At 40.8% G+C, this 576,716-nt stretch overlaps 1 protein-coding gene and 1 long non-coding RNA gene across 2 annotated transcripts; one reads left to right on the top strand and one right to left on the bottom strand.

The window, feature by feature from the left end:
- Nucleotides 1-62,185: 62,185 nt before the first annotated feature.
- LOC117525393 lies at nt 62,186-80,868 on the bottom strand. Its single transcript, XR_004565034.1, has 3 exons — nt 80,857-80,868; nt 64,691-64,697; nt 62,186-62,268 (listed from the first exon to the last, which is right to left on the bottom strand). It is a non-coding gene; the product is annotated as an uncharacterized LOC117525393 (long non-coding RNA).
- Nucleotides 80,869-100,802: 19,934 nt separating this feature from the next.
- On the top strand, nt 100,803-458,237 carry epha3 (eph receptor A3). Its single transcript, XM_034187249.1, has 17 exons — nt 100,803-100,975; nt 111,156-111,220; nt 162,412-163,072; nt 285,748-285,903; nt 297,975-298,334; nt 317,486-317,610; nt 360,820-360,982; nt 362,858-362,965; nt 367,609-367,671; nt 374,025-374,150; nt 382,648-382,833; nt 391,595-391,656; nt 403,120-403,329; nt 406,922-407,071; nt 407,216-407,409; nt 442,779-442,934; nt 456,456-458,237. Exons 1-17 carry the CDS (start codon nt 100,882-100,884, stop codon nt 456,559-456,561), a joined length of 2,985 nt encoding a protein of 994 aa, XP_034043140.1. The 5' UTR covers nt 100,803-100,881; the 3' UTR covers nt 456,562-458,237.
- Nucleotides 458,238-576,716: the final 118,479 nt, after the last annotated feature.

Genomic DNA, 576,716 nt, shown 5'->3' on the forward strand with positions numbered 1-576,716 from the left:
CACATGCATGTTGCTGTGTGTACAGTGTATGTGTGCACAGCTTGGGCAACTGTCAGTGCAGCATTAAAAGCTGAACAGTTTGCCTACAGCTATGTGCACGTCCAGCAGATAATTGTGTTTGCATCTCTGTTTCCACACATACAGACAGCGATGGAAAAATCCTTGTGTCCACAGACCAAATATTGCTCTCTATTTACTCTATAGCTTATATATCGCAGATAATTGCAGATAACGGGATTGCTCGGTTTGTCATTTTGCCTTCCACCTGGCCATTGTTCCAATATCCATTCCATTTCAAGAGTAAACATTTGTTTTTGTTACAGACAAATGCATGAAGGATTATATTAAATTTAAAAAATGGCCAACAGAAATCTAAAGCAATTACTCTAAAGATTGGCAAATATTTGCTATTAATATTAGTTGTCTTTCTAAGCCCTGCTTAAACCTGTAACTTTAAATGTATCCAGTGAAACAATTTCATTCTTTCATATGACGTGCTGCTTTACTTTCTCTTTAGAATAGAATAGAATGGGGGGGGGTACAACAAAATTGGGGATTTGCATGACTTACTACATGAAATACAACACATTTGATTTGCATGTTCTCTTCATGTTTGTGTGGGTTCCCTCTGGGTGCTCTGGCTTCCTCCAACATCGAAGACATGCAGGTTAGGTGGATTGGAAACTTTAAATTGTCCATAGGTTTGCGTGTGGGTGTGAATGTGTTTGTTTGTTTATAACCCTAATTCCAGTCAAGTTGGGACGTGGTGTAAAATGTAAATAAAAACAGAATACAATGATTTGCAAATCCTCTTCAACCTATATTCAATTGAATACACCTCAAAGACAAGATATTTAATGTTAAAACTGATAAACTTTATTGTTTTTGTTCAAATATTTGCTCATTTTGAAATGGATGCCTGCAACACGTTTCAAAAAAGCTGGGACAGTGGTATGTAGGAAAGGTGACGTAACACAGGTGGTAACACTGTGTTACATCACCTTTCCTTCCAACAACTCTCAATAAGCGTTTGGGAACTGAGGACACTGTTGAATCTTTGTAGGTTGAATTCTTTCCCATTCTTGCTTGATGTACGTCTTCAGTTGTTCAACAGTCCAGGGTCGCCGTTGTGGTATTTTGTGCTTCTTAATGTGCCACTCATTTTCAATGGGCGACAGGACTGGACTGCAGGCAGGCCAGTCTACTACTCGCACTCTTTTACTTTGAAGCCACACTGTTGTAACATGTGCAGAATGTGACTTGGCATTGTCTTGCTGAAATAAGCAGGGACGTCCCTGAAAAAGATGTTGCTTGGATGGCAGCATTTGTTGCTCCAAAACCTGGATGTACCTTTCAGCATTGATGGTGCCATCACAGATGTGTAAGTTGCCCATGCTATGGGCACTAACACACCCCCATACCATCACAGATGCTGGCTTTTGAACTTTGCGCTGATAACAATCTGGATGGTCTTTTTCTTCTTTTGTCCAGAGGACACGACATCCATGATTTCCAAAAACAATTTGAAATGTGGACTCATCAAACCACAGCACACTTTTCTAATTTGTGTCTGTCCATTTCAAATGAGCTCGAGCCCAGAGAAGGCGGCGGCATTTCTGAATGTTGTTGATGTATGGCTTTCACTTTGCATGGTAGAGTTTTAACTTGCACTTGAAGATGTAGTGATGAACTGTGTTAACTGACAATGGTTTTCTGAAGTGTTCCTAAGCCCACGCGGTAAGATCCTTTACACAATGATGTCAGTTTTTAATGCAGTGCCACCTGAGGGATCGAAGGTCATGGGCATTCATTGTTGGTTTTCAGCCTTGCCACTTACGTGTAGAAAGTTGTCCAGATTCTCTGAATCTTATGATTATATTATGGACTGTAGATGATGGAATCCCTAAATTCCTTGCAATTGAACGTTGAGAAACATTGTACTTAAACTGCTGGACTATTTTTTTCTCACAGTTGTTCACAAGGTGGTGATTCTCGCCCCATCTTTGCTTGTGAATGGCTGAGCCTTTTGGGGATGCTCCTTTTATACCCAATAATGACACTCACCTGTTTCTCACCTGTTAACCTGTTCGCCTGTGGAATGTTCCAAACGTGTTCTTTGAGTATTCATCACCTTTCCCAGTCTTTTGTTGAACCTGTCCCAGCTTTTTTGAAACATGTTGCAGGCATCCATTTCAAAATGAGCAAATATTTTCACAAAACTAATAAAGTCTATCAGTTTGAACATTAAATATCTTGTCTTTGTGGTGTATTCAGTTGAATATAGGTTGAAGAGGATTTGCAAATCATTGTATTCTGTTTATATTTATATCTGTTTTTTATATCTGTTTTTTATTTCTGTTTTATTTTTCCCAACTTCATTGGAATTGGGGTTGTATATGTGGCCCTGTGACAGACTGGCGTCCTGTCCAGGGTGTACATTGCCTCATGCTCTATCACTGCTTAGCCCTTAATTGGAGTAAGTGGTTGAAAATGAATGAGTGAGTGTATGTGTCAGTCCTGTCTAGATCCTGAGGCCAACTGGTACCATGTTTATCCACTTATACCATACAGTGAAGCGTACAAGAGTCTATGACTCCCCCGTGATGGGACGCCGGCCCAATACAAAAATTACTTCTTTAGTTAAAGCGAGTGCCCATTTACAGTTGCATGACATGGGCAAATAAAGATGAAGTGAGTTACAGATCTATATTCACAGTTTGTTACATATAATGAAATGTGCGATAAAGTGAACGTATGTGAAGATTTGTATCCATGACGGTGACACTGCCTCCAAACTGCAAACAGCACCCTTTGGCCACACAGGAAGCCCACAGTCACAGCAAGCGCTGCAGGCAGAGGTCGCACACTGTGAGGTCAGCATCCCACACTGCCACGAGATAAGGAGTGATGCCTGGGAATTCACACCAGCCACACCGCAGAGAGGTGCACCCAACCTCCCCACATCCTGTGAGTGCAAGATATACAACACAACCCTCCTCCCTGAAACCTCACAGATGCCCTTCCTGGCACAACACTTCCCAGTTATCCAGGCATGGGACTGGTACTAAGAATGCGCTGGTTTGTGCAACACATTAAGGGCCTTATCTTGATGATCTGTCACGCATGGTCTGAAGCATATCACAAAATTGCACTGGAGGAATGTTTTTGTTTGTGTTTCCGATACCCCTAATTGTTTCGGGTCACCACAGCGGATACAGTACAGATTCGCATTGGGATTTGGCACAACATTTACATCAGATGCCCTTCCTGATGCAAAACCAGTTTTATGTGCAGGAACACACAAAGCCCCTGGTCTTCCCAAAGGGTCTTGTAGTCAAGTACTAAACAGGACCTACTCTGCTTCAGTTTGGAGATCTGACAGGATCAAATATACACAAAGTACAATTGCTGCACACATACAGGTCCATTTTTCTAATTATATGATGAGAAATCTGAGTGAAAGCTGCAAGCACGGTGCAGAGCACAATGTGGTTGTTGTTCAAGTCTTCTGTTAAATTTCATCAAAATCCATGCATATATTTTGGAGTATTTTGAGTGAATAAAAAAATTACATAAATTATATCATAGGAAATTATCTGCTGCAAAAATGTTCATTATTCATACTTTTTTTGCCCCCGAATGCTTAAAATTTATTCTGGATCCTGTTTACAAAATATGTTCCAGATCAATTCCAAAATACAGTGGTGTGAAAAACTGTTTGCCCCCTTGAGTTTTTACGTTAGATTTTTTTTTTTTTTTAGGACATCAAAAAACAAAACAAAACAAAACAAAAAATCTGGCTTTGTATATTAAAATTTCTAAAATTATGCCCTTTAAACGCACAGTGAAAAGTAATCTCTACATAATGAATGAAAAGAATTAAAAATCTAAATATCCAAAATGGTGGTGTGAATAAGTAAGTGCCCCCTTTAGTATAGCACCTTTAAACCTTCACTTTTACATCCAGTTTTCTTTGGACAAGTCAGGGGATGGATACATGTACATTCCCAAGACACTGATTATGTCTTGGACTTTATTTACATGAATTACAAAGAAATACAAACAGTATGGTGCTCTATGGGAAATCTGTGTGGAGGTGACATTTCTCAATAACTGAGTGAATGCATAAGAAGGAGATTAAAGATAAAAGACACCCAGAAAACCTTGAAGAAGTTATAGACTTTTGTGGTTGTGATTGAAGAAAATTGTGCATAGTGCAAGTTTTGAGTTTTGCATCATCAGTTACACAGCTTTATGATGAAGTGATATAGAGAAGGTTTTTATTAGGGAAAAAAAAAAGAACACTTGAAAGTTCAACTACAGTTTTACAACTATTTTCTACAAGGCACATCGGCGATTCAAGCATAGATTTGATCTGTTTTATTGAAAGAAAATTCTTCTCTGTACAACTCCACTATGAAGGTATGAGTAGTGATGCAAAATGTAAAACTTGCATGATGTGAAATTTCTTCAATCACAGCCACAGAAGTCAATGACTTGGTTTTGGTGTTTTGGTGTCTTTCCTCCCTAATGTCCTTCTGCAGTCACTCAGTTTTTGAGAACTGTCTACTCCACACAGATTTCCCAGAGAGTAGCATAATGTTTTTATTTCTTAATAATTCTTGTAAATAAAGTCCAAGACATAATCAGTGTCTTGGATACAAGAATGTTCATTTATCAATCCCCTGACTTGTCCAAAGAAAACTTGATGTAAAGTGACATGTGCTATACTAAAGGGGGCACTTACTTATTCACAGAGTCATTTTGGCTTTTAGGTTTTTATTTCTTTTAATTAATGATGTAGAGATTACTTTTCACTGTGAGTTTAAAGGGTATGGAACCCGGGAGAGGTCACTTTAAGTGATATTTTGTGCACACGTTTTCCTTTAATTGAGCCCACGAATTAATAAAACGTGCTCTCAAATTAATAACACGTGCACACGTTTTCCTGGACATGATAATTCGTGTGCACGTTTTAATGGCCGTGATTATTCGTGTACACATTTTCCTTTAATTGAGCCCTCAAATTAATAAAACGTGGGTACATTTTCTTTTAATTGAACCCGCAAATTAATAAAACGAGCACACGTTTTCCTTTCGTTCAAAATGAACTCCATAATATGAGCTAAATTGTCATCCTCACGACGGGGAGACGCTTCACCCTCAGCATCCTTTTTAATGTGCTTAAACTCCAGATGATGCCATGCTGGGTAGCTTGTTCTCTATATGTCCTTGTGCACCCAAACCATGATGATATACCCTGACCAGATCCATTTCTAATGGGGAAATGTCTCCTGGTTTGTTGACTAATAGCCAACATCTATGTGTCACAATATTGAATGCACGTTTTACAAATTGTGGCCACGTTTAAGTAGATCGTGCCTTTGTTTTACTCAAACTATGCTTAAAACGTGCACACAATATAATAAAACGTGCGCACAATATAATAAAATATGCGCACAATATTATAAAATGAGCGCACAATATAACAAAACGTGCACACAATATAATAAAACAAGCGCACAATATAATAAAACATGCGCACATTCTCTCCACATGCAAAACATTTTGCGATGACACTTCCAGGGCTCCATAAAAGGGCATCATTTTAGAAATTTTAATATATAAATCCTAATTTGTTTATGTTTTTTGATGTACTAAATTTTTTCTAACATGTAAAAGCTTAAGGTGGCAAATACTTTTTCACACCACTGTATTTTTCAGATCACCTTCAAAATTGAATCACTTATTTCTCAGATTCTCTCTCTGCTCAACAGATTTCATTGAAATCTATTGCTTTTTGGGTTATCCCACTACCAAACAAACAAACAAACACAAGTGAAAACATTACCTCCTTGGTGGTGGCAGTAAACAAGCTATGAATGCATCTTGTGCCATTTATGTTTTTCCACTCTTATCTGACGCCACCGAGTTTGAGACTGTGCTCACTGCAGAAGTAGGACAAAATTCTAAGGATCACTTTGTCCATGAATGCCACAGGCTGGTTATGAAACACACACACATGGAGACCTTGACCAATGCTAAATCTCTATTATCCTGCTTACTGTATCCCTCCTGAGTTGAACCTTCTTTTGGCTTTTCTCTGCTTCAGGTCATACCTGAAGTTGATGCACTGCACAAAAATCAAGGGGATTAAAGCAACAAATCAACAGATATCAGACAGATTAAACACGTTGGCTTGATTTTTGACCCATTTACCTAATTGTAGTGTTCATCATCTTGCCCACGATGCCATGCTCAAGGCACTTTAGTCACATGCCTTCATATAAGAATGGATGATTCAGTGACTCATACCATCGACAGGTGTATTGCATTTATCTTTTCTACAATTTTCATAATGAATCAGTTTCAGTGCCTTTCAATCATTGCTGACCTTTTTAACAACTTGCACACACGTTGAATCATCAGAAACATTTCTGTTAATGTGAACTTCTCAACTTCTTCATCACTTCCATTGTAAACTTCCTTCCTTTTCTGTTTTCCATTCCAGAGTGACCTTGAGCTTTTGGAAATGCTCTCAAATGAGCCGCAGAATGAATTCACCATGCACGTCCTTATATAATGGAATTAATCATTATACAAGTAGATGATGCTGACAGTTTCAAAAGTAATTATGATAAACTGCAATTCATTGTTCTGGTGAGTCATGTGAGTCGCAAAGCCCGGTCCATGACAGGGATAATAATTTCTTATGGTATTTTCCCGGATTGAGTACAAGCTTGACTTTCTTAGAATTAAAAATTAGTAGATTTGCTTGTATTTTGCACTTTGTGAGTTGGTGCCACTCTTGATGATGTTCCAAGACTTGGCACATTAAAACCATGGCTTGATACGTTTATTAAAATGTTTGAGATCATTTTTGGGGCACATGCTGGTGCTTTGCTATTGAGATGAAGAACTCATAGGTCACAGAACTCTGGATGAAGTCTGGGGGGCACGCCCAATGAGCTGTTACATGCTCTGTGTGACACGCCCCATGGGGCGAATGATATGGGCTCTGTCATTTCAATATGTCATTTCAAAGAAGGGAGTGTGGTGCATCCAGGTATTTCTTTCCATTTTAAGTAACAGAAAGAAACCCCATTTCTTAGAGGCCCAAAGTTAACTTTTTATTTTACTATGCATCACTTCATTGTCTTTGCATTTTTGATGAAAACCATTAGTTGTTTCTGAAACCCATCTCCCATTATTGATTTTTGACACCCGATTATTTATGATTTTCCCCAAAATACTACTACTACTACTACTACTACTACTACTACTACTACTACTACTACTACTAATAATAATAAAAATAATAATAAATTAATTAAACAAGAGTAACCCAAGATTTCTATTATCTGCCAATCTGGATCTGGATCACCTCCAAAATTCAGTGGAGTCTTCCATGCCCTAATATCTATCTGTAGTGCAAATTTGGTGAGAATCTGTGAAGCAGTTTTGACGCAATCTTTCAAAGCCTATATAAAGTGAAATCTTTATCCAGAATCCAGATCCGGATCCTTATTACCTCCAAAACATAATGGTGTCTTCCATGGCTTAATATCTATCTGTGGGGAAAATTTTGTAAAAATCTGTACAGTAGTTTTGACGTAATCCCACTAACAGACAGACACACAGACAAATAAACACAAGTGATTTTTTTTTTTTTATTACGTCCTTGGCGGACATAATAAAAAGGTCATTTGGGTACCTAATTAGGGCCTGAAATGGAATGTACACTCAACAAAAATATAAACGCAACACTTTTGGTTTTGCTCCCATTTTGTATGAGATGAACTCAAAGATCTAAAACTTTTTCCACATACACAATATCAACATTTCCCTCAAATATTGTTCACAAACCAGTCTAAATCTGTGATAGTGAGCACTTCTCCTTTGCTGAGATAATCCATCCCACCTCACAGGTGTGCCATACCAAGATGCTGATTAGACACCATGATTAGTGCACAGGTGTGCCTTAGACTGCCCACAATAAAAGGCCACTCTGAAAGGTGCAGTTTTGTTTTATTGGGGGGGGGATACCAGTCAGTATCTGGTGTGACCACCATTTGCCTCATGCAGTGCAACACATCTCCTTCGCATAAAGTTGATCAGGTTGTAAATTGTGGCCTGTGGAATGTTGGTCCACTCCTCTTCAATGGCTGTGCGAAGTTGCTGGATATTGGCAGGAACTGGTACACGCTGTTGTATACGCCGGTCCAGAGCATCCCAAACATGCTCAATGGGTGACATGTCCGGTGAGTATGCCGGCCATGCAAGAACTGGGAAATTTTCAGCTTCCAAGAATTGTGTACAGATCCTTGCAACATGGGGCCGTGCATTATCCTGCTGCAACATGAGGTAATGTTCTTGGATGTATGGCACAACAATGGGCCTCAGGATCTCGTCACGGTATCTCTGTGCATTCAAAATGCCATCAATAAAATGCACCTGTGTTCTTCGTCCATAACAGACGCCTGCCCATACCATAACCCCACCGCCACCATGGGCCACTCGATCCACAACATTGACATCAGAAAACCGCTCACCCACATGATGCCACACACGCTGTCTGCCATCTGCCCTGGACAGTGTGAACCGGGATTCATCCGTGAAGAGAACACCTCTCCAACGTGCCAAACGCCAGCGAATGTGAGCATTTGCCCACTCAAGTCGGTTACGACGACGAACTGAAGTCAGGTCGAGACCCCGATGAGGATGACGAGCATGCAGATGAGCTTCCCTGAGATGGTTTCTGACAGTTTGTGCAGAAATTCTTTGGTTATGCAAACCGATTGTTTCAGCAGCTGTCTGAGTGGCTGGTCTCAGACGATCTTGGAGGTGAACATGCTGGATGTGGAGGTCCTGGGTTGGTGTGGTTACATGTGGTCTGCGGTTGTGAGGCTGGTTGGATGTACTGCCAAATTCTCTGAAACGCCTTTGGAGACGGCTTATGGTAGAGAAATGAACATTCAATACACGAGCAACAGCTCTGGTTGACATTCCTGCTGTCAGCATGCCAATTGCATGCTCCCTCAAATCTTGCGACATCTGTGGCATTGTGCTGTGTGATAAAACTGCACCTTTCAGAGTGGCCTTTTATTGTGGGCAGTCTAAGGCACACCTGTGCACTAATCATGGTGTCTAATCAGCATCTTGATATGGCACACCTGTGAGGTGGGACGGATTATCTCAGCAAAGGAGAAGTGCTCACTATGACAGATTTAGACTGGTTTGTGAACAATATTTGAGGGAAATGGTGATATTGTGTATGTGGAAAAAGTTTTAGATCTTTGAGTTCATCTCATACAAAATGGGAGCAAAACCAAAAGTGTTGCATTTATATTTTTGTTGAGTGTAATTGGTAGTAAAGGTAGTGTTGCAGAAAATATGTGTAATGTGGAAAAATTTACGCTGAAGTTTTATGCTTAAAAATGTGTGATGTTGTGATAAATCATAAAACGTGAATAGTCCAATTTAATTGGTGTAGATTTGTGGCAATCCTGTGTAAAACTAGGAGCAAATGGACAACTGGATGCCCTCTTCGGCTGCTCCCTTGTTTTGCACTCGGGGTCACCACAGCAAATCCAAGGTGGATCTGCATGTTGAATTGGCACAGGTTTTACGCCGGATGCCCTTCCTGACACAACTCCACATTAAATGGAGAAATGTGGCAGGGGTGGGATTTGAACCCGGAGCCTTCTGAAGAGAAACCAAGCGCATTAACCACTTGGCCACCACCCCTGCAAATGGACAACTGGATGCAATACGCAGTAATTGTGACCTGCAGTTCTCTGAGCAGAAGCCTCTTTCTGATCCTCCTCAACATCAAACCCATAACAAGAGTTATCAGTAGATGACACAGTGCCCCCCAGTGCCCACAGATCAGGGCATCTTGCTTGGGACTCTGACGAGGGCAATCGCATCTCCTCCACTGTCCTTTATCTCTCTGCTTTTAACCTTCAAGTCCCTAGTCCACCAGACTGTGAATTCCTCAAAACTATATTGGATTCTGGATCTATTGGACTACCATTGGATTAACCAATTGATCAGCTGGTCTCTGAACGCTATTGACACCATTTTTTCTACAAGAAGGTCAGGACCGGGGGATCCTACCTGCCCAGATGAAATGTATCCTGTGGGCTATGTCCTTGACTCCTGGAGTTCCTGGCATGTGGCATGCTTGGCGCCTTTCTCTGTTGAGGATGTCGAGGATTTATTCATTTTTGGTCTCATGGTAGCAGGGCTGGTACTTTTTGGCTTATGTGCTGCCCTGATCTACCAGAAAATTGGCAAGACGGCGGCATCAAGAACCACTGGCCCTCGCTTGTCCATCATGATTAATGAGGTTGGCAAGGCAGTGCATTCTCAGACTACGTTGACTCTTGACCTTGGAGCTGATGCGTGCCTTGCAGTTGAAGCTGAAGGTTTCGGAGGCCGAATATTCTTAATTCATAATTGGGATTTGGCTGTGCGAGTTAACTGTAAAAAAGTGTTTTTCACTGCTCGGCTGCAACACTACAGGCTATCTAGCATCAAGGTCAATTGCCGACTGTTTACCTCCAGAGGAATTTATCCAGGCTCTGGTGAGATTATTCGGCTCCATTCTTATCTCAACCCACAAGGACAATAAACTTACAGGCTTTACACATGGACCGAAGCATGCTCCAGTTTTCTCCTCTCACCTCTTTCCTGCCCCTCCCTCCCTGCGGCAGGCCTCCGTCTTCCCAAGCTGGTCAGGCGGCGCGACTTGACAGTTGCAGCGGCTACAAACACACTCACATTGCCTCAACTGGGAAACGTACTGTTTCAAGTTTGGTGCACATAAACAATGTCAAATGTATTCGAGGTCTGTCAATAAAGTAATGGTCCTTTTTATTTTTTTCAAAAACTATATGGATTTCATTCATATGTTTTCACGTCAGACATGCTTGAACCCTCGTGTGCATGTGTGAGTTTTTCCACGCCTGTCGGTGACGTCATTCACCTGTGAGCACTCCTTGTGGGAGGAGTCGTCCAGCCCCTCGTCGGAATTCCTTTGTCTGAGAAGTTGCTGAGAGACTGGCGCTTTGTTTGATCAAAATTTTTTCTAAACCTGTGAGGCACATCGAAGTGGACACGGTTCGAAAAATTAAGCTGGTTTTTGGTGAAAATTTTAACGGCTGATGAGAGATTTTGAGGTGATACTGTCACTTTAAGGACTTCCCACGGAGCGTGACGTCACGCAGTGCTCCCAGGCGCTGTCGTCAGCCTGTTTCAAGCTGAAAACCTCCACATTTCAGGCTCTATTGATCCAGCACGTCGTGAGAGAACAGAGAAGTTTCAGAAGAAGTCGGTTTCAGCATTTTATCCGGATATTCCACTGTTAAAGGAGATTTTTTTAATGAAAGATGTGCGGACGGACAGGAAAAACACCTCCGTGTTGATAACCATTTGTAAAATCCAGGCGGCTTTTGATGGCTTTCAGTGGAGTGAGTATCTGAGAAATTGTTTAACAGTTGGGCATGTTCCCACTTGTCCTTAAGGCTTCCAACAGAGGTGTTTTTCCTGTGGCGGAGCGTCGCGGCGGCTGCGAGCCGACGCTGCAATCCGTCCGCACGTCTTTCATTAAAAAAATCTCATTTAACAGTGGAATATCCGGATAAAATGCTGAAACCGACTTCTTCTGAAACTTCTCTGTTCTCTCACGACGTCCTGGATCAATACAGCCTGAAATGTGGAGGTTTTCAGCTTGAAACAGGCTGACGACGGCGCCTGGGAGTGCTGCGCGACATCACGCTCCGTGGGAAGTCCTTAAAGCGACAGTATCACCTCAAAATCTCTCATCAGCCGTTAAAATTTTCACCGAAAACCAGCTTAATTTTTTGAACCGTGTCCACTTCGATGTGCCTCACAGGTTTAGAAAAAATTTTGATCAAACAAAGCGCCAGTCTCTCAGCAACTTCTCAGACAAAGGAATTCCGACAAGGGGCTGGACGACTCCTCCCACAAGGAGTGCTCACAGGTGAATGACGTCACCGACAGGTGTGGAAAAACTCACGCATGCGCATGAGGGTTCAAGCATGTCTGACGTAAAAACATATGAATGAAATCCATATAGTTTTTGAAAAAAATAAAAAGGACCGTTACTTTATTGACAGCCCTCGTATGTGTTGTCCTAATTCTGATGTGTGCCAGTATTACGGTAAACAAGTAATAATTGTAGATCAATTGCTGTTGTATGTGGAATGTGAGTGCGGAAATCTCGTTGTTGTAATGATAATGATAATGGGAAGAGAAACCAAGATGGCGGTATGGCGGTAGATGGCGTCACTGCACATCGAACATTTCAGTGTGTCACAGAATTTCGCTGAGTTTTCTGATTAAAACAGTAACAGTAAGTAAGAAATCAGTAAGAAAGAAAGAAAGTAAGTAAGTAAAGTAAAGATCGGATTGGCTGCGAAGCTAACGGTGACCTACCCAGACCGGCGGCATACCATCCAGGCTGCGGCGTCAGCGGAGGGAACCACCCAGGTCCGCGGCATCGGCGCGAGCGAACCATCCAAGCCCGTGAAATCGGCGGAGGGAACCATCCAGACCGAGGCGTTGGCAGAGACGTGCCATCCAGGCCGCGGCATTAGCGGAGGTGAACTATCCAGGCTCGCGGCATCGGCAGAGGGAACCATCCAGGTCCGCGGCGTTGGCGGAGGGAACCATCCAGGCCCGTGAGATCGGCGGAGGGAACCATCCAGGCCCGCGGTGTTGCGCAGGAGGTGACCCATCCAGGCCAGCGGTATCGGTGGAGAAGGCGACCCATCCAGGCCAGCGGTATCGGTGGAGAAGGCGACCCATCCTGGCCCATGGCACGTTTGCATCCGGGGTGGCGACGGCTGCACCCAAGGCTGGAGACAGCTACATCCGAAGCTAGCGGAGGCTACATCCAGGGCTAGTGCGGCGACATCTGAGGCTGACGGCGTGTACGACCGAGGCTGGTGGCGGCTATATCTGGGATCAACATTGGGGAAGGTTGGTGTGTGGCGACCGGACTTGTGGTGGTGGAGGTGGTGGAGACCACGAGTGGGAATTGCTTTACAATTAATAGTGGCCTGTACTGAGCTACAGGAGTTAACATGGCACCAACCAGGAAGACAGAGAAATTAGAGGAAGACTTAGAGGAGATAAAGACCTCATTGAATCGTATTTCAAAAGACATGTCCAATTTACACAAGTTGATGAAGGAGATTAAGGAGCTCCAAAATCTTGTTAAAGAAAAGGACAAGATTATTAAGAAACTTGAGCAACGGGTGGATGAACTTGAACAATATACTAGAAAAGATGATGTTATAATAACTGGTTTGGAAACAAAACATCGGTCGTACGCAAGGGTGGTGGATTCTGGTGGAGCCACTGGGGAGGATGCACCACCTGAAGAATTACAAACATTAGAACACCAAGTTACAAATTTTTTTAATCAAAAAGGTGTTGTCATACATCAAGACACTATTTCAGACTGTCACACAATTCCATCCAAAGACAGTAAAAATAAACTACCAAATATAATAATATGATTTATAAGCAGAAAATACAAAAATAAATTATTAAGACAGGCCAAGAATCTGAAAGGAACAAATGTATATATAAATGAGCATCTAACAAAAAAACAACAAAAAAAAAAATGCAGATATTGCCAGGGAAGCAAGACTATTAAAAAAACAGAAACATATTGTTGCTACATGGGTCTGGAATTGTAGGGTTTGGATTAGAGTGAAAGAAGGAACAAAGGGTATACAAATCAGAGACATGGAGGACCTTACAAAGTACAGACCGAGTAGACAAATGAATATAACGTCAGTTGGTAGTATGACCAAAAAATCAGATTAAACATGGAAACAGATGATAAAATATATGACATAGACACCAATATTGATTAAAGTATATTTGACTTGACTACAATTGGTTGTGAATATTATACGGAAAAACAGTTAAATAGTGAAAAAATTACTGAAGATACCCTGTCACTCATACATATAAACATTCGAAGCTTGTACTATAAAATGTCAAAAATCAAAGATTATTTAAACCAGTTTAAAAATAGATTCAGCATTGTTGCAATCACAGAATCTTGGCTTAAAAATGACCTCGTGGCTGATGTTCAAATGGAGGGATATGAGTTATATTTTGTAAATAGAAGAAAAAAAAAGGTGGAGATATTGCTTTGTACATAAAAACAGATCTGACATGTAAAATTGTAGAAGAAATGACAATTATAGATGATGTCATAGAAATGGTGACAGTGGAAATTGTACATGAAACATCTAAAAATATTCTAATCAGTTGTGCATACAGAGCACCAGACTCTTGTGTTGTGAAATTTACAGATAAAATAATAGAATTATTCCATCAAATCAAAAACAAAACACTCTTTATGTGTGGAGACTTTAATGTTAATGTGGAAAGCTCCATTTGCCAAAGAGTAAGTGATTTTTGTGAATTCAATGAATAGCTTGGGTTTATTCCCTTTGATAACAAAACCAACCAGAATTACATCGCAAAGTGCAACTGTAATTGACAATATATTCACAAATAGAACAGATGAAATTATTAAGAATATGATATTGATGACAGATCTCAGTGATCATTTACTAGTTTTTTCAATATTTAAATATAAAAATAGGTACAAAAAAAAAAACCTGTTATAAACTTTAAAAGAGATAAGTCATTAAAAGCCTTAGAGGCATTAAATTATGATCTTAAAAATCAAAATTGGGAAGAGGTTTATGTCGGTGACGTTAATGTAGCATATAGTTCATTCATGAAAATACTGATGAAATCATATAATAAAAATGTAAATTAATAAAAACTAGTAAGAAAAGAGTAGATAAACCATGGCTGACCAAGGGAATAAAAAATGCTTGTGTAAAGAAAAACTATTTATATAAGTGCTTTTTAAAAATGCAAAGGAAACAGAACACAGATACAAAAAATATAAAAATAAACTATTGACAATAATTAGGAAACAAAAAAAAAAGATTATGATAGTGAACAATTGAATAAGAGTAAAGATGATATGAGGGCAACATGGGGACTTATAAAAAGTGTGATGGAAAGTGACGGAGTGAAATCAACTTTTCCGAATTACCTTGTCAAGGAAAATAAAGAGATAAATAATACAAAAGAAGTTGTAAATGAGTTTAATGATTATTTCTCAAAGGTGGGATCAAAAATAAACCAATAGTAGAAGATAAATTAAATACAATTGTAAATACGGTCAATAGTATTTTCCTTGACAATGTGGAAAAAGATGAAATAAGGAATATTGTAAAAAAAAAAAAACTGTGTAAGCAAAAGATCAACTGACTATGAAGATTTAGACATGATGACTGTAAAAAGTATAATAGAAACTGTTACTGAACCATTCACTTACATTTGTAATCTGTCTCTGTCAACAGGAATTTTCCCAGACAAAATGAAAATTGCCAAGGTAGTTCCATTATATAAAAATGGAGACAAACATAACGTTTCAAATTACAGGCCAGTGTCATTTCTTCCACAGTTTTCTAAAATTATGGAAAAGGTTTTTGTGACAAGGTTGGATAAATTCATTGAGAAACATCATATTTTAAATAATGCTCAGTATGGATTTAGAACAAAACATTCGACAGCTATGGCAATTATGGAATTAACAGAGAAAATATCAACAGCAATAGATATTAAGGATTATATGGTAAGTGTTTTTATTGACTTGAAAAAAGCTTTTGATGTTATCGATCATTCAAGATTGCTTCACAAGTTACAACAATATGGAATAAGAGGGATTGCACATCAGTGGGTAAAAAGCTACTTAGAAAATAGAAAACAGTTTGTTCAGATAAATAATACTAAATCAGAATTGTGTAATATTATGTGTGGAGTACCACAAGGGTTGGTACTTGGACCCAAACTGTTTATTTTGTATATCAATGATTTTGTGAATATATCTAATGTACTTGGTAGCATTTTATTTGCTGACGATACAACATTATTTTACTCTGGATCAGATATACAGGAAGTAGCACAAGTGATAAATACAGAGTTGGAAAAAGTGAAATATTGGTTTGATATAAACAGACTGTCACTTAATAAAACAAATTTCATATTGTTTAATGATAGAGTTAAAAAAAATTATGTCATTAAAAATAGATGGAATGGACATGCAAAGGGTAAAAGAAACGAAATTTTTAATAGTTATGATTGATGAAGATTTTACATGGACGTCCCACATAAATTACATAAAAGGAAAGATAGCGAAAGCCATTGCTGTTTTGCATAAAGTTAAATATTCATTAAATAGTTATGGATTATTAACATTGTACAATTCATTGATTGATCCATATTTGACTTATTGTGTAGAAATCTGGGGATCAACATGTACAACTTATACACAACCTTTATTTATTTTGCAGAAAAGAGCTTTAAAAGTGATTGGCAACAGTCGATTTAGAGATCCATCTAATCCATTGTTCATTAAGTATAGGGTACTTAAATTTAATGATTTAGTTGATTTGAAATTACTACAAATAATGTACCAAGCGAATAACAATACCTTACCAATAAACATTCAAAATATGTTTGAAAAAAGAGTAAGTAGTTATAATTTGAAGGGCATAGAAGTCTTTAAAAAACCAAGATTCAGAACCAAGATAAAGGAACGGAGTATTACAGTGAATGGTGTAAAATTATGGAACAACCTCAACAAAGAAATCAAAGAATCAAGGTCGCTTAAATTATTTAAAAAACATATTAAACTTGATGTATTTCGTAAGTATGAAACTATGAAATAAGTCAGTGGGCTGTGACTAAGCCGAAAATGTAATCTGTTAATAATGTTTAGAATGTTTGAAGTTTAAAATGTAAGCTATTAGGGATGTAGTCTTTTAAATAATGGTTAAAATTAGGAAAGAAGTCGGTGGCATGTGACAAAGTCATAGAAATGCAATGATGTTGATTGATGATGCTTTGCAAGATTGTATTGTAAAAAAGGGGCAGAATATATGACTTGTTCTTCCAAACTGCTCCTTTTCGTTCAATGGTTTGTAATGTTTTGTTAATTTTGCTTTTCTGTTTTTCTTTTAAATGAATGAAATAAATCCTCAATAAAATCTATCTATCTATCTATCTATCTATCTATCTATCTATCTATCTATCTATCTATCTATCTATCTATCTATCTATCTATCTATCTATCTATCTATCTATCTATCTATCTATCTATCTATCTATCTATCTATCTATCTATCTATCTATCTATCTATCTATCTATCTATCGATCGATCGATCGATGGATGGATGGATGGATGGATGGATGGATGGATGGAGGGATGGGACATCCCCCCCCCCCCCCCCCATATTTCATAACGGGGAGATAAAAAGTATGCCGTGCTCTTCAACAGAAGACAGATTTGGAAAAGAGTGGGAAAAACTCAGATGTAACAATCTTGTAATTGGGTGTAATCTGTAATAATCGGTTGTACTGTGATTACTTACACATTCTGGCTATGATTTTAAACAATCAAACTTTATTTCCTCAATTTTGAAATTTGGGTCAGACTGCTGTGAGACATCCAGTGACAAATATTACGTAGCTAACTAACTAGGGCTATGCTAATACAGCTAGAGAAGTACTGCAGATATACCATTAAGATGCCTCTTTTATTCCAGCAATGGTGCTTTATTATATTATTAGTGAGAGAAGAAGCTGAATTGTATTCATCAGAGTCTGAAATTAAATATGGATTCTCACCCAGTGTTTTTTTTTTTTTTTTTGTCCATTAAGTACCAAACAGTATTTTTGTCTTTTCCTCCACCCATGCATGCACAGGCACGAATGTTGGACTAATGCGGGACTAATTGCAGCACTGGAGCCCTGAATCATCTCTCCAACACTATTTTTCAGAAAAACTAATCGTCTGGCTGGGCAGAGTGAACTAATTATCTCCAAGCTGTTTTCCCAGCCAAAGTTGGTAATTTAGCAGCAATTGACCTCCTGCAGGTTGCCAGCAAATGAAAACATGTAGGCGGCACTGCTAAAGTGGGGCCTGAAGACCTCAGGGTTCGGGGGCCCTGCATACACAGTGGACACTGAACCTCTCACTTCAGTTCCAATTTACCTCCTCACCACCTCCAGGGGTGACACCGTCACACTCACAGTTTGTAATGATTTTAGTGAGCTGCAGCAAAAAGGAAAAGCCTGTTGGGAGAACAACTTAATACTGTCTGGACAAACGGGATCGGCTCAGTTTGGAGGTTCAGCTATAGAATACGGCATATGTGATTCCAGCTGGACAGCAATCTGCATGCAAAAATAAGACTAATTCTGATTGGTTTGACATTTTTTTGAGCTAGGATTTAAGAAAATATATGTTGTAAAAAGCTGATATTGAGAGTATGTGATCATTTTCAACCTTATGAAAAGTTTACATGGTACGCGTAGACATGTTTTTGAGGCAGGGAAAACCTCAGAGGTCGGCTCAGGGAGCATATGCCAGTGCTGTGGTTTGCCTCATCCAGCACACCATGGAATAACACAAGGAATGTAAGTAAATAAATAATATTTATTTTGGATGATTGATGTACACCTCTTGCAATCCATGTTCACAATGCTGCTCGTATTTGTTTTCAAATGCCTATACAACAAGAGCAATCAGAGATTTCTGACATCCGCCAAGGGTTGACGAGGACTCAAAATAAAAAATATGTGATTCAAATCGTGACACGGACTTTACCTGGATCCGGATTCCACAACACAATGCAATAATTACATACTGTTCCAGAATGGTCCGACTGATCAAGATGTTGCAATGCGATATTTAATTCACAAGCTGAAACAAACTAGTTTCTTCCTGATCTTGGTTTTACATCGTGATATCATGCTGCAGAACCTGTATATTGATCCTGATCACTTCCAACATTCAACACTAGCAGGATTGTTTGTACAATAGCCACATGTGATTTAAATTTTGTCAAGATCCATCAAGCAGATTTGAGATGATCCTCGAAATGTGAAAAATTAAGAAATGATTCAGAATCAGGATCTTGATCCTGATCCACTCCAAAATTTATTTGAGTCTTCCATGCCCCAATATCTATCTGTGGTGAAAATTCCATCAAAATAAAAGCAGTAGTTTTTACGTAATCCCTAAAAGCCTATAACGTGAAATCCTGAGTCAGAATCTGGATCCGAATGACCTCCAAAATTCAGTTGAGCCTTCCATGTCATAATATCTATCTGTAGTGCTAATGTGGTGAGAATCCATGAAGTAGTTTTGACATAAATGGTAAATGGACTGCATTTATATAGAGCTTTTCCATCTGCATCAGATGCTCAAAGCGCTTTACAATAATGCCTCACATTCACCCCAATGTCAGGGTGCTGCCTTACAAGGTTCTCACTACACACCGTGAGCAACTAGGGGATTAAGGACCTTCCCGATGGCCCTTAGTGATTTTCCAGTCAGGCTGGGATTTGAACCGAGGATCCTCTGGTCTCAAGCCCAACGCTTAACCATTAGACCATCACCTCCCCAATATAATGCTTCAAAACCTATATTAAGTGAAATTTTGATCTAGAATCTTGAGCCAAACCACCTCCAAAATTGAATGGAGTCTTCCATGCCCCGATATCTATCTGTGATGTAAATTTGGTGAGAATCTGTGAAGTAGTTTTGATGTAATCTTTCAAAGCCTGTATAAAGTGAAATCTTGATCCAGAAATCTTGAACCCAGATCCAGAGCAAGATCCCAATCACCACCTAAATTTAATGGAGCATTCTGTGGCCTAATATCTATCTGTGGTGAAAATTTCATCAAAATCCGTGCTGTAGTTTTGACGTAATCCTGCTCAAAGACAGACAGACAAATAAATAAATAAATAAATAAATAAATAAATGCCGATCATTCTATTACGTCCTTGGCGGACATAATTAAAGTCTTGCAAACTTATTTATTATTTACTAACATTGATTATCTTTTGTTTTCATACTATTTTTTTTTAGTATATTTGTATTTAAATTTTATACACATTTTGTCACTAAGGTTTCCAATATTAATCCTGTACACTAGACTAATTTTGCACCAAATCCAGGAAACATAATTTCATTAGTATGCAGTCATCAGTTTATAAATGTAACTGTGGTAAAAATGACAAAGCTTCTGCAGTAGGTATGTCACTTAGAGTGGGGGTGCACTGTGTGCCTGCATCCTTGTAACACATCAGGGCCTCCAATGGTGGTACAGGGCTGATGAAGATGGTGGGTGACCTGAAATGGTAGTACTCCAGGTCCCACTGCACCACAAGGTGTAGCTGAAGATTATAAATCCTTGCCTTTCATCAAACTCTGGGGAAAGTTCCTGCGACTGCAGGGAAAGATTTGCTTGAGAAAGACCACAAGCTGGGATCCTTTCGGGGGCATGTAAGACCAACAGGCCAATTATGAGCTTGGGCAGTGTCTGGAGTGGTATCTCTCTGGCTTATCTAGGTTTATTTCTCAGTCTCTAAGTCCCTAGTCGACGTTGTGAGGGGTGCTCTATGTGTTTGCATCCTTGTGACACATCAGTGTCCCCAAGGGTTGTGCAGGGCTGTTGAAGATGGTAGGTGAGCTGAGATGATGCTACTCTGGGTCCCACTATACTGCAAAGTGTATTTGAAGATAAAAGAATCCTTGAAATAACCACACACTATGATGTAAAACTAGATTGTTTGTATATGGAAAGGTAGCCGGTTGGTTCTATTTAGTCAACTTTATTGTGTTTGCGAAATAATAACAATAATAATAATTTAGAAAATAACTTTTTACATTTTATTTACTTGCATGTATTTTCATTAATAACAATATGTGACTCTTACTAAAGTTGGTCACTTAGCATTAGCTTTAGTCCAATGTGTCTAAACATGTGTGAGGCTACTTTTTTACCACATCTGGCCTATTTTAATGTAAAAAGACCTCTGTTAATTTGTTTAAATAATAGTCAAGCTGAACATCACCACAGGTTTCGAGACAACAGTACCGGTGGACATGAAGACAGTAGGGGTTATCACGATCTGAAATTTGGCCCCAATAACTACCCCAATGGTTGACCTCTGACTGACTTTGCCAGGGTAACTATTTAATACACCGTCATGTTTACCACATATGATCCAAATAAGGTTGAAAAGCTAAATTCCTTAAATTTTGCCCAAATTAATTATTTGTCATATTCAAGGTCAACAAACAGACAGACATGACTTTGGTGCCAATGGTTGACCTTTCTTTCGAATTTTGAGCTTGCTGGGCAATTCTGCAACCCACCTCCTATGTGCCAAATTTGGTGCAAACTGAAATGAAAATCCTAAAATTAGACCTTTGACCCAGTTAATGTGATGCTAGTGATTACAAATGTTTTCTTGCTTGGGCAATTCCAGAAGCCACCTACTAATGTCTGTTTACTTTGGTGGACACCAGAGTGAAAAATCAAATTTTCGACCTTTGGTTCCAATGACCTTGACCTTTGCTACAACTAACCCTTTAAGGGAAGTTCCAGTGTTAAAGGTCAACCATAGTACATCAAGTTTCGTGAAAATCATTCAAAGGACCTGGGAGGTGTTGGGGAACAGACAGACAGACAGACAGACAGACAGGCAGACAGTTGCTTAATTTATATGATACACATTAACAAATCTGCTTCTCTGCTTCTGGTTCTTTCTAATAACTGAACAAAATGGATAAAAGAGAGCATACACATTTAATTACATCACATCTCCAAGCTGATTTGAAGTGTTTTTTTAAAGAAAAAAAGTCTGGTAATTGTAATTTTTTATTCAACGTAAAATGCAGAGAAACCTGCATAAAAGTATTTGCAGAAGTATAGTGGAGTGGGAGAAAATCCACTGTTGCCTAATTGCAAACATGCCTGAAAAATTTATGCTCACAATTTCTCATGTGACTTCAAGTCTCAGTGCTCATTCATTTCAACAAGAGAGTGAAAACTGTCTTGTCATTTTAACACGTATCTGAGAAAATCTGCCCCTCTGTAGCTGCGAGTATGTTTTTGAACAATGACGTCATGTGGCGCATGTTTGTGGGAGAGCGAGAGAAAGAATTCAGTTTAATTTCCTTTGGGTTTCTTAAGTAAACATCACTGCTTTATGAAGAGTGAGTAACGCCACCACCACAATGTGTTAATGTGTGTGTGTGTATGTGTGTGTTTGCGCTGAGGGCTAAGTTACTTCACCGCAGAGACGTTGTTATTGGTACAGTTACTGTGACTACACTTTATGATCAACTCTGTGCGATGCCAGTAAGACACAGGACATCTGTCGGCAACATGATGGTAGCCCACCAGCTACGACGCCTTTACTGCATCACCCTTCCACTGGAAAAAGTCATTCATACAGCTTTTAGCATGATATGAAACATCCCAACAACTTCAACTCTACAGGATGTGACAGGCAGAGATGTGCTAGTATCATCAGATGTGACAATGCATATGTAGGATTGTCATCTACGAATGTGCCATAAAATACAATGTGACTTTGTGTCAAATGAACAGTTACTTAGGAATATGAAGATGAGCAGTACCACTTGCATTGTGAGGAAGCAAGTTTGGACGACGTGCACACTTAGTGTGCATGATGCAGGAATCGTGTGCAAACCGTGTCATAACTGTCACAAACGCCTCGTACACCTGTTGCTACAACTATTTGCGCACACAAGCGCCTGAAAGACAGAGTGTGCGCTGTGCGAGTCCATCGCGCCCTCTCGTGGCAGATGCTGGCCAAATTTCAGGTGACGCACGAAAAACTAACACCACTTGCATGGCACTTAGAAAATGTGTGGCCAGTCACACTCTCGACACGACAAGAGACTGCAGACAATCACTGTCGTACTGCTGTGAAATATGTCTAAGTGCCCCATGAGTGTGACTTTTCAAACACACACACTGACACGTGGGTGTGTGCACTCCACTCACAGGAGACGTGGCTTCCGACACAAGCAGCTCTGGTGATCTGTCATTCTGGACATTCCAGCTACACAACACCTACTGTGTTTGGACAGTTATGGACTAACAACTGTCCACTGTGAGGCGCGTGTGTCTGATTGCTGTATTTACATGAACATAAATAAAAACATATATCGCCTTGATGATGACAAGCTGCAGCAAGCGAGCACGCACACAGAGCGGACACTGACAGCTCCCCAGGTTGAAACAGACCATCAGATCAGAACATGCAGTGGGCGATCTGACAGTCACGTCACCCACGTGAGCTCTGTTCCACATGATGCGGTGTCTGTGCTGTGGCGCGCTGTCCACAAGACACACATGTTGAGCAGAACACACGTGGCTGACTGGAAGCACCTGACCAGTAGATGTGGACATGATCAGAGCCCACTGCTTCTCATTCATGTCATTGTGAATGAGAAGCCTCTACTGGTGGTTGGCTCTCACTGCGGTATTGTATCACTTCCTGTTCCGGAGCACAGCGGTGTTTTTCTGTATCTGTTAGCTGTTTAATCTGCGCAGTTAGATTGATCTAGTTATCTAGATTACGATTTGTTTCCCAGTGTAATCTTTACGTGCCTTAACTAAAGCACTCCTTCTGCTGAATCACCTCTAAATTATTTACACATTATTCACTTTGCGTGTTTTTAGGAATCTGCTAGCTTAGCGTAGCTACTAGCACTTAGCCGATTTAGCATGGCGGCTTCTCCTGTCTCTCCCGCACTTTTCTGCTCTGGGTGTGAAATGTTTAGTTATTCCTCGGCCTCCTTTAGCAGTAACGGTACTTGTAATAAGTGTAGCTTATTCGTAGCTTTGGAGGCCAGGCTGGGCGAATTGGAGACTCGGCTCCGCACCGTGGAAAATTCTACAGCTAGCCAGGCCCCTGTAGTCGGTGCGGACCAAGGTAGCTTAGCCGCCGTTAGTTCCCCCCTGGCAGATCCCGAGCAGCCGGGAAAGCAGGCTGACTGGGTGACTGTGAGGAGGAAGCGTAGCCCTAAACAGAAGCCCCGTGTACACCGCCAACCCGTTCACATTTCTAACTGTTTTTCCCCACTCGACGACACACCCGCCGAGGATCAAACTCTGGTTATTGGCGACTCTGTTTTGCGAAATGTGAAGTTAGTGACACCAGCAACCATAGTCAATTGTCTTCCGGGGGCCAGAGCAGGCGACATTGAAGGAAATTTGAAACTGCTAGCTAAGGCTAAGCGTAAATTTGGTAAGATTGTAATTCACGTCGGCAGTAATGACACCCGGTTACGCCAATTGGAGGTCACTAAAATTAACATTAAATCGGTGTGTAACTTTGCAAAAACAATGTCGGACTCTGTAGTTTTCTCTGGGCCCCTCCCCAATCAGACCGGGAGTGACATGTTTAGCCGCATGTTCTCCTTGAATTGCTGGCTGTCTGAGTGGTGTCCAAAAAATGAGGTGGGCTTCATAGATAATTGGCAAAGCTTCTGGGGAAAACCTGGTCTTGTTAGGAGAGACGGCATCCATCCCACTTTGGATGGAGCAGCTCTCATTTCTAGAAATCTGGCCAATTTTCTTAAATCCTCCAAACCGTGACTATCCAGGGTTGGGACCAGGAAGCAGAGTTGTAGTCTTACACACCTCTCTGCAGCTTCTCTCCCACTGCCATCCCCTCATTACCCCATCCCCGTAGAGACGGTGCCTGCTCCCAGACCACCAATAACCAGCAAAAATCTATTTAAGCATAAAAATTCAAAAAGAAAAAATAATATAGCACCTTCAACTGCACCACAGACTAAAACAGTTAAATGTGGTCTATTAAACATTAGGTCTCTCTCTTCTAAGTCCCTGTTGGTAAATGATATAATAATTGATCAACATATTGATTTATTCTGCCTTACAGAAACCTGGTTACAGCAGGATGAATATGTTAGTTTAAATGAGTCAACACCCCCGAGTCACACTAACTGTCAGAATGCTCGTAGCACGGGCCGGGGCGGAGGATTAGCAGCAATCTTCCATTCCAGCTTATTAATTAATCAAAAACCCAGACAGAGCTTTAATTCATTTGAAAGCTTGACTCTTAGTCTTGTCGATCCAAATTGGAAGTCCCAAAAACCAGATTTATTTGTTATTATCTATCGTCCACCTGGTCGTTACTGTGAGTTTCTCTGTGAATTTTCAGACCTTTTGTCTGACTTAGTGCTTAGCTCAGATAAGATAATTATAGTGGGCGATTTTAACATCCACACAGATGCTGAGAATGACAGCCTCAACACTGCATTTAATCTATTATTAGACTCTATTGGCTTTGCTCAAAAAGTAAATGAGTCCACCCACCACTTTAATCATATCTTAGATCTTGTTCTGACTTATGGTATGGAAATAGAAGACTTAACAGTATTCCCTGAAAACTCCCTTCTGTCTGATCATTTCTTAATAACATTTACATTTACTCTGATGGACTACCCAGCAGTGGGGAATAAGTTTCATTACACTAGAAGTCTTTCAGAAAGCGCTGTATCTAGGTTTAAGGATATGATTCCTTCTTTATGTTCTCTAATGCCATATACCAACACAGTGCAGAGTAGCTACCTAAACTCTGTAAGTGAGATAGAGTATCTCGTCAATAGTTTTACATCCTCATTGAAGACAACTTTGGATGCTGTAGCTCCTCTAAAAAAGAGAGCTTTAAATCAGAAGTGCCTGACTCCGTGGTATAACTCACAAACTCTTTCTCTCCGATTGTTCTGTCTGAGTTATTTTCATTAGTTACTTCATCCAAACCATCAACATGTTTATTAGACCCCATTCCTACCAGGCTGCTCAAGGAAGCCCTACCATTATTTAATGCTTCGATCTTAAATATGATCAATCTATCTTTGTTAGTTGGCTATGTACCACAGGCTTTTAAGGTGGCAGTAATTAAACCATTACTTAAAAAGCCGTCACTTGACCCAGCTATCTTAGCTAATTATAGGCCAATCTCCAACCTTCCTTTTCTCTCAAAAATTCTTGAAAGGGTAGTTGTAAAACAGCTAACTGATCATCTGCAGAGGAATGGTCTATTTGAAGAGTTTCAGTCAGGTTTTAGAATTCATCATAGTACAGAAACAGCATTAGTGAAGGTTACAAATGATCTTCTTATGGCCTCGGACAGTGGACTCATCTCTGTGCTTGTTCTGTTAGACCTCAGTGCTGCTTTTGATACTGTTGACCATAAAATTTTATTACAGAGATTAGAGCATGCCATAGGTATTAAAGGCACTGCGCTGCGGTGGTTTGAATCATATTTGTCTAATAGATTACAATTTGTTCATGTAAATGGGGAATCTTCTTCACAGACTAAAGTTAATTATGGAGTTCCACAAGGTTCTGTGCTAGGACCAATTTTATTCACTTTATACATGCTTCCCTTAGGCAGTATTATTAGACGGTATTGCTTAAATTTTCATTGTTACGCAGATGATACCCAGCTTTATCTATCCATGAAGCCAGAGGACACACACCAATTAGCTAAACTGCAGGATTGTCTTACAGACATAAAGACATGGATGACCTCTAATTTCCTGCTTTTAAACTCAGATAAAACTGAAGTTATTGTACTTGGCCCCACAAATCTTAGAAACATGGTGTCTAACCAGATCCTTACTGTGGATGGCATTACCCTGACCTCTAGTAATACTGTGAGAAATCTTGGAGTCATTTTTGATCAGGATATGTCATTCAAAGCGCATATTAAACAAATATGTAGGACTGCTTTTTTGCATTTATGCAATATCTCTAAAATCAGAAAGGTCTTGTCTCAGAGTGATGCTGAAAAACTAATTCATGCATTTATTTCCTCTAGGCTGGACTATTGTAATTCATTATTATCAGGTTGTCCTAAAAGTTCCCTAAAAAGCCTTCAGTTAATTCAAAATGCTGCAGCTAGAGTACTGACGGGGACTAGAAGGAGAGAGCATATCTCACCCATATTGGCCTCTCTTCATTGGCTTCCTGTTAATTCTAGAATAGAATTTAAAATTCTTCTTCTTACTTATAAGGTTTTGAATAATCAGGTCCCATCTTATCTTAGGGACCTCGTAGTACCATATCACCCCAATAGAGCGCTTCGCTCTCAGACTGCAGGCTTACTTGTAGTTCCTAGGGTTTGTAAGAGTAGAATGGGAGGCAGAGCCTTCAGCTTTCAGGCTCCTCTCCTGTGGAACCAGCTCCCAATTCAGATCAGGGAGACAGACACCCTCTCTACTTTTAAGATTAGGCTTAAAACTTTCCTTTTTGCTAAAGCTTATAGTTAGGGCTGGATCAGGTGACCCTGAACCATCCCTTAGTTATGCTGCTATAGACGTAGACTGCTGGGGGGTTCCCATGATGCACTGTTTCTTTCTCTTTTTGCTCTGTATGCACCACTCTGCATTTAATCATTAGTGATCGATCTCTGCTCCCCTCCACAGCATGTCTTTTTCCTGGTTCTCTCCCTCAGCCCCAACCAGTCCCAGCAGAGGACTGCCCCTCCCTGGGCCTGGTTCTGCTGGAGGTTTCTTCCTGTTAAAAGGGAGTTTTTCCTTCCCACTGTCGCCAAGTGCTTGCTCACGGGGTCGTTTTTGACCGTTGGGGTTTTACATAATTATTGTATGGCCTTGCCTTACAATATAAAGCGCCTTGGGGCAACTGTTTGTTGTGATTTGGCGCTATATAAAAAAATTGATTGATTGATTGATTGATTTCATGACTATATGTCAGTGACCAATGACCATGGGTCATCACCAGAGGAACAAATGGAAAATATTTGTCTTGCTTGCTTGTTAAATGCAGTGTTTTTATATGGTGTGGGATTTTAATTTATTTGTGATACTTCCATGTCCTTCCTGATATGAGGCAGCTTCCCACAGCTTTAAAAAAAAAGCTCCATAGCTCAGTGGTAAAGTCTCTGACTGGCAGTCAGAGGTTTTGAAAGGTGGGAGTTTGCATCCCGGGTGGTGTTTTATTATTATTATTATTATTATTATTATTGTTATTATTCCACATAAGCAGCGTGATGTGGTTCCACAGGTACCGGCTGTTATTTTTTTTCATTCCACATAAGCGGCGCCATGTGGTTCCACACGTACCAGCTGGTTTTTACTTCTTCCACATAAGTGGCACCATGTGCTGCACCTGGCACTGTTCCTGCTCGATGGACACTGACGCGGGCATGAACTCTCGCACTGGGTTTGTGCTCGCTTGCTCAGCGCGATGTTTCGTGCTCTAATTTCGAACTGCTTGATGCTGTTTTGCCGTTTTTGTCCAAACTTCATCCAAACTTCAATCCAAATGTGTGAAGGGGCCCTTAGGCATGATCAGCATGCAGGTGCCTCTGTGTTGAGGAACCCAGCAGTTGGACAAAGCCAAAGGACCAGTTTTCTGCCTAGGTGATTGCCATATGGGACTCTGTGGTGCGGTTGATGTGACAACACACAACACCAGTGCCTGCTCTCACACATGAGCTGACATAACGTAATGAAAAAGTACATCCTATATAGCCCCTGAGGCCCAGTGGTGTCGATGCTTATACGTGGATGTTGCAGCCTGACCAAGGAGAGTTTACCACTCCCTCTGGACTGGATGCCTGAGACAATGCAGATGACGAATCTTGTCCAAGGACACATGTGGTGTGACCAGAAATTGAACCCAGGTCTTCAAATTGGTAACTCAATTCCTTAACCCATTTATGACTTTGAGGACTACAAAAACCTGTGCAGTGACTGTGGATGGCCATGTAACTGATGTTATTCATTTGATAGAGTCCATCCAAATACAGTCCAGTTCATTACAAGTTATTTCAAGGCTGATACTAATTTACACCAGGGTGTACTGGGACAATGTATTGTAGATGAACTGTCTTGTCCACAGACAGAATTATGTGTGTGTGTGTGTGTGTGTGTGTGTGTGTGTGTGTGTGTGTGTGTGTGTGTGTGTGTGTGTGTGTGTGTGAGAGAGAGAGAGAGAGAGAGAGAGATTGAGAGAGATTTGAACCTTAGTGAACCAAGTGAACTGAAGTACAGAGAGAGTATATTGAAAAATGATGCAACAACAATCTCTCTCCTCTGTCTACGTACATGTGTATAAGTATATATGCATATACTTGAGCCTTCTGCATGCCAAAATTTAAAAGCAAAGCTGAAGATGCTTTGCACAACTTACACTGATTGCATTTTAACTTGTGCCTAATAAAATGTGACAAACTGAAGAAATGTACAGTAGTGTTCAGAATAATAGTAGTGCTATATGACTAAAAAGATTAATCCAGGTTTTGAGTATATTTCGTATTGTTACATTGGAAACAAGGTATCAGTAGATTCAGTAGTCTCACAAATCCAACAAGACCAAGCATTCATGATATGCACACTCTTAAGGCTATGAAATTGGTCTAATAGTAAAAAAAAGTAGAAAAGGGGGTGTTCGTCAATTTTGTGGAACAAACAGGTGTGAGGTGTCCCCTATTTAAGGTTGAAGCCAGCACCTGTTGAACATGCTTTTCGCTTTGAAAGCCTGAGGAAAATGGGACGTTCAAGACATTGTTCAGAAGAACAGCGTAGTTTGATTAAAAAGTTGATTGGAGAGGGGAAAACTTATACGCAGGTGCAAAAAATTATACGCTGTTCATCTACAATGATCAATGCTTTAAAATGGACAAAAAAAACAGAGACGCATGGAAGAAAATGGAAAACAACCATCAAAATGGATAGATGAATAACCAGAATGGCAAAGGCTCACCCACTGATCAACTCCAGGATGATCAAAGACAGTCTGGAGTTACCTGTAAGTGCTGTGACAGTTAGAAGATGCCTGTGTGAAGCTAATTTATGTGTAAGAATCCCCCACAAAGTCCCTCTGTTAAATAAAAGACGTGCAGAAGAGGTTGCAATTTGCCAAAGAACACATCAACTGGCCTAAAGAGAAATGGAGGACTATGTTGTGGACTGATGAGAGTAAAATTATTCTTTTTGGGTCCAAGGGCCACAGACAGTTTGTGAGACGACCCCCAAACTCTGAATTCAAGCCACAATTCACAGTGAAGACAGTGAAGCCTATATAGTGGGCCTATATATCGCATACCAGGTATCATGGATAAGTCTGGATATGTCAAAATACTTGAAGAGGTCATGTTGCCTTATGCTGAAGAGGACATGCCCTTGAAATGGGTGTTTCAACAAGACAATGACCCCAAACACACTAGTAACCGAGCAAAATCTTGGTTCCAAACCAACAAAATTAATATTTTGGAGTGGCCTGCCCAATTCCCGAACCTAAATCCAATTGAGAACTTGTGGGGTAACATCAAAAAAGCTGTTTCTGAAGCAAAACCAAGAAATGTGAATGAATTGTGGAATGTTGTTAAAGAATCTTGGAGTGGAATAACAGCTGAAAGGTGCCACAAGGTGGTTGACTCCATGCCTTGCAGATGTGAAGAAATCATGAAAAACTGTGGTTATACAACTAAATACTAGTTTAGTGATTCACGGGATTGCTAAAAAAGCAGTTTGAACATAATAGTTTTGAGTTTGTAGTCTCAACAGCAGATGCTACTATTATTGTGAACACCCCCTTTTGTACTTTTTTTTTTTTTTTACTAATAGCCCAATTTCATAGCCTTAAGAGTGTGCATATCATGAATGCTTGGTCTTGTTGGATTTGTGAGAATCTACTGAATCTACTGGTACTTTGTTTCCCATGTAACAATAAGAAAAATACTCAAAACCTGGATTAATCTTTTTAGTCACATAGCACTACTATTATTCTGAACACTACTGTACACCCCAATGTGCTGGTGTTTACTTTAAACTAGTCTCAAGGTTGCAGTCAAAATAACGCTGTTGAAAGCTAAATTAGATTTATATATATATATATATATATATATATATATATATATATATATATATATATATATATATATACACATATAGCATGAAAATGAATCTCTTGAAGAAATGCACTTTATAACCCCCCTTTATACCACTACTACCATACTACAATTAAAGTTAGCTGCTTGAAGACTGTAACTGTGGAGAAACTGATTGTTGATAACTTTAATGGCAAATATGAGCAATGCATTATCTCAAAACATAACACAATGCTAAAATATCCTTGGCTGTATGGACATAAAAATAAGAAACAGAATGTGACCTTTTGACCACTAAAAGTAGGTCAAGGTTAGCCATCTTTGAACTTGTCCAAGGTCTGTGTCTCAAAAATGCTCACTGTGAATTTGAAGACCCTGATCATTCATATTCTCTGAAAAATGGCCAAGAAACCAAAAATTCTGCCAGGGTATGTAAACGTTTGAGCACAATTCTACCATATTCACCCATACCTGTTATTAAAAAAAAAAAAAACCCAACATGTGCTGAAGAAGTCACAATTTTTCAAACAACACACTGACTAGCCTAAAGAGAAATGGTGCAACATTTCTGTGGAGTGATGAAAGCAAGATAGTTCTTTTTGGGACTTGGGGCCGCAGACAGTTTGTCAGATGACCCCAAAAACTGGATTTAAGCCACAGTACACCGTGAAGACAGTGAAGCAAGCATCATGATATGGGAATATTTCTCATACTATGGTATCAGGGCTATTTATCGCATTCCAGGCATCATAGATCAGTTTGAATACATCAAAATACTTGAAGAGGTCATATTGCGTTACAATGAAGAAGAAATGGCCTTGAAATGGGAATTTCAACAAGATAATGACCCCAAGCACAGTAGCAGCTGAACAGCATCTTTGTTCCATACCAATGAGATTCATGTTATGGAGTGGCCAGCCCAATGCTGGGACATTAATCCAATAGAAAACTTGTAGGGTGACATCAAAAATCCTTTTTCTGAGGCACAACCAAAACATGCACCAAGACATGGGGATCCATAGGCTTTAGACTGGGTAGTGTTTATAAAATAAGTAGATGACATTTTTCAAGGGTGGTAATAAATTATTCAAAGCTTGCATAATGAGTTGGAATGGCGTGAGTCCAAAATGTTTTTAGAACATTAGACCTCAACCATTTTTAGAAGAGGATCTCACCCTTTTTATTTCCTGTTAATTATGTACTTTTTAACCCTCTGGGATCCGAGGGCATTTTTTGGACAGTTCACTCGCCTGGCATAAATGTTTTTTTTTTATTGCTGTTAACAGCTCTCTCTGCATCCCACAATTAAGTTTTATTCTCTTTTTTCAGGACAACCTGTACTTTATATATATATATATATATATAATAGTTGTGTTTTATAAGTGTAATCAAAGTTTACAATCAGAAATAAGAAAGGAAGAAGTAAAGTGGAAAATAATTTTCAACACACATTTATTCAAAATGCACAGTAAACTATAATAAACAACTGTTTTGACACTTTATGAAGGTAATTTGGGGTCTTGTGTGAAAGACTGTACAACGAAAAGGTTCAAACAATAAACACAAATGCACATTTTGAACAATATATACAAAATGGTCTATGCATTTTGTTTGTCTTCATCTCAAAGCAATTTCTGTCTGCTATTACACAAAGGTCACATCACAAACCTACTATGAAGTTGACTCTTTGTTTGTTCTCTCAAGCTCTGAAAGCAACATTCACACTTCGAGGCTCATTCAGTTTGAGGAGCGGCCCCTCCCCCTCGCTCCAATGATATGGTAAACAGTGCTTACGCCGGAGCGAGAGAGCTTGCCACAGGCTTATCCAGTAACATTCACAGGAAAACTAGTTGAGTAGTCCTGATACTCACACTGTTTGAGCACGTGAGATTGTATGAGAGGCCATTTGCTGTGTGTAATGGTGCAGGACGCATTGGAGAGCCAGGGGGCTATTCAAATGGGCCAACTAGTAACACATCACTCCTAAAAACAATCTTTGGTGTGTCACGTGAGGCGAAGCTGCCCTACAATTGGATTTTGGGAAACCATGTGACGGTGAGCTAATTCTGATTGGACACTCACATTGCTCACGCCATCACACAGCTTCTATGAGGAGTACAAAGATGGTGGCAGGTGGCGCAAAAGTCCGCAGAGTTAACGTTTCAGCAAACCCCCCCCCCCCCCCAAAAAAAAACGTAAGTTTCTATCTCATATCATTAAAAAGTTATTTATAATTTAGTAAAGCTTGGTCTCAACTGTCGTATACAACGCCATTGGCCTCAGAGGGTTAAATGTTAATTTACTGTCATAATGTATATATAAATTGTTTAGATTCTTGTTATCATACACACTATAATAATAATAATAATAATAATTATTATTATTATTATTATTATTATTATTGTCATTTTATTATTATTTCTATTCTGTCATTTGGGTTTTAAATGGACCACAATGGAAACAAATGTTTTCACTTTCTTGTGTCATCCATGTATTTTTAACATATATACAGTTATATTTTGTACTTAAATTGAACTTACTAAATAAAATCATGCATGTACTCGCTGTTTTAATCAAAATATGTTTTACTGCCCCCTGCTGTAATGGCGTGAATGTAGTTGGCAACGTTAGCAAATATCTGTAGCTTCTCCAAAAATATGACTGACTAAACCAACTGAACTATAAAAACAGAATAATATATATATATAATAAAGCTCTTCCCTGTTTCACAGTGATTGAAGCCACACACACACACACACACACACACACACACACACACACACACACACACACACACACACACACACACACACACACACACACACACACACACACACACACATAGAGGCCACTTGGCTATCTATCTATCTATCTATCTATCTATCTATCTATCTATCTATCTATCTATCTATCTATCTATCTATCTATCTATCTATCTATCTATCTATCTATCTATCTATCTATCTATCTATCTATCTATCTATCTATCTATCTATCTATCTATCTATCTATCTATCTATCTATCTATCTATCTATCTATCTATCTATCTATCTATCTATCTATCTATCTATCTATCTATCTATCTATCTATCTATCTATCTATCTATACTCTTAATCAATTGTCTTTTTGGGTATAGCTTTGTTGAAACCCTTTAATAGTTTCTCCAAGTGATTCGAGTGCCAAAAAAAAAATCACTTATATTATAAAATGTTAGTAAACATGTCAAAACTGTTAAAATCCATATTTCTGGAAAGCCACATTTGATTGTTTGGAACTGTAAGAAGTAAAAATGCTGTGGTTGCTTTGGCTGGTCAGCAGAATCACCATTTGAATGTTTCTCGACAGTCTTGTCGGATGAAACATTCTTCAGTTTTTTCACATGAACATTATTGTTCATCATCCACTGCTCAAGATAAACATTTGTCCACTGAAGTGAATCTAATAGGGAAAGTGATTGTATACAATGTGTCAGGACGCTATTGTAATCAGAGAACGTATGTTATGTGTCGGACGCAGCTCGGAGAACCGACCAGCGTTTGAAGGACCCAGTATGAAATAAGCAGAGCACGGTTCAAAGGCTAACTGAATTTAATACATAACAGTGATAATATAATAACAAAAAGGTGCGGCCTGGCGTGGTGCGCTCCCAGCAGCGCTAACGGTCCGGAGCCAGAAGCTGTTTCGGACCCAAGGACCCCGCCGACACCCCCCAGGTGGCCGCAACAACCGAGTCTGTGAAAGAAGGAACCATTATGTGAGTCCACACTCTACACACAGAACACTTAAAGGTGTACAAACAGCAAACACTTCCTGGCTTGATTACTGATCAGCTTCCCAACCTGCAGGCATGGAACCTCCCGTTCACAAAACTCCACTGCAGTGGAAGCTGATACATGACTAACAAACAGCTCAATACAATAAGGTGTGAGGGACACCACATTTACTGACTGTATAACTGTTAGTCACAAAATCTAACGTACCTCAGGAAGTGTGCTGACGAGCGTGAGACCTCACCCCCTCCTCTTTCACAGACTGTGCATCAAACCTGGACGTTCTCAGCATCCGCTGCTGATGAGATGGCTCCCGAGACGACGATCTCACCCGTCTGGTCACAAGGTCGAGTCTCTGGCAAATACACTCTGTGCACTCCAGTCTTAAATGCCAACATGTTCCAATCCATCCAGATGCACCACAGCTGTGAGTCCTGACGAGTCGCAGGTGATCAGGGTGAGGTCCTGACAGCCTCAGCAACACAGCCACTCAGTCCCAAACGCACGCCACCTGGGAGGAAAACCAAAAAACAGAAACAAACCGGCAGCCAGGCCCCCCCAGCCATATAACAACGTAGCTGCATCCTTGTCAACCTGTGGACATATTCCTTATGTTTGCCCAGTCTCTGTTGGATTGAGCTGCCATTCCTGATTGGTTTGGATTGCTTTCGTTTGTTCCACATGTTTAAAACATCAATCAGCCATTCTTGACTGGATTCCTTGTGTCTCTGTGGGCTACATTTTGTGTGTGTATGTTCTGTTTGTGTGGAGGAGTTTCCACCTTCGTGATATTTACCATGGCACAAACGTAAAGACTTGGTGAGTCCTGTTGACATCATGGTGACATCGGGCACCGTGCCGTGGTCCCATGATATATTTTTGAGATGTTTCAAAAATGATCCAACACCTTTATGTGTTGTGTCATGTTATCAAGTTCCTGATGATGTGTTGGTGCATCTTGTGGATGTTCTGGTTTTGAATAATGATGATGAACATACACAGCACCCTATAATAATTAGTGATAGTGAGTTTAAAAAAAAAGTCATGAAAATTTGACTAATTTCGTGACAGGCGCATGAAAAAAACCCAACAAAAAACGTGACACTGGGCTGTGATGTCGTGACAATTTGTTGATTCTTGCTGACATTCTTTCGTGGTTTTTATCTTGGTTTTTTGTAAGTCTTACCTTATGAAATTATTTTTTTATTTTCCCTTTTATCCCTTTCTTTTTCACACATGATTTTTACATCCGCCAAGGACATAATAAAATCATCGGCGTTTATTTATTTATTGATTATTTGAGATCCACAATTCATAACAGGATATGGCACTACCATTTTCATGATGTTGGGATTTAATGTTTATACATGAAATTTCTATATAATAATAATAATAATAATAATAATTATATATATATATATATATATATAGTGAGGAAAATAAGTATTTGAACACCCTGCGATTTTGCAAGTTCTCCCACTTAGAAATCATGGAGGGGTCTGAAATTTTTATCTTAGGTGCATGTCCACTGTGAGAGACATAATCTAAAAAAAAATAAAAATAAAAAAAATCACAATGTATGATTTTTAAATAATTTATTTGTATGTTACTGCTGCAAATAAGTATTTGAACACCTGTGAAAATCAATGTTAATATTTGGTACAGTAGCCTTTGTTTACAATTACAGAGGTCATACGTTTCCTGTAGTTTTTCACCAGGTTTTCACACACTGCAGCAGGGATTTTGGTCCACTCCTCCATACAGATCTTCTCCAGATCTTTCAGGCTTGGAATTTCATCTCCCTCCAAAGACTTTCTATTGAGTTCAGGTCTGGAGACTGGCCAGGCCACTCCAGGACCTTGAAATGCTTCTTACGGAGCCCCTCCTTAGTTGCCCTGGCTGTGTGTTTGGGGTCATTGTCACATGATGCAGCCATGACCCATCTTCAGTGCTCTTACTGAGGGAAGGAGGTTGTTTGCCAAAATCTCACAATACATGACCCCATCCATCCTCCCTTCAATACGGTGCAGTCGTCCTGTCCCCTTTGCAGAAGAGCATCCCCAGAGTATGATGTTTCCACCACCATGCTTCACTGTAGGGATGGTTTTCTTGGGGTTGTTCTCATCCTCTAAACATGGTAAGTGGAGTTGATTCCAAAAAGCTCTATTCTGGTCTCATCTGACCACATGGCCTTCTCCCATGCCTCCTCTGGATCATCCAGATGTTCACTGGTGAAGTTCAAATGGGCCTGGACATGTGCTGACGTGAGCAGGGGGACCTTGCTGCCCTGCAGGATTTTAAACCATGACAGCATCATGTGTTATTAATGTAATCTTTGTGACTGTGGTCCCAGCTCTCTTCAGGTCATTGACCAGGTCCTCCTGTGTAGTTCTGAGCTTTCTCAGAATCATCCTTACCCCACAAAGGGAGATCTTGCATGGAATCCCAGACCGAGGGAGATTGACAGTTATCTTGTGTTTCTTCTACTTTCTAATCATAACAGTTGTTGTCTTCTACCAAGCTGCTTGCCTGTTGTCCTGTAGTCCATCCCAGCCTTGTGCAGGTCTACAGTTTTGTACCTGGTGTCCTTAGACAGCTCTTTAGTCTTGGCTATGGTGGACAGGTTGGAGTGTGATTGATTGAGTGTGTGAACAGGTGTCTTTTATACAGGTAACAAGTTCAAACAGGTGCAATTAATACAGATAAAGAGTGCAGAATAAGAGGGCTTCTTAAAGAAAAATTAACAGGTCGGTGTGAGCCAGAATTCTTGCTGGTTGGTAGGGGATCAAATACTTATTTGCAGCAGAAGATACAAATAAATTATTAAAAAAAATCATACATCGTGATTTCCGGATGTTTTTTTAGATTATGTCTCTCACAGTGGACATGCACCTAAGATGAAAATTTCAGACCTCTGCATGATTTCTAAGTGGGAGAACTTGCAAAATCGCAGGGTGTTCAAATACTTATTTTCCTCACTATATATATATATATATATATATATATATATATATATATATATATATATATATATATATATATATATATATATACACACATACATACTTTGCACTAGGATACCAATTAAAAAGCTGCAAGTTATAAAGAAGACAATGCTCATATGACCGAGAGAATTTTATTAATGCATTATATTTTTATTTTAATAGCTCAAATGAAAGTCTTAGGTTTTGTATAAATTCCAACTTTTTGATGATTCTTCTCTGGTTACACAGAAGGTTTAGGGGCTGAAAATGCTCAGATGCTTTGGTTGCTATGATATACTATACTCGGGGAAGAAAACATTTTGGCTCAATGTAGAATACTTGCTCTGGAATAGTCAAATCAAATTAATCAAAGCAAGGGAACAAAAAGCATCTCATGCACACAATGCAGTAACATGGTCTCAACATATATATTTTCATACTCTATGACCTCGTGTGGGTTCCATAGCTACCTCTGTATGACTAAAAGATGGAGGAGTGTTAGGATGTAGCCTCTGGCACAGCAAAAGAGAACAACTTCCCACAAAAGCCGATGGGAGGATGAGGTTCGGGAGGTTTGGCCGACAACGAGGACAGGGAGAGATTGTGTGTCAGAATGAGATGTTTGACACAGAGCTGAGTTCTTTGACCTGGCAGGACATGGAATGGCCTTGAATTTTAAACACACACAGGAAACTAGTAGAAAGGAGTAGAGGAGAGATCATGCCTGGAAAATGGAGGATGGTATTGCTGTTTTATCATTTAACCAGACTGGTCAGTTGGACGTTCCCCCCCCATTTGGAGCAGTTAGCATTCTTACGTTTTTTGCCCTCTGGCACTGTCTGTGTGGCTGTGCCTCTGGCACACATTCTGCTATGAAAGGGTGGAGGAACAGGAGGAACTGCAAGGATGGCTGGTTTGGCAAAGTGAGGAGATGGTAAGTAGTGCTGGAGTATACTAGCAGACAGTGTGGCACCTCTGTTCACATTTAATCAATCCTGTTGAGAGGGCCATGCCAACCTGAGCACTGGGCTCCGCTGGTCTCACCATCTCTCATTGACTCCTCCAGGTTCACTGCTGTTTCATTCTTGACACCCCCTAACACTTCGACCAATCTCCTTCATGCCTCCAAGGTTATTTGTATGCGTTTGGAAAAATGCATTTAATGAGAAGAAAAACTCTATTAAACTAGAAGGCTACTCTGAGAGCATATTGTTCAAGACATCTCAGCACCTTTAATCTTTCTTTTTCACTGTGAGATGGTTATTTCATTTACGACTTATTTAACATTCTTAGATCATGATTTCTGACAATTTGATGTTTGTTTCTGATGGCTGACCTGTGATACTGATCTTTGATCATGATCACTCATCTTTGACCCTACGTTTTTACCATGATTGTTAAACTTTGATCTTTATTGTTGACGATCAAAGAAATCCGAGATCAAGATTCAAAACTTAAATACAGGATTGAGATCAAACTTATGAAAAAATGATTGAACACAAAATTCACCCCTTGCTGTTTAAAGCAACAGCAAAATATAAGCAACTCTTGCTTGATCAAAGGGTGACCACTCAACCAAGTTATTTGAAGACTGTCAATATCTTTTCAAGATATATGATTGACAAACATAAAACAGCCAGACAGACAAACAATGCCAATGGAGACAATGCCTCCTTATTGGTACAAGACATCTTGTTGGAGGTAACTATGGCACTGCCAACTTCTCTGGAGAATGAACATAGGAATGTGAGAATGTTATGACCCTGAGGTCATATTTAGTATTTTTGTGGTGTGTAGGTGTGTTTACCCTCCCCACTAAGTGAGGCGCTGTTCATTTTGTGTGCCGTGTGCAAGTCTCTTTCTTTCAGGTGAGCTTGTCCAGATGACACTGGCTGATTGGTCCGACAATGATGGCTTCAGTTGTAAAAGGAGGGCTGAATCCATCATCCAGTGCTTCACTTTCTTCCTGTTCCCAACTAGATGCTGCGTGTCTGAGGGCATGTTCTTTGGTTTTGTTTTTGTAATTATTGTAAGCGCTTTTTTGTAAAGCAGCCCATCTGTTTTCAGTAGGGGTGAAGAAGCCATTTTATTTTGATCACATTTTCTCCTGGTTCTTCCCTAGGGGTTAGGTAAGATGCCTGTCTTTTGGTTGTCTTATCTGATAACTAGGTAAGAGCAGGTGTTTGATAGATTGTTTTATTTTGGCCTTGTTCTCACCCGAAGCTTTTTGTCTAAGAGTAATAAATTTGTTATATTTTGGACTGCAGACCTTGTGGTTGGTCATCTTGGGGGCTGGAAGTAGGGGGAGTCACCTTTATGTTATGCCATGGTTTACCCCTAGGCCTGGGCATAATAGAAGAAACAGCTTGCTTCATCAAAGGGAAATATTTTTTGCAAGATCTTGGCAGTCCAGTTGTTGTGTCGCCATTGTGATCCATTTTTAATTGTTGTTCATAAGATATGTGGATCTTTGCTTCATGTTGTTCTGGAATTTGTTCAGCACTTTGATTTTTTTTTCTTCATTTAAAGTGCTTTATAAATTTATTATTATTAAACACTGAGTGTTTAACACCTATTGAAATTGACCATCTACATTCCATTACCCCACACGTGAATATCTTTCAGTGTCCGCCTCTGTGCCATAAATGTCTGCATATGTCATCACAAGCATCCTCATTGTCAAATACGACTTCTGTGCTATTGGTGAAAGCTGAAACTCCCCGCTTCCATGTTGTGCATTGGGTATCTTCAGGGTGATGCATGTGCACAACGTGCTATAACCCTAACTGTGATAACATCTATTCTGCAAAGCAGCATTTCTTTCCAAACTCTGCAATATAAAGGTTATGTTTGCATGTCATTCAAGTAAGTTCACTGACCTGAGACCAGCACTCAGGGTCAGCAACAGCTTGCACATTTCACCACGAGCCAGCCTTGAAATGCAATGGCAACAACAAAAATTGACTTTAGTGTAACTTTGACTTGAAGAGATGTGAGATTTTAGCATAGAGGATTTTTGTCTGCTGTAGTAGTGATCCTCAGAAGACTGATGGTCTACGTAACGAGTGGCATGATGCTATGTGTGTGTCAGAGAAATTATGCCACTGGGTGACTGTCACAACATTTTAGACTGTCCCAGGATCGTCCTTGTGTATGTTACTGAGAGTGTGCATGCAAGCCACATGTCCCTCGGGCTAATTCAGCATACTGCACACTACTCTCATAGACGCAGTGGATGTTTGTTTATGCATATGCACAGTAACTGTACTGCATTTTTCTGTTTTTCCTTTTCTGCTGTAATTTCTAAATTTTGCTTCCTGCAATATGACATTAAACCGATGACTCTTCACTGGCGTACATGCATGTACTGATTTAATAAAATTGTTTTCAGTTGATAGTGAAAGCAGAGCCTGCACATCTGGTCTGAACTCACCCTGAACTTCAGATGTATCCCAACTGCGTACCTGAACCCGAAGATAATCAATCTCAGAACCACAGAAAGGAAGGAAAAAATATTTCCTAATTGGGCACAGTTGCTGTAATTTTGGTGTTTGTTTGTGCCTTGCAATTAGGAGCATTTCAGCTGCCAGTTGGATTGTAAAGGATGTTTTTGAGGATGAGTGCACGCTTCATAATTTGGATCACGGCATATTGCAGTCAGCCATATATTACACGAGATCAAACAGCCTTTCATCACTGATAGTTTTGATATGCGAGGCTAATTGATTCCCGCATTCATGCAGCTGAATGGAAACCACAAAAAAACGCCACTCACAGGGTGCTTCCCGGTGAAGATCGGAAAGTTGTGTTGATGATTCCTTTCATAGAAATGTGTTGTAGCTCTACAGGCAGCCGGTAGCTGCATTATGTTTGCTGATAAGTTCCTATGATGAGATTCTGAAACAGCTGGCTGCTCAGAGTAATTTTATGGACTGTTGTTTCCCCGCTGCGCAAGGCGCCCGTCATATATAGATATGAGGTTGTGGTGAGGAGGAATACCAGAGCCAAGGTGAAGTTCATCTCTGAAATCTTAAAATGCAGACAGAGCTCAATAGATTTCTTTATTGGTTAAGTGTGTGGCTATCTTAGCAATTACGCCAGTTTCCTGCAGGCTGCGGGGCCTGTAAGCTAATATGCTAATGAAGACAGATGGGGGTAATCTCATTGTCGAGATGAGTTTAACTTGAGGGGCAAAGCAAGAGGGCGACTGATATTTAAATCTTCAGTGTGATGGATTTAGCTAGTGGTGGGCAGAGCTAACCAAAAAGTTAGCTTTAATAACCGCTAATCTGCTAACAGAAGTGTTAACAACAATGCTACTGAACCAATAAACCACTAAATATTTAGATTAATGTAACCGCTAACTTTTATTACATGAATTTAACTTTTTCTTGTTTATTTTTTTTTTTTTCATGCATGAAGAGCTGATACAACCCCTGGCAGTAATTATGGAATCACCGGCCTCAGAGGATGTTCATTCAGTTGTTTAATTTTGTAGAAAAAAAGCAGATCACAGACATGACACAAAACTAAAGTCATTTCAAATGGCAACTTTCTGGCTTTAAGAAACACTATAAGAAATCAGGAAAATAATTGTGGCAGTCAGTAACGGTTACTTTTTTAGACCAAGCAGAGGGAAAAAAAATATGGACTCATCCGCAAAACTAACATCTGCATCAAATCAGATCTGCTCTAGTCTGCATCTAAAAAGGAGTGATCACACCTTGGACAGCTGTTGCACCAAGTGGACTGACATGAATCATGGCTCCAACATGAGAGATGTTGGCTCAAACTCTTAAAAGAGGGTAAATCATCACGCAATGTTGCAAAAGATGTTGGTTGTTCACAGTCAGCTGTGTCTAAACTCAGGACCAAATACAAACAACATGGGAAGGTTGTTAAAGGCAAACATATTGGTAGACCAAGGAAGACATCAAAGTGTCAAGACAGAAAACTTAAAGCAATATGTCTCAAAAATCGAAAATGCACAACAAAACAAATGGGAGGAAACTGGAGTCAATGTCTGTAACCGAACTGTAAGAAACCGCCTAAAGGAAATGGGATTTACATACAGAAAAGCTAAACGAAAGCCATCATTAACACCTAAACAGAAAAAAACAAGGTTACAATGGGCTAAGGAAAAGCAATCGTGGACTGTGGATGACTGGATGAAAGTCATATTCAGTGATGAATCTCGAATCTGCATTGGGCAAGGTGATGATGCTGGAACTTTTGTTTGGTGCCGTTCCAATGAGATTTACAAAGATGACTGCCTGAAGAGAACATGTAAATTTCCACAGTCATTGATGATATGGGGCTGCATGTCAGGTAAAGGCACTGGGGAGATGGCTGGAGATGCACAGGTTTACGTTGATATTTTGGACACTTTTCTTATCCCATCAATTGAAAGGATGTTTGGGGATGATGAAATCATTTTTCAAGATGATCATGCATCTTGCCATAGAGCAAAAACTGTGAAAACATTCCATGCAAAAACACACATAGGGTCAATGTCATGGCCTGCAAATAGTCCAGATCTTAATCCAATTGAAAATCTTTGGTGGAAGTTGAAGAAAATGGTCCATGACAAGGCTCCAACCTGCAAAGCTGATCTGGCAACAGCAATCAGAGAAAGTTGGAGCCAGATTGATGAAGAGTACTGTTTGTCACTCATTAAGTCCATGCCTCAGAGACTGCAAGCTGTTATAAAAGCCAGAGGTGGTGCAACAAAATACTAGTGATGTGGTGGAGCGTTCTTTTGTTTTTCATGATTCCATAATTTTTTCCTCAGAATTGAGTGATTCCATATTTTTTTCCCTCTGCTTGGTCTAAAAAGTAACCGTTACTGACTGCCACAATTTTTTTCCTGATTTCTTATAGTGTTTCTTAAAGCCAGAAAGTTGCCATTTTAAATGACTTTAGTTTTCGTTGTCATGTCTGTGATCTGCTTTTTTTCTACAGAATTAAACAACTGAATGAACATCCTCCGAGGCCAGTGATTCCATAATTTTTGCCAGGGGTTGTATTATATGTTGAAGTGTGTGAAGGCTGACAGAAAAAGCATACCTAGAGGAGAAGTTAATCAAGGTAATTAAATAAACAAATTCAACAGTATACGCCTCATTGAATGGTTTGTTCCAGCTTTCACCTCATGAAATATTCGTACCATTGAACGAATGTAAAAACATTCATTATTTGTTTTAAATAATGGCTAAAATACAACATTGTCATTTGATATTTTATAAATTTATAAACAACAGAAAAGGGACTTACGTTTTGGTGTTCCACTGTGACGTGTAGTCCAGTGATACTGTGCACTGACTTCGGACTTCCATTAAAAAAAATGTGTGTAGTTCCTCAGTCCAGCCAAAAATCACATCAGCGTTTCATGTGAGCAGCTCTTCATGCATCCAGCCGGCTTACAGCGGAGTGGATTTTGTGTGTGTGTGTGTGTGTGTGTGTGTGTGTAGCAGTGTCAGTTAACTCAATCAAGTCATCATGTCACTAACCCGCGCGTGCACACACACGCAACTGGCTCGGTTGAGTTGTGTACCTCCTCAATGCAGCGAGAAAAAGTCATGTCACAAATGAGTCCTGGTTTTCTTTCTCTCTTCCTGCTAACAGACAGCACAGTGGATTTGTTTTGTGTGTGTGTGGATCTTACAAGAATTAGCAGTGTCAGCTAGCTCAAATTATGTCTCAGGAGAGTCGTGTCCCCCGTGCGTCGGCGCTTGTGCATGCGTGAACAACAAAAATAAGACTGTATACGTGCTCAGTGCAGCAAAAAATAAATAAATAAATAAATCACGTCAGAAATGAGTCCAGCTTTTGTTCTTTCTTCCTGCTAACAACCTCCAGGCAGCACAGTGGCTTGGTTTTGTATGTGTGTGCACGGGCATGTGCACGTACGAGCATGCGTGGACGCGCGTGTGTGCGCGATGTGCGATGTCTTCGATGTACGAGTGCGCGTGCACTAGTATGCGCGCATGATCACATGTGCATGCATGCACGAGGACGTGCGCGCTTGCGTGTGCAATGGTACCAAACATATGGAACCAAATTTGCACTCTAAATGGAACCAAGCCACACTCTGAATGCAATGCAACACAAATGGGATGAATTAATCCATGTCATGTGACATACAAAGCACCAATCAAATGACAAGAATCCACTCAGCTGTTATATAATAGTTTCCATTCAGCATTCAGTTTCTTCATAATCCATAAGTATGAAACACGTAAGAAATACTAAGAAATAAAAATACGAGGTCTGTCAATAAAGTATAGGTCCTTTTTATTTTTTCAAAAACTATATGGATTTCATTCATATGTTTTTACGTCAGACATGCTTGAACCCTCGTGCGCATGCGTGAGTTTTTTCCACGCCTGTCGGTGACGTCATTCGCCTGTGAGCACTCCTTGTGGGGGGAGTCGTCCAGCCCCTCGTCGGAATTCCTTTGTCTGAGAAGTTGCTGAGAGACTGGCGCTTTGTTTGATCAAAATTGTTTCTAAACCTGTGAGGCACATCGAAGTGGACACGGTTCGAAAAAATAAGCTGGTTTTCGCTGAAAATTTTAATGGCTGATGAGAGATTTTGAGGTGATACTGTCGCTTTAAGGACTTCCCACGGTGCGAGACGTTGCGCAGCGCTCTCAGGTGCCGTCGTCGGCCTGTTTCAAGCTGAAAACCTCCACATTTCAGGCTCTATTGATCCAGGACGTCGTGAGAGAACAGAGAAGTTTCAGAAGAAGTCGGTTTCAGCATTTTATCCGGATATTCCACTGTTAAAGATTTTTTTAATGAAAGACGTGCGGAGGGATTGCAGCGTTGGCTCGCAGCCACTGCGACGCTCCGCCACAGGAAAAACACCTCTGTTGGAAGCCTTAAGGACAAGTTGGAACATGTCCAGCTGTTAAACAATTTCTCATATACTCACTCCACTGAAAGCCATCAAAAGCCGCCTTGATTTTACAAATGATTATCAACACGGAGGTGTTTTTCCTGTGCCGCCGCACCACGCCAGCTGTGTCCCGACGCGCGGACCCGTCCGCATGTCTTTTCATTAAAAAATCTCCTTTAACAGTGGAATATCCGGATAAAATGCTGAAACCGACTTCTTCTGAAACTTCTCTGTTCTCTCACAACGTCCTGGATCAATAGAGCCTGAAATGTGGAGGTTTTCAGCTTGAAACAGGCTGACGATGGCGCCTGAGAGCACTGCGCGACGTCTCGCACCGTGGGAAGTCCTTAAAGCGACAGTATCACCTCAAAATCTCTCATCAGCCGTTAAAATTTTCACCGAAAACCAGCTTAATTTTTCGAACCGTGTCCACTTCAATGTGTCTTACAGGTTTAGAAAAAATTTTGATCAAACAAAGCGCCAGTCTCTCAGCAACTTCTCAGACAAAGGAATTCCAACGAGGGGCTGGACGACTCCTCCCATAAGGAGTGCTCACAGGCGAATGACATCACCGACAGGCATGGAAAAACTCACGCATGCGCACGAGGGTTCAAGCATGTCTGATGTAAAAACATATGAATGAAATCCATATAGTTTTTGAAAAAAATAAAAAGGACCTATACTTTATTGACAGCCCTCGTACACATGGAAAATAATTGTAATGATTTAAGCATTCAGGCCCTGCCCATGCGGATAAGTGTTCAGGCATATCCGCATGAGTTTTGTACTGCATTGGCGTTTCGTACACACCAAAAATGCGTTTTCAATGGCTGAAAACAATACTTTTTGAAAACGGGTCCCAGAGTGGATAAATCTGAAAATGCTTCTTCCTTGGTGTTTTCGTCTGGATGGAAAATACGCAGCTTTTCTGAAATGATGTCATAGCCCTGCCTCTGCAACCTCAGCAGATCATAATGAATGACATGATGTTGATGTTGTTGTTATTAACAATGTAATTTAACACTTTTTGTCTTGGTGGATCATTAATGGGATTTATTTTTGTCGTGAGAAGAATGCTGAAGAGACGAAGGATGTCTGTGGTGAACACGCTGTCGTGAATGATGCTAATAAAATAATTGCAGAAGACATTCAGCTTTTAAAATAAATTATTTTAGTCTTGTTGGTGGGACAAAGAGGTGCGTCCTCTGGTTCAGGCTGACAAACGCAGTGAAGTCCTCACATGACCATTCATACAGTTTCAAAAACCATTCACACACATAAAGTCATAATCTTACCTTTTGCCTTGTTTCAACCAGATTCGTCATCACTGCCTGGAAATACTTTAATTCCTTATTGTGGAAAGAATAATTGCAGCGTTTTTAAAGAAGTCCCTCTGTGTTTGTCTGCTCTGAGTGTTTCTCACCTGGAGCTAGTGTCACTTTGTACCACCATCAAGAAGAAAAAATATTCAAAAGCAGGAAGTCCATTCAACATTTACGTTATTAGTGTCATAGCACTCCATTTATTCACACCAGTGTTAACCACAGCCATCGGTTCACTCTTCAGCATTCTGCTCACAATGAAAACAAATCCCATAATGATCCATCAAGACAAAAAAATAAATGCATAATAATGATAATGTGGCTTTGTAGTGTAGGTTTAGTTTCTGCTGCTACAATGATTAGCTCTTACACATGCCTTCTTCACCATTTTCTGTGGAAGTATTACAGCGCCACATACAGGCCTGGCATATGTACTACTATGGCGTTTTTTGGTTCATTTAGTATTTTCCTGTGGACGCACATAAACCTTGAAATGGTGTTGTGTTTACAGAACACTATTTGAAAATGACAAAGAAAAACATTGTATTGGCAGCACAGTGGCTTAGTGGTTAGCACTGGTGCCTCACAGCAAGAATGTCGTGGGATCGCTTCCGGCCCTTTCTGTGTGGAGTTTGTTCTCCCCGTGTCTGCATGAGTTTCCTCAGGGCACCCCGGATGCCTTCCACAGTTAAAACATGCTTATTTAGGGTCTGTTCCTTTCTCTGCCTCTGACCAAGGCAGCGTCTCTACATGTCTGGACTTGGTCCCCAGGTGACGGACTGTGGTGGAACACTGCTCCTAGTGGTTGGATTGTGTCTAACTGTAATTAGGCTGTGTTAAATGCAGAGGACACATTTTGTTGTGTATATATGCACAATGAAAATAAAGGCTCTTTGTCTTGAAAGTGCCATATCTGTGTGGACAAGGCCTTAAGGTACCTTGACGTGCAAATTTTAGCCGCGCACTGGTACGCAATCTGCCATGCCAGAGAGTGAACCCATTGCAATCCATTGTAAACTGTCTGCAAGTGCACAAAGAAAACTTTGAAATGTTCAAAATCTCTCATGCATTAATTTTGTGATCTACATGTAAACACTGCACACACTGTGTGCTACTGCGAGTCACTGCGTCAGCGCAGCACACCACAGCGCCACTCATCTGAACGATTATGACAAGATGTTAAATTTATAACATAATTTTACAAATACTCATGAGAAGGAATGAAGATGCAACTGTTTTACCAAGCCATTACAATCTAAATATTACAAATAATTACCTTTTGAGATTATTCCAAATGTGTTCTCCATGTCAAGAAGCGCACCAGAACAGATGCATCTATATAAATTTCCTCTGTGATTCCGGAGCAATTCGAGGCAGTTTCTTCAGCCAAATTCTGAGAGTAAATGATGACTTTATATAATACAGCATCCAGTGGCACAAAATGTAGCATCCAGAGGAACACAGCGGGTCGCACTGGCACGACAAATTTTGTGGGGTTAAATGCATGCAAGAGTCAAGTGCCTTCACTCTAGATTAATCTCCTGCTCCTCCATCTCCTAGAGATAATCGTTGCCGTTGGAGGTGTCAGTTTCGTCTAAACTCCAACAAGAACAAACGTGGATGATTTTAGTGTTTACAAAGGTTTTTGGCTGTTAAACTGTATATTCAAATAAATGTTAGTTGACTTAAAGTTAACATAAGTGAAGTTAGCAGAAGTTATGGTCCACAAATGATTAAAGGTCACTGAATTCATTTGCTAATGAAAACATGTCTACCGCTGTATTCAGTGTCATCTGGTGGTGAGGCTGGAGACTGTCTTACACCATCACCAGTCATAGATTTTGTTTATCTTCACATTTCTGCCACTTTGGTGATGGGGATTTACTCCATTTCACAAAAATGTGGGTTCTCAAACTTGTTAACCTGCACTAGTGACCATAGAGAGTGTATATGGTTGAAAATCACTGATTCGTCTTCGCGCCCGGTGTGAACTCAGCATGCTGCGCGATGTGAGCGAAAGCAGCGACAGGTTGCCATGTAATCCCTATGGAACATTGCGTTTGGCTCCAAGTCATGCAGCGCGACGCGATGGACACGAGTGAAGCGATTTCGAGCAATTGGTGCGTTTGTGGCGCGATACTGCATCGCATCACGTCGTGTTGCCCTCCTCCCCAATTTGAAAAATCTGAACTTTTTCATCTCGTCGCACCGTGATGACCAATCAGGGACTGAATATGTAGTGACGTGGAGACGTCTGGAGTTTGACTGAAGATGTGAACATGTCCTGTCTCTGGTAGCAGCCTGTGAGCAGGACATATGTCTCTTTTGTCCTTTATTTCACAATTATGACAGAGTTTTTGGAGCGAGCAGCAGCCCCACAGCAGGGGGAGCGGAGTTTCTTTTTCTTTTTATTTTACGTGTGCACGCGAGCGAATCGTTCATGGAGATTATTTTACTTATTAACTACACAGATGTATAATAAAACAAATGGTGACTGGTTTCTAAACACAATTATGACAGAGTTTTTTGGGAAAGAGTGAGGAGCAGCCCCGCAGCAAGCAGTGGAGTTACTTTCTTTTTTTTTTACATGCGCGCGAATCGTCTGTGGAGAATATTTTATTTATTAACTACACAGATGTATAATAAAACAAATGGTGACTGGTTTCTAAACACAGTTATGACAGAGTTTTTGGGGGAAGAGCGAGGAGCAGCCCCACAGCAAGCAGCAGTTTCTTTTTTTTTTTTAATTGTTTACATGTGCGAGCGTGAACGGGACAGGAGGTTCTCAAACTGGGTCCTGCAGAGGCGGAAGGACCGCTGAAAGCTGCCGTCATCCAGACACAGCTCCTGCAGCAAATAATGATACTCCCTGAATTGGGAATGTCTCATGACCTTTGTCACCTTTCCACAACAACTCGCTCCGTGTGATCAAGGTCCGTCATGTTAACTTGACTGACAACCGGAGCCAGTGAGCGGAATGGAAGCTCCTCCTATTTGATGACGCACTGGGGCGAATTTTTCACATCAAAAGCAGAGCGACACACTGGGTGAAGGAGGCACGTCCGTCGCCACACGACCCCCACAAATTTGTAGCGTCTGATCGCGCCCGGTGTGAATGCGGCATTACCACTCACGAGTTATTTGGACTGCACATAGACTGCTTATTAGAACGCCAACAATTTAGAGTAATAACTGAGCTGATTCTGTCATTTCCTTCTTTTTGTTCTCCAATTAATGTAACCTTCATCCCTCCTAATCTATATCTGCCATGATTAGCTATTTGATTTATTTCCTTTCTTTCATTTAGTACTTTGACACATTCTCCCCTTCTATTCTTAATTACTCATATCTCACTGGGACAAATACTCAGTTCTAAAAATGATCATTCTTTAATCAAAGTTTATACAAGTTTTGTGTAAACACCAGAAAATCTGTCTTTATCTATGTACCATATCATGAGTGGCTAAGTTGGTCTACTCTTCTTTTTTTTTTTTTTTTAGCTATTTACATATAATTTAGTATACACTAGTAGAGTTCTACCTTAGAATTGGAATGTATTATAGAAGACATACCTTACTGAATTTTCATGAACAAAAGTGAGCAATAACAACAGTTAATGGATAAGAAAAGTCATGATGGTAGCAGGAGGTGGTAATGGTAGAAAATATATATTTTTGTCAAATATGCTTACATCCACTTCAGAGATTGTGCATTGTGTAATTTGGGAGATATTTCATATAGGAAGTGGGTGTCTACCATGACAAAACCCCCCACCCCATGTAAAAAAGAAAACTGCAATATATACTGTAATTTTAACATCTTTCGAAATATTAGAATGTAATTGTTTTGAATTCATGATTAGTTTTGATGAACCCTGCGTTGAACACAACATTCAAGTTTATGATATATAATGCTCCTGACTTGGTAGTACTTGTTTTAGAGAAGTCACAAAAGATACATAAGTACTGATATTATTACAGAGATCATGCAATTACACATGTAATTTCAAGTCACAGCCTTGCAAGCTGTAGTAAATCAAGTGTCATGGCCAAGCCAAAAACAAGATCTCAGGCTAAAGAATTTGATAAAACCTTTGAAAATGGTTTATGTTTTTAAAGTTTCTGAAGAGCATGGCCTCCTCCTAAGTTCTGTTATTCACACAGTGTGACTGAAATAAAACCTTTGACAATGGTTTATGTTTTTAAAGTTTTTGAAGAGCATGGCCTCCTCCTAAGTTCTGTTATTCACACAGTGTTACTGAAATAAAACCTTTGTGAAAGAATTGTGTTTATAACGTTTTTGAAGAGCATGGACAAACTTTACACATAGTGGAATAGCCAGATAATTGAAAATAGACCATACTTTGTTACATTCAAGGGGTGGGGGGTTATTTTCAAGATATAGGATTAATTTTGATGCCAGAATGCTGGTATTATTGTGAATCATTTCCCAAGTGGATGTATTGAAATTCTGACTTGTGATTTTACCACCTCCTGCTAATGATGGATAATATAGGAATAGTGGACTTTTTATTTGTTGCACTGAAAAAATAAGACACCACTTAACTAGCTATAGGAGAGTTGTTTTTCCTTTGCAATAACAATATTTATTAGGCATAGGTTTGTGAGCTTTGGTCTAATATTCGTAATAAAGCTCGTAACAACACCTAAAGCTAAATAGTTCATCCAACACAAAACTGAACATGTGGCTACACGCAAGTCACTTCTTCTTATTATTATTATTATTATCTATGCCTATATGCTGGAATAAGGGATAAAACTCTTATTTTATATTATATTACTCAATATATATTACTCTATATTGTATTACTCAAATTATTGTTCATTACTTTCCATTTCAATCATACTCACAGGTAAAATGTTCCAGAGCCTTTGAACTGGAGATTTGCACAGTTTATAGCTGCAAATGAAGGTATTTTTTTTGGGGGGGGGGCAAAATCACAAAGAATAAAGTTACGTGTGCCTGGTTAAAGATTGGTAGAAAAGACCGCCCAGGAGTAGTACATGCGAGTGGCCGATTTGCTTCAAAAATATTGACCAATGAATTATCCAGTGATATACAGATCAGTGCTACCCCCAAATATAGCTATGAAGGGCTCAATCTAACCTCATGAAAACGCATTGATTCACTGGCACATGTCAGTTACACAGTCGTGAACAGCTGGTTATGAATGCTGTATTCCATTTCTACTGTGAAACATCCTGAAATCCTACACACTGCATCTTTCAAGACAATACATAAGCGTCACCACGCCTCGTTCATGTTCAGACCCCCGTCGGACAAAGCGCTGAGGATTGCAGTCTAGCGTACAAAACCATGTTCCTGCTTGTCAGTGAAAGCATGTTAAGCCCTCAGCAGGACTGAGTCATAACGCCTAACACAAGACAGGAAGGGCATCAGACACTGTTCACATGAAAGGCGGCCGCTGCGACGACTGACGGGGACTTAACTGTTCGCTATTACAGTGTTTCAGTTGGACATTGTACAAACACAGTCATCACAGCACTGTTGTGTGTCACAAAGCGAAGCAACATAATGACACAGGACCCATTACACACAGTATTTAGAGATTAGACTAACACTGTGGTTTTGTGGTCAGAGTCACGCTGATGGTAACCATGTGTGCTAGAGGATACACACACTTAGACTGTACTGACAAATAATGGGAAAATGAATGCCAACATACCTGATCCATGATGAAGTGCCCTTCCACTTTGTACAAAAACAGGCCTGGCTACACCAAACACCAAACATTTGTCAGCCGTCTCATTTGGATCCATGATAACTGCTTTAACTCCATTAGGTAATGATTTTTTTTTTTTTTTTTTTTTACATAGGACAAGAAAATAACTTGATTTCATTAAGCAGCACTCTGAGAGGACATAGGCAATGTTTTGTCCCTCCCAGTGGTTGAAAGATGGTACTACAATACATATTGACATTATTATTACTAGTGCAGTGCCCATAGGAAGTAGGCATTCCTATAGAAAAGTGGGCACTTTGTTGACGATCTTGGTCGAAGCTGGCGCGTGAGAACATTCCGCCTAAATGAAGGGTTGCATATGTCAGACTGTTTGTGTATTATTTCTTTATTTTTCTGTCTCTCCCCGTGAACACATTAGAGATCGGCATCTGTTTAAGGCAGAGAATGAGTTATCTTTGTCAAAGCTGGTGCTGAGAACGTTCCGCCTTTTGATAATAGCAAGAAGTGTCTGTGTGTCTGAGTCTCTCATATCTCTCAGATTGTGCATTATTTATTTCTTTAAAGTATTTTTTTTTTCCATCTCTCCCCTGTGAATGCGTTAGAGATAGGCATCTGTTTAAGGCAGAGAGTGAGTCATCTTTGTCAAACCTGGAGGGTGGGAACGTTCCGTCTTGTGCCAGTAATGATGATGACTTCAAGATAAAGGTTTTGAAAATTAATCCCCAAAAGTTTCATAATAAAGGATGCACATCATTGTGCTATGCACAAGGCCATATTCGAAAGCTGAGGGTGAGCTGAGTAACAGTCAAAGAGATATGCGAGACACACAGACATTTCTTGCTTTATAAATATATTTGGTTGTGTGTCCATATGATAAATGTGGTTGTTTGTTGGCTTCTTGTGACTTGCTGTGCAATGCTGTCCTTATTGTTTACCTTTTATTCTGATCACTCGTCTTTGATCCTGACCTTTGCCCCTGTTTGCTGAACACCTTTGACCTCATCTCCTGCCATTACACCATGATCAAATTTGAAAATCTTTTTTTTTTTTTTTTTTAATGGGCTTTATAAAGCATTAACATGGGTATTGTTGCTCAACAATGATCAAATGTAAGAACAAGGATTGTTTTCAACAACCTTTTTGAAGCATTCTTGTAAAATATCTGTCATAATATACATACTGTATATGTCCCCAAACAGCACTGAAAGGCACAAATGTGTTGGCTTCACACTGTAAAACCCAATGAGTTAGTGGAACTCAAACCAGTTGAGGAAACTGATTGCCTTCAACCATTTGAGTTTGCCAACTTAAATGAAATCATTTTCCAAAACATAAATGGTAAAGGGTCCCTGCCACGCCATGACGTTTTTACATATTCTTGAAGAATTAAAAAAAGCTTTTTCCACATATTGTCTTTGTTTTTTTTACCATAAAATTGACTGAACAAGGATTTACACATTTTGTTACCCATCTGAGAATTTGAATTTACCGCCTCCGAGTTGACCTACTTTATCGCTGTGACGGATGTGACATCATACGAGTAAATGTGTCAAGCGCAGCTCTGTTTACCAATATGGCAGACACAGATAGCGAAGGCATAGTGAGCAATTATAGCGAAGATTTAAGTGACATATCGATTGTTTTTGAAGAAGATGAGGAGTTTCTGATGAACAAAGCGACTGTGAAAATAATGAGGGGCTCCAACCACATATGTTTGAGCCATACGCGACAGAAGACGAGGATGAAGCGCAGCTGTCAGGGGATGACGACAACAACAATGATGTCGAGGAGGATATAAGCCACTTACAAAACACAGAATGGTTTGTTCACTCACCACATTTTCTTATAAATAATCATTTATCCCTGGCACGGTGTGTTTGTGTATGAAAAAACTATTTCAGCAGCACAGCATGCTTAAATCAATCAATCAATCAACATTTATTTATAAAGCGCTTTACAGCACCGACTGGTGTCCAAAGTGCTTAACATTAAAAACACAAATTTACAAAAATAAAACACATATAAAATAAAATTTTAAAACAACACATAAAAAAAAGAACATAAAAATAACAGAACATGTCACCTCCCCACTAAGTGTTAAAAGCCAGTTTAAATAAATAAGTCTTTAACTTAGATTTAAAAAGTACTAGGTCAGGAATAGTACGTAACTCAAGAGGTAGCTCATTCCACAGTCTGGGGCCAGCTACCACAAAAGCATGATCACCCCAGCATTTATATCTTGACCTTGGAACATCTAAGTAAAGCTGGCCAGACACCCTTAATGTCCTACTGTAGGTGCGCAAAGTTAAAATTTCAGACAAGTAAGGAGGTGCAAGGCCATAAATAGCTTTAAAAACAAACATTAAAATTTTAAAATCAATTCTAAAACGAACTGGAAGCCAGTGGAGTGAGTACAGGATGGGCGTAATATGCTCACGTCTAAAAGTGTTTGTCAAAAGATGAGCAGCAGCATTCTGCACCAACTGGAGACGTGCAAGAGACGACTGATTAATGCCCGAATAAAGTGCATTACAATAATCAAGTCTGGAGCTGATGAAAGCATGAATGGCCGTCTCAAGATCACGTCTACTGAGAAAGTGCTTTATTTTAGCCAAAAGGCGAAGTTGGAAAAAACTAGCTTTGACAACAGAATTTATCTGTTGATCGAACCTCAAACAGCTGTCAAATATCACTCCCAAATTCTTGACAGCTGGTTTTACATAGTTAGCCAAAGCACCAAAATTTGGTGTTACCACATTTGGTATGCCAGTGCGCTCAAACACCATGATCTCAGTTTACCATCATTCAGGTAAAGGACGTTTTGGGACAGCCACTGCTTTACATCACGAATACAATTAAATAATGATGACAAAGCATCACTCCCATTAGTCCTCACAGGCAGAGAGATTTGCAGATCATCTGCATAACAATGAAAGGACAGGTTGTGCTGGGTTATAATTGACCCCAATGGCAGAATGTACAAAGAAAATAGAATCGGCCCAAGGACAGATCCCTGCGGCACTCCGCAGCACAGAGGAGCAGTTGATGAGGAAAGGTCCCCAATCATGACAGAAAAGCTCCTTTCAGCCAAATATGATCTAAACCACTTAAGTGCAGTACCATGAATGCCAATAAAATGTTCCAACCGGGAAACAAGTACTGTGTGATCCACAGTATCAAAGGCTGCTGTGAGGTCCAACAGAACCAGCACAGCAGGATTCCCTGCATCCACCGACAGAGTAATATCATTATGAACTTTTAAAAGTGCTGACTCAGTGCTGTGTCATGATCTAAACCCAGACTGGAATTTTTCAAGGATGAGATTGTCTTCTAAAAATGATTGTAACTGTAAAAAGACAACCTTTTCCAAAACCTTAGATAGAAATGGCAGATGAGACACAGGTCTAAAATTGGATAAAACTGATGAGTCCAGGTGAGGTTTTTTAAGAAGAGGTCGAACCACAGCATGTTTAAAAGCAGCTGGAACAGACCCTGATCTAAGACAAGCATTGATAAAAGTTAGGAGACCCGCCCCAACAGTATTAAAAACCTCCTTCAGCACCTTAGCTGGAACAACATCAAAAGGACAACTTGTAGATTTTATGTGTTTTACAACATCAGCGAGAGATGCAAAAGAAATGGGCTCAAACTGTTCGAGCACAACAGAATGTGCACGAGAAGCAGACAACTCAACATTACAGCTCTGATCAGCGTTCTGTCTGACTGATGAAACCTTATCAATAAAAAACTGAAGAAACTCTTCACAGGTTGTGGTTGTAGCGTCCAACAAAACAGAGGTGTGTGGATTTACAACTGAGTTTATAGTCTGAAATAACACACTGGGACGATGACAACTGCTCAAAATAATATGAGACAGATATTGTGCTTTTGCCTCCTTAAATTCAGGAGTTTGTTCTAAAATCACTGAAAATAAAAGTTTCTGTACATTCTGTATATATTTAATCATTTATAAGTCAAATCAAATCAAATCAATTTTATTTATATAGCGCCAAATCACAACAAACAGTTGCCCCAAGGCGCTTTATATTGTAAGGCAAAGCCATACAGTAATTACGGAAAAACCCCAACGGTCAAAACGACCCCCTGTGAGCAAGCACTTGGCGACAGTGGGAAGGAAAAACTCCCTTTTAACAGGAAGAAACCTCCAGCAGAACCAGACTCAGGGAGGGGCAGTCTTCTGCTGGGACTGGTTGGGGCTGAGGGAGAGAACCAGGAAAAAGACATGCTGTGGAGGGGAGCAGAGATCAATCACTAATGATTAAATGCAGAGTGGTGCATACAGAGCAAAAAGAGAAAGAAACACTCAGTGCATCATGGGAACCCCCCAGCAGTCTAAGTCTATAGCAGCATAGCTAAGGGATGGTTCAGGGTCACCTGATCCAGCCCTAACTATAAGCTTTAGCAAAAAGGAAAGTTTTAAGCCTAATCTTAAAAGTAGAGAGGGTGTCTGTCTCCCTGATCCGAATTGGGAGCTGGTTCCAGAGGAGTGGAGCCTGAAAGCTGAAGGCTCTGCCTCCCATTCTACTCTTACAAACCCTAGGAACTACAAGTAAGCCTGCAGTCTGAGAGCGAAGCGCTCTATTGGGGTGATATGGTACTATGAGGTCCCTAAGATAAGATGGGACCTGATTATTCAAAACCTTATAAGTAAGAAGACAATCCTGCAGTTTAGCTAATTGGTGTGTGTCCTCTGGCTTCATGGATAGATAAAGCTGGGTATCATCTGCGTAACAATGAAAATTTAAGCAATGCTGTCTAATAATACTGCCTAAGGGAAGCATGTATAAAGTGAATAAAATTGGTCCTAGCACAGAACCTTGTGGAACTCCATAATTAACCTTAGTCTGTGAAGAATATTCCCCATTTACGTGAACAAATTGTAATCTATTAGATAAATATGATTCAAACCACCGCAGCGCAGTGCCTTTAATACCTATGGCATGCTCTAATCTCTGTAATAAAATTTTATGGTCAACAGTATCAAAAGCAGCACTGAGGTCTAACAGAACAAGCACAGAGATGAGTCCACTTTCTGAGGCCATAAGATCACTTGTAACCTTCACTAATGCTGTTTCTGTACTATGATGAATTCTAAAACCTGACTGAAACTCTTCAAATAGACCATTCCTCTGCAGATGATCAGTTAGCTGTTTTACAACTACCCTTTCAAGAATTTTTGAGAGAAAAGAAAGGTTAGAGATTGGCCTATAATTAGCTAAGATAGCTGGGTCAAGTGATGGCTTTTTAAGTAATGGTTTAATTACTGCCACCTTAAAAGCCTGTGGTACATAGCCAACTAATAAAGATAGATTGATCATATTTAAAAAATCGAAGCATTAATTAATGGTAGGGTTTCCTTGAGCAGCCTGGTAGGAATCGGGTCTAATAGACATGTTGATGGTTTGGAGGAAGTAACTAATGAAAATAACTCAGACAGAACAATCGGAGAGAAAGAGTCTAACCAAATACCGGCATCACTGAAAGCAGCCAAAGAGAACGATATATCTTTGGGATGGGTATGAGTAATTTTTTCTCTAATAGTTAAAATTTTATTAGCAAAGAAAGTCATGAAGTCATTACTAGTTAAAGTTAAAGGAATACTCGGCTCAATAGAGCTCTGACTCTTTGTCAGCCTGGCTACAGTGCTGAAAAGAAACATGGGGTTGTTCTTATTTTCTTCAATTAGTGATGAGTAGTAAGATGTCCTAACTTTACGGAGGGCTTCTTTATAGAGCAACAGACTCTTTTTCCAGGCTAAGTGAAGATCTTCTAAATTAGTGAGACGCCATTTCCTCTCCAACTTACGGGTTATCTGCTTTAAGCTACGGGTTTGTGAGTTATAGCATGGAGTCAGGCACTTCTGATTTAAGGCTCTCTTTTTCAGAGGAGCTACAGCATCCAAGGTTGTCCTCAATGAGGATATAAAACTATTGACGAGATAATCTATCTCACTGACAGAGTTTAGGTAGCTACTCTGCCCTGTGTTGGTATATGGCATTGGAGAACATAAAGAAGGAATCATATCCTTAAACCTAGTTACAGCGCTTTCTGAAAGACTTCTACTGTAATGAAACTTATTCCCCACTGCTGGGTAGTCCATCAGAGTAATTGTAAATGTTATTAAGAAATGATCAGACAGAAGGGGGTTTTCAGGGGATACTGTTAAGTCTTCAATTTCCATACCATAAGTCAGAACAAGATCTAAGGTATGATTAAAGTGGTGGGTGGACTCATTTACATTTTGAGCAAAGCCAATTGAGTCTAACAATAGATTAAATACAGTGTTGAGGCTGTCATTCTCAGCATCTGTGTGGATGTTAAAATCGCCCACTATAATTATCTTAGTCAGTTTCTTGTGATTGGTAATTCTTCACATTTTATTCAAAGCAAACGATTGCAAATCTGTATCTGAAAAGCTGTAGACCCACATGGGATGGGGGGAAAAATTTCTAAATAAAAGAAAATTTTACTTCTATACCTGTTGTCAAATTTTATCAGGCATAATATTGTTGAAAAAAGTTTAAGCTAAATGGAGACTTTCCTGTCTAAAATACACATACAGAACATCTGTAATCATAAACTGTATCACGTCTAATCTACTTTGAATGAACATAAGTCTGAACAAAAAACAGGCTGTTCAGTTTACATGCATATGTATATTTGGAAAACACAAAAATGTCAATGTTCTGTTTTTTTTTTTTTTTCCCCAGGTGTTCATGTGAACACAGTCAGCCGACGTCATGGCGTGGCAGGGACCCTTTAAAGTTTTAGTACCTTAACAATTTATAGTTAATTAAACTTACGTAAATGTAGTTTATGTTTTTCAATTAAAAAGTGACGAATTTCTAAAAAATGCTAAATGGCAGCCCATGAACAGAACTTGCAGTTTTTCATAATGGTATAAACTTAATTAAAATGAGTGAATGGAATGGACTGAAAATACATCACCAACACTTAAATGCCCCAAACTTTTAAATGCACTTAAAGGAACTGAGTTGTTATGACAACAATTCATTTTTGAGTTAGTTTAATTAATGAAGATGAGTGACTATATCTTTTTTCAAAGTTTGAGTTACATTAACTTAGTTATTTTATTAAAATTGGGAGTCCCGTTTAAGAGTGCAGGTGTTCTGTTTGTGCAACAAACCCTACACTTGTACTAGTTGCACCAACTATAGGTGCAATTTAACCACAAGAACAGTTCACAAAATTACACAAGAATAGGAAAATCCTCAGCTGGAACTGTTCTGTGTAGTTTGTGAAGTTGGATCACTATCGAAGTGGATCGGACCATATTGGAAATTTGCTACTGTGCAGAACACATAAACTCAGGTACTCGGTTATTCCTCGCTCAGCTTCTCAAGAGCTGCAATCAAGGTTTAGTTGATCACATGGAAGATAACAACATCAAATCAAAAATGGGAGGTTTGGTGGGAAATTGTGTGTTTGTTGTTTCGTGAAGTGAACCAGAGTGAGATTACAAGAAAAACAAGAAAACATTCTGCTGTCTGCCAGAGACTGAGACGGCCCAATCTGTCCTCTGGTGGATTAACGTCTTTAGTCTCTTCACGTCGCAGTATGTGAAGAGTGACACTGTTGACAAGTTCAAATCGTCATCTGAGGAATCCATGCACTTTTCTGTAAGCATGCGCACCGGTGAGACCATGCTAAAATCAGTGTTCTGTTTGTGTGTGCTGCCGTACTTTAAAGGGGACATATTTTTTAATCTTCATGTTAAAAATTCTCAAAGTCCATCATATTTTGTTTGTGTTTTGAAGGTGGTGTGTCAAACACCAGCACCTTTCCACTGAAAGCACATCCCAGTCACGTCCATATTTAGTTGTAACTCACATGATATTTCAGATATGCTCACAATACGAAGAACTAATTATTCAAATGACAGAGTTTTTTTTTTTTTCATCAGCTGGGATTATGTGAGCATTCTTGTTGAAAATGTATGGCAATACTCTGTGCAATCACAGGAAGAGAAACCATTTTTTGCATAATTTTTTATCGTGCGCTAGAGGTAATGCCTGAAGGAAGATATAGAAATGCGCTCTATCTGTGCCTCCCTGCATAATGTAATACACTGAGCAAAACTGATCGGATTTTCACCCAATTTGAATGGGACTTCCCAATTGAATGTATCTCAGGCAGGTTCAAATTTAACCATAATCAGATTTCACCAAACCCTCTAAGGACCACCCACTTTGATGAACAGATTATCAACTATTGTAATATATTTATTTACTCGTGTATGGGTGGGGAGGTGGGGAGTTCTGTTTCCCAATTTATACCCTCACCAATCAGCCACAATAAATAATTAAATATACAAATAAAATCAGCAAAATTTGGTCAACATAAATTATATTCCTAACAGATTTAAATTTAGAAAACAACTCAATAAAAACCACTGCCAAGGTTCTATTTGCCTAAACATGGACATACAAAAAAATATAATATCTCCTATTATTTGTCAACCAAAGTGATCAAGTCAAAATTAAATCAACTGAATTCTATGATATACATGATGGGGTGCCATCTAGTTTTAATTTCAGCCATTCAGTGTGCAACCAAATGGAAATATGTCTGGCAATAATCATCATTTTTTAAAGGAAGAGAGGAAAATTAAAAGTAGAACTGCAACAGTACTTGAGTTAAAAATAAACAAATAACTAAATAAGAATAATAATAATAAACCTAACCTTCTGTATCATTCCACACCAACTGAAAAATTCATGAAACATAAGAATTACTTTTTTTAATATACTGCCATCAGAAATTTTTAATCTGCAAAAATATGGCCGTATTAAATTTTGTCATACAACACTAATTTTGAATCTAAAAATATGCATATATAATTTGTTTTCAATCCATGAACAGCTTTTTCTTACAGAAGCCGAGAGAGGCCCTTTTTGTAATACTTTTTTAATTCACCCTGTTATCCTGAGATAACGACATAATTAATTCAGGATCTCGAGAAAACAACACAACTAATTCGAGATCTCGAGAATACAAAGCCTTTGTTTCGAGATCTCGAGAAAACAGTAAACAGCTGACAAATGGGTTATTCAGGTAGGCTACGCCAAGAGGCTTGTATGATGACTTCGGGGCTATATCTCATTCTGTATAGAGGCAACGCTGGTCTTTAGAATGTCTGGAATAATCGATCACCTAATAAGGCAATATTTTGATCAGGGGTTGACACAGGCAGAGATTGCATTAAGTCTTTTAATAAGGGATAATTTCAAAATTAGTCCGCGGCACCTCTGCAGAAGACTGGCCCGGCTTCGTCTCTACCTGCTCTGACACAGGGGGGTGCAGGCAGCTCTGCTAGAAATCTCAGTTGTTTTCTTGAGATCATGAAATAATTTTGTTTTTTTGAGATCACGGAATAATTATCTGTTTTCTCGAGATCACGGAATAAAAGTGTTGTCTTCTCGAGATCTCTAATTAATTATGTCATTATCTCGGGATAACAAGGTTAATTAAAAAGATTATATGAAGTCCTCTGTCGGCTTCCGTACCTCTGAGTGCACTACAAACCTGTTTTTGAAGCATAATGTCTTTGAAAGTAATGTTTCAAATGTTTTCTACAGATCCTGAATTAATTATGTCGTTATCTCGGGATAACAGGGTGAATTAAAAAAAGTATTACAAAAAGGGCCTCTCTCGGCTTCCGTACAAACAGACTGAAAAACTCCTTTGTCTCTCTCAGGCCATCAGACTGTACAACTCCTCACTCAGGGGGAGGAGGAGTAACAGGAAGACAGAGGACGGGAAGGAGAGGAGCAGTAGTAGTCAGCAAAACAGTAGTGATCAGTATGTCTGATATTTGTTTGTGTATTGATATTTATATTTTTTTATTTTTTTATTTTTTTTTTTTAACTTTCACTTTTGATACTCTGTGTGCTTCTTACCCTGTGTGCTGCTATACAATGCTGGAACCTCAATTTCCTTGGGGGAGTCTCCCCGAGGGATTAATAAAGTTCTATCTAATCTAGTTATTAATTGTTTCCAAGTAATTCCTATATTCCTAATTTCAATCATTTTAGAACATTGGTCACAAAGTTATTACTTTAAGAGCAGTGCTTTTTAGGGTTTCCAGACAAAAATGCTGTTTTGTCTGGTTGTGTAATGGGAACAATTGGCCTAATTAGTAAGTCCCTTTGGCTGTTTTACTTTAGGGTCATTACAGCAACTTGCAAGTTGATTTGACAGAGGTTTTACACCGGAGAATGGGCAGGGGTGGGTGGCATTGAACCGGTAACCTTCCACTCTGGAAACAACTACAAATGCAACAATAGATGCCTCAATCAATTCCTATTTTTCCAAGTACTCCAAAGCAGCACTCAGTAATCCTCCATAGCTTTCATTTAGAAACAGTCAATATGGAAAGGTGAACATGCACGAACACAGTCTGTGTTGGCATCAATCAGAGTTGGCACAGTACATGTGCATTTTGAGGCAAACCTTCACAACAAAATAAAGTGCCCATTTTAAGTTACAATGCTTCTGGGAAACACCTCTTAAGTTTAAGAAGGTGCATATGCTCAGAGCTTTAGGACACTTTGGGGAAAAGAGTTACAATGATTTAATTTCCCAGAATGGAGAAGTGAAGAAGTGACACGCTGTAGAGCTCCAGATGAAGTGCACTGGCATAAATCTGTCACTCCCACTCCTGTTCCAACGCACACATGCCGTACTGCCGTTATTGTAACTGTTTGCACTGAAGGGTTTCCCAAAACGTGCTCAAACACATCCAGCAGACCCTCTGTGGGTAATTACAAAGTTAATACTAGAAGTTGTACCTTAAGTTCCCTTCATGGTATTTTTATCCTGCAGTGTGCAAGTCGATTTGATAAGCAAGCAGCGTGATCATTGTCGGGAATATGTAATTACTAATGTCACAGCCTTTTATTATCACTTGATGTGATTATTTTCAACTTAGGAGACGTAATGATTCCCATGTCACATAACACACATCACGGACCTCTCAGCGGAAAAACCACTTTCCTAAAAGGTTTTACTCAAGAGTTGTTTTTTTTTATTGAGTTCAACTGAGTTGCCTTAACTATTTTGCACAAAGTCAACACAGAGGGTTTGAAGCACTAGAAAGCATAAATCCTTCTGAGGCTGTGTATATGTGAGAGGAAAATTACATGTATGTGTGTTTACGGTTCACAAATATTTGGACAGCAACTATATTTTGGTCATTTTATATCTCTACACTGCCACAATGGAATTCAAATGAAGCAATCAAGATGTGATTGTAGTGTATATTTTCAGCTTTAACTCAAGAGGTTTGCAAAAAATAACACATTATCCATTTAGGAATTAGGCCCATTGTTAAACACAACCCCTCTATTTTCAGAGGCCAGAGGTGTTTCAGGTTAGTATCTTTAATTTATACTAGCGTGTGGTGTGGTGATCCATGGCCTCTCAATTGGGTAGTGTTTATAAAATAGGTAGCTGACATTTTTCAAGGGTGGTAATAAATTATGCAATGTTTGTATAATGAGTTGAAATGTAATGTTCAACGTCCTTTGTTCAGTGTTGTTAGCTAATATCTGTAGTTTCTCCAAAAATATTAGTCCTATCACCATTCTGTTTTGGCGCCATTTATCCTTGATCCAAAATACATAAGCATACCAAAAGGCAAATGTCGGCTCTCCCCAGTTTCTCCATGATCGAAGCCACACCCACAGAAGCATAGACAAAGGCCATTTGGCTATTGATAACCAACAAAAAAGTTTGACGCTATCCCCAGCCACACATTCTATCTAGTATTCATTAATTCTGGATGGCCAGATTTCCCCAACCATACCTTCTGCCTGTCCTTTAATTCTGGTTTTAGTTTCCTGTTCTTTTGTATATATTGTTGTCTTGGCATCATGATTCTCCTTGTAGTTGCTAGATTGTTAGGTCTGAAAACACTATCCAGTATTTGGGAGGCAGACAAACTACATCTGACTTTTACGACAGCTATTTATCATTTTTGTCAATTTATCCAGCAACCACAAACTGTTCATAACTTCTTAATTGTTTTATGCCTCCGCTAACAATCCAGCAGGTTGCATTATGTCTGTAGATTAATAAATACACTGGCAAAACAAAAGTGCTCTTTTCAATTGATGTCAAGCATCACAGTTCACCAGATGAAATAGGTTTTGCCGTCTTCATACTGTACTTTGTTTTACGTTGGTGAGATGCAAGACAGCAGCATTTATTTAATGGTGACTGAGGGTGCTGATTTTTAGGTGGGCACCCCTTCACTTCTTCATGAAATGGGATTTGCTACAGGGCCACATTACTTTTCACTAGGGCTACACACACACACACACACACAGACACACACACACACACACACACACACACACACACACACACACACACACACACACACACACACACACACACACACACACACACACACACACACACACACATACACACACACACACACCCTCTATCACCTGTCAGTTGCTGACAATAATCAATATAATTCATGAAAACTTTGATTCAAAGCTTTAAATACTCCAGAGTGCTTTGGTTACATTCTCTGCTTCAGCTTCGAATTATGTGATATTCTACCTTGATAAGGAAAAACTCCTCCTTACCACTGCTGCTCTGGGGGTTGGTAAGGTTAGACCTTACTTGTGTGAAGTGCCTTGAGGCAACTCTATTGTGATTTGGTGCTATATAAGTGAAAATAAAATGAAGCTGAAATTGAATTGATATTTAACATTATTTCAGACAACTTTAATGATCCCTAAAAGGGCAATTACGTTTACACTCCAATTACCTCTGACAAAATACAGCAATTAATCCACAATTATTACTTGTTTACCAAAATAACGGCACACATCAAAATTAAAGACAACACATATACATTTGACATTGTTTATGTGCTCTAAACTTAAAGCACTCCATCATCCAAATTGAGGCAAAATGGGTGAAGGCCGTAGCAGGAGCTTGGGGGTTGAAGGCTGCAGCAGTAAAAACTGCACTGCCTTCAAGGTGGCAGGGAGGAAGCCAGGGTGAGGGGATCAATTTATAACTAGGTACCGTAGCTTAGTTAGTCCACTGTTGGCCTCTTGTCATGAATTCGGCCACTGAAACACTTCGATCCAGAGCTTTGAAGAGCTTTAAAATTTCAAAGTGTGTTTTGCACTGATCTTTGCTTTGAATAATGTCGTGTAATGACCCCAAAAGCACACAGAGGAAATAACACAAAAGTAGCTGGCAGCTGAACTTGGAACACAAAAGCCATAGCAGTTGTAAATTTACCAATAATTTTCCAGTTATTACAACCAAAGTGATGGCGAGTGAGTGAAGTCCCTATGCTGGCTTTGAGTTATTTGTGCATTGTTTAATAAAATTGGATTTAAAAAAATGTAAAAATGATGCCAATTGGTCCAGAATGCATACAGCTGTGTCGCTGAAGGAAAGTTTTATGCTCAAATTAACAGTCAGCCTCAGGTCATATGATTGTGAAAAGTGTAGGACCTTCCGTAGACTTTCATATGGCCAACGGCCCAACCAGGAAGTGGGCTTTACCATCACTAATTGAAGTGAAATTAAATGAAAAGGTTGAAATGAAGTGTAGGAACACATTTAAATGCATGTTGACACTGACACACACATGCATTATCTGAGTCTGCACAAATCCTACTTATTTCTTATTTGTTAATTACGTTGAGTGTATTTTCTTCTCTCAATATTTTGATGGGGAGACACCCTAGTGCCCTCTAGTAACCAGCCTTCTCTGCATTTACTGTTTTTGAGCAATGGTCTTCACATGCTGGCTGGGATGGACAAAGTCACTCACTTACTCACTTATCTATGTTTTGACTGTACCAGTATGGCACTGTATAACAATCTGAACACAATGGTTTATTTCTCTGATTTAGTACATTCCTGCGCCAAAAGTCTATCTCACCAACAAGCACACCTGTTCCTATTCTATGTTCAATCCAGCATCCACTAATCATGCAGCAGATTACAGATATGTCTGTGGAATGTAAAGTTGCTTTTTGGATTGACATGGTGTATCAAAGTTCACCAGATTAGAATGACTTTGACCTCATTATATGCCCTGTCAGTTTTGTGAATTCCAACATGATATCACTTATTGTTTTTCAGTTACAGTGTTCACAACCTGGATTTTCTGCATTTTACACAGCATAGTTCGACACCTAGAATATATGCCTTTTCCCAAGATGGGGCATTTTCTAAAGGTAAATGCTTTTAATGGAGACTTATGCACATTTTTGATGAGCCTTTAATCTTCCAAAAGCAAAAGCATTTCTTGACACTTTAAAGTTCACAGTAGTTACAAGTCTCGCGGTTTAAATGTTGTGTAATGAAAAGCTGCATTGTAAAAGTTTAGCTCTGTTTCCAGTGGCCTTGTAATCTGCATATTATGCATCATGGCACACTTTAAGCCTCGCCACAAACAAAACGGCATTCCAGTGAGGTTTCCAGTAAGGATTTTTCCTCTGATGTTTCAGCACAAGGCCTTGCTAACGCACTTGAGATTAAAATTGTAAATGTGCACCACACCCATAGCCTTGGTTTTTGCCGTGCTTGCCAAAGTTTTCAGGCACACTGAGAAATCCACATAAGGGCGGTTTAGACAAAGACATTTCTATTGACTTTTCATATTACATCCTCTTAATTATCAACTTATATATAATTAGCCGGCGTTAAACTGATCGGTCTCAAAGCAACTCTTGTTCTACGTCATCTGTGAGCACACAGCACATTAATCCTAATGTCAAACCATATCTGTTGCAGCTAGCGCGCTTCACAATGACTCAGCCATACGCCTTTAATAAAAACGCTTTGTGCAGGCTGAGGGGGTACTTTAATGAGTAGGTGCTGAAATACTCATATAAATGCAACATAATCAGTACGTATGTCGTCCTGTTCAGTGTCACTCAGTGCCCCAGGTGCTTTTTTAGCAGTGATGAAAGCAGCAGTCTACAAAGATGGAAGGCCTAAAGCCACCAATGGGAGGGTCTACAACCTTCCCCAGGAAATTTTGAAATTGTGGGTGCTCTGAGGTGTATTTTGGTGCACCCCAGCCTGGTTGGTTTCTGATCAACAAAAAAGTTACAAATTATACCAAAAGTGAAAAATATGAAGCATTAGTTTTGGATTATTACATTTATTGGAACAGTACTCACAATGTGGAGTGTCCCGGAATGCACTCAAGTGAAAAATGCTACAACATCATGTGAAGATGAAATGCAATAAGAAATATTTGTATAATCTATCCATTGTCTACACCCGCTTACTGCAATTAAGGGTCACGGTGGGGCTGGAGCCTATCCTAGCAGTCATAAGGAGTGAGGCGGGGTACACCCTTGAAAGGACGCCTGTCTGCCGCAAGAGACACACCTACGGACAATTTAAAGTGTCCGATTCACTTAACCTGCATGTCTTTGGATGTGGGTGGAAGCCAGAGCCTGTGTTTGAACCCATTCAAACACGTGGAGAACATGCGAACTCCACTCAGAAAGGCCACAGGTGGGAATTGATCCCATGAGCTTCTTGCTGTGAGGGAATAGTGCTAACCAATAAGCCACCATGCTGCCCAATATTTGTATGAAATAATAATATAGTATATACTAGTGCAATTCCCGGCAGGGTTGGTGAACAAGCAGTTCTTGTTTTCGTTGTGGACGGTTCCCGGTTCAAAACCCGACCCTGCCCATTCTCTATGTAGTATGGAGTTGCATCAGGAAGGACATCTGGTGTAAAACATGCCAAATCAACATGCATACCCACTTTAGATCTGCTGTGGTGACGCCCGAGTGAAAACAAGGGCAAAGCCAAATGACTATATACTAGTGTAGTCCCTGTGGCTACCCGACATACTCCAAAAAAATATACTTAAAATGTTTTTTTTTAAATGTATTAAATTAAATGAATGATGTATATAAAATCTCCCAAATAACAATAACAAATTATTTTAGTAGGTTTCTTTTGTTGTAGTATTTATGAAATATGAGTTCAGAAATAAAATAGACTTTTCTATCATCAGAGCCAAAATATTTAGCTCTAATCTGTTGAATCAATCTTTCATTATAGGTACGGTTGGGCCACGTCACTTCCGCGTAGTTACGGCCGCCATTTTGGGTCCCCGCTGAAAACAAACTGTACGCGCACTCACAACCATTGTTGCTATAGTCATCTTTACTGCTGTTCATTCACAAAGGCCTGCCGATTTGGTCATGTCAAATGGCGTAGGTATGGTTGGACATCCGGGTCCCTGATGTGCGCGCACATAGCAACACGCATAGTAACCAGCAAGCCGCTGAAAACAAACCGTGTGTTGCAGTTGGTACAGCCAACTGCAACACACGATTGTGGCATTCTGTGTGAAAACTGGTGTATATTAAGTAGAAACAGCCGCGGCAGAAACCTTCAGCGTGATGGACATCAAGTAGGAAATGAGCGTGACAGCGGTTTGTTTTCAGCGGATCACTGGTTACTATGTGCATTGCTATGTGCACGCACATCAGGGACCCGGATGTCCAACGATACCTATAGCATTTGTTTGGAAAATGCTGAGAAAATGAAATGAATATTCATCTAAATTATATAATCTAGTTGCTGTTTATCATGGGTAAATGCTGGCATTGTGTTGCAGCACTTTTTAAATTTTATTTTAAATGTACAGTCTTTATATACTGTATGTTGTATAACTGGCTTGTTGCTAGCTAGGTAATAGGTGCTAACATTGCCCATAAATTTAGCATGAGCTGAGTGCCTTCATTGCAAGAAATGAGCTTTACAATTTTGCTTAAAATTTTTTTACCACATATCTTCAGGTATTTTTTACATGTTGCTTGAAAAAATGAAAAAAGTGTGGCTGTTAAGTTTTGTGTCGGACAGAGTAACATACTAGACACACAGAAAATTATGATAGAGATTATTAGTTGCGCCTTGGGGCAACTGTTTGTTGTGATTTGGCGCTATATAAAAAAAATTGATTGATTGATTGATTATTCTGAAATGGGTCTTTCCACATAATGAGTGCTTTTACTTTTTGTACCTTAAGTATATGTATACCTTTAATAAAATAACATTGTCAGTGCTAGACATTTCTTTTTGCTGTCAGTCTGCTGCTTCCCACTCCTGTCCAGTTAGCAGCGGTAATGCACTGACAGGTTTGTCAGCCACCATGAATATTACAAGAAGATGTCACTAACATCAATGATAACTTCTGCAAGAACATTATGTGCTTGCTGTTCTACACTGATGTTGATAAAAACATTTGGACATGTGAATAAGTACAGTAGGATACTGTAATGTGTGTTAATGCTGCGTCAAATGATATTTTCACAACACCTTGATGTTGAATGCAGCAGATGATTAGCTTAGCCAACATGATACAATGATTCTGGGTTTTTAAACATACTCAAAACTCCACAACTGATAATCTACACTCTGATATCAGGTTTGGGGGAATCTTAATGTGCAGAAACACATATTGAACAATGCTGACCAGATTTGGTTGAATTTCATGTCTGGCTGTCTGTCACAAGGTCAATCAAGCCAAACAAAACTAGAAATATAATGCAATGCTAAAATACCCTCGGCCGTATTTTACACACACACACACACACACACACACACACACACACACACACACACACACACACACACACACACACACACACACACACACACACACACACACACACACACACACACACACACACACACACACACATACGAGGTCTGTGATAAAACTAACGTACCTTTTTATTTTTTTCAAAAACTATATGGATTTGAATCACGTGCGATTACATCAGACAACCTTGAACCCTCTTGCGCATGCGAGAGTTTTTTCACTTTGCTTTGCTTAATCAAAATTTTTTCCAAAACTGTGAGGCACATCGAAGTGGACATCATTCAAGAAATTCAGCTGGTGTTCTGTGAAAATTTTAACGGCTGATGAGAGTTTATGGACTGTTGCTGTCGCTTTAAGGACTGCCCACAGAGCGGGACGTCGCGACGCGCCCTGAGCCACCGCTGTCTGCCTGTTTAGAGCTGAAAGCTTCCAAATTTAAGCCTCTGTTGACCCAGGACGTCGTGAGAGAACAGAGAACTTTCAGAAGAGGTCGGGATCAGCAGTTTATCCGGACATTCCACTGTTAAAGGATATTTTATTAATGAAAGACGTGCGGACGGGTCCGCGCATCGGGACGCAGCCGGCGCGGTGCGGCGGCACAGGAAAAACACCTCCGTGTTGATAACCATTTGTAAAAACCAGGTGGCTTTTGATGGCTTTCAGTTGAGTGAGTATCTGAGAAATTGTTTAACAGCTGGACATGTTCCAACTTGTCCTTAAGGCTTCCAATGGAGGTGTTTTTCTTGTGGCAGCGCGCGGCGCCGGCTGCGTCCCAACGCGCGGACCCGTCCACACTTTCTTTCATTACAAAATCTCCTTTAACAGTGGAATGTCCGGATAAACTGCTGATCTCGACCTCTTCTGAAAGTTCTCTGTTCTCTCACGACGTCCTGGGTCAACAGAGGCTTAAATTTGGAAGCTTTCAGCTCGAAACAGGCAGACAGCGGCAGCTCAGGGCACGTCGCGACGTCCCGCTCCGTGGGCAGTCCTTAAAGCGACAGCAACAGTCCATAATCTCTCATCAGCCGTTAAAATTTTCACAGAAAACCAACTGAATTTCTCGAATGGTGTCCACTTCGATGTGCCTCATAGTTATTGAAAAAATTTTGATCAAGCAAAGCGTCAGTCTCTCAGGAAGTTCTCAGACAAAGAGATTCCGATGGGAGGGGTGGACCATTCCTCACTCAAAGCCAGCCCACAGGCGAATGACGTAACCGACAGGCGTGAAAAAACTCTCGCATGCCCATGAGGGTTCAAGGTTGTCTGATGTAATTGCACGTGATTCAAATCCATATAGTTTTTGAAAAAAATAAAAAGGTCCGATACTTTACTAACAGACCTCGTGTGTATATATATATATATATATAGTTATTAAGATCCTTTTGTGCAGCTCAGCTGATCTTCTCTGTGTCAGCCTGATCCCATCAGATCTCAGAACCTGAGCACTGTGGGACCTAGCTAGTACTTGAATGGGAGGCCTCTTTGGAACACCAGCAGCTGTGTGTGTTTCTCCAAGTTACACTGGAGTTGCATCAGGAAGGGCATGCGGCTCTGGCTGTATCCGCTGTGGCGACCCTGAACAAAACGGGAGCAGCCATATGGACAACAACATTAAGATTATATTGTCTTACAATTTGTACATGTTTAATAAAACCCCTCTATCAATCAATGAATCAATCAATCAATTGTAAATATGAAAATTTTACATTTATGTGCTTCTGACAAAAGTGGAAGTTAGCTTTGAGTTAGTGTGCAAACTGACGTCCGCGGAATGTTATTTAAATCACTCTGGCGGTGTTATCAGGTTACAAAAACAGCATTTTCAGTTTTAGAAGTTTTTTTTTTCTTGCTAGTTTTACATAATATATGACAAAGGGGTTAAATTTATACACAAACTAAACATAATTTCTAGCTAGCTACCAGCTTTTGACGTCACCATGCTAACATCCACTAAATGTCTTATGAATGACTTCAGAGGTGTTTTTAGGTTCCAAAAACAGCGTTTCAGTTTTAGAAGTGCTTATTTCTTGCTAACGTTTACAGAATATATGAGAAACAAGTTATATAAACACATAAATGAAGTATTTTTAGAGAGACCTGCCACTGATATCATGGTGCAGCTCTACTCTGTGTCTGATTCGCTGTCACCTCCGCCACTCAAAATAAAAATAAAAAAAAAAGAATGAAACAGAATGTGACTTCTTAACTTCTTAATATACCTCTTAAAATATTTCAAGGTTGACCATCTTTGAACTTGTCCAAGGTCTGTGTCCCAAGAATGTTTCCTGTGAATTTGAAGGCTCTGCCATGCTGAGCATACACAGACGGACGAGCGCAAACTCTTTGCAATACCGATGGTCATATTTGATGGTAAAATATGACTTGTGGCCATATTGCCATCCCACCCACCTCCCCCCCAAAAGAAAGCTTCAATTGCAAATAATGTGAAATTTTTGCCACATTCTGAAACATTTTACAAGTGAACAACAAGTTGTAAATGGATCATGGGCTTGTATTAACTCTAAAAATTTGATGGCTATGAACAAAACAAACAAACACATAAACAAAAAACAACCCCAAAACAAAACACGGAAATCTTGGAATATCTTGAAAACTTTCATCTTTGTTTTTAATCCAAACTGTGCTTCACATGGGTACATTTAACAACAGCTGTGAAGGACTGAAAACATGCAAACAACTTTTAGTACAGAGTGAGGTGCGATGATGATGTGCATGTGCATATAAATGTAAATTTGTGTGAAAAAAAGCAAAGTGTGACTATGGTCTAGACAACACAGATGTACCCAATGAAGGGGAGAGATCTGGGGAGCCATACGCCAATTAGATGCTATTATGGAAGCCGTGTAATGCACACGGAGACAATACTGCAGGGGCTGTACTTCATCATCTGTATAATTAAGATGCTTTTCTCCTGAATATTTTAGTTAAATGCCTTTGCAACAGCTCAGCAACAGACCTGAATGTCTTTGTTTTACTGTGAGGATGAAGTCATTAGAAAGCTCATCAATGGACAAGAACGTGAGCACATAGAATTTTTATTTCCCTCCCCGATGTCTTTTGTTTGCCTTCCAATTACAGTCTCCCTTTGTAGAATGTTTCTCGACCACAAGATTTAAATGTATGTGAGTACCACATGTTAGATTTTGAAGCTCAATGTCTTTCATGCTTTGTTCAGTGTTTTGAGTTACCTCCAGTACAATTCAAAACCAGATTTTTTTTTTTTTAGTTGAACTTGCTGCTTTAAGCCTTTGGCATTTTTGACATGAATATTGAAGAGAACATTTGTTCTAACTAAGTAAAATGAACTTTAATGAATAGTGTCAAAAGGGTTTTAGTGTAATTTGAGAAAGGCTTGTTTGTTTGTTTGAGCCACTATTCTACTGATCAATTTCCACCAAACTCACTGTGTGTATGAAGGTTGACCCAGAATTGCCCTGAAGGGATTTGATCTGGAAAAAATTCAACGTCACGTCAACGTCATTTTCTGTTTACTCCCCCACTCCTCCCAGGTCCTTTGATTCTTTTTGACCAAGTTTGATGCAAATTGAAGAGAAAAACTTAAATTTTTGCCTGTGACCCCAATTACCTTGACCCCAGTGATTGACCTTCAATAAATTTTATGCCACCTGAACATTTCCAGAACCCCTCTATACACATGCCAGGTTTGGTGGACATTACAGTAACAATAAAAATTTTGACCTCTTATTCCAATGACCTTGACTTTTGCCAAAACAAGCTCTTTAAGGACAATTCTGGTGTTGACCATGATCCACATGTCAAGTTTGTTGGTAATCAACCAAAGAACCTAGGAGTAGTAGTAGAACAAACAGATAGATAGACCAAGATTTTAACCTTTAGCCCCAATGATCTTGACCTTTGTAAAAATAAACCCTTAAGGGCCAATTCTGGGGTCAACCTTCATGCACACAGCATGTTTGTTGGAAATTGGCTAAAACACAGTACAGGTTCTGTAGATTGAACCTGTACTGTGTTGATTCGGCCATCAACACCATCACGAGTATGGCTATGCCTGGTCGAAGAGGATGAGGTAGACCCAAGAAGACCTGATCTGACTGTGTCAAGGCCGACATGAAAGTCGGCAACATGGCCAGCATGGACCCACTGGACCGAGTTGCTTGGAGGGCCTCTGTACGAGGAGCTAGTCACCTGCTGCCTACCCCGACCCCAGGGACTCGCTCTCCTCCGACATCCAGAAGTCAGGGACAGGCATCCGCAGCAGTAAATAATCCCAGGATATGATGATGATGACAGTACCTACAAGAGGATTGGGACAAACAAACAAGCCAATGTTTACCATTTTTAATATTTTATATTCTCAACTCATTCAAACAATATTATAAATTATTATATGGCTGCGACGCTGCACACGCTGTGATTGGCTGATTACCGGTCTGTTTCCATGACAATCAGTCCGCAACATGTATTTTCATTACAAACCAGGAAGCTCAAAATACAATTAGAAAAACGAAGTCAGATATGAACAACATACTCCATAAATATCTAAACAGCATCTGAAAAATCACACAGATTGAAAGCTTACCAGCTAACGACCGGACCATCTGTTCGCAAGCGAACAGGTCAGACGACGAGCTGTCAGCAGCTTTCATATTTGGGTGATACTGTAAGTTTGTGTATATATATATATATATATATATATATATATATATATATATATATAATAGCCATATAATAAATTAATTATTAACCTCACTCGCTCTGTCTGTACGGGGATATCAGACCTCCGTGTCTCACGGTCGGTTAATAATCCTTTATTATTACAAGAACTACTTAAAACTAATGAAAATTCATTGAATGGAACCAATGAAAGTCTTAAGTCATACTGCAATTTTGTTGTTTTACTCCAAATTGGGTTGTGTTGAGGGCAAAATGTTAAGTCTATGTGAAAGTTTGGGTTGAATTTTGTTTTATTATTATTATTACTATTATTATTATTAATAATAATAATATTTTTTGCCATTTGTAAAGGCTTGACAGCTATTTCTGCTCACATGGAAAACTCTCTCTCTTGTACAGACTCCAAAGGATACCTTGCACGTGTAGGCAGTGATACAAAGTAGTGCTGAAAATACTTTCCAATTTGTTATATGATGAAAGCTAATTTTAAGAGGAAGAAAACACGCAATCTCCATTTGTGTCACAGTATAGTTCTTTTGGAAGCTGGTTGCATGGCAGCCAAGGTTTTATTTGGCAGGCACTACTCTAAAACCTAAATTCGTATGTATGTGTGTGTAGCTAATCTTGCAGCAGATGGAGCTGGAATGGTGTCCAAGACAACACTGGCAGACAGAACAGAGGGAGTGAGATGGGGGTTGAGACACAGTCCTCCAGAGATTGATGAGAGCTGATTCCATAACTTCTTGTCTAATGACAAAACTCCTTCCCACAGAGCACAATGCTTCCACTCCCTTCATCTAGTCATTTCATCAACTACTTGGCCTGTAAAACTTGGGTACAACACCACAAAATTAGTTTATTATTACTCTCAGATTATTGCAAAATTATTGCTGGGAACCCAACAGCATATTTTTCTTAATTCGTGATTGGAACTATGGTTTATTTACATTATCAAATGTTGGTGTGACATTCAAGTAGTTTTAATTTCAGTTAACATTTGAGTTAACCTTATCTTCAGTAAGCTTTATATTCCTTAATTTTCTATTGAGTTCATTTTAGGTTATTACGTCCACCAAGGGTTAGGGTTAGATGTAATAACCTAAAATGATGATGGTGTCGTCATTCATTTTCATATGTATGTACAGATCTGATCACACAGGGACCGAACAACGAGGTCTGATGGCACAAAGCATGGGGAGGGGCCTGTCAGCTGATCGCGGCACACTGACAGGTGGATGGCAGCTCAGTGCACACATTACAAACACAGAAACCACCGTCAGGACAGCTATATAAATAATTATGACAATATCTACATACGCAATTACCTAAAAAATAATGAAAATGAATGACCACATAACACAGAGAGTGACACATTGGTCTGGGCACTGAATGGACAGCTGTGGCTGTAAAGATCTCTTCTCCTGGATATCCCAGCTTGAGAACATGTTCCGTGTTTGGAAGGACAGGAACTTACACCATTCCTCTGTGAGGCGCGTGTCTCTGCCTGCTGTCCTCACGTGGAAATATATAAAACATCTTTCACATTTGCACCGAGCTGCAGTGGCCACACACAGCACACCTCCTTCATGTCCTTGTTGATTTCAGGCATTTTCCCCCTCTGATTACAGGCCAGCGATGGTAGTGGTAAAGTTTCATCTGTTAATCAGAGCTTACAGGTTTGCATCTTGTGAGTGGCATTTTTTTTTACATTTTTTTGTGTTCTGTATTGTGTCCCCTTTTATGTATTATTTATATCAACCCAGTGACGTTCACTAATTATGCAACTGGTTTTTATTTTATGTACGTTTTCAACCTATAGCAAACACACACACACACACACGGAGAGCTGTATATATTAGATTTATCATGCAGTTAACATATAATCAATTAGCATTATATTGATTTAGTTTTCGTTTAGATTTTCTGGATTTATATTCATGTACTTTCTATTCTGTTAGTTTTACAATAAGTTATATATATATATATATATAATGTTTAGAACCATTTCTGAGAGATGTTGAAACAATGGGGTAGTTGTTTGCGTTTTTGGCTAACAATGAGAAGATTGTGTTGGATTCTGTATGAGGCCAATTTATTTCACTGTGGTTTTGGTCCCAGAAAGCCTGTTTCCACCAATAAAATAATCTCTCAATAAAGGAAAATGTTTATGTTCCTGGTCCAAAAAAAAATGGCATCCTTCATTTTCAAGTACATGATTCAGAATCGTAATAAACGTTAATGAATCAGTTTTTAATAATGAGAATATACATATAAAATGGAAATTACTCAAAAAAAAAATGCTTTATACCAAAAAAAGAAAAATGTATCCTGGACACAATTACTGGCACCTTTCAACAATATTTGGTTGCCTAACCTTTGGCAGCAATGACATGTTTAATTTTTTTTGTATTAGCCATCTTAAAGCTTCTGGCACTTGGAATTTAGGTCAGCAACCATGGCTGGACATTTAAAATAGTACATCATTTCCTTTTCAACCATTCCTTGGTACTGTGTGTGTGCTTTGGATTGTTGTCCTGCTTAAAAAAACTTGAATCTTGCCTCAACCCTTGTGTTCTGGCAATGCTCAGGAAACATTTTAAAATGCCTTGATGATCTCCCGATTTCATCACTGTTTGATATATTCTGTGTCTCCAGAACTAAAGCCACTCCATTTATTTTATTTTATTTTATTTATTGATAAGTGGTTGTTTTCCTTATGGAAAATAATACCCTATTTTCCTTCCTTATGCATGTTTTCCTTAATCATGTCATCCCTTCTAAACAAACTGAGGCACTGCATTCCAAAAAAGCTCTACTTTGCTTTCATTTGTCTGCAGATCATTATCTCAGAAAGACTGTGATTTATCTATGAAAGGCTTTGCAAACAGTAGTTAGGTCTTTTTAGGGTTTTCCTCAGCCTTTTTGGTTTGGTTTGAGAGATGTAGTTTAATCATTTTTACAAAATCTCTACCATCTGCCCTTCCACATTTCTGTCCTAGCCACTATACCTACCTCTAACCTCCTTATCACCTCTGTTCCCTTTCTCCATCATACCCACTGAAATCTACACTCTTTCTTCCATGGATACACACGACACCACCTGATTGAACTCTCACTCACACACAGTCATCTTCAACCGCGTAGTCCAATTAAGGGTCGCGGGGGGCTGGAGCCTATCCCAGCAGTCATAGAGCGCAAGGCGGGGTACACCCTGGACAGGATGCCAGTCTGTTGCAGGGCCACATATAGACAAACAAACACATTCACACCCACATGCAAACGCACACCAAGTTAAACAAGTTAAAGTTCCCAGTTCACCTAACCCACATGTCTTTGGATGTGGGAGGAAGCCAGAGTACCCGGAGGGAACCCATGCAAACATGGGGAGAACATGCAAACTCCACACAGAAAGGCCACAGATGGGAATCGAACCCATGACCTTCTTGGTAACCGCTAAGCCACTGTGCTGCCCCACCTGATCTAACTCATTTCTGAAATTGATTTATTTTATTTTATTTATATAGCACCAAATCACAACAAAGTTGCCTCAAGGCGCTTCACACAAGTAAGGTCTAACCTTACCAACCCCCAGAGTAAGCACACAGGAGACAGTGGTAAGAAAAAACTCCCTCTGATGATTTAGAGGAAGAAACCTTAAGCAAACCAGACTCAAAGGGGTGACCCTCTGTTTGGACCATGCTACCAGCACAACTGACAATACGAATATACAGGAAATTTTGGGAGTCCATACTGGTGCACCAGACGGGAGGCCTGCAGAAGAAGACACCCATGCCCATCTCTGGATGGAGCCGCACCTCAAACAGAGAGAAAAAACAATCAGGCATCAGAAAGACAACAAATACAGTATAATTTGTCAACATTAAGCAACAAGAAAAACAGAAGAAATACTAAGGTGATCGCCGGCCACTAGCCCTAAGCTTCACTAAAAGACCTAGACTTTAGATAAAGTTGAGGCTGCAGCCCACTTTCTTTACTAATAAAATGAATTTAAAATGGTAGAAAGCATAGTAACATACTATGCCAGTATGCTCGCCATATGAGAGGGAAAATAAGTACGTCTTGAGTCTGGACTTGAAAGTCTCTACAGAATCTGACTGTTTTATTGATGCAGGGAGATCATTCCACAAAGCAGGTGCATGATAAGAGAAAGCTCTGTTCCCCACAGACTTTTTATTCACCCTAGGCACACAAAGTAGTCCTGCACCCTGAGAATGCAGAGCCCGGGCTGGTACATAGGGTTTAAGTAGGACAGCTAAGTAGGGAGGTGCTAGTCTGTGAATAATTTTACAGGTTCACAACAGAACCTTAAAATCTGATCTCACAGGGACAGGAAGCCAGTGAAGAGATGCCAAAATGGGTGTAATGTGGTCAAAGTTTTTATTTCCTGTCAAGTCTGGCAGCAGCATTTTGAACCAATTGGAGACCCCTAATGCTGGACTGCGGAAAACCAGAAAATAGAACATTGCAGTAGTCCAATCTAGAAGAAACAAATGCACGAATCAAGGTCTCAACATCAGCCATAGACAGGATGGGATGAATCTTCGCTATATTTCGCAGGTGGAAGAAAGCAGTCCTCGTAAAATCTCTAATGTGGAGGTCAAAGGACAACGTAGGATCAAAACTTACCCCAACATTCCTCACTTTGTCACTGTGATGTATGACACACAAGCCTAGGCTAAGCGTTAGCAGGTCAAATTGATGCTGATGTCTCACTGAACCAAATCCTGGCCTTGTCTAATGTGATATGGAATTCAGGTTTGTGAGTTCCATTTGTTTCTAAAGATATTCTACATTGCAGTATGTGATTAAAAAATAATGGTGCCAAGTATTTGGACTGGGAGTTTTTAACCGCAGTTTTTGTTAAAACAGTCTGCCATTTCAAGACTACATCAGGGTTGAGACTAATGTAATACTAATCTAATCAGGTTTTATGTGAGACTCCAGAAAACCTAAAACATATCTCATCAAATGTATTGTTTATGTATTTATTAATTAAAAAATTAAGGTTAAATCAAGTGGAGTTTATGATTCACAGATGCATTATATATAATTCCCACCATAGTACTTTAATTGTGTTTATGTGTGCCAGAGAGAGAGAGAGACTATAGTTTCCATCTGCTTCTGTGTTTGCATTTTTGTTTCTCCTTGTGACAAAAACCTCAATGGCATCAAGGAGACCGAATGTTGTTTCATCCGTCTCTAATTACCAACTTTCATGGTTTAGTCTTGTTTAGTTGTCCTACGATAAATAAACTCTCATGTTAGCCTTCTTTTGTTCCAGAACATTCCTTGACCCAAGGCCTTAGCGCTGACATGGTGTCCTAGGTCTAGTTTGGTTGTACAGGAAAAGCCAGGATTTACTTAACAGTCCAAGCTTGGTTCACAAATTTTTGGACATTGAGAAGGTTTTTGTTCTTTTAGCTTTCGATCACAGAATATTAGATTTGAAAGCATGTAATAAATGTGAATGTGGGGTTAGACTGTCGGCTTTAATCTGATGGTAATTACATGTAAATTTGGTCAACTGTGTAGCGATTACTGCACTTTTGTTTGTTTGTGTGTGTGTGTGTGTGTGTGTGTGTGTGTGTGTGTGTGTGTGTGTGTGTGTGTGTGTGTGTGTGTGTGTGTGTGGTCCCCAATATTTAAAGAATCAAAAGTCACTGGGCCAAAAAACAAAATAAAACTCTGCCAATCCATTTCATGGCTAAATGTGTTACTCCATCCAACATGCACAATCACGAACGCTGGACATCTTCACATCGGTTGTTTTTGCTTTGTACTAAAGAATTTTACTGTTGATTCTGGGCTGTTAGATTAACAGCGGGCTGAAATTTATGAAGCCTTTTCCAAAACACGTTCAAAATCTTCACACTTTTAACCCGTTTTGCCTGACTGGCAACAATTGTTGCTGAAGTGTATTACTGTCATTTGCTACACACAATAAAAAATAAATAAATCTCAAAGGTACTCATGCAGCTTTTTTCACTTATTTAAAAAAAAAAAAAAAAAAAATCTGGGCATAAGCGGGTTAAATACAATTAATATGTAACACACCAAATCAGAACACAAGGAAGAGGAACATGATAAAATTCAAAACCAGCAACATGGTGCTGGTGCTTATCCCCAGATTCTGCAACATTAAACAGATAAGCGTGTTTGATTACCCAGGACTTAACAGAAGACCATTGGAAGTTACTTATCCAGCTGAGGCCACTATACATTTGTACTTCGACAATGCAGATGAAGTGTCTTGTCTAATGGTATGTTCCATTTGTAAATGGAGGTCAGAATTTACCAGTTACACCCTGTAGATTTGGAATCCAATCCAAGATGGCTGCTTTGAGCAAAACAAACAATGAAAACTGTAGTTTGTGCTGTTTTTAGAATTTATGTCTCTTTTTTGTGTTATATAATAAATCTTACACACAGTACTGTCCAATTGCTGTCTGTGGACTTGTTGCTATTTTCTATTTATGAATGTAATAACACATAATGTGTTGTTTATCAACTTGTGCCACTAATACTGGCTAACCTGGGGCCTGTACTACGAAGCGGGGTTAACTTACTCAGATGTAACCCAGGGTCAACCTCTTAAACCAGGGTTGACAAAACCTGGTTTTCTCAAGTGGTGTTAATCGGTACTACGACGCTGAATAAGATGTTGATTTGTTGAACCTGTGTTAACCTAAGTGGAGTATGTGCGCGTTCACATAAAAGGGGCGGGTTGCAGTGTATGTCACCATTTTTCAATGATGGCGCGGTCACCTTACTTTACTGGAGAAGAATGCACGATTATTATGCGGAGCTACGAGGAATTTAAATTAATGTTAAGGGGGAAATCGAACACATCGTCTGCCAATAAAGCAAGACAGGCTTGTTGGCAACGTATTGCTGATCGGGTAAATGCGTACGTACAATTCAATTGTTCCCCAAATCTGTTACAGATGATTAACCTGTGGAATGTCTGATATGTGTAAAATAATGACCTTCTTTCATTAATTACGGCCAGATGAAACATGATTCAGAGGTGGGCATAGGCCTACTAATAAATGTTAGGTTAATTTAATGTTTCCTATATAGGCTACCTTGACTGTATGATTGCTATTCCTAATCCTGTCAATATGTCAGATGCAATAGCAGTGACAAACGCACCTGGCAGCAGGTGAAGATGAAATATAAAAACATCCTTCAGAACGGTAGGTTTATATTCATAGCTTGATAAGCCCCACTTCGCCTAATTAATGGACATGCATTAGACCTATTTTAATATTAGTAATTACCCGTGATTGCATAAAACCCTTCTTTGATTTGCATTGCGGATAAATGGCCAGGGAAAACGACAAATGCATCCAACAGTTTAGATAGAGCAAGTACTACCTTGCGAATCTCAGATGTTCAGCATCACCGATGGAATACATAAATTGTCCACTGGCAAAATAGGTACAAGGCACATTATCTGCTCAATCATCAGGGCATTGCTACACTGTAAAAAATGACTTGTTTTTACAGGAAAACGCTGGCAGCTGTGGTTACCGGGGAATTCCTGTAAAACATACAGCAGCACAGTAGATAACATTACAGACATAACATGTATATGGATTTACAGTGAATGAACCACGGCTGACTCACATTAAAGGAACTGTTAAATCTACAAACAAGAGCTCTCTTTTTTTGTACATTTAACTGCTGTATTTTTTACAGGAATTCCCTGGTAACCACAGCTGCCAATGTTTTCCTGTAAAAACAAGTCTTTTTTTACAGTGGACGACGGGTGATGTTACAGACTTCTGGCCCGATCAGCTGACAAAGATGACGAATTCAGACAGCTGTCGGTGGTTTTTCCATCGAGTGATTATCCGAGAAATTGTGGATGTGCCTGGACATGCCAGAACATGTCCCGTGACGCGCGAAGCCTCCGCTCCTCTTTCCATGACAAAAACTCCTGTAACAGTGGAATGTGCCGTTCATTTCCAAACTGGACGCTGTGTTTTATCCGGGACGTCGTCTGACTAGCACAGGAATTGTGAAAAGACGTGGACATCAGCACTTTTTCGGCACATTGAGACAGACGTGCGGAGGAATTCCATGCGTCGCGGCGGTGCCGCATGGCGCAAAGCAACGCCGTGATGAAGCCTCACGGGACATGTTCTGGCATGTCCAGGCACATCCACAATTTCTCGGATAATCACTCAATGGAAAAACCACCGACAGCTGTCTGAACGCCATCTCAAAGCCGTCCTGTGAGACCAAAACGGAGGTGGTTTTGTCTCACTCCAGTAGCGAATCCATCATGACGTGCGAAGCCTCCGCTCGGCTTTCCATGACAAAATCTCTTGTTAAAAGTGAAATCTGCCGGAAAATGGTTGATGTCCAGCTCTTGTGATAACCAGAGAAATGGCACACGATGGTCACGGATCCAGACAGCCATCCGTTTAGAAACGAAATGGTCGCTCAGCCTGTCGATGGCGGCTTCAGAGCACGGCGCACCCCACAGCTGCTGGGGGCCATCCTTAAAGTGACAGTAACACTCCTTATTCTCTACCAAGCCCGTAACATTTTCACCGAAAGCCAGATAAATTTTTCTAATGGTTTCCAGCTGCCAGTGTCTAACAGTTTCTGAAAAAATTCTAATGGAAAAAAATCCCAAATCATTCCGCCATTTCCTAAAAATTGAAAATCCGACAAGGGGGTGGACCACTCCTCACTCAAAGCCTGCTCACAGGCGAATGATGCAACCGACAGGCGTGGAAAAACTCACGCATGCGCACGAGGGTTCAAGCTTGTCTGACGCAATCACACGTGATTCAAATCCATATGGTTTTTGAAAAAAATAGTAAGTTCGGATACTTTTCTAATAGACCTCGTATGTGTGTGTGTGTGTGTGTTCTCCACTCAGATTGCAATAGCCAATCACAGATTAGCCTTTCTGTCCATCGTTTACCTGTATTTTGGCATGCTTGGCGCCAGAAAGTTATGTTTGATCCAAAGGGATCCAAAAAGGCTAGGACCAAAAGTTATATTGGATCGGTTCCCACTAACCAACAGCATTAGAGCTTACTGCCAACAGCTAGCCAATCAGAGCGCGGCATACAATTATTCATGAGATGACATCACTAATGACGTAGTGGAGGTCAGGAACTAGCTGACAGACGCTGGTTGAAAAAATGGCAACAAACATGTCAACAACAGCAGAAAATCGTCTGCCAGTGAGGTTTGCTGAGTTCACTTTTCTTCATCCAATAGTTCTCTATGTTGGATGACTTGCCATCCATCAAGAAAAGTTATATTGGACTCGGCTAAGCCTCGTCCAATATAACTTTTCTTCATCCAATATTTCTCTATGTTGGACTCCTTACTATCCATTATTTGTATTATATATATATATATATATATATATATATATATAGTATGAATAATATTCACATTTTGAGAGACCTGCATTCACGTTTTGGGAGATATTTTTTCAGTATTCATGTTTTGCAATTAATGGTTTGCGGATAATTCACGATTTGTACTTGATACATGTTTTGGGGGTTAACAGAGTGTCTTGTCCAAATACACAAACAGGTAGCTTGACCATGAATGAAACTCGGGTGTCCATATTGAGGGCCCAACTCAGAGATAATAGGTAATAAGTACAATATACATCAAAGGAAGAAACTTAAAACAACCTCAATGAAAAACCAGTTCATTAATCATGAATATGTTTTACATACTGTGCCTGATTTACTAAAGGAAAACACCATAACAGTCACAAAAAATGTTCATGCTGATTTACTAACTGTGCGTATAGAGAGTCATTCCCTGTGAGCTATTTGGGTGTGCATTTCTTTATTTAAACTCAATCGTGTTTTTTAAGACAGAACACAGTGAAATGAAATATTCACTTATCATAGCCTATTTTTAATGAAATGAAACATCCACTGCCTCAATAAAATTGTGACATTCATCATGTCTTTCTATGCAATGGAAATATTAATAGAATGTGCTGTGTTCTTTTGTCCTCTGCACATCTGTTAAGCTCCCAGGCATTTTTGTGCACGGGGACTAACAGGGGTCACCACACTATACAGTCAAGACTGAGGACAGCTCTTTGGACAGTACAGAAAGACGCAGCCATCGACAAACAACAAAATACACAAATGATTCTCATTCCATAACTCATCCCCTCTGATTATGTGAAAGTGAAGAGAATATATCAAAACTGGAGTGATCATGCTGTTGTGGGAACACACACCAACAGTTTAATGCAAACTGTGCTGAATGTGAACTTGTGCCAAACACTACACACCTCCTGTGACAAACTATTCTCAACGCACAATCATTTTTGAATTGGTAAATGTTCAATAAATGACATTTTCATTTTAAATGTGTGGGTTTGTCTTATTTCATGTCCCGATTATTAATACATGCAAAATCCTCATTTACATATTGCTGTCTCCCTCATGTTATGACTCGCTGTCATGTGCACAATTATTCTGTCCGCCAAGGATATAACAAAATGATTGGCATGTATTTATTTATTTGTCTGTCTGTCTTTTAGCAGGATTATGTCAAAACTACCGCACAGATTTTGACAAAATTTTCACCACAGATAGATATTTACTCCATGGAAGACTCCATAAAACTGTGGAGGTGATCCAGAGCCGGATTCTGGATCAAGTTTCACTTTATATAGGCTTTGAAGGATTACTATTAGAAGGATTATGTCAAAACTACTGCACAGATTTTGATGAAAGTTTCACCACAGATAGATATTAGGCCATGGAAGACTCCATAAAACTGTGGAGGTGATCCAGATCCAGATTCTGGATCAAGTTTCTCTTTATATAGGCTTTGAAGGATTACTATTAGAAGGATTACGTCAAAACTACTGCACAGATTTTGATGAAATTTTCACCACAGATAGATATTAGGCCATGGAAGACTCCATAAAACTGTGGAGGTGATCCAGATCCAGATTCTGGATCAAGTTTCACTTTATATAGGCTTTGAAGGATTACTATTAGAAAGATTATGTCAAAACTACTGCACAGATTTTGATGAAATTTTCACCACAGATAGATATTAGGCCATGGAAGACTCCATAAAACTGTGGAGGTGATCCAGATCCAGATTCTGGATCAAGTTTCACTTTATATAGGCTTTGAAGGATTACTATTAGAAGGATTACGTCAAAACTACTGCACAGATTTTGATGAAATTTTCACCATAGATATATATTAGGCCATGGAAGTCTCCATTGAAATTTGGAGGTGATCAAGATCCAGATCTAGATCACTTTATATAGGCTTTGAAGGATTACGTCAAAACTACTTCACAGATTCTTACCAAATTTGCACCACAGATTGATATTATGGCATGGAAGACTCTACTGAATTTTGGAGGTGATCCAATTCCGGACTGGTGGATGTCAGAAATTTAGCACTCATTATATGGGACTTTATGTATCAAGCCCAGAGTTTTAGGCCTTGAGTTAAAGACTTCACATGTGATATAGCACATATCACCTATCCAGCTAATATCAACGGGTAAACTATTCCATAGAGTTGGTGCCACTAAACACAGATTCTACAACATAAATACTGATCTGATGTTCTCCAGAAGCACTCCAAAAAAATGAACTGCTGTCTCAATGAGAAAACGTGATGTGACAGATTGCATAGATTTTTTTATTTTTAGTTATTTCAATTTAACTAGAGAACTACTGTGGCATTAACTCAGTTGAAATAACTAAGTTGAAATTAAAAAAAAAAAATCTATGCAAATTGTTACATCAGTTTTTCTCATTGAGATAGCAGTTCATATTTTAGTATGCACACAGCAGGCCAGTGTCCTGAGACTGTAGTGCATGTGGAGGCACATATGGCTCAGTAAGTTCAATGAGATAAACAGGAGCATCACCACTCATTATTTTATATATTAGCAGGAGAACCCTAAAGTCTGCTGCCACTTGTACTTTGAGCCAGTGAAGAGAAGCCAGCACCATGTCCTCATTTAAACTCTAGCACCCATATTCCAGATCATTCAGACAATGCCATGTGGCAAGCCAGAAAACAGGCCCAGTAAACATCATTTCACTTTTTTGGCATTCAAAAGTAGGAAATTAGATGACATTCTTTTTTTTTTCTTTTTTTTGCACTGCCAATAGACAGTTCCCCAATTCTGCAGCATGAGACACATTACCTGCTCAAACAGTGATGTACTTCAGCTTATAATGTACATAACATTAGTAGCTGATCTCTGACTACATATATTCTGAATAAGTGGTGCTGGGGAAAACAGCAGTGGGCCCAGGATTGTATCCTGAGATACCTCATGCATCACTGTGGGAAAATTAGACAGTTATTAAATTAAAACAAAAGTAATTGCAATTAGCCTAACACTTGACGTGAACAGACAAAATAAATTTCAAGAGTTTCACTTTTTTGGGGGGAGCTGGGGGGTGGGGAGTGTAATTGCTATAGTCATATTACTGCTGTTAATATCTGGAATTTCTATTACTTTTCTTATAGAATAGCACCAGTGCCTTCAACTGCAATATGTTTCATAAAATTGCATAAATATGGAATGTTGGTCAATTCTGTGTGCCCCCAAGTATTTGCAGTTTTTCTCTATTTTAAATGGACATGGAAGAGATAATTTAATCACAAGCACAATATATCACATTTTTTTCATATTATTTTATTACTAAGAAAAACAGACTACCACATCTCATACATCTATGCATTTTGTCCAGCATGCTTAAAACATCTACTCCAGCAAGCCAGCAGAATTATAGGCACTGCTGTGGGAACTTGCTGGAAGCTTGATCGGACACGATGGTGGCTGGTTATGGAGAGAGAGAGAGTGTGTGTGTGTGTTTTAATAGGACAGATGCCCAGCTCTGTCTCACTGAATTCGGTTGTGATTTGTGGCAGGTCAGCCCGATTAAAGCCTCCAATTTACCTCTCTGAGGGTTAGGGGAATTTGCACAAGTCTGTACCATAAGCTAACATTGGTGCAAATACAGCAGGAATCTGTAAATTCTTGATTTAACACAATCTAAACACACTTCACCAGGCACATTCTTCATATAAGGCAAAATGAAATACTCCTCATGCAGAAATATATTTCAAATGAAATTCTCAATCGTGAACGCTTCATTTGACATGAGCTACAACTGGGTGAAACAAACAAGAGTCCCCCATTGACGTCAGATGTTCTTTGACATATTAGATTTCATGAGTTTTAATCTGATTATTTTGTTTTCACTTGAAGATGAGTAAGTAGGATTTTATTTTAATTAACAGAAAATGATTATTTAGTATGACAACTGTCAGTTTGACGTAAAGTCCTAAATGCGATGCACAATGCACTTCATTGAAGTGAAATGAATTAATGTTTGAACCTGAGAAAATGATTATTGTTGTTGTTTGTTTATTTATTGTAATTGTATTTTATAGGGACACTGTAATTTTACATAGCTCTAAAACAAAGCATGACAGTGACATGTTGAACTTGTATACTTTTGTACTTGAAACAATTTTGTGACAGTGATACAGGTCTGCAGTATTTATCACTGCGTTATTACTGCATAGTGTATATATATATATATATATACCTACTATACTACTATACATGTGTTTTTAAAAAGTCGTGATCAGGCTGTTGTAAGTCATTTGGTACATTTTAGTGCCCATTAGTAGCATCATAAAAAAGTGTTGTGAAGAAGGTGAAAGGTGTTGGTGGCGTTGTTGGCAGCGCTTAAGAAAAATCCTCTTTGGTGCGATGTTTGGTGTGTGTGTGTGGATAATGTTACATACCAGCGGCCTGCTGGATCCTTGTTCTGTTGCACGTTGCGATGAATGTGCTGCCTGAGAACCACAGGGAGGAAGAAGGCACTGAAAGCAAGCAGTAAACACATCCACAGTCTATGTTTATTTACTTGTACGTTACTTTGTAAAAAAAAGAAAGAAAAAAGTCAGGCCTTGGCAGTTCAGAGCTGATCCTAAACAACATCTGCTTCTGTGAGTTTGAGGCGCTGCAGCCGTGTCAGGACACATCATGACTTATAATTGTGGCTCTAAATCAATATTTCCCTCCATCTCACAGAGGATTGTTCTGCTGGCATGAGTTCAAGAACGGTCAAGCACTGACTGAGAAGATGGAAAAATGTTGAAGGGGATAGGCGATCATATTTTTCCAATTTGAAGTAATCAGAAACAGATTTATAAAAATTAGTCAACATCAACTTGCAGGTTAATTCAGTAAAATCACACTGACAGATAGTCAATCACATTAAAATATTGGTGATATTTGACTGCCATTATCTACCATTTGCCAATAGTAATAATAATTATTATTCCTTATTATTTACAGTATATGTGTGTGATCTTTGTTTTTAAATGTATGTATTTCTTGTTTCTCTTTAACTTAATTATCTCTTTAACTTTAATTAATGCAACCTTTGCATTTTTACGTCTATAACAACAGTATAAAGACACAAGACATGCATATATTTGATATAATCCACAAAATCAGTAATGTTTGTTCTGACAATATGATATTTATAAACTCCAAACATATGTTAAAATGAATTAGTAGCTTTGATATCTATAGTTTCCAAGTACATATAGCGTATAATTATGTCAAAAGTCTGATAGTTTTTTGAATAATTATTTTGTTTTCCTCAGAAGCCTTATATGTGAAACAAGTCTCAAAGAGATGCCATAGACTAATTGATTAGGAGGTGACAGGCCATTTGTAATCATCTTTTATTGTGTGTGTAATAAAATAATTAGTGGGATGTACAGTAGTAGAAGATGTATGATGAAGACTGGTACTTGTAAAATGTGCTGTAAAAGCACAATGCAGTGTAACTTAGGTTGGGCCCATTTCCATAAACGTGGCAACCACGGCTTCCTTTTACATAAATTAATTCAGTGGCTGCATAAATATGAGATGAGTTATGGCAACTTCCAGGAAATGTTGAAGCAATATGAATTCTGGGACAAATTCTCCCCTCCTGAGCTGTCGATGTTTAGGCCTCAGTGTTCCCATACATCTCTACCCAAGCTCCACCCTCCTACAACAGCTGCTGTCTCAGTACGGGTCCTGACGTTACACCGCCACCCAACCTGTTAGTGCACATGGAGTGTTGTTGCATGAGGGGCCCCGAAAGGGAGATACTTCAAATATATTCAGTGCACATTAGATATGTATCTCTACTCAAAGACAAATAAATGTTTGATCTTAATTTGACGGAAAATAACATGAACCATATTTCCGTAACACATTTGATTTTAAAGGTATCAAATGGAGGTATCTTTTGAAAATAGAATCTGTGTCATATAACACATCTGTCAAAAGTGAACAGAGTAATCAGAGGCTTGAATTCTGTCAATGTTTTAACATTACTAAGGCGGTAGAAAGGAGACCTTGTCCTTTTAAAGGTAATGCAAAAATAAGGAAAATTTTTAAAAGGAACAAATGAAAGTCATTAGAGGGCTGATACATGCCCTGTACCCACTACACAATATCAACATATGCAAGAGAATATACACGTCTGCAATGGTATTTTGTACTGTACTTGACTTCATCACCAATCAATCACAAATATTTTGCCGATCAATATGTCCTCTAGATTATGCATCTCAGTTTCTTGGTTATTATTATTTTTTTTTTTTGGTACCATATTTCCTTGACTTTTACCTTGACTTTTGACCAAGGTACTCCAAAGTCTAATCACCTGTACATATGCATCTATCCAAGTAATATTTCCATCAGGTTTGATCCATCTTGGCTTCCTGATTTTTGAGATATGCAAAAAAAAAACTTATTTTTTTCAGACCAAGTTTTCCTTGACATTCACCTTTTATCAAACTATTTCAAAATGTAATCCCCTCTAGATAGCTACCCAGGTAACATTTCTACCAGGTTCGAAGGAAATCTGTAAAGCCATTTTTGATTTATCTTGTCCGCAGATACAGAGGCACGCGCACACACATACACACACATACCCACACACCCACACCAGTGAAAACAATACCCTGCTTTGCCAATTTGCCGGTGCATAAATTGATAATTTACAGATCACCTACCTGTCACTTAAAATCATAGGGTGCTTGATTAGGGGACGTTTTTGTGAAGTGGGTGGTGATTTTCTTAAAGGTTGGCTTGTGTATGAGTAATAAAATCTATACTGGCATATTGCCTTCATACCCATTGTACCCTCAGCTATGGATTTTTGTCGCAGAATTTTAACAACAAGCTGTTTCAGGCCTAAACATGGTTGACAACTGGACAATTTCTACATGTACAGATGTAGAATTGGGAGATTATGAGCATCCTTAAAATGAAACTCTTCAATTACTTCACTGTAAAAGGATACTCAAAACTGATTTTGCATAATATCAACCTGTCTCGGGCGATGTAAGACAGGAGGCACCTAAAATCTGAATTTAATTTACTGCCAAGTAAGTTCTCACATCTCACATACAAGGAATTTGATCTGCTGTTATTGGTGCATAAACAACAATAAAAGAAAAGGAAAAAAAACTTCTGTAAGAAGTAAAGAAGTCAAATAGACAAATGGGCAAAACTGTCAAATAAATATACTGGAATGGGGCTGTGCAGGCATGCAGATGTACAGTACTTTCAGTCTGTACTTTGTGGGAGTGGGGAGGCAGGGTAAGTGGGGGTCTCTGGCATTATTTATAAGTCTAGCTGTGGATGGAAAGAAGCTGTTTTTGTTTCTTGAGGTTTGAGTCCTGATGGACCTCAGCCATCTGCCAGAGGGGAGGGTGACAAAAAGTTTGTGTCCTGCATGGGAAGGATTAGCCACTATCTTCCTTGCTTGCCTCAGGGCACTGGGGGTGTACAGGTCCTGTAGGGATGGTAGAATGCAGTCAATCACCTTCTGTGCTGTGTGAATGATACGCTGCAGTCTGCTCCTGTCCTGAGCAGTGGCAGCAGCATACCAGGCGGTGATGTAGGAGGAGATGATGGAATCAATGATGGCACTGTAGACATCCACCATCATTGTTCTTGGCAGGTTGAACTTCCTTAGCTGCCACAGAAAGTATACCCTCTGTTGTGCTCTCTTAGTGAGAGAGCTGGCGTTCAGCTCCCACTTGCGGTTCTGGGCGATGGTGATCCCCAGGTAATGGAAGGACTGTACAATGGCGACTGGGGAGTCACACAGCGTGATGAAATTGGCCAGGACTGTTTTCTTCCTGAAGTCAACAACCATCTCCACTGTCTTGAGACATTGCGCTCCAGATTATTATGTTTGCACCAGGACAACAAATGTTCGATCTCCTGTCTAGTCCACATCCAAGGAGGAACAATGAAATGTCAGAGGACAACAGATTATAGCCCATAAAGGATGAGAGAGACAGAGAGAGAGAGAGAGAGAGAGAGAGAGCTTGCTTGCTCGCTCGCTCGCTCACTGGGACACTTTCATTTGTGGAATTTTAGGTGTGAATAAAATGTAGCATGCCTCACAGCATTGTGCTGTCTTTTTCAGTCTGTGTCTGGAGGGATGATTTTTATAAACTGCTTTTTAACACTCTACAACATGGTTCCAGAATTGGGCAAAAACTGGAATGTAAAATAATCACATCAAATGAAATATTCCAGAGTTTTTAAAGAGATTCTATCAGTGGAAGTGTTATTTTAACACATTGTTGGGGTTGTTTCTTAGTTTTAGTATGTCAGTTCTGAGTCAACGCACAACAAATGTAATTTAACTCTCTAAGGTTGTGACTAGAACCCTTAGTGTTATTTTTAACACTCTTGGTGTTAAACCTTACACCTTGTTGGGGTAATGCAGGAGTTACTCAGTGCTGATAGTATGTCAGTTTTGTATAAACTCTACAAGTGTAATTTTGCTCTCTGAATGTATAACTTTAACTCCTAAAGTGTTGTTTTGACACTATTAGGTCTTGCAGATTGTTGTGGTTGATTCTCCGTGTTGATAGGTCAGTTTTGCACTGTATGAATCAAATTTGTAAATATGGATACATTTTTAACTTGTGTGCTTAACAAGGTAGAGCTTGCACAGATAACTCCAAAGCAATATGCGCTATCATCTTGTAATGTAGAAAATTGAGAAAAGCGCATTGTGAAGATGAGCTGAATAGTTTATGAAGTTTGACGCACCAGATCAGCCCCAAAGCAACTTCATTTTGCATATATTCCACTGATGTGTCTGTTTCGCCACCGCTCATGTTAGCATTCGCTGGTGAGCAGAGTTAGCAAACAACTACGAGAAGGAACAAGATGCCCAGTATGTGGGCGAATTCAAGACAAAATATACAATAGAAATGGAAAGTAAAACCAAAATTAAAGACTGGAACAAGTGCCTGTGGCTACTGCCAAAATGTTTGCAAACTTCTGTTAGCTAACTCTGAACACCGCTAAAAAACATTTCAGACATTTTAATTACCTGTTTTCGAAGATTGCTTTGGAGAAAGAAAGAAAAACGCTAAAAGAAAAGTATCTTAATACAAGTGAAATACAGCAAACTGATCATTTGTGGCTTTGGATGGTGCCAAATTTTTTTGTCAGTATTGCATTCTCACTGGCTCAAGGCATTGTTTCTGAACACGTCTATACTAAAATATGAAATGGAGCCAAATGGGCCAAATTGGGGTCTGATAATTATGAAATGTTGATAAAATGACCCCAAGTGACCCAGACCGGCTCCAAATATTAGTAAATTAAGTACTTTAATTCATTTTTGGTGGGTTTTTGTGGCATTTTGGAAATGTGAAAATGCACTCCTTACTCAAAATGGTACATGTACTCGGTGTGCCATCTGGTGTTCAAGAGATGAAACTTCAACCACTGACCAAACAACAAAACAAATAAAATAATAAAAGTTTTTTTGTCATAATTAATGAAATGCACCATAATTTTAGGCCCATTTCGCATCAGTTCACTCCATTTCGTTACATTTTACCCACATTTCATAATTATCAGTCCCCATTTTGCTCAATTTTGCTCCATTTCATTACATTTTACCCCAATTTCATAATTATGAGTCCCCATTTCGCATTTTAGTGTGGCCTTTCTAAACATTCTGATGTATTCTTTTTGTGGTGAACTGGCAGATTGCAGCTACCAATAGATGTATACCACCACCTACTGGAACAGAAGTGGACAGAGAATAATAATAATAATAATTTGATTAAGTTAGAGATTTTTTAGGAAGACAAACAACATCATATTAAAACTTTCCCTTCCTTGTTGTCCCTGGACATCTTCCATTTGAAGTTCTTAGGTTGCTCTTGTTTCCATTGTTCACAGTCCTTCTGTAATCATTTCAAACATTTGTGGCTTGAACGTTGTTCGGGAGCCTACATGAAAATGAACACATTACATGCTATGCTGCCACCTGCTGGACAGTTTAGGAGTGTGCATCCATACCACATTACGGATTATGAATTTAAATCTATAGTCAACACACAAGCATGTACATTGTTTGTCTTTAAAGAGATGAACAACTCTGCCCTTCCATGTTGTAAATTTTAAAAGAGCATAAGAGTAGTGACGCCACAGTTAAATTTGAAATGTAATCATTACTTCTGTGTGATTCATAATCCATATTTCACAATTTGAAAGCGCATCTCCACTCAAAAAAAGGTGTTTTCTTATATCTTTCCTTACAAGGGATTTTAATTCTGTGATCCTCTGACATGTATTAAGTACAGAGATTGCTGCTGCTTTTCATTTTTCATACATAATCTCCTGCCGAAGGAGGACACATTTGATGGCCTGAAAATCAAGTTTCTCAAGCTTAAGCTTTCAGAACGGCTTTGAATGCTGACAGGTATAAGCACTTGGACAAGTTCTTCCTATGAACTACAAATGATTAACGCTGGAAGGAATTATCCATCTTTGTAAATCTGTCTAGAATAGTTAGTTCTCAAAAACTGATTCTGCAACAACACCAATGAGGGAAGCCAACAAGACACCCATGACATCTCTGAAGATGTTTTTTTTTCTCCTGTTCACTGTTGCAGCACCAGTCACAGCTTTGTCGTAGAGCCTCCCATGTGCCTTCGGGCAAACTAGCTGAAATTTCACCGTTCGAAAAATTAATATGGCTTTCAGGGACGATTTTATGGGGATTAAACAGATTAAGGAGTGTTACTGCCCCTTTAAGGACGGCCCACAACTGGTGAGAGCGCAGCGCACTCCCAGCGCCGATGGGCAGGCTGACACCCCGCACAAACAACCAGAGGACAAACCGGATCAAGACAGCGTCCAGTTTAGAAATGAATGGCACATTTCACTGTTACAGGAGTTTTTGTCATGGAAAGAGGAACAAAGGTGGAGGAATTCCGCGCATCGCGGCGGAGCTGCATGGCGAAAAGAAACGCCGTGATGAAGCCTCACAGGACATGTTCTGGCATGTCCAGCTCATGCACAATCACAATCGGATATTCACATGACTGGAAAGCAACCGGAATCCGTCTGAAATCCACCTTTAAGCCGTCCTGTGAGACCAACACCGAGGTGGTTTTGTCCCACGTAATGAACGGCTCCGTGGCGCGTCCTTCGGCTTCTTTTTCCATGAAAAAAAAAACTCCTGTAACAGTGGAATGTGCCGGAAAAAGTGCTGATGTCCACATCTTCTGCCTTTTTGTGAAAGTCAGACGAGGTCCCGGATCAACAAAGCTTTCACGTTGGAAATGATCTGGTTGTTTGTGCGGGGTGTCAGCCTGTCCATCGGCGCTGGGAGTGCGCTGCGCTCTCAGCAGTTGTGGGCCGTCCTTAAAGGGGCAGTAACACTCCTTAATCTGTTTAATCCCCATAAAATCGTCTCTGAAAGCCATATTAATTTTTCGAACGGTGTCCACCTGGAGGTCTCTTACAGTTTCTGGAAAAAAATTGATGCAGCAAAGATCCAAATCGTTCAGACATTTATTCGCAATAAAAAATAGACGAGAGGGGTGGACCACACCTCACTCAAAGCCTGCTCACAGGTGAATGAAGCAACCGACAGGCATGAAAAAACTCACACATGCGCACGAGGGTTCAAGCTTGTCTGACGCAATTACACGTGATTCAAATCCATATGGTTTTTGAAAAAAATAATAAGGTCGGATACTTTTCTAACAGACCTTGTATACATGATTTATAGCTCGGCAACAATGGAGCACAGCAGGAATCATAAATTGGTGTTGGGTAGTGTGGTATTGTGTGGGTGTGGCATCTAGTCATATTAAGTACCATAACATTGCCTCAACTCGTGCAGCGTTCCTAAAATGTCCACTGTGCATTATGGGTATCTACCTTCTGGCCAGTAGATAGCAGTGTTCATGGCAGTATGAACAGCATCTGCTGCCACACATTCGCTAAAATGTTGAATCCACTTAGCAAACTGAATTTTCAGTTTCAAATTGCCTTTTTTTACAAATGAAAAAATACATATTTACAAATACAGATTTATTTGTAAGACCCACCACACATTTCAGTAAGTTGTGTGTTATACCAACCAACCAACCAACCACTCATGTCAGGAAACTAATTTACCTTTTGTTTTTTATTTGTCTTGAAATGGGCCCAAGACATGGGGTCTAAAGATTCACCCGTAACATTACTGACATTGTATCCGAGGGTTCTCTTTTGGCATGTGTGTCAGCCCAGTCTCACATTTTTTTTTTCATGCTCCCGTCACGAAATGAGTCAAATTTTCATGACAGGGTTTTTTTTAACTCACTATTACAACCCCTGGCAAAAATTATGGAATCACCGGCCTCAGAGGATGTTCATTCAGTTGTTTAATTTTGTAGAAAAAAAGCAGATCACAGACATGACACAAAACTAAAGTCATTTCAAATGGCAACTTTCTGGCTTTAAGAAACACTATAAGAAATCAAGAAAAAAGATTGTGGCAGTCAGTAACAGTTACTTTTTTAGACCAAGCAAAGGAAAAAAAAATATGGAATCACTCTGTAAATTTTCATCCCCCAAATTAACACCTGCATCAAATCAGATCTGCTCATTGACATTGACCCTATGTGTCTTTTTGCAAGGAATGTTTTTGCTCTATGGCAAGATGCATTATCATCTTGAAAAATGATTTCATCATCCCCAAACATCCTTTCAACTGTCCAAAATATCAACATAAACTTGTGCATTTATTGATGATGTAATGACAGTCATCTCCCCAGTGTCTTTACCTGACATGCAGCCCCATATCATCAATGACTGTGGAAATTTACATGTTCTCTTCAGGCAATCATCTTTATAAATCTCATTGGAAAGGCACCAAACAAAAGTTCCAGCATCATCACCTTGCCCAATGCAGATTCGAGATTCATCACTGAATATGACTTTCATCCAGTCATCCACAGTCCACAATTGCTTTTCCTTAGCCCATTGTAACCTTGTTTTTTTCTGTTTAGGTGTTAATGATGCCTTTCGTTTAGCTTTTCTGTATGTAAATCCCATTTCCTTTAGGTGGTTTCTTACAGTTCGGTCACAGACGTTGACTCCAGTCTCCTCCCATTCGTTCCTCATTTGTTTTGTTGTACATTTTTCGATTTTTGAGACATATTGCTTTAAGTTTTCTGTCTTGACGCTTTGATGTCTTCCTTGGTCTACCAGTATGTTTGCCCTTAACAAACTTCCCATGTTGTTTGTATTTGGTCCAGAGTTTAGACACAGCTGACTGTGAACAACCAACATCTTTTGCAACATTGCGTGATGATTTACTCTCTTTTAAGAGTTTGATAATCCTCTCCTTTGTTTCAATTGACATCTCTCGTGTTGGAGCCATGATTCATGTCAGTCCACTTGGTGCAACAGCTCTCCAAGGTGTGTTCACTCCTTTTTACATGCAGACTAACGAGCAGATCTGATATGATGCAGGTGTTAATTTGGGGGATGAAAATTTACAGGGTGATTCCATAATTTTTTCCTCAGAATTGAGTGAGTCCATATTTTTTCCTCTGCTTGGTCTAAAAAAGTAACCGTTACTGACCGCCACAATCTTTTTTTCTTGATTTCTTATAGTGTTTCTTAAAGCAAGAAAGTTGCCATTTGAAATGACTTTAGTTTTGTGTCATGTCTGTGATCTGCTTTTTTTCTACAAAATTAAACAACTGAATGAACATCCTCTGAGGCCGGTGATTCCATAATTTTTGCCAGGGGTTGTACTAACCCTACTGCTACCCCAAACCCTAACCATAACCACCACGACCCCCCCTCCCCCGCTTCGCTTTTAATTTCGTACAGCCATCACGGAATGAATTAGAATGAATTTGTGCTGCCGTGACAAAAATGAGGCATTTTTCGTCACAATATCACAAACCAATATATTAATGTATATTTTGTCCTGTTGAATCACGACTTGCCATGAGACTGGGTTGGTCTAATGCTAAAACCTTCAAAATTAGCTACTTTAAAACTAAAACATATAGCTGATATTTTCACTTTGTAAAATGACAGACGTGACATTAATTTGAATAACTTGTCCGGAATTAATTTGTTTAACATTTTAACCATGACTCAAAACTGTCTGCCTGTGCATGACTTGTGTGATATGCCAGTGAGTCTGTATGGTGTGAAGAGATATGATCTTTTCCCCCCGCCCTTTTTCTTTCTCTTTGGTAGCCAGCTCTTCTCTGCATGCAGAGGATAGAGCTGTACCACTCATAGCTGTCTGTCTGCTACAAAACATGTAACAGGCAGATACTAAAATCTTTGAGTTCAGATTTACAAATGTTTTTAACTGTTAAGCTTTATTCACACTAGCTGCAAAAATATGTTAGCGGTCTAAAACTTATCGGAACTAAATTTATCAGACGCTAATTGGTCTGCGGTCACCACAGTGACTTAGTGGTTAGCACTGTTGCCACACAGTGAGAATGTCATGGGTTCAATTCCTGCCTGTGGCCTTTCTGTGTGAGGTTTGCATGTTCTCCCCGTGTTTGTGTGGGTTTCCTCCAAGTGCTCTGGTTTCCTCCTACATCCAAAGACATGCAGGTTAGGTGGTTTTAGGTGGATTGGAATCTTTAAATTGTCTTTAGGTGTGTGAGTGGGTGTGACTGTGTTTGTTTATCTGTTTGTGGCCCTGTGACAGACTGGTGTCCTGTCCTGGGTGTATCCCGCCTCATGCTGTATGACTGCTTTGATAGGCTCCAGCCCTGCGGCCCTTAATTGGACTAAGAGGTTGAAGATGAGTGTGTGTGTGTATGTTTGTGTGTGTGTGTGTGTGTGTGTGTAATTGTTCTGCTGATTGTTTTCAAAGTTATCTGAAAAGCTAATCTGCTAACAAAAATGTTAGCTTCAATAATTAGCGGTTAGCGGATTAGCAGAACTGTGCCCACCAGTGGGTGTAGGTAGAAGCAAAAGCTTATATGTACCTACCCCTTTTATTTATTTTACCTCAGTAAATTTTACTCCTCACAACAAAAGCAAAACAAACATAACAAGAAAAGCACAAACATTTGAAGATAACTAATGAACTTACATTTCTCATCTTAATAAAATGAGTAATAGCACACATTGCACAACCCACAAATAATAGTACAAAATCAATAAACTTAGTTGTCCATACTGTAACCAGAAATTATATAGTTTTTATAAAGTCTTTTAAAGCTGAGTAGAGTACAGCATACCTTTGAGAAAGTTGTTCCAAATGTTCACTCTTTTTACAGAGACACAGGGACTTTTTAATGTAGTTCGACTCCTTGGTTTTCCCGGGAGATCCCAAAGCGTTCCCAAGCCAGCTGGGAAATATAATCTCTCCAGCATGTCCTGGGTCTTCCCATAGCCTTCTCCCGGTTGGACGTGCCTAGAAGACCTCCCTCCGGAGACGACTCAGGAGCATCCAGATGCCCAAACCACCTCAACTGGCTCCTTTTGATGCTAGGAAGTAGCGGCTCTACTCAGAGTCCTTCGAGCGTCTCACCCTGCCCATGAGTGTAAGCCCAGAGACCCAACGTTGGAATCTCATTTCTGTCGCTTGTATCCGCGATCTTATTATTTCAGTCATTATCCAAAACGCATGACCATAGGTGAGGATAGTAGCGTAATTTGACTGGTAAATTGAAAGCCTCGCCTTCTGGTAGAGGTGGGCGGATCGATCCTAATATCGATACCAATGCTGGTATTGATATTGAACGATCCTTGTGTAAAAAGATAGATACTCAAGCTTTTTTCTCTCCCGCACGCACTGACTGTTGCGCACACAGATTCATCAAAGTCTACACTCTGTCTATAAGAGCAGTGCTGCGGTGTCACACAACACGGAGCAGCGCACCCTCCCCCCTCTGGTCTTTTGTTGTTGCACCATCACGTGGCTCCAACAGCCATACAGGTAGGCTCAGCCTGGCCAGCCCACTCAGCGCTCTCCTCGAGTCAGCCCTCTACATCAGGAGATTTTGTTTTAAGTTGTGTTGAGTGATATTTTTTTAAACAAAAATGTTGATTGTGATAATAAAGTATTTTGTTGTCACGTACAATGTTTGGGGAAATTCTATCCTAGGTCTTTTGGATCCTTTGGATCTATGAAGCTTAAATATGAAAAAGTATCGGTATCGGTATCAATATCACCGATACTGGGCCTGTATTTACTTGGTATCGGATCAATACCAAAATTCCCGGTATCGCCCACCTCTACCTTCTGGCTCAGCTCCTTCTTTACTATAAACCACAATATTTTAAAGAAAGTAGAAATAGAGTGAGAGGATTTTTGTGAATGTTTAATACAGGTTGCAGGAACATGACCAAATGTTTCTTCCCACATATTTAGATATTTTTGTTTACATTTGACACAACTACAGACTCAGACTGTCTCAGCTGCACCGAATGACCTGTGGTGAACTACTTGTGCTGTTTGACTCTGTAGGACCCTGCGGAAAACAGCAAGAGGGAGCAGGAGAGAGGGAGCAGAGAGGAGAGGAGTCGCTCTCACATCAGTCAGTGGCTTCATGGAGTTATGTACCTCTGATCCGCCGCCATGGATTGCCCTCCGCGATTACTTTTCCTCATTTTACCGCTTTTGTTGTCGTGCGTCCTCCCGGTGTTTGCCATCATCTACCCTCCTAATGAAGGTAAGTCAACTCTCCGGCGGCGCACGTGTTTGTCTTCATGACGCGGCGCGCCACGGCACGCGTCGCGGCCGAGCGCGGCTTGGAGCGAATTCTGATACTAAAGATTCCAAACAGTGTATCAGTGGATCAGAGAGTGACGTGAGGATTTGAAATCACGAGTCTGGGCTTAATAAAGAAATAGACTCGCCCTGGTAAAGACGGCGGGGTTTAGAGTTGATTAAATCGGGATGGATGCGCTGCGCGGTGAGGAGACAGTTCCCAAAGCGCCCATCAGGAGTTATTAGTAGGAGAAAAGATGCAAACTCCCGCGTCTGTGTCCGCGTAAACGATCAGTGTTGCTCACTTTTTGTGAGCGAAGACGCTGCTTTGAAGGCAACAAACAGAGAAGCGGTGCGTAAAAACGCTGTGCTGACCTAAATAATTCGAAACAGCGGCGCGATCCTGTGACGAGTCCGTCTCCAGTCCCCGCCGACAGTCATGTGAACCTGAATGCTGTGGAAATTATATTAAAATCTGACAAAACACAAATTATTTAATTTCGGTTCTGTCATTTATTATTATTATTATTTTGGAGGCGCACGAAACTTGGAACACCAAAGTGGCGCTCAGGATGACTTCTCCAAACCTGTGAAACAGCGCTGGAGAGAAGACGAAACCATCCGTGTGTTGTGCCAAATCAGTTTTAATGGCTTATTATTATTATTATTATTATTATTATTATTATTATTATTATAAATATAATTTTGGCAAGAGATGCAAAAGTTAAATAGTTGCCACGAGGAGAAAAAACAAGCAGCGCGTACATGGGAGGAAAGTGTTCTGAGCAAAAACAACAGAAGAAAATGCATTTTAGTGCTTTTTTTTCTAACGGGACATCCTGCAACGAATAAAATCTACTTATTTTATGTGAAATAAATAACTTAATAAACAATAATCCAGTCTTCAAGTCGTCAGTGCCCATTTTGTACTTGCAGACATGGAAGCAGCCAGGAAGCGCATCTGTCGTAAAACGTGCGCAAAAATCAATATGTGGTTTCATCCCGGATTCGCTGTGGGCGAGCAAGGGCAGCCGAAAGAAGGAATAAATAAATAAAGAAAGAAATAAAAGTCTTTCGGGAGAGACATAATCCTCAACTGCTTCACGGAACTAGAAGACGGACGCGCCTCGCTTTGAAGAGCCTAAGTGGCTCGTTATTTACGCCTGTAATAAGGAATTAATTAAACTTGGGATGAGTCTTAATTGAGGTCTAATCCGCGCGGGAGACAAGATGAAAAAAAAAGAACATAAACAGATGTCGAGGACATCAGACAACGTGACAAAAATCTAAATGCGATGTCAGGAATAATGGCAAAACATTCGATCCAGATCTAAACCAAAATAAAGTTTTCCAGAACTCACCAATACGCATCAGATCCACCAAAACATAACTGTTGTTTTCTGATCATTTCTGATCAGTTAAAAAAAAAAAAAATCCAGATTAGAAAAGCACATTTGTTCCATTTACACGTGTTGCTTGTGATTAAAAGATCTTATTTGTACGTGATGCGTAAAATCTCAGAAAGAAAGGAAGGAATATCTTTTCTGTTTTTTGCCACGTGCGCTCTTCTGGACTGTGAACGCAGTAGATCAAAAATATGATTATGGATTACTTTATATTACAACATGAGGCGTGTGTATGTGCGTGTGTGTGTGTGTGTGTGTGTGTGTGTGTGTGTGTGTGTGTGTGTGTGTGTGTGTGTGTGTGTGTGTGTGTGTGTGTGTTGGGGAGGTGATCGCCGTTTGACTGACTCAAGTGTGTTTTACGCACTGAGCCAAATAAAAAAAACGTGTATATATATATATATATATATATATATATATATATATATATATATATATATATATATATATATATGACAAAAAAGAAAACCCAGATGTCTGTTTTATGTTCTGACTTTCAGATTCACATCTAGCTCGTGCGTCATAAGGAGGAAAAAAAAAGACAAAAAGTACTTTTGACATGAAAATGGAACAGTAAGTTGTCGATATGAAAAGCAAGCAGGCAATTAAATTCACTTTCCTCCGAAATAAATCAGCCAGAGAGTGTCAGTGTGGAGCCGACACTAATTCACGGAGTGTTAAAAAACAAAACACACCACAGGATGAATGTGACAGCGACAGTCAGCCAGAGCTGAATAATTACTGCTTAATTAATGTAACAAAAAAGAAGTTACTGTCGGTAATTATTTTTAAATATTAGTGGGGAAAACTGACCAGATGGAGTCTGTTTGCTGTAGTTATTTGACTCTTTTACGCACTTTTTTGTGGTGTTGATGTGTGAGGAAAAATGTCAAATAATAATAACTAAAGACGAAAAGCAAAAGTTTTATAGTTTTTCTACGACGCAAATCATATCAGCGCATCGCTCAAAAAGTGTGTGGGTTGAAAGTTTAGTGATGTTTCCGTTTTGAAATTCGTCTTTTTTTTTTTTTAATTGCTGGATTAAAACATGGATTGTTCAGAGATTAATCGGTTTGTTTGTCAGCAGTAGAAACACTAAAATTATGCTTTTTTCACAAAATAACTACAGAATATTAATATATTTCGTAAATGCTTTAATTTGACATGTTTTTGAACTTTTTGACTTTTTATTATAATAATGAAATAATTCACAAAAAAAAAAAAATCAATATATCATCGGTATTAATCCAGCAAATGTAAGAAAAAAAAAAGTTGGTGTCCTCCGTCATGATAAAGAAATAAACTTCTTCTGTCTCATCTAAAAGTCATGTAAGTGCGTTGAATACCAAATTTTGGTCGCTGATTTCACATATTACTTCTTTGACCCACTTAAAATGAAAAATATGAATAATTTGAAAAAAAAAATGTGTTGGTGTGGAACAGTGTCCCCGCGCGTGGCGTGACGATGTCCCGCTGCAGGGCGCCGGGAGGCCGCGGGTATTTTTAGGCGGCTGCAGGGACACTTGGCCCGCAGAGCCTCCTGCTGCAGCCCCGCGTGGAATGATGGGAGTTTGTGAGCAACAGCTTCTTTCACAAACGTGATTACATGCTTTTTTAAAAAAGAAAGAAACCTTTTGCTCTGTTTATGGGGCTCGATCAGAACGTAAAGACAGAGAGCAACGTCATCTTTTGTGACGTCATCTTCTTACGGAGACCCGGTAGTGTAGGTTGACGTGGGAAATACGTGGATTTAAAAAGAGAGGGGCTGTGCTGATGAGAGAAAAAAGCAAGGCAGTAAGGAGTGCTGGACAAAAAGAAAATAAGAAAGACAAAAACAAGGACAAAAGTTCAAAAGAAAGGAAAAAAAAGTGTGAATGACAGAAATCAGACAGAAGCATAAAGAAAGAAAGAAAGAAGTGGAAAAGCAAAGGAATGGGGGCAGCCAGCAGTAACATCAGACACACGGACTGTGCACTTGAATAATTGATCATGGGAGGTGAACACTTCAGCCTTTATAACACAGACACAAGTCCTCCTGCTCTGCTGCGGCCTCCCAAACTCACAGCACACACTGTTCTCCAAAACAGCACACAACATTCTATTCTATTCTATTCTATTCTATCAAATTTGGGGAGTTCACCCGCTGATTTTCGAGCATTTGTGGATGCCAAGAGAAACCTTCTTCCACTCATGACATTGCAGGTTTTGAGGTCACTTTTCTGTGTGCATCAGTTTGTTTAATTCATCAGTTGTTACTCAAAATCTGTGTGACTGTGAGCCTGGATGACAATTTCTGCCCAGTATGTGATGGAGTCCCACTCAGTAGAGTGCTTTCCTCTGCCATTTTAGTGGATCTATACCATTATCCCAATCTGCACAAAGCTGCATACTGAGATGTTAAAAGGGGTCATACTGTCCAAAATTTGATTTCATCAGAACTACAAGGCACTCAAAGCATGCATTCCTCCACCAAGGCCATATATTGCTTAAAACCTCTACTGTATGCTGGATCCAAAATGTGATCTGAATCATATTCCAAATGAACGCCCTCATTTTGTAGTACATTAATCACCTGATCACCAAATTTCATCTACATGCTCTCATAACTTTTTGAGTTAAATGTTGCTATGTGCCAAATATTCTTCTGGATCCCAGTTCCAGAATGTATTCCAGTACCTCCAAAATTCAATCACATATTCGTGGAGACATTTTCTATTGGCTCACCAAGTTTCCTTGGAATTCATTTGTTGCTTTTTGAGTTATCCTGCTAACAATCAAACAGACAAATGTCAGTGAAAACATTAGCTCCTTGGCCGAGGTAACAGTTCAGTATTTTCTAAATGCACCACGTCTGACATACATGGGTACATATATTCTAATGAAATCTGTAATTAATAAATAAAACAAATAAATAAACAAACAAACAAAAAATAAAAAAAAATAAAAGCCAAGTTGTTGGTTGTGCTTTACTTTTGACACCAGACAGTAGGCAGGTTTCCATGACCTACCAAATTGCACAAATTTGAGCCTCAAATTAAAACATGCTTTATGGAAACATATTTTGAAAATGCTTGAATGAACTTTTTTTCAGGTGATTAAAAAAAAAGCCTTATTTTGAAAAAAAAAAAAAAGGTGATGGAGACATCGCTATTATAGGTCACATGCAAAAAGTATCACGTGACATTCTAAAATACACAAAGCAGTACATGTGGATGGAGTAAGAGACATGGGGCTTGTTAAACAGTATAAAAAATTATGTTACACAATATTGGATTTAAAAACAAAATGACAATTTTTAAAATTTCTTCTTTTTTTTCTTTTTTTTTTACTAGGATGAATGCTGCGTTCAGAACGTTCAGACAGACTCGACATAACAAACCCCTGCTCCCCAAAAAAGTGCATTCATGCGATTACCTCAGTAATCTGAGTCATCAACTTCTCAGCCTGTACCACAGTAGAGCTAGGCTAACGGTATCTTTGGGCTAAATGAAATTATGAATGATCTGTTTGCTAATATGTGATGCTGCTAGCTGAACTAATTGCACATAGGATGTGAATATATTACATCTAGCAGTAATGCCTTGTTAAAAATGCATTTTTCATCATTAGTAACACTGTTGTCTCAGCATTCGCAAAGGGGATCGCCGTGGCTCTGACGCTAACTTGGCTACCTCTGTTTGCTCAATTTTCTCAGGGCAAAAATTACAGCCCAATGTAGTGTTCAGGGTATTTTTCCATGAGCTAGAGGTCGGAATGTCCGAACTCCAGCGGGTTCTGAACGCAGAGTTAGCATTTGGCCACCATGTCTGTTGGATTGAAGGTCTCATAAAAGGTCTCACAAGAATGATGCTGTCATTTCGCTCTTCTGCTTTGTCTGTATTCTGAAAATATCAATAACTTTTCCATAAATCTGTAATGGAAAACAAAAGTCATTATGAAGAACTGTTGTATAGCTTTCCTTGCCAGCTGGACGCTCTGGTTGTCTGTGGCGTGGCGTTCTGACGTCTTTTCTCCTAGCAGCTACACTGGGGTTGGGTTGCGGCCGCCTGATGGCGGGCTAACATGCTTGAGCATTGATTCTCTACCTCCATGACGTTTGCTCCCGCGCAGACAGACTGGCTGACTTTGCTATTAATACTGCTACTTCCCGTTTAGAGGCGCTCCCTGACGGGACAGGGGCTTTTTTCTTTTTGGTTTATTTATTTATTTTTGCTTGGCTGATGTTAGCTCACTAACAGGGCGTGTGCTTGGTGGTATCTGTATGTGGATGTGCACTTTTCCAAACACATCTTGGTCTTTTTTTTTGCATGTGTGTGTCTCTGCCAGCAGGCGCTCATGCACATATCCCTGGGAGTCGATGTGTTTGTGCTGGTGCTGATATTCCCAACCCATACTGCTGGAGGGGGACCTTTTTCCATACGCCGTCTAATTTTCTGCTCTCAAATTCCCCCCGCTTGGCTCAAATTGAGTGGTGAGCTCAGCTCGTTGAGAAATGTAAATTGGAAGCAATGGCCCTGGATGGTGAGCTGCTATTATCTGACATGAGCAGATAGTTTCATTAGACTCTAATGGGAATGTGTCTACTGCCACTCACCAGCTGAGAAACTTAGCGTGGTGAGTCAATTTAAGGGCTTTTTGAGGTTAAAATCTGATATTTCTGTCTATTTTCCCCGCTGTTTTTGTTAACATTAGCAAGAATCTATCAGATGTGTCCGAGGAGAATGTTGATTTCCATCCTTTCCAACGCAAAGACCCACTAGTCGCTTTGTTTATGGTCAAATTACAATTTTATTGTCGGCTAACCTCATTTTCCATACTCTGATGTCTATTAACACTCACTGTGACTGTCTCTGAGGATGGGTAGGCTCTTGTTTAATGAAGCTCTGAATGGAGGAACAGGGGGGTAAAATGTTTTCCTCTTGTCTGAGACAGTCCCTGACCTGCATAAAAAATTGGGCCGCCCATGCATTCTTCGCGTACATGCCATGGACCATACTGACAGCTATATTTGATGACGATTATTTACAGCACATTCATGATAATAAGAATAGAATATGCTGTTGCACATTTATCTGTGCCACAGTAAGGTAATCTCCATATGTCACTGTACATCAGAGTCAATTTGGTGGGCATTTCCACACAAACTAGTTCAGAAGCTTTTGCACTGAAGCCGTGCACATGTGCAGTGGATCATGAAGCTGCAAATGCTGCTGATTTACAGTGATGTTTGTTTTTTGTTTGTTTTTGTTTTTTAAATCTGAGTAGATGAGAAGGAAGAACAGCCACCTGGTTTTTATTTCAGGTTACCCTCATGGAAAAAAATCTGTCATAAAATGTATGAAAAGCAATTCACAAAACTTGGTACATATCCCAGCTATGTGGTTTCTGAAAGTGTATTCATGAGTTCTTTGGGTCCAAACTTCCATCTGTATGGAGAGACCTGCATGTGTTCTCCAGAGGGTGACCTTCTATCTGCTGTAGCCAGGTGCTACGCCTTCTTGGACTGGTATAGTTTTTGGGGTCTGGATCAATAGTGGGCCTTGCTCAGAAAAATGTGGGTGTCATCAAATACTCCCCCCCCAACCTTCCATTTGTCATCAGAGACACAGTGCTACAGTTGTGAACATTAGTTCACATACACTGGCTAAAAACATTCAAACTCTATTTTCCCTGACTACACACATTGCATTTTATTAAACAATAAGTACAGTATGTTAAGTCAGCTGCAATATCCACTTTATGAATAGAAGATTCCAGTGGATTCTAGAAATTGATGGAACTACTTTAAAGGCCTTCTGAATGACTCATTTCCATAATTCTGGGTTAACTGAGGGAATCTTTGACTGTATTTTAAGTCATAACTGAGGAAGCAGTACCTTGTTTTATTTATGTGCAGGGGGAAAAATATCAGAAGAATTATACTAAAGCTTCCAGAGCACAATGTTGGATTTCCAGAAGTCTGGTTTTTCCTTAGGAGCCAAATCAAAATGATTCATAGCAACATGAGCGACCATACAAAAATACAGTATATTTAACTGAAATTGCTGATCCAAACAACGTTTGAATACAACTGTACAGAATAAGAAATTTGGGATCATGCACCCTTGACATCACTGAGGAACAGAGCCCAGATTAACAGGAATGAACAGACTTGTTCTACAGAGCAACACAAAGCTCATGATCACAATTAAGGAAGCGATAGAGTTGTAGGTATCAGATCAAAATGTGACAGGACTTTCTTGGTTGAAGCCTTTTTCCTGATCACAGCAACGTCAATTAAACCAATCAGCTTCTTTGATGTCGAGCGACGACAGTGTTCTTTTTGTCCCTTTGTTGTTTGATTACCCATCATTTTCACATCTGCATTTGGCAGATGCAACTCAGACGTGCTGCAGCACAGAAGTAAAAACCAGCCAATAATAATAATAATGATGTATTTACAGCACACTGACAAGTGCAAAACAAATACAAAGTACACTACATAACAAAACATCAAGGTGCAATGATAAAATATTTTGCATTTCTAAGAAAATTTAAGAATGAAACTATCTCTGGTTGTTCTTGTGTTTGCTCTAAGATGTATCTGACACATCAATATGCAATGAAATTAAGTTAGCCATAGATTTTGGAGCCTGTCAAGGAATTAAGGAAACATGATGTGGGCAAAAAGGGACATGGCTCAGATGAAAGCTATATGCCGACATTGTTCATCTGTGGTCAGGTACTTAGCTGGTTGTACATGAACAGCACCCAGAGTGAGTTAAACCTTATCTGGCCACTCAATGCATGATGATGTGACATGGTTGTGGCTTATCAACATAATACAGAAATGTATTTCAGAAGAACCACAGAACACAGCACACACACTGTAGTCTATGCAACAAAGGACAAGCAGGAGCTGTACATTGTGTGCAGTGCTGCACAGGTTCTTTGTCAAGCAGAGCTCCATTGTGAGAGAAATTTAAAATAAAATTCTCCTGTGTACACAAAAAAACACATTTCTCAAATTTGATTTGCCAATATTGTACAGACACCTGAAATAGAAAATAACTGCCTATGTGATATATGCTATTAATAGGTGTTTATGTGAAAAATAACAAAAACGTATAATTTTATGGAGCACATAATAGGTTGTGTTAGTGCAGAGAGAAAGGTGCTCAATGTGAGCCACCACATCACATTTTCCAAAGCCTTGGCTGTTTGTTCGTGCTTCCAAAATTATTGAAGTACAAATTTACTCACTGCTGCACAGGGAAGAGACGATGGACACTTTGTCCTCAATTCCTTTAATGTTTGAGAGATTCTTGTGGTTGGATCCAGAAGTGCACCAGGCCTGTTGTGTGTCTCAGATCAAGAGGTCTTAATAGGTTGTGTGAGTGCGTAGCTGCAGAATGACTTATAGTCTCTGTGCAGGGTTTTTTTGTGAACAGGCTGTGTGAGTGCAGAGCTGCATTTTTACTGCAACGGCATAAAAAATAACATAGGTATGATGTTTCACAAGCAAATTACCATGCCGACTTTACTTATCTGAGGCGCTTTGGGGCTACTTATTATGGATGTGACTCTTACAACAACTCACGATTCAATTCGATTCCGATTCTTGGGGTGACGATTCGATTCAGAATCAATTTTTGATTGAAAGCGCTCTGAGAAATAGTTATATTACTTAAAAAATGTTTATGTTTAAGAAAATGCAGCTTTACAAGGTTAATCAAGTGATTCTAAAGATGTAAATTTACTTATCTGCTTTGCTTGTTCAGAGGTGGCTGGCAGTTTAGCGAAGTGATGGAGTGTGCGCTGGTCAGTAGTTGGCAGATACCGCTGATCCGTTTCTTTTAGCTCCAGGTGATTGCGTCGCATGTGGGTTTTCCGAAGTACTTGACTTTCATTTTGCAGATTTTGCACACTGCATAAGTCATATCAAACTCCTTCTTACGCAGCAAATAATAAAATCCAAAATGCACCCAAACATTTGCCTTCAGCAAAGATGGTGCTGGCTGAATTAGCTCTTCATCCGCCATGCTAAGCTGCTGCTCACGAATGTTTGAAGCACGCCAGACCCTCCCCTTGCAGGGACGCTGTAGTATGGAGGCCGTTGCCTGACAAACAGTACACGCAGCAAGTAAGCAAGAAAATGTAAAAAAAAATTGCTTTTTAAAAATCGATTCTTGGACATTTTTGATCGATTTAGAATCTTAATAAATAAGAATCGCGATTTGGACGTGAATCGATTTTTTTCTGGCACCCCTACTAATTATGTTGTGATTTGGGGCTATACGCATATTTGACTGATAACTGATATTTACAATTTTTTAACTCCTCAGCTTTAATACATTTTGCAGTAATCCTTCTACATATGCATGTGATGGTGTAAGTACTACAGTACAAGACCATTCAAATGTGTAAGAAAAAATGTACAATAAACACCTCTTTTCCTGGTTCATGGAGTCTTGACTCCTCTGCAAGTCGATACATCTTCAGGAAATCTACGCTGTTGCAAGTTTTCCCAGCTAGTGTCTGCTTTGATGCTGCACACGGGAGCACGAGCATCCAGCTCTCACTGTTAGTTAGAGAGTGCATGAGTGTTATATGCATGGCAGCTGAGTAAATAGAATTGTGATCAGTGCTCGAGGTTGGTGATCCCTCCTGTGGGATTAGATAAAGGCTAATTGGGGCTAACAAGGACGAGACACTCATATGTTCTCTTTGTTTTCTCTCTCTCTCTCTCTCTCACTGCAGTCAATCTGTTAGACTCAAAAGCAAGCCAAGGGGAGTTAGGATGGATTTCGTACCCATCACATGGGGTGAGTACTTTCCATTTCTATATTTATCCAGGTCATATCTAAGTATAGTTAACATTATAGGAATGAGATCTACTGACAGGTGTGATTCAAGTCCATATGTACTACATTAAATGAGGATTGTTATTGTTCTGTGGTAGTTACTACTTCACAGCATGTCATAATGACTGAAAGAGTGACTTGTTTCCCCCTTGTTGGTCACTTCTCTCCATCAGAGGTTAAAGGTTAAGCATTCTGACCTTACCATGTGGTTAAGGTCCTTAATTGAAAAAAAGTGATGCATGCATATGAGGATGCTTGAGCCAATGTCTGTTCAAATAAACATTACAGTAATTGTTGTAGGATCTCAGGGATCACACTTTTTTTTTATCAGTAACTGTTATTTTTCAACATGTGCTCTATTTTTTAGATATTTTGGGGATGTGTCTGTTCACTCTGGGCAAAAACAATGATTTTAGTCAGTCAAGTTTTGATTTAAAAAGCTAATGGTGTCACAGGTTAAACAACTACACACCGGAAATGTGTGCAGCAAGCTAAAAAGACACAGTAAACTGCTTCTTGTTGCCAGTGAATAGGCAAATGTTATTATTAGGATAGAGTGGATCCCTAATGAGGTAAACATGTCCATATTTGCCTCACTAAATGTGAAGACAATTTTAAAGTAACTGATTATGCAGTTACCCGCTTACTTACCTTAGCCTCCATCCCATCCAGAGGCACTGCTGTACACTAAGTCATTCAACGCTGGACTGATTAAAATAGTTTTTGTCCCAAATGGAAAGACAAAAAAACAAAAAACAAAAAACAGAAAAATCTAAAACTGGAGTCCATTTTGAAAAATCCAGAGTTCCCGTTTAAATCATTCCAGCATCCAATGTTTTTTAGACAGTAGGTTGGTGCGTCTTTTAAAATTCCACTTAAGCAGTTATCCGTAGCTGATGTTTTGTAGTACACTTTCATTACATACAGATGATTGGGTGGAACTAGTGGTCTTTTAATACCCACTTTTCAGGTTTCCTACACTGTCTGGGGTTCGTGAAATGAACACATTCTTTTTCCAAGGCTTTGCTAATTAATGACAATAGGGATGTAGCAGTGTGTCCCAAAATCCTTAGTGTTAATTTAATTTGCATGGTATTAAATTAACACCATTCCTGAGTTTATATGAAATCACCGCCTGTTACAAATTAAAGTTACACATTTGATAGTGTTAGAATATTTGCATGTTAATAGTTTTATCGAACACTGACAATGTTCATAATTTATATAGGGTTGTCCCAGTCTGATCTCAAAGATTGGTACTGCGTCTGATCAAAGACATATGTTGACTTTGAGTATCACCTTGATCTATTTGTGGTCCATTTCGGACGTGATGTGTCATCAGCAGGCATGAGAATCTCATTGCTGACAAGGATTCAGTACGCACCTCGATACACTACCAGTGTTACGATACATATTGCGATACATGACGATACTGATAATGCGATACGATTCACAACTGATTCCCATTCAATATGATTTGATATGTATTTGATGGCGATTCAATTCCTCACAATGTGATATGATGCGATTTGGTGTGATACGATTAGGGATGGGTATTGATAAGATTTTATCGATATCAATGGCATTATCGATTGTACTTATTGATCCGATTCTTTATCGATTTCCATATCAATACCTCTTGTGAATTTTCTGCGTACTAAAAGTAGGCTTTACAGGTTTTCTCTATCAACAACATTTTATTGAGTCTTAAAGTAAATAAATATGAAATTGGTCACTGGATCCTTGATCTCTGAACATAAATAAAAAATTATAAAATATGTACATGGTCACTGGATCCTTGATGTACATGATGGATCCTTGATCTCTGGACATAAATAGAAATAAACAAACTCTGTAGTTTTTGTCAAAAGCATTTCCTTTCAGATAAACTGCAAACAGCGGGTTGAAGCGCTGCTTCATTGCTTCAAACTTCAAGCAGACCTGCTACAGTCTGCAATCAATGTAGAGAAATAAGCCTTTTCTCGATAAACACCCTCAAAACAACGTTCACTCCGGGGTCCCGAACCGCATTTACTGTGCTATGATACTGATCGATGCAACACGATTTAACCCGTCAATTGAATTGATGCACACTGAATGAATCGATGCACTTGCATCACGCACGTTTGTATCTAGATACCGATTCGTATCGATCTCCACATGCCTAGTCATCAGAGGTCATCATCACCGTGTGTTTCAGATGCATTTCAAAAACACGTCCACTGTTTCACCTTAAATATACACAGTGTCTATTTTGATGGATGCTGCTTCACTCCTTATAGTTTCCTTGCTGGCTTTTGTTTGTTTAACCAGCTATCTTGTTTATTGTTAGTTTGCAGCTTCATTCTGCATTGTCACCACTATCAGGACAGGAGTGTGTACTAGCACTTTTTCTTCTGTCTTGCCACACAAACGTGACTAAACCTACAGTCACATTAGCTACAAGTGACAGCAACCAACAGGCAAAGCGATGACTTGCCATTCAGTTTCAATCAGTGGCTGTTTTGCAGTGACAAGAGACAATAGTCACTAGGTGGGAGAAGAAGTCTATTTTATGTAATTGCTGAGCGACGTTACTGCCAATCCAAGTAAAAACACAAACTGATGTCATCTGGCTGCTCGGTCGAACAAAATAAACCAAGATAGAAAAAATGCTCCAAAAGAGCTGTATTTCTCAATAAATCTAATATGTTTGGCATTTTTCTTCATATATTTTGTAAATGTTAGCAAGAAATAACCACTTCTAAATCTAAAAAATGCTTTTTTTGATAACCAGATAACGCCTCTGAAGTGAATTACAACACATCTTACAAAGATGTTAGCATGCTAACTCTGGATACAGGAATGTCATTGTGAAAAACATTTGACTGAAACAAATCAAGCAGACTTTGGTTCCTTTATGCAGTCAAGCATAAAGTAAAAACTCATGGCAGCAGTGTTCATTTTTTCCGTCCTTTATAATCTATCATTAAACAGTGTGCACATTAAGTAACCACGAGCTAGCCATGTTGTGTGATGGAAATGCCCTTCAAGCGACAAATGCACCCTCATTTGTAGTTAAAGTCATGGTCGTGTTGTGAAAGTGTAGGTACACGGACCCACAACAGGGGGCGTAATGAACGGACAATGGAGAAAGGTGAATAACAAGTTTTACTGTTGTGAAACGAGCACAACGAATACAACAATTAACAATTTGGGGTCGAATCCGCTGGTGTCGTGTGGGCAGGCTCGAAGGTAGGAGACGTCCGTCTCAGTCGAACCGGAACCACCCAGATCTCCTCTGCCACCGAACCCTGGAAATACTGGAACCGCCAAGTCCCGAATTCCCAGGTGGCCACTGCCTCCGCTCGTCGGATCCGGTACTGCTGGCGGGAGAGAGCAACAACACACAGGTGTGGATGCGACAGCACCCAGTAACGGAGAGGGGAAGAGCCGCCTCCACCTCTTGTCAATATATAACAGGAAGGTGAGTACTTATCCAAGCAATTTAGCTATCAGTAGTCAGCAGTCCTGAAAAGGTTTAACAAGTTTTAGCTGGTTATTCAGACTATGAATGCAGAGAACGTTACCTCAGTCTTAAGGCGATATCTCGGCACTGAGGTGGAGACGCCGTCCTGATGATATACCCCCGGGCTGAGTGGAGTCAGCTGTGTCCAGTAATGGGTGACAGCTGTCACCCTGACTGCTCACGTACGGCGGCGGTGCCCTCTGGTGCCTGGAGCCCGCACTCCAGGCAGGGCGCCCTCTGGTGGTGGTGGGCCAGCAGTACCTCCTCTTCAGCGGCCCACACAACAGGACCCCCCCCTCAACGGGCGCCTCCTGGCGCACGACCGGGCTTGTCCGGATGGCGACGGTAGAAGTCGGCCAGGAGGGCCGGGTCCAGGATGAAGCCCTTCTTCACCCAGGAGCGTTCTTCGGGGCCGTACCCCTCCCAGTCCACCAGGTACTGAAAACCCCGGCCCATTCGACGGACGTCGAGGAGCCGGCGCACGGTCCAAGCCGGTTCCCCGTCGATGATCCGGGCAGGAGGTGGTGCCGGACCCGGGGTGCAGAGGGGTGAGGTGTGATGGGGTTTTATCCGGGAGACATGGAAAACTGGATGAATCCGCAGCGAGGCCGGAAGCTGGAGCCTCACTGCGGCGGGATTGATGACTTTGAGGATTGTGAAGGGACCAATGTATCGTTCTTGGAGTTTGGGGGAGTCCATTTGAAGGGGAATGTCCTTGGTGGACAACCACACTTCCTGCCCAGGACGATACTTGGGGGCCGGGGCCCGCCGCCGGCCTGCATGTTTCTTCGCCCTCGTCCGGGCCTTCAACAAAGCAGAGCGGGCGGCACGCCACACCTGACGGCACTTCCGTAGGTGGGCCTGGACCGAGGGCACACCGACCTCTCCCTCGACCACCGGAAACAAGGGGGGCTGATACCCCAAGCACACCTCAAACGGGGAGAGGCCGGTGGCTGATGACACTTGGTTGTTGTGGGCGTACTCGATCCAGGCCAGGTGGGTACTCCAGGCCGTCGGGTGCGCGGCTGTCACACAGCGAAGTGTCTGCTCCAGTTCCTGATTTGCCCGCTCTGCCTGCCCGTTGGTCTGGGGGTGGTACCCAGACGAGAGGCTGACCGTGGCCCCCAGTTCCCGGCAGAAGCTCCTCCAGACGTGCGAGGTGAACTGGGGACCGCGATTGGAGACGATGTCTGATGGTATTCCATGCAGACGGACGACGTGGTGGACCAGGAGGTCCGCTGTCTCCTGGGCCGTTGGGAGCTTCGGGAGGGCCACGAAGTGGGCCGCCTTGGAGAAACGGTCCACTATCGTGAAGACGACGGTGTTTCCCTGGGACGGCGGGAGACCCGTGACGAAGTCCAGGCCGATGTGGGACCAGGGGCGATGAGGCACGGGCAGTGGCTGTAGCAGCCCTGAGGTCTTTCGGTGGTCTGCCTTGCCCCTGGCGCAGGTGGTACAGGCCTGGACGTAGTCCCGGACGTCGGCCTCCAGGGACGCCCACCAGAAGCGTTGCCGGACGACTGCCACGGTCCTTTGCACCCCAGGGTGACAGGAGAGCTTAGAACCGTGACAGAAGTCCAGGACTGCAGCCCTAGCCTCTGGTGGGACATATAGTCTGTTCTTTGGTCCGTGTCCGGGGTCCGGGTCACGGGTCAGGGCCTCCCGGACGGTCTTCTCCACGTCCCAGGTGAGGGCGGCCACGATAGCGGACTCCGGGATGATGGGATCCGGGGGATCCAACGGTTCCGTTTTGACTTCGTCTTCATGCACCCGGGACAATGCATCCGATCTTTGATTCTTGGTCCCGGGACGGTAGGTAATCCGGAAGTCAAAACGGCCAAAGAACAGTGACCAGCGGGCTTGCCTGGGGTTCAGCCGCTTGGCGGTCCTGATGTACTCCAGGTTCCGATGGTCAGTGAAAACCGTGAATGGCACGGCTGTTCCCTCCAACAGATGTCTCCACTCTTCGAGGGCCTCTTTCACAGCTAGGAGTTCCCGATTGCCGACGTCATAGTTCCGTTCAGCGGGGGTCAACCTGCGGGAAAAATAGGCACACGGGTGAAGGACCTTATTGGTCTTCCCGCTCTGGGAGAGCACCGCTCCTATCCCTGAGTCCGAGGCATCCACTTCAACCACTAACTGGCGGCTAGGATCGGGCTGCACCAGAACTGGTGCAGACGAAAAGCGCCGTTTCAACTCCTTGAACGCGGCTTCGCACCGATCTGACCAGGTGAAGGGGACTTTTGGAGAGGTCAGGGCTGTCAGGGGGCTAACTACCTGACTGTAGCCCTTAATGAACCTCCTGTAGAAATTAGCAAAGCCGAGGAACTGTTGCAGCTTCCTACGGCTTGTGGGTTGGGGCCAATCTCTCACCGCCGCAACCTTGGCCGGATCAGGGGCGACGGAGTTAGAGGAGATGATAAACCCCAGGAAGGACAAAGAAGTGCGGTGGAATTCACACTTCTCGCCCTTCACAAACAGGCGGTTCTCCAACAACCGCTGCAGGACCTGACGGACATGCCGGACATGAGTCTCAGGATCCGGGGAAAAGATGAGTATATCGTCTAGATACACGAAGACGAACCGGTGCAGGAAGTCCCGCAAGACATCGTTTACCAACGCTTGGAAAGTCGCGGGAGCATTAGTGAGACCGAACGGCATGACCAGGTACTCAAAATGACCTAAGGGGGTGTTAAATGCCGTCTTCCATTTGTCTGCCTTCCGGATCCGAACCAAATGATACGCATTCCTAAGATCCAGCTTGGTGAAGATTTTGGCTCCATGCAAGGGGGTGAACACTGAATCCAACAAGGGCAACGGGTATCGGTTGCGAACCGTGATTTCGTTCAACCCCCTGTAATCAATGCATGGACGAAGCCCGCCATCTTTTTTACCCACAAAAAAGAAACCTGCACCCATCGGAGAGGTGGAATTCCGGATCAACCCGGCAGCTAATGAGTCCCGGATGTAGGTCTCCATTGATTCACGCTCCGGCCGTGAGAGGTTGTACAGCCTACTGGACGGGAACTCACTGCCTGGAACCAAATCAATGGCACAATCATACGGGCGGTGGGGAGGAAGCGTGAGAGCCAGATCCTTGCTGAACACGTCAGCGAGGTCATGGTACTCCGCCGGCACCGCCTTCAGATTGGGCGGGACTCGGACCTCCTCCTTAGCTTGGGAGCCGGGAGGAACCGAGGAACCTAGACACTCCCGATGGCAGGTTTCGCTCCACTGAACCACTACCCCGGACGGCCAATCGATCCGGGGATTGTGCTTTAGCATCCAGGGAAAACCCAAAACCACACGGGAGGTGGCCTGAGTCACAAAGAACTCGATCACCTCCCGGTGGTTACCTGACACCACCAGAGTTACTGGAGGTGTCTTATGCGTGATTGGTGGGAGTAGGGAGCCATCTAGCGCCCGAACCTGCACAGGCGAGGTAAGAGCCACCAGAGGGAGCCCTATCTCCCTGGCCCATCTACTGTCAAGCAGATTCCCCTCAGAGCCCGTGTCCACCAGTGCTGGGGCCTTCAGGGTTGAATCCTCAAACAGGATCGTGACTGGGAGTCGTGTAGCAATGTGGGTGTGTCCCACGTGAATGTTTTGGCCCACCCCTGGCCCAGTCTCTAGGGGCGGGCGTTTGGCGTTTGACCGCTCGGGGCAGTCTCTCACATGGTGCTCTATTGAACCACAAACAAGACACGCTCCGTGGGTCCATCTCCTCTGTGCATCTGGTGCCCTAAATGTTGCCCTACTCATGTCCCTAGCTTCATCAGTAGGGGGAGCTGTGACCCCACGGAGCGCAGGGGCTGTGGAGCGTGGGGAAGGCGGAGCTCGATCGGAACCGGGAGGGAGAGGGACGACGCGTGCCTGGCCACGCCCTTCGCCTCGTTCCCGACGGCGTTCTTCTAACCGGTTGTCGAGTCGTATGACCAGATCGATGAGCCCGTCTAAGTCCCGCGGTTCGTCCTTCGCCACCAGGTGCTCTTTTAGGACCAATGACAGTCCGTTTACAAAGGCGGCGCGGAGGGCAGTGCTATTCCAGCCGGATCTCGCCGCCGCGATGCGGAAGGCGACTGCATAGGCAGCTGCGCTCCGACGCCCCTGTCTCATTGACAGTAGCGCGGTTGAAGCGGACTCTCCTCTGTTGGGATGGTCGAACACCGTTCTGAGCTCCCGTACAAACCCAACGTATGTATGAAGGAGCCGTGAGTTCTGCTCCCAGAGCGCTGTAGCCCAAGCGCGTGCCTCCCCGCGAAGCAGATTTATTACATAAGCTACTTTGCTAGCATCAGTCGCGTACATCACGGGACGCTGTGCGAAGACGAGCGAACACTGCATCAGAAAATCCGCGCACGTCTCCACACAGCCTCCGTACGGTTCTGGAGGGCTTATGTATGCTTCTGGGGACGGAGGAAGGGACCGTTGAACGATCAGTGGAACGTCACTTTCACGCGCAGGGTCCTCGGGAGGGAGAGCCGCAGCGGCGCCCGAAGGGCGCGCCTCCACTTGTGCGGCGAGAGCCTCCACCCTGCGGTTTAGGAGAACGTGCTGCTCGGTCATTAAATCGATCCGAGAGGTGAAAGCGGTGAGGATCCGCTGCAACTCACCGATTACCCCTCCCGAAGCCGCCGACGCGCCTTGGTCTTCCATTGGCCGTTCAACAGCCGGTTGACGCCCCTCGGGGTCCATGACGCTGGCCGAGATATCCTGTTGTGAAAGTGTAGGTACACGGACCCACAACAGGGGGCGTAATGAACGGACAATGGAGAAAGGTGAATAACAAGTTTTACTGTTGTGAAACGAGCACAACGAATACAACAATTAACAATTTGGGGTCGAATCCGCTGGTGTCGTGTGGGCAGGCTCGAAGGTAGGAGACGTCCGTCTCAGTCGAACCGGAACCACCCAGATCTCCTCTGCCACCGAACCCTGGAAATACTGGAACCGCCAAGTCCCGAATTCCCAGGTGGCCACTGCCTCCGCTCGTCGGATCCGGTACTGCTGGCGGGAGAGAGCAACAACACACAGGTGTGGATGCGACAGCACCCAGTAACGGAGAGGGGAAGAGCCGCCTCCACCTCTTGTCAATATATAACAGGAAGGTGAGTACTTATCCAAGCAATTTAGCTATCAGTAGTCAGCAGTCCTGAAAAGGTTTAACAAGTTTTAGCTGGTTATTCAGACTATGAATGCAGAGAACGTTACCTCAGTCTTAAGGCGATATCTCGGCACTGAGGTGGAGACGCCGTCCTGATGATATACCCCCGGGCTGAGTGGAGTCAGCTGTGTCCAGTAATGGGTGACAGCTGTCACCCTGACTGCTCTCGTACGGCGGCGGCGCCCTCTGGTGCCTGGAGCCCGCACTCCAGGCAGGGCGCCCTCTGGTGGTGGTGGGCCAGCAGTACCTCCTCTTCAGCGGCCCACACAACAGGTCGGGTAATATTACAGAAGTAACTGACAGAAGTAAAACACCATAACCATCTCATACTCATATCTTTGATATGAATGCTGCTACAATGCTACAGTAAAAGATTATTGAACATTGAAATTGAACTGAATTGAAATTGATTATTATTTTGTTTATTATTCTTATTAATATAATGCAAACCTTTAAGTTTGGAATGCAAATTATTATTTTTTAATGCATTGCAGAGTTGTCTACTTGTCTAGCATATATATATATATATATATATATATATATATATATATATATATATATATATATATATATATACGGGGTCTATTAGAAACGTATCCGACCTTATTATTTTTTTCAAAAACCATATGGATTTGAATCATGTGTGATTACATCAGACATGCTTGAACCCTCGTGGGCATGCAAGAGTTTTTTCACGCCTGTCGGTTACGTCATTCGCCTGTGGGCAGTCTTTGAGTGAGGAGTGTCCCACCCTCTCGTCGATTTTTTCATTGTTTAGGAATGGCTCAGAGACTGCTGCTTTGTTTGATCAAAATTTTTTCAAAACTGTAAGGCACAACTGAGTGGACACCATTCGATAAATTCAGCTGGTTTTCGGTAAAAATTTTAACGGCTGATGAGAGATTTTGGTCTGGTAGTGTCGCCGTAAGGACGGCCCACGGCGCCTGACGGCGATTTGCGCTTCGAGGCGGCAGCGTCTCACCGTTTCAAGTTGAAAACTTCCACATTTCAGGGTCTGTTGACCCAGTAAGTCGTCAGAGAACAGAGAACTTTCATCAGAAGTCGGAGTTTATTCGGACATTCCATTGTTAACGGACATTTTGTAATGAAAGAACGTGCGGGCAGAGTCGCATGTCGGGCCGGACCAGACCGCGGGGGGTCGCGACAGGAAAAACACCTCCATTGGAAAACTTAACGGGCAAGTTGGAACATGCCCAAGCTGTTAAACAATTTCTCAGTTACTCACTTGTTGAAAGCCATCAAAAGCCACCTGGATTTTACAAATGGTTTTCAACACGGAGGTGTTTTTCCTGTCGAGGCGCACACAGATTTGCCGAGTTGTCACGGAAACGACTCGGCGAATTTGCGCGCACGTCTTTCATTAAAAAATGTCCTTAAACAGTGGAATGTCCGCATAAAGTCCTCATGCCGGCCTCTTCTGAATCTTCTCTGTTCTCTCACGATGTCCTGGGTGAATTAAGCCTTAAATTAGGATGTTTTCAGGTCGAAACAGGCCGACGACGGCGCCTGGAAGCGCCGCACGACCGCTCCATGGGAAGTCCTTACACCGACAGAAACACCCCATAATCTCTCATCAGCCATTAAACTTTTCACCGAAAACCAGCTTAATTTCTCGAATAGTGTCCACTCGGATATTCCTCACAGGTCCAGAAAAAATTTTGATAAAGCAACGCGCGCCGTCTCGAGCAGCGTGTGAAACAAAGGAATTCAGCCGAGAGGGTGGGACCACATCTCACTCAAGGCCTGCCCACAGGGAAATGATGTCACCGACACTCGTGAAAAAACTCACGCATGCGCACGAGGGTTCAAGCATGATTGGTGTAATCGCACGTCATTCAAATCCATATAGTTTAAAAAAAAATAAAAGGGTCGGTTTATTATCTAATAGACCTCGTATATATATATATATATATATATATATATATATATATATATATATATATATATATATATATATATATATATATATATATATATATATATATATATATATATATATATGCGTGTGTGTGTTCTCAACACCACATAGAGTACTTTAACACTATCTAAAAATGAAGTGGTTGAAAGTAACCAATCCTCAGCAGTCCCAGTCAAGGTCTTGTTCAGAACATCCAATCCAGATTGTTAACTCTGCACTCAGTGTGTGCAATTTTCAATTTCTCAAAGACTCGGAAACAACCTTAACTTTGGCCTAGTCAAAGTTAAAGATACTGAAAAACAGAATGAGAAGCCAAAAAAACAAAACAAAACAAACAAACAAACAAAAACAGCACATCCACTGTACCAATGGAGTGGTAATGGAGAAAACCAATTGATTTGTCACATGATGACCAATGTATCTCTTGATTAGATTAGAATAGATTTGATAGAACTTTATTTGATCCCTTGGGAAGACTCTCTCAGGGAAATTGAGATTCCAGGAGAATTGTATAGCAGCACACAGGGTAAGAAGCACACAGAGTATCAAAAGTGAAAGTTAAAAAAAAAAATACAAATACAAATATAAATAATAAATAAACAAATAAAAATACCAGACATACTGATCACTACTGGTTTACTGGCTACAACTGTTCCTCTCCTTCCCATCCTCTGTCTTCCTGTTACTCCTCCTCCCCGTGAGTGAGGAATTGTACAGTCTGATGGCCTGAGGGACAAAGGAGTTTTTCAGTCTGTTGGTCCTGCACTTGGGAAGAAGCAATCTGTGGCTGAAGAAGCTCCTCTGGTTGCTGATGACTGTGTGCAGACGGTGACTGGCATCATCCATAATGTCCAGTAGTTTGTCCAGTGTTCTCTTCTCTGCCACCATCACCAGAAAGTCTAGCTTCATGCCAACCACAGAGCCAGCCCGCCTGATCAGTTTGTCCAGCCTGGATGTGTCCTTTTCGATATGCTGCCCCCCCCCCAGCACAGTGGAAAAGAGTACGCTGGCTACTATGGAGTGGTAGAACATCCATAGGGGTTTCCTGCAGATGTTAAACGGCCGCAGCCTCCTCAGAAAGTACAGCTTGCTCCCTTCCTGTACAGGTGGTTGGTGTGGGTTGTCCAGTCCTGTTTGCTGTCCAGCCACAGTCCAAGGTACTTGTCGGAATCCAAAGCCTCCACCTCAGCTCCCTTGATTAGTACTGGTCACGGTCTTGGTCTGGACTTCCCATATCGGTACACTGTGTAACCAGTCTGTTCTTAGACTGCACTATTAACAGTCTAGATTGTTTTTTTGTTTTTTTTAAGAAGAACTTGATGAAAGACATACCAACACGTAGGATTGGTTAATTTCAACCACTTCATTTTTGAGTTCAGATTTTACACTTTGAGAATTTGTTCACAGTAACATTACTCACAAAGCCTATAGGGTGGATTTGAACCCACAACTTTCGACTTCCACAAGACTACCACTGAAAACCTGCAGCATGTGTAACAAGAAATCCTTTGTCTGATTTTACGCTCAATGTATGGACAGAATTATATTTGCACCTTCAGAAAGTCTTCTGAGGAACAACTCCAACACTGAGCAACGTTTAACACAGTGTTTAAAAAAATGCAATCTAAAAAAAAAAAAAAAATGGTTCTGCTGTGTGTAAAACTTGTGGGGGAGATTGTTCATTCACTTTGAAAGTGTTAGATATAAAGATTTTCTTTTTCTCTGATGTAAGGTAATAATTTCCTTTGCATTTACGTCTGTGGTTAACCGTTGGTTAACAGTTATGTGTAAAGACAGTTTTACTGGCATTCATGTTACTTTTACATGCATTTCTGATTATGCACAAGTCCCAATTCCCCTCCCTCATTTGCCACACGGTGATAAAATCTCAAAAGCAACACTATATATATATATATATATATACACACACACACATTTTCCCTTGCTTTTATTATAAGAACTGAACCATGCGGTTTCCAGGAACTTATCCTGTGCAGCTACAGCTTCAGATCCCTGTTGTTTCTGCCACACTGGAGAGACCCTCAACTTTATGTGAATGAGTCTCTGCTGGTTAACCCCCCCCACACACACACACTCACTCTTAATTGTTTCTAGAATTGTTTCAGTGAAGCCAGAATGACTTGTTGTCTTTGATTAGTTTTCTATTTATGCTGACCTTTAAAGGTGTCTGGCCGAGGTTCAGAAGTGCTGCCATTGAACCAAGTGAACAACATGGATCCACTTTTTCAAATCACTGTTTCATATTTGTTGTTCTATCTGACACAGTGGTTGGATACACCTACTTTTGTTGTGGTTGCACCGCTGGTGGGTGTACTAAGGAAGGGTTATTTTGCTGTGGTTGACTGGCTCTTTCCAGTGGTGTCGGATATGACCCGTGTATGGTGAGTGGTAGCTCCCTGAGGATTTTTTGTTTTTTGTTCAGTTTCACTTGTTGATTGAAGACTGCCTCATGGGTGATATTCTAGATTACATTAGAAAGAACTTTATTGATCCCTTGGGAAGACTCCCTGAGGGAAATTGAGATTCCAGCAGCATTTTATAGCAGCACACAGAGAACAGTTTGCAATATAAATGTGCAGTATAAATACTAGATGTACTGATCAATACTGGTTTACTGGCTACCAGTGTTCCTCTTCTTCCCGTTTTCTGTCTTCCTGTTACTCCTCCAGGAGTTGTACAGTCTGATGGCCTGAGGGACAAAGGAGTTTTTCAGTCTGTTGGTCCTGCACTTAGGAAGGAGCAGTCTGTGGCTGAAGAGGTTCCTCTGGTTGCTGATGACTGTGTGCAGAGGGTGACTTACATCGTTCATAATGTCAGTAGTTTGCCCAGTGTTCTCGTCCACCATCACCAGAGAGTCCAGCTTCATGCCAACCACAGAGCCAGCCCACCTGATCAGTTTATCCTGCCTGGATGTGTCCTTCTTGGAGGTGCTGCCCCCCCCACCAGCACACCATGGTGTAAAACAGGGCGCTGGGTACTACAGACTGGTAGAACATCCATAGCGGTTTCCTGCAGATGTTAAATGACCGGAGCCTCCAATACCTAATATGGAGGGCAGCTTCTTAAATATGTTTTTTTTTGTGGTTTGTTTATTCTTCTCTGATAATAAACAGTATCTTTGGGTTATGGGCAATGCATGACATTTGAAGATGTCATCTTGGACTTTGTGTAAAACTGATTGATGTGACTCCTATTGTCTTCATGTGTTGCTCCAAAACCTGGAGGTACCTTTCAGCATTGATGGTGCCATCACAGATGTGTAAGTTGTCCATGCCATTGGCACGAACACCCCCCCCATACCATCAGAGATGCTGGCTTTTGAACTTTGCAATGGTAACAATCTGGATGGTCTTTTTCCTCTTTTGTCCGGAGGACACAACGTCCATGATTTCCATAAACAATTTGAAATGTGGACTCATCAGACCACAGCACACTTTTCCACTTTGCATCTGTCCATTTCAAATGAGCTTGGGCCCAGAGAAGGCGGCAGAGTTTCTGGATGTTGGTGATGTATGGCTTTTGCTTTGCATGGTAAAGTTTTAACTTGCACTTGTTGATGTAGTGATGAACTGTGTTAACTGACAATGGTTTTATAAAGTATTCCTGAGCCCAAGTGGTAAGATCCTTTACACAATGTTGTCAGTTTTTAATGCAGTGCCACCTGAGGGATCGAAGGTCACGGGCATTCGTTGTTGGTTTTCAGCCATGCCGCTTACATGTAGAAAGTTCTCCAGATTCTCTGAATCTTCTGATTATATTATGGACTGTAGATGATGGAATCCCTAAATTCCTTGCAACTGAACATTGACAAACATGTTCTTAAACTGTTGGAATATTTTTTTCACACAGTTGTTCACAAAGTGGTGAACCTTGCCCCATCTTTGCTTGTGAATGGCTGAGACTTTTGGGAATGCTCCTTTTATACTCAATCATGACTCACAATTAGTTAGCAGGGGTGGTGGCCAAGTGGTTAATGCGCTTGGTTTCAGTTCAGAAGGCTCCGGGTTCAAATCCCACCCCTGCCACATTTCTCCATGTAATGTGGAGTTGCGTCAGGAATGGCATCCGGCATAAAACCTGTGCCAATTCAACATGCAGATCCAACTTGGATTTGCTGTGGCGACCCCGAGTGCAAACAAGGGAGCAGCCAAAGGGACTTACTTACATGACTCACAATTAGTGTCCTCAGTTCCCAAATGCTTACTGAGTGTTGTTAGAAGGAAAGGTGATGTAACACAGTGGCAAACATACCACTGTCCCAGCTTTTTTGAAACGTGTTGCAGGCATCCATTTCAAAATGAGCAAATATTTGCACAAAAACAATAAAGTTTATCAGTTTGAACATTAAATATCTTGTCTTTGTGGTGTATTCAATTGAATATAGGTTGAAAAGAATTTGCAAGTCGTATTCGGTTTTATTTACATTTTACACAACATCCCAACTTCATTGAAATTGGGGTTGTATGTTAGGATATTGTTGTTTCTGTTCTTTTGCGTCTCAGGAAGAGGCAAAACTGTGAAAAAAATTTCTTTCACATTTTCTCCACATGAGTGCCTTTGTTATTTTTAGCACTTCATATACTGTTTTTTGTTTGTTTGTTTATAGGAAAATGAATATTTTTAATGGAAATATTTGAATCCAAGGCTCAAAATAATTTTTTACTGTAATTATTTATGGGTATTTAGTGGTAAAGTACCTAAAGGATAACTGACTTATGTGAAAATAATCAATAGATGAATTAAAAAATAAAATCATTAGATAAATAGATTTCTCAAAAACAATGTTAATCAGTTACAAAAATAATTCTTAGTTGTAGCTCCACTAGGAAGACTGCAATGACATGAATGGCTCTTGCAAATATACCAAAAGTAACTTATTGTTCCTCAGTGTTGCAAAAAATAGGGGCTACAAGTTGCTGGATGCTGTTTTCAATGTCCACAGCGGTACAGCTGGACATTGTATTCTATTACCACTGGTGTTGCTTAGGAGACTAATCGTTCTCATGGGAAAATGTTGGAGACATCTGCAGAACTGTAGGGTCTACAGAAGTGCCAATTTTGTTAATTGTGACCACAGATTTCTTGTGGCTTTCTTGACAGTTCACTTGAAGTTTTGCAAACTGCCGTCTGCCTAGTGTCCAAGATTAAATCTGGCCAAGTATCAAGATCAGACTGTTTTGTGGGCATTTCCAAGTAATGTGGCTGGATGATTTGCAGACATGGACACAACTGATGATCCATATGGAATGTGGGAGTTCTTTCAGGACCAGAGCCTGAAGGTTGTTGGGGATTGCATTGGAGTCACGGATTTTCATAGTAGAAAGTGTTTCATTTGTGAGGGCACTTAGAATATCTTCTAAAGGGCTTGGAGTGCATGGCTTGATGGAAATTCCAGGCTCTATAGGGAGCTAAGAAAGTGGGTTATGATGGCACTAAGAGTAGAAAAGGAGGCATTTCTTAGAACATGCAGTCAGATGGCGTACCATCTGTGGTCTGTTGTCCCACAGCCTGCTTATGGGGCAATCACAACAATATGTTCTTCCAAACCTTCTCCTTATGTCATCGCAGACATGGCAAGTGATAGTTTGGTCCTGATAGATGGGTCTTCTGTATTTTACTGAGCTGGCTACTTTGAACTGTTATATAAGGCTGATTGTCCTGTTCAGTTTATTTAATTTACATAGCACCAAATCACAACAAACCTATCTCAAGGCACTTCACACATGTAAGGTCAAATCTTACCAACCCCTAGAGCAAGCACACATATGACAGTGGTAAGGAAAAAGTCCCTCTGATGATTTTAGGAAGACACCTTAAGCAGGCCAGAAAATAGAACATTGCAGTATAGAAGAGACAAATGCATGAATCAGGGTCTCTGCATCAGCCATTGACAGGATGGGACAAATCTTCGTTATATTCTGCAGGTGGAAGAAAGCAGTCCTTGTGGAGGTCAAAGGACAACATAGGATCAAAAATTAACCCCAGGTTCCTCACTTTGTCAGTGTGATGTATGACACACAAGCCTAGGTTAAGCGTTAGCTGGTCAAATTGATGCCGATGTCTCACTGGACCAAGAACCATCATTTCAGGCTTGTCAGAGTTCAAAAGTAGGAAATTGCTTGACATCCAGCTTTTCACTGATGCAAGGTAGTCCTCTAAGGATTTTATGTGGATGAGATTACATCCACATAAAATCCTAGCATCATATGCAGGATGTTAGACATCTCCAATACCAGAGTTATGGTGAGTGATCCTCCTGTCATTTGCAAAGCACCTGAATGTTGGTAAGATCTTAAAGGCAGTGAAACAGCTAAGGGCGGTGAAAGTTCCAGGTATCTGCAGTATTTGAGTTGAACTCCTCCAGCCAGATGAAGATGCTTTTCTTCTGGCATTACAAAGAATCCTTGTTTCAATTTTGGAGACAGGTATCCTTACGGACTAGAAGAAAAGACTTTTGTCCAACTTAGGACATGAAAGGGAAATTTCCTGGATTGCAAAAGTACAGAGGCATTACAGTCATTTATGCCAGGAAAAGTTGACCATGCTTTTCTTTGGGGCATCCTGAAAATTTAGAGGATCTCCCCCAAAATTGCTGGACATTATAATTGTCCTATAAACAGATACTGTGTGTGCTCTCCAGACTAGGGCAGAGTCTCTAATTTCTGCCCAGGTCTGGTATTCCTCAGGGATGTGTTGTGGCTCCTATTGTCTTCAATGCTTGCATGGTCTGGGTGTTAGGGAGGGTTATGGAGGGAAGCAGGTTGGATTTCTTTGTCATGAGGAAAGGTTTATTGGCCTTGGGCCTTATTTTAACTGAAGATGCAAAACGAATTTGTGTGGTGCAGCTCCATTTAGGATGTTTCCAAGCACACTGTGCTATTTAAGTGGTGGTAAATACAGGTGCACCCCAAGGCACTATGTGCAAAATGGTGGGTTTACCATGTTCATTATTTGTGAACATATGGTCAGTCAGAATGGCATCTGTCTTTTCCTTTAAAATGGAGTGTGCAAGCACTTAGTGCTATGGTATTGGGGAACCAGAAGTAATAAGATCTGTGTGTACTTACGGGTTAATTAACAGATGAATTAAAAATGCCCTGTGGAAACGTTTGAGTAACATCAGGCTGGTCATACAGGAAAACATATACAAATAGATGGCAACTCAATAGAGTACATACCCTTTCATCCACCATACCTCCATTCTATGTTCCAACCTTTTGATATTAAAACCTATAATTTACCCAAAGACACCTGACTTGAACCTGCCATAGGATCTGCACAGCTATACAGAACCATATAAAACTGCATGTGTTTATGGAGATAAAAATTACACGTTTACTATCATTGTTAATAGTAGTCCAAGAAGTAGTAGGAATATATATGATTTCATGAAACTGTGGCATATATACAGAAAAATAAAAAAATGTGAATGGTGTCTTTTTTTGGCCCATACGCAGCAACTCCACAAGGTTTTTTGACGGTAGTTCCATCAGTGTTAGCGTAATTGTGGCAGTCAAAGCAACCGATAGTTACATATGAAATTATAAACTCCTTTGTTTATGATTTAAAAAAAATCTACAAAACAGAATAATCAAGAGCACTCAGATGGTGCAAATTTCAACAAACATCCAAAAGTGTCTACATGTCCTCAACTGTTCTAAAATGCTCTGAAGCACTGCTGGGGTCATTATACCTCAAATCTCATCAATTCTACCTTGATCGAACACCTTCCTCTCAACTAAATTTCACGAAAGCAGCAATATTAGTTCATTGGCAAAGATAAGAAATTTAGGAAATTCTGAAGATAAGGTTCACTTTCTACACAGATTATCCTTACAATTTTCATTTTTTAGTAAACTGGACAACAGGTAAATTTGTACAAATCTCAGGTATTCGTACACCGGAAGCCACTGATGATGTCATTGAAAACAAGATGGTAGATCTTTTAACTGTTAAAACAAGGCGGATATTCGTCTTGTACTTTTTGTCATTGTTATTTTAACCCTAATGCATATTTCTAAAAATATGAAATATATGAAAAGTGTACCTTTACATTTGAAGGAATACGGAATAACTATTTGTATGACATCATACAAAATACATCACAAGACTATGACCCCATTCAACCACAAACTGTTTTAAAGTCAAATGTGGGAGCATGTGCCGGTGCCGTGCTTTGTCGAATCCTGAACCCCACGGAACCTTCCTTGGGCTCTGGATGGCAACCACCCAGGTAGACAACCTGTCAAAATCCATCCTCTCGCAAGTAACCTTCCACGCACAGAGAAACACGCCACCTGGACAAAATGTTGACCACAATACCACAAGAGTAAATTATTTTCACAAAAGTTTGAAGAGCACTGAAACACTCGCCGATAGCTCTGGTTTACAGCACACACAGAGACACATTCCACTACTTCATTTATCAGCCGCTCTCAGCTGCTGCACTAACTCCACCGGGTTCTTACCATGTTTATTTGTCTAACTAGTTAGACTACTGTGCCTCGGGGCTGGCTCGCTGTCTCACACACACACACACACACACACACACACACACACACACACACACACACACACACACACACACACACACACACACACACACACACACACACACACAAAATTCAGTTTTTTTTCCTTTATTAAGTGTTAGAATTACTCCTTGGCAGGGACTTAAGGTAATCCAGTCATTTGTTCCATGGAGCTGCCAAACCTTGTTTCCTGCAGCGATGCACAGTGTTGGCACACTCAAAGCACTCATGGTTTCTTCACAAGGTTGAACCATGAGCAAAAAAAATAAATAAATAAATAAAAATCCCCAAGTATGAATTGACGATGGTGTAGAAATGCATTCAGTTTGTGGACAACTGCTGGTTATTTGCATGACCTTTGATGAAAAAGACTGATGCCGTGGTGAAAGATGTTATTCACGTGTGATCAAGTTACTAAGAGCGCGTCCATATGGAAGACTCGGTCCGGCGGCGGACGCTGGAATGTGTGTCAGAGGTTACGCAGGCCGAGCTGTGAGCTCTGTTTCATTTTAAATGGTTTGGCTTTTAAATGTTGAGAAGAAAAGAGTACGGCAGTACTGCCGGAGGAATGTTAGCCCATGTCATTCTTGAAGGAGAGTGGCCCAGGGGACAGAGAGAGGGGACAGGAGGGGACAAGGGAGCGAGAGAAAGATTTGCTGATGATCAAGTCCTCAAGGTGAATCGTGTGTAATTACTCACGTCATCCACTGACTGCGCTCCGATAAGCAGGCTGCACTCGGAGACTGCTCATAAATGATTTCTCATAATGTGGCGGTGGCACTGAGCCCTTGCATACACACACGCTAAAGGATTTGTAAAGAAAAGACACTCATTTTCTCTGATGGAGAAGTCGTGGCGATTGGCCGACTGAGACACTGTGTGCTCGGGTCATAACAGATTAAGATGGTAGCCTCCCCTCGATGTTCACTCTGCAGGCGTGGCTCAGATTGATGATTGCCTGCGGTCCAAATATTCTGTTATCTGTCCGGGAGGGAGGCCGATCACTGAGCGGGGTCCAGAGGGCTTAGTCCTGCTGAAGAGGAAAGAGAAGAAAGGATTACATTCTCACATGCTTTGAAATGAGTCTTCAACAGCAAATTCCCAGACAGAAGGTGCATGGAAAGTGTTTGGAAGGAAAATAAAGTGTTGCAGATACAGTGAGATCAGTTTATTTCATCCAAAACATGATGCTGCTTTTGTTCACAACTACACTCAAAAAAAACAAAACAAAACAAAAAAAGTCTCATTGGATTGGTTTTCCATTTAATAAATATATGTAGTCTCAACTAAATTAAATTATCTTGCATGGATTTGCTTTTTTGAGTTGGGGCTACATATATTTATTAGATGGAAATCCTGCACATAGTTGAATTGAGTTCATCCAGTGAGTCATTTTTTGAGTGTGTGATAAATAAAGAAATCTAAATCGAAGTGATTTTCAGTGATGTAGAATGAAGAATGGGTACAGCCAGTAATGTCTTCATGTTTCCAGACTGTGGCAAAAGCCTCGACATGTGCCCGGGAAAATGCAGTGAGTGAGCAGATACCCCACCCCCAACCCCAACACCAGATTGTAACTTGATAACTTAGAAACTATAAATGCTGTCATACTGTATGTAATGCTAGCTGATTTTGAAAAATAAAAAAAATCTTATATATATATATATATATATATATATATATATATATATATATATATATATATATATATATATATATATATATATATATATATATATATATATACACTCAACAAAAATATAAACGCAACACTTTTGGTTTTGCTCCCATTTTTATGAGATGAACTCAAAGATCTAAAACTTTTTCCACATACACAATATCACCATTTCTCTCAAATATTGTTCACAAACCAGTCTAAATCTGTGATAGTGAGCACTTCTCCTTTGCTGAGATAATCCATCCCACCTCACAGGTGTGCCATATCAAGATGCTGATTAGACACCATGATTAGTGCACAGGTGTGCCTTAGACTGCCCACAATAAAATGCCACTCTGAAAGGTGCAGTTTTATCACACAGCACAATGCCACAGATGTCGCAAGATTTGAGGGAGCGTGCAATTGGCATGCTGACAGCAGGAATGTCAACCAGAGCTGTTGCTCGTGTATTGAATGTTCATGTATCTACCATAAGCCGTCTCCAAAGGCGTTTCAGAGAATTTGGCAGTGCATCCAACCAGTCTCACAACCTCAGACCACGTGTAACCACACCAGCCCAGGACCTCCACATCCAGCATGTTCACCTCCAAGATCGTCTGACACCAGCCACTCGGACAGGTGCTGGAACAATCGGTTTGCATAACCAAAGAATTTCTGCACAAACTGTCAGAAACCGTCTCAGGGAAGCTCATCTGCATGCTCGTCGTCCTCATCGGGGTCTCGACCTGACTCCAGTTCGTCGTCGTAACCGACCTGAGTGGGCAAATGCTCACATTCACTGGTGTTTGGCACGTTGGAGAGGTGTTCTCTTCACGGATGATGTGAAGGAGATGTGGCAAATGGTGGTCACACCAGATACTGACTGGTACCCCCCCCCAATAAAACAAAACTGCACCTTTCAGAGTGGCCTTTTATTGTGGGCAGTCTAAGGCACACCTGTGCACTAATCATGGTGTCTAATCAGCATCTTGGTATGGCACACCTGTGAGGTGGGATGGATTATCTCAGCAAAGGAGATGTGCTCACTATCACAGATTTCGACTGGTTTGTGAACAATATTTGAGGGAAATGGTGATATTGTGTATGTGGAAAAAGTTTTAGATCTTTGAGTTCATCTCATACAAAATGGGAGCAAAACCAAAAGTGTTGCATTTATATTTTTGTTGAGTATGTATATATATATATCTATCTATATATCATGATATGTAATTTCCCTGCATGTCAGTGAAGTGGGGAGCAGGATATTGTTTTCACTGGCTTGTGTGTGTGTGTGTCCGTGGGCAAGTTAAATCAAAAACGGCTGGATGGATTTCCTTTGAAAATGGTGGGAATATTACTTGGATAGATATCTAGAGGGGATTAGATTTTAGAGTAGTTTGGTCAAAGATCAAGGTGAAGGAAAACATGGTAAGAAAAAAAAACACCTTTCTTGTAGCTCAAAAACCATAAAGCCTAAATGGATCAACCTTGGTGGGAATATTACTTAGATACATATCTAGAAGTGATTAGAGTTTGGAGTAGTTTGGTTAAGGTCAAGGAAAACATTTTCTGAAAAAACAAACAAACACCTTTTTCTATATCGCAACAACCAAGAGGTCTACATGAATGATATAAAGGATATATTGTTCAGCAAAATGTTTGTGATTGACTGGTATGAATTATTTCAAAATTAAGTCACACAAGTCTTATGATGAAGTAATATGACAAAATATATTTTTACTTCTGCATTTGTATCATGGTATGTGGAGCTCACAGGGTATGTGTGAGCTCCTCCAATGCCTTTCATTCACTAATGTAGGAAGTAAGTTTGAATAATATCCTCATAATAACTGAAATGTGGAGATAAAATGATTCATTCATCAAATGTGTTGTTACCTTATCCAAAACATATGAAAAAAATTAAGAATTTTGAAAACTATGTCACTTTAGAATCGGGGAGGCTTTATCACGAGGCTTAAATAGGTAAGTTATGCTGACCAATACATTAGTGCATTGTGCAGCACACGGTTAATGCATTTACCTCCCAAACAGAATGCCTCTTGTTTAAGGCCGGCTATGCCCCATTCTTCTTGTACAGCTGCAGTGCAAGAAGTGGAACTGGTATTTTCCACTTTAATGAGTTTAAAAATTTTAATATATATATACGAGGTCTGTCCATAAAGTATAGGTCCTTTTTATTTTTTTCAAAAACTATATGGATTTCATTCATATGTTTTTACGTCAGACATGCTTGCACCCTCGTGCGCATGCGTGAGTTTTTCCACGCCTGTCGGTGACGTCATTCGCCTGTGAGCACTCCTTGTGGGAGGAGTTGTCCAGCCCCTCGTCGGAATTCCTTTGTCTGAGAAGTTGCTGAGAGACTGGCGCTTTGTTTGATCAAAATTTTTTCTAAACCTGTGAGACACATCGAAGTGGACATGGTTTGAAAAATTAAGCTGGTTTTCAGTGAAAATTTTAACGGCTGATGAGAGATTTTGAGGTGACACTGTCGCTTTAAGGACTTCCCACAGTGCGAGACGTCGCACAGCGCTCTCAGGCGGCGTCATCAGCCTGTTTCAAGCTGAAAACCTCCACATTTCAGGCTCTATTGATCCGGGACGTCGTGAGAGAACAGAGAAGTTTCAGAGGAAGTCGGTTTCAGCATTTTATCCGGATATTCCACTGTTAAAGGAGATTTTTTTAATGAAAGACGTGCGGACAGGTCCGCGCGTCGGCTCGCAGCCGCCGCGACGCTCCGCCACAGGAAAAACACCTCTGTTGGAAGCCTTAAGGACAAGTTGGAACATGTCCAGCTGTTAAACAATTTCTCATATGCTCACTCCACTGAAAGCCATCAAAAGCCGCCTGGATTTTACAAATGGTTATCAACACGGAGGTGTTTTTCCCGTCAACTTTTCCCCCTCAACTTCACCCCACTGTAAGAGAGTTCAGAGAAAAGCCCTTCCATAAATGAGGATTAACAGGGCAAAAGACGGGTGAGAAGGAGGAGGATATTTTGTCCTTGTAAAAGCAGCTGACAGAAAACCTCCTAACTGGCAAATGTATAAATTATCTTCTCCCAAATATTCTCAACTCAAAAAAATTATAGAACCTGAAATAAACAAGTAATAAAGGCATGGCAATATCATGTTAGCATTTGAACAAACAAGCCTCACAACACAACTAATGAAATTTAAATCATATACGAGGTCTATTAGAAAAGAAACCGACCTTTTAATTTTTTTCAAAAACCATATGGATTTGAATCACGTGTGATTGCGTCAGACAAGCTTGAACCCTCGTGCGCATGCGTGAGTTTTTCCACGCCTGTCGGTTGTGTCATTCGCCTGTGAGCAGGCTTTGAGTGAGGAGTGGTCCACCCCCTCGGCGGATTTTCATTGTCAGGAAATGGCGGAATGATTTGGGGTTTTTTTCCATCAGACTTTTTTCAGAAACTGTTAGAGATTGGCAGCTGGAAACCATTCGAAAAATTTGTCTGGCTTTCGGTGAAAATTTTATGGGCTTCACAGAGAATAAGGACTGTTACTACAGCTTTAAGGACGGCTTTAAGGACGCTCAGCGCGCCGCGCTCTGCGCTCCGTGCCACCATCGAGAGCCACAAACCACTGGATCATTTCTAAACAGATGGCTCTGTGGATCCGAGACCATCGTGTGGTCTTTCTCTGGTTATCACAAGAGCTGGACATCAACCATTTTCCAGCAGATTTCACTTTTAACAAGAGATTTTGTCATGGAAAGCTGAGTGGAGGCTTCGCGCGTCACAACCGATTTGCTGATGGAGCGAGACAAAGGAACACCTCCGTTTTGGTCTCACAGGACGGCTTTGAGATGGCGTTCAGACAGCTGTCGGTGGTTTTTCCATCGAGTGATTATCCGAGAAATTGTGGATGTGCCTGGACATGCCAGAACATGTCCCGTGAGGCTTCATCACAGCGTTGCTTTGCGCCATGCGGCACCACCGCAACACGTGGAATTCCTCCGCACGTCTGTCTCAATGTGCCGAAAAAGTGCTGATGTCCACGTCTTTTCACAATTCCTGTGCTAGTCAGATGACGTGTCGGATAAAACACAGCGTCCAGTTTGGAAATGAATGGCACATTCCACTGTTACAGGAGTTTTTGTCATGGAAAGAGGAGCGGAGGCTTCGCGCGTCGTGGTGGTGCCGCATGGCGCACAGCAACACCGTGATGAAGCCTCACGGGACATGTTCTGGCATGTCCAGGCACATCCACAATTTCTCGGATAATCACTCGATGAAAAAACCACCGACAGCTGTCTGAACGCCATCTCAAAGCCGTCCTGTGAGACCAAAATGGAGGTGTTCCTTTGTCTCGCTCCATCAGCAAATCGGTCGTGACGCGCGAATCCTCCGCTCGGCTTTCCATGACAAAACCTCTTGTTAAAAGTGAAATCTTCCGGAAAATGGCTGATGTCCAGCTCTTGTGATAACCAGAGAAAGTGGACACGACGGTCTCGGATCCACAGAGCCATCCGTTTAGAAATGATCCGGTGGTTTGTGGCTCTCGATGGCGGCACGGAGCGCGGCGCACCAAGTGTCCTTAAAGCCGTCCTTAAAGCGACAGTAACACTCCTTATTCTTTACCAAGCCCGTAACATTTTCACCGAAAGCCAGATAAATTTTTCTAATGGTTTCCAGCTGCCAGTCTCTAACAGTTTCTGAAAAAATTCTGATGGAAAAAAAAGCCCAAATCATTCCACCATTTCCTGACAATGAAAATCCACCGAGGGGGTGGACCACTCCTCATTCAAAGCCTGCTCACAGCCGAATGACGCAACCGACAGGTGTGGAAAAACTCACGCATGCGCACGAGGGTTCAAGCTTGTCTGATACAATCACACATGATTCAAATCCATATGGTTTTTGAAAAAATAGACCTCGTACTTGTGTTTTGTACCTTCTAAAAGCCTGAACATATTCAGATTGTTTTATCTCAGCAGCCCAGTTATTTCAGAGAAACACAGCACAATAAGAGAACCTGCAGACTTCTTTTTCATCTTTGTACTTCATGAAATTGTTGTCAGTCTCTTTACTTGGGAGTCACAGGGTGGGATTCACAGACAGGTGACTCAGGTGCAGACTAGACAGATGGGCAGGTAGGCAAACAGACACATAAGCAATGTAGTTGCTGAACAGACCAGATAAAATGAGAAGCTGGCAAGCAGATATGGCGTGTGGTGTGTCAACCGCTAAGTGTTCTCACCCAGTCCACAGACACAACAGGAGAAAAGAAAGAGATGTAGACAGGTAAGCAGTGAATATAATGCACAGTGGACCCTGTCTTAAGAATAAAGAATAAGGAGACCTTTATTAATCCCGAAGATTAATGGACTGATGCTCATTGCGTATAATGCGTGCTTTCAGCGGGTTCAGGGAGTGTCCAAGTCCTTTATCTGTGTAGAGGGAACATAATGTGAGTACAAAGTTGGGAAATGGACACATACATGTTGGATTTATCTTCTTCATTAGTCGTGGGCGTGTTGTGGGCAAAACATAAAATCAATCAATTAGAATTGCACCTGCAATTTGATTGAAGATGTTTTTGGGTTCTGGGAAAGCAGCTGGAACTGAGCTGTCTTCTGGTAATGGGGCTGTTCCACATAGCGCTGTTTCTTCTCACTTAATCCTGAACAGTAAATCAGGATGTGTTTTGAAGCATCATAATAACGTCTTCCTTCTTTGGCAATCTTGAATAAACTTTATATACAAAGTAGTTCCGGGCCACATTGGCACCACATTTAAAATCGGGATACAGTTTTTGAAAAATCTGAAGCCAAAGCAACATTTCTTGTGGTTTTTGTTGAAAGTTGAACAGCTCAAGCTCCTTTCTTTTGTTTTCGGGCGGTGCACTTTATAAGCCAGCCTGTCAGAAATCAATCTGGATTAACCCACTTCATCCCATTTTTGCACTTTTTTGGATCGTGGGCAATAATAATACCTGTCAAATTGCCTTGTAAAGAAACCCATGATAATACAAAAGCAAAATATTTGACAATGCTATAACAAATATAAACCACCATTTTAACAAATCTAACCTGTACTTCAAAAACATGTCATACAACATACAAGTAGTATGTACTTTTATAAAATTGGCACAATACCTTTACTATGCACTTACATACAAGTTACATTTTAAGAAAATGTTAAACACTTTTTTTGGAAGTCATCAGTCCATTTTTACCCAAGGCCATCAAATATGGCCATCGGGTATTGCTCAGCACAAGTCCAGTCGTATTACTGCTAGGCTCTTCACAGACCTTGGACAAGTTCAAACACTGCTAACCTTGACCTATTTTAAGAGTTATTTTAAGAGGTTAAAAATTCACCTTCTGTACCTAATTTTATGCTATGATTTCACGGACGTTAGCATGGTAATGTCGCTTCCTGGTGTTGCCAGCTGCTATTTTTGCTTAATTTTTGATGAAAAATAACATCTTTCTCATATATTATGTAAAAGCTAGTGAGAAATAAACATTCTACAACTGAAAATGCTGTTTTTGCAACCTGATAACACCTCTGGAAGGATTTACAAAACATTTAGCAGACGTTAGCATGGTGATGTCACTTCCTGGTTTCACTAGGTGCTAACTGTGCTTTGTTTTTGGTGAGAAATAACATCTTTCTCATACTTTATGTAAAAGCTAGCGAGAAATAAACATTCTACAACTGAAAAGTGCTGTTTTTTTCAAACTGATAACACCTCTGGAAGGATTTACAAAACATTTAGCGAACGTTAGCATGGTGATGTCACTTCCTAGTTTCACTCGATGCTAACTGTGCTTTGTTTTTGGCTAGAAATAACATCTTTCTCATATATTATGTAATGCTAGCAAGAAATAAACACTTCTAAAACTGAAAACACTGTTTTTGGAATGTAATAACACCTCTGAACTGATTTACAAGACAACTTGCGGACACTAACTCAAAGCTAACTTCTATGCTATTAAATTGCAAATGCACAGAGGGTGACCTACACATTTTCCTTGATTTGCACAACTTCTGCTCTTGTCAAAAACTCATATATGCACACGCGCAAGGCCTCTGGCAGATGCTGTTAAAGCGTAAATATTGCTTTTGATTGATTGATAGAGGGGCTTTATTGAACATGTACAAATTGTACATAAGACAATAAGAGCTTAATTAATTTAACAATTCCAAATTATAAAGAACACAATGTTCATATGGCCAAGAGTATTTTACCATTGCGTTAAATTTTTCCATGCAACAATCTTGCTTGTCAAGACATCAGCAACAAAATAAACAAAACACTGCAAATGGCTGCATCATAAATAAATACATAAATAAATTAATAAATCACCAGTACAGTATGAAACCACAATCAGTTGAATAACTTTGTGTTTCACATTGGTAGAAAAGTGATCAAATGACCAGAACAGTGTTTTCAATAAAAGAAAGATAAAAAAAAATCTAAGCCAAGATTCAACATCTGAAACATCGAAATGTGCATGATCCTCACAGAATTCTGAATCCATCGTCTTTATACACTCAACAAAAATATAAATGCAACACTTTTGGTTTTGCTCCCATTTTGTACAACCCCTGGCAAAAATTATGGAATCACCAGCCGCTGAGGATGTTCATTCAGTTGTTTAATTTTGTAGAAAAAAAAGCAGATCACAGACATGACATAAAACTAAAGTCATTTCAAATGGCAATGTTCTGGCTTTAAGAAACACTATAAGAAATCAAGAAAAAAAGATTGTGGCAGTCAGTAACGGTTACTTTTTTAGACCAAGCAGAGGAAAAAAATATGGAATCACTCAATTCTGAGGAAAAAATTATGGAATCACCCTGTAAATTTTCATCCCCAAAACTAACACCTGCATCATATCAGATCTGCTCGATAGTCTGCATCTAAAAAGGATTGAACACACCTTGGAGAGCTGTTGCACCAAGTGGACTGACATGAATCATGGCTCCAACACGAGAGATGTCAGTTGAAACAAAGGAGAGGATTATCAAACTCTTAAAGAGAGTAAATCATCATGCAATGTTGCAAAAGATGTTGGTTATTCACAGTCAGCTGTGTCTAAACTCTGGACCAAATACAAACAACATGGGAAGGTTGTTAAAGGCAAACATACTGGTAGACCAAGGAAGACATCAAAGCGTCAAGACAGAAAACTTAATATGTCTCAAAAATCGAAAAATGTACAACAAAACAAATGAGGAACAAATGGGAGGAAACTGGAGTCAATGTCTGTGACCGAACTGTAAGAAACTGCCTAAAGGAAATGGGATTTACATACAGAAAAGCTAAACGAAAGCCATCATTAACACCTAAACAGAAAAAAAAACAAGGTTACAATGGGCTAAGGAAAAACATTCGTGGACTGTGGATGACTGGATGAAAGTCATATTCAGTGATTAATCTCGAATCTGCATTGGGCAAGGTGATGATGCTGGAACTTTTGTTTGGTGCCGTTCCAATGAGATTTATAATGATGACTGCCTGAAGAGAACACGTAAATTTCCACAGTCATTGATGATATGGGGCTGCATGTAAGGTAAAGGCACTGGGTAGATGGCTGTCATTACATCATCAATAAATGCACAAGTTTACGTTGATATTTTGGACAATTGAAAGGATGTTTGGGGATGTTTCAAGATGATAATGCATCTTGCCATAGAGCAAAAACTACGAAAACATTCCTTGTAAAAAAGACACATAGGGTCAATGTCATGGCATAGGGTCAATGTCAACGAGTAGATCTGATTTGATGCAGGTGTTAGTTTGGGGGATGAAAATTTACAGGGTGATTCCATAATTTTTTCCTCAGAATTGAGTGATTCCATACTTTTTTCCTCTGCTTGGTCTAAAAAAGTAACCGTTACTGACTGCCACAATCTTTTTTTCTTGATTTCTTATAGTGTTTCTTAAAGCCAGGAAGTTGTCATTTGAAATGACTTTAGTTTTGTGTCATGTCTGTGATCTGCTTTTTTTCTACAAAATTAAACAACTGAATGAACATCCTCTGAGGCCGGTGATTCCATAATTTTTGCCAGGGGTTGTATGAGATGAACTCAAAGATCTAAAACTTTTTCCACATACACAATATCACCATTTCCCTCAAATATTGTTCACAAACCAGTCTAAATCTGTGATAGTGAGCACTTCTCCTTTGCTGAGATAATCCATCCCACCTCACAGGTGTGCCATATCAAGATGCTGATTAGACACCATGATTAGTGCACAGGTGTGCCTTAGACTGTCCACAATAAAAGGCCACTCTGAAAGGTGCAGTTTTATCACACAGCACAATGCCACAGACATCACAAGATTTGAGGGAGCGTGCAATTGGCATGCTGACAGCAGGAATGTCAACCAGAGCTGCTGCTCGTGTATTGAATGTTCATTTCTCTACCATAAGCCGTCTCCAAACGCGTTTCAGAGAATTTGGCAGTACATCCAACCAGCCTTACAACCGCAGACCACGTGTAACCACACCAGCCCAGGACCTCCACATCCAGCATGTTCACCTCCAAGATCGTCTGAGACCAGCCACTCGGACAGCTGCTGAAACAATCTGTTTGCATAACCAAAGAATTTTTGCACAAACTGTCAGAAACCATCTCAGGGAAGCTCATCTGCATGCTCGTCGTCCTCATCGGGGTCTCGACCTGACTCCAGTTCGTCGTCGTAACCGACTTGAGTGGGCAAATGCTCACATTCGCTGGATTTTGGCACGTTGGAGAGGTGTTCTCTTCACGGATGAAGCCCGGTTCACACTGTTCAGGGCAGATGGCAGACAGCATGTGTGGTGTCGTGTGGGTGAGCGGTTTTCTGATGTCAATGTTGTGGATCGAGTGGCCCATGGTGGCGGTGGGGTTATGGTATGGGCAGGCGTCTGTTATGGACGAAGAACACAGGTGCATTTTATTGATGGCACTTTGAATGCACAGAGATACCGTGATGAGATCCTGAGGCCCATTGTTGTGCCATACATCCAAGAACATCACCTCATGTTGCAGCAGGATAATGCACGGCCCTATGTTGCAAGGATCTGTACACAGTTCTTGGAAGCTGAAAATGTCCCAGTTCTTGCATGGCCGGCATACTCACCGGACATGTCACCCATTGAGCATGTTTGGGATGCTCTGGACCGGCGTATACGACAGCGTGTACCAGTTCCTGCTAATATCCAGCAACTTCGCACAGCCATTGAAGAGGAGTGGACCAACATTCCACAGGCCGCAATTGACAACCTGATCAACTCTATGCGAAGGAGATGTGTTGCATTGCATGAGGCAAATGGTGGTCACACCAGATACTGACTGGTATCCCCCCCCAATAAAACAAAACTGCACCTTTCAGAGTGACCTTTTATTGTGGGCAGTCTAAGGCACACCTGTGCACTAATCATGGTGTCTAATCAGCATCTTGATATGGCACACCTGTGAGGTGGGATGGATTATCTCAACAAAGGAGAAGTGCTCACTATCACAGATTTAGACTGGTTTGTGAACAATATTTGAGGGAAATGGTGATATTGTGTATGTGGAAAAAGTTTTAGATCTTTGAGTTCATCTCATACAAAATGGGAGCAAAACCAAAAGTGTTGCGTTTATATTTTTGTTGAGTGTATGTCCTGTGAAGGTGGTCATTACTTCATTTTTAATCTTCATAATGGCTGCATTTATGAAAAGCTAAAGGACCATTCAATTACCAAAGCACCAAATCAGAATGTATTATTTCAAAGCCCTATACATGAGTATGGTTGAGCCCTGACACTGCATGATCAAGCACATTGGTCATAGTGGAAAGTGACCCACAGATCTGAATCAAGTCTTCAAATCTTTTGTTCTTATAGAATTTCCGGTTGTCACATTTTAAGACATACACCATAATGTATGAATAAATAACATTTTTCCATGATAATGTGAGAAGATCTAGTCATATTTTAAGCAGAATACATATGGAAGCATCCATGCCTGTATGATACTCACTGTCCACTAATCATATGTTATTACCTGAGCTGGTTGGTGGATTTCAAGAGAAGAAACAGAGAACATGGGTGTGGTTTCAAAATGAAAGCCATGCTCTGGGGCTGAAATCTAGGATTTCATTGAGCTGTAATGAGCCTGAGCGATCATGATGCAGTGTCCCGTTACAAGTGACAACCTTCTGGTCCAAGAATTTTGAATTTTATTTCATTTATGTTTTTAAAAAAATGCAGTTCTGGACATTACTGAGGAGTATTTTTCTTTTTTTTAGTATATATCCATATTGGCTCTAATGTTAACACTATCCTATCCTTTGACAGTTGTATCTGAAATGTCCTTGACCAATGTATAAACAAGGATTAGCAGAGCAAGGCAACAGGAGTGTGGGAGAGGGGGCGGGTGCAGGGGGGTGTAGGAAAAGTTTCCCTTTGGTAAGAAGACTGTCCTCTGACTGACATGCTGCAGTTGTCATGGCTGTGACCTCTCTGACCTCTGTGGAGCTGAAAATGTAAGGCAGGTCCACATGATGGACCATTTGGGGTGTGTGCGTTTGTGCGTGTGTGTGTTTAATGGGTTTGCCCACCTCTGTCTGTGTTGGTATAAGCAACCCAGTCTCATGGCAAGTCGTGATTCAGCAGCACAAAATATACATTAATCTATTGGTTCGTGATATTGTGACGAAAAGCGCCTCATTTTCATCATGGCAGCACAAATTCATACTAATTCATTCCGTGATGGCTGCACGGAATTAAAAGTGATGCAGGGTCGGGGGTGGTTATGGTTAGGGTCAGGGGTAGGAGTAGGGTTAGTTATAGTGAGTTAAAAAAAAAAAAAACCCCTCACAAAAATTTGACTCATTTTGTGACGGGATGACAAAAAAAACCAAAAAACAAAATGTGAGAATGGGCTGGTATAAGGGATAGTTTTCACAAAAGACGTTGTGTGATTTCTGTTTTAATTAAAACTCTGGTATAGTTTGACCACAATATTTACTGCATATACATACATAATATAAAATAAGTGACTTTCGTTGGGATAAAAACAAACAAAAAAGTTTATTTTCAGACTGTGGATGATGACGTGACCAAGGTGAGTCCCTTAAAGCAGCGTTTCATGATAGATTTAATCATGTGTTGAAAGCGGCACCATATGTGAGACTGAAACAGTATATACTGTAGATCATCCAGCGGGGCTTCTTGATTTTTGACAGACACAAACAAGGTTCTTTCAGACCATGTTTTCCTTGACCATTGATCAAACTACTCAAAATCAAAACATGCTGTCAATCATCGATGTAGGCTTTTTGGTTGCTGAGATATTAAAAAAAGCCTTGGGTGGACAAACTGATCAGGAGGGCTGGCTCCATGGTTGGCATGAAGCTGGACTCTCTGGTGACGGTGACAGAGAAGAGAAAACTGGACAAACATTTGGACATTTTGGACAATGTCAGTCACCCTCTGTACACCGTCATCAGCAACCAGAGGAGCTTCTTCAGCCACAGACTGCTTCTTCCTAAGTGCAGGACCAACAAACTGAAAAACTCCTTTGTCCCTCATGCAGACTGTACAACTCCTCACTCAGGGGGAGGAGGAGTAACAGGAAGACAGAGGATGGGAATGAGAGGAACAGTAGTAGCCAGTAAACCAGTAGCAAGCAGTATTTCTGGTATTTATATTTGTGTTTTTGGCAGCACATGGCTTAGTGGTTAGCACTGTTGCCTCACAGCAAGAAAGTCATGGGTTTGATTCCCACCTGTGGCCTTTCTGTGTGAGTTTGCATGTTCTCTCTGTGTTTGCGTGGGTTCCCTCTGGGTGCTCCGGCTTCCTCCCACATCCAAAAGACATGCAGGTTAAGTGGACTGGAAACTTTAAATTGTCCGTAGGTGTGCGTGCAGGTGTGAATGTGTTTGTTTGCCTATATGTGACCCTGTGACAGACTGGTGTTCTGTCCAGGGTGTACCCTGCCTCATGACCTATGACTGTTGGGATAGGCTCCAGTCCCCCGCGACCCTTAATAGGAGTAAGCGATTGAAGATGAGTGAGTTATATTTGTGTATTTATATTTATACAGTATTTGCAAATTGTTTTTTTACTTTTACTTTTGACACTCTGTGTGCTTCTTAACCTGTGTGCTGCTATACAATGCTGCTGGAACCTCAATTTCCCTGAGGGAGTCATCCTAAGGGATCAATAAAGTTCTGTCTAATCTAATCTTTTTTGGACCATGTTTTCCTAAACCTGACCTTTTACCTGACCAACCTACTCCAAAATCTGATCACCCCTAGATATTGATAAAAAGTAATATTCTTCCCACGTTTGAGCCATATCTAGGCTTCTTGTTTGTTAAGCTTTACAAAACAGTGTTTTTTTTAGCCCATGTTTTCCTTGACATTTGACCAAATAATCCAAAATCTAATCCCCTGTATATCTCTAATATTCCCAACAAGTTTAAAGAAAATCTATTTAGCTGTTTCAGATGCCAGTTAAAACAGTCAGAACAGTGGGGAGCAGGTACTGTTGTCACTGGTGTGTGTGTCTGTGTGTGTCAGTAATTATTACAAATAAAAAAGTTGTTGTTGTCCATTCGGCAGCTCCCGTTTTGTTCGGGGTCACCACAGCGGACACAGTCAGATCCGCTTTGATGTTCGGCACAAGTTTTACGCCGGATGCCCTTCCTGACGCAACTCCAGTTTTACCTGGAGAAACACACACAGCCGCTGGTGTTCCGAAGAGGTCTCCCATCCAAGTACTAACCAGATCCTGCGCTGCTTAGCTTCTGATATCTGACGGGATCAGGCTGACACAGAGCAGACCGGCTGCATTAAAAATAAAAAAAAAGTAATTGTTGTGTGTTGGAGGGGTGTGGCTGGACATTTTGGTGTTCTTTTCTTTTCTTTGCTCTCCAGGTGGTATGAAAACTGATTTGTCTGTGGAGAAGGTGCTGGCAGAAGAGTCCTTCACCCTCATCAACGTTATGTGCAGCACCTGTGGATGGTGCTCACATGCAACCTTAAAGACTTTCAGCTGAAGCAGATAATTAGATGGCGTTCTGCATTTAAGTCATGTGTGATTCAAGCAGAATTGCCGGGAACTCGACCTTGTGATGTTCGTTTGTGAGACGCTGAGGACCGCGCCTGGGTTTGACACATCGTGCCTGAGAAGGAAGAAGGGTGAGGGACACATGCTGTCAGCACACATCAGAGGTGATTAATTGTTTGACTAATTGTTGACAGTAACTTGGTATTTTGTTACGCAGTATATTTGAATTGTGATGAGAATTGTGCAGCTCGCTTCTCACTGCTGTGGCGTGCGGACCGGTGATCCTCCACCTGTTGTGAGAAGCTGCTCATTTGCATAAAGCTTAAATACAGACCTGAATGTGTTGCTGATGGTGTGTGCCTTTTGAAGGATATTGGTTGTAACTGCTGACTTACCTCACCTCTTCTATCCTTCACAGAGAGTCGGTTTGTCGTGTCCACCTGGGGGGTGTTTGGCGGTAACAGTGAGTCCAGAAGCGCTGGGCTTCGATCCTTTTAGGCGCTGGAGAGCGTGCCAGCCTTCACTCCACCAGACTGACGCTGTTTTAGTTTGTACACATTGTTATGCACCAAAGGGTGGAAGAAATAAATTGTTTTGTTATTGGAACCGCTTTGTGGTTATTTTAGCGCTGGGTTCCGTCAGACGCAGGTCCGCTCCTCAACCCGCGTCGACACATAACAGTAATAACTGCAAAAACAAACTGCATGATGTAATTTGTGTTCTACTAAAAATAATTGTTATGCACTTTGACACTTCAAAAATAGCAAAATGATTTTGCGATATGTCAGCAGACACATTATTTCCTAAAATACAATTAGTATTCCAAATACACTATTATGTTGTAATTGTGCATATTCTGGCCCTTTAAGTGCTGTTGACCTGAGTTGACCACTTCAGACTTTGAAGTGGTCATTCTGGTGCTGACTCGGTGACTCTGAGACCTGCCTGTTTGTAGTGTCTCGTGTCGATCGAGTTACCAACCTCCATTTTACTGTCCGTTTAGCCGCATCACCGACCTACAGCAGAGATCAGAGCAACCAGCAGAAGATCAAACTGCACCATGCCCCATCTGTGACCAACAGGGGTCACGGTCAAAGGTCACAGAGTCCAGTGTTGGGTCCAAATGTTGGTATATATCAATTTGAGGTCAGGAAGGGCAGGGTAACACCCCCTTTGGAGAGAAACAAGGAGTTGGCACCTCATATTGGACCTTTATTTATCTTGGTGCATGTCTGGGAGCGTCCAAACCCTCACACTGAGGGCTTCCTCTGCTGTGATCACAGAAATTCAAACAAACCACCTCCCAGCCCTATAAAATAGAAGACATGTTTACACTGGGCAGGGTGCTATAAATAAAAGTCACTTAGAAATATGAATTACAAACAAGCATGATCTAACCTTGACGACACTTTTGGTGTGTTGTAGGACAGCATGCACTGTGCATGTAGTAAGCGCATTTCCTCTGGGAACGAGCTCCTCTGGGCTCTTTACTCAATTATCAAACTGTCAGTATGTCATGTGGACAGAGTTGAGCTTTTAAAGGGTATTAGAGAAGCCATGTGACTGAACATTACTGCTGTCAGCCTCTAGAAGGCTGTGAACAGACTGCAGGCAAATCAGATTTTTTTCTCAACTCAGATCTGTTGACACAGACTGTGTGATCAAATTGGATTTGTGTGTCCAGACATCACAGCCGTTGAGAGTATATATTTATCGGGCTTGCTGTATTAATCACATAGTTGTACATAACTACATGTCTAGTTTGGTATTGCAGTTGGTGATTGCTGAGATGAGACTGCGTCACAGGAGTTAAAGCGTGTTCAAAACATCTACGATGCAACCAGTGCTGTATTTCCTGTATGACATCATAATGTGTATGGAATGGTGTTACGACATGTTACAGACACATGATATAAATGTGATGACGCACTCACTTGTGGCCAAAGACTGTAAGACGTCCACAGTTTGTGTGAGAAGGATATAGATATTTATACTGTTAAAACATTGACAGAGAGCATCCAAAAGAAAGTAAAAGACTTGAAAACAGAGAAAAGATTTTTTAAAAAAATGTATGGCGATCGAAATGCTATTGTGTGTGCACAACTAGCTCCCACAGTGTGATTAATACAGTGCGGCGAGAGGTGTGCCATCATCTGCAAAGCCCAGACTTCTGCAGTCTAATTTGAACATCCAGACTGAGACACGTGGAGAAAAAAAAAAAAAAAAACCTCCAAATGTGGTTTGAATCAGATTTTTTTTTTTTTTTTATGTTCCCAGACAGAACTATTTATTTTAAAATAATGGTCACCAGGTTAATAATGTTATTTGGTTGGTCCATCCTTCCATTTTCTATACCTGCTTACTCCAATGAAGGGTCACGGCGGGGAGCTGGAGTCTATCCCAGCAGTCATAGGTCGTGAGGCAGGGTACACCCTGGACAGGACGCCAGTTTGTCGCAGGGCCACATATAGACAAACAAACACATTCACAGGTGGGAATCGATCCCATGACCTTCTTGCTGTGAGGCAACAGTGCTAACCACCAAGCCACCATGCTGCCTATTTGTTTGGTTCTTTTATTTTAAATTTGGATATTTTTGGCTTGAAGTACCTCTGTACTAATTTCACTCCAGGGAGGGTCCACTAGTCCTAACCTCTTTATATTATAAACTGATTTTAAACTTCAGAAATAAATGTAATACTTTCAGATAACTAACAAACCAGATCCAGTTTACAAAATCAAACATTTGATTCTGTTGACATACACCATTAATCACCTTGATTGGACTATTGTTGATAAATCTGTTGAATTGAAAATCAACAAACAATACTAATTAACCATAATTACATGTTTTTTTTTTCATTATCGCACTGTTGTAACATTTCTTAACCTACTTAAGTGCAACATATAGCCTACCATAAATGTAACAACTTCAGCATGCTCTCCTTAATACTATGACTATTGTTGTGAAAGTGTCGTGACACGGACCCACAACAGGGGGCGTTAATGAACGGACAATGGATAAGCCAAAAAGTAACAATTTAATGTTGTGAATCGCACAACAACGTACAGACAATAACAATATGGTGGACTGTCAATCATACACCAGGTGACGTGTGGGCAGGCTCGACGATAGAAGACGCCTGGAGAGAGAAGAACTGGATCCCCACACAGCTTCCAACACCAACGGAGCTGAAGAACACCGGAGCCGCCAAGCCCTGCGCCCCAGGTGGCCGCTGTCTTCAGCAGTCAGACCCGGTACTGCTGGCAGAGAACAGAGACAGTCCAGATGAGTGTGAGTTCGCACACTCAGTAATCCCACAGTCTGTATTAAGTAAAGGAGGGAAAACCTCCACCTCCAATCACACACACTCGTGCAGCTCCTGGTCAACCACTTATCTGAGTTGTGGTGTGAGGCGAAGCCGTCGCTGTCACACCAAACGCCAATCCTCCAGATAAGGAAAAAACTCCAGGAAAACGGCTGCAAATAGAAGTTCAGGTTAAACACACACAGTGTCAGGCAGCAGAGAAATTACCTGAATGGTAGTTGATTTCTCGGCGAGGAGGTGGAGTTGCAGTCCGGTCTTTGTAGTGGTGGTGATGGGTGACAGCTTGTGTTGATTAATGACAGCTGTCACCTCCAGCAAAGCCGACGCCCTCTCGTGCTTGAAGCCCGCACTTCAAGCAGGGCGCCATCTTGTGGTGGTGGGCCAGCAGTACCTCCTCTTCAGCGGCCCACACAACAGGACCCCCCCCTCAACGGGCACCTCCTGGCGCCCGACCAGGCTTGTCCGGGTGCCGCCGGTAGAAGTCGGCCAGGAGGGCCGGGTCCAGGATGAAGCTCCTCTTCACCCAGGAGCGTTCTTCGGGTCCATACCCCTCCCAGTCCACCAAATACTGGAACCCCTGGCCCTTCCGACGGACGTCCAGGAGCCGGCGCATGGTCCAAGCCGGCTCCCCGTCGATGATCTGGACAGGAGGCGGCGCCGGTCCGGGGGCACAGAGGGGTGACACGTGGTGAGGTTTGATGTGGGACACATGGAAAACCGGGTGGATCCGCAGTGAAGCTGGCAGCTTCAGCTTCACTGCGGCTGGACTGAGGACCTTGAGGATAGGGAAAGGTCCGATGTATCTGTCCTTCAACTTTTGGGATTCCACTTGTAGGGGAATGTCCTTTGTAGAAAGCCAAACCTCCTGCCCAGGCTGGTACGCAGGGGCCGGGGCACGCCGGCGGTCTGCATGGTTCTTGGCCCTCGTCCGGGCTTTGAGCAGGGCAGAGCGGGCGGTACGCCACACCCGACGGCACCTTCTCAGATGGGCCTGGACCGAGGGCACCCCGACCTCTCCCTCCACTAGCGGGAACAATGGGGGCTGGTACCCCAAACACACTTCAAATGGGGAGAGGCCGGTGGCAGACGAGACTTGGCTATTATGAGCGTACTCGATCCAGGCCGTCGGGTGCGCGGAGGTCACGCAACGGAGGGCCTGCTCCAGTTCCTGGTTTGTCCGCTCTGCCTGCCCGTTCGTCTGGGGGTGGTACCCAGACGAGAGACTGACGGTGGCCCCCAGTTCCCTACAGAAACTCCGCCAGACCTGGGAGGAGAACTGAGGACCACGATCCGAGACAATGTCTGATGGAATCCCATGCAGACGCACGACGTGGTGGACCAGGAGGTCTGCAGTCTCCTGGGCCGTCGGGAGCTTCGGGAGGGCCACGAAGTGGGCCGCCTTGGAAAACTGGTCCACTATCGTTAGGATGGTGGTGTTTCCCTGGGACGGCGGGAGGCCCGTGACAAAGTCCAGGCCGATATGAGACCAGGGGCGACGAGGCACTGGCAGAGGCTGGAGGAGGCCTTGGGCCTTGTGATGGTCAGCTTTGCCCCTGGCGCAGGTGGTGCAGGCCTGGACATACTCCCGGACGTCGGCTTCCATAGACGCCCACCAGAAGCGCTGCCGGACCACTGCCATGGTTCTTCGCACCCCTGGGTGACAGGAGAGCTTGGAACCGTGACAGAAGTCAAGGACTGCAGCCCTGGCCTCTGGTGGGACGTACAGTTTGTTCTTCGGACCGGTCCCCGGGTCCGGGCTCCGTGTCAGGGCCTCCCGGACGGTCTTCTCCACGTCCCAGGTAAGGGCGGCCACGACAGTGGACTCGGGGATGATGGTGTCAGGGGGGTCTGACAGCTCGGTCTTGACCTCCTCTTCGTGCACCCGGGACAGGGCATCAGATCGTTGGTTCTTTGTCCTGGGGCGGTAGGTGATCCGGAAGTCAAAACGCCCGAAGAACAGCGACCAGCGGGCTTGCCTGGGGTTCAGACGCTTCGCGGTCCGGATGTACTCCAGGTTCCGATGGTCCGTGAAAGCTGTAAATGGTACCGACGCTCCCTCCAACAGGTGTCTCCACTCTTCAAGAGCCTCCTTCACTGCAAGAAGTTCCCGATTGCCGACGTCATAGTTCCGTTCAGCTGGGGTCAACCTGCGGGAAAAGTAGGCACATGGATGGAGAACCTTGTCGGACTCCCCGCTCTGGGATAGCACGGCTCCTATCCCTGAGTCAGAGGCATCCACTTCAACAATAAACTGGCGCTTGGGATCGGGCTGCACCAGAACTGGTGCAGTTGAGAACCGGCGTTTCAACTCCCTAAACGCGGCTTCGCACCGATCCGACCAGGTGAAGGGGACTTTTGTGGAGGTCAGGGCTGTCAGGGGGCTAACTACCTGACTGTAACCCTTGATGAACCTCCGGTAGAAATTTGCAAAACCGAGGAACTGTTGTAGTTTCCTACGGTTCGTTGGTTGAGGCCAATCTCTCACCGCCGCAACCTTGGCCGGATCAGGGGCGACGGAGTTGGAGGAGATGATGAACCCCAAGAAGGACAAAGAAGAGCGGTGGAACTCACACTTCTCGCCCTTCACAAACAGCCGGTTCTCCAACAACCGCTGTAGGACCTGACGTACATGCTTAACATGGGTCTCAGGATCCGGAGAAAAAATGAGTATATCGTCTAGACATACGAAGACAAACCGATGCAGGAAGTCCTGCAAGACGTCATTAACCAATGCTTGGAACGTAGCGAGGCGCATTGGTGAGGCCGAACGGCATGACCAGGTACTCAAAGTGACCTAACGGGGTGTTAAATGCCGTCTTCCACTCGTCTCCCTCCCGGATCCGAACCAGGTGATAAGCATTCCTAAGATCCAATTTCGTGAAAATTTGGGCTCCATGCAGGGGCGTGAACACTGAATCCAACAGAGGTAACGGGTATCGGTTACGAACCGTGATCTCGTTCAGCCCTCTGTAATCAATGCATGGACGGAGTCCGCCGTCCTTCTTGCCCACAAAAAAGAAACCAGCACCCATCGGGGAGGTGGAGTTCCGGATCAACCCGGCAGCTAACGAGTCCTGGATGTAGGTCTCCATTGATTCGCGTTCCGGACGTGAGAGGTTGTACAGCCTGCTGGACGGGTACTCAGCGCCCGGTATCAAATCAATGGCACAATCGTACGGACGGTGCGGGGGCAGCGTGAGTGCCAGATCCTTGCTGAAGACGTCAGCAAGGTCGTGGTACTCGGCTGGCACCGCCGCCAGATTGGGGGGGACTAAAACCTCCTCCTTAGCTGTCACACCGGGTGGAACCGAGGATCCTAAACACTCCCGGTGGCAGGTTTCGCTCCACTGAACCACAACCCCAGATGGCCAATCAATCCGGGGATTGTGTTTTAACACCCATGGAAAACCCAATATCACTCGGGAGGTAGAAGGTGTTACATAAAACACAATCTCCTCCCTGTGATTCCCAGACACCACCAATGTCACTGGCTGAGTCTGGTGTGTGATTAGTGGAAGAAGGGTGCCATCTAGTGCCCGCACCGACAATGGTGACGGTAAGGCCACTAGAGGGAGCCCAACCTCCTTTGCCCATCTGCTATCCAGCAGATCTCCCTCCGACCCCGTGTCCACCAGTGCTGGGGCGTGAAGGGTTAAATCCTCACTCAGGATCGTGACTGGGATTCGTGCAGATTTACGGGGTCTCCCCGCGTGGGTATTGTGACCCACCCTTAGCCCAGTCTCTAAGGACGAGTGCTGCTGTTTTGATCGTTTGGGGCATTCTCTCTGTGTGTGCTCAGTTGAGCTACAGAGAAAACACTCTCCACGGATCAGCCTCCTTCGTCTCTGATCTGATCGTTTTTTGGCCCTGCTCGTTTCCATAGCAACGTCAGCAGGGGGAGCTGTTGTCACGTGGAGAGCCCTGGCAGTGGAGCGTGGGGAAGTCGGCTCCCTTTCAGACCCGGAAGGAAGAGGGACGGCTTGTGCCTGACCACGCCCTTCGTCTCGCTCCCGTCGGTGTTCTGTTAATCGGTTGTCTAACCGTATAACCAGGTCGATAAGCCCATCTAAATCCCGCGGCTCGTCCTTCGCCACCAGGTGCTCCTTGAGGACCAGAGACAGTCCGTTTACAAAGGCGGCGCGGAGCGCAACAGCATTCCAGCCGGCTCGCGCTGCCGCGATGCGGAAGTCGACTGCATACTTTGCTGCGCTCCGACACCCCTGTCTTATCGACAGCAGCACACTTGAAGCGGTCTCGCCTCTATGAGGGTGGTCGAACACCTGTCGGAACTCCCTCACAAACTCAGTATAAACCGTTAGGAGCCGTGAATTCTGCTCCCAAAGCGCCGTAGCCCAGGCGCGTGCATCTCCTCCAAGCAAGTTTATAACGTAAGCCACCCGGCTGGCGTCTGACGCGTACATGACGGGACGCTGTGAAAAGACGAGCGAGCACTGCATCAAGAAGTCTGCACACGTCTCCACACAGCCTCCGTACGGCTCCGGAGGGCTAATGTATGCTTCAGGGGAAGGTGGGGGGGGGTCGTTGAACGACCAGCGGAATGTCTGTTTCTGGCACACGGTCAGCAGGAGGAGGTGCTGCAGCAGCGCCCTGATCATGCGCTTCCACCTGGGCGGTGAGAGCCTCTATCCTGCGATTGAGAACACTGCTCTGCTCGGTAACTAAGTCCAACTGAGCGGCAAAGGCGGTTAAGATGTGTTGCAGCTCACCCACCACGCCTCCTGCCTGTGCACCTCGCTCTCCCATTGGCTGTTCCAGCGATGGTTGACGCCCCTCGGGATCCATGACGCTGGCCGAGAAATCCTGTTGTGAAAGTGTCGTGACACGGACCCACAACAGGGGGCGTTAATGAACGGACAATTGATAAGCCAAAAAGTAACAATTTAATGTTGTGAATCGCACAACAACGTACAGACAATAACAATATGGTGGACTGTCAACCATACACCAGGTGACGTGTGGGCAGGCTCGACGATAGAAGACGCCTGGAGAGAGAAGAGCTGGATCCCCACACAGCTCCCAACACCAACGGAGCTGAAGAACACCGGAGCCGCCAAGCCCTGCGCCCCAGGTGGCCGCTGTCTTCAGCAGTCAGACCCGGTACTGCTGGCAGAGAACAGAGACAGTCCAGATGAGTGTGAGTTCGCACACTCAGTAATCCCACAGTCTGTATTAAGTAAAGGAGGGAAAACCTCCACCTCCAATCACACACACTCGTGCAGCTCCTGGTCAACCACTTATCTGAGTTGGGGTGTGAGGCGAAGCCGTCGCTGTCACACCAAACGCCAATCCTCCAGATAAGGAAAAAACTCCAGGAAAACGGCTGCAAATAGAAGTTCAGGTTAAACACACACAGTGTCAGGCAGCAGAGAAATTACCTGAATGGTAGTTGATTTCTCGGTGAGGAGGTGGAGTTGCAGTCCGGTTTTTGTAGTGGTGGTGATGGGTGACAGCTTGTGTTGATTAATGACAGCTGTCACCTCCAGCAAAGCCAACGCCCTCTCGTGCTTGAAGTAGAGAAGCTTGGATCTTCGACTGGACTGGGTTGCTTCACACGAGGACGTTTCGCTTCAAATCGCAGAAGCTTCCTCAGCTAAAATTCTTGCTCTGGTGGTCTGACTTCTGTCTTGACTCTTGTAGAGAAGAATAATCAAGAAGTCACAAAAGCTGGAGTTTTAAACCTAACCAGACCCCTCCTACCGAGAGGCAGACTGCTATAGGCTGGTGACTAAACAATAGCTCTAATTAGCACCTATTGTGCTCTAGTTAGCACCCTCCTAATGACAGGGCAGCTGTCCCTCTCCTGATGGCTCCCTTGATGACTCTGCTGATGACGTGAATGACTCATTACCATGAACAAAAGTCTGAAACTGCTTTGACCTGAGTACCCCATTGTAAACAGGGGATAAAGCGTGTCTCAGACCCCCTCCCCGGTTAAGGCTGGGTTTCAAACGTTTCACAAAGAATACCTCCTTGACCCCTCTCTCAAACCATTTCTTCTGTCTGGCTAATATTTTAACTTCCTTGTCCTCAAACGTGTGGTTAGTGTCTTTAAGGTGGAGATGAACTGCAGACTGAGGTCCACTGGTGACCCAGACTCAGACACTCAGAAGTTATTTTTTGATTCGATGTTCATCTCCAGATTCTGTATCACAAAGTGGGTGAGAGTCTGTTTAAAAGACAAACACATTTGAAGACCTTCATGCAGACTTTGTTTTGCAATCAAATTTGTAACAAAATTTCAAACTGGGTTGTATAGGACAGTCAGGTGCTTAACAGTTGAGAACATAAAGTAGCTGAAGAAAGGGATTAAATAAACAGAGATGGCCAACACATATACAGGACTGGAAATTTGAATCTGCCTGGTCATACCCACAGCCTCAGCCTAAGCATGTTGTTGTTTTGCTGAATGTGCTGTGGCTGTGCTGTGCTGAGTGTGCTGTAGAAAGGGATTTAATAAACAGAGATGGCCAACACATATACAGGGCTGGAAATTTGAATCTGCCTGGTCATACACAGAGCCGAATATTTGGGGGGTAATTTTCTGTTCAACTTTTAAAAGAATGGTACCAGTTTGTTCCCCATGTCATGGGGATTCAGAATATATATAGTTTTTAGGGCTACATATTATAGTTGGGAGTTTATCCCGGACAGACAGACAGATAGACGTAGCCCTTTATAGCCCTTTACAGAGGTGGCAGCATTGAAAAGCACATGGTACAACATTGTATTGTCTTACATAAATCGCTATTTTGGGGGTAATTCTCAGTTCAGCTTTTAAAAAAATGGTACGTTTGTTCCCCATGTCATGAGGATTCAGGATATATATAGTTTTTAGGGCTACATATTATAGTTTGGGAGTTTATCCCGGACAGACACACAGACAGACAGACAGAGAGACGTAGCCCTTTATGTATATAGATTCATCCCCATGGGCAACGTAAATAATGTGAACTATTGTATCCATCGTAACTGCATATAACACGGGCAGCTGCGGCTCTCTGTGGTGCGCAATTATGCATCATTGCATGGGTCAGGCTCGGAGCTGGATGGATCTCACGCTGTAATAAATGATCACCTTCTAACTCTGTAGGAGATATGCCATGGAACTGTTGTGCCAGGCATTCACACCATTAATAAACAAAGAATCTCACCTCCAACAGCGGCACAGGCGTGTTTCACAGCGCGCACATGGACGTAAAGCCGGGACAGCAGCCTGCAGTTAAAATCCTCTCACCCAAAACAAAAAAATAATAATTCCATGTGATAATCCAACCATCGCGGTGTCCAGAGTTGCATTGTGCTCCTGAAGTGGGCAAACAAGAAAAAAAGAAAGTTTCCTGGAAAGGCACTTCATCTGAGGGACTGCATGGCCCAATGCCAGCAAACTTTGAATGATGCTGTCCAGTGGCAGGTGTGCGCACGTGTTCCACGCACACACTTCAATGGCTGTCTGACAGCAGTCTGTGTCATCTACATATGTTCTGGATGCGATCTGACAGGTGTGAACGAGGCAGTCTGACTGCACTCTGACACTGCTGACCACGCCTCTTTTTATCCCGACTGTGTCGGATTATGGCAATATTTGCCGTGTCGGGCATGGCTCCAGCACATTCTTCCTATGTGTGACGGGTACTTAAGTAGCTTGTCCAAGGATGTAGACAGGTAGCATGAGCAGGATTTTAATTCAGGTTTACGTATTGGCTGGCCAGCTCCTGATCCACTCAGCTGTATATGTTTAAATACAGTTGTGCTCAAAAGTTCACATATCCTGGCAGAATTGTAGGTTTTTTTTGTTTTGTTTTGTTTTTTTTTTTGGCCGTTTTTCAGAAAATATGAATGAAAACACAAAAAAATAACCTGTATTGCCCCCTTTAACATCAATGACAGCTTGGAGCCTTTTGTGGTAGTTGTGGACGAGGCTCTCTGATGGTAAAGCTGCCACTGAATATGTTTTGGACTTTATTTAGATTAATTACAAAGAAATACAAACAGTATGGCACTTTATGGTAAATCTGCATGGAGTAGACAGTTCTCAAAAACTGAGTGACTGTGCAAGAAGGAGAAGAGTGAGTAAAGCCACCAAGACACCCAGACAACCCAGAAGAACTTATAGGCTTATGTGGCTGTGATTGGAGGAATTATGCACAGTGCAAGCTTTGCATTTTATATCACTGGTTATCCATCTTCATGATGAAGTGGTATAGAGGAGGATTTTCTTAAAAAGAAAATCTGAAAGTTTAACTACAAATTGCCAGAAGGTACATCTGAGATACAAGCCTGGATTTGATCTGTTTTGGTGAAAGAAAATCTTTCTCTGCTCTACTTCACTATGAATCTAAGAGTGGTGATGCAAAATGTGCACTGTGCACAATTTCTCCAATCACAGCCACTGTTTGTATTTTTTCATAATGATGTATAAAGTCCAAGACATATTCAGTGGCAACTTTACCATCAGAGAGCCTCATCTATAACTAACAAAAAAGACTCCAAGCTGTCATTGATGGTAAAGGGGGGAATACACGGTATGAAGAACAGGGGTGTGTAAACTTTTGCTGAGGGTCATTTGGGTAGCTTCTGTTGTCATCATAATTTAATGAGAGTAAACACAGTTTTTTTGACAATAAATGGCTTCACCCAATTACTAATCATGAATAAAAAAAAAGTTTGTTATTGTGTTATTATTCATATTCTCTGAAAAATGGGGAAAAATGTGCCAGGGTATGTAAAGTTTTGAGCACAACTGTATGTACTTTAGAAACTGGACAAAATTAAAGGATGACATTTAAACATCTATATTTGAACTTGTTGTGATGTAATACAGAAGAGAACATACTCTTATGATGTAGGGAATACTTTGAACCCAAAATCAAACGTTAGCCCGTCCACAACTCTGCTTGGAGGAGAGATTTGCAATGTAGTGTGTTATGCAGCGTCGGAAACATGGTTCATGAATGTCTTATATTGACAGTTTCATCCTTATTCTGTTTTACTGCTCCACTTGCGAAGGCCAGCCTAATGTGGTGAACCTGTGGAGGTGGCTCAAGGGTGGAAGAGTTATTTCATATGATGTAATGTTTGGGAACAGGAGAGAAGGTAGCTCCATGTCATGTTCATCTCCAGAGAGAGAGATCCTTGCATCACACATGTCTCATTTACTGCGGAGGTTAAGTCATGTTCCCTGGAACAAGAATGTCAAACACACACGCACGCACACACACACCTGGGTTTGATTTTAAGCCTTTTGTGAGTTTCTGCTCATCACGGTGTTGACTTCTCCCAAAGACCACTTTTTGTATGATATCACTGAACATGGACATACATGAAGAAACATATGAAGAAACACAAATACACTACAATTCATAACACCAATTAAATTCACATGACAAGAAATAACAAGAATATCCCTGGAATATTCATGTTTCGCATGTAAGTGTGTGCAGAAACAGACCAATATTATAGGGAACATGCTTTTGCTGATGAGAGGACATTTTTATGTCAAATTTTAATAGGGAAGTGATTGCTTATTAAATTGAAACGATCTTGAAGTAAGAAGTCAAGAAAGATACAATCCATATTGATTAAACGTCCTACACTATCCACACATACACATCCTTCATAGTTCATTTTTTTAATGTTGAAGAAAGTCAGAACAAAACAAGAAAGTGTTCTGACACCGTTCTATTCCCAAGATCTCAAATTTCATGAGCTTCTTTCTTGGCCCATGTTTTATACCTCTGCCAAATTTGATGAAAATAGTTTTAGTATTTTCTGAGAAATTGGTGAAAATTGAACATTGAAAACTGAGTGATTTTTTTTTTTTTTTTTTGCCTGTGTTGTTGCCATCCAGGGTCCAAGGTGGTTATACAGTATGGTGGATGTATTGAAGGCAGCAAAAAACTAAAACTCACAAATTTGAAATTTGAAGAAAGAAAGACCGAAAGGGGCAGTACAGTGGCTTAGTGGTTAGCACTGTTGCCTCACAACAAAAAGGTCGTGGGATCACTTCCCATCTGTGGCCTTTCTGTATGGAGTTTGCATGTTATCCCCGTGTTTGCGTGGGTTACCTCTGGGTGCTCCGGCTTCCTCCCACATCCAAAGACACGCAGGTTAGGTTGATTGTAAATCCTGGCAAAGGAAAATAGCCCAACTACATGTATTTTTTATTTTATTTTTTTGACAGTATGCATTGTCTGCATGAGGAAATACAAACAACAAAAAAAAGTGTTTATGGTTGACAGGACCATTTTTAGCATTTAAGAGGGTTTAGTGGCAGTGTGAATGAGTCTGACTCCCTAACAAAGTGACAGTGTGCTTTGAATGAGCCTGTTGAAAGAGTGTGTGTGTGTGTGTGTGTGTGTGTGTGTGTGTGTGTGTGTGAGAGAGAGAGAGAGAGAGAGAGAGAGAGAGAGAGAGAGAGAGAGAGAGAGAGAGCGAGAGAGACTCCCATGTGACCTTCTCTAGGCTCTAGGTATGACTGTGAGGCAAAGATCATCTAGAACAGGGATTGAAACTAGAGGTGTCACTTCAGTTTCAGGAAGTGGATAAGTGAAGTCTCTGTGATATTGATAATGATTTATTAACAGAAACATCCAGACAGAACAACAACAGAAATATTGTGTGTCCATCATCCTCAGACAGTTAAACAAACAAGTTCACTCAAGAAATCCTTCAATTCATTTCCATAAAAAAATTCTGTCTGTATGTTACGATGAGGCTGGAAATTTGACCTTGAATTCTGAACTTGATCACTGATCAGAATCACACCACCTTTTCCCATCGATAGCCCTGGTGTACCTGCCAGTGCCAGTATGATCAAATTCAGATTTGGTGTGCTTAAAATATCTTGCAAACAACCTAGAGATCAAGGTTGTCACAAAAGCGTATACCTCTGGTGGTATCACTCAATAATTCTCTTCCCACTTAAAAAAAAAAAATAATAATATTAATAATAATAATAATAATAATAATAATATAAAATAAATAAATCCAGATTCACCCCACGATTGAGCAATATCTTGGTTGACCCACGCCCCATCCCTGTGCAGCATTTCAGGTTAATCACTTCAACAGCATTTGTGCAATTCCACTAAAAATCAAACAAAGGGCCAAAAACATTCCTACCTTAGTGGATGCAATAAATATGGTAAACTCCTGAGGCTGTGGTTGTGTAATGTTCTCTGTCAATGTAATATACACTATAGTATATTGTCTTATCAAATAAAATGTCAGCAGAATCACTAATCATACTGACGGGGTCTACATTAGCTCCCCTTTGTGTTGTGTCATATTCTATCATCAAATCTTTTAGCGTGTCATCACATCATATATATATATATTTTTTTGCCTACATGTAAAGTCTTGCGTAAAGAAGCAAAGCCTCACCTCTCTATATTTAGCACCACTTACTTGTGTTAACTTTCCCTGTTATTGTAAGCCCTATAGAGAGCTCCGACCCGTCTGATGAATGAGGTGGCACCAAAGAAATGTTGATGGAGGAGACTAAATAACACCAGTGGAATCTCTTCCCTTGGTTTTCTCTCGCATTCTGCTTTTCAGACTCATATCCGCCTGGTTGTCTGGTCTTCTCTCCCACTCGGGTGCTCTCTCTCTCTCTCAGGGGTGTTTCATTAACTTGAAAGATGAAAAACACCAGAGGCCATCCTTGAAGTCACTGATACCGCCCGCCCCTGCACTCACACCAAATACCGAAAGCTGCCACTTTCGCCCTGTTATTAATTCGGCCGTCGAGGCTGAAAGCACCTGCTGAGCGCGCCTGCTACGAGAGCCCGATGCCTCACGCGAGGCCTCATGTGAATGCATCCGTGTGGGTGTATGTTTCCGTTAATGCATGTGCGAACGGAGTGATAATTCAGTTAGTGCTTACCCGGAAAGCACCGCCCTCCCTTTCTCCTCTATGTCTCTGTCTGAAGGAAGCATTGTTCACATCCATTCGAAATTCCACTGAATGAAAAAAAAAACCCTGAAAAGCATCCATTAAGCCATTTAGGACCATTTGTTGCAACGAGTGTCATTTCAGCCACAATACAGCCAGTGTTTCAGGTGTTTGTTCATTCATCATCGCTCTGATTCAGCGCTGATTTGTCTGGTTTATGTGGCAAAAAACAAAATAAGAAAGAAGCAAATGATCAATGAGTCTTCACGCTGTTTTTGAATTCAAAAGCAATGACCCCCATCTTTTTTCTCCTGTCCTTCTTCATTGCTTTCTCCTAGTGGAGGGAAAATGTAAGATAGACATGTCTACCTTTACATCTGTCTTTATTTTGCAACATTTTTTAAATTGTAACTCCGCAATTTTCCTTTTAAAATCAGTAGGGTAGTCAAAGAGTTTAAGAAGAAATAAATATGTCAGCATAAGAGTGGAAATTACACACAAGATTTTGTTAATGATTCACACAATTAAGCAGATTCACGCAAATTTTCTAGAGTTTATGTGAGAAACGTTTCTTCTCTGCAATATTACAAGAATGTCGCACTTGGAAAAACAGTTTGACTAAGTCAGCAAGTTCGCACTTAATTAATTGGGGATTTGTTAGTGTGGGTTTTTTCCCACCCTTATGTGTGCTGAGATGTTTAGTATGCAGTAAGAGTGACTTTAAATAATTTAAAATGCTTACAGGAAGGAGATAACCTTATTTTTCTTCCTGCTGTTTTCTCTTTTTCTGCCTTTGGTTTTTCTCCCTTTCTCTTCTTTTCTGTTTAATTTTATCTTCCGCATTGCTTGCCTCACCGGTTGCACCCTGTTTTTTTAATCTTTCCCCCCTTTTCTACTTTTTCTGTCCAACTTTCTCACAATCAATTTCACACTTTGCCTGTTTTCTGCCACACCTCCTCCCTCTCCTGTTCTTATTCCATTTTCCCTCTTATTTTTCCTCCTTTATATCTTCTCTTTTGCTCTTGCTACTCTTTCTCATCTTCTAGTGGGAGGAGATCAGCGGGGTGGATGAGCACTACACCCCCATCAGGACCTTCCAGGTCTGCAATGTGATGGAGTACAGCCAGAACAACTGGCTTCGCACCAACTGGATCCCACGCCGGTCGGCGCAGAAAATTTACGTGGAGCTGAAGTTCACCCTGAGAGACTGCAACTCCATCCCGCTGGTCCTCGGCACCTGCAAGGAGACCTTCAACCTCCTCTACCTGGAAACTGATGACGATCAGGGCAGTCACTTCCGAGAGCACCAGTTTTCCAAGATTGACACCATTGCTGCCGATGAGAGCTTCACCCAAATGGATCTCGGCGATCGCATTCTGAAGCTCAACACGGAGGTGCGTGAGGTGGGGCCCATGACCAAGAAGGGCTTCTACCTGGCGTTCCAGGATGTGGGTGCATGCGTAGCGTTGGTTTCGGTGAGGGTTTACTTCAAGAAGTGTCCGTACACTGTGAGGAATCTGGCCTCCTTCCCCGACACGGTGCCGATGGACTCCCAATCGCTGGTGGAGGTGAAAGGTTCCTGCGTCAATCATTCAAAAGAGGAGGAACCTCCACGAATGTACTGCAGCACAGAGGGGGAGTGGCTTGTTCCCATTGGGAAGTGTCTCTGTAACCCAGGATACGAAGAACGAAGCAGCACCTGCCAAAGTAAGACAGTTATTTGTTGCAATTCTCCAACATTCTCACACTCACTTCATCATGTCACCTGTCTTTCTGCTTAGACTCCCTTTATTGAACACATTTTCTGCACCTGAATGCATTTTGAGTCTTGAATAATGTATGTGTTATATAAAGGGCTTTTCTGACTTTTCCCAAAGTGAAAGTTTTGATGAAGAGACTTTCACACTTAATATTTGTCAGTCCAGAACCCTTAATGTCAGATGTCCAACCTTTGTGTAGGCGTGTGTGTGTGTGTTTGTGTGTGTGTGCGTGCAGGAATGTGTGCATACTATAAAAGAAGACAAGTGTGTGTTCCAGGTCTTTGAAATATGGGGTGCAGTTTCCAGTAGTTCAATCAGAAGCTTCTCTGTGTCACATCATTAGCTATGGGAACATTTGAACCAGAGGAACAAGGATGAGACTAAGAACACAAGAGAAAAGAGAGGTTTGGAGTGAATCGCGAATGGTGAAGTAGTTATGGTGATAGCTGTGGGTGTTGGATGAATGATGAGTGGGCAGGCGGTTCATTTTAAAGGCTCTTGATCACATTCTCAAAGTCTTTTGTTGCCTTCAAAGTGTCACAAAATGCTTAGGTGTCTCTTTTGTTGCTTAGTTTAGCTTAGATTTTTTTTTTTGAATGAATGAATGAATGAATGCATTTTATTTATTTGGCACACAGATCAACAACAAAACTTTATAAAAACAACAACTTAACATTGTACCCATGTGGCCAAAAGAGTGTAGGCAGAAGCAAAGCTTATAAATAGATACCTTAAAAAATAAATATGCATATATAGAACTGGTGCGGACCAGGCGAATCCGACTGTTTAATTAAAACAAAGCATCCATATATATCCAATATATATATATATATATATATATATATATATATATATATATATATATATATATATATATATATATATATACCCATAACAACACCAAATAAATGTACATGAACAATATAACTTAATCAATGCACTAAAATTTCAAAACACAACCAAACAAGCAATAGTGCACAATCCCAAACTCAATGACAAAATCGGTAAACCTAATTCTTCAAACTATAACAAGTCATTTCATTATTATTGTAAAGCCTTTTAAAGCCAACTAAGGTACTATGGTAAGTTTTTGATGTTGACACAGACAATGTTTAAATGAATCCCATCTCTGTGATGATAGGTGTTAGATGCTCTTAGCTATAGGGCTGGGGGATAAAATGATCACAATTCGGGATAAAGTTTGCTTCAGTATCTAGGGCTGAAACTCACAACTAATTTCACAAATTGACTGATTACTTTTTCGATTAATCAATTAGTTATTAGGACCAGAAAATGTCAGGAAATGATGAAAAACATTGACCAATCATATCCCAAGTTAATGCCTTAAAATATCTTGTTTTGTCCATGGAAAAGAGTAAAGAAAATGGGAAAATATACCAGAAAATATTCACACTGATGAAGCTGAAATCAGAGAATTTAGATATTTAAAAAAATATCTCAAAAGGTTTAATCAGTTTTCAAATAGCTGTTGCTTAATTTAACAGCTGATTAATCAATTAAAGGTTGCAGCGCTATTGTGATTGATGATACGAATTTGACATTCAAACATACTCAGTATGAGCAGATTTAATGGCCTAGTCTACAGCACAAATATGTAAATGTTAGAACATCTGGAGTTTTTGCTTTCATATGAAGGTACAGTGCATTCAAGTATTCACAGTCGTTCACTTTTTCCACATTTTGTTATGTTACAGCTTAATTTGAAAATGGAGTGAATTCATTTTTTTCCCTCAAAATTCTGCTCACAACACCCCATAATAATAACATGACTGAAGTATTTTTGAATTTTTTCAAATTTATAAAAAAGAAAAAACTTAGAAATTGCATGTACATAAGTATTCAAATCCTTTGCTCAATACTTTGATGATTCACCTTTGGCAGCAATTACAGCCTGAAGTCGTCTTGAACATAATGCCGCAAGCTTGGCACACCTATCTTTGGGCAGTTTTGCCCAATCCTCTTTGCAGCACCTCTCAAGCTCCATCAGGTTGGATGGGGAGTGTCTGTGCACAGCCATTTTCAGATCTCTCCAGAGATGTTCAATTGGATTCAGGTTTGGTCTCTGGCTGGACCACTCAAGGACATTCACAGAGGTGAATGTCTCCATTGAAGTGCTGTGAATGCTTTCCTGATGCATTGTAATACTACCATTTCCTACTGCAAAGTGTTTTTTAGCTGCCAGTGGTGATGAAATGGCGCTAAAACAAAAATAGAGAGACAGGGAGAGTGAAACTGGTGAAAGGCATGTGAAGATGAACTCATGTCATCCTCCAAAGCTGAGGAAATTGTTAAGAAAAAGGTTATCTAACCGAGGGTTATTCTTGCACTGATACTCACAGCAAAATGACAAAGTAAAGACATACTTTATGCTAACAGAGGTTAGTGTTGGCAGTGAACCCGATGTAACCCTAACCTTAACCTGTCATGCATTATTCAAGGAGATTGAGAGTCACCACCTGCCCTGACCTTTCACAATAAAAACCCTAGATATGCACTGCTGATACATTATTATTATTATTATTATTATTATTATTATTATTATTATTATTATTATTATTATTATTATTAGTGTAGCACTTTATAATATAAATCAAATACTTTTCAAAACACTTGCTCTAAAACAAAATACTTTTGTTTTAGAGCAAAAAGGTCCACGACTCTGGCATTGCTCGATTCCATAGAAGAGATCAATAAACATGTGGACCAAAGGGTAATAGTTGCAGGTTTATTTATTGACTTAAGAAAGGCTTTTGACACAATTGATCACAATATATTATTTCAAAAGCTGGAACTGTATGGGATCAGAGGAGTTGCTCTGGATTAAAAAGCTACTTACAAAACCGAAAGCAGTTTGTTAAACTCGGGGAATACTGTTCTTCATATCTGGACATCATTTGTGGGCTACCACAGGGTTCTGTGTTGGGCCCAAAATTATTTATTTTATACATTAATGATTTATGTAACGTCTCAGATATGGTTAAAAGTGTGCTCTTTGCAGATGACACAAACCTGTTTTGCTCAGGGGAAAATCTGCAACAATTATTATCTGATTTAGGAACAGAAATGTTAAAGTTAAAGAGATGGTTTGATTTTAACAAATTACCATTAAATTTAATTAATGTTATTTGGAAATTATAAAAAAAGACATACAAATTCAGTTAAATATACATAAGAAACATAGAAGGTAAACATAGAAGTGTAAAAGAGAACAAGTTTTTAGGTGTCATTATTGATGAAAAAAATAATTGGAAAGCTCATATTCAGCATATTCAAGTGAAGGTATCAAAAAGTATTGCAGTATTAAATAAAGTAAAGTATGTTCTTGATTGCAGAGCACTGCATACTCTCTATTGTTCTTTGGTTGCACCCTACTTGACTTATTGCACTGAAGTTTGGGGCAATAATTACAAAACTACATTGCAACCATTATTCATTCTTCAAAAAACAGCATTAAGGACAATTCATCATGTAGGTTATCGAGACCACACCAACCCACCGTTCATTAAATCTCAAATATTAAAACTTAATGATATGATTTCATTCAAGACTGTTCAATTAATGCACAAAGTAAAAAATAAAGAAGTGCCATATTTTACTGAGATAGAAGGAAAATATAATTTACGGGGCTTGTATCATTTTAGAATTTCTGGCGCTCGGACGACCAGGAAAGGTTTCTGTGTCTCCATGTGTGGCCCTAGATTATGGAATAACCTGACAGATGAACTCAAACGATGTCCAAATATCAATCAGTTCAAAAATCAATATAAAAAATGATGTTTTCAAGATATGTATCTAATGAAGTACGATGAGTTTTGTGTTGTCAGTTGTAATTGTGAACTTGTACAGTAACATTCATTTGTTTATGTGCATGTATGTATATATGTATGTATATATGTGTATGTGTGTGTGTAATTAGGTATGTATATGTAGGTGTATGTTGGTGTGTGTATACATGTATACTGTATATTTATGTAAATATGTATGTAGACGAAGACACGGTGTTCACTTGATATGGTTATGATAATGGGATTTGAGTTAGTTTTGTTAAATGTGTTTGTAGCATGGCCCAAGCAGAGAGTCACCCCTTAGAATCTGGTCTGCTTGAGGTTTCTTCCTCAGTACATCAGAGGGAGTTTTTCCTTACCACTGTCGCCTGTGTGCTTGCTCTGGGGGTAAGTAATGTGTATATATGTATGTATGTATATATGGGGTGGGCGTTTATAAGCTTTGCTTCTGCTCACCCCCTTTTTGGTCACACATGTCACTGTGGAATTGTCTTGTATATCAGTTTTTGTTATTGAGGAGTTGTGTGCTAAATAAATAAGTTCAAGTTCAAAATAAAACATCTCTATCTATCTATCTATCTATCTATCTATCTATCTATCTATCTATCTATCTATCTATCTATCTATCTATCTATCTATCTATCTATCTATCTATCTATATAGATATATATAGATATATATAGATATATATACAGTTGTGCTCAAACGTTTACATACCCTGGCAGAATTTTTTGCTTTTTTGGCCATTTTTCAGAGAATATGAATGACAACACAAAAACTTTTTTTTCCACTCATGGTTAGTGGTTGGGCAAAGCCATTTAATGTCAAACAACTGTGTTTCTTCTTTTTAAATCAAAATGACAAGAGAACTACCCAAATGACTCTGATCAAAAGTTTACATACCCCTGTTCTTAATGCAAAATGCTTTGCATTTTGTACCACCAATTATAATATATATATATATATATATATATATATATATATATATATATATATATATATATATATATATATTATAATGCTAAACATTAACAATGATCAATATGGAAAAAAATGTGATAATATATTTTGCCAGTTAACCCGGCCAGACCTACACTACAGGTAGATTGGTTTGTGATTGTGTTGCTATCTATGTGTGCTTACAAATGATTTCAACAGAAAATTGTCTTCATTAGTAGATTTTGTAGTTGATGTCCTTGTTCTTCAGTTTACATTTCTTCTTCTTCATCATTTTAGAAGTCAACTTTCATCTGTTTGTCAGAAACACTGGATTAATGAGGCCAAGCTGTGTCATGCTACTGTACTAAGAGCTGTACATGTTGGATACAGCCTTCACAAAAGCAACTTTATAAAGTGTTGTGCGTATGCTTAGCGACCTTTTGTGCGAAATTAAATTTCCAATGCCTGGCTTCAGTGGTTGGTATAACAGCTGTAACATCAGTTACAGCTGCCGCTCTTCATCAGTGGTACTGTGTGAGCTTTTTGTGTGTTTGTGAGTGTGTCAGCATGTCTAGTATTTACTCTGGTTTTCATAGTGTTTTGCATATTATTGAAAAATGAAACAGAGATCACCTTATAGTTGACACAGTGACCGTCCCCTTATAGCATGTTGTGTCTTATATTCAAGTTGTCACACTGAGCAAAAATTTGGGCTGGAAATTCAAGTTCCATAATTCTGTGAATGTTGAATCCAACTTGCATTAAACAATAAACATGCTTATAAAAGCTTGTTTGGATTTGGTAATATACCTGATGTGTATATGTGGTAAACATTTGAAGGACACCTCCCCAGAACATTAGATCATGTTCACATAATTCCATGTGTGCAATAAAGGTGGCAGGATATTTCATTTATATAGAGGTTTCTTTGAACAGTAAAAGAGACCACACATTCCCTAACCTTAGTCTAACCCCAGCCAAAATGTTAACGTAACACTACCCCCAAACTAAATAGTTTTTATTATCTCTTGGCTGACAGGTGAAGGAATATTGTCATCATCTTACCATTGTCATCATTTTGTGTGTCTGTCTGTCCATGATTATGTAACAATACAGTATTGTCCTTTAAATAGGTGCTTGATCAAGTTGACTTACTTTTTCATGGAAAATATATGTACTTGGTCTTTAACCCTCTGGGGCCGACGTCGTTGTATACGACGGCTAAGACCAAGCTTTACTAAATTATAAATAACTTTTTAATGATTTGAGATCGAAACTTCCTTTTTTTTTTGCTGAAAAGTTAAGTCTGCGGACTTTCGAGCCAGCCATCAGCCATCTTTGTACTCCTCATAGAAGCTGTGTGATGAAGTGCACGGTGTGAGTGTCTAATCAGAATTGGTTCACCGTCACATGGTTTTCCAAAATCCAATCGTAGGGCAGATTTACCTCACGTGAAAAGCCAAAGATTGTTTTCAGGAGTGATATGTTACTAGCTGGCCCATTTGAATAGCCCCCTGGGTGCTCCAATGAGTACGTCCAATGTAGCTTGCGCCATTACGCACAGTGAAAGTAAAAGCAGACAGAGCAGATGGAGAGCCTCTGATGACAATCTCATGTGCTCAAATAAAGAGTGTGTAACTATCAGGATTGCTCCACTAGTTTGCATGTGAATGTTACTGGATAACTCTGTTGCTTTCTTGGCGTAAAGCACTGTTTACCATATCAATGGAGCGAGGAGGTGGGGGGGGGGGGGGGGAGGGGATGGGGGCTCCTCAGACTGTAGCCAAAGTGGGCTAAAGTTTGATGAAAGCTACTTTAGGAGCAGCACAGAACAGTCCAAAACACAGTAGAATTAGAAGTTTGTGTTATAACCTTTGTGCAATAACAGACAGAAATTGCTTTGAGATGAAGACAAACAAACAAACAAACAAAAAAACCCTGCACAGACCATTTTGTATATATTGTTCAAAATGTGCATTTGTGTTTATTGTTTGAACCTTTTTGTTGTACAGTCTTTCACACAAGACCTCAAATTACCTTTATTAAGTGTCAAAACAGTTGTTTATTATAGTTTGCTGTGTGTTTTGAATAAATGTGTGTGGAAAATTATTTTCAGATTTACTTTTTTCCTTCTTGTTTTGGAGCATATATATTATGAAAGCACAGGTTGTCCTGAAAAAAAGAGACATACAACTTGATTGTGGGATGCAGGGAGAGCTGTTAACAGCAATAATAAAACATTTATGCCAGGCGAATGAACTGTCCAAAAAATGCCTTCGGGTCGCAGAGGGTTAAAAACATAAACAATATCATATGAACAGACCAAGAGATGTTCATCACTTTCCTGTCAGTGATTCATCCTGGGATCGATTTGAAGCTAAATGAAGACAGTTACTTTGACTTACCTTTGCTATGAAAATATGTCAACTTGATCAGTACATAAACACCAGACCATGAGATGTTTATCATTTTACTGTCAGTGTGATGCATTATGGGATGGGATGAAAGCCAACTGAAGATTGGTCACCTTCTCTTTATATGAAAATAGGTCAACATTGTCAGTATGTAATTGCTATATCATGTGACCAGACCAAGAGATGTTTATCATTTTGCTGTCAGTGATGCACTATGGGATGGACCAGATACATATCTGTTGAATGTTGGTGAACTTCACCGAACATTTTTTGGTAAATACGTCACCTTGGTAAGTACAACAAATGCAATACTGCCTGACCATGCCTTGTGATGTTCATTATATATAGAAATATTAATGATGCATGTTAGGGTGTAATAGAAGCCAATAGAAGATTGATGAATGCCCTTGACCTACTTTTAATAGGGAAAAACCCATCGCTATTCATTCACCAGTCATGTTGTACTTCACATCCACCGAATGGTACTAAGTGCTAAAGGACATTATATTCTATGTGATTAGCAGGGCAAGTGTAGAATTAATGGAGTCAGTCAATTAATCAGTGAGTGGGTCTGACCACAATGTAAAATAAAGACAAACCGGCCTATCAAGTTGCTTGTGAAGACTTGTTGGTCATCGCAGGGCTCTGGCAACCACTAAGACCACTGTTGCTTATGTTTGAGTTGTAAAATTAATTTTATTTTTCAGAAAAAGAAATGTTTGAATACAAGTAAGTTGTCCTTTATTAATTTCAACCAATTTGCTTTGGAAGGTTAATCTCCATTCTAGATGACACCATCTGTGGGAGACAGGCACTCCCTCCCTGACACTACAGTTTAGCTACAAATGCCATTTGTTGCTTCATGGGTGTTCCAGGGGTGTGGCCAGCTGTTGGCAACATGGCATTACTGTGTAAAATGTTTACCAATAGACCTGAGAAGATGGTGAACCTTGACACTCTCACAATGAGCTTTCCCTGTATGCTTGACTGTTTCATGATGATTGATTTGTTCCAGTCAGTGTCTTTCATAGTGTTGTTCTTGTCGCTAGTTAGCATGCTAATATGGCCGTAAAATGTCTTGTACATCACTTCAGAGGGATTATCTGGTTGCGAAAACAGCATTTTTTTTTAGATTTAGAGGCGTTGATTTGTCACAAACAACAAAAAAATATAGGAGAAAAACTACGAAACTTATGATTTATACAGAAACACAACTGATTCTAAACAAATTCCGCCATCTTGTATTATTTTGTTTCTACAAGCAATTAAGTACAGGTGAAGTCACACTGGCTTCACTCAGGTTAGCAGTTTGCTGTGTTGCATTGCTGAGTATTTGAATAAAGTAGATTTCTTTGTCTATGTTGGCTCCGCCTAGCTAGCAGTGTAACGACCGCTTGTTTCTTGGTGCTGTAAAACGCCAACTCAAATTGAAAATGAATGGCGGCTCATCACTTTTCCTTTGCCACTTGTAGCTATTGTAACCAAGGGTTTAAGGGAGAGGGAGCATAGCAAGCAACCAGGGTAGAATTAAATCGTTATCATCTGTCCTGTTCTTTCTTTTTTTTACTTGCAACACCTCTCTGCCAATGGGAAACTTTTGACCCAAAACTGTAATATGTAATATCTGTTTTTTATTCTTAAACTCTTAACCCGGTAACCTGTACTGAGTTTACGACATCTTTAAAATAAAGATAGACATGGTTCGTATTTGCTTGTATTCACAGCTGGTCTGTACTTTTGTATATGTTCTTTAACCATGGCAAAGAAGAAGACTGCTTACTGTAGTGTTGGCACTGGAGATGAAAGGTCCAACTCTCTCTGTTCCATGAAACCCCAGTGTGTTGTGGCTGGTTGCTGTGGACCATATTATACTGCATGTTGTCATCTGTTTAACAGTTTCACACACCACTTCTCTCCAAGCAGAAGACCAACATATCTGTGGATGTCTCTCTCCACTCCTGTTTATTATGTTGGCAGTCAGTCATATTCATCAGTTTCTTTTTTGGATGCATGAATAGAGTGCATTAAAAAAAAAAAATGGTACTTTTTCCACAATTAAAAAAAAGCTGTGATACACATAGTCAAAACCAAATTATGTCAAATGGCAACCCTCCACTCCCCCACCTCCTCACACCCTCGTTTCACTTCCTGTCCCTCTGTCACCCCTCTGAATGTTTGGATGTATTTGACAATCTCTTATTAGTTTCAGAGAGGTCTAATGGACTCTAATAAGGTCTTATGTTACCCTGGAGTGGGACAGCTGCACCAACAGTCCCACACAGATCCTGCATGCAGCCGACAGGGCCCCAGCATGCAGCTCGCTCTCCTGTCCCTCTGTGTTAACAGATAGATGAGCGTGCATGCCCGCTTGGGTCAGCACACATTCCCGACAGCAAGAGAGCAAAAAAAAAAAAAAAATGAAATCAGAGCTCTGCAGTCAGTTAAAATAGGATTTTAAAAGTCTTTATGGACACTTTCACATACTCAAAATGTGTCACAAGGGGTCAGAAATAAAGTATATCCTATTTAGAAAATGTTATTTATCATAGAAAGAAATCCCTAACAAAACCAAAAATGTAGATGCCCTTTACTCTGATGCATTCATCTCTCTAAAAATCCTTTCTGAATCTGATTCCACACTTTGTTGTCTAGGAGGTAGTGTTAATTTTATCACCCGTTTTTTAAATTTAGTCTTAGTCTTGTATCACATGAAAATTCAGTAAAGTATGTCTTCTATAATACATTCCAACTCTAAGGTGGAACTCCACTAGTGTATACTAAGGTATATCTAAATATCTAAAAAAAGAAGAGTAGAATAGAAGAGTAGAATAGAGTAGAGCCACTTAGGTGCCTGGTCTTGAGAACCAGGGATGTCTTTAGTTTTAGTAATATTTAGTCATTCGCATACCATTTTGATTTAGTCATGTTTTCATCTACAAAGAGTCTGTTAATTTTAGTCTAGTTGTAGTCTAAAAATTCTTTCTGAATCTGACTCCACACTTTGTTGTCTAGGAAGTAGTGTTAATTTTGTCACCTTTTTTTTTTAAATTTAGTCTTAGTTGTGTGTCACATGAAAATTCAGTAAAGTATGTCTTCTATAATACATTCCAATTCTAAGGTAGAACTCTATTAGTGTATACTAAGGTATATCTAAATATCTAAAAAAAGAAGAGTAGAATAGAAGAGTAGAATAGAGTAGAGCCACTTAGGTGCCTGGTCTTGAGAACCAGGGATGGTTTTTAGTTTTAGTAATATTTAGTCATTTGCATACTGCAGGGGTGGTGGCCAAGTGGGTTCAAATCCCACCCCTGCCACATTTCTCCATGTAATGTGGAGTTGCGTCAGGAAGGGCATCCGGCGTAAAACCTGTGCCAAATCAACATGCAGATCCACCTTGGATTTGCTGTGGCGACCCCGAGTGCAAACAAGGGAGCAGCCGAAGGGACTTACTTTTTAGTCATTTGCATACCATTTTGATTTAGTCATGTTTTCGTTGACTAAGAGTCTGTTAATTTTGGTATAGTTGTAGTCCAACTATCCTTTCTGAATCTGACTCCACACTTTGTTGTCGAGGAGGTAGTGTTAATTTTGTCACCTGTTTTTTTTTTTTTTTTAATTTAGTCTAAGTCGTGTGTCACATGAAAATTCAGTAAGGTATGTCTTCTATAATACATTCCAATTCTAAGGTGGAACTCTACTAGTGTATACTAAGGTATATCTAAATTTCTAAAAAAAAAAAGAAGAGTAGAATAGAGTAGAGCCACTTAGGTGCCTGGTCTCGAGAACCAGAGATGGTTTTTAGTTTTAGTAATATTTAGTCATTCGCATACCATTTTGAGTTAGTCATGTTTTTGTCAATAAAGAGTCTGTTAATGTTAGTCTAGTTGTAGTCTAAAAATTATTTCTGAATCTGACTCCACACTTTGTTGTCAAGGAGGTAGTGTTAATTTTGTTACCTTTTTTTTTTCTTTTTTTTTTTTTAGTCTAAGTCGTGTGTCACATGAAAATTCAGTAAGGTATGTCTTCTATAATACATTCCAATTCTAAGGTGGAACTCTACTAGTGTATACTAAGGTATATCTAAATACACTCAACAAAAATATAAACACAACACTTTTGGTTTTGCTCCCATTTTGTATGAGATGAACTCAAAGATCTAAAACTTTTTCCACATACACAATATCACCATTTCCCTCAAATATTGTTCACAAACCAGTCTAAATCTGTGATAGTGAGCACTTCTCCTTTGCTGAGATAATCCATCCCACCTCACAGGTGTGCCATATCAAGATGCTGATTAGACACCATGATTAGTGCACAGGTGTGCCTTAGACTGTCTACAATAAAAGGCCACTCTGAAAGGTGCAGTTTTGTTTTATTGGGGTGGATACCAGTCAGTATCTGGTGTGACCACCATTTGCCTCATGCAGTGCAACACATCTCCTTGTTGATCAGGTTGTCAATTGTGGCCTGTGGAATGTTGGCCCACTCCTCTTCAATGGCTGTACAAAGTTGCTGGATATTGGCAGGAACTGGCAGACGCTGTCGTATACGCCGGTCCAGAGTTGATGTTCTTGGATGTATGGCACAACAATGGGCCTCAGGATCTTGTCACGGTATCTCTGTGCATTCAAAATGCCATCAATAAAATGCACCTGTGTTCTTCGTCCATAACAGACGCCTGCCCATACCATAACCCCACCGCCACCATGGGCCACTCGATCCACAACATTGACATCAGAAAACCGCTCACCCACACGATGCCACACATGCTGTCTGCCATCTGCCCTGAACAGTGTGAACCGGGATTCATCCGTGAAGAGAACACCTCTCCAACGTGCCAAACACCAGCAAATGTGAGCATTTGCCCACTCAAGTCGGTTACGACGACGAACTGGAGTCAGGTCGAGACCCCGATGAGGACGACGAACATGCAGATGAGCTTCCCTGAGACGGTTTCTGACAGTTTGTGCAGAAATTCTTTGGTTATGCAAACCGATTGTTTCAGCAGCTGTCCGAGTGGCTGGTCTCAGACGATCTTGGAGGTGAACATGCTGGATGTGGAGGTCCTGGGCTGGTGTGGTTACACGTGGTCTGCGGTTGTGAGGCTGGTTGGATGTACTGCCTGGCTGGCTGGTTGGAGACGGCTTATGGTAGAGAAATGAACATTCAATACACGAGCAACAGCTCTGGTTGACATTCCTGCTGTCAGCATTCCAATTGCACGCTCCCTCAAATCTTGCGACATCTGTGGCATTGTGCTGTGTGATAAAACTGCACCTTTCAGAGTGACCTTTTATTGTGGGCAGTCTAAGGCACACCTGTGCACTAATCATGGTGTCTAATCAGCATCTTGATATGGCACACCTGTGAGGTGGGATGGATTATCTCAGCAAAGGAGAAGTGCTCACTATCACAGATTTAGACTGGTTTGTGAACAATATTTGAGGGAAATGGTGATATTGTGTATGTGGAAAAAGTTTTAGATCTTTGAGTTCATCTCATACAAAATGGGAGCAAAACCAAAAGTGTTGCATTTATATTTTTGTTGAGTGTATCTAAAAAAGAAGAGTAGAATAGAGTAGAGTAGAGCCACTTAGGTGCCTGGTCTTGAGAACCAGGGATGGTTTTTATTTTTAGTGATGTTTAGTCATTCACATACCATTTTGATTTAGTCATGTTTTCGTCAACTAAGAGTCTGTTAATTTTATTCTAGTTGTAGTCTAAAAATCCTTTCTGAATCTGACTCCACACTTTGTTGTCTAGGAGGTAGTGTTAATTTTATCACGTTTTTTAAATTTTGTCTTTGTCGTGTATCACATGTACTTTTTAGTTTTAGTCATATTTATTAATTCTCATACCATTTTGATTTAGTCATGTTTTAGTCGACTAAGAGTCTGTTTATTTTAGTCGAGTTGTAGTCAAAGGAGAACATGTATTTGTCTCATTTCACTCAAAAGATTACCTTTTCAGTCAATATAGTGCTTCACACATCTCAAATACCAAACGTTATCATTACCTGACTTGTTGAAATATTGAAGGTTTATGGTGTTTATTCGCAGTATTTTAAATCTGCAAGGTGTCCCATTAAATACAATTAGACATGCAGTTTCCTTGTAAATCCACAGTGCTGTAGGGGCACAGGTTTTTTTATAATAAACATTTGTTGGATCTAATTATTCTATTTGCATGTTCAGAATTTGCTGGAATTTGTTAAAGCAAGGCAGAATAAGATAAAATAAATAATTAATCATTTGTAATTTTTTTATCTATTGTAAGAGCCACAACCTGAGCCAGTTTAATGTAAATAAAACTTCACACCTCATTTTTCATTATTTTGTTAAAATTTAATTCAGTTTATTTCATTTTATATAGTGCCATATCACAACAAAGCTGCCTCAAGGCGCTTCACACAAGTAAGGTCTAACCTTACCAACCCCTACAGCAAGCACACAGGTGACAGTGGTAAGGAAAAACTCCCTCTGATGATACTGAGGAAGAAACTTCAAGCAGACCAGACTCAGAGGGGTGACCCACTGCTTAGGCTATTCTAACAGTTACAAATTTTTTCCAAAGTTTTAAAAAGCTGAAGAAACAGAAAAGAGGAAATCTAAACATCTGCTGCATCAGTTTCAGGCATGGCATCTCACGGTCAGTCCAGCATGACGTTGTCCACTGACAACGTATATTTCCCTTCGCACCTCAGGCAGAGAGACAAAGAGTAGAGTCAGTCAGCCTGAAAAAAACACCTAAGGGCCCTGTCCCACTGGCGTTTAGGAGGATTTGCGTATGGATTGCCCACAAAATTTGCCCATATTCGCCAAACATCCGCAATATCTGTGTAACATGCCTGTATGAGTCGGCCGTCATCCGAACACGCCCGTGATCATCCGCAGAGGCACGCATGTCCGCAGCCAGGATTTTTGAGCTGTTCAAAAATCTGGATGCGGATAACATCCGCCTCACATACTCCATATATACTCAATTCATACACAATACATACTCACTCTATGCGCTGTATATCTGCCGTTAACCGCTGATATCCGCAACTGACGGGGATTTGCGGCTTGGCAGCGGACCGGGACAGTGTGTAAAACAGATATATTGCATGCCCATCATGTCCACATCACAAACTAAAATATGTTGTAGCGAATGCATACAAACTCTCCACGAATAAAGTGTTTTTACTACATCTGCTTTGCAGCAGATTTGCGGACAATCTGTGAATGCATAACAAACACGCCACGTAAACCCAAAGTACTATATGTGGCAGAAAGCGACATACCTGCCAGTCAGTGCCGGTCCGGCTGTGTAAATCCACAAAGACATAATAGCTGCTGCAATCCAGGACTTTTATTTAACACCAACATAAGGAAGAGTTGCTGATGCTGGAGTCTGTTTTCTGTGACACTCTCAAAAAAAAACAAAAAAAAAAAACAAAAAAAACAGAAAAAACAAAAACACAGTCTCACACCCCAAGCGGCTTCCCCTCTCCCACTCCCCAAACTCACGAACAGTTAACCCTTGCATGACAACATGAACACTGACTCTGTGATCAACTTGTCCAAGTCCAGCAAATTCTCCAGAGGCTGTATTGTTGGTGTGAATAGTGATGCCGAAAGGAGCGAGTGCACTTCTTTTATGACCGCAATGCAGATGCTATGCACGCGCAACATGTGCGCGATGCATTCATAATACACCCGTAATGCTGCCATGACAGTCTCAGTGTGTCGGATCAATTACCTCACTACATGCGTTATATAACCGTGATTGTTCATCCTATATTTGATATATATTATTAATATATCCATAATTCATACTGGGACATTTGTCATTTTTGGCCATTTTTGTTGGGGACAACAACAAACGCCAGCAATTTGTATACTCAATTCATGCACAGTTAATCCTCTCCCCAGTGGGACAGAGCCATAAGGTATAATTCATCAACATTAAAAAGACAGAAAAGTACAAAACATACTAAGATGATCGCCGGCTGCTAGCCCGAAGCTTCACTAACAGACCCAGGATTTAGGTAAAGTTGAGACCAAGATCTGCTCCATTACTAATAATATAAATTTAAAATGATAGGAAGCATAGTACCATCCTATGCCAGTGTGCTAGCCATAAGAAAAGGAGAATGGATGCGTCTTAGGTCTGGACTTGAATGTCTCTACAGAATCTGACTGTTTTATCTCCATAGCGATATCATTCCACAAAACAAGTGCATGATGTGAGAGGGCTCTGTGACCCGCAGACTTTTTATTCACCCTAGGGGCACAAAGTAGTCCTACACCCTAAGAACGCAGAGCCTGGGGCGGTACGTAGAGTGTAATTAGGTCAGCTAAGTAGGGAGGCACTAGTCCGTGAATAATTTTATAGGTTAATAGCAGAACCTTAAACCTCACAGAGACAGTAAGCCATTGAAGAGACGCCAAAATGGGTGTAATGTGGCTGAGCTTTCTGTTTCCTTTCAAGAGTCTACAGCTGCATTTTGAACCAGTCGGAGACCCCTAATGCTGGACTGCGGTAAACCAGAAAATAGAACACTGCAGTAGTACAGTCTAAAAGAGACAAATGCATGAATCAGGGTCACTGCATCAGTCATAGACATGATGGGCTGAATCTTCACTATATTTCACAGGTGGAAGAAAGCAGTCCTCATAGTATCTCTGATGTGTAGGTCAAAGGACATCATGGGATCAGAAGTCACCCCAAGGTTCCTCACTTTGTCAGTGTGAAGTATAACACACAAGCCTAACTTAAGCATTACATAATCAAACTAATGCCGATGTCTCCCTGGACCAAGGACCATCATTTTTGTCTTGTCCGAGTTTAAAAGTAAGAAATTGCTGGACATCCAGCTTTTCTCTGATGCAAGGTGATCCTCTAAAGATTTTATGTGTACGAGATTGCCAGCATTTTTTGGCATGTACTGTACAACTGAGTGTCATCAGCATAGTAATGACAGGCAATCCCAAAATGCTGCAGTATGTGCCCAAGGGGTGCTATATATTGGGAGAAAAGCAGGGGGCCTAAGACGGACCCCTGTGGAACCCCATATTTCATGTGATCAAGGTTGGAGGTAGTGTTGTTGTACAAGACAGAATGAGAGCGACTCGTGCGGTACGATGTCAACCATGCAAGGGCATTCCCAGTAATCCCAAAATTATTCTTCAGCCTATCAAGTAGAATATGGTGATCCACCATATCAAACGCAGCGCTAAGATCTAACAGCACCAGAACTGTAGTGGTGTCTGAATCCATTGCAAACAGATCTTTTACCACTTTAGTGAGAGCTGTTTCTCATGTCATTTGTGATATATTTGTTATATATTAGTTGTAAATAGTATTAAAAACAAATTGATATTGGATGGATATAGTGCTTGTTGCTGTGTTAAAAAAAAATACACAGAGTATCTTTATTCTGAGCCTCAGAGAGCTGATCAGACACTTTAACACCGTGAGACAGAGTGTAAATGGAAACCCAGGATGATGCCTCATCTAGATCTAGACAGGAGACGGATGAGCTGACAGCAGATAGCAGGGAATTCTGAGTTTCTTAGGGTGATAAAAAGTGCATTCCTTGAAAAAATATCTCCACTAGAAGGTATATATATATATATATATATTGTCCTGCCTTTTATAATTTAATAAAAATGTAAGTTGAAATATAAACTTACTTTTTTAACACACAAATATACCCATAATTCATGATTATTCACCATTTGGACCTGATGTACAATAAACTAATTTCACTGAAATAAACTAAAGAATCTAGCTACAATTACACTATTAAAACCCATTTTTCATGTACTCTTTAATGTGAATGTGCCCTCATATTAATTTATATTATAGCAAAATATTGCTTTCTTGTCTTCCCGGAAACCACACATTCTCCTGAAGTGTCCGTGGAAGCAGCCTGAATTGTACTGACATAAACATACTAACATTTCTGGTTATATAACCAAATAATTAAATGTGCATATTCTCAGTCAAACAGCAGTCATTTCTTGTGCTGTTTCATGAGCAACTCACTTAATTCTTTCATGCATTTTTAATTATTTTTGACAAGAAGCCTTGATGTGGTATCGTCTCATCAAGTGTCTGTGTATGTGAGCAGTGGCAGCTCTACATGTGTTGTTTTTCCCATTTGGAGGGCAAACATGGGGATGTAATTTTTTGAGGTGGGGCTGATAAAAGTTTGTAGTAAATGTGCAAGTGTGCATTTTGAAGTCAAATTTCAATACAACAGACAGAACAAATAGCAGCACGTGTAGGTGGTGCTATTCTTCACGCTTTCCAAATATTGAACTATTGTCCTCTGTGTTTCATCACGTTTTGGTTCCTTAGCAGCAACTTCAATGAGATGTGGAGAATGCACTACAAAGATCTAGCCCTGGGTTTGATTCCTGGTCATGCTACATGTCTGTGTCCTTGGACAAGGCACTCTGTGGTGTGTCAGTCCAAGTCAAGTTGGGAGAGCGCACTGTTGCCGCATTTAACTGCTGTATAAACACCAGATTAGATTAGATAGAATTTTATTAATCCGTTGGGAAGACTCCCTCAGGGAAATTGAGGTTCCAGCAAAATTGTATGGCAGCACACAGGGTAAGAAGCACACAGAGCATCAAATGTGAAAGTACAAAAAAACTGGCAAATATAAATATAAATACACAAATATAATACCAGATACACAAATATAATACCAGACATACTGATCAATACTGATTTACTGGCTACTACTGTTCCTCTCCTTTCCATCCTCTGTCTTCCTGTTCCGTGGAACCAGCTTGGATCCTGGATGGCAATCACCCAATCACACACCCAGTCCACCCAGCTGTAAATAGGTCCCCGCCTTAGCTTGAAGAAGTAGCCTACATTGGACTGGCGTGCTGTCTAGAGAGAGTCATAAACTCTTCAGATCACTTCTCACTGTTTTAGTCCAAAGCTTCAATGGGCTTCAGGATGTATATACAGTAGAATTTAGTGCTGTTAGACGAGTTTGAAAAGGAAACCCAATAAAAACAAACAGAAAAAAATATATATGTTATATGAGTGGCATGAACTTGCTATGTTAAACAATGCAATGCATCAACAAAATCTGATGGGTTTTGTAAGGGGTGTGTGCGTGGGGGGTTGCTATAGGACCAGATCAGTTAAAGAATCTGAGCGACTGAGACTGATAACATGTATGCACATATTAATTTCCTGTTCGTATTATGGTGGAGCTGCTGAATTTCTTTTGGGGGCTGCAGCCCTGTGAAAGGACCTGATGAATGTGAGTGGATCAGTGGAGTTATGTGTAGACTAAAGTGTAATCAGTACACTGTTTCTAATATCTGATTATATACAGTATGTTGTCCATATGATATTATGGATGATGCCAGTCACCCTCTGCACACCATCATCAGCAACTAGAGGAGCCTCTTCAGCTCCATCCCAAGTACAGGACCAACAGACTGAAAAACTCCTTTGTCCCTCAGGGAATCAGACTGTACAACTCCTCACTTGGGGGGAGGAGGAGTAACGGGAAGACAGAGGATGGGAAGGAGAGGAGCAGTAGTAGCCAGTAAACCAGTAATGATCAGTATGTCTTTTTATTTGTGTATTTATATTTATATTTGCAAACTGTTTTTCTTTTTGACTTTTACTTTTGATACTCTGTGTGCTTCTTACCCTTTATGCTGCTCTACAATGCTGCTGGAATCTCAATTTCCCTGAGGGAGTCTTCCCAAGGCATCAATAAAATTTGATCTAATCTAATTTAATCTATATGAATGTATTTTATTGTGAACAGAAACATGTAAGAAGATGCTTTTTATTGTGTCACCTCTCTTTGTCAGGGAGACAAACTGAGCGATTATGTTTTTGTTCCAGGCCGTATGCTACAAATGGATGCGTCAGTCATCATGTGGATTACTGTATGTTTTGTGAACAGGCTTTGGCTTTTCTGCAGAGAATGTGAATCCAGATCTAATCTGGCTAAGTCAGTCTTTCATCTGTCATTAGAACAGACTGCAGCAGGTGAACTAACTCCTATCTCCCATCAGTGCGAAATTCCTGCAACCCTTAATTTGATCCTAAAACAGCAAACGGATGTCTGTCTGTGCTGGCCTGAGCGTGCGTGCGGTGCACATGTAAGCAGCTGTTCTGTACGTTGAGGAGGGAAGCAGGTTTACATTCTTTCTGGATGTATCAAGACACACAATCCTCAAAGTTGCCACTTTTTTACATTTATGCATTGCAAACGTGTACATTCAGACACAACAACATGCGCCTTCAAACCCGGGTTTCATTTACGATCGATCATTTTTGAACAGGTGATCTAAAATGATGTCCAGGTGATGATGACAACAGCAGACAAATGGCAGCGACGACCTTTTGGTGTCCAAATAAGATCATATTTTCTCCTTATTTACCTCCTTCTCTTCCTTTGTCCTTCTCCATTCTCCAAAGCGACTGATGCTGTTGGCCGTTGGTTCAAAGCTCGCTGTCCTTCTCATGTCAAATGTTTCATATCACACCACTCTCCCTCGCCTAAGCGATTTAGCTCCTGCCCACATGCGCAGATGTCCTTGGCGTCCACGCAAATATGCTGAAATCATGTTATACGTCATTCATAGATATTATCGCACAAGCCCACATCCACCCGAGCAATGAGTGATTTAAAATTAGGTCACTCAAATTGCTCAGCATTAAATTGGCCTTTTAATGGATAACAGGAATTAAAAGCGTCTTTTTATGCAACTGAGGTGATACATCTTTAACCCTCTGGGGTCCGACGGCATTTTTTGGACAGTTCACTTGCCTGGCATAAATGCTTTATTGTTGCTGTTAACAGCTCTCCCTGCATCCCACAATCAAGTTTTATGTCTCTTTTTTTCAGGACAACCTGTGCTTTCAGAATATATATGTTTTTGTTGTGTTTTATAAGTATAATAAAGGTTTACAATCAAAAATAGGCACAGAAAAAATAAAGCGAAAAAATAATTTCCACCTACATTTATTCAAAAGACACAGCAAACTATAATAAACAAATGTTTTGACACTTTATAAAGGTAATTGGAGGTCTTGTGTGAAACACTGTACAACAAAAATGTTAAAACAATAAACACAAATGCACATTTTGAACAATATACACAAAATGGTCTATGCGTTTTGATGTGCATTGATATGGTAAACAGTGCTTTATGCAGAGAAAGCAACAGAGTTATCCAGTAACATTCACATGCAAACTAGTGGAGCAATCCTGATAGTTACACAGTCTTTGTTTGAGCACGAGAGATTGTCATCAGAGGCTCTCCGTCTACTCCTGCTTTCACTGATTGCTGTGCGTAATGGCGCAGGGTGCACTGACTATGTACAAATAGTATGTACTCACTGGAGCACCCAGGGGGCTATTCAAACAGGCCAACTAGTAACACATCACTCCTGAAAACGATCTTTGGCTTTTCACGTGAGGTAAATCTGCCCTACGATTGGATTTTGGAAAACCATGTGACGGTGAACCAATTCCGATTGGACACTCACATTGCGCACGTCATCACACAGATTTTATGAGGAGTACAAAGATGGCTGATGGCTGGCTTGAAAGTCCATGGAGTTAACTTTTCAGCAAAAAAAAGAGTAAGTTTCTATCTCATAGCATTCAAAAGTTATTTATAATTTTGTAAAGCTTGGTCTTAGCCGTCGTATACGAGGGTTAGGGTTAGGGTTAGGGTGGCATATCTCACTTCAGTCAACACTATCTTTTAAAATGTTATATACCATATTAGAAATCAGTACTTCCAACTCTTTAACTTATGCAAGTCCTGATAAAGCTGATAAAAGCAAAATAAGCCAGAGTGCATCTGAAAAATGAAATGAAAAAACAGATTGACAGCCATTTTGATCCATAATCATGACTATTGACTGTCTGAAAGTCACTCCACCTGTGTCCATGAATGGAAATAATAGAATACGTGGTTAGATCCATGTTTTGAAGATAATTCTCCCACTGTGCTGGGCTTCAATTCTATCCCAGGGGCACTCAAATAAATAAATAAATAGTAAAATGGCCTACTTTCCTCCTCAAAATATTATCTTTGAAAAATCTATCCACCTGTCCACTGTAAAAAAAAAAAAAAATCTGTTTTTCCCCATTCATTTTAATAGAGGGCCTCGAGGGGCGTTACCCTACGTGATGTCATGAAAGGCCTCATTCCTCAGCAGGTGAAATCAGCCTAAATTCCCCATGTTTGACATAATTTATCGGGGCGCATGACACCAAAAATAAAATGCAATACATCAATATGTTCACAATTCTTTATTTATTCGAATAGTCAGCTCATTTGACATCTTATTTACTAGTGATATGCCCTTTAAACCTTCTGAATAGTTTAGACCTAGGGAGTACCTGTATCCATGAAGTCACAAAGGCACTTAGGAAGTGCAAGTATTACACGTTGGACACCTTGTTCAGGATAAAATTTCCAGATAAACAACACAATAGGGGAATTGTATACCCGTCATATTGGATTTTGGTCATGCAGTGGATTGTGGGAAATGTGTGTCTGCTGCAGACTCACAGACATGCTCAGAAAGTCAACAAAAGTCTCAGAATGCCGGGGATAACTTGTTGTGTCCCTGGATGCTTCAATAACCATCCCAGGGACAAACATGTGACCTTCTGTGTTTTTCCTAAGAATGAAATGTTAGAAACAAGTGGTTTCACAATGTTGGATGGGCAGGAAATCAGAGAAAGTTTAGTAAGTTCAAGCTGACGTCAGCCCACCGAGTCTACAGCAGCCAGAAAACGTACATGGAGACACACAAACAATTTTTTCACTCAAACGACTTCCATCAAATCCACCAATATAGTAGTTTTGTCCACAACGTGCGGGAAAATTGCGCCCGCCATTTGATGTGTAACTTAGTAAATCCCTCCCAAAATTCACCTCTTCCCCCACAGCAGCTTTCTCCTGCCATGTTTTAGCACAGAAACAACTCTCTTTTCTTTTTTTTCCCTGGAGGTTTGGACCTCCAGGGAAAAAAAAGAAAGAGAGTCTTTTTTGTCATGGCTACTCAATCATGGCTACTCAAAGATGCGTAGCCATCATTATCTGCATTTCAGCATTTTCCCCCCTCATGGAAAAAGTCCAAATTTTAAGCATTTTATGAACATTTGATAGAAAACCTCTAAATATGTGCAATTAACCCCCATCACTCACAAGGTAATAACTTGTAGAAGCAAATAACTCAGAACTTACCTCTATCGGATCCCTTCTCTTGCCTTTGTACGTTGCAATTCTGCACTTTAACCATCTTTTTAGTTCTGCTACTGTTACTGCCTCGAATTGTGAGTTAGTAACAGCTCCAGGTACATTGTCTGCATCCAAAATTAAAAGTATCGCATCCTTCTTTGTTTACATCCAGAGCTCCCACTCTAGGTGTACAGACTGTCCCATGATGCATTGTGTGAGGGCTTCTTCCAGACATGTGCACTGACACATGCAATCCCCCATTCATTGCCGAGTGGAAATGGGTCCTTTGACTCCAATGACCTTCATCTTCACCAAAATAATTGACCTTTCCCTGATATTGTCAAGACAATTCAAGAAGCCACTTAGATACAGTTGCACTCAAATGTTTATACACCAGTTGGGTGAAGTCATTATATTGTCAAACAACTGGCATACAATTGTCATACAAACAGTATGGCACTCTATGGTATGTACGAGTGACAAGGACATATTGACATAAGACAAAACTTTTCAGTTGATGACCAGTACAAAGACCAAGCCCTTTTAAAATATATATTTGTGTGTAATACATAGTACATTTGCTTGTACTAACTTTTAGAGATGGCTTTTAAAAAGGAACCTGACTTGTGGATATGCAAAATTTTCCCCTGGAAATCTTGGCCTAATTCTTTGCATTCCCTCCGCTGCTCTTAAATGCAGTAATCCACCAGTTCTACTTGTAGGCCCGTAAACACAACCAAAACTTCCCCAATTATCTTTTAACTATGACAGTTTAGTCTTTCAAAAGCTTTAAACAGTAATTCCATGAATTTGTGGGACATATTGGAATTTTCTCATGCTTTTTAAATAAGCATTCATCTTTGTGTTAAAGCCTGACCCAATGAAAAGCAAATCTGGATGGACGAGTCATGACTGAGGTATTGTTGTTTCAAGTTTTATATGTCGCCCAGTGTTAGCACTGAATAATCTGGGCTAGTAGAGACCACAGACTCGTGACTCCAGGGTTAGTAATGAATCTGGGCAAATGAGCCGGGTGAATCAGAAATAGGAAAATTGGAATAAAGATGAACAAAAAATGAGACAATACAAAACAAATTCAGCATCATATCAAGCCTGCAGTCATGTTCAGGGGTTTGTGCAAAAGTTAAATTGTAAGATAAAATGCTTTCACTCATCCATGACCGTACAGGCTGCTGAAGATGACGCCACATCCAGCGAGGTGCCGTGAGTATGATCTATTGATTTTGGGATGTGTCGGTGAGATTGTACCACAGCTCTGTGTCCACTTTTTGCTCAGTTTGTGTTTTCGTGTATATTTTTCTCTCAGACTGCTGCGGCTGAGTGCTGTGAATTCATGGAGCTATTGGCTCTCCTCTTGCCCCTTGGAAGGACTCTGTTTGTTTGTCTTGGCCATTATATAACTGCCAAGCTCTCCACAAGAACAAGACAGCTCAACGCTCGCGCTCGCAAACACTCAGACATGCACGTGCACACAACTCCGGATCTTCCAAACTACCGCGGCAGTATTACTGGATGCAGCAACGGGCTAATAGACGTGACCGCTGAACGTGTGTGTTTGCGTGCAAGTGCGCACATGGTCATGTGTTGCAGCCTTTATTTATCCAGGGGAAATTCCAGTGAGTCATTGTTCTTTTTCAGCATCATTCCACTGCACAGAGTGGGATCAGTGAGTTTCTGTGACTTTCCTGGATTCTTACTCAAAATGACCAGAGTCTAGTGGCAAGTTGTGTTTTAGTCGAGTTGGGTGTCATTATATTTGCGACTGTAGACTAACTTGAGTGACATATGCAAGTAAGTGCAATTGACTCAAGTCCAAGAAGGTCCACATAGTACTTAAAATAAAAGATTTCTCTAAAATATGTATTAACAGTATTGCTGATTGCCTTAATCCCATATTTATGATAATACACTGATTGCTATAAAATTGGAACAGAACTCGTCTTGCCCAAGGGTCTACACCTTGCTCTTGTGTTGCGTCTTGGGGTGACTTATGTTGCAATCATATCAGTGTTGGATAATAAACTGAATTGTCAGGAATCAAACTATAATACCAAGTTTTTACTTGATGAAGAACCTGCTCTATACCACCCTAACTGAAGAACAGTACGTTTGTTATGCTTATAACAACAGTTGAGTTTCTTTGATTAAATGTAATTGATTTACTTCAATAGAAGGTGTACAGAACATATATTTAAAATGGTGTTAGTTCAGTTTGACCACATTTAAATTGTCTATTTAGTTGACAGACTGTTAACCCTCTGGGGTCTCAGGGCATTTTTTGGACAGATCACTCGCCTGGAATAAATGTTTTATTATTGCTGTTAACAGCTCTCCCTGCATCCTACAATCAAGTTTTATGTCTCTTTTTTTTCAGGACAACCTGTGCTTTCAGAATATATATGTATTTGTTGTGTTTTCTAAGTGTAATAAAGGTTTACAATCAGAAATAAGAAAGGAAAAAAATAAACTGAAAAATAATTTTCCCCACACATTTATTCAAAACATAGCAAACTATAATAAACAACTGTTTTGACATTTTATAAAGGTAATTTGAGGTCTTGTGTGAAAGACTGTACAACAAAAAGGTTCAAACAATAAACACAAATGCACATTTTGAACAATATATACAAAATGGTCTATGCATTTTGTTATTTTGATATGGTAAACAGTGCTTTACGCCAAGAAAGCAACAGTTATCCAGTAACATTCACGTGCAAACTAGTGGAGCAATCCTGATACTTACACACTCTTTGTTTGAGCATGTGAGATTGTCATCAGAGGCTCTCCGTCTGCTCTGTCTGTTTTCACTTTCGCTGTGCGTAATGGGGCAGAGCACATTGGAATAGTATGTACTCATTGGAGCACCCAGGGGGCTATTCAAACGGGCCAGCTAGTAACATATCACTCCTGAAAACGATCTTTGGCTTTTCATGTAAGGTAGATCTGCCCTACGGTTGGATTTTGGAAAACGATGTGACGGTGAACCAATTCCGATTGGACACTTACATTGCACACGTCATCACACAGCTTCTAAGAGGAGTACAAAGATGGCCGATGGCTGGCTTGAAAGTCCACGGAGTTAAATTTTCAGCAAAAAAAAGAAGTAAGTTTCTATTTCATATCATTAAAAAGTTATTTATAATTTAGCAAAGCTTGGTCTTAGCCGTCTTATACGACGGCGTCGGCCCCAGAGGGTTAACACTGGGTGGAACATACTTGACAAGTTCCACATAGTACATGTAATTACTACTACACACTTTAATCAACACTAATAAATGTAGTTAATTTTAATTAATCAAATTAAAATTTTAATTATTCCTAGGCTTTGCTAAAAAGCCTGGTCATGAACCCTGTACAATGCAATAGATGAAAAGACAAATAAAGGAATCCATTCCCTCTTGTTTGTTTAAGCAGCATCTCAAAAATAATAAATCGTGTCAGCTTGTAAGTCTCTGAATTAAGTTTAATGCACCGCATTAATACAAAAATCAAGCTAGTTTTCCTTATGTGATATACCATTATGCTGGAGATGTCTGGGCTTGTTTGTCAAGAATAATCTTATGATCACATGCATGAAATTAGGAAATTGGTTAGCGGTATCGTTGATGTTACATGTAGCTCGACATGAGCTTGTTTATCACATTATTTAATTTCCAAAGCCTGCGGCTGGTGGTCACCAAAGCCACCATTGCTTGTTTGATTTAACTAAACTTAATGTTATGTTCGTGACCCACAAACCAGAATTGGACTCCAAAGCATAGAGGCTGAATGGATGAAGGAAACCAGATTTATTGTACAGAAATGAGTACAAGGTAAAACGCTGCAGAAATAATGTACACTGATAAGGAGGTGTGGAGAGTGGAGACCCAGCCCGCGTTGTGGAGGAAACAGGAGGCTGCAGCCCAATGAGACCAGGTGTGCAGGTGGAGATCCAAGGAGAGATAAGGTGGTGGTGGTCCGAGGTCCAGGTGGCTCCCTGTGGAACTGATGGAAGGTGGTGTCACTGTGGAGGAGGAGAGACAGTATGAGTGAATGTGTAGGAACACCTGAGCATGACAGCTCACAGTCACTCAGTAACCAAACTGAACAAATTGCTGGAAAAAAATGTAAGGCGTCAGAACGCAGCAAAAATGCAGTTTTCAAACAGCGAGTCAAAAACACTGTGACGGAACACAGACAGAAAGGCTCTATGCAGAAATAGAGAGGCCAGGTTGCCAGGTTGTGAACACTGAGTTTCTGGCACTGATAAGCTGTTAAACCAGGGTTTATATGGAGACTGGTTGATTGCAAGCAGTTGTGGTCATCAGCTCCACAAGAGACGCCACCTGGAGAGAGAGAGAGAGAGAGAGAGAGAGAGAGAGAGAGAGAGAGAGAGAGAGAGAGAGAGAGAGAGAGAGAGAGAGAGAGAGAGCAGAGGAGCAGGTACCAGGGTGACACACAACACTTAAATTATGTTTGGTCAAACCCGTTGGGTTTTATAGTGTATTTTTTGGTATATTTTTCAATTTTCAATTCAATTTCAATTTATTTCCTTTATATAGTGCCAAATCACAACAGAGTTTTTCAGCACTTAATTTCAAGCATAACAAAATTGTTATTTGCAGTAAATTTAAATTGATATTGTGAATTGATGTGAACAACGCAGTCTAACACCAGTTCATGATGCCATCCTGAAAAGTGATTTAATCTATTAGTTCTTGATACTGTCACAAAATGTAGTAGATTTTCGTGATGACATAACAAAATAATAGATCAGGAATGGGGGTGTTTTGCGGCCCTGCCGTGGGGTGTTTGGGTTCTGGTTCTGGTTTGACAACTCCAACATGAAAATTAACTACATTTCTTGACAGTATCACTATTTAACTAAACTTAAATTGTTAAATTTGGTCAAGCCCGTTGGGTTTTATAGTGTATTTTTTTCTATATTTTTCAGCAATTAATTTCAAGCATAAGAAAATTGCTATTTAAAGTAAATTTAAATTGATATTGTGAACTGATTTGAACAACACAGTCTAACACCAGTTCATGATGCTATCCTGAAAAGTGATTTAATCTATTAGTTCTTGATACTGTCACAAAATGTAGTAGATTTTCGTGATGACATTACAAAATAATAGATCAGGTATGGGGGTGTTTTGCAGCCCTGTCGTGGGGTGTTTGGGTTCTGGTTCTGGTTCTGGTTTGACAAGTCCAACATGAAAATCAACTACATTTCTTGATGGTATCACTATTTAACTAAACTTAAATTGTTAAATTTGGTCAAACCCGTTGGGTTTTATAGTGTATTTTTTTCTATATTTTTCAGCAATTAATTTCAAGCATAACAAAATTGCTATTTGAAGTAAATTTAAATTGATATTGTGAGTTGAGTCATGAATGGGGGTGTTTTGCGGCCCTGCTGTGGGGTGTTTGGGTTCTGGTTCTGGTTTGACAACTCCAACATGAAAATCAACTACATTTCTTGATGGTATCACTATTTAACTAAACTTAAATTGTTAAATTTGGTCAAACCCATTGGGTTTTATAGTGTATTTTTTTGTAAATTTGTCAGCAATTAGCATAACAAAGTTGTTATTTGAAATAAATTGTAATTGATATTGTGAGTTAACATGAACAACGCAGTCTAACACCAGTTCATGATGCCATCATGAAAAGTGATTTCATCATTTACTTCTTAATACTGTCATGAAATGTAGCAGATTTTCGTGATGACATCACGAATGGGGGTCTGTTTTTCAGTCTCGCTGTGGGGCATTTGTGTTACATTTATGGTTATGGTTCCAGTTAGACAACCCTATCACGAAAATCTACTACATTTTGTAACAGTATCATGATGTAATAGCGTGAGACTGGGCTGATTTTAACAGTAGTTTTATATTTGTCAGATCAAATATGATGCATTCAGTAAAATTGTAAACCCACATTTTAACCCAAGTTGACCAGCTGCAAGTGATAATTTGACTAAAGTCAGTACAGTAGAGACAGAAATGTCACTCATACTCTCTTGTGGATGGTCATGAACTTGATGTAATTGTTTTGAATCTGACCATAAAGGTGAATGAACTGTAAGAGCTGTTAAGGTGAACCTGCAGCCACACACAAAATGTGCACACTGTACCAAAATGCACAGTTTACAACCTCTGTGTGTTTAGAGTACATCCTCTCATGTACTTCAAGTATGCATCCATCAGTATAAATTGACTTTTTCAGATTGTTCCATAACCTTGATGAGAAAAATAAAACATTGAGCTAATTAAAGCATGCAGAAAAAGCCTGAAGAAAACATACTGATTCCCACTCAGTGTAACAGCCGAAAGCGAAATATCTGAGTGCACGCAGAGAGAGACAGAAAGGGACGGGCACAGAATTCATTACACACATCATTCAACCCTGGAATTATGCAGCGAAATAGTAAACAGACCAGACTTGGAGATATGTTGGCCAGTAAGGAGGGAGGAAAACTTCATTCCAGGTGTTAGTGCCTGTTTGCTTTTCTCCTTATGAGCCATCCAGTGCAGGCTGGAGGTGGAAGTGAGGTGCGCTGCCACCTCTGGGCCCAAGTGCTGCTGGGGCTTCAAAGCTGCTGGTAAAGGCAGGCTCAGGAATTCAAGCTGTCCCAAAACAGAAAGGAAGGGACAGATAGATGGGGTGATTATCTGTTACAGGGGCCTCTCTACCAGTTGACAGGAATGAATTACAGCAGCAGGTTTGTGTGTTGATTTTAAGTGTTCCTCTGAGCTCTGTGTAGGTCTTTAGAAAACCTCTGCCAATTGTAATTCACTTATTAATTAAATTTCATTGCTATTCAATTAAAATCAATCAGTTCAGATTTAAAATGCTATAAGACCATAACTCCACAAATTTTGACTTGAGGCCAACCTGTACTTGGCAGCTTTCAACACTATCATTGTGCACAATATGAAAGAAGTTGAACACACCATTCTCATTTTAGATTTGTGTAAATATGTGCATTTTCTAATACGTTTAGCTTTGATTTGACATTTTCAATTGCATTTGTCCACTAGGGATACAACTTTTACATTTTTCTTTGTCTGAAATAATTTCTTCTATCATATTTAGATGACCGCTTATGCATAATTAACTAAAGTGAATTCACGATTGAGCATTGGTGGGCACAGCTAACCACAAAGTTAGCTTCGATAACCATTAATCAGATAACTGAAAAGTTATCTTTTATGACGCTAAACCAATAAACTGCTAAAAAATGTGTCTTTATTACAGATAACCGATAACCAATAACTATTAGTATTGATTTGAACACTGCCACATCAGATGACACTGTCGGCTTCTGATAAACCAGTTTCACTTTAAGTGCCGCAGGGGCTGGTGGGTAAATTCAAGGATCTTTCAAAAACAGTAAAACACAGTATTAGAAGTCACAATTTATCTCTGTATTATATACGCCGTCATTTACGAATTAAAAGCTCCTGTTGCTTTTTTCAGACGCTTTGAACCCTGCGGCTTAAACAACCGAAATATGTCCATTAATGTATTGATTGGCACAGTAAAAGACATGTAATAAATATAAATGTGGGATTCATCTGAAGAAATATTCCATATAAAGCATCCTGCTTATCCCAACAGTGTGTAAACGGTGAAGAAAACTCCCTGTACACAGCTGCGCCATGAGAGCTCCTCTCTCCCACTTAATCTTTGTGATTAAATTCTCCCGTGCCACAAAGAAATAAAATAAAATATTTTAAAATTAGTCTGTTTTGTTTTTGTGTGGATCAGGCAATAACACTGTCCTGTCCAAAGTGAAGCTGAACTACACTACCCACAGTGCTCCCTGCGTTGACCGGCCAATCACATTTTACACTTAATGATGACATCATCAGCAAGCAACAGCCATTCTGCCAAAAACCACTGATCTACACAAGACAGGGTTTAAAATGTTTGATTTTAGGGTTTACAGGTGATTTTGACCATTAAACTTTGCTCACTTTACCAGAAAAAAAAAAACAAAAACCAAAAAACAAAAAAAAGTTATTGGATTGGAAGTTGTCGGAACTAAATTTATCGGAAGATAATTGGTCCGATGATGGTTTTAAAAGTTATCTGAAAAGCTAATCCGCTAGCAAAAACATTAGCTTTGATGATTATCGGTTATCGGATTAGCTGAACAGTGCCCACCACTGCGATTGACCTATCTTAAACGCATTTGTACTCTTATGCAAAACGTGTTTGAATATGGGCAAGGTTGCTTAGCACGCTTTGCTTTCAATAAATTCTTAGCATTTGTAAGACTTTAGTGATTAGATTGTATTGCTGAGTCATAATGCTTTTTCCCTTTTTGTTATTCAATCGGGGTTCTACTTTTTGGAAATCCACCCAAATGCAACTGAGTGTAAAAAATTCAAAGTTAGACACAGGTGAACATTTTTGATCAAATAAACAACAAAAACAAACAACAACAAAAAAATTGATTTTCATTGATTTCTAGCAGTCCTGTCCAGGGTGTACCCCGCCTCACACTCCATGGCTGCTGGGATCGGCTCCATCCCCCCGCGACACTTAATTGGACTAAGCAGTTGAAGATGAGTGAGTGTGTGTGTGTGTGTGTGTGTGTGTGCATGTGTGTGTGTGTGTGTGTTTTCTAGCAAAAGCTCATCAGAATATGATACAGGAGTATGTGGTTGCAAAAAAGTTGTATCCCTAGTGTCCACATTTGATAAAAAATTGCCTTATTGAGTTTTACATCTGAACTCTTATATTAAGATACATAATTCAAATTGCATGGCTTTGTTTTATGCATTCACTCAGTTTCTATACCTGCTTATTCCAATCAAGGGTCACAGGGGTGCTGGAGCCTATCCCAGCAGTCATAGGGCATGAGGAGGTGTACGCCCTTGGCAGGATGCCAGTCTGTCACAGGGCCACATATATACATTCACACACATATGGTCATTTTAGAATCACCAATTCACCTCACTTGTATGTCCTTGGAAGTGGGAGGAAGCCTGAGCACCCAGAAGAAATTATTATGTAAATTACAATTCATTTTAATGACCTTTGACGCCCCATCTACCATACCCACACTTTGGGAATCACCAGCTGGCACAGTTTTGTGAATACAATGAGTCACAATACTGAAAATATGAGTAATCTCAATTTGTGTACATCGCCATTCATGTTAAACATTTTTTAGCACCAAAACGCCTTTAATTTTTCATGGTGTGCATGAAAAATTGCTTTTAGCAAATTAATAACATCATCAAAATCGAATAGCATGTTGATCACTACAATATGTAACTGGAAGGTTTGGGGCAATGTACTCTGAGCTCCTTTGGAGCTGTAAGATGGGTATCCTGTGTTGATTTTGCCATATTCTTTGTCTCTTTTTGTGTGTACCTCATTTTTCTTTTCTTTAATTTTTTTTTTTACGTTATTAATGCCTTGGATTTGAGATTTTAATCCTTGGCCTTGAGGGATCAAGGCCTTGGCTTGGGCTTTAAGACATGGCCTTGACTCAAACATTGGCATTGGGCAAGACAATGGAGCCTTGGTGGGTGAGAAAAGGTTCACTGACCTTCACTCTGTGGACAATGTTGTGATCTTTGTAGATTAAATGGATATCCTGATAGCACCACTTGAGTAACTGAGTGAGGAGTCAGAGTGTTTGGGTGTAAAATCATCCTTGATCAAATTTAAGGCCCAGGGTTTCAATGACCTCATCTACTCACCCACCAGCACTGTATTTATATGTGGTGAAAGTGTCAAAGCTGTTGAGAGATTCATTTATCTCTGCCATAACATTCACATCTCTCCAACTGTGGCCTATGAGATCAAGAGACATCTGCAAAGAGCTTATGAACTCGTGAAGTCACTGGACAGACGTGTATTGTGATGGTGATATTTCTGTGGGAGAATGAAGGTTGAAGGCTTTAAGGGCCTGATGTTTCCAAGTTTTTCCAGCTACATCTTCTGGCTAAAGCAAAGCACTTCCTCAGTTGAAGTGATCATGAGACAGTCATTCATACTCTCATCAGCTCCAGACTTGATTATTACATTGCACTTTATGCTGGTGTTAACCAGTCTTCTCTTGCACACCTCCAACTTGTGCACAATGCTGCTTCTCATTTTTTAATGAACACATCCAGAGGTGAGCACATTACCCCTGTACTTTACTCACTCCACTGGCTTCCAGTTCATTTTAGAATTGAGGCATTGTGGTCATCTAGTTAAATTTATTTCGAAGTCCTGAGGTCAAAATATAAACTTTGGGGTGATTGTGCTTTTGCAGTAGCTGGCCCCAGACTGTGGAACAATTTATCTCCTTATTTACACACTCTTTCTGACCAAGCAGTTTTTAAATCAAAGCGCTAGACTTATTTATTTAAAATGGCTTTTAATACCTAGTGATGCTGTGACATTTTTTTTTGCTTTTATGTGCCTTTTATGTGCCTTTTATTTCTATTGTGTGTTTGCTTTTATTCTTTATACTAAAAAGCACTTTGGACACCCCTTGGTTGCTGTGAAAGGCTATGTGAATAAATGTTGATTGATTGATTGTCTAACTGTAATTTTTTGAAACTTTGACTTTATCTAGGAAACAACTGGATATTTTTGGCACTTGGTCTCCCTCCAGAATCCTTCAGTACCTCTGGAATGACTTTGTGGCAAATTAGCGGTTATTTTGAGGGAATGTCAGGTATGCCAGTACAGCCATGTGGCATGTTTCTGGGTGCATGGCACAACATACAGGTGGCACAGTAAATGGTAAATAAATGGCCTGTATTTATATAGCGCTTTTCCATCTGCATGGGATGCTCAAAGTACTTTACAAATAATGCCTCCCCCAATGTGAGTGTGCTGTGTCCATACAAGGTACTCAATACACACCCGAAGCAACTAGGGGATTAAGGACCTTGCCCAAGGTCCTGCGTTTTATTGATGCAGGGAGATCATTCCACAGAACACGAGCATAATAAGAGAAACCTCTGTGACCCGCAGACTTGTTATTCACCCTAGGGACACAAAGTAGTCCTGCAACTGAGAATCCAGAGCCTGGGCCGGTACGTAGGGTTTAAGTAGGTCAGCTAAGTAGGGGGTGCTAGTCTGTGAATAATTTTTAGGTTAGTAACAGAAGCTTAAAATCTGATCTCACAGGGACAGGAAGCCAATGAAGAGATGCCAAAATGGGTGTAATGTGGACTGCGGTAAACCAGAAAATAGAACATTTCAGTAGTTCAATCTAGAGGAAACAAATGCATGAATCAGGGTCTCAGCACCACCCATAGATATAGCCTTATAGCATATCTTGCAACTGGCTGGCTTATAAAGTGTAGATCTGGCAATTCACTTGAAAACAAAAGCAAGAAGCTGTGCCAGGCTGCACCCAAGCCAGAACCACTACAAACTCTTTTTATGCTTCTAATTTTTACCCTCATAGAGCACAATCAAACAAGTTTCATTTAAAGATGTTTGAACATGACCAAAGATGTTTTTGTGAATGAAATTTTTTGAATAGTTAAAAAATTTGACCCTGATTTCAAAATTGGTGCAGATGATGGCCGTAACTACTACATATACCATGTTTATTCAAGCTTGATAAAGATGGATTAAGAACATCCTGTGATGCTTTAAAAAGTGCCCTGATTTGCTATTCTGGATGAAATGGGAATGAACCTGTGAAATAACCCCATAGGTAAAAATATTTTTATATTGAAGAACTGAAATAAAACTAAGGCACAGAGTAAATAAGTCCATTTGTAGTCCCTTTATTCACTTGGGGTCGCCGCAACAGATCCAAGATGATTCTGCATGTTGGTTTGGCACCACCAGATTTTCTGATGCCACTCCACACTACAAAGGGAATTGGCAAAGGCGGTTTTGAATGATACTGATTAAACATTTTAATTGTCAAAATATATGATGATGATGATGATAATGATGCTGTTGATTATTATTAGTAGTATATGCAAAAAAAATGTCTTCAAAAGTTAATTGTCAAAAATAAATTTAATAAAATACCTAAGGGTGCTGGGGTGGCATTCTGTCCTCTTCCTCTCTGGCTATGCCCCTGTCCTGCACAGTCTGTCAGCAGAAGAATGGAAAACCTGTGTATTTATGTGATTTGTAGTTAAGAAAGTTATATCCATGCTATTATCACATGTGCCATCCTCAGAAAGAGTTTTTGTACATATTTGAAAGAAAAAATGTTGATATTTTTAATACTCACCGCTGGCATGCTGCTGTTATTCTTTGCAGTGCCACCATGCTGTGAGACACACCGAGACCATATGCACTGTTCTAAAGAACTTGGAGCTGCTGTACAAAACAGCGGACTAACTGCTCACCAATTATAGCCCCGATGTATAGAAAATATGGTGACAAGATTAGTGGTACGCATGCTGCATGTCTTATACCAGTGCTTCAATAATCTCTCTCTCTCTCTCTCTCTCTTTCTCTCTCTCTCTGTCTCTCTCTCTCTTTTGCACTGTCTGTCTTACAACCCCAATGAAGTTGGGACATTGTGTAAAATGTAAATTAAAAACAATACAGTGATTTGCAAATTGTCTTCAACCTATATTCAGTTGAATACACCACAAAGACAAGATATTTAATGTTCAAACTGATACTTTTTATTGTTTTTCTGCAAATATTTGCTTATTTTGAAATGGATGCCTGCAACACTTTTCAAAAAAGCTGTGACAGTTGTAGGTTTACCACTATGTTACATCACCTTTCCTTCCAGCAACACTCAGTATGCATTTGGGAACTGAGGACACATTTCAAAAAAGTTGGAATGGGGCAACAAAAGATTGGGAAGGTTGATGAATGCTCAAAGAACACCTAAGTGGAAACAGGTGAGTGTCATGATTGGGTATAATAGGAGCATCCCCAAGATGGGGTGTGGATCACCACTTTGTGAACAACTGCATAAAAAAAAAATAGTCCAACAGTTTAAGAATAATGTTTCTCAATGTTCAATTGCAAGGAATTTAGGGATTCCATCATCTACAGTCCATGATATAATCAGAAGATTCAGAGAATCTGGAGAAGTTTCTACATGTAAGCAGCAAGGCCAAAAACTAACATTGAATGCCCGTGACCTTCGATCCCTCAGGCGGCACTGCATTAAAAACTGACTGACTGTGTTACAACAGTATGGCTTTGTAGTAAAAGAGTGCCGGTACTAGACCTGCCTGCCTGCAGTCCAGACCTGTCACCCATTGAAAATGTGTGGCACATAATGAAGTGCAAAATATGACAATGGAGACCCAGGACTGTTGAACAACTGAAGTACATCAAGCAAGAATGGAATAGAATTCCACCTACAAAGCTTCAACAATTATTGTCCTCAGTTCCCAAATGCTTATTGAGTGTTGTTAGAAGGAAAGGTGATGTAACACAGTGGTAAACATTCCACTGTCCCAGCTTTTTTGAAACGTGTTGCAGGCATACATTTCAAAATGAGCAAATATTTGCTCAAAAACAACATTAAATATCTTGTCTTTTTGGTGTATTCAATTGAATACAGGTTGAAGAGGATTTGAAAATCATTGTATTCTGTTTTTATTTACATTTTACACAATGTCCCGACTTCATTGGAACTGAGGTTATAGTAGACAATGTCTTCTCCATATAAGGGTTTGGATAGAGGACTGGGGTGTGTTTGCGGAAGTGGCTAATAAGGTGAATTCTGGAGTGGCAGGCTTGGTTGCAGAATCTGCATGTGTAGATTCCAGTGTGGTCAGGCTGGTGGGTGGATCTTTCAGCTCTCCAGAGCTGGCGTTCCCAGTATGCCACTCCACTACCTGTCAACTACATTGTCCCTGGATTCCAGTTTTGGTATTCCAGCCTTCTTTAGGTTGATATGTACCACATTCTTGTGTCAGTAATAGACCTCTATACTACAGCTCTAAACACAAGCTGCCAGGTTGTTAATTCAGGTATATAATGGATTAAGGAGAAGTGATTGAAATCATGGTGTACATATGTGCATGTGTGTCTTTGGGTCGCTGAGGGCAGTAGGAGCTGCACTGCAGGAAATATCCTGCTTTTTCAGGCGTATTGGCTGTTAGGACAAACATGTAACATCATGAACTAGAAAACTGCAGAATGGAATCGGGAAGTCCCTTTGTCACTCGTGATTGATGAGAGGGAGTAAGCTGAAGAAGGAGGGAGGTGGAGGTGAAAGCATGAGAGGGAGGACAGGAAGAGAGAGAAAGTGTCAAGTGTGAGTGGGACAGAAACCAACGCTGAAAGTCTTTTGGCTCGCAGTGCCTATTCTGTGATTTGTGAGATTTCCGGCTTCAATTCAAAATCCACAAGTTGACTGTTTTTTTTTTTTCTTTTTTGCGCTGCAGGGGCTATATTTCACTACTTACCATTTCCCATCATGCATTGCTTTCAAACATGCATCAAAGATTGCTCATTAAAACCTTTGCACAGCAGCTTGAAGAAACCTGGAACTAAAAACAGTCATGTAATAAACAAAATTTATTTGAAAATAAGTACATTTCAGATTTTTTTTTTTTTTTAACACTATGTGAAGTGGCAGATATTCAACTCAGCACTATTGTTTAAATCAGTGCATTCATTATTTTTCTGACATTATCTGTGGAAAGGCATTCTGGGATGTTTATGCTCCAAGAAACCATGGTGAATGCAACAGGAAATAAGTAAATTAATTAAAGTAGGTGTATGGGTTAAGTCAGTCTGTAAACCATTTTTGACTGTTGATATAGTGTATTTGTCCACTTAAAAGGCTCTATAAATGCAACTGTTTGTTGTATCATAAGCTTATAAGTCAATCTTATCTTGTCATGTTCTTTCTGAGCCTTTATATTATAATAAACAGTTGGAAGTGTATTCAGTGTAGCCTTATGACATATTCTGACTGTAATTTAGGAATTAAATGATCTTGTCTGTGGTCTGTGGAGCTGATACTGTTCTTCTATCTTACAACCTGAGATACATCTTGTGTCATTATCAAAATCCTGTAGATGCTGTCAGCATTTTGGGGCTACGTGAGCAGTTGTCTGTGATGCATCCCTCTGTCTCACTTCAGTTTGAATCATCAACATGAATGTAAATGTCTGTTTTGCACCAGTTGTCTGATTTTTGCTGTGCCTCCACATCAAATGTCAAAACTGCTCCAGCAACTCCTGCATGCATTAAAAAGCCCACATATACTGATACTCTATGTATTTGTACAGAATTTAAGGTGCTGTTTATCCAGATTTTCTGTTTTCATTCTATGCTCTCTCGCATTATTTGACAAGACTCACAAGATTAACGTTGCTCTTACGCAGGACAGAGACAGGCTGTGTTTTGCATCTGAACAGGCTGAAATCCAGTGTACCTCCTCTGACTGCCCCTATATCAGCTCACGCCTAGCCACAATTGGCAACAAGTCAGTCCGAGCAGGCATACCACTAGTCAGAAGTCAGGAAAAGTTGTTTTTTTTCTGGAGCTCAATGGACTCAAAGATGTTTTAGTCCCACCAGTGCCAGGACAGATTTGATGTACACTATGGTCTAAACTGCTGACATCTCAGAGCGATGCAGATTGAATATTTAGAGAATATCACCCATTGATTTCTATGTTTTATGTTCTTTGGCAAAACAGCATCCATACTGGTACATTGGCACAGTAATGGATAGATATTCTGCTGTCTGTTTGGCCTTGGCAAAGGTATGCACTGACTGTTTTAGTTGTATCAATCACCTTTATGTATTACTATGTTTCATATGGTTCAGTCTATGATCCAGTGATTTCCGCAGACATGCATTTAATGGATTTTCCGTCAGTGGAAAAAGCACAATACAAGGTAAATTTGGGTCATTTTTGTACATCACAGCTTTAGCTGATCAAAAAAAAGGCTGACAGCTGTATTTAGCTGCTCTGTGGCTTACTCTTGGCAGGTTTGGAGTTTTTGAAGTATTAATTTCTCCATACCTATGTGTGCGTGTGTGATGTTGACCTTGGTATGGTAACCTTGGCGTTTGCCTCTTCCATCTTAATCAGGCGTGCAGGCTTCAGAGGCCCTATGGGATTCTGTGTATGAGTGTGTGAGAGAAAAAAGAATGAATGAGTGCACAACCTGAGTGCCACAGACACGTCTGTCAATATATACAGGTCATTAGTAAACCAGAAGTGAGCAGAGGTGAGGAAAGGAAGACGAAGTGCTTTCCGTCACCGCAAACCACTTCTCACTAACAGACAAACAGTTATGTGTGCGTCTGATTCTGAAAAAGTCTTTGGCTTATTCAGTTTGTAAAAATAGAGCCATTATTTAATTGCTATTTCAATGCCAGATTTTGGTATGTTAATTGTTGGCAAGATATAAGTGTCTGTCAACTTGAAAAGGTTTTGCCAAAAATGTGATGCTTTACCGTAGTACCAACCAAAACCAATTCCATTGTCCCTCTACTCAGTAATAATAATTGGAATTACAGAGCAGAATTTGGTCTTAAATTCCTCTGAAACTCAATGTTTCTATTTGCACAAATAAAACAGTTTCCATAACAATGACTGGCTTTGGCCATTTTAATCTGTGACCCTGGTGAAATTACCCCTCACTGTATTTCTTTAACAACTAACACGAGGTAGCAGATTCGGTTTAAATTCACAGGTGAAAATTGCTGAAATGACACCCCCCCCCCCCCCCCCCCCCCAACAAACAACAACAAAAAACTGATCCAAGTTACCACCCCAATTCCAATGAAGTTGGGACGTTGTGTAAAATGTAAATAAAAACAGAATACAATGATTTGCAAATCCTCTTCAACCTATATTCAATTGAATACACCACAAAAACAAGATATTTAATGTTCAAACTGATAAACTTTATTGTTTTTGTGTAAATATTTGCTCATTTTGAAATGGATACCTGCAACGCATTTCAAAAAAGTTGGGATAGTGGTATGTTTACCACTGTGTTACATCACCTTTCCTTCTAACATCACTCCATAAGCATTTGGGAACTGAGGACACTAATTGTTGAAGCTTTGTAGGTGGAATTATTTCCCATTCTTGCTTGATGTAAGACTTCAGTTGTTCAAAAGTCCGGGGTCTCTGTTGTCATATTTTGCACTTCATAATGGGCCACACACTTTCAATGGGCGACAGTTCTGGACTGCAGGCAGGCCAGTCTAGTACCCGCACTCTTTTTTTCTATGAAGTCACGCTGTTGTAACACATGAAGAATGTGGCTTGGCATTGTCTTGCTGAAATAAGCAGGGATGTCCCTGAAAAAGACGTTGCTTGGATGGCAGCATGTGTTACTCCAAAACCTGGATGTACCTTGCAGCATTGATGGTGCCATCACAAATGTGTAAGTTGCCCATGCTATGCTGGCTTTTGAACTTTGCGCTGGTAACAATCTGGATGGTCTTTTCCCTCTTTTGTCCGGAGGACACGGCGTCCATGATTTCCAAAAACAATTTGAAATGTGGACTCATCAGACCATAGCACACTTTTCCACTTTGCGTCTGTCCATTTCAAATGAGCTCTGGCCCAGAGAAAGTGGCAGCATTTCTGGATGTTGTTGATGTATGGCTTTCGCTTTGCATGGTAAAGTTTTAACTTGCACTTGTAGATGTAGCGACGAACTGTGTTAACTGACAATGGTTTTGTGAAATGTTCCTGAGCCACGCGGTAAGATCCTTTACACAATGATGTCTGTTTTTAATGCAGTGCCCCTTGAGGGATTGAAGGCCATGGGCATTCAGTGTTGGTTTTCGGCCATGCTGCTTACGTGTAGAAAGTTCTCCAGATTCTCTGAATCTTCTGATTATATTATGGACTGTAGATGATGGAATCCCTAAATTCCTTGCAATTGAACATTCAGAAACATTGTTCTTAAACTGTTGGACTATTTTTTTCATGCAGTTGTTCACAAAGTGGTGATCCTCACCCAACCTTTGCTTGTGAACAGCTGAGCCTTTTGGGGATGCTCCTATTATACCCAATCATGACACTCACCTGTTTCCACTTTGGTGTTCTTTGAGCATTCATCAACCTTCCCAGTCTTTTTTTTGCCCCATCCCAACTTTTTTGAAATGTGTTGCAGGCATCCGTTTCAAAATGAGCAAATATTTGCACAAAAACAATAAGGTTTATCAGTTTGAACATTAAATATCCTGTCTTTGTGGTGTATTCAGTTGAATATAGGTTGAAGAGGATTTGCAAATCATTGTATTCTGTTTTTATTTACATTTTACACAATGTCCCAACTTCATTGGAATTGGGGTTGTAATTCCCTATGACTGATGGGATAGGCTACAGCCCCCCATTTTCCTGCAAATGGTTTGAAATCCATTTGCAGGAAAAATGGGGGGCTGGAGCCTATCCCATCAGTGAAATGATCCCTCTGTGAATTTCAGTAATATGTCATCAAACTTGCTGCATCATAATGTGTAAGCAGTAAGCCCTCTGGGGTCCAAAGGCATCTTCTCAATCTATCATACTTTCAGTAATTCAACTGCTGCTGTTGTTGTTTCATTGTTGTATTGTATGATACCATTGCATACTGTGCAACAAGCCTTATTTTCTTAAAGCCATTTTCCAAATGGTGCTAGTTCTTCTCCTCCCCCTTCGTCATCTTCTTCTTCTTCAGCCAATATGACTTTACCTTGCATTTCTTTGCTTGAGTTGAAGTTGTACACATTGTCTGATGTTGGCTCCTGTGTTTTTGAGGCCATTCCTCAATAATATTTGATATTTCAGATTAATTTATTATCCTTGCAGAAGATACATTCTGGATAGTCTAAGTCTGGTTCACTGATGACAGCATTACTTGAAGGATCCATTAGACAGAATATATCCAGCTTCCAGGCATTAGTCCAACTTTGACCCTGAGCTTGAAGTATTGTTTTCTTAATTTCAAAAGATTAAGCATCAATTTTGTCCCATGTACGAGGTCTGTTAGAAAAGTATCAGACCTTTTATTTTTTTCAAAAACCGTCCCTGAATTAATTTTCCGAATGGTGTCCACCTGGAGGTCTCTCACAGTTTCAGGAAAAAATTGATGCAGCAAAGCTCCAAATCATTCCGCCATTTCCTTAATGACGAGAGGGGTGGACCAGTGCTCACTCAAAGCCTGCTCACAGGTGAATGACGCAACCGACAGGTGTGAAAAAACTCACGCATGCACACGAAGGTTCAAGCTTGGCTGATGTAATCACATGATTCAAATCCATATGGTTTTTGAAAAACATAAAAAGGTCAGATACTTTTCTAACAGACATCGTATATTGTGTTTCAGTGTAGCCAAATTGACAGAAATTGACACCATGCATGTCTCTAACTGTTGGACCGTCCCAGCAGCTGGAAAAGACCAAGGGGATGCACAGAATTCATGGTTACTTTTAAGAGATGGGGATGGACCAGTTGTCTAACTGGGTGGTTGCCATCCAGGCAGGGGTGCCGAAAAGGGGAGAATAAGGAGGATTCTACGGGCCCATGACTGACAGAGTCCCAGATAGGCCCCTAATACAATTATAATAATGACAAAATAATATGGGAGTGGCCCAGTAAGATTTATTTTCATGGGGCCCAAAATCCGTGGCAGCACCCTTGCATCCATGACCTGAGAAGGTGCCATAGCATGATGGATGTGGTGACATGCACCCCCAGAGCATTGTCCCAGACCATGACTTGGTAGTCTGGTGCACAATCCCTGTGGTTTAAAACCCTGTTTTGGCCTGGACCTGAACCAGTTTCAACCTCAGGATCTTGCAGTTCATTTTGGGTGTTTGACACCTTTGGCCATGTCTCCACCACAGGGACTGCTGTTGAAAGGTGATTTTCATTGCATCTTTTGGAGGTGAGATAAATCCCTGATCTGGGTTAGGTACTTCTGGGTGGCTCTGAAAAAATATTGGACTCCACGCTGATTGGTTGTTAACTCCCACAGGAGAAGACAACAACAACAAGCACCCCGCCAGACTAGCAAAACAGAGCCCGGTTTCATAAAGCAGTCTAATCTAGTTTAGTTGAATAAACTCACTTAGTTGACTAAATTTTTGATGTTAGTTGTTGCACAAAGTGCTTAGTCAGCTAAACTTTCACGTTACCTGACTAAAGATTTTAGCCTGGTACAGAGGAGGCTAATCTTATTTTAGCTAACAAAATGTCACTGTCTTATCTCCACAAACGGTAGCTATGATGTACCACCACTTGATGGAACAATCAGGAGCCCCCCTATGTTGCTCGTATTCCTTCAAAGGGAGAGCTTCCTCTGCTTTTGGCCATCGTTGTAAGAGATGACAACTGTCGTGTTTGTGACAGTTCTCACATTACACTGAGCCGCTTTGTGTGCACATAAGGGCTTGGCAGAAGTTTTGAAGATGAAACTGAAGAGTGAAACTGCTAGGCTGAGAGGTAACCACATTATTCTGCTAGTCGTATGTGTCCATAAATGTTAATCAAGCCAGTTAATGAAACAAAGGCTTCATAGTTCATGACAACAACCAACCCAGAAGTAAACAGAACTGTCACACATAGGGCCATCTCTTGGCAAACAGCACACATGAGGCAGATGCCCGTAACAACCGTCGACTAAGGTAAGACAGCCAATCTACAAGTTTAGCCATCAATGCGAAATAGTGATTAGATGGATAATGTTGGATGACTAACCCTAGTTGACTAAGTAAGTTTAGACTCAAAGATTAGACTGCTTTATGAAACCGGGCCCTGGAGTAAAAACAGATGACTTGAAACAGAATGGATAGCAGAGGCAACATGGACCAATGAAGGGGTGTAGGTGGTATTGGCTTTCATCTTGATGGACAAGATCCAGCAAGGATTCATGTCCTTGAGGAGGAATGAGAAAATATACACTAGAGGAAAAAATGTCCCAGAATTATTACATGACTGCAGACTTAGCTGTATGAGCCTGGTGGGTCTTCACCACAATGGATACACAATGGCTGAGAAGACCAATTATTTTCATGAACGCCTTCTCTGTGTAGGTCTTGTTCCAGTGGTGGGAACAGAGGTAACAACAACATTGGTGAATGGAAATGTAATTGGGCTTTCAAAGAAAAAAAAAATAAACAGTAGGTTGGAAAAGTTTAAGAATTCAGTCTAAGTATGTGTTGCCTAGTTGTTAAAATATGCACTCCTTACACATTTGAAATAGAGAACTTTTATCCACATCCTGTGTCACAGCTGACAATCTTGTCCTGGAATGATCCACCGACTTTATGCATCCTTGACTCTTCCTACTCCCACAGTAGAGATAAAGGAAAAGGTCCCTGCACTCATTTATTACATACTCTATCCATCCCTATCCACCCACAAGTGGAGCCGTGACATTTTACTCTCGGCTGAGGCAGTTGAATGGGAAGTGGTGTCAGATGGAATGACGCACCCTCTCGCACGCGAGAGTGTATTAGTGAGAATTCTTGCACGTGAGAGAGTAGGGTCATTTGTTGTGTGTTAGATGTTAAGTGCTGCTGCTGTATATGCATTTAGTGTGTGGTGTGTGTGTGGGTGTGAGTTTGTGTGTGCTGATTAAAGGCAGTCAGGCATCAGTGATCAGGCCTTTAGCCGCCTCTGCACTGTGAATGCCAAACACAACAGAGCATGCCCAAAGCAGCCAAGCATGGAGACTGTATCACACCAGACAACCTCACAGGCCTGCAGTTATGTGTGTGTTTGGCTTTTTGTGTGCTTCTTTGTTCACTGTCCAGTGTCATATAGTCTATATAAGACCCAGTTTTTCTGAAATTCAAATTGGCCTTATTTAGTCTTACTTTGTGAGTGTCCAAACTTCTTTTGAGCAACACACAGACTGCACGTTTCTCTTTATTTTTCTTCATGAAAACAGGTTTATCTGTCCACAGTGTTTCATAACTGAGTCCATCACCTTAACCCGAGGTAGTGTGATGGATAAAATTATTTTCTAATGTGATTTATTGGAATGAAAACCTGCAGACTGATGCCTGCATGACTAGGGCAGCATCCAAATACTTATACTAACTTAGTACCGTAATTTCTGGACTATAAGCTGCTACTTTTTTCACATGCTTTGAACACTGTGGCCTTTTCATCCTAACAGCTCTTCATGTCTTCAGACAGCTTACAGCATAGTGGATTTTTTTTATTTTATTTGTGTGTGTGTGTTAGACGAATTAGCACCGTCAATTAGCTCGTTCAAATTGTCCATCAGCAAAACAAACTTTGCCATGTTTAGCTAAATGCCACCCCCACTAGTGTGTACGTGCGCACGATGGTCACACCGTGCAGTTGTACAAAATGTATAGAACCAAATTTGCACAGTAAATGAAACCAAATTTGCACAGTAAATGCAACACAACATAAATGGGATGAATAATCAATGTCACGTGCAGTGGTGGGCACAGATAACCAAAAAAATTAACTTTGATAACAGATAATCCGATAACTGAAAAGTTATCTTTGATAAAGATAAAACTATAAACCACCCAAAAATGTATCGTAAGTTACAGATAACCAATAACCGATAAATTCCAGTATTGTCTGTGGTACACTTGCAACTACTAACAAGCTGCTGGAAGCTCCTGTTTACTACATGGCTTCCAGCACAGAAGCAAGCTGAGAGGAGCCTTGAAGCTCAACTCTTTATTCAATCACAATGCTGCCGTCAGGTGGAAGTCTTGGAAAATAAAGCAATGCTGAGTTATGGTTTGGTGTATAAATAAAATGAATACTGATAGAATAACTCCAAATGTTGTCATTTGTTGTTATTGTTGTTCGTCCTTCTGGGTCGAAGATAACCATGGCTCCACTATGTGGGTAATCAGTGACGGTGCATCCGGAGGTGGCTGATGAGGCCAATCCGGGCTTGAATGGTGTGCCCACATGCAGGACACACATGGGTGGGTACTGCGGTGGAGGTAGAGGTAGCTCGGGCCTTGCGTGCGGCTTGTTTTGTTTGGGCGTCCGTGATCCGTCTGGCCTCTGCTGCGCGGGCGCCGCTGGTGGTCTTGCTGTGCCACTGAGGGCGGTTGTGGGCAAGCTTTTCCCAGGAGGTGAGCTCAAAGCCCAGGTTTTTCAGGGACGCTTTGAGACAGTCTTTGTAGCGTTTCTTCTGCCCCCCGACAGAGTGCTTGCCCTGGCACAATTCTCCATACAGGAGCTGCTTTGGCAGTCGAGTGTCTAGCATTCTGATTACGTTGGCCAGTCCATCTGACTTGCGTCTTCTGCAGGAGGGTGTAGATGCTGGGGAGGCCGGCTTGCTCAAGGACCTCCGTGTCTGGGACTTTGTCCTGCCACCTGATGTGGAGGAGGCGATGGAGGCAGCTCATATGGAAGTGGTTGAGCTGCTTGGCATGTCTGCTGTAGACAGTCCAGGTCTCACTGGCATAGAGCAGGGTGGTTAGAACCACTGCACGGTAAACCTTCAGCTTGGTGGTAATGCTAAGTCCTCTCCATTCCCAGACATTCTCATGGAGCCTTCCAAATGAGGCACTGGCTTTTGCAACCCTGTTGTTGATTTCTGCATCGATGTTGACTGCGCGAGAAAGGGTGCTACCCAGGTATGTAAAGTTGTCGACCGCCTGCAGATTCTGTCCTGTCACTGTAATGTGGGGTTCTTGGTATAGTTTTCCAGGTGCTGGTTGGTACATAACGTCTGTCTTTTTGGTGCTGATGGTGAGACCGAAGTTGTCGCATGCTCTCGAGAAGCAGTCCATTTCATGCTGCATCTTCTGTTCTGTAGCTGCGTTGAGCGCGCAATCATCAGCAAACAATAGATCTCTGGTGACGGTCTCTGTCACCTTGGTGACAGCCTGGAGGCACCTGAGGTTGAACAGCCCACCGTCAGTCCTGTATCTGAGGCGAATGCCGTCCTGGCCGTCCTGAAAAGCGTCGGTCAGCATGGCGGAAAAGACCATGCTGAACAGTGTCGGGGCAAGAACGCTGTCACCGTTGGTGACTGGGAAGGCCTCTGACTCGTCACCATCATCCAGAACTTTCACTATCATGCCGTCATGGAACTGTCGCACCATTGTGATGAACCTGCTGGGGCAGCCAAACTTCTCCATGATTTTCCACAGGCCTTCTCTGCTGACCGTATCGAAGGCCTTCGTCAGATCGACAAAGGTCACGAAGAGGTCGCTGTGTTGCTCCTGGCACTTTTACTGAAGTTGGCGCGCAGCAAATATCATGTCCACAGTTCCACGTCCGGCACGGAATCCGCATTGACTTTCTGGGAGGAGGCCCTGCTCAAGGTGTTGTAGTAGGCGGTTGAGCAGGACTTGAGCCAGGATTGTCCCTACGATGGACAGAAGGGAGATGCCTCTGTGGTTGTCGCATTACTGGCGGTTGCCTTTCCTCTTGTAGATGTGTACGATACTGGCGTCCTTCAACTGTTGGGGGATCTTGCCTGCGCTCCACAATGACTGGAAGAGTTTGGTCAGTCTTTGCAGCAATGCTGGGCCGCCTGCCTTGTACACTTCAGCAGGGATAGCATCTGATCCTGGAGCTTTGCCGCAGGAGAGCTGTTTGATGGCCTGTCTGACTTCATCTTCTGTGGGCGGAGTGTCGAGGTCTTCGTTGACCTCCACTTGAGGTAGGCGCGCAATGGCCTCTTCGTTGATTACGGCAGGGTGGTTGAGGACCTGGTTGAAATGTTCAGCCCATCTCTCCAGTATCTGCTTCTTCTCTGTCAGCAGTTGGGTCCCATCTGCACTGAGGAGGGGGGAGGAGCCTGAGGACTGAGGTGCGTAGACACCCTTCAGCAAGTCGTAGAAGCGCTTGGTGTTGTGACTGTCCGCATAGCCCTGGATTTCATCGGCCTTCTTGCTGAACCAGGCATCTTGCATCTTGCGTATCTTCTTCTGGACCCTCTGCCTGGCGTTGGTGAAAGCATCTTTCTTCGCTTGTGAGGAGGGGTCATTCTGGTGGACTCGGAACAGCTTGTGTTTCTCTGTCAGCAGGGACTGAATCTCTTCCTCGTTCTCGTCGAACCAGTCCTGGTTTTTACGTATGGTTGGTCCAAGGTGTTCGAGAGCAGTGGAGTAGACAGTGTCTCTGAACGCAGCCCACTGTTCCTCAATGCTGTCCTGGTCGTTCAGCGTGTCGGGCAGCCTGTCATCCAAGTCATTGGAGAGATGTTGAGCCTCTTTACAGCCTTTTGACCCTGGGGTCTTCTTGCTGGTTGGATGTGAAGTTTGCACTTAGAGACGATGAGCCGGTGGTCAGTCCAGCACTCGGCGCCGCACATCGACTAGGTCACCCACACGTCCTGCCTATCCCTCTTCCTGGTGATTACATAATCGATCAGATGCCAGTGCCTGGAACGCGGGTGCATCCAAGATGTCTTGTTGCGGATGGGGAGGCGGAACAGGGTATTGGTGATGATGAGGTCGTGTGCAGCACAGGTTTTGAGAAGCAGCAGTCCGTTGCTGTTGCACTTGCCAATGCCATGTCTTCCAATGGCTCCATCCCAGGTCTGGTGGTCGACCCCTACTCTAGCATTGAAGTCCCTGAGGACAAAAGTTTCTCGAACTGTGGGACTGCTGCAATAAGGGTGTCAAGTTCTTCGTAGAGCTTGTCCTTGATGTCTTCAGAGTTTGTCATGGTGGGGGCATATGCTCTAATCAGAGTCGCATTCTTCTTTCCCCCCAGCGGGAGCTGAAGAATCATCAGTCATTCATTAATGCCCTCTGGAAGCTTGGCAAGTTTCCTTGCGAGATGGGACTTGATGGCAAAGCCATCTCCTGCTTCTCGCTGTTCAGCGCTGCTGCAACCACTCCAGAAGAAAGTGTATCCACCACCTTGCTCTGTGAGCTGGCGCTTGTCCGCAAGGCGTGTTTCGCTGAGTGCCGCTATGTCCACGTTGTAGCAAGCTAGTTCCCTGGCCACTAGCACCATTCTTCTTTCTGGCCTGTCTGCTTTGATGTTATCCAGCAGGGTTCGCACATTCCATGTGCCAAGATTTAATACCTTCACTTTCTTTTTTGCTGAGTTACGACCGCTGAGTGGGATCCCCACAAGCCACGGTATGCTTACCGGGGTGAGTTTGAAGCAGGCTATGTTTGAGGCACCTTTTCTAGCCCCTTCCTCCGTGGAGGTGAGCAGAGCGATCCTAAACAGGGCTGCTCAGTCACCCAGGGGGCTGCCGAACTCCACTGCTACTTCAGTCCAGTAGAGAGCGACCCTATGCCCTGGGCTGCCTGTGTGCAGGGTTGTGACTACAGCTCCCAGTGTATCCGCAGCTGCTGCTTCGCCACTCGCCCATCACCACAGGACTTGTGTTTTTTTTTTTATTACGGTGGTGGGTGTGTGGTGGTGGGTGGAGGGTGGAGTCATGACTTGCGCGTGACTTGGATTTAAGTGAGGGAGAGTTGTGCACAGTCATCAGCCTCACTCTCTTATCCTGGCCCATCTGTGTCCAGTGGCAAGACATAGTCAGGACGGCTCGAGATGGTTCGGGATGCAGTGGATGGCCAACAGTGTCCTAAGTGTCTCACTGTGCCCTGTTCATGTTCCACAGCGCTTTGCTGGGTCGGTCTTTCTGCAGGTTGAACCAATCTGTTGGTTTCCTCCGCGCAATCCGCCGGATCCAGTCTTCGCATGCAAGGGTAGACAAGCCCGAATTCACTGAGGGTTTTAGACCTGTCAGCTACCCTCCGCCTGGTTCAGCTGGCCAGTCGAAGCCGTTGCCCGGGGTGTGGCTGCTGTTGCATGCTAACAGCTGCTAGGAGCCACAGGGGAGAGCTGAGTGCATGGTGAGGACCAAGATGGGCGAACTACTCCGAAGAGCACGACATGTCCCCCCAACAGAGGTACTACCTCTACCATACACCCCATGTCATTTGTACAAAGTTAAAATATAACATATATCTTTTAATGTTGAATAATGCACTAATTCTGAAGGTTTGTAACAAACACAGACAGATTACAAAGGATTCTGGGTAAAATGTGCCTCCGCTAACACATATCCCATTTTTAAATTCTAAAAACAGGCATTTTCAAAAAAAAAAAAAAAAAAAGCCAAGTTGTAATTAGATAGTCTGATACAACTGGTGTCAAAAATGAATAGAACACTGCCATGATCTGTTGGTGCCAGATGTTCAGTACTTAAGCTGGGTTTACACTGTGTGAGTTTTGGCCCTTTTTCAGCTGATTTTTCATTTGTGCGAGAATTTTTTGGATTGCACTGAGTTTCAGGGTAATCGCACGTCCTGCATCGTTTAGTATACAGTAGTGTTCAGAATAATAGTATTGCTATGTGACTAAAAAGATTAATCCAGATTTTGAGTATATTTCTTATTGTTACATGGGAAACAAGGTACCAGTAGATTCCGTAGATTCTCACAAATCCAACAAGACCAAGCATTCATGATATGCACACTCTTAAGGCTATGAAATTGGGCTATTAGTAAAAAAAAAAAAAAGTAGAAAAGGGGGTGTTCACAATAATAGTAGCATCTGCTGTTGACACTACAAACTCTAAACTATTATGTTCAAACTGCTTTTTTTAGCAATCCTGTGAATCACTAAACTAGTATTTAGTTGCATAACCACAGTTTTTCATGATTTCTTCACATCTGCGAGGCATTAATTTAGTTGGTTTGGAATCAACATTTTGCTCGTTTACTAGTGTGCTTGGGGTCATTGTCTTCTTGAAACACCCATTTGAAGGGCATGTCCTCTTCAGCATAAGGCAACATGTCCTCTTCAAGTATTTTGACATATCCAAACTGATCCATGATACCTGTTATGCGATATATAGGCCCAACACCATAGTAGGAGAAACATGCCCATATCATGATGCTTGCACCACAATGCTTCACTGTCTTCACTGTGAATTGTGGCTTGACTTCAGAGTTTGGGGGTCGTCTCACAAACTGTCTGTGGCCCTTTTACTCAATTTTACTCAATTTTAGTACAATTTTACTCTCATCAGTCCACAAAATATTCCTCCATTTCTCTTTAGGCCAGTTGATGTGTTCTTTGGCAAATTAGAACCTCTTCTGCACGTCTTTTATTTAACAGAGGGACTTTGCGGGGGATTCTTGCAAATAAATTTGCTTCACACAGGCATCTTCTAACTGTCACAGCACTTACAGGTAACTCCAGAATGTCTTTTATCATCCTGGAGCTGATCAGTGGGTGAGCCTTTGCCATTCTGCTTATTCTGCTATCCATTTTGATGGTTGTTTTCTGTTTTCTTCCATGCGTCTCTGTTTTTTTGTCCATTTTAAAGCATTGGAGATCATTGTAGATGAACAGCCTATATATATTTTTTTCACCTCTCCAATCAACTTTTTAATCAAACTACGCTGTTCTTCTGAACAATGTCTTGAACGCCCCATTTTCATCAGGCTTTCAAAGAGAAAAGCATGTTCAACAGGTGCTGGCTTCATCCTTAAATAGGGGACACCTGATTCACACCTGTTTGTTCCACAAAATTGACAAACTCACTGACTGAATGCCACACTACTGTTATTGTGAACACCCCCTTTTCTACTTTTTTTTTTACTAATAGCCCAATTTCATAGCCTTAATAGTGTGCATATCATGAATGCTTGGTCTTGTTGGATTTGTGAGAATCTACTGAATCTACTGGTAACTTATTTCCATGTAACAATAAGAAATATACTCAAAACCTGGATTAATCTTTTTAGTCACATAGCACTACTATTATTCTGAACACTACTCTACATGGAGTAACAAGCTGGGTTTAACATCTCACGACCACCTCCTGATCGGCGATCGTATGAACAGATGAAAATCAAACCTGTTTGATATACTGGTCGGCCGTCATGAGGGTATCCCATTGCTGAAGAGCTACAAGCATCCAACCTCTCACACTGTGCATGTGCAAACACCGCAGACCTGTCTTGTAATTTTTTTTTAAACTTTGATGTCTCCCATCGAGAGTTTTTGTAAAAAATAAGAAATGTAAATTAAATTTGAAAAAAAAAGCTTCTGTTTACATTTTACTTCTGGAAACATGAATCCGACATGTGGTTTTTGAACATACAATGTGTGTGAGAACATAAATCGAGCGCTCTGAACTTTTACACTGTGCGGTTCTGTGGTACAGTTTGAGCTGGAGCCAAGTACAGTGATTGAAAATATCAGCCCAGCTTCAGTTTGAGTACTGCCATGAACACTACTGGCCAGTAGATGGCAGTAGAGACCATTAAAACCTTGCCAAAACAAAATTCCAAATAATCTGTGTCTGCTACATTTAAGATGCGTGGAATTTAACACAAGTACAATAACAACGTCTATAAACCCAGAGAATATATTCACGAGAGCTTTCAGCACTAGAGTTTAATGCTGCTGTCCATGGAGCCTGTTCAAATGCATTTCTCCTGTCGTGAACGTACTGAAATTACCCTATCACCCATAATGCACCTGGACACTGCATGTCCACACTAAAACCTTAAAAATTAGCGCATTACTTTAAAACTAAAACATCTATCTGATGTTTTCACTTTATAAAACTTCAGACTTTAAATAACTTGTCCGAAATTAGTTTGGTTAGGATTTGAACCATAAGTTAAAAATGTATGCCTCTGGATGACTTGGGTGATATTGCCCGCGTATCTGTATGGGGTTAAAAGAAATTAGTTTTTCTTTGGTGAATAGTTCTCCTTTGCCTGCAGAGGATAGAGTGGTTTCTTCTAGAAGCAGGTCTCCTCTGTTTTGCAGAGGGGAGAACTACACACCTGCTATGAAACATTTAGTAGGTAGGTGCTCAACTGTTTTTAAATTTTATAAATGTTTGTAGCTGTTCAGCTTTATTTACCACATTATCGGATAAAAATTAATCGCAAGATAATTAGTCCGATAATGGTTTTTAAAGTCATCTAAAAAGATAGTCCAATAATGAAAACCTTATCTTTGATAATTATCGGTTATCGGATTATCGGAACTGTGCCCACCACTGATCACGTGACATACAAAGCACCAATCAAATGACAAGGATCCACTCAGCCGTTATATAAAGAAAATTTCAAAGAAGATAGTGGACATATATGAAAATGGTAGTGGCATCCAAGGGTCCGTAGCATACAAAATACATTCATTCAGAATTACAAATCGTTTAAAAAAAATCTTACATTTCAAAATAAAACTTTTCCAGCATATAATGGATAATCACACATTTGTCATCTGTAAACATCTGGGCTTAAGGACAGATAAGATGGTGGTGGCATAATGCATCGGAATTACTTGCGTACTTCTACATATGGAGTATCTAGAAGTATGTGAGTATGTGTAGTTCTACATAGGACGTAGTATATGGTATACTACAGTAAAGGTTGAGTAGTCGGTTTGTCAGAGACATGCGCACATACTGAGTATTCGGATGTAGGGAGTGACTGCGAAACATCTCCACTGACTTTCCTAACTAAAGCAGGAATCCCATGTTTCCTAACTATATGACTTACAGCCATATCAAGTGACACTCAGCACATGTTGAGATGTTGCCAGTTCTACTTAAAGGCCAGAATTTGTTGATTCCATAGGTGGAACACCCTGGCTTCAGTGAGTTAAAGTCTGAACATATATTTGTGTCATCCACCCCACTAAACCCAGCAGATTTAGTGAGTTTAGTGTGTGCTTGCTATCAGAAATACACTATTCTTATTAGTTCAACTCTTTAAGCAAGTAGATTAACTAATTGGTGGTATAACCTGTTTTAGGTGCACATTTAGAAGCAAAACATGGTCAAATGTTTACTTCCTGAAGCCAGGGTTTTCCATCTGTAGTTGATTTAGTGGCTCCAGGGACATACAGAATAGCTTTGATTCATTTGAGAACTTTAGTTTTTCCACATTCATGGCAAATCGTTTTTTTAATACAGCTTTTAAGTAGAAATGCCATTGATGTCATCAGAACTGACATAGTCACTCACTTGTAATTGTTTCACAATACAATATTAATACAAGCAGCCACATGCTGATGCATTTATACAGTAATTTGTTGGCATACAATGCAGTGAGCTCTATCATTAGTGCTGGTGAAGATGTCTCCCAGTCCTAGTAACAGTCTGGTTAAAGTAAGGGCAGTCATCATGAATTAATTTTAAAAGCATGTATTGTTTAAACCAATGAGGATCAACACGAATAATTGATGCATATGTGACATAAAGCCTGAATTGAGATGAATGTATTTTTTACTCAATTAAAATTGTCAAAAATATTCATTAGCACTACACTAGCAAAGGTAGAATGTAAATTAGCAACATACAGTCTATGAAACACGAGGAGCAAACATGATTATAATCCAATTTGGGCTACCATAGTTTAGTGCTAGGTGAAGTACCATTTCACCAAATCACCTGGAGCAATTTTTGTCTTGTTTCTGGCTCAGTTGCCTCAAGGATCAAGGAAAATGAGACCTCTTCCCTTTTAGCAATAATGTTTATGTGAGTTTTTGATCTCTGTGGTCTCACTCTCAATCTCGGAAGAATAGTTGTAAGATAATACACCCCAGGATAAATTGAAAGAAGTTAGAAGATTGAAAATGACTGTAGAACATAGGTGTCAAACTGATTCCAGAAAGGGCCAAGAGGGTGCAGGTTTTCTTTATAGCCACCCATTCCACCAGGTGATTCCATCCCATCTGCTCAAAGTGGTGTTAATCAGTGAAATCAGAGGGAGTTTTTCCTTCCCACTATCGCCTGTATGCTTATCTTGGGTTGGTAAGGTTAGACCTTACTTGTATGAAGTGCCTTGAGGCAATTTTGTTGTGATTTGGTGCTATATAAATTAAATTAATTGAAACTGAATTAATCGCCCTCTTGGCCCTTTCTGGAATCAGTTTGACACCTACCGTATGCTGTAGACCAACAGGGTAGACAATAGTTTAGTTATGGTATGCTTTGATGAAGATGTGTTGACAGATAAAGTATTTGTTGGATATCTGATTGTAGCTGTCAAGCCTTCTGTGCAACCACCACTCAACGGTCAAGTGCAGGAGCAGACGAAGGTGTGGACGATGTGAAGGAGAAAATGATTATGGGAACTAGTGTTGAATTAGGTGCACAGCTCAAATGCTGCTGCCACAAGCTGCATATTGTTGATATGAGGTCAGTAAGCAGGCTGCCAAAATACAGCAAGTGAAGAATGAGTTTGAGATTTCATATGCAGAGACTGTGAACAGATCAGTAGAGAGAGCAATGACTCCTACGACATTGCCCCCAGCGAACACTACACCCAATAAATGTCTGACTTTGCAGTAAAGTCAATGAAAATACACTTCACTTATCTAAATCATACTTTTTAAAATTTAATGTTGATAGAGTCAACTAATCACCACAGACTGCTCGCAGAATGCAGAAAGTTAAGATGAATCTGAAGTCAGCAGATGAATATCTGGGCATTGGGGAACTGAGTTGGGATACCGTGAGGGAATGTCTGGTCAGCTAGTGTCCCTTCAATAGGTGTTTCTACATACCCATGGTTTTGCTTGTAGTTTTGTCAGTTTGGTGTTTCACACTGTGGTTAAGTTGGTGTAAGTGATACATCACTTTTTCAGCCAGTTTTGTGGTCCAAGGATGACTACATGAACATTTCCAAGTCACAGAATATGTCTTGGACTTTACTTACATCAGTCATATACAAACTAGTTCAGTCTAAGAGCATACAATGGTGTTGGGCTTCGCCACATTCACTACATTACAGAATTGTCTATGGTCCTGGATGGCAACTCCCCAGACAAACAACTGGTCCATTCCAACCTCTCAAAAGTAACCATCTATATACAGCAGTCAGGTGAAACAAGGGTGACCCCTTGGCTGACTCCAGTTTCTGGGGTCTTCAACAGTAAGACACGTACGTGCTGAATCATGACTGGAAAATGTGCCACTTGGCCAAATGTCATAGCTGATGTTACTTCAAAATGCAAGTGAGTCTCCCAACGTAACTGGGAACTCATTCCAGTGTGACCCTACACAGAGACAGTGTAACAAAGACATCCAGTTGTTGCCTTAGATCATTTCTTAGTATCCAAGTCTCACAAGCATACAGAAAGATAGGTTCATATCTTTTGGGCCATAGTGCTTCTTTTGTTTTCCAGCAAAGGTATTGGCAACACATAACACTTCTGTGCAGTGATCATAAGCTTTTCTGAGGCATCTCTCAATCTCAAAGGCCAAGTACCCAGAGACATAAATGTCACTGCCAAAATAAGTGAATGTGTCTTGAAGTTCAATAATTTCACTATATACAAATACAATTCTGATGGCTGGGAAGTCATTGAAAGATGGGATATACGTCTCGGTCCAGGAGAATTGTAATCTCAGACATTGTTCATTCACTTTCCAAAGTACTTCGATTAGGGGTTTCATTGATTGTGCAAAGTATGATAAATACTATGGAATTATGTGGTAAATTTAAGTGGAGCAGAAAGTTCTACCATTAAGACTCAGGAAACTACAACCCCAATTCCAATGAAGTTGGGATGTTAAAATATAAATAAAAACAGAATACGATGATTTGCAAATGCTCTTCAACCTATATTCAATTGAATACACCACAAGACCACAAGACAAGATATTTAATGTTCAAACTGATAAACTTTATTGTTTTTTGTGCAAATATTTGCTCATTTTGAAATGATACCTGCAACGCATTTCAAAAAAGTTGGGACAGTGGTATGTTTACCACTGTATTACATCACCTTTCCTTCTAACAACACTCATTAAGCGTTTGTGAACTGAAGACACAGATGGTGGCTTTTGAACTTTGCGCTGGTAACAATCTGGATGGTCTTTTACCCCTTTTGTCTGGAAGACACGACGTCCATGATTTCCAAAAACAATTTGAAATGTGGACTCATCAGACCACAGCACACTTTTCCACTTTGCATCTGTCCATTTCAAATGAGCTCGGGCCCAGAGAAGGCAGCGGCGTTTCTGGATGTTGTTGATGTATGGCTTTCGTTTTGCACGGTAGAGTTTTAATTTGCACTTGTAGATGTAGTGATGAACTGTGTTAACTGACAATGGTTTTCTGAAGTGTTGCTGAGCCCACATGGTAAGATCCTTTACACAATGATTTTTAATGCAGTGCCGCCTGCGGGATCGAAGGTCATGGGCATTCAATGTTGGTTTTCGGCTTTGCCGCTTACTTGATAGAATGTTCTCCAGATTCTCTGAACCTTCTGCTTATATTATGGACTGTAGATGATGGAATCCCTAAATTCCTTGCAATTGAACGTTGAGAAACATTGTTCTTAAACTGTCTGACTATTTTTTCATGCAGTTGTTCACAAAGTGGTGATGCTGGCCCCATCTTTGCTCAGCCTTTTGGCGATGCTCCTTTTATGCCCAATCATGAGTATCCTCAGTTCCCAAATGCTTATTGAGTGTTGTTAGAAGGAAAGGTGATGTAACACAGTGGTAAACATACCACTGTACCAGCTTTTTTGAAATGTTCAAAATGAGCAAATATTTGCACAAAAACAATAAATTGTATCCGTTTGAACATTAAATATCTTGTTTTTGTGGTGTATTCAATTGATTATAGGTTGAAGAGGATTTGCAAATCATTGTATTCTGAATTTATTTTCATTTTCCACATCCCAGCTTCTTTGGAATTGGGGTTGTAGAAGCAGTTCAACATTTAATCCATGGTGATATTTTACAGATTGTCAGAACAGTCTTTGGGGGAGGTCCCAATCACAGTGGTGAAGAGGTATGTTGATGTCAAATTTTGCCATATGATGAAGGTATGGGTGGACCATAGTTCAGGCATCCACCAGGGACCAGCTGGTGGCGGCGGGGTGGATAATGTAGCGGTTCTGGCCTGCAACTGCAAGCAGCAGAGAGGTGAGTTATAAAACCAACATTTCTGTTTTCTGTTGGCCTTTAGCTGGTGATTAAAATGGTACCAGCTGCTTGTACCTGAATGAAAGTTTTGAAATCTGGGTCTTCCTGGTATAACTTGTGCTATGCTTCATTTCTCAAAAACTGGCTGACCATATAAGATGAATACTGGTGAGGGAAGCCACCAAGACACTCATGGCAACTCTGAAGGAATTACAGATTTTGCTTTCTGTGACTGGAGAAACTGCACCGTAGAATTTATCTCTGTTGCAAGTTTCAGATATCTGTCACTGAGATAGATGATGACTGGAGTGCAATTTTAAGCAGAAACAAGGTGATAATTGATGAATTGCGGCTGATGACGCATGTGCAGTGAATTCAGGGCGGACCAATTTGTAGGGAGGGATCGTTCAGTCGGCGACACCGGTCTTGCTTGAAAGTAGCGCAAAGTGACTAGACATGAGCATCTCTCTGTGACTTGGAAAAACCAAACCAAAACTTAATGCAAGACAAAGGATTCAACCTTTAAAGGTTGAATCCTTTGTCTTGATCTTGTCTTGAGAAATGCTGGTGAGATGAACACTGATTTTTCACACCAGTTTCATGTACACATTCAAGCATATGCATGGGCGCAAACGGTGTGCCATTAAAAAAAAATAAAAAATAGGCAGACAGCAGTGTCCGACATGATTACTGCTCTCATCTTATACAGATTTCCCACTTCCTCCAATTCATTTCCCTTCATCTCTTTCTGTTCAAATGGATGGCACTAGACATTTGTCAAGGTGAAGGCGGTACGGTCCGTGCCTAATGATACCTCTGACCAATTTTTCTATTTCTTCCGCTCTGGTGGGCTTTTGCTATTAAGTGTTCAATTTCAGTACCTGTAGGTGATGCCGAAGTGCAGAGCCTTGAGGAATGTTGGAGAAATCTCACTGATTAATGTTAGACCTCTGCACTGGCTGCTGCCTGTCTCAACTGCTGTTTCTGCAACAAATGATTATACTGATTTATAAGGCTGATGCTGAGTAAAAAAAAAAAAAAAACTATTGTTATTAGTGAGCACATTTTTGGAACCCAGATCCTTTAATGCTGAGGGTCTAAGAATAGTCTGATATGATAGTACTTCTACTTACTTTTGTTGCATATCAAACTTATAGGTGTCCATTAAAATGTCACTGCAGTTATTTTGATATATTTGGCAGCTGAATAACTAGAATACATGAATAGCTGTGGCTGTTACAGAGGTAAATGCCAACACTATGCTGATGCTTCTTGGAACATTATTGATTTTTATTTTATGACATCACAGACAGTGTTCACTATTATCATTATTTCTACACCAGTTTAAAGCAGCAGGACTCCAGGATGGTTGCTTGAATCTGCTCAAGTGAACAGGAACATTGTCATTTTCACTTGCACAAAACATCTAAAAAAAAAAAAAAAATAAAAAGTCTTCACTCACAGATCTGCACAAAGGAACAAACAAGAACAAAAATGAAATGTTTATTACAGCTATAAACAAACAACAACAAAGTTTGGGTGCTGATCCATTTCTTTATAACATGACTACACTGAAAAAAGAGAATAGTTGAACCAACTTAAATTAATTGTTTCAGTTAGTAGCATCGAAATGAATTAAGTTCTTCAATCTTAAGTTTGCAAGTTAGAGCTAATCTAACTAACTTACTAACTCAAATTCAAACAACTTAATTCATTCAGGTGTTACCAATTGAAATAAATTTTTACGTTGGTTCTTTTTCAGTATAGGCTGTCCCAGAATGTCAGGTTTGGATCAGGATTAATTTGCGTATCAATTCCTCTAGTTCAGAGTTGCATAATTTGCAGTGACCAAAGATTTTATTGACACACCTGCTGTCAAAGTCTGAATTAATTCAGATATTTTGTAGAGCAATATTTTGATTTGTCAAATTTACACACTGGCTTTGGCTACAAGCAGGGGTGGTGGCCAAGTGGTTAATGCGCTTGGTTTCAGTGCAGAAGGTTCCGGGTTCAAATCCCACCCCTGCCACATTTCTCCATGTAATGTGGAGTTGCGTCAGGAAGGGCATCCAGCGTAAAACCTGTGCCAATTCAACATGCAGATCCACCTTGGATTTGCTGTGGCGACCCCGAGTGCAAACAAGGGAGCAGCCGAAGGGACTTACTTTTACACTGGCTTTGTCTGCAGTTGCTGTGACCCTCAGCAGAATAAAGCAGGTATAAAAGTTTGATGCATGGATGGACGGACAGATGGACAGACAGACAGATGGACTAATGTATGGACGAATAGATGTCTTCATGTGTGGATGGATGGTTGCATGGATGGATGATGAATGGAAGAATGGTTGCCTTCATGGATTGTGACATTTTGATATAATTGGTATTATTGCCATTTTAAGTGAGCAGATTTCTTGAAAATCTATAAATTGTGTATGTTGTTTTCCGAGAAGCTTTTTCCCATTCATGAGCTTTGTAAAAGTTCACTATTAAAGTTCAGTTTTTTTTTGTTTTGTTTTTTTTCCAATTGGATATAGATTTGGGTGGCTCTGTGATTCCATGTTTCTTGACAGCCTGGCACCAAAACCTTTACTTCAGTGACCTCTCAGTGGCACTGTATTGCAAAGAAAAATACCCATAAATAAAAGAAGAACCCCCAATAAAATTTCAGTTTGTGTCTGTGACAGTCACTCAGCAAAGTGACATTTTTTGTTTTTCTGTTCTGTGTTTTTCAATGTACAACAGGTAGCTCAGTGGGATAAAGAGTTTAGCAACCAATATGTAGACCTGTGTTTGATTCCCAGTCACAGTCCCAGTTAGGGATGGGTATCGAGAACCGGTTCCTTTCAGGTATCGTTAAGAAATGATTTGATCCACCGACATCAATAACCTTTTTTACTTAACGATTCCCTTATCGGTCCTTCAGCATGGCAGTTGTTTTTGGGGGTGTTTGTCAGGAAAATTATCATTTCTCTACATTGATTTCAGACCCTGCAGCGGAGCTTGAGCAGCTTGAGCTGCTGCCCCCGCGACCCAACTCTGGATAAAGCGGAAGAAAATGGATGGATGGATGGATGAAATTAAAAAAAAAAACTGTAAAGCCTACTTTTAGTACAAAATTCAGAAGAGGTGTCGATAAGGGAATCGATAACGAATCGGATCGATAAGCAGAATCGATAATGGCATTGATATCGATAAAATCTTATCAATACCCATCCCTAGTCCCAGTACCTATTTGTGTCCATGGACAAATAACTTCATCTGCATTGCACCAGTTCACCCCTCTGAGGTAATCTGCATTGTAATTGTATCCATGGTAGTTATGGACTCCACTTGAAGTTATGAATTCCAAGATAAGCACCACCCAGATGCACCCCAGGGCTTGTATCAGATGTACTCTTTCTTCTTTATTCACTGTGGCAGATTTTCAGTGGGTCAAGTGTGTGAACAAAGATGAATGCCTCTTTAAACAGCATGGGAAATTCCACCAGATCCCACAAATTGATGAAATTACTTTTTAAAGCTTTTGAATGACTAATTGGCACAATTAGGAGTTCATTGGGGGAGCTCTGGCTGTGTTTAAGTCCTACCTGGAAAGCCAATGATTTTATTTATTTATTTATTTATTTTTTCATTTAAGCACAGGTAGTAAACTAAATAAATAAATAAATTAGTACAAACTCCAGTTTACTTTCTTCACAAGTTAGGCTCCACTTCAGAATACAAAAAACAAAAAAAAATGCATGTATGTGTGTCTTTTCAATGTATATCTCGTTCCAGTAGCCCATTTCTCAGCAGTATGTGCTGGTTCCCCAACAACTGAGACAGACCTTACTTAGGGCACCTTTACACATAGCACAAATAAGTAGGAATCAGGGCGAATCACGGAGAAACACCCCAAATGAGTGAACCCTGAAAACACTGAGCTGACATCAGAAGGGACACACGGTCGGGCAGATGTGAACAATCCCGCTGCAACAGTTTCATGCACACGCACGAGCGGTGTATTTTTTAATGCATAAAAAATCACTGCAATGTCCAATATTTATGTCTTATTGAGCGGACAATACAAGTATGATCCTTCTGTGCCTCTGTATATGACCTATGGTCACAGATGTACAGTCATGAAATGACATGAATGAATAAATAATAATAATAATAGTAATAATAAATAATTACTAAAATTGTCGGACAGTGATAGATGAGATATTGGTGTATAATTAGGGAAAATCACTGGGTTGATATAAATAATAAATAAAGAGGACCCAATACAGAACCCTGCGGTTAAATAACCCTGGCTAAATAAAAAAGAAAAAAAAAATGCCACTCACAGGATTCGAACCTGCAATTTACAAAAACTCTGATTAACAGATGGAAACTTTACCACTGTGCTACCATTGCTGTCTTATAAAAGGAGTGCAGAATGCCTAAAATCAACAAGGAGATAAATGTATTTAAAAAATGAAATTAAAAAAAGAGAAAAAAGAGCAATTAGATGATGTAGACGAAGAGGATGTTTTCTTCATTTTTAATTACGGCGAAAAAAGCACCATAATAACTGAATAAGCAACATTTGTTACAACGTAGTTTTGGTAATATGTGACTGAAAGTGGTGTATTTGTCTCACCGTTGGTTTGTAGTCCTGCGGTGCGTCGCTCACAGGACATGCGTGTCCTGTCAGACAGACGTAACATTCAGATCACCTGCTGCGTGACCACATGATCTGACAGTCCGTTTCACCTGGGACAGCCTGTCAGTGTGCATGCCGTGTGCTTGCTCGCTGCAGCCCATCGCAAAAGAGATATATGTTTTTATGTCCAAGTGAATACAGCAAGCAGACACACGCATGTCACAGTGGACAGTTGTAAGGCCATGTCCATCAAAACACGATACGTGTTCCCCAGCCGTGACGTCCAGGACTGCAGACCTCAACAGCTGGTGCTGTCGGTGGCCACACCCCCTTTCTGTTCAGCGCAAACACCAACGTGTCACTCTCTGTTTATGTGTTATGTGATCATTTATTTAGTTATTTTGTTATGTAATTGTGTATGTAGTTATTGTAGTCCTTATTTATATACCTGTCCTGGCGGTGGTGTCTGTGTTTTTAAATGTGGCACGTTATGTGCACTGAGCCCTCATTTGCAGCTGTTAGTGAGTCTCTGGCTGGCAATCAGCTGGCAGGCGGCTCGCTGTGCTGTGTGCGCTCAGGCGTGGCTGGTCAGTCCCCATCTGTACATACATATCAACATTCCATGCAAGTGTGCCCCTCCACTCCCGGCATGCTACATGTGTTGCTAAGGGGGGGGTCGCACAAAACACACACATGCCATGTGTTGTGGGGAGCGGGGGGGGTGTGCAACACATGCTCAATACACATGCTGGGCACATGTGTTGTGGGGGGAGCCGATACACTGCCATGCCACATGTGTCTTGCTCAAAAGTGGTCGTCTGCTCACTATTTTCATGCCAACAGTGCGAATGGCCACACATTTTCTACGTGTCCAGCAAGCGGTGTTGGATGTTTGTGTGTGTCACCTGGAATTTGGTCAACACCTGCCGTGACAGGGATCGAATGAGCTCTCACAGGGCACTCTCCGTCTTTCAGCCACTGGTGTGCATGAATAGTTGTAGAGACAGGTGTACGAGGTGTTAGAGGCAGCTCCGTTTTTTTCATGAATGGCATGGAATTTCTCCTTTGTGCTCTAGTCGGCTTCAATTGTGTTATGTGTGAAGGGGCCCTTACCTGGCCAATGTCAGTGTTGGTATGGCGTTTAGTTCTACAACTTTTGCTCATGTTCTGAGGCCGGCTGAGTTGCACTGGGGATCCTTACTGAATATATTTATTGAGCAAGGTTTGAACCTCCACTTTGTTGCGCCAAAGATGGCATTAGTGCCACTATACTACCCTGGATCCCAGCCAACAGTAAGAATGAGTACATTCAAATGGAGTAGTACCAGGGCTTGAAGGAGCAAAGTGGTCCCAGTGGTATTTGGAGCATTTTGGAGCTTTAACCCCCAAACTGGAAGAGTGGCTCGATCAGATTCCAGGCACAACATCAGACAATTCTCTCCAGAAGAGTGTAGTCCTTGGAACTTCCATGCCTCAGGTAGAGGACTGCTCAGGCATAAGTACCAGCTCCAGTGGGGTTTAGGGATTATGCAGGACTTACTTTTTATTGATCAGACAAACCTGCAGACAAACACCCAGGTTTTTGTTTACATATTTGCTGGATAATTTTCATTGTTCTTCTCTGCCTTTGGCCAATTTTTGAGCTATGTAGAAATGATAGTGTGGTTATAGCTACTACATCCAACTATGCTGCTTCAGAAATTACTTGACACACCCAAGCAAATTGCCTTGAAATGCAGCTGCCTTGCCATGAATCAGGAATGCACCAACACCACCTCAAGAATCTTAGAAGTTATTAGTGTCAGTTGTGATCTTGTACAAATTCCTCTCAAAATGTTTTCAGATAAATACTTATTATTTCATTAATAATTTCATTGCAGAGGTGGTGGCCAAGTGGTTACTGCGTTTGTTTCCAGCCCTGCCTGTTCTCCATGTAATGTGAAGTACATCAGGAAGGGTATCCGGTGTAAAACTTGTAAAACAGATCCACCTCGGATCTACTGTGGTGTCCCTGAGGGAAAACAAAAGAAACTTAAGGGCTTCGCTTCTTACTATTTCACTGTGTGCACCTTGTGTCAGTTTGTGTGCGATAGTGATGGGGGTTGGAGGTTTTTGGTAGCACGTTAGTGTCAGAGGTAATTGAGGTGCAGGGTATAGATGAGACTGCACCCCTAATGAGCTTTAGGCGATTAATCCATTGATTTACATGTAAATGGCTCCTGAGAGGTTACTGGCTGTGACCGCCATCTGCATGTACTTACCATGCTAATGTCGTTCTGAGTGACACACGTGCACTTGCACATGTGTAAATTTAGGGGTCGAGAGAGAAAAAGTGACAGAGACAGAGAGAGAGAGAGAGAGAGTCAACACTGCTTGATCGTTGATAGATTGAGCTGCATCTCATTATCAGCAGAATACGGTGTTAATTACGATGTCGTATATTAATCACAGGTGTACACACCTTTTCATTATGATGTGGAGAAGTTTTATTCAGTCTCTCAATCTCTTCGCACATCTCTGCAAACATGTCTAGGCCTGCAACTGTAGATTATTTTTTTATATAAATAAGCCTGAATAACTGTTTCATGGAAGTGGAAATTGGAAAAAATGCCCATCACAGTTTCAGCGACTCCAATTATGGAAGTGTAGAGCTCAGTGGGATAGAAGTTTACCTACCAGTATGTAGTCCTAGGTTCAACTGCCAGTTATGCTGCTTGTCTATGTCCTTGGAAAAGAAAGTTAATCTGCATTATTGGAGTCCTCCCAGCTGTAACTGCGGACTGGAGTTGGTTGGGGAAGTAACCTGCAGTGGAGTGGCATCTCGTCTTCAGGGAGTCCTAGACTGTCATCTTCTTCACGATACAATATCTGAAGATAAGCACTGGCACTAGTAGGCCTCAGAGCCTATATAGGATGTCTCACTAGCAGCTCATGCCAACAGATGCTAATATAACAGTAATAACAATAATAACTGGAGCACCACGCTCGTAGAGCGCAAACCTCCGCCAACACTGGTTTCCAGTTCCACAAGTCTTTACCTTGGGAAAATTTTTCAAGGTCAAAGTCTTGTTCGACGTGGCTTTTCATAATGAGATGTGATCAAATGTCAGGAGTATGTATTTAGTTCATGCACTTGAATTTGGGCTTGTCGATATTAAATTCAAACATCCACAAAATCCACAATTCGGATCAAGAGTGAGAGTGATTGGGGCACACGTCATTAAGATATAATGTAAAATATACATTAAATGGGGTTTTCAGTGTTAAATTTAAAATATGTAACCCAGATCAAAGCCAGATCAAACTTTGTCCTACATGAATCTCCCAAATATGAAAGAAATTTATGATCTTTTGAAAATTAATTTAAGGTTAAAGAATAGGGTTTTTCCTATTATTATATTTTTAACATTGAAAAGCCCTTTTGATTTTGATTTTATGTTATATTTTATCTTAAGAAAAGCCACTTCTAACAGGATTTTCACCTTGAAAATTTTTTAAGGTAAAAATTTGTGGAATTGGAAACTAGTATTGGCAAAGATTTGTGCTCTAGTTTTCTTTTGTTTGACAATAGCTAATTACTTAGCAATCTGATTTATCAACTGGTTGCTTCATCTCGTCATCAGTTTCATACTTGTAATTCCTGTTTTGTTTTTCATTAAGTATATGGTTAAGTGTATTGAATGGCTTTAAAATGAACTGGGTTTAAGGCTATTTTGCACTTAAGGACTGCATCCGCATATACAAAATAGCATAAAATAGACTGGGCAAATATCAGGATGCACATTCCGTAGCATATCTGAATATGTGCCTTTCCAAATCATGTACAATCAACTGAAATTACCCCAGGTTGACTCAGACTAAGCTGTAGAAACATCTCAATGATAATCAGTGGAAACAGGATGCACCTGAGCTCAATTTTGAGTTTAATGTCAAAGGGTGTGAATACATGTGTTTTCTTAGTTTATATATATATATATATATATATATATATATATATACTCAACAAAAAATATAAATGCAACACTTTTGGTTTTGCTCCCATTTTGTATGAGATTAACTCAACGATCTAAAACTTTTTCCACATACACAATATCACCATTTCCCTCAAATACTGTGCACAAACCAGTCTAAATCTGTGATAGTGAGCACTTCTCCTTTGCTGAGATAATCCATCCCACCTCACAGGTGTGCCATACCAAGATGCTGATTAGACACCATGATTAGTGCACAGGTGTGCCTTAGACTGCCCACAATAAAAGGCCACTCTGAAAGGTGCAGTTTTGTTTTATTGGGGGGGGATACCAGTCAGTATCTGGTGTGACCACCATTTGCCTCATGCAGTGCAACACATCTCCTTCGCATCATCCGTGAAGAGAACACCTCTCCAACGTGCCAAACGGCAGCAAATGTGAGCATTTGCCCACTCAAATCGGTTACGACAACGAACTGGAGTCGGGTCGAGACCCCGATGAGGACGACGAGCATGCAGATGAGCTTCCCTGAGACAGTTTCTGACAGTTTGTGCAGAAATTCTTTGGTTATGCAAACCGATTGTTTCAGCAGCTGTGCGAGTGGCTGGTCTCAGATGATCTTGGAGGTGAACATGCTGGATGTGGAGGTCCTGGGCTGGTGTGGTTACACGTGGTCTGCGGTTGTGAGGCTGGTTGGATGTACTGCCAAATTCTCTGAAACGCCTTCGGAGACGGCTTATGGTAGAGAAATGAACATTCAATACAGGAGCAACAGTTCTGGTTGACATTCCTGCTGTCAGCATGCCAATTGCACGCTCCTTCAAAGCTTGCGACATCTGTGGCATTGTGCTGTGTGATAAAACTGCACCTTTCAGAGTGGCCTTTTATTGTGGGCAGTCTAAGGCACACCTGTGCACTAATCATGGTGTCTAATCAGCATCTTGATATGGCACACCTGTGAGGTGGGATGGATTATCTCAACAAAGGAGAATTGCTCACTATCACAGATTTAGACTGGTTTGTGAACAATATTTGAGAGAAATGGTGATATTGTATATGTGGAAAAAGTTTTAGGTCTTTGAGTTCATCTCATACAAAATGGGAGCAAAACCAAAAGTGTTGCGTTTATATTTTTGTTGAGTGTATATATATAATTTTGCAAAAAATCTAAAAAAAAAAGTTTTTCACATTGTCATTATGGGGTATTGTGTGTAGGATTTTGAGGAAAAAAATGAATTTCATTCATTTTGAAATAAGGCTGTAACATAATAAAATGTGGAAAAAGTGGAGTGCTGTGAATACTTTCCGGATGCACTTAATGCATTATCTGTCAACATCTGGATTGCTTCTAATACGTACTACAGTAATGAATGAGTAGTATGTCCTAACCGACGTTAGTACATACTAAGTATTTGGATGCAGAGTTGGTCTTAGCTCAGTCGTGATGTGTTTGTTTCTAAGAGAATGTTGGAATGCTGTTGAGCACTGAAACATGAAAGTATATTCCAGCAGTAATTAGTCTTTCACCCACATACATTTCACAATCTCCTGCTGGTGCAAGGTTGTCACCGTGAAAAATTGCTCATTCTGAGTCCTTGAATGTTGTCTCTACAGAGTCTTTCACCCAAAACAATGCAGCGTGCAGAATTCTGTTATCAGCTGGAGAACTGACTGGGCTTTAGTGTTAATTACTGTGTGCTGCACTTTGCTGAGATATTCAGTAAATTGTCCCCAGGTGGAGAAAGAATAGGCTCCATCTTCATTTCTCATTGCTTTAGTTGAGCTAATTATGACTGTGCGTGCTCCTCACAGTACAGCTTGGCCATTTTTTTGTTAAAGTTTTCGCACAGAATTTTGTATGTTTATGGCCCACTTGAGACTGCATGAGTTTGTGAGTTATGAATCTGGGTGCTTTTGCATTGTGCTGTATTTGTTCATGTGGGTATTTGGTTAGACAGTGTGTGTGCAAGTATTTAAAAGATACAAAAGATACAGAATATAATTTAAACCTCCAGTAGCATACAGTCTACAGAAACAGCTACACACACACACACACATATGCACACACAATGAATTTAAAAACCCAGCTTTGAAATCATAGAGTCTGCAAATATAAATGTGCCACTGCTGGAATATTGCAAACATACTACTTGCAGCAACTAAAATGTATCATGGCACTTTTTTTGTAATTTTGCCCCTGTACAGTACAAGAATGTAGTCAAAAAGCAACAATCAGGGTGCCCTTGCAGTGTAGACTTTCAGTTTTCATTCAGTTCATAATTTCCATACTAGAAAACAGATCACATCTACTCTTGAGTCTTACATGTGGCTTCTGGCAAACTGTAGCTGGAATTTTACGTCATCCATCCATCCATCCATCCATCCATCCATCCATCCATCCATCCATCCATCCATCCATCCATCCATCCATCCATCCATCCATCCATCCATCATTTTCTATACCCATTTATTCTACTCCAATTAAAGGTCATGGGAGGCTGGAACCTGTCCCAACAGTCACAGGGTGTGAGGCAAGGTACACGCTGGACAACATGCCAGTTTGTCGCAGGGCCACATAGAGCCAAACAAACACATTTACACCCACACACACACCTATGGACAATTTAAAGTTTCCAATTCACCTAAGCATGTCTTTGGATGTGGGAGGAAGCCGGAGCACCCGGAGGAAACCCATGCAAACACAGAGAGAACATGCAGACTCCACACAGAAAGGCCTCAGGTGGGAATCGATCCTGAACCACAAACATCTTGTTTACACTGACCCTATTACAGAGTTGTGATCGAACAATGGTCTCTGCTCGCTGTCATTCTCGCTGACTCCCACTGGGGTTGCAGCCTGGTCACAGTGGGGTCTCCATGATCAGTAAAATGACCTTTTGGTCGCCATCACTCTCCATCAGTCTGCAAAGGGTGCGCGAGTGTATTCAACTATTTAAATCACTCACACAAGTTGTGCAACCAGTTAACAGATACATGGGTCTCATAATCAGACTTGATAAACTCTCACATGTGTGAACACACTCCTAACCTCATCCTATGGGTCGTAATGGACTCTCAGTTGTCTCTGCATGGGGTTGCATCAATGATTATGGATATTAACATATTTTTCACTCGCACAGTTCAGTCGCAATTCAAGCTTGGTGTAAATGCAAATAACAAATCACAATGGAGACCAGTCAAGACTTGTGAGAGTTGACAAAATATCATGATCTTGTAGGTCTTATTTAGGTCTCAGCCCAGTTTCAGTCCTATTTCACCCCACCATGTCATTGACAAGTGTCATTGTTGAATTGCACGTGGGACAACAGCGTCTGTTAGGGTGTTTAGACTCTTAAGCACAAATAGTCTGGATCTGGCAGTGGATAAAACATGCAACTTCCTAAGCTGACCCTTCTGTTAAGTGAGATGGGCTGAGTTATAATGGTGCCATCTATCACTCCCTTCATTCTTTTATCCCCCTCACTCCTCCATCACCGTCTCTGTGGCCTCATTAATTTAGCCTGGAGTATTTATGGGCCTATAAAAACAATAAGATAGTTTTACTGGCACGACAGACGCTTACAGTGCATGGGAAACATGAGGAAGCCTGTTGAGTTAGATGGGCTGTGCCGCATCACTTCCAGTTAATTACACCAAATTCCAAACATCTGGTTAACATCAAAGTATATTTTCATAAATGCTGCATGTTGTTTTAGCATATTATAGATCTGTTTGATATTTCTACATATAAAATTATTTCTAGCTATAAAATAAAAGACACAAAACCCTGTGTTTGCAGATGGATTATTACCTCCACCAAGGCGGTAATGTGTTCAGGCTGGTCTGTCTGTCAGTCTCTGATCAACATAAGTCACAAAGTTATGCACAGTCTTTTTTAATTAAATTTGGTGGCAAGGTAGCCCTGGGTTCCCCAAACAAAAGCTTAGAATTTGGAATTGATCTGGGACTTCTGGTTGGAATCAAAACCATACAGTGTTTGTTTCTATATTAGGTTTTGTTTGGTGAAAAGCGCACCACCCCTGGAATTGCAGCAAAATTAAGGAAAGACATTCAAAGGGCCATGAGGCAATCAAGCCATCATTCACAAGGTGGTTTTATTACCTTGAACTATATCTTTAACCTCATGCAAAGCAGCACACAGCGCAGTACAAACAGCACTGATTGCTTCAAGTCAATGCATTTGTCTTTTTCATGTCCAGTTCCCATCATCTTCAAATACCAAGTTTACTTGTGCTCATCTGCACGCCTATCCCCATGGTGATCTTAAAATGAGGTGTGGTTAGGCACCGTAATGGAAAATGTAAGAGATCAGGTTTTTAGAGGGCGAAAAGTAGGTGCTGCATACAAATGCTTCTCCTCAGGGAGATGTGGTGGATGTGCGCTGCTGAAATAGACATCCAGTGAGCAAATCCAACAAGTCCATTCATGGGCAGCAGTTTAGCAGCTAATCAAACTAGCAAAAAAGACTGGGTGGTCTGTGTGATCATGGATACAGAAGGGCCAGAATTAAGTCACACTTCCCTAATGCTTATTGGTACTGCCTGGAAACATCTGCATCAGCTACAAAAGTGAGAGTCAGCATTAGTATCCTGTTGGCATAACTGCTCAATCCTCAGAGACTCAAAAGTGATGTGTGTTTACTCAGTCTTAGTTCTGAAGCAGATTTTCCATCAAGATGGATGCTAAGAAGTGAGGTATATTTCATAAAACTCTCCTTTGAATGTGGGATAATCCACAGATGCATCAATAAATGGCAGGATATTTTTTCCATTGCACTTGACGTCATTACATACGATTATGTCAAAACTACTGCTCAGATTTTCTTGAACTTTTCACAACAGATTTTAGGCCAGAGAAGGCTCCATTAAATTTTGGAAGTGATCTGGCTCCAGATTCTGGATCAAGATGTCACTTCATATAGGCTTTGAGGGATTACGTCAAAAAAAAAAAAAAACTTACTTCAAGGGTTCTCACCAAATTTGCTACACAAATAGTGGGGCATAGAAGACTCCACTGAAGTTTGGAGTTGATCCGGATCCGGATCTGGATTGGAGGATCTCAGAAATCTCAGATTGCTTGTTTTTTATGTTACAGCCTTATTCCAGAATCAATTAAATTCATTTTTCCCTCAAAATTCTATACAGAATACCCAAAAATGACAATGTGAAAAACATTATGTTTTTTTTAGACTTTTGTAAATTTATTAAAAATTTGGAAAAAAAACCCCCCAAAAAAACAAGAGGTCACGTGCATATGTATTCACAGCCTTTGCAATGAAGCTCAAAATTGAGCTCAGGTGCATCATGTTTCCACTGATCATCATTGAGATGTTTCTGCAGCTTAATTGGAGTCCACCTGGGGTAAATACAGTTGACTGGACATTATTTGGAAAGGCACACACCTGTCTACATATAAGGTCCCACAGTTGACAGTGCATGTCAGAGCACAAACCAAGCATGAAGTCAAAGAAACTGTCTGTAGACCTCGAAGACAGGATTGTCTCGAGGCACAAACCCAGGGAAGGGTAGAGGAACATTTCTGCTGCTTTGAAGCTCCCATTGACACAGTGCATCATCCATAAATGGAAGAAGTTTGGATCCACCAGGACTCTTCCTAGAGCTGGCCACCCGTCTAAAGTGAGTGATTGGGAGAGAAGGGCCTTAGACAGACAGGTGACTAAGAACCCGATGGTCACACTCTCAGACCTCCAGCATTCTTCTGTGGAGAGAAGAAAGCATTCCAGAAGGACAACCACCTCTGCAACAATCCACCAATCAGTCCTGCTTGGTAGAGTGGTCAGACGGAAGCCACTCCTTACTAAAAGGTAAAAGCCACATGGAGTTTGCCAAAAGGCACCTGAAGTACTCTCAGATCATGAGAAACAAAATTCTCTCTTCTGATGAGACAGTGATTGAACTCTTTGGTATGAATGCCAGGTGTCATGTTTTGAGGAAACCAGGCCCCATCCCTACAGTGAAGCATGGTGGTGGCAGCATCATGCTGTGGGGATGTTTTTCAGGAACTGGGAGACTAGTCATGATTGAGGGAAAGACGAATGCAGCAATGTACAGAGACATCCTGGATGAAAACCTGCTCCAGAGCACTCTTGACTTTAGACTGGAGCGACAGTTCATCTTTCATCAGGACAATGGGCCTCATGTATCAACGTTGCGCACTTGTGGCGTAAATTTACGGTGTAAATTTGAAGTACACCAAAGTTGCCGTGACATGTATCAAGCAGTGCACACCTGCCCATTTCCAGCGTATGCCCGACGTGACCTTGATAAATGCGGCGGGTGAAAACAATCGTAATTATAATAAACACGCCCACAAATATTCAGACTCCGCTTCAGACACACCCTCATTTTACGACATGGAAGCCAGGAAGACGGCAAAGAAAAAGAACTCCACCAATCACGACGCGTGCCAATAGAGTGTCAAAAGCGGCCGTCGTATCAATTGTTTTGTAGTATAGTAATCAAAAAAGTATTACAGTGGTCCCTCGTTTATCGGGGGAGTTACGTTCTAAAAATAGCCCGTAATACGCGAAACTGCGAAGTAGTCAGCATTATTTTTTACAATTATTATAGACGTTTTAAAGCTGTAAAACCCCTGTAAAACCACTTTATACACGTTCTCAATCAGGCATGAACATTTTCTTACTTTTCTTTTGTGTGTAAACACTCTCAAAGTTCAAACCTTAGTGGAAAAATAAGACCAAACTGTTTTCAGGCCCAAACATTTGTTTGAGAAATAAAAATAGAACGTTTTCCTATAAATAACTATGATGGCTTTTAGAACTAACAAATTTAATTTTAACAATCAACGTACGAGGTTGGACACATAAGAAATTATTAATAGTGACTGACCAGTATTTCACAGATCGCGCCTCTGCATCCTGACGCCGCGCCTTTTTCCACTCACACCTGGCTGCAGGTGTCTGTTTCCGAGTGACAAACACAGTTATGAGTAGTTGTTGGCGCTCTTTTTTCTTCTGGGTGAGAAGATTCTTATAAACAGACACGCAGAACACAGAACACTGTAAAAAAAAAAAGGCATGCAAAATTGGACTAAAAACTCCGCGAAATGGCGAGGCCGCGACAGGTGAACCGCGTTATAGCAAGGGACCACTGTGTTCTCTTTTCACATGTCAATAATTCTTGAAATGTGGATATTTGCTAGCTCTATTAATAAGACATGCCTAATTTTTCAGATTTCTTTATTTTTAAATTGTAGCTATTTCTTTATTTATTTTATTGTAACAAACAAATGGAGAAAACAAAACCTGATTGCAGCACGGGCGAAGGGAATGAGAACACTACAGTTGTAATTATCAATTTCATTGTCTAAAACGATCACACCACATAAAGTTAATCTCAATACTGCTCTGGCTCCAGGCTCTGGAGAAAAAGGCGATCAGCGCTTTCTTTGCAGTCAGTGCTGTGGCCACGGATCGTGATCGATAGACCAGCAATCCCGCAAAAGCGGGATTTGTATTGATTATTATGTAGTATAATCAGGAAAGTGTTATTTATGTAACATATGGATTGATTTGTATAATGGCACTGTTTATCATGTTGATAATTTTCATTTTTATGTGGATTCCAGCGCTGGTTCATTTTGGTGTATAATTTACACCACCTCTCGACCTGGTGTATATTTTCAGCGCAGCGTACGCCAACGACCACATTGATAAATGCCAAGTAACGCAGCCGTTTTGGCGTACACCCCATATACGCTCAAATGTCACCATATGCACGTTGATACATGAGGCCCAATGACTTGAAACACACAGCCAACATATCAAAGGAGTGGCTTCAGGACAATTCTGTGAATGTCCTTGAGTGGCCCAACCAGAGCCCAGACTTGAATCTGATTGAACACCTCTGGAGAGATCTGAAAATGGCTGTGCACAAGCACTTCTTCCAGGTTCTGCTTGTATTCCAATTTGATGTAATGTTATCTGGTTGTACTTCATCGCAAAATTTTGAGCTTCCTGTCAATTTGTCATAACTGCTGAACTGTCAGAGCAGTTTTAAGTCAGGATATTTTCAGCAACTGCAGCTTTGCATGCTTTGGTATTGAATTTTTATTTTGAAGTTGTGTTCAAAAGGAGAAATAAATATTTTTGAAGATGAAATCTGGATAATCAACCACATACTCAAGTATTTTCTTGAAAATGTTTGATATATCTATCTGTTTATATTACAGATATCTGCAAGAATGGTATAAAAAATGTTAACAGTATTTATTAAAAACAAAACAAACAAACAAAAAAAAACAAACAAGAATTTCTGGTGGGGTCCACATGAACCCTGGCTGCATAGATTTGTAAGTTTCAGATTTGTAAGAGTAAAGACTGGAATTAAAGATTACAATGACAAAGCAGTGGATCTCATATATATATATATATATATATATATATATATATATATATATATATATATATATATATATATATATATATATATATATATATATATATATATATATATATATATATATATATACGAGGTCTATAGAAAAGTATCCAACCTTATTATTTTTTTCAAAAACCATATGGATTTGAATCACGTGTGATTGCGTCAGCCAAGCTTGAACCTTCGTGCGCATGCATGAGTTTTTTCACGCCTGTCGGTTGCGTCATTCGCCTGTCAGCAGGCTTTGAGTGAGGAGTGGTCCACCCGTCTCCTCGTTTTTTTCATTGTTTAGGAATGGCTCAGAGACTGCCGCTTTGCTTGATCAAAAGTTTTTTCAGAAACTGTGAGGGACATCAAAGTGGACACCATTCGAGAAATTCAGATGGTTTTTGGTGAAAATTTTATGGGCTTCAAAGAGATTACGGAGTGTTACTGTCGCTTTAAGGACGGCCCAGAGCGACTGGTGGTGTGCTGCGCTCTGAAGCCGCCATTGACAGGCTGAGCGACCATTTTATTTCTAAACGGATGGCTGTATGGATCCGTGACCATTGTGTGCAATTTCTCTGGTTATCACAACAGCTGGACATCAACAATTTTCCGGCAGATTTCACTTTTAACAAGAGATTTTGTCATGGAAAGCCGAGCGGAGGCTTCGCGCGTCACGATGGATTCGCTACTGGAACGAGACAAAACCACCTCCGTTTTGGTCTCACAGGACGACTTTGAGATGGCGTTCAGACAGCTGTCAGTGAGTCAGTGCAAGAACTGGGATATTTTCAGCTTCCAAGAATTGTGTACAGATCCTTGCAACATGGGGTCGTGCATTATCCTGCTGCAACATGAGGTGATGTTCTTGGATGTATGGCACAACAATGGGCCTCAGGATCTTGTCACGGTATCTCTGTGCATTCAAAATGCCATCAATAAAATGCACCTGTGTTCTTCATCCATAACAGACGCCTGCCCATACCATAACCCCACCGCCACAATGGGCCACTCGATCCACAACATTGACATCAGAAAACCGCTCACCCACACGATGCCACACACGCTGTCTGCCATCTGCCCTGAACAGTGTGAACCGGGATTCATCCATGAAGAGAACACCTCTCCAACGTGCCAAACACCAGCGAATGTGAGCATTTGCCCACTCAAGTCGGTTACGACGACGAACTGGAGTCAGGTCGAGACCCCGATGAGGACGACGAACATGCAGATGAGCTTCCCTGAGATGGTTTCTGACAGTTTGTGCAGAAATTCTTTGGTTATGCAAACCGATTGTTTCAGCAGCTGTCCGAGTGGCTGGTCTCAGACGATCTTGGAGGTGAACATGCTGGATGTGGAGGTGCTGGGCTGGTGTGGTTACACGTGGTCTGTGGTTGTGAGGCTGGTTGGATGTACTGCCAAATTCTCTGAAATGCCTTTGGAGACGGCTTATGGTAGAGAAATGAACATTCAATACACGAGCAACAGCTCTGGTTGACATTCCTGCTGTCAGCATGCCAATTGCACGCTCCCTCAAATCTTGCGACATCTGTGGCATTGTGCTGTGTGATAAAACTGCACCTTTCAGAGTGGCCTTTTATTGTGGGCAGTCTAAGGCACACCTGTGCACTAATCATGGTGTCTAATCAGCATCTTGATATGGCACACCTGTGAGGTGGGATGGATTATCTCAGCAAAGGAGAAGTGCTCACTATCACAGATTTAGACTGGTTTGTGAACAATATTTGAGGGAAATGGTGATATTGTGTATGTGGAAAAAGTTTTAGATCTTTGAGTTCATCTCATACAAAATGGGAGCAAAACCAAAAGTGTTGCGTTTATATTTTTGTTGAGTATATATATATATATATATATATATATATATATATATATATATATATATATATATATATATATATATATATATCCTAATCACATATCACATCTCTCTCATTTTGTATCAAATACACCAACAACAGCACCTTTACCTTAACTTAAATCCATGGCGGGTGACTGAAAACGTGTTGGTCTTTATCATGTGGAAGGAAACTTTTTGTGACTCTGCAGCAATGGATAAGAAGAATGGAGATATAGAAGTGAAGATGGCAGTGCGTCAGAGGATTTTGGTCTGATGAGTCTCACTGTTACACATAAATCATGGAAATTGTCTGAGTTTGATATTCACCTATTTGTCACAACATTTATCCAGGGTACTCACACTAGGATGGCAGGGCTGGTGGCCAAGTGGTTAGAGCACTTGGCTTCAGTGTAGAAGGTTCCCATTTCAAGGTTCCAGGTTCCCCCTGCCACAATTCTCCGTGTCATGTGGAGTTGTGCCAGGAAGGGCACCCAACATAAAACTTGTGCCAATTTAACATGCAGATCCATCTCAGATTTGTTGTGCTGACCCCGAGTGCAACCAAGGGAGCAGCCAAAGGGACTTACTAGTCACACTACGATGAAACAGTGGCACCTAATACACAGAGACTAAGTCATCTAACAGGAGAAGCCACAAGTGAACATGTATGATGAAGTGAAGAGAAAGGAACTGTGCCGATTATGAACTTTACCCTGCTTTGATGTAAATGTAGAGCTGTGTTGTACATCTGTCTGCAATGACAGCACAGTGACAGCACTTAACCTGTTTTCTTTTTGATGATAGACTGCTTTGGGTGGTTGTTATTAAGGAGAGTGGGGGTTATCGCCTCCTTGCAGAGTGAAATACCATGTGTGCACCCAGCAGGAGGACATTCTTGCTGGCCCCATGTTTTCCTCAGGTCATTCATGCAGTCCTCACCCTCACTGTAATGGCATTGTCCTGGGGCTCCGCCACCCCGCTGGCCCCCCACGCTTCAGCCCTTTGGCCTCCCTGACAGCACTGCCCTTCAGCTGCCCATCAACTTGGCACAGGGCGGTGGTTGGTATAGTGGGAGGGGTCAAGAAGATGAGGCCCGGACAGGGGATAATGTTGCATTCAGATTATTCAGGATTGATGGTGGAACCAGCTTTAAACTCAAAATGCTTTTGTTCCCCCCCAAGATTCGTACAATAACTTGTATAGTTTTATAGTTTTCTTTATTCTTAAATATGTTTTAAAGTAGTTACAGTACTTTGAAAATGTTTTAAATACATAAAATGTGCCCAAAATTTAAAACAGATAGAACCTGCTAAATATTTAATATTTATTCATGAAAAATAAATAAGTAGTACATGACCATTCACATATTATATACTTTATTTTATGTGATAAATCTCATCATTCCATATCTCTCAGAAATTGTGGGACATTATGTACACCCCCCCCCCCCCATGTTAGTTTGACTCATATGACAGGCTTACTCTTGTTCCTCAAGTGAAAAATATGTCAGCAGGCCACAGAGCTTCATCATCTTTTTGTTTTTTTTTATTTTAAAAATTAATTTGTCTGCTGAGATTATAGTCACATTTCATTGTGTCTTCAAAATCAAGACAACTTTATCATTCCTTTTCTTTCTCTTCTTCTTTTAGTTTTTCTGTTGGTTTATAGTCATGTCCCGGTAATTCCACTGATGTTTGGATTTCGATATTTCTATTCATACTCCAGGCTGTTTGTGCTTTTTGATTATTTTGAAATAGCTTTTTTTTTTATGTTTTGCTCTTTTTTTATTGTATTGAACGTTGTTACATTTTTTCCACAAACCTTTTTAGTCATTATCCAAATGATTTAGTTTTGTGATGCACAGTTGCAGAGATATTGTGCAACCACATTTCAGTTGAGACTTTTAGAGAAAAGAAAGAAAGAAAGACAGGAAGAAAGAAAGAAAGAAAGAAAGAAAGAAGGAAAGATAAATTATTAAGGGAATTTAGTCATTTGTAGTATATATTAAATGTTATGATTCTTGTCTATTTGTTTTTTAAGGGACATATTCAGAAAATCCATCATTCTTAGTGGCAGGTAAACTTCTTATTTAAGGTTTTTTGATTCACTTTAATATTTCCTTCATAAAGATTGCTGAACTGAAATCCATAAAAATATTTTATTCTGAAAAAAGTGAAACAGACTAACTTAAAAAAAAAAAAATTTGTTACACCTAAATGTCTTAGTTTATTTCAAAGTATATTTTCAATTTAAGGTTTCAACTATATTGTAAATATACTTTGAGAACAAAACTAATAAACGTAGCCATAACAGAGGTACAACATATTTTTTCTATGCTAGTTTCACTTTTCTCAGTGTATTTAATACACAGGCTAAGGGTTAAGAATTGACTTACTTATGTGTATCTAGCAACAAAAACAGTGACTATTCGTTTTTGTTCGAGAGAAACCTTTCACACTCCAAAGCTAGAACAATGTTTTAACACTTAAAGTGGCAAAATATTGGTGTTCTGCTTTCCGTAAATGTGGCTGTCACATTTAACCAAACAACACCTCCTTCTAAGGTTCTGGGAGCTCCAACACGTTGCAGTCTGTTGTCACTTTTACTGCTGCGATAAATGAACATGCACCGTGCTTTGTGAGCCAAGCAACACGGCGGCCTGGTGCAACAAGAATCTCCTGCATTAAGTTTGTGGATAGACTCAAAGAGGAGGCGGAGGAGGAGGGAACGGCATCTGCCGTTACAAAGATTGCATGCAGCACACTTTTCTGTCTTTTTCTTTGCTTTCTGTGCATTTAAAAGGGGCTGTTCATCATTATTCAAGGGCAGAGCTGATTAAAGGTGATTAAGTTCTGCACATCCATCACTCTTTGCTTTCAGCCTGTCACTTGTGTGTGTGAGAGAAGCAGACGCTGTCCATTCACTGGGGTTTTCCCAAATATTCACAATTACACTAATTGCAAATCATTTCCCCATATAGAAAGAAATAATATACTGTGCTCTGTGATATTGTTCGTTAATGCCAAAATAACACACAAAAGCACTGAGACAGTGTTTTGAACTTAAATGAGCCATGTCGTCCCATTTTTCCACGGGCTTTTATATGCGAGACTTCCTTTCACTGCATGAAAAATGATGACAGTAGGAGCTACTTGAGTTTGCTGTTCCTCATAACTTCCATATAACATTAACACAGCTTTAAATAAGCAATGAATTATTAGTATATTTTAATTTGCAGCCCTCATATTTCCTTATGTTGGATTTAGACCACCAGACATGAAAACTTGGCCTTCCAACAGACAGATCAGAGTCATAAATATTATTACATTTTCTTACTGTTATTTTTTTAATGACCACTCAATGAACATTTTTTGATGATATACACTACTGTGCAAAGACATATGGCATGTTTTAGATAAATTTAAAGGTGTTTTTGTAGAAACAGATTAGTCCTCATCCTACTGTGTGAAGTCTAGTCAGACCCTGGACCTGTTCTTTTGTGTACTTTTCAAATATCATAAGTCAAACCAGGTTAAGATTTTAAGAATTTTTCAATCTATCCTGCTGTAATATGAAAAACGTTTGTCCTTAAAATAATTAAAACCCTCCTTCTGGGGTTCGATTGGACATCGTTGAAAATGATTCATTTTGTTCACATCACATTTGTTATTCAAATGTCAGCGCACCACAGTTTATGTGTGAATAAATTTACACACACACACACACAGACCCATACGTGTACATGCACTTGCAGAGCTTTTTGTTTTTTTTTTTGCATTCTGTAAGCAGGTGCTTATAATTTGACACAGAGACAGTGGTGGAAAACATTAAAGGCACTACACTTGTCACTTATGGTACCGGGAGTATGACACTAATTCACTCATGGTAACAGCAACATAACACTTAAACTGACTAAACCAATTGAACTACAAAAACACAATAAATCAATAACACTAACAACACTGTTAAATTAACAGGAACCACAATAGCAACATTTAAAACCCTAAAACCCTGAACTCCCATGATGCATTGCAGCACAATGCCCGTTGTTTACTGGTTAGCTAAAATATTTGTCCTATCAACTTTCCATTTTGCAGCATTCATCCTTGACCCAAAATACATAAGCATACAAAACAACAAATGTCAGCTGTCCCTGGTTTTGTCGTGATTGAAGCCATACACGTGCATGCACACAGAGGCCATTTGGCTATTATAATATAGATTGGTGAAAGCAATGATATGTGATTTTTTTTGCTATTCTTCTGAGAAACATGGTAGGCCAAATATGTTACAAGGTAATGTATTCTCATGACATGTTTCTATTGTTATGCAAAAGTAAAGCACAATATTTCCTTTTGAATTTGTGCAGTGAAACTCCAACACACATTGTACACAAGAATGAAGCAGACAAATTGTGTTTCAACACAAGTTTTTTTTTTTTTCAACTTGTTTATTCAAGCTTAGATGTTGTGTAGCTAGTCTGCTCTGTGCGCACTCAATCCTGCAGAACTCAGGGGTGAAGCAGAATAGGTCCTGAGGCATACTTGGCTGAGAGACTGCTTGGAAACAGCAGGGGGTATGTGTATTTCTATGAATTGGAATTGTGTCAGGAATGGGATCCGGTTCAAAACTTGTGCCAAATTCCAGTGCAGATCTGCATGGCATTCACTGTGGCAACCATGAATAACCGGGGGCAGCTGAAGGACTACCACCACCACCATTCTGTTTACATCAGCGCAGCATCACACCTAAGTTGTCACATTTTGATGCAAACAGTTCGTTTTGATGAAATGTCAGTATGTGAGGAGTTGAGTAGCCCCTTTGCGTTACTATGTGACGAAATGCTTTAGTTAACTATAACCTTAATAAAAATACACTGAAACACAGATAAATGTTCCCTGATGAAGTGGAAGTAAAAGATAATTCTCTGCACTGTCAGCGAAAAATGATGTTGCAGTCAAAAACAACACAGTCATGTCTCTAAATGATATGACAAAGATCCCTAAATTGTCACATTGTGACTGAAAGGGGCACTGACAAAGAATAAAAATATGATGACTTGGGAGTGAGAATCTGTTGATTTAGATGCTGTGCACAAGTCTGAAAGTGCCAATGAAAGTCCTGCTTTTGGTTCTGGCATCATGTAGCTAAAATGGTGTTGATAATCATATGCAAGCAATTGAGTCTGTAAACACAATGCAAAATACTGAGCTGAGCAAAAATGACTGAGGTCATGACCATATATTATGCAATAGTTTGATACAGTAAATAAATAAAAGAAAGAATAGATATAAAAAAATATTATGCCTTTAGTTGTGAGAATGCTCTTTTGATTATGATCAATGGCTTTAAACTCTTCATAAAGTGATTTCAAAGCATCCTTCTTAGATTTTTTTTTCCCCATTCATATGATGCCTATACTCGTATTTGGTAACATTCATGTCTCTGGGTCCTCAGTCTTTGAGAACAAGAGATGCCTGAGGAGAGCTTACAGAGTTGTGATGTTACTGAATAGAGGAATTTGGTGATGCCAATACCTTTGCAGGAAGATGAAGGGGCAAGTGTTCAGGGTCCTTCTGCTTACTGTCTTACTGTATGGTTGTGAGACTTGGATATTAACCAGAGGCTGACATTGACGATTGGCTGTCTTTGGTTCCAGGTCTCTTCAGGGGATCCTTTGGTACCACTGGATTGAGTTTATGTCAAATGAGCAGGAGACTATTTAGGGACATTCAGATGTGAAGTATCATTTACATTAGGAGGAAGCATCACCTATGTCATTTTAGCATTGGAGCACATGTCTCTGTATGATCCACCACATAGGTGGCTTAGTGTTGAGGATCCAGTGGCTGGAGAAGGCCAAGGGGAAGTTCACCTGGCTGTGGCAAATGAATGGTTACTACTTATTGGTTGCCATACATGACTCAAGGCAGTTCTGTGGTGTCATGGATGCAGTGACATGTGACAGTAGATTCCCAGAGTTGACCTGATTTGACACAATGCCTTGCAACAGTAAACTTCAATTAAGTCTTTGAACACAGTCACCTTCATATGGACATTAAGTATGTATTGCACCTTATACTCCACCTAATATGAATCAGTTTCTTGATCCAGTCCAGGTTTTCAAGCCACTATTGCTCTCATTACACAGAGTAAAAACTGCATTTGGTATTTGACTTAATTTGGGAGTCTGTAGTTTTGAAGTAACTAATCTGACTTGAAAATCGATATTTCAGAGAGCCCATTTTAATGTCCAGATTTGCTGTTTTGTCATACGGCCTATTGCTGTCTTGATTTAAACATTGTCTGTGAAACCGACCTTTAATTTTCAAATTTGGAAATTTATCCATGACTCACATCTCAGTAAGCACTGTTGTTAGAGAGGAGATTGTGGTCTTGGTTCTATTTGCTCCAAGTCTATTCTGACCTTTAACTCCAATGAAATGGCTCCTTGCTGTATCTCTGCAACCACTGGGGCTAGACAGCTGGTTTTGTGTTTAAATTACTCAAGTGCCCAAAGTTTCTATGTCTTCAAATACAATATTTTTTTTTTCTCAAAAATGACTGGAAACATGGGTTTTGACATTTTACCCTCAATTAAATTGCTTCTACAAGTATGCACTGAGGCTAAGACCAGATATAAGGCTTAAATTACTCAGGGACCCCAACTTTTTATTTGCTCCAAATGAACTTTTTTTCTGAAAATGAACAGAAAAACTTGTTTTGACCTTTCCCTCAGATGAAATAGTTTCTTTCTGCATCCCAGTAACCACAGTGGTGAGTGAGCAGATTTTCTTCAAGATATAAGAAATAGCACCTTGGTAGAAGACAACTATCTATGGTGCCATGATGCCAAGTCCATCTACAGTTATTGTGGTAGTTTTAATGTAAATTAATGCAGTACTATTTCAGCTGTAGTCAAATTAAAGCTCTGCTTTTTCTATATAAAAGTTCAAGATTGCCTGTTCTCTTTAGAATTCTTCATGGAGCTAATATCGGTTGTTGGAGTCATCACTCTTCTGCGTAATTGGCCTCAAGTGTGTCATTTCACAAAGCGCTGATGAACCACCGCAGCATCATTCGTTAAGCTTTTGAGCGCATATATTAGCGCTAAAGTCTGTCCTGGGAGGTAGTGTCGAATATAGTTATTCAAATAGCAGTTACCCTTGTGCCATCATATACTGTACATTTATCCCGTAAAGCACACAAAATGTTGTTTGTAACCTCACCCAGATTGTTATGCTGGAAGATGGTCACTTGATTGGTTCCCGGATGGGATGGTGGATGTCAACATCCAAGGACAATCTAGAGATGCATGTGCATGGGTTTGTTTAATGTGGAAAAGTTATTGCATGCTGAAAAATAAATAAACCTGCTCCAGCCTTCATCTGCCTTCACAGCTGTTGGGTTACAAGTCATCTCCTCCTCCGCCTGATCCACTGTTGAGGACTTCTTTTTATGAACTGATTCCTGTTAGCCATCTCACATTCAGGGTTCCTGTTGGGCCTTCATGGCTACCATAGCGGCCATCACAAGGTCTCCACTGTATTTCACCTCAACAGACAATCCCCTACTTGATCTATTACCCAGGTGTCACAATGTGGAGGAGGAGTTGGATTTTGACTCCTGAGTCGCTGCATACACAGTACATGTGTGGTTGATTTGATTAATTTATGCTCAGATCAAGAAGGAGGAGGAACTTGAGGAGAATCAGGGATTTGGGGGGAGGTGACGAAGACCAGAGTCTTGATGTGTTTTAGGATCGTGCCAGTATGTCTGATCCTGGATGAAGTTCGTTCACCTGTGCTGGTCCATCACATACACACATTCATACTTCTCTACATGCATGCTGACATACATTTAGTAACCAACACCAAAATCACAAAATGCTGATTTATAAGGACGTTTATGTCTCTCTTTCTGACCTAGTAACCTCTCCGCTTGGGTCACTCTCTTGCTCTCTCTCTATCTGTGCTCTAACACATGGTGGGACATCCTGTGGTGAGTTGTGTCAGTTGAGGCGTGATTTAGTGCCGCTTTGCCTCAACCACTGCTGAGACACCTGCCCCTGGAATCCTCCTGCTCTCTCACTCACATGCTTTTGGATGGACGTGCACACATGCATGCATTTATGCAGATATGCATATATGCACATGAACAGACACACGCAGCACTTTAATGCTCCCAAACCTCCTTGTACGTAAATAGTCAGCTTTGCCTGAGGAGACCTCACAGTGGTGTTTCCACACTGGAAAGCACGGCATACCAACATTCAATGGACCATGAGCTCAGATGTTGAAGTTATGAATTCCTTAATTTTCTTGATATTTAATCCTTTCCAGCGATGACTGGGATTGGAAACAGTCTCAGAATGCACCAAATGGACTGCAGAGAAACTGTTTGTCAGCACCAACATCCACAGACAAATTATACCCTTCTTAAGAGCGGTCAACCAGTACATGAAAAGACATATAACCTCCATCAACTGACTGAGGAGGGTAGAGCTCAAGCAGTCACCCCTTTCTGTCTGATTGCCTATGGTCAATGAATAGATTTACTGTGGAGACTTTGGATTAGGATATAGTTCATTTCAATTCATTTAACACTTTAAGATAATTTTTTTCCTTTTGTGGCTTTTGGAAAGAAAGTACCTTATGATGTCACAAAGATCTGCGGACTTCCACCTAGCTCTTTTTGTTTGGTACTGGCTGTTGTTTAGGTTGTCATAACAAATTGACGTGACGTTGCAGTTGCCCTCTGATGTGATCGAGTGTGAGGCTTGTTGATGTAACACACCCTAGTTTTATGATGTGACCTGCAAAAGCAACTCCAACATGGCCTAGTAGGACTTTAGCAGAACAATATATGACAAAATACCACAGTGTGTGCAACAGAATGGGAAAATACAAAAAGATATGAAAAGAATTAATAGAAATGTGTGGATGGATGGGGATGGTCCCAAAACGTTTCATCTCTACTGCAAATTAGTGATGCCAACTTGAAACACTGTGCTGAAATGTTTCAAAATCTGTTTGGGAACTTGTTTGTTCCATGGTCCATATCAAAACATTGGAACCTGCTGGATGTTTCCTGAATGTGCATCCATATCAAATTATGAATTTCATATTTAAAGGCTACAGTGAGCACAGGATTGTTTTATGTGGTGGTTCTCAAATTTGCTGTGCGAGAAAACAGTTAAATGCACAAACTGCCCATTTGCACATCTTGCAATGGCCTTTGTCATTAAAAAAAAAAAAAAAAATCTCTGTTTGCTCTCATAAAAGAATGTCACAGGTGAGAAACATCATTGGGGAACATAAACGAGATCAATTTGATTTGAATATAGAGTAAAGCAAATTGATGGGTGTATCATCAGCATGGTGCTGTGAATATAATTATTATTTTGTTTTATGGAACCTTGATCAAATTGCCTCTCATTTTATCCCCCGTGGCGTTCGGGAGAATCACATTAACCTCCTCAGGCATGACTGCCACAGAGGAATTCTCAGACTTGTGTGACCTCCTCTCCTCTGTCAGAGATTCATGATGAGATTTTTCACTTTGAAGGTGACAGCTAATCAAACAGCTGTGAAATATTTGCTCAGATATGATTTAAGGTGTTATAGTAAGGTGTGTTATTTTACAGTATGATTTACAGTACCGTGACTTTCAAATGATGCATTATGTTGAGGATAGTGTTGCCATGTAGTGGCCAAGGAAAAGTAAGTACCTATGATTGCATATACACAACTATGATGCATTTTAAGGGAAACTACAACCCACAGCAGGAATATAAAGATCTCTCCATTCAATGCAATCATGCGGCCTGAGCTAACATTGCAGCTTGTATAAATGACGTTTTAATCCAATTACCTTTTTTTCCTCAAATATGATTGGGTAATCATGTGAGATTTCAGACCATAAAATATCACGTGGACGGTGGCAAAATATTCAGCCGTTTCACATTTGATGTATTACTCAGCGCCGTGACCGTGTGCACTGCTACACAGATGTTATTAATGCCATTGCCAGCTGAGTGCGAAAGAAAGTGGCGTGGCAACGACGATGCTGAAATGGATTAATTTAAGATACCATATGAAAGTATTGATGTGGATTCTGCTCACAGAATTTCCAGTTTGGCATGAAGATGCTGTTGCTATGGTAAGCTTTGATGCACCGACCAAACCATTTGTCTACGTAACAGTTTTACCAAACTACACTCAACAAAAATATAAACGCAACACTTTTGGTTTTGCTCCCATTTTGTATGAGATGAACTCAAAGATCTAAAACTTTTTCCACATACACAATATCACCATTTCCCTCAAATATTGTTCACAAAACAGACTAAATCTGTGACAGTGAGCACTTCTCCTTTGCCGAGATAATCCATCCCACCTCACAGGTGTGCCATACCAAGATGCTGGTTAGACACCATGATTAGTGCACAGGTGTGCCTTAGACTGCCCACAATAAAAGGCCACTCTGAAAGGTGCAGTTTTGTTTTATTGGGGGGGATACCAGTCAGTATCTGGTGTGACCACCATTTGCCTCATGCAGTGCAACACATCTCCTTCGCATAGAGTTGATCAGGTTGTCAATTGTGGCCTGTGGAATGTTGGTCCACTCCTCTTCAATGGCTGTGCGAAGTTGCTGGATATTGGCAGGAACTGGTACACGCTGTCGTATATGCCGGTCCAGAGCATCCCAAACATGCTCAATGGGTGACATGTCCGGTGAGTATGCCGGCCATGCAAGAACTGGGACATTTTCAGCTTCCAAGAATTGTGTACAGATCCTTGCAACATGGGGCCGTGCATTATCCTGCTGCAACATGAGGTGACGTTCTTGGATGTATGGCACAACAATGGGCCTCAGGATCTCATCACGGTATCTCTGTGCATTCAAAATGCCATCAATAAAATGCACCTGTGTTCTTCGTCCATAACAGATGCCTGCCCATACCATAACCCCACCGCCACCATGGGCCACTCGATCCACAACATTGACATCAGAAAACCGCTCACCCACACGACGCCACACACGCTGTCTGCCATCTGCCCTGAACAGTGTGAACTGGGATTCATCCGTGAAGAGAACACCTCTCCAACGTGCCAAACACCAGCAAATGTGAGCATTTGCCCACTCAAGTTGGTTACGACGACGAACTGGAGTCAGGTCGAGACCCCGATGAGGACGACGAGCATGCAGATGAACTTCCCTGAGACGGTTTCTGACAGTTTGTGCAGAAATTCTTTGGTTATGCAAACTGATTGTTTCAGCAGCTGAAGTGGCTGGTCTGAGATGATCTTGGAGGTGAACATGCTGGATGTGGAGGTCCTGGGCTGGTGTGGTTACACGTGGTCTGCGGTTGTGAGGCTGGTTGGATGTACTGCCAAATTCTCTGATACGCCTTTGGAGACGGCTTATGGTAGAGAAATGAACATTCAATACACGAGCAACAGCTCTGGTTGACATTCCTGCTGTTAGCATGCCAATTGCACGCTCCCTCAAATCTTGCGACATCTGTGGCATTGTGCTGTGTGATAAAACTGCACCTTTCAGAGTGGCCTTTTATTGTGGGCAGTCTAAGGCACACCTGTGCACTAATCATGGTGTCTAATCAGCATCTTGATATGGCACACCTGTGAGGTGGGATGGATTATCTCAGCAAAGGAGAAGTGCTCACTATCACAGATTTAGACTAGTTTGTGAACAATATTTGAGAGAAATGGTGATATTGTGTATGTGGAAAAACTTTTAGATCTTTGAGTTCATCTCATACAAAATGGGAGCAAAACCAAAAGTGTTGCGTTTATATTTTTGTTGAGTATATATATATATATATATATATATATATATATATATATATATATATATATATATATAATATTTATTTATTTATTTATTTTTTTCTGGCCATGATCATTTATGCGCATGTTTTCCTTTAATTGAGCCCACAAATTAATAAGACATGCTCTCAAATTAATAAAATGTGCACACATTTTCCTGTCCATGATAATTCGTGCGCACATTTTAATGGCCGTGATAATTCGTGCACACGTTTTCCTTTAATTGAGCTCTTGAATTAATAAAACGTGTGCACATTTTCCTTTAATTAAGCACTCAAATTAATAAAACGTGCGCACGTTTTCCTTTAATTGAGCCCCCAAATTAATAAAACGTGCGCACGTTTTCCTTTAATTGAGCCCTTGAATTAATAAAACGTGCGTACATTTTCCTTTTGTTCAAAATGTACTCCATAATATGACCTAAATTGTCATCCACACGACGGGGAGATGCTTCACCCTCAGCATCCTTTTTCATGGCATCATCCTGCGCACATTCTCTCTACATGCAAAACATTTTGGGATGACACTTCCAGGGCTCCGTATTTGCTTTCTTTGTCTGTAAAAAACAAAACAAAAACAAAACAAACAAACAAACAAAAAAAAAAAACAAGAAGAAAGAAACATGATATGTCTCTGTACTACAGAGTAAATCTACTGGTAAGTAGAAATATAATAATCACGTGTGCACAAATTGGCATATCTATACACATAATAATAATAATAATAATAATAATAATAATAATAATAATAATAATAATAATAATAATACATTTTTTGAATAGCACCAAAAGCGTTGAAGAATAATTAGCTTTTGTTCATTATTAACTCTGACAGAGGGTTTCTTTTTTTGGCGTGTTTGTTTATTTGTCACTAGGGTTACTCAGTAATTTTCTTTTTTTTTTTTTTGATGGAGGGGTGGTGCATGGGTTGAGAAAGTAATTACAAAAAATTACTGTAGCTCCAGTAACATGAGTGGATCAAGTGTCTTTTCTTTTGTGCTTAGATCAGCATTACAATAATGGGACATTTTTCTGTACCTATGTCAGTTTGTTTTGAAATCCTCCATGGACTCAGTTAAAAAAATCAACCCAAAATGTATGTGTTCTGTGGGTTGTCATATTGCTTGAATTTGATATGATTAAAATGCCTAATGTGCCTTGGCAGATGTATGCACTCTATTGATTGCCCTTCCAGGCACTTTATTTCTTGATTGTTGTTTATTAAATATTTCTTATAATTCTTCCCCTTAAAACACACTCACTAACTCACTCATCTTCAACCGCTTATCCAGGAATGTGTTGTGGGGCCTTAAAATCTCTTTGAAATTAAAATATCATGAACATTATGATAACTCGAATTGGGTAAAGACTTAATTGTTAATCATTCATACAAAATCATTAACCATAAATTGACCCCTAACTGACTGCCAATTGAAAATTCAAGTGGCCAATCGGTTTATTCAAAGGAGGAATGTCTAAGGGGTATTTGTGCAGAGTTTGATGTTGCGGACAAGGATCAGAAGAAAGGCTTTTGCTCACATTACTGCATATTATCCCCAATTGTCCACTATCACCTATGTTTACACAAGATTACCCACGAATTAAATTCACTTTTTGGATCATGACTTAACCTGATGTCTCAAATGTTCTGCAGTGCTACTTTTACCACTGATTACACCCATTTTTAATTAATTTATTTTTATTATTTCCCCAAAAACATAGACAGTCAAATATGCAAAACAGCGTGAACACTTTCAAAAGTGTTAATGTCACACCCAGGGCTTAGATGGGAAAAATTAGTAGAGTGTTACTTTCAACTCACAGGGTGTCAGATTAGTGATTTCAGATTTGCACAGTGTTTCAAGCAGCGACAAAAGGGTAAGGATCTCCAATTGTTTGCATTTTCCTGTTATTCCCAACATGCAGTTCTTCAGACTGGATGGTATAGATCCCAGTGAGAGTAACACTGTGGGCTATATGACAGTTAAAGTGTCATGTGTGAAGTGAGAAGAGCCTGGGGGCTCCTTAGCATATGGCAGCAGCCATGTACTGAGGGGCGTGTGTTCATGTCTGTCAGCATATGCATGCATATGTGTGGGTATGTGTGTGTGTGTGTGTGTGCGTGCGTGCGTGCGTGTGTGCGCGCGCGTGTGCATGTCCTTCAGCTGTCCTCAGGTGCTTGAGCAGTGAAAATTCTCCTCCCCAGAGTGCTTCACTACACTCCTTGCTTACCTCTGCAGGCAGAGTAGCATCTCTCTGACTGGGATTATTGTAAGTAACCATATGGATGTGTATTCATCTGAATTACAAAAGTGCACAGAAGCGATTCCAAACCAGGCCATGTTTTTCATTATTATTAATTTATCAGCGAACTTAAAAAAAAAAAAAACACGGAACAATACACAGAAAAATACACATTAAGACATTTTTCATCAATTAATTATTACTTATATAGTGCACTGGTATGTTTTCAAATTTTACCTAAAAGTTGCCAAAATTATTACTGTATTATTATTATTATTATTTAATATGTATATGTTGCGAACATGAACCTGACCAGTAGATGTGGACATCAGAGCACACTGCTTTTCGTTCATGTCATTTCATGACTGTATGTCTGTGACCATGGGTCATCACCAGAGGAACAGACGGATCATATTTTTATTGCTCGCTTGATAAATGCAGTGTTTTTTTATGGTGTGTGATGTTATTTATTTATTTATTTTTGTAATACTTCTATGTCCTTCCTTATATGAGGCAGATTCCCGCAGCTTTCAGAGAACAGCTCCGTAGCTCAGTGGTAAAGTTACTGACTGGTAATCAGAGCTTTGGGAAGGCGTGGGTTTTCATCCCGTGGGCGGTATATGTTTTTCTTTTTTTTATTTATTCCACATAAGCGATGTGTTGCGGTCCCACAGGTACCAGCTGTTTTTTTGTTTGTTTGTTTGTTTGTTTGTTTGTTTGTTTTGTTTTTCCACATAAGTGGCGCAATGTGGTGCACCTCACACTGTTCATGTTTTTCATGATTATTATTTTAGAAGCAAACTTTAAAAAAATACACAGAACAATACACAGAAAAAAATACACATTAAGACATTTTTCATCAATTAATTATTACTTATACAGTGCATTGGTATGTTTTCAAATTTTACCTAAAAGTTGCCAAAATTATTACTTTATTATTATTTAATATGTATATGTCACGGACATGAATGAGCGATACTCTTCAGCATCTCATCATGTCATTTAGGGCCTTCAGACTTTTTTCAGTAAATGCTTCTGGGGAGCATATGCATGCAATTCATTTGTTTCTTATGATGTGTGCTGCTGCCTTTCTTGGCCAGGTCACCCTTGTAAAAAGAGGTTTTGATCTCAATGGGCTATTTATCTGGTTAACCCTCTGGGGCCGACACCGTCATATACGACTGCTGAGACCAAACTTTACTAAATTATAAATAACTTTTTAATGATATGAGATAGAAACTTTTTTTTTTTTTTTTTTGCTGAAAAGTTAACTGTGGGTTTTGGAGCCAGCCATCAGCCATCTTTGTACTCCTCATAGAAGCTGTGTGATGACATGCGCAATGTGAGTGGGCAGATTTAACTCACATGATAGACCAAAGATCGTTTTTAGGAGTGATGTGTTACTAGTTGGCCCCTTTGAATAGCCAGCTGGCTGCTTACTCCAATGCACCCTGCACTATTACGCACAGCGATCAGTGAAAGTGAGCAGACAGAGCAGACAGAGGGCCTCTGATGACAATGTCACATACTCAAACACAGAGTGTAAAAGCACTGTTTACCATATCAATGGAGCGAGGGGGGAGGGGCCACTCCTCAGAGTGTAAATTGGCCAAAGTGACAAAGCTGCTTTCAGAGCAGGACAGAACACACTCCAAAACACAGTAGAAGTAGAAGTTTGTGATGTGACCTTTGTGTAATAGCAGATAGAGATTGCTTTGAGATGAAGACAAACAAAATGCATAGACCATTTTGTATATATTGTTCAAAATGTGCATTTGTGTTTATTGTTTGAACCTTTTTGCTGTACAGTCTTTCACACAAGAGCCCAAATTACCTTCATAAACTGTCAAAACAGTTGCTTATTATAGTTTACTGTGTGTTTTGAATAAATGTGTGTGGAAAATAATTTTTCGCTTTACTTTTTCCTTTCTTATTTCTGATTGTAAACCTTTATTACACTTATAAAACACAAGTATAACATATATATTCTGAAAGTACAGGTTATCCTGAAAAAAAGAGACATAAAACTTGATTGTGGGATGCAGGGAGAGCTGTTAACAGCAATAATAAAACATTTATTCCAGGTGAGTGAACTGTGCAACAAAAGCCCTTGGACCCCAGAGGGTTAAATAAAGGTTTATAATAATTTTTATGTATATTTTACATTATATCTTAACCAAACATGTCACAATCACTCACATATTTGAAAGTGAGGGGAAGACTGGCACTCACTATCACCTGATAACATTTGAACCAGATCTAACAATAAGTGTGGATTTTGTAGACATTTGAATTTAATCTTGATAAGCCCATTTGGTGTACATTTTGCATTATATATGGCTGTTCAAGTGGAACTGTTAAAAGTGTTTTTCACTGCTCAGCTACAACACTCCAGGCTTATCTAGCCTCAAGGACAAATTGCGCACTGTTTACCTCCAGAGGAATTTATTCAGGTCTTGGTGAGATTATTCGGCTCCATTCTTATCTCAACCCACAAAGACAATAAACTGACAGACTTACACATGGACTGAAGCATGCTCCAGTTTTTCCCTTTCACCTCCCTTCCTGCCCCCCCTTCGGCAGGCTCCCATTCTTCCCAAGCTGGCAGGCGGCGTGACTCCAGTTGCAGCGGCTATGACATACTCACATCGCCTCAATTTGGAAAACGGACTGTTTCAAGTTTAGTGCACATAAACAGTGTCAAATGTATATGTGTTGGATTAATTGCTGTTTGTCTGTGGAATGTGAGTGTGGCAATCTCGTTGTTGTAATGACAATGATAATAAAGCTATCTATCCATCCATCCATCCATCCATCCATCCATCCATCCATATCTGGTATGGGTTTCTCTACACCACCAAGTAGTTGGAAACCAAGTGCCAAAAAAAAAAAAAAGTGACAAATTGTGCATAGCAGAGAAATTATCTGAAATATAATTCAGAAACCAAAAAACACAACACAAAAAACACTAAAAAAAAACTATGATTCAAGTGCATTAACTAAATGCACACTCCTGACATTTGATCACATCTAATTTAGATGTTTATGAGAAGTCACTTCTAACAGGATTTTGACCTTCAAATTTTTTTACAAGGTAAAATTTTGTGGAATTGGAAACTAGTGTTGGCGGAGGTTTGCACAGTGCTCTAGTTACTGACTGTAATTTTTTGGATTGGTTCAAAATGTTTTCAGCCTCAGATGTGTTCCATTTTTAATTTCTTCTCTTAGACAATATCAGTTATGTAGACCTTCCCTGCTTTAAACCTCCTCTCCACCTTCCCACATCTTCAGTCTGCCCTCTCGTACCTCCTTTCATCCACCTTCCTTTCATCCTGCTCTTATCCCCCTCATCAGGCGGCTTTATTATGCAAAATAGTGTTGGATCAGATCACTTAATTAAGCTTTCCTGTGCAGTTCAACACACACATGGGAGTAAACAAATGCCCACTTTCTCACACACAGACACACTCTGTGTTCAGTATGTGCTGCCACGTTTAGTATTCTGTACTTTAAGGCTAACACACAAGCATGGCGTGTAGGCTGAAGAGCCTTTCTGGGTGTGTCAGAGATAAACAGACATGAATAGGAGAGCCTCTCTAAACCATGAGCCCACTTTTAGCATCACAAATGCTGCTGAGAGGGTAAAGCCAATTCTTTCATTGGAATTGTTGCTTTTGAGGCAACAGGAATGACAAAGTGGACAGCAGGGTTAGAAATAGATCTCATTGTCCATTTTTGAGAATCACATAGCCACAGTTGTTATATTCCAAACCACACGTGTTGGATTATAGCTCATTTTATCGAGATCCTTGTACAAAGTCAACTGGCAAGATGTTTTGATTGTGATCCAGATATGGATTATAAACCTTATTGAATCAGAGTAAGAGCATTTGTTAAACATTTTGGTAAATTCTTTCAAAACTAGCACACTTATCTTGATGAAAATGTTTGATCTTACATATCCCATGACAATGTGAAATTTTGTGTAAATTTGGAGAAGGACCTAGATGGACCTAGTTGGAATATTATATGACAAAGGGCAAATACAGTAATGTTGTTAATCCCAGTGAAAATTTATTTAAGGGATTTGTTTGGACTTGGCAATAGAATGCGCTGTCCATGTGTTTCAGTCTGCTAACCACCTTTAGGGCCCCTTCACACATAGTGCGAAGTTTGGTCAAAGTGCACACAAAGAAGGAATTGTATGCAAAACGTGGAATTGTAGCTGCCTCCAACGCCTCCTACACCTGTTGCTACAACTACTTGTGCACACCAGCGGCTGAAAGACAGAGTGTGCGCTGTGCTAACCCATCGCACCCTCTCATGGCAGGTGTTGGCCAAAGCACGTAGAAAATGTGTGGCTAGTCACACTCTTGGCAAGACAAGAGACTGCAGACAATCACTGTCGTGCTGCTGTGAAATTTGTCTAAATGCCCCCACGAGTGTGGAGTTGCCGAGATGTGAAGTGTCACAGATTGTCTGCTCCCCTCACAACACGTGTGCGTGTGTCGCGCGCTCCCCCCAACATGTGCATGCACACACACCCCTCCCTCCCTCCCCAAGGCGAGGCACCTCTCATCTGATCACAGAGTAACACTTTGGTCTCTGCGCTGAACGGACGGGGGCATGGCAGTTGTTGACATCACTGGTCTGCACATCAGAACTGCAGAAGATGCACCGTCTTTTTACAGACATGCGCATGTGTACGCTTACGGTCCTCACATCGAAAACATAAAACATATATTGCTTCTGCGATGGGCTGGAGAGCGCGCATACTGACAGGCTGTTCCAGCGGCACAGGACTGTCAGTTTATGTGAGCATGCAGCAGGTGATCTGAACGTCACATCTCTCTGACAGGACTGTGAGCTGCGCGCTGCAGGACCATATATACACACACACACATATATATATATATATATATATATATATATATATATATATATATATATATATATATATATATATATATATATATACGCCACTTTCAGTCACATATCAGCAGAAATACAATGTAGAAAATGCTGTTTGGTCAACTGTCACAGTACTTTTTTTTTCTTTTTTTAGTAAATACATTTGTCTGCTTGTTGATTATAGTCGTTTCACATTCCTGTTACAAGATAGTGATTGTGGTGCAGTGGTTTTTTTTTTAACCAGGGTTATTTAACCACAAGGCTCTGTATTGCATCTTATTTTATGTATTATTTATATCAACCCAGTGATATTCACTAATTATACAGCTGGTTTTATTTCATTTTCCTCCATATCAGCAGTGCGATGTAGGACAGCTCGTCCCATGGAACACAATACGAGCAGCTGCAGCAGCTAACACTGTGAGCTGCTGTTCCTGCTTGACAAATCTTGCTCACACCGGGATCGTCCACGCCTGCCCATCGGTGTGATGTTTTGTGGTGCGCAAATGTTTTGCGCTGTTTTGCTGTATTTGAGCAAATGTCGACCTAACTTTACACTATGTGTTAAGGGGCCTTTAAGAAGAACATGTGATCAACCGGTGGCAGCTGGTTGTATTGATTTTTAAGAGGGCACACCTTCACTTCTTCATGAAGGGGGATTTGTTACAGGAATAATTATTCATTCATTCATTAGGTGTACCTAATAAACTGGCAACTCAGTGTAAATTTGTAGCCAAAAGCTTTGGTCCCACTGAATAATAAAGCAATGAATAATGAGCCATGTATGGATTTGTCAGAAATTTCAGTGATTATTTGAATAATGAGCCATATACTTGTATATGAACATTGCACAAACTATTAAACAACACTACTAGTGTGTGTGAGTGATTGCGTCAGCACACACAGCGCAGCTCATTTGATCGATTATAAATGAGATAATAAATCTGTCATAAACATACTTTTAAAGCTGCTTATAAGAAGGAATGAACATGCAACTGTTTTACCAAGCAATTACAAAATAAACATTACAAATAATTACCTTTTAGGCTGTTCCAAATACATTCTCCACCTCATGCAGTGCATGAGGGAGAGAGGAAAAAAGCTCCAGCTCAAACAGTCCTCTGTGATTCCAGCGATTTGAAGTGTTTTCACTAGCCAACGCTGACAGAAAATGATTAATCCGCTACAAAATAATTATTTTATATACAGCGTCCAGCGCACAAAGCAGGTGAGATTGTCACGACAAAGTGCACGAGAGGATGGAGGCAGAATAGCCTATCCAAAATAGCCTGTCCTTGTAGTCACCAGGTACACGGACAATGGGCTTCTAACAGCCTTGTCCTCACCACAAACCTCACCGTACACAAACTGCCCCCACGCTGCTTTTGCTATATTTTGAGCTTCTTGAATTAGACTCATGCTCAGGGATGAGCCTTGTTAGCCGAATATTCTGCCTCTATGAGCCACTATTCTCCCACTATTGTTGAATAACTGGACCCATACCAAAAACACATGGTACGTGGCTCATTATTCATTATTTGGTCGGACCAGGGCTAAATACATTAACTCTCTCTCTGTCACACACACACACACACACACACACACACACACACACACACACACACACACACACACACACACACACACACACACACACACACACACACACACACACACACACACACACACACACAGAAAGTGCTTTATATATAGGATTAGAATATATCAGCATCAGTCTTGGTCTATTTCATAGTATACAGTACAGTTGCAGGAAAAACTGCAAGTAAACCCATGGTGCAAGTCTGAAAAGTACATTAATTACTTGTCTATAAATATGCAACCTCTTTTTAATTCAGAAGTCATCAGCAATGTGTGTCATGAATGTACAGCTTGTTGACTTATGAAAGCAAATGATGTAAAGCCCCTATCACACATACCAAGAATGTGCAGGAACCATGCCCAACATGTCAAATATTGCCATAACCAATGCAGTCGGGAGGAAAAGAGGCGTGGTCAGCCATGTCAGTACACACTGGGATCACCTCATCCACACCTGCATGATGGCATCCATTCATGTTTATTAATGCTGTCATGGCCTAGCAAAATAGTTCCATGTCATATCTCCTACAGAGTTAGAAAGTGATCATGTATTACATACAGCATAAGATCCATTCAGCTCCGAGCCTGACGCCTGCAGTGATGCGTTACTGTGCAGCAGAGAGAGGCGCAGCTGCCTGTGTTATATACAGTTATAATGGTGACAGTATTTCACATTATTTATGTCGCCCATGGGGAGGAATATTATCTATACTTTAAGGTCTATTATGGATATAACAGCCTGTTCAGATCTGCAGCGCCGTGCACTGTGCAACCCATTGACCCGCAATGGACGCCACATACACATCAATGATCAACAGTTCGTTTGTGCTCCGGGGGGTTGGGGGGTGGTTGTGGAGGTTGTGTGTAGGCAGATGCACTCGAATCATTTCAGATCCTATTTATGCCACCTTCATAATATGTCAATTGCAGTCAGATCATGCACAGACCGCCGTCGGATAAGTGTCCCATCTCGACAGCGCCCGGAGGGTTTTGAACATGTGCATCACACTCGGGGCTGCTGGATGATTTTGACCAACTACGTGGACTCTCGCAGATGGCAGTTAGTGCGTTGTGGAACTGAAACCCAACACTTCTTGGATGTGCGCTGATTTGTCATTCTGACCCCATTCTGCGTGATTCAGGTTATGTGTGATGGGGGTATAAACAATGCTAGTCCAACGGCTGTTTACGCTGGCACAAATATGATGATGAATAACAATTTTTGAAGCAATAATATTAAAGCAAATGCCAGAAACAATAAAATGCATATTCTGCTTGGGACCAAACTGAGTGACAAAATAAAAATAAATAAAAAATCTTGTTTGAAGCTCTGATTTTGAAGAGCTTTGCCTGTTCTCATCTCATTTGTTCAGGAACAATACCTTTTAAATTTTAGGTTTCAGAGCTTATGTGCACACTCTTAGCTGATGGATATTGCTGCTGAGCTTGGCAGAAATACAAATGAATTTCTTTGTTCAGTCTGGCAGCCAGTGGTTCACTATACACTGTGATTAAACTCCAGTGTGTTTCCAATGTGATTGCCATGGTAAATGATGCAGTAATTAAACATTAGACAGATAAAATGCACAGCAATTTACCCAAAGATGAGAATTCTTAAATCTGATGATTGTTTTAATTTATATTTCTGTCAGAAGTACAGCCATTTCATTGGGTTATGTATGTATTAGGTGCAACAAATTGCTTATAATTTAGCATAATGGATTTTTGTGTTATGTCTTTGTGCAAAAAATCTATTTATAATCAGTTACAGTCTTGAGTATCTCACTGTGTCTCTTCGGAATACTGTTTTCCAATATCACTTAATCCTACTGTGCTTTTGAAGAGTGACACTCATGGCAGGTCTTATGAATTATGGCTAATCTGTGTCTCTTACTTTTTTTTTCATCTAACACTAACTTTTTCACTTTCATCCCTGGGGGGCATGTAGGGTGGGTGGTGCTGACCAAGTGGTAAAATACATTTTTTCAGTGGGGAAGGTTTCCAGTTCGAAGCTACCCCAACCCACTCTCCATGTCATGTGGGGTTGCTTCAGGAAGGGCATCTAGTAATTATAATTTGCATATGGGTAGTAAAGTGCTAAAATTGTACCTGCTTTGGAGCTTGGCCTTGGCCCAAAGGTGCTTCAAGGCCCAGTCTTTTCAGGCCTTGGCCTTAGCCACGGTATTCAAAGTCTTGAGCTTGATATTAACCTTTGACTGGGCCTTGAGAATTCAAAGTCTGCATCATCAAGAAAATTCAAAACGTATGGAATTTTGCTCATTTTCAATTCAATTTAGGTTCTGAAACAATTTGTACAATATAGAATAGTAGTTTTATTGTTTTACTGGAAACTTCTGTTATTCTTGAAGCTATTCTCATACAATTCATGTTTTGATGGAAAAGACCATGTTCTTTTCTTTTTTGTGAAAAACTATCTTTGTAAGATGTGTTTTCTTTTCTTTTTTATGCCTTGGCCTTGAGGGCTTGGACTTTGACTACAACAGTGGTGTCCATGTATTTCCACTGTGACATGCAACATGGCCATCATAGGTAGTAATTTCATTGAATGAAAAAAAATACCAGGGAGTCCAATTTGCCACAAGTATTTCATAGTTTTATAACAGAATTTGACATATTCTAGGTTTCCGTGACTTGTTGCTGGTTGGCTCAAAAGGAATATGCATGGCAGTGGGTGTGATGTTTACTATTGCTTTGCTTCCAGTAACATTATAAGTTCCTCTGGAGGAGCGAGTCAGCCAAATGCTTGCTGTCAAACTGAGTAACTTTTCCATTTTAAAGACAACTATTTCAATTAAGGCAGAAAGGGGTGGCTGGAAAGAAACAAAAGCCACAGAAAAGAACTAGAGGAACTGCAGGGCATAATGAGGTAGGGGTGGGGAGCTTAGTGATGTGGGTGGGACAGAGATGGAAAAGAAAGGGAGTGAAAGTCATTGCAATCTTGTCAGATCACAAAAGTAAGGAGACAGAGAAAGGATAGAAACAGGAAATCAATTGTTGGGTTTGTGTAGTGCTTCAGCTCAGCTTCTGCTCAAGTTACCACTGTCTGAGACTAAAAGATTAAGACTGAAACAGTGAAATGTTGAATTATGCTGCATCTGGTTGTGCTCAGAACTTGGAAAAATAAAACAACCTCTAACTTGGAAAGGGTAATGGAACAGCCATTCACATCGGCATTCAAAGTCAGAATATCGAGCAGGATGTGCTAAGGATTGCAATGTGGTGGTGTACAGAGTGGGCAGTAAACAGACTTACCTTTTTTTCATATTTACTAGTGTGTTGTGTTTGATGGTGGGTTTACGCAGTAAACATACAGTATCTGACGAGTCTTGAATTCATTTGTGTACCTTTCGTTGCTCTCAATATGGCAATGGGTTGCAAACTCATAACTTGCAAAATATCACATAAGGGAGCTCAGTGTCCTTTTCCCGAGCAGATGCACTAGAAAATATTCATGTGGAAAACATGCTGGAAATACAGCCTCAGAATTAGCGACTTCCAACATGAAAAGCAGCATTACTTCCACATACACATACAATGTTATTACACTTTAACTACCAAAATGTTGTCTTTTTTACTCCCATTTTTTTATGAGCAAAATTCAAAGATCTAAAATATTTTTTATCTACGCAAAAGACCTTTATCTCTCAAATATTATTCACATTTCCCCCCCCCCCCCCCCACCCATAACACAAAACTGCACATTTCAGAGTAGCCTTTTATTGTGGCCAGCCTAAGGCACACCTGTGTAATAATCATGCTGTCTAATCAGCATCTTGATATGCCACACCTGTGAGGTGGGATGGATTATCTCGGCAAATGAGAAGCACTCACTAACACAAGACAGATTTGTGAACAGGAATTGAGGGAAATAGGTCCTTTGTGCATATCAAAATGTTTTAGGTCCTCGAGTTCAGCTCATTAAAAACGGAAGCAAAGTGTTGCATTATATTTTTGTACAGTATATATATATATATATCTATATTATATATATATATATATATATATATATATGTATATATATATATATATATATATATATCAGGTTCAGGTGACTTTATTTGTACCCGTAGGTAGATTTGACTTGCAGCAAACAGAAAAGGGCATCCATGTTAGTCAAACACAACAATAACAATGAAAACACTAAAACACTAACGAAGAACATATGCAAACAAAATGTAACACAACACCACCGTGGACTCACAAGCTTACTAGACCACTAAAACGAACATTTGGAAAATTACTAAAAGATGGTCTGCATAAAACTGATGTGCAAAGGGCAAATAAATAAATAAATATATAAATATGTGCAAAACCTACTAAGATTTGTTCAAATGCACAATTGCCGCTGGGACAAAACTACTCCTGTAGCGTTTTGTCCTACACCTTGGGACTTTAAACCTACGGCCACAAGGTAGGAGCTGAAATTCATTAGCCAGGGGGTGGGAGTCATCAACTGGTTATCCGCTGTAATTGTTTGGTGTACAGGGACTCTAAACTCAGCTGCGACTCACCAATCAGCCGACTGGACCATTTAATAACCTGACCCAGTCTGTTCCTGTCCTTCAGTGTCAGACTGCCAAACCATGCCACCAAAGAAAAAGATAAAACAGATTCAATAAAAGCACGATAAAATAGTGTTAACATGGTTCGGCCGATGTGGAAGTAGGACAGTTTCCTGAGGCAGAACAAGCGCTGGTGTCCCTTCCTGCACACCGCCTCACAGTTTGCCTCAAACTTCAGCGAATTATCAATAATAGTCCCAAGGTATTTATAAGTTTGCACAATTTCAACTGGTTGACCATTAATTATTGTGTTGTCAGGTGTGCTACCATGCTTCCTGAAATCAATGACCATATCTTTAATTTTTGATGTATTGATCTGAAGATATGAGTCCTCACACCATTTAACAAAATGGTCAACTACAGGACTGTGACTGCTCCGATTGTCCCGCAGCAGACTGACAATCATTGTGTCATCCGCGTATTTTAAAATGAATCTATTTTTAAAAGTGCTCTGACACATACTGGTGTAAAGAATGAATAACAAAGGTGAGAGCACACACCCTTGTGGCAAGCCAGTAGAAGAACACAGTGTTTGATAAAATCCCGTTCACTCTGACTTTCTGTGTTCTGTTTGTTAAAAAGTCTAAAATCCAGCCACAAGATTGTTGCTTATATATATATATATATATATATATATATGATAGATATATATATATATATATATATATTATATATATTATATATATATTTTTTTTTTTTTTTTTTTGCTTTTTTTTTTTTGCTTTGCTTGAGCTGCTGCCCCCCCCCGCGACCCGACTCCGGAATAAAGCGGAGAAAAAGGCTGGCTGGATGGCTATATATATATATATATATATATATATCTATATATATTGGCACCATCATCATCATTCAGTAGTAGAAGATTCATAGCATGTCATGCAAATCTGCAAGCTGTAATGATGTGACTGCATGATGAAGGCAATGTCTAATTTCTCCATGAAGGACATGGAATTGCCTTTTCAGCTGTCCCATTGCCCAATAAGGCAGTGATGCAAGTTCAGAAAGAAGGCAGGTGTCGTTGTGGACCTTGACCATACTGGTACAAGGCCCCAAAATTGAATTCTGAGGAGGAAAATCATGTGGGTTATTCCAAGAGAGTGTAACATCCATTTCCACTTTCATTGGCCCTGGTGTAATCTAGCTGTCACAACGACTTATTCTTCTCAATCAGATTAATAAATAATGGTCAATCCATAATTCCCTGGGACGGCTAGATCACAATAGGACCACTGAAAGTGGAAACGGACGCTACATCTCACGGAATTGCCCATGTCATTCTTACGATTTTGACAGACTTAACAGTGAAACCTTACTCTGAGAAGCTTTATGCACCAAAGACGTCCATCCTATTTCATCACTAGTAAACATACATGGCACACAAGTGGGTTTTGAATGCATTAACTGGTAATGATGTAGCTTCCATGTAATCATTGTGAGAAAAATCACAATTTCAAGTGCAAACTGACTCCTTTGCACCAACAAAACCCAGTCTCACCATAGGAATGGTTTCCACACAACCCTAGGAAAAAAAAAGGAAATACTAACATGGGGCCAGCGCTCGTGTTAATTATTGATGCGGGTGTCCTGTAACCCAGAGTATTGATCGAGCAAATTGCAGCCCCATTATTTTACCACGATATCGTGTGGCTGCTGCGGTTGGACGTGCCTTTGTCTGTCTGTGCATGTGTGTACTGCTCTTTTAAAGTAAATGGATAGATTTCATTTCAGCTGTACTTGTGCAGTAAGTGGAAAAAGATACGCTGCTGTATACTTATGAGCATTTGCAAAAAAAATTCAACTTGAAAGCATGTTTTTGTGTGTGTAACAAAGAGTGACTCTTGGATGACACAGATAAAACCCTCACTCCGTTTCCGCTGCTTTTATCGATTAGAAAATGAATAAAACATGATTCTTGGGGATAATCTTTGACAAATACAAAGAAAATAAAATATTTCTGAACGTGAAAAAATACAAAGTGGCAATGGTCCCATGAAAGGGCTGTGATGTTTGTACTGTTTTCAGGAAATATTACATTATTTTTTTTAATCACACATACTCAGTCATCTGAAGAGGTGCCGTGTTTCCTCTCACAGGACACTGGTGCTGCTGCTGAATGTCACATCGCGGCTCTCCTCTGAACGAGGAGTTAACCTCCTGCGAAGCAAATCTGATTTTACCATCAGCGCTCTTGTCCTGGCACACTCACTGGGAAGAAACACAATCACTGTTATCCTTTTCCAACTGTTATAAAAATATTTTTAGGGCCACAGTCAAGAAAATACAACATATTTTTACTGATGTCTGAAAACCTCATGCTGCATGTGTAGATTTGCTTATTAAGCTGTACGCAGAAGCTTTATGACATCTTTTGTGTGCCTAATAAGTTTCACGGCTGTGTCACACGCTGAAAAGCCACTGTGTGTTTTAAACTTCAAGTGTGGAAATGAGGCTCTTTTTCCTATGTTGGAGGGTGTTGTCTTACCAGGGACACTCGTCCATTTTAAGACTAGATGATTTGTCGTGCTGCACACAACCATTGACTTCACTGGTTAGTTGAGATGATGGGCTCTCTTGAAAGGAATATCGATTTCATCTGACATCATACTGCCCCAGTTGATATATATAGATATCTATATATATATATATATATATTATATATATATATATATATATATATATATATATATATATATATATATATATATATGTATACACGAGGTCTATTAGAAAAAAACCATATGGATTTGATTCATATGTTTTTACGTCAGCCAAGCTTGAAGCTTCGTGCGCATGCGTGAGTTTTTCCACGCTTGTCGGTTGCGTCATTCGCCTGTGAGCACGCCTTGTGGGAGGAGTGGTCCACCCCTCTCGTCATTGTTTCATTGCGAGGAAATGGTGAAATGATTTGGGCTTTTTTTCCTTCAGAATTTTTTCAGAAACTGTTAGAGACAAGCAGCTGGAAACCATTCTAAAAAATTTATCTGGCTTCGGTGAAAATTTTACGGGCTTCACAGACGAATAAGGACTGTTACTACAGCTTTAAGGACACCCCACAAATGGCACACGGCGCGCCGCGCTCCGAGCCGCCATCGAGAGGCAGAAAACACCACATCATTTCTAACGGATGGCTGTGTGGAGCTGGGGACCGTCGTGAGCAATTTCTCTGGTTATCACAAGATCTGGACATCAGCATTTTCCGTCAGATTTCACTTTTAACAAGAGATTTGTCATGGAAAGCCGCGCGGTAGGCTTCGCGCGTCAGGACCGATTCGCTGATCGAGCGAGACAAAGGTACACCTCCGTTCGGAGTGCCAGGGACAAGTTGGGACATGCCCAGCTCTCCACAATTTCTCTTATACTCACTGGGCTGGTAAGCATTGAAAGCCGAGACAGGCATGTCCCAACTTGTCCCCTGGCACTCCGAAACGGTGTTCCTTTGTCTCGCTTGAAAAGCCGAAAGCCGTCTGAATCTTCTGAATGGTTTCCACCTGGCTGTCGCCCAGTTTCTGGCAAAAATTGATGCGGCGCTGCTCCAGTCGTTCCTTCTTTTTCCTTGCAATGAAAATCCACCGAGTGCACAACACACGTCCTCACACAAAGGCTGCTTACCAGCAAATGACGCAATCGACAGGCGTGAAAAGAATTCATGCATGCGCACAAAGGTTCAAGGTTGGCTGATGCAAGCACACGTGATTCAAATCCATTGGTTTTTGCAAAAAATAACAAGGTCTGATACCTTTCTAACAGACCCTCGTATATACGAGGTCTCTTAGATAATAAACCGACCCTTTTATTTTTTTTTTAACTATATGGATTGAATGACATGCGATTACACCAATCATGCTTGAACCCTCGTGCGCATGCGTGAGTTTTTTCACGCGTGTCGGTGACGTCATTTCCCTGTGGGCAGGCCTTGAGTGAGATGTGGTCCCACCCTCTCGGCTGAATTCCTTTGTTTCACACGCTGCTCGAGACGGCGCGCGTTGCTTTATCAAAATTTTTTCTGGACCTGTGAGGAATATCTTAGTGGACACTATTCGAGAAATTAAGCTGGTTTTCTGTGAAAAGTTTAACGGCTGATGAGAGATTATGGGGTGTTTCTATCGGTGTAAGGACTTCCCACGGAGCGGGACGTCCTGCAGCGCTTCCAGGCGCTGTCGTCGGCCTGTTTCGAGCTGAAAACATCCTAATTTAAGGCTTAATTCACCCAGGACATCGTGAGAGAACAGAGAAGATTCAGAAGAGGCCGGCATGAGGAATTTATGTGGACATTCCACTGTTTAAGGACATTTTTTTAATGAAAGACGTGCACGCAAATTCGCCGAGTCGTTTCCGTGACGACTCGGCAAATCTGTGTGCGCCGCGACAGGAAAAACACCTCCGTGTTGAAACCATTTGTAGAATCAGCCGGCTTTTAATGGCTTTCAACAAGTGAGTAACTGAGAAATTGTTTAACAGCTTGGGCATGTTCCAACTTGCCCGTTAAGATTTCCAACGGAGGTGTTTTCCTGCCGCGACCCCCGCGGTTGGGTCCAGCCCCGACATGCGACTCTGCCGCACGTTCTTTCATTACAAAATGACCGTTAACAATGGAATGTCGACTAAACTCCTCATGCCGACTTCTTCTGAAAGTGTTCTGTTCTCTGAAGACTTACTGCGTCAACAGAGCCTGAAATGTGGAAGTTTTCAACTTGAAACGGCGAGACGCTGCCGCCTCGAAGCGCAGATCGCCGTCAGGCACCGTGGGACCGTCCTTAAAGCGACACTACCAGACCAAAATCTCTCATCAGCCGTTAAAATTTTTACCGAAAACCAGCTGAATTTATTGAATGGTGTCCACTCAGTTGTGCCTTACAGTTTTGAAAAAAATTTTATCAAACAAAGCAACAGTCCTGAGCCATTCCTAAACAATGAAAAAAAATCGACGAGCGGGTGGACGACTCCTCACTCAAAGACTGCCCACAGGCGAATGACGTAACCGAGCAGGCTGAAAAACTCTCAGCATGTGATTCAAATCCATATGGTTTTTGAAAAAATAATAAGGTCAGATACTTTTCTAATAGACCCTCGTAGTATATATATATATTATATATATATATATATATATATATATGATATATATATATATATATATATATATATAATATATATATATATATCTATTAGAGCTGGGCAACAATTAAAATTTTTAATCATGATTAATTGCATGAATTTCCATGATTAATCGCAATTATATATGCAAAATCCAAACTGAATTCAAAAGTAGTGTATAGTGAAATTTTATTTTAAATGTTCTGCCATATGAACGAAAGTGCCATAAGGGCGGTTTTGTGCACACAACGGTGTCCTTCAGCAGGAACACAGGCGAGCAACTGTAGCTGCAGAAACACAGGTTCCCATGAACCGAGGTTCATCACATCACACTGCTGATGTGGAATAAATAAAAAATAAAACACAGCTGGTATGTGTGGAACCACATCACGCCACTGCTGTGGAATAACTAAAAACTAAAGACCATCGTGTGGAACCACATTGCGATGTTGTGGAAAAAAAGAATGCATCCACCCACAGGATTCATACCTGCACTTTACTGATTTCCAGCCCAAAACTTTACCACTGAGCTACCATCACTGGCCTATAACAGTGTGCGAAAATGCCTGAAATCATAAGAGATGGATTGACAATGGGAACACAGCAGGAATCATAAATTGGGTTTGGGTAACATTGTATTGTGAGGGTGTGGCTTCCAGTCACATTGAGTACCATCGTGTTGCTATTACTTGCGCTGAAACCACTTAATTCTGCATCAACACAGGATGCAAAAAATTAACGTTTAATTTTGTGCCATTGAGCTACAACGTCTCGGCACTGGGTCGTTCCACATGGCGTCGTGATGACACCGCACAACGCAACTTGAAGTGGGCCCGGTGTTAAAGGGGCTTTAGATGTGCATGTGTGTCACCTGGAATTTGACTAACGCCTGCCGTGAGAGTGTTCCAAGGGTTCACACAGCACACACTCTGTCTTTCAAAACCGCTGGTGTGTGCAGATAGTTGCAGCAACAGGTGTACGAGGCATTGGATGCAGTTACAATTTTACATGTTTTGCATACAATTCCTGGTTCATGCGCTCTTAATGCGCAATTCGACCAAATTTGCACTATGTGTGAAGGGGTCCTAACGTTTGTTCTGCAAAGACTTAAAAACAACATTTTGTTTATGCAGTTACAGTTAAATAAAAATAAATTATGGTTATCCAGTGATGTCCAGTAGTTCCCAGGGAGAGCAACAGTGGGTGCATATTGTAAAGTTGTGGCTTTTGCACTCCTCTCCTTTATGGTGCGTCATGAGGGAATCTCATACTGTATGTGCCGTCATTGTTGTGATTCTCAGAATGTCTCTCAGCCTGATGTCCTCCACAACACTAATCAGCCTGCAGTCTGTAGCAATCCGATTCACTGTCACATTTGCGAGCTTCTCTTGCCTTTCTTTATCTATAGTTCTCCCACCTGCTGCATCTAACATAGTCTGCCAAAGCCTCACGCCACAGTTTGTTTTTGTTGAATGATTTCCTGGTATCAGCTGTGTGCTGCATTTAGGTGATATTTAGGACTCAAAATACTCCGCTCATAAGAAAATTCAGCTTTGCAGTGGCTGCAAATAACTTTGGTTCTGTCGACTACGCCGTCTGGAAGCACTTTAAAATGAAACGATTATGTAAAAGTTCAGTGCCCTTCTCCAAGTTGGTTGGTTTATCTGCCAATTCTTTTCTTTTTCCGGTGTTGGGGACTCGTTTTGCAGTCAGTGAAAGACTTGCAAAAACAAAAGCCTTTGAGCAACAGACTCTTACAATAAACTAACAACTGCAAACTACCAAAAACTGCGTTAACGTGTGATAAAAAAATTGTCTGCGTTAATTAATTAATGCATTTATATAATATATATATATATATATATATATATATATATATTATATATAATATTATATATATATATATATATATATATATATACACACACACACACACAGTATTGTGCAAAATAGGCATCCCAGAGTTTTAATAAATGTAATGTTTGATGCCTCTCCCCACCCCCTTTTAACATGAAACTAGTTCCAAGTGAATATATGAAGTATATTTTTTTGCTCCATAATAATAATAATAATACCGGAAAATCACCATATATAACCCAGTTGTCATATCAGTTATCATCAAAGTTGAAATTCAGCACACATTTCACTTTTTTACGAATATTTATCAGGTTTTCATACTTGTAAGATTGAGCGTAAGAGTTATCATTTGCATGAATCCTTCAATTTTGTTTGCCCAATTCCTTGTTGGGTATGAACACAAAGGCACAATTTATAAAAATGGCTGTAATTTCTAAATGGTTAATGTGATATTGTTATATAACCCCTTGAATTAAAGGTAAAGGTCTCAGTGTTGTGTAGTAAGGAAGTAAAAATATTTCACTACTGTACTTAAGTACGTTTTGGGAGACTTTGTGCTTTACTTGAGTTTTTTAAATTCAGCTTACTTTCACTTTTACTTCACTACATTTCCGAACTTAATTGCAAACTTCTACTCCGATACATTTTCTATGCGCCATGCCGTTACTCATTACCAAAAAAAAAAAAAAAAACCACAAACACACACACACACACACACACACACACATGGAAGAAGTCGTGTTTTCACCCAGAGACGCCGCTGATTACTAGTGACTGCAATGCAGTCAGCCGATTTGTCATGAGGCATGTCCGATAGGCTTTTTTGCAGTTGTGCACTGCAATAAATACTAGATACTTTAAGACTTTTACTTGAGTAGCATTTCAATCAGTGACTTGAACTTCTACCAAGTCATTTTTTTAATGGGTATCTGTAGTTTTACTTAAGTGTGATTTTCCGGTACTTTATACAACACTGAAAGGTCTACACACTAAAAGCACACATTCATTATTTCATTTCAACTCCACTGTAGTGATGTACAGAGGCAAAGTTACAATGAGTGTGTCACTCTCCAAATGTCTGTCTGTACACTATTTTGCTCAGTGATTGTTTTGAATTTATTTGAGGTACTGTGCCAACTGTCACACACATTAACAAAGTATACTCAACAAAAATATAAACGCAACACTTTTGGTTTTGCTCCCATTTTGTATGAGATGAACTCAAAGATCTAAAACTTTTCCACATACACAATATCACCATTTCCCTCAAATATTGTTCACAAACCAGTCTAAATCTGTGATAGTGAGCACTTCTCCTTTGCTGAGATAATCCATCCCACCTCACAGGTGTGCCATATCAAAATGTTGATTAGACACCATGAACATCACCTCATGTTGCAGCAGGATAATGCACGGCCCCATGTTGCAAGGATCTGTACACAATTCTTGGAAGCTGAAAATGTCCCAGTTCTTGCATGGCCGACATACTCACCGGACATGTCACCCATTGAGCATGTTTAGGATGCTCTGGACCGGCGTATACGACAGTGTGTACCAGTTCCTGGCAGTAACCAGCAAATTCGCACAGCCATTGAAGAGGAGTGGACCAACATTCCACAGGCCACAATTGACAACCTGATCAACTCTATGCAAAGGAGATGTGTTGCACTGCATGAGGCAAATGGTGGTCACACCAGATACTGACTGGTATCCCCCCCCCAATAAAACAAAACTGCACCTTTCAGAGTGGCCTTTTATTGTGGACAGTCTAAGGCACACCTGTGCACTAATCATGGTGTCTAATCAGCATCTTGATATGGCACACCTGTGAAGTGGGATGGATTATCTCAGCAAAGGAGAAGTGCTCACTATCACAGATTTAGACTGGTTTGTGAACAATATTTGAGGGAAATGGTGATATTGTGTATGTGGAAAAAGTTTTAGATCTTTGAGTTCATCTCATACAAAATGGGAGCAAAACCAAAAGTGTTGCGTTATATTTTTGTTGAGTGTAGTAACGGTTCCTTTTGGACTCCAGCCAGGTGTTTTAGCTGTGCAGTACATGTAATGACCATCTTTGTTTGATAAGTCATTAAGCAACGTTGTTTAATACTCCGTGTATTCTGAGATGTGTCAATTCCCCATTTCTGTCTGGATAACCATATGTCTGTTTTATATTTTGGTACAAACATGCATCTGCGTGATTTCTTACTGACCTCGTGGTTAGGTCACTGCTCCTGTTCCACTATTGGCTGTGGGTGCTGGCTGCCAAATCTAATTTCCTGGTGCGTCCTCCAATCGGGGTGGTCCATTTTGCATGTGTCAGCATGCAATGTGGTTGTCATTCCACTATTCGGGTCATATTGGGTTGTTTAAATCCGCTTCACATGCTATATTTCAGTATTTAGTGCAGCATGGAGACCATGGTGTGCTAGTGTCAGTGATGGATATGGCAGTAGTATCAGCGGTGTTGGCTTTTGCAGAAGTGTGTTGTCCACCACTGGGATCTGTCAGAGCTGTTTTGCTGAACCTGCACATTCTGCTGGCTTGCTGCTATCGCTGCAAGCCATTCTTTTAAATTCTACTCTGTCTGCAGGATAGGTAGATCATGCTTCTTTATCTGAGCATGCGTGAAACTGTGCTGGGCTCATCTAAAACGCTGATGTTTGCCTTTTCATTCACGTCTGATCATGTCTAACGAGCATCACCCACATCCAACTGTTTGATTAATCACATAACAAGTAAAATGAATAAATACATGCACACACACAGACACATCTTCAACCGCTTAGTCCAGTTAAGGGTTGCGGGAATTAATAAATAATGTAATAATAATTCATTGGATTTGGTCTCAGGAGCTCTCAGAAGTAAAGAATTTTGGAAAAGCTCATTGTACTTTGTCAGATGTGAATAGTGATCTTGTTTAATTATGCTGAATTTTTTTCAACAAACTTATAGTGATGTGGAAAAGTTTGTGCACACTTGAGCTTTTACATGTTTGAATTTTTTATGACATAAAAAGTTAAAATATAAATAAAACATAAAAAAATATCAGGATTTATATGTTACAATTTCTAAAATGATGCCCTTTCAACTCACAGTGAACTGTAATCTCTCCAGCTTGAATTAAAAGAAAAAAAAATCTAAAAGCAAAAGTGGTGGCTTAAAATAAGTGCACCCTTTAATATAACACATGCAAACCATCACTTTTCCATCCGTCTTCTTCAGACAAAATATAACATAATATCACGGACAATATAAGTGACACAAATTGAGTATTTTTTTTTTTTCAAAACAGTTAAAAATGAAACTTTTATACTTCCTTCCAGAGACACAGTGTTTCATGCCCCCACACGTTTAACTGTGTAATATCATTGCACAGGTGGAGTGATAACCAACTTGCACAGATTGCAACAGATTTGTGCTGAGCGCACTGTTAACAGTGCCAAGTGCACTTTTGATACCAGAGATATTTAAAGAGAGAAATCCTTTTATCTGAGGAGACAATTTGCATTATTCATGAAGTGCCTTCTGAAAAAAAAAAAAATAATAATTCCATTTGTTTTTTTTGTTTTTTTTACGTTGAGGACATTTACAAACCACACCCATGAATTAATTTAATTCATACTAAGTTGCATTGTTTATTGCCCACGCCTCCCGATTCAAAAGTTGTTTTTTTTTTCACTCAAACCCATGTCCTGATGTGGATCTATGTTAATAATGAAGTGCCACTGAATAAAATTATAATAGGTTGTATTTATTGTGCTAACTTAAACATTGTATCTGTATTGGAAGCACCCAGAATAGACTTTTTCCCCTTCTCCCATTATTATCCCACTGGTATGAAATACTGGGGATCTAGCGATCAGAACGTCATCTGTCCATCTGACCATCCGTCCGTTTTTGCTTGTTAGCATGATATCTTAAGAACCAGTTGATCAATTTCATTTGTATTTAGCACAAGGGTGTACTTGGGTGATCCCTGGCACTAGATGATTACAGTGACATTGGGGTCAATTTCAAGGTCACATCAAGATATTGTTATTTCCACCCTTGTTAGCACAGTATCTCAAGAACCAGTTGAACAATTTGATTTATATTTAACATAAGGGTGTACTTGGGTGATCCCCCAACACTTTATATTACTGATTTGTGGGGACCAGGTAAATATGTCATCTCCTGATGACTCTTGTTAAACACTGATGAAAGTTATGTTAATGTTAATGAAAGTAACCACATTTCCGATGTGAAATCTGGTTACTTTCACGCACGCACACACATGCGCGCACACACACACACACACACACACACACACACACACACACACACACACACACACACACACATATATATATATATATATATATATATATATATATATACACACACACAGTGAGGAAAATAAGTATTTGAACACCCTGCAGTTTTGCAAGTTCTCCCACTTAGAAATCATGGAGGTGTCTGAAATTTTCATCTTAGGTGCATGTCCACTGTGAGAGACATAATCTAAAACAAAAAAAATATCCAGAAATCACAATGTATGATTTTTTATTTTTAATAATTTATTTGTAGGTTACTGCTGCAAATAAGTATTTCAACACCTGTGAAAATCAATGTTAATATTTGGTACAGTAGCCTTTGTTTGCAATTACAGAGGTCAAACGTTTCCTGTAGTTTTTCACCAGGTTTGCACACACTGCAGCAGGGATTTTGGTCCACTCCTCCATACAGATTCAAAATTCAAAGGATTCAAAAGAATTTTATTGTCATATGCACATAGCAACATGTTCCCTGCACAATGAAATGTGTCTACTGCATTTAACCCATCCTAATTGCCAGTTAGGAGCAGAAGTCGCCTTTAGGCACCCGGGGACCAGCTCCAGATGTACTTCCCTGCCTAGGTCAACAGCAGGGCTGAGCAAACCATGACCGGCTCTTTACAGACAACACACACATAACACACATGAGCCAACCCGGTACATGAACACATATAAAAGCACACACAAGGTAAAAACGTGGGCTAGAAAAACCTTCATAGCTGCTGCATTACACAGCAGCAATGCAGGAAAAAAAAAACCCATCAGCACAAAAAACAATGATCACACACACAGACAGGAGACGAAAGACAACAACCGAGATTTGAAAGTCCAGTTTATCAGAACACCCGGAGGCACCCTTTAGGCGCCATCAACGGCCATCTGGAAGGAGGAGGGGCTCATCCCTGAACAGTTCACTGTCCACAGTCAACGCCAGAGCTGGAGAAGCTGACGGAGGGAGAGACTGGGGAGCGAGGCATAAGTGTTGTCCTTCCTTCAGGAGGTTTTTATCGAGCGGCCTTGAAGTGCAGCTGTGTTTTTGGGAAGCCAAATGAATATCCAGATTAGCAGACGCCTGAAAGATTCCACAGTCTGAGAACAGAGTGGCTCTCAATACATCTGAATGTAGAAAGGAGATGCGGTCTTACTGACGATCAAAGCGGTTTTCCAGTGCCACTATCCTCCCGGAGATGGTATCCAACGCACGGTTAACATCCGCCGATTGAGCTGACACTGCCCTTCCAATCGAATCAATCATGTGGGGCAGCGTGGACGGGCCAATTATTGCTGCTTCCACCTTCTTGAGTTTCCGGTAAACCAGCGCTATGCTCGCTCCACACAGCAGAAAGCCGGTCACCACTGAGCCAAATATATACACATCTTCGACGTCCTCCACAGACAGCGTGTAAAGGCACATGACCTGCCATCTCCTCCACGAGTCCATCACATAACCCATCACATGCGTCCTGGCAGGACAGGTCAGGTCCTCCGCCACCGAATGTCTTGTAGAAAAAATAGTGTCAATTGCATTCAGAGACCACTTTAACAGAGCCATTTTTGTCGTTTTCCAGAAGAGCAAAGCTGCAGCCTCACAGACAACACGCCACAGAAGTAGGAAAGATAAGGAGGGAGGGAGAAGAGAAAAATGCGTCCGTCTCGGCCGAGTGCAAGCTGGGAAAAAAAAGATCTTCTCCAAATCTTTCAGGTTTGGAGTTTCAGCTCCCTCCAAAGATTTTCTATTGAGTTCAGGTCTGGAGACTGGCCAGGCCACTCCAGGACCTTGAAATGCTTCTTACGGAGCCCCTCCTTAGTTGCCCTGGCTGTGTTTTTGGGGTCATTGTCATGCTGGAAGACCCAGCCATGACCCATCTTCAGTGCTCTTACTGAGGAAAGGAGGTTGTTTGCCAAAATCTTGCAATACATGACCCCATCCATCCTCCCTTCAATACGGTGCAGCCGTCCTGTCCCCTTTGCAGAAGAGCACTCCCAGAGTATGATGTTTCTACCCCCATGCTTCATGGTTGGGATGGTATTCTTGGGGTTGTTCTCATCCTCTAAACATGGTAAGTGGAGATGATTCCAAAAAGCTCTATTCTGGTCTCATCTGACCACATGACCTTCTCCCATGCCTCCTCTGGATCATCCAGATGGTCACTGGTGAACTTCAAATAGGCCTGGACATGTGCTGGCTTGAGCAGGGGGACCTTGCTGCCCTGCAGGATTTTAAACCTTGACAGCATCATGTGTTATTAATGTAATCTTTGTGACTGTGGTCCCAGCTCTCTTCAGATCATTGACTAGGTCCTCCTGTGTAGTTCTGAGCTTTCTCAGAATCATCCTTACCCAGTGGTGGGTACACTTCCGATAATCCGAGAACAGATAATTATCAAAGATAATGTTTTCATTATCGGATTATCTTTTTAGATAAATTAAAAACCATCATCGGACTAATTATCTTCCGATGAATTACGGTCCGATAACACACCAAACTAAGCTGAACAGTGAAAAACATTTTTAAAACTGTTAAAGCTGTTGAGACCTATGTGTTAAACGTTTCCTTATAGACTTGTTGTTCTACCCTCTGCAATCAGAAACTACTCTGTCATCTGTAAGCAAAGGAGAACTGGTGACCAAAAAATCATTTCCTTTAACACCATACTCATATAATCACAATGTCACCAAGTCATCCAGAGGCATACATGTTTAACTTATGGTTCCAATTTTAACCACTCATTTTAGACAAGTTATTTAAAATTATTGTCATGTCTAAAGTTTATAAAGTGAAATATCAGATATATGTTTTCGTTTTAAAGTAATGTGCTAATTTTTAAGGTTTTGTGAGCGCATGCTGTGCCAGGCAGCAATGCATTATGGGTAGCATAAGGTAATCTCAGACGTTCACGACAGGACAAATGCATTTCAGACACTCTGTTCAGGGTCCACAGATAACAGCATTAAACTCTAGTGCCTAAAACTCTTGTGAATATATTCTCTGGGTTTATAGACGTGAGTGTATTTGCGTTTGTTAAAGTCCACGCATCTTAAATGTAGCAGAATTTCGTCATTTTTTCAAGGCCGCTACTGCCATCTACTGGCCAGGAGTGTTCATGGCAGTATTAAATGTCTGGGTACATGGCTGCTCTCAAAGTGTTGGTATTGCTCATTGTCCAGGCGCTTTTTGTGTGCATATATTTGTTAACTTTGTATTCTAAAACTACAGTTAGAAGAAATTCCGACTCCTTATCGGTCCACACGAACGAGGTTGGCGCCATGTTTTTAGTTTTTGTGGAAGTGACGACAAGAGAATAAGACTCCTGATTGGATAGAATTTTAATCAGTACCGCCACCCAAAGGTTTGGCAGACTAATTACAACACATTTATACAGTTTGATGTGGATGGATTTTTTTTTTAAACGACATAGTGTGGATGATGTTTTTTCCCCAAACTGAAAGGGTAAGATATTCGGTTTTACAAATACCCGACAACGTGTGTACATGGCCTTATGTCTGTGAAAGGCACTATAAAAATAAATTGACTTACTTACTTACTAATATTGAGTGCACGTTTTACAACATCATAAAAGTTTTAAAACATGCAATTGCGATGACACTTTCAGGGCTCTGTAAAAATGCCTGTTTTTACAAATAAAAATGGAATATTTTACAAAAGCACATTTATCTTTAAAGCAACACACGACACACGTCACATTAACGTGTTGGTTTACATAATGGATTACTGAACCAATCACTGTTTAGCACTTTTACCCAGAATGCTTTGCGGTCTGTGTTTGTTACAAAACCTCAAAATTAGTGCCTTATTCAACATTAAAAGATATATGTTATATTTTAACTTTGTACAAATGACAGAATTGACATTAATGGAGTTATTCTATCAGTATTTTCAAAAAACCATAAGTTAGTATGACTTTATTTTTCAAGACCTCCACCTGACCGGAGTGTTGAAATTGATAGGGAGCTGGCCTTATGGGTGCTCTTGGTGTGTCGCTGTGGTGAGAATGCTGTTGTAAACAGTAGCTTCCAGCAGGAGTAGAATGTTGAAAGAAAAATGATTATGATTAGTAAAGAGTTGATTTGGTTGGTGCTCTCAGGATTTGTTTGTGATGCTTCCTGTAGGGAGCAGCATGGTCAAACATTCTTGCTTATTCTTTAGGTCTTTTGATGCTTTCAAAAGCGATGTTTCTGTGTAGGCTTTCAGTTGTCCAGGTGGTTTCTGGTGGATTCAAGCTTCTCTACTTTCAAAAGCGATCGTGTTAAAAATCAATTTCAGCTCTTTAGTAACTACACATGTCCCATAGACAACACCGGAATTTATTGGTTATCGATTATCTGTAACTTCCGATACATTTTTGGGTGGTTTATCGGTTTATCTTTATCAAAGATAACTTTTCAGTTATCTTATTATCTGTTATCAAAGTTAATTTTTTGGTGATCTGTGCCCACCACTGTCCTTACCCCACAAAGTGAGATCTTGCATGGAATCCCAGACCGAGGGAGATTGACAGTCATCTTGTGTTTCTTCCACTTTCTAATAAATAATCATAACAGTTGTTGTCTTCTACCAAGCTGCTTGCCTGTTGTCCTGTAGTCCATCCCAGCCTTGTGCAGGTCTACAGTTTTGTCCCTGGTGTCCTTAGACAGCTCTTTGGTCTTGGCTATGGTGGACATGATTGATTGAGTGTGTGAACAGGTGTCTTTTATACAGGTAACGAGTGCAGAATAAGAGGGCTTTTTAAAGAAACATTAACAGGTCTGTGTGAGCCAGAATTATTTCTGGTTGGTAGGGGATCAAATACTTATTTGCAGCAGTAACATACAAATAAATTATTAAAAAAAAAATCATACATTGTGATTTCCGGATTTTTTTTTTTTTTTAGATTATGTCTCTCACAGTGGACATGCACCTAAGATGAAAATTTCAGACCCCTCCACGATTTCTAAGTGGGAGAACTTGCAAAATCGCAGGGTGTTCAAATACTTATTTTCCTCACTATATGTCCATATATCTATATATTTCTCTATGTAGAGGGGTTAATTCATATTACGCCGGAGCTAGCTGGCAGTCGGAGAGCCGGCCACTCGCCTTGACGAAAAGATGTTTGTTTTTGTCTCGCACATGCTCTGCTGAGGAAACGAGATTAACTGCACAATCAATGGGAACGAGTCTACAGATTTAACCAGACTGACAACAATTATGAGTATAGTACTGTTATGCATTTTTTGAGGATTTTTGAGGCATTTTGTGAATGCAGAAATGCACTCTGACCTCAAAATGCGCTCCTGTGATATAAACCAAACATATCCAAGATTCAGATTCATTTATTAATGACCACACAACAAGTTGGTGGAGTTTGTTTCCAGTACAGCATGAAATGCTCACATCTCTGTGTCACCACACAACAAACAAACAATAAATAGACAAATACACAACAAACAAACAATAAATAGACAAATACACATAGAAACATCAGTTAATTACTTTGTTTAGTGTCCATAAAGCTGTTGGGAAAAGTTTTCTGTCTTTGAATCTGACTGATTTCGTTGGCAGGGACCTGTAGCGTCTTCAGACCCTGTCTTCTTCTGTGGCATTTAATGGCAGCCGGAATCCTTATTGTTGCATTGCTGCCACCTACTGCATCAGTCCATTACAGCAGCACTAAGTCCTCTTGAGTCCAGTGTCCATTATTTTAGAAAAGCCAACACTTACCCTTCTCACTTTAATTCAGTCTTTATTTAACCAGGTTAGTCCCACTGAGATCAAGATTTCCAATTCACCTAACCTGGTGATCCTATGTCTAAAATACTTCCAACAAAAACTTCTTTCAGGCCTATTCTAAATTCTGAGAGAAGCTCTTGCCTTTCTCTGAAATATTTATTACAATACATGAGGACATCCCAAATCACCAAAACAGTGTCCTAAATTAAATAAGGCCTTGCTGACTCCTGGTGAACCTGTCCCAGAGATTTAGGATCCAGTGACCATGTACAGATTTTATTTATTTTAATTTATGTCCAGAGATTCCAGTGACCAATTTCATATTTATTTACTTTAAGACTCAATACAATGTTGTTGACATAGAAAACCTGTAAAGCCTACTTTTAATACATAGAAGATTCACAGGAGGTATTGATAAGTGGATCGCTAAAAATCGGCTCGATAAGCTGAATCGATAATGGCATCGATATTGATAAAATCTTATCAGTACCCATCCCTAGAAATAAAGCAATTCATGGGAAATTTCCATCAGTGGTTAAAAATAATATCAGAACCAGTTTATTGTCATTTGAAGTCTGCAAGGTTTTGGGTTGAACTGTACAAAATTGTATTAGGGCCATGACTTTATTAGCGGGGTTCTGAGAAATAACTCAGAAATACAGCTGTAAATGTATGAGGAAAAAACAAAAAACAAACTCTGAATTTTCTCTGGGATTTTCAGTTCATACATTTGCAACAAAAACTCAGAAAAATAGTTTTGCTTACTTTTTATTTCAATAAAAAAACACAACATTTCACTCTGCAAGGTATGTTAACATTTATCACAACACAGATGCTACATGCAAAGCAGTATAGGAGTAGAATATTGTCATAAGCAGTGTTGCAACAGTTACTTTGAAAAAGTAATCCAATTACTGATTACGCCTTGAAAAAGTAACTTAGTTACTTTACTGATTACTCAATTGTAAAAGTAACTAAGTTAGATTACTAGTTACTTTTTTAGTTACTTTCCCCAGCTGCCGACAACAACCCTCTGCCACCTCAACTTGACAATGATGCTTGTTTTGCCAAAACTCACTTTATGACTATAAAGTGAGTTTTCTTGACTTCAAAGAAAATAAATACTTGTTTATAAAAAGTAAACTCTTTCTTGACCTCATATTTAACTGTTGACAGCACTGTAACAGTAAAACTTGCAATTTCTAACCTACATTGTTTATAAATGTAACTATTAAATTCTTTCTAACATTTTTCTAACATTTAAATTCTCTCTAAACATTTTACTTGTCGAAATTATTATTATTATAAGTAGTATTAGTAGTTGTAGTAAAAAAGGGCTTCAAAACTGGACCTTTAATCTAGGGGTGTTGTGGGGTGAGGTGGGGGGGCACATCTTTGCCCCATGCCCCCTTTCCGTCTGCATTTGCCCCTGTTTTGGCATTTGAGCACAAAGAATGGATAACATTTATTTATGCAGAAAACATGACCAGATTTACAGGTAAGAAAGTTTTATTGCATTTTCACATCATGTGGTCCTCAGAAAGAGAGTTTAGGTGCATTTGAGTGGAAAATAGTGTTAGTTGTTGACGCGTCGCGAAGGATCAGCTGTTTTTAGCGAGCCGATACGGCACGGCTCAGCTCAGAATTCTAAATGTCTTTGTAAAGCTCAGTGCAGGTCTGCTGTTGTCACTGCGCTTTAAGAGGTGAGGACGAGCTGCTGCAGAAAACGGTGGATGAAAAGCTCACAGTTCGCTTAAAGTGGGCAGTGCAGTCGAACCCCGACCTCCTGCCCACGGACCAAGTTTAATGCTGCTATCGACCCACAATGCAAAAATAATAATAACGCACAGTGACTTGGAGAAATAACTTTAATATGATTACTGATTTGGAAAGATTAACACGTTAGATTACTCGTTACTAAAAAAAGTGGTTAGATTAGAGTAACATGTTACTAAGTATCACGTTACCAGCATCACTGGTCATAAGATCATTATATTTTGTGTTACCTGAATGAGTAGTGTGAGATACAGTAGGCTGAAGTGTGTATGTGTGTGTCTGAGTGTATACATTGGTCCTAATTGGTGTATATGTACACTCAACAAAAATATAAACGCAACACTTTTGGTTTTGCTCCCATTTTGTATGAGATGAACTCAAAGACCTAAAACTTTTTCCACATACACAATATCACCATTTCCCTCAAATATTGTTCACAAACCAGTCTAAATCTGTGATAGTGAGCACTTCTCCTTTGCTGAGATAATCCATCCCACCTCACAGGTGTGCCATACCAAGATCCTGATTAGACACCATGATTAGTGCACAGGTGTGCCTTAGACTGTCCACAATAAAAGGCCACTCTGAAAGGTGCAGTTTTGTTTTATTGGGGGGGGATACCAGTCAGTATCTGGTGTGACCACCATTTGCCTCATGCAGTGCAACACATCTCCTTCGCATAGAGTTGATCAGGTTGTCAATTGTGGCCTGTGGAATGTTGGTCCACTCCTCTTCAATGGCTGTGCGAAGTTGCTGCATATTGGCAGGAACTGGTACACGCTGTCGAATACGCCAGTCCAGAGCATCCCAAACATGCTCAATGGGTGACATGTCCGGTGGTATGCCGGCCATGCAAGAACTGGGACATTTTCAGCTTCCAAGAATTGTGTACAGATCCTTGCTACATGGGGCCGTGGATTATCCTGCTGCAACATGAGGTGATGTTCTTGGATGTATGGCACAACAATGGGCCTCAGGATCTCGTCACGGTATCTCTGTGCATTCAAAATGCCATCAATAAAATGCACCTGTGTTCTTCGTCCATAACAGACGCCTGCCCATACCATAACCCCACTGCCACCATGGGTCACTCGATCCACAACATTGACATCAGAAAACCGCTCACCCACACGACGCCACACACGCTGTCTGCCATCTGCCCTGAACAGTGTGAACTGGGATTCCGTGAAGAGAACACCTCTCCAACGTGCCAAACGCCAGCGAATGTGAGCATTTGTCCACTCAAGTCAGTTACGACAACGAACTGGAGTCAGGTCGAGACCCCGATGAGGACGACGAGCATGCAGATGAGCTTCGCTGAGACGGTTTCTGACAGTTTGTGCAGAAATTCTTTGGTTATGCAAACCGATTGTTTCAGCAGCTGTCCGCGTGGCTGGTCTCAGATGATCTTGGAGGTGAACATGCTGGATGTGGAGGTCCTGAGCTGGTGTGGTTACACGTGGTCTGCAGTTGTGAGGCTGGTTGGATGTACTGCCAAATTCTCTGAAATGCCTTTGGAGACGGCTTATGGTAGAGAAATGAACATTCAACACACGAGCAACAGCTCTGGTTGACATTCCTGCTGTCAGCATGCCAATTGCACGCTCCCTCAAATCTTGCGACATCTGTGGCATTGTGCTGTGTGATAAAATGCACCTTTCAGAGTGGCCTTTTATTGTGGGCAGTCTAAGGCACACCTGTGCACTAATCATGGTGTCTAATCAGCATCTTGATATGGCACACCTGTGAGGTGGGATGGATTATCTCAGCAAAGGAAAAGTGCTCACTATCACAGATTTAGACTGGTTTGTGAACAATATTTGAGGGAAATGGTGATATTGTGTATGTGGAAAAAAGTTTTAGATCTTTGAGTTCATCTCATACAAAATGGGAGCAAAACCAAAAGTGTTGCGTTTATATTTTTGTTGAGTGTATGTACTGTGACTGTATAAGTAGGTTTAAGGAAGTTTATTTGTACACATGCTGTACATTTCCACAAGTAGTTGTTAAAATTATGTCACCTTGTTTGGAAATATATTTATGAAAATAAATCATAAAAAAAATTGTTCATGCCCATTTAGATTTTTTTCTCTGTTGTTGTGTAAATCAGTCACGTACTGGCAAATTCTTATCTATCTATCTATCTATCTATCTATCTATCTATCTATCTATCTATCTATCTATCTATCTATCTATCTATCTATCTATCTATCTATCTATCTATCTATCTATCTATCTATCTATCTATCTATCTATCTATCTATCTATCTATCTATCTATCTATCTATCTATCTATCTATCTATCTATCTATCTGTCTGTCTGTCTGTCTGTCTGTCTGTCTGTCTGTCTGTCTGTCTGTCTGTCTATCTATATTTGCTAAATACTCTCTATCCTTCATTCATTAATTGAATTTACTTGCTCCTGTTTGCACTCCTGCTGTGCTGTGCCAAATAATTTATCGTTTTTATGTTGTCACAAAACAAACTTCAGCATAAGAATGTGCTGCTGTTGCAAAATATAAGTGCTGTAGAATATTTCTGATGTGCTGTCAGTATTGTGCAAGTGACACATGTCTGTGTTTCTCTCTGTTTGGTGTCTGCAGCATGCAGGGCCGGTTTCTACAAATCTGCACTTGGAAATACAGAGTGTTCAAAATGCCCACCTCATAGTTTGTCTCACCACGAGGGGGCACTGCACTGCAGTTGTGAGAAGAACTTCTTCCGTGCTGACGGTGACCCCGCCTCCATGGCATGTACCCGTAAGTGTGTGTTGTTGTGGTAGCTTTATGTGTTTATTCCTGATAGGATGGCAAAAACATTGTTCTCAAACTTCATGTATAACATAATCCTATGGAACCCACAAATATCTCAGGTTTCCCTACCTACTCACAATTGTACCAGAAGATTCAATGGGTTAAAGAAAGTGATTTATTACATAAGTGAGTACAGAGTTAAAAATTTGGTTGGGCCTCCTTCCCCATCGTGGCATTGGGATGCGCCGAGATGATCTCGAGTCCTGCCAATGGAAGAGGAAGGGGGCAAAGCCCACTCCCCAATTAAGACAAAGACCAACTGGTGGCTTTAAGGCAGGGGAGGGAGTGTCAGGTGGGCAACTGAACAGCGAGAGGCGAGTGATACTTCAAACCTTTTAAAGGATGTCCCTGCATCCAATTGGTTTGAAGTAATTGCTAACAGTGGCAAGTGTTTAGGGTTGTGTACATCACCAAAGTGATTAAATGATTGTGAGACACTGAATTGTGAGTCTTCTGTGAGAATTTGTACTACATTTCATTTCTTCAATCACATCATGGAATTTTGAAAAGGTTTTTAATGTTTTAATGTTGAGGACACAATTATTAAGTTGAATTTTGTTGAAGTGACTTTGCTAAGCATGCTGTTTAATTTTATTTTCACTTTTATTCAGGTTACATGGGAATAATTAAATAACACAAGTTGTAATCCACATAAAACAGCAGAGTTTCTTTTCACAAAAAGATGTTTTCACAAAAAATGACACAGAACATGTGAAAAAGAGATACTTCACTGTGTTTATGTGACATGATTGACATGTCAACAGTGTGTCCATGTTATATGTTGTATTTTATTCTGAAGAAATCTTACCAACCTAAATCATGAACAACCTGATCTCACAACACAAAATGTGTTGCATTTTAATAATGGTATCACAAAATAATTTTGTGATGGTATCATGAACTTTGGGTGGCTCAGGGGGCGGGGTATGAACTGAACTTGACCACATCATGAACATGTGACACATTTCATGATGGTATCAAGAAAAAAGCATGAGACAGGGCTGACCATGGAATGCTTGGTGGATTGAAGAGAAACTAAGTCCCATGTAGGCCCTGTGGTCCCTTGGTGCCTTATTTTATTTTGATTCTGCACCATAAAGCAGATGAAGGTCTTCTACAATTCTACTGGATGGAACACCAATCCATTGCAGTCAACTTTCTCCAGCGAGCTCAGTAGCTATTTACAGGTGGGTGGACTAGCACAATGTTGGTGTTTTGTCCAAAGACACAGACAGGTAGGGTGATAGGGAATCAAACCCATGTCTAAATATCGGTAGCACAACTCATATCCCACTGAGCTGCCTACTCTGTTATGTCAGACTAACAACAGGCTGGATTGCTCCCATGTAGGTCATATCATATAAATCACATGATGCTTAGCACAGGGCCATACTTAGCCCATTGTGTGGCTATAAACATTGTCATCCAAGCACAACTCCAAAACCAAAGACATATTAGTATCATGAGCCATAGTGCAATGTTTCTTTTTTGCATAAGCCTATTGTGCTTGATATTTTATTCAAATTCACTGGAACATCCACAAAACAATTCTGAACCTGGATTGCACTTTTATGAAAGATCATTTTTATCCCCAAACCAATGTGGTGTCATTCCAGGCAAATTCCATCTGCTGCATATCTGATGTTGAATGGGTCTATTGTTATTTTGCATCTGATCTGTGTCCATTTTATCCAATAGTTCTGCATCCAGCATCTCTATTAGTCTTGCAGATCACATCTGATGTGCTCTTTCATTTGATCGGGTGTTTTTGCTACATCTGGTCTTTTTTTGTCACAGAAGCACACATATCTAAAGTGACAGTGTGGGTTTCACTCTATGTCTAGTTAATAATTATCCAGTATTGCTGTATTTATTGATAGCAAATTTATAGGTATCACATGGATGATTTCAGTAATGCACAGCCAGTCTTCTGTCAGGTCTCAGAAGGTAAGCAGAGTAGTTCCTGATTAGTACTTGCCTGGAACGCCACTTTTGTGTTTCTCTTGAGTTGTGTCAAAAAGGGCATCCGGTGTAAAATTTGTGCCAATTCCTGATGTGGATTTGTGCTGGAGTTACTGTTGTGACCCTGTATAAATGGGGCAGCTGAAAAACAGTATGGATTGTACTATAATTCTAATTCTTCTTGTTTGACTGAATGTATTTTAGCTGACAAAGGACACTGCATCAGGCAGTGGATGCATTTTTTCCTATGCTGTAAAGCAATGAATTGGGTGGGTGGGGGGGGGGGGGGGTATAAAGATCTCTAACTCAGACCCAGCCATGGCTAATGTCTATTCATTCTCATCTAGTTCAACTAATTCTATTCCCAAATGTGGAAGGGATTAAAATTTTACATCTGAAAGACATCAGAAGGCTGATGCATGACCTGAGCATTCTACACACCATATAAATGTGCAAGTATATATACATATTTGTGTAATGGTGTTTTTTTGGTAATGTATGACTTCATCATATGACTTCTGTGTGACTTCATTTCGAAGTCATTCATATCAATCAATCCCCAATATTTTGTTAATCTTTGATGCTTTAGATTATCCATCTTGGTTGCTGAGACGACAACAACCTTGGCTGTTGTTTTTGTACAACAGGATTTTTTCTTACCATGATTTCTTTGACATTACCTTTGACCTTTAATCAAACTACTTCAAAATCTAATCACCTCTAGATATCTAAGTAATATCCTTACCAAGTCTGAAGGAAATCAATCCAGCTGTTTTATTTTTAGTTATCTTGTCCATAGACATACAAAGCAGTGAAAGCCAAAATGTGCTTTGTCAGTGCGCATGATAATAATGTTGCAGTTTATTCAGTGTCTTCAGTCCTAATTGCAATGAAATTTGTGGGCAGACCCAGTACCCGGCAAGTCACATTGAGACATTTTATAACCATGGTTTTATGAACAAAATGGCAGTACATAAAATTGATGAATACGTTCTTCAGAACATAATTCATCTAAGTATGATATTTTTGGTCGTTGAAATTCTGATTAAATTCTGAAAACAGCACCGGTTTACCTCTGAGCTAAAATGGAGCTTCCTTGTATTCTTATGACCTCACTTCTCTGAATGCTTTAAATTTTAAAGTCCTTCACTGTAATTTAACGGAAGACAAGCAGAGGAGTTGAGTAATGGCTCAGTGGCCTGATTAGCCTTTCACAAAGACAATACTAAAGACAAAGAAGGCTTTTATTTTTAAATGTCTGTTTTTCAGTGTGTTCTTATTGCTGTTGTTATTTTTCTAATGGTAGGATGCACTTGTGGCACAATGTAGACATCATTTTAATTACACTGGTCAACACAGTTTTTCTTGGATGGAGTTTTCCAATGGATTTTGGGTGATTTGGCGGTGCTGAATCTGAATCTGGTGTTAGTTTTTGCCAGTCACATCACATTTTTGAGATATGAAAACATATTTCTCATATCAAACATTGAAGCAAAAGTGAGTCTTGCATACCTCTTCGACGCAATAAATGATATTGCAGCTCTTGTTCACATTTGGTGAACCTGGTTTAAAAACTTTTTTTCCCCCACAAATGTGGGGAAGGGTACAGAAACATTTCTTCTGCTTTGAAGGTCCCAATGAGTACAGTTGCCTCCATCATCTGCAAATGGAAGAAGCTTGGATCCACCAGGACTCTTCCAAGAGCTGGCTGCCCATCTAAATTGAGCAATCAAGGGAGAAGGGCCTTGGGCAGTGATCAAGAAGACAATGGTCACTATCTCAGAGCTCCAGCAGTCCTCTGTGTAGAGAGGGGAACCTTCCAGAGGGACAATTATCTCTGCACCAATCCACCAATCAGGCCTGTATGGTAGAGTGGGCAGATGGAAGCCACTCCTTAGTAAAAGCCACATGGCAGCCCACCTGGAGTTTGCCAAAAGGCACCTGAAGGACTCTCAGACAATGAGAAACAAAATTATCTGGTCTGATGAGACAAAGATTGAACTCTTTGGCGTGAATGCCAGGCATGATGTTTGGAGGAAACCAGGCACCATCCCTACAGTGAAGCATGGTGGTGGCAGCATCATGCTGTGGGGATGTTTTTCAGTGGCAGGAACTGGTAGACTAATCAGGATTGAGGGAAGATGAATGCAGCAATTTACAGAGACATCCTGGATTAAAACCTACTCCAGAGCACAAAGATGCTTAATAATAATAATAGTAATAATAATAATAATAATAATAATAATAATAATAAAACAAAAAACTGTCAGGTTGCCATTTTGGGGTATTGTGAGTAGGGATGGGTTTTGATAAGATTTTATCGATATCAATGCCATTATTGATTCTGCTTATCGATACCGCTTGTGAATTTTGTACTAAAAGTAGGCTTTACAGGTTTTCTGTGTATATTATTGAGTCTTAAAGTAAATAAATATGAAATTGATCACTGTATCCTTGATCTCTGGACATAAATAAACAAAATCTGTAGTTTCTGTGAAAAGCATTTCCTTTCAGACATTTTGGCATGAATGTCTCTCCATACCACTGGGCTGAGCTCAGCCGACTGCTGCACATCAGCGCAAGACGTCTCATTTTAGGAGGAAAAAATGTTTTGATCTATTGCAGTTTGTTTGTATTACAACATTTGGAAAGAGGTGCCAGTTGATTTAAACGGTGTTTCGCTTTGAAGTTATTAATCCCGGCTGGACTCTATCATTCTAACTTGATTTGGCAGAGAGCTGCGCAGTGTTTGGAGCTGTGTGAACAGAACGGAGGATGACTCTCGTTTCTTTCTCGCAACAAGACAGGAGTCCCAGTTAGTGACTTTAATCCTCACAAAAGTGACTCACGATTGACATATTCAGGGATGAAAGTGGTGAAAAACAAAAAAAGCTGTAACCCAAAATTACCCCACAACACCACCCGCACGAAAATGTTTGAATTCCAGAAGCTCTGAAATGCAATCTGGGACTATTCCAGACAATAAACTGCAGTGAGCGCAGCATCCATTTAGGTGAGAAAAAACCCCAACTTTCTTTAGTCAAATTCGTTCCAGTAGTATTCTGCTCTTACTAGGATGCAGCAGTTTTCTAGCTTGGAAGATAGTTCTGGAGGAAATCACTGAAGAAATTAACAAATTAAAAATATGGTTTGACCGAAACAAATTGTCATTAAACTTAAATAAAACAGAGATTTGATCTGCGAATCACTGCTTCGATTGGTTCAAGTTTCAAAGCAAAGCCGCACTGCAGAAAAGTTTATTACCGACCCGCTGCAGGGTCTGTAATCATTGTAGAGAATTGATCATGTTTTTGACAAACACCCACAAAAACAACGGCCACTCTGAAGGACCGATAAGGGAATCATTAAGCAAAAAGATTATTGATGTCGGTGGATCGAATCATTTCTTAACAATACCCAAAAGGAACTGGTTCTCGATACCCATCCCTAATTTTGAGTGGAAAAAAAAAATGAATTTACTCCATTTTGGAGTAAGGCTGTAACATAACAAAATGTAGACAAACTGCTGTGACTATCCTCTGAATGCACTATATGTAGCCCTGTGATAGGCTGGCATTCTGTCCAAGGTGTACCTTGCCTCATGCCGTATGACTGCTGGGATAGGCTCCAGCTCCCCCATGGTCCTTGACTGGAGTAAGCAGGTTTTGAAAATGAATGAATGAATGAATTTAAGTGGAAAATACTGACAAACAAGTCCAAAAAAAGTTTTAAAAATATTAATTAATAAAACATAAATGATGGTATATGACACTGAAAAACCACTGGGTATGGTACAAGTGCTGTCTGGGGTGTCAAAATGAAATCAGAGCTAACCCTCCTACTAAGAAAGTCACAATGGAATGTGATTTTATAATATGAAGGATCTGACATGCAGTTGGTGACTTCATGGGCAGTCCTACTTCTTGATTCAGTTTCCAGTTGTTATCATATATACATTTGTGAAATTATATTACAGAGCCAGTACATAAGAAACCAAAAAGAGATACCCACTGACATCACTATGTATCACACTTTTATAATACTGATTATTAAGATATTGAAACATCAGCAATCTCATTCATACCACCCAAAAGCAATGTTGTGGTATCAGTGGATTTTATTGAATAGTGTGGGCTTAAACTGACCTTAAAAGGATACTCTTTGTAATTGTTGAAGCACAAAACGATGCCACAAATCATAGTTTTCAGTCCCCTGGTATTGTTTTTGTTTTAAAACTCTGCATGTTTGTGGCCAATGTTTCAAACCAAATATATGCTCCGGAGTGGAGAAGTTGAGTTTAGGACGCTGCTGACGGGGCATTCCTTTATTCCAACTGTCAGTGTTCCATTGTGGCTGTAATATTACCTCAGGGACTTTACAAAGATGATATGTTCTGCAAATCTATTCATTTTCTATACCTGGTTAGTCCAATCAAGGGTGACGGGTGGGCTAGAGTGTATCCCAGCAGACATAGGGTGAAAGGCGGGACATACCCTGGACATGACGCCAGTCTATCAAGGTCACACATAGACACACAAATGCATTAACACTCACATGAACACCTACGGTCAATTTAAATTTCCCAGTTCACATAAGCTGGATGTCTTTGGAAGTGAGAAGAAACCAAGGCACCCGGAGGGAACCTCACAGAAAGATCCAGGCTGGAAGTGATCCCAGGACCTTCTTGCTGTGAGGCATCAGTGTTAACCACTAAGCCACCATGTCACCCTGTTTTCTACAAATGAAATCTGGAAATGTTATAATAGTATCTGTATATCAGTTTTTTGTTCATTGTATACCTGCTACTTAAGATGGTTTCATTTAGTTCCAGATTTGTTTTTGTTCAAATCCTACTGAATCCCATCATGATCTGGAAATTTTAGAATGTTATCTCAGTTCTTCAGTGAATAAAATCAATAGACTAAATCTATCTTTATTTAAACATTCACTGTAATAATCTTTTGTTAGCATTGCTACTCTCTTTACATAATTCTTTTGTCTTCTTCTGATGCAAATTGATTGCAGATGCATCCTGTGAAATTGTACAAAATCTATTCCCTATAATACTATAAATCACTGTATTCTCTGGTGCCAGATTATAGATACATCTGTTTCTATAGAGAACGGAAGGAAAATGAAAGTCTTTTGCAAAGAAAAGAATAGCAGAAAATACAATTTGACACTTGCAAGTGCTGACAGAATCTTAATTAGAAAGGCAAGTCACGGCAGTTCTCCCTTTCTGTCGTGATTATCTCGACACCATCTTGTCAGCTACGCAAATTTCACCTCATTGGGACAGATTGAGCGATGCGAGGGCTGTAAATGAATAGATAAGCGTTAGAAGATAAGTATGATTATTTCACAACAGGGATTTTGCTGTTGGCGGTGAGGTAGAGGTTACTTAGAGTTGACTCTGGGAATATAAAAACATTTCCAGGTAAATATCTGAGGCTTGGGAAATACACTTAGAAAAGTAATACCCAATTAGAAAATATAATTTTAAGTCTCATGGATATCCCATGTGAGAATTCTTCTTATCACAAGTGCGGGAGATGCTTGTGTTTTGTGACGCAAGCTTTACCCACTTCCAATGAATCATTGCACAAACAATGTGCTGCTGCGATTCAGTGATATCATATTTTTCTAATTAATTCTTCACCATCTGCTGATGTCTACAGCAAGCCTAGAACACTTGGAAGTGTACAGGGATACTGGTTAATGCATTCATCATTCGTGAGGGACTGGAGGATGCATCTTGACTCTCTGCACACCATAATTCCTGTCACATGTTGATCATGATGCCTATGCATTATTTTGACATTCAGAATTAGTATATGATTGCTTGCATATGTATGTGTGCATGCCTGTACACGCACGGTAATATCTGATGGGAATTACAGATTCAAGAAGAGGATACTTCGTGGGATTCCTGGTGTAGGCGAGCAGATGGCCAGCATCAGAGAATTATGTTTGATTGCTGAGGTTTACAGGTTATGGGGATCTGTACATAGTGCACTGGTACAGTTGAAATGGGAAAACAGAACATCCTACCTTCCTTCAGTTATCGGAATATTTAGGACATTTAACTTGATTGGGACAATTACATCTGAGCATCTTCATCACTTTTGGTGGACAGATAGTATGAGTAATTTAAACCATGGCGTAATGAGTGAAACCTGTAAATTTTACAACTGTTGGGCCTATAGAAGTGCCCAGTTTGTGAACTCTGACCACAGACTTGTTGTAGCTTCCCTAAGGATTCAGCTGAAGTCTCACAGACTGCTGACTGCTCAGTGTTCAAGATTAAATCTGGCAACACTTCAAAATCAGACTGTTTCACTACAGCCGACATGGACAAAAAATGGTGACCCAAAAGAAATGTGCGAATTCTTCCGTGGCCAGATGTTGAAGGTTGCCGGGATTGCATTTAAGTTGCCAATGTCCACATGAGGAGGCTTTATATCAGAGGGCAATAAGAACATTGTCCAGATACATTGTAGTGTACAGTTTGATGAAAATTCCAGACTGTACAAGGTTCCGTGAAAGCAGGATTTCCCTGAGGGTAGACAGTGCAGTGCTTCTTGGAGAAATATGTGATTAGGTGAGTGCTTGTTCCATCATGTACAATCACTTTGTCATGATGGATGTTTTTGCTATCCTGTCCTGGTGGGCCAGCTTTTTTTTTTTTTTAGCACTTGTATAACCCTAATACTCCTGATGGTATGTTGGACATCACCATTTGCTAGGGTTCTTGTGGCTGACTCTCAAATCAACTGTGAACCATTTGATGTTACTGAGATCCCAAAGACAGCTAAGGGCAGGTAAAGTTCCACGGTTCTTCAAGAGGAGATGCCATTCTTGTGGCATTGTAGATAGTTGTTGCTTCAGCCTGCAAGTCAGATACCATCTGTGTAGACTTTAAGAAAGGACTTGTCATTGAACTCTGGAAAGGAAAGGGTGATCACCTGGACTGCGACAAATTCAGGGGTATTACAAAGCTCTCTGTGTTGAGAAAGGTGCTTGCAAGGATTATTCTTCACTGGAGTGAATCCCAGTTACCTGCTGCTCACGAGCTGGAGCAGTCTAGATTCACATACATAAAGTCTGCATACTAGCTCTGCGAGTATCCATTGAACACCAGTAAGAATTCCGGCAGTCCGTCTTTGCAGGCAGTGTTGATTTTCACAAAGCATTCTGTTCTTTGGGCCATCTGGAGAATTTGGGAGACCCCCAACAAGTTGCTGGACAGCATAGCCATCTGATACTATATCTGCTGTGTGGGGTAAGGATGGGACATCTGATGTCCCTGATTCACTTGATTGTAGCAAATAGATGTCTACACTAGTTGTCTGCCTCAATGGTTGCCATCAGGAACCCTGTGTGTGTGTGTGTGTGTATGCGTGCGTGTGTGTGTGTGTGTGTGTGTGTGTGTGTGTGTGTGAGTTGCTTTGATTTTGTGCTTTCTGTTTCTTCAGCTTTGTTACTTGTAACTGTTAGAATGGCCTAAGCAGTGGGTCACCCCTCTGAGTCTGGTCTGCTTGAGGTTTCTTCCTCGGTATCATCAGAGGAGTTTTCCTTACGACTGTCGCCTGAGTTTTTGCTCTAGGTGTCGGTAAGGTTAGCCATTACTCGTGTGAAGCGCCTTGAGGCAGCTTTGTTGTGATTGGTGCTATATAAATGAAATAAATTGAAATTGAATTGAATTGAAGTCAGAACCCGCCAATCTTCAGTCTGTCCATCTTTTGCCTTCTCTCACCATCTCGGAGGAGTTATTTGAGTCATTTTGAGTTGTAGCTTTGATATAGAAATCTGGAAGTATTCAGAGAGGACTGCTTGTAATAAGATGTTTGAGTTTTATATGTCAGTCTGAGTTTGAGTTTTTTTTTTTTTTTTTAACAAGACAGTGCCATGCCCTTCTGTACTCTTGCTGGTCCAGAAAAAAAAAAAAAAAAAATGGAGAAAACACAAAAAATACAGGCACACACATAACTTGGATATTAAAATGCCTGATCCCATCAGATCTCAAAAGATAATCACTGTGGATCCTGGTTAGTACTTGGATGGGAGACCTCTTTGGAACACTAGGGGCTGTGTGTGTTTACTCCAGGTAAAACTGAAGTTGTGTCAGGAAAGGCATCCGGTGTAAACCTTGCGAGAAATATCGAGTTCGATCTGACTGTGTCTGTTGTGGCATCCCAGAAAAAAATGGGAGTAGGGAAAAGGACAACAATAAAAACTCTAAAGCTACAGTATTACATGCATTTTAATATATATGAGGAGCAGATCCAGGAGTTTGTTAAGCGGTGGGGGGTGAGTTGTGAATGCATCTCGGTCACGCTTGCCTGGTGGGTTCTGGAGTCATGCCCCCTCAGACTTGTGTGGATGCGTGTGTTGTGTGTGCGCACGCACACACGTGTGGGCACGCGTGCATGTGCGTGCACGAGCATGTGTGGGTGTGCATGTACTCGTGCATGCGCACGTGTACACGTGATCACGTGCGCACATGCACAAGGATGTGAGTGTGTGCGTGTGTGTGTGAAGAGTGCAATGGTACCAAAAGTATGGAACCAAATTTGCACTCTAAATAGAACCAAGCCCCAATCTAAATGCAATGCAACACAAATGGGATGAATTAATCCATGTCATGTGACATACAAAGCGCAAATCAAATGACATGAATCCACTCAGCCATTATATAACAAGAAATAACTGTTTTCTCAAACATTATCCATTGAATAATTCCAATAATGAAAAGATGTAGCATTTACTGACCACAGAGACCTGCATGATTGGAAAGTGGACATGGAGGCGAGGCAGGAGAAGTTGAAAATGGGAGAATTTAAATTCAAATAAAATCACACCTCAAAGGAAAGTAATGTTTGGGAAGCCGAGGTTGTTCATGAAAATAACACTAGTGCACTAATTGCTGTTTTGCAGATTTGGCATTATTTTGTTTTTATTAAACAAAATCTCATTTTTATTAAACAAAAGCATATCTCACCCATATTGGCCTCTCTTCATTGGCTTCCTGTTAATTCTAGAATAGAATTTAAAATTCTTCTTCTTACTTATAAGGTTTTGAATAATCAGGTCCCATCTTATCTTAGGGACCTCGTAGTACCATATCACCCCAATAGAGCGCTTCGCTCTCAGACTGCAGGCTTACTTGTAGTTCCTAGGGTTTGTAAGAGTAGAATGGGAGGCAGAGCCTTCAGCTTTCAGGCTCCTCTCCTGTGGAACCAGCTCCCAATTCAGATCAGGGAGACAGACACCCTCTCTACTTTTAAGATTAGGCTTAAAACTTTCCTTTTTGCTAAAGCTTATAGTTAGGGCTGGATCAGGTGACCCTGAACCATCCCTTAGTTATGCTGCTATAGACGTAGACTGCTGGGGGGTTCCCATGATGCACTGTTTCTTTCTCTTTTTGCTCTGTATGCACCACTCTGCATTTAATCATTAGTGATCGATCTCTGCTCCCCTCCACAGCATGTCTTTTTCCTGGTTCTCTCCCTCAGCCCCAACCAGTCCCAGCAGAAGACTGCCCCTCCCTGAGCCTGGTTCTGCTGGAGGTTTCTTCCTGTTAAAAGGGAGTTTTTCCTTCCCACTGTAGCCAAGTGCTTGCTCACAGGGGGTCGTTTTGACCATTGGGGTTTTACATAATTATTGTATGGCCTTGCCTTACAATATAAAGCGCCTTGGGGCAACTGTTTGTTGTGATTTGGCGCTATATAAAAAAATTGATTGATTGATTAATATTCATGTCACAATTGGGTTGAATTAGTGCATTGGCTGAGTTTGTATTGCTCGTGTATTGAAATTGAACTGTATAGTCTCATCTGCTTCAGTATCTGTGTTTTTTTAATCACTGTTCTTGAACCTTAGAATGCTTCCAAACACATTTTCTTAAAAATTTAGTCTCCTATATCATATGTTCAAACATGTATATCCAATGACCTTCATCTTCTCTCATTCACCTGCTCTTGGCTTCTTCAACTTACATTGTTGTTGCATCTCTTCAGCATCTCTTTCATCAACACCTGTCTGATTTCTTGCAGGTCCTCCTTCAGCTCCTCGGAATGTGATATCATCCATCAATGAGACTTCGGTCATCCTGGACTGGAGCTGGCCTGAAGACACGGGTGGCCGCCGGGATATCATCTTCAATGTTGTCTGTAAACGCTGCCGCGGCGGGAGTGCAAATAACAGTAACGGTGGTGGCCACCGTTGTGAGCCATGTCGGAGCAATGTGCGATTTCTGCCAAGAGCTAAGGGCCTCCACAACACCACAGTGACAGTGGCCGACCTACTTGCTCACACCAACTACACCTTTGAGATTGAGGCCCAAAATGGTGTATCAGCACTGGCACCCAAGATGAGGCAATATGCTGCTGTTACTATCACCACCAATCAAGCCGGTGAGACACCACAATAGATAGAATGATGCTGGTAAACAGTGTGCAATGTACTATCTTATATGATCACGCAAGTAGTTGAGATCTGCTCACTTATATTGTTTTGAGAAAACCTGGAAAAGCCAACTTTCTTCTGCAAATTTAATTCTATGTCTGAAATATGAAATTGTTGCAACAGTTATCTGGGAATTACAAAATATGTGATTGCACTTATTTGTTGTTTATTGCAAAAATTTCTGGGTTCAACTATATCATCGAGCAATTTATGTATGGGGTTTGCATGTTTTGTCATGTGCGCTTGGCATTTCTATGGATATTCCTGCCTTCTTGCGCAGTTCAAAAACAGACTGGAGTAACTACTGACTCTCTAGTCACTAACTGTTATCTCTTAGACATATCGGTGAATTGTCAAGCATGTATTTAAATTCAAGAGGTTATTCAAAATCAACTTGTTGAGATTTTAAGAGATTTTGTTGTTTGTTCAAGTGACTTCCCAAATTTAATGCAAGAATGGTATATTTGTCTCAAGGTCAACACAACATACCCTTGAGAACCTTCATCAGCTGTATCAGATGTACCCTACTTATCTACTAATATATGTTGGCGTGGGCTCCAATACAGCTGCTGAAGAAATTGGACTGATGGATGTATGAGTGGGTGGATGGATAGATATTTACAAGCTAATTGGCCAACTAAATGAATGTGTAGTGAAATATCAAGGCTCGTAAAACCACTGGCAGAAAGTGACATTTCACAGATATACTTGAAAAAAAGTGTTATTTTGCCATTAATACAAGTGTATTTGAACTTCAGCCTCAAAAATGTGAAAACTATACATACAAGAAATGAATGGAACAGTTTTTTCTTTAGTCTACGAAGGGAAGACAGCGTTACTCCCCATATAATGAACTCCACATGTATGCAATTTTACACACTTCACAAAAATCAGTCACAGCTCAAAAATTGAGTGATTGTTTTTGATTAAACATCCAGGCTTAAAAGGGTTATATTTTGGGGTGTATTAAAACCAGATATCAAATTTAGTAACTAAGACTCCCCCTCAGACACTGATCCATGACAATAAATAAAGCAAATTAATAAATGCTTTAGGTTTTAATAAATTACATTTATGTAACAACTGAGTGGATCCTTCTCATTTGATTGACTTTGTATATCACATGGCATGGATTATTTGTTACATTTACCATGCAAATCTGGTTCCATACATTTTGTACCACTGCACGCTGCAAACCCCATCCATGCACACACTAGTGGTGATGGTATTTAGCTAAACATGGCAGAGTTTGTTTTCCTCAGTGGTGGGCACAGCTAACCAAAAAGTTAGCTTCAATAACAGATAATCAGCTAACTGAAGAGTTATCTTTTATAAAGCTAAACCGATAAACCACCCAAAAATTTATCAGATGCTACCGATAACTTCAAGTATTGTCTCCGCTATACTTGTAACTACTAACAAGCTGATTTTGAGTTTTAACACCACAATCACTTCTGGTAGCATCAAAGTCTACCACAAACGCAAACAATGAGTCAACACTTCTGTTTTTGAGTGCCCTGCCCACTGCTGGACGCTCTCATTTACAACATAGCATATAACAGTAAAGCTCAACTCTCTATTCCATAGCAGTGTTGCCGTGAGGCGAAGGTCTTGGAAAATAAAGCAGTGCTGACTTATGGTTTTGATTTATAAATAAAATTAATACTGATAGAATAACTCCAGTACAGTAAATTCTGCCATTTGTACAAAGTTAAAATATAACATATGTCTTTTAATTTTAAATAATGCACTAATTCTGAAGTTTTGTAACAAACACAGAGAGATGCCAAAGGGATTATGGGTAAAATGTGCCTCCACTAATGGTGCATTTACACATAGGCAAGACACATTTGCGTTATTTTTGGCACATTCCTGACATTCTTAATGTGACTTAACGCATCTAAATAGGTTTCTTAATAGTGCGTGTTGGTGTGTGATATTTGTGATTTTTGTGGAGCATATTTTTGGCTGTCAAAAAAATCTTCCATGAATGTCACGCACCACCCTCATTTCACCTCATGTCATGGAGGTCACGAATGAGCGTGTTGAGCCATTTTGATTAGTGGTGATCCTTAATAAAGCGTGACAGTGTTCTTCTCTGATGTGCGCACAATTAAACCCTGCTGCACCGCATTCAGTTTCATTGCTGCAGTATGCTGAAGGAGTACAGTGATGCCAAGTTGGCTAAAAGCTTCGTTCCAGTGCTCCTCAGCGCGCTCCTGCAGGTGTTCCACCTGCTGCATGTGCCTGATGTTTGGGAAAACGAGGGAGACGAGAGCCGCGTGAAGCCACACATCTGGCTGTCTGTCTCCTCCTCCTCTCAGCGCCACTCAGTGGCACAGAGCCCAACTAAACATGCAGTCTCAAAGGTCTTCTGTGGAGCAAACTGGAGCGATCTGAATTGTTCAGCAGGTGATGGATGAATATGTGTGTGTGTGGGGACAATTCGCCTCATTCACGATGTGACAGAAGTTAATGATGCGCTGTTATGCGCTATCACGCGTAACAGTGCGCAACAATGCAGAAACTTATTCTTGACCGTGCTTAATGGTTCCCAATAATTCTCCAGCAACACGTTTCATTAATTGTAATGCGTGGTAACAGGTTGCAGCAGTTCTTGAGGACACCTGACGCCTCTGCCCCAAATAATCACATTCATGATCAGCGGCCAAGAATGTATACTTTGTGGCATTCATGAATTGTCGTCGTTATGTGTGAACGCACCTTAACACTGATTGGTTGACTCATTCATTCTGTGTAAACACCAACACGTTAATGTGAGGTGTGTGTTGGTGTTTACATATAAATGTGCTTTTGTAAAATATGCCATTTTTTATTTGAAAAAAAAAAGGTATTTGCAAAACAAAGTCAAGTTGTAATTAGACAATTGTCTGATATAACTGGTGTCAAAATAAATAGAAAACTGCCATCTACTGGTGCACAGACACTCAGTACTTAATACTGTCATGAACACTACAAGCCAGTACATGGCAGTAGAGACCCTGAATACTTGCTATAACAAATATTCCAAATAAATAATCCATCCATGTCTGCTATGTTTAAGATACGTGGAATTTTATAAATACAAACCGAATTTCAGACATCTTATATATATATATATTACTCTGCAACAAAGAGGACAGTCAGTGTTTGACAAAAGCAAGACGTTAAAGAACAACAAGGAAGCAATTGCAGCTCACAGTGATTCCAATTGAAAATAATGAAGAAGCAACCTGAGCTTCTTCTGGCACTTTTACATAAAACAAACACAATAACAACATCTATAAACCCAGAAAATATGTCCACAAGAGTTTTAGGCACGATATACAAAGGGTTTAATGCTGTTGTCCATGTGGAGCCTGATCAGAGTGTCTCAAATGCATTTCTCCTGTCGTGAATGTACTGAGATTACCTATAATGCACTGGGCACAGCATGTTCACACTAAAACCTTCAAAATTAGTGCATTACTTTAAAACTAAAACATATATATGATAGTTTCACTTTATAAAACTTCAGATGTGACATTAATTTAAATAACTTGTCCGAAATTACTTTAGTTAAAATTTTAACTATAAGTTAAACTGTATGCCTCTGGATAACTTAGGTGATATTGCCAGAAAATAAGTATGGGGTCAAAGGAAATTAGTTCCCCCCGGTGAGGAGCTCTCTCTTCTCTGGAGAGGAAAGAGCAGTTTTTTTCTCAAACTAGCTCTCCTCTGTTTGCAGAGGATATTGCTGTCCATCTACTACACTCAAATCTTTGATGTCAGACTTTATAAATGTTAGCAGTCTAAAAATTATCAGACCAAAATTTATTGTTAGGTTATTAGTCTGCTGATGGTTTTCAAGATTATCTGAAAAGCTAATCCGATAATGAAATCATTATCTTAGATAATTAGCGGTTAGTGGATTAGTCAAACTGTGCCCACCGCTGGTTTTGCTGATGGCCAACGTTTTCAGTGAGCTAATTGACTGTGCTCATTCTTCTAACACACACACACACACACACACACACACACACACACACACACACACACACACACACACACACACACACACACACACACACACACACACACACAAACAACAAATCCAGTAGGCCATAAGCCATCTGGAGGCATGAAGAGCTGTTTTTTGCCAGACTAAGGAAGTTTTTTTTTTTTTTTTTTTTTTTTCTGAAGTATCACAGCTACATTGTCAGAATTATTTTTGAACTAACTGTTTTACCAAGTAGACTGATAATTTTGGACTCCTATTTAAAGTTCATGTTGTATCGTTGATGTCAAAGCAGCAGTGAAACACCAAAATGTAAGCCCCTTTTCTGGTGTTTATATATTAATATATTATGAAATGACAAGGATCCATTTTAGCCGTTATATAAAACAAATAATAAATGTCTTTACATACTTTCAATGGAAGAAATATTGAATTCGGTGAAAGCTGGAATGTACCATTCAACTCAGCTTTGCCTCGTTGAATGGAACATCCCATCTTTTACCTCATGAAATATTTGTACCATTGACCTCATAAACAATCATTATTTGTATAATATCTCACTTTAAATGGATATGAGCCACTGCTGGCCACGCCTTATGTGTATGGGCGTGTCTAACAGAGCCAGTCAGGGTTCATAATAGGACATCCAGGATGAATGTCACAAAAGTCTAACATGAGTCAGGATTCTGTTTTGCCAACAGTAGGAATATTTCTACATACATAGTCAGGGAATTGTGTGGCTTTGAGAAGTTTAACATGATATAGAAAACAAATTTGTGAAGAAGTAGATAAACATATTTTAATTTGATATAATTTTTCACTGATTGTTTTCCAGATTTTAAAACTTAAGGTTGCTTTGATGTCACTTAGGAGCAGGCAGTGTGGAGTATGTATGTGTGTGGTGCTGACACATTTAGTGAAGTATGCATTAAGTCACACTGCAGTATTGTAGTCTTGCAAGTGTGTAAATAAAAAATGATTAATGCCTCAACTACAGACATCATACTGTATTGCACCTCTCTCTTAAGTGCACCCTTTCCTCCTCCCTCTATTGCACAGCCAGTAATTCTCCCACTACTCTCATCATATAATGCACAGTCCTATACTGCATGTGTTCCAAACATATGCACTCCAACCATCAGAATTGGACATTTACAAGGCGATCCCAGGCCGCGATTCTCTTGTTTAACGACTAGTATCAGATAACACTCTCCTTCACAAAACAGAAAAAAAAATAAATAAATTCTCATCCTTTTAACGGACACTCTTAAACGTGAGGATGGGCTCATAAAGCTGCCATCAATCTGTAACACAAATATCTTTCCACACACAGGATCCTAAGAAGGCATAGAAGGCAAGGAGAAGTGGCCGTGTGAAATTCCAAGAGTTAAATAAATCTGGCTGCAGTAGAAAGTGCCAAGCCTCAGAAATCCTTGACTCCAACAAGGAATGCATAGAGGTTTCACTGTAGTACATCAGTGTATCCCTTCCATTTTCATTACTGTCGCTTAATTATTTGTACGACTTTCCCACTACACTTGTTATATTCTGTTTTATTTTTCCCCACTCATTGTATCCTTTCTATCATTTGATCACTTTCCTCTCTTCTTTGGGACACATGGTCCTTTAGTTCTACTCATCACCTGCAATATTTAACAGACACCAGTTATGATCTCTTTCTTTACAACTTCTTCATTTGTCTTTGAAGGGTGCAGAGCAGGTAGATCAGTGGGATAAAGAGTTGGCCTCTCAATACACAAAACTGGGTTTTATTCCTGGTCATGCTATGTGTCTGTGCCCTTGGACAAGACACATCATCAGTATTCTCCCAGTTCCCCTAGCTGTAAGTACTTACTTGCTTTGCTTCAGGAAGTAACCTGTGATTGACTGGTGTCCCATCAAGGGGGAGTTGTAGACAATCATCCGATTCATGCTCCGTAATCTGGGGATAAACTCTGGCAACAATGGACCTAGGGGACCTATGTACGACTTAGTTCTTCTTCGGCCTGTAGGGTCCCTCTTGGTATACTGTGTCAACTGAGCAAACATTTTTTGTGGTGTATTTAAGTTAGCTGCTTTATTTCAAATAAGGTTAAGGCTAACTCAACAACTTTTCATTGAATCAATACAAACAAACAAAGCAGGCTATTCATAATGAAGGATTTAACGGCTTTACGGCTCCGACACATAAACAAAACCGATCACTGCTGTCTGCTGAAAGTAAAGCAAAATGAAGCAATGCTTCATGATAGTCAGAATCAGCTCTGCAAACAAAGCAAAATGATGCAATGCTTTGTAAGAGCCGGGCTCGGCCATAGAGTTATATTATAGAAATATATTATAAAATTGTTATATCTATAATATAACTCTATGCCTCGGCCCATAGAGTTATATTATAGAAATATATTATATGAAATAGTTATATTTATAATATGACTCTATGGCTCGGCCATAGAGTTGTCGGCTCGGCTCTGTAAGTGAAGCGAAATGAAGCAATGCTTCATAAATTCGGACTCTGCAAATACTTGCTTCACATACTGAGCTGCAAATCAGTTCCTGCTGATACAGACAAAATGATGGGAAAGCAATTATAAGTTGACAAAAATCTCCCACATGCATGTAGTCTTATTACGTTACATGTACAAGGTCCGTCATTGTCAGTACATGAAGGTGCGCTTCAGTTAATTATTTTCAAGCTTTTAGCACACATTTATTTGCTTATTCAATTTCCACAATAAGGATTTCAATTATTTACAGATTTCATCTTCCAAAACAATGGTTGCATCACATCCTGATGGAAACTGTGGTCAACAATTTCCGTCAGGATGTGATGATGAATCCATCTGAAAGGATATAATAGATCAGAATAAGACTTTTTATTTACTCTGTTTGCTGCTTCACATGGTGCAAACACAATGCCAACTGCCACACTTCAGCATTCTGCTCACGACAAAAATACATCCTATTAATGATCCACCAAGACAAATAAAGTACATTAAATGACATTGTTAACAACAATAACATATCATTATTTATAGGTGGCTGAGTGACATCATTTCACAAAGGTTCTGTACATTCAGTGTGTTTGTGCTGATGTGACTGATCCCGACCCAACCTGAGAATCATTTCAAAATAATCATCCAAACCCAATCCAACCCACTGGGCTCAGATCAGGTACCCACACTCTAATTTGCAAGGACGTACAGTCATTTTGATGACTTTTCTGTCCTCCTCCTCTGTCAAAATGCACTGCAGATTCTGGACTGATGCTGTGTATGTGAGAGACATCAGTTCTTCTTTACCGCCGGACACAGTCCTGGATATTACAGGCGGTCAACAACGAATGCAAAAAGGCTTTAAGCCATCAACTTCAGTTCAAACAAATCTAAATCATCATAATCCATATGTTTTCGGCTATTTTGAGCTGGTGTGTTGTAACCAAGATCCCACAATGCAACGGGCAAGCCAAGATGTGCAAATCGCTTGATGCTAGCCTAGTTTCTTTGTACACTTGAATTCTTCCAGGGAGTTTTTCCTCAGCACTATTGCTAATGACTTGGTAAGGTTAAATCTTTTGCCGCGTTCACACTGGGTGCCACGTGAGCAACAGGTTGCCATGTAATCCCTATTGAAGGATGCGTTGTGGCAGCAAGCCACACAGCGCGACGCGATGGATGTGAATGAAGCGACAGGAGTGAAGCAATTTGAGCGATTGCCGCATTTGTGCCACAATATTGCGTCACGTTACGTCGCGTTGCCCTCCTCCCCAAGTTGAAAAATCTGAACTTTTTCGTTTTGTCGTGCCGCGATGACCAATCAGGGACTGGATATGTAGTGACGTGGAGATGTCTGGAGTTTGACTGAGTTGGATGTGAACATGTCCTGTCTCTGGTAGCAGCCTGTGAGCAGGACTTGTGTCCCTTTTGTCCTTTATTTCACAATTATGACAGAGTTTTTGGAGCGAGCTGCAGCCCCGCAGCAGGGGCAGCGGAGATTTTTTTCTCTTTCACGTGTGCGCGAGGGAATCGTACGAAGATTATTTTATTTATTAACTGCACAGATGTATAATAAAGCAAATGGTGACTGGTTTGTAAACACAATTATGACAGAGTTTTTGGAGTGAGCAGCAGCCCCGCAGCAGGGAAGAGCAAGGAACAGCCCCACAGCAAGCAGCGGAGTTTTTTTTTTTTTTTTTTTTTTTTACGTGTGCGTGCAAGTGAATTGTACGAGAAGATTATTTTATTAATTAACTACACAGATATATAATAAAGCAAATGGTGACTGGTTTCTAAACACAATTATGACAGAGTTTTTTGGGGAAGAGCGAGCAGCAGCCCCACAGCAAGCAGCGGCGTTTTTTTTTTTTTTTTTCTTACATGCCCGCGAGCGAATCGTCCAAAGATTATTTTATTAATTAACTACACAGATTTATAATAAAGCAAATGGTGACTGGTTTCTAAACACAATTATGACAAAGTTTTTGGAGCGAGCAGCAGCCCCGCAGCAGGGGGCCGCTGAAAGTGCCGTCATCCAGACGCAGCTCCTGCAGCAAATAATGATACTCCCCGAATTGGGAACGTCTCATGACGTTTGTCTGCTTTCCACAACAACTCGCTCTGTGTGATCAAGGTCCATCATGTTAACTTGACTGACAACCGGAGCCGGAGAGCGGAATGGAATCTCCTCCTATTTGATGATGCACTAGGGCAAATTTTTGCCGCAAAAGCAGAGCGACACACCGGGCAATGGTGATGCGTACGTCACCACGCGACCGATACGAATTTGTGGCGTCTGGTCGTGCCCGGTGTGAACGCGGAATTAGCCTTGTGAAGTGACTTGGGCCAACTGTCTTGTGATTTGGCACAATAAAAATAAAATTGAGTTTAATTGTTTTAATTCTAGTTGTAATGGTCGTACTTGGAAAGCCAAATATTTTCTATGGTGGTATTTATTGTAAACAAGACTGAGAACCACTGGGTTAGCTAGTTGATTCACGTCATGACATTACAGCCAACTGAACAGAAAACATTTTTAATCATTTGTAATGAATCTACAAAGTCTCAGCTATATATTTTACAAGGATAATATGATTTCAGACTATACCTTGCAGAAAGGAGGGCATGCACAGAATCTATGGAGACCAGGAGTCAGCAAGTGAGTGGGTTCACAAAATTTCATGACTAATTCCCTAAAAACTACTGCATATTCCACTCTGAATTTTTTGTTCTGATAGCTACAGGTGTTGATCAGTGAACCTTCTATTTTGAACCCTGTCATAATACATCATGCAAAACAAAATAAATCCAGACAGGCCTATAAAGTTGTTTGTGAAGAAGGCTTGTTGCTAATGGCAGGGTCCTGATGGTCACTGGAGGGCATGGTTGCTTTTTTTTATTTTTATGTATGGAAAGCTAATGACACTGATGAGAAAACTATCTTTACACAATCATACTGCGATGAATCAGCTCACACTGGGGTACAACTATCTGGTCTCCACTGGGTTAATTATTCATTTGTGCTGAGCCACTGCTCATCTCAGCAATCAGAGCTTCCTCTTCATTTGGCCTTGCAGGCATGATGAATAGACCCAATGTTAGGTTTGAACACAACAGCTCAAGGTATCACATATGGGCAAGGTTGGGTAGGATTACTTTGAAATGTAATCCAAAAGTAATCAGATTACAAGTAATCCAAATGTATGTACATACATACATGTAATCCACATGTATTCCTTCAAAGTAATCCTACCCAACCCTGCATATGGGTGACAAAATCTGTTGAAATAATGACTGAGAACAGTAATAGCAGGTTTCTAAAATTAGAACAGTGAAACGCAATCTCTAGTATCCTGTTCTCACTTTTGTGAATATGTATCCAGGAAAGCCACAATTTGAAAACTTTATCATACCTTGGAAAACCTTAGAGGGATGGGAATGGTGTCTGTGGTGAACCAAGTGATTGTGTACCATGAAGATCATGTACAGGCCCTTCACACAATATGGTTGATTTGCACATAAAGTGTGCATGAAGCAGGAATCGTGTGCAAAATGTGTACAGTCGTGGCTGGCTCATACACCTGTTCCGACAACTATTTGTGCACACCAGTGGCTGAAAGACAGAGTGTGCACTGTGGTGACATACCACTGACACTGCTCGCATGACACTTAGAAAATGTGTGGCCATTCGCACTATTAACATGACAACAGTCAGCAGACAGTCACTGTCGTGCTGGCAGTGAAATTTGTCTAACTGCCTCACGAGTGTGGCTTTGGTCTGTGTGCTGAACTGACAACCAACAGTGACTGTGGAGATCTGTCATTCTGGACATCCCAGCTGCACAACACATACTGTGTTTGGATGGACATGGACTAACAACTGTCCACTGTGACATGTGTGTGTCTGCTTGCTGTCATCATGTGGGCATCAATAAAAACATATATCGCTGTGATGATGGGCTGCAGCACATAGTCAGGCTGCTCCCATCCATTGAAACAGACCATCGGATCATAACACAGCAGTGGATGATCTGACTGTCACGTCACCCCTTTTCCATATGGCGCAGTGTCAGTCCTGCGGTGTGCCATCCACAAGACACGCATGTCATGCAGGACATGCACGCGGGCTGGCTGGACACGCACCAGCAGATGTGGAGATGATGAGACAAGTGAACTGCTTCTCATTCATGTCATTTCATGACTGTACATCTGTGACCATGGTTCATCTACAGAGGAACAGATGGATCATATTTATTTGCCCGCTTGATAAGAGTGATTCAACGTAATGCAATGTGTTTTTATGGTGCATGTTTTTTTTTTTTAAATATGTCCATGTCCTTCCTGATAACAGGCAGTTTCCTGCATCATTCACAGTCCAGTGATGGTAGCTCAGTGGTAGAGTTTCTGTCTGGCAACCAGAGCTTTTGGAAAGTGTGGTGTTGAATCCCATTTTATTTTCACAGCAGCTGTGCAATGTGGTTACACATCGCACTGTATGTCTGTGACCAATGGGTCATCTACAGAGGAACAAACGGATCATATTTGTATTGCCCGCTTGATAAGAGGGATTCAATGTAATGCAATGTGTTTTTATGGTGTGCGGTTTAATTTTTTTTTAAATATGTCCATGTCCTTCCTGATATCAGGCAGTTTCCTGCATCTTTCACAGTTTAGTGATGGTAGCTCAGTGGTAAAGTTTCTGTCTGGCAACCAGAGCTTTTGAAAAGCGTGGGTTCGAATCCCATTTTATTTTCACAGCAGCTGCGCGATGTGTAACCACATCGCGCAGCTGCTGGCATTGTGTTCCCAGGTGCACGAACCGTCATACCGGCTTCATGCATGCATGCCCATCGACGTAATGTTTCGTGGTGTGCCCACATGAACTCTGCTGCTGTAAGTCACCCTGAGTTATACGTCTTCACACTATGTGTGAAAGGGCCCTTAACCAAGGCATGATGTTCAAGTTGTGTGAAAATGTCTTTTTAATCGCAAACTTTTACATATTTGGTAATCCTTGACTTTCCATGGAGCTCACAACATTGATCTACATGCCATGACATCACTGGTTCAAGTCCTTGGTTAGCATGATGGCATACAAATGCACTTGCTTGTAAAGGTTCAAAACCACCCGTGTCCACTCTCATGTCTACCAGAAGTTGTGTCAGAATTGGCATCCGGTGTAAAATCCAAACAATATCAGTTGGGTTACACTGCACGATGGGTTACGTCATCAGTCTGTGAGCAAAATCTTATTTGTGGTTAATCATGATGTATTCACATGCTGGTTTGTCATGGATATGGACTATAATCTTCTGGGAAGCCTATCCATGAAAGTGGACAACCAGGTTTAATGTTTGAGCCAGAAAAAGAGCATTACAAACTGGTGCAAACATACAAAAAAAAAAAAATTAAATCGTACTCACCTCATTAACCTCTCACACACCTCTCTCTCTCTCTCTCTCTCTCTCTCTCTGAAAGTATCTCAGCTTGCAGCTGCACACTCTCCATCAAATCTTTGAGAGTTTACAGGGATTAGCAATGTCAGAGCAGCAGCACCAACCTTCCGCACACTTTCTCTGACACACTTATAGATGCCAAAGCTGTTAAAATTAGGATTAAGTGTTTGCCTGGGAAGGAGCACTGCATCCTACCCGTGCTGTGAAGGTGCTGTCAGTGGCTCCTCTCCTCTCACCTCCTTCACCCTTCGTGTAGTGTTACAGCTATGATAACTATTCTCATTGAATGTAGGCTAACATTCATCAATCTGAGCTGCTGTTAGAGTTAGCATGCTTTGTTTGGAAGAAAAACCACATGTTTTACATACACACAGATCTGTTAGCCTTGGAATCTGTTTTTGACAGTGAAAATTTAAATATGTCTCTGTGTAACTGATGGAGAAGTGTTTAAATTCTACCAGTCACTTCACTTATCAAAAAGTTAGTTTAGGAATTTCAGATGATTAATCTTCTAAAGATATTATCAGTAAAAATTGTAAGTTAAAAATGTATCTTATGTATGTTGCTATTGTCTCCAAAATTGCATACAAGTATCATACAAACATATAGTACATTTAAATTGAGGACTAATAAATTATGGCTTGCTGTATATTGTACAGTATGTTTAGTCCTGCAGACAATGTTGACCCAATCACTACCAACTAAAGCGATTAAACCTTTCCAGCCTCAGTATACCAAAGCCTACATAAAAAAGTATGATAATTTTTCAAAGTGGTAGTGAAAAAAGTGAAACATCAGTGCACTTCATTCAAAGTACTTATTTACATTGGTGTCATGGAAAATTGTGGTTTCCAGTTTAATCTGCTGGAATCACTTTACCAAATCATAAATATACATTGTGAAAAACTAAAAAAATAGCTGTAACAAATTACATCATTTTTTTTTTTAAGTTGATCTAAAATAGTATTTTTTTCAGTGTTGGTACAGTCCAGTCGTGTGACTGAATGAAGGGGCCAACATTTTAAAATGCTCCACTCAGATTGAAAAAAAACAAACAAATTATTTGTCTGATCATAGGCATTCTAAAAAGGTATATGTAGTTTAGACCATAGGTGTTTCAAAGGTATTTAGTTTATGGGGTAAAAAACAGCTCATATTTTGGGCAAGCTCATTTCTATTGTGCAGGGGTCAAAATTTTACTTGGTCCAGTTTTCGTAAAGGAGATGCATATTATTGGTTGAGCAAATAGGATAAAAAAAGGGAATAGTTTTGATTGTTATGAATGCTTTGTCTCGAAATAAATGGTGAAATAAGATCAACAGCCATTGGATTTGAATTCTATGACATTATCATGTAATATGATAACGAAACACATTGCAAAATGCAAACTATTCCTTTTCAAATTTCTACTAGCTCAACTAACATTTTGTATCACATTTTCCCAAAAGTGGAGCAACTTCAACTTTTTCCCCTGTACAAAGTAACAATAGCCATTGTTATTTTTGTTGTTTTTTCCCTGTAACTCCATAACCACAAGTCACAGATAGGCCAAATTATACCTTTTTGGAATCTTTGTGATAGGGAAAATACTGTGGCATATTTTCCAATGTGATTGTAACATTTTAATAATTTGAACACATGTTATATATTGACCCCATCTGGCTATGTCTACCACTCTGGGATAGTTATTATACATTTTTGTGCAGACTATGGTTTACTGAGTCTGGATTGTAAGAACTGTTAAACCACTATAGGTTGTACCAAAAGCCTGCTTGGCTCATGGACAAGTTGAGTAACTCTCATAATATTTGTAGGGATTGCCACCAAGAGTACACTGTTGCCCTACTTTGTCTCGAGTGGATTTTTAAGACCTATAATCCTTCTCAATACTTCTCTCTTTGTCCTGCTTTAATTCTTGAGGACTGGGTTCTCTCCTGTTCCTCACCATTCTTTTACCCATGCATTGCCTTGCCTTGAGGACTCACGTGGTCCCACTCTGTGTAGCCATTCAACACATCCCTCCTTCCAATCACCCTGCTTCACTCCCCTTCTCATTTCCCTTTTCACTTCTCTCTAATTGCCAGGCAGCTCCAGGGGGCCAGTCCGGCATCTGAGGCATCGACTTTAATTTATTAGACCACAGGAAAAAACATGTTTGTCTTTGAAATGTTCGAGCCTTTCTTGATTGCGATTATATAGCTGGGGAGTGTGTGCTTCTATACTTGAGTGTATTTCCACGGGAAGTTATTTTTTCTACCATAATGAATCCAGATGGGGAGAATCTGTTTCTAAACTCCATGCTCCTCCCCTCCCTCTGGTTCTGATAGCAGGGTGAGGCTGTGCTTTTATTGGCTCAGTGGTTTATAGTGGTAATGATTTACTATGTCTGGGCCGCTTTGGAGGCAGTTTTAAGTTCATCGCCTCCTTTTCTTTCTGCAAGCCAGGCACTTAATTTGCTGTCACTCTGAGGCGTAACTGTACTGGGGAATGACTGAAACAATATATCAATAAAAATGGCCTTTGGTGTATCACCATTGACATGATGGACATATTCTTGGAACACATCTGTTAAATAATAAACTTTGCAATAATGAAATCACATGAACCTGTAAGCAAAGGAAGGTCAGGTAGTCAACTACTGTCAAGTTAAGATGGTCAGTCACATAACATACTACATCCAACAGTAAATACGCATATTTTCCCTGTTATCTCTACCACGGCACATCAATAGATTGGCAGCCTTTCAAGGCTGTACCTCACCTCTTGCCCAGTGACCATTGGGATAGGCTCCAACACCTCCCCATGACCCTGAACTGGAATAAGCTGGTTCAGTAAATGAATGGATGGATGCTCTGTACATGCTGATACATGCCTGTCCTACTTCCTGCTATCTCATGTGCTGCTTCTCCATATCATCGTGCTGCAAAATGCCTGCAATTTCCATCTCCTACAAATCACTTTTAGGCTTTCACTTTGTTATTGAGATACATTATTTGTACAAGCCATCTCTGTTATGTGTCGACGCGAGTTGAGGAGCGGACCTGCGTCAGACAGAATCCCAGCACTAAAAATAACCAGAAAGCGGTTCCAACAACAGAAACAATTTATTTTTCACCTGTGCATAATAATGTGTACAAAACTAAAAGAACGTCCTTCTGGTGGAGTGACTGTTGGCACGCTCTTAAGCGCCCAAAAGGATAGAAGCCCGTGCGTTCCTGGACCCACTACCACCAGACAAACACCCCCCCAGGTGGAGACCGACAAACTGACTCTCTCTGTGAAGCAAAGAAGATGTGAGGTAAGTCAGCAGTTACAACAATATCTTTCAAAAGACACACGCTATCAGCAAACACATTCAGGTCTGTATTTTTAACTTTATGCAAATGAGCAGCTTCTCACAACAAGTGGAGGATCACTTATCCTGCACGCCACAGCAGTGAGAAGCAAACTGCACAATTCTCATCACAATTTCCAGTATACTGCTAACAAAACACCAATTTACTATCAACAATTAGTCGAACACTTAATCACCTTTAATGTGTGCTGACAGCAAGTGTCCTCACCCTTCCTTGCTTCACGGGCTCGATGTGTCAAACCCAGGCGCGGGTCCTCAGCGTCTCACAAAGCGACATCACAAGGTCCGAGTTCCCGGCAGTTCTGCTTGAGGTCCACAATGACTTAAATGCAGAACGCCATCCAATTATCTGCTTCAGCTGAAAGTCTTTAAGGTTGCATGTGTAGCACCTGTGACTGGTGCTCACATGATGTTGATGAGGGTGAGGACTCTTCAGCCAGCACCTTCTCCACAGACAAATCAGTTCTCATGCCACCTGAAGAGCAAAGAAAAGAAAAGAACACCAAAACATCCAGCCACACCCCCCAACACACAACAATCTCATTTGTGTAAGTCAGATACAAGCCCAAGGGACATTGGACCAACCCTTATGCCCGGATACCGTAGTGTGAAGCAGATCAGCATCTACAACTCTCTCTGAATAGGCAGCCAGTCCAACAGAGGCTAAAGCTGGTACCAATTTACAACTGGGTGGATTTGGCCAATGCAGATAAAGAGTCTTGTCCAAGGATGCAGACATTTAGCCTGATAACATACCTGGAATTGAATTGGTTGCTAGTACATCTGCTATGCCAGAGAGCCACCTGATTGGACCTCGTAATCGCCGCTAGCTGCATATTTTCCACATTATTTCTGGCCACCATTCTGTGATAATAAGCAACTCTTAGTGAAACAACCACAAGCAAAAAACAAAAAACAGAATATTTAATTGTCTAACTGACATTAATGGAAATAATTGAACCTATAAGTAATCAGTGACGTAACTCAATTGTTTTGTGTTTATGGCTAACTAATTAGTCCAACAAAAGGGTCTGTATCATATTCCATTTGCATAAACCTCTGATCTGTCACTTCTGAGTGTCAAAACATTCAGTCTCTGCATATGGTACACTCACCAAACACACATTAGTTATAGACACACCAGTGCATTTCAGTTAAAAAAAAAATAATAATAATAATTTGCATTTGCTTCAGAATCTGTCCAAAAAATTGAAAGAAAAATATCTGCTTCCCAATCAGTTATTGTCAAGAACTGCAGACAGTTAATAGGTCTGTGCGTTACTATGTAAAATAAAATATCTTCTAACTTACCCGGAACACGCTTCATTCAGGTCTCTCTCATGTGGAAGCTGTGTGTGTGTGTGTGTGTGTGGGTGTGTGTGTGTGTGTGTGTGTGGTGTGTGGTGTGTGTGTGTGTGTGTGTGTGTGTGTGTGGTGTGTGTGAGTGTGCCATTTAGAGACATGTATAGCCAACGAACTCTCCAATATCCCTTACACACACATCACCATTACCAACAAACATCACAAAACACCACATGGTTGCTAGGACTTTCCAGGCTGTGGTGAGTGTTTTGAACATGTCCAAAACACTCACCACTCAACTACACTCCTTGTGCAGCCTCCTCTTACATGCCACTAACTTTTCAGGTACAGGCCATCTGTGGGACAGGCTGGGAAGCACCACATTGTTCAGAAACTCCAAATCCATGATAAAATAGAAGAAACAAAGTTGATAAAATGTGATAAAACAGAGGAACATGCCTTCTGCATGAGAGGAGCTTCACTTGTGATATAGTTGCTATGAAACTGCCAATCCAAATTTTTGTTTGTTTGTTTGTCTGTCTGTTTGTTGTTTGTGAACAGCCTGGAGCCCACAATTTTTCATGTATCCTTTTGAAATTTTTGCTGAAGATTCATATCCTGATAGGCAAGAACTGATTCAACTTTCAAGGTCACAGGTCAAAGGTCAAAGTCAGGAAAAATCTTGGAACAGTGGAAAAATCCCTATCCTTTAACAATGAATTAATTTTCAAAAATTCATAAGTAAGTAAGTCCCTTCGGCTGCTCCCTTGTTTTTGCACTTGGGGTCGCCACAGCAAATCCAAGGTGGATCTGCATGTTGAATTGGCACAGGTTTTACGCCGGATGCCCTTCCTGACGCAACACCACATTACACGGAGAAATGTGGCAGGGGTGGGATTTGAACCTGGAACCTTCTGAACTGAAACCAATCGCATTAACCACTTGGTCGCCATCCCATAACTTTGTCAAAAAAGATCAAATTTCTTTCATATTTGAAAGAGGTATGTAGGATTGCATCCTTGATCGACTGACAAAGTTTGATCCAGAGCTGATCCAGATTAAATTTTTTGTGCCCACTTAAATTTAACAATGAAAATCCCATTTAATGTATATTTCACATTCTATCTTAATCAAACATGCCCCACTCACTGTCATATTTGAAAGTGACAAGCCTGACAAAGTTTGATCCAATCTAATCTGGATTGTGGATTTTGTGGCCATTTGAATCTAATATTGAAAAACCCATTTACTTAGTTTGCATTTTGCATTGTATCTCAATCAAAATGCCTCAATCATTCTCATTTGTGACAATGAGGTGCAAATTGGCACTCCCAATGACTAGACAAACTTTCATCCGCATCGGATCCGTATTGTAGATCTAACATTGAAAAGCCCTTTTGATCTACACTTTGTATTATATTTTATCTTATGAAAAGTCATTTCGAACAGGACTTTGACCTTGACATTTTTTTTTCAAGGTAAAAACTTGTTGAATTACAAACTAGTGTTGGCAGAGGTTTGCACTCTACGAGCACAGTCCTCTAGTTTGAATTTATTTCCATAATGAAGAGAAGGAAAGGGGTGGGGTTTCAAGGTTCTTAATTGTCTAGTTGCTCCCGGTGTGTGGTGAATACCTTGTATGGCAGCACCCTCACATCGGGATGAATGTGAGGCATTATTGTAAAGTGCTTTGAACATTTGATGTAGCTGGAAAAGCTCTATATAAATGCAGTCCATTTACCATTTTGCCATTTGGGTTGAATTTTATTATAAAATTATTATTATTATTTTATCCCACTTTACCCACCAATTTTGCCATTTTGTAATCATATTACATGTAATATATGTAAGCAAAAAGTGTTTGATGAATTGTTATTGAACAGTTATTAACTGTTGTCGTGAAAACGGTTTATGTTATGCTTTAAGATTGAGATATGGGTTTATTTTGGTGATGTTCTCTCATAACCAGCCAACACCATGTCCACTCTCGAGTTTGTTTATGTCTCTGTGGTTACAATAGTAATGGGTAAGGTTTTGTTAATTTAATTTAATTAATTTATTTGAACAACGCAATGAAATGCCAAAGTGTGTTCTGATAATTCACTGACTCTCTTTATTCTATCAATATGGAAATCAGAATATAAGTCAAATATAAACTGATTATAAATGATTTATTTGTACTGGCAATAACTGGATGCATTGCTCCTTTAATCAGATAGAGCATTGTATTTCTGATCTGACGTGAGTGCTGTATGCATTTGTGATGTGCAGATCTGTGTGTATTGTTTTGTGTGAATAAGTGTACAACACTATCCTGCTTTACCTCCCTAGGCCACAGCCGTAATGCTGTCCCAATAGGCCACAAACTGAATTAGGCTAACAGGAACCATACACAATTGCCAGGATGCAACGTCGGGAACTGAACTTCCACTGAACCTCACTATGAAGGAACTCTCTCTCTCTCTCTTTCTCTCCATCTTTGTCTCTCACTCAGCTCCCTCTCAAGTAACCGTGATCAGAAAGGAGAAAACATCTCGAAATAGCGTTTTCTTGTCTTGGCTGGAGCCAGAGAGACCCAACGGCATCATTCTCGACTATGAGATCAAATACTACGAGAAGGTTGGTTCAGAAAACATAACACTTAGCAGTTTCAATCGTATGTGCCTTTGAGTGACACTCCATCATAAAGCTGTAGTTGTTATTCACAGCAGAGTTTTTCTACTCTTTTTTTATTTCACATACATGTGGGTAGATAAAATTCAAACTGCAAAGATGACCTTTTTACAGGTCATTGTTATTTAATCTTCTAGTCCCTTTTTTTTAAATTACTTTTTAAGTAAAAATAAGAGGATATTCTTCAGCTCTTCTGTAATGCTGTTCCTTAGTATTTAAATATATGATTTACGGTCTTATACAGCCAATATGAACAAAATTTCCTTTATCTGGAACCCATTTAGGTTTATGATCCATTTGGCTTAAAATTCAGCAACAAAACAACATGACTCAGTTTCCCAGCATGCTAGTGTTAGCATCATGGAATTGAGGAAATGTAGTAGGCCACGAATTGTGACCACAAATGCACAAAAAATGATAAATAAATAAATTAAAATGGAAACGGAGATAAAGCAAATAGCTAATAAACATGGGCTGCCATACTCCCATTCGAAAGAACTCTGGATAAAATCTGGACAAACTTTACCTGAACCTTTTCCTAGATATCAGATGGGAGGCAGGTCTGCTGTATTTGTCATTGCCAATATTAGTTATAGTTATTTTTATTTAGATATATTTTTTACTCCATTTATTACATTTTTCTTTCTGAAACCTGTAGTGGGGTTTTCTGACACCAGTGTCAAGGACTCTATTGGGCATCAGGCATTGCAGAATAATATTTCTATTTTTTTTTCCAGTTTTCCCATTTCCATTGCTTTTCCTTCCCTCATCCCTTCCTTCTTTGTGCCCCTAAAGGCGAACACTGTAAATTTACAGTATAGGCTCCATTTATAGACATTTTAGGGGTATCTTTTAATTTTGGACCCAAATTTGATTTTGATTTGATTTATTTAAATGAATAAATAAACTCAAACAAAAAGGAAAATACATAAAATACTGAATACTGCTAACAGTGGCAAGTGTTTAGGGTTGTGTACATCACCAAAGTGATTAAATGATTGTGAGACACTGAATTGTGAGTCTTCTGTGAGAATTTGTACTACATTTCATTTCTTCAATCACATCATGGAATTTTGAAAAGGTTTTTAATGTTTTAATGTTGAGGACACAATTATTAAGTTGAATTTTGTTGAAGTGACTTTGCTAAGCATGCTGTTTAATTTTATTTTCACTTTTATTCAGGTTACATGGGAATAATTAAATAACACAAGTTGTAATCCACATAAAACAGCAGAGTTTCTTTTCACAAAAGATGTTTTCACAAAAAATGACACAGAACATGTGAAAAAGAGATACTTCACTGTGTTTATGTGACATGATTGACATGTCAACAGTGTGTCCATGTTATATGTTGTATTTTATTCTGAAGAAATCTTACCAACCTAAATCATGAACAACCTGATCTCACAACACAAAATGTGTTGCATTTTAATAATGGTATCACAAAATAATTTTGTGATGGTATCATGAACTTTGGGTGGCTCAGGGGGGGGTATGAACTGAACTTGACCACATCATGAACATGTGACACATTTCATGATGGTCAAGAAAAAAGCATGAGACAGGGCTGACCATGGAATGCTTGGTGGATTGAAGAGAAACTAAGTCCCATGTAGGCCCTGTGGTCCCTTGGTGCCTTATTTTATTTTGATTCTGCACCATAAAGCAGATGAAGGTCTTCTACAATTCTACTGGATGGAACACCAATCCATTGCAGTCAACTTTCTCCAGCGAGCTCAGTAGCTATTTACAGGTGGGTGGACTAGCACAATGTTGGTGTTTTGTCCAAAGACAGACAGGTAGGGTGATAGGGAATCAAACCCATGTCTAAATATCGGTAGCACAACTCATATCCCACTGAGCTGCCTACTCTGTTATGTCAGACTAACAACAGGCTGGATTGCTCCCATGTAGGTCATATCATATAAATCACATGATGCTTAGCACAGGGCCATACTTAGCCCATTGTGTGGCTATAAACATTGTCATCCAAGCACAACTCCAAAACCAAAGACATATTAGTATCATGAGCCATAGTGCAATGTTTCTTTTTTGCATAAGCCTATTGTGCTTGATATTTTATTCAAATTCACTGGAACATCCACAAAACAATTCTGAACCTGGATTGCACTTTTATGAAAGATCATTTTTATCCCCAAACCAATGTGGTGTCATTCCAGGCAAATTCCATCTGCTGCATATCTGATGTTGAATGGGTCTATTGTTATTTTGCATCTGATCTGTGTCCATTTTATCCAATAGTTCTGCATCCAGCATCTCTATTTCTTGCAGATCACATCTGATGTGCTCTTTCATTTGATCGGGTGTTTTTGCTACATCTGGTCTTTTTTTGTCACAGAAGCACACATATCTAAAGTGACAGTGTGGGTTTCACTCTATGTCTAGTTAATAATTATCCAGTATTGCTGTATTTATTGATAGCAAATTTATAGGTATCACATGGATGATTTCAGTAATGCACAGCCAGTCTTCTGTCAGGTCTCAGAAGGTAAGCAGAGTAGTTCCTGATTAGTACTTGCCTGGAACGCCACTTTTGTGTTTCTCTTGAGTTGTGTCAAAAAGGGCATCCGGTGTAAAATTTGTGCCAATTCCTGATGTGGATTTGTGCTGGAGTTACTGTTGTGACCCTGTATAAATGGGGCAGCTGAAAAACAGTATGGATTGTACTATAATTCTAATTCTTCTTGTTTGACTGAATGTATTTTAGCTGACAAAGGACACTGCATCAGGCAGTGGATGCATTTTTTCCTATGCTGTAAAGCAATGAATTGGGTGGGTGGGGGGGGGGGGGTATAAAGATCTCTAACTCAGACCCAGCCATGGCTAATGTCTATTCATTCTCATCTAGTTCAACTAATTCTATTCCCAAATGTGGAAGGGATTAAAATTTTACATCTGAAAGACATCAGAAGGCTGATGCATGACCTGAGCATTCTACACACCATATAAATGTGCAAGTATATACATATTTGTGTAATGGTGTTTTTTTGGTAATGTATGACTTCATCATATGACTTCTGTGTGACTTCATTTCGAAGTCATTCATATCAATCAATCCCCAATATTTTGTTAATCTTTGATGCTTTAGATTATCCATCTTGGTTGCTGAGACGACAACAACCTTGGCTGTTGTTTTTGTACAACAGGATTTTTTCTTACCATGATTTCTTTGACATTACCTTTGACCTTTAATCAAACTACTTCAAAATCTAATCACCTCTAGATATCTAAGTAATATCCTTACCAAGTCTGAAGGAAATCAATCCAGCTGTTTTATTTTTAGTTATCTTGTCCATAGACATACAAAGCAGTGAAAGCCAAAATGTGCTTTGTCAGTGCGCATGATAATAATGTTGCAGTTTATTCAGTGTCTTCAGTCCTAATTGCAATGAAATTTGTGGGCAGACCCAGTACCCGGCAAGTCACATTGAGACATTTTATAACCATGGTTTTATGAACAAAATGGCAGTACATAAAATTGATGAATACGTTCTTCAGAACATAATTCATCTAAGTATGATATTTTTGGTCGTTGAAATTCTGATTAAATTCTGAAAACAGCACCGGTTTACCTCTGAGCTAAAATGGAGCTTCCTTGTATTCTTATGACCTCACTTCTCTGAATGCTTTAAATTTTAAAGTCCTTCACTGTAATTTAACGGAAGACAAGCAGAGGAGTTGAGTAATGGCTCAGTGGCCTGATTAGCCTTTCACAAAGACAATACTAAAGACAAAGAAGGCTTTTATTTTTAAATGTCTGTTTTTCAGTGTGTTCTTATTGCTGTTGTTATTTTTCTAATGGTAGGATGCACTTGTGGCACAATGTAGACATCATTTTAATTACACTGGTCAACACAGTTTTTCTTGGATGGAGTTTTCCAATGGATTTTGGGTGATTTGGCGGTGCTGAATCTGAATCTGGTGTTAGTTTTTGCCAGTCACATCACATTTTTGAGATATGAAAACATATTTCTCATATCAAACATTGAAGCAAAAGTGAGTCTTGCATACCTCTTCGACGCAATAAATGATATTGCAGCTCTTGTTCACATTTGGTGAACCTGGTTTAAAAACTTTTTTTCCCCCACAAATGTGGGGAAGGGTACAGAAACATTTCTTCTGCTTTGAAGGTCCCAATGAGTACAGTTGCCTCCATCATCTGCAAATGGAAGAAGCTTGGATCCACCAGGACTCTTCCAAGAGCTGGCTGCCCATCTAAATTGAGCAATCAAGGGAGAAGGGCCTTGGGCAGTGATCAAGAAGACAATGGTCACTATCTCAGAGCTCCAGCAGTCCTCTGTGTAGAGAGGGAACCTTCCAGAGGGACAATTATCTCTGCACCAATCCACCAATCAGGCCTGTATGGTAGAGTGGGCAGATGGAAGCCACTCCTTAGTAAAAGCCACATGGCAGCCCACCTGGAGTTTGCCAAAAGGCACCTGAAGGACTCTCAGACAATGAGAAACAAAATTATCTGGTCTGATGAGACAAAGATTGAACTCTTTGGCGTGAATGCCAGGCATGATGTTTGGAGGAAACCAGGCACCATCCCTACAGTGAAGCATGGTGGTGGCAGCATCATGCTGTGGGGATTTTTCAGTGGCAGGAACTGGTAGACTAATCAGGATTGAGGGATGAATGCAGCAATTTACAGAGACATCCTGGATTAAAACCTACTCCAGAGCACAAATGCTTAATAATAATAATAGTAAATAATAATAATAATAATAATAAATAATAAAACAAAAACTGTCAGGTTGCCATTTTGGGGTATTGTGAGTAGGGATGGGTTTTGATAAGATTTTATCGATATCAATGCCATTATTGATTCTGCTTATCGATACCGCTTGTGAATTTTGTACTAAAAGTAGGCTTTACAGGTTTTCTGTGTATATTATTGAGTCTTAAAGTAAATAAATATGAAATTGATCACTGTATCCTTGATCTCTGGACATAAATAAACAAAATCTGTAGTTTCTGTGAAAAGCATTTCCTTTCAGACATTTTGGCATGAATGTCTCTCCATACCACTGGGCTGAGCTCAGCCGACTGCTGCACATCAGCGCAAGACGTCTCATTTAGGAGGAAAAAATGTTTTGATCTATTGCAGTTTGTTTGTATTACAACATTTGGAAAGAGGTGCCAGTTGATTTAAACGGTGTTTCGCTTTGAAGTTATTAATCCCGGCTGGACTCTATCATTCTAACTTGATTTGGCAGAGAGCTGCGCAGTGTTTGGAGCTGTGTGAACAGAACGGAGGATGACTCTCGTTTCTTTCTCGCAACAAGACAGGAGTCCCAGTTAGTGACTTTAATCCTCACAAAAGTGACTCACGATTGACATATTCAGGGATGAAAGTGGTGAAAAACAAAAAAGCTGTAACCCAAAATTACCCCACAACACCACCCGCACGAAAATGTTTGAATTCCAGAAGCTCTGAAATGCAATCTGGGACTATTCCAGACAATAAACTGCAGTGAGCGCAGCATCCATTTAGGTGAGAAAAAACCCCAACTTTCTTTAGTCAAATTCGTTCCAGTAGTATTCTGCTCTTACTAGGATGCAGCAGTTTTCTAGCTTGGAAGATAGTTCTGGAGGAAATCACTGAAGAAATTAACAAATTAAAAATATGGTTTGACCGAAACAAATTGTCATTAAACTTAAATAAAACAGAGATTTGATCTGCGAATCACTGCTTCGATTGGTTCAAGTTTCAAAGCAAAGCCGCACTGCAGAAAAGTTTATTACCGACCCGCTGCAGGGTCTGTAATCATTGTAGAGAATTGATCATGTTTTTGACAAACACCCACAAAAACAACGGCCACTCTGAAGGACCGATAAGGGAATCATTAAGCAAAAAGATTATTGATGTCGGTGGATCGAATCATTTCTTAACAATACCCAAAAGGAACTGGTTCTCGATACCCATCCCTAATTTTGAGTGGAAAAAAAAATGAATTTACTCCCATTTTGGAGTAAGGCTGTAACATAACAAAATGTAGACAAACTGCTGTGACTATCCTCTGAATGCACTATATGTAGCCCTGTGATAGGCTGGCATTCTGTCCAAGGTGTACCTTGCCTCATGCCGTATGACTGCTGGGATAGGCTCCAGCTCCCCCATGGTCCTTGACTGGAGTAAGCAGGTTTTGAAAATGAAGAATGAATGAATTTAAGTGGAAAATACTGACAAACAAGTCCAAAAAAGTTTTAAAATATTAATTAATAAAACATAAATGATGGTATATGACACTGAAAAACCACTGGGTATGGTACAAGTGCTGTCTGGGGTGTCAAAATGAAATCAGAGCTAACCCTCCTACTAAGAAAGTCACAATGGAATGTGATTTTATAATATGAAGGATCTGACATGCAGTTGGTGACTTCATGGGCAGTCCTACTTCTTGATTCAGTTTCCAGTTGTTATCATATATACATTTGTGAAATTATATTACAGAGCCAGTACATAAGAAACCAAAAAGAGATACCCACTGACATCACTATGTATCACACTTTTATAATACTGATTATTAAGATATGAAACATCAGCAATCTCATTCATACCACCCAAAAGCAATGTTGTGGTATCAGTGGATTTTATTGAATAGTGTGGGCTTAAACTGACCTTAAAGGATACTCTTTGTAATTGTTGAAGCACAAAACGATGCCACAAATCATAGTTTTCAGTCCCCTGGTATTGTTTTTGTTTAAAACTCTGCATGTTTGTGGCCAATGTTTCAAACCAAATATATGCTCCGGAGTGGAGAAGTTGAGTTTAGGACGCTGCTGACGGGGCATTCCTTTATTCCAACTGTCAGTGTTCCATTGTGGCTGTAATATTACCTCAGGGACTTTACAAAGATGATATGTTCTGCAAATCTATTCATTTTCTATACCTGGTTAGTCCAATCAAGGGTGACGGGTGGGCTAGAGTGTATCCCAGCAGACATAGGGTGAAAGGCGGGACATACCCTGGACATGACGCCAGTCTATCAAGGTCACACATAGACACACAAATGCATTAACACTCACATGAACACCTACGGTCAATTTAAATTTCCCAGTTCACATAAGCTGGATGTCTTTGGAAGTGAGAAGAACCAAGGCACCCGGAGGGAACCTCACAGAAAGATCCAGGCTGGAAGTGATCCCAGGACCTTCTTGCTGTGAGGCATCAGTGTTAACCACTAAGCCACCATGTCACCCTGTTTTCTACAAATGAAATCTGGAAATGTTATAATAGTATCTGTATATCAGTTTTTTGTTCATTGTATACCTGCTACTTAAGATGGTTTCATTTAGTTCCAGATTTGTTTTTGTTCAATCCTACTGAATCCCATCATGATCTGGAAATTTTAGAATGTTATCTCAGTTCTTCAGTGAATAAAATCAATAGACTAAATCTATCTTTATTTAAACATTCACTGTAATAATCTTTTGTTAGCATTGCTACTCTCTTTACATAATTCTTTTGTCTTCTTCTGATGCAAATTGATTGCAGATGCATCCTGTGAAATTGTACAAAATCTATTCCCTATAATACTATAAATCACTGTATTCTCTGGTGCCAGATTATAGATACATCTGTTTCTATAGAGAACGGAAGGAAAATGAAAGTCTTTTGCAAAGAGAATAGCAGAAAATACAATTTGACACTTGCAAGTGCTGACAGAATCTTAATTAGAAAGGCAAGTCACGGCAGTTCTCCCTTTCTGTCGTGATTATCTCGACACCATCTTGTCAGCTACGCAAATTTCACCTCATTGGGACAGATTGAGCGATGCGAGGGCTGTAAATGAATAGATAAGCGTTAGAAGATAAGTATGATTATTTCACAACAGGGATTTTGCTGTTGGCGGTGAGGTAGAGGTTACTTAGAGTTGACTCTGGGAATATAAAAACATTTCCAGGTAAATATCTGAGGCTTGGGAAATACACTTAGAAAAGTAATACCCAATTAGAAATATAATTTTAAGTCTCATGGATATCCCATGTGAGAATTCTTCTTCACAAGTGCGGGATGCTTGTGTTTTGTGACGCAAGCTTTACCCACTTCCAATGAATCATTGCACAAACAATGTGCTGCTGCGATTCAGTGATATCATATTTTTCTAATTAATTCTTCACCATCTGCTGATGTCTACAGCAAGCCTAGAACACTTGGAAGTGTACAGGGATACTGGTTAATGCATTCATCATTCGTGAGGGACTGGAGGATGCATCTTGACTCTCTGCCACCATAATTCCTGTCACATGTTGATCATGATGCCTATGCATTATTTTGACATTCAGAATTAGTATATGATTGCTTGCATATGTATGTGTGCATGCCTGTACACGCACGGTAATATCTGATGGGAATTACAGATTCAAGAAGAGATACTTCGTGGGATTCCTGGTGTAGGCGAGCATGGCCAGCATCAGAGAATTATGTTTGATTGCTGAGGTTTACAGGTTATGGGGATCTGTACATAGTGCACTGGTACAGTTGAAATGGGAAAACAGAACATCCTACCTTCCTTCAGTTATCGGAATATTTAGGACATTTAACTTGATTGGGACAATTACATCTGAGCATCTTCATCACTTTTGGTGGAAGATAGTATGAGTATTTAAACCATGGCGTAATGAGTGAAACCTGTAAATTTTACAACTGTTGGGCCTATAGAAGTGCCCAGTTTGTGAACTCTGACCACAGACTTGTTGTAGCTTCCCTAAGGATTCAGCTGAAGTCTCACAGACTGCTGACTGCTCAGTGTTCAGATTAAATCTGGCAACACCTTCAAAATCAGACTGTTTCACTACAGCCGACATGGACAAAAAATGGTGACCCAAAGAAATGTGCGAATTCTTCCGTGGCCAGATGTTGAAGGTTGCCGGGATTGCATTTAAGTTGCCAATGTCCACATGAGGAGGCTTTATATCAGAGGGCAATAAGAACATTGTCCAGATACATTGTAGTGTACAGTTTGATGAAAATTCCCAGACTGTACAAGGTTCCGTGAAAGCAGGATTTCCCTGAGGGTAGACAGTGCAGTGCTTCTTGGAGAAATATGTGATTAGGTGAGTGCTTGTTCCATCATGTACAATCACTTTGTCATGATGGATGTTTTTGCTATCCTGTCCTGGTGGGCCAGCTTTTTTTTTTTTTTAGCACTTGTATAAACCCTAATACTCCTGATGGTATGTTGGACATCACCATTTGCTAGGGTTCTTGTGCTGACTCTCAAATCAACTGTGAACCATTTGATGTTACTGAGATCCCAAAGACAGCTAAGGGCAGGTAAAGTTCCACGGTTCTTCAAGAGGAGATGCCATTCTGTGGCATTGTAGATAGTTGTTGCTTCAGCCTGCAAGTCAGATACCATCTGTGTAGACTTAAGAAAGGACTTGTCATTGAACTCTGGAAAGGAAAGGGTGATCACCTGGACTGCGACAATTCAGGGGTATTACAAAGCTCTCTGTGTTGAGAAAGGTGCTTGCAAGGATTATTCTTCACGGAGTGAATCCCAGTTACCTGCTGCTCACGAGCTGGAGCAGTCTAGATTCACATACATAAAGTCTGCATACTAGCTCTGCGAGTATCCATTGAACACCAGTAAGATTCCGGCAGTCCGTCTTTGCAGGCAGTGTTGATTTTCACAAAGCATTCTGTTCTTTGGGCCCATCTGGAGAATTTGGGAGACCCCCAACAAGTTGCTGGACAGCATAGCCATCTGATACTATATCTGCTGTGTGGGGTAAGGATGGGACATCTGATGTCCCTGATTCACTTGATTGTAGCAAATAGATGTCTACACTAGTTGTCTGCCTCAATGGTTGCCATCAGGAACCCTGTTGTGTGTGGTGTGTGTATGCCGTGCGTGTGTGTGTGTGTGTGTGTGTGTGTGTGTGTGTGAGTTGCTTTGATTTTGTGCTTTCTGTTTCTTCAGCTTTGTTACTTGTAACTGTTAGAATGGCCTAAGCAGTGGGTCACCCCTCTGAGTCTGGTCTGCTTGAGGTTCTTCCTCGGTATCATCAGAGGAGTTTTCCTTACGACTGTCGCCTGAGTTTTTGCTCTAGGTGTCGGTAAGGTTAGCCATTACTCGTGTGAAGCGCCTTGAGGCAGCTTTGTTGTGATTGGTGCTATATAAATGAAATAAATTGAAATTGAATTGAATTGAAGTCAGAACCCGCCAATCTTCAGTCCTGTCCATCTTTGCCTTCTCTCACCATCTCGGAGGAGTTATTTGAGTCATTTTGAGTTGTAGCTTTGATATAGAAATCTGGAAGTATTCAGAGAGGACTGCTTGTAATAAGATGTTTGAGTTTTATATGTCAGTCTGAGTTTGAGTTTTTTTTTTTTTTTTTAACAAGACAGTGCCATGCCCTTCTGTACTCTTGCTGGTCCAGAAAAAAAAAAAAAAAAATGGAGAAAACACAAAAAATACAGGCACACACATAACTTGGATATTAAAATGCCTGATCCCATCAGATCTCAAAAGATAATCACTGTGGATCCTGGTTAGTACTTGGATGGGAGACCTCTTTGGAACACTATGGGCTGTGTGGTGTTTACTCCAGTAAAACTGAAGTTGTGTCAGGAAAGGCATCCGGTGTAAACCTTGCGAGAAATATCGAGTTCGATCTGACTGTGTCTGTTGTGGCATCCCAGAAAAAAATGGGAGTAGGGAAAAGGACAACAATAAAAACTCTAAAGCTACAGTATTACATGCATTTTAATATATATGAGGAGCAGATCCAGGAGTTTGTTAAGCGGTGGGGGGTGAGTTGTGAATGCATCTCGGTCACGCTTGCCTGGTGGGTTCTGGAGTCATGCCCCCCTCAGACTTGTGTGGATGCGTGTGTTGTGTGTGCGCACGCACACACGTGTGGGCACGCGTGCATGTGCGTGCACGAGCATGTGTGGTGTGCATGTACTCGTGCATGCGCACGTGTACACGTGATCACGTGCGCACATGCACAAGGATGTGAGTGTGTGCGTGTGTGTTGTGAAGAGTGCAATGGTACCAAAAGTATGGAACCAAATTTGCACTCTAAATAGAACCAAGGCCCCAATCTAAATGCAATGCAACACAAATGGGATGAATTAATCCATGTCATGTGACTACAAGCGCAAATCAAATGACATGAATCCACTCAGGCCATTATATAACAAGAAATAACTGTTTTCCTCAAACATTATCCTTGAATAATTCCAATAATGAAAAGATGTAGCATTTACTGACCACAGAGACCTGCATGATTGGAAAGTGGACATGGAGGCGAGGCAGGAGAAGTTGAAAATGGGAGGAATTTAAATTCAAATAAAATCACACCTCAAGGAAAGTAATGTTTGGGAAGCCGAGGTTGTTCATGAAAATAACACTAGTGCACTAATTGCTGTTTTGCGATTTGGCATTATTTTGTTTTTATTAAACAAAATCTCATTTTATTAAACAAAAGCATATCTCACCCATATTGGCCTCTCTTCATTGGCTTCCTGTTAATTCTAGAATAGAATTTAAAATTCTTCTTCTTACTTATAAGGTTTTGAATAATCAGGTCCCATCTTATCTTAGGGACCTCGTAGTACCATATCACCCCAATAGAGCGCTTCGCTCTCAGACTGCAGGCTTACTTGTAGTTCCTAGGGTTTGTAAGAGTAGAATGGGAGGCAGAGCCTTCAGCTTTCAGGCTCCTCTCCTGTGGAACCAGCTCCCAATTCAGATCAGGGAGACAGACACCCTCTCTACTTTTAAGATTAGGCTTAAAACTTTCCTTTTTGCTAAAGCTTATAGTTAGGGCTGGATCAGGTGACCCTGAACCATCCCTTAGTTATGCTGCTATAGACGTAGACTGCTGGGGGGTTCCCATGATGCACTGTTTCTTTCTCTTTTTGCTCTGTATGCACCACTCTGCATTTAATCATTAGTGATCGATCTCTGCTCCCCTCCACAGCATGTCTTTTTCTGGTTCTCTCCCTCAGCCCCAACCAGTCCCAGCAGAAGACTGCCCCTCCCTGAGCCTGGTTCTGCTGGAGGTTTCTTCCTGTTAAAAGGGAGTTTTTCCTTCCCACTGTAGCCAAGTGCTTGCTCACAGGGGGTCGTTTTGACCATTGGGGTTTTACATAATTATTGTATGGCCTTGCCTTACAATATAAAGCGCCTTGGGGCAACTGTTTGTTGTGATTTGGCGCTATATAAAAAATTGATTGATTGATTAATATTCATGTCACCATTGGGTTGAATTAGTGCATTGGCTGAGTTTGTATTGCTCGTGTATTGAAATTGAACTGTATAGTCTCATCTGCTTCAGTATCTGTGTTTTTTTAATCACTGTTCTGAACCTTAGAATGCTTCCAAACACATTTCTTAAAAATTTAGTCTCCTATATCATATGTTCAAACATGTATATCCAATGACCTTCATCTTCTCTCATTCACCTGCTCTTGGCTTCTTCAACTTACATTGTTGTTGCATCTCTTCAGCATCTCTTTCATCAACACCTGTCTGATTTCTTGCAGGTCCTCCTTCAGCTCCTCGGAATGTGATATCATCCATCAATGAGACTTCGGTCATCCTGGACTGGAGCTGGCCTGAAGACACGGGTGGCCGCCGGGATATCATCTTCAATGTTGTCTGTAAACGCTGGCCGCGGCGGGAGTGCAAATAACAGTAACGGTGGTGGCCACCGTTGTGAGCATGTCGGAGCAATGTGCGATTTCTGCAAGAGCTAAGGGCCTCCAACAACCACAGTGACAGTGGCCGACCTACTTGCTCACACCAACTACACCTTTGAGATTGAGGCCCAAAATGGTGTATCAGCACTGGCACCCAAGATGAGGCAATATGCTGCTGTTACTATCACCACCAATCAAGCCGGTGAGACACCACAATAGATAGAATGATGCTGGGTAAACAGTGTGCAATGTACTATCTTATATGATCACGCAAGTAGTTGAGATCTGCTCACTTATATTGTTTTGAGAAAACCTGGAAAAGCCAACTTTCTTCTGCAAATTTAATTCTATGTCTGAAATATGAAATTGTTGCAACAGTTATCTGGGAATTACAAAATATGTGATTGCACTTATTTGTTGTTTATTGCAAAAATTTCTGGGTTCAACTATATCATCGAGCAATTATGTATGGGGTTTGCATGTTTTTGTCATGTGCGCTTGGCATTTCTATGGATATTCCTGCCTTCTTCTGCGCAGTTCAAAAACAGACTGGAGTAACTACTGACTCTCTAGTCACTAACTGTTATCTCTTAGACATATCGGTGAATTGTCAAGCATGTATTTAAATTCAAGAGGTTATTCAAAATCAACTTGTTGAGATTTTAAGAGATTTGTTGTTTGTTCAAGTGACTTCCCAAATTTAATGCAAGAATGGTATATTTGTCTCAAGGTCAACACAACATACCCTTGAGAACCTCATCAGCTGTATCAGATGTACCCTACTTATCTACTAATATATGTTGGCGTGGGCTCCAATACAGCTGCTGAAGAAATTGGACTGATGGATGTATGAGTGGGTGGATGGATAGATATTTACAAGCTAATTGGCCAACTAAATGAATGTGTAGTGAAATATCAAGGCTCGTAAAACCACTGGCAGAAAGTGACATTTCACAGATATACTTGAAAAAAAGTGTTATTTTGCCATTAATACAAGTGTATTTGAACTTCAGCCTCAAAAATGTGAAAACTATACATACAAGAAATGAATGGAACAGTTTTTTCTTTAGTCTACGAAGGGAAGACAGCGTTACTCCCCATATAATGAACTCCACATGTATGCAATTTTACACACTTCACAAAATCAGTCACAGCTCAAAAATTGAGTGATTGTTTTTGATTAAACATCCAGGCTTAAAAGGGTTATATTTTTGGGGTGTATTAAAACCAGATATCAAATTTAGTAACTAAGACTCCCCCTCAGACACTGATCCATGACAATAAATAAAGCAAATTAATAAATGCTTTAGGTTTTAATAAATTACATTTATGTAACAACTGAGTGGATCCTTCTCATTTGATTGACTTTGTATATCACATGGCATGGATTATTTGTTACATTACCATGCAAATCTGGTTCCATACATTTTGTACCACTGCACGCTGCAAACCCCATCCATGCACACACTAGTGGTGATGGTATTTAGCTAAACATGGCAGAGTTTGTTTTCCTCAGTGGTGGGCACAGCTAACCAAAAAGTTAGCTTCAATAACAGATAATCAGCTAACTGAAGAGTTATCTTTTATAAAGCTAAACCGATAAACCACCCAAAAATTTATCAGATGCTACCGATAACTTCAAGTATTGTCTCCGCTATACTTGTAACTACTAACAAGCTGATTTTGAGTTTAACACCACAATCACTTCTGGTAGCATCAAAGTCTACCACAAACGCAAACAATGAGTCAACACTTCTGTTTTGAGTGCCCTGCCCACTGCTGGACGCTCTCATTTACAAACATAGCATATAACAGTAAAGCTCAACCTCTCTATTCCATAGCAGTGTTGCCGTGAGGCGAAGGTCTTGGAAAATAAAGCAGTGCTGACTTATGGTTTTGATTTATAAATAAAATTAATACTGATAGAATAACTCCAGTACAGTAAATTCTGCCATTTGTACAAAGTTAAAATATAACATATGTCTTTTAATTTTAAATAATGCACTAATTCTGAAGTTTTGTAACAAACACAGAGAGTGCAAAGGGATTATGGGTAAAATGTGCCTCCACTAATGGTGCATTTACACATAGGCAAGACACATTTGCGTTATTTTTGGCACATTCCTGACATTCTTAATGTGACTTAACGCATCTAAATAGGTTTCTTAATAGTGCGTGTTGGTGTGTGATATTTGTGATTTTTGTGGAGCATATTTTTGGCTGTCAAAAAAATCTTCCATGAATGTCACGCACCACCCTCATTTCACCTCATGTCATGGAGGTCACGAATGAGCGTGTTGAGCCATTTTGATTAGTGGTGATCCTTAATAAAGCGTGACAGTGTTCTTCTCTGATGTGCGCACAATTAAACCCTGCTGCACCGCATTCAGTTTCATTGCTGCAGTATGCTGAAGGAGTACAGTGATGCCAAGTTGGCTAAAAGCTTCGTTCCAGTGCTCCTCAGCGCGCTCCTGCAGGTGTTCCACCTGCTGCATGTGCCTGATGTTTGGGGAAAACGAGGGAGACGAGAGCGCGTGTAAAGCCAACATCTGGCTGTCTGTCTCCTCCTCCTCTCAGCGCCACTCAGGGCACAGAGCCAACTAAACATGCAGTCTCAAAGGTCTCTCTGTGGAGCAAACTGGAGCGATCGAATTGTTCAGCAGGTGATGGATGAATATGTGTGTGTGTGGGACAATTCGCCTCATTCACGAGTGTGACAGAAGTTAATGATGCGCTGTTATGCGCTATCACGCGTAACAGTGCGCAACAATGCAGAAACTTATTCTTGACGTGCTTAATGGTTCCCAATAATTCTCCAGCAACACGTTTCATTAATTGAATGCGTGGTAATAGTTGCAGCAGTTCTTGAGGACACCTGACGCTCTGCCCCAAATAATCACATTCATGATCAGCGGCCAAGATGTATACTTTGTGGCATTCATGAATTGTCGTCGTTATGTGTGAACGCACCTTAACACTGATTGGTTGACTCATTCATTCTGTGTAAACACCAACACGTTAATGTGAGGTGTGTGTTGGTGTTTACATATAAATGTGCTTTTGTAAAATATGCCATTTTTTATTTGAAAAAAAAAAGGTATTTGCAAACAAAGTCAAGTTGTAATTAGACAATTGTCTGATATAACTGGTGTCAAAATAAATAGAAAACTGCCATCTACTGGTGCACAGACACTCAGTACTTAATACTGTCATGAACACTACAAGCCAGTACATGGCAGTAGAGACCCTGAATACTTGCTATAACAAATATTCCAAATAAATAATCCATCCATGTCTGCTATGTTTAAGATACGTGGAATTTTATAAATACAAACCGAATTTCAGACATCTTATATATATATATACTTACTCTGCAACAAAGAGGACAGTCGTGTTTGACAAAAGCAAGACGTTTAAAGAACAACAAGGAAGCAATTGCAGCTCACAGTGATTCCAATTGAAAATAATGAAGAAGCAACCTGAGCTTCTTCTGGCACTTTTACATAAAACAACACAATAACAACATCTATAAACCCAGAAAATATGTCCACAAGAGTTTTAGGCACGATATACAAAGGGTTTAATGCTGTTGTCCATGTGGAGCCTGATCAGAGTGTCTCAAATGCATTTCTCCTGTCGTGAATGTACTGAGATTACCTATAATGCACTGGGCACAGCATGTTCACACTAAAACCTTCAAAATTAGTGCATTACTTTAAAACTAAAACATATATATGATAGTTTCACTTTATAAAACTTCAGATGTGACATTAATTTAAATAACTTGTCCGAAATTACTTTAGTTAAAATTTTAACTATAAGTTAAACTGTATGCCTCTGGATAACTTAGGTGATATTGCCAGAAAATAAGTATGGGGTCAAAGGAAATTAGTTCCCCCCGGTGAGGAGCTCTCTCTTCTCTGGAGAGGAAAGAGCAGTTTTTTTCTCAAACTAGCTCTCCTCTGTTTGCAGAGGATATTGCTGTCCATCTACTACACTCAAATCTTTGATGTCAGACTTTATAAATGTTAGCAGTCTAAAAATTATCAGACCAAAATTTATTGTTAGGTTATTAGTCTGCTGATGGTTTTCAAGATTATCTGAAAAGCTAATCCGATAATGAAATCATTATCTTAGATAATTAGCGGTTAGTGGATTAGTCAAACTGTGCCCACCGCTGGTTTTGCTGATGGCCAACGTTTTCAGTGAGCTAATTGACTGTGCTCATTCTTCTAACACACACACACACACACACACACACACACACACACACACACACACACACACACACACACACACACACACACACCACACACACACACACACACACACAAACAACAAATCCAGTAGGCCATAAGCCATCTGGAGGCATGAAGAGCTGTTTTTTGCCAGACTAAGGAAGTTTTTTTTTTTTTTTTTTTTTTTTTTCTGAAGTATCACAGCTACATTGTCAGAATTATTTTTGAACTAACTGTTTTACCAAGTAGACTGATAATTTTGGACTCCTATTTAAAGTTCATGTTGTATCGTTGATGTCAAAGCAGCAGTGAAACACAAAATGTAAGCCCCTTTTCTGGTTGTTTATATATTAATATATTATGAAATGACAAGGATCCATTTTAGCCGTTATATAAAACAAATAATAAATGTCTTTACATACTTTCAATGGAAGAAATATTGAATTCGGTGAAAGCTGGAATGTACCATTCAACTCAGCTTTGCCTGTTGAATGGAACATCCCATCTTTTACCTCATGAAATATTGTACCATTGACCTCATAAACAATCATTATTTGTATAATATCTCACTTTAAATGGATATGAGCCACTGCTGGCCACGCCTTATGTGTATGGGCGTGTCTAACAGAGCCAGTCAGGGTTCATAATAGGACATCCAGGATGAATGTCACAAAAGTCTAACATGAGTCAGGATTCTGTTTTGCCAACAGTAGGAATATTTCTACATACATAGTCAGGGAATTGTGTGGCTTTGAGAAGTTTAACATGATATAGAAAACAATTTGTGAAGAAGTAGATAAACATATTTTAATTTGATATAATTTTTCACTGATTGTTTCCAGATTTTAAAACTTAAGGTTGCTTTGATGTCACTTAGGAGCAGGCAGTGTGGAGTATGTATGTGTGTGGTGCTGACACATTTAGTGAAGTATGCATTAAGTCACACTGCAGTATTGTAGTCTTGCAAGTGTGTAAATAAAAAATGATTAATGCCTCAACTACAGACATCATACTGTATTGCACCTCTCTCTTAAGTGCACCCTTTCCTCCTCCCTCTATTGCACAGCCAGTAATTCTCCCACTACTCTCATCATATAATGCACAGTCCTATACTGCATGTGTTCCAAACATATGCACTCCAACCATCAGAATTGGACATTTACAAGGCGATCCCAGGCCGCGATTCTCTTGTTTAACGACTAGTATCAGATAACACTCTCCTTCACAAAACAGAAAAAAAAATAAATAAATTCTCATCCTTTTAACGGACACTCTTAAACGTGAGGATGGGCTCATAAAGCTGCCATCAATCTGTAACACAAATATCTTTCCACACACAGGATCCTAAGAAGGCATAGAAGGCAAGGAGAAGTGGCCGTGTGAAATTCCAAGAGTTAAATAAATCTGGCTGCAGTAGAAAGTGCCAAGCCTCAGAAATCCTTGACTCCAACAAGGAATGCATAGAGGTTTCACTGTAGTACATCAGTGTATCCCTTCCATTTTCATTACTGTCGCTTAATTATTTGTACGACTTTCCCACTACACTTGTTATATTCTGTTTTATTTTTCCCCACTCATTGTATCCTTTCTATCATTTGATCACTTTCCTCTCTTCTTTGGGACACATGGTCCTTTAGTTCTACTCATCACCTGCAATATTTAACAGACACCAGTTATGATCTCTTTCTTTACAACTTCTTCATTTGTCTTTGAAGGGTGCAGAGCAGGTAGATCAGTGGGATAAAGAGTTGGCCTCTCAATACACAAAAATGGGTTTTATTCCTGGTCATGCTATGTGTCTGTGCCCTTGGACAAGACACATCATCAGTATTCTCCCAGTTCCCCTAGCTGTAAGTACTTACTTGCTTTGCTTCAGGAAGTAACCTGTGATTGACTGGTGTCCCATCAAGGGGGAGTTGTAGACAATCATCCGATTCATGCTCCGTAATCTGGGGATAAACTCTGGCAACAATGGACCTAGGGGACCTATGTACGACTTAGTTCTTCTTCGGCCTGTAGGGTCCTCTTGGTATACTGTGTCAACTGAGCAACACATTTTTTGTGGTGTATTTAAGTTAGCTGCTTTATTTCAAATAAGGTTAAGGCTAACTCAACAACTTTTCATTGAATCAATACAAACAAACAAAGCAGGCTATTCATAATGAAGGATTTAACGGCTTTACGGCTCCGACACATAAACAAAACCGATCACTGCTGTCTGCTGAAAGTAAGCAAAATGAAGCAATGCTTCATGATAGTCAGAATCAGCTCTGCAAACAAAGCAAAATGATGCAATGCTTGTAAGAGCCGGGCTCGGCCATAGAGTTATATTATAGAAATATTATAAAATTGTTATATCTATAATATAACTCTATTGCCTCGGCCCATAGAGTTATATTATAGAAATATATTATATGAAATAGTTATATTTATAATATGACTCTATGGCTCGGCCATAGAGTTGTCGGCTCGGCTCTGTAAGTGAAGCGAAATGAAGCAATGCTTCATAAATTCGGACTCTGCAAATACTTGCTTCACATACTGAGCTGCAAATCAGTTCCTGCTGATACAGACAAAATGATGGGAAAGCAATTATAAGTTGACAAAAATCTCCCACATGCATGTAGTCTTATTACGTTACATGTACAAGGTCCGTCATTGTCAGTACATGAAGGTGCGCTTCAGTTAATTATTTTCAAGCTTTTAGCACACATTTATTTGCTTATTCAATTTCCACAATAAGGATTTCAATTATTTACAGATTTCATCTTCCAAAACAATGGTTGCATCACATCCTGATGGAAACTGTGGTCAACAATTTCCGTCAGGATGTGATGATGAATCCATCTGAAAGGATATAATAGATCAGAATAAGACTTTTTATTTACTCTGTTTGCTGCTTCACATGGTGCAAACACAATGCCAACTGCCACACTTCAGCATTCTGCTCACGACAAAAATACATCCTATTAATGATCCACCAAGACAAATAAAGTACATTAAATGACATTGTTAACAACAATAACATATCATTATTTATAGGTGGCTGAGTGACATCATTTCACAAAGGTTCTGTACATTCAGTGTGTTTGTGCTGATGTGACTGATCCCGACCCAACCTGAGAATCATTTCAAATAATCATCCAAACCCAATCCAACCCACTGGGCTCAGATCAGGTACCCACACTCTAATTTGCAAGGACGTACAGTCATTTTGATGACTTTTCTGTCCTCCTCCTCTGTCAAAATGCACTGCAGATTCTGGACTGATGCTGTGTATGTGAGAGACATCAGTTCTTCTTTACCGCCGGACACAGTCCTGGATATTACAGGCGGTCAACAACGAATGCAAAAAGGCTTTAAGCCATCAACTTCAGTTCAAACAAATCTAAATCATCATAATCCATATGTTTTCGGCTATTTTGAGCTGGTGTGTTGTAACCAAGATCCCACAATGCAACGGGCAAGCCAAGATGTGCAAATCGCTTGATGCTAGCCTAGTTTCTTTGTACACTTGAATTCTTCCAGGGAGTTTTTCCTCAGCACTATTGCTAATGACTTGGTAAGGTTAAATCTTTTGCCGCGTTCACACTGGGTGCCACGTGAGCAACAGGTTGCCATGTAATCCCTATTGAAGGATGCGTTGTGGCAGCAAGCCACACAGCGCGACGCGATGGATGTGAATGAAGCGACAGGAGTGAAGCAATTTTGAGCGATTGCCGCATTTGTGCCACAATATTGCGTCACGTTACGTCGCGTTGCCCTCCTCCCCAAGTTGAAAAATCTGAACTTTTTCGTTTTGTCGTGCCGCGATGACCAATCAGGGACTGGATATGTAGTGACGTGGAGATGTCTGGAGTTTGACTGAGTTGGATGTGAACATGTCCTGTCTCTGGTAGCAGCCTGTGAGCAGGACTTGTGTCCCTTTTGTCCTTTATTTCACAATTATGACAGAGTTTTTGGAGCGAGCTGCAGCCCCGCAGCAGGGGCAGCGGAGATTTTTTTCTCTTTCACGTGTGCGCGAGGGAATCGTACGAAGATTATTTTATTTATTAACTGCACAGATGTATAATAAAGCAAATGGTGACTGGTTTGTAAACACAATTATGACAGAGTTTTTGGAGTGAGCAGCAGCCCCGCAGCAGGGAAGAGCAAGGAACAGCCCCACAGCAAGCAGCGGAGTTTTTTTTTTTTTTTTTTTTTTTTTTTTACGTGTGCGTGCAAGTGAATTGTACGAGAAGATTATTTTATAATTAACTACACAGATATATAATAAAGCAAATGGTGACTGGTTTCTAAACACAATTATGACAGAGTTTTTTGGGGAAGAGCGAGCAGCAGCCCCACAGCAAGCAGCGGCGTTTTTTTTTTTTTTTTCTTACATGCCCGCGAGCGAATCGTCCAAAGATTATTTTATTAATTAACTACACAGATTTATAATAAAGCAAATGGTGACTGGTTTCTAAACACAATTATGACAAAGTTTTTGGAGCGAGCAGCAGCCCCGCAGCAGGGGGCCGCTGAAAGTGCCGTCATCCAGACGCAGCTCCTGCAGCAAATAATGATACTCCCCGAATTGGGAACGTCTCATGACGTTTGTCTGCTTTCCACAACAACTCGCTCCGTGTGATCAAGGTCCATCATGTTAACTTGACTGACAACCGGAGCCGGAGAGCGGAATGGAATCTCCTCCTATTTGATGATGCACTAGGGCAAATTTTTGCCGCAAAAGCAGAGCGACACACCGGGCAATGGTGATGCGTACGTCACCACGCGACCGATACGAATTTGTGGCGTCTGGTCGTGCCCGGTGTGAACGCGGAATTAGCCTTGTGAAGTGACTTGGGCCAACTGTCTTGTGATTTGGCACAATAAAAATAAATTGAGTTTAATTGTTTTAATTCTAGTTGTAATGGTCGTACTTGGAAAGCCAAATATTTTCTATGGTGGTATTTATTGTAAACAAGACTGAGAACCACTGGGTTAGCTAGTTGATTCACGTCATGACATTACAGCCAACTGAACAGAAAACATTTTTAATCATTTGTAATGAATCTACAAAGTCTCAGCTATATATTTTACAAGGATAATATGATTTCAGACTATACCTTGCAGAAAGGAGGGCATGCACAGAATCTATGGAGACCAGGAGTCAGCAAGTGAGTGGGTTCACAAAATTTTCATGACTAATTCCCTAAAAACTACTGCATATTCCACTCTGAATTTTTTGGTTCTGATAGCTACAGGTGTTGATCAGTGAACCTTCTATTTTGAACCCTGTCATAATACATCATGCAAAACAAAATAAATCCAGACAGGCCTATAAAGTTGTTTGTGAAGAAGGCTTGTTGCTAATGGCAGGGTCCTGATGGTCACTGGAGGGCATGGTTGCTTTTTTTTATTTTTATGTATGGAAAGCTAATGACACTGATGAGAAAACTATCTTTACACAATCATACTGCGATGAATCAGCTCACACTGGGGTACAACTATCTGGTCTCCACTGGGTTAATTATTCATTTGTGCTGAGCCACTGCTCATCTCAGCAATCAGAGCTTCCTCTTCATTTGGCCTTGCAGGCATGATGAATAGACCCAATGTTAGGTTTGAACACAACAGCTCAAGGTATCACATATGGGCAAGGTTGGGTAGGATTACTTTGAAATGTAATCCAAAAGTAATCAGATTACAAGTAATCCAAATGTATGTACATACATACATGTAATCCACATGTATTCCTTCAAAGTAATCCTACCCAACCCTGCATATGGGTGACAAAATCTGTTGAAATAAATGACTGAGAACAGTTAATAGCAGGTTTCTAAAATTAGAACAGTGAAACGCAATCTCTAGTATCCTGTTCTCACTTTTGTGAATAATGTATCCAGGAAAGCCACAATTTGAAAACTTTATCATACCTTGGAAAACCTTAGAGGGATGGGAATGGTGTCTGTGGTGAACCAAGTGATTGTGTACCATGAAGATCATGGTACAGGGCCCTTTCACACAATATGGTTGATTTGCACATAAAGTGTGCATGAAGCAGGAATCGTGTGCAAAATGTGTACAGTCGTGGCTGGCTCATACACCTGTTCCGACAACTATTTGTGCACACCAGTGGCTGAAAGACAGAGTGTGCACTGTGGTGACATACCACTGACACTGCTCGCATGACACTTAGAAAATGTGTGGCCATTCGCACTATTAACATGACAACAGTCAGCAGACAGTCACTGTCGTGCTGGCAGTGAAATTTGTCTAACTGCCTCACGAGTGTGGCTTTGGTCTGTGTGCTGAACTGACAACCAACAGTGACTGTGGAGATCTGTCATTCTGGACATCCCAGCTGCACAACACATACTGTGTTTGGATGGACATGGACTAACAACTGTCCACTGTGACATGTGTGTGTCTGCTTGCTGTCATCATGTGGGCATCAATAAAAACATATATCGCTGTGATGATGGGCTGCAGCACATAGTCAGGCTGCTCCCATCCATTGAAACAGACCATCGGATCATAACACGCAGTGGATGATCTGACTGTCACGTCACCCACTTTTCCATATGGCGCAGTGTCAGTCCTGCGGTGTGCCATCCACAAGACACGCATGTCATGCAGGACATGCACGCGGGCTGGCTGGACACGCACCAGCAGATGTGGAGATGATGAGACAAGTGAACTGCTTCTCATTCATGTCATTTCATGACTGTACATCTGTGACCATGGTTCATCTACAGAGGAACAGATGGATCATATTTATTTGCCCGCTTGATAAGAGTGATTCAACGTAATGCAATGTGTTTTTATGGTGCATGTTTTTTTTTTTTTTAAATATGTCCATGTCCTTCCTGATAACAGGCAGTTTCCTGCATCATTCACAGTCCAGTGATGGTAGCTCAGTGGTAGAGTTTCTGTCTGGCAACCAGAGCTTTTGGAAAGTGTGGTGTTGAATCCCATTTTATTTTCACAGCAGCTGTGCAATGTGGTTACACATCGCACTGTATGTCTGTGACCATGGGTCATCTACAGAGGAACAAACGGATCATATTTGTATTGCCCGCTTGATAAGAGGGATTCAATGTAATGCAATGTGTTTTTTATGGTGTGCGGTTTAATTTTTTTTTAAATATGTCCATGTCCTTCCTGATATCAGGCAGTTTCCTGCATCTTTCACAGTTTAGTGATGGTAGCTCAGTGGTAAAGTTTCTGTCTGGCAACCAGAGCTTTTGAAAAGCGTGGGTTCGAATCCCATTTTATTTTCACAGCAGCTGCGCGATGTGTAACCACATCGCGCAGCTGCTGGCATTGTGTTCCCAGGTGCACGAACCGTCATACCGGCTTCATGCATGCATGCCCATCGACGTAATGTTTCGTGGTGTGCCCACATGAACTCTGCTGCTGTAAGTCACCCTGAGTTATACGTCTTCACACTATGTGTGAAAGGGCCCTTAACCAAGGCATGATGTTCAAGTTGTGTGAAAATGTCTTTTTTAATCGCAAACTTTTACATATTTGGTAATCCTTGACTTTCCATGGAGCTCACAACATTGATCTACATGCCATGACATCACTGGTTCAAGTCCTTGGTTAGCATGATGGCATACAAATGCACTTGCTTGTAAAGGTTCAAAACCACCCGTGTCCACTCTCCATGTCTACCAGAAGTTGTGTCAGAATTGGCATCCGGTGTAAAATCCAAACAATATCAGTTGGGTTACACTGCACGATGGGTTACGTCATCAGTCTGTGAGCAAAATCTTATTTGTGGTTAATCATGATGTATTCACATGCTGGTTTGTCATGGATATGGACTATAATCTTCTGGGAAGCCTATCCATGAAAGTGGACAACCAGGTTTAATGTTTGAGCCAGAAAAAGAGCATTACAAACTGGTGCAAACATACAAAAAAAAAAAATTAAATCGTACTCACCTCATTAACCTCTCACACACCTCTCTCTCTCTCTCTCTCTCTCTCTCTGAAAGTATCTCAGCTTGCAGCTGCACACTCTCCATCAAATCTTTGAGAGTTTACAGGGATTAGCAATGTCAGAGCAGCAGCACCAACCTTCCGCACACTTTCTCTGACACACTTATAGATGCCAAAGCTGTTAAAATTAGGATTAAGTGTTTGCCTGGGAAGGAGCACTGCATCCTACCCGTGCTGTGAAGGTGCTGTCAGGTGGCTCCTCTCCTCTCACCTCCTTCACCCTTCGTGTAGTGTTACAGCTATGATAACTATTCTCATTGAATGTAGGCTAACATTCATCAATCTGAGCTGCTGTTAGAGTTAGCATGCTTTGTTTGGAAGAAAAACCACATGTTTTACATACACACAGATCTGTTAGCCTTGGAATCTGTTTTTGACAGTGAAAATTTAAATATGTCTCTGTGTAACTGATGGAGAAGTGTTTAAATTCTACCAGTCACTTCACTTATCAAAAAGTTAGTTTAGGAATTTCAGATGATTAATCTTCTAAAGATATTATCAGTAAAAATTGTAAGTTAAAAATGTATCTTATGTATGTTGCTATTGTCTCCAAAATTGCATACAAGTATCATACAAACATATAGTACATTTAAATTGAGGGACTAATAAATTATGGCTTGCTGTATATTGTACAGTATGTTTAGTCCTGCAGACAATGTTGACCCAATCACTACCAACTAAAGTGATTAAACCTTTCCAGCCTCAGTATACCAAAGCCTACATAAAAAAGTATGATAATTTTTCAAAGTGGTAGTGAAAAAAGTGAAACATCAGTGCACTTCATTCAAAGTACTTATTTACATTGGTGTCATGGAAAATTGTGGTTTCCAGTTTAAATCTGCTGGAATCACTTTACCAAATCATAAATATACATTGTGAAAAACTAAAAAAAATAGCTGTAACAAATTACATCATTTTTTTTTTAAGTTGATCTAAATAGTATTTTTTTCAGTGTTGGTACAGTCCAGTCGTGTGACTGAATGAAGGGGCCAACATTTTAAAATGCTCCACTCAGATTGAAAAAAAACAAAACAAATTATTTGTCTGATCATAGGCATTCTAAAAAGGTATATTGTAGTTTAGACCATATGTGTTTCAAAGTTATTTAGTTATGGGGTAAAAACAGCTCATATTTTGGGCAAGCTCATTTCTATTTGTGCAGGGGTCAAAAATTTTACTTGGTCCAGTTTTCGTAAAAGGAGATGCATATTATTGGTTGAGCAAATAGGATAAAAAAAGGGAATAGTTTTGATTGTTATGAATGCTTTGTCTCGAAATAAATGGTGAAATAAGATCAACAGCCATTGGATTTGAATTCTATGACATTATCATGTAATATGATAACGAAACACATTGCAAAATGCAAACTATTCCTTTTCAAATTTCTACTAGCTCAACTAACATTTTGTATCACATTTTCCCAAAAGTGGAGCAACTTCAACTTTTTCCCCTGTACAAAGTAACAATAGCCATTGTTATTTTTGTTGTTTTTTCCCTGTAACTCCATAACCACAAGTCACAGATAGGCCAAATTATACCTTTTTGGAATCTTTGTGATAGGGAAAATACTGTGGCATATTTTCCAATGTGATTGTAACATTTTAATAATTTGAACACATGTTATATATTGACCCCATCTGGCTATGTCTACCACTCTGGGATAGTTATTATACATTTTTGTGCAGACTATGGTTTACTGAGTCTGGATTGTAAGAACTGTTAAACCACTATAGGTTGTACCAAAAGCCTGCTTGGCTCATGGACAAGTTGAGTAACTCTCATAATATTTGTAGGGATTGCCACCAAGAGTACTACTGTTGCCCTACATTTGTCTCGAGTGGATTTTTAAGACCTATAATCCTTCTCAATACTTCTCTCTTTGTCCCTGCTTTAATTCTTGAGGACTGGTTCTCTCCTGTTCCTCACCATTCTTTACCCATGCATTGCCTTGCCTTGAGGACTTCACGTGGTCCCAATCTGTGTAGCCATTCAACACATCCCTCCTTCCATCACTCCTGCTTCACTCCCCTTCTCATTTCCCTTTTTCACTTCTCTCTAATTGCCAGGCAGCTCCAGGGGCCAGTCCGGCATCTGAGGCATCGACTTTTAATTTTATTAGACCACAGGAAAAAACATGTTTGTCTTTGAAATGTTCGAGCCTTTCTTGATTGCGATTATATAGCTGGGGAGTGTGTGCTTCTATACTTGAGTGTATTTCCACGGGAAGTTATTTTTTCTACCATAATGAATCCAGATGGGGAGAATCTGTTTCTAAACTCCATGCTCCTCCCCTCCCTCTGGTTCTGATAGCAGGGTGAGGCTGTGCTTTTTATTGGCTCAGTGGTTTATAGTGGTAATGATTTACTATGTCTGGGCCGCTTGGAGGCAGTTTTAAGTTCATCGCCTCCTTTTCTTTCTGCAAGCCAGGCACTTAATTTGCTGTCACTCTGAGGCGTAACTGTACTGGGGAATGACTGAAACAATATATCAATAAAAATGGCCTTTGGTGTATCACCATTGACATGATGGACATATTCTTGGAACACATCTGTTAAATAATAAACTTTGCAATAATGAAATCACATGAACCTGTAAGCAAAGGAAGGTCAGGTAGTCAACTACTGTCAAGTTAAGATGCTCAGTCACATAACATACTACATCCAACAGTAAATACGCATATTTTCCCTGTTATCTCTACCACGGCACATCAATAGATTGGCAGCCTTTCAAGGCTGTACCTCACCTCTTGCCCAGTGACCATTGGGATAGGCTCCAACACCTCCCCCATGACCCTGAACTGGAATAAGCTGGTTCAGTAAATGAATGGATGGATGCTCTGTACATGCTGATACATGCCTGTCCTACTTCCTGCTTATCTCATGTGCTGCTTCTCCATATCATCGTGCTGCAAAATGCCTGCAATTTCCATCTCCTACAAATCACTTTTAGGCTTTCACTTTGTTATTGAGATACATTATTTGTACAAGCCAATCTCTGTTATGTGTCGACGCGAGTTGAGGAGCGGACCTGCGTCAGACAGAATCCAGCACTAAAAATAACCAGAAAGCGGTTCCAACAACAGAAACAATTTATTTTTCACCTGTGCATAATAATGTGTACAAAACTAAAAGAACGTCCTTCTGGTGGAGTGACTGTTGGCACGCTCTTAAGCGCCCAAAAGGATAGAAGCCCGGCGTTCCTGGACCCACTACCACCAGACAAACACCCCCCAGGTGGACACGACAAACTGACTCTCTGTGAAGCAAAGAAGATGTGAGGTAAGTCAGCAGTTACAACAATATCTTTCAAAAGACACACGCTATCAGCAACACATTCAGGTCTGTATTTTTTAACTTTATGCAAATGAGCAGCTTCTCACAACAAGTGGAGGATCACTTATCCTGCACGCCACAGCAGTGAGAAGCAAACTGCACAATTCTCATCACAATTCCAGTATACTGCGTAACAAAACACCAAGTTACTATCAACAATTAGTCGAACACTTAATCACCTTTAATGTGTGCTGACAGCAAGTGTCCTCACCCTTCCTTGCTTCACGGGCTCGATGTGTCAAACCCAGGCGCGGTCCTCAGCGTCTCACAAACGGACATCACAAGGTCGAGTTCCCGGCAGTTCTGCTTGAGTCACACATGACTTAAATGCAGAACGCCATCCAATTATCTGCTTCAGCTGAAAGTCTTTAAGGTTGCATGTGAGCACCAGTCACAGGTGCTACACATGATGTTGATGAGGGTGAGGACTCTTCAGCCAGCACCTTCTCCACAGACAAATCAGTTCTCATGCCACCTGAAGAGCAAAGAAAAGAAAAGAACACCAAAACATCCAGCCACACCCCCCAACACACAACAATCTCATTTGTGTAAGTCAGATACAAGCCCAAAGGGACATTGGACCAACCCTTATGCCCGGATACCGTAGTGTGAAGCAGATCAGCATCTACAACTCTCTCTGAATAGGAGGCCAGTCCAACAGAGGCTAAAGCTGGTACCAATTTACAACTGGGTGGATTTGGCCAATGCAGATAAAGAGTCTTGTCCAAGGATGCAGACATTTAGCCTGAATAACATACCTGGAATTGAATTGGTTGCTAGTACATCTGCTATGCCAGAGAGCCACCTGATTGGACCTCGTAATCGCCGCTAGCTGCTATATTTTCCACATTATTTCTGGCCACCATTCTGTGATAATAAGCAACTCTTAGTGAAAAAACAAACAAGCAAAAAAACAAAAAACAGAATATTTAAATTGTCTAACTTGACATTAATGGAATAATTGAACCTATAAGTAATCAGTGACGTAACATCAATTGTTTTGTGTTATGGCTAACTAATTAGTCAACAAAAAGGGTCTGTATCATATTCCATTTGCATAAACCTCTGATCTGTCACTTCTGAGTGTCAAACATTCAGTCTCTGCATATGTACACTCACACAAACACACATTAGTTATAGACACACCAGTGCATTTCAGTTAAAAAAAAAATAATAATAATAATTTGCATTTGCTTCAGAAATCTGTCCAAAAAAATTGAAAGAAAATATCTGCTTCCCAATCAGTTATTGTCAAGAACTGCAGACAGTTGAATATGTCTGTGCGTTACTATGTAAAATAAAATATCTTCTAACTTACCCGGAACACGCTTCATTCAGGTCTCTCTCATGTGGAAGCTGTGTGTGTGTGTGTGTGTGTGTGTGTGTGTGTGTGTGTGTGTGTGTGTGTGTGTGTGTGTGTGTGTGTGTGTGTGTGTGTGTGTGTGTGTGTGTGTGTGTGTGTGAGTGTGCCATTTAGAGACATGTATAGCCAACGAACTCTCCAATATCCCTTACACACACATCACCATTACCAACAAACATCACAAAACACCACATGGTTGCTAGGACTTTCCAGGCTGTGGTGAGTGTTTTGAACATGTCCAAAACACTCACCACTCAACTACACTCCTTGTGCAGCCTCCTCTTACATGCCACTAACTTTTCAGGTACAGGCCATCTGTGGGACAGGCTGGGAAGCACCACATTGTTCAGAAACTCCAAATCCATGATAAAATAGAAGAAAACAAAGTTGATAAAATGTGATAAAACAGAGGAACATGCCTTCTGCATGAGAGGAGCTTCACTTGTGATATAGTTGCTATGAAACTGCCAATCCAAATTTTTGTTTGTTTGTTTGTCTGTCTGTTTGTTGTTTGTGAACAGCCTGGAGCCCACAATTTTTCATGTATCCTTTTGAAATTTTTGCTGAAGATTCATATCCTGATAGGCAAGAACTGATTCAACTTTCAAGGTCACAGGTCAAAGGTCAAAGTCAGGAAAAATCTTGGAACAGTGGAAAAATCCCTATCCTTTAACAATGAATTAATTTTCAAAAATTCATAAGTAAGTAAGTCCCTTCGGCTGCTCCCTTGTTTTTGCACTTGGGGTCGCCACAGCAAATCCAAGGTGGATCTGCATGTTGAATTGGCACAGGTTTTACGCCGGATGCCCTTCCTGACGCAACACCACATTACACGGAGAAATGTGGCAGGGGTGGGATTTGAACCTGGAACCTTCTGAACTGAAACCAATCGCATTAACCACTTGGTCGCCATCCCATAACTTTGTCAAAAAAGATCAAATTTCTTTCATATTTGAAAGAGGTATGTAGGATTGCATCCTTGATCGACTGACAAAGTTTGATCCAGAGCTGATCCAGATTAAATTTTTTGTGCCCACTTAAATTTAACAATGAAAATCCCATTTAATGTATATTTCACATTCTATCTTAATCAAACATGCCCCACTCACTGTCATATTTGAAAGTGACAAGCCTGACAAAGTTTGATCCAATCTAATCTGGATTGTGGATTTTGTGGCCATTTGAATCTAATATTGAAAAACCCATTTACTTAGTTTGCATTTTGCATTGTATCTCAATCAAAATGCCTCAATCATTCTCATTTGTGACAATGAGGTGCAAATTGGCACTCCCAATGACTAGACAAACTTTCATCCGCATCGGATCCGTATTGTAGATCTAACATTGAAAAGCCCTTTTGATCTACACTTTGTATTATATTTTATCTTATGAAAAGTCATTTCGAACAGGACTTTGACCTTGACATTTTTTTTTCAAGGTAAAAACTTGTTGAATTACAAACTAGTGTTGGCAGAGGTTTGCACTCTACGAGCACAGTCCTCTAGTTTGAATTTATTTCCATAATGAAGAGAAGGAAAGGGGTGGGGTTTCAAGGTTCTTAATTGTCTAGTTGCTCCCGGTGTGTGGTGAATACCTTGTATGGCAGCACCCTCACATCGGGATGAATGTGAGGCATTATTGTAAAGTGCTTTGAACATTTGATGTAGCTGGAAAAGCTCTATATAAATGCAGTCCATTTACCATTTTGCCATTTGGGTTGAATTTTATTATAAAATTATTATTATTATTTTATCCCACTTTACCCACCAATTTTGCCATTTTGTAATCATATATTACATGTAATATATGTAAGCAAAAAGTGTTTGTGATGAATTGTTATTGAACAGTTATTAACTGTTGTCGTGAAAACGGTTTATGTTATGCTTTAAGATTGAGATATGGGTTTATTTTGGTGATGTTCTCTCATAACCAGCCAACACCATGTCCACTCTCGAGTTTGTTTATGTCTCTGTGGTTACAATAGTAATGGGTAAGGTTTTGTTAATTTAATTTAATTAATTTATTTGAACAACGCAATGAAATGCCAAAGTGTGTTCTGATAATTCACTGACTCTCTTTATTCTATCAATATGGAAATCAGAATATAAGTCAAATATAAACTGATTATAAATGATTTATTTGTACTGGCAATAACTGGATGCATTGCTCCTTTAATCAGATAGAGCATTGTATTTCTGATCTGACGTGAGTGCTGTATGCATTTGTGATGTGCAGATCTGTGTGTATTGTTTTGTGTGAATAAGTGTACAACACTATCCTGCTTTACCTCCCTAGGCCACAGCCGTAATGCTGTCCCAATAGGCCACAAACTGAATTAGGCTAACAGGAACCATACACAATTGCCAGGATGCAACGTCGGGAACTGAACTTCCACTGAACCTCACTATGAAGGAACTCACTCTCTCTCTCTCTCTTTCTCTCCATCTTTGTCTCTCACTCAGCTCCCTCTCAAGTAACCGTGATCAGAAAGGAGAAAACATCTCGAAATAGCGTTTTCTTGTCTTGGCTGGAGCCAGAGAGACCCAACGGCATCATTCTCGACTATGAGATCAAATACTACGAGAAGGTTGGTTCAGAAAACATAACACTTAGCAGTTTCAATCGTATGTGCCTTTGAGTGACACTCCATCATAAAGCTGTAGTTGTTATTCACAGCAGAGTTTTTCTACTCTTTTTTTTATTTCACATAATACATGTGGGTAGATAAAATTCAAACTGCAAAGATGACCTTTTTACAGGTCATTGTTATTTAATCTTCTAGTCCCTTTTTTTTAAATTACTTTTTAAGTAAAAATAAGAGGATATTCTTCAGCTCTTCTGTAATGCTGTTCCTTAGTATTTAAATATATGATTTACGGTCTTATACAGCCAATATGAACAAAATTTCCTTTATCTGGAACCCATTTAGGTTTATGATCCATTTGGCTTAAAATTCAGCAACAAAACAACATGACTCAGTTTCCCAGCATGCTAGTGTTAGCATCATGGAATTGAGGAAATGTAGTAGGCCACGAATTGTGACCACAAATGCACAAAAAATGATAAATAAATAAATTAAAATGGAAACGGAGATAAAGCAAATAGCTAATAAACATGGGCTGCCATACTCCCATTCGAAAGAACTCTGGATAAAATCTGGACAAACTTTACCTGAACCTTTTCCTAGATATCAGATGGGCAGCAGGTCTGCTGTATTTGTCATTGCCAATATTAGTTATAGTTATTTTTATTTAGATATATTTTTTACTCCATTTATTACATTTTTCTTTCTGAAACCTGTAGTGGGGTTTTCTGACACCAGTGTCAAGGACTCTATTGGGCATCAGGCATTGCAGAATAATATTTCTATTTTTTTTTCCAGTTTTCCCATTTCCATTGCTTTTCCTTCCCTCATCCCTTCCTTCTTTGTGCCCCTAAAGGCGAACACTGTAAATTTACAGTATAGGCTCCATTTATAGACATTTTAGGGGGTATCTTTTAATTTTGGACCCAAATTTGATTTTGATTTGATTTATTTAAATGAATAAATAAACTCAAACAAAAAGGAAAATACATAAAATACTGAATATACTGAAAAAACATGGAGCTGAGTGAAAAAGGTCAATGCTGAAGCTATCTAGCTTTTAAATGCCCTAACCCATTTATACTGTGTCAATATTGAAAACAAAACATTTCTATCAGACTACGAACAGTAATATGAAAATGATCACAATAAATCACCGGTACTTTTGAAATTAAAATGAAATTGGTGCATTATTGATTTCTGTAAGATCCAGTCCCTCATTGACAGTCAGCTGTTAATCACCTGTCAGCAGCACAGCTGCAAAACTAATGCATCTAGCTGCATTATCAAGTTTTTTTTTTTTATGTTTCCTTGCATGTAATGCAGATTATCCTTACAAATCATTTGGGGCAAAACATACAAAACATAATACCCCAAAATGTGTTCACATCCCATGTAATCATCAGTCACGATGCTGTCATGTGAGTGAAGGAATGTGGATATTCCTCTTATTATTATTTTTATTCTAACACTAATGCATGTTTTTGATTGATAAAGGCATGTTTTGAATGCACAGGAAAATTCATAGAATTATGCATGAAATATCATGCTTAACTTTTCTTTTATATATTTATATGAAAACACTTCATGAGAATATGTTGTATAGTGAGGCACACATGCACACGTTTACCTCTCCATACTCCTAGACACTTCTAATGACGTTTTTGCCTGACAAGGTGACAAGAAGTGGTGTACTTGAAGCGATTCTGATTGCCTGTGCCATTACAATAAGGAGCTGGATAGCCTGTGACCATGTTTGCGTAAATCAACAATGTGCCAATAATTTTATTTTGGTCCAGAGTGAAAAAAAATATCCCACCCAAACATCTGGAAATAGAGCCTGCCTTGTAAAATCCTAGACTTTTCCTTCAGATTTCTCTTTCTACCTTTTGCCCCATTCTTCTCTCTCTGCACGCCTTAATGGAGATGGGTTTTATGGTAGACAGTAAGCACATTTGTGGGGTGGCATCTCTGTGAGGGGAAATTAGTGTTGAACAAATTTCATTGGTTTACAGCACCAATAGTGACATTTGATGGTGAAATTAGCCGTAGACACAAATTTAATCACTGGCAGATTGAGTTTGTCACTGTATTTTCCACATCACAGTTTATTTGAATGCCAACAGTGGGTCCCTAATCTGTTTAATAGTAGGCAGAAACAACTTGCTTCCTAAACTGTGTTCAGCTATTACAGTTTTTCTCAATTGCCTACACACATTTTATGAAAGCATGCCTCATACTCTCTACATACACACAAACCAAAAAACACACACATGCAATGGGCAAAACCCTTCAAACATGCTTTATTTTTACTGACAGAACAGTCTACAGGCAACACTGTACTACTGTACTCATTGAGTACTGTATTGATATGCAGTACTACAATGTTCTAGTGAGAGTAGATTTCTTAGGGCCCCTTCACACATAACACACAACAGGGCGAAAGAAGCAGAACCCGGTTGAAAAACCGCGAACAGCAAGCAAAATGGGGAACCGTGAAACATCCCACATGCTGTCAGAAGGGACACACGGTCGGACAGGCGTGCACAATACCACTGCAACGGTTACGTGCATGCTCATATGTGCGCATGAACACAGTGCAAGCACCTGGAACGTTTGACAACACATCATGCTGCTGCTGTGGGGACACACCAAAAAACAAACAAAAAAAACAAAACAAAACAAAAAGACAGCAATTTCTAATATTTAATCCCGTCATCGAGTGGACAATACAAGTATGATCTTCTGTTCCTCTGTATATGACCCATGGTCATAGACATACATTCATGAAATTACATGAATGAAGCACTGTGCTCTTATCATGTCCACATCTGATGGCCCCGCGTGTCCAGCGAGCGACACGCTGAAGGACACTCTGTTATATGGACCATATCTGACGTGGGTGGCATGACATTCAGATAGCCAGCTAAGTGTACACATGATCAGACGGTCCTTTTCACATGGCACAGCCTGCCAGTGTGCATGTGCACTGCTCTAGCCCATTGCAAAGGCGAAATGTATTTTTATGTATTTCCATGTGAGGACAGCATGCCGACACACGTGCATCATGGTGGAGTGTTGTAATGTGAAGTCTGTCGTAACATGGTACATGTTCTCCAGCTGTGACTTGCAGGTTTACAGATCCTAACAGCTGCTGCTCACAGCAACATACCCACCTTTTAGATCAGCTCACAGAACAAAGTGCCACTCTGTTTTCTTTGTTCTGTGATTATTGATTTTATGTATTTGTTATGTAACTATGTATGTAGTTATTGTAGTATTTATTTATATGCTTGTCCTGGCTGTGTTCTCTGTGTTATTAATTTAACACATCATGTGCACTGAGCGGCTTTCAGTTGAAACTGACGAGAGCATGAGAGCACGCCCACACATGTGCGTTACTGGCGTGGTGTTCTTGTTGTTCATGGCACGACATATGTCCTCCAGCTGAGTTATGAGTACACAGTGGTCAGCGGTCCCAACAGGACATTATAGATGTCCAGATGTGTGCTGTGCTGGACAGTGACCACACTGCAGCCATGTCAGCAACACCTGACAATGTTCAATCATGACATGGGGGTGACACACTCCTCAGGACAACTGTGTTGCGGGGGGGAGTGGTGTCACACTTGCATGCCACATGTGTTGGGGGGCTTGCGTGACATGCGTGATGCTTAGTAACGACACACTCCTGGGGTACTTAGAAAATCTGCTGCCATTCACACATGTCAAAAGTGGTCAGCTCTTCTCTACTCTCATGCTGGCAACGCAAATGGCCCCACCTTTTGTAAGTGCCCCACGAGTGGTGTTGGATGTGGGTGGCACCTGGACTCTGGCCAACACCTGTCGAGAGGGTATCGAATGGGCACTCGTTGTCATTCGGCCGCTGGTGTGTGCAAATGGTTGTGGTGACAGCTGTATGAGGTGTTCAAGGTGGCACCAGTTTTTCATGAGTGGCATGCGATTCCTCCTTCATGTGCCGGTCGATTTCAATTGTGTTATGTGGGAAGGGGCCCTTACCTGTTCTCATTTCGGAAACTTCACATGATGGGTGCTACAGTGTACCTGATCAAATTTAACTGTTCTCTTTGCCCAGCCTCCCTCATTGTTAGACAATGTTGACCACATGGTCAACCAAAGTGGCTGGGATCTCGTCAGAGATTACGGTCCTTGGTCTTCTTTATCCTCCCTGTCCTCTTCCTCTTACTCTTACTCTAACTCCTCTGGCTCTGGCTGTTTCCAATGTTTGCACCCATTGCTCCAAAATAGAGGAACTCACCTGTTGCCCTTTATGCTAGAGCGCTGATTGTTGATTATAAAACTGTGTGGCAGGTGCTTGCCCATGTGATGAGTCAGTGTGCATATAGTAGGGTAATTAACTTTAGAATTTTGAATAATAGTGTGTTCCTTGTGAAAACAAGAGATTTTCTTCATGAAGAGAATTGTATGTAGTGTTTTGAAAAAAAGTGTATTTTACAACTGCATTTTGAGTGTGAACCAGGTTAATGACTTGCACTGGGTCAGACCTAACTAGTGGTTTCAATTGTGCCAAAAACCACAAATGCATTAGAAACATGACCTTGCATTGATCAGATGGCCTATAAGCACTTAGGAAAGACACTAGCAGAAGGATAATCACAGACACGCAAGTTCCTGGATGATCCTCTGCAGTGAGTATAAATATATAACAGGGTTTTCATTCCTGCATAGAGAAGAGCAAACTGACATGCAATAGAGAAACCACACCATTGCTCTGGGCTTTATCCATCACAGAGATGGCTTCGTGTCTAATGCAGGCTGTTGCTGAGGGCAGGTGGAGCACAAACTTCCCAAGACCACACAGTGACTCACTTATGACACAGAAGGAGGCCTGTAGATACAGTTGCATACACATGTAAACAATATGTAACAGAACACAAACAGTCAAAAAGAGATGAAAAGAAAACATGCTTTTAACAGGGAAGTGTTGAAATCTGTAACATAAGCCTGACTCTCAACTTGTCCAGATTTGTATTTTTCCCTTTTGTATTTACAGCACTTTAAATCTAAGATGTACACAGTGTTTATTATCATGTAACTTAGTAGCACTTTAGTCATGACTCCAGCTGGTCTGAATGCACAGAAGTGAACATGTTAGTTACCATCCCGTGATACATAATTCTACAGGTCAAGCCTGGTGTTGAGTGTTGACACATGATATATTTTTCTTTAATATTAACCTGCAGTACATTTTGTTGTGTGACAAAGTAGTGTTCACATCATGCATTTTTATTAATATTAATATGTATATTTTGCAGCATGGTGGTGGTGTGTTTGTGTGTATATTTTGTTGACATGAACGAGTGAAGCTCTTCAGCAGCTCACCATGTCATTTAGACTGATTTTTCAGTAAACGCTTCTGGGGATCATTAGCATGTCTAAAATCCTTTAGCTTCTGGGGGGCAAAGCCAGTTCAGCAGCAGTTCAGCACCGTATTGTTGGTGCTAACAGCTGGAGAACATATATGTTGCCATGTAGAACACCACCTTTGAACACTCCGCAGTGGAGTATCGGCATGCTTTCCTGAGGTGGTAAGCAATAAAAACACATAACCCCTTCAGCAGCACTTCACTGCACACTGCAGACACAATCAGCCAGACTGGTCCATGTGAATATATCCATCTGATCATATGAGCGCTCACCTGACGATCCAAATATCACATCCACCAAGTGAGTGAGAGTCCACATGATGCGGTGTCCTTCAGTGCACCGCGTGCTGGACAGCTGGGCACAGAGAGACATTAATTCTTGTATTGTCTGCTCTTTATACCAGGAACTAAATATTTTAGCAGACAAAATAGAATCCATTTGATCCGTCTTTTCCAACACAGACTGTCACGCCATCGGGCATCAATAACCCATCATAAGTATAATAAGGGAAACTTTATTAATGCCAAAGGAAATTGTTTTGCCAGATTGCAGAAACAGTCACAGTAACTATTTTTTTTGTATTTTATACTTTTTCTTTATTTAATACAGTGAGAACAGAATCATTACCAGATTGTCTTACATTTAAACAGTAGATTAATTGTTCTTATAATGTTCTGTGCTCTCTCATTAATTTGTGCTTAGACATTTTCATTGATTTATGTACATTTGCACATCTAATTCCTTCTGCTGCTGTGTGAGCACGATGTGGCCTCAAACCTCTAACGTGCTCGCAATGTGTTTGTGCGCATGCACACAAGCGTGCATGGAACAGTCGCCACGGGATCATTCACACCTGTCCGACTGTGTGTCCCTCCCTACAGCAGCTGGAATTTTTGTGGCTTGCCAATTCTTTTATTTATTTTTTTTTTCTCATTTTTTTGGATGGTTTCTGCTTTTTTCACCCAACTTTGTGTTATGTGTGAAGGGGCCATTAGATGTTTCTACAGCTTAATTGGAGTCCACCTGAGGTAAATTCAGTTGATTGGACATGATTTGGAAAGGCACACACTTGTCTACATATAAGGTCCCAAGGTTAACAGTGCATGTCAGAGCACAAACCAAGCATGAAGTCAAAGGAATTGTCTGTAGACCTCCAACACAGGACTGTCTCGAGGCACAAATCTGGGGAAGGGTACAGAAACATTTCTGCTGCTTTGAAGGTCCCAATGAGCACAGTGGCCTCCATCATCACCCATAAATTGAAGAAGTTTGGACTCACCAGGACTCTTCCTAGAGCTGGCCGCCCGTCTAAACTGAGCGATCAGGGGAGAAGGTCCTTAGTCAGGGAGGTGAGAAAGAACCTGATTGTCACTCTGTCAGATCCCCAGCATTCCTCTGTGGAGACAGGAGAACCTTCCAGACATACAACCATCTCTGCAGCAATCCACCAATCAGGCCTGTACGGTAGAGTGGTTTGTTTGCAGTGAGCACCAAGACAGGACTGGCTATTGGATGGCCCAAGAGCAGTGGGTGAGGGGGTTTGAGCTGGGGTGCACCTGATAGGATATGGAGTAGATTGGGTGAGCAGAGAGCTTGTGCAGTAAGAAGGCCCTCAACTGCTTTGCCTCACGAGCTTAGGTGGCCGCTCCCATAAGTGATATGTTTGTGCACTTTGATATGTGGCAGGCAGATGTTTCCTCAGCAGAAAACCTTTAACTTGAGTCCATTATCGAAGGAGCAATGTGCCAGGTTCATGTGCAACTGGATCTTAATTTAATTCAGGCTAAAATAAATGTGGAAATTGAAAATCTTGCAGTTATACCAGTAATACTCAGGCAAGAATCAAGTTAGTTCATGATTTCATCAGTTTGTGGTCATCAGCAGAATGTCTTTGGCAGAGGCTGCTGTCATGAGCAAATTGTAGCGGTATGTAAATCTCCTGCCATCGATAGAAGGCAGCTTGGTGATGTTGCTTACAGTGTTCCTGAAGGTTTAAGCCAGTCATAATGTTTAATATCCTCGCTCAAGTCACCCATCATGAAACCACTGCCCAATACACAAAAATATGTATTAATACAACACCCAAACCAGGTTAGCTTTAGCGTGTTTGGGAACTCTGACATGGGGTGTGTTTGAGCTCCATTCTGCTCACAACACATTACAGAAGGTATATTCAGCATATACAGTCTATAATTTAATTACATTCCTAATTAAGACACAAACTGTAACTTCTTTGTACCCTTGTGTCTTATTTTGCCCACAGGTCATGCATTGTGTAAATAGCAAAGAAGAGTTCTATAGTGATCTAGACTTTGCACTATAGATCATCAAAATTATTATATATATATATTATTATATATATTATATATTGGTGCCCTAGTGGTTAAGGAGTTAAAATGGCTACTGCATACTGTCTCCATATACTATATGATTTTCAGGCTGGATCAACTTTGTTACATGCCTTTTCTCATCTGGTCTCTATCAGTCTATCAGATAAACTCTAAAAAAAAAAAAAAACATTTCGATTTTTCTAATTGTCCATTGTGGTAGATGAGTGTGGTGACCACTGCCATATGTCATTAAACATTACAAGTCCACAATGACACATATGAGCGGTTCCACATCAATACTCGGGTCTCCACTATGAAATTCAAGCAAGGACAGCAAGTGAGGAATTCTAGCAGCTGTGACGCTTCATGGTAAATTACCTTCGCTTACCTTCACTGACATAGGGTAGTACTGGGTATTTGAATGCTGCCTCAAATAATGGTACTTGTATTACTCGCAGTAATTAATCTCATGGTGGAATCACATAATTTAAAATAAATATGCAAGCTGCTTTTAATGAGGATATTCAACTTTGAGAAAAAATGCTTCTTGTTGTGGCTCATTGGAAGAGTTGTTGGGTGGGGGGCACAGTACAGCAGCATTACAACTCAATCCAGATAATTTATTTTTATTTTGTTTTGTGTATAATATTTGCATTGTTTTTTTTAGTGGCGGAGATGGCCACCACATTTGAGTTTCAAACCCGCTCTTCAGAAAACCTATGGGTGACATCACAGTGGGTTTGTCCAGTATGTGTACAGTCTATCCACGGTCCTGCCTTTATATGGAAAGTCATTTGGAATGTTTGCCGATATTCCTGGGAATTCCCAGATGGAAAGCTTTCCACAAGTTGAGAAAGGTTTCATCTGTGGAAATCCCACATGAACTGTACAATGCTCACATCGCTTTAACCGGCGACAGGGCACTGTGCAATTGATAAGCCATTTCCCAGGCCACTTTGTAAAAACTGATTTTGTCAGAACACACTGTTCTGATTGTTTTATCAATGTCATCTCCAGAGAGTGAGGGCTTCCAATCCCCTTTTAATTTAGGCTGTTTATTTAGTCTTAGATGGAAGGAATGCCAAATGAAACACTGTATTTACAAGAGTCGTACAGATCATCTCCTGTTTTGGGGTCTCTGTCTGTGGGCGCTATACACGATATAATTTGCTCCAGCTTTGTTTAGCTTGTCAAAGCCGAATGAGGCAAAGAGGCTATGTTGCATTCATACAAGTGGCCCGTCCCCGTCGGGGTTGCTACATGCAGAGGGGTGTCTGATTCCCACACACATGCACCCAAAGGTGCTTTGCACCCAGACATGTGTGCAATTTTCATCCTGTGCTGAACGCTGACGAGCTGTGAGGAGATTTGTAGTAATGATGAAGAGTTCTCCCGGTGCAGGTCGGCCGTATCGGTTACACTCCTCAGTCACACACAAGTTTAAAAAGCTTTGTGCTCCATAAAACACTGATCCACTCCAGTAATGTGAGTGAAGTATTTTTGGATGCTGGTTGTGCCTTTGCACTGCTGCCTGTACCAATCTGTGCCTGTTAATAACCAGGTCTATAAAATGGGGATTTGACTAAGCTGGGACACTGTTCAGCTCTGGATGATTTTTTTATGAACTTGGCACAGTTACAAAGCATGCCGCTCATACGTTCAGGATTGTTAAAATCATCCCTAATGGGCTGCTGTTGAGATTTAACCTCAGGCTTGAGAATGCTGATGTTAAAATGGTTGCACAGTATTTATGCTGAAATAATAATTTAAAATCAACAGATGACATTCATAAGGAAAAAAAAATACAATCTGGAGATAACTGATGAAACAGGTTTGACTGCAGAATAAATTGCAGAGAGAAAATACAGCATTTTGCAAAAGTTTTAGGAGAAAAATGTTATGCACAAGGGGCCATGGACACGTTTTGAGCCTGACCCAGAAAAAGCAGGGCGTGGTTCTTCATTCTTTGCATTCTGAGAAACCAACATTTCTCAACATTACACCCAGTGAGTCAAAATTTCACACATTCTTGATAGACTCAGTAAAAGCTGAATAAAGATGAATCATTTTCACCATAGCTTTTTCCTGAATATTATGTTAGTTATCTGCTAAGAAATTTTGAACATGTTCAAAATTTATTTGCGACAATAAATACTGTTTGCACCCCTAAACATTCTTTGCAAAGTGTTTTGCTACCTTTTACAAATCCTGAAAAAACCCAAAATTCACTTTGTTTGTCAACTTTCACCGCTCCATAAAATACTAACTCCAATGCCACCCCCCCCAAAAAAAGTTTGTGACAACAACACAAAATAATTATCATGATACATGGTATTACAAAGTAACAGTTTAAATCACTTACAACAATATGACTTACTACAATATGACGCAATCACGGACTTGTCGTGAGATTGTTTGGGAAACACAGTCTTATAATAATATGCTTATAAGTGACCCAGTACTGATGTGTATGGGCTTGTTCTTTAATTATTCACCTGTTCCTCTCTAGAATGAACATGTGGTCACCATAACAGAGTGCTTAAGATTTATTGTGTACTTTCATTCTCACAGTTACTTTGTATTGAAAATGACAAAGTATAAAAAGCAGCATGCACAGCAGAAGATGCTATTTGATCATAAATGCAAAACCTTTTTTGTATAGATTACATCATGCATTTTAGTATTGTGCTGCATTATGTCCCCCTCAGATAAATTTTCAAAAAATAACATTGGTAATAAGTCCAGTAAGATTTGAAGTCTTGGAAAAAAAAAACTGTTTTTGTTCTTTTCTTCGTCTTCTTCCTGCCCTCTCATCTTCACTCAACATCTGGAAACAATGGGCTGAATGCAGACCCGTGTGTAAATCCTCATGTTGTTTTATCAGCAGCGATCAGCAGGAGAGTCGTAAAATACAAATGGCATAATTCATCAGTTTGGTTCAAATCTGAGACTGAGTGGAACGTTTGTGTACGGTATATGATATCAGCATGCAGATCTGCTGCCTTTTACATTTTCAATAATTGCAGCCTAGCCTAAATACATTGTGAATTTGGTAATATTTATCTTCTGCAGACATTTTTGTTGAGTCATAATAGTGTTAGGTTGCATCTTCCCATCACTACCATCACCACTATCTTCATGACCACAGGGATAAAACAAATAATAGAAACATTCAGAGATGTTGTATTTCTTTATTTTGCCCTCTTTCTCTTTTCTCATCTCACAGGAGGAGCAAGAGACCAGTTATACCATCCTCCGTGCTCGGGGATGTAACGTGACTCTAAGTGGTTTGAAGGCCAACACTGCCTACCTGCTGCAGATCAGAGCTCGAACTGCAGCTGGATACGGCGCAAGTAGCCTTAGTTTCCAGTTTGAGACCAGCCCTGATTGTAAGCTCAACATCACTTTGAAATATTCCACTTTATTTTGAGGAAATGTTGATTTTCAGTACAATACAATACAAACATGGAAAGATATAGTAAATAATACCCATGCTATGAAAAGGATTACTTTTTCTCCCAGTCTTAAAAAATATATATATATATATTTATTAAGCTCTGGGTTTAGTGGGTTGCATAAGTGAAGCCCATATAGCCAGATTTCTTAGCAGTGTTAAATGAATGATTTTGTAAAAACTTCATTCATTTATTTATTTATTTTCTTCCCCTGACTAGTAAGATTTACTTATCTTTACCCTGGTATATTCTCATTATTCTTTCTCTGATAAACATACCATTATTTATGGAAAATGTATAAAGTTCATGTAAAAATACATAATTGAACAGCAAAGAAAACAATTCTTTCTTTTACTTTTTTCTATTGATATTTGCTTTTTATAGCAAGCCGCTGTCTTAGAAAAAAAAAGAATATTAAATAAAAATCTTAAGTGAGATCACTGCTACATAAGTTTTGAAATTGCAAACTAAAAATGTGATGTTGCATGTTTTCATTGTTGAAGGACATGAAAACTGTCTATCATTTCACAAAGAGAGTGGCTATACGCCCAACCGTTGGGTCAGTAAAGTAAATTCGCGAGCATATACGCCCAACCACATCCGACCAATGAGCGCGCTTGTAAGTTCACTTCTGGTTTCAATGCGGGAGGGGAAAAAAGGCGGATATTTTCTCACCGGCTACGGGAGGGTTCGCAGCCCACGGAGGGGCTGTGATCTAAAGTGGTTCTGTTTGGCTCATCACACCCAGGGAACTGTGTCAAATTAACACCATCTTACAGCCAACAAGCAGCATTTTGTTCAAAAACTGTTTCATCGTCGTCGTTAACAGGTTTCCATTCAAAATGCTTATGAAGTTTGTCTGTTTTCATCCATTGCGGTGTTTTTGCAGTAATTAAAGACAGCACCATTAAATGTCAAACATAGGCCGCAATAGAGCCTTAAAAAGTGGTGTAAAAAACATAGTTTAGATGCACAAAACATGTCAAATACATGATCATGGTTGGGCGAATAAGATAAGATATTATATTTATCTGCCCAACGGTTGTGCATGTAATGTTCAATGTATGACTTATTTGCCCAAACGGTTGGGCGAATAAGGTAATACATTATATTTATTTGCCCAACGGTTGGGCGTATAGCCTTTGCCTTTCACAAAATATATGTTCACACATATATCGCTGAAAGATCATTTTATTCATATCTGGGCTACTCAAAATATGAACGATCATCAGAATCTGGGTCATCCTCAACTACGTCTACATATTAGTGGTCAGAAAACACATATGTTAAAGGGATTTGTATTTTTCATTCTCTCATCTCATGACAAAATTTAGGACTTATTCACTCACTCACTCACTCATTCAGAACTCATGTTATACATCTTCTCTTTTTGTTATCTCAGAAATCTTTTTTGTTGTTCTGATACAACACAGGGTATGACTGTATACAGCAAAACGGCCATTCAGCAACCCCAAAACGTTCAGCACTTATTGAAAGAAGAACAAAAGGATAAAAACCTGCACAGTCAACCACGAGTGGCATGCTGCCATGTTGCCTTGGTGCCACGCGCTACTGATAAACCTCTAGGACTGGCTACTTTTTCATGGAAGAGAATGGAATTTCCTGCTTTCTGTCAAAAGTTAACTCCTAATAATAATGCAGTTTTAACAAAACTGAACATTTGATTAATTGAATATTATAATTTGATGATATACACTGCCATAGTTACTGAAACTGGCACGACAGGCAACTGATATATGCACATCATTTGTTCCAGTAAATTTGTTGTCTGAAATCTCTCTCTCTCAGCAGCCTTCTCCATCTCCAGTGAAAGCAGCCAAGTTGTTCTGATTGCCATTTCCGCTGCCGTGGCCATCATCCTGCTGACTGTGCTGCTCTATGTCCTGATTGGCAGGTCTGTCTCAGTTCAATTCCTCCAGCGTTCTCTCTTTAATGATGCCTGAGATATAATGAAGATTAAAGTTGTACTTTTAAGACATTAGTATCACATCCTGTTCCACCCGTCAATCTTACAATTTTTTATAACCAGAGAAAAAAATAGGTTTTCTTTTTGTCTCATGTTCCCTGTGCTGGTAGCAGCGCAGCATTTGCAATAGGCGCTGCCAGTTAGGTATGGTCAAAATAGACAAGACGTCTGTTTTATGCAAATGCTGAGCTATGCGACACTGCCATTGCCAATCCGAGTGAATGCAGCGTGACGTCAGCGTGATGTACATTGGTTGCTTGCTCGAACAAAATAATCCAAGATGGCGCAATATGTTCTGAAACAGCTGTACTTCTGTATATTGCATTTTTTGCACAAGTTGTACTATGCAGCACAACATATACGAAGTCTGTTAGAAAAGTATCCGACATTATTTTTTTAAAAAATCATATGGATTTGACTCACGTGTGATTGCGTCAGACAAGCTTGAACCCTCGTGCGCATGCGTGAGTTTTTTCATGCCTGTCGGTTCCGTCATTTGCCTGTGAGCAGGCTTTGAGTGAGGTGTGGTCCACCCCTCTCGTCTATTTTTTATTGCGAATAAATGTCTGAACGATTTGGAGCTTTGCTGCATCAATTTTTTTCCAGAAACTGTGAGAGACCTTCAGGTGGACACCATTCGAAAAATTAATATGGCTTTCAGGGACGATTTTATGGGGATTAAACAGATTACAGGGTGTTACTGCCGCTTTAACGACGGCCCACAACTGCTGAGAGTGCGGCGCGCTCCCAGCTCCCATCGACAGGCTGACACCCTGCTGGAACAACCAGATCATTTCCAACGTGAAAGCTTTGTTGATCCGGGACCTCGTCTGACTTTCACAAAAAGGCAGAAGATGTGGACATCAGCACTTTTTCCGGCACATTCCACCATTACAGGAGTTTTTTTCATGGAAAGAAAAGCGGAGGGATGCGCCACGGAGCCGTTCATTACGCGGGACAAAATCACCTCGGTGTTGGTCTCTCAGGACAGCTTTCAGGTGGATTTCAGACGGATTCCGGTTGCTTTCCAGTCATGCGAATATCCGATTGTGATTGTGCATTAGCTGGACATGCCAGAACATGTCCCGTGAGGCTTCATCACGCCGTTGCTTTGCGCCGAGCGGCTGCACCGCGACACGCGGTGGAGCAGCTTCTCTTTCCATAACAAAAACTCCTGTAACAGTGAAATGTGCCGTTCATTTCTAAACTGGATGCTGTCTTGATCTGGTATGTCATCTGACTAGCACAGGAATTGTGAAAAGACGTGGACATCAGCACTTTTCCGGCACATTAAGACAGACGTGCGGAGGAGTTCCGCGTGTCGCGGTGCAGCCGCTCGGCGCAAAGCAATGCCATGATGAAGCCTCACGGGACATGTTCTGGCATGTCCAGCTCATGCACAATCACAATCGGATATTCACACGACTGGAAAGCAACCAGAATCCGTCTGAAATCCACCTGAAAGCTGTCCTGAGAGACCAACACCGAGGTGGTTTTGTCCCGCGTAATGAACAGCTCCGTGGCGCGTCCCTCCGCTTTTCTTTCCATGACAAAAACTCCTGTAATGGTGGAAGGTGCCGGAAAAAGTGCGGATCTCCACATCTTCTGCCTTTTTGTGAAAGTCAGACGAGGTCCCGGATCAACAAAGCTTTCACGTTGGAAATGATCTGGTTGTTCCAGCAGGGTGTCAGCCTGACGATGGGGGCTGGGAGCGCGCTGCGCTCTCAGCAGTTGTGGGCCATCCTTAAAGAGGCAGTAACACTCCGTAATCTGTTTAATCCCCATAAAATCGTCCCTGAAAGCCATATTAATTTTTCGAACGGTGTCCACCTGGAGGTCTCTCTCAGTTTCTGGAAAAAAAATTGATGCAGCAAAGCTCCAAATCGTTCAGACATTTATTCGCAATAAAAAATAGACGAGAGGGGTGGACCACACCTCACTCAAAGCCTGCTCACAGGCGAATGACGCAACCGACAGGCATGAATAAACTCACGCATGCGCACGAGGGTTCAAGGTTGTCTGACGCAATCACACGTGATTCAAATCCATATGGTTTTTTAAAAAATAATAAGGTCAGATACTTTTCTAACAGACCTTGTATATGTGTATACTTGAAAAATGACTATTTTAAAGGACCCAGGAATCAAAGCAAAAATCTAAATAAACTCTATTAATAAAAGATTATACACTAATAATAAAAACTACACTTTATCAATGCACAAAAACCCAAATTAAAGAGCTGATAATCCGGAAAAAAATTGTATGATACTCCACTATTATAACCTATACTGTGGTGTGACTTACACTCCGGAAAATATGGCAAATCTGTTTAGCGCTTTTTTTTCTTTTAAATTTTGTAAAAGTTAGCAAGGAATAAATATTTCTAAATCTAAAAATTACTGCTTTTTTAAAGTGATCTTATGGCAATGTTAGCATGCTAACTAACGATACATAACATCACTGTGAAAGACATTGGACTGAAACAAATCTGTCAAACTTTAGTTCAATTAAAGCACCAAACAGAGGAAGCGCATTGTGACAGTGTTGGGTTTCCCAATCATTTATAATCTATTTAAACATTGTGCCGAGTTACGCCAAGTAACTACAAGCTGGCCACGCCCCGGGAACGCCCATCACATGCCAAATGCTTTTCACCCTCATTTGTAGCTAATGTGACTGTAGCTTTAGTCCAACCCAGCCAGGTTGTGTCAAATCAGATCAAATCAAATCAATTTTATTTATATAGCGCCAAATCACAACAAACAGTTGCCCCAAGCTGCTTTATATTGTAAGGCAAGGCCATACAATAATTACGGAAAAACCCCAACGGTCAAAACGACCCCCTGTGAGCAAGCACTTGGCGACAGTGGGAAGGAAAAACTCCCTCTTAACAGGAAGAAACCTCCAGCAGAACCAGGCTCAGGGAGGGGCAGTCTTCTGCTGGGACTGGTTGGGGCTGAGGGAGAGAACCAGGAAAAAGACATGCTGTGGAGAGGAGCAGAGATCAATCACCAATGATTAAATGCAGAGTGGTGCATACAGAGCAAAAAGAGAAAGAAACACTCAGTGCATCATGGGAACCCCCCAGCAGTCTAAGTCTATAGCAGCATAACTAAGGGTTGGTTCAGGGTCACCTGATCCAGCCCTAACTATAAGCTTTAGCAAAAAGGAACGTTTTAAGCCTAATCTTAAAAGTAGAGAGGGTGTCTGTCTCCCTGATCTGAATTGGGAGCTGGTTCCACAGGAGAGGAGCCTGAAAGCTGAAGGCTCTGCCTCCCATTCTACTCTTACAAACCCTAGGAACTACAAGTAAGCCTGCAGTCTGAGAGCGAAGTGCTCTATTGGGGTGATATGGTACTATGAGGTCCCTAAGATAAGATGGGACCTGATTATTCAAAACCTTATAAGTAAGAAGAAGAATTTTAAATTCTATTCTAGAATTAACAGGAAGCCAATGAAGAGAGGAAAATATGGGTGAAATATGCTCTCTCCTTCTAGTCCCTGTTAGTACTCTAGCTGCAGCATTTTGAATTAACTGAAGGCTTTTCAGGGAACTTTTAGGACAACCTGATAATGAATTACAATAGTCCAGCCTAGAGGAAATAAATGCATGAATTAGTTTTTTCAGCATCAATCAATGTCGACAATAACTCAAAAATAACTGATCATTGATCAGTACTTTCATCTTGTAAGTGACGAAAATTAACAACATTAATTTAACATTGATGCAACAGATCAAAAAAGAAACAAACGTGTCTGTCGCCTCTTGGATAGTTGAATGTGAATGTTGGATGGATTGTGAGCATCAGCTAACAAGCTACCATCCCTGGGGAGAAACACAATGTGCTTCATGGGCAAATATGGGAAGAAATATAAAATAGAAAGGGAAAGTAAAATTGAAATAAAGAATCTTTTTTTTTTGTATTTACTGTTTTAGTAACTGATGGCAAACTTGAAACAGTGCATGGAACATTTCAAAACTGTTTTGAGACAAACATTTTTGAAATGTTCCAGTTGATTTTCCCCTTCTTATGTTGAAATACATACAGGGAGATCCCTGCAAAAATACAGAACCCATAAAAATTGTAATAAATCCTACAAAGGTCCAGTAAGGTTCTTGAAATTTGCTGGACTTAAACTTCAGTCTGTGTACGATCATTCCCCAAACTTTCAATTATCTTGGTCACTTTGCATAAATGTCATGTTATTTCAACATCATACTCAAGTAGCAATGACATAATAAATAAAACTTGCAATATTTCTGGAAAGGGTAGAATGCTAGTGCGTATGTTGCTTGTTTTTTCCGTATATGAACTTTAATTCGGTGTGAAAGCCTGTAAGTCTGACACTGAGAAACGTCTGTGTGTGGCTGAAGTTGGCAGCCAGTGTTGCTCAGACAGAGTATAAATCTGTGGCTCATTATAAGACTTACTGATCCTCTCTTGTCTTATAAGAGCAAGGATTATGCACACTGACACACATGGAGCTTTGCGGCCTCTAGGCTGGCCCGATGGGTAAGTCTTACAGGGAAATGTGGCACTACTTCTGACCTTTCTATGTTTGGATTGGCAGGTTTGTTGCCGCAGCAAATCCAAACATCCTGATGAGAAAAGACTACACTTTGGCAATGGCCACCGTAAGTACCAGACTCTGCTTTTATTTTTCCTTCCTTTCTTTTTTTCTGTTGATTTCCTTTTAGCGGGCCTATTGCGTCTCGTCTTTTCTTCTCTCTGCTATTCACTGTCTAAATATACAACACATAGATTGTTACATAAGCCATATGTAGACACATGTGTCTCAGGGTGATTTCACACTTCCTAATCAACATTTGCTGGTTTAGTGCATTTATTTCCAAGCCTGAATTGGGTTTCTTTGGTCTTTGCTTTGTTTGGTCATATGAGAATGCGGCAATCGGACCGAGACCACGCTGAGATGGAGGTTTCTCGGTCCATTAGCAAACCAATCTTACAGGCTTCATTTGCAAGAGTAGAGTGATCAGACTGTGATCCCAGTAAGACCTGAAAATCCTCACCACTAAAGGTTAAATAATCACAAATTACATTTTTTAAGATCATTCTTAAAAATGCAGCTTGTTCTATCGGGAGCTGAATCATGAGCTGAATTTAGAATAAACATATGTTTGAAATGCAACATGATTAATGGCAACCTGGATGACATCACCAAAGCAGATATACTTGTTTAATATACTCATCTTCAACTGCTTATCTGGGATTGGTTTGCGGGGGGCAACAGCTCTAACAGGGGACCCCAGACTTCCCTTTCCCGGGTCAGACTGACCACATCTGACTGGGCGATCCCGTGGCATTCCCAGGCCAGTGTGTTTAATATATATATATATATATATATATATATATATATATATATATATATATATATATATATGTGATTGCTAAATTGCAAGTATTAGAAAAGTATAAACTACCTTATCTTGTTAAAACAAAGTAGTAGTGTACAAAGTTAATATTGATTTCAAGGCATTTTTTACAAAAAAAAATTTAAAGGTGCAGTTTTGTTCAATTTTTGACCAAATAAATAAGCAAGGATTTTCTTCTGCACCATTATAATTTTGTTCCTTATTGTTTAAATAAAGGATTCAAGAGGTTAGTTTGCTGATATCATCAAATTTGCCTGGTCTGGAGTAGTTTAGGAATGTGTTTTTTTAGGGTGGTGGTGGCGGGGGGGGTTAAATATAGACAAGACACCATGACATACTTTCTGACAATTTCATAGATCACAGATGGGGGGGTTCCCAGCGGAATATATTCCAGTTTGAGCATCATGGAATTGAAGAAGGGAGATAGACCTTCAGTTGAAAGTGGCAGCACTAAAACATGTCATAAAAAGTGAAACAGAAAGAAAGAGTTAATCATTCGTGACCCGAGATCCCATTTGGAAGAACTATGGACAAAATCTGGACATAATTTACACAAAGTTTTTCCTGGATATCTACTGGACAGGTAAGACAACACTCAATTTCTGTTTACATTTTACATTACCTTCTTGTGCATTTAAACTTTTCCTGAAATTCTTACCAGGTTAAATAAAAGTGATATTCCTTCAGAGAACCCTATGACCACAATTCAAGTCTTTGTCTCTTGTTTCTCTTCTTCAGTGAGTCCAACAGCTGGCTTTTGCAAAGTTGCTTTCCTAACACTGGGGCAGAAAAATAGAACGAGAGTTGATCTCTGCTACAATGCATCCAGAAAGTATTCACAGCACTTCACTTTTTTCCACATTTTGTTATGTTACAGCCTTATTCCAAAATGGAGTAAATATTTTTTTCCCCTAAAAACTAATCTCACAATATCCCATGAAGACAAAATAAAAAATGTGTTTTTGTTTGTTTTTTTGTTGTTTTTTCAAATTTATTAAATATATATGTAAAAAACTAAAAACAATAACAACAAAAAAATCCAAGGTACATAATGATTCACAGCTTTTGCTAAATACTTTGTTGATGCACCTTTGGCAGTGACAGCCTCAAGTGTTCATGAATATGATCTTACAATCTTGCACACCTACCTTTGGGCAGTTTTGTCCATTCCTCTTTGCAGAACCTCTCAAGCTCCATCAGGTTGGATGGGGAGCATCGGTGCACAGCCATTTTCCAAACCTCTCCTGAGATGTTCAATCGTATTCAGGTCTGGGCTCTGGCTGGGCCACTCAAGGACATTCACAGAGTTGTCCTGAAGTCACTCCTTTGATATCTTGGCTGTGTGCTTAGGGTCATTGTCCTGCTGAAAGATGAACCATCGCCACTGTCTGAGATCAAGAGTGCTCTGGAGCAGGTTTTCATTCAGGATGTCTCTGTGCATCGCTACATTCATCTTTCCCTCTTTCCCTCATTCCTGACTAGTCTTCCAGTTCTTGCCACTGAAAAACATTGCCACAGCATGATGCTACCACCACCATACGTCACTGTAGGGAAGATACCAGGTTTCCTTCAAACATGGCACATGGCATTCACGCCAAAAAGTTCAATCTTTATCTCATCAAGCCAGAGAATTTTGTTTTTCATGTTCTGAGAGTCCTTCAGGTGTCTTTGACAAACTCCAGGTGAGCTGTCATGTGCGTTTTACTAACGAGTGGCTTCTGTCTGGCCTTGAATGCTGGAGCTCTGACAGAGTGACCATTAGGTTCTTGGGCACCTCACTGACTGCGTCCCTTCCAGCTCAAGGAAAAGTCCTGGTGGATCTGAACGTCTTCCAGTTACAGTTGATGGAGGCCACTGTGCTCATTTGGACCTTCAAAGCAGCAGAAATGTTTCTGTACCCTTCCCCAGATTTGTGCCTTGAGACAATCCGGTCTTCGAGGTCTGTGGACAATTCTTTTGATTTTGTGCTTGGTTTGTGCTCTGACATGCACTGTCAACTGTGGGAACTTATATTTGCCTTTCCAAATTATGTCCAATCAAATAAATTTGCTCCAGGTGGACTCCAATTGGGCACCACAATCCCGTTTGAGGGCAGGCACTAAATGGGTAAAATATGATGCATATGACGTAATTTCTCTACTTCCGGGGAACAAACCATAGCATTTTCAATGGGTTTTTGAGCAAATTACATGCAAACAAAGTGAAAATGCGAAGAAAAAGTGATGATACGGTGGGAAAGTGGACATATGTTGTGGTTTGTTTATGACCCAGAGCACAAACGTATCGAGGCGGTTTTGCAGGCAAGAGAACTGAGCTACTCTGGTTAGGTGCATAGGTTAAGACTTACCGACACAACATCTCCCGTCTGCCTCGTCTTTTGTTCTCCACTGGGAACCAAAAAAAAAAAAAAAAACTTTTTGCGACTGCTTCGGTGATTGCAGCTGAAAACAAACAGTACACCATTTTTCCATGTGAAGTTTTGCTGTGTATTTATTGCTCATTGGAGCGGAGGTCCCCTTAAGTGGTCAAATCCCATGATATCATGCAGGGTTCAAACCAGACTGCGCTGCCCTATTAAGCTGTGGAAAGGCTGATCAGTGGAAACAGGATGCACTTGAGCTCCATTTTGACCTTCATGGCAAAGTCTGTGAATATGTACGTGATTTCTTAGTTTTTCTATTTTATTAAATTTGCAAAAATCTCAAAAAAGTTTTTTTTCACATTGTCATTATGAGGTATTGTGCGTAGAATTTTGAGGAAATAAATGAATTTCTTTCATTGATTCTGGAAAAATGCTATAACAGGAAATGTGAAAAAGTCAAGCACTGTGTGTATTTTTTGGATGCACTGTAAATGGCCTGCTTTTGTGCCTATATGGAAGATAGCTGATGATCATCATATCTGCTTCCTGAAGGAATGGGGCATGGGAGCATGTGGGCATGTCACAAAGACCAAGCACAAGATCATATATGGACTTCCATGACACATGTTACAGAAGGTTAAAATGAGCTGATTCAGCTATAAATTTTCTTTAAAGCAGAGAAGTATCTACGAGGTCTGTTAGAAAAGTATCAGACCTTTTTATTTTTTTGCAAAAACCTGATGGATTTGAATCACGTGTGCTTGCATGAGCAAACCTTGAACCTTCGTGCGCATGCGTGAACTTTTTCACACCTGTCGAATGCATCATTTTCTGGTAAGCAGCCTTTGTGTGAGGACATGTGTAGTGCGCTCGGGGGATTTTCATTATAAGGAAAAGACGGAATGACTGGAGCAGCTCTACTGCATCAAATTTTGTCAGAAACTGGGCGACAGCCAGGTGGAAACCATTCGGAAGATTCAGACAGCTTTCGGTGACGATCCTATGGGCATCACACAGATTAAGGAGTGGTACAACCGGTTTAAAGATGTCCGCACAATGGTGGAGAGCAAGCCACGCTCCAGTCGGCAATCAACATGCTGAAATGACCAGATCATTTCCAAAGTGAACGCTGTGGTGATGCGGGACTGTTGTGTGACTGTTCAAGAAATTGCGGAAAAGGTGGACATCAGCACTTTTTTGGTACATTCCATTGTGACAGAAGATTTGGCCATGAAAAGAGTGGTGGCGAAATTCATGCTGCTGCTGACAGTGGAGCAAAAGCGCCTCCATCTTGAAGTCTCACAGGACATGCTGTGACATGCCCACCTCTTCCACAATTTCTCAGATAGTCACACGGCTAAAAAGTCACCGAAAGCCGTCTGAATCATCCGAATGGTTTCCACCTGGCTGTCGCCCAGTTTCTGGCAAAATTTGATGCAGCGCTGCTCCAGTCATTCCGTCTTTTTCCTTGAAATAAAAATCCACCGAGCGCACAGCACATGTCCCACACAAAGGCTGCTTACCAGAAAATGATGCAATTGACAGGCGTGAAAAAGTTCATGCATGCGCACGAAGGTTCAAGGTTTGCTCATGCAAGCACACGCGATTCAAATCCATCAGGTTTTTGCAAAAAATCAAAAGGTCCGATACTTTTCTAACAGACCTCGTATATGTACAAGGTCTATTAGAAAAGTATCTGACCTTATTATTTTTTTAAAAAACCATATGGATTTGAATCACGTGTGATTACATCAGCCAAGCTTGAACCCTCGTGGGCATGCAAGAGTTTTTTCACGCCTGTCGGTGACGTCATTCGCCTGTGAGCACGCCTTGTGGGAGGAGTGGTCCAGCCCCCTCGTCAGAATTCCTTTGTCTGAGAAGTTGCTGAGAGACTGGCGCTGTGCTTCATCAAAATTTTTCCCAAAACTGTGAGGCACATCCGAGTGGACACCATTCGACAAATTAAGCTGGTTTTCGGTGAAAATTTTAACGGCTGATGAGAGATTTTGGATTGTTTCTATCGCTGTAAGGACTTCCCACGGAGCGGGACATCGCACAGCGCTCCGAGGCGATGTCGTCATCCTGTTTCAAGCTGAAAACCTCCAAATTTAAGCCTCTGTTGACCCAGGACATCGTGAGAGAACAGAGAACTTTCAGAAGAGGTTGGAATCAGCAGTTTATCCGGACATTCCACTGTTAAAGGAGATTTTTTTAATGAAAGACGTGCGGACGGATTGGCGCATCGGCTCGCAGCCGGCGCGTCACGCCCGCCACAGGAAAAACACCTTCGTTGGAAGCCTTAAGGACAAGTTGGAACATGCCCTGCTGTTAAACAATTTCTCAGATACTCACTCAACTGAAAGCCACCAAAAGCCTCCTGGATTTTACAAATGGTTATCAACATGGAGGTGTTTTTCCTGTGGCTTGGCTGACGTAAAAACATATGAATCAAATCCATATAGTTTTTTTAAAAAATAAAACGGTTGGTTTCTTTTCTAACAGACCTCGTATAGTCACAGAACTGTGGCATTTTAAGGACGTTTAACACAAACCTCGGCAATATTTAAGTAATAGCCAGATAAAAATGCACAATAAATAGAATAGTTCCCTTTCAAGAACAAATGCAGTTGAGCCTTTTGTCAAGCAAATATGAGTACATCAGAGTAATCTTCACATTAACTCATATAAACATATCAATCTAACTTAATAACACTTATTATAATGGTTAATTTTTGAGATTTTGCTTTCGTCTCCTCAAAATGCTGAGTCATGCTTCGTTACTTAATGTGTGTTTACATTCCTAAACTGATGCCAAGTCAGTCAACATGGCCATGATTGGATTTGCATCTGGCCATCAATTTTCTGATTAAAGCTTTCATAAATCCCAAAAAAAACAGTTTTATTTGGAGATGTGCCATATTTTTTCAGTTCAGTGCCATCTGTGATACATTGATTACTCTGTGATTAATGTGTGTTTTACTGTACTACCTGAGTCTCCATGGAGGACTGTGTAAGTATCTGACCCGGTGATTAATGGAAAATTGTTGGCCTGACTCAACAGGCGGGAATATGTGGAAAAAGGAATTTCAGGTCTGTCAGGCATCTGTCATTACAATATATTTTATCTCATGTTTTTGTGATATGTATATACGTAGAACTTCATTACATTTCTTAACATATTTCGTACACACAGTTGTGAGTAGTTGACTCAACCTTGTTTTTGCTCCTGCAGTGCATCTGCCAGGTATCCGGACCTACGTGGACCCTCACACATATGAGGACCCCAGCCAGGCTGTGCATGAGTTCGCCAAAGAATTGGACGCCTCCTGCATTGCCATTGATAAAGTGGTTGGAGCGGGTAAGGACTGACAACCACACTTGAGGAGATCATGCTTAAAATGAAACATTATATGTTATTTGACAGAAACAAGTTAAATTAAAACCAAAGCTACACTGCAAAACTTCCAACTCAACACTGATTTAATTTATATTGACATGATTTGTTTACATACTTGGTATAATTTCTTACAGACCATTGCAAATCCAGATTTTCTGAAACCTTATTGGGGGAGTCACTTTCGATACTGAGAAACTGAAACATTTCCTCTTGGATTAAAACAGTTGTTTGGTTTCATAAACTGGCTTCTTGCAGAGTGATTCAGTTATTGTGACATCTTCTGGTTTATGCATCAGATGTTGTAGTTGGGTGGAAGCAGTGGTGGAAGTGGATATGGCGGTATTGCTCCGTGGTTGATCGGGTATGCCGCTTTGTCATTGCAAAGACTCCACAGCTTCAAAATAGTGATCTCATTGACATGGAATACTCATTCAACTTGCCACTGTCACAATGAGAAAAGCAGACAAGAAATGCATAATTGGACATCAGTGAATCACTAGAATTAGTGTCAAGATGATGCAAACAAATACTTGATGTTAATTTATAGTGTAGTTATTTTTTCATCATTTTTCAAAAGGACTGGTCAGTGAGTAAAACAAAAATGCCAATCAGTAAATATTTCACATTGAGAAATCTACAAGAACAAGTAATTTCACTGACACAAAAAGAAAATTTTGAAAGAAGTCTTAGTCCACAAGGAATCAGTTTTCAAAATCACTATGTTCCATAGCTTAATATTGTGGTAAATCCATATATCCCACATGGTCATTCATGAAGAGATATTTTTTAAAGTCATCTGTGGCCATTTGTGAACAAATAACCAGATCAGTTTTTATTCAAATTGGACAAACATTCATGCAATGATTGACGCTCAATCCCTTCATATACTGTATAGGAATAAACTGAAGTTCAAGATACAACTGTGGTTACTAGGAAATACTAATGTTGTGTCATATATCACCTTTCTATTAGTCAGTTGACCTTTGACCTTGGGTGACCTTGAAAAGTGATTCACAATCTTGCATCTTAAGACTCAATCATTTTGGAGGCAATATGAATTAAACATGCTGAAATGGTTGTTTGATCATCAAGGATAAAGTGGTTCCATTTTGCTCAGAATTGTTCAAATGTCAAGGCCACATGGAACAGCATATTATGGGAACATTGAATCCAAAATAATGGATTTGCATGGCTCTGTGTCTAACATATAAGGTGCATATGTGATCCAGTCATGATTGAGCTTTTGGTCAGTTCTTCTGTCTTCTCCTTTAAGTTGTTTGACACATTTAATTAGTCTGCTTCAGATTCCACTCCACTGTTTTCATTCTTGCTTTTAGCAATGATCTGTATAATAATTTGATTAATCGATTATATATTCTATGTACATTAACATTTGATTATTTTAATTATTGATATTCATGTCTAATTGTTGAATCTAATTAAAGCATCATGAAGGGCTCTGTGCAGATTGTTTTCACACACTGTATATGTCCAATTTAGTGCACTTGGTTTCAGTGCGGAATGTTCATGGTTCAAACCCCACTCCTGACACATTTCTCTATGTATTGTGGAGTTGTGTCAGGAAGAGCATCCAGCATAAAATCTGTACCAATTCAATTCTCAATTCGGATTTGCTGTGGCGACCCCGAGTGCAAACAAGAGAGAAGCTGAAGGGACTTACTTTACTGTATATATTCAATATAGGTATATTTAAAAACTCATATCAAAAATGGGGGTGGGGGTACAAATTTGGCTCGATCTGACCAGCTTACAACATTCAAAAGATTTGTATTTTGAAGAAGCAAACAAGAGATGTGAAAAAGAAAAAAAAAAATCATGGAAAAAACACCAACTATTACAATCAACAATAACACTAAAGCACTATGAAAATGAAATTGGTAACGATAGAAAATAATCTCTTCCCTTTAACCATCTCACTTCCCCCACTCGTCACATTCCTTCTTCTCTTGTTTTTCCATTTTTTTCCTCTTCTCTTTCTGCCCATCTCACCCCACGGTCTCCATGCTTTTCTATCTAGTCTCCCTTTTCCTCTTCTCTCACTCCTCTCCACTCTTCTGTATTTCTCATGTACATGATAACTTGAGCTGGAGTGCAGATGTAAGAGTAATGCATTCTGATTCATGGCGAGTGCAAACATAATAGATGGAGACCAAACGTGCACACAGTCCAGATTCCCAGCAGTCCTCCAAACTGTAAAGCTGTCAGAACAGACTGAGAGTCTAAGACCTGACTCCACACTGGACAGTCTTACACTCTGCTATGCATTTTTCATCATACATAGGAGAGACAAAGTGCATCAGTCTCCCTGGGGCTACACTTGTATACTGCAGGTACCACGATAGCTTTTGGCCTAATGTTAGCTTTGCAGTCAGTCAGGATGTTTTCATTCTCACATTGTTATTATTAATATGTATACGTTATGTACATATATAATATGTACATGATGATTGAAGCTCTTCAGCATCTGACCATGTCATTTCGGTCCTTCAGACTTTTTTGAGTAAATGCTTCGGTGGAGCATGAGCATGGCTAAAACCTTTCAACTTCTGAGGGTGCTCTGCTCCCCCACCAGACCCCCCACCTTTTAAATATACATATATTTTTTTGCCTTTCAACTTCTAGGGGAGCATTGCCCGCCCCCCCAGATCCCTTTTTAAGCATTTTTCTTTTACCCCCCTAATTACAGCCCTTTTAACCCCATGCCACTTTAAGCATCTTTTAATGTAGATATAAATGAATATTCAGTTTTCATGTTCATATTCAGGTGTTTTTGTTTTTTTTTTTGTTGCGTGCCATGAACGGCTCCGTGCCGACGCGCGAAATCCTCTGCACGGCTTTCATTACAAAATCTCCTGTAACAGTGGACTGTGCCGCAAAAGTGCTATGTTCAGCTCTCTTGCCATTTCTGTGGTTGTCACACGATGTCCCGGATCAACACGGTGTGCAGTTTAGAAATGATCTGGTCGTTCCAGCCTGTCGATGGCTGCTCGGTCCGCCGCGCGCCCTGCACTGCGGGCTGTCTTTAAAAAGGTTTTAACACTCCTTAATCCATGTGACGCTGACAGAATCTTCACCGAAATTCATCTGAATCTTTCGAATGGTTTCCAACTGGCTGTCTCTAACAGTTTCTGAAAAAAATTTCATGGAGCAAAGCGGCAGTCTCTCAGCCATTTCCTTGACAATAAAAATCCGACGAGGGGGGTGGACCAGTGCTCACTCAAAGCCTGCCCACAGGTGAATGACGCAACCGACAGGCGTGAAAAAAGTCACGCATGCGCACGAAGGTTCAAGCTTGGCTGATGCAAGCGCACATGATTCAAATCCATATAGTTTTTGAAAAAATAAAAAAGTCCCATTACTTTTTGGACAGACCTCATACATGATATACGATATGACTATGATTTCACACAAAATGCAGCAACAGTGAAAATTAAACATTCTTAAGGGCCCCTTCACACATACTACAAATGTAGTCAAGTTGCGTATGAAGTATGAAGCAGGAATCGTATGCAATACTTGTAAAATCGTAGCTGCCTCCAATGCCTCGTATACCTGTTGCTACAACTATTTGCGCACACCAGTGACTGAAAGACAAAGTGTGCACTGTGAGAGCCCATTGAAGAGAAGTACCAGCCCATTAAGACTTCTTTGCTACCAGTTGGTAGAAATTGGGGACGTACAAAGTGTAGAGCCCCAAGGTGAACTGCATTTACTTTTTTCCACAGATACTCTTTTAGAAAATAGTGAATTGACATATGTATTGATATTAATGTGTAAGCATGCCTTTGTGAATACATTTTTACTGTGCATTTGGATTTGTGTATTTGTATGACTTACTGTAGGATGGAGAAAAAAGAAAAAGCTGAGCTGGAGGGTATTGATATTCTGAGATAAACTCTTAATTCCCATTATTATTTTGGGTTCTGGTAGATATACGTGAGGACAGATGGACCTCTTATTTTCGGGACACAATGCCATCTTTTATCTTGCACAATGACATAATATGACTTAAAAAGAAACAGGCCTATGATGTTGCTTGTGAAGCCTTACAGACTCTACAGGGTCTTAGTGGCTACTAAGACCACTTTTGCTTGTAGAGTTTGTTTTCGACACAGTTGGATTTCAGTTAGCTTGTTGTGTTAGCCTCATACTCAGTTTCATGTTTAATTACCTTTATATGCTGTTAATTTTAGATTTACTTGACTTTTCAATTTGCTTTGCATTCTCGACATCCAGCCATTTTCTCGACTTGCTTACTTCAATTAACGGTCATGGGGGGGGGGGGGGGGGGGGGGTTGCTGGAGCCTATCCCAGCAGTCATAGAGCTTGAGGCAGGGTACTTTTTTTACAGACAGGGCACCAGTCTATCACAGAGCCACATATAGACAGACAAACACATTCACACCCACACATGCACCTACGGAGAATTTAAAGTTTCCAGTTCACTTAACCTGCATGTCTTTGGATGTGGGAGGAAGCCAGAGCACCCAGAGAGAACCCACACAAACACGGGGAGAACATGCAAACTCCACACAGAAAAGCCACAGGTGGGAATCGATCCCATGACCTTATTTGCTGTGAGGCAACAGTGCTAACCACTAAGCCAACATGCTGCCCGAATTCTAGAGAACCTTTTAATATACGTGGTCTATTAGATAATAAACCGACCCTTTTATTTATTTTTTTTTAACTATATGGATTTGAATGACATGCGATTACACCAATCATGCTTGAACCCTCGTGCGCATGCGTGAGTTTTTTCACGCATGTCGGTGACGTCATTTCCCTGTGGGCAGGCCTTGAGTGAGATGTGGTCCCACCCTCTCGGCTGAATTCCTTTGTTTCACACGCTGCTCGAGACGCCGCGCGTTGCTTTATCAACATTTTTTCTGGACCTGTGAGGAATATCCGAGTGGACACTATTCGAGAAATTAAGCTAGTTTTCGGTGAAAAGTTTAACGGCTGATGAGAGATTATGGGGTGTTTCTGTCGGTGTAAGGACTTCCCACAGAGCAGGACGTCGTGTAGCACTTCCAGGTGTCGTCGTCGGCCTGTTTCGACCTGAAAACATCCTAATTTAAGGCTTAATTCACCCAGGACGTCGTGAGAGAACAGAGAAGATTCAGAAGAGGCCGGCATGAGGACTTTATGTGGACATTCCACTGTTTAAGGACATTTTTTAATGAAGACGTGCGCGCAAATTCGCCGAGTTGTTTCCGTGACGACTCTGCAAATCTGTGTGCGCCGCGACAGGAAAAACACCTCCGTGTTGAAAACCATTTGTAAAATTCAGGCGGCTTTTGATGGCTTTCAACAAGTGAGTAACTGAGAAATTGTTTAACAGCTTGGGCATGTTCCAACTTGTCCGTTAAGGTTTCCAACGGAGGTGTTTTTCCTATCGCGACCCCCCGCGGTCGGGTCCGGCCCGACACGTGACTCTGCCCGCACGTTCTTTCATTACAAAATGTCCGTTAACAATGGACTGTCCGAATAAACTCCTCATGCCAACTTCTTCTGAAAGTTCTCTGTTCTCTGATGACTTCCTGGGTCAACAGAGCCTGAAATGTGGAAGTTTTCAACTTGAAACGGTGAGACGCTGCCGCCTCGAAGCGCAGATCGCCGTCAGGCGCCGTGGGCCGTCCTTAAAGTGATAGTTACAGACCAAAATCTCTCATCAGCCGTTAAAATTTTTACCGAAAACCAGCTGAATTTATCGAATGGTGTCCACTCAGTTGTGCCTTACAGTTTTGAAAAAAATTTATCAAACAAAGCAGCAGTCTCTGAGCCATTCCTAAACAATGAAAAAACAACGAGAGGGTGGGCGACTCCTCACTCAAAGACTGCCCACAGGCGAATGACGTAACCGACAGGCGTGAAAAAACTCTTGCATGCCCACGAGGGTTCAAGCATGTCTGATGTAATCACACGTGATTCAAATCCATATGGTTTTTGAAAAAAATAATAAGGTCAGATACTTTTCTAATAGACCTCGTACAGTAACAAACAGCACAAACTGCTTGAAGATTAAACTGAATATCAGCATCAGTCTTGGAATAAACAGTGTAACAAGTTTCTGTCTCTCTCTCACAGTTGAGGTCACACTGAAGAAGGCTGTGCTAATTCGCACTATGTGTTTTTAATGTGCACACTTCATAGCTGAGACAAACTCTGTTTTAGTATTCTCTATACTTACATTCAGATTAAAATCACATTGTATAATCCATTTGTTTTTAGCTGTATTTTAAGACAGCTATGGGCATGTGTGTCCAGGGAGTGAATAAAAGGTTTTATTTCATCCCAAACAAAGCTGACTTGTTCTGTGTCTCCTGAAATTTTTAAAATAAGATGTTAATTTGGAAGCCCAGTGCTGCCATTAGTTTAGTGAATATACTCAAAATATGTATGGAAGTAATTCTTATTTTTATTATATTCTTATTTGTATATTTTAAATAATGAAACTGAAATTAATCCAAAAATAATATTTCAGCACTCTGGTAAAATAATTTCCTTTAGGATTAATACAGTTCTTTCTTGTTCTTATTTTTTTTGAATTGATAATTGAATTTATTAGGCACTCATGCATAACCGAAATTGACTCCTATACAAACAAGCAAACTCATAACAAAAAAGTCAAAGGCGAAAAGAAATATAAGAAAATAAACAAAATACATGGTGCCTAAAGGCGTAGGCAGAAGCAACGCTTATCAACGCCTACCCCCCTGTATGAAATTAATCAAAGCAGGCATATATGACTGATCATAGACATTTATATCCAACACAATCTGAACAACAGCAGCACATAGCTACAGATAAAAGAAGTTAAATATTTCTCCCCACAGCCCCCTCCCCCCCCCCAAAAAAGGTTCTCATATGACAGCATCTACATATAACACAACTCAACCATATTCATCAAATGCATATCTAGAAAATACCATTTCTTTGTGTAAATATTTGAACCAGTTAATATCTGGACATCACTTAAGTTTCTCTGATAAATTATTCAATTTTTTTGGACCACAAATGGAGACACATAAGCACCTCCTAGTCATCCTAGCACCAGCAGTTTTAAAATAAAACAAACCCCTTAAATTATAAAATATTCTTGGATTCTGAAAGGTAATTGTTTATTTCTCGCTTTATGCATCAACTGAACAGTCTTAAAATAATTAATCAGTGATATTATTCCACTTGTCATTTTGGAATGAGGCTGTAACATAACAAAATGTGGAAAAAAGTGAAGCGCTGTGAATACTTTCTGCATTGACCGTTTTCTAATGACATTCACAGTGAAGACCACTTCGAAGAAACTCAGCTTTATACATTTTTGTATGTTTCAACCCACACCATTTCATTGTGACAGAACGTCACCTACAACAGTAAAGCAATGTGGCATGTTTCTCTGAGCATGACCAGTTCAAAGGGACCCCACGTATCACCTGGCTTGTGACAGAATAATGGCTATTTCAGGAGGTGGGGATGAACTGGTGGTCTGCCTGGGTGGGTGCCAATCATGACCCAGAGTGCTGGAAGCAGTGACATGCAGTACCATAGCATTCTGTCCGACCTGACCGGCGCTCTGCTATACCACCCAACTGTGTGCGTCTTGTGAAACTAAGACCCTCACAATGTAGCATATATACCTTTTCTTCCTTTGCCCCATTTTCAGTCCCCATCTGTCTTTATTAAACATGTTAACAAGACTTTGAACCCTTTGCCAATTGGTGATTGCATGTTAGATGACAGAACACAGAGCCCACTCTGCTTACATGGGTCAAACCTTAACATCAAAGTGGAATACTTCAGTCTACTCAGCACAGGAAAGGAATGAGTGTCCCTAATCAGGCCTTGTTAGACTAACATCTTCTTTCACCGACTGACCACATAAATTGGTGTTTTGGCCTGGATTGTCTGTCCACTGCTGAAGGACTGCAAAGTGAGCGGAGCAGGGAAGAATTGGCATGCGTTTGCTATTTAGACAAGTAGTAATTATTCTGGCTTAAGTTCTTCCAGACCCCCTTGTTTCATACCCATTGTATGACCCATGCTCTCTGATCCAGAGCTGCTATGGGAAATGACTGTGCTGGACAGAGCAAGAGATCTGCATGTTTGAGCTATGACATCATGTTATATGAGCATGCTCAATATGCATATACAATGCCTTATGGAGTAACACACAATGAAAGAAATGCATAACCACAAGCTCTCCCCAATCACATTTTGCTTGTTGCTGTACATGGAACATTTGAGTTGAGTGGTGCCATACTCAAGACAAATATATATTATAAAATCACATTTTTGTTCTGGATGTAGTAGAAGGAAGAGTAATTTTGATACAGGGGATCTGGGATTGTCGCTTTTTTAATGGAAAATTTTGGAAATGTACCCTCCTGCATGCAAGTGAACAGTTTTTATACACCTTCTATTGCTGTGTCTTTAGGTGAGTTTGGAGAAGTCTGCAGTGGTCGCCTGAAGCTGCCCAGTAAGAAGGAGATCTGCGTTGCCATAAAGACACTTAAGGGTGGATACACAGACAAACAGAGGCGGGACTTTCTTGCCGAGGCATCAATAATGGGACAGTTTGATCACCCCAACATCATCAGGCTGGAAGGGGTGGTAACACGCAGTAAGTACACTGTTGTTACAGTATACTGAAGGAGATTATTGTTTGTAAAATTCATTTTCATGAATCATAGATTTGCAGATAAAAAATGTTCATCTTCTTGATGTATATTTGATGCTCTGTTTTACAATTATGTTGGATCAGTTCAAATCTTACATTCTTAAAAACCTGTTATATTGTTCACATTAATTTAGCATCTTGTTGCATGATACTGTAGACACAAATGCCTGGACCCAATTGCAGGACTCACACACAAAAGTGGAAGTCCAAAAAGCTTTACTTTGTTGCCAGGCAAGGTTCAGTACCCAGGGCTGTTATGTGCCAGTTCTATCCAAGCCAGTTTATCTGCCTAGGAGGCTGGGTGTTCCAAGGAGAGAATCCCAAGCCCCTTCTCCAACTCTTAACACGTTTGGTTTGTCCACTAGATTGCTGGTGGAAACTGAGGCTGACCGAGGTACCAAGAAGCCTGCAGAACTCCATCCAAAACTACGAAAAGAAGTGAGGTCCCTGGTTCGAGAGGATATCCTCTAGAAAGCTGTACAGTCTGAAGACATTAGTCAACATAACCCTGGCTGTTTATTGGGCCGAGGGTAGCTTGGGCAGTGGAATAAAAGTAACCATTTTAGACAAACTGTCTAACACTGACAACACAACAGTTTTGCCCTGTGAGGCCGGAAGGCCTGTAACAAAGTTCATAGCAATGTGAGACCATGGTTTCTTGGGTAACGTTAGCGGCAGTAATTCCCCCTTGTTGCTCCGGTTAGAGGTCTTGTGGGTGGCACACACATGACAGACAATATATGGGGGTGCGGTGGCACCCCTGACATGGCAACCTGAGATCATGTGACCCAGCTGTCCACAGTAAAAGCACAGTCCCTCCTGTTGACGCTGAAGACGCCTATCTGCTGAGAGACGAGTATGACCCAGCTGCATGGGTTCTTCTGAGCCGACTCTAGAGTTGCTGGGGATGGCAGGACTGGAAAGATGACAAGAGAGAACTATGCCACTCCTGCTGGATGGCGATTGGTGGGTGCAGGTCCTGCCCCCCTCCCCCTATCTGTCAGACAGCTACTTGTCAATCTTGATTGCCAGTGCAATGAGTGAGTCCAAATCCTCTGGCAACTCCTTGGATATCAGCTGGTCATTTATCTTATATCCTTTATCTTATATCTTTATACTTGAAAGAAGACATCCATCAGTACTGGCACATTCCAATCAAGCAGCGAGAATGCAGCGAGAATGCGGAACAAGTCCAAGACCTTCCACGAGCCCTGTCTCAACTTTATCAAAGACCACGCCACTTCTCTCGTGTGTAAAGTGTGCTGAAACACCAGCTGTAGAGCATGGATGAAGCGGGCAAGTGACTCACAGGACACTAACCAGCGACTCCACTCGGCCATAGCCCAAGCGCTCGCTCTCCAGACAGGTGAGAAACCATGAGTAATCTTTGCCCGTCCGACGGGAAAGCAGTTCTCATGAAGGCTTAATATCCCTTGACACCCCAGAAAAGCATTCTGAATGGGAGAGCTGGTTACAAAAATCAGTGTCAGTAACAGTGGGCAGAGTCCCTGCTGAAGGACCCGGCAGCTAGAACTCTGAGATTCAGGTTGGGCTGGGCTGATTCAGGTTATGTTGCCGGGAGCATGTCAGCATCAAGTTTGTCAATCAGGCGCCCAACCTGAGGGCCGATTGTGGCCACCACTGTGTCATGGCCTTTTGCCAGCTCGCTGAAGCCAGAGCACAAACCCACTACTTTGTCTTCTTGCTGTGCCAGCTGCTATCCTTGGGCATGCAGCACCAAGTGGACTGGCCCGGAGTACGCTGTGTCCATGTATTTGCCAGATCGTAGTGTCAGAATCTGAGACACGAACTGGCTGGATGCAGTTGCAGGACTCAAAAGTGGAAGTACAACAAGCTTTACTTGGTTGCGGGAATAAAACCCAAAATTAAATATCACACAAGTCCAGTCATGACAGATAGATATGACTGATACTCCAGTGTGACTTACATTCCAGAAATATAGTATTCTGATTTATATCTGATTTTCATATAAATTGCAGGAGTTTAACAGAAGCTATCAATATTTAATGGCAAAAATGTAACTTGTGTTACATAACATTTATATTTAGTGATAGATAGATAGATAGATAGACAGATAGATAGATAGATAGATAGATAGATAGATAGATAGATAGATAGATAGATAGATAGATAGATAGATAGATAGATAGATAGATAGATAGATAGATAGATAGATAGATAGATAGATAGATAGATAGATAGATAGATAGATAGATAGATAGATAGATAGATAGATAGATAGATAGATAGATAGATAGATAGATAGATAGATAGATAGATAGATAGATAGATAGATAGATAGATAGACAGACATTGAGCACATATCTGGCCTACATACCCTAATTCATAACTCATAAGACAGTTCTTCACATAATATGAATGACAGTTTTGCAATTAAAATAGGTGCTTTAAATTGTACTACCAATAAAATACAGCAGACGAGAAGATAACAAAAAATATGCTGTCGATATTTTTGCATTCACACCGAATAACAGCTCTGGTATCTCCAGAGAGCTGTTTTACCGATTCCTGATTTGTTAATGTCTTTGACAAATGGCACTAAAGTGGCTGACACTTCTGTGAAAGAGCGCTGCAGTTTTATTCAGTTACCATGGTGTAAATCTCTGCAGATCAATGTGCTCTGATCAAAGCCTGTGTCCAAAGCAGGCATAAATCCATAAATCCATATCTCTGAGTTGCTCCCCTCTGGGCCTCTTTATAAGACTATCATTAGCACACAGAAGGTCTCTTTAAAAAGGAATGACTGCAGAAAAAGAGAAATAATGAGCCTGAACTTTGTCGCTGAGAAGTGGGACCGGCCCCTATCTCTCCCTGCGGCACTGGGCTTGTTAAGGAGCTCTGCCCGTGTAGTTATTCAAAAGAAGAATATAAAACAACCTGAATAACTTCCTCTACTCTTACTTTGTTGTGTTTGATTTTCCATTCCTCTCATTCTGTCTCCTTTGTGTTAACTTTCTTTATCTTCATTTCTTCTGTGTTCCATTATTCTTCCAAGTCCCTCTGGAGTGTTGTTTCACTTCTTAACGTATTGGAGATTTTTTTCTGTTTTTTGAATAATGGCAGCCATATCGCTCTGAGCACTCCTGATGCTGTCAGATCTCAGACGTAAAGCAGAGTAGGTCCTGATTAGTGCCTGGTTTGGAGACCAATTGGGAACACCAGGAGCTGTGAGCATGTTTCTCCATGTAGAACTGGAATTGCATCAGGAAGTTCATCCTGTGTTAAACATGAGCCAAATCCCAATGCGGATGTGTACTGGATCTGCTGTGGTGACCCAGAGCAACCAGAGGCAGCTGAAAGGACTAAAAACCTTCCCTAATGAATGTGTATAAAAGACAACAGCCAGAAACTTCAAACACAAAGTAGTTGTACATTTAGTTCCACTTTAGCTTCTCATGAACTATCATTTTGTGTCATTGTGGACAGGCACTGTACCTTATAGTAGACCCAGCAAAAGCAAAATGTAGTGTATATTGTATATTTTGTGGTCTCACCAATCTCAACATTTTCCTCATTGCTCTTAAAATGTTTGCGAGAGCTGCTCTGTCTACATCTTATTTATCTATAAAGCAAGAAGCGTCTGTGTGTGGGTATGTGGCTCGCATATCTCTATGGCACATGGTACAATGATGTACATTCTTTATTATGAAAAATTTGTGGGATTCATTTTCAAAACCTTTATTTTGAAACCTTTTTTTTAACTAACATTGTAACATTTGCACTTCCAAGATGGAATGGCTCACTGTTACTTGTAGCAAAGTTAAACAACATCAGATAGTTCATGTTGCTCGCACTGTTTCACAATAAAATGTTTAATACCAGCATCCCAGCAAATATACTTGTACTGTGAAAGTCATGCTGTCAGTGTTCCTTACGACTGACTTTCACTTGACAACATTGACGAGACGTTTGCTAAAATCAGTTTTTTGATGACACCAACAAATTTCCCACTATTTCTGCATTTCATTAAGTACATAAGCTGAATAAAATCTTATATTTGCTGTGAGTTCAGATTTAAATAAACTGTTCAGGAGGTGGGATACTGATTCGCTCTTTCAAATATTCTAAATGTTCTGCTTATTTTATCTGTTTAATAGGAATGGTTTTATTTTCATATAATTGATCATAAACAGATTTTTTTTAAACAATATGGAATACTATATTCAAATAATAATATAATAAAACATAAGTACACTTCTTTCTACTTCCCACCTTCAAACACCCACAAACAACCATCCATGAGAAATCTACTTAAGCTCCCAATTTTCTACAGGAATACAAACTTCCTAAGGGTGCTGCAGTAGTACTTGTAATTCTGGCAGTCTCATAAAGGGGGTGGGGGTGGGGCGGATGAACTGTAGTTATCAAAAATTATATATTTTTTTTCTTTTCACAGTTTTGAAATCCAGTTGCTACAAACAAGCTACAAATTTAACCTTGCAGCCTTGACATTATATATTAATGTATTAGTAGCTCCAACATAGTAGCTAAAGTGGAACCTGTATGAAGTAAGTCATCAAGCTTCCGGCCCCACCCGTCCCACAAGACCGCAGGCGAGAGGTTTAATACCATCTGAAGTGTAACCACAGCATTTATACTGCTTTTCTTGTTAAATTTCATTCAGTGATGAATGTTAGTCACAGGGATTGTGGTTTCATTTTCTATTTTTTGATACTGGTGAAGCCCAGGATCCAGTCCTGCAAGTTCCTGTGTTTTGTGTGAATGTGAGGGATACCCCGAACATATGTGGGTGAGTTACAGCCGTATGAATATCGGCATAGTTTTCACAGGTCCATTTGATATGCTAACACACACACACACACACACACACTGCTGTCAGTTGATTTATTAAGGTGCTCCTGTTAATTCTTAATAATCCTGAGACTTTCACACCCCATTTACCTTGCTGCTGCTTTTGGCAGATCCACAGGCAGCACATTTGCTCACACACACACACACACACACACACACATGCATGCACTGCTTATGTTCATGCCCATATACACACATCCAGACTTGGGTATGTACGTATTAAACACCAGTCAGGCAACCGAGGCACTCCGCATTGTTGCCAGTGTTGAGGTGAGAGAAAGAAGGAGGGAAGAAAAGCTGATGGAGAACAGGAAGGAGTACCGGGAAGTGTGTTCCCGTCTGTGACTATAAATGCCATCCACTGGTAAACTGAGCAATCCATCACAGGCTTCGAAGGATGAATCTTGTGGTTGGTGTTTAACTGTGTGTATGGCCATGTTTAAATTATGACTTCTTTTTTGGGGCCGAGTAAAATTACTTCCATTTATCATTTAATGGACCATGAACAAATCTCCAAACATAAAATTTAAACAAAACAAAGAAACAAAATAAAAAATCACAAAAAATAAAAACAACACACACACACCAGTATGCTGCATTAAGTATATAGTATTGACTTTGGATAGTACTTCTTTCTTCCATTTTCATTTTCTTTTTGTCCCAAGTAAATACCCCATCCAGTAGATTTTCCAGTGTGTACAGTTTACTTGTTGAACCATTTTTTCTGTTTTGCTTGCTGACCATCCATCCATTTTCACACTTTATATGGAACCAGCTTAGCTGAAGTAGCCCAAACATCCTGGTCCCCCAGTCTTGTTTTCCAACTCCTGGAAAATCACAAGGCTTTCCAGTGCCAAATGGGATGTATGCAATTGCCCCAGTACATTCTGAGTTTGTGTCAGGGTCTCAGGGTCTGTCAGTTTCACACATCCTATTTAAGATGCCTCCAGAACATCTCGAGACTGTAATGTTCAGTTAAGATGCCAGACCACCTCAGGTGGCTCCTTTCTATGTGGAGGAGTAGTGATTCTACTTTGAGCTGCTTCCAGATGTCAGAACTCACAACCTGAACCCAGTATTGTATCCTGCAAACCTGTGAACAGCACTAATTAAGGTTCTTTGGATCTACAATTTTTTTTCAGTTAGTACCCAACATTCACACCTATAGATGAGGATGAGAACATGGCTTTCCTGTAAACTGACAGTTTGTCTACAAGCTCAGGTTCCTCTTTGCAATGAGAGTCCAATACAATGAGTGTATTACTGTTGAAACTGCCCCATTCTGCTTGTCATTTTCCACTTTTTCCTCATTCATGGACCCAATATGTCTTAACTCTTCACTTGTGGCAGTTATCCATTCCAAACCCAGATGGAGCAAGCGTGTGCACCAAATCCACAACTTTTGAACCCATTTGTCCATTGGCAAATACTTTCAAAATATAATGAATAAAATTTCAGAGTTGGCTCCCGTCCTGGTTGTGGAACAACCAATCAAACAACTGAGCTCTTCACTCTCACAAGGATCCTGGAGGGTGCCTTGGAGTATGCCCATCCAGTCTACATATGTTTTGTGGACTTGTAGAAGGTGTATGATTGGATACCCCGGGAGATACTGTGGGAGCTGCTGCAGGAGTATGGAGTGAGGGGGTCGCTTCTCAGGGCTATCCAATCTCTGTACTCACAAAGCGAGAGCTGTGTTCGGGTGCTCGGCAGTAAGTCTGACTCGTTATGGTTCTCAGCAGGAAACCAATGAATTGCCTACTCCAGGTAGGGAATGCGGTCTTGCCCCAAGTGAAAGAGTTCAAGTACCTCGGGGTCTTGTCACAACAATGGGGCATGAGATTGGCCGTAGAATCAGTCCAGCAGGGGCGGTGTTGCATTCACTCTACCGTACTGTTGTGACGAAAAGGGAGCTATGCTAATCTACTGGTCAGTCTTTGTTCCTCCTCTCACCTATGGTCATGAGGGTTGGGTCATGACCAAAAGAACTAGATTGTGGGTACAAGCACCTGAAATGGGGAGCTCGGAGTAGAACCACTGCTCCTTTGTATTGAAAGGAACCAGCTGAGGTGGTTTGAGCATCTGGCAAGGATGCCCCCTGGGTGCCTCCCTAGGGAGGTGTTCCAGGTACATCCATCTGGGAGTAGACCCCAGGGAAGACCCAAGGCTAGGTGGAAAATGATATCACCACAGTGGCTTCGGAACACTTCGGGATCCCCCAGTTAGAGGTGGTCAATGTGGCCCTGGAAAGGGAAATCTGGGGTCCCCTGCTAGAGCTGTTTCCCCGGCGACCTGATCTCAGATAAGCAGTTGAAGATGAGTGATTATTGATGAGTGGTTCCCAATTAAATATCAATTTTTCAGTTTTGTAATGAGGTCTACACGGTTATAGAAAATATGTAAGCATACAACAATCCTGAAGATCACATAGTTGTGTTGCAGCCTTGTACTTGGCATTTTGTTCATTATATATTCATGATAATCCTCTTGAGGTCAGCAGGGGTACTGGAACCTATCCTAGAATATATTGTATGAAAGGAACATTTAACACAGACAGTATTTCAGTCAACCATAGAGTGAATTTAGCCACTACTGTAAAGTCCCAAAGAGTCATGTATTTATTATAAAATGTAATGCTTCCATCTCTTTTTACGGCACAAATTTGTCATTGAGTGTCATCATACAGTTTGGACTGAACTCCAATTAATTTTGGATCTGTGAAATATTAACCAATTGTCACTCATTGTTACATCTTGAGATGTGGCATTTTTGGGCTGTTTTTATTTACTTAACATGGATGCATTCATGGTGGCAAAAATTGCCGCCAACACAGTTGAGCCACATTGGCATATTTGGGGCCGTGCTTGGGCAATTTCAGAAACAATGTAAACAGCTGTCAGAATGGCAAAGAATAGGCAAACTGATAAATAGTCAAGCACCGGGGTGGGGAATAGAAACAGCATTTAAATTCTCGAGCGCATGCACGCAAAAATTTTACATTAATGACAGATCAATCAATCAATCCAATTGAAATCAAAGATTTTTAATATATAATTGAACAATGTTCAGATTTGCTTTGATTCTACTGAAGTCATGAAGTTCGCCAGCTGCCATTGTTATTAATTACAAGTTTACTGTTATTTAGGTTTTTAAGTGTGATCCCACAGCAAATTTATTCTTTTGCGATAGATAAAGTAGGAATAAGGAGGGATGGGATGACAGAGAAACACAGGTAGGTCAAAAAGCAGTAGGGGAGGAAGAAGGCAATTATTCAGAATAAAGTATAGAGAAAATATAAGGCTGGTTGTAAGTCAAGGGAGACATAAACAGAAAAGGGATAAGAAAACCATCTGGGATACAAACAAGTCCAACACTGTTCATTTAACAATGGCTGATTTAAAGCTTTCTTGAAAAGGTTTTCTCTCTCTCTTTTACTTCCCCAGTAATAAACTCTACTGTGATGAGGTACAGATGATAGCAGACAATGCAGATTTACAGTCAGATTGTCCACAGAAATAAAGTCATCGCAGTCTGACAGCTGACCTGTTGGGATTTCAAACAATAACTGGGATCATTTCATTCTGCTGACTTTCTGAGCGTTTGTGTAACACACAGAAAAGGAGAAAGTGCATTGAACCCTCATAAGTCTTGATGTAAATCAAGATGCTGCCTTCCCTGATGCCTCCCTGTGAGATATCAGTTTTACAAATGCAAAATCATCATGGTGCAGAGTGTGTTTTGTCTGGCTGAGTGTTATTCACACAGAAAGTAGAAATTACTACATCCTGCTACACATTGAGTGCCACGGGGTATAATGTGACCTAATTTCAAATTGTCTATTCTGTTACAGGTAAACCTGTGATGATTGTCACAGAATACATGGAGAATGGATCTCTCGACAGCTTTTTGAGGGTAAGTGGAAGCATGAACACATTTTTAATGTAGAACTGACCACATTACTTGCAGTAAATGCACATTATCATCATAGTAAATGATCTGTAAGGATCTTGGCAGCATTGTTTTAGTGTATTAGACTAACACTCAGCTCCTCCAAAAAAAATGCGATTGCTTATGGAGTGATATCAGAATGGAATGTGAAATATATTGACAGACTGGGTACTAAAAAGCATAAAGCAATGAAAAAAGTGGAAAGGCATCAGAGGCTTGATGCATACCACTCCCGCTCTACGGAGCATGATATACAGTATATGTACAAGTAAATCTATATATTTTTGTAATGGTGTTTTTGAGTATGTATGACTTCATCATATGTGTTCTGTGCGAGTTCATTGTGTTGAAATTCATATCAATCAATCAAAAATACTTTGCTGACCAATGCTTTAGTTCATCCATCTCATCTAGGCTTCTTGGTTGTTGGGATATAGGGGAAAGAGGGGCATGGTGAATCACGGGGCACAGTGAATCTGGAAAACTACATACAGTATATATTTGCAGCGGTTATGCCATACCTTTATGCATAAAGATATTCCCCTTATAAATTAGTGTTTTGTTATTGGATACATTAAGGGCAAAACTAAGTGGCAAGTGAAGACATTTTTTTTCCTATCAAAAGTAAATTTTGTGGATGTCAGTGTCTTTGTATTTATTTCTCACAACAGAGGAAAGGTGGCCCAAAAAACTGTTCTTAGTTAGATGACTACCCCGTCCAACTGATGAGCGTGTGTTATGTCTTCTCCAGACGATCAGCGATGTGATAACATGACTCATGTGTGTCACATACACCCAGGACACAGTGAATCGGGACACAGTGAATCAGTCTAGAAAATGATTTACTAAGCCCCAGTATCAAATGGATGACAAATATTACTTGTTGAAGCTTATACATTTATGTTTCCATGAATTATTTCTATACTTTGTGTATATAAACAACTGTTTTCACATTTGAACAGAAATTATGACAGTTGTATTTATAATAGTTTCTAAAGGACTTATATCATGATATAAGACACTCACACATTACATAGCTGGTTTGCTGGATTATAGTTTGTATATGTATCAGAATGTACATATTTAATAATTTTGAAGAAATCTTTATAATCATGTGTTCATCATTATATTCTAAGGTGATTCACTGTGCCCCGTGAATTAGTGTCTGGGGAACAGTGAATCAAAGAGTTTAAAATCGATTTTAAACACCTGTAAATTACACTTGGGCAGACATTAATAACACACCCTTATAAACAAAAACTTGCTGTATTAAATCCACAATAAAATGACCTAAACCTATGCATAATGTGTTTATACTACCACAAAACAACATTTCTGATCCACTGTGCCCTGGCTTCCCCTACATTACCTTTACCTGATTTTACCTTTAACCAAACTGCTCTAAAATCTAATCATCTCTAGATATCTATCCAAGTCATAATCTCACCAAGTTTGATCCATCTAGGCTATTTGCTTGATGAGATATAAAAATGTGTTTGTTCTTTGGGCCATGTTTTATTGATCTTCGAACTTTGACCAAACTACTCTAACATCTAATCACCTCTTGATGTCTATCTAAGTCATATTTCCATCTGGTTTGAACAAAATCCGTACAGCCATTTTTGAGTAATCTTGTGCAAACACACACACACACACACACACACAAGAGACAACAATTCCTTGCTATTGCTGCTTCACTGATGCAAGAGTTTATAGCAAAAAAATAAGTAAATACAGTGATTTTCTTTACCCCGCTTATTCATTTTAAGGGTCACAGGAAGGCTGAAGCTTATCCCAGTGGTCATGAGGTGAGCGATGGGGTCGACTCTGGACAGGCCACCAGTCTAAATAAATACATGATTTATAAATTACCTATAACAACATTAAGAATTCAGATCTCTGCAACATGTAAAGTTTTTTTAAATAAAGTTTGATTAAAAAAAACCTTGACAATTTTAGGTTAAACTGAACTAAATCCTGGAAACAGTCATTGAATACAGTACTGTTAAATTAAAAACGGTAAATTGAATAATAAATGTCATCAAAATTAAAAGAGCACTCTGTGCAGGGAAGGTGACAATATTGTTTCGAAATATGAAAGGCAGCTTTCATGTTTTTGAAAGTAACTGAGAGAATAATGATGGTTTATCCCACAGCTGCTAGTGGATTGCAAACAAAATGGAATCAGTAAGCAAAAACAGTCTCCGTAATGGCGATTGAAAACACAAGCCCTGTTTTCATTTTCATAGAAATGCATATCAGAAGTTCAAGCTTTTTAGCCTTGTCCTTACCTCGGACAACATTATAGGTCAGGGAGGGTGTCCATGATCAACCTGGATATACTGTCATTGTACCGTGAGTTTGTTTTAGCACATTTGTTTTTTATTGTTTTGGCATAATTTTCAAAATTTTGTAAAATTCCTTTTTTTCTATAATGAACTTTGACACTTTGGTGTTCCCTTGCATTTCCATGGAACTCGGAATGTCATACATGCAGTGACATTACCGGGAAGCACCAAAGATGGACAAAAGTTATACTACAACTATACTACAATTAGACAGCAGTAATTTTTGCAAACATTCCATACATGGCTAGTGTGTTACATCTTCAAGCTGCGCACTAGATCACATTCATGGGCAACTGCATTCTCCACACACTGGTTTGGTCATGGTTAGAGGGTGAGCTTCCTCCTATCTGTGAAAGTGAGAATGACGCTTACATTGTAAATTTAGTAAGCTCCAGTTTTTTTAATGATTTCAAATTGTTCACATATGTGGGCATTGCATACCTTGGAAAACAAAGTCAGTAAGTGTACTTGAAAGTGACACTCACTCCACGGGCACATACAGTTGTAAGGGCCCCTTCACACATAACACAATTGAAGCCGACTACCACACAAAGGAGGAGTCATATCGTTAAAATCAGAGCCACCTCAGATGCCTCGTACAGCAGTCGCCACAACCGTTTGTGCACAGCACATACACTCTAAATTTAGGTGAAACCCATTTGAACGGCGTGCCATCTGATCGTGTTTGCAGCATTCGCAGAGCGTGTTGACCCCAGATCGGACATATTGTGCCATGGTCGAGGAGCTGAAGAAAATCATCGGCCATAGTGAATCGTGGCCGAATGGCGCAGTCGAGGCAGCCTTCACACATGTGGCCAAATGTCGGCGATTCCCAGATCAATGGCCATTTGACCCACTTTCAGCTGGAGTCGGCCAAAGTCCAGGTGCCACCCATGAATATCCAACACCACTCGCGGGGCACTTACAAAAGGCAGGGCTAATTGCGCAGCCGGCATGAGAGTAGAGTGCAGGCAACCACATTCGACCTGGCTGTGTGAATGGTGCCACATTTTCTATGTGCCCCACAAGTGTGCTGTTACCAAGCAACACAGATGTCATGCAAGTGCACCCCCCCTCCGCAACACAAATGGCGTGAGGAGTTTGTCGTCATCCCCACAACATTATCCAACATTGTAAGATGTGGCTGAGGTCACCGGAGTGCGATCGCTGTACAGTGCACCGCACATCTTGACGGCTGTAATGTCCAGCTGGAACAGCTGACCGCTCTGTACTCACAACTCAGGTGGAGAACACGTTGTGCCATGAACAACATGACAACACTCCACACAATGTACATGTGTGGGCGGGCTCTTATGCTTTCATGACATGCTTATAATTACGTACAGACAAGATAACATGGGGATCGGCCAGCAACGTCTTAGTGTGTACAGCACAGTGTGAACTTTGTTATCAGTTGGCTGGCCAGCCTAATGGACCTCCCAACATGTAAATTGTAATCCACATGATGGACAGAAAGATTGAAAAATAAATAAAACATGGGAAAGGCGTGAACTCATTCATATGTGATTGCTTTGCTCATAGCACTCTGGACACACGGCGCCTCTTGGCTGATCGCTGGCCAGCGACTCGCTGGAAATGACAGTGGCCCAGTGCACACTACGTGTTAAATTGCAACACAGAGATCAGGACAAATAAATAAAGACATTTATTTTCATAAATGTATTTTTAATATTTTTAATATTTTCATAGGAAATACATCAAATAAATAATCACATAACAAAGGAACAGAGAGTGACACTTTTTTCTGTGAGATAAGTTGGTCGACAGAGGTGGGTGTGTCTGTGCCAGCTGCTGCTGTTGAGATCTGTGAACTCGCAAGTCACAGCTGGAGAACAAATACCATGCCATAAAGGATATCGCCTGACAACACTCCACCATGAGGTGCGTACATGGGCATGCTGTCCTCACGTGGAAATACATACAAACACATATCAACTTTGCAATGGGTAGCAGTGACCATGTCAACATGCACACTGGCAGGCTGCCCCATGTGTAAAGAACTGTGTGATCATATGAATGCTCAGCTGGCGATCACATCCACCACGTGAGCTATGGTCCACATGACGCAGTGTCCTTCAGCACGCTGCTGAACATGTGGTGTTGGCTGGACATGCGGCACTGGCAGATGTGGACATGATAAGAGCGAATGGCTTCATTCATGTCAGTTCATGACTTTACGTCTATCACCATGGGTAGAACAGAAGGATCGTACTTGTATTGTTCGCTGTCTATAAGAGGGATTAAATATTAGAAATTGTGGCATTCCTTTTTTGTGTGTGTGTGTGTCCCCCACACACACACAGCAGCAGCACAATGAGGTGTCACTTTCAAGGTGCTTGCATTGCCTTTGTGCACGTGTACGAGTGTGCATGAAACCATCGCTGCAGTATTGTTCACGCCTGTGCGATCGTGTGTCCCTCCCGACAGCAGGTGGAATGTTTAGTGGCTCCCCATTTTTTTCCTGCAGTTCTTCGCCCTTGATCAACTTTGTAGTTGTATCATCTGACCTGTGGCCAATTGTCTCAGACACTCGGGTGAAGAGAGGGGCTGAGCTGTTGACCGATCACCACCTGGTGGTGAGTTGGATCAGCTGGGAGGGGAGGAAGCTGGTCAGACCTGGCAGGCCCAAGCGTATAGTGAGGGTCTGCTGGGAAGCTCTGACAGAACCCTGTGTCAGTGAGGTCTTCAACTCCCACCTCCGGGAGAGCTTCTCCCAGATCCCGGGGGAGATTGGAGACATGGAGTCCGAGTGGACTGTGTTCTCCATCTCCATTGTCGATGCGGCCGTTCGTAGCTGTCGTCACAAGGTCTCTGGTGTCTGTCGTGGTGGCAATCCCAGGAACCCAGTGGTGGACGCTGGAAGTAAGGGATACCGTCAAGCTGAAGAAGGAGTCTTACTTGTCTTTGTTGGTAAGTGGGACCCAGGAGGCAGCTGACAGGTACCAGCATGCCAAGCGTGCTGCAGCCCGTGCGGTCGCAGAGGCAAAAACTCGGGTCTGGGAGGAGTTTGGGGAGGCCATGGAGGAGGACTATAGGTCGGCCTCGACGAAATTCTGGCACACCATCTGATGCCTCAGGAGGCGGAAGCAGCTCTCCACCAGCACTGTCTACGTTGCGGGTGGGGAGCTGTTGACCCTGACTGGGGATGTTGTCGGGTGGTGGAAGGAATGCTTCGAGGATCTCCATAATCCCATTGTCACGTCTTCCGAACAGGAAGCAGAGACTGGGGACTCAGAAGCGGACTCATCCATCACCCAAGCCAAAGTCACCGAGGTGGTCAGAAAGCTCCTCGGTGGCAAGTCTCCTAGGGTGGATGAAATCCGTCCTGAGTACCTTAAGTCTCTGGATGTTGTGGGAGTGTCTTGGTTGACATGGTTGACATGCCTCTGCAACATTGCGTGGTGGTTGGGGACAGTGCCTCTGGATTAGCAGACTGGGGTGGTGGCCCCTCTGTTTAAGAAGGGGGACCAGAGGGCGTCATCCAACTATAAGGGGATCACACTCCTCAGCCTCCCCGGTAAGGTCTATTCCAGAGTACTGGAGAGGAGAATTCGAAGCCATAGTCGAACCTTGGATTCAGGAGAAGCAGTGTGGTTTTCATGCTGGTCGCGGCACACTGGACCAGCTCTACACCCTCCATCGGGTGCTCGAGGGTTCATGGGAGTTCGCCCAACCAGTCCACATGTGCTTTGTGGATCTGGAGAAGGCGTTCAACTGTGTCCCTCGGGGCACCCTGTGGGGGGGTGCTCCAGGAGTACGGGGTCTGGGGTCCTTTGCTAAGGGCTATCCGGTCCCTGTATGATGACAGCAGGAGCTTGGTTCACATTGCCAGTCGTAAGTCAAACCTGTTTCCAATACACATTTTGCCTCCGCCATGGCTGCACTTTGTCACCGGTTCTGTTCATTACCTTTATGGACAGAATTTCTAGTCGCAGCCAGGGTGTAGAGGGGGTCCGGTTTGGGAACCACAGAATCTCATCTCTGCTGTTTTTGCGGCGATGTGGTTCTGTTGGCTTCATCAAATCAGGACCTTCAACGTGCACTGGGGCGGTTTGCAGCTGAGTGTGAAGCGTCCGGGATGAAAATGAGCACCTCCAAATCTGAGTCCATGGCTCTTGACCGGAAAAAGGTGCCTTGCCCTCTTCAGGTCGGTGGAGTGTCCTTGCCTCAAGTGGAGGAGTTTAAGTATCTCGGGGTCTTGTTCACGAGCGAGGGACGGATGGAGTGTGAGATCAACAGACGGATCAGTGCAGCGTCTGCAGTGATGCAGTCGCTGTATCGGACCGTCATGGTGAAGAGAGAGCTGAGCAGGGGTGCAAAGCTCTTGATTTACCGATCCATCTACATTCGACCCTCACCTATGGTCATGAGAGTTGGCTCTTGACCGAAAGAACGAGATCGCAAGTAGAAGCGGCCAAGATGAGTTTCCTCCACAGGGTGGCTGGGTGCCCCCTTAGAGATAGGGTGAGGAGCTCGGTCACCCGGGAGGAGCTCGGAGTCAAGCCGCTGCTCCTCCACATCGAAAGGAGGTGGTGAGGTGGTGAGGTGGCTCGGGCATCTTTTCCGGATGCCCCCTCGATGCCTCGCTGGAGAGGTGTTCCGGGCACGTCCCATTGGGAGGAGGCCCCGGGGAAGACCCAGGACACGCTGGAGGAACTATGTCTCTCGGCTGGCTTGGGAACGCTTCGGGGTTCCCCCGAAGGAGCTGAGGAGGTGTGTGTGGATGGATGGATGGATGGATGGATGGTTGGATGGATGGGTTCTTCGCCCAGTTTCTGCTTCTTTCGCCTAATTTTTTGTTGTGTGTGAAGGGGCCATAAGTGATTAAAATTTCTTCTTCTGACCAAATTTTTCCCACGCTTTTCTAAAAAGCTAACATTCAGAGTCAAAGTGTCTCCCTAAGGAGTAATTTGCCTTCGACAGAGGAGTCTGCTACACAACAACACATCCCATGTCACATCCCCCATGCATCAAAAACAACCACATATTAGATCAAAGTTAAAATATAAATACATAATCAATAGACAACATATTAACATCTTAATGCAAATTCTGCAACACATGACCTTATACTATCTTCCCTGAACTCTCTGCTCATTTATGAGCTTCACTGACAATGGAATAAACAAATGTTTATATTGGTTATATTTACAAAGAGGAACCCTCTACCTCCTTCCTGAGTTAAGTAAAATATATTCAGAGTACACTTTAACAGTTCCTCTGTTCAAATCTCAAAAATGTCTTCTGCTGAAGAGTATGATATGGTTTTCATTGGTTTCATTTTGCAGAATCTACTACAGTGTGCCTACTAGTTTTTCACCATGATTCAAAAATTGGGAAGGTCCTGTTGACTGCATAATGTGCCTGTTTGTTCACTTTAACTGATTTTACACAAGTCCCACCCCCACCCTGCACCAATTAAATCTGATGATTTACTTTTTTGGATCACATTTAACACTATTTGTAGCACTGATCACACCAAATTTTAAGCCCTGATTTAGTATCCAATATTTTAATTAATTAATTTATTTATGTATTCATTTTTGACAAAATTATAGACAATCAGGTATTCAAACCTTAGTAATGGCCTACAGGATTTTACTATTGGTTGATTAAATTTGTTAATTTTTCTTTTCTGTTTTTGACTTTATATCAGACTTATTCTATCAATTCAAGATTTTGGAATTATATCCCTCCAAATTTTCAGCACAGAAATGACATTGACTCATGCTATGTTTGTGTGCGATTAATGAGAACTCGACCCGTTTATCTTAAATAAGTCAAAGTACGTCAGCCAGGTTTGCAGCATGCTGGACTAATAGCACACAGTGTGTTCTCGAGCCCACTGCAGCCCTTTTCCACATGTCTGCACAGCATCCAGGCAGATCCAGCAGGAGCAACCGTTGTTTCCTGTTATTTTGTCAGAGGTCTGTACTTCATCACCCGAGTTACAATGCACACAAACACACACATAAATCCACAGCTTACTGGACATCCCTGTCCTAAACCTGGAGCCTTTGAAGAAAGTAAATCAGGTGGTTTGAGCAGTTACTGCTGCAGACAAAATGAGAACTGAAGTGAAGTGAGGCTCCTGCTGTCTTTGACAAACTTACTAATCGGTGCATGTGAGTGTTTTAGAAGAAAATGCAAAGTGACTTTGACAAACGGTAGAGGCCTAGTGTGTGTGTGTGTTGGGGGGCATTAAAGCACTTCACCTCTAATTTTTGCCTGATTGTGCAGTCTGTTTGTGTTACCATTTTTTTTTTTTTTTTTTTAATCTGGGATTTAATGGCATTTCATATCTGCTCACTGCTTCCTCTCTCTGTTTACACTTTCATATATAGAGAGCAGAACATATAGAATTGCTCATAAACACTTGGCGGTGTAAACTGGTATAAAAACTCCTTCTTGCCAATCCAAACAGAAAAAAAAAAAAAACAACAAAAAAAAAACTGCAAATCTGTTTTATGTTAGTGTGTGTCTCATCCCATTGATTTTATTGTAGCATCTTGCCATTTTGCTATTATTTTGTTGCGCTAAAAGGTAATTCACATACATTATAAACCAATTTGACAGTATGTGGCTTTTTAAAAGATTGTTAAAAATTGGAATTATGTGCATGACGTCCTCATAGACAAAAATGGGATTAACTGACTATTGTTAAGTGACTCACTAAGTTACTCCGTGACATTTCCGTAACTCAGTGAAAACAACTAAATATTTAGCTATGAAATTTGGGGGTCAGCAATGTTCAGCATTCTGCGTGTCTTCAAACATGCGCAATCAGTTTCTTGATTAGAGGAAGAAACCTCAAGCAAAGCAAACTCAGTGGGGTGACCACCTGCTATGGCCATTTTAACAACACAAAGAAAAACTACAACCCAAGATTGACAAAACATGTTGCAGCTAAACTATCTGGAAATGATTATCTTGAAAGATACCAACTTGGTCAAAAATGGAAGTTTACTTGATCTCAACTTTATCTCACAGAATGTCAGAGATGGTATTTAAACGTTAATCAAATCCTGTGGTTACAATCCAGAATATATATATATATATATATATATATGTATATATATATAACTGCAGTTTAGCTTTATGCAGTGGTGGGCACAGATAACCAAAAAGTTAGCTTCGATAACCATTAATCAGATAACTGAAAAGTTATATTTTATGACCATAAACCGATAAACTGGTAAAAATTCATCATTATTACAGATAACCGATAACCAATAACTATTAGTATTGATTTGGATGCGGCCACATCAGATTGCACTGTCGGATTCTGATAAACCAGTTTCACTTTAAGCGCCGCAGGGGCTGCTGGGTAAATTCAAGGATCACAAACACGAAACACGAAAAATGAATAAACAAAACCCCAAACACTGTCATCATCTTTTGAAAGCAGTAAAACACAGTATTAGAAGTCACAGTTTATCTCACCGTCATTTACAAACTAAAAGCTGCCACTTTTTTCACATGCTTTGAACCCGAAAACAACTGAAATACATCCATTAATGCATTGACTGGCAGAGTAAAATACACATAGTAAATAGAAATTCTTACCTGTTAGTTTCAGTGGGATTCATCTGAATAAATAATCCACATAAAGCGTCCTTTTTTTAATCCAAAACAGTGCTGAAGTGTGAAGAAAAGTCCCTCCCTCTGTATACACAGCTGTGTCACGAGAGCTCCTCTCCCCCACCGAGTCTTGGCAATTAAATTACAGCCACAAAGAAAAAAAAAGTTAAAATTAGTCTATTTTGTTTTTGTGTCTAGTGGACAAGTCACTGTAATGTCCAAAGTGAACCTGAACTACACTACCCACAATGCTCCCTGCGTCGACTGGCCAATCACATTTTGCGCTTAATGATGACATCATCAGCAAGTGACAGGCAGCCAGTCTACTCAGTGGCTATAAACACACCATAAATGGACTAAAATGTTTGATTTTAGGGTTTACAAATGTTTTTGACTGTTAAACTTTACCAGCAAAGAAAATGTTATTGGATTGAAAGTTATCGGAAGATAATTGGTCTGATGATGGTTTTAAAACTTATCTGCAAAGCTAATCTGATAGCAAAAACATTAGCTTCAATAATTATCTGCTATCGGATTAGCTGAACTGTGCCCACCACTGGCTTTATGGAACCTATGCATCTGGTCTGCATCCACAGATTGAGCTGTGGATTTCAATCAAACGTGAATGCATAATGCAATATGGTAAAATCATATTAAAGCAAACAAACAAACAAAAAAACATATACATAATTCAAAACATTCTTCTGCTACATTCACCCAAGTCAGTCACATAACACACTGGCAAAACACACCAACACACACAAATCACACCATGAACACTGATGTTCACACGTTTAGTGTTGGAGAACAAAAAAACATGATTTTGGGATTCAGGTGGTGACTTGAAATATGTTCAGAAGGGTCTCTATAACTGTTCATGTTTAATAATGCTTTGTATTTATTTCTTCCTCTTACTTCTGTTCTCCTCAATGCCTACTTTTTTCTTTCTTCTTTATTCTTTACTCCTTCTAAACGTCTTCCTTCCTTCTTCCTTCATTGAACCGCTCCTTCTTTCTTATCCCTTCCTTCTTTCTTTCTTTCTTGTAACTTACTTTCTTTTTGTGCATGCTCCGTCCTTCTTCCTCTATTGAACCTCTCCTTCCTTATTTCCTCTTTCTTCTTTGCAACTTCCTTTCTTTCTTCTGTGCATGTACCTTCCTTCTTTGTCAATTGAACCTCTCCTCTTTCTTTATCTCTTCATTATTTCTTCTGTCTTTCTTTGCCACTTCCTTTTTTTGTTCCTGTGCATGCTCCTTGCTTCTTTGTGGATTTCTTCCTTCTTTGGTACTTTCTTGCTTCCTTCTTCCTTCTTTTTTTTACGTATTTCTCCTTTGTACCTTCATTCATTATTTCTGTCCATCTTCTTTCTTGTCTCATTCTTTATTTCTTCTTTACATCTACCTTCACCCATCCATCCTTCTTCCTTCTTTGGACCTTCTGTCCTTTCTTCCATCCTTCCTTCTTTCCTTCCTATTAGAAACATGATGCCCAGTTTACAGGCATCCAGTTGGTTGGAATGCTGCGTGGCATTGCCTCAGGTATGAAGTACCTGTCAGACATGGGCTACGTTCACCGAGATCTGGCAGCTCGAAACATCCTGGTCAACAGTAACCTGGTGTGCAAAGTGTCAGACTTTGGTCTTTCTCGAGTCCTGGAGGATGACCCAGAGGCAGCATACACCACCAGAGTAAGCTGAACCCACACACAAAACACAGACATGACCTCAGATATGCAGATGTCATGGTAATATTCAACATACAGTAATTAATTCCATATCATTGTTGCTCAAATGTCATCAGCTATAGAGAATATGAGAAAGACTTAAGTTTATCTTTGGCAACTTATATCAATTATAGAGTTTAGAATGTTACTGATAAACAGTTTATAAATGTGCAAAGTAAAAAAAAAATCGCTTCATTTTGAGATAACTGTTCAGCATATTCCTCCATTTGTGTGAAGATATTTACTACTGAGAAAAGTCAAGCTATCTCTCTCCATAGGCACATTTTATTTTTTTTTTTAACTTGCTTGAAGATTAAGATTTTTAATACAACTTATTAAATTATTTTAAAATCATCATCTTCACTTCTTGAAACACAAAATGGAACACTTTCAGCGTGCACAAAAGGCTCCAGGCATTTAGCTGTATGTATGTGTGTGTGTGTGTATGTGTGTGTGTGTGGCCATTTTCATCAAAGGATCTTTGGTCTGGACTGTGCGTGCAGCCCCTTTAGACACAGTATAATCTTCTGGCTGAGAACTGCTTTTCAAATAAACAGTCAGCGTGGCGTTTGCCTTTCTCCCAGAAATACATAACTTAAAATAATACAGCGGAATAATAAACTGTGTCATGTTACAGTAACTGACAACGCTCCACACGATAACGGGTTCCCATCCAACCTCCTCTGTTTTTTGCACTCACATTTTGTATTCCTCTAATTTATACTCTGCAGGCAAATCTTGTGATTGCATTGTTCTTCTACCAGCTTGAACCCATGTTGTGCATCTGTGTGTCAGATGGTGTGTGTTGTGGGCCGCCTTTGGGATCAGGTAAAAGGCAAGACGTGTGTTTCTGATAGTGCAGTCGAGGAATACACTTGGATGATGACTGTTTTAGCTGCTGTCATCCTCGTTCTGTTGATCTTTATTTTCTTTATTTTTACAATTTCTCAGCTTGATAACTGTGGGGAGGCTATCAAGGAAACCTTAGATTATGGTGTGATTTATTATTATTATCATTATTATTATTATTATTACTACATCTACCAAGGAAGTACAGTTTTCATTGTCCATTGTTTGCCTTTTGGTATTACACAAAAACTACAGAGCCATTTTTCTTGAAACTTGGTGGAGAGGTGGGGTTGGTCAAGGAGGACTGCAGTAACTTTTGGAGTAGATCAGATTAAGCGGACAGATCCATGCCTTTTTTTAAGTTTCTATAACATTGTGAGATGATGATTTAATGTTTTATCATCAATTTCCCAGCAATGAATTCATAGGTCGTCATGAGAAAAGAATCACACATTCACATTATGACACATTTTAACAATATATTTAACTTAATGCAGATCCTCATAAATGATTTTGTGGATCAAAAAAGTTTATTTTGTTGTGTTTACCAGAAATAAATATTATGACTATGTGGAAAAAACGTTGTAATTTTGTAGCCCAATTTATTATCTTCAATTTATTATCAACTTCCAGATCAGTTTTCCTGTTACACCTGCGAGAACATGAGCATGAGATTCCAATATTTTTCTTCTATGTCTGCTTTCTCTTTTGAAACCTGTGGTTAAAGTATGTGTTTAAGTCTTGGCAAAGATATGGGCTCTCAGAGCACATGGTTTGTACAGAAACATTCCTTGTGTTGATGTTATTTGCTGTTAACTTGGAAAAAAAGGTACAAAATAAGGTATTGTATGATACCAATAGAATGTTTATGCAATAAAACCAACATTTAATGGTGAATTCAGGTTATGTGGACATGTGACAATTAAGCACAACTGAGTCTTCCTTGTTTTGTATTTCATTTGTTGTCTAGTGTTCATGTTTTTTAAAACGTCACATTATGAAAGTATTTTTTGCTTTTCTTTGATAACTCAACATTTTATGAAGTGTTTTAATTTAATTTATTGCATTTATATAGTGCCAAATCAAATCAAATCAATTTTATTTATATAGCGCCAAATCACAACAAACAGTTGCCCCAAGGCGCTTCAGATCACATCAAAGCTGCCTCAAAGCGCTTCACACAAGTAAAGTCTAACCTTACCAACCCGTAGAGCAAGTGCACAGGTGACAGTGATAAGGGCCCCTTCACACACAGTGCAAAGTTTGGTCGATGTCTTGTTGATTATGGCAAAACAGAGCAAAACCACTCAAAATTAGTGCAAAATGAAACATCACGCCGACGGGCAGGCATACATGAACCCGGTGCGAGAGTTTGTGCACACGCCGGTGTCTTTTGAGCAGTGCAAGGTGGAGCACATGGTGCCACTTATGTGGAAGAAATAAAAAATAAAACCAGCTGATACGTATGGTACCACATTGCGCAACTTATGTGGAATAATAAAAAAAAAACAACAACAACAAAAAAACACCACCCATGGAATGCAAACTCACACCATTCAAAACCTCTGATTCCCAGTCAGCGACTTTACCACTGAGCTATGGAGCTGTACTTTGAAAGATGTGGGAATCTGCCTCATATCAGGAAGTACATATAAGTATTACAAAAACAAATTAAATCACACACCGTATAAAAACACTGCATTTATCAAGAGAGCAATACAAATACGATCCTTTCAGTTCCTCTGTAGATGACCCATGGTCACTGACATACAGTCATGAAATGACTTGAATGAGAAGCAGTGTGCTCTGATGTCCACAACTACTGGTCTGGTGCATCTAGTCTGCCACGCACGTATTCTGTCGACACACTTGTATTGTGGACAGCGCGCCACAGCACAGACACCGCGTCATGTGGAACAGTGCTCGCATGGGTGACGTGACGGTCAGATGGCCTGCTGCATATTCTGATCTGACTGTCCATTTCACCCTGCAGATTCCTGCTTCATGCGCACTAAGTGCGCACTTTGTCCAAACCTCACACTATGTGTGAAGGGGCCCTTATGAGGGTATATCAGGGTATAATTCATCAGCATTAAATTGACAGGAAAGCAGAGAGGGAGAATAAATGTGTCTTAAGTCTGGACTTGAATGTCTGTTTTATCTCCGTACAGATATCATTCCACAAAACAGGTGCACGATAAGATAAGGCTCTATGGGCTGCTGATTTTTTTTTATTCACCCTAGGGACACAAAGTAGTCCTGCACCCTGAGAACGCAGAGCCTGGGCCGGTATGTAGGGTTTAATTAGGTCAGCCAAGTAGGGAGTGAATAATTTTCTTGGTTAACAGAAGAACTGAACCGAACTGAACTGACCTCACAGAGTCAGGAAGTCAGTGAAGAGATACCAGAGTATTTAATTTATTTAAAATTGGTTCTTTTGCATATATTTTTGATGATATTCTTACATTATATCCTTGAAAGTCAATAGTTTTGACCAGGACTGTTAAGAACACACACTCATAAACTATCAACATAGGTAAAACTTAAATTAACAAAAATGTACAGAAACTTCCCAACTCCTGAAAAGGAAATCGGCCAGTTTTTTTTTTTTTTTTTTATGCACACGCATGCACGCACACACACAAAGACAATGGTCATATTGATTATTTGATCAATCAAGTGATTATTTGTCTGTCTATGTCTCTCAGGGAGGTAAGATCCCCATCCGGTGGACAGCTCCAGAGGCTATTGCCTACAGGAAGTTTACATCATCAAGCGATGCATGGAGTTATGGCATTGTGCTCTGGGAAGTGATGTCATATGGGGAACGACCATACTGGGAGATGTCCAATCAAGATGTAAGTACAACTGACACTGACAAATATGTCATGGGCTCAAATAAATGTGAAATATTGCTAATTTATAGATGAACAGTATTGAGGTTTGCACAACTTAATTTGCCATGTCATTTCTCTGTGTTTTTTTTTTTTTCTTACTTAAAGGTGATAAAGGCTGTAGATGAGGGTTACCGTCTCCCTCCACCTATGGACTGCCCTGCAACCCTCTACCAGCTAATGTTGGACTGTTGGCAGAAGGAAAGGAACAATCGACCTAAGTTTGAACAGATTGTCAGCATCTTGGATAAACTCATCCGCAACCCCAGTAGTCTAAAAATCACTGCCAACACCACATCCAGGTACCTCAAACACTGTTTTAACTTAAAGCATGAAAAAAATGAGTTATTCTTTGCATGTTTTGTGACTTATGGTGTATGTATGTGCATTTTTTGGTACAATGTACATTTTACAAAAGCGTCTGTGCTTTGCTTTTGTTTTTCATTTTTCTGCGTTTATGGAGTTTTCTGGTTATTGGTAGCACAGTGTAAGGCTTTCAGAGTGTCTATATTTCTGATTGTCCTGGTTTAAAACTGATCCAGGATTTCATTGACTTCCTACATTCAGCCAGAAGTATACCTGTATGTAATGGTGTCTATTTGTCTGGGTCCTTAACCAAGTCTTTAGGGTTCCATTGTTTCATGTCTTACTGAGGTCATCTTCCCTTGATTCGCAGAGGTAATTGTGTAGAAGGTCGAGATGTGGGTGTTTTACCAAAGGATCCTTGGTTCTATTCCCTGTCAGACTAAAAAAAAAAATCACTAAGAACCTTTGGGCAAGGTCTTTAATCCCCAACTTGGTATGCAGTTGAGCTTCTTGCATCCAAGGTTGGGCATGTGTGAGTATAAAGCCCCTTTCACACCGGGCCTGCGTAGAGTTGCATTGTGCTGCGTATCTATTAAGCAGGAATGGCTGCGTATGTTGCATGCAGGGGGGAAGCTTTGGCCTGCCTCTTCTTCTTCTTCTGTGGTTTTGAAGCTTCACTGCCAGCAAATTTCAGCAGAGTTCAGTGGGATGAACAAAATCTAGCAATGCAAGTATGTAATGATAAAAACCTAAAAGGGTTTTTCGCCAGACTGGCGAAGGCTAGTGTACAATTGTGGCAGCATGGTGTACAGTAGCACAGTGTTACGTAGACTTGCATACAGTAGTGGAGTGTTGCATTGCGTCCAGTGCTCTATACGAATGTCCGCAATAAAAATTTTATGTTTAATTTTTTGCCTCTGTTTTGTGGACCCCTTTGCGTCCTTCAGCATACTGCCATTTAGGGCTGCATAAGCTCGGCATAGATGGTACGCCACATTATGCAATGCTACGGTGGCCCGGTGTGAAAGGGACTTAAGGTGGAATGCGATGCATCATTGTAAAGCTTTGAGCATCTGGATGTTCATGAGATTTGGACACTGAAGTTTCAAGCATGCTGGACCTTTTCCAATATGAGTCTGAACAACATACCAAATCCTAGTTTTGTTATACACATTGCTGTGTGATCATGATTTAACACACATTCCTATCACACCATGATGTAATGTGCAGCTGGATTTAGTAGCCACAGAGTCTGGAAGCTGGATAACACCCTGTTTTTGTTGTGGCAGAATATGAACCTCATGTTTGCCCCCCGTTGACAACCAATACATTTTGTCAACTGCCTGGCAACCACACAACTCTGATGCAGTTCTTCACTTTGTAAATTTATGCAATATTATGATATAAATCTCAAAATAAGTTATTTTAATCATGTGTCTGTCATAGACTGACAGATAGGAGGATCTTTCAGAAACATGGTTGAAATAATAGGGGATCATTTTACGAACCGCTTGCTTTCTCTATAGTAGATGACAGACATGCAAAAAAAAAACAAAAAAAAAAATGTGCCAAATTAAAAAAAAAAAAAAAATGGAACAGTTGAGTTTTATATTCTCTAAACTGTGATTCACCACCATGAACATAATGGACCATGCAAATATGAAAGTACGCTGTGCAGCAGGGGACGTGTTGTGTTTGATTTACATTTCTTTCCAAGTTGTTTTAAGAACCAGAAGCCGGTCACAGACATTTCCTTCACCATAGAGTTATGTCAAAAGTATCACATAATATTTACCTTACAGAACAGTTTTACACCCTCTTTGCCAACATTGGGTCTACTGTAGTTTTCCTTGTTTGTTTTTTGTTGTTGTTGTTGTTGTTGTTTTTACATTTTCACATCTTTTTAACAATCGAAATTTCTTTGTTGGACCCACCATGTTCTCTCAGGGGACCAGCAAGAACCAGGGCAGCCCACCTAGCTTTGTCAATTTTGTGCAGGGAGGGAGGTGTGCACTGGGCCTGCGGCAGACGGTTGAGGTATTATGGAAACGTCAAAGCTGATAACGTTGACTAATGATTTCTTAAGAAAGTGAAAATAGGTCCCTTGGAGTTTGCATGTAATTTTCCTGATTGGCTTTTAACACTAGGTGAGCGCAGGCTGGCCGACAGAGGCGGTTGAGGTGATTTATGGGAAGTATGTGTGTGTGTGTGTGTGTGTGTGTGTGGGTGGTGGCACAGGAGCAGCTGTGCTAAGCTCAACACACCTCGTTTGTCTCAGGGAAGTCCTGCCAGGCTAATGGAGCGCCCCCACACCCACAACCCCCTCCACAAGTACAGACCAAAGGCAGGGAGCAGAACAAAGCATCTGGAGGCTTCGGGGTGGGACCCAGGACACAGTTCACTGTCCCTGGATGTGGAATGAGATGGGTTGGGGTCAGCAAGCCAAGGTTAGCTATCAAACACTAATTATGGGCCAAAATGTGGTCAGTCAGGGAAGAAAGTGCTGAGAATGGAGGATGGAGGTTGTATGAATGCCCCATCTGTTTGTCTGAGTCTGTGATGAACTAGACCTACCTCAGGAGTTTGCCTTTTGAAGGTTGATTGACAGAGGATGTTGGGGATCACTTGCCTGGCTTACATGCTGTTGTATAGTAGTTGTTTCCAAAGAATGCACGAGTGGGTTTGTCTGCAAAAGGAATCAACATTGCTGTCCAAAATTGTTTCATTACTGGAGATAAATTGCAATGGGCTGAAAATTTCCACACCACCTTTTTTCCCTTTTTCAGCACAGCCAACCCCACCAAACATAGATGATGTTAATGACAAGCTTCCATCTCAACCACTAACAAGAAATAAAATGGGCGTTACTCCTCCCACATTCCTTTTCAGACCTCTTGAACGTGAAGACCAGTGACTGACTAATTTTGAAGTGGTTCGAAAAGGAGTGAGGGCTGCATAAACTGCATAAGACATTTTATTGGATTTTTTTTTTTTTTTTTCAGATTGAGCAGACCTCTACATAGGTGTGACTCTTGTTCCATAGGACTGAGAATGAGACGAGTGCAGTGTCACACATGGAAACCAACTATGCAGACTGGACCACTGGTACATAGTAAATTTTGCAGAGTAAAATTCACTCTGCTGAGATAACATTTGGTGCCATTCCAAATACAGTTAAATCAACTCTATCGCAGTGTCAAATCAACTGTTACTGGAGTAGAAACACTTGATTTGACAAGACGGTAGACCTGATTTCACTCTATAATAGAGTGTATTTTACTGTATTTAGACTGGGATCAAATGTTATCCCGGCAGAGTATATTTTACTCAGCAAGTTTACTGTGTAGAAGAGTGAACAGAGCGGCACAGTGCATACAGGATTATGGATAATACTAATAATAGTAATACTACTAATAATAATGGATCGTATTTGTATATCGTGTTTCAAACAGCTGTGTTTTTCAATGTCAGCACAAATTTCAGGGGTAGTATTACATTAAAAACACACACAAAACATTGAATATTTAACTACAGTTGTAAAATAAAGTTGCATGTAAGAACACTTAAAAAATTGTACATTAAACATTTTATATATGCCCACAATTATAGAATCACTAAATTAAAATAGTAATAAAGTAAGACCATGCTTGAATTATATATTTCATAATAAATACATAATAATAATAATAGCAATAATAACAATAATAATAATAATAATAATAATAATAATAATAATAATAATAATAATAATAATAATAATAATAATAATAATGTGTTGAATCTTGGTTTTTGAAATTCAACGGGAACACAAAGTAAGGCTCAACCCTGTGACCACATGAAATTCATAGGCTCAAGAATTTCCCCAAGATTAGAGGGTACATAAACATTCAATATTTTATATGTCAGCAACACAAACATGATATCTGCACTAGTATGAACTGTGGCTACACTGTAGATGTGTTAGTTTCCATTTAATGATTTAAAATTAATCTTAAATTTGACCTTTGTCTGTCAGACTGTATTTTTTACGTGCCGGACTTTGACAAAAATTAAAATACTGATGTGTGGGTCAGTCAGTGAGTTTGTCCATCTCAGCCAGCTTGTATTGGAAATAACTAAAAAAAACAAGTAATGCTATATTTTTGGAACTTCCCAAACAAAAACATACAAAAAGGAAGAACTGATTAGTTTGTGGTGAATATTAATGCACCAGATTAATTGAAAAAGAACTTTGTTTTGCCTGTTTAATATCCCATAGGTGTGTCTGCCACCTGTTGAATGGTTACTAATGCTCAATAGATTATTGAAACTTTTGAAGCTCTGGTTCAGTTTACATGTAGTTTGGCTGTCTCCTGCTGAACACCTGCCATGCTGTGTGTTTGTCTTGTGTTCCATCCACCGGAGCCCACCTTCATGTCAGTGTCAGGTAACAATTTATCCGAACAGCTCAAAAAACTAAGAGAGATTTGTGAATGGGGGAAGTTCTTTTAAATAACTCACATGCATCATTTATGAGCATGATGACATCACGGGCAAATATACAGGATGAGATATACAACAGAAAAGGAATGCACACTTGAAATAAAAGATTATACAAAATGACTGACTGGGGATGGTGCCAAAATATGTCAATGGTTCTTGGAAATTAGTGACAAAAACCTGAAAACACTGTTTTGGAACATGGTTTTTGTTGTTGAGTTCCTAACTTTGAATCTATATTAAATATGAGTGTCATAGTTACAGACTATTCATCATAGGTTTTGCACATCCACAAGGAAGTATGTTATAGCTACTAAAGAAATGTTAAATTTTACCAAAATGTTACTAGAAACTGATTGACCCTCTAGTATCGATACACAAGGGTACAGGGTAAGCAGTGGGAATTCTTTGGTGCAAAACATTCACAGGCTGAAAATGCCAACTGCCCCATCGCATTCTGTTATTGAAAAGCTGATACCGCTGCCATGTATCGCTCTAAACTCTAAACTCTCCCAGGTGCACCCTGGGAGTTGTCCTAGTAACACAATGAGAACTGAAGCCCTCTGACATTCTGCTGCCCACATCTATCTGTTCAAGCTCTTTCCTCATCCTCCTCTTTTCCCTCAAGAGCCATAAAAACCAGAGACTACACAGCCCTAGTTATTTGGAGGTCAAAAGAATGAAAGATAGAGCGAGAGAAGGGAAATGAGAACGGGAAGGGGGGGCAGGCTTATTTTCTCTCTCCGGTGTATTTGACATCCTACTGTTCGAGCGGGTGTTTGGTGCTTTCCAATACCAGGGTTTGAAAACTCCCCTCAGCCGTCAGGCAGATGCTTTCATTTGCTCTTCATTTTTCCCTTCATTACATTGCTGTCTTCCTTTGTTACCATTCCTTTGTTTCCTCTCCAATCGTCTTGTCTCTGGTGCTACTGCAAGACAACAAAGGAAGCAGAGATGAGGATGAGGCAGAGGAAGCAAGGTCATTTGCAGTTTGTCTCTCAGAAGATATGGGAGACAAGTACAAAGTAGAAGAAAAGAGAGATAGGAGATCAGAAGAGAGATGAGGGGTGAGGAGAGGTAACAAAAAAAGTATTTTCAGATCAGTATTTAAATTACAAGTTAGAATGATATATTTGCATCAGAACAGCATAGACTTTAAAGGATATGTTGGTCCACAGATATGAGAGCTTTGCATATTTCCCAGTTGTGTGACTATTATATGAATATCTTATTGTTGTGTGGGCCGCTGAAGAGGAGGTACTGCTGGCCCACCACCACCAGAGGGCGCCCTGCTTGGAGTGCGGGCTCCAAGCACGAGAGGGCGCCAGACCCAGAGGAAGTGACAGCTGTCACTCATCACACCAGCTGTCACTCATCTACACCAATACTTAAGCCGGACTGCAACTCCACCTCCCCGCCGAGAAATCGACTACCGAGAGGTAACTTCTCTGCTGACTCATATCATTGAGTGGATTCTGAACTTCTGTTGCAGCCGGTATCCTGTGGTGTTCGCCCTTATCTGGGGAATTGGCGTGTGGCGTGACGACGACGACTGCGCTACAGATAAGTGGTTACACAAGGAGCTGCACGAGTGTGTGATTCGGAGGTGGAGGTCCTCCTCCTGACTGTGTACAGACTATAGACCACTGAGTGTAAGGACTTACACTCATTCATCTTGTCTCTGCTTTTGCCAGCAGTACCAGGTTCGACAGCCGAAGACAGAGGTCACCTGGGGACTCGGGACTTGGCGGCTCCGGTGTTCTTCAGACCGTTGGTGGTGGAGGCCGTGTGGGACGCGGCCTCTCTCTCGTCAGGGTCTTCTATCTTCGAGCCTGCCCACACGTCACCTGGTGTTAATTGACTTTGCAATTTCTGTATATTTAGTTGTGTATTGTCACAACATTAAATTGTTACCTTTTGGCTTACTCATTGTCCGTTCATTTGCGCCCCCTGTTATGGGTCCGTGCTACGACACCTTCCCAACAGGATTTCTCGGCCAATCGTCATGGATTCCGAGGGGCGTCAGCTCGAGCGTGAACGGCCAATGGAAGAGCCAGGAGCGCAGGCGTCAGCGAGAGGCGTGTTGAGTGAGCTGCAGCAGATCTTAACCGCCTTCACGGCTCGGTTGGATTTAGTGACCGAGCAGAATGTCCTCCTTAATCGGAGAGTGGAGGCTCTCGCCGCCAGGGTGGAAGCGCACGATCAGGGCGCTGCTGCAGCTCCTCCTCTGGCTGGTCCTGGGCCTGAATCAGACGTACCACTGGTCGTTCAACAAACCCCCCCACCATCCCCTGAAGCATACATAAGCCCTCCGGAACCATACGGGGGCTGTGTCGAGACGTGCGCGGACTTCCTCATGCAGTGTTCGCTCGTCTTTTCACAGTGCCCTGTCATGTACGCATCAGATGCTAGCCGGGTAGCTTATGTTATTAATCTGCTTCGAGGAGAGGCACGCGCATGGGCTACGGCGCTTTGGGAGCAGAACTCACGGCTCCTAACGTCTTATACTGGGTTTGTACGGGAGTTCAAACAAGTGTTTGATCATTCCAACAGAGGCGAGACCGCTTCAAACGTGCTGCTGTCGATGAGACAGGGGCGCCGTAGCGCAGCCGAGTATGCAGTCGACTTCCGCATCGCGGCAGCGAGGTCCGGCTGGAATAACGTTGCGCTCCGCGCCGCCTTTGTAAATGGACTGTCACCGGTCCTCAAGGAGCACCTACTGGCCAAGGAGGAACCGCGGGATTTTGACGGGCTTGTCGATTTGGTTATACGCTTAGACAACCGTTTGAATGAGCATCGTCGGGAGCAGGCCGGGGGGCGTGACCGGGTACGAGCCGTCCCTCCCCCTTCCGGTTCCGACAAGGTGACGTCGTCCCCACGCTTCACTGCCAGAGAGCCCCGTGGGGCTACAGCTCCCCCTGCTGAGGAGGCTATGGACACGAGCAGGGCCAAAGTAAGATTAATGTCAGACAAAGGAGGCTGGCCCGCGGGGAATGTTTGTCTGCGGCTCTTGTGAGCATATGCAGAAGGACTGCCCCAAAACGGTCAAACTACAACGCCCGTCCTTAGAAACTGGGCTAAGGTGGGCCATAACACACCACGCGGAAAGACCCCGCAGATCGGCACGAATCCCAGTAACAATCCTTTGTGAGGAGTTAACCCTTCACGCCCCAGCACTGATAGACACGGGTCAGAAGGGAATCTGCTGGACAGCAGATGGGCAAAGGAAGTAGGGCTCCCTCTGGTGGCTCTGCCGGCACCAGTGCAGGTGCGAGCACTAGATGGCACCCTGCTTCCATTAATCACACATCAGACACAACCAGTGACCTTGGTTGTGTCTGGGAATCACAGGGAGGAGATAGTGTTCCATGTAACACCGTCTACCTCCCGAGTGATCTTGGGTTTTCCATGGATGGTGAAGCACAATCCCCGGGTCGATTGGCCGTCCGGGGTTGTGACGCAGTGGAGCGAAACCTGCCACCGGGAGTGTTTAGGATCCTCGGTTCCCCCCCGGCACTACAGCTAATGAGGAGGTCAAAGTCCCTCCCAATCTATCGGCGGTGCCAGTGGAGTACCATGATCTTGCTGACGTTTTCAGCAAAGATCTGGCGCTCACTCTTCCTCCGCACCGACCGTATGATTGTGCCATCGATTTAGTCCCGGGCGTTGAGTACCCGTCCAGTAGGTTGTACAACCTCTCACGTCCGGAACGCGAATCAATGGAGACCTACATCCGGGACTCCTTAGCTGCCGGGCTGATCCGGAACTCCACCTCCCCGATGGGTGCTGGTTTCTTTTTTGTGGGCAAGAAGGACGGCGGACTCCGTCCATGCATTGATTACAGAGGGCTGAACGAGATCACGGTTCGCAACCGATACCCGTTACCTCTGTTGGATTCAGTGTTCACGCCCCTGCATGGAGCCCAAATCTTTACGAAATTGGATCTTAGAAATGCGTACCACCTGGTTCGGATCCGGAAGGGAGACGAATGGAAGACGGCATTCAACACCCCGTTAGGTCACTTTGAGTACCTGGTCATGCCGTTCGGCCTCACTAACGCCCCCGCGACGTTCCAAGCTTTGGTAAATGACGTCTTGCGGGACTTCCTGCATCAGTTCGTCTTCGTATATCTGGACGATATACTTATCTTTTCCCCGGATCCTGAGACCCATGTCCAGCATGTACGTCAGGTCCTACAGCGGTTGTTGGAGAACCGGCTGTTTGTGAAGGGTGAGAAGTGCGAGTTCCACCGCACTTCTTTGTCCTTCCTGGGGTTCATCATCTCCTCCAACTCCGTCGCCCCTGATCCGGCTAAGGTTGCGGCGGTGAGAGATTGGCCCCAACCAACAAGCCGCAGGAAACTACAGCAGTTCCTCGGCTTTGCAAATTTTTACAGGAGGTTCATCAAAGGTTACAGTCAGGTAGTTAGCCCCCTGACTGCCCTGACCTCCACCAAGGTCCCCTTCACCTGGTCGGATCGGTGCGAAGCCGCGTTCCAGGAGTTGAAACGCCGGTTCTCGACTGCACCAGTTCTGGTGCAGCCTGATCCTGATCGCCAGTACGTAGTAGAAGTGGACGCCTCTGACTCAGGGATAGGAGCCATGCTGTCCCAGAGCGTGGAGGCTGATAAAGTTCTCCATCCTTGTGCCTTTTATTCCCGCAGGTTGACCCCAGCTGAACGGAACTATGACGTTGGCAACGGAACTATGACGTTGGCAATCGGGAACTTCTTGCGGTGAAGGAGGCTCTTGAAGAGTGGAGACACCTGCTGGAGGGGGCGTCGTTGCCCTTCACGGTTTTCACTGACCATCGGAACCTGGAGTACATCCGGACCGCCAAGCGGCTGAACCCCAGGCAAGCCCGCTGGTCTCTGTTCTTCGGGCGCTTTGACTTCCGGATTACATATTGCCCCGGGACCAAGAACCAAAAATCAGATGCATTGTCCCGGGTGCACGAAGAAGAAGCCAAAGCGGGGCTGTCGAACCCCACCGAGACCATCATCCCCGAGTCCACTGTCGTGGCTGCCCTTACCTGGGACGTGGAGAAGACCGTCCGGGAGGCCCTGACCAGGAGCCTGGACCCGGGGACTGGCCCCAAGGACAGACTGTACGTCCCACCAGAGGCAAGAGCTGCCGTATTGGACTTCTGTCACGGGTCCAAGCTCTCCTGTCATCCCGGAGTGCGTAGGACCGTGGCAGTAGTCCAGCAGCGCTTCTGGTGGGCGTCCCTGGAAACCGACGTCCGGGACTACATCCAGGCCTGTACCATCTGCGCCAGGGGCAAGGCAGACCATCGGAGGACGACGGGCCTCCTCCAACCCCTGCCAGTGCCTCATCGCCCCTGGTCTCACATCGGCCTGGATTTCATCACGGGCCTCCCGCCGTCCCAGGGCAACACCGTAATCCTCACGATAGTGGACCAGTTCTCCAAGGCGGCCCACTTCGTGGCCCTCCCGAAGCTCCCGACGGCCCAGGAGACAGCAGACCTCCTGGTCCACCACGTCTTGCGGCTGCATGGGATACCTTCGGACATCGTCTCAGATCGTGGTCCCCAGTTCTCTTCACAGGTGTGGAAGAGTTTCTGCAAGGAGCTGGGGGCCACCGTGAGTCTCTCGTCCGGGTACCACCCCCAGACCAACGGCCAGGCAGAGCGGGCCAACCAGGAGTTGGAGCAGGCCCTTCGGTGTGTCACCTCCGCACATCCGGCGGCCTGGAGTCACCATCTGGCCTGGATCGAGTATGCCCACAGCAGCCAAGTTTCGTCTGCTACCGGCCTCTCCCCTTTTGAGGTGTGTTTGGGGTACCAGCCCCCATTGTTCCCGCTGGTGGAGGGAGAGGTCGGTGTGCCCTCGGTCCAGGCCCACCTCAGGAGATGTCGCCGGGTGTGGCGGACCGCCCGCTCTGCCCTGTTGAAGGCCCGGACGAGGGCCAAGTCCCATGCGGACCGCCGACGGTCCCCGGCCCCCACGTACCAGCCCGGGCAGGAGGTGTGGCTGTCGACAAAGGATATCCCCCTCTGTGTGGACTCAACCAAGTTGAAGGACAGATACATTGGACCATTCCCTATCCTCAAGATCATCAACCCGGCCGCAGTGAAGCTCCGTCTCCCGGCTTCGCTGCAGATCCACCCTGTCTTCCACGTGTCCCATCTCAAACCGCACCACACCTCACCCCTCTGTACACCTGGACCCACACCGCCTCCTGCCCGGCTCATCGACGGGGAGCCTGCTTGGACGGTCCGCAGGCTCCTGGACGTCCGTCGTAAGGGCCGGGGGTTCCAATATCTGGTGGACTGGGAGGGGTATGGCCCTGAAGAATGCTCCTGGGTGAAGAGGAGCTTCATCCTGGACCCGGCCCTCCTGGCCGATTTCTACAGACGTCACCCGGACAAGCCCGGTCGGGCGCCTCCTGGCGCCCGTTGAGGGGGGGGTCCTGTTGTGTGGGCCGCTGAAGAGGAGGTACTGCTGGCCTACCACCACCAGAGGGCGCCCTGCTTGGAGTGCGGGCTCCAAGCACGAGAGGGCGCCAGACCCAGAGGAAGTGACAGCTGTCACTCATCACACCAGCTGTCACTCATCTACACCAATACTTAAGCCGGACTGCAACTCCACCTCCCCGCCGAGAAATTGACTACCGAGAGGTAACTTCTCTGCTGACTCATATCATTGAGTGGATTCTGAACTTCTGTTGCAGCCGGTATCCTGTGGTGTTCGCCCTTATCTGGGGAATTGGCGTGTGGCGTGACGACGACGACTGCGCTACAGATAAGTGGTTACACAAGGAGCTGCACGAGTGTGTGATTCGGAGGTGGAGGTCCTCCTCCTGACTGTGTACAGACTATAGACCACTGAGTGTAAGGACTTACACTCATTCATCTTGTCTCTGCTTTTGCCAGCAGTACCAGGTTCGACAGCCGAAGACAGAGGTCACCTGGGGACTCGGGACTTGGCGGCTCCGGTGTTCTTCAGACCGTTGGTGGTGGAGGCCGTGTGGGACGCGGCCTCTCTCTCGTCGGGGTCTTCTATCTTCGAGCCTGCCCACACGTCACCTGGTGTTAATTGACTTTGCAATTTCTGTATATTTAGTTGTGTATTGTCACAACATTAAATTGTTACCTTTTGGCTTACTCATTGTCCGTTCATTTGCGCCCCCTGTTGTGGGTCCGTGCTACGACACCTTCCCAACACTTATGTATCATATCTTAAAATAATTATATTGCTATATGAATAAATTAAGGATTATTCCTTGGTCATATTAGCTACAAGTGTCAGAGACAATGCAAGGAGGTGCCATTCATTTTCAATCAGAGTGGGCCCTATGCCACCAGCTAGGCCTGCCTAGCTGGTGGCATAGGGTATTTTGATTGCTCGGTCAAACTAAAATAATCCAAGAGACATTTGTATTTCCTGAATACATATAATAGTCTGGCATTTTTGTCTTATATTTTGTAAAAGCTGTCGAGAACTAAACGTGTCTAAATCTAAAAATGTAGATTTTGTAACCAGATAATATATGATTTACAAGACATCTTACTATGATGTTCTCTTGCTTACTAGTGACACAGGAACATAACCATGAAACATGTTTTATAAAAGCAAAACAGTCAAACTTTGGTTCCATTAAACAGTCAAGCATGGAGGAAGCAAACCATGAGCTGTCCAAAATCAAGGAAAGCCCATCGAGTGAAAAAACACCAAATGGCTTGTCACCCTCATTTGTAGTTTATCTGATTATAGGGTTATCCTGCATTTCAGATTGTGGAGTAAAAGGATTTTCAAACAAGAGCTGTTTCATAGTAATGAAATCAAATCAATCAATCAATTTTTTTATATAGCGCCAAATCACAACAAACAGTTGCCCCAAGGCACTTTATATTGTAAGGCAAGGCCATACAATAATTATGTAAAACCCCAACGGTCAAAACGACCCCCTGTGAGCAAGCACTTGGCTACAGTGGGAAGGAAAAACTCCCTTTTAACAGGAAGAAACCTCCAGCAGAACCAGGCTCAGGGAGGGGCAGTCTTCTGCTGGGACTGGTTGGGGCTGAGGGAGAGAACCAGGAAAAGACATGCTGTGGAGGGCAGCAGAGATCGATCACTAATGATTAAATGCAGAGTGGTGCATACAGAGCAAAAAGAGAAAGAAACAGTGCATCATGGGAACCCCCCAGCAGTCTACGTCTATAGCAGCATAACTAAGGGATGGTTCAGGGTCACCTGATCCAGCCCTAACTATAAGCTTTAGCAAAAAGGAACGTTTTAAGCCTAATCTTAAAAGTAGAGAGGGTGTCTGTCTCCCTGATCTGAATTGGGAGCTGGTTCCACAGGAGAGGAGCCTGAAAGCTGAAGGCTCTGCCTCCCATTCTACTCTTACAAACCCTAGGAACTACAAGTAAGCCTGCAGTCTGAGAGCGAAGCGCTCTATTGGGGTGATATGGTACTACGAGGTCCCTAAGATAAGATGGGACCTGATTATTCAAAACCTTATAAGTAAGAAGAAGAATTTTAAATTCTATTCTAGAATTAACAGGAAGCCAATGAAGAGAGGCCAATATGGGTGAGATATGCTCTCTCCTTCTAGTCCCCGTCAGTACTCTAGCTGCAGCATTTTGAATTAACTGAAGGCTTTTTAGGGAACTTTTAGGACAACCTGATAATAATGAATTACAATAGTCCAGCCTAGAGGAAATAAATGCATGAATTAGTTTTTCAGCATCACTCTGAGACAAGACCTTTCTGATTTTAGAGATATTGCGTAAATGCAAAAAAGCAGTCCTACATATTTGTTTAATATGCGCTTTGAATGACATATCCTGATCAAAATGACTCCAAGATTTCTCACAGTATTACTAGAGGTCAGGGTAATGCCATCCAGAGTAAGGATCTGGTTAGACACCATGTTTCTAAGATTTGTGGGGCCAAGTACAATAACTTCAGTTTTATCTGAGTTTAAAAGCAGGAAATTAGAGGTCATCCATGTCTTTATGTCTGTAAGACAATCCTGCAGTTTAGCTAATTGGTGTGTGTCCTCTGGCTTCATGGATAGATAAAGCTGGGTATCATCTGCGTAACAATGAAAATTTAAGCAATACCGTCTAATAATACTGCCTAAGGGAAGCATATATAAAGTGAATAAAATTGGTCCTAGCACAGAACCTTGTGGAACTCCATAATTAACTTTAGTCTGTGAAGAAGATTCCCCATTTACATGAACAAATTGTAATCTATTAGACAAATATGATTCAAACCACCGCAGCGCAGTGCCTTTAATACCTATGGCATGCTCTAATCTCTGTAATAAAATTTTATGGTCAACAGTATCAAAAGCAGCACTGAGGTCTAACAGAACAAGCACAGAGATGAGTCCACTGTCCGAGGCCATAAGAAGATCATTTGTAACCTTCACTAATGCTGTTTCTGTACTATGATGAATTCTAAAACCTGACTGAAACTCTTCAAATAGACCATTCCTCTGCAGATGATCAGTTAGCTGTTTTACAACTACCCTTTCAAGAATTTTTGAAAGAAAAGGAAGGTTGGAGATTGGCCTATAATTAGCTAAGATAGCTGGGTCAAGTGATGGCTTTTTAAGTAATGGTTTAATTACTGCCACCTTAAAAGCCTGTGGTACATAGCCAACTAACAAAGATAGATTGATCATATTTAAGATCGAAGCATTAAATAATGGTAGGGCTTCCTTGAGCAGCCTGGTAGGAATGGGGTCTAATAAACATGTTGATGGTTTGGATGAAGTAACTAATGAAAATAACTCAGACAGAACAATCGGAGAGAAAGAGTCTAACCAAATACCGGCATCACTGAAAGCAGCCAAAGATAACGATACGTCTTTGGGATGGTTATGAGTAATTTTTTCTCTAATAGTTAAAATTTTGTTAGCAAAGAAAGTCATGAAGTCATTACTAGTTAAAGTTAATGGAATACTCAGCTCAATAGAGCTCTGACTCTTTGTCAGCCTGGCTACAGTGCTGAAAAGAAACCTGGGGTTGTTCTTATTTTCTTCAATTACTGATGAGTAGAAAGATGTCCTAGCTTTACGGAGGGCTTTTTTATAGAGCAACAGACTCTTTTTCCAGGCTAAGTGAAGATCTTCTAAATTAGTGAGACGCCATTTCCTCTCCAATTTACGGGTTATCTGCTTTAAGCTACGAGTTTGTGAGTTATACCACGGAGTCAGACACTTCTGATTTAAAGCTCTCTTTTTCAGAGGAGCTACAGCATCCAAAGTTGTCTTCAATGAGGATGTAAAACTATTGACGAGATACTCTATCTCCCTTACAGAGTTTAGGTAGCTACTCTGCACTGTGTTGTTATATGGCATTAGAGAACATAAAGAAGGAATCATATCCTTAAACCTAGTTACAGCGCTTTCTGAAAGACTTCTAGTGTAATGAAACTTATTCCCTACTGCTGGGTAGTCCATCAGAGTAAATGTAAATGTTATTAAGAAATGATCAGACAGAAGGGAGTTTTCAGGGAATACTGTTGAGTCTTCTATTTCCATACCGTAAGTCAGAACAAGATCTAAGATATGATTAAAGTGGTGGGTGGACTCATTTACTTTTTGAGCAAAGCCAATAGAGTCTAATAATAGATTAAATGCAGTGTTGAGGCTGTCATTCTCAGCATCTGTGTGGATGTTAAAATCGCCCACTATAATTATCTTATCTGAGCTAAGCACTAAGTCAGACAAAAGGTCTGAAAATTCACAGAGAAACTCACAGTAACGACCAGGTGGACGATAGATAATAACAAATAAAACTGGTTTTTGGGACTTCCAATTTGGATGGACAAGACTAAGAGACAAGCTTTCAAATGAATTAAAGCTCTGTCTGGGTTTTTGATTAATTAATAAGCTGGAATGGAAGATTGCTGCTAATCCTCCGCCCCGGCCCGTGCTACGAGCATTCTGACAGTTAGTGTGACTCGGGGGTGTTGACTCATTTAAACTAACATATTCATCCTGCTGTAACCAGGTTTCTGTTAGGCAGAATAAATCAATATGTTGATCAATTATTATATCATTTACCAACAGGGACTTAGAAGAGAGAGACCTAATGTTTAATAGACCACATTTAACTGTTTTAGTCTGTGGTGCAGTTGAAGGTGCTATATTATTTTTTCTTTTTGAATTTTTATGCTTAAATAGATTTTGCTGGTTATTGGTAGTCTGGGAGCAGGCACCGTCTCTACGGGGATGGGGTAATGAGGGGATGGCAGGGGGAGAGAAGCTGCAGAGAGGTGTGTAAGACTACAACTCTGCTTCCTGGTCCCAACCCTGGATAGTCACGGTTTGGAGGATTTAAGAAAATTGGCCAGATTTCTAGAAATGAGAGCTGCTCCATCCAAAGTGGGATGGATGCCGTCTCTCCTAACAAGACCAGGTTTTCCCCAGAAGCTTTGCCAATTATCTATGAAGCCCACCTCATTTTTTGGACACCACTCAGACAGCCAGCAATTCAAGGAGAACATGCGGCTAAACATGTCACTCCCGGTCCGATTGGGGAGGGGCCCAGAGAAAACTACAGAGTCCGACATTGTTTTTGCAAAGTTACACACCGATTTAATGTTAATTTTAGTGACCTCCGATTGGCGTAACCGGGTGTCATTACTGCCGACGTGAATTACAAACTTACCAAATTTACGCTTAGCCTTAGCCAGCAGTTTCAAATTTCCTTCAATGTCGCCTGCTCTGGCCCCCGGAAGACAATTGACTATGGTTGCTGGTGTCGCTAACTTCACATTTCTCAAAACAGAGTCGCCAATAACCAGAGTTTGATCCTCGGCGGGTGTGTCGTCGAGTGGGGAAAAACGGTTAGAGATGTGAACGGGTTGGCGGTGTACACGGGGCTTCTGTTTAGGGCTACGCTTCCTCCTCACAGTCACCCAGTCAGCCTGCTTTCCCGGCTGCTCGGGATCTGCCAGGGGGGAACTAATGGCGGCTAAGCTACCTTGGTCCGCACCGACTACAGGGGCCTGGCTAACTGTAGAATTTTCCACGGTGCGGAGCCGAGTCTCCAATTCGCCCAGCCTGGCCTCCAAAGCTACGAATAAGCTACACTTATTACAAGTACCGTTACTGCTAAAGGAGGCCGAGGAATAACTAAACATTTCACACCCAGAGCAGAAAAGTGCGGGAGAGACAGGAGAAGCCGCCATGCTAAATCGGCTAAGAGCTAGTAGCTACGCTAAGCTAGCGGATTCCTAAAAACACGCAAAGTGAATAATGTGTAAATAATTTAGAGGTGATTCAGCAGAAGGAGTGCTTTAGTTAAGGCACGTAAAGATTACACTGGGAAACAAATCGTAATCTAGATAACTAGATCAATCTAACTGCGCAGATTAAACAGCTAACAGATACAGAAAAACACCGCTGTGCTCCGGAACAGGAAGTGATACAATACCGCAGTGAAAGCCAACCACCAGTAGAGGCCGAAATGAATTACTGACTGAAATCTTTGGTTTGGATGACAGCAGACTAACTGCACATTTCCTGTTACACATCTGGACCAGGCGAAGATTTGGTTGGACATACAAAAAAAAACTCAAGTGAAGAGAAAACTTATTAACAGATTCTTGCACATGGTGATCGCTTACAACATATGTTGCTAGTGATACTTAATGTCTTTATTGAATATTTACCCACTGCTTGCACTTGTGCTGTCAACTTTTATTGAATGTTCAACATCCACCTTTATTAATCATTAATGAATGAAGTAAAAAAAAAAAAAAACTAGAATATTAGTTACTGTGGCTAACAGTCACTAAGTGTCACATTTACCTTGAGTAACTTTTCAGAAAGGCTTGCAACGCTGTCTTTGGCATTGGAAATCCTCAGTATTTTAGCAGTAAAATTCAGTCAATGAATAGATAGATAAATGAGTCCATCCCCTCCCTTTGTTAGCTAAGATAATGAAATCATATCATGAATATTCCCAAATTAAAAAGTTATGCAATCAGAAAAAACAAAACAACAACAAAAAACAGATAACAGTTGGATTAAGTTTGATGCACCTGATCAATCTCAAAAGCAACATTGTTTTGCTTCTATAATATACCATATACCTGTCTGCCACCGACTGGGCATGTCTGGGTGTGTTGCAAGGAAAAATCTTATCATTGCATGCATGATGGAAAATGGCAGATGTAGTTAAAGTTACATGTCACATGAAATGAGCTTGTTGATCAATTTCTTTCATTTCCAAAGCCTTTTTATTTTAGACCTGTGGAATTTATATTGCTTAATTTTAGTTGTGTTATTATTTTGTGTACTGTGTTTTTAATGCATTTGTAAATACATCATTTAAATCTAGAATTCACAAGGTGAGGTCAACACTGAAGGACAACCGTGAAGAAACTGAACATCGCTAACTTCTTTGAGATATACACAGTTGATATAGAAAAAAATACATTGAGCTGGAAATATTTTCTGGTGTGATTGTACCCCTGATATACAAAGTAGGTTGTAAGCAATAATTTGTTGTCTTGACTGTGCTTGCAATTGGTGAAACTGATTTTTACCCAAAGCCAAAATATGGCCATTGGGTATTGCGAAGGCTTTTGGTCTGTTGGTCCGGCCGTCTGACCATCTGTTCTGTGCTCAGCACAAGTTCAAAGATGGCTAACCTTGATCTATTTTAAGAGGTGTAAAAAGTCACAGTCTGTTATAATCTGATCTGTCTCGTGTTTGAGTGACGCAAGTGACAGCCAATCAGAGTAGAGCTGCACTCTGACATCAGTCGCTTTGTTTGTGTGTTTATATCATGTTTCTCATATATTATGTAAAAACTAGAGAGAAATAAACACTTTTAAAACTGAAAAACTCTGTTTTTGGAACCTATTAACACCTCTTAACATATTTATAAAACATTTTACCAAGGTTAGCATGGTGACATCACTTCGTAGTTTAGCTATTACTAACCGCTTCGTTTCTGGTATATTATGTAAGTAGTGAGAAATAAACACTTCTAAAACTGAAAACGCTGTTCTTGTAACCTGATAACTCCTCTGGAGTCATTTACAAGACATTTTGTGGATATTAGCTTACACACTTAACTTTTGCTAAGCCAAAGCTAACTTTCTATGGAGTTAAATTTGTCTCATTATTAATATGTGCAAATGCACAGAGGGTGATCTACAAATATTCCTTGATTTGCACAACATGAACAAATGATGATTTGATTTGAAGATGTACAAATTGTACATAAGACAATCGGATCTTTAAAATGAATAAAACAACTGCAAATTATAAAGAACACAATGCCCATACAGCCGAGGGTATTTTAGCATTGTGTTATATTTACAGCACATCTATGAGAATGCATTAATCTTCATTCTTTTCATTTGTATGTACCTTTTTAAATCTCATGAAAAAATGGTCGACCATTCATTCAGTGATATTCAGGCAACATGTGACTCCTTCTCCTGTTGTGCACAGCACAAAAACCCTCTGGCCACTGATCCGTTTCTTTTCTTCTCCTTACACACCAGTCATTCCAGGGGGTCCTGGGGGCCCTCAGCTTTTTGACAGTCCTCTGATCTGACAGGAAAAAACTCAATCATTGCAACAACACCCACTCCTCTGCCTCAGTTTTTCCCTTTTTCCTGTTTCTGGTTAAGCTGTCATGCTGCCTCTCTTCTCTCTGTACATTTCTATTGGCTGCTGTTTTTAATCAGCTTTGCTAGATCGCTGCTTGATCTTTGTGTTTATTTATATTTTGCCATTAATATACAGCATAACAAAAAAAATATTGTGGTATTTGAACTTTTCCAGTTCAGTTTTGCTGCACAATGGCTGATGCATACTAATGAAACACAGACAACTTAAAAAGATCCTTGTGCTGGCCTTTTAATCTTTTTTGAGACGTTAAAGGTATGGGATTGGAAGCAAAACAAGATTAACCAATTTATATCTTTACAATCAAGCCATCCACTGATTCTTAGTACATTTTGATTATTTCAGAGTCCGTATATTGATTTCCTCCCATCTAATACCTAAAATTCAATTTTCAATTTGTATCCATTCTTTCAAAGGAAATATTATCCTTGCTTTATGACATCATAAGTGTATATAATCTGCACACACAAGTCTTTGTTATTGTTAAAATAGAAATAGGTAGAGATCAAGTAAGCAGAGGGTCACCCCTTTGAGTCTGGTCTGCTTGAGGTTTCTTCCTCACATCATCAGATGGAGTTTTTCCTTATCACCTTCCTTATTGGTAAGGTTAGACCTTACTTGAGTGAAGTGCCTTGAGGCAACTTTGTTGTGATTTGGCACTATATATATATATATATATATATATATATATATATATAACAAAAATATAAACGCAACACTTTTGGTTTTGCTCCCATTTTGTATGAGATGAACTCAAAGATCTAAAACGTTTTCCACATATACAATATTACCATTTCTCTCAAATATTGTTCACAAACCAGTCTGAATCTGTGATAGTGAGCACTTCTCCTTTGTTGAGATAATCCATCCCACCTCACAGGTGTGCCATATCAAGATGCTGATTAGACACCATGATTAGTGCACAGGTGTGCCTTAGACTGCCCACAATAAAAGGCCACTCTGAAAGGTGCAGTTTTATCACACAGCACAATGCCACAGATGTCGCAAGATTTGAGGGAGCGTGCAATTGGCATGCTGACAGCAGGAATGTCAACCAGAACTGTTGCTTGTGTATTGAATGTTCATTTCTCTACCATAAGCCGTCTCCAAAGGCGTTTCAGAGAATTTGGCAGTACATCCAACCAGCCTCACAACCGCAGACCACGTGTAACTACACCAGCCCAGGACCTCCACATCCAGCATGTTCACCTCCAAGATCATCTGAGACCATCCACTCGGACAGCTACTGGAACAATCGGTTTGCATAACCAAAGAATTTCTGCACAAACTGTCAGAAACTGTCTCAGGGAAGCTCATCTGCATGCTCGTCGTCCTCATCGGGGTCTCGACCTGACTCCAGTTCGTCGTTGTAACCGATTTGAGTGGGCAAATGCTCACATTTGCTGCCGTTTGGCACGTTGGAGAGGTGTTCTCTTCACGGATGATGCGAAGGAGATGTGTTGCACTGCATGAGGCAAATGGTGGTCACACCAGATACTGACTGGTATCCCCCCCAATAAAACAAAACTGCACCTTTCAGAGTGGCCTTTTATTGTGGGCAGTCTAAGGCACACCTGTGCACTAATCATGGTGTCTAATCAGCATCTTGATATGGCACACCTGTGAGGTGGGATGGATTATCTCAGCAAAGGAGAAGTGCTCAATATCACAGATTTAGACTGGTTTGTGCACAGTATTTGAGGGAAATGGTGATATTGTGTATGTAGATCGTTGAGTTATTCTCATACAAAATGGGAGCAAAACCAAAAGTGTTGTGTTTATATTTTTGTTGAGTATATATATAAATGAAATAAATTGAAATTGAATTGGCTGACATAAACAACACCTCTGAATATAAATGATAAATGTGACATGTGACTGCATTTATGTAGTGCTTTTCCATCTGCATCAGACACTCAAAGTGCTTTACAAATAATACCTCACATTCACCCCAATGTCAGGGTGCTGCCATACAAGATGCTCACTACATACCGGGAGCAATAGGGGATTAAAGACCTGAATTTTGAAAACACAATGTTGAAGACAACCCTGTATTCCAATAGCAAAAACATCATAATAAAATGTGGGTCTGGACCAGTTTGGATGATGTAGATCTGGTGAACAGAATGCAGTATGTGTTAATGTCACTGCTCCAAAGCACATGTGCAATTGCAATTGCTTATTTATTTTTCTTTCTAATTAATGTTACACCTACCTATTTCTCTGAAGGCATAGGCTGAGCCGCCTCAACACACAAACACACTAAGTGCAGACAAACGTCAGTACCAATCCAAATCAGTCAGGTGGGGGTGGACTTCCTGGTATTCTAATGAGTTTATTTATATGGCTATGAATAGTATTCCCCCAGGGAGAACTACAGCGATTTTCCTGCCCTGTCCTGCCATGTTCACAAGCACCAATTCCCTGCAGGCATTTGCGTGTGCATGTGCATGTCCTCGTGCATGTGCGCGCTGAAGCAGGTGCCTTGGTTTGAGGTGTGAAAGAGACATAGGTTCTTTGTGATATACACTAATATCTATACACTCAGAAGGAGAGCCTTTATTGTCATTGTACAAATACATACAACAAAATGTGTTCTCCGCATTTAATCCATCCTAATTACAGTTAGATACAATCCAACCACTAGGAGCAGTGGGCAGCCACAGTCCAGTGCCTGGGGCCAGCTCCAGATGTAGAGACGTTGCCTTGATTGGGGCAGAGAAAGGAGCAGACCCTAAATAAGCATGTTTTAATTGTGGGAGGAAACCGGAGTGCCCAGAAGAAACCTACACAGACACGGGGACACCATGCAAAGTCCACACAGAAACAGCAGGTAGTGATCCCACGACCTTCTTGCTGTGAGGCACCAGTGCTAACCACTAAGCCACCATGTCACTTAGGTTGTGTGTTTTCTTTTTGTCAGACATTTTTTCATATTTTTCAGTGTATTGACTCAAGGAAGAGACAAAAACTGCATACTAATTGAACCATGGACGACAAAATGGAAGGGTAATTGGGCAGCACAGTCTCATTTGAGAGTGGGAACAAAAGGGTTCAAATATGACGCAATAATCCTACTTCTGGGGACAGCCCTCTTATGTCCCCTTTAGAAACATGGCACTTTCTCTGAGTTTTTGAGAAAATTACACGCAAAGTGAAAATGCAAAGAAATAGTGATGATGCGGTGGGAAGCAGATGTGTTGTGGTTTGTTTATGACCCGGGGCACAAACATGTCAAGGCGGTTGTGCAGGCGAGAGACCACAGCTACTCTGGCTAGGTGTGTAGGCTAACACTTACCGACATGACTTCTCCCGTCTTCTCTTCTCCTCTGGGAGCCAAAAAAAAAAAAAAAAACTTTTCTCCACTGCTTCGGTGATTGCAGCCAAAACAAAACAGTACACCATTTTTCTATGGGAAGCGATGCTGAGTTTGTGTTGTGCAATGGGAGGCTGTCCCTGAAAGTGGTCAAATCCCACGATATAACACAGGAGTTCAAACGAGACTGCGCTGCCCTATTGCAAAATTGTTATAGGTGAATCAATTTTGAAGCAAAAAAAATGGGGAGCTCACAGTGTTTGTAGATTTTGCATTCTTCTACATTATTCAGTTAAATGTTGACCATTGCATATAAAAGCTAATCAACTGTTGGTCTGTGTGTGACCATGCACATGCTTGCATGTGTCTGCAGCTTCCTCCTGTTGTATCTGATCAGCAACAAATGTACTTTAAAAAAAACAGATAGCAGTAAAACTGAAGAAATCATTTTAAAGCAAAATTTTTGAGGAAATACTTTTTTCTGTCATAGCTATATTTAAATATGTGTAGTAGCTTGCATAAAATCATTTTGTAGTGATACTATGAAAATGACTTCAGGTGTCTGATATTTCATATAGGGATGCACTGATGTCAATACCAGTATTGGGTATCGGCACAATCCCGTATTCATTTAGTTGTACTTGTACTCATAAAATGTCTCCCATACTTCTTGACCTGATACCGATTTACAGCAGCGTGACATCAACCTCTCAATGGGGGCATTTCCACACTATAAGCTGCAACTTTTGCATAGTAGAGAAGCTTGAATCTTCGACTGGACTGGGTTGCTTGACACGACGACGTTTCGCTTCAAATCGCAGAAGCTTTCTCAGCTAAAATTCTTACTCTGGTAGTCTGACTTCTCTCCTGACTCTTGTAGAGTAGAGTCTAGAAACAAAGAAACAAACAAAAAGGCCACTTTAGCAAACATGACATCATGACTCTGGGGTTTTGACCTTGACGAAAACATGCCAGAATCTGAACACCCACAGTGGGCTTCATGCCTTTTCAGAATAGTTTACGTTACATAAGGTGGAGGAGTTTTAGTAGAGAACAATAGATCACACCTTATCCTTTTGACACAGTTCCTACCTCTAGAATTTCCACAGGCAATTTGTTTTTTGTGTAATATATTACAAATGAATGTCACTGACGTCTCTCTGGTCTTACATTGTTCATTGTGTTGGGGACCAAATGTGACTTAATGTTGTTTGACCTGGTTTCCCTCTCCATGGCAGCTACATGTTATCAGATTTCACAACAGCAAAAAGAAAATAAATTTGTATTGAAAACAGCAACAGTACTAACTTCACAGATTAGATATTGAGAAGGAAAACAGTTTATGGATTTTGATCCTTAGTTCCAATCTTTATCTCCAGTCTGTCACTCTGCCTCTCTCATCTGCATCCACCCTTCAATAGCCAACAGTCAGAGTGAGTCTGCCCCGCACCTGCAGCCATTCTTTCACCTTGCTCAGGTGACTGAGCACACCAAACCCAACAAACTGCATTTATGTTAATTTGATCCAATTGAGACCATCAAATCAAATCAAATCTCAGGTTCCATTTTTTGCGACATGGTGCATGTATAGCTGGAAACAGTAATGACATGAGACAGAAACAGATTCCGCTTTTGTTAGTAATCTTGTTCTTGAGTATGTTAAATACATTATGAAAATATCCCCATTGACAGTTTGATTTCCCCATTGTATTCAAAGCCCAAAGACATTGTGCAGGTTTACTCTATGCAGCACATGCATTTGGTGTGTGTGTGTGTGTGCGTGTGTGTGTATGTGTGTGTGCGTGCATACATGTGTCTGGTGCTGTCATGTTTGTGGAAACTGTTACTTTTTATTCTGGTCTTAAAATCTAATAAAAATTCCAATTCTTGAGATATATAAGTGCACTGTCTGTAGGAAGTTTGTATTTCTGTAGAAAATTGGGATCTTTGGTCATATGAGGCTGTGTTTGAAGGTGGGATGTACAAAGAGGTGTACTTATTCTTACATAGTTTTAACATAGTGTGTGTTTGTTAAGGGCCTCTTCACACAACACACTTTAAGCCGACAAGCACACGAAGGAGGAATTGCATGCCATTTATGAAAAATCCGAGCTGCCTCCAATGCCTCGTACACGTATTGCTACAACGATTCGCGCACACCAGCAGCTGAAAGACAGACAGTGCCCTGTGAGAGCCCATTTGATCCCTCTCGCAGCAGGTGTCGGCCAAATTCCAGGTGACACACACAAACACCTAACACCGTTCGTCTGAGACTTAAAAAATGTGTGGCCATTCGCACTGTCAGCATGAAAACAGTCAGCAGACGATCACTTTTGAGCTAGATGTGAAATTTGTCTAAGTGCCCCCACCAGTGTGGTGTTGCAAAAAGGAACACGCATGTGGTGCATGTGTCTTGCATGTGTGCGCATGTGCCTCCTCCGACACATGTGGCATGTGGGGGGAGCACACTTCCATAAAATGCTAATATATATATATATATATATACACGAGGTCTGTGAGAAAAGTATCTGACCTTTTTACTTTATGCAAAAAATATATGGATTTGATTCATATGTTTTTACGTCAGCCAAGCTTGAACCTTCGTGCGCATGCGTGAGTTTTTCCACGCCTGTCGGTTGCATCATTCATCTGTGGCCAGGCTTTGAGTGAGCACTGGTCCACCTCTCTCGTTGTTGTTTCATTGCGAGGAAATGGTGGAATGATTTGGGCTTTTTTTCCAACAGACTTTTTTCAGAAACTGTTAGAGACAGGCACATGGAAACCATTCGAAAAATTTATCTGGCTTTCGGTGAAAATTTTACGGGCTTCACAGAGAATAAGGAGTGTTACTACAGCTTTAAGAACGCCCCACAATGGCGCACGGCGCACCGCGCTCCGAGCCTCCATCAACAGGCAGAAACCACCACATCATTTCTAAATGGATCGCTGTGTGGAGCCGGGACCGTCGTGTGCAATTCTCTGGTTATCACAAGAGCTGGACATCAGCCATTTTCCAGCAGATTTCACTTTTAACAAGAGATTTTGTCATGGAAAGCCGCGCGGAGGCTTCGCACGTCACGACCAATTCGCTGATGAAGCGAGACAAAGGAACACCTCCGTTTCGGAGTGTTAAAAGACAAGTTGGGACATGCCCAGCTCTCCACAATTTCTGTTTGAGGAGCGGCCCCTCCCCCTTCACTCCAGTGATATGGTAAACAGTGCTTTATGCCGGAGCGAGAGAGCTTGCCACAGGCTTATCAAGTAACATTCACAGGAAAACTAGTCGAGCAGTCCTGATACTCACACACTGTTTGAGCATGTGAGATTGTATGAGAGGCTCTCCGTCTGCTCCGTCTACTCACTTTTACTTTCGCTGTGCATAATGGAACAGGGCACATTGGAGCAGACAGGGGGCTACTCAAACGGGCCAATTAGTAACACATCACTCCTAAAACCAATCTTTGGTGTGTCACGTGAGGTGAATCTGCCCTACGATTGGATTTTGGAAAACCATGTGACGATGAACCAATTCCGATTGGACACTCACATTGCTCACGTCATCACACAGCTTCTGTGAGGAGTACGAAGATGGTGGATGGTGGCTCAAAAGTCTGCAGAGTTAACTTTTCAGCAAAAAAAAAAAAAAAAAAAAAAAAGAGTAAGTTTCTATCTCATATCATTAAAAAGTTATTTATAATTTAGTAAAGCTTGGTGTCAGCCGTTGTATACGACGGCGTTGGCCCCAGAGGGTTAAACCCTTAGATCTTCAGCAAATGTATTTATAAAGAGAAACTGCATGAACTACACAAGTTTTTTATCTTTTATTTTCTAATAATAAGTTTTTTCATTGAGGAGAAACAAATGCTAAATTATTGTTGTGTCGTAACTTAATTTTTGTTCAGCCTTTGTGACCCATCTTCATGAAGTTAGATGCAAAAATGTTGAAATTGGCCATATCCTGTAATGATAAAGAATCCTTAAAAAAATTACTGGATCCGGATCATGTTCCGGAGCATTACCAAAATTTAATGACTTCTAAGTTAGCCCAAGATACACCCCTGGTAAAAATTTCATTGAAATCTGTTGAGGATTTTTTGAGTAATCCTGCTAACAAACTAACCAACCAACCAACAAACCAACGGATGTGACAGAAAACATAACCTCCTTGGCGGAGGTAATAAAATGTGGTGTTTTACATTTATCTCCTTGTTGATTTCAGGCATTTTATGGACCTTTTATAGGACAGAGATGGTAACGCAGTGGCAAAGTTTCTGGCTGGCAATCAGAGCTTTTGTAAATTGCAGGTTTGAATCCCATGGGTGGAATGCATTTTTTTTCCACAGCAGCTGTGCAATGTGGTTACACATGAGAGATGAGATATACTTTATTGATCTCACAGTGGAGAAATTATGTTAATACTCCTGTTACCTCAGACAGCAATTAGTCCACAATTATTACTTGTTTACCATAATAATGGCACACATCAGAATTAAAGACAGCACATACACATTTGACATTGTTTATGTGCACTAAATTTGAAGAAGTCCGTTATCCGAATTGAGCCAAGTGGGTGAAGGTCATGCAGCAACCCTGAGTCACGCCACCATCAGCTTGGGGGGGGACCAGCTGCAACTAAAACCGCACCGCCCCCACAGAAGGGAAGGGATGACGTGAGCAGAAGCCGGAGTGGGGGGTGTGCAATGAGAGGTAGGACGGGGTGGGGAGAGGGAGTGGAGCATGCTTCAGTCCTGTGAAACAGTTTATTGTCTTTGTGAGTTGAGATAAGAAAACAGCCAAATGTTCACCAAGGCTGAAGACATTCCTCTGGAGGAAACCAGCAGGGCAATTTGTCCTTCAGGCTGATAAGCCTGCTGTGTTGTGGTTTGAGCAGTGAAAAACACTTTTTACAGCTTCACTTGAACAACCAAATCCCAATTATGAATTAAGAATATTTCCAATTATAAATTAAGAATATTCCCCGGCCTCCGAAATTTTCATCTTCATCTGCAAGGCACGCATCTGCTCCAAGATGTCATCCAATTTGCATCTGAGTTCAAGAGTCATCACAGTCTGAGAATGCATTGCCTTTCCCAGCTCGTTAATCATGACAGACAATCGAGGGGCCGTAGTTCTCGATGCCGCCGTCTTACCAATTTTCCAGTAGATCAGGGCAGCACATAAGCCAGAAAGTACCAGCCCTGCTACCATAAGACCAAATATGAATAAATTCTCGACAGCCTCCACAGAGAATGGCGCTAAGCATGCCACACGCCACGACTCCCAGGAGTCGAGAACATAGCCCGCAGGATACGTTCCATCTGGGCAGGTAGGATCCCCCTGTCCTGACTTTCTTGTAGAAAAGATTGTGTCAATAGCATTCAGAGACCAGCTGATCAATTCCATGGTTAATCAAATAGTAGTCCAATAGATCCAGTATCCAATATAATTTGAGGAATTCACAGTCTGGTGAAGTAGGGACTTGAAGGTTAAAGCAGAGAGCAGAGATAAGGGAGAGTGGAGGAGATGCGACTGCCCTCGTCAGAGTCCCAAGCTGTATGCTCCAGCTGCTCGTACTGTGTTCCCGCTGCAACGGTTTCGTGCACGCTCGTATGCATGCACGGAACCATCCCAGCAGGCCCATTCATGCCTGCCCGACCATGTGTCCCTCCCCATGTCGGCTCGATGTTTTTGTGGTTCGCTCATATGAGCTGTTTAGCCATGATTCGCCCTGATTTGTACTTATTCATACTATGTGTGAAGTGGCCCTAAGACATGGTTGACATTGAGATACAAAGAGACACGTAAATACAGTTATTTTAAGAAAAAGATTGACATTCATCCAACATGGTCAGACATATACAGTATACACACACACACACACACACACACACACACACAGATACAGGAAGGAATAAACACAGTTAGTGTACATGAAGCACAAACATATGGATGTGAATAGAGTAGTTATAGATAATGTGAGTCACGGATATTTACGTTTTTGTGAAATGTGTGGATTGATATGTGAGCCACATGTGAGGCTTACATTCTACCATTTGAGATAGAAATAATATAAATTTTGATCCAATGCAAACATTTAAAAGCCATTTGGCACAAATTAAAGAAACATACTACTTGCACTGCAAAATAATAAAGAACCGTATTCAGTTTGGTGTTGGCATATCAAATTAAAAGGATGTTGAACAAAGAAATATATGAGTTAATACATTTGATTGCTGCATTTGATGATTAACTTCACACTGTTCAAGGTTAATATCATTATCTATCTAACTTGAGAGGAGTTGGCAATAGAGTAAGGTAACATTCCTTAGTGTGTTTTAAAAAGATACCTACAAACTAATTCCATGCTTTCTTAAATTCAAATGAAACACAATATCAGTTACTGAATTAAGTGTCGAAGCTTGAAGAAGAATAGTGCAAGGATACAGACATTATTAGTGTGCGTAGTAATGTTCAAAATAAAGTTTTTGAAAACAAATCCCATAAAACTTCATAATAAAGAACTGAGTTGATAATAAGCACTTTTTATGTCATTTGGTACTATTTTTTGATTGATATGCTATATTATATTATAATTTGAATATAGTATTTTGTATTGTTTTTAAAAAATCAGTTTTATTATCAATTATATGAAAATAAAATGATTCCTAATACAGATTATTGGAAGAGAATCAGCCAAAATTGAAAAAAAAAAAAACATTTAAAAATATTTGAAACACAGTGCCCCACCTCCTGAACACAGTTTATTTCAACTTGAACTCACAGCAAATATAAGATTTATTCAGCTTATACAAAATGTTGGAAAATATAACATTTTTATTCAGGTTATGTACTTACTGAAATGTTGTGTAAATAGTGAGAAATTTGTTGGTGTTGGCAAAAAAACATGTTAACATCTCTCATTATTGTCAAGTTAAACTCAGTTGCAAGGAACACTGAGAGCATGCATGCCTTTCACAGTAAAAGCATTTGCTGGGATGCTGGCATTAAACATTTTATGATGAAATGGTGCAAGCAACATGAACTATCTGATGTTGTTTAACTTTGCTACCAGTAACATCAGCGAGCCACGCCATCTTGGAAGTACAAATGTTACAATGATAATCAAAAGAAAGTCTTCAAAATAAAGAATTTGAAAATTAATTCCCCAAACTTTCATAATAAAGGATGCACATCATCAAGTCATGCACAAGCCATATCGTAAAGCATACAGCAGTCGGATACTGTGGAGACTTTTAAATCACGTTTAAAGACTCATTTGTTTTCTTTGTTTTATCATTAGTGTTATGATGTGTTTTTATTCTTGTATTCTTTTATGGTTTTGTCTTTTTATTGTGTTTTTAAAATTTTAATTAAGTTTTTTTCTGTTTTTTTATGTTGTGTGAAGCGCCTTGAAATGATCTCATTATGAATTGGCGCTATATAAATTAATAAATTTGAATTTGAATTTGAAAGCTGTGGTCGATCTGACAAAAGTCAGCCACATACCCACACAAAGACACTTCTTGCTTTATAGATAGATTTTTAGATTCTTTCCAAGACCACTCTATTTAAATGAAGTGTGTGAAATAAAAGTGTGATAGCGCACAGCCATGCATTCTAATGGCATCACATATACAGTAGTCATTAACATGAGGCAGTTAGTATGATTGTGTGAACATGACCAAAACCAACAAACACTCAAAAAAGAAAAGTTGTAAAAGAAAAGAAAAGAAAAGAACTGCAATGATGCCCACAAGAGAAGAGAGTATAAAAATGGTGTTGCGTGTATTGCCTTTGCATAACTCCACTTAATTTAAAGGTGGCCCAAATTCCATTTTATACATGAACAAAGCATTTTCCTGCCTTTATGGCATTCTGTGCAGAGAAAGACGCAACACTTCTTCTGACCTCCTGAGATTTCAGTTGTGCTCATTTAGTGAATGTGACCCATGGCATGGGCAACTAACACATCTGTCATGGCACCATCAATGCTGAAAGGTACATCCGTACCTTTCCGCTTCGTAGTAAAAGAGTGTGGGTACTAGACTGCCCTGTCTGCAGTCCAGACCTGTTGCCTATTGAAAATGTGTGGCGCATTATGAAAAAATACGACAAAATACGACAACGGAGACCCCAGACTGTTGAAGACCTGAAGTCGTACATCACGCAAGAATGGGAAAGAATTCCACCTGCAAAGCTTCAAGTTACGAGGAGTGACCAAAAAGTATCAGACCTTTTTATTTTTATCAAGAACCATATGGATTTGAATCATGTGTGCTTGCATGAGCCAACCTTGAACCTTCACGCGCATGCGTGATTTTTTTCATGCCTGTCGGTTGCATCATTCGCCTGTGAGTAGGCTTTGTGTGAGCACTGGTCCTCACCTCTCGTTGGATTTTCATTACGAGGTGGAACGATTTGGTGCTTTGCTGCATCAAATTTTTCCAGAAACTGTGAGAGACAGCCAGGTGGAAACCATTCGGAAGATTCAGACGGCTTTCGGTGACGATCCTATGGGCATCACACAGATTAAGGAGTGTTACAACCGGTTTAAAGACGGCGCACAATGGCGGAGGGTGCGCCGTGCTCTGAGCGGCCATCGACAGGCTGAAACGACCAGATCATTTCCAAAGTGAACACTGTGTTGATCCGGGACGTCGTCTGACTACCAGAGAAATTGCAGAAGAGGTGGACATCAGCACTTTTTCGGCACATTCCACTGTTACAGGACATTTTGTCATGAAAGACGTGCAGAAGTTGGAAGTCTCACAGGACATGTTGTGACATGTCCAGCTCTTACACAATTCCTCGGATACTCACTCGACTGAAAAGCCACCGAAAGCCGTTTGAATCTTCCGAATGGTTTCTACCTGGCTGTCTCTCACAGTTTCTGGAAAAATTTGATTCAGCGCTGCTCCAATCGTTCAGACATTTTCCTCGCAATGAAAATCCAACAAGGGGGGAGGACCAGTGCTCACTCAAAACCTACTCACAGGCAAATGACAGGCGTGAAAAAACTCATGCATGCACACGAAGGTTCAAGGTTGGCTCATGCAAGCACACGTGATTCAAATCCATAAGGTTTTTGAAAAAAATAAAAATGTCTCATACTTTTTGGACAGACCTCGTAGTGTCCTCAGTTCCCAAATGCTTATTGAGTGTTGTTAGAAGGAAAGGTGATGTAACACAGTGGTAAACATACCACTGTCCCAACTTTTTTGTGATCCATTTTTCATTTTTTGCTAATGTTTTACTTTCAACTGTGGGAATACATTTTAACATGGGCTTGTTAAAAAAGCTACACAAAGTAAGCCCATCAAGGATAAGAGTTACATAATTTTCCTCCCTTTTCACCACCAAAGCAACAGTTTTCAACATCTTCTGCTGATGTATTCTGCAGCCTTTAGGATATGGTTTGAGCTTGCATTAGTTACATTTGAGTGACTACTACTTATGCCGTCATGGAAAATTCATTTGCCAAGTCAGAATACCTCATATGTCTGTACGTACAGTGATGACAGGTTCAAGGTTTAGATTTATTGGCACATAACAGTTTTACACAGGGGTAATTGAAAGTGAACTGATGTTTAAATAAATAGAAAATGTGACATTAAAAACATTGAAAAAATAGTGTATGAGGTGAATGTACAGTCTTGTTTGGTTATATGGAGCGAGGATCAGCACTTATTGTTCAGCAGCCTAATGGCCTGGTTGAAAAAACTAACTTAGTCTGTTTGTTCAGCACTGGATATTCTGGTATCGCCCACCTAGTGGTAGCAGTGTGAACAGATCATAGTTGGGGTGATTGGTCCCCTTGATGATCTTTATGCCTTGGGAAGCTCACCTCCAACTTTGTGTTGTACAGTTTCCACCACTTTTTGTCATGCTCTGCAAGCAAAGGGAGTTCCCACAACAAGAGGTGATGCAGCTTGTCAGGATGCTTTTGATGGTGTTGCTGTAGATTGACCTGAGGATGGGGGGACTCAACTGAGTCATATATATATATATATATATATATATATATATATATATATATATATATATATATATATATATATATATATATATAATTATCAAACCCTTACAACAAATAAATGCAATAGAGGTTTGATATGTTTTACTGTTTAAATATGAACATTATTATACTCAACAAAAAAATAAACGCAACACTTTCGGTTTTGCTCCCATTTTGTATGAGATGAACTCAAAGATCTAAAACTTTTTCCACATACACAATATCACCATTTCCCTCAAATATTGTTCACAAACCAGTTGAAATCTGTGATAGTGAGCACTTCTCCTTTGCTGAGATAATCCATCCCACCTCACAGGTGTGCCATATCAAGATGCTGATTAGACACCATGATTAGTGCACAGGTGTGCCTTAGACTGCCCACAATAAAAGGCCACTCTGAAAGATGCAGTTTTGTTTTATTGGGGGGGATACCAGTCAGTATCTGGTGTGACCACCATATGCCTCATGCAGTGCAACACATCTCCTTCGCATCATGTGTGAAGAGAACACCTCTCCAACGTGCCAAACGCCAGCAAATGTGAGCATTTGCCTACTCAAGTCGGTTACGACGACGAACTGGAGTCAGGTCGAGACCCCGATGAGGACAACGAGCATGCAGATGAGCTTCTCTGATACGGTTTCTGACAGTTTGTGCAGAAATTCTTTGGTTATGCATACCGATTGTTCCAGCAGCTGTCCGAGTGGCTGGTCTCAGACGATCTTGGAGGTGAACATGCTGGATGTGGAGGTCCTGGGCTGGTGTGGTTACACGTGGTCTGCGGTTGTGAGGCTGGTTGGATGTACTGCCAAATTCTCTGAAACGCCTTTGGAGACGGCTTATGGTAGAGAAATGAACATTCAATACACGAGCAACAGCTCTGGTTGACATTTCTGCTGTCAGCATGCCAATTGCACGCTCCCACAAATCTTGCAACATCTGTGGCATTGTGCTGTGTGATAAAACTGCACCTTTCAGAGTGGCCTTTTATTTTGGGCAGTCTAAGGCACACCTGTGCACTAATCATGGTGTCTAATCAGCATCTTGATATGGCACACCTGTGAGGTGGGATGGATTATCTCAGCAAAGGAGAAGTGCTCACTATCACAGATTTAGACTGGTTTGTGAACAATATCTGAGGGAAATGGTGATATTGTGTATGTGGAAAAAGTTTTAGATCTTTGAGTTCATCTCATACAAAATGGGAGCAAAACCAAAAGTGTTGCGTTTATATTTTTGTTAAGTGTATAAATAACTATAACTATATCCAACAGCCAACCAATGTATGTCACACTGCCTTTGGGATTGGCAGCCCCCATGTCGCATCGCACAGCATTTGCATGAAGTAGATTCCTCATTTGTTTTGACCCCACCTAGCTGGTGGAATAGCAACCACTTGCCTCTTACCCACTCTCATTGAAAGGGAATGGCAGCTGGTCACTTTGCCTCTGTCTCGTTTAGCTAGGGTGACCAATAGTGTCCTCAGTTCCCAAAAGTTTATCGAGTGTTGTTCGAAGGAAAGGTGATGTAACACAGTGGTAAACATACCACTGCCCCAGCGTTTTTGAAATGTGTATTCAATTGAATATATGTTGAAGAGGATTTGCAAATCGTATTCTGTTTTTATTTACGCACATGTTACACAACGTCCCAACTTCATTGGAATTGGGGTTGTATATGGAGAGCTGTTACACCTGTGTGAAGGCTCCAACTGTCATTTCTGCTACTTGATGCACAGGTCAAAGGGCTGGGATTGAATAGCCGAGGAAGCAAGATTTCTTTTTATCTTGAAATTAGAGCTAATGCCACATGTAGTGGCAGAAAACAAAAACAAACATTTAGGACACATTTAAAGTCTATTTGATTTATCTGGAAATATTGAACCTTTTTACTGAAGAAATGATAAAACAATAATAAAATGCAAAATAGAATTCCACTTTAGAATTGCAGACATAATTTAACATGAGAATAACTAATAGGGCAGTGCAGTCTTGTTTGAACCCTGCATGATATTGTGGAATTTGTCCACTTATGGGGACAATTACTCCCGTTTTTCAACATATACACAGCATAACTTCACATGGAAAAATGGTGTACCATTTTGTTTTCGTTCGCAATCACTGAAGCAGTTGCAAAAAGTGGGTTTTTTTTTCGGTTCCCAGTGGAACCGAAAAAAAAAGCACCCATGCTCAAACGAGACTGTGCTGCCCAGTAGTGATCCATAGTACAACTGTATGTCATGGTCATGTTTATTTTGCCCAAAACAAGTCATAAAAAAAGAGTGTCATCTGTCATTCACATTAAAACACTCCACATGACCTCCTCATTATCTAACCAACAAAACCTTCCTTATCCCACCAGACACATCCCTCCGCCCCATCCCTGCTCCACTTACATAACTTTATACTGATGCTCCCAATGCCGACCTGGAAAGACAAATCAGTTTTCTTGTAACATGGTGTTTTGTGTGTCCAAGCAGAATATGCAGCATCATGGACCAGTCTATGTTCCTCAAATTTAAAGAATGTGGGCGCTGGATGTGAAAATGACAACAGCAAAAGTTGGAAACTAGGAATAAAGCATTTAGAGCTTCATTGTTTTCAAGATATAGTTTATTTCTGCATTGCTACTTTTTTCAGTGGTATACCCTTTCCACAGTCCACTGTGATAAATGACCAAGGATGGCTATTGTAACCGTCAATAATATGGCACAACCAAATAGATGGAAAATGTAATTACAAGTCATCCCTGCCAAGAAGATTCTGGTTTTCCATGGCAGAATTATGATTGTGGAAAAAAAATCATTTAATTTCTGGAGTTCCCTGACTATACGCATGAAATATGATCTATGTTTATCTGTGTTTTATTTTCTGCTTTGTACATTTGTATTCTTCACATATCGTCCTTTGTCTCCTTCCTGTCAGGCCAGCCAACTTGTTGTTAGACAGGAGCAGCTCAGAAGTTCCCTCAGTGGGTTCGAGGGCTGACTGGATGGATGGGATGAGGACGTTGCCCTGCAAGGAGGCATTCTCCGGGGTCAGCTACAGCTCCTGTGACACGCTGGCCAAGACCTCCACAGAGTAAGACCACCACACAAGCGCGATCATTAGCTTGACTACTGCTGGGATGCTGAAAAGTGTTTATGTCAACAGTATCCAAGGGTCTAAACAGAGATGAAGTGGCCAACACAAACCCACGCTCCCTCTCTTGTTCTGAGTTTGTTAAGAGAGCTGCTAGGGGATTTTCAAAGGTGTCCAGAGAAGACGCATGGTAACCTATAACGACAAGCCTTCAGCAGTGCTCTCAATGTTGCAAGTTTGACCACAGAGAGAGCGTGAGAGACTGAAAAGAAAGATCAATAGAGCAATAGAGAGGGAGAAAGAATGTTAGGAGTAGAGTTTTGGCTTCCATGATGGAAGGTGAGGAAATTAACAATTTGACAAATTACAGTATGGTGGAAAAACCTTTGAAAGAACAAATAAAGATGTGACTTACGAGGTCTGTCCGAAAAGTAACAGACCTTTTTATTTTTTTCAAAAACTATATGGATTTGAATCATGTGCGCTTGTATCAGCCAAACTTGAACCTTCGTGCGCATGCGTGAGTTTTTTCGCGCCTGTCGGTTGCGTCATTCGCCTGTGGGCAGGCTTTGAGTGAGCACTGGTCCAGCCCCCTCGTCAGATTTTCATTGTCCAGCATCAGAGATCTCATCAGTAGCGGCTCACACAGACATGCCCATCTGTTCGACCAGCCCACTGAACAAAGTGTCACTCTCATTTTCTTTGCTCTGTGATTAATCATTGTAGTTATTACCTCGGCCAACGAGGTTATGTTTTCGGTCGCGTTTGTTTGTTTGTCTTTCTGTCAGCAGGATAACTCAAAAAGTTTTGAATGGATGTTGATGAAATTTTGTGGAGTGGTTGGAAATGACAAGAGGAACAATTGATTAAATTTTAGTGGTGATCCAGATCACGATCCGGATCCAGGAATTTTTTAAAGGATTCTTCACCATTGCGGGATAGGGGGAATTTTGACATTCTGGTTTCTAACTCCACAAAAACAAGGCAGAAAGGCTTGAAAAAAAATTAAGGTGTAACATAGTCACATGTTCTATCAAACAACAAAGTTTGGTGATGATCGAATCCGGATTCCGGATCTGGTGATCCAGAATATGCCAAAATATAGGGAAAATACAAAATGTGTCAGTGTGAGGTGACAAATGAAGCTAGAGATGCACAACTAAGACCAAATTGTAGCTGAATCTGTACTGATTCAGTAAGGTGTCATCAGGTTTCATGTAGCTTCAAATGTTATGGAGCTAGATCCAGAAGAAAACCGCCATTACCGAAAAATCGTTTTTATACAATAACGTTTTAACTAATAAAGACATAAAAGTGATTCAAAGTTCTAGTGGTATGTTTTCATGGTCAATGATGTCAAATATACAGTAAAGAAAAGTGTATGTATCATAGTTTTGGTTGTAACACTGAATTGTTAAATAGATCACTGTGTCAAGGAGGGAATCTCTTTAGGGTCAGTGACCCTATGGCCTTGGCGGAGGTTTGCACTCTCTGAGTGCTTCTAGTTTGTTATGCAATTGTGTATGTAGTTATTGTAGTAATTATTTATATATCTGTCCTGGCTGTGGTCTCTGTGTTTTTAATGTAACATGTTGCGTGCACTGAGCCGTCATTTCCAGCTGTCAGTGCGTGGCTGGTTGGTCCCCATGTGATCTTCTGTACATAAATATCAGTATGTCAGTGTGCTCACCCCCTACCCACCCTGCACGCCACATGTGTTGAGGGGGGAGTGGGATACATACGCAAGCCACACATGTTTGGGGGGGGGGCACAGTCACACCCATGTGGGTTGCCTGGTGATGCCACACTTGTGGGCACTTAGACAATTTTCACAAACAGCTCAATGTGGTCAGCTGCTCTTAACTCTCGTACCAGGAGCGCAAATAGCCCCGCCTTTTCTAAGTGTCCAGCAAGCAGTGTTGGATGTTCGTGTGTGACACCTGGAATTTGGCCGACACCTGCCGAGAGGGGGATCAAATGAGCACTGGCAGGGACTCTCTGTCTTTCAGCCGTTGCAGTGCGCAAATGGTTGTGGCAACAGCTGTACGAGGCATTTGAGGCGGCTCCGATTTTTTAAGAATGGCATTTGACTCCTCCTTCATGCACCATTCTGCCTCAGTCGTGTTATGTGTGAAGGGCCCCTAAAGAATGTATCACTATTGTAATTTCCCAAAACTTATTTATGTTTTGAGCAGTAAATCCAACAGCCTTCTTCTGCTGACTTGACATGATCAAGCTGCTTTTAAAACTAATTATTTTTGGAAACTTTACTTGGAGTTGTTGCGTGCTGCACATTGAAACCCATTGAATGAGATTTCATTTGGCTGTGCTTCTTATTTGTTTGGCATCACCAACCCCTTTTGTTTGGCTTCACCAGCCCAATTGTCATGGTCTCTTATTCAGCCCTCCTCAATTCAAAACAGACATTTTTCAGAAACCTTCACATAAACACGTTTACTGTATCCGTGACTATTATGAAATGGAATACAGGATTTTTAACACCATCGTAATATAATTTTAACTGCATTATTTTTTTATAATATAATAATCATATTGATTTGTTCAATCATTCATTTATTTGTGTCATTTCATGTCTTTTCTCATGAACAAAAAGCAACAGAAAGAAGATAAATCTTGTATTCTCTGCTCCTTATAACAAAATAAAAATATAAACAAATAAAAACAAATAAATAAAAACAAATAAATAAAAAGAGAAATTTATTTGTTTCTTCATTTCCAACCCAGACACCATTTCCTCATCATGTCATCAAAAAAGTCATAAAAAACATAAAAAAAACACAATTGTCTTACATTTCAGCAGTTAGATTCATTGTCTTCTAATTTTCTGTGTTCTCTCATGATTTTGTCCTTATACATTTTTTTTAAAATATATAAACATTTGTACTAACTTTAAGTTCTTCATTCAATACATTCCACAGTTTAACACCATAAATGGAGGGACAATTTGATGTTTGTTTTTTTTTCTGTTTTCTGTGTTTAAACCACAGAAAAATATATAAATTCTACAATGAAATATGACACTTTTGACACAGTGTGTTTGGTTTAGTATTCTACTGTAATATACTGAAAATTAAACAGTGTATTTGTGTTTACAGTGTTTTAATGCCATAATTTTTCAGCTTTTCACTCTTAATTTCACAGACATATTTTACAGTGTAGCTGTGGAAAGATAAATACAGTTAAACCAACAGCATACTCTATCCGAGGGACTTTTTGCTTTGGTAAAGAGTCTAACATCTGCATTCTAATTATGAAGCTCCCAAACAAATCTCGGAACTTTCTAACTCTGACAGCCACCAGATGTTGATGTCGTCAGTAAGCTGGCAGCACTTTTTTTTCTCCGTAGCTCATGTTAAACTTTATTCAAAGTATTTCTTCCACAGAATCACAGAAGACAACAAGACTGAAAAGTAAATCACAATGGCAAGGAAATTTGTTGAACTTTTCTGGCATGGTTTTAGCCATTGTACAAAACACTGTCACATGGTTTTTCTAGCATAAGGAAGTTTGACCAGGAATGTTACGGGGCAAAACCATTTACCACACAGTACAGTTTATTGATGTCCTTTAATGAAGGACAGACATATATGTCCGACCGTGTTGACAGGATCTTCATGCTGAGAAAAGGTTTTGAAGGACAGATCAGATTCTGGCAAGACTCGTATACTGGCAGAGTGGAAGGAGTTATGAATCACCAACACAATCAAAACTGACAGATAGATTACACTGATGAAATGCTTTGGACCTACAGTTCAGGGTCTTTAATTCAAGCCGGCTGACTAGTTTTACATTTCTTTATTTGTAAGTCTACATTCTTTTCTCTTTTTTAATCTCTCTCCCCACCCTCTCTGCAAGCCTCATTCTCACTCTAATTCTCTGCTTGTTGGTCAAGTGATGTGGAATGTGGTCGGGTAAATTATTGGACATTACTAATCACTATGATCAAAGTGACAATTAATGCTGGTGATGGCCGTGACGGGGGCAGTTAGAGGGCGGTGATCACTGCTGCAGTCAGATGTAATGCCTGTCAATAACCTCCTAAAACAAGGGAGCCAACAATGTTGTTGCTAATTTGTTAGAACGCTACAATCTATAAATGGGTAAATGTTAAACATACTGTACGTATTTTATATAACACCATCCGCATGTACATTAGTGAAAGTTATAATGATTTATGGTGGTTGTACTAAGCCAGTTAAATGACAGCTTAAAACAAGGGCAAATCTTATCTTTAACAACAAAGAAAAGACAGACAGTGAGAGAGTGACCATTTAAGTGCAGATACCCAGGTTTAATCAGGTAAACATGAAGAATGTGTGATATTACGGAGATAAATTAAGCTGTAGTGTCACATAGTAGACTTTTATAGCAATCATCAGAGCCAGAGCTTCCTCTTTTAATATAAAAAAAACTGCACAAAGCACAAAAACTCTATTGTATTTTTTTTTTCAATTAAATAAATTATTGTCTGTGGTGTTAACATTGAAAAATGCCCATATCTCACATAATTATGGACTGGCTGCTGCTGCAGACTAGGGTTGTCAAAAGAAACTAATACTCAGATATGATTCAATACTAAAAAATTGTATCAGATTAAATGCATGTTTATAGGTAATCAATGCCAACAGTGCTGTTTTTTTTTTTGTTTTTTTTTTCCTCATCCAGTTAATACAGTTTCTCAGCACCCGGTATTGCCAACTCCTCAGTAAGAAAAGTAGCTATTGGCTGTCCAAAAAGTTGCTAGAAGTCACTAAGTTACGTCATCATCGAATTTGTATAGTATGATGTCATAACAGATACTGTAGGAAAAAAAAAACACTTGGGAGAGACCATTGAATAATTATTAACCTTTTAATATTGTTTGGTAAATTCCATATTTATAAATGCAGAGTATTGAAAAGGAATTTACATGGACTTCTGGCTGAATTTGAACAATATAAAAGTAGACTCTCTCAAATGTCACAAAACTGTTATGCTCTATAAGGAACTTTTTAATGAGAATTAATGTTAAAGAATCCCTTTACTTTTGGTACTGTACAATTTATTTTATTTTCTGTCTCTTTCTATTCATAATGATAATACTGTGAATGTTATTGTGGCCTTAATTGTTCATTTACTGTTTGTTAATGTATTTGTTGAAATAAAGTTTTGAAAAAAAAAAAACATTGCGGGAGAGACAAAATAGTGAGTAAAACCACCTTAAAATATTTAGAACTACAAATGAACTTGAATCTTGTTTATTTTATTTATTTCACCATTAAAATTGGCCATGACTTGACCAAGACTATGACTTTTCAGTCACCAAACACCAGAACACTGTCACACCAGGCAACACTGTCAGCACCACTGGTGCACACACACACACACACACACACACACACACACACACACACACACACACACACACACACACACACACACACACACACACACACACACACACACAGTGTGGAATCTGTGACTTCCAGCTTCGCTGAGAGCGTCACAATGATGTTGCATTCATGATGACTTGGAAATTCCATGTCATAATGAACTTGAAAATTCCATGTCATAATGAACTTGAAAAACAATATGGATGCATGGAGTAGCTTAGCTTTGTTGTCTCACATGGAAAATTACTGGCTCCCCCATTGTTAAATACACATTTTAATATATTTTGAGAAATAAATGCTTACAATCCTGTTTTTTTTTTTTTTTTTTTTTTTTTTTTACAATGAAAATATGTTTTTAAACTTCCGAAGTTATTGCAGAAAAACAACAAAATGAAATGCTTTTAAAACGCGAAATAAAAATATAATGTATGCTGGACACAGTTTTGGCATCCATTGAATTTCTATTTTTGTAAATTTGTTAAAGGATTCCAGTAAAGGTTCAGCATGCATTTTGTTTTTTGTTGTTGGTTTTTTTTTTTTTTGTCATTACAAAAAAATGTTCTGTTATTTCCCTTTAATAATTTTGCATTTATTTCTAAACATGTTTTAAAATGTGTACTTAAAAAAAGGGTGTGGTGGTAGTTCTGACAAATACTGCATATAAAATAAGCAATTAAATCAAATATCCAATAACTGCTGCAATGTCATATACCTTAGTTATGTTACTGTAAACTGTATTTTTGTTTTACACTACTTCAGACACCTTAAAAATAGTGTTGTCATTGATATTATTATTTGCATTGTTTTCATCTTTATTGAAAATACGCTGCTTAAATCTTTTTTGTCATTTTCCTCCCCATAGTATTGAAAATGGAATTTAGTCTTTTCCTGGGTATCAGTATCGAGTTTGAAATTCTAGTATCATGACAACCCTTTCGCCAGCTTCAGGAATTCTGCTATAATGACTGGCATGATGGTTTTTAACCAACATTTAAAGGCATGATGATGTACATTTGCAGTGTAAAGGTCCAAAACCTGGAAACATTCCTCACTCCACTGTTTGACTTCAAAGTGTACAAACGTATTTTACGAGGTCTGTAACATCAGCCTTTGTATGCGAAACCATGATGCACTGTCGGTATGAATGCAACACTTTTTTTAATCTTCCTTCACCTGACATGCAATCCAAAAGTGCACCATTTCAGCCATATCTTATGCCATCTGTCCTGGTCTGTCCTTCAATATAAAGACAAAGCAGCTCAGTCAGTTGTAGCAGTGTGCTCCTGGAAATTCCAAAGTTACATTTTTTCAGAAGTCACTTTATTCCAGGCCATAGCTGAGGCATCGTTTCTGTTTACATTAGAGTGTGGAGTTCTGTTTTAAATCTAGACTGGGAACACATATTTTCTCAGCTGCATACAATTCATTCATTCATTAATTTTCTGATGCTTATCCTTGTTGAAGGGGCCTTATGGCCCCTTCACACTTAGGGCGAGGTTTGGATGGCGTTTGTATGGCGTTTGTATGAAAACAGCGAAACAGCGCAAAACAGTTTGAAATTAGCGCACCACGAAACGTTACGCCATCGGGCAGGTGTGCACGAACCCAGTGCGAGAGTTTGTGCACACGCCGGCGTCTTTTGGGCAGGAACACACAGCGCCAGCTGTGGCACATCACACCGCTTATGTGGAGGAAATATTAAAAAACAGCTGCTACCCTTGGGACCACATCACGCTGCTTATGTGCAACATAAAAAAACAAAACAAGTTGGTACCTGTGGGACCACATCAGCAGCTTAATAATTAATAAAAAATAAATAAAATTACATGCCACCTATGGGACTCAAACCCACACCAAAACTCTGATTGTCAGTCAGAGACTTTACCACTGAGCTACAGAACTGTTCTTTGAAAGCTGCGGGAATCTGCCTCATATCAGGAAGGACATGGAGGTATTAGAAAAAAAAAAGTAAAATACACAGCATATAAAAACACCGCATTTATCAATTGAGCAAAAAAAAAATATGATCCGTCTGTTCCTCTGTAAATGAGCCATGGTCACAAACATACAGTCATGAAATGACATGAATGAGAAGCAGTTCACTCATCTCATTCATGTCCACATCTGCTGGTGCATCTCCATCCGGCTGCGCACACGTCTTGTGGACGATGCGCCGCAGTACACAGCGTCATGTGGAACAGAGCTCACTGCAGCACGTCGCCACAGTGATATATGTTTTTATTTATGTCCACTTGATAACAGCAAACAGTCACATGCATGTCACAGTGGACAGTTATTTGTCCATGTCTGTTCAAACACAGTACGTGGTGTCCAGCTGGAATGTCCAGATCCCCAGATGTCCACAGCCACTTCAGTGGGAGGACACACTTCCTGTCATCTCAGTGCACACACCAAAGCCACACTCATGTGGGACTTAGACAGATTTCTCTGCGAGTATGAAAGTGATCGTCTGCAGTCTGCTGTGGTACCAAGAGTGCCACTGGCCACACATTTCTAAGTGCCATGTGAGTAGTGTTACATGTTTGTGCGTGTCACCTGGAATTTGGTCGGCACCTGCCGTGAGAGGGTGCGATGGGTTCACACAGTGCACACTCTGTCTTTTAGCCACAGATGTGCACAAATAGTTGTAGCAACAGGTGTACAAGGCCTTGGAGGCAGGGACACCATTACACGGTTTGCACATGATTCCTGTGTCATGTGTGCAAAGTGTGCACTTTGTCCAAACTTTGCATTATGTGTGAAGGGGCCCTTACAATTGCTGGTCATGGGATATTATAAAAGTGTTTAGTGTTTCGTCATTAATGATTTTAAATGTATTATTAATTCACATATTTACAGTTTGTAAAGGCTAACATGTGGAGATCAGTATTTGTAATAAACATATTTGTTTGCTGCCCCTTAAGTTCCAGGCTTTCCATGCCTTCTTCGACTCAGCCATTAGAAATGTAAATATATGTTGTGAAAGTGTCAAAGTTTTATAGAGATTGACTTATCTCAGTAGTAACATTTATTTATTTTCTGGGTCCTCAAATTTTTGAAAATTAGAGATGCCTAGTAAGAATTTATGGAGACATGAGGACCCTGGACAGAGATGTTTGGCGATGCTGATATCTTTAGAGGATTACAAAGCTCCAGGTTTTTTAGGGTCCTGGTACTTCTTGAGTCTTACTGTGTGGTTGTGAGACTTGGATTCTTACCAGTGACCTAAGGTGAGAATTGGATGTCTTTAGTGCTAGGACTCTTCAGAGGATCCTTGGATTCCATTGGAATGCCTTTATGTAAAACTAATAAATGTTGACTTATGGATGCCTGGATGAGGCATATGACTTGCTTTGTACGGAAATGTCAGCCACAACATTTGGGCTATGCAGTGCAGATCTCTGTGCATGATTGTAGTGCACAGGTTCTCATTGTTGAGAATCTTTGTAACTGGAAAAGTCCTAGGGGATGCTCATAGTTCCCCCGGCTGTGGCCAATCGATGGCGACTTTCTGGAGATGGGTTGAGACTGGTGGTCTGCCTGGGTCATTGCCATCCAGCTCCCAAGGTTGTTCCAACCTAACTTGTCATTTGAATAAATCAGTTGATGCACAACATTGCATAAACATCTCATGGAAATGGGGAGCACTTTCAGACATCATCAGTCAAAAATGGTAGCAATGGCCAGAAACTGGGGCTGAAAACAGATATTTTCAATGGCAAATTTCTGGTGTGGTTATCCCTCAACTTCACCCATGCATTCACACACTACCGCCGGTAGCATCTGTTCAAGGAGAAGAATTGTGCCTTTTATGAACAGAGTACTCATTCACTACTGTTTTGGAGACATGTTTTGTTTTTTGTGGTTCCGTTTGTTTCCTACTGTGCATAAAATTTCTGCCTATAATCCTAACAAAACCACAGTTTCAGTTCAGAAAAACATGGTCAGTGGCAGAAGGTTTGAGATAGTCTGTTGCAGATGCACTCTGTTATTTATAGCTGCTGTTGTTTTGCTGAAAATTTGCTTTAATTACGGGAATTTTGTTATGGAAACTCTACATGAGGAATTCCAGAGTGGTTTCGTGGAGACGAAACAGACATCTGAGATGAAATATAGATACCACATTTAAATGAAAGACACATTTTACATAAGGTACTACATTATCTCCATGCTAAAGATAGATATATCATAAAATATGAAACACTGTATTAGCCGCGAATGGGTAAAATTGCATATTATAGAGAATCAAGTAGGACAAATCCAGGATTACTGAGGATTTACAATTTTGATTGTCTCTATTTCATCTATGTTATGTTTTATTGTCATTTTCCTCTTATTAGTTATACGTAGACATTTTTTCTATTCCTGCAGATTTTGCCCATGCAGTCACAAAGGTTTAATCAATGAAATGAAATGAAATGGTTTCCTCAATCGACGTGTTATGAAGCATAAATGCTTACGCAGTGTATTATGAACAAATCCACACTGGATATTGACAAAATATGTCACAAATAAAAATGCGAGAGTAAGCTTGGCCTAAACCATATTCGTCTATGATCCTTTTTCTGTGGAAGCTAAATTGGATCACTGCAGTATTTAATCCACTGAAGGCTGAAGCAACCAAGGCTAACTCAGCTACAGGGTGAGCAGCCTTGGCATTGCTCTATAGATTTCTTTATTGATTTGTACAGTCTTAATCGAGTCCTTGATATTCAGCACAAGTCTTGGAGATGTTCTGACCTCTAAAGAACAGTAATCACAGGTGGCTGCAGTTTGCTGACTCATCTGCCGGTGAAATTGAAGCCCTTTTTCGAGATGTGACAGAGAGGATGAAATACTGCATCATTTGGAGTATTCTTTTTATTTCCACAAAGTGCATATAAAGTTCAGTTCACGTATTTGAGGATGCGGTGATCTTGACCTAACCTGCTTGACAAATGAATGTAATCTGAAGTGAGGAAGCCATGACACATCTGTCAAGGAGACTGTTGTCGCATTTTGTTTGCTATAACGATGTCCAAATCTAGATTTTTTTTTTTTAAACATTGAAATATATGTAGTATATATCAGCCAATGGTTTGGACACCCTTTCCCATTTATTTGATTGGAAAGATGTGTGAAAGTCTGTACCCCACCTCTTGCCCATTGGTCGCTGGGATAGGCTCTGCCCCTTGTTATTGAGTATTAATTAAGTTAGGCCACACCCTCCCTCTTTACACACATAAATATTATTCTGTGAATGCTTAAATCCAATAAGCATTCTGGTTTATATTGCTTGGAGCTGGAAAACATGCAGAGAAATGATGATAAGGTCAAACTACTCACTTGACTAAAAGTTGTGCACGCAGTGGTGTAGTGATTGAATGAGTCATGATGCCACTGGTCAGATGTGCATGGTGATGCATATATCAAATCAAATCAATTTTATTTATATAGCGCCAAATCACAACAACAGTTGCCCCAAGGCGCTTTATATTGCAAGGCAAAAGCCATACAATAATTACAGAAAAACCCCAACAGTCAAAACGACCCCCTATGAGCAAGCACTTACTGTATATATATATATATATATATATATATCTGCAGTAGGCCGGAGGTCATAGTCTTTAAAATCCTGGTGCTTCCACTGTTATGTTTGTGAGACCTGGGCCCATATCCACAAAGCAGCCTAACGCTAAAAATAGCTCTTAATGATGTCATTCTAAGAAAAATCTCAGAATTTCACGAATTCTTAGACATTTCTTAGAGTTTTCCCTTGGTAAGATGAAAGGTGTCCACAAAGCACCTTAGGTCTTAAGACAGATCCTAAGGTGCCAAACTGGTAAGAGTAGGGAGGAGGACTTTTACGGAGCCTAAGAGTGTCTTAAACAGAGAAGATGGCAGAAAAGACAGAGAGGAAGCAGATATATTCTTCGTATGTAGGATGACAGTGAGTCAGTAACATGCTAACTGCCTGATCTACATAATTATTTTGTGTTAATTTACTGTCTTAATGTATTTAGAAATTGTTTAGGTTCTTGTTATCATACCTGCATCATACCTAGCAATGGGGTCAACCCCGCCTCCTCACAAAGATAGGATTTTCTGGTCCAATCCTTGCTCAGATCTGCTCCCAGACACCTGTTGGGTGTCTCTTAGGATGGTTGTCCTTGCAAGGATATTTTAGGCTAAGTTAGGAGCTCTTTGAGGAGGCTTTGAGATGCACCAAGGATATGGGCCCTGGATTTTAAAAACTGACAAAAAATGATGGCTGAATGTCCTTGGTAAGAGATCTCTCCAGAGCATTCTTTGGTACTACTGTAATACTGTTTGTCAATTGAGTACAACTTGGGGATACGAATCTGAAGTGTAGTACTTGCATTGTGGGGGACCACCAGTTTCAACACAGTGGCACTGTAGCAAGTTCCTCTGAGTATTATCCAACATGCAGATGTCTCAGTACTAAGGGTTTCATCAACTTAGAAAAGACCAGTGGAGCATCCATGTACTGTATGTCCTAGTCACAGCAGATATATGGTTACTTTTTGGAGATAGGAATGGACCAGTGGTCTGCTTAACTCATTACCAATGGGGAACCATCATAAGCTCTCCCAGTCTAATTTATTTTTTTAGTATGAATGGGCTAAAACATATCTGGTGGACTTTACCTGAAATTTATCCTCTTATTTTCCCTACAGGACTGTCCAAATGTTTGACTACATATGACGTTTTCTGTGAACATTATTTTCAGGCCTCCAGATGTTTGTCTTCTTGTCTTTACACTGTTTTTCCTTTGTAATGTATTACGAAGAGGTTTAATTGACATCTTCCAGCTAACTTTAAACATGCTGATGACATACAGTAAAATAATGTTTTGGGCCTGGCTGTGTCTCAGTAGAGTGGTACTCACGGAGGTCCACATCACACCAGCTTCATGCCCAGAATGGGAGCCTTCCATGGGGATCACCACTCTGTAACACCCAGCTACTCTTCACCTTCTCAGGCTCTGGATGGTGGGTCGAGGCCAGAGGCCTGGGAGCTGTAACCTACCACTAGAACCAATGATAGGCTTTCACTGGTCCGACTTTTAAAGGGATGGTTTGTTGGTTATAAATCATAAGACAATTGGACATCATAATTGCATTTTATTTTATTTTATTTTTTGTTTTTTTACCCAGAATTATATTTGTAGACCTATACAATGAAAAATCATTTTTACATGTATTGTTTTATTAGTTCACAGTTATAAAAGAAAAATGTAACTATCCCTTTATATTGTAGCGAGAGTGAAAGTCAAAATTTTGTCACTTTCAACATCTGGACTGTGAAGCTGTTTCTACAAAATATGCTTTTAGTGAATATAATTCTCTGCTTGCATCAAAATAATAATAATAAAAACTTAACATGTCTTTAAAAAAAAAAAAAAACTTAATATGCCTTTTAACATTCATATGCATTTGAACAGCATTTTCAATAACCTACGTCACTCTGTGTGTACCAAAATGTCCATGTTGTGACTGCACCATCACAACGGCAGAATTGCATCTTCTGCTAATACAGCAATACAATGATTTTATGTGGACAAACATGTAGCTTTGATATGTATTTTTTACAGTATACTGCTGATTTTTAACTACTGCCTGTCTCAAATGTGTCTTTTCTTGCACTTGCATGTAACTAATCATGTTTGAGTTCCTGACTATTTTAACAAGTTCATGGATTAATGTGAATCGTGGTACTACCAGTGCTGCTCCTTTTCATGTAGTTCTATAGTTTCCCCAACAAAGCAATACAGTTCAGCCAAATGCAGGAAAATTGGCCTTTTCTGTCACTGTGGCATTCTCATGGCATTATTTCCACCACTGACAGGGTCATAATGGCAACTGTCAGTGGAACCCCAAAGGTATGTCAAATTGTTTGTTAGTGATGGAAAGTGGAGTTTTCTTCTCCAGAGCTGAAGCAGCCCATTGGTGTTCTGGGAAATGCAGTCCTCTGTGATTGACAGCTCACAGGAAAAGGAAGGGAGCAGCATCGGGATTATGTTGTTACATGTCTTCTAGGTGCCTCATCCTCCCAAGCTGATGTTCAATTTCTACCTGCCCCCCTTGTTTCCTGACCTCTCTCTTTCTCTGGCTCTCCTTCACACTAGGGATCTAAAAAAGGTTGGGGTGACCATTGTTGGAACCCAGAAAAAGATCGTGAGCAGCCTCAAGGCCTTGGATTCCCATACCAAGAATGGACCAGTACCTGTTTAAAAAAATGAAATGAATAACAACATGAATAAACACCAGTGACCTGTCTGCCAGTCTGTACTAACAGACTGCGGTCTCTGCTCTCCAGTCTCCAGTAAATGAAGGAATTATTGGACAGTATTCAAATGAGGGTTTTGATTGTTCCCCTCAAAGACGATATCAAGCCCTGTTTGTGAAACGGGGAAAGTTGTGTACATTCTGCTCAGCTCTTGAAGTGGCTGACTCTACAACCTTTCAATCTTCCATACCCAAGTTGAGATGCCTTACAGACCAATGGGGGGTAGAGAGAGCAGCGTAGAGCCAAGGATGCCTGGATGGATTACAGACTGTATCTGGATTGAGACACAAGGCAGGGATTGGACAAATTTAATACCAGAGTTTCCCAGTGTTGACTGAGCAAGACAGTGAGAGGTCTATGATGGACAGATGTGCTCACTGTCCCCTCCCAGGTCATGGATAAGGTGATGAAATGGTTTAAATGCCTTGTCCTGAGGAGCATAGTGGATGGCAGGAGCTCATCCAGACATGAAGACTTCCTGAATTAATTCAATCTGAGTTTTTATTTTAACTACCTACATTTACTGTGTTTATCCATAACAGATCTGAGCTGGTATTCACACCTAGTCAATAATCGAGCCATTGTATTCTGTAGCTCTATCCTATAGTGTTTGCATTCAGTAGACGTATCACATTAAAGCAATAATTATGATGATTAAGTTATGTAGTTTTATCATCACAATGTATTGAACGCTGTGCATTGAAGATACAGGGGACATAACATTTTTTTTTAAGGTGACATCTTGACAATTTGTTCAATGTGCACATGAAAAGATCTTGTATAGTTACTGCAATGCCCTGTGCGAAATCTCAGGATGTACATGTTCATTCTATTTTCTATAACAGTGGGGAAAAGCCAGCAAGACCTTGAAGCAGAGCCATGAATTGAAAGTATATCCTGTAGGTAAGAGGGGAACAAGAAAAATGGGGATGCTGCAGAAGAGAAAGAAAAATCTTTAAGCAACAGCATTCAGTTTTCTGTTCATTGTTGTTCTGCTGCTAAGTGGTTTAAATTATTAGCAATTACTTGTTTATTCTTCAGGGAAGACGAGGTACAACACCATCCAGAATTTCTTTTGAATTGGGATATTCTGTACGAATGGGTTTTTTGTATGTTTCTTAGAAATTAATTCAGTTGATGTCATCACTGATAGTTTGTTCAAATCTATACCAAGTTTCTATTTTTTTCCGAATCAGTGGACAAACCATAACTTACTAACAAATCCCATATGGGAACACTAATTTTCTTCATTCATCCGGAATGCACTCACAGAAGAACTCTTTTGCTAGTTTACAAATATATTTGAGTCCATAATTCCTGGAGTTGCAGTTATTGCATAGTGTCCTGTGCCTCCTGAAATTAGACACGTTTGTATTTGGTGGTGTCAAGTAATGACATTGTCAGCACTCTTAAGTAAGGTTAACCTCTATGACAGTAGAGCAACATGGCTGGGCATCTGACTTGTGTCTTAGTTTGAAGCAATGCTGTACTTTTTATTTTACTGAGATTTTTGGTTAGTATTATGGTTGACTTAAGCCTACTGCATACTCCAGCAGATGATGGTTCCACGGCGCCAGTTCAACCATGTTTACAAAAGTATATGAATAACCCACAAGGAGAAAAAAGCATAAAAAAGGTGTGGGTTTTTTTTTGGCAGTTCACCCTTGGGGGGTGACTTGCCTACATATAAAGGTAATTTTTATGTGAGCATGCTGGTTATCCCACTGAGAAGTAAGACAATAAGAAACCAAAAGATCCATAGTGGACATGTCTGGGGTTTTTGTTGTCATCATTGTGATCCAGTTTTCATTTTTACCTTCACCAAGGAGGTTATGTTTTCGGTCACGTCCGTTTGTTGGTTGGTTGGTTGGTTGGTTGGTTTGTTTGTTAGCAGGATTACTCAAAAAATCCTCAACGGATTTCAATGAAATTTGTACCAGGGGTGTCTCTTGGCCTATCTTAGAAGTCATTAAATTTTGGTAATGATCCGGAATACGATCCAGATCCAGTAATTTTTTTAAGGACTCTTTATCATTGCAGGACATGGCCAATTTCAACATCTTTGCATCTAAGTTCATGAAGATGGGTCACAAAGGCTGAACAAAAATTAAGTTACAACACAACAATAATTTAGCATTTGTTTCTCCTCATTGAATAAACTTGTTATTAGAAAATAATAATAAAAAAAAACTTGTGTAGTTCATGCAGTTTCTCTTTATAAATACATATGCTGAAGATCTAAGGGTTTAACCACTGAATTTGAACCATGACGGTAGATGCATGAAACGACGTGGAATAAGTCTCTCTGCCAAAGGGTATTCCATGTGACGTCAGTGACCCTATGGCCTTGGCAGAGGTTTGTGCTCTCCGAGTGCTTCCAGTTTGTTGATGTTTTACTTTGAACTGTGGGACTAAATTTTACCATGGGCTTCTTAAAAAAAGCTACACAAAGCAAGCCAATCAAGTATAAGAGTTACATAATTTTCCTCCCTTTTCACCACCAAAGCAACAGTTTTCACCATCTTCTGCTGATGCATTCTGCAGCCTTTAGGGTATGGTTTGAGCTTGCATTAGTTAGATTTGATTGACCACTACTTCTGCTGACATGGAAAATCCATTTGCTAAGTCAGGATACCTACTGTAGTATGACTGTATGTACAGTGATGACAAGTTCAAGTATTAAATTTATTGGCACATAACAGTTTTACACAGGTAAAAATGAAATTTCTTATGTATCAAATACACAACTGATGTTTAAATAAATAGAAAATGTGACATTAAAAACATTGAAAAAAGAGTGTATGAGTTGAATGTACAGTCTTGTTTGGTCATATGGAACGAGGATCAGCACTTATTGTTCAGCAGCCTAATGGCCTGGTTGAAAAAAACTACCTTAGTCTGGTTGTTCAGCATTGGGTATTCTGGTATCGCCTGCCTGATGGTAGCAGTGTGAACAGATCATAGGTGGGGTGATTGGTCCCCTTGATGATCTTTATGCCTTGGGAAGCTCACCTCCAACTTTGTGTTGTACTGTTTCCACCACTTTTTGTCATGCTCTGCAAGCAAAGGGAGTTGCCACAACAAGAGGTGATGCAACTTGTCAGGATGCTTTTGATGGTGTTGCTGTAGATTGACCTGAGGATGGGGGGACTCAAACTGAGTCAGGAATTTAAAAATATATATATATATATATATGATACTGATAAATCTACCAATATATCATTATCAAACCCTTACAACAAAGAAATGCAATAGAGGTCTGAAATGTTTTACTGTTTAAATATGAACTTTATTATAAATAACTATAACTATATCCAACAACCAACCAATATATGTCACACTGCCTTTGGGATTGGTAGCCACCATGTTTGATAGCACAGCATTTGCATGAAGTAGATTCCTCTTTTGTTTTGGCCCTATCTAGCTGGCAGAATAGCAACCACTTGCCTCTTATCGCTGTAAAACACCCACTCTCACTGAACGTGAATAGCAGCTGGTCACTTTGCCTCTGTCTCATTTAGCTAGTGTGACCAATAGGGGTCCCAGTCATGACTGACAGCTTTTAAACAATGCTGTTAGAACTAGCACAGACTATAGTTGCTTTTAACAAGTCCTGAATTTGAACTGTGTTGTCAATTTAACAAATTACAGGGCAATAATATGCCTCGTCTCCATAGAGAAAGATGCAAAACCTCTAAACCTACTGTGGCACAATATGTCATGCTTTCCTAATGGGTTTTCCTAAAGGCACCACAGATGATCTTTGTTGAAGAAGTATAGCTTTCTTAATGCCACTCGGTCTCACAGTACAACATATACTCTGTATTTCAAAACTGGCACTTTGGCACTTTGTGCTGTCAGATGGCAAATATTAATCCATTGTGGTGAAGTTTTAACGCTTGTCCCAAGGACTTAGTACACAACATTTGAGCACTTTGTAAAAGAAAAAATAATGCAATACTTGGCAGGCTCCACTATAGAATTAGCATAATGGATAGGGATGATTTTGTTGGTGCTTTTAGGAAACCCGACCCTTTTCATTGTGTGAGTTCTTCCTCTGTTACCTACCCGTGGATACTGCTGGTGCTGCTATGTTTTCCATTTAGCATGTACATAATGTAAACCAACATAATGACAGCAGCTGGAGCTACAGCCCCCACTGTATGTACATGACCATCCCTATTTGTACAAATGTTTCTATGTATAAAAGAATTAATTGAAAAAGTGCATCATTTTTATTAAAAAGAGACTAAAATAATCTGTTTTATACTTTATCTTATTTTGCATTATATTTGTCAGCATTGTTTTTCTTTTCTACAAATAAAAAGACAATTATGATGACATTGTTATTTATTTGGTAGCATCATGCAGTGCAAAGTTTCAAGGTTTTTGTGAAAAATACAGTAAATTATGTGTTGGCGCTATTTGTGTATTTGTTTTTGATTTTTTTTTTTTTTTTGGTTTTATTTTTTCAATTTTTTGACTTTAAAAGCCTGCACCCTTTGAAAGAGCAATACTTTTGTGCACACCCTCTGAATCTTTCATTTTATTTCTTTGACCTGCGTGTCTGTGTGAGTGTACGTGTGCAAAATGTACATGCCTTGTCTACTAATGTAAAATGATTTGTAGTGGAAACATTTATATTTTTATAATAAATATTCTCAAAATATTTTCCAAAATGTTTGTTATAATAGACTTGTTCCTGTGTAGTTTTTCCCACTTTGGCAGGGGTGTGCATCTCTCCCTCTTACATCTGATATATAATGCAGCAGATAAGAGAATATTTAGAGTGGAATCCTGCAAATGGTGATACAAGCATCAAATTTGAAGCAAATAATCCATAGACATTAACTCTTAAAAAAAAACAACAAAAAAAAAAAACAGATTGGCCACTTGAATTTTCAAGAGGCAGCCAGGTAGGGGTCAATTGAAGGGGTTAAAATTAAAAGATGCTCCAATTATATAGAAAACTCCACCACATTTTTTGCCTGATCATAAATATTCCAAAAAGGTACAGTTTGGACAATTTGTGACTGAATGTTATGGAGTTGTGAGGTAAAAGTAGCAAGAATGGTGACAAAGGTCAGTTTCAGTTTGTACAGGGGTCAAAAGTTGCTCCATTAATTTTGCTCCAGCTGTATTTGTGCTGAATTTGATGCTTGTATCACCATTTGAAGGATTGTTTCACTTATCTGCTGCACTAATCAGCCAACAAAGCATGAACCAGCTGTTGTCTGTTTGCTTAAACATGTGTATATAAGGCAACCCGAATTAAAGGAGAAATGCTGCTTTTAACAACCTGAACCTCATTTCTGGCATAAAATATGGTTGTTTACTCACCAATATAAGTTTGGTGTGATTAGAAGTCCATAGTTCAAACGATGTGTTCAGTTCAAATCTGAAGCAAACATTTTTCTTCTTCTGCTAAGGTGGATTAGAACTTTTTGTGGTACACAGCACTAACTACTGGACAGGAGGAAACTAGCACTCAATGTGACTCACTGATTTGAAAATGCAGCTCTTTCAACCAGACGTGTGGTGCTGTGACATGTCAATCATCTGTGTCCAATCAGATTTCAGGTGAGTCCAGTGAAACCCCGGCCTCCGCTCTAGCTCCACCCATGCCAGGAAGTGTTCAACACTGGACATTTTCTGTTTCACTGTAACTGAGAATTTGGCACTTCCTGTTTGAGTATGAGCTTGCCACTGAGTTCCCGCAAGATTCCATGGGATCTCGTCTGTCAATCCAGGAAGTGTTTGACATTTGAACATTTCCTGTTTTACTGTGGATTTGTATTTTGGCACTTCCTGTTTAGGATGATTTGTACCAAGAGCACGTTTTGCGCCGCTGCGCGACGCTTCACTCATATTATTAGTTATTGACTTGATCTCGTATCCCAGAAAAAAATAGGTCAATATGTCTAATCTTAGTAGGCCCTTTGTCCATCCCAGGATGCATCACTGACATTACTATAATGGGCATCCCAGAGCTTTTTCAGTCAATACTATGTATGTTGCTGTGCATAGTTACTGACATAACCTATTTCCACAAAAAGTAGGGCAATGTGACCCTACTTCAATAGGACTCTGATACATCCCAAAATGTATTACTGACTGCAAAATGATCACTATATTGTTCCTTGTTCAGGTGATATAATGATTATGCTATCACTGACCATGTTGACTTATTTCCACAGAACACCTAGGTCATGATGGCCAATCATCAATAAGAAATAAGATGACAAAACCCCTTCATCTGTCAGTCAAGGGGGAAAAATGCATAATATAACTTTTTAGTCATTGTTCTGAGAGCAAAAAATGAATGACACAAAGGTGTGAAATTTTTCTTAATAATAAAGCACAAAATTTATACAGCAGACAGAAATGAAGAATATGTGTTGTTGTTTCACTATGGTCAAAAACTGTATCCAAGCATCTGCTCCATATGACCATAACAAACATCAGGACAGAAGCTCTGCTGGGAAGCTTTGATTATGTTTGGTTACCCTTATTGGCTTCCATTCTCTCCAGCAGCAGATAGTTGAGCTCCACTTGTGAGGATCTGTTTTTTGTTCCATTCTCCCAAATTACCATCTTTATTTTTTGGCTTAAGGAGAATATACAATATGTCAGTCAAGTAAGTCTGCCAACACTCTGTTTACCCGCTGTCAATCTGAGGGTCACCTTCTGTACTTCTCTGCTCGGAAACATTCCAGTGTATTTCTTCCACTGCTCACTGAGCTTGCGCATAGAACCTTCCACCACCTGAGCACATGGCTTTCAGAATGTCCAAATGCTGGTGTGTTATAGAAAAAATAACCATTTTGTCAGAAATATATTGACATTTCTAACCCCTGCAGTGTGTCCACTGGTGGAAAAGGAGATTTGCTCTCAAATTTCCGTTAAAACTTGATGGAACTTGGCACAGTTCAGTACAGACCTCATGGCTTTAGAATGTAATCCCATGTTTGTGCCACATTCTGTGGCAGGCTCCAATTTCGTTTAGAGGTGTATTATCTTTTTTTCCTTCCAGTTTCATGCATTTCAATCTACCCCCTGGCTAGCTCTCACATTTAGCAACACATTTAAGTGGTATCAGGCAACATCTCCGAAAAATGATTTGCCAAATGTTACACTGAGCGACTACAACCACTATACGTATATTAAAGGAATACTATTATGTCAGTACATTGGGCCTCATGTATCAACGTTGCGTACGGCGATATTTGAGCGTATATGGGGTGTACGCCAAAACGGCTGCGCTACTTGGCATTTATCAATGTGGTCGTTGGCGTACGCTGCGTTGAAAATATACACCAGGTCGAGAGGTGGCGTAAATTATACACCAAAATGAACCAGCGCTGGAATCCACATAAAAATGAAGATGATCAACATGATAAACAGTGCCATTATACAAATCAATGCATATGTTACATAAATAACACTTTCCTGATTATACTACATAATAATCAATACAAATCCCGCCTTTGCGGGATTGTTATGGAGCACAATCCGTGGTCACAGCGCTGACTGCAAAGACAGCGCTGCTCGCCTTTTTCTCCAGAGCCTGGAGCCAGAGCAGCTGTGGTATGATCGTTTGACAATGAAATTGATAATAACTGTAGTTTTGTCATTCCCTTAATTCGCCCGTGCTGCAATCAGGTTTTGTCGTCTCCATTCGGTTGTCACAATAAAATAAATACAGAAATACATTTAAAAAATAAAGAAATCTGACAGATTAGGCATGTCATAATTAATTGAGCGAGCAAATATCCACGTCAAGAATTATTGATATGTGAAAAGAGAATACAGTGGTCCCTCGCTATAACACCGTTCACCTGTCATGGCCTCGGAGTCTCGCGGAGTATTTAGTCCAATTTTGCATGCCTTTTTTTTTTACAGTGTTCTGTGTTCTGCATGTCTGTTTATAAGTATCTTGTTGCCCAGAAGAGAAAAGAGCACCAACAACTACTCATAACTGTGTTTGTCACTCGGATACAAACACCTGCAGCGAGATGTGAGTGGGACAAGGCGCAGCGTCAGGATGCAGAGGTGCGATCTGTGAAATACTGGTCAGTCACTATTAATAATTTCTTATGTGTCCGACCTCGTAGGTTGATCGTTAAAATTAATTCGTTAGTTCTAAATGCCATCATAATTTTTATAGGAAAACGTTCTATTTTTATTTCTCAAACAAATGTTTGGGCCTGAAAACAGTTTGGTATTATTTTCCTACTAAGGTTTGAACTTTGAGAGTGTTTACACACGAGAGAAAAGTGAGAAAATGTTCATGCCTGATTGAGAAAGTGTATAAACTGTGTAGTGAGGGGTTTTACAGCTTTGAAACGTCTATAATAATTGTAAAAAATAATGCTGACTATGTCGCGGTTTCGCGTATTACGGGCTATTTTTTAGAACGTAACTCCAGCGATTAATGAGGGACCACTGTAACACTTTATTGATTATATACTACAAAACAATTGATACGACGGCTGCTTTTGACGCTCTATTGGCACATGTCGTGATTGGTGGTGTTCTTTTTCTTTGCCGTCTCCCGTCTTCCATGTCGTAAAATGAGGGTGTGTCTGAAACGGAGTCTGAATATTTATGGGCGTGTTTATTATAATTACGATCATTTCTATCCGCCGCATTTATCAAGATCACATCAGGCGTACGCCAGAAATGGGCAGGTGCGCACTGCTTGATACATGTCACGGCGACTTTCGTGTATTTCAGGTTTACGCTGTAAATTTACGCCACAAGTGCGCAACATTGATACATGAGACCCACTGTGTCCAAATGGCAATAATGTAATTGGTAGTGGCAAAAGAGCTTTTGTCACATTCCCTCATGATACCATAAAAAAAAGTGAAGCAACTGCAAATGTTGCTCTATGCCTAATCTCGACAATCATAGTCACTGAACCTTGTAATTCCTTCAGAATTTTAATCTGTGTTTTGGAGACTTCCCTCATTTTGTGTATGTTCACCCTTTTTTAAGATCAGTCAGGTTGAGACAGATTTTTCATGCTGTAACTATTTCCATTCCTTTCTACTTATTTTTAGTAATTAACAGAAACCTACCTATTGCATAATCATCCAGCTTTTGCTCTCTCTCTTTCTTCATTCATCAGGTCCTCAAAATATTCCCTCCACCTTCTCAACATACTCTCCTCACTGGTCAGGACATTACCATGTGCATATTTTATCACACTAAATGGCTGCACATCCTTTCCAGCTCTGTGTCTTTGTCTGGCCAGTCGGTACAAGTCCTTTTCTCCTTCCTTACTATTTAACTTCTTGTACAGCTCGCAATATGCCTTTTCCTTAGCTTTTGCCACTTCTCTTTTTCCATGCACCACATCTCCTTGTACTCATGTTTATTTTCTTCATCTCTCTGACTATCCCAAAACTTTTTCACCAACCTCTTTCTCTTTATGCTCTCCAGGACATCTTCAACTCTGTTCCACCACCAAGTCTCCTTGTCTTCCTTCCACTATCCAGATGTCACAACCAGTACCTTTCTAGTTCTCTCCCTCACCACATGTGCAATTATTTTCCAGTTGTCCAAAATTGCTTCCCCTCCACCCAGTGCCTCTCCCACCTGCTCACTGAACTTCACACAGAGTGAGAGCCAGGACTTTGAATGGATGCAGTATGACTCATAAAGGGAGAGAGCTGGCTGATATGATGGAGAGGAGAGAGGTAGACAAGAGGTATGTGTCAAGCTGTCACTCTCCTCTTCTTCTTTGCCTCTAAAGTAATCCTACAAACCACCGTCCTATGCTGTCTAGTCTCCAATTTCTTTTAGCTTGTATTTGCTACAAAGAACATAGCCCACCTGTGCGCCCCTTCCTCCTTCCCATCACTGATGGCGGTTGTTGTTAACCCGGGCCTCGACTGATCCAGTATGGAAATTCAATTTTTAGTCTGCATTGTTGGGTTGGCTTGTTTAATGCCAGATGCCCTTCCTCACACAACCCTACTCATTTATCCAGGCTTGGGACCAGCTTTCAGAGTGTACTGGCTGCACACCCCATGTGGCTGAGATTTTAAAAACTTTAAGGTTAATGCCCTGCCTCCTTATGCCTTCCTCATTTTTCTGGACTTGTGACCGGCACTCAGAATGTACTGGCTGCAAGTGGCTGAGTTTTTCCATAAGCTAAAATATAAAACAAAATATAGATCACAAGGTCTTTTCAATGTTGAAATCAAATATCCGCAGTATGGATCAGATGCAGATCACTCTTAGTCTATTCACTGAGAGTGCCGGTTTGCACCTCAGTGTCACAAATGAGAGTGATTGAGGCACTATTGATTGAGATATAATGCAAAATGTGCACCAAATGGGCTTCTCGATATTAAATTCAAATCCACAATCCAGATCAGATCCAGATCAAACTTTGTCAGGCGATAGTGAGTGCCAGTCTGCACCTCACTTTAAAATATAAGCGTGATTGGGATACGGTTGATTAAGATATATTGTGAAATATGAATTAGATGAAGTTTTTAATGTAAAATTTAAAATGGCCACAAAATCTGTAATCTGGATCAGATATGGATACTATCCTACGTAAAGGTCTCAAATATGAAAGAACGTCGATCATTTTTGACAGTATTATGAATTTTTGATCTTTGACCTTTGACCTATGGCCTTGAAACCTGAATCAGTTCTTGCCTATCAGGATATGAACCTTCTATAAAAAAAATCATAACGATATATATATATATATATATATATATATATATATATATATATATATATATATATATATATATATATATATATATATATATATATATATATATATATATATATAATTGTGGGTTACAAAGAAGCAATCAACAAACAAAGTGGCAAAAACATTACCTCTGCCCAACTTTGTTGGCAGAGGTAAAAATATCTGGATCCTGTAAGTTCTCTGGATCCACTCCAGAATGTAATGTGATCTTCCTTTTCACACACTCCCAATGCTTCAAACGAGTTTCATTAAAGGTATGACAGCAATTTTTGAGTAATCCTGCGAAAGAGGTGCAAAAATGCACAGAGAACAAATTGAATAGTGCTCTCTTTGCACCACTAAGACAATTTCAGTTTTCAGTCAATCGCATAATTTGTCCAAACCTGAACATTGTCTGCATTAAAAACAAACAAACAAAAAAAATCTGCTGTAACAAACAAAAGAAAAAAAAAAACAAGAACCGATCCACCCTGTTTTCAGGGTCTGCTTCAAAAATGATCATTTCTTCCCTGCCACATGCCCCGCCACTCCACTAACTTTCATGAAATCTGACTCAGCAGTTTCTGGATAACCCCGTTGAAAGACAAAGAAACAAATGAAGCTGAAAACATTCTTTCCTGAGTTAACAAAATGATGTTCATGGAAAGAGCATGATCAAAAATATCCTCCCCAGAGATGTCTTACACTCTACCCATGGTGAACTTCTGCCGAAGCCAACATTGACTCCCACAAGTGCAGCTCAAAAATCAACCTGTTTCTAATCCCGTGCATCCCCCTCGTTTCCTCGGCCGCATCGAACAAAGCATTTTGTTCCAATCAGCAATGGTTAAAGTCGATTTGTTGTGTAATTTTACTGTGGAAGCCTTTTTTTTTCTATCCTTCCTCGATGAGATGTGTCAGAGTGGAAAGAGTGATGGTCTCTCTGCTTGCTGGTGAAAGGCTGACACAATCCAGATGTTCTCGGGCAGATGTGCACAGAGAAAAAACAGGACACTGCCCTCCCCAAACTCAGGAAACACACACACACGTATATATATATATATATATATATATATACACACATGAAATTAAACCCCCCCGCAGTCCTATGCCAGTGTGATGGAAAAGACAGCAGGAGAGAAGAATTTTTTGAGTGGGATAGATGAAGCCATGCAGATGAGAGTAGAAGGAAGGAAGGTGTGTTGAAAGAGAGATGCCTCTGTCACTTCTGTCCAAGTAGATAAGAACTTTTAGCACAATGGCAAATGATAATGGTGTAACGTGGAAGAAGATTAACCAGCACCATTCATCATCTTGCTTGGCATCGTGCTGTTGAAATGCACTCCGTCAGCTGCTGCAGATACAGAAAGCACGGTTCCACTTGGAGAGTAATGATAATGAGAAAACAAAGTCATGATGTGTAAAATTCATTTCCCACTTTGGGCAGGGGGAAGAAGGGGTGGGGGCTGTCTCACAGTAAGACTGTACAATACTGTCAGCAGAAATACAGCTCTGCAGGGGTGCAGCTGCTACCCTGTGGTTCTTCAGGGTTTGGGGGAACAGGTCAGGGTGTGGGGGGACATTGGGGTGGTGTGCTGTTCAGGGCCCCACAAGTTGGTCTGTGTGGCCTCCCAGTTGGCTGGGAATGGTGTGCGCCAGCCATCAGCAGCTGGGGGGAGCCCTTCCCTCATGTCCGGTGCAAGGACCTCAGGCCGACGATGTGTGGGGGTGTTGATGGCTTGTGGGCAGTCAGTCACAGGTGTGGCATTGGACCGTTCTCTCTGTGGGGCTTTGGAGTCTGCCCAGCATTAAGGTTGGGGGTATTAATCCTACATCTCATGCTCACATGGCAGCTTCACTCCTATGTATTAGGAGCTTGGGTGCACTATTTGGGTGAGTAATTGGTCTGCGGCCCGCGTTGTTGCTTCTGGCCTCCTGGCAGTCTGGGGTATTGGTTCTGTCCCAGTGCATTGTCTTTATGTTATTTTATATTCAACATATAGATTCAAATGTTTCATATATACATACGCAGACATGCATTCACACATTCAATATTTAATATACACAGTAACTCATGAAATCCTGCACATCACTGCTATTATCCAGACTACCTCTTCAAGTAAACATGGTTTGTTCTTTACTTGTTGTTTTCTCTTCATTCTTTCTTTACACAGTCCTTTTTGGCATGTTTGTTATTGTTGCGATTCCTGTTTTTGCTGGTATGTCTAACTGCCATGATTATCGTCACTGTAAAATGGCGCTATTGTGTGTCAACCACTTAATCCACTGGAAAATGAATGGGAGCAGCACACTGCAACTGTAACATTACAAATAGTATGCATTCTTTATAATTTCTTTGAAGTATACCACAGTGATATACAGTAGTGTTCAGAATAATACAACCCCTGGCAAAAATTATGGAATCACCGGCCTCGGAGGATGTTCATTCAGTTATTTAATTTTGTGGAAAAAAAGCAGATCACAGACATGACACAAAACTAAAGTCATTTCAAATGGCAACTTTCTGGCTTTAAGAAACACTATAAGAAATCAAGAAAAAAAGATTGTGGCAGTCAGTAACGGTTACTTTTTTAGACCAAGCAGAGGAAAAAAATATGGAATCACTCAATTCTGAGGAATAAATTATGGAATCACCCTGTAAATTTCCATCCCCCAAACTAAAACCTGCATCAAATCACATCTGCTCATTGACATTGACCCTATGCCATGACATTGATTCTATTTGTCTTTTTGCAAGGAACGTTTTCACAGTTTTTGCTCTATGGCAAGATGCATTATCATCTTGAAAAATGATTTCATCATCCCCAAACATCCTTTCAATTGTCCAAAATATCAACATAAACTTGTGCATTTATTGATGATGTAATGACAGCCATCTCCCCAGTGCCTTTACCTGACATGCAGCCCCATATCATCAATGACTGTGGAAATTTAGATGTTCTCTTCAGGCAATCATCTTTATAAATCTCATTGGAAAGGCACCAAACAAAAGTTCCAGCATCATCACCTTGCCCAATGCAGATTTGAGATTCATCACTGAATATCACTTTCATCCAGTCATCCACAGTCCACGATTGCTTTTCCTTAGCCCATTGTAACCTTGTTTATTCTGTTTAGGTGTTAATGATGGCTTTCGTTTAGCTTTTCTGTATGTAAATCCCATTTCCTTTACAAGTGACAAGTGACAAAGTTTTTTATTCGGCACACAAAATATTCAAATAGAAAAAAAAATGAACAATTCCACAAACAAACACAGACAAAACTAGTGAGTCCGAAAGGGTGTGGGCTGAAGCAAAGCTTATTAGCACCCACCCCTGCTAGTACAAGTCCAACAATTCTAATCAGTCATATTTACATAAATATAAATTCACTACTACATGTCGACACACAGACATACACATCAATATACTATTCACTTATAATTATATTTATATGGTACCAGATCACAAGAAAGTCGAATCAAGGCACTTTACGCCAGTACGGACTAACCTTACCAACCCCCAGAGCAAGCACTAGGCAACTGTGGTGAGGAAAAACTCCCTATAAGGAAGAAACCTCAAGCAGACCAGGCTCTTGGGGGTGACCCTCTGCTTGGGCTGTGCCATATATACCTATATACATACGTATATACTTTACAAACATAAATATATACATACATATACACAGTCACTTATATACATATACATATACACCTACCCATATCTATATATCTACATATGCATATACATACCCACACATTCAAATATACAATAAGTCCCACTTATAAATTGAACATTCCATATAAATCAAATTATATTTGCTTCTTTATGATACTTAGACAATGTTCTTTTTGAGTAGTTTCTTAAATCTCACTAAGGTACTACTCATTCTAACCTCTGTTGAACATTTGTTCCATTTCCTCACCCCAACCACAGACACACAAAAACCCTTTACATTTGTTCTTACTGGTGGTTTCATAAAAATTGCACAACCTCTTAAACTATATCTGGATTCCCTCAATCGGAACAGACTCTGGACATGTCTCGGTAAGGCTTGGTTTTTCGCTCGAAATAAAGTTTGAATTGTAATGTAATCGACCAAATCAATGAATTTTAATAAATTTAAAGACACAAATAGAGAATGAGTTGGTTCACGATATTGTTTATTGCAGATGATTCGTATGGCTCGTTTTTGCAAAAGGAATATTGGATTGGTATTTGATTTGTAAGTGTTTCCCCACGACTCAACACAATATGTCATATATGGTACCATCAGAGAATGATATAAAGTAAGTAACCCTTCTTGCGGCAGTAGGTCTTTGGCTTTATACAAAATAGCTATAGTTTTTGACAATTTTGATTTCACATAATTTATATGTGGTTTCCAGCTAAGTTTATTATCAATTATAACACCTAAAAATGTATTCTCTGTTACTAACTTAATTTCCTTATTGTTTATAGTTAAATTTTTACATTTGGGTGCCTGTTTATTTCCAAATATAATACATTTAGTTTTCCCAAGGTTGAGTGACAACTTATTAGCATCAAACCAAACCTTAAATTTTTCCAGTTCTTTCTCCACTATGTCCAGAAGCTATTCAAGATTTTCACCGCTACAGAACACAGTTGTATCATCCGCAAAAAGGACACATCTCAGTGAACTCGACACCCAACTTATATCATTTATATAGATTATAAACAACAAAGGACCCAGCACTGAGCCCTGCGGCACCCCACATGTGACATCCCTGAGTTCAGAATTTGTATTATTGAATTGAACATACTGAAATCTGCCTTGTAAATAACTAGCTATCCATTCATATGCCAGACCTCTGATTCCATATTTCTGCAGTTTACTTAATAGTATTCCATGGTTAATTGTGTCAAACGCTTTCTGTAAATAAAAAAAAAACACCTATTGTGTATTGTTTATTGTCAATTGCAGTTGCTATACTTTCCACAAAGTCCATCAAAGCATGTGATGTAGTTCGAGACCTTCTGAATCCATATTGTTCTTCACAAATGATGTTATGCTTCAGTAAATAATCATTTAATCTTTTAGCAAATATTTTTTCCAAAATTTTGGAAAATTGTGGCAGGAGTGATATAGGTCTATAATTAGAAAATGTGTGTTTGTCACCAGTTTTAAACAGAGGAATTACTTTGGCTATTTTCATTTGAGAAGGAAATTTACCAGTACTTAGTGACATATTGCAAATATAATTGAACGGATTTACTATACAATCAATAACTTTTTTTAATAAAGCCATATCCAAATTATTAAAATCAGTCGATGTCTTACTTTTTGAAACATGAACCAGATCAAGTATTTCCCTTTCATGAGTACCACCCATGAACACTGAAACAGATTTGTTAAACGTTATTAGTTATTAGTTGATGAGTCAATTTTACTGGCAAAATTTTTACCCACATTAACGAAGTATTCATTAAAGTGTTCAGCAATAGACTCGTAGGCGGTTTCTTACAGTTCAGTCATAGACGTTGACTCCAGTTTCCTCCCATTCGTTCCTCATTTGTTTTGTTGTGCATTTTTGGATTTTTGAGACATATTGCTTTAAGTTTTCTGTCTTGACGCTTTGATGTCTTCCTTGGTCTACCAGTATGTTTGCCTTTAACAACCTTCCCATGTTTTTTGTATTTGGTCCTGAGTTTAGACACAACTGACTGTGAACAACCAACATCTTTTGCAACATTGCATGATGATTTACTCTCTTTTAAGAGTTTGATAATCCTCTCCTTTGTTTCAACTGACATCTCTCGTGTTGGAGCCATGATTCATGTCAGTCCACTTGGTGCAACAGCTCTCCATGGTGTGATCACTCCTTTTTAGATGCAGACTAATGAGCAGATCTGATATGATGCAGGTGTTAGTTTTGGGAATGAAAATTTACAGGGTGATTCCATAATTTTTTCCTCAGAATTGAGTGAGTCCATATTTTTTTCCTCTGCTTGGTCTAAAAAAGTAACCGTTACTGACTGCCACAATCTTTTTTCTTGATTTCTTATAGTGTTTCTTAAAGCCAGAAAGTTGCCATTTGAAATGACTTTAGTTTTGTGTCATGTGTGTGATCTGCTTTTTTTCTACAAAATTAAACAACTGAATGAACATCCTCCGAGGCCGGTGATTCCATAATTTTTGCCAGGGGTTGTAGTAGTGCTATGTGACTAAAATGATTAATCCAGGTTTTGAGTATATTTCTTATAGTTACAGGGGAAACAAGGTACCAGTAGATTCAGTAGATTCTCACAAATCCAACAAGACCAAGCATTCATGATATGCACACTCTTAAGGCTATGAAATTGGGCTATTAGTAAAAAAAAAAGTAGAAAAGGGGGTGTTCACAATAATCGTAGTGTGGCATTCAGTCAGTGAGTTCATCAATTTTGTGGAACAAACAGGTGTGAATCAGGTGTCCCCTATTTAAGGATGAAGCCAGCACCTGTTGAACATGGTTTTCTCTTTGAAAACCTGAAGAAAATGGGACGTTCAAGACATTGTTCAGAAGAACAGCGTAGTTTGATTAAAAAGTTGATTGGAGAGGTGAAAACTTATACGCAGGTGCAAACAATTATAGGCTGTTCATCTACAATGATCTCCAATGCTTTAAAATGGACAAAAAACCAGAGATGCATGGACAAAAATTGAAAACAACCACCAAAATGGATAGAAGAATAACCAGAATGGCAAAGGCTCATGCATTGATCTGCTCCAGGATGATCAAAGACAGTCTGGAGTTACCTGTAAGTGCTGTGACAGTTAGAAGACGCCTGTTTGAAGCTAATTTATTTGCAAGAATCCCTCGCAAAGTCCCTCTGTTAAATAAAAGATGTGCAGAAGAGGTTACAATTTGCCAAAGAACACATCAACTGGCCTAAAGAGAAATGGGGGAATATTTTGTGGACTGATGAGAGTAAAATTGTTCTTTTTGGGTCCAAGGGCCGCAGACAGTTTGTGAGATGACCCCCAAACTCTGAATTCAAGCCACAGTTCACAGTGAAGACAGTGAAGCATGGTGGTGCAAGCATCATGATATGGGTATGTTTCTCCTGCTATGTTGTTGGGCCTATATATCGCATACCAGGTATCATGGATCAGTTTGGATATGTCAAAATACTTGAAGAGGTCATGTTGCCTTATGCCCTTGAAATGGGTGTTTCAACAAGACAATGACCCCAAGCACACTAGTAAACAAGCAAAATCTTGGTTCCAAACCAACAAAATTAATGCCTCGCAGATGTAAAGAAATTATGGAAAACTGTGGTTATACAACTAAATACTAGTTTAGTGAGTCACAGGATTGCTAAAAAAGCAGTTTGAACATAATAGTTTTGAGTTTGTAGCGTCAACAGCAGATGCTACTATTATTGTGAACACCCCCTTTTCTACTTTTGTTTTACTAATAGCCCAATTTCATAGCCTTAAGAGTGTGCATATCATGAATGCTTGGTCTTGTTGGATTTGTGAGAATCTATTGAATCTACTGGTACCTTGTTTCCCATGTAACAATAAGAAATATACTCAAAACCTGGATTAATCACAGACAAATGATTAAAAAAATAGCAAAGTGTATTTGGACACACCCCAGATGCACTTGGTCTATGCAATTTAGACAGTTGCCCATAGCAACCCAAGATCAGGCCCATTACATATGTTAAAATGTGAAAAATCATCAAACATTTTACTTATTTCATGTCATTTGCAAATATTAACTGTTTAATAGCTTTTCTTATGCAATATTTTAGGCAGAACAAAAGTTTAGCCCAATAATGTGTGTACACACACATACAATGGTACAATTACCCTACAATGGTACAGTTGGTCCTGGGTTCCTCCTGGTGCATGATGAAGCCCAGCCTCATGTGATGAGACTATGCAGGCAGTTCCTGGAGGATGAAGGAATTGATACCATTGACTGGCCCCACACCTGACCTAAATCTAATAAATCACCTCTAGATATTATGTTTGTCCATCCATCACTGCCAGGTTGCACTTCAGACTGCCCAGAAGCTAAGTGATGCCCTGGTCCATGTTAAGGATTTTATATATATATATATATGTTATCACTGTTAAACATTTGTACCTTTTGTCTTCTTTCTGATGAGAACGGTGTTGTGCTGTTTGCACTTAAACCCGAGAATGTACGTGTTATTCAACCTTGTTGGAGCTGGATGTACTTATTATTATTATTACACAACTTGTCTTCGTAGCCGCTAACGACTGGGAGTAAAAGAACTGAAGGTTGAATTTTGACTGATTGTGATGTGATGCTTAGTGTTCCAGGCAGATGCAGAACAGCTGATAACTGCAACAGACGAACGAGATGTGCTGACCTCCGACGATAAGAGTAAAGAAAGAAACTGTTTTTCCTTACAGCTGCGCTTATTGACGTATGTGTTTATGTTACGGGAAGAAACTTGTCTCGCGTTGTCCCCCCCCCCTTAGGACAAGTTTTATGATGTGATGAGGGACTCACTAATAAAAAGAGCGAAGCGCAGGCCAGACTTTAGTGTAGCTTTGGTGTATAGCCTGACTGCACTCCGCGCGTAAAATTTGACTTTCTGTCTCACTGGTGTTTCTTGACTCTGTTTGTCTTATCAAAGGTTTTAAGAATGTTTGGAGGAGAAAATACCCAACATTGACTGGGGGCTCGTCCGGGAGCTCAACAACACCGGAGGTGTCCAGCGGAGGTCGTCAAGTCCAGACGTAAATCCTTGGCCAAGGTCCGATCGATTGATCGTGTCTGCAATTGTCGACCACCGTTGGCATCGTCTGGTTGACGAGATTTTCCTGAAGAAGACAGACAGGAAGTCGAGTCAGTGTATCCAGAAGTATTGGATTCTGCTTCATTGCCATCCTCATTTTCAGCACAAGCAGCTGAATTAGTTGCTTTAACTGCGGCTTGCTATCTGTTTAAAGGTACGGCTGTAACAATTTATACAGACAGCCAGTACGCTTTTAGCACAGTGCATGTGTTTGCAAAACTGTGGGAAGAGCGTGGAATGGTGACATCATCTGGAAAGCCAGTGACTCATGCCACTCTCCTACCTGCACTAATGAAAGCTGTGAAATTGCCTAACCAAATTGCTATATGCAAATGTGCGGCTCACACCAAAGGCTCTGACAGTGTTTCAAAAGGAAATGACGTTGCTGACTACACCGCAAAGGCGGCAACAGCTCTTTCTATTTTTCTCCTATATGACACCCCTCCGGATATGACCACAAAAGAACCCCATATTGCCAAAAAATATGTTTAAATGGGCAGCTATTATGAGCCATGGCGTGACGCATGTCTCATCAGGGGGTATGATATCGCAATTGCAATCTATTTTTTGTCTTTATGGGTTCGATGCATATGCAAAACAGCATTGTAGAGCATGCATGACGTGCAAATCACAACTCACAAGGCAATTTGAGACCCCAAAGAGGCAAATTTCCAACACCACAATATCCCTTTCAAGTGATTCATATGGATTATATACAGCTGAGTAAACATGAAGGGAAGGACTTTTGTTTAGTCATAATTGATGCCTTCTCAAAATGGGTAGAATTGTTCCCTACAAAACATGCAGGTGCACTTACAGTGGCTAAGGCATTGTGCAAAGACATCATTCCATGATTTGGAATACCAGAAACAGTCTATTCAGATAATGGAGCGCATTTTGTTAATACAATAGTGCAATACGTAGGAGAAGCACTACAGGTCAATCTCAAAAATCATTGTGCTTATCATCCACACAGTGCCGGATTAGTGGAAAGGACAAAGGGCACAATAAAAATAAGATTAAGGAAATGTATAGAAGAGACAAAACGAACCTGGATTGAATGTTGGACCTAGTAAAATTGTATATGAGAATAACACCAACACCATCAGGGTTAACACCATTTGAGATACTTTATGGACGACCATATCGTCTACCAATTTTGACATGGATACTAAAACAGCAGATGAGGAACAAACATTAGCAAATTTTATGAAAAAGACATTAACACAGAAAGAGATAACTTAAACACATTTACTGCCGAATAATTTTGATCTTCCACAGGACGGCCTTCCAGTAGTCTAGCCAGGAGACTGGGTGTTCATCAGAGTCCAGTCCTCATTGGGAAGGTCTATACCAAGTGCTGTTAACAACACCAACTGCAGTAAAGATAGCGGAGAGATCAACGTGGATACATCACTGTAAGATACAGCGTGTGTTGGCGGCCTCCACAGTGGAAGGGGAAGTCTGGCTACAAAGGGAGTCTATTTAATTAGCAATAGATTGTCTCAATGCCAGTGAAGCAGGGAGATCCTTGCACTATTAGGTGAGGTGGTTAACAACACTGTATCCTAGCAATCATGACTGAACTACAGCAGACCCCGGAGCGGCGTGCTCAGCGCCGCCGCTGCCGGACTGTTGGTAGGGCAGCCGGTTGCGTTGTGATCTTAGTGTGTTTCGTGCTCCTCGGATTCCTGGCCTGGTGGTTGACCCAAGAATTGCAGCTCACTGTGGACCAAGCCAGAGAACAACGCAAGCAACGTCAGAAGAGGTTTATTCATAATGTGAATGAGACAGATGGACACCCTCATATATACCATACTAATATGTGGTACAGATATGTTCATTTATTGGCTATGGAATTACGTTACTAATTGTTATGTTTGTTCGCAAATACCTATATCCTCAACACACCCAGCTCTGACGGCTAAACCGTACCCTGCTAGGGTGACAGAATGTCTTATCATACGGATGCATAATCAAACTGTATTTCGGGGGCAGCAGTTCTCAGCAAATCTGATAAGATGTAACACCACTTGCCTCAGTGCAACCACTTATATGATAGGGATTTCAACAGAGGACGTACAAGCGTGCCCAAGTGCTGCTCCATTGACTAGACTGAAGGGAAACGCAAAAATATCATCACGTTAAATTGTCATCACAACGGCCATTCCCAATTTGCTTTTACGGGACAGGGAATAAAAATGTAGGTAAAATTAAGAAACGTCTGTGTACCCAAACGTATGTTTTATCAAATAATTTAAGCCTAACCAAAACATAATATGTGGATGGTACTTATCTTCATCACATTGGACGGGGATGTAATTATACAGGCTCCTGTCCATGGGGAACGGATGAATCATGTGCTTATGTTAGTAAGTTTTTGCTACCACCTGTAAATGGTATTCCGGTGTATGATGACATCTATTGGCTTTATGGTTCCAGACTGTACATGAGTCTCCCACCAAATTGGGGTGGTGTGTGTGCACCTACCCAGGTGACTGACCATACATATGTGGTAGGACCTCCACAGAGAAGAATGGCAGCACCAGACGGAGGAGATTGATATACCCAGATGTGTTACCACATAATCACATGTGGGGCTCGGATGTACTAAAGGACCAAAAAATTGTGGTCTGTAGGAGATAAAATAGCACATTCATTGTTCCCCTGGATAGGAGTGGGAAAAAATTCATTAATGATTGAAACTCTGAATTATCCATTGGGTCTGTTCATGAATGTAACTAAAAAAAAAATAGTAGCAGCTCAAAACACTGAAATAGATGCTTTACGTACCATGGTGATGCAAAATCGCATGGTTTTAGACTTGCTTACTGGTTCACAGGGAGGAGTTTGTGTTCTGCTGAACACAACATGCTGTACTTTCATCCCAGACTCCATTCATTCAGTGGATATGCAGGACGCATTGGAAGAGCTGAATAAACTTCGTGATGCAATGCATAAAGACACCCTAGCCGTGAACCGGTGGAATCCCTGGTCCTGGTTGACTTCAGGACCATGTTGGCAGTTACTATTGAAAATGGTGACACCAGTTATTATAGTCCTAATTCTGATTGGACTTTGCATGTGTTGTGTGATCCCTTATATCAAAACAATGGTTGCAAAATGGTGTCAAATACATTTGTACAGTGTAATCTGGCCTTCCAACAAACTATGCCAAAATATCAAGCATTGAAACAGTCAGACCTTAGTGGAGAAAACTATAATGACTGTACTGAGAATTATGATGATATTGAAAAGCTCACAACTCCAGTTCAAGCTTGAACTGTTGACGTGATGAGTTAACACACTCTTAGCCTATGAAGCTTTAGCTGAAAAAGTAATAAGACAAGTGGTGTAGTCGAATAATACAGAAAAACGGTTCATTTATACCAGTCGGTAGGAGTGATGTATGGTGGTGGTGTGGTGATAACAGAATCTTTGACAGACTGCCACGAAATGTGTCAGGTTATTGTGCATTAATATCATTATTGTTACCCATGACCCCTGAAGACGTTACGACATATGCAGCCTCTCTTATTCCTGAGGATTGGCAGAAAGGCATAGCCAGACATAGAGTAAAAAGAGATTGGAAAGGAGTAGGAAATCCAACATATATTGACGCAATAGGAGTCCCCAGAGGAGTGCCTGACGAGTATAAACTGGTTGATCAAATAGCAGCTGGATTCAAATCTTCCATCTGTTGGTGGTGTTCAATTAATAAAAACGTGGACAGAATAGATTAAGTTAATAAACTAACTAACTAAGCTGGGTGATGCCTACTGTATGTTTAACAGGTGATAAACAGGTGGGAAATGTTAAGGATTTTATATATATATATATATATGTTATCACTGTTAAACATTTGTACCTTTTGTCTTCTTTCTGATGAGAACGGTGTTGTGCTGTTTGCACTTAAACCCGAGAATGTACGTGTTATTCAACCTTGTTGGAGCTGGATGTACTTATTATTATTATTACACAACTTGTCTTCGTAGCTGCTAACGACTGGGAGTAAAAGAACTGAAGGTTGAATTTTGACTGATTGTGATGTGATGCTTAGTGTTCCAGGCAGATGCAGAACAGCTGATAACTGCAACAGACGAACGAGATGTGCTGACCTCCGACGATAAGAGTAAAGAAAGAAACTGTTTTTCCTTACAGCTGCGCTTATTGACGTATGTGTTTATGTTACGGGAAGAAACTTGTCTTGCGTTGTCCCCCCCCCCCCCCCCTTAGGACAAGTTTTATGATGTGATGAGGGACTCACTAATAAAAAGAGCGAAGCGCAGGCCAGACTTTAGTGTAGCTTTGGTGTATAGCCTGACTGCACTCCGCGCGTAAAATTTGACTTTCTGTCTCACTGGTGTTTCTTGACTCTGTTTGTCTTATCAAAGGTTTTAAGAATGTTTGGAGGAGAAAATACCCAACAGTCCAGATCTGAGAGGAGATCCCCCGGATACCAATCCATTGTCTCTTTCGGAGCATGCCCCAACATTGCCAGGCATACATACAAGCACGTGAGGACCATACAAAACTACTGATACCATTTTGAGTTGCTGCAATGAAATTTTGGCAAGATGGACAAGCCTGATGCATCATTTATTCACTTTCATTTGAAAATTTTCATTTCCAACAAATGATGTGCTTCCTTTTGTTCCAAACACAGTGACCAGTTCACATCAGGAAATATATCCAACATGATTCCCCTAGAGTGCCTTTATTAGAGAGAGTGGTGACATGACGAGTCAAAAATAATCAGTCACATGACTCATGGTGCCATTTTGAGGCAAAAATAGCGTTGGTTGTTAATGTGTCCGCATGTAAATCCAGCTATTTTATTTATGTATTTGCTAAAATTGCCGGGTTGCTGTGCATTTGGATGCACAGACAGTCACAACAAGGGCTTCAAGATGTACAGATTCCCTTTAGATCCGAACAGAAGAAAAATTTGGGAGAATAAAGTCAGCTGTGTGGAATGGAAGCCGACATCATCATAAAGCTTTGCGAGGTAGGTAAATTTATTGTTTAGTCCCATGTACAGTAAAACTTAACTAAACCATAGTCGTATAAGCCAGATATTCACAGTCACCGGACAAAAAAAATCCCAAATATTTTGTGTTGTTTTCCATGTAATAAACACTGTATATAATGGATTTTGTACATCGGATAAAATGTCCCGTCCGATCACAATGTATTTCCTTTAAAAACTCTGAGCAGTCTGGACGTGCAGAGGTACAAATTAAGGTTCAGCTCTGACACTTGCCGATTTGTGGAAAGTGAGAGAGGAATCATTTCTGTGATTAAAAGTCAGATCGTTTAGTTTTTTCAAACGTTGTTCAGACTTGGACCTGCAGCCTGATGTGCACCTGTTAAATCACACACAAAAGGCTGTGATGTGACACTTAATCCTTCATCTGCCATCATATTATATCGGAAATCACAATGTATGATTTTTTAATATGTTATTTGTATGTTACTGCTGCAAGTAAGTATTTCAACACCTGTGAAAATCAATGTTAATATTTGGTACAGTAGCCTTTGTTTGCAATTACAGAGGTCAAACGTTTCCTGTAGTTTTTCACCAGGTTTGCACACACTGCAGCAGGGAATATGGCCCATTCCTCCACACAGATCTTCTCTAGATCAGCCAAGTTACTGGGCTGTCGCTGAGAAACACGGAGTTTGAGCTCCCTCCAAAGATTTTCTATTGGGTTTAGGTCTGGAGACTGGCTAGGCCACTCCAGAACCTTGATATGCTTCTTACGGAGCCACTCCTTGGTTATCCTGGCTGTGTGCTTCGGGTCATTGTCATGTTGGAAGACCCATCCACGACCCATCTTCAATGCTGTAACTGAGGGAAGGAGGTTGTTTCCCAAAATCTCGCAATACATGGCCCCAGTCATCCTCTCCTTAATACAGTGCAGTCGTCCTGTCCCATGTGCAGAAAAAACACCCCCAAAGCATGATGCTTCTACCCCCATGCTTCACAGTAGGGACGGTGTTTTTGGGATGGTACTCAGCATTCTTCTTCCTCCAAACACGGCGAGTGGAATTAAGACCAAAAGGTTCTATTTTGGTCTCATCTGACCACATAACTTTCTCCCATGACTCCTCTGGATCATCCAAATGGTCATGGGAAAACTTAAGACAGGCCTGGACGTGTGCTGATTTAAGCAGGGGAACCTTCCGTGCCATGCAAGATTTTAACCCATGACGTCTTAGTGTATTACCCACAGTAACCTTGGAAACAGTGGTGCCAGCTCTCTTCAGGTCATTGACCAGCTCCTCCCGTGCAGTTCTGGGCTGATTCCTCACCTTTCTTAGGATCATTGATACTCCACGAGGTGGGATCTTGCATGGAGCCCCAGTCCGAGGGAGATTGACAGTCATGTTTAGCTTCTTCCATTTTCTAATAATTGCTCCAACAGCTGATCTTTTTTCACCAAGCTGCTTGGCAACTGCCCTGTAGCCCTTTCCAGCCTTGTGGAGGTCTACAGTTTTGTCTCTGATGTCTTTGGACAGCTCTTTGGTCTTAGCCATGTTAGTAGTTGGAGTTTTACTGATTGTGTGGGGTGGACAGGTGTCTTTATGCAGCTAACGACCTCAAATAGGTGCTTCTAATTTGGAATAATAAGTGGAGTGGAGGTGGACTTTTTAGAGGCAGATTTTAGAGGTGGATTTGAGGGCCAGAATTTATGCTGACTGGCAGGCTTTGAAATACTTATTTGCAGCAGTTACATGCAAATAAATTATTAAAAAAAATCATACATTGTGATTTCCAGATTTATTTATTTATTTACACAGTGGACATGCACCTAAGATGAAAATTTCAGACCCCTCCATGATTTCTAAGTGGGAGAACTTGCAAAATTGCAGGGTGTTTAAATACTTATTTTCCTCACTGTACAGTATTTATCTTTATTCATTTGAACTTGTTATTTGTATTTGTAACATAAACTTGTCATTCATAATCACACACAGACATGGATTTCAAAAAAGATATTGATGAAATAGGCTGGATATGCATAAAATAATAAGTAATCTGAATTTAATTCTTGCTTATTAGCTTAGCCACCTTATCATTCAAAGAATTAGTTTAAAGTTGAATATGACTAAAAGAAAACACATATCTAGGTTTGAGGTATGGTTATTGGGGGAAGTCAGTTGGTGGATTGACTTGCCTCTGATTGGCTGGTTCTACTGCCGCATAGTGATGGAGCTGGCCTCTGATTGGCCCGTTGTACTTCTGCATAGCCATGGAGCAAGAAATGAAACACTGCCTCTTTAATGATCCCACAGTTTGTGTTTTCAGGTAGGCAAGAAACACTTTTCTGTACATACGAGGTCTGTTAGAAAAGTATCCGACCTTATTATTTTTTTCAAAAACTATATGGATTTGAATCACGTGTGATTGCGTCAGACAAGCTTGAACCCTCGTGCGCATGCGTGAGATTTTTCATGCCTGTCGGTTGCGTCATTCGCCTGTGGGCAGGCTTTGAGTGAGCACTGGTCCACTCCTCCCGTCGGAATTCCTTTGTCTGACTACTTGCTGAGAGACTGGTGCTTTGCTTGATCAAAATTTTTTCAGAAACTGTAAGGCACATCCAAGTGGACACCATTCAAGAAATTCAGACGGTTTTTTGGTGAAAATTTTAATGGCTGATGAGAGATTAAGGAGTGTTACTATCGCTTTAAGGACAGCCCATGGCGCCGGACAGCACGCCGTGCCCCGAGCCCCGTCGTCATCAGCCTGTTTCGAGCTGAAAACGTCTAAATTTAAGCCTCTGTTGACCCAGGACATCGTGAGAGAGCAGAGACGTTTCAGAAGAGGTCGGGATCAGCAGTTTATTCGGACATTCCACTGTTAAAGGAGATTTTGTAATGAAAGACGTGCGGATGGATTAGTGTGTCGGCACCCAGCTGCTCATGGCGCAGCGCCACAGCAAAACACCTCCGTTGGAAGCCTTACAGGACAAGTTTGAACATGCCCAGCTGTTAAACAATTTCTCGGATACTCACTCGACTGAAAGCCATTGAAAACTGCCTGAATCTTACGAATGGTTATCAACACGGAGGTGTTTTTCTGTGGCGCCGTGCGATGAGCGGCTGCGTGCCGACGCGCGAATCCGTCCGCACGTCTTTCATTACAAAATCTCCTTTAACAGTGGAATGTCCAGATAAACTGCTGATCCCGACCTCTTCTGAAACTTCTCTGCTCTCTCACGACATCCTGGGTCAACAGAGGCTTAAATTTGGAAGTTTTCAGCTCGAAACAGGCTGACGACGACGGGGCTCGGGGCACGGCGTGCTGTCCGGCGCCATGGGCTGTCCTTAAAGCGATAGTAACACTCCTTAATCTCTCATCAGCCGTTAAAAGTTTCACCGAAAACCGTCTGAATTTCTCGAATGGTGTCCACTTGGATGTGCCTTACAGTTTCTGAAAAAATTTTGATCAAGCAAAGTGTCTGTCTCTCAGCAAGTAGTCAGACAAAGGAATTCCGATGGGAGGGGTGGACCAGTACTCACTCAAAGCCTGCCCACAGGCGAATGACGCAACCGACAGGCGTGAAAAAACTCACGCATGCGCACGAGGGTTCAAGCTTGTCTGATGTAATCGCACGTGATTCAAATCCATATAGTTTTTGAAAAAAATAAAAAGGTCGGTTTCTTTTCTAATAGACCTTGTATATGTTAATGGGAAAGTGTTGAAATCACTGGAGCTTTCCACTATAAGAACCAAAAAAATAAATGGACTGCATTTATATGGCGCTTTTCCATCTGCATCAGACACTAAAAGCATGCCAAATAAAGTCCCTGATCTTTCAGTGAAGTATGGATTTGAAAGTCAGCAATGCCACTTTTGGCTTATTGTAATTTATCATGGAAAATAAATGTTTATATTAAGTAAAGAATTGTATCACACTGTATCATACTGCACCAAACAGAATTGCATTGAATCAAATTATTTCTATAATAGAAAACATTGTTCCTGAATTGTATCAAAGCTTACAGTATGTATCATTTTACAAGGTGGAGATATACACTCCGACTGTTTTTATCATAACAGAAAGAACTTTCCAAATCCACAGATTGAAAGACATCTATCTCCTCAATAAAGAAATCCTAATTTATCTGGGAAGTCACCCTGGGGGGGTGTTTGGGGGGAACTTTCACCACTTTCCCCCGGAATCCAGCTGTGTGCAGCTGCTTTGCAGGGCATGACGCCATGTTGCAAAGACATAAGGCTGCGTTCAGATAACCGTTGGCCCTGTTGTGAAGATGTCAGCCATGCAGGCTCATTTCCTGGGATCAAAGGTCACAGTTGAAGGACCAGCATGTCATGTGTTAAATATGTTTGGTGCACAACATGTTTGTCTGTTTGCAGTAGTCAGATTGGGCAGAGAGGTGAATGAGGCTTCTGTTAAATCTCCACTGTGTGCAAGAACACAAGACAAAGTAGACAAAAAAAAAAACAAACAAGCAAAAGCTTGCATGTACTGCAGGGAGTGCTAAACTGTCACGATACTGTCTCAGTCACACACGGAAGCGTGCACCAAGATAAACGGATGGCACTTGTTTTCTTTATGCCGCGTGCACTCTCTGTGGAACGGCAGCACACTGCGGCTCTTCACTCATTTTATTACCAAAGTAACGAGCGGCAGCATTATCCCGCACGGGTCCCAGGACTGCAGTAGTTGCACTGCTTCTGTCACTTTAACAAATGATGTACTCACCGAGGGAAGTGAAACTGTCATCGCACCCGCATCCACCTTGTTCGGCGTCGGCACAGTGCAGCAACAACAACGAAGATTTGTCTTTTGAAGTGGAAACTACAGGTGGATGTGCATTTTGATCGAGCCAGACAATGAGGCAAAAATGATGCTCGGGGGCTTCGAGCATGATCAAGTTTCAAAGAGAAGTGCTTGCTTGTATTTGTTTTTGTCACAAGTACATTGGAACTTTAAAGTCACCCTGCCTGGATGTCAACAAATGATTCAGTGTTTCCTTGTGTTACAGCATTGTTTTTGTACTTCAGTGAGGCTGTTGGTCTGCCCAATTGGCAATGGCTGATCTTTTAGGTGTTTTCACACCTGAAAGTTCAGAGCAAGATCCAAACCAAGGTTCAAGTTTTTATATGTTGGGTCTAGTTAGTCTAGTTAAAAAGAGCAATGATGCATTCACATTGAAGAGCTTTACATGACATACTTGTGTCTTGACATCCTGTTTGTAATCATCTGATGTTGACTTGGGTGATAATTCCATTTGACTGGAAATATATATATATATATATATATATATATATATATATATATATATATATATATATATGAAGTCCAGATTCACAGTGGTTTTAATCAGCTAAACATGAATAATTTGTGTGACATTACAGAGAGGACTTAAACTTTAACCTCACAAAAAGTGAGGCCAGAGTGTCTTGTTTAAATATTGCTCTGTGTAAAATGTCAACTGTATTATGTGATAGGACAAGGAACTGTTAAGGAACTGGGATTGATAATATTAAAGATGCTGATTATCATTAAAGGCATTAATGACACCAGCAAGAGGTAGCACATTTGGGGGTATTGTTTTTCTATCTATGTGCCCATATGTGTCTGAACAAGTCAAAGTTTGATCCTATTTCCTTCAAAATTGGTGGAATGATTGATGGTCAGCCAAGGACAAAGTGATATTAGTCACAGGCCAAGGTTACATTTTTTGACCCAGTGCTTATATGGCTATTTTCAAAGAACTGGTTAATGATATGCTCAATGGCACCAAGTGGTTGGACACAGGAGGAGTGGTAATGAGGAAATACAAGGCAGGTGTGTGAGGAATGTTCAGGAATGGGGCGTGGCATGCAGGAAGGGAGGAGAGACACGCCCAACACCATGCATCCAACACCAGACAAGAGAAATCCCTCCACCAAAACCCAAGCACAAAAAGTAACAGACAGAAAATTACATACCATAAACCCCACAGACCCAACCATGACAGTTGAAGATATAACTATGAGTACTAATGAACAGTCATATGAAGTCCTCTATCATCTTCCTGCTGGTCATGTGACTTAATACCTTTAGCACCTATTCAAGGTCAAACCTATAGTTTTTCAGGTCAAGGAATATAAAAATGGACTTTGCTCTTTAGTGGCCTAGAAAGGTCAGACCTTAACAGCAATTTCGAGTGACTGGGTAAAGATACACCAATGGTAACTCATAAACAGTAACATGAATTCATCTATCACCTTTCTGTTGGTTATTTGACCTTAGGACACCTTTCATGGTCAATCTTATTAAAAGGGCTATATCAAGGAACTGGTTAAAGCCACGTCTGTGATGACTGTTAAACCCCACTTTAATGTCAAATCACCTTTCGGTAGGTCACATGACCATTGCCCTTGGGTGACCTTAGAAGGCCAAACTCAAGGTAACAATGGTTCAAGTCACAATTTATAGCCAGTATGAATAAAACATGGTGGAAGAGCAGTGTGTTTCTCAAGGATAAAGTGTTTCCACTTTGGACAGAATTTATCAAAAGACAAGGATACATAGAACAATCTATTATGTTCTCAGTGAATTACCAATAATTAATTTACATGACTTGGTGTTGCATTCTGAGTGCCACTTGTAGTTATTTTTGTTAATACATCTGGGGTATTTACAACATCCTTTGTCAAACCTTTTCATTACATTACTGGTTGGCAATCATGCTCTGGCTCACGGCCCAGCAGCCTGTAGACGCGAGGACCAAAGTGAATGTTTAATGAAGCTCGGTGAGGCAGCGCTATTACCAGTCTGTCCGTTAATACTAATGGCTAAAGCGGGTTTGCAGCGCTGCTGCTGTTGACAACGTTGTCCATACCAGGAAGAATTGATTTTCCCTGAGGAATGAGAGATGTGAAAGGACTCGCTCTCATCAGCACTCTGTCAGCTGTCACTTCCTTCCCACAACCAGTGGTGGGCACAGATAACCAAAAAATTAACTTCGATAACAGATAATAAGATAACTGAAAAGTTATCTTTGATGAAGATAAACCGATAAACCACCAAAAAATGTATCGGAAGTTGCAGATAATCGATAAATTCCGGTGTTGTCTATGGAACATTTGCAGTTACTAAAGAACTGAAATTGATTTTTAACATAATTGCTTTTGAAAGCATCAAAAGCAGTAAAAGACCCAAAAAATAAGCAAGAATGTTTGACCATGCTGCCCTCTGCAGGAAATAGCACATACAAATCCTGAGAGCACCCACAAAATTAACTTTTTATTAATCATAGTCATTTTTCTTTCAACATTCTGCCCCTGCTGGAAGCTCTTGTTTACAACACTCCCACCACAGAGACCCATCTAGAGCAGCCATAAGGCCAGCACCTTATCAATTTCAACACTCCGGTCAGGCGGAGGTCTTGAAAAATAAAGTCATAACTTATGTTTTTTTAAAAATACTGATAGAATAACTCCATTAATGTCAATTCTGTCATTTGTACAGAGTTAAAACATAACATATATATTTTAATGTTGAATAAGGCACTAATTCTGAGTTTTTGTAACAAACACAGACCGCAAAGCATTCTGGGTAAAAGTGCTAAACAGTGATTGGTTCAGTAATCCATTATGTAAACCAACACGTTAATGTGACGTGTGTCATGTGTTGGTTTAAAGATAAATGTGCTTTTGTAAAATATTCCATTTTTATTTGTAAAAACAGGCATTTTTACAGAGCCCTGGAAGTGTCATCACAATTGCATGTTTTAAAACTTTTATGATGTTGTAAAACGTGCACTCAATATTAGTAAGTAAATAAGTAAATTTATTTATATAGTGCCTTTCACAGACATAAGGCCATGTACACATGTTGTCGGGTATTTGTAAAACCGAATATCTTACCCTTTCAGTTTGGGGAAAAAACTTCATCCATACTACGTCATTTAAAAAAAGAATCCATCCACATCGAACCGTATAAATGTGTTGTAATTAGTCTGCCAAACCTTTGGGTGGCGGTACTGATTAAAATTCTATCCAATCAGGAGCCTTATTCTCTTGTCGTCACTTCCACAAAAACTAAAAACATGGCACCAACCTCGTTCGTGTGGACCAATAAGGAGTCGGAATTACTTCTAACCGTAGTTTTAGAATACAAAGTTAACAAATATATGCACACAAAAAGTGCCTGGACAATGGACAATACCAACACTTGAGAGCAGCTATGTACCCAGACGTTTAATACTGCCATGAACACTCCTGGCCAGTAGATGGCAGTAGTGGCCTTGAAAAAATGTCAAACAAAATTCCAGATAATCTGTGTCTGCTACATTTGATGCGTGGAATTTAACAAACGCAAATACACTAAGGTCTATAAACCCAGAGAATATATTCCAGAGAGTTTTAGGCACTAGAGTTTAATGCTGTTATCTGTGGACCCTGAACAGAGTGTCTGAAATGCATTTTCCTGTCGTGAACGTCTGAGATTACCTTATGCTACCCATAATGCATTGCTGCCTGGCACAGCATGTGCTCACAAAACCTTAAAAATTAGCATATTACTTTAAAACGAAAACATATATCTGATATTTTCACTTTATAAACTTCAGACATGACAATAATTTTAAATAACTTGTCTAAAATGAGTGGTTAAAATTTGAACCATAAGTTAAACATGTATGCCTCTGGATGACTTGGTGACATTGCGATTATATTAGTATGGTGTTAAAGGAAGTGACTTTTTTTTTTGGTCACTAGTTCTCCTTTTCTTACAGACAATAGAGTGGTTTCTGTTTGTAGAGGATAGAACAACATTTCTATTACAAAACTTTTAACAGGTAGGTCTCAACAGCTTTAACAGTTTTAAAAATGTTTTTCACTGTTCATCTTAGTTTAGTACGTTATTGGTCTAAAAGTTATTGGACGGTAATTCATCGGAAGATAATTAGTCCGATGATGGTTTTTAAATTTATCTGAAAAGATAATCCGACAATGAAAACATTATCTTCGATAATTATCTGTTATCGGATTATCGGAAGTGTGCCCACCACTGCCCACAACCAACCTTAGCTTCCTTCTGCTCCCTTTTTCATTTATGATTTTGCCCTCGGTCGTTTTCTTGGCACTTTTTCTCCTTTCCTGCCCCCCGCGGACCGCCATTTAGTTGCCTTACTCTTTGTTCGATTGTTATTTTTTTCCCATCTTCCTCTCTTTCTGGCAGACCTCATCCTCTTTCGTCATCCCAACATGATGCAAAAAAGCACTATACAGAGTTATTAATTAACTTCTATTCATAGACATTAACACCTTATTTAGTCAAGAGAAATATGCATTTCTTGCTCTCATCCTCTTTCCCTCCTAGGAGGATGATTGCATGATGGGATCATGATGCTAAGTAAGATGATGATTTCCTCTGCTGTCACACTCTTTGCATCATTCGCATGAATGAATTTACACAGCTGATGATGGCACAGATATTTGTTTTGGAACAACACTGTACTTTGCTTGCTAGTATATACAGCTCACATATGAGGATGAAGAAAACTGGAGAATTGCAAATTCTTTCCCACTCCCTTTTTTATTTCCCTGTATGTACCCAAAAACAACATTACATTCTTTTTATTTTTTGAATGACTGATGGTTTAGATGTTCAGTCCATTCATTCATTCATACATTCTTCATGACATATCAGCAATTTTGATGTGTGTGCAAAATGAATAGAATTATCACTGTCAGATTCCCCAAAGCATATAACTGGAACAGCTCATTTAAAACATTTAAAACATTTTTCTCATTCCTTTTGCATTCACGTCAGTCTGGCACTACAGTAAAATCATGTGCTTGTAGTTTAAAATTTCATGGAATGGACAAGCCTTCATTATGAATTTTTTCCCCCAAGACACAAATTTTTAGTATTTCTTACAAAGAAGAAAAAAAAAAAAGATGAAATTTCACAGATGCACCTTACTGTTCTGAAAATAAGTGGATACACATTTTTTTAAAGTGTTTTATCCAGGGTCTTGACTTTTACATATATGTCCACAACAGTAAGTGATGCCAAAATACCCCTGAAATGATTGTGTTGCTCAAAAAGGAAGAGACCTGGCCCTGTAACTACCTTACGGTGCTGCTTAATGTAGAGAATGTCATCATCCAAAGGAGAGAAAGAACTGAGGAGAATTTCTGATGCAATCTTTAAGTTTGTGGTGAAAAATGCAGCAGTCATCAAATGACTCCCAAGCAGCCATGAAATAACAGTGTGACAGCATGTAATATCAGAAGATGTTGAGTAAAAAAAAAAAAAAAAATCTTAGAAATGTTGGTAAAGCACACTGTTGTCATACAAGTGTGACAGTAGTGACTGAATAAAGAATAGGGGCTGCTGATAAATTTTGCTTGCAGATCATGAATACTGCCAACTTCATCACTGGACTCCTGTACGTTTTACAGATGAGAACAGATTCAGTGCAGTGACAAATGATAGGCATGCCAGAGTGTGAAGACATGTTTGTGAATAGTATGCCCAGTGTAACATCGTGGAAGGTGATCAATACGTTGGTGAGCTCTGTGTTGGTCTGGGGAGGCATATGCGTTGAAGGACGGACTGACCTTATTGTACTTGATCAAGGCACACTGACAGCTTTGAGATACAGAGATGTCATACTGGACCCTGCTGTGACACAATTCACTGGAGCTGTTGGGGAAGATCTCATTTTGGTACAGGATAGTGCCTGCCCACACACTGCCCATGTCTCCATGATCTTTCTATCCAAACCAGGAACTGCTGTGACAGAGTGGCCAGCTCACTCCCCAGATCTCAGTCCTATAGAGCACATTTGGGACATGTTTGACATATGAGTATGAGCTCGTCAATCACCTCTAGATTGTCTGCACTCGCTCACAAAAGCTTTGGTTACAGAGTGGGGGAACATTCCCCAAAATGCCATAAGACAGGTCATACAGCGTATGCCTAGGTGGTGTCAGGAGTGTATCCAGCCTAGGAGAGGACAAACACAAAACTGACATACTGGTTGTATTCTGTTTATGACTGTTTATGACTGGTGTTTATGACTGAACTCTGACTGGTGTTAATAATACATGTTTCAATCATTATTTAGTGCTCCAATGATAGTCACCTGTCTGAGAGGTCATACAAAGATATTGAAACATATCCTAACATTTGCAAACTTCATATAATCGTTTTGTTGTTTGGTTGGTTAAAGAAACTGAAATACTACTATATTCCAAAATATGCTAGAACTAACCCTTGTTCCCTTAATTATTGTGAGTAGTGTATTAATTAAAGGTTACAAACTCAATGTTGTTTGCTGAATTTAATTCCCAGAGGGCTACACAGTAAAAGCCTTTTTAAAAAATAGTTTCTGCATCAAATTTTGAATATTTATTCAGGATTCGATACCTGGATTGGCTTGAAGTGTCACAACAGATGCATTAAAACATGAATATTTTTCAGGATGTTTGTTTACATTTCTTCATATTAATGGTCCAATCAATTCAGGCTGATGCTTCACATCGAAAAGATCCAGATGTGGATACCCCTGGTTGTCTCCCTTCCCTGGGGGGGGGGATCTTCTAGGCATGTGCAACCAGAGGACACACCCAGGACACAATGGATGGACTATATTCCCAAGATGGCTTGGGAATGCTTCCGGAAGAGTTAGAGGACTTGGCTGAGGATAGGGAAGTGTGGGATGAGCTGCTTGGTCTACTGCCACCGCAACCCAGACCCGGATAAGCAGCAGAAAATGATTCACTTAATTTAGGTGGTGAGACCTGTAAAATGTGCATTTTTCAAGATAAGAACTGGGGAAAAAACAAACATTTTAATTAAATATGTTGTATTGTCCATATCCACATCTACACATCAGCACAGTTCTGTGTGGCTGATGAAATGAAGATTCCACCCCGCTTGCCAATAACCTCATCACACCATTTGGCCTGCACAACTTCCCCTACACTACACTTCATTTTTACCTTATTGCAGACCTGTTTCCTGACCAGAATCTTTACAATTTCATCTTATCTGTTCCATCACATCTCATTTTGCTGAAACGGTAAACAATATTATCTCCTCCGAAGTATACAGGATGCTTGTTTTCCATTTGAACTGTTTTTGCTCCACTAGTTAATGTAACTCTAATTCCGTGTTATCACACTGTTGATTTGATTTATCATTTCAGATAAGATTTAGTTTAAACGCATATTGTAGTGCATTAGTAGTATATATATATATATATATATATATATATATATATATATATATATATATATATATATATAAATAATGTTTCTGCTTTGTCTTCCGATACACACAAACCTAAAATCACACTCTTTCAGACCACAACCCATGAGCAAGGCAGACCCTAGTTATTCCTCTCTTTCTTTCTCAGCCTTGCCCCATCTTTCCATCCACATATTAAAGCCATATATCACCAGGATCAAACCTGTGTGTGAGAGCAGTGACAGGCTGATTTACTGCTGAGTTTCCTCCATGTCTGTGAGTTTTATGATTAGGGTCGAGGGCCAGGGACGCAGGGATACATTTCTGACAAGATCTACCTTTGACTACTGGTGTTTCTGCCACTTTTCATGCCATCTCACTCACTTTGACCTCGGTGAATTGAAAGGCCACATGTAAAGCCACTTTTAACTTAGACAGCTGAGATTTTTTTGCTACTTCTGACCAGCTGTTCCAGTTCTGTAGCTAAAAATGCCTGCAGTTATTCTTAAGTGGTTTGTCTGACAATAAGAGAAGAACTGGGCAAACTGTAACTGTGACAAAAGGTTTTCACAATGATTTTGTAATTAAAAACAAAAGACATTTTGCATATGTTTGATGATAGTCCATACAATGTGCAAAATATTAAAATAACTTCCTGATTCTATATAATCTCAGCTTTGAGGGTGATGTAATGATGGCTCAAAGCAGGCAAAATCTTCGACCAGTTGAGAACTCACATCGGGACTTCAGTCAAGTCAGGAAAAGGTGCTTAAATGATATGTAGTCAATTCAGCTGCACTGACACATTACAGGTCAGGTTTAAGCAGAGTGGTCCAAAAGCAAGCTGAGACTTGGCTGTGAGTTTTGTCACTCCTGCATCCTTTTGCCCAACATTGTGTTATGTGTGAAGGGGCCCTGATCCTGACAGTAGACCATGTGCTCATCCCTGCAGTGGAAAAGCAGCAACTCTTGCAATAAATGTTGAGTTGTACCTGTGCATTTACCATGCACCTGTGCGTATTTCAGTGTAGGATCAGCTTGTTCTTCATGCATCTGTGAGGTTTCTGCAGAATTTGGTTTTCTCATGTAAAAACATTCAGGTTAAGATACATCAGGCGGTGCTCTGCTGACTCACACTATTGTGTGCATGTTGTTGCAGCATGTTGTTGCAGCATGGAAACAGTAAGATCTTTGCGCCTGCTTCGTCTACAGCACAGTTACTCTCCAGTGTCTTCTAATAGGTTTACTCTGCTGAACTCCTCTTTCTTCCATGACTCACCTGGCTTTGATTGCCAACTTGCCAACTGTAGTCTATTTGCTGGGACTCAGCTGTTTGCCATTGGACATGTGTATGGTTGCTTAACTGCAACATTTCTGCTTTTGCATTTGTGACAATGCTTTGTTTTGCTTTATTTGTTGTTTTGTTATTGGTATCATGCCCAAAGCAGATGGTCACCCACCTGATTCTAATCTGTTTGAGGTTTCTTCCTGTCATCACAAAGACTCAAGGGAGTTTTTCCTGACCACTGTTGCCAGTGTGAATGCTCAGGGGATGGGTAAGGTTTGACCTTACTCATGTGAACCACCTTGGGGTGACTTATGTTGTGATTTGGCACTGTATAAATAAATTGGTTTGAATTAACGGAACAGACGATGCCCAATGTAATTTAACGCTTGAAAACGTGGTGCATTATTGATTTGTAACACAAACACTGCTTTACCAAGCAAAAGCTAATGAGTTAATTAATGTTGTTGTATAAGGCATAAACACATACAAATTAATAAACAAATTAATTGGGCAAAAGTCTGGGCACACCCCGGACAGACAAGGCTGAAATATATAAACAGACAAACACACTCACTTTGAAATTACCAATTCCCCAAACCTACATGTTTTTAGAAGTTTAGAAAACTGGAATGAACTGGTGCAAACACATAGAAAAGCATGCAAACACAAAAGGACCTAGTGGGAAGCAATCCCAGGACTTTCTCACTGCCAGGTGAGTGTGCTAAACAGTATAGATTATATTCACTCTTAAATGCAGATTCTGGTTTGTCAGTTTGACAGCTGTTCTCCATGACAAAGAATGTCTTTTTTCTCATTCAGTGCTTCTTCTTCTTCTGCTTTTTGTTTGTTTTACAGTGGTTAACATCTGGCATAATGGTGCATTACCAATGCCTTCTGCTCTGCAGAGTCACATTCAGTGTACAGGAACAGCTTCTCATTCACGAAGACAGTGTCATCTTGTGGCCATAGAAGATAAAGCAGTAATAATTCATATATATCCCAAACTCATAAAAACTGTGACTTAAGTAGTCCACAAAATATTTAAATGTGCTTGCTAGGGTGTGTTGTTAAGGGCCCCTTCACACATAGTGTGAATTTGTACAACTCAGGGCAACTCACGGCGAAACAGCTCGTGTGAGCAAACCACGAAACATCACGCTGACAGGCAGGCATGCAGGATCCGGGTGCAATGTTTCGTGGATGCAACAGTGTCTTTCGAGGAGGGACATGTGACAAGTTGCACCACAGTTCTTCACTACATCTACAAGTGCAAGTTAAAACTCTACCATGTAAAGCGAAAGCCATACATCAACAACATCCAGAAACGCCACCACCTTGGACCCAAGCTCATTTAAAATGGACAGACGCAAAGTGGAAAAGTGTTTTTTGAAATCATGGACGTGGTGTCCTCCGGACAAAAAAGGAAAAGGACCATTCAGATTGTTACCAGCACTAAGTTCTAAAGCCAGCATCTGTGACGGTATGGGGGTGTGTTAGTGCCCATGACATGGGCAACTTACACATCTGTGATGGCACCATCAATGCTGAAAGGTACATCCAGGTTTTGGAGCAACCCATGCTGCCATAAAAGCAACGTCTTTTTCAGGGACGTCCCTGCTTATTTCAGCAAAAATGCCAAGCCACATTCTGCACATGTTACAACAGCATAGCTTCGTAGTAAAAGTGTTCGGGTACTCGACTACAGATAAACGTATTTTTGAAAAACAGAAAAAAAGCACTGTGATAAGTGACCAAACGGTGTTTGGTATGACGTAATTCTGCTCATACGTGACTGAAAGTGACACATTTGTTGTACTGATGGCCTGTCATATGGTCCTGTGGTGTGCGGCTCACTATCCTGTCAGACAGACATGATGTTCAGATTGCCTGCTGCATGTCCACATGAACTGGCAGTGCGGTCCAGCTGGAACAGCCTGTCAATGTGCGCATTCTTCAGCCCGTTGCAAAAGCGATATGTTTTTATGTATTTTGATGTGAGGACAGCAAGCGCACACATGCACTTGTCCATGAAAACATGGTCCGTGCTCTGCAGCTGTGATGTCCAGGATCAGAGTTGTCAACAGCCATCTGCCATGTCCCCATCCGTTCAGTGCACAGACCAAGGTGTTACTCTGTGATGAGATGAGAGGTGCCTCACCTGCCGGGGGGGTGAACCACACACATGCACGTGTTGGGGGTGGCACAACACACGCACAGTTGTTGTAGGGAGAGCCAACACTGGCATGCCACATGTGCACTCGGCAACTCCACAGTCATGGGGCAGTTAGACAAATTTCACATCCAGCTCGACAATGATTGTCTGCTGACTGTTTTTGTGATGAGAGTGCAAATGGAAACACATTTTCTAAGTGCCAAATGAGCGGTGTTAGATGTTCATGTGTGTCAGATGGAATTTGGCCAACACCTGCCTCGAGAGGGTTTGATGGGCTCTCACAGCGCACACTCTGTCTTTCAGCCACTGGTGTGCACAAATAGTTGTAGCAACAGGTGTATGAGGTGTTAGAAGCAGGTATGATTTTACACATTTTGCATACGATTCGTAAAGGGGCCCTAAGGTTATACCGGAATCAGAATCAGAATAGCCTTTATTCCCCAAGTATCCACAAGAATACAAGGAATTTGACTTTGGATTGAGCCGCACTCCATATATAAATATACACTAAACACTGAATAATTCACAGAAGAAATGTGCAAATAAAATGTGCAAGTTGAAATAAAATGTGCAATTAGAAAAAAAAATGTGTGAAACAGAAAAACAGACTGAAGTTAAGATGTATATAAGGTACATGAATGAGTTTTTATGGCAGGTTAAATTGTTCATCAGTGTGAAAGAAACCATTCCTGTGTCTGGTTGTTTTGATGTACAGAGCTCTGCAACATCGACCAGAGGGGAGGAGTTTAAACAGTGTGTGTCCAGGGTGTTACCTGCTTGATTCCTGGTCCTGGGCAGGTATAAGTCCTGGATGGAGGGCAGGCTGGCTCCAATGATTTTTTCTTCAGATCTGACAGTTTGTTTAACTCTGTGCCTGTCATGTCTGGAGGCAGAGGACAACCAAACAGAGATGGAGTTGCACAGGACAGGCTGGATGATGGATGTGTAAAAGATGATGAGCAGTTCCTGGGGCAGGTTGAACGTCCTGAGCTGTCTGAGGAAATGCATCCACTGCTGTGCTTTTTACCTGATGGAGTCTATGTGGGAGGTCCACTTCAGATCCAGGAACTGGGAAATGTCCACAAACAAACACAGTGTTGTTGAGGATGGGTGTGTGTGTGTGTGTGTGTGTGTGTGTGTGATGGCGGATTCCTCCTGAAGTCCCCTATCATCTCCACAGTCTTGAGCAGGATCAGCTTCAGGTTGTTCTGACCACACCAGAGGACCAACTGTTCCACCTCCTGTCTGTATGCAGCCTCAACACCATCCTGGATGAGACCAATGATGGTGATACCTTACCTATGTGAAGCACCTTGTCGTGACCTTTTTTGTGATTTGTCACTACATAAATATATTGAATATATATTTTTTTCTTCACAATGTCAAATTTTCAGAGGCACTTGGTTATACACCAAGGTTCCAGTAGATACCAGACTCTGATGTAGTGTATTACTTACTTACTGCCTGTATTTTGGGACTTATAACAATAGTACCCTCTTACATTTATGAGCAGGAAAAAATGTCTAAGGAATTAAGACAAGGCATATGGAGCATGGTTCTAGATCTGCTCATACCTGGTTCCTCCAAAGCCACCTTCCTAAAATGATACCACAAGCAACTGTGCACTCTATTGCACAAAAATATTAAAATATTGGGACCGTACAGACTTTATTTCACAGAGGAAGGAGGCAGAAAGTAACACAAACAAATAATATACTTATTTTCTTAAGATCCACGAGAACCTCAGGATCAAAACTATAGAATTAATGGGATCGGTGGCATTAGAGAGAAATGTGACATCATCTACCTTTAAGAAGAGAGTAATTGCATTGTTTTCTTGAAAATATTGGAATCTCCCATGTTGTTTAAAGAGACATTGATCTTGTATGCAAAGTGGTAAAAAGATAATGCTGATGTAGTGAAGAAAAGTGAAAAAAATACTTTGCATAATTATTTTTAAATGACTAAGGAAATAAAGCAGACATTCTAACTTACCATTGACTAATACATATTATTTTACACTAAGTGTAGTCAGAGAAAGTTATTTAAACCAAAAAAAAAAAAAAGTTTAAACATATGTTTGCAACTGTCAGTCAGAAGTGGGATAAAGTCACCATCAAGTCACTCTCAAGTCATGAAACAGCAAGTCCCAGGTCAAGTCTCAAGTCATAATGACCACCAATTGTTTGCAAGCTGACTTGAGGCTTGACCTGGGACTTGCAGATTGATGACTTGAAAATGAATTCACAGTGACTTTGTCCCACCTCTGCTGTCAGTCCTCCAGTAACACTAGACAGAGAAAGAGGCATGACATCATCTGTAGCAACAGAATACCCTTTCTCTTCTCATTATCATTGTCAGAACACTAACCTACAGTATGCGGTACCTGTTTTAAACTACAAATTTATTTACTTTCTGCTTACTTCATACTGACTTATTAAACAGCTACTTAGGAGAACATACGAGTGAATTGACGTGCAGTGGCACGAAGCTCGATCATGGTATAGGGAAGTGCCAAATTTTGAGTCAACAGTGAAACAGGAAATGTAAAATGTCAAACACTTCGTGGGTCGATTGACGAGATCTCGTGGAATCTTATGGGAACTCAGCGGCAAGTTCACACTGAAACAGGAAGTGCCAAAATTTGAGTCCACGTTGAATCAGTAAATGTCAAATGTTGAACACTTCCTGGCATGGGTGGAGCTAGAGTGGAGGCCAGGGTTGCATTGGATTCCCCTGGAATCTGATTGGACACAGATGATTGACATGTCTCGTTGAAAGAGTTGCATTTTCAAATCAGTGACACATATTGAGTGCTAGGTTCCTTCTGTACAGTAGTTGGTGCTGTGTACCACTAAAAGTTCTAATCCACTTTCGTAGAAGAAGAAAAATCTGAGTAAACGGCCATATTTTATGCCAGAAATGATGTCCAGGTTGTTAAAAGCAACAAGTCTCCTTTAATTCGGGTTCCCTTACATCAGTAACACCTTATTTAATGATTGTTTCACAGCAGTTACGTTCAACAGCACAAGACATCTAGAAAAATGTTTGACTCAAATTTAAACTGAGCGTGTCATCTGAACTACAGAGTCCAAATGACACCAAAGTTATATTGTGAGTAAATGACCATATTTTATGCCAGAAATGAGGTCCAGGTTGTTAAAAGCGGCATTTCTTCTTTAATTCAGGTTGTCTTATATATATGTGTTTCTCCAGTGATATTAAACGAGCAGGCAACTGTTGATTCATGAGATATAATGTGACGATGCTCAGGCTGAAAGAAATACAGGTAATTTACTCCTCCTCTGTTCTGTATAAAACCTGTGTAACCTCTTAATTTTGCTCTCTGAAGGACTTATTTTTAAATCATTTCTTAATTTTGTCTGAGTGACACACCAGTGACACAGCTTTAGAAAAAAAAAAATCTAGTTATCTTCCTTAAACTCAAACTGAAACCAAATCTCTACAACTTGATATAAATTAATTAAAAATATAAAATATAGCTTCCTGATGAAGTGGTGTAGAGGAGGATTTTATTTTAAAAATAAGACCCGATAGTTCAGCTACAATTTGCCAGAAAGTCTGACCACTTTTTTTTAGTAACGAGTAATCTAACGCGTTAATCTTTCCAAAACAGTAATCAGATTAAAGTTACTTCTCCAAGTCACTGTGCGTTAGTATTATTTTTGCATTGTGGGTCGATAGCAGCATTAAACTTGGTCCGTGGGCAGGAGGTCGGGGTTCAACTGAACTGCCCACTTTAAGCGAACTGTGAGCTTTTCATCCACGGTTTTTTGCAGCAGCTACAACTCGTCCTCACCTTAAAGGCAACAACAGCACACGTGCACTGAGCTTTACAAAGACATTTTTATGCTTTTTTCTCCTTTATTTAGAATTCTGAGCTGAGCCGCTCAGTATCTGCTGCTAAAAACAGCTGATCCTCCGCGATGCGTCAACAACTAACACTATTTTCCACTCAAATGCACCTAAACTCTCTTTCTGAGGACCACATGATGTGAAAACGCAATAAAACTTTCTTACCTGTAAATCTGGTCATGTTTTCTGCATAAATAAATGTTATCCATTCTTTGTGCTCAAACGCCAAAGCAGGGGCGAATCCAGATGGAATGGGGGCGTGGGGCAGGGATGTGCTCCCACCCCCACAACACCCCTACATGAAGCCGTTTTTTAATACAACTACTAATACTACTTATAATAATAATAATTTCGACAAGTAAAATGTTTAGAGAGAATTTAAATGTTAGAAAGAATTTAATAGTTACATTTATAAACAATGTAGGTTAGAAATTGCAAGTTTTACTGTTACAGTGCTGCCAACAGTTAAATATGAGGTAAAGAAAGACGTCTTTATTTTACTTTTTATAAAACAAGTATTTATTTTCACTGAAGTCAAGAAAGGGTGACTATAAAGTGAGTTTTGGCAAAACAAGTATCATTGTCATGTTGAGGTGGCAGAGGGTTGTTATCGGCAGCTGGGGAAAGTAACTAAAAAGTAACTAGTAATCTAACTTAGTTACTTTTCCAATTGAGTAATCAGTAAAGTAACTAAGTTACTTTTTCAAGGAGTAATCAGTAATTGGATTACTTTATCAAAGTAACTGTGGCAACACTGGTGTTGGTGAAAGAAACATTTTTCCAAAGATGCATTCCAGTAGTACACTTACAAGTATGCTACAAATTGTACTTAGGAAGTAAATTTGAGGTTTACTTAAGTTTAATTAACAGAACCTTTATGTATACTTTGTTTTTTTTTGGTAAGGGGCATTTTTGTTTTACATTCCATAACGCATAGCGACTTTGTCAGTAAGATGAACATGAATACATATGTAACTTAATTTATGTGATCTTTGGTGCCCCCCCTGAGGTAGTGGCTTGAACCCCACTTTGGGTCCCACAGATTTAGGTCATGGTTTGGCCTGTGATCATGGACATGGTTAGCTGATGAAGCGCGAACAACACAGCAGCACATCCTTTTCTTCAGACACGTAGAAAACTAATTCATCTGGCCTCCATATTTCAGACTCTCCTTTTCATTGTTCTCTCCTTTCGCATGTGTTCTTGTAAGCAGAGGAGACGTGACGCGTTCTTTCCGGCGTTTCCCCGAAGTCAGCCTGCTCACATTTTACCACAGTCAGTATGTCAAACCGCCAAGCAGTCAGCCAGTCGCGCTGCAAAAGTGAATCCTGTTGAGAAGAGTCCGACACCGAGTTAGTCACTCGTTTAATTTACAGTGTGATCACACAGACAACTGTTACAGAACAACTCACATATTCTCTCCAAAAGCCTCCGGCGCCACATGGATCACATATGTGCACTTTGTTTATACTGAAAATAATGTACATTTTGATTTCATATTGCCTTTAACATTAAAACTGTACAAACGACATGTTGCGCAGCCTGTCGGTGACTGACTTGTGGAAAGCTGTGTCTTAGGGCCATGTTGTAAAGGTTCTCCCTTTGTATATACAATGAGGAGAGTAAAGCTATTTATCGTTGCGTTAATTCTGCTTGACATTTACAATTACGGCTATGTTTGGTTGCAGCGGGGCCTGCTTTAATAAGGCTGTTGACTGTCAAACTTGGTTAGGTCTCCTTAGATCTCAGGCTTCCTTTCATGGGGACCTTGTTGTGTGTGAGCATATGCGGAGCGAAAATCTTTCAGTGTGCATACCGCTTGCTCACACTTCTGTTCTTTTCTGCTACATTAGCTGATGTAAATGAGCATTTGTAACAGTATGGTAGTGGCAGCAGTCGCACCCCTGTGAATCCAGAGCTGCTTTTTTTCTTTTACTGAGATGGGAAATGATAAAACCTTCCACTTCCGAAAACTGTCAGGAGAGGGAAAAGGACCTTAACAAGCCGGCCAGTATCGGCTTGGTCTTCGTGGTCTCTAATTTGCTGACTTCCTCTCTGGTTACAGCCGCCCAAACAGTTCAGGGAAACGGCTGCCATAATGCACTAATGACATGAACAGTGAGCAGGGGACAGAAAGACAGAAGGACAGACTCGTGGTGACTGTCAGACATGTTGGTATTGATTTGTAAGATGACACTTTGTCCTAATGGAAGCATTATGTTGTTAATACGGCATCATAGCAGGCTACTGGAGGAACATTTAGTGGTAATAAAAGCCTTTTTGCTTTATTGATCGTAAGCCTGACTGCATGTAGGGTATACACATTTACAAGTATAGAGAGTATGGACTCTATAATTCTCTCTATAATTTCTGACCTAGTCTACTTTCATTCTCAAAACTATGGAAAACATTTGAAACTCAGAAATGAAACTGTGTTGACAAAAGTGGCAAATGACATGTTTACTGTGGATGATGATTTCACCTCCATGATAGCTCCGCAGTGCAATGTGACCTTTAACACAGCTGATCACAGTAAATTACTAGACTGACAAGAATATTACTTTGGAAGATATGCCCTGTTTTTTTTTATGTATCAAATTTATCTGAAGAATCAGAAAGCAAATAGTCCTCAAAGTTTTTTGCATGGTGTGCCTCAGGGTTATGTTCTTTGCCTATTGCTGTTCTGCCAAATGTATATCACCTCCTTTAAATTAAGATCAGTCATGGAGGAAAAAATGTAATTGGTGAAAAAAAGTTTTGGGGACGTTTGTTTGATTGCAATAAATTAAATAAATCATGAGACTTGCCAGACATGGATATCAATAATGACAAGGCATCATTATCACTTCAAACTTGGGTAGGCTTGGTGAGTGCAACATATCTTGTTGATCATACTACATTTTTCAAAACTTAAAATTAAAAAAAAAAAAAACAAACAATCAAAGTAGCATTTTACCACCAGAACAATATCGTTAATGGTCAACCTCTTTTTAAATAATTTCCTTTTGGCTTGACATACACTGCAATATAGTCATGTAATTATTCAAAGTGCTACTGCCTGAATTTCATTTCAGTCCATAGCTCAGATGCCTGCTCAACATAAATATGTGGGTTCAAACCGAGCACCAGAATGGTGAAGAAATGGGATTTAAGTGACTTTGAACTTGGCATGGTTGTTGGTGTCGGGCTGTTCTGAGTATTTCAGAAACTACTGATCTAATGGGACTTTCAAGTACAACCATTTCTAGGGTTTACAAAGAATGGTCTGACAAAGACGAGATATTCAGTGAGCGGCAGTTGTATGGGTGAGAATGTTTTGTTGATACCAGAAGTTATAGGAGAATGGGCAGACTGGTTTAATGAGTGACTGCTTGATGCTATCATGTCAATACGGACGAACATCTCTGAGGACTGTTTCCAACACCTTGCTGAATCTTTGTCATGAAGAATTAAGGCAGTTCTGAAGGCATTTTTAGGCGGATTTGTATCCGCCCCCTCCGCCTTCACTAGGCATGCATCATTTCAGAGCATCAGCATCGTAATTTCTAAGCGTCAGCTGTGAGTCACCGATTATCACCCCGTGTCAACTTAAAACTGCAGTCATCATCTATCTCAGTGACAGATGTCTGAAGCTCTTGTACAATTATTTCCACATAAATTAAGCCTTATTTCGTAATAAAAGACAGCATACTGATCAGAGCGCAGTAGCTGCACGGTAGATGTCATTTTGGTGTCAGTAGCAAAATGATTATTGCCTTGGTTTTTTTGCTTAAAACGGCCTCATTTCTGCTTAAAACTGACTTTAGAATGATTTAAGAGGTTTGACATTGTCATCAGATGTTTAAAAATGTCATTATTCCATTGCTTTGGATGAAGAGAGTCAGTCTCAGATGTGCTGCTGTGGGCCCAAATGAAGCATGTGCAGTGAAGACAGGGCGGACCAATTTTTAGGTGGGATCATTGGGTCTGTGACACAGGTACTAGCAAGGTACAAATGTATCAAAAATGGACAAAATCCCAGTCTCATTCCAAAGTACCATCTCAGTTGAACCCTAACCCTATTATAGTTTATATTTTTATTTATTCATGAGACTGGGATTACGTCCGTTGGGATTTTGTCCTGTAACCCCCGGAGGGAACCCACGCAAACATGGGGAGAACATGCAAACTCCACACAGAAAAGCCCCAGGTGGGAGTCAAACAAGCGACCTTCTTACTGTGAGGCAAACGTGAGAACTACGAAACCACTGCCCGTATAACAGACCAATGAATGCAAAATAAAAGATGAATGCAAAATGACAGTGAAGTGAAGTCATTCCACTGTAATCTCCCCTCCCTGCTGAAAAAATGGAAGAAACAGACAGACAAAAGACAGATGTACATGCAGGGCACCCTGCCTACTTCTCCTTCAAACTGAGGTAAGGCTATCACAGTCCTTGCAGTGATGTGATGGTCTGCTAGCGCCTCTACCTCAATGGGTGGAAAATGTGAGGAGAGGTCCCAGTAAAGGTCCACTCTGATCAAATACAATCTGCACAAACCCTGCAAATTCCCCAATACCCCATTTCCCTTCTCCAAATCGAGGTGGAGCGATTAGTGGGAATATTTTCATTACATTATGCAGCTCTGATTGGAATCCCTGGTCTTTGTCAAGCTCACAAGCTTGGAGAGCAGAGTAACATCTAATAGAGATAATCACTTCATCCCAGTTGGAAAACATTTTGTCCTACTTCATCTATGCTCCATTGGGTATACAGTGCTCTCAAATGGACTTTGTAGGATGGAAGAATATTGTCAGCATACAAAGAATGTGATGTTGTAAATAAGGGTTGGATATACTTAGTCTGCATTAATGACATACCTGCACTCTGCTGGTTAATATACATATTATACATGATCAATTATATATATATATACACACACTATACTGTCAGCTCTTTAATTTCTGATATTTGTGAAATGCTGTTGTCTACGTTTCATTATCGGCATTTTTTTCTTTTATTATTAAAGTTTATTTAGTGCTTTGAGTCATTGTAAAGTCCTTTATAATGTCATTTTAATTATTATTATTATTATTACTAAGTATAATAATTATTATTTTTAATAACTAAAGTGATTTTTTTTTGTATATATGTCACACCAAAATATAAGTTGCAGGACTTCCAAAACTAGTAAAGAATACCCCATGAGTTATACTACAGAATACATGTTGTGTATGTATACACACACACACACAAACACACATACACTGGGCAAAATAAGTGTTGAACATGTCACCATATTTCTCAGTAAATACATCTCTAAAGGTCCCGTTGATGTGACATTTTCAGCAGATGTCATTACCAACCCACCTAATCCATACATGCAAAGAAACCAAATGAAATACAGAAATTACCTTATGTGAAATAAAATGAAATAACATGGGAAAAAGTACTGAACACACTTGCTGAAATGTATGCTTCGTACAAAAACTTTTGTTGGTAATGCTTCAAGATGCCTTCTGTGTGGAGAAACTAGTTGCATGTATTGCTCAAGTGTTATTTTGTCCCCTTCTTCCACGCAAACAGTTTTCAACTCTTCAAGATTCTGTGGACCTCTTCTGTGAACTCTGTTCTTTAGTTCTTTCCATAGATTTTCTGTTGGATTCAAGTCAAGTGATTGGCTGGGCCATTCTAACAGCTTCATTTTCATTCTCTGAAACCAATTCAGAGAGTTCTTGGATGTGTGTTTGGGATTACTGCCTTCAAAGGTCTACCCATTTTTAATCATCCTGGTAGACGTTTATGAAGTTTATATGAAGTTTGCCAGTGCCAAAAACTGACAACCAGCCCCACACCACAATGTTCCCATCTGCAAACGTCATTGTTAGTATAGTGTTTTTGGGGTGATATGCAGTGTCATTTATGGTGTGTATTATGACATCCAAAGAGTTAAATTTTGGTCTCATCTGACCAGACTACATTCTCCCAGTATTACACAGGCTTGTCTAAATGTTGTGCAGCAAACTTTAAATGAGCTTCAACATGCTTTTTCTTCAGCAATGCAGTATTGTGTAGTGAATGTGTATACAGGCTATGTTGTTGAGTGATTTCTTTTTTTGATACATTTGTACCTGCTAATTCTTCATATTTCTGAAGCAGTCTTTGGCTCTTGGACAACTATTCTGATAATTCTTTTAAGTCCTCTGTTGGTGATGTTAGGAGGAGCACCCAGTCATACCTCGTTTATGGTGAAATGATGTTCTTTCCACTTTCAGATTATGCCCAAAAGCACTCACTGAAACATTCAGAAGTTAAGAAATCCTTGTGTAACAATAATGTTGTGAAGATCTTGAGAAAGCGCTTTGCTTTTACCCATCATGAGATATTTCTTGTGTGACACCTTGATAATGAGACACCTTATTATATAGGTCATCAGTTGGGACTGAACTAGCTGATATTAATTTGCACTAATAAGGGGCAGGACTGATTTCTAATTACTGATAGATTTTAGCTGGTGTTTTGGCTTTGTAAACCTTTTTGGGCCTCTGGTTCAGGTGTTACTTTTCCCTGTGTCATTTCACATTATTACACATAACTTAATATATAGACATCTCTGGCTTGATTTCTTGGTATGTATACAACCCCTGGCAAAAATTATGGAATCACCGGCCTCGGAGGATGTTCATTCTGTTGTTTAATTTTGTAGAAAAAAAAGCAGATCACAGACATGACACAAAACTAAAGTCATTTCAAATGGCAACTTTCTGGCTTTAAGAAACACTATAAGAAATCAAGAAAAAAAGATTGTGGCAGTCAGTAACGGTTACTTTTTTAGACCAAGCAGAGGAAAGAAATATGGACTCACTCAATTCTGAGGAATAAATTATGGAATCACCGTGTAAATTTCCATCTCCAAAACTAACACCTGCATCAAATCACATCTGCTCGTTGACATTGACCCTATGTCATGAAATTGACCCTATGTGTCTTTTGCAAGAATGTTTTCACAGTTTTGCTCTATGGCAAGATGCATTATCTTCTTGAAAAATGATTTCATCATCCTTAAACATCAGAAAAGTGTCCAAAATATCAACGTAAACTTGTGCATTTATTGATGATGTAATGACAGCCATCTCCCCAGTGCCTTTACATGACATGCAGCCCCATATCATCAATGACTGTGGAAATTTACATGTTGTCTTCAGGCAGTCATCTTTATAAATCTCATTGGAACGGCACCAAACAAAAGTTCCAGCATCATCACCTTGCCCAATGCAGATTCGAGATTCATCACTGAATATGACTTTCATCCAGTCATCCACAGTCCACGATTGCTTTCTTTAGCCCATTGTAACCTTGTTTTTTTCTGTTTAGGTGTTAATGATGGCTTTCGTTTAGCTTTCTGTATGTAAATCCCATTTCCTTTAGGCGGTTTCTTACAGTTCGGTCACAGACGTTGACTCCAGTTCCTCCCATTCGTTCCTCAGTTGTTTTGTTGTGCATTTTTGATTTTTGAGACATATTGCTTTAAGTTTTCTGTCTTGACGCTTTGATGTCTTCCTTGGTCTACCAGTATGTTTGCCTTTAACAACCTTCCCATGTGTTTGTATTTGGTCCAGAGTTTAGACACAGCTGACTGTGAACAACCAACATCTTTTGCAACATTGCATGATGATTTACCCTCTTTTAAGAGTTTGATAATCCTCTCCTTTGTTTCAACTGACATTTCTCGTGTTGGAGCCATGATTCATGTCAGTCCACTTGGTGCAACAGCTCTCCAAGGTGTGATCACTCCTTTTTAGATGCAGACTAACAAGCAGATGTGATTTGATGCAGGTGTTAGTTTTTGGGGATGAAAATTTACAGGGTGATTCCATAATTTATTCCTGAGAATTGAGTGAGTCCATATTTTTTCCTCTGCTTGGTCTAAAAAAGTAACCGTTACTGACTGCCACAATCTTTTTTTCTTGATTTCTTATAGTGTTTCTTAAAGCCAGAAGTTGCCATTTGAAAATGACTTTAGTTTTGTGTCATGTCTGTGATCTGCTTTTTTTTCTACAAAATTAAACAACTGAATGAACATCCTCCGAGGCCGGTGATTCCATAATTTTTGCCAGGGGTTGTAGATTACTTGGGTTGTTACAGACACCTTGGTGAAAATTTCATGTCAATAGCACCTTTAGAAATATACTGACTGAGAAAAATAGTGACGTGTTCAATACTTACTTTACCAGTTGTGTCTGTGTATGTGTGTATATTAACGCACCTTGCATGGCTGTCTAAGCTTCATAAAGATGTAATCAGTCAACTAAATACCCTTAAGCCTTTCCTTTTACAGGGTGTTAGATATGTACACTACACACAATAATACAAAGTCATTCTATGTCTGAAGCTTGTCACTTTTCAACTACAGTTTAAATATGATGATCCAAACACAACTTCTCAGAGGAAACTGGACCTGGGGCATTATTTACGCTCCACGAATTTCAGACCGTTTCAATCGTTTCACCTCTGTAGAGCTTAAAAATCTCCACTGACAGCCTGAATCCCTATCTAGGTGAGATCAGACGCTCGTCATTACAGCCTAGACCATCTGTTTACACCGTGACGAGTCACAGAGCTCCGACTCAGGGTTACCTAACACCACCAGGCGAGGCAGCTGACTTCCAAGGAGAACGCAGATGCTGTGGAGCTGCAGCCACGGGTTTTCTAAGCATTCTCATCTCGCACAGTCTAAACAATAGAAGGGAGTGGAGGGATATGGGGGTGGTAGTCATGAATGTGTGCTGGCCTGAGCCAGAGCTCAGACATCCTGTCACATTTCAGAGTTTTGTCACAAATTTCCTGCATAATGTGGAGAGACACAAATAATCTACTGCCATAAATTGGTGGTCTCCTTCCTCTAAGTAGGAGACATTTATTGTCATGTGCATTTGAAAGAAGCTGTGTTTATGTCAGTGGTTTTCAAATTCAACTTGAACACATAACACCCAACCTTTTATGTTTGTGACACAGAGTGCTTGCACCCTTTGTTGTTAACTTCCACATCAAGGCATTTCAGAAAGTTCTGGACACAAAGTTAGGTTACAAACGGGGTGTTCTTTGAGGTCATTGTTCAAAACAGCAGCTAGATGTTCTGTTATCCCTAATTCTGTTATAAATCTGTCATTTATCAGGTACATAGCATATTTCATATACTCAACAAAAATATAAACACAACACTTTTGGTTTTGCTCCCATTTTATATGAGATTAACTCAACGATCTAAAACTTTTTCCACATACACAATATCACCATTTCCCTCAAATACTGTGCACAATCCAGTCTAAATCTGTGATAGTGAGCACTTCTCCTTTGCTGAGATAATCCATCCCACCTCACAGGTGTGCCATATCAAGATGCTGATTAAACACCAAGATTAGTGCACAGGTGTGCCTTAGACTGCCCACAATAAAAGGCCACTCTGAAAGGTGCAGTTTTGTTTTACTGGGGGGAAGGATACCAGTCAGTATCTGGTGTGACCACCATTTGCCTCATGCAGTGCAACACATCTCCATCGCATCATCCGTGAAGAGAACACCTCTCCAACGTGCCAAACGGCAGCGAATGTGAGCATTTGCCCACTCAAATCGGTTACGACGACGAACTGGAGTCAGGTCGAGACCCCAATGAGGACGACGAGCATGCAGATGAGCTTCCCTGAGACGGTTTCTGACAGTTTGTGCAGAAATTCTTGGTTATGCAAACCGATTGTTCCAGCAGCTGTCCGAGTGGCTGGTCCTCAGACGATCTTGGAGGTGAACATGCTGGATGTGGAGGTCCTGGGCTGGTGTGGTTACACGTGGTCTGCGGTTGTGAGGCTGGTTGGATGTACTGCCAAATTCTCTGAAACGCCTTTGGAGACGGCTTATGGTAGAGAAATGAACATTCAATACACGAGCAACAGTTCTGGTTGACATTCCTGCTGTCAGCATGCCAATTGCACGCTCCTTCAAATCTTGCGACATCTGTGGCATTGTGCTGTGTGATAAAACTGCACCTTTCAGAGTGGCCTTTTATTGTGGGCAGTCTAAGGCACACCTGTGCACTAATCATGGTGTCTAATCAGCATCTTGATATGGCACACCTGTGAGGTGGGATGGATTATCTCAGCAAAGGAGAAGTGCTCACTATCACAGATTTAGACTGGTTTGTGAACAATATTTGAGAGAAATGGTGATATTGTGTATGTGGAAAAAGTTTTAGATCTTTGAGTTCATCTCATACAAAATGGGAGCAAAACCAAAAGTGTTGCGTTTATATTTTTGTTGAGCAGTGAAGTTGGGCCGTTGTGTAAAATGTAAATATAAACACAATACAATGATTTGCAAATCCTCTTCAACCTATATTCAATTGAATACACCACAAAGACAAGATATTTAATGTTCAAACTGAGAAACTTTATTATGTTCAAATATTTGCTCATTTTGAAATGGATGCCTGTAACACGTTTCAAAAAAGCTGGGACAGTGGTATGTTTACCACTGTGTTACATCACCTTTCCTTCTCACAACACTCAATAAGTGTTTGGGAACTGAGGACACTAATTGTTGAAGCTTTGTAGGTGGAATTCTGTCCCATTTTTGCTTGATGTACGACTTCAGTTGTTCAACAGTTAGGGGTCTCCATTGTCATATTTTGCACTTCATAATGGGCCACGCACTTTCAATGGGTGACAGTTCTAGACTGCAGGGAGGTCAGTCTAGTACCCGCACTCTTTTACTATGAAGCCACGCTGTTGTGACATGTGAAGAATGTGGCTTGGCATTGTCTTGTTGAAATAAGCAGGGATGTCCCTAAAAAAGACGTTGCTTGGATGGCAGCATGTGTTACTCCAAAACCTGGATGTACCTTTCAGCATTGATGGTGCCAACACAGATGTGTTGTTGCCCATGCCATGGGCACTAACACACCCCCATACCATCACAGATGTTGGCTTTTGAACTTTGCGCTGGTAACAATCTGGATGGTCGTTTTCTTCTTTTGTCCAGACGACACAATGTCCATGATTTCCAAAAACAAATTCAAATGTGGACTCATCAGACCACAGCACACTTTTCCACTTTGCATCTGTCCATTTCAAATGAGCTTGGGCCAGAGAAGGCAGTGGCATTTCTGGATGTTGTTGATGTATGGCTTTCGCTTTGCATGGTACAATTTTAACTTGCATTTGTTGATGTAGTGACGAACGGTGTTAACTGACAATGGCTTTCTGAAGTGTTCCTGAGCCAACATGGTAAGATCCTTTAGACAATGACATCAGTTTTTAATGCAGTGCTGCCTGAGGGATCAAAGGACATGGGCATTCAATGTTGGTTTTCGGCCTTGCCGCTTACCTTTAGAAAGTTCTCCAGATTCTCTGAATCTTCTGATTATATTATGGACTGTAGATGATGGAATCCCTAAATTCCTTGCAATTGAATATTGAGAAACATTGTTCTTAAACTGTTGGACTGTTTTTCACAAAGTGGTGATTCTCGCCCCATCTTTGCTTGTGAACGGCTAAGCCTTTTGGGGACGCTCCTTTTCTACCCAATCATGACACTCACCTGTTTACAATTAACCTGCTCAACTGTGGAATGTTCCAAGGAGAGGTTTTTTGAGCATTCATCAACTTTCCCAGTCTTTTGTTGCTCCTTTCCCAGCTTTTTGAAACATGTTGCCGGCATCCATTTCAAAATGAGCAAATATTTTCACAAAAATAAAAAAGTCTATCAGTTTGAACATTATATATCTTGTCTTTGTGGTGTATTCAGTTGAATACTGGTTGAAGAGGATTTGCAAATTATTGTATTCTGTTTTTATTTACATTTCACACAATGTCCCAACTTCACTGTAATTGGGGTTTTATATATATATATATATATATATATATATATATATATATATATATATATATATATTATATATATATATATATATATGTGTGTGTGTGTGTGTGTGTGTGTGTGTGTGTGTGAGAGAGAGAGACACTTTGTGTTTGTCATAGCCCCACAAATATAAATTAGGGGAAAGGACATGTCAGAATCACCCCATCTGTCCATCTGTCCATGAGTCTAGTCAGCCCAACTCCTCCTAAATTGGATTTCAGTGAAACTTCTCATAGTGAAGGTATACAAGATGGAAAATATTCATGTGTTCCCTCCGGGTGCTCCACTTTCCTCCCACTTCCAATGACATGTAGGTTAGGTGAATTGGTGACTCAATATTGACCACAGTTGTGAGTTTGAAAGTGAATGTCTTTATCTCTCTATGTAATCTGTAAAGCCTTTAATTATTTATTTATTATTTTATTTATTATTTAATTTTTATTGCCGTCATCACTGATGTGTCCTTGAGCCAGGTCCTTTGCCAGTAGTTGAATCCCTTTCACTGTGGCAGCCTGGGTGAATGACACACTGCAGTAACTGATATCCTCAGATACAAAAGCACAACATAAACACACTGGATTCACCATTCAATCACCAAAAAATTTTATGAAAGCATTTAAATTTGGTGTATGTGTATTAGAATTTAATTTGTGCAATAACTGTAATATGTGAATCATTTTAAGTAATTGACACTTTTTTTTCCAAATTGCATGGGTTGTTAATGAAAATAATTTGTACTGTTTTACTGAAGTGGCTCAGGTAGACGAGCAGGTTGCTCTTAAACTAGGAAAGTGTCGGTAGGTCCTTGAATACTCCTTTACAATAAAAGTCTCCTTGAAAAACACAAACTCCAAACTGCAGTAGGTCTCAAGTTACATTAAAGGTTTGAGTGGGGTTAGTGAGTGTAACAGTTTCTGGCTGTCATGAAAAAAAAACCCAAAACAAAACAAAACAAAACATTGACACTACATGAAAAAAGGCAGCAAATTCATTTTTCAGTGCTAATCAATCAAGTATATCAAATTCATTCATTCATTTTCTGCTGCTTATCTGGGTCTCGGTCACAGTGGCAGTAGAACAAGCAGCTCATTCTACATGTCCTTATCCTCAGTCAAATCGTATTTCTCTTCCTGGAGGATGAAGAAACCATCCCAAGCCAGATGGTAAGTATAATCCCCCCAGCGTGTCCAGGGTTTCCCTGGGGCCTCCTCCCTGGAAGACATCCTGAGGGAGATGATCAGCGACCATCCTCACCAGATACCTGAAACACCTCAGCTGGCTCCAATCAATGCAAAGAAGTGGCAGCTCTACAATGATTCCCCCCCAAGATAGTCAATCAACCTTCAAACCCTGTCCCAGAGGGTAAGCCCAGATTCCAGGCTGAGGAATCTCATTGCCACTGCTTTTATCCCCATCTTTGTTTTGGTCATGACGCAAGGTTGTTGACCATTGGTGAGGATAGGACCATAAATTACGTGGTAAATCCAGAGTCTTGCCTTCTTCGCCATGACGGTCCAATAGAGCATCATTAAAACAGACACAGCCTCAACGTGTCTGCCAATCTCACGCTCCAACATAGCGAAACAAGTGAACAAAACCCAGAGATACTTAAAATCCACAATTTGGGACAATAACTCTCCACTGACCCAGAGAGGACCATCCACCCTTTTCTGAAAGTCAAGTCTGACATCAATCAAGTTTATTTCCCTTCATTAAATTGATCAAATTAAATCTGACTCAAATAAAGTTAAATGGATTGGGGAAATCGGCTTCTTCACACAATTTTTGTTGGAATAACTTTTGCAACATGCATTTGAAAGTCAATAAATAAGGCTGTTAGATTATAATTATTGGTGGCACAGTGGCCTCATGGTTAGCAGATTCTCACAGCAAGAAGGTTGTGGTATCTCTAAGCCCTGGTCCTTTCATGTGTGGAGTTTACATATTCCTTTCCATGGGTTCTGTCTTGTTCCTGGACGCTGCTGCAACACACAGCAGAGAAACAGAACATAAACAATACCAACTAAATGCCACAGTGAGCTGGACTCACTTTTTTTCTTGGACCACTGTCATTTACTTGGGAATATATGCCACGTACAAAACAAATCCACAACTGAAAGTGGAGTTTTCCCAAACATCACAGACTGAGCTCACATTCAGATTCTTTATTGTCATTGTAACAAATACAATAAAAGGTAAGGTACAAGCTTTTCAGTGCAAATATAAACCTGAGTAAATCACACACAGAATTAAAAGGTCTTGGGAAGAAAAGAAAATAAACATAAAATTTTACAGAATGATAAAGGTGTGTTAAAATCACAAATTAAAAAAAAGAAAAATATATAACTATGTAAAGTTGTGGGCACAGATAACCAAAAAATTAACTTTGATAACAGATAATCAAATAACTGAAAAGTTATCTTTGATAAAGTTAAAACAATAAACCACCCAAAAATGTATCAGAAGTTACAAATAACCGATAAATTCCAGTATTGTCTCCGGTACATGTGCAACTACTAACAAGCTGATCTTGAGTTTAACACCATGATCACTTCTGAAAGCATCAAAGGCAACGACAGACCCAATCAATGAGTCAGCACTTCTGTCTTTGAGCGCCCTGCCCCTTGCTGGAAACCCCAGTTTACTACAAGGCTTCCAGCACAAACACAGCTGAGAGAAGTCACAAAGCTCAACTCTCTACTCAATCACAACACTGCCGTCAGGTGGAGGTCTTGGAAAATAAAGCAGTGCTGACTTATGGTTTGGTGTAAATAAAATGAATATTGATAGAATAACTCCATTAATGTCAATTCTGTCATTTAAGTTAAGATATATATCTAATTCTGAAGTTTTGTAAAACATAGACAGATGGCATCCTGGGTAAAATGTGCATCTGGGGCGAATACTGCCATGAACACTACTGGCCAGTAGATGGCAGTAGAAACCTTGAAAACTTGCCAAAACAAAATTCCACATAATCTGTGTCTACGACTCTGCTACGTTTAAGATGCGTGGAATTTAATAAACGCAGACACAATAACAACATCTATAAACCCAGAGAATATATTCACGACAGTTTTAGGCACTAGAGTTTAATGCTGTTGTCTGTGGAGCCTGATCAGAGTGTCTCAAATGCATTTCTCATGTCGTGAACGTACTGAAATTACCCTATACCCATGATGCACCTGGACACAGTATGTTCAAACTAAAACCTTAAAAATTAGCGCATTACTTTAAAACTAAAACATATATCTGATATTTTCACTTTATAAAATTTCAGACATGACGTTAATTTAAATAACTTGTCCGAAATTAGTTTGGTTAAAATTTGAACCATAAGTTAAAAATGTATGCTTCTGGATGACTGGTGATATTGCCCGGGTATCAGTATGGGATTAAAAGAAATGTTTTTTTTGTTTTTTTTTGTGAGCAGTTCTACTTTGCCTGCAGAGGATAGAGCGGTTTCTTCTAGAAGCACCTCTCCTCTGTTTGCAGACGGTAGACTACACATCTGCAACAAAACATTTAACAGGTAGGTACTCAACTGATTTTAAATTTTATAAGAGTTTGTAGCTGTTCAGCTTTGTTTACCACATTAACGGTCTAAAAATTTATCGGAAGATAATTAGTCTGATAATGGTTTTCAAAGTTATCTGAAAAGATAATCCGATAATGAAAACATTATCTTCGATAATTATCGGTTATCGGATCACTGGAACTGTGCCCACCACTGACTATGTAATAGCAAAACAGAGATTAAATATAAGAAAAGGGAAAAGTATGTACAAAACTGGATATTTTAGTAGCAGTGGATATTGCACATGAACAAATGTTGCACTCATTTCAGTGTTGTATGTAGCATGGCTATTTGGTTCCACTGGCATTCATAGCTCTAACAGTGGTTGGGTAGAAACTGTTTTTCAGATTTTGCTTTAATGACCCTGTACCATGTGCCTGATGGCAGCAGCTCAAAGAGAGAGTGGTCAGGGTGGGATGTGTCCTTTAGGGCCCCTTCACACATAACACGATTTAAGCCAACTAGCACACAGAGGAGGAATTGCATGCCATTTGTGAAAAATCATAGCTGCCTCCAAAGCCTCGTTCATGTGTCACGACAACTATTCGAGCATACCAGCAGCTGACAGACAGAGTGTGCCATGTGAGAGCCCGTTCGATCCCTCTTGCAGCTTGCAGTGTTAGCCAAATTCCAGGTGAGAGACACACACATATCCTACACCGCTGGCTTGACACTTAGAAAATGTGTGGCAATTTGAGCTGTTAGCACAAAAACAGTGAGCAGACAATCACTTTTGAGCTGTATGTGAAATTTGTTTAAGTGCTCCATGAGTGTGGTGTTGCAAAAAGCAACACACATGTGGTGCATGTGTCTTGCACATGTGCACGTGTCATGGCCACCTCCACCCCCCATAAACACATGTGGCGTTTGTGTGTGTCCCCACACCCCCCTATACATGTGCTGTGTGTCGGGGGGGGGGGGGGGGGTGCACACTAGCATAAAATGTTTATTTGCATGTACAGACATGATTATATGCACATGAACTGCTTCATTCATGTCATTTCATGACTGTAGGTCTGTGATCATGGGTCATCTACAGAGGAACAGATGGTTCATACTTGTCCGCTCGATAACAGGTATTCAGTAAAATGCAATGAGGTTTTTTATGGTGTGTGGCTATATTTTTTTTTAACATGTTCATCTACTTGTTGATTTCAGGCATTTTATGCACCTTTTACAGGACAGCAATTGTAGCGCAGTGGTAAAGTTTCTGTCTGTCAATTAGAGCTTTTAGAAATTGCAGATTCGAATCCCACGGGTGGCATGTATTTTTTTCCACAGCAGCTGCGCGATGTCATTCCACAGACTCCAGCTGCATGCACTGTGTTCCCACTGCAACTGTTTCATGCACACTCGTGCACGTGTACAAAACCATCCCAGTGGGATCATTCACGCATGCCCGACCATATGTCCCTTGCGACGTCAGCTCGATGTCTTTGTGCAGGCTGTTTTTGCCGTGATTCAGCCTGACTCCTACTTACTCGTGCTATGTGTGAAGGGACCCATAGGATGGCGTTGGCTCTCCTGAGGCAGTAAGAGCCATGAAGGTCCCCCAGTGTGGGTAAAGGGCACCCAATGAGCTTTGCTGCCATTTTGGTAACCCTCTGGAGCCCTTTTCTGTTTGCCACCATGCAGCTGACAAACCATGTACAGAGGTAGTATGTGAGGATGCTCCATGGTAGAGGGGTAAAAAGATATGAACAGTGTCTGGTTTATGTTATTTTTCCTGAGGATTCTCAGAAAGTGGAGTCTTTGTTGTGCCTTCTTTAACAAGTGTGTGGTGTTCCTGACCCAGGCCAGTTTCTCCTCAATGTGGACTCCCAGGAAACAGAAGTCCCTGACCCTTTCCACACAATCAATGACTTCATTTATTACAATAACAATTATCTCATAGCTCCTGAACGCTAACGCAGTGTTGATGTTATAAAAAAAAAAAAAAAAATCACAGACATTTCAAATTTTTAATTGGATTGCACATTCACCTCACTTATGATTATCTGTTCAGTGGCTTAAAGAAGAAGTTTACTCATGTTTTGTGCCAAGTATAGTGACATTAATTAACTCTTTAGTGTAACGTCTGAAGCACAACCTGGGACCCTTCGCAGAGTGACACACAGGTGAGTGGATAAAATGTTCTTTAATTAGATTCGATTGCCATGGATGGGTCAGAATACACAGATCAGTCCTAGAAATAACTAAATCCGCGAGGGGTTGTACAACCCCAATTCCAATGAAACTGGGACATTGTGTAAAATGTAAATAAAAGGGTGATTCTTAGACTATGAGGAAAGGGGAAATTTCACACTTTTATAGTTATCTTTACAATGAAAGTGTGTTAAGAAATTTGTTCTAGTAGTCTATGATGACTTTTCACCTTTTTTCAGCATCATTATATGCAAATATTGCCGTTTTGTGCTTGTCCCACACCCAGACATTTGATCTTCAATGATAAAAATGAATAGTAAAGAAACGTTTTTTCTAATGTTTTAAAATATCTCTGAATAAAATATCAGTAAAATAATCAAAACATAATTGGGGTATTCAATGTCATACAACTGTTGTGATTTTTTTTTAAACAAAATGTAGTTGTCCCACACTATTGCCGTAATTTCCACCACAACACTGTAATGTCCCTAAACAGTTTGTATGAAAGATTGTTTGGGTAGTTTCTATGGAGATAAACAGTGACATCAGAGCACATGTATATAGCGCCAAATCACAACAAACAGTTGCCCCAAGGCGCTTTATATTGTAAGGCAATGGTGTGGTGGAAATTACATTTACAAGGCCAATAGTGCCCGTAGTTAAAGAATCACCCAAAAACACAATACAATGAATTGCAAATCCTCTTCAACCTATAGTATATTCAATTGAATACATCACAAAGACAAGATATTTAATGTTCAAACTGATAAACTTTATTGTTTTTGTGCAAATATTTGCTTATTTTGAAATGGATGCCTGCAACACATTTCAAAAAAGCTGGGACAGTGGTATGTTTACCACTGTGTTACATCACCTTTCCTTCTAACAACACTCAATAAGCGTTTGGGAACTGAGGAAACTAATTGTTGAAGCTTTGTAGGTGGAATTCTTTTCCATTCTAGCTTGATGTACGACTTCAGTTGTTCAACAGTACGGGGTCTCCATTGTCGTATATTGTACTTCATTATGCGCCACACAATTTCAATGGGCGACAGTTCTGGACTGCAGGGAGGTCAGTCTAGTACCCATACTCTTTTACTACAAAGCCACGCTGTTGTAACACATGCAGAATGAGTAAGTTGCCCATCCCATTGGCACTAACACACCCCCCATACCATCACAGATGCTGGCTTTTGAACTTTGCACTGGTAATAATCTGGATGGTCTTTTTCCTCTTTTGTCCGGAAGACACAACGTCCATGATTTCCAAAAACAATTTGAAATGTGGACTCATCAGATCACAGCACACTTTTTCACTTTGCGTCTGTCTGTTTCAACTGAGCTCGGCCCAAGAGAAGGCGGTAGTGTTTCTGGATGTTGTTGATGTATGGCTTTCGCTTTGCATGATAGAGTTTTAACTTGCACTTGTAGATGTAGCGATGAACTGTGTTAACTGACAATGGTTTTCTGAAGTGTTCCTGAGCCCACACGGAAAGATCCTATACACAATGATGTTGGTTTTTAATGAAGTGCCACCTGATGTATCGAAGGTCATGGGCATTCAATGTTGGTTTTCGGCATTGCCACTTACGTGTAGAAAGTTCTCCAGATTCTCTGAATCTTCTGATTATATTATGGACTGTAGATGATAGAATCCCTAAATTCCTTGCAATTGAACATTGAGAAACATTGTTCTTAAACTGTTGGACTATTTTTTTTTCACACAGTTGTTCACAAAGTGGTGATCCTTGCCCCATCTTTGCTTGTGAATGGCTGAGCCTTTTGCGGATGCTCATTTTATACCCAATCATGACACTCACCTGTTTCCATTTAGGTGTTCTTTGAGCATTCATCAACTTTCCCAGTCTTCTGTTGCCCCATCCCAACTTTTTTGAAATGAGTTGCAGGCATCCATTTCAAAATGAGCAAATATTTGCACACAAAAAAGTCTATCAATTTGAACATTACATATCTTGTCTTTGTGGTGTATTCAATTGAATATAAGTTTTAGAGGATTTGCAAATCATTGTATTCTTTTTTTTAATTACATTTTACACAATGTTCCAACTTCATTGGAATTGGGGTTGCATTACTTTTAAAAGACAGTGTTTACTGGAGTGAGATATGCCCATTAATGTGGCCATATTATTGTCTTTTCATGAGCATAGGTCATGCTGGCGCATGAGTCACACCTGTCCAAAACGGCCTCTTTAACAGAAAAAAAAAAAAAATAAAAAATATAAGTCACACTGGCATGTTACCACTTCATGCAGCAAGAAGCAAAATGAATATGGGTGATTCCTTAACTACGGGCACTATTGGCCTTGTAAATGTAATTTCCACCACACCATTGCCTTACAATATAAAGCTCCTTGGGGCAACTGTTTGTTGTGATTTGGTGCTATATACATGTGCTCTGGTGTCACTGTTTATCTCCATAGAAACTACCCAAACAATCTTTCATACAAACTGTTTAAAGGGACATTATGTGTTGTGGTGGAAATTACGGCAATAGTGTGGGACAACTACATTTTGTTTAAAAAAGTCACAACAGTTGTATGACATTGAAAACCCCAATTATGTTTTGATTATTTTACTGATATTTTAAAACATTAGAAAAAAATGTTTCTTTACCATTCATTTTTATCATTGAAGATCAAAAGTCTGGGTGTGGGACAAGCACAAAATGGCAATATTTGCATATAATGATGCTGAAAAAAGGTGAAAAAGTCATCATAGACTACTAGAACAAATTTCTTAACACACTTTCATTGTAAAGATAAATATAAAAGTGTGAAATGTACCCTTTTTTCTGTTTTTCATACAATATGATCAAAGGACATAATAAGTGCCCGTAGTCTAAGAATCACCCATATAATTGCCATATTATTTATTTCCAAATCACATACTAAAGAGCACGGCTAACTGTCATGGTTCTGCCCTTCCTGTTTTAATTTGGTGATCACAGTTCCCTGGTTTATTTTACCAGTTTTCTTCCTGTGTGTCTGCTCAGGTGTCTGTCATTCCACTAATTAGACCCTGGGGTATATATTCATTGTTTCCTTTCTCCTTCTCTGCCAGACTGTTTTGTGTATTATGCCATGCTCTCAAACATTCTTGCATCCTCTTGTTACTTACTTTTAGTGCCTGACCCTGACTCTGCCTTTCACCCTGCATGCCTCGGACTCTGGTAACTGGTATGATTGCCTTTGTCCTCCTACCTGTTATACAGACCACTGCATGTGTACAACCCCAATTCCAATGAAGCTGGGACATAGTGTAAAATGTAAATAAAAACAGAATACAATGATTTGCAAATCCTCTTCAACTTATATTCAATTGAATACACCACACAGGCATCCATTTCAAAATAAGGAAATATTTGCACAAAAATAATAAAATTTATCAGTTTGAACATTAACTATCTTGTCTTTGTGGTGTATTCAATTGAATATTGGTTGAAGAGGATTTGCAGATCATTTTATTCTGTTTTTATTTACATTTTACACAACATCACAACTTCATTGGAACTGGGCTTGTACAACCCCTCACGGATTAGTTGTTTCTAGGACTGATCTCTCTGTGTATTCTGTATTCTGAGAGGTTAAATGCCCAGATGAGCGACCTTGAGAACAGCCTCACTAGTTGCTGCTTCCTCATAGTTTAGAGATGGTTGATATGACTATGCAGATGAAAGAAAAAGAAAACCTACATGGCTGTCTTTGAGTTAGTCTAAATATAACAAATGAAGACAACATAATATCCAGATCACAGCTTTACAAATCTTCATTACAATGCCCTTGCTTACCTTTCACAACTATTTTGTGTTGAATTTGTCTCATGATTCCATCATTTAACTGTCCAAAACCACTTAAGCAACCAAAATTGAATGAACTGATATAACTTCTTTGATTATTATCTATCACAATTTACTGCACATCCAATCTCTACATTTAAAACCACATAATAAACAAATTTCCAGTGGAACTGCCAACAACAGCAGACATTACGAAGCAACTGTCCCGTTCTCCAGCAACATTATTCCCATGCATTGGGTAATTCCCTCTTTGGTGTAATTGCATGTAAAAGCCATTATCATCTGGGTCCATGCTAATCATATTTTGAGGCTGGGCTCTGGGGTAATTGTTGAACTTTCTGTCAATGTGTGGAGATAGAAATGCAATCCTGGCACTGGCATAGCTGCAGCTGCTTCTCTTTTCTGGTCTGGATCTTGAAACTGCTGCAGATATCTTTACATTCTATACTTAAATTAACTGCAGAGCAGCACAGACCTCTGGAACTTCAGTTTTGTCCTCATTTCCGCACCTTGAAAGTTGGCGCATCACTCCTCTGGATCAAATACTGACTCCAGTCTGACTCTCCTGTGGTGGAGATAGAGGGGAGACGTGAGAATATCCAGCGCCAACGGGATGGAAGAAGTTGGAAAAGAAGAAAGGGAGAATGGAGAGTTTTATGTTAACAGTGTGTGTGGAGGCAGCTGTCACAGAGGTGCGCGTTCTCTCAAAACACTTACAGGCTCATCAGTCAAAAGGCGTGCACCTGCACCAGTGTTTGTGTGAGAGAAAGAGAGCAACAAGTGCACACATATGTCATGACTGTGAGAGCACGTGTGGGAGCACTGGCGTGCGAGATGAATTACATTTTCGGAAACACTCATTCAATTTTATTTACATTTTGTTCATGCTCACTTTACATCTGTTATAGGTGGATTATGGCAGTGTGAGCATAGTCTCGCTCAGCCTACACATTGCTTTTCAAGGCTGTGTGTGTAGCGTTTATATATATATATATATATATATATATATATATATATATACATACATACATAAGGGTGGTCCTCTGCAGTATGACAAAAATTAAAATGTGAGTTTCCTATGGTACTTCCGGGGTGTAAATTGCAATAGTTGAGCATATTAGCACAAACCAGCAATAGTAATGATCCTGTTCACAAATGAAATACAAATTGAAACAACAATCCTTTCTTCTTTAACTGACCATACAGGAGAGATAAAGTATTAAATGCCACTGTCCACCTATTTGGTGAATACAAACAGTCATGGGGAGTGGCATTTGGTTCCGATTTTCGCTCCGGAAATCGACGTCGATGACACACAACAACTTGCAGCAGGTATTGGTGTTGCTGTTCACCCTCCGATAGGATCTGCTTGTAATCCTAAAAAAAAAAATCGTTGACAGCTGCAATGTTATCCAGGACCTGCTGTGACAACTGGAATGATGAGTCATCCTCCTACTCTGAGGTGTCTTTGATGAGGAAGACCATGTTGATGTTGAATACCTCAAAAATGCCACCTGAAGCAGATGTAACAAAATCTGCCACTCATGCCATGAATGTACAAATGTATCCAGTCCATAGCGCAAAATGTCAATTGTGTTATGTGTCGACGCTGGTTGAGGAGCGGACCTGCGTCTGACGGAACCCAGCGCTAAAATAACCAGAAAGTGGTTCCAATAACAAAACAATTTATTCTTTCCACCATCTGGTGCATTACAAAGTGAATGAACAAAAAATGCGTCAGTCTGGTGGAGTGAAGGCTGGCACGCTCTCCAGCGCCTAAAGGATCGAAGCCCGGTGCTTCTGGACTCACTTTTACCGCCAAACACCCCCCAGGTGGACACGACAAACCGACTCTCTGCGAAGGATAGAAGAGGTGAGGTAAGTCAGCAGTTACAGCAATATCCTTCAAAAGGCACACACTATCAGCAACACATTCAGGTCTGTATGTAAGCTTTATGTAAATGAGCAGCTTCTCACAACAAGTGGAGGATCAGTTGTCCGCACGCCACGGCAGTGAGAAGTGAGCTGCACAATACTTATCACAATTCAAATATACTGCGTAACAAAATACCAAGTTACTATCAACAATTAGTCAAACAATTATTCACCTCTGATGTGTGCTGACAGCATGTGTCCCTCACCCTTCTTCCTTCACAGGCACGATGTCAAACCCAGGCGCGGTCCTCAGCGTCTCACAAACGAACACCACAAGGTCGAGTTCCCGGCAATTCTGCTTTAATCACCCATGGCTTAAATGCAGAACGCCATCTAATTATCTGCTTCAGCTGAAAGTCTTTAAGGTTGCATGTGAGCACCATCCACAGGTGCTGCACATAACGTTGATGAGGGTGAAGGACTCTTCAGCCAGCACCTTCTCCACAGACAAATCAGTTTTCATACCACCTGGAGAGCAAAGAAAAGAAGAGAACACCAAAATGTCCAGCCACACCCCCCCAACACACAACAAATCGCATGTCACAAAAAACAGGGGTGGGCAGCACTCGTTAATATTTTTTTCAAATCTCATGAAATTTCACCCAATTTATTTTCCCCCAAAAAGGAACCAAAAAAATGAAGAAGCACCACGAAAAAGTTGAATTTTTTTTTTTATGGGACCACCCTAATATATCTACAGCTTCTTCCAATGAATTGCAAGCAACTATAACAGTGTTATGAAATAACCTCTCAACTTTACATCATTTAATATGTACATATAAAATGCAAGCATATACGAGGTCTGTTAGAAAAGTATCCGACCTTTTTATTTTATGCAAAAAATATATGGATTTGATTCATATGTTTTACGTCAGCCAAGCGTGAACCTTCGTGCACATGCGTGAGTTTTTCACGCCTGTCGGTTGTGTCATTCACCTGTGGGCAGGCTTGAGTGAGCACTGGTCCACCCCTGTCATCGTTTTTTTCATTGCGAGGAAATGGCGGAATGATTTGGGCTTTGTTCCATCAGAATTTCTTCAGAAACTGTTAGAGACAGGCAGCTGGAAACCATTCGGAAAATTCAGATGGCTTTCGGTGAAAATTTTATGGGCTTCACAGAGATTACAGAGTGTTACTACCGCTTTAAGGACAGCCACAATGGCGCATGGCGTGCCGCACTCCAAGGCGCAATCAACAGGCTGAAACGACCATTTCATTTCTAAACGGATGGCTGTATGGATCCGGGGCCATCGTGTGCAATTTCTCTGGTTATCACAAGAGCTGGACATCAGCCATTTTCTGGCAGATTTCACTTTTAACAAGAGATTTTGTCATGGAAAGCCGCGTGGAGGCTTCGCCCATCACGACGGATTCGCTGATGGAGCGAGACAAAGAACACCTCCGTTTTGGAGTGTCAGAGGACAAGTTGGGACATGTCAGCTCTCCACAATTTCTCTTATACTCACTGGACTGGTAACCCACTGAAAACCGAGATAGGCATAGCTAGAGGCTCCCCCTCTAGCTGCCACCTTATCGTGGTGGGGAAGTTTGCGTACCCGGATGATCCTAGGAGCTATGTTGTCGGGGGCTTTGTGCTCCCTGTAGGGTCTCCCAAGGCAAACAGGTCCTAGGTGACGGGTCAGACTAAGGGCAGTTCAGAACCTCCATGACTAGTAAAAGATCAAGGACCGTGACGTCGCGCGGTATGGCGGAGCCGGGGTCCCACCCTGGAGCCAGGCCTGGGGTTGGGGCTTGCGCGTGAGTGCCTGGTGGTTGGGCCTTAGCCCATGGGGCCCGGTCGGGCTCAGCCCGAAAGAGTGACGTGGGCCCGCCCTCCTGTGGGTTCACCACCTGCAGAGGGGGCCATGGGGTCGGGTGCAGAGAGGATTGGGTGGCAGTCGAGGGCTGGACGCTTCATTTTTTCTGGCATCGCCCACAGGGAGAGGCGGAGAGCTGGGGTCGCATTGCTTATTGCTCCCCAGCTCAGTCGCCAAGTGTTGGAGTTCACTCCGGTGAACGAGAGGGTCGCGTCCCTAAGCCTTCGGGTTGGGGACAGGTCTCTCACCATTGTCTCGGCCTACGGGCCGAGCAGCAGTGCAGAGTACCCGACCTTCCTGGAGTCCCTGGGAGGGGTACTAGATAGCGCTCCGACTGGGGACTCCATTGTTGTCCTGGGGGATTTCAATGCCCACGTGGGCGGCGACAGTGAGACCTGGAGGGGGGTGATCGGGAAGCACAGCCTCCCCAATCTGAACCTGAGTGGTGTTCAGTTGTTGACTTCTGTGCTAGTCACAGTTTGTCCATCACGAACACCATGTTCGAGCACAAGGGTGTCCACAAGTGCACGTGGCACCAGGACACTCTGAGCCAGAGGTCGATGATCGACTTTGTAGTCGTATCATCTGACCTTCGGACACTCGAGTGAAGAGAGGGGCAGAGCTGTCGACTGATCACCACCTGGTGGTGAGTTGGGTCCGCTGGGAGGGTAGGAAGCTGGTAAGACCTGGCAGGCCCAAACGTATCGTGAGGGTCTGCTGGGAACGACTGGTGGAACCCTCTGTCAGCGAGGTCTTCAACTCCCACCTCCGGGAGAGCTTCTCCCTGATCCCGGGGGAGGTTGGAGACATGTGGTCCGAGTGGACCATGTTCTCCACCTCCATTGTGGATGTGGCTGCTCGTAGCTGTGGTCGCAAGGTCTCTGGTGCCTGTCGCGGCGGCAATCCCCGAACCCGGTGGTGGACACCGGAAGTAAGGGATGCCATCAAGATGAAGAAGGAGTCCTACTTATCTTTGTTGGTAGGTGGGACCCCAGAGGCAGCTGACAGGTACCGGCAGGCCAAGCGTGCCACAGCCCGGGTCTGGGAGGAGTTCGGGGAGGCTATGGAGGAGGACTGTCGGTCGGCCTCGAAGAGATTCTGGCAAACCGTCCGACGCCTCAGGAGGCGGAAGCAGCTCTCCACCAGCACTGTCTACGGTGCGGGTGGGGAGCTGTTGACCCTGACTGGGGGATGTTGTCGGGGCGGTGGAAGGAGTACTTCGAGGATCTCCTCAATCCCATCATCACGTCTTCCGAAGAGAAAGCAGAGACTGGGGACTCGGAGGCGGACTCATACCATTACCCAGGCCGAAGTCACCGAGGTGGTTAGAAAGCTCCTCGTGGCAAGGCTCCTGGGGTGGATGAATCCGTCCTGAGTACCTTAGTCTCTGGATGTTGTGGGGCTGTCTTGGCTGACACGCCTCTGCAACATCGCGTGGCGATCGGGGACAGTGCCTCTGGATTGGCAGACCGGGTGTGTGGTCCCTCTGTTTAAGAAGGGGGGACCGGAGGGTGTGTTCCAACTATAGGGAGATCACACCTCCTCAGCCTCCCCGGTAAGGTCTATTCCAGAGTACTGGAGAGGAGAATTCGACCGATGGTTGAACTTCGGATCCAGGAAGAGCAGTGTGGTTTTCGTCCTGGTCGCGGCACACTGGACCAGCTCTACACGCTCCATCCGGTGCTCGAGGGTTGATGGGAGTTTGCCCAACCAGTCCACATGTGTTTTGTGGATCTGGAGAAGGCATTCGACCGTGTCCCCCAGCGCACCCTGTGGGCATGTGCTCCGGGAGTACGGGGTCCGGGGTCCTTTGCTAAGTGCTATCCGGTCCCTGTACGACCGCAGCAGGAGCTTGGTTCGCATTGCCGGTAGTAAGTCAAACCTGTTTCCAGTGCATGTTGGCCTCCGCCAGGGGTGCCCTTTGTCACCGGTTCTGTTCATTATTTTTATGGACAGAATTTCTAGGCGCAGCCAGGGTGTAGAGGGGGTCTGGTTTGGGAACCACAGAATCTCGTCTCTGCTGTTTGCGGACGATGTGGTTCTGTTGGCTTCGTCAAATCAGGACCTTCAGCGTGCACTGGGGCAGTTTGCAGCCGAGTGTGAAGCGTCCGGGATGAAAATCAGCACCTCCAAATCCGAGGCCATGGTTCTCGACCGGAAAAGGTGCTTTGCCCTCTTCAGGTCGGAGGAGTTTAAGTATCTCGGGGTCTTGTTTCACGAGTGAGGGACGGATGGAAGGTGAGATTGATAGACGGATCAGTGCAGCATCTGCAGTGATGCGGTCAATGTATCGGACCGTCGTGGTGAAGAGAGAGCTGAGTAGGGGGGGCAAAGCTCTCGATTTACAGATCAATCTACGTTTCCGATCCTCACCTATGGTCATGAGATTTGGCTCATGACTGAAAGAACGAGATCGCGAGTACAAGCGGCCGAGATGAGTTTCCTCCGCAGGGTGGCTGGGCGCTCCCTTAGAGATAGGGTGAGGAGGTCGGTCACTCGGGAGGAGCTCAGAGTTGAGCCGCTGCTCCTCCACATCGAAAGAAGTCAGTTGAGGTGGCTCGGGCATCTTTTCCGGATGCCCCCTGGACGCCTCGCTGGAGAGGTGTTCCGGGCACGTCCCACTGGGAGGAGGCCCCGGGGAAGACCCAGGACACGCTGGAGGGACTACATCTCTCGGCTGGCTTGGGAACGCCTTGGGGTTCCCCCGGAGGAGCTGGAGGAGGTGTGTGTGGATCGGGAGGTTTGGGCGGCTTTGCTTGAGCTGCTGCCCCCGCGACCCGACTTCGGATAAAGCGGAAGAAAATGGAATGATGGATGGATGTAAATAAAGTCCAAGACATATTCAGTGAATTGTAAATGTTCATGTATCCATCCCCTGACTTCTCTAAAGAAAACTGGCAAGAAAACTGATTTTTTACAGATACTATCAGTGTTCCATTATTGATGCAGCCCGTGATCTTGGCTTTTAGTTTGTTAATTTATATCAAGTTGTAGAGATATGTTTGAGTTTAAGGAAGATAGTTTTAGAAATTTTTATGTTGAGAAGCCTGATTTACTTTGTTTATTTGAGATTGTTTATTTGAAATGACAAACAAATTCAAATGTGTGAAATACAAAGGGGCCATAATACTTTTGGAGGGCACTGTATATATTTATGCACACAGTGCACAAGCAAAGTATGTTGTAGTGCTCATATAGACCCAGTGGTGGCTGTAGCCTTTAAATGTAAAATTCTCAGATGGTGTGATTCTAGTTCATTTACTTTTGTCTTTCAACACCAGCTCAACAGAAACATTGTGAAGCATTTTTTTTTTTATCTCATTGTGATGTGTTAAGTTCCCATTTAGTGCTGCTGAAGTTTTCTTTATGATACAGACATTAGAAGAATGTTAAAAACAGGTTTTTGAAATACTCTATAACAATGTTTTGAGTTAGTGTCAGTAATCTCTAGAACCATTGCAAAGTTTTGACTCGATCCCCAGCCCCACATCCTATCTAGTTTAATTCCAGAGTTTTAATGACAGCTGTTCATAATTTTCAGCAGTTTATCCAACATCTACTCACCATCCATATCCTATTATATGACACCTGTAAAGACAGGCACCTCCACTAACCATCCAGTAGGTGGCAGTAGGTTTCGGGGATATTACTAGCAAAACAAGGTTGCTCTTTCAATCAATCTGGTGCATCAAATTTCACCAGATGCAATGTGTGTGTCCCCATTTTAAGTAATTTTAATATGGTGAGCTGAAATATAAAAAACATTTATTATTTTTGAGTTATTGTCTACACAAGCTGACTGAGACAGATTAAGTCAAACTGTTACAAGAGTGGGGAATAGGTTTTATCTATATTCAGCCATTCAAGCTAAATACAAAGTAGAACTCCTTAAAATGCATTTGGTTGTCACCACTTTTATGTTACATTTTTAAACCAATTTACATAAACTTAAAGAATTTCAAAGGATCACAATCTTTATTTAAGGCCACAAAAGACAAAATGTTCTGTGGCTTGGCTGGCAGTTTCAAAAATCATGATGACATACTGGTCTTCCTTTCATAGAGTAACATCAAGGCCAACTTGGAAGCCCATAAAAGCGCCTATACATCCCATCGTTTGCTCCGTAGTCTGCTTCTGATCACTCAGATTATCCAGAATTCAATTAATACCAGCGGATTTCTGCACCCCTCTGCAGCCTGATTCTTCACTTTAACCAGGACCAGGCTTTGTGCTGGCGTGCGTTTTCATGGAAGGGTTCACTGAAAGTCTTTTTCTCTTCCTTGCCATCTTATGGTTCTTTCACCGGTGCAGAAGTGTCGTATAAAAATTAAATGCAGCATGCAGACCCCCACACTCAGCAGCAGACAAATAACACACCACTACTCATCACCAAGGAAGCTTCCAGCTGCAAAAAAAGGGGAATTGTGGTTAAGTAATGATCTCAATAGCATTCACCATTGTGATTTGTGTCACAGCATTTTGACAGCCAGTCATTTCTAAATACATCACTCAGATACAGTGGGCCGAGGCAGACACAGATTTAAAAACCCGATGATTAATGATTTCTACCTGAAAATCATATCCATTAAACGTCCACCCCACACCTACACACACAGAAGGTTATTACATTTACTTTATATAGAAATTGTCACTTTATTTGAGGAGAAACTACAAATCTCTTTTATATTACCGAAGAAAAGATTTTGCAACAGTGTCTCAAATATAGTTGGCAAAAAGTATCTGATAGATATTTAAATTCAATTTTCTGATTTTAGTTTGATGCGACTACAAAGGAGTAGACCTCTGCTAAAATTTGTGTTGGTTTTTTCCGATTATAAATTGCAATTTATAGTGTACAGACTGAAGCACAAAACCACATGTATGATCCTTTTAAGACTTAAAAAGGGTCAAGCATTTGGAGCAAAATCTTAAAAATTTTACATGTTGCCAGATTGATTCATTATATTCAATATTTTATTCCCACACAATGGCAAATGTATACATCACATTGGTGTAGTTCATAAAGTATACAAACAAGAATATACAATAAAGCACCAAAACTTAATAAAGCTACCATAAAATTGGGGAAAACCAAACAATGATACAAGGTGTAATTCTAAGTGACTTTGGGTTGCATCAGATTTTGTTGTTATTATTACAATTATTATTATTATTATTATTATTATTATTAAGCTGTCATTCATCATAGTGACCATAGGGTGACTCTTGACTGCTTTGTCCTTTAGCCTACAGTATGCATTATGGAGATGGCAAAAAAAGCCACTTTTCTTGCACATAATATTGCATAAATTCAGCCTATTCTGCAGAGACATTGGGTCATGGTTTTGTGCCACTTGCAAAAGATTATTGTCATGTATTACTTTCTGGGTTGCCTCACCCTACTGTGAGAAGTTGTCAATTGGTTAAGAATGCTGCTGCAAGGAAAAAAGCAATTAAATTTGCCTTACTCCTCTAATACATTTTGAAAGGGACTGTTGCTGTCATTCACATTACTGAACCCCACAATTTAGTCATTGAATGTAATTTCTCAGTCCAATGCCAAGTGTATCAGTAACTGTGATACTAGTACCACAGTCATATTCAAAGCCAGAAGACACCAGCTGTACAATGTAGAACTGGAGATCAGACGGGAACAAAATTCGTGCTAATCTTTTTGTTTCGGCAGGATGAATTGTCCACTTGGCTGACATGAAAGTAAGGGGTGCTGGATTGTAGGCATGTGGACGTGTTAATATTGAATATGTGACTTTGGGCTCACTGTGCTTATTACGGACTAGTCAAAGCAACTGTTGCATTTCAGAGGGTCTGGTATGGATGGAGGTGTTTGTTCTGCAGCCTTGATTTTGAATTGCTTTCTTAACACTCTAGACTGTGGCGGCTGGCAGAGCTGACATACTGTGTGTTTCTTCTGTTACCGCTATGTGTGCAGATTTAGCTGGCAGGACCTTCTTTAAGAAATTTGTTGATCTTTTGAAAATCTGCACATTCCTGTTTGTTCATATTTTTTAAGCAAAGCACGTGAAGATTTAGGCTTGGGTTTGCAAATCCTGGTAAAGGACAAGCTGGATATTGAAAATTGTGAGGCAACAGTGCTAAGCATTGTGCTGGCCTTTTGACCTTGTAAAGTCAGCACAGAGATAAGGTTGCAGGTTCGATTAAGGTTATCTTTGCTGATAATCAGTCGATACACACACACACACACACACCACACCACACACACACACACACACACACACACACACACACACACACATATACAGTGGGGGAAATAAGTATTTGATCCACTGTCAATTTTGCAGGTTTTTCCACCTACAAAGAATGGAGAGGACTGTAATTTTTATCGTAGGTACACTTCAACTGTGAGAGAAAGAATAATAATAAAAAAAAATCCAGAAAATCACATTGTATGATTTTTAAATAATTAATTTGCATTTTATTGCATGAAATTAGTATTTGATCCCCTAGAGAAACTGACCTTACCAATTGGTATAGAAACATCTGTCTGCCATTACAGAGGTCAGACGTTTCCTGTAGTTCAAGTTTGCACACACTGCAGCAAGGATTTTAGTCCACTCCTCCATACACATCTTCTCCAGATCTTTCAGGCTTGGAATTTCAGCTCCCAAAGATTTTCTATTGAGTTCAGGTCTGGAAACTGGCGAGGGAACTCCAGGACCTTTAAATGCTTCTTACGGAGCCCCTCCTTAGTTGCCCTGGCTGTGTGTTTGGGGTCATTGTCATGCTGGAAGACCCAGCCATGACCCATCTTCATGCTCTTACTGAGGGAAGGAGGTTGTTTGCCAAAATCTCACAATACATGACCCCATCCATCCTCCCTTCAATACGGTGCAGTCGTCCTGTCCCCTTTGCAGAAGAGCACCCCCACAGTATGATGTTTCCACCCCCATGCTTCATGGTTGGGATGGTTTTCTTGGGGTTGTTCTCATCCTATAAACATGGCAAATGGAGCTGATTCCAAAAAGCTCTATTTTGGTCTCATCTGACCACATGACCTTCTCCTATGCCTCCTCTGGATCATCCAGATGTTCAGTGGTGAACTTCAAACGGGCCTGGACATGTGCTGGCTTGAGCAGGGGGACCTTGCTGCCCTACAGGATTTTAAACCATGACAGCATCATGTGTTACTAATGTAATCTTTGTGACTGTGGTCCCATTAATTATTAGAAATCATACAATGTGATTTTGTGGATTTTTTATTTATTTCTTTATTTAGATTCTGTCTCTCACAGTTGAAGTGTGCCTACGATAAAAAATTACAGATCTCTCCATTCTTTCTAGGTGGGAAAACCTGCAAAATTGACAGTGGATCAAATACTTATTTCCTATACTGTGTGTGTATATATATATATATATATATATATATATATATATATATATATATATATATAGGCACTTTACAATGATGCATCACATTCACACAGAAGTACTGCATTTATATTCGTGTTGAGAGGTGTTAAGTCCTTGTGCAGGCTAACGCTTCTACCTAAAAGAATGACATCAGAGGAGGCCGTAACTTCAGCGGGACAAGGCCGCGCAGGAGTTTCTTTTCCCTCTATAAATGTCAAGAGATGAATAATTACCTTTAATTGTGTGCAATATGTCATTGTGAGAGTGGCTGTCAGTTCATTTAAATAGTTTAGAAGCAGGGATGACCTCTTAATATAAGTGCATGGATGTGGCTCGGGTGAGGATTTTCCATCGTTCGGAAAGAGCAAAGCAACAGTGGAATAAAATTGATGGTGTTTGTTTGAGCGAAGCTCTAAACATGAGCAAAACTGAAAACATGTCATGCACCGAGCTGCCTGTTTAGTGTGAGCTGTCATTAGGTGGTTTGACATTGTTTCTAAACATGTCAGAAACGGCTCATGTTTGTTATGGGACAAATCTGATTCTTGTGCTGGCAGAATTAATGCCTCCCATATGATTAATAGAGGCAATAAATGAAGGACCACCATGAGAGATTCTGCAGGGGAGAGAGAGCATATTAAAAAGTTTTATGCCACAGATTGTGTCCATTTTACTGTTTAGGATTATGATCAAAGTGGCTAAGAATTTTGATTTCCTACCAAATCAATGGTTTACAGGACAACCATTTGCTTTCACATTAGCACTGTCCTAGGCCCACTTCTGACTTGGTCCTTTCTGTCCTTTCTCTATGTGTTTACCTGGGTTCCCTCCAGGTGCTCCTGACTCCGCCCATTTTCAAATAAATGCATTTTAAGGTGAATTGGTGACTCTAAATTGACCATACATCTAATTGTGAGTGTGCATGTTTTGTCCGTCAGTATGTGTTGACCCTGTGATGGACTGGTGGCCTGTCTTGGGGTGTCTAGGGGTCTCTCGTCTGATAACCACTGGAGTAGGCTCCAGCTCTTCATGAACTGTAACTGGAACAAGCAGGTTTAGAAACAGGATGGATAGATGTCTGACAAATCAATATACCCATATATTCTGTGAGATTTCATTGATATTAATATACGAGGTCTGTCAAAAAAGTATCGGACCTTTTTATTTTTTTCAAATACCATATGGATTTGAATCACGTGTGATTGCATCAGCCAAGCTTGAACCTTCATGCGCATGCGTGAGTTTTTTCACGCCTGTTGGTTGCGTCATTCGACTGTGAGCAGGCTTTGTGTGAGCAGTGGTCCACCCCTCTCCTCGGATTTTTATTGTGAATAAATGTCTGAATGATTTGGAGCTTTGCTGCATCAAATTTTTCCAGAAACTGTGAGAGACCTCCAGCTGGACACCATTCGGAAAATTTAGATGGCTTTCAGCGACGATTTTATGGGGATTACACAGATTAAGGAGTGCTCCAGCCGGTTTAAAGAGCGCCCACAGCAGCTGAGAGTGCGCCGCGCCCCGAGCACCGATCAACAGGCTCAGACCCCGCTGAAGCTTTGTTGATCCGGGACGTCGTCTGACTTTCACAAAAAAGGCAGAAGGCGTGGACATCAGCACTTTTTCAGCACATTCTACTGTTACAGGAGTTTTTTTTTCATGGAAAGAGAAGCGGAGGATTGCGCCACCGTGCCGCTCATGGCGCGGGACAAAACCACCTCCGTGTTGGTCTCACAGGACGGCTTTCAGGTGGCTTTCAGACGGCTTCCGGTTGCTTTTCAGTCGTGTGAGTATCTGAGAAATTGTGCATGAGCTGGACATGCTCCAACATGTCCTGTGAGGCTTCATCACGGCATTGCTTTGCGCCATGCGGCTCTGCCGCGACGTGCGGAATTCCTCCACTCCTCTTTCCATGACAAAAACTCCTGTAACAGTGGAATGTGCCGTTCATTTCTAAACTGGACGCTGTCTTGATCCGGTATGTCATCTGACTAGCACAGGAATTGCGGAAGACGTGGACATCAGCACTTTTTCAGCACATTGATACAGACGTGCGGAGGAATTCCACGCGTCGCGGCGGAGCCGCATGGTGCAAAGCAACACCGTGATGAAGCCTCACAGGACATGTTGGGGCATGTCCAGCTCATGCACAATTTCTCAGATACTCACACGACTGAAAAGCAACCGGAAGCTGTCTGAAAGCTGTCTGAAAGCCACCTGAAAGCCGTCCTGTGAGACCAACACGGAGGTGGTTTTGTCCCGCGCCATGAGCGGCACGGTGGCACAATCCTCCGCTTCTCTTTCCATGAAAAAAAACTCCTGTAACAGTAGAATGTGCAGAAAAAGTGCTGATGTCCACGCCTTCTGCCTTTTTTGTGAAAGTCAGACGACGTCCCGGATCAACAAAGCCTTCACGTTGGAAATGATCTGGTTGTTTCAGTGGGGTTTGAGCCTGTCGATTGGCGCTAACAGCGCGGCGCACTCTCAGCCGCTGTGGGCGGTCTTTAAACCGGCTGGAGCACTCCTTAATCTGTGTAATCCCCATGAAATCATCCCTGAAAGCCATCTAAATTTTCCGAATTGGTGTCCAGCTGAGGTCTCTCACAGTTTTTGGAAAAATTTGATGCAGCAAAGCTCCAAATCGTTCAGACATTTATTCGCAATAAAAATCCGACGAGAGGGGTGGACCACTGCTCACACAAAGCCTGCTCACAGGCGAATGACGCAACCGACAGGCGTGAAAAAACTCACGCATGCGCACGAAGGTTCAAGCTTGGCTGATGCAATCACATGTGATTCAAATCCATATGGTTGTTGCAAAAAATAAAAAGGTCCGATAATTTTTGGACAGACCTCGTACCTTTGGTTTTCCCATAAAACATTTGTGTCACAGTAATGCACATATACAACTAGAGGGGCACAAAGAGATCGCCAACCTCGGACCATGGCCAATGGTTCACTATTCTGTGATATGTTATGTAACCCGTTTTTGTTACTGTATGGTTAACTTAGGAAAAAATGCCAAGAAAACCAATTTTGCACCATTAAATCTGAACCTGTATCTGAATCCCCCAGTCAGGGCAGGTCTGAGAACCTGAGCTGGTGCTGTGCGTCTCCACCCCACCACCTAAACCGCCTGGGTTCTGGAAATACAGTCACAAAGGCATACAATGGATCCATCCTCATCTCTCTTGAAAGTAGACATCTGTATGTCACTCCCAGGAGAAATGTGGCCTTGGCACTGAATCACCTCTTACTGGATAATGCAGACCAAAAAGCACACAAGAAAAGCCACACTTCACACTTCCCTCAAAATGCAAGTGATCCTCCTATCTGAGTGATTTGCAAGTGATTGCAAAGTATGGACAGAGTCTCCCTAAGTAACAGTTTGGTTGGCACAAAGGCAATCCAACAGTATCCAAGCATGCTCAGAAGAGACATGGCACCACAAATATCCAGTTGTCACCTTACCATCCAAGTCTCCAAGTTATACAGTAACACAGGAAGCACCAGGACCTGCAAGACTTGAATGTTAATTCTCCTGCAAAGATATTTGACTGTAATGTTGATCAGGAGATGCTTGAGGTTTGGACCATATTTCACAGGGACTAGCATGTTGCCTGTGGTGATCCATGGGCTCTAGATTGGGTAGTCTTTATAAAATTGGCAGATGACATTTTTCAAGGGTGGTAATAAATTGTGCAAAGTTTCTACAATGAGTTAGAATGTTGTGTGGTTCTAGAATGTTTTTAGGAACCTTAAACATTAGGCCTCAGCAGTTTTTAGAAGGACTCAACCTTGTATTTCCTGTTATTATGTATGTTTTAATGTTACTTTACTGTCTTAATGTAGTTCTTAAATTATTTAGATTCTTGTTATCATATACACACACTATTAATATCATTATTATTATTATTATTGTTATTATGATTTTATTTTATTTCTAGTTTTAAATGGATGACAACAGAAATACGTGTTTTCACTTTCATGTGTCATCCATGTTTTTTTAACAGAGGTCACTTGGCTATTATAATATAGTTGGGGACTCTAAGGGACTACAAAATTGTTACTTGGCTGACGAGCTTTTATAATGGGCCCTGATCTCTAACACTAACATTAGACCCTTGTCACACATAACATGAATGAGGCCGAATGGCGTTCGAAAGAAGTATTGACCCACATTTGAAAAGTGCCAAGGTGCAGTCTGAAAAACTTCGGGACAGCTGTCTTAGAGCAGTTGACACCGCCGGGCCTATTGCGCAACTGCGTCTGAGAGTCAATCTGTCATTGTGCACGTCAGAGGCTCGGGTTGTCACTCCTGTAACTACACATATTATGACATGTTCACCATCAAATTCTGTCGGAGGAATTGCGGTGGAAATGTTTTGCTAGCCCATGACACCATAAATAAACATGTTAACTCACCTCTGGTGTGGCTCCAGGTGTGTGTTACAGCACAGGCTGGACAGTGGTCAGGGCTGCAGCTTTGTGGTGAAGTCCCTCTCACCCAGCTATGCTGTGTGCTGACAACATGGGCTCATGAATGTCTTCATTCACCATGGCATAAATATATATGCCTTATTTATGATCTTGATGCAGTCTGTGTCTTCGTACTGTTGTCCAACAATGTTTGGGCTGCGGTCGTGTGGGTGTGCACATTTCAGTCCGGACTGAATCCACCGACATTCTATGTGGTCGTCCGGCAATCGTACATGGCTGTCCGACTGTCTGTCCCTCCCAACTGCATCTCTATTAATGCCATTTTTGCCATTTTGGCTTCAGTCGACCTGGTTCCTGTGCATTTGTACTATGTGTGACAGGGGTCTTAGGACTATTTGGTCTGATGAACACAGGACTGTACAAGAGCCTGGAGGCTTAGTTCCATTATCTCTGTCTAGAATGTTTGCGATTTCTTTATTATGATTTATTTGTTTGCCTGTTTGATTTTTTTGTTATTGGTAGTATGGTCAGAGTAGATGGTCACCTATGTGAGTATGGCTTAGGTTTCTTCCGATAATCATAAACTGCCCAAGGGACTATTCCCTTACCTCTGTTGCCAATGTGTATGCTTTGGAGTGTGGGTAAAGTTAGACCTTATGAAGCGCCTTGGGGTGACTTATGTTGTGATTTGACAGTATATACCATAAGTAACCTGAAATTGAATCGTCATTGCCTTGTCCCTCCTGTTAATGAAACAAGCCTCCTCTGTTCGGGAGTCACCAAGTAGTGTACAAGTATGTGTGCCACAATGAACTGAAACAATGAAATGAACTATTCTCTCACAGTATGCGTTTCTCAGGTACAGTAATGTTAGACTGCTATGAAGTTAATGATTCATGCAACATTATTTAACCTCACACTTCTCATATTCAGCATGGTTTTATGAAAATGAGCTCAGCAGTGATAGCAAAATAGACACTACAGGTCCCTCAGGAAGTCATTGTCATTACGTACGTTCCAGCTCATCCCCTTTTTCTTGACTGTGTAGATAAATTTTTGCCTCGCTAAACATGAGTGTGACTTGATTAATTTGTGTAATAGTTTAGACTGAGTTTTGCATTGGAGATAAGATCATTCTTATCACTTTAGTCCATTCAAATGTGTTGCATTTCATTGTCATCATCCATCATCAAAGGCAGCAGCACGGGTGCTGCATCTCTCTTGACTTACCATCTGTTTCATGAAGTCCTGCCGCTCTGCTGTGTGTCTAGTTGTTCTGTATGTCATTGCCAGTAGTGTTTGGTGCCCAGATATGAAGTCTGACTTAATTCAATCCATTTAACAGCTTTGCTTCTGAGCTTGTATTTGAATATCTTAACTGTAGTATTCTTTGAATGTATTAGAAGAACTACATTATTTTCCTTTGTATATGTGAGTTTGTCTGGTCATGTATGCTTCTGAGTCTTAGAAATGTGCAAATGCTTGCATTCCTGATTTTATCCCTACACGATATTCCCAAGATTTTCCATCGGCACATCATCTTGAAAACCAGTAGGCGGTTTCCCACATCATTTTTCAATGTCCAAGTCTCAGCCCCATAAAATACGGCGGAGAGCAGTTCAACCTTGATGGAGCATTTTGTCTAAAGCTGACATCCTGTTTGATTATTTAGACCGAAGGGCTGCTGTCTTATGTCAGGCTCAGAGGTGCTAAATAAGTGCAAACACTGACGTTGAAATGTATGTTGATGAAAATAGATCTGAAAGTTTTCCTCCTCCAGCCGTGCTGCTTTGTAGCTGACCTGATCTCTCCATGGCTGTCTACAGAGACCTAGAAAATATCATGTTCCTGTCCACACAACTTCACGTCAAGTAATAAACTTTCCAGAGAAATTACATTAAAAAGCATGCATACACAAAAACGTTATATATATATATATATATATATATATATATATAATAAAGGTAAAGTGTGTTGTATTTTGAGGATAATACATTACAAATAGAGTTATAGGCTATGCCTTGAAATTCTGTTTATCATAAAGGCTCATTTATGCTCTATAAAATGGTGTGAATCCATCAGAGTGAAGTCAAGTCTCAGAGCTTGCACTGGTGTTGTGCTTTGCCATATCCATGACACCACAAAACTGCCTTGGGTTCCAGATGGCAACCATCCCAGCAGGCAACTGGTCCATTCACTTCATATAGATGCACTTCTGATGGCTGAGTACAGGAAGTTGTTAATGGGCTGAATCTTAGTTTTGATCCAGATAACTGCAAATCCAGACACTCTGATTCCTCATTCAGCTTCCCAAACACTGCAGTCACAATATCTGTTAATTCTGCAAAGATCACAGCATCGTTTACAATGTCAAGGTCAGTAAACCTTTCCTCACCAACAAAAGCACCTACGTTATTAGCTTCCACAACCCTACAGAACACCCACTCCATGCAAGCATTGAACAGTGTACAAACCAAAACACATCCCTGACAAACACCGGTTTTCACTGGGAAAACTCAATCTCTGCTTCCACTCCATATAGCACTCACAGTATATGTGTATACACCAGCTATGATATCATATGCACATACGGTGCATCCAGAAAATATTCACAGCGCTTCACCTTTTCCACAATTGTTATGTTACAGCCTCATTCCAAAATGGAGTAAATTAATTTGTTCCTTAAAATTGTACTCACACCCTAACACGAAAAAGTTTTTTTTTTTTTTTTTTAAACACATGTACAGAGGTATTCACACCCTTTACTCAGTGATTTATTGATGCATGTTTGGCAGCAATTACAGCCTCAAGTCTTCTTAAATATGATGTCACTAGCTTGACACATCCATCTTTGGTGAGTTTTGCTTATTTCCTCTTTGCAGCACCTCTAAAGCTCCATCAGGTTGGACAGGGGGCGTCAGTGCACAGCCATTTTTAGATCTCTCCAGAGATGTGCAATCAGATTCAGGTCTGGGCTCTGGCTGGACCACTCAAGGACATTCACAGAGTTGTCCTGAAGCCACTTCTTTGATATCTTGGGGTGTGTACTTGGGTCATTGTCCTGCTGAAGATGCACCGTTGCCCCAGTCTAGGTCAAGAGCACTCTGGAGCAGGTTGAAAAATATGCCCAAAGCATAATGCTGCCACCACCATACTTCACTGTGGGGATGGTGCCTCCAAACATTATGCTTGGCATTCATGCCAAAGAGTTCCATCTTTGTCTCATCAGACCAGAGCATTTTGTTTCTCATGGTCAGAGTCCTTCAGGTGCTTTTTGGAAAACTCCAGGCTGCCATGTGCCGTTTCCTGATTAGTGCTTCTGTCTGCCCACTCTACCATACAGACCTGATTGTGATTGCAGCAGAGATGGCTGTCCTTGTGGTAAGTTCTCTTGTCTCCTCAGAGGAATGCTGGATCTCTGACAGAGTGACCATCAAGTTCTTGGTCACTTCCTTGACTAAGGCCCTTCTCCCCTGATCGCTCAGTTTAGACATGTGGCCAGGTCTAGGAAGAGTCCTGGTGGATCCAAACCTCTTCCATTTACAGATGATGGAGGTCACTGTGCTCACTAGGACCTTCGAAGCAGCAGAAATCTTTCTGTACCTTTCCCCAGATTTGTGCCTCGAGACAATCCTGTCTCAGATGTCTATAGACAATTACTTTGACTTCATGCTTGGTTTGTGCTCTGACATGCACTGTCAACTGTGGGACCTTATATGTAGACAGGTGTGTGCTTTTCCAAATCATGTCCACTCAACTGAATTTACCCAAGATGGACTCCAATTAAGCCGTAGAAACATCTCAAGCATGATCAGGGCAAGCAGGATGCACCTGAGCTCAATTCTGAGGTTCATGGTAAAGGCTGTTAATATTTATGTACGTACATGTGACTTCTTAGTTTTTTTTGTTGTTTTTGTTGTTGTTGTGTTTAAGGAATTTGCTAAAATCTAAAAGAAAAAAATCACATTGTCATTAATGGTGTATTGTGTGTAGCATTTTGAGGAAAAAAATAATTTCGTCCATTTTGGAATAAGGGTGCAACCTAACAAAATGTGGAAAAAGTGCAGCACTGTGAATACTTTCTGGACTGTAATCCTGAATGTTGAAATCAATTAAAAAGATTAAGTTGTGTAAACTCAAAGTTTTAAGAAAACATTTTACTTACTTAAATATTTAAAGTTTGTGTAACATGGTTTGGCTTTTTTATTAAATTAAACTCAGAATTTATGATCTACTTGAACTAATTGTATATGAAGTAAGCAAAACTTCAAAGTATCACTTCAGCATAACTTAAAAGAATTCAGTAATTATATGTAAAAATATTTGAGTTGACTTAATAAATACTTTAGCAGGGATGGTGGCCAAGTGGTTAGTGCACTTGGTTTTGATGCAGAACATTCTCAATTCAAAACCCACACCTACCACATTTCTCCAGGTAATGTGGAGTTGTATCAGGAAGAGCATCCAGGTAAAACTTGTTCCAGCTCAACATACAAATCTACCTTGAATCTACTGCAGTGACCACGAGTGGAAAAACAAGGGAGCAGCCAAATGGACTTACTTTTTTTAATGAATAATTTAACTTAATTGTAATCACGAGGTACAACTAGGATATCATCAAACCTTTTAATTTCTGGGAACAACTGACTTTTATGTTTATGAACTCAAACATTTTGTGGCGATTGACTGATACATTGTGGATGCATTCTCTCTCTCGCTCTCTCTCTCTCTCTGTATATATATATATATATATATATATATATATATATATATATATATATATATATACAGTATACACACTGAACAAAAATATAAATGCAACACTGCTGACTTTGCTCACATTTTCATGAGCTGAACTCAAAGATCTAAAACATTTTCTATATACACAAAAGGCCTATTTCTCTCAAATATTCACAAATCATCTAAATCTGTGTGAGTGACCACTTCTTTGCTGAGATAATCCATCCCACCTTGCAGTCAAGATGCTGATAAGACGGCATGATTATTGCAACGGGAGTGCATTAGGCTGGCCACAATAAAAGCCACAATCTATTTTTGATCAGGACAAACACCGCTTAGGGCCCCTTCACACATAACACGACTGAAGCCAACTAGCGCACGAAGGAGGAATTGCATGCTATTCGTGAACAATCGGACCTGCTTCAAACGCCTCGTACACCTGTCGGTACAATTATTTGCACACACCAGTGGCTGAAAGACAGACAGTGCCCTGTGAGAGCCCATGCGATCCCTCTCACTGCAGGTGTCAGCCATATGCCGGTAGACACACGAACATACACACCGCTCGCTTGACACTTAGAAAATGTGTGCCATTCGCACTGTTAGCACAAAAACAGTGAGCAGACGATAACTTTCAAGCTGGATATGAAATTTGTCTAAGTGCCCCCACGACTGTGGCATTGCAAAAAGCAACACACATTTGATGTGCATGTGTATTGCACGTGTGTCGTCCCCCCTGAAACACATGTGGGGTAGGTGTGTTTCGCGCCCCCCACTCCCCCAACACATGTGGCATGCCATGGGGAACACTTGCATAAAATGCTGATGCAGCACACTGACAGCTGGAAACACATGCGTTTGTACTGCGCGTGTGTACTGCGCTCCCCCGCATACATGAGGCATGAAATGCTGATATGTATGTACAGATGGGGAGCGGCCACTCACTGACAGCTGCAAATGATGGCTCAGTGCACATGATGTGTCACATTAAAAACACAGAGACCACCACCACCTGGACTGGTATATAAATAATTACGACAATACCTACATACACAATTACATAACAAATAATAAAATGAATGGCCACATAACACAGAAACAGAGTGACATGTTGGTGTGGTGTGCTGGTTGGACAGGGGGGCGTGGCTGCCGACAGCAGCAGCTGTTGAGGTCTCTGGTACTGGACGTCCCAGCTGAGGAACATGTATCGTGTTTTGACGGACATGCCCTAACAACTGCCCACTGTGACACATGTGTGTCTGCTTGCTGTCCTCATGTGGACATACATAAAAACATATATCACAGTTGCGATGGGCTGCAGCGAGCGACCGCACGGTGCACACATTAACAGGCTGTCCCAGGTGAAACGGGCCATCAGATCATAACACACAGCGGGCGATCTGAATGTCATGTCACCCCACCAATGACATGGTGTCTGTCCTGCGGCACATCGTCCACAGGACCGCATGTTGGACTGGACACACACATGCGGGCCTGCTGGACATGCCAGGCCAGCAGATGTGGACATGAAAAGAGCGCACTGCTTCATTCATGTCATGGTCATGGATGTACGTCTATCTACAGAGGAACAGAGAGGGATGTTCCTCTGTTCCTCTCTTTTCATTTTTTCACCCTCCACAGCAGAGGCGCGATGTGGTGTAACACATGTCCAGTAGTTTTTCTCTCTCTTCCTTTTTTTTTTTCTCCATAACGCGACAATTAAGGCTCTTTTCTCTTTTTTAAAAAAATATGTTTACCTCCTTGTTGATTTTAGGGCGTTTTACGCTCTGGTTATAAGACAGCAATGGTAGTGCAGTGGTAGTTTCTGTCTGTTGAAGGTTTTGTAAATTGCAGGTTTGAATCCTGTGGGTGCATGGTATTTTTGTTTTCCCGCAGGCGCAAGCGTGACGTCATTCCCCACGCTTCAGATGCTCACACTGTGTTCCCGCTGTGATGGGTTTATGAACCCTCAGGCACGTGCGCAAAACTGTCGCAGCAGAATTGTTCACACCTGGCCGACTGTGTGTCCCTCCCAATGTTGTCTCAATGTTTTGTGGTTCACTCACTCGGGCTGTTTTCACACTGTGATTCGCCCTGATTCCTACTTATTATTGATAGGACTAATACATATTTTTTGGAGAAATTCCAGACATTATGTAACACAGTGAACAATGGGCCAGTGATAATTACATTCTGAACTCACACAACCATTCCAAATCATTATACCCAGTAAAATCACCAGTGTAAAACTAACACTGACAGTGTTAAATTAACACTGGCCAGTGAACACATGGTCCTATTCTGGCCAGAGTGGGACCATATGTTCACATGTCACTGTTTATTTAACACTTGTGATTTTAGTGTGTAGAACCTTGCATAATGTATTACCACCCTTGAAAAATGTATCTATTTTATAAACACTCCCCAATCTAGAACCTGTGTGTCCCCACGGGCAAGGCCGTAGTTGTTCCTTTGTCTTGCTGTGAACTTTAGCTATACGATCACCACATTTCCATTGATACTGCTCCATATCCAGCCAGGTCTCCCATTCGGTTTTTTCGTTCGCCGTACGAAATGAGGTCACAATTTTTGTGAAGGGTTTTTTTTTTAAACTCACTATTACTAACCCTCCTCTTACCCCCAATCCTAACCATAACCACCCCCTGCTTCACTTTTAATTTTGTGCAGCCATCACGGAATGAATTAGAATGAATTTGTGCTGCCGTGACGAAAATGAGCCACTTTTTGTCACAATATCACGAACCAGTAGATTAATGTATATTTTGTGCTGCTGATTCACGACTTGCCGTGAGACTGAGTTGCCATATCATCTGTATCTGTACAATTTCAGACAAGAGACACAAATATGGACAAAGTGAATGCAAATTGTGGACAGAAGGCCCGTCAGTGTACATATTTAACAATGAGCATAAATTAGCCTCTGCAATGATACTTTACTTCAGAAAAAAAAAAAAAAAAAAAATCCAAATTTCACTGCTTTCCTGTTTCATGATGGAATTGTAGCAACATGAATGCACCGCAACACATTTCTCAGATTACGCCTCATCTCCCACATTGCTCCTCTGACACGACTGCAGATCCAAGACAGCCGATCACTAAATCACAGCTACGCCAGACTAGAGACCGCCTTCGTGAAACAGTGAAGTATTGCAAGCCCTTAGTGACCTCTCCAGAGTTCCAGCAAACCCCCCTTTACCATTAAATCAGCCTGAAGACGCTTTCCCAAGGTTTTTCTGACTCTGAAGGTCAGGCATAGGGAGGATGTGCCCTAAGATGTCATAGGGCATGGGGAAAGTGGTTCAGGCTCCTGAAAGGAGGATTCTACTGACAGAGAGGGAGAAGCCGCATGATAAATAGAGGCAACATAAAGTAAGAAAACGCCAAAGGTTGAGTGTTTGATGGATAGATTAATGAGCTGTGAAAATGATATGCCACTATGTCGGCATGGAAATACACACCGGATGAAATGTTAAAGAATGGCTCACTGCCTCCACCCTCCAGTTGAAACTTGGGCTTTATGCTACACAGGACAAACCCAATATGTGTGTCTTATATTATAAGAGACCACTGGCATCAGATTGTTAAAACTGATTCACATTGATTTCACACAAACATTTTATTTCCCAGATAACAGCCAAATTTTCTTCCGACACTGCCTAGTGGAGTCTTTTATGTGCACAGATGACTCCAGCTATTGCACACATTTGGTTTAAGGTCTTATTCAAGCTAAGCTGTTTAAATGACCATTTTATACACCATTATTAAATTTCCTTGCTGCACTGAAGAAAATAAAGTCAGGAAAGTTGGACCACAAGGAATTGTCCTTTCTGTATATTCACATCAAAGCTCACCAGGAAGAATAAAAAAAAAAAAAAATGCAAATCCACTCCTTAATTAACTGCTATTAAATAATACTAGGGAAACCCCAAAGCAACAGTTGTGCCTCCCAAATCATGCCACTAACCATCTGTATTAATACAAAGTTGAGGGTATACTGATTGCATGCTAAATTAGCTTTTTCATGTGGGAATTATCAAGCAGCTTTAGTTTGTTTTTAGGGTGTGTTTGTTTTCTGGGACTTCTGCACTTTGTTCAGGGGACCATCGAGACCAGATAGACAGGAGACAGAGACAAGAAGAAGAGGAGTGTCTCTCCCTTATTTAGCAGGAGTAGGGGAAAAACTACAGAGGATCTTCAGACAGCACAAAATCACAGTTTACTTTAAACCGGTTAACACCTTGAGACAGAAATTAGTTCACCCTAAGGACAGGATCCCTAGTTACAAACAGAGCAATGTAGTGTATTATATCAGATGTCAGGAAAACTGTAATGAACACTACATAGGTGAGACTAAGCAACCTTTAAACAAGAGGCTATACCAGCACCGCAGAGAGGTCGCCAGTGTACCTCAGTCTGCAGTTCATCTCCACCTGAAAGACACTAACCACACGTTTGAGGACAAGGAAGTTAAAATCTTAGCCAGAGAGAAGAAATGGTTTGAGAGAGGTGTCAAGGAAGCATTCTTTGTAAAACAGTTGAAACCCAGCCTTAACCGGTGGGGCGGGTCTCAGACACGCTTTGGTCCCCTGTTTACAATGGGGTAACTCAGGTCTAAGCAGTTTCAGTCTTTTGTTCATGGTAATGAGTCATTCACGTCATCAAGAGAGTCGTCAAGGGAGCCATCAGGGGAGGGCGTCCATCCCATCATTAGGAGAGTGCACAATAGTTGCTATTAGAGCTATTGTTTAGTCACTAGCCTATAGCAGTCTGCCTCTCGGTAGGAGGGGTCTGGTTAGGTTAAAAACTCCAGCTTTTGTTGGCTTTCTGGTTTATTCTTCTTTACAGAGTCAAGACAGAAGTCAGACTACCAGAGCAAGAATTTTAGCTGAGGAAGCTTCTATAATTTGAAGCGAAACGTCCTCACATCAAGCCACCCAGTCCGTCGAAGATTCAAGCTTCTCTACTATGGAAACCACCTGGACAACTGAGAGCCTACACAGAAACATTGCGATCAACCCTGTTTGTTATTTTGGTCCACCGTTGTGACTCGTTAGGGTTCCGCGCTGTTGATGCAGCGTTACAAGCGTCTACGCGCTGATTACCTCGCGCACTGTCCATGTGCAAACACCGGAGAGAGCAAACAGTGATCTCATATAAAGTCTTGTGGGTTTTTTTTTTATTGCGTTCCCTCACAATAACCTAATATCATATTAAAGTTCATGCCTATCAGCGCGCACAGTGAGTGGAATCAAGTGGGGGGGAGACTGAACGCATATGCGCGCACGCACACACACACACACACACACAGCAGACAACAACAGGATTTACGACGAGCACAGCTGTAAGACTCCGCATGAAATATAGTTTATTTATACAACAGTGTAAGTAGCAACACCTGTTATGAATGTTTATGTTTTCTTTTTTTACCGTCCGCTTGTGAATCATGTTGCTGTCTGCTGTGTGTGCGTGCGCGCATATACGTTCAGTGTCTCCCACCTGATTTCACTCACTGTGCGCGCTGATAGGCATGAAATACATTTTTTTTTAAAGAAACGCGACCCTGACGTGTGGTTTTTGAATGTACAATGTGAGCCGTCAAATCACATCAGAGCATCGGGCCATACAGTGTGAGAACATGAATCGTGCGCTCTGAACTTTTAAACCCTGCGGTTTTGTCGCATGGTTTGAGCTGGAGCCAAGTACAATGATTGAAAATATCATACAGTGTATGCCCAGCTTAAGTCAGTGAAGACTGTAAGTAGCTGGAAGAGGTGGTACTGTACTACAAATGTTGATACGGCTGACATCCTGGCATCAACAGGCATGTAGCCTGTTATGCGCGGCCCTACTTACCATTTCCCTCTTCGCTCTGTCTTCTTGAAAAAATATCTGTGAGCTTTGCACACTTGGCAGCATCTTCCTCCAAAGCTTTTCTTTTTCTTAATCTAGCTTTTTCAGTTCCACCTGGCTTTTTTCTGTCCATCTTTTCACTCACGGGCCACTCCTCCTATACTTGCTTGTAGCGCAAGTCCCATCTGAGCGCAAAGGGCTTGATTGGACTTAACTAACTGTATGAATGTAATGTAGGGGTGTTAAACGTGTAATTGGTATGTCCCTAACCTGAGGCAAAAAGAAGCAGTCTTGAGGTTATTTTCTTGTGAATTTTCATGATTGGTAAAACATTTATAACACTTAATGTCTTCTCTTTAAGATACAGCAGCCCAAGTGTCTTGCTGTGTAGCCTACGTTAGTGGTGGTCATATATGTATGCATATATTAAACACCCCCTCACAATGGCCCCGAGGTTTGGACCAGCCCACCGGGAAAACTCCCGGTAGGTGGTGGGTGGCGCAGCAGTCTCCCGCGCAGGCCAAAAAGAAATGATATCATGGATGCATGTACTAAAAATGAGTTTCCTTGGTATGGTGGTTGGGCTGACTCTTCAAGATGGTGTCATGATCTTTTGGCATCACCACGACAGTCAGACAGTGAAGTAGATGATCCTAATATGTTTTTTTTTTGTTTTAAGTCAGTGAAAAAGGAAAAAACATGAAATAAGCACGTAGTGACTGCACATACCACACACATGCACCTTGCTCAAGTGAAAAGTACTTCTGGCCTTGATGAGCGGTGAAAATAACTTTTTTTTTCCTTACCCCTCATCTGAGACTTCACTGAAGGTCAGCCAAGTGAGAAACAGCTTACCAGTCGGTGTGTTACGGCCTTACCTCTCCCTGTTCTGTGTCTCAGAAAATGGGAATATCGACTTTCCCTCTACCACTCACTTTTTATTTTATTTTATTGGCACTTTTTAATAATGAAGAGTTGAGTGATAGTTGATGTTTAAGAAATGTGAAATTCATTTCAGTGGTGTTACTGTGGATTGGTAATTATGCAACAGGAGGATGGGAGTCTCGAACAACTTCTGGGTTGGACAGACAGCACTGTTTGGAACATTAACTTGTTGACAAAGCTTAGCTGTGTTTATGTCATGAAAATGAGAACGTATAAACAAGGTACTTCTCAGCAGAATTCTACATTCACAGTTAACATCGTGATACAGAGAAATTGTAAACATGCTGTAAAGATGGGCGTGTCAGGGATGAACATCACTGTTTTCTCCACAAAAATGCACAGAGGGTGATCTACAAATATTCCTTGATTTGCACCACTTCTGCACTTTCCAAAAACTCATATATGCTCACACACAAGGCCTCCTGCAGATGATGTTAAAACGTAAATATTGTTTTTGATTGACTGATTGATAAAGGGACTTTATTGAACATGTACAACATGTATGGAAGACAATATAATCTTAATAATTAAAAAAACACAATTCTTGTACAACTGAGGGCATTTCAGCGTAGCATTATATATACCTCGTATTATGCTCAAACCCTGTTACAATAATGCCTTTGGGACTTTGGGATTAAGGACCTTGCCCAAGGGCCCTGAGTGATTTTCAGATGTACAGAGACATCCTGGATGTAACCCTGCTTCAGAGCGCTCTTGATTTCAGACAAGGGTGACGGTTCACCTTTCAGCAGGACAATGACCCGAAGCACACAGCCAAGATTTCAAAGCAGTTCCCTGCAGGGTGTGGCCCACTCAGAGGACAGTGGCAGGTGGTGTGAGTTTGACTGGGGCAGTACACCTGTCAAAGTGGTAACCCAGGTGCCTAAGGCAACTCGGGGAGGACAAGAAACCTCCTGGGGAACAGAAGGGCAAAAGCTTGCTTGATCTTGATTTTCAGTATGAATACAGACACTGAAAGCGGGGCCTCACAACCTTCTGACTTTTTGGGTTTTAAGCAGGTGGGTCAGAAAACTATACCACGGGATACAACTGGCTTGTGGAGGCCAAGCGTTCAGAGCGATATCACTTTTGATGTGTCGATCTCGACTCTTCCTATCATCATGACTTTCTTTGCTAACAAATTTTGACTATTAGCGAAAAAATTACTCATTAAACCATCCCAAAGATGTATCGTTATCTTTGGCTGCCGTTCAGTGATGCCGGTATTTGGTTAGACTCTTTCTCCCCGATTGTTCTGTCTGAGTTATTTTCAGTAGTTACTTACTCATCCAAAACCATCAACATGCTTATTAGACCCCATTCCTGCCAGGCTGCTCAAGGAAGTCCTACCATTATTTAATGCTTCAATCTTAAATATGATCAATCTATCTTTGTTAGTGGGTTATGTACCACAGGCCTTTAAGGTGGCAGTAATTAAAACCATTACTTAAAAAGCCATCACTTGACCCAGCTATCTTAGCTAATTATAGGCCAATCTCCAACCTTCCCTTTTCTCTCAAAGATTCTTGAGAGGGTAGTTGTAAACAGCTAACCTGATCACCTGCAGAGGAATGGTCTATTTGAAGAGTTTCAGTCAGGTTTTAGAATTCATCATAGTACAGAAACAGCATTAGTGAAGGTTACAATGATCTTCTTATGGCTTCGGACAGTGGACTTATCTCTGTGCTTGTTCTGTTGGACCTCAGTGCTGCTTTTGATACTGTTGACCATAAAATTTTATTACAGAGATTAGAGCATGTCATAGGTATTAAAGGCATTGCGCTGCGGTGGTTTGAATCATATTTGTCTAATAGATTACAGTTTGTTCATGTAAATGGGAATCTTCTTCACAGACTAAAGTTAATTATGGAGTTCCACAAGGTTCTGTGCTAGGACCAATTTTATTTCACTTATACATGCTTCCCTTGGGCAGTATATTAGACGGTATTGCTTAAATTTTCATTGTTACGCAGATGATACCCAGCTTTATCTATCCATGAAGCCAGAGGATACGCACAATTAGCTAAAACTGCAGGATTGGCTTACGACATAAAGACATGATGACCTCTAATTTCCTGCTTTTAAAACTCAGATAAAAACTGAAGTTATTGTACTTGGCCCCACAATCTTAGAAGCTGGTGTCTAACCAGATCGTTACTCTGGATTGGCATTTCCCTGATCTCTAGTAATACTGTGAGAAATCTTGAGTTATATTTTGATCAGGATATGTCATTCAAAGCGCATATTAACAAATATGTAGGACTTGCCTTTTGCATTTACGCAATATCTCTAAATCAGAAAGGTCTTGTCTCAGAGTGATGCTGAAAAACTAATTCATGCATTTATTTCCTCTAGGCTTGGACTATTGTAATTCTATTATCAGGTTGTCCTAAAAGTTCCCTAAAAAGCCTTCAGTTGGTTCAGAATGCTGCAGCTAGAGTACTGACGGGGACTAGCAGGAGAGAGCATATCTCACCCGTGTTGGCCTCCCTTCATTGGCTTCCTGTTAATGCTAGAATAGAATTTAAAATTCTTCTTCTTACTTATAAGGTTTTGAATAATCAGGTCCATCTTATCTTAGGGACCTCGTAGTACCATATTACCCCATAGAGCGCTTCGCTCTCAGACTGCGGGCTTACTTGTAGTTCCTAGGGTTTGTAAGAGTAGAATGGGAGGCAGAGCCTTCAGCTTTCAGGCTCCTCTCCTGTGGAACCAGCTCCCAATTCAGATCAGGGAGACAGATACCCTCTCTACTTTTAAGATTAGGCTTAAAACTTTCCTTTTCGCTAAGGCTTATAGTTAGGGCTGGACGGGTGACCCTGGACCATTCCTTGGTTATGTTGCTTTAGACGTAGACTGTGTTTCATAATTATTGTATGGCCTTGCCTTGCAATGTGGAGCGCCTTGGGGCAACTGTTTGTTGTGATTTGGCGCTATACAAGAAAAAAGTTGATTGATTGATTGATCATGAAGCAGAATTCACTAATCATTGGATAGTTCACCTACTAACAGCGAATGTGAATGAGTCTAATGTGCGTGTGAGTCAAGTCGTGGAGAGAAGCCCCAACGGTGCAAGGAAAGTGAGAGGTGCACAGTCATAATCCCACAGATGGTAGCTTCACACTACTGGCTCCTCAGCCAAGCACCAAATTGTGAAGAAATTGCAAGCTGTGCGTTCACATTTCAGGAGATATTTTTTACAGTATTCATATTTTGCAATTCATGGTTTGTGGCTAATTCATGATTTGCAGCTGATTCACATTTTGGGGTGGAAATTTTAAGGGAAGAAATGAATCTCATCTATTTTGAAATGAATCTACTCTATTGTGAATACTTTCTGGATGCACTGTAAACTATTGTAATGTCGCTTTTGAGTTCATTTCACAAATGGGACACTGTTTTGTACTTTGCCAAACTTAAAGACCGAATGATGTAGAAAATTCCACCTGTCAGTTTTACGACTTTAAAACATTAGCTTTATTATGGAAATTCATCATCTCCTCTTTATCACTGTCATTTCCACAGTGATAATCTCAAAGAGACAAACGAATGATTCCATCAATCCGTTTTCCCTGAGCAACACTTTTATAGTTTGTGGAGTTTGAAATGTGAGTCTATCTCACACAGGCTAATTAGTTGTCCACTTGCACACACATACAGGCACTCGTGCATGCACACCACTACCAACCCCCCCCCCCCCCCCCCCCCCCCCACACACACACACAAATTTTATTTTACCTTTATTTAACTAGGTTAGTCCTATTGAGATCAAGATCTCTTCTAAAAGGGGGACCTGGAAAATTTTAAAGTTTTGAATTCAGCTAACCAAATGTCAGTGTGATGCACACCTGTAGCAACTTGGGCATTATGGACCTTGCGTAAAGGAATGTCGTCATATTGTATTCTGGCAGTGACTCAACCATGGTATCCTCTGGTCACAAGCCCAAATGTCTGAGCTGTTCCCACTGTTTTCCAATCGATTTCGAAAATTTTTCACACGTTGTAATCCAACAACATGCAGCTTTACTGCTTGAAAAGTTGACATATATATTTAACATTGATTTTTGGATTATTTTAACATGTATCGATTTACTTTATTATCTCAAAATCTGCAGAAACATATCATACAACTAGCCAAGTGACAAACATTAAAATGTTTTACATACTACCAGAAGAGCACTTTGAATACTGGCCGACACTTGAACGCTTTCAGACATAAACTGTAGGGTACATATACTGATTGTTGGACAAATTGGTCAGCACTGTCCATGTTTATTTCTGCTGTGAAGTTGGGGATTTTAACATGGGTGTTTTTGGGGAGTGACTTGCATGGGGAGCTAGCCTCCAATGGCCATTCACGGAACTGCAAAATTTGGCACTTCTGAGTTCTGCTTCTCATTCATGTGATTTCATGACTGTATGTCTGTGACCATGGGTTATCACCAGAGGAACAGGTGGATCATAGCTGTATTGCTCGCTTGATAAATGTGGTGTTTTTATATGGTGTAGGATTTAATTTTTTTATTTTTTTTATAATACTTCCATGTCCTTCCTGATATGAGGCAGCTTCCCGCAGCTTTTGTTGTATGGCTGGGGGTGCCTGGGTGTTCCATGCCTGCAGGGTGGGAAGCTGATTAGTGATTAAGCCAGGAAGTGTTTGCTGTTTATGTACACCTTTGAGTGGTCTCTCTGTGTGTGGAGTGTGGACTCACATGATGGTTTCTTCTTTCACAGACTCGGTTTGTCGCGGCCACCTGGGGGGTGTCGGCGGGGTCCTTGGGTCCGAATTGTTTCTGGCTCCGGACCATTTGTGCTGCCTGGAGCGCACCGTATTACCACCTCACCAGACCGCGCCACTTCATTTGTTTGTAATTATCACACCACTGTTATGTTATTAAATTCAGTTATCCTTTGTACCGTGCTCTGCTTATTTCATACTGGGTCCTTCAAACGCTGGTCGGTTCTCCGTCCTGCGTCCGACACATAACAGTAGTCTCTGGCCATACATCACGGACCCAGCGGTAGCAGAGGCGGTACCGCACCCGAAAGGCAGCAGTGGACTTCAGAAGTTATCCGGATCAGTTGCGGGTGCTCTCCGCCCGGATGGTGCGTGTCGAAGAACCCATTATCGAATACTGATTTGAGCTCTCTTGCAGCCGTGTTCCTGTGTTGTGCCTTATCCGAGGGTCGTGGTGGAGTGTGACTAGCGACGGCTTCGCGTCACATTTCGACCGGATAAGAGGTTTAAACGGGAGCTGCATGAGTGGGTCTGTAATGGGTGACCACGCACGGCGGAGCTCTGTGGCACGGGTCGCTGTGCTTCCTGTGTTACAGTTGTAGCCCCGTTTCCCCGGGTGAAGATAACTACTGCGTCTGTTGTGTCAGCTCCGGCGTAATTTAGTTGAAGCACATTTTGGTTGTGTGTTACACACAGCTGCGCACAGGAAAAGCAGCATGAGTTGTTTTCTCTGTTACCAAAGGGGTTTTTATTTTCAGCACTTTGACTCCCTCTGTTGGTGACTGAGTCACATTACCGTCATAGCTCTTAAGGTGGAACAGGTGTGTTCCATTTGTTTGAGCTTGACGGTATTAGTCACTGATTAGTTTTGTGTTGGTTCATTTTTTGTGGGTGTTTTTTGAGTTGGTTTTTGTGTGGGATGTTTTACACTATTAGTGTTCTGGGGTCGTGATCCTGCAGTCTGTCTGGAGCATAAAAAAGGACCCAAATAACTTTATGTTAGTCTGTTAGTCTTTCTTTTTATTTCTTTTGGTTTCACCTCCCAGGGTTTGATGGGACGGTCCTCTGGGGGGTGATGGGGGGTAATTGGGTTGTTTTTTCTTTTCTTTTTCTTTTTGTTATGCCCTCTCTTCTCCTCTGGCTCCAGCCGTGTGAGCCGTACGTGTCGGCGTTGCTGGAGTGGTGCAGTTTGGTTATGCTGGGCATTTCCCAGGTAACCTCTGCACCTGGGGGGTTCAGCGTGTTGTTTTTTTTTTTTTGTTGATTCCCCGTTCCACCTCCGGCTTCAGCGCGCCTTTGAGCCATCTGCCATCGGCGTGGCTGAGGTTTGGGGCAGTGGAATATACCCGCAGCTGGTGGCTGGTTTGGAAGTCAGAGGGGTGGCGCTGTTTTGTGCCGTCTGCCATAACCGCTGTTCCACTCCTCCCGGTTGACTTCTGGGGTATAGTCATGGTTGGTGACGCTGGACGTGTTTCCAGTTTCCACTGTGCCGAGGGGGTGGGGTGGGGTTGTTTTGTTTGTATGTTTTTTTTTTTTCCTTTTGTTTTTACCCCCAGTTTCCGCCCTCAGGGTGTGACTGTGGTGTCCTCTGGGGGGGAAAGGGCTGTGGGTCCATCTAGCCATAGATGGCCGGGGCTGGGTCCGTTGGTCATGAGGGGGGGCGTCTCCTGGGGTTGATGGAACGGTCCTCTGGGAGGCGCTGGGAGTCCCCGTGGGTGACTTTGGATCCCAGAGGGACCTCGGCTGTGGTTATTACTCCTGGAGCTGGCGGGATGTCCTCTGGGGGGTGTTGGTCCCTACATGTCGTTGGGGGGGGGGGGGGTGTTGGTGTTTTTTATTTGCAAGCTTAAGTTTGGGTTGTTTTTCTTTTCTCCTCTTCCCGGGGTTTGATGGAACGGTCCTCTGGGGAGGGGGTGGGGGAGGGGGTGGTTTGGTTGTTTGTGTTTGTCTTTTTGGTTTTATGACTACACAGACTTTGAACATGGTTGGACAAAGGCTGACCGCACAGGTTTAAGAACTCCTGGCCACACCTGTGCAAATGGATTGACAGAAACAAAGGCAAAGATGCAGTCAGAAGTGAAGACGTCAACAGTTCTGTTAAATGAAGATTCAGTTGGAAGATGAATGCAGATACTGCTTCCAGCCATGATCCCTGGAGGGGGGTGTTTTTCCTGGGCCAGGTTTGTGTGGTCGCCGGGAGGCTTCCCGTGAGGGTGGGGTGCTGTTGTGTGGCTGGGGGTGCCTGGCTGCCTTTTGTTTCTGTCTTTTGTTCTGTCTTTTGTTTTTTCCTTCCAGGTGGCTTGCGTTTAGGACTGAGTGGCTGTGTGGCTGAGTTATCGGGACCTCACCCTGATCACCTGAAGCTTGTTATGTGCAGCTCGTCAGGACTCACAGCTGTGGTGCATCTACATGGATTGGAGCATGGTTGCATTTAAGTCTGGAGTACACAGTGTGTATTTGCCAGAGACTCGACCTTGTGACCAGACGAGTGAGATCGTCGTCTCGAGAGCCATCTCATCATCATGGATGCAGAGACCGTACCAGGTTTTGATGCCATGGTCTGTGAAAGAGGAGGGGGTGAGGTCTCACGCTCGTCAGCACACTTCCTGAGGTACGTTAGGTTTTGTGACTAACATTAGTACAGTCAGTAAATGTGGTGTCCCTCACACCTTATTATATTGAGCTGTTATGTTAGTCGTTTAATCAGCTTCCACTGCAGTTGAGAATGTGAACTGGGTGTTCCATGCCTGCAGGGTGGGAAGCTGATTAGTGATTAAGCCAGGAAGTGTTTGCTGTTTATGTACATCTTTGAGTGGTCTCTCTGTGTGTGGAGTGTGGACTCACATGATGGTTTCTTCTTTCACAGACTCGGTTTGTCGCGGCCACCTGGGGGGTGTCGGCGGGGTCCTTGGGTCCGAATTGTTTCTGGCTCCGGACCGTTTGTGCTGCCTGGAGCGCACCGTATTACCACCTCACCAGACCGCGCACTCATTTGTTTGTAATTATCACACCTCTGTTATGTTATTAAATTCAGTTATCCTTTGTACCGTGCTCTGCTTATTTCATACTGGGTCCTTCAAACGCTGGTCGGTTCTCCGTCCTGCGTCCGACACATAACAGCTTTCAAAGAACAGCTCTGTAGCTCAGTGGTAAAGTCTCTGAATGGGAATCAGATGTTTTGAAAGGCGTGAGTTTGCATCCTGGGTGGTGTTTTTTAATTTTTTTTTATTTCCACATCAGCAGCGCGATGTGGTCCCACATGTACTAGCTGGTTTTTATTTTATTATTTATTCCACATAAGTGGCACAGCGCCATGTGATGCACCTGGCAAAACACACATACCCGCGCAAAACACACATACCCGCGCAAAACACACATACCTACATGTTGTTGAGGGGGAGGAGCGGGGGGGAGGTGCAACACGCGCAATACACACACACGGCACATGTCGGCACTCTGGCACGCCACAAATTACACAGCCAGCTCGAAAGTGGTGGCATGCTCACTATTTTTGTGCTAACAGCGCGAATGGCCACACATTTTCAAAGTGTCCAGCGAGTGGGGTTGGATGTTCATGTGTGTCACCTGGAATTTGGCCAACACCTGTCGCAAGAGGGCTCGAACAGGCTCTCATGGGGTACTCTCTGCCCTTCGGCCGCTGGTGTGCGCAAATAGCTGTAGCGACAGGTGTACGAGGCATTAGAAACAGCTCCAATATTTCATGACTGGCATGCAATTCCTTCTTCATACGCTAGTCAGCTCAGTCATGTTATGTGTGAAGGGGCCCTAAAGGAGGTAGTCAGAGTGGGGTCTGTCTGTTATGTGTCGGACGCAGCCCGGAGAACCGACCAGCGTTTGAAGGACCCAGTATAAAATAAGCAGAGCACGGTACAAAGGATAACAGAGTTTAATAAACATAACAGTGATGTGAAAAAATACAAACAAATAAGTGCGCGGTCTGGCGTGGCGGATTTGCGGTGTGCTCCCAGCAGCACAAAACGGTCCGGAGCCAGAACCAGTTCAGACCCAAGGACCCCGCCGACACCCCCCAGGTGGCCGCGACAAACTGAGTCTCAGGAAGTGTGCTGACGAGTGTGAGACCTCGCCTCCTCCTCTTTCACAGACCATGCATCAAACCTGGACGTTCTCTGCATCCACTGATGATGAGATGGCTCTCGAGACGACGATCTCACCCGTCTGGTCACAAGGTCGAGTCTCTGGCAAACACACACTGTGCACTCCAGACTTAAATGCCACCATGTTCCAATCCGTGTAGATGCACTACAGCTGTGAGTCCTGACGAGCTGCACGTGATCAGCCTCAGGTGATCAGGGTGAGGTCCTGATAAACTCAGCTACACAGCCACTCAGTCTCAAATGCGCACCACCTGGGAGGAAAACCAAAAGACAGAAACAGAAGACAAACAAAAGCCAGCCAGGCACGCCAGCCACAACAGCACCCCACCCTCACGGGAAGCCTCCCGGCGACCACACAAACCTGGCCCAGGAGAAACACCCCCCTCCAGGGACCATGGCTGGAAACTGTATCTGCATTCGTCTTCCAACAGAATCTTCATTTAACAGAACGGTTGATGTCTTCTCCTCTGGCTGCATCTTTGCCTTTGTTTCTGTCAGTCACTTAGCACAGGTGTGGCCAGGAGTTCTTAAACCTGTGCGGTCAGCCTTTGTCCAACCATGTTCAGTCTGATTAGTCATAAAACAAAAAAGACAAACATAAACAACCAAACCACCCCCCACTCCCCAGGGGACCGTCCCATCAAACCCCGGGAGGAGGAGAAAAGAAAAACACAACCCAAACTTAAGCTTGCAAATAAAAATGCTAACACCCCCCCCCCCCCACGACATGTAGGGACCAACACCCCCCAGAGGACATCCCGCCAGCTCCAGGAGTAATAACCACAGCCGAAGTCCCTCTGGGATCCAACGTCACCCACGGGGACTCCCAGCGCCTCCCAGAGGACCATTCCATCAACCCCAGGAGATGCCTCCCCTCATGACCAACGGACCCAGCCCCGGCCGTCTATGGCTAGATGGACCCACAGCCCTTTCCCCCCCAGAGGACACCACAGTCACACCCCGAGGGCGGAAACTGGGGGGAAAAACAAAAGGAAAAAAAAAACATACAGACAAAACAACCCCACCCCCTTGGCGCAGTGGAAACTGGAAGCACGTCCAGCGTCACCAACCGTGACTATACCCCAGAAGCCAACCGGGAGGAGTGGAACAGCGATTATGGCAGACGGCACAAAACGGCGCCACTCCTCCGACTTCCAAACCAGCCACCAGCTGCGGGTATATCCCACTGCCCCAAACCTCAGCCACGCCGATGGCAGACGGCTCAAAGGCGCGCTGAAGCCGGAGGTGGAACAGGGAATCAACAAACAAAAACACCCCCCCCCCCCCAGGTGCAGAGGTTACCTAGGAAACGCCCAGCATAACCAAACTGCACCACTCCAGCAACGCCGACAACCTACGGCTCACACGGCTGGAGCCAGAGGAGAAGAGGGGGAATAAAAAGAAAATACCCCAAACCCCTCCCCTCCCCTCCCGGGTGCAGAGGTTACCTGGGAAATGCCCAGCATGACCAAACTGCACCACTCCAGCAACGCCGACACACACGGCCGGAGCCAGAGGAGAAGAGAGGGCACAACAAAAAAAAACAAAAGAAAAAACAACCCAATTACCCCCCCCATCACCCCCCAGGGGACCGTCCCATCAAACCCTGGGAGGTGAAACTAAAAGAAATAAAAAGAAAGACTAACAGACTAACAAACAGTTATTCGGGTCCTGTTTATGCCCCAGACAGACTGCAGGGTCACGACCCCAGACACTAATAGTGTAAAAAAAAATAAAATCCCACACAAAGACCAACTCAAAAAACACCCACAAAAAAAAATGAACCAACACAAAACTAATAAGTGATTTATGCCGTCAAGCTCAAACAAATGGAACACACCTGTTCCAACTTAAGAGCTTGACGGTAATGTGACTCAGTCACCAACAGAGGGAGCCAAAGTGCTAAAAATGAAAAACCCCCTTTGGTGACAGAGAAAACAAACTCAAGCTGCTTTTCTGTGCGCAGCTGTGTGCAAACACACAACCAAAATGTGTTTCAACTAAACAACGCCGGAGCTGTCACAACAGACGCAGTAGTTATCTTCATCCGGGGAAACGGGGCTACAACTGTAACACGGGAAGCTCAGCGACCCGTGCCACAGAGCTCTGCCGTGCGCGTACACCCATTACAGACACACTCTTGCAGCTCCCGTTTAAACCTCTTATCCGGTCGGAGCGTGACGCGAAGCCGTCGCCAGTCACACTCCACCACGACCCTCGGATAAGGCACAACACAGGATCACAGCTGCAAGAGAGCTCAAATCAGTATTCAGTAATGGGTTCTCAAACACGCACCATCCGGGCGGAGAGCACCCGCAACTGATCCGGATAACGTCTGAACGTCTGCTGCCGCCTTCCCGGCGCGTTACCGTCTCTGCTACCGCTGGGTCCGTGATGTTTGGCCAGAGACTACTGTTATGTGTCGGACGCAGCCCGGAGAACCGACCAGCGTTTGAAGGACCCAGTATAAAATAAGCAGAGCACGGTACAAAGGATAACAGAGTTTAATAAACATAACAGTGATGTGAAAAAATACAAACAAATAAGTGCGCGGTCTGGCGTGGCGGATTTGCGGTGTGCTCCCAGCAGCACAAAACGGTCCGGAGCCAGAACCAGTTCGGACCCAAGGACCCCGCCGACACCCCCCAGGTGGCCGCGACAAACCGAGTCTCAGGAAGTGTGCTGACGAGCGTGAGACCTCACCCCCTCCTCTTTCACAGACCATACATCAAACCTGGACGTTCTCTGCATCCACTGATGATGAGATGGCTCTCGAGACGACGATCTCACCCGTCTGGTCACAAGGTCGAGTCTCTGGCAAACACACACTGTGCACTCCAGACTTAAATGCCACCATGTTCCAATCCGTGTAGATGCACCACAGCTGTGAGTCCTGACGAGCTGCACGTGATCAGCCTCAGGTGATCAGGGTGAGGTCCTGATAAACTCAGCTACACAGCCACTCAGTCCCAAATGCGCACCACCTGGGAGGAAAACCAAAAGACAGAAACAGAAGACAAACAAAAGCCAGCCAGGCACGCCAGCCACAACACTGTCAGTAGAGACTACAGTGGACAATGAAGATGTTCGTCTTGAACACTTTTCAGCAGATGAAGAAAACTTCAGTAAAAACCTGCCAAAGCATCTCAAAGAAGGAAACTCATGGCTTCTTCATTAAACCCCTGTTTTCCAGACTTCTCATAGTCATTGAGTGCGATGGCTTTTCATTCAAGTATAACACAATAATCCTTGAATTTAGAATTATGTCTGATGGTCCTCTTAAAATCAAGGGACTTTATATTAGAAAATAAAATAACTGGCTATAATTCCTATGTGATTAATGCAGTATTTTTGTTTGAATCATTTGAAGATTATAAAGATCCATAAACCCTTTGAAATACAGGGTTTAATACAAATATAGTGTGTTTTAAACCCTTTGAACTGAAGCCAAGCAGGTAGATCAGTGGCATAAGGTCTACCATTGCTGACCATGCTACTTGTCTGCATCATTGGACAAAAACACTTCATCGTCTCAGTCCAACCAGCTGAAAATGGGTGCTAGACTTGGCTAGGGACATAACCTGCATCGGTCTGGTGTCCAATCCATTGATTGTTGTAAACACACATCCGCTTTACGCTGCAGAGTTAAGAGATAATTACTCAATGGCCCTCACAACCAATATAGGACTTACTTTTTCTTATTAACTTTGAACTAAAGCTGAAAATCAACACTGTAACCACATCTTGATTGTTTCACCTCAATGCCGTTATGGTGGAATACCGAGGCAAGCATTCAAACCTTGTGTTATTCTCTGAATACTTATCTACTTTTGTCATTATGTTGAAAATGATATTCTTTTTGAACAGGATAAAAAAAAAAACATGAACCATGATTTAGAATAACACATAACAGAAAAACCCGACTGAAAACAATAGTGATGAGTTTCTCAGGTGAGTATCGGCTACTTTAGCTTCTTGTTTATTTAATCCTGTCTGACTCTGAGTTCTAAAGGGTTCAGGGTAAACACGATTCCAGACTGCAAGTGTTCCTTCAGAAATCACAAATGATTTTTCCATATTTCTACTGGTGGTGACGTTAGTGGAGGTTTTGAAGGCTTTTATCTTTGAAGAGCGTTTAATGGAAGAAGTTGTGTCTTGGCACTGGACGGTAATATTGAGTGACAGGAATTTTTGATAAAATGCCTGTTTCAGTCACACATAAAAGCTTGTTTAAATATGAATCTGACCCCGGCAGGATGAGTGACATTCATGCCAGAGATATGTCACCGTGTCTTTGGAATATTTTTAAAATATGTTTGGTGATACTGTAGCTTGGCATGCAGGTATTGTAGTGTTTTACCAGGAGCAGAATGAAATTGGGGTAAATCCCTTCTTGTTCTTTGTGTAATCCTCTGTCATTCGACAGGCTGTAAGAACCTTGGTGCAGATGAATCCGTGATGGTATTTGCACACTTCTTATCAAACTGCCTATCTACTGTGATAGAAACCTGGGGATTACATTCACCTCCACCTTACCAGTGACAACTCACAGGAGGGGGTGACTACTGCACTTTACTTTTTCATTTTTTTTTTTCATTCAGCAGCATTACCAAGCCATATCATTTTTTTTTTTTTTTTTAAGGTTGAGGAAACATTTTTAAGACAACCAACTGATTTTTGTTTAATTTACTGCAATAAATTAGTTGGACTTAGTTTAAGAAGCTTAATTTGTGATACATTAAGTTTTATCAATTTGTTATTCAGATCAACTGCATATTGAAAAATAAATTGTAATGGTGTTGCTTGTTTTAACACCTTCCTCACACTAATCCAATTTGATTGTCATGAGTTTGGGACTGGGAGCAATTTAGGATTTTGGTCTTGCTCCAGGACACTTTGGCATGCAGTCACACTCAGGTTTTGATTGACCAGCCATCTGAAATATCTTCTGTCACTGTTATCACAGTCATCAAACAGCGGAAAGTCTTTACAAGAATATTTCCTTTTCTTATCTTCTTTCCTGTATTTTGTTAAAAAAAAATCCATTATCAAATTCATAATTTTATTTGTATGATTGGACAGGCTCCACCCCAACGGTGACCCCTTTTAAATATGGCTATTCATACAGCTTTTAGTTTTTTTAGTTTTTTTTTTTTGTGTGTGTGTTTTAATCATTCCACTGGTTAAATTGCTGCACACATGATAAACTTGGGGTTATGGTGACAGAGTATCCATGGTTTCTACAGTTATAGCATTGAGACTTGGTCACCGTGGTGGCAGTGGGTGTTAAATAGGAACTCTGGTATTTTTCAACCTGGACCCTATTTTTGTACTCATCTGTACAAAATCATCTGTTCATCATTAGGTAATGGACAGATGGGCTTTTGAGAAGTGCCTATTCCAGACAGATTCATAGAGAACCAAACTGTTTACATGTCTTAATAACTGATGTAAATAATCTCCAAGTGATATCCAGTGACTTGGAAATGTTCATGTATCATTCTCCTGACTTGTCCAAAGAATTAGCTGTGAAAGTAAAGACTTGTATTACAAATAATCCTTATGGTGAACACTGTTGCCTCACAGTGAGAATGCTCCAGGTTCACACTTTATTTATTATTATTATTTTTTTTTATTTAAGCAGGGTTATTCAACTGCAGGGTTCTGTATTGCATCACCTTTTATTTATTATTTCTATCAACCCAATGATTTTCACTAATTATACACCAATATCTACTCTATCAGTGTCCAGTGATTGCAGTAATTATTTATATACCTGGTTGGACAGCTGGACATAATAAGAACTAATGAGAGTGCACTGCTTCATTCATGTCATTTCATGACTGTACGTCTATGACCATGAGTCATATACAGAGGAACAGATGGTTCATACTTGTATTGTCCGCTTGATAAGAGGGATTCAATAAATTGCACTGTTTGTTATGGTGTGTGGTTTTTAATATTTTTTTTTTCCTCCACAGCAGCAGTGTGAGGTGGTTTCACATGTTCCAGCTGCTCACACTGTGTTTGTGCACGTGCATGAGCATGCACAAACCGACGTCACATTCAGATTTCCTGCTGCATGTCCACATGAATTGGCGATCTGATCCATCACTTGGCCATCACTTATTAAAATAAAATAACTTCTCAAGGCCAGGGCTTCTCAAAGTTTGGGGACTATTTAATCACAGTGCAGCAAACAAGGTCAGTAGGTTGAGCGCGCCCAAATGAGGAAGATTGTAGATATCTCTCTGCTCAGTGCTTTACAGGTTGCTGCAGGCTGCAGAGGAGGAGGGGGAGGGGGAGACCCACTGTTGCTCGGTGACAACAGAGACTTTCACTTTCAGTCACCAAACATCTGAAAAGTCTCCGGTAATGACAGGATACATTTGTCGCTAGTCGCTTTAAAAAAAAACTAAGTCATCCTTTGGAAAGTCACCAGTGTAGCAGGATGACTGGAGATGGAGTGGACAAGAGACAGTTTTCCCAACTAAAAACATTTTTTATTTTTCTTCTTTTCCTATTTTCTAAAAGTGCATATATTTACAGTGCATCCCAAGATGGGCATCAAGAAACAAATGAGCAAGAGTGCCAGACTATATCTATCAAAGACTCTGGGCTACTACTTACATACACGTTCACTGAGACACAACCTTCCCCTCCAACGCTCTCCTCACAACTGAGGTTCTGAGCCCTTTACAGAGTAACAGCTCCTCCCACAGGTAAGCTCCATTCACAAAATAAATCAATCAACTAAATAACAATAACATAAGCACAAAATAACAACCCAAAGAATTACAAACAAAATATATAAACACCCAACACCATTTCCTTTAACCAAAAACCCCTTCTAAGCATAATAAAATGGAATATGAACATCACCAGATAAAACACCCCTGTCTAAAATAGTTTACTCTGCCAAACCCCTGTATTTACACTGAATGGAACATTCACTGGGTTTGCCCCAAACAAGGAAGCACCTGCATGTCGGCAACCTTGGTGAGTAAGCTTAAACTGTTACAGAAATGTTTTACCAGTGTTTTAAAGATCACTAAAACAGATGAAATTTGGTAATGAGTAATGGTATAAGATGCGTGTTTTGAAACGCGGTAGAAATAAACACATTGCAACATAAGAAATGCTGGTAGGCCTTTCCCTGCACTCTTAGTCACAATACTAGGTAAAAGTTATGGCAAATGGTGATTACTGATGGTGAATAATGAACCAGGAAAATGAAAACAATACATACAGATGGATGAAAAGTGAAACACAGTCGGCGTCAGTGCAGCATAGTTGTTAAATGCCGGGTAATTGCTGCCTACACGCCATTGACTTCATAAGCGTCACAGCTCAGTCTGTGACATTTCCCCCCCCCCTTCTGAAGATGCCCCTGTGGCATCCTAGAAAGGAAGTCTGTGGTGGTATTCAGCTTCCCAGACCTGTACAGCACTTCAAAGTCAAATGGTTGTACAGCAAGGAACCACCTAGTGATCCTTGAGTTAGTATCATTCATGAGTCCTAACCAAGACAATGCCCTATGGTCAGTCTCTAAAATAAATTTCCTCCCCAACAAATAATATTTAAAAGAGTCCAATGCCCACTTAATAGCGAGACATTCTTTCGACTGTGGAGTAGTTACACTCCCGCGGCAGCAGTTTGCGGCTGATGTAAGCCACAGGTCACAAATGTCCATCTTCCTCTTGCAGCAACACCGCACCAAGGCCTCACTCTGAGGCATCAGTTTGGACAGTGAAAGTCTTGTTGAAGTCTGGGCTGAGCAGCACAGGCTCCCTACACAAGGAGTCCTTCAAGTCCTGAAATGCTGCCTCACACTCTTCAGTCCATGCCATCTTGTTAGGCTGACTATTATGTGTGAGCTCAGTCAGTGGGACCGCTCTCTCTGAAAAGTTGGGTATAAAGCGTCTATACCACCCAACCAAGCCCAGGAAAGAGCGCACCTGTTTGTTGGTGGTGGGGCGCTCAGCGGCCTTGATGGCCTCAAATTTCCCAACTTGAGACCGAATGACACCCCGGCCCAACATGTAGCCAAGGTACGCTGTCTCCTCCCTGGCCAGCATGCACTTTCCAGGATGGATGGTCAGGCCTGCCTCCTTCACCAAGGAGAGGACCAATTGCAAATGTTGCAAATGCTCCTCCTATGTGGAGCTGTATATGCAAATGTCATCCAGGTAGGCGGCGGCAAAGCCCTCAGTCCCTCTGAGGAGCGTGTCCATCAAACTCTGGAACGTTGCAGGCGCTCCATGCAATCCAAAAGGGAGCACCGTGAATTGGTAGTGGCCAAAAGGTGTCCTGAAGGCTGTCAGCTTCTTGCTGTCCTCAGCCAACGGCACTTGCCAATACCCTTTGCAAAGGTCAGTGGTGGTCAAGTACTTGGCTTTGCTGAGGCGCTCGACCAAATCATCAACCCTTGGCATGTGGTAAGGGTCAAACTCGGACTGGGCGTTGACCTTCCTGCAGTCCAAGCAGAACCTCAGGTTACCGTCCTTCTTGGGGACAAAGATGATGGGGCTGCTCCACTCACTGGAGGATGGCTCGATCACCCCCAGCTCCAGCATCATGTCCAACTCATCCTTCAGCACGGGTAGCAGGCTCTCTGGAACCCGGTAGCATGGCTGTCTCTCCGGCTGCTGGTCTTTCAGGGTTATGCGGTGCACCACCATCTCCGTCCGTCCCGGCCTCTCCACGAAGAGACCCTCGGGTAAGATGGCGGTCAGCTCCTGCTGACGGTCATTGGACAAGTGGCTCAAGTCCAGTGTAGAGCCTTCACCCCAGCACGGTAGGTACTGCTCGCTGTGCTCCTCCTCTTCCTCAATGGCACGGATGAACAGGGCAGACACCTCTGGCTGTTGCTCTTGACACTCATTCAACTTCTTCAGCATGTTCACGTGATAGACTTGGTGCTTCTTACGATGGTCTGGCATGTGAATCTCATACGTCACCGGTCCCATCTGCCTGGTAACAGTGTACGGGCCCTGCCACTTTGCCAGCAGTTTGTTCTCAGAGCTGGGCAGCAGCAGCAGGACCTTGTCACCAGCCTGGAAGCAGCGTGTTTTGGCAGAATGATTGTACCATGCCTTTTGTCTCTCTTGCGCCTTCTGCAGGTTCTCCTGTGCCAGGGCAGATGCAGCAGCAAGTTTCTCCCTCATCTTCAGCACATACGAGATGATGTTCATGCCAGCAGACATCTCGCCCTCCCAAGTCTCTTTCAGCACATCAAGGGGACCTCGAACCTGGTGTGCATACAAGAGCTCGAAGGGGGAAAATCCTGTTGACGCCTGGGGGACTTCTCTGTAGGCAAAGAGCAAGTATGGTAGCCACTGGTCCCAGTCCTTGCCAGAGTCTTCCACAAACGTCCGAAGCATGTTGAGAAGTGTCTGGTTGAACCATTCAACAAGTCCGTCGGTCTGTGGATGGTAAGGAGTGGTTCTGATACGCCTAATGCCTAAGATATCATAAACCTGCCTGAGGGTTTTACTCATAAAGTTGGGGCCCTGATTGGTAAGCACTTCACGGGGTATCCCTACTCTAGAGAAGAGCTGCAGCATGGCTGTTGCAACTCGCTTAGCTGTAACATCTCTCAGGGGAAAGGCTTCGGGGTATCTTGTGGCATAATCACATATTACCAGGATAAATCTATTCCCTGACTTGTTCTTTTCAAGAGGGCCTACCACATCAACAGCTATCCTCTCAAATGGCGTGTCAGTAACAGGTAAGGGGATCAATGGGGCACGGGCAGAGTTTTTACCTCCTGACAGCTGACACTGAGGACAAGACTTACAAAATTCTTTAACATCAGAGAACAAACCTGGCCAGTAAAAACATTTGCTTACTCTCTGTAATGTTTTCAAGAAGGCCAAGTGTCCAGCCCAGGGTATAGTGTGACCCAATTCCAGCACCTGCCTATGGTATTTCTTTGGGATCAACAATTGCAGTCCATCCTTACTCTGTCTATATGGTAGCTCATTTTGCACAGTGTAGCCCTCCTTACCTAACATAGGAACATAACCAACACCTTCTTCAGCTTTCTTAAAACTCTGTTTCATTGTGGGGTCTGCACGCTGCTCCTCTGCCAGATTACCAGTAAAATTCACATCCGTCAATTCAGGGGGGGTCAATATTCTCTGTCTGCACGTCTTTTTGATTCAAAGTGTCTTCAACAGTCTGTCTACACCTATCACACCTCTGCTGCCTACTCAGTGTCGACTCAACAGGAACCTCTTTGCCATAATATGGCAACTCTGTCAACTCTGCTTGCTGCTCCCGAGCCTGTGCTCTTGTCACAACACCACACAAAGCGGTTCTATTCACCAACTCAAGTAACACTGGAAGATCCTGGCCTAGCAACACAGGATATGGCAACTTAGACACCAGTCCTACCCTTAGCAAGTATGTCTGTCCCTGCACTCTGACATACACATCGGCTGTGTCATGCTCACTTTTATCTCCATGTACACAAGAGATGGTCAGCTTTTCGTTGCAGTTGCTGAACTCTAAGGGGATTAGGTCAGCCTGCACTAGTGTCTGTGAACATCCAGTATCCACCAATGCTTTAACAGATTTACCATTTAGCTCGATGGTGATAACAGGATCTCTGTTGTCCAGGATATTTAAAGGAGTGGTGGGGTGGGGAACATAGCATAAGTGGCTGTACTTTGACTTTCTCAGGGGGCAAGCAGGGCTCTTATGACCTTCCTGGCCACAATTATAACAGGAATTGCTCTGGGGTCTAGCACGGTCTGTGGGGGGGTGGTGGTGGGGCTCTACTAAGGCTGTGACTATTAGCCATACCAGAACCAACTCCCTTCCCAAACCCAACAGACTTACCCCGGGTGCTCTGCTCCAGCACTCCAGTGTAGCGGTAGCCTCGGGGACCTCTGTGCACAGCCACATAGCTCTCCACCAGTACTGCGGCTTCTGTTGCAGTCTTCGGGTTACGCTCCCTGACCCAGGTCCTCACATCTGGATATAGCACGCGTAGATGCTGCTCCAGCACCAGCGTCTCCATCACGTTCTCTTTGCTGCTCTTCACATATCTGGTCCACTTACAGAACAGGTCCTTCAGTCGGACATACAGCTCCTGCGGCGTCTCAGTCGAACTGGTGTCCAGGGCTCTGAACTGCTGCTGATACGTCTCAGCATTGATTTCATATTTCTTCAACACTGCCTCCTTCAAGTGATCGTAGTCGGTTGTGTCATTTGGGTTCATGGCAACGAAAGCACTGCGGGCCTTCCCAGTCAGCAACGGGATGAGGTGCATGGCCCAGATTGCTCTTCGCCAGCCAAAAGCTATGGCTAGCCTTTCGAAAGTAGTCAAGTAGTGCTCAATGTTATCAGCCTCTTCCAGCTTGGCCATTTTTGGTAGACGCCCCTCGATGGTCACAGTGGTCACTGGTGGTGGTTCAGGCGTTGAAGTGTCCAGGGATGGTGGTGGGGTTGTGGCTTGGCCTGACTTCAAGTCCAGCTGTAGCTGCGTCACCTGATGCGTCAGGACCTTGACCTCCTGGGCTTGCTTGGATGCATCTCTCTCCATTCGCTCATCTCTGGCATGCTGCACTTCCATAAACGACTGGAATATCATGGCAAGTCGATCGATGGCTATGTCTGTTGTGGCAGGCTGTGGAGTGGGCACTCCCATCTCATATATATATATATATATATATATATATATATATATATATATATATATTTATTTCTTTTTTGTTCAAAGGTTGTTATAGCCACAATCTTTGTTTCCAAAATTGGTCACCGTTGGAAACTAACTTTTCACTTTCTTGACTTCTGTCTATTTGTGGATCCACTTCACAGTACACAGTTAACAAATAATAGCATCATTCTTCTTTTTAGGGTTCATAATCATCATTACAAATTCGATGAATGATTGAATATATATTTTTTAATTACAGAAGAATAACAGAAAACACACCCACATGAATCAGGTTACTATGATCTATAAATCAGTGAATGGCACCCCACGCAATTGCTTCAGTAATGTGTAATTAGCATCTCTTCATCCTTACCCTCCAAAAATTTTATTTCATTACTTTTGTCATGATCTTAGATTAGCCAGAAGTCCAGATAGTGAAAAATTTGTTTTTGAAAGTTTAAATTTTTGGAAGGGGGTTCCAAATCAGTATTGCAGTCATTGGGGATACACATCACCTGCAATTATTTTTTCCAAACATTTGTTTTGGGTTGTTCCATCTTTACAGGTCAGATTATGTTCTTAACGTCATCCTCATTACAACAAAGCATTTCTCATTCTCCTTGAAACATTGATATTTTGCGCAGACAAAGTGTTGTCCCAGTGATTATAAAAGGCATTTGAATATAAATGACAGCAATAAATTTAAATTTATTGTTTGTGCAAAGAAACATTCGAATATGTCTGCGGGAAATCTTTCTCTTTAATGGTGATAGTGGTTCAGAATACCCGATGGAAGAGATGAAGTTGAATGAGAATTTGCTAATTAAATAGCAGCATAAAACTCTGTGGCATTCCCTCTGCCTCCCTTTCTCTCTCCCTCTCTCTGTCTCGTAGAAGCATAGTGCTGTGTGTGGAGCAGATCAGGAGGTCTCCAAGGCCTAATCTCACAGTGAGCAAGGTACCGCCATAAAACTGACATAGCAACTAATTATCCCCAAAATTACAACATCTTAATGTGCACGCTCTCAGCAAAGTTCACTTGGAACAGAGGGTGTGTGTGTGTGTGTGAAGGTGTTTATTATGCAGACAGCTGGAGGTGGTCTCCTGCATGCAGAACAGAGAGGACAGATGCGTGTGGCTCTTTGTTCTGGTTCTGCCACATTTGCCCGACTCACATAACAGTGAGGAAACAAAGGGGGTCACAACTCAACATTCCTCAAAAGGAATCCTGAAATCTACCATGGTTATGACAATTATATATATTTTTCAGAATTATTATTCCATGCATTGAACATGTTTATGTAGACTCTTTGTGATACTTTGACAGTTTTCTTCTGTAGCGTCAGGCAATGCTCATATTGATGCCTGATCCAACTGTTCTGAGATCAGCTGAACCAAATCCTCCATTAACATATTCTGCCTGGATACATGTCATTTAAATCAGTCTTCACACTGCTTTGGCTCAGTGTCTTTGCTTCAAGAAAACCCAGAAATGTTATGTATTTATTGTGGTGGGGCAGATAAAGGTGCTTCAATAAATAAATAAATAAAAACTGAAATGGTCAGGCTTTTTATAGTTATTTAAGGAAGTGAAAATATACTCAACAAAAATATAAACGCAACACTTTTGGTTTTGCTCCCATTTTGTATGAGATGAACTCAAAGATCTAAAACTTTTTCCACATATGCAATATCACCATTTCTCTCAAATATTGTTCACAAACCAGTCTAAATCTGTGATAGTGAGCACTTCTCCTTTGCTGAGATAATCCATCCCACCTCACAGGTGTGCCATATCAAGATGCTGATTAGAGACCATGATTAGTGCACAGGTGTGCCTTAGACTGCCCACAATAAAAGGCCACTCTGAAAGGTGCAGTTTTATCACACAGCACAATGCCACAGATGTTGCAAGATTTGATGGAGCATGCAATTGGCATGCTGACAGCAGGAATGTCAACCAGAGCTGTTGCTTGTGTATTGAATGTTCATTTCTCTACCATAAGCCGTCTCCAAAGGTGTTTCAGAGAATTTGTCAGTACATCCAACCAGCCTCACAGCCGCAGACCACGTGTAACCACACCAGCCCAGGACCTCCACATCCAGCATGTTCACCTCCAAGATCGTCTGAGACCAGCCACTCGGACAGCTGCTGGAACAATCGGTTTGCATAACCAAAGAATTTCTGCACAAATTGTCAGAAACCGTCTCAGGGAAGCTCATCTGCATGCTCGTCATCCTCATCGGGGTCTCGACCTGACTCCAGTTCATCGTCGTAACCGACTTGAGTGGGCAAATGCTCACATTCGCTGCCGTTTGGCACGTTGGAGAGGTGTTCTCTTCACGGATGATGCGAAGGAGATGTGTTGCACTGCATGAGGCAAATGGTGGTCACACCAGATACTGACTGGTATCCCCCCCCAATAAAACAAAACTGCACCTTTCAGAGTGGCCTTTTGTTGTGGGCAGTCTAAGGCACACCTGTGCACTAATCATGGTCTCTAATCAGCATCTTGATATGGCACACCTGTGAGATGGGATGGATTATCTCAGCAAAGGAGAAGTGCTCACTATCACAGATTTCGACTGGTTTGTGAACAATATTTGAGGGAAATGGTGATATTGTGTATGTGGAAAAAGTTTTAGATCTTTGAGTTCATCTCATACAAAATGGGAGCAAAACCAAAAGTGTTGCGTTTATATTTTTGTTGAGTGTATATTCTGGACTCATTACAAATAGTGGTGCTGAAATGTTTTTGAACCCTTGACCTGTTACACGGTTGTAATGAAAGCAAACACAACAATATATATATATATATATATATAGAGAGAGAGAGAGAGAGATATTGAGGGTGTGACAGTCCATGTATCTGTATTGAACCATTTCGGGACGGGACACTTGGTTTGGTACAGGGCTGTTCACGGGTGAGTTTGTGTTGCGTGTGTTTACATTCAGACTTGCCCACTTAGCGACTTTCTCGCTAAGTCTGGCTGTCACAGACTGAGCTGTGACGCTTATGCAGTCAATGGCGTGTAGGCAGCAATTAGCCGGCATTTAACAACTATGCTACTCTGACGCCGACTGTGTTTCACGTTTCATCCATCTGTATGTATTGTTTTCATTTTCCTGGTTCATTATTCACCGTCAGTAATCACCATTTGCCATAACTTTTACCTAGTATTGTGACTAAGAGTGCAGGGAAAGGCCTACCGGCATTTCTTATGTTGCAATGTGTTTATTTCCACCGCGTTTCAAAACGCGCATCTTATACCGTTACAATTAACCAAAGTTCATCTGTTTTAGTGATCTTTAAAACACTGGTAAAACATTTCTGTAACAGTTTAAGCTTACTCACCAAGGTTGCCGGCATACAGGTGCTTCCTTGTTTGGGGCAAACCGAGTGAATGTTCCATTCAGTGTAAATACAGGGGTTGGGCAGAGTAAACTATTTTAGACAGGGGTGTTTTATCTGGTGATGTTCATATTCCATTTTATTATGCTTAGAAGAGGTTTTTGGTTAAAGGAAATGGTGTTGGGTGTTTATATATTTTGTATTTCTTTGGGTTGTTATTTTGTGCTTATATTATTGTTATTTAGTTGATTGATTTATTTTGTGAATGGAGCTTACCTGTGGGAGGAGCTGTTACTCTGTAAAGGGCTCAGAACCTCAGTTGTGAGGAGAGCGTTGGAGGGGAAGGTTGTGTCTCAGTGAACGTGTATGTAAGTAGTGGCCCAGAGTCTTTGATAGATATAGTCTGGCACTCTTGCTCATTTGTTTCTTGATGCCCATCTTGGGATGCACTGTAAATATTTGCACTTTTAGAAAATAGGAAAAGAAGAAAAATAAAAGAAACGTTTTTAGTTGGGAAAACTGTCTCTTGTCCACTCCGTCGCCGGTCATCCTGCTACATGTGGTGTCAGAAGTGTGGGTAGCGGAGTGAGACGGAGAGAAGACCAATTAAAACAGCTGACAAGATGGCTATCAGGAAGAAGGCTACTGAAGGCAAGGAAGATGGAGCAATAGGGGGAAAGACCAAAGAAAGACCAAAGAAAATAATGAAACTATATTGAAAGACTCAAACACAAAAGAAGAAAGAACATTAGAGATAAGAAAGAAAATGGCACTTCATGGAAAATGAGAAAGAATGTGAATATAGATATTTGATACATAAAGCATGCAGACGGAGAAGGAAACAAAGAGATGTTATAAAAAGATAAAAAAGGCAGAGAAACACTGAAAAAAATGTATGTTGGATTTACATGGTTTAAATTTGTAAAATAGTTACACATGATCACAATGTGTCCAAATAACATAGTACTTTTCTTCTGTTGTTAATCAAAAAACAAAAGAAAATGTTTTTTTTTTTGGACATTTTCCTCCCTTTTTTCTTTTCTTTGACATATCTGTGGATAACAAAAAAAAAAGTCTGCAGATAAGCGAAAGAAAAGAAAAAGGGAGGAAGCAGCATACTGCAGACAAGCACAAAAGAAGAAAAGAAAGGAAAACAGAGATGAGAATGAAAAGGAAACATGGAAAATTTGAAAAATGAAACAATATGGAGTTATGACAAACAGATGTCTGGATATGAAAAACAATATGAGAAGAAAGAGAAATGAGAAAAAAGAGATGAGAAAGGAAGGGGAAGAGATGGGGAGGTTACAAAAAGTTGACAAAGAAAGAAAGAAATGATGGAAGATGTGGCAAGGTAACGTTAAGAAAGAAATGTGAGAGAAATAAAGAGAAATTACACTGAAAAAGAGAATAGTTGAACCAACTTAAATTGTTTCAATTGGTAACATTGAAATGAATTAAGTTGTTCAAACTAAGTGTATAAGCTAGAGTTAATTAATATAACTTACTCAAGTTCAAGCAACTTAATTCATTCAGGTGTTACTAACTGAAATAACTAAGTTGGTTCTTTTTTCAGTGTAGAATAAAATCAAGAGAAATGACAATGATATAAGCAAGAGATGAAAAAGAAAGAAGATGAGACAGAACGGTTAAAAAAGATGAGAAAGAAACAAGGAAAGGTGAGAAATGAAAAGTATAAAAAGAACAAACAATGTGAAATAAATAAGTAAAGGCGACAAATAAAGAGAAGAAAGAAATAAAGAAAAGAAAAGAAGGAAAGAAAGGCGCGATTGTGATTAAGTCGGCCCGTGGACATTCCAAACGCACAGTTTACTGGCCACAGTCCATTAACTCACACTGACTGCTATTATTCATTACCTTTGAAATACGCTCACGTGTACTAAAACACAATTTGCAGACCCTCTCACGTGCACAGTGCTATTCATTATGTGAGAGGTAATTGAATTATGTTTTATATCAACAATAAACTGAGGCAATATAAACCTGCTGTTTCCTCACTCACTGCCACTTGGCAAATACAGTGAATTGCACACAGACTGGAGCTCCATGATTCACCACACAAGCACACACTCCTTAAAGGGACACGCCTTTGAAATTGTTCAGGCACATAGCAGCCATGATTATATATGAGTTAGTGGACGTGAATTGCTGGCCTGGGGACACTAGAGAACTACACTGTAAAAAAGAATGGAAAAAAGAAAAGCTCCACAGACTTGGTGAATGACTAATTTTAGAAACTGACCATCAGTTGTTCATAATTTACATAATTTGAACCTAGAAATCCATGGACGAACCCATACTGTTTTCTTTGTTGCTGTGTTTTGTTCTTTTGTTGAATGGCAAAATAAGAAAATGATTTAACCTTGATCTTTGACCAATGACCTTGATGTTCCCTGTGTTCTGTGAGAATGGTCAACTGATATTTTTCACCAAGTTTGAAATTGTTCTCTGTGTTTTGAATATATCACCAGGTGCAGATAGACAGAATAGCAGACAGACAGATGGACAGACAGATATGACCCTATGAATAGCCACTTTCTTTCTTGCGGTGAAGCTAATGATGCCTCACATTCACCCACTCACACTCACATACCAAAGTCAGGGTGCAATCATGCAACTGTGCATTGAGAGCACTTTAGGGATGGATCCTCAAGAGTGTCTGAGTGGTAATGAAAATGCCATAAATGGTATTCTCTGTGTTCCCTCACATGCGCATTGAACACACAAACAAGACTCTTTCTAAAACCTTTAGTGCCCCCCAAAATAAAAGAACTACTACCTTAGATAAGTATTGTGGCAGAAACACCACTATGGAAAAAGTGGCCACTTCAGAGCCACAGGACTCTTCAAAGTGGAATTTCCATTCCCTAGGAGAGAATTCCAAGTCAAAGATGCCAGCAAGCATCGCACTTTCCTATTGAAGATTTTCCACAATGGTATTGCTCTTCTTTTTGTACAAGATAAGCTTGATATTGAAAATTTGATTGGTTTGGGAGGTGATGGTCTAGTGGTTAAGCATTGGGCGTGAGACCAGAGGATCCTCAGTTCAAAACCCAGCCTGACCGGAAAATCACTAAGGGCCCTTGGGCAAGGTCCTTAATCCCCTAGTTGCACCCGGTGTGTAGTGGGTGCCTTGCATGGCAGCAGCCTGACATCGGGGTGAATGTGAGGCATTGATGTGTAAAGCACTTTGAGCGTCTGATGCAAATGGAAAAGCGTGATATAAATCCAGTGCATTTACCATTTAGTTCAGTCACAGAGACCTGTTCAAAATGGTTTTGGCTTACAAGATCCCAGAGCTGGACCCATTCTACTTATACAGAAGAAGACTAACTTCATGTCCATTTTGACTGCAGGAATTTGTGGGCCATTTCACAGAGACTGACAACTTTGCAGGTGTCTTCACTGCAGGGAGTTAGTGCAGCTTCCATTTAGAGCCAAGAAAGTCTCTCCTGTATACTATGTACTTTTGACTGGCCTTAAAGTGCCATTGGGCATGACTGGATGCTGTTTAGATAAATACATGAAGGCGACAGCAATTCCTGTACCCATTCCTGAA

The sequence above is a fragment of the Thalassophryne amazonica genome, chromosome 14 (assembly GCF_902500255.1).
Source record: "Thalassophryne amazonica chromosome 14, fThaAma1.1, whole genome shotgun sequence".
NCBI lineage: Eukaryota > Metazoa > Chordata > Actinopteri > Batrachoidiformes > Batrachoididae > Thalassophryne > Thalassophryne amazonica.

Excerpts from the sequence above, each read along its gene's own strand:
- epha3 (XM_034187249.1), top strand. The coding sequence starts at position 100,882 with ATGGATTGCCCTCCGCGATTACTTTTCCTCATTTTACCGCTTTTGTTG. Across the intron at positions 285,904-297,974 it reads CGCCTCCATGGCATGTACCC|GTCCTCCTTCAGCTCCTCGG; the intron begins GTAAGTGTGTGT and ends GATTTCTTGCAG. Across the intron at positions 298,335-317,485 it reads TATCACCACCAATCAAGCCG|CTCCCTCTCAAGTAACCGTG; the intron begins GTGAGACACCAC and ends TCTCTCACTCAG.